Source organism: Dermacentor andersoni, chromosome 11 (assembly GCF_023375885.2).
Source record: "Dermacentor andersoni chromosome 11, qqDerAnde1_hic_scaffold, whole genome shotgun sequence".
In the NCBI taxonomy this organism is placed as follows: Eukaryota; Metazoa; Arthropoda; class Arachnida; order Ixodida; family Ixodidae; genus Dermacentor; species Dermacentor andersoni.
Window position 1 is genome coordinate 103,445,725 of NC_092824.1, and position 576,716 is coordinate 104,022,440.

Sequence of the window (576,716 nt, forward strand, 5' to 3'; positions counted from 1 at the left end):
TACATCGCCTGGTACTGTGGCGAAGGCCACGTTGAAGTACGAGGAATTGGCCGAAATAAGAAAACGCGATAGGAGCGAATTTATGTTATCAACACGTCGACATCAAATCCGATGGAATGCCGCACTGGACTGGCAGCTGTATGGATTTCGTTTGATGGTTGATAAGCCTAGTTCATGAACAGCAAAAAAAGAAAAAAAAGCGTTCTACAGCAAAAGGAGTAGAAGACACTTCGCACAGCTGCTACGGGAAATGTTGATTGTGCGTAATTACTTCAAAACAGTTGGAAGAATTGGTCTTACCTCGTCTGCTGGGAAACGTAGCTCGACCTGGCTTTCCGTCCCCGCCTTGTTCAAATCACGAGCCAAGGAAATGTGCCACAAAAATGAGCAGCCAGAATTCTTTCAGTCACTCTGTAGTCCCTAAGAAAAAGGGGCGTGAGTTGAGGCCAGACGGCAGAACCTAAATACATTCAAGAAATCAGGTGAGCACTCTTGCACGCAACCAAACACACCTACAAAGAGCAAAATGGCAGCCAAGTTCAAAGCAAGGCGCGATATCAGTGCAGGCTGCATTGCCCGCAATTGCGGTGAAGTCCCAGGGCAAATAAATTGCCGAAATCAAACAACGCCAAAGTAATGAAAAAAGGACGCCGCTTTGGACGATGGTAGCCTACCATATCGCCCAACTTGCCGTTTGGTAAAGAAATTGCGATATAAATAAAGAGACAAGAAAAGAATCTCTTCCCAACTGTGATTCTTTAGTGTGCGTGTTACCTTGAGATTTCCCGCAGAACTAACAACCTAGGCCTTTGATTGTATATTTCAGTACCTACTTGTACTACAGATATATAGTTCAATATGTATACCAGCGTTCCTATTTTAGATACCCAATACTTAATGGATCCAAGAAACCGGCCCTTGCGCAAGCTTTGCGCGCGTCTTGCCGTTTTTAAGTCAGGGTAGTTTACAGGCCGGGAAGCCAACGATGACGTTCGAGTTGGATGACGGCGACGTAAGGTCTGGCGTGAAAGCTTTTAATGTCGCACATACGACGCCCGACTTTTGCTGCCGGAGTGAATTAAGTTACGTACTATCGTTAACGGCTTCTAGGCGGTCATTAATATTGCTCTACCACGGAAAGCTGTCTACCACAGCTAGCTGGAACCGAGACAACACGGACAGCTCTGCCTGCCGTCTATGTTCTCCGTAAGACGCTGCACCCGGAATATATGTGGGTGGCTCACCTCTACAGAGACAACCGGCATCTTCGGCTGAGCGAAAAGGACATGCGCTGTGATGTGCTAGTAAAATACAACTTTAACATAACTGTCACTTTGTTTTTCGTCTCGGTGGAACCTGTGTTCAGTTTTGCGCTGTAAGTACAGCGCAGACCAACTCACTGCTGTGCACAGCGCACGGGCAGGTAGTCCTGAGTCCTGTTCGTGGACGACACTTGGTGACGCTTGCTGGTTTTCATATTGTGAACTAGTTTCAAGCGTGGCCACGCGGATGGGTAATATTTGTCCCGTTGCTCTTCCCTAGCGGCAATGCTTGATCGGAGCGTTCGTTTTGCACCTATCGATCTGCTCGCGCTATGAATGAATGGGTAGAATGAATGAACGGCCCACAAATTACACCAACCTTACTAGGCGCCAGATTGGTCGGATAACTGCAGTAAAGTTAGGCTCCTATTCAAGTAAATTTCCCGAAGCGTCATGGTTCTTCGGTGCTTAAGAAGTATGCCCGAAGACAAAGGCTCACCTCCTCCGAGGTGCGGATTTCACAGAAGTCGCCATGGGGGCTATTGCTGGCTTGTTGGTCATGAGAAGGGTTCTGTACAACGCTGTCTCCTCGTGTTCCCGTTTTCGCTGTCCCTCTTGTGCGTCGGGAGTGGCTACTATACAGTTCACGAACTTTCTCGAAGGCAACGAGGTTAAGCCTGGTTGCGCGATTCTTTCTGTCAGCGTCATCGGAAGAGCGCCCTCGAAACTAAGCATTCCCGCGCTTCGAGTTGACGAAAAGAATCTTAAAAAGGAAGGCACGCTCGTGGCCATCGCTTGCGTGTCAGTCGCAGTCAAATTTAAGCTGCCTGACGCAATTCGAGTGGGTAACTCATCTTATCAATCGTGCCAATGTGTCGCGCAACCGCGCAATCATGTATGTCGTAGTTCGTGAGACTTGACTGTGTAATTATTATCTCGTGAAAGTGAGCCTTCACCCCGTAATTTCCAACGTATCATTTATACTAGACGAGTTTCGCAACTCAAAAATTAAATTTAAGCAAATGAACCCAACTCGTAGCCTATAGCAGCGTCTTTAATACGCTGGAGCAAGGTTTCAGCCGTGGATAGCGTAAAACAGAAATTACTAAATAAACCATTACTATACTAATTAAGCTTTTACTGAAACAGCATTTTAATCTGCCTTTTTATTATTTTTTGCACAAAGGTACTGTCCATGGCCAAAAATAAAAGTGAACAAGTTGTTTTTATTTTCATGAATGTGTAGCTGTGTTTGGGTACGACAGGATTAAACGGCAAGCCATTGCTTGTATATAATACGTTTTTAGGAAGTAAGCCCGGCCAAGGGGAGAGAGGTGCCTTTCACTAAAAAGTGAACAAGATGTTACGCAAACGACATTGTCCGTGTGAGGCGCGCAACATTTTTTTTTTACATCCATTGGGCAAGGGATCAAATACACGTACAACGTGCTTCCACGACGACTGTCTGAAACCTAAATAGCATTAACTAGCAAATTTAACAATATAACTTAATTTATAATTGCTGTTTAAATGGCTAAGCGGAAGTTGCAATTTTACGATACAAATGAGATAGTGCTTTACGTGCAACCATTTATTAGAACCATTGTGTCTCGCAAATGTCTCGCGAAATGTTGACATTAAATTGTGAGGCGAAGTGCATTGCTACCCCAGCAATGTTTTCGTATTGTGTGTTTGGGATGGCTGCGTGAACAAATTCACTGCAGCAGGAAAACACGTTACTGCACATTCCTAAGCCATATTGAAGCTGATGCTAGCCGCAGAATTTCTGGCAGGGGACAATGGTTTCACTTCTAGCTGACCTCGAGTCTGCAAGCACACAACGCATTTTGAAATAAATATTTATTACCGAAATTGTTTCTCTAGTTGCGTTCCCTGAGCTAAATGAACAATTTAGCCTACACGTGGAATATACTTGTATCGCTTTTTATTACACTGTAGTTATTCCATCTACTTGCGTAAATTTGAATTTCCATCACTTCTATGAATTTGGGCAGTAATAATTATCATTTGGTCAGGAACCACATTTTTCCCCCTTTTTGTTATTAGGAGTCTGAGGCAGACGCTGAATAACGCGGAAATAAAGCATCGAAAAATTCTTGGTCTACAAATACAGTGAGCAGTCTTTTTTTTTCTTTTGCTGACGTACTGTCACTCTTCCATCTCGTTTCACTCCACGCTAGTTTGAGGATCCCTCAAACTTTAACAGAGTACAGATACGCAGTACATTCTACAAATTTGCAAATGCTTGAAAACACAGAACACCCCGAAACTTAGAAGCGTCAAATGCACGGTGCCCATATTCTTGTGCCGAGAACTAGCAAAGCCTCGCAACTACATGTTTAAATAGCAAGACACCACAAACAGGAGAACAAGAAAAGAAAGAATAACAGAACGCTATACTCGCCGTGTCGATGTCTGGTCCCGCCCATAGCCGGTACTGCTCAGGCCCTTACACGAATGCCGGCTGGATTCCGCAGCTCTTCTAATGCTTTTTTCGTCTTGCGCTGGTTTCGCCGATTTGTCTTCTCGTAAAATACCGTTAAAACACAAAAAGGCTGATTCTTGGGTTAGTTCGCACGGTTTACTCATGATGGCAAGGCCTTTAGCGCAATTCAAAGAGAGACAGGGACGTGACAGAGGTTCGGTGCGCTGTCCTGTGTCTCTGTCACGTCCCTGTCTTTTTTTAAATTGCGCTGAAGGCTTTGCCATTATGAGAAAACACAAAAAAAAACGTGCTTACATCCCTCAAGGCAAGGTAGTGAACCGACGCCCTCCGCTGTCCAAACGCCATTTGCAAACTGAGGGGCCGGATGTTCTCAAGCAGACCCAACTTCCGGCAAGCTTACGAAGAAAAAAATTTTTTTTGAAAAATAAATTCTGCAGATTTTACACGCGGAGCCGCGATCTGACTGTGATGCAGGCCGTAGCAGATATCACGAGAATAAGTTTTACCCCCTGGAGTTTCTAGAAATTGCGCGCGATCCACGGCGTACAATAGCGTCCCGGCACTGCATCGCAGCAGGGTTCGAACCCGCGACCTCGTGCACAGCAGCGTAACGCCTTAACCACTGTGCTACCGCGTCTGGTGAGCCTCGCGCTTTATTTGGTCGGGATAGTATTACTGGAGACGTTTCTGCAGGAATCATCAGCTTCAGCGTATGAGTTGCTGTCATTGTGGCGAAGAAGCAAACAAATTGCGCACTACCGCTAGCAAACGTGCCCCGAGGCCGTATTAATAAATAACGCGATATCCCGTACAATGTGAGCTTTGTTAGTAAATTACCATTCCACAATAAAAAAATGGGGTGTTACGTGCCAAAACCACTTTCGGATTATGAGGCATGCCGTAGTGGAGGACTCCGGAAATTTCGAAAACCTGGGGTTCTTTAACGGGCACCTAAATCTAAGCACACGGGTGTTTTCGCATTTCGCCCCCAGCGAAATGCGGCCGCCGTGGCCGGGACTTGATCCCGCGACCTCGTGCGCAGCAGCCTAACACCATAGCCACTGAGCAACCACGGTGGGTACCATTCCACAATATAAAAAAAGAAATAATATATGCTAATTTCTTGATAAGTAGCTTGCAGAGCCAAGAAAGACGCGAAGACAAAAGAGGGGTGTGTTGCACGCGCCAGATCGCCGTGACGTCATCCTTCTTTAATGGCATGTGCGCGGGCTTGTTTGATTTTTTATTGACAGCTACGGACTATTTCGCGTTCTGAAAGAACGAACTCAGAAACTTTTAACACATTTTAATGAGCCAGAGCGACCGAAATAGCGAAATGATATTTTGAAATTCGTGACATCACACTGACGTACAACCTGGGGGCTTAGGCGCGAAATTTGAAAAAATAAAAATAACTTCGAAGTTCATTTTCTCTTCTAGTAACCAACCTACTGACGCGAAATTGATGAAAATATAGCTTTTATGAATGCTTTATTCGTCTAAACATATTTTCATGTTTCTCTTTACTGTCGCTTTAAAGATAGATCGTTGCGGTACCTCAGCTAGACAGTATCATTACATCTCTAGGACGCATGTCTCTAGGTTCAAATGGGCTTTGAATAAGGATAACATCTTAATCAGATGCACCCTGTGAAATTCGAATAAAAAATAATATTTTGAGCTATGCTAGGACTTGAACCACGGTCCTGCGAAATTCCAGCCAGTCCAGTATCGAACCCGCGACCTTGCGGTCCGCGAGCGAACGGCGTAGCCATTGCACTACCAAGGCCGATCGACGAAAGCGCGCTCATTTAGGCTGTTTGGGGAGAGTTAGCGGTTGGCTTAGGCACTGCTACGACGCAAGGAGCAATTAGGAGGGAGGCTCTGGACTTTTTATATATTTTATTGGCGCGATATAAGGAGACGTTGGCAGAAAAGTACGGCGCAGGCGACTTCTTCGCTCTTGAACACAACACACAGTTGCAACATACAACACATAAAAATTAGCATGCAGTTACAACAAGGGTAAATTATCACATACGAATCCAAATAGCACCACGACATTACGAAAACGCACTTAAAGCAATAATGCGAGCAACGGTATCACGTAAGAAGCCCTCAAACAAATGTCAGTTAACTTATACCACCCGAGGTCGACCCAAAACACGGATACGGGTGCTTTCGCTATGGCCCCAAACTGAATGCGGCCCACGCAGTTAGGAATCGAACCTGCGACCTCGTGCTTAGCAGCAGCCGCTTGATCGAAGAAAATGTTTGCTCGTAAATGCTATCCTTAGCTGGATGAATTATTTGTTGGCATGTAACCTGCTGCGCTGGCCACTTCACGAAGTGCCGTCTTCAACGAGTTTAGCTCAAGATCGTAACCGAGCGTTTTAACACGCACTCACTTCTTTTTCCTGCTTTCACGTGTAGCCTGCATGGCTTGGCTGCTATACGTAACGTTCAAGAGCCGCTTTGAGGATAATGTCGAAAGGAATTATGTGGAAATTTAGAAAGCTAAAGGAAACACTGCACCTTGATCTACTTCTACATTGAGCATATACTATATGCCCGCGAACGGTGGTCAGGTCTTTCTTCTTTTTTAGAAAGATGTGGTACGCATGCACATTAGTCTGCATAACCTATCGCATGCGGCGGTACGCGTGTGTGAAAGCGATCCTTAAAAAAAAAAAAAGATACTGCCAGACGCCACTGTGTTTTTGGTTCCATTTACTCTATTACTGCGCACAGCAATTGTACGAAGGCAAACGCCTGCCGCTCTCCAGTGGTGGCATAGAGCAGTGACAGCGCGAGCTGGTTCGAAGCTTCTTTATCGCAGTGCCAACTCGCACCGATAACGCCGCGCGGAGGATGGCCACGGCACCCGACATGACTCGGCAGTCGGAGAGGCACGTGATCAGTCCTGCATCGGCGCTTGGAAAGAAATGAAAGTACGCGCACGCGAAATATGGGTTCACTTGGTGGAACGAGAGTCGTTTTTCTATTTTTTTTTCTTTTAATGCTCGTTTCTATCCTCACAGTCATCATGCCGAAGCCCTTTCTTTCGCACTGCGCATCATTCTGCGCATCCTTGTAAATCCACTCTGCCGAGAATGACACCGTAGAGAAAGAAATTCGATAAGAGCAGACACTCCGATAGAGCCCATCGGCCGAATCGACTGTAGCGCACCAAGCGGCCAGCATTATTACCTGAACTACACTTTCGGTTTCGGTTTTGAGCGCGCGCGTTTTGAACGCTGGCAGGTGCGTGTCACGCCGGCTGCGCTGAACGGCGCGGCATTCTTTTTTTTTTTTTTCGCTTCTACTGCTCAACCACACGCGGTCTGGGCATTATGGTTTTATTATTTAGTAAAAATGATTGCGAACGATCTTTACAAGCCTCCATCGAATCTGCGCAACGTGCAATTTCATAAAATAGACTCATGATGCCTTGTGAAATGAGGAAATTTAATGTTTATTTTGCTCTATGTGAATGTTCGTTCCGGGCTTTTTGTGCATTCATCCAAGGTTGTGGCACCACGTGAGCAGCAGTAGTTCCCGCACGAAGCTCCACCGGACGGCATCAGCTGAAAAGAGTAGATTACAAGCATATATTTAGACCTTATAGGAAAACGACGTGCAGAGGCGAAACGTGCCAAAGTGGCGAATGGGCGGTATTACAAACAAAAGAAATTCGCTTCTACATACATGACGTAGAAGATGCCCGACTGATGCTAAACATTCCCATAAAATATGAAGAACACATTTGACTTCCAAGCATTGCCCCGTACCCGGGCAAAATTTCTCATCTTGCCGTAGCCAATAAAGCAGCGAGGCCTTGTCGAAGTGAAGAAGGAACGCAAGAATACGCCGAGAGCCCAACAAAACAAGCGACATCGAAATCCAAATAAAAAAAAAAAAAAAAAGAAAAAGAGGTGGCTCGCCGTACAGGTGAACAGAACATGCGCAGGCGACCTCGCTCGCTTCGGTGGCGTGTCTGGCACATGACGCATGCATCTGGCTCGTTTGGCGTGCCGTTGGCTTGTTAGGTGGCGCAAGAAAAATAAGTCGCAAACCATAAGTTCATTTGTACGCAATAATTTTAGTTCTCGCAGGAAAAAATAAAAAAATGAAAAAAAAATGTCTGTTTACTTCATTTCACATATTTTTTTTCCAATGCTCGCGGCAGCTACCGGACGGCCTAGCTTGACGTATTTCTTGTTGTCAGTTTTCGCGAGTGTTCCCTCTTGTCGAATTTAGTTCTCTATGATGACACGTACTGAGCTTATCTGGAGGCTAGCAGCGGCTGATTAAGTGGGTGGGCGTGTAGCAGTGATTATAGTACACGGCTTCGAGTCAGGTTAGCGATGGTTTGATTTGTCACGCCAACGCGCATTCTTCAACTTTTTTTGTGTAATGAATATAATTCGAAATGTGTTTGAACGGGCTAGCAGACTAAGCGCCTCGGATATCTAATAAAGTGGTTGCTCTCAGTAACACTTGTAGGTTCTTGCTGCGAACGACAGTTCCGAGCTACGAAATGAGCCGATCACGTTTACCTGTTTTCTATAGTCATGATCTGAGCTTAGTGCGGCACATGCGTGACCTGAAGTTAAAAAAGAAATACAAATACGTTCGATATCATCGAACATACACCCATATCTGCGATAAACACACCGCGCGCTGGAATCGAACGAGTAACCTCGCCTTCACCTTATCAGGAAGTTCGATCAAGGTCGGTCGAAACCACTCGGCTACAGCTGAAAGCAGTAGGCACGTGGGTCACCAGCAGGTATCATGAGTTTTATCTGGCGATCGCGTTAGGGAAACAACGATCTTGAAACAACAATGCGACGAGTGCAATACGCATTCTAACTTTTTCTCGCGTTGTTACGAACCAAGCAAGCCCTGTTTTCAAAGTTAAATTTTACCTACCCATTCTTTGCTGGAGTTGGTGTCAGCCACATGCGTTAATAACGTTATAACACACTGCGAATCAGTTCATGTTTCATTACACACCACAAATTGTCACCAGGAAACAAGCGTTTAATAACTCTCCCGCCAGTAAAATGCTTACATGGGAAACGTCTGCTAGTGTTTATTGAAACTAACGCACGGAATAGCATACCACATAAAGCTAGGATCTCGCAGAACTTGTTAAAGTAACTGGAAAGGTATTATTTTTAACTAATGTTTCTTGCTTCCTGAAGTCATTGGTTTTTCTGTTCTGATTTTGTCAATACCTGTGTGATTCATTTTCGCCTTGTAGACTTGTGGTTATTGTCAAATGTTTCATTCTGCTACTTTATTATATTTACCAGCTCAAGAGCCTCACCGCGACGTGTGTGCGCCAAGCCGTGCTCCCTCAAGGGCTGCAGAAGACAGTGCCAACTTCTCCCTTCTTCATAAGGAACCACGTCTCTCTCTCTCTCTCTGTAACGTACCTTTATTGTCCTTCTTTTCTTTTTCTCTATTGTGCGACATGTTCTTGTATCTCCTCGTAATTAACCGCTACTTCTGTATTCGCTGTATTACTGTACTGACAGTTTTCCAAATGTATTTTTGCACCCGTGCTATCCTTTGGCTACGGGGCCACACATATGTTGTGTACCTTCTGGAATAAATTGATGGGCAATAAAGAACTCGGAACTACCGTCGTTTATTGACTGGCTCCTGCAGCGAGGTGAAAGCGAATTCAATGAAGTTCGCAAGCCCCCTGCAGCGTTCCTATCGGCAAAGGAGTTTCTTGAAAGGTGAGGTTCCTTGTATTCGCTTATTGAATACTGCAGGCATGAATCCTTGCTCGAAATGTGTCTGTATATCGCCTCAACGACGGAAGTTCACCTGGAGTTCGCACTAACCCAACAAGCGAACTGTAGCAATCCCACACGTTGTCGCGGCGAAATATTCCATGTGGTGATCGCGGGCAACTTGTCTCCGCGTTCGATACGTGGGTCTGGGTGCTGTTGTTGGAGTTGGCGTCTGATGGTGAGCAACACGTCTCCCCTGTTCTCAAGAACGTAGGTGGATGGCAGCTGGCGAGCGCTCGCCTCAAGCTCGTCGCCGTTCCCGTTGCTGGGCTTGCTTAACACGCCCACGGGTAAGTATTTTGTTTTAAAGTTGAAAAGGAAACATCACACAGGTGACAGTTAATGGATTTTAGCTTCGCGCCCACAACTTCATGCTCTCCCTCCCTTTTCTTTCATTTTTATATTTGAATAAACGGTAGAAGTACGTACATTTTGTACCACGGATAGGCTTCACTGCAAGACAAGACACTGTAAGTAGTTGGCTTCACTACAGCACAGACCGTGGGAAAAAAATTTTTGGCTTGATTTCGCGAAAGATAAGCCTCGCACTTATAAATAACGCCACCGTTTCCAGTTTCGCGCCAGCAAACACCCCCCATTCCCCTTACGTGGACCGATCCCGAAGGTAGTGCAATGCCGAGCCGGCCCGCGGCGGAGGAGAAGCAGGCGCTAAGCACTCCCTATACGTGGGCCGATCCCGAAGGTTGTGCAATGCCGGGCCGACTCGCGGCGGAGGAGAAGCAGGCGCTAAGCACTCCCTATACGTGGGCCGATCCCGAAGGTTGTGCAATGCCGGGCCGACTCGCGGCGGAGGAGAAGCAGGCGCTAAGCACTCCCTATACGTGGACCGATCCCGAAGGTAGTGCAATGCCGGGCCGACCTGCGGCGGAGAAGCAGGCGCTAAGCACTCCCCATACGTGGACCGATCCCGAAGGTAGTGCAATGCCGAGCCGACCCGCGGCGGAGGTGAAGCAGGCGGGAAGCATACACCCGACCAACAACTAAGGGCGGGGAAAAACGAGAGCCAAGGCAATCTTCGACAACATCGAACGTAACGAAACGCAAGTCCTCTTCGTTGACGTGGCCAGATATTGGAATCGAGGCGCCTACGCGGTCTCCGTGGTGGACGCCCATGGCTCGCTCGTCAACGCAGCCACGCTAGTTACCAACTTCACTCATGAAGCAGAAGAAATGGCCGTCGCGGTGGCCCTTCGAAGCCGCAAAGGAGCCTCCGTCCTTTAGTGGCACTCAAGAACAGCATCAAAACCTTCTCGGCGGCCCTCGTCTCTTGGAAAGCTGCTACGGTTGTTAACAAAATTTTCTACCAAGAAACGGGAGATTACAACCTGATGAACCCGCGCATCACATGGTTCCCGGCCCACATGGGCAACCTTTCAGGACGTCCTGACTGCAATCCGAACTAGCAGGCACACCAACTGGCGCTAGAACTCGCATTCCGCGTCTGCGGTCCGCCCCCTCGCTTCGACCAAGCGTGGAGTGACCTAGACAACAAAGGCCCGCTCGTGTCATACCACAATATCACTTCAAATCATAAGTTAGGACGAAGAATTTTTCCTCCTCCCCACCCAAAGCTCAAGAAAGCACAGGCCGTCACTTACAGACAGTTGCAGAATCGAACATACAGCAAACCAACGACACTAAACAGGATCTATCCAGACCTTTCTACTGAACGCCCACACTGCGGCCACGAGTACAACACCTTCGAACGCATGCTCTGGCTGTGCCCTGCCAACGCGGGCACGGACTTTCCTGTCCAGTCCTCCTGGGACTCAGCGCTCAGAAGCACAGAGCTCATCGCTCAGCTCAAGGCTGTTCAGAGGGCCCGGGCCGTCGCCGAAGGGCTCTGTCTACCGGCCCCGACCTGGGTGGAACCGCCGGATTGATTTAGTTCTTTCTCCTCAGGACCTAAATAAAGTCCGCACTATCTCACTCGCTGGTCATCCTTCTTCACAGAGTGGAAGGGCACTGAGTTTTTTATTAGACAATGCAAGTACAAACATATTATACTAAGCATTGGCTTCACTGCAAGGCAAGACACTGCAAGTAGTCGGCTTCACTACAGCACAGACCGTGGGAAAATTTTTTTGGCCTGATTTCGCGAAAGATAAGCCTCGCACGGTATAAGTAACGCCATCATCTCAAGTTTCGCGCCACCAAACTTTCTCCCCGTCTTTTTCCTTTCCTCAGGTCTCACCCTCCCGTTCGCCTCCTTTCTATTAGACTACGCTTTACGTCACATGACGTCACGTCTTATCTTATTTTATTTTTTTATGCGTAGGCATGATTCATTGTGCCGCCATACATTGGGATTCGCCGGTCACAGTGGCGTAAAAGAGAGCGTAAGGGGGTGCTACGTCACGTGATGCTTGTAGTCCAATAGGAAGGAGCAAAATAGGAGCACGTGCGGCGGGGACACGAGAAAGAAGGCACATTGGCGCCAAATTTAAAAGGCTTGAATTGCGTACTGGGACCGAAAACGACGCAAAAAATTATTCCCACGGTCTGTGCTGTGGTGAAGCCCACTTCTTGGAGTATGTTGTATTGCAGTGCAGCCGATATACCAAAGCGTACTTTCGTTCAAATGACACGAGCATTTTCCCGCATCCTTTACGATACATTTTGCGGTGAGGCTGACTTATGTTCGCACTTGTCGCTGGCATCGATTGCGACGTGAATATATGTTTTTAAACCTGAGGCCTTGATATTTTAAGCGATAACCCGAAACACCACTTGGCGTATTCATTTGTCCGCTTGTAGACGCAATTAGCGACAACAGTTATTCTACGCTGCTACAGTGCGTTCAAGGGAAGGACAATCGTGAGCGTTACTTTGGTTAACATTCGACCGGTCCTGTGAAATGGCGAAGCGTTGCATGGCTTTGGAGCTTCTTTATGCAATCCTTAATTAAATATGAGTGGAACTACATAAAAAAGTAACAATAAAATAATCGAAGCGCCGGAATCGAACCAGTGACCTCGCCTTCATCTTATCTGAGAGAAAGATCTACGTTGGTCGAAACCACTCGTCCACGATCTGAATAGGTACATATGCTCACAAACAGGCTTATATCGACAATATTGCGCTTCATTTAGCGACCAGGTTACCAAAACACCAATTTTTGGGCAAGTTTTTAGACATTTCGTGAGTAACTGTTGCAGCGAGCTGAAAGCGACCCATTTGAATCGCGTGAAGACCTTACATTACAATCCGCGCAGTAGTTCGCGTGAAAGTAGCTTTTCTTTGCTCAGAATACTTCTAAATACCGACGCCCTCTTGTCCTAGACTTCCATGTTTCAAACTTCGCAAGCCAATTTGGAAGAAATATTTATTCGTAAAGAACAGTCTGGCTCATGCGGGATGCGGGGATAGACACAGGAGTATCAATTACCTCTGACGCTCCCCCTTTACGAAACAAAAAGTAAAAGAGGAAGAGGGAATATGACGCCAGACAACTAATTATCGCAAGTCAACCTTCGATGACGACACACCAGCGACACCAACTATTCATTCCCCTGTAGTGAATTTTGTAGAAACTTTATTGTTCGTGGTAGCTTTTATAGCGACGCCCGTGTCACGCTCTCTGGAATGCCCGAAGGGGCTAGAAGCTACCGCTTGCCTATCACGTGGCACTTTCTTCTTTTTCCAAAGCCAATCCTTAACATTTTTCACGACCGGCCTTCGAAACTGTTTGGTGACGCCCTTTGACAAAGTGACATACGCAGACTGCAGTGGCACAAAGACTGCTGCCTAACTTGTATATATGCGCCAACCAATTAGGCTCGCTCATTTAAGTGACGTCATGGCACAGGGGTGATTTCGTTGTCCTTCATCCAACAGTTACAATCCTCTGGAACATGCGGCCTGGCCTCCTTGGAGCATCTTGTGCATGATATCCCGAGCATCAGGGGAAAGCCATAAAATGTAATTAATGTTTGCCGTAAAAATAAGCCTTTGTCTTCTTTTTCCTTACCTTTCCCCGCGGTTCGGCAGTTTCTGGAAGATCGTGCAGGCTGGCCTAATTTGACTTACCGTTCTACGGAGGTTGCAGTCCCCGTCGCGCTTGCTCTGATGTCCGTCGCTATTTCTGGACGATCCTACTTACCTTGTTTCAGTCCCGCCTTGAAACGATGGCTTTCGTTTCTGTGAGACTTCATTGTTAGTAGGGACGTGTGTTCAGAAGCCTTAGCGACGATTTTCATGCGCTGCATTCTGAATTACACTTCTCTAGAGTGGTTAATCAGCCTATTTAACCTTCTTCGTTCAAAGAAAGAAAGGAAGAATGAAAGGCAGAAGGAGCGAAAGAAGGAAAGAAAATATAGGCCGACGTTGAATGATACCACGCGTGGTCAGGCCACACGCTTGGTCAATGCGATACGGGTCAAACATAAGTAGAATCCTGCAAAAAAAAAAATGGCTACCCCAAAGGTTGTAGCTGCGAGACGCTGACGCAAACTGCAGCCGACCACTTGGCCACGCCAGGCAAGTGTTACTCACACTGCACTACAGTAAAGTGACTCGCTCTTGTTGTTCTCTTTTCCCCTTTGTACGTGCGGGTGCTCGCACTTCGTAAGGTGAGCATTCCTGCATTATCATTATTTTTCAGACTACCCTAAAGTTCAGTCTTAATCTGAGTAAAGGTTCATAAGCAAAGAAAGGCGCAAGAATAAATACTGGTGCCGATGCCTTCTGGGAGATACCGGAGAAGCTCATGGTTACCTCATGGCTTTGAGCACCGGCTTGGGACTGTTTGTTTACCGATCAAATGTCCGATTAGACTGCGTCCTAACTTTACCAGAGACTTGTACTGACGACTTTTGAAAAGTTCTGAGCAGAATTACCTGATACTTAAATGTATAAATAAAAAGGCCCGAGGATGGGGAAATAGTGAAATTCGTGACGTTTCCGAGACTAGAAAAAAAAAAAAAGAAGTTCGTCATCAGCTCCTCCGCTGTAATAACGATCCTTCGACCGCCAAATAAATAAAATCAGCGTGATGGAAGAAGATTCTACCAGCACAATTTGACTGAGTTTTCCCTCTTTATTGGTTCTTTTAATATCAAGGCTGTATCATCCCTTATCAGAGGGGCGGCCTGGCGCCTTGTATGCAGTCTACCTTCTGTCTTCTCCTTGAGCGCTATCCGCACAGTTCCCGGCGTTCCTCAGCCGCCGCGTCTTGGTAGAGGGCCTCGGGCTGGAGCCCCCGACGCGGGTCTGGGCGTCGGCAGGCACTGCTTCTTCGCGGTCCTCGTGAAGCGATCGCCGACAACCGTCTGGATGAGCTGTAAACATACGTTTCCGAATTAAGAAAACAAGAAACGAGGGAGCTTCTTTAGAGTGTCTCGATAATAAACTGAGGGACTTAATTCATTCATTCATTCATCCATTCATTCATTCATTCATTCATTCATTCATTCATTCATCCATCCATTCATTCATTCATTCATTCATTCGCTGCACAAGAACTTCGCACTTCAGTGCTCCTCTTGAATGTTTTTTTTTTTTAAATAAATTGAGGCATTTCGTTGCATTCATTCAGTCATTCGCAACAGAAAAACACCCCACGTCAGTGCTTCTCTTGAGTGCCTGGGTAACAAACTGAGGTATTTTGTTGCATTATTTAAAAAAAAATATTATTTCGGCGTACTTCTAAAGTCCGTTCTCCCATTTGCACAATACATGGAGGAAGGGAGGTGGGGAGAGGGTTCACGAATAATTATCGCGCAAACTGGTGTGCAAGTGTTACGATTTCCTCACGCTTTACAATAATGAATAGTATTGAATGCGAGTAGCGGAAGCAGCTAGTACAAGTAAGAATGCAGGAATGGCAACTAGATGAGGCACGACACCATTAAAATCTCGAGCGCGGCCATGCCATGTGTAACGCCGCTTTATTTTTGTTATTTTTTATGCACTGGGCGATCTCTACTGTCCACCATCTTTCCCTCCTCTTCGCCCACTTTCTATATCCTACCATGCTTTTTTTAGCAGTAAGCCGGTATTAAGACGAGCTAGGTTATGGCAAACTATCAGGTATAATGAACGCTGTACATTTAGTCAGTTTCCGATAGTCCCAAAGCGAAAGAAATTAGCTTAAAAGAAAACGCTAATTCGGTTGAATCGAACTTCCGCGGTCTTAGCGACGCCTTGTACTGGGCCCAGCGAGAGGCCCTTATCGGTAATAGGGGATGCGACTCTGATAGCTACTGAAGAAGCAAGAGATGATTCTGTAAACAAAAAAAAAACAGCTACGCAAGTGTCGGTGATGATGTGGAAAGCTGAAGGGCCGACACTAAAAACAGTGATTGAGGATGTCCTCAATGTGCCCCTGCAGTCTAACAATTGTGGTGAGGACACCGCCCAGCGGTGCTGACACATGGTCCATCTGATAACGGCCCGAATCCTTCGGTACGCTTTTTTCTTTTTCAGCAAATAAGAGCAATGAAGAAATATTTACCAGGTAGAGCGCACTGGTTTGCAAAATGGCGAAAAGCAACGATTACTCATCAGCTTATAGTGCATAAACCAATGCTTTGTACCATAAAAATCCGAAAGATGTCTAAGGCGAAAGCCTCATATACCCCATGAAACGAAAGACCTGGCGTCCGATGTTGTCATCGGATGGCAAGAAAATGAAGTGACCAAGTGATGACGTTACGTTCCCCGCGCTGGACCTGCTGCAGCTCGCACTGCGAAATCCCACGGTGAAAGCCAAGGCGTCGGCCGGACGCCATGGCCCACACCCAATATTGGATTAAGATGGATTAAGATGAAGTAAAGTTGATTAACGTGATTAATGTGAATTAAGGTTGGTACAAATTAGAGCAAGGTGGATTAAAGCAGAGTTTTAATTTAACGTGATAATTTAGACAAGTCCTCTTGCTTTCGCATTCAGCGTTTCGATGTACGCATGCTTCCAGTACTGCTTGATTATGCAATGCATCCATGACTTGTGGTATCGCTTATGAATTAAATGCATTTTCTTTATCTATGAAAGCCATATAAAAATGATGGTTGTATTCCGATTACTCCTCAATTACCTGATGGACGACATGAATGTAAATCGACGTCTTTGCTGGAGAGACAGCGCGTTGGCTGCCCGCTAATTCCTGACGTAAGCAGTGACGTCGCCCAGAGGAGGGTGGCTGCGCGCTCTTCCGCCTCAGCGTTGCTGTTTCGCACGCTCCTAGAGACGCAGTTCGCCGCTCAGTGTGTGTTTGTGTGTGTGTGTGTTCGTGTGTGTTTGCGTGTGTGTTTGTGTGTGTGCTTGTGTGTTAGTGTGTGTGTGTGTGCTCGTGTGTGTGTTTGTGCGTGTGTATTGGTGTGTGTTTGTGTGTGTGTTTGTATGTGTTTGTGTGCTTGCGTGTGTGTTTGTGTGTGTGTGCTTGTGTGTGTGTGTTTGTGAGTGTGTGTTTATGTGTGTGTTCAGGTGTGTTTGCGTGTGTGTTTGTGTGTGTGTGTTTGTGTGTGTGTGTGCTTGTGCGTGTGTTTGTGTGTGTTTGCGTGTGTGTATCTGTGTGTTTGTGTTTGTGTGTGTGTTTGTGTGTGCGTGTGTGTGTGTGTGTTTGTGTGTGTGTGTTTGCGTGTGTGTTTGTGAGTGTGTGTTTATGTGTGTGTTCATGTGTGTTTGCGTGTGTGTGTTTGTGTGTGTGTGTGTTTGTGTGTGTGCTTGTGCGTGTGTTGGTGTGTGTTTGCGTGTGTGTTTGTGTGTGTGTTTGTGTGTGTGTGCGTGTGTGTTTGTGTGTGTGTTTGTGTGTGTGTGTTTGTTTGTGTGTGTTCGTGTGTGTTTGTGTGTGTGTTTGTGTGTGTGTATGCGTGTGTGTGTGTTTGTGTGTGTGTCTGTGTGTGTGTTTGTGTGTGTTAGTGTGTGTGCTTGTGAGTGTTTGTGTTTGTGTGTGTGTGTGTTTGAGTGTGGGTGTTTGTGTGTGGGTGCTTGTGTGTGTGTTTGTGTGTGTTTGTGTGTGTGTTCGTGTGTGTTTTTTGTGTGTACTTGTTCGTGTGTGTTTGTGTGTGTGTGCGTGTCCTTGTGTGTGTTTGTATGTGTTTGCTTGTGTTTGTGGTTGTGTGTGTTTGTGCGTGGGTGAGGTTGTGTGTGTGTTTGTGTGTGTTTGTTTGTTTGTGTGTGTTTGTGTGTGTTTGTTTGTTTGTGTGTGTTTGTGCGTGTGTTCGTGTGTGCTAGTGTGTGTGTTTGTGCGTGTGTGTTTGCGTGTGTGTATCTGTGTGTTTGTGTGTGTGCTTGCGTGTGTGTTTGTGTGTGTTTGTGTGTGTGTTTGTGTGTGCGTGTGTTTGTGTGTGTGTGTTTGCGTGTGTGTTTGTGAGTGTGTGTTTATGTGTGTGTTCATGTGTGTTTGCGTGTGTGTGTTCGTGTGTGTTTGTGTGTGTGTGCTTGTGCGTGTGTTTGTGTGTGTTTGCGTGTGTGTATCTGTGTGTTTGTGTGTGTGTTTGTGTGTGTGTGTGTGTTCGTGTGTGTTTGTGTGTGTGTTTGTGTGTGTTTGTGTGTGTGTGTTCGTGTGTGTTTGTGTGTGTGTTTCGTGTTTGTGTGTGTGTCGTGTGTTCGTGTTTGTGTGTGTTTGTGTGTATGTTTCCATGTGTGTTAGTGTGTGTGTTTGTGAGTGTTTGTGTGTGTGTTTGTGTGTGTGTGTGTGTTTGAGTGTGTGTGTTTGTGTGTGGGTGCTTGTGTGTGTGTTTGTTCGTGTGTGTTTGTGTGTGTGTGCGTGTCCTTGTGTGTGTTTGTATGTGTTTGTTTGTGTGTGTGTGTGTGTGTGTGCGTGTCCTTCTGTGTGTTTGTATGTGTGTTTGTGTGTGTTTGTGCGTGGGTGAGGTTGTGTGTGTGTTTGTGTGTGTGTGTGTGTGTTTGTGTGTGTTTGTTTGTTTGGGGGTGTGTGTTTGAGTGTTTGTTTGTTTGTGTGTGTGTTTGTGTGCGTTTGTGCGTGTGTTTGTGTGTGTGTTTGTGTGTTTGTGTGTGTGTTCTTGTGTGTGATTGTGTGTGTGTGATTGTGTGTGTTTGTGTGTGTGTGTGTGATTGTGTGTGTTTGTGTGTGTGTTTGTTTGTGTGTTTGTATGTGTGTGTGCTTGCGTGTGTGTGTTTGTGTGTGTGTGTTTGTGTGTGTGTGTGTGGGTGCTTGTGTGTGTGTGTTTGTGTGAGTGTGTTTGTGTGTGTGTGCTTGTGTGTGTTTATGTGTGTTTGTGTGTGTGTTCGTGTGTGTTTGTTTGTGTTTGTGTGTGCTTGTCTTTGTGTGTTTGTATGTGTTTGTGTTTGTGTGTGTGTTTGTATGTGTGTGTTTGTGTGTGTTCGTGTGTGTGTGTGTGTTTGTTTGTGTGTGTGTTTGTGTGTGTTTGTGTTTGTGCGTGTGTTTGTGCGTGCTCGTGTGTGTGTTCGTGTGTTTGTGTGTGTGCTCGTGTGTGTGTTTGTGTGTGTGTTTGTGCGTGTTGGTGTGTGTTGGTGTGTGTGTGTGTTTGTACGTGTTTGCGTGCTTGCGTGTGTGTTTGTGTGTGTGTGTTTGTGTGTGTGTGTTTGCGTGTGTGTTTGTGAGTGTGTGTTTATGTGTGTGTTCATGTGTGTTTGCGTGTGCGTGTTCGTGTGTGTTTGTGTGTGTGTGTTTGTGTGTGTGCTTGTGCGTGTGATTGTGTGTGTTTGCGTGTGTGTATCTGTGTGTTTGTGTGTGTGTGCTTGTGTGTGTGTTTGTGTGTGTTTCGTGTTTGTGTGTGTGTCGTGTGTTCGTGTGTGTTTGTGTGTATGTTTCCATGTGCTCGTGTGTGTGTTTGTGTGTGTATGCGTGTGTGCGTGTTTGTGTGTGTGTCTGTGTATGTGTGTTTGTGTGTGTTAGTGTGTGTGTTTGTGAGTGTTTGTGTGTGTGTTTGTGTGTGGGTGCTTGTGTGTTTGTGTGTGTGTGTTTGTTCGTGTGTTTGTGTTTGTGTGTGTTTGTGTGTGTTTGTTTGTGTGTGTGTGTGTCGTGTGTTTGTGTGTGTGCTCGTGTGTGTGTGTTTGTGCGTGTGTGTTGGTGTGTGTTTGTGTGTGTGTGTGTGTTTGTATGTGTTTGTGTGCTTGCGTGGGTGTTTGTGTGTGTTTGTGTGTGTGTTTGTGTGTGTGTGTTTGCGTGTGTGTTTGTGAGTGTGTGTTTATGTGTGTGTTCATGTGTGTTTGTGTGTGTGTGTGTGTGTGTGTGTGCGTGCGCTTGTGCGTGTGTTTGTGTGTGTTTGCGTGTGTGTATCTGTGTGTTTGTGTGTGTGGGCGTGTGTTCGTGTGTGTTTGTGTGTGTGTTTCGTGTTTGTGGGTGTGTGTCGTGTGTTCGTGTTTGTGTGTGTTCGTGTGTATGTTCCCATGTGTTTGTGTGTGTGTTTGTGTGTGTGTATGCGTGTGTGTGTGTTTGTGTGTGTCTGTGTGTGTGTGTGTCTCTGTGTGTGTGTTTGTGTTAGTGTGTGTGTTTGTGTGTGGGTGCTTGTGTGTGTGTGTGTGTTTGTGTGTGTGTTCGTGTGTGTTTGTGTGTGTTTGTTCGTGTATGTTTGTGTGTGTGTGCGTGTCCTTGTGTGTGTTTGTCTGTGTGGGTGTGTTTGTGTTTGTGTGTGTATGTGTGTGTGTTTGTGTGTGTGTTTGTGTGTGTGTGCGTGGGTGAGGTTGTGTGTGTGTTTGTGTGTGTGTGTGTGTGTGTTTGTGTGTGTTTGTGTGTGTGTGTCTGTGTGTGTTTGCTTGTTTGTGTGCGTGTGTCTGTGTGTGTTTGTGCGTGTGTTTGTGTGTGTGTTTGTGTGTGTGTTTGTGTGTGTGTGATTGTGTGTGTTTGTGTGTGTGTTCTTGTGTGTGTGTGTTTGTGTGTGTGTGTGTTTGTGTGCGTTTGTGCGTGTGTTTGTGTGTGTGTTTGTGTGTTTGTGTGTGTGTTCTTGTGTGTGATTGTGTGTGTGTGTCTGTGTGTGTTTGTGTGTGTTTGTGTGTGTGTGTGTTTGTGGGTGGGTGCTTGTGTGTGGGTGCTTGTGTGTTTGTGTGAGTGTGTGTGTGCTTGTGTGCGTTTATGTGTGTTTGTGTGTGTGTTCGTGTGTGTTTGTGTGTGTGTTTGTGTGTGCGTGTCTTTGTGTGTGTATGTGTTTGTTTGTGTTTGTGTGTGTGTGTTTGTGTGTGTTCGTGTGTGTGTGTGTGTTCGTGTGTGTGTGTGTTTGTGTGTGTTTGTTTGTGTGTTTGTTTGTGTGTGTGTGTGTTTGTTTGTGTGTGTGTGTTTGTGTGTGTGCGTGTGTTTGTGTGTGTGTTGGTGTGTTTGTGTGTGTGTGTTTGTGTGTGTGTGTTTGTGTGTGTTTGCGTGTGTGTGTTTGTGTGTGAGCTTGTGTGTGGTTGTGCTTGTGTGTGTGTGCTTGTGTGTGTTTGTGTGTTTGTGTTCATGTTCTTGTGTGTGTGTGTGTTTGTGTGTCTTTGTATGTGTATGTGTGTGTGTGTGTGTTTGTGCGTGTGTGTGCGTGCGTGTGTGTGTGCGTGTGTGTGTGTGTGCACGTGAGCCCGCTGAAATTAATTAAAGGTTCGAACGTTAATTAGGAGATTTATGCCAATTAGCGACTCATTACCACAAGTCACTCGTCACCGCCTAATCGCCACGGCTGACGGCATGTCTTCGCCGGAACCGCGCTTCTATTTAAAAGCCGCAATTTTTAAATATTACATACATCATTTGTATAAACATACTAGTATATAGCGGCTCGCGATGACGATGGCCGATGGAGGGCCATAGGTTCGGGAATCACATGGACCACAGGAGACTTTTGGGGGACGCCAACGTTCCTGCAGTAAACCTAAAGGTATGACGATTATGATGATCGTGCGAAAGCAAACGGTGGGACCGCATTTAGTTATAGGTAAGTTTGCCGGCGAACACGAAGGGTACGTGCGGTACTAATTAAAAGTGAGGATGCTCTCGCATGCGGAAGTTTTCAGGTTTCAATGGTTCAGGCCTGTATAGGTCCCCTTTGAGAGCTGACGAGAGGAAGCCGTTTACGAGTTGTGTGACGGCACAGGCAGAAAAAAAACGTTTTCTAGCACTGGCACAGAATAACGTAGTGCCACCGTGCTCAATTCCTCGTATCTTAATTGTCCGGCTTACCTGTGTAAGAACTGTTGGCCCAGTGCCGAAGGGACGTGGTTGCCGAGGCCTCCTTGGTTCAGGAACCGCGTGGCACGTTCTCGTCGAATGAGGAGAAGGAGGGCGCGTACGGGGGCACCGCCAGATGGCGGCCCGGAAGCAGCACGGTCTGGAATATTTTGGAAACACATAAACTTTTTAGGCAGGAAATCTGCAACAATACATCATATTCCAGACGAAGATGGAAACAAACTGGAAGGGGACGCAGCATTAAATTACGTCCGAAAAATAACATTCGATTTTTTTCCAAAGCAATGATAACGTGCTATTTGAGGGAAAAAAAGGAACACGAAACAGAACCAGACGGAGAAGGAGCTAGTGCTCACAAATTTCAGTTGAAGCGAAGAATAGATTAATTTGCTCAAATTGTTCAAACTGCTCTCAGTTCTCTGAAAAGCTGGAACTGGACGCTTAAATCTATACCCGTGCAAATGCGTGTATAGTGACACTCATTTAAGAGAACAATACACAAATTTATGAAAATTGCTTTTCCTAAAATAACATAAGCAGACAGCCTATTAGAGTGTCTGCACAGCCCTGTTCTCACTTCTCTAAAAAGCTGTAACTGGACGCATATATCTATACCCCTTCCAATGCACGTAAAGTGACAGCAATTTAAGCCGAAAATATACGAATTTATGAAAATTGCTTTTCGCGGAAAGAACCTAAACATATATCCCGTTAGAATGTCGGCGCAGCCCTGTTCTAACTTCTCTAAAAAGCTGTAATTGGACGCGCAAGAAACCACCCCTGAAAATGCACGTATAGCGACACTATATTTTATACTTGTCTTCTTGCTAATTTCAAGCTAACAGGTTGATTATTAGAAAAGAATATCACAGCAACATTTTCATTTTCTGGGAGCACCAAAATTTCAGCGCATGTACGTCACTGTGACGTCACAGGTGTCAATGTTTCTTTGTATTTTGACCGCTGTGGTATAGTAAAGGTTACTTTCGTTCTGTGAGCATCTTTCGTTCTGTGAGCAGATACTCCACATTTGCCTATAAAAAATTAACTAGGCCGAGCCAGACGCCGACAGAATTCATCAAGTCAAGCCTCCCCTTGCGGCAGGAAAGGCTTTTGTGGTGTCGTATAAAGGTACCTCGCTAATACAGCTGAAAAAGTACTTATTCTCTTTGTTGTCCCTTTAAATAACTTCGGGGGTTAACCATCCTGAAAAGTGCACAATACGCTATGAAGTGCGTCACATAGTTTATGGAGGGGTGCGGAAAACTTTGGAACTTCCTTTTTTATTGAAATGAATATTAGAAGAGGTTGGCGCCTTTATGGCGACACCGGCTACTCCTTATCAATTAGCAAACGAAACAAATTTGCGTAAAAAGGGCCACTAATGACACAAAATATGGCACTCAATAGTACACCAGGTGAACAAAAACTATACAGTCTAACAGTACATGAATCGCAAAGTTTTGTGCATGAGTTTAGTACACAATGGCATATATAGACAGATATCTTGAATAGCTGAGCACATAACACATGTAATTACACTGCAAACACAAAACACAATCACACACTGCGTAAAGATCACGATCACCACATAAATGAATATTTAACCCAGAACAACACCCATATCACTCATTTAGCTTATTAGGATCATCTGAAACTTAATATTTCCCCAAAATGTTCGTTTCTTCGAAAAACTTTTTGAGAGCATGAAGTGCTCTTTTCTGAAGGCGCGCCGACAGAATACTTGGCCATGGACAAAGTATAGCTTTTTAGAGTTGAATCGTCTTCTGTCCAAAAGCAACAAATTTCCTTGCCATACCATTCGTTGCGGATCGTATTTAGTGCACTCGAGGAGATGATGCACATCTTCGTCTGGATGGCCACAAGAACGCTGCGGACCAGAGGCACGTTTTATTCTGTATAAGAAGTGTCTCGTAAATGCAGTGCCAAGCCGCAGACGGTGCACCAAGGTTTCAGATATTGTTTTCTCTTAGATTTTCCGGCATTGATAGGTTTATACATAGGTCTATAAAGTATAACTCCGAGCCCTTAGATTGCCGATCAAACCAGGTAGTTTTGCTGAGACGACAGGAAATCTGGATCAGATCTCAGGATCAGATGGACTTCACTACTCAACAGGGGAAGATTGGTTGTCTCTGCGGTATTGTGCGCCCAATTCGTAGCTGCGTCCGCTGCAGTATTACCAGGAATATTGCAGTGCCCAGGTATCAACTGAAATGCAATTACGTGGTTCATTGCGCTTGCTTTTGTATGTTACTTGGGAACTTCATGGGGTTATTCAACGTACACGAAGAGTCTTTGTTTTACTGGAACTGTATAGTGTAGTATAACATTGACCAACACTGCGATTTTGCTTGAGCGACCATTTTAACTCTGTCGCCGTGCAATCGGGCGGGCGTTGACGACGTTCCAGCGAGCACTTGGTCACAAAGACAACTTTTTTCAGTGTCTGCATCATACCAGGGCTTAGGCATTTGCATACTGTTTCTTATTATATGCGTCGGTTGGGAGAACAGCCTCAAAATAAAAGTTTCGTGATGTTCTGTCAATACCTTTGAACAGGGAAGGCAGCATTACGGCAGAAACGCAGCGCCCTAATTGTTCGCACCTACGCAAGACTGTCCGTGAGAGAAAACTGCCGAAAGCTGCCCAAACGGAAGCGTTGCATTCTGATTATGCTATTCCAGCTAACCCCCAACGCAAGACTTAAATATGATGACGACCGTAAATTGTAAGTGTATAGCGTCATCTTAAACGACTGGGGGCGCTAACAAAACAGACTCAATTAGGTCAGCTTCCTAAAAATCGGTTCACATTTTTCACTGTTTAAATGCAAACTTTTCGCTCAGGTGGGCAAATGTAGCCCTAAAATCTTGCGACTTCCGAAGAACACACGCGTGCTATTATTGCCCGCCAACGAGACAATGCCACCTCCAAGAAAACAGTACTACCAGTGTCAAATGTAACTTGAGCAGCGGAGCGCGTGGCCCAAGCATAAGTGAAGATATAGTGCGCGCCGTTCAGTCATCACCCCTGACATGCGGTTTGGCCGCACTGCGCGATTCCCCCAATAGCGAGCTATTTTGGCTTTCGCGGTTCTGGTTCTTACACTTGAAAGGAAGAAAATAAAAGCGAAAGAAAACAGCAGCGAAAATATTGCAGTTTACGACAAGTATTGTCGTACGATTCGCCGAAACCATAAGTGCTATCGGTGCCAAATGAAACGCCGACAGCGCTGCCGGCATGGTGAAGACTGCACCGTCATCATCAGAGACAGATCGGCACGTGCTGTTTACCGCTTGTGCACCGCATTCGATCGGCAAACTTGCGCAGCGCGGTACTGCTTGCAGCCGCGACGGCGGCCGGCGCGTGGACGAGCCGAGCGCGTTGGGCCGTTTGACATAACAGAAGCGAAAATGTCTATAACTCACACCCTTAGGGTGTCCGTTATATAGATAACACCCGAAGGGTGTGAGTTATAGACACATTTACACCTTTTTTCACTTTTTATGGTGTAAATTATTTTACAGTGCGTGGACGAGGCGAGCGCGTTGGGCCGTTTGACATAACAAAAGCGAAAATACGGTTAAAACTCGATTTAGCGAAACCTGACTTTACGAAGTTCCCGATATAACGAAAAAATTTCCGTTCCCCGGCAGGCACCCGTAGAGTTGAATGCTGTCATCAACCCGAATTAACGAAACTACCTTGGCCGAACTCGATTTAACGAAGTCTTTCCTTAAATACCTTAGTAAAAAAAAAACGGTGATTTCTTTCTAATTTTGACACAGACGGGTTTTTCTTCGAGCGCGCGCTCTTATGCTAACGCGTTATAACGTCTAGGCATCCTAGTAACGGCCCTAGCTTTATTTTCAGGAGGCTGCACGCCAGATCCATGCACGGAACTGTGGACTAAACACCACCTCGATAGAGGCGACGTTGGTTGCTTTTGTTATTTGATGGTTTATTCAACAGGCGGTTGTATTAGCTGCAGATACGATGCCGCGGTACCTTTTGCATGTCGCTACGTTACAATTTTAGGTTTCGGAGGACCGAGAAATTCATTTCTCGATTTTACAAACTTCCCGATTTCACTTCATCACTTCGTTAAATCGAGTTTCAACTGTATCTCACTATAGGGGGATCGCGCAGAGCGGCCAGATCGGGTGTGCGTGTCATAGAGTCGTGATGAGTGGGCGGCGCGGGCACTATACCTTCACTTACGCCTTGGGTCACGTGCTCCACTGTTCACGTTTCGTTTCCCGCCGACAGTACACGTATGTGTTTTGATGGCAAGAGATATATCATTAGTCTTATCAAGATCAAGCGAGAGCAAGCGAAAGCGTTTCTCGGCTTTTCTAAACAACATTGGATTGTGGCCTTCCGTTCCGCCAACGTATAGTTACTCTTCTGACGACCAAAATAGAGTAACCACGCTTGCAACACAATTTCCAACTTATTAACGCAAAAAAATTTGCGATACTTACCGCAACTGCTGCCACTGTCGTCCGCAGCCAGGCACCGACAACGCTCTGCCGCTTTCACATCTGCATTGCGCATGCGCGACCGTTTCCCAGGCGACCGAGCAGAGTTAACCGGCAGCATAGGTTACGCTTCGTTTTTCTTCCATCGCGGCATTCCTTTTCGCTATCCTTATCGTCTATCGTACACGCTGCAGGGTTGAATTGATCACATTCGCACCATCAGCACTTCGTAGCCCTCATCGACATTTTGAGACCTTGATGTGGGACGCTATTCAAACGTGCGACCTTGCAGTGAATTGCTGCGGCTTCATTCGCTGAACTCTTCGGTCCTCCTAAAGTGTACGGTGCTCAGCGATTTTTCGTTACATAATAAATTACATAGCCATCGATATATAAACGGATATGAGATTAAATGTTCGCGCATGCGGGCGTTCTGCATAGATCCGAGGTATTATGTGTGAAGCTTTGTGAAAAATGGGAACAACTGTCAGTTACCTTAGTAAACAAAGAAAGGAAACGATCTAAGTTGTAGTTCGCTTTTGTTTCTATAAAGAACAAGCTTCCAATAAAATAAATATTAAGATATATCCCAATAGAATTGCTCTTGACTGGTACTATAAAAAAATTTACACCCTTTGGTCTGTATTTTGTCCCCAAACAATAATCATCTGTCTTGCCCGCATTTCTTTAACGCTTCGAGCCCGGTAGTTCCTAGTGACGAACGGCTTGCGCGTTATCAGCTTGACACAGCACTCTCGACAGGAAAGTAGCGAGCGCCGAGTTTTCAAGAGAGGAAACGCAAGCAAGGCAGATGACGATTATCTTTTGGGTACAAGATAAGCCCCAAAGGGTGGAAACTATTTTTTTAGGGCGTACGTACTTCTGCGATTGCATCGCTCTCGATACGATTACGTCATATGGAGTTGCAGATCACTTTGTGATAACTTGTTCACAATTGCACAAGATCATTGTGTCCTCCATTATTTTGTGTCGCAGTTGTAATATGTGCGTCTTTGAAATTTCCGCTGCTTCTGCTTGCTGTTTACTTATTGTAATATTCAATTGAATTATGGGGTTTTACGCGCCAAAACACTTATTTTGAGGCACGACGTAGTGGGGGACATTGGATTAATTTTGGCCACCAATGGATCTTTAATGTGCCCCAACGCATGGGACACGGGCGTTTTTCACATTTCGCCCCTATCGAAATGCGACCGACGCGGTCGGATTTGATATCGCAACCTCGGGCTTACACTATAAGAAAAGTTTACACCCATTTAGTCGTATATTGCCACACAATAAACGTCATCTGTCTTGTCCGCATTTCCTTTCTTTAGCGCTGCGTGCCCGGTACTTCCCAGTAATGAACGGCATGCGCGTTATCAGCATGACATAGCATTGCCGACAGGAAATTTAGTAGCGGGCGCGGCGTTTTCAAGAAAGGAAACGCAAGCAAGGCAGATGACGATTATCGTTGCGTGGCAGATATGCACCCCAAAGGGTGTAAACTTTTCTTAGAGTGTAACGTGAAGAGGGAAGCGACGACGCGTAGCTCACACGTGATTTTCGAAAAGCTAGAGCAGCGCACCGTGCAGTCGCCCACATTGGCGTAGTGGCGCGTTCCACTGACGTGGATCGCGCACTGCAACCGTGGGTAAATCCCTGGTCCGACGTGAACTCCGTGGAAGCACACCTACCTGGTCGACTGGTGAGAGAGTGACGCAGCGGACATTGGGCGATGGGCTATACTACGTCTCGGAGTACCGTAGCGGACATTGGGCGATGGGCTGTACTACGTCTCAGAGTGCCGTAGCGGACATAGGGCGATGGGCTATACTACGTCTCAGCAACTGCATGCAAACATACCTACCTGATTGGCTATGGTCCGTTTGGGGTCCGCTTCAACAACTCCGCACAGGACAGATGTTCGCAGGAAGATGAAGAATTGATCAACAGTGGTCGGTCAAGCTATGTGTCTGGCTGGAGCGAGTGTACCGACGACGGGACTTCGTGATGGCCTATCATGCGAACAAGACCTTCCGCCTTAAGAGATGTATCTGAATTGGAAGCCTTCATCTAAACGATGCCATGATGATCGTTGCGTTCCCATCAGCGCGGTCACGACAGGCGTCATTTAGAACCAGTCAAGCATGAGCTTCAAGTTACAGTTATGACACATTTATGAATATGGGGGCAGTCGTGTTTGCCGGCTGTGACGTCTGAATGGTACAGCAATGGTGAATATAATCTTTACAGTCCAAACACTCGCCCGAAACTTTCCATGTGCAGTCAGTGATATGTTTTCCGTTTTCTTGAACTTATCATGCGGTTTGATTGGAATAGTTGATGAATTCAAATGAATTCCACAAGCAGAACAAGTTATGCGCGGCATTTTTGGACTGCGTATGGGAACGTTTCGGTGAAGTGCAATCTGAACTATTATAAAGAGAAAAGCAAGACGAGTGCTTGAAAATGATCAGAGGTACACATTCTTTGTTCGGTTCTTTTATTGCGTAGTGATTTTTTTTAAATCTCCGCTTCGTATGTACAGACATAACACACATTCAGAGCACATTCATTCGTAGGTTGTTTCTTTTTTTTGTACACAAGCATCATTTCCATCTACCTACGTCGCCGGTGGCACATTTCGCCAGGCGCTCATTTCTTACGTCGACACTCTTTTCGTGTGTAGTGCGTGTTGGCTCTATAAATCTCGCCTAAATATGGCTCTCTATTTGCCAGTTGTAGAAAAAAAAGACATCAAAATGGCGCATCACAAACACCGAGATGCTCCGACACAGAACAAGTAGGCATTTCCACTACCACAATAAGCTACGTTCTCGAAAGTTACAGCCCAAAGGATGCGGCTTTTAAACGGAGAAGGCAGTGATAAATTTTACACACGCAACTCACGCTGCCCACGTCCTGTGTCACAAACGTTTCTCGACAGGCTGTACGTAACGTAATAGAAAGTTTGTGCTCGTACGTAAACGTTTTACGCTAGAAACGCACAAGTGACAAGTCGCGTTGGTGGCGCCATCGTGTGGCACATTCTCTAACCGGCGATGACAAAGCTATTATTACAGTGACCAGCCATATTCTACTAGTAGGCGGTGTAAAGCGTCGGCGTTTGATGTAATCGCAAACTTGCGCAGTCTGTTTTCCTTCGACGAGAACACCCACGTGACATAAACGTTTCTAATGTGTTACGGTTGGGCAAAGCGTCGCTACCCATGTTGCTACTACCGTCCATGTTTCCGATATTCCATGAAGTATGCAACAATACCAGTGCGAACAAAGTGAAACCCTTAGAGTGTTTGCGTAGATCACTGCGATTTATGCAATACCGAAACACCGGAAACTTGCATGGCAACCCCACTGCTCTAAGCGGCATTTTGTGGCAGTCTGTTGAACCACAAAGCAGAGCTTTTTTTTTCGGTACTGCTCTTATGGAAAATAGAAATTCACCGGCGATTACGATAGCCCCTAATGCGAAATTTGAGCGTAGCTCTATACGTGTTTTCATTTCGCTGTGCACTTGCTGGCGCGGACAAGCTGTCTTGGTGCGGCACGTTGCAAACGGAGCGAAGTGTGGCGCGACTGCCTCGCAAATCGGGAGATCGCGAGAGGCAGCAAGTGAAGGACGCGTGGGCACGATTCACAGCAGCCGTCGACAGACCTCCGCTCATGCAACGCTTTGTTTCCATGTATAGTGTCAGTGGCGTCATTGGCGAACAGACGATGTGTGCTACTCTGGAACCATCTTGTAACGGTCGTTCCTGCAGAGCCTGTCTTGTGTGGCACTACGCATTTCTTCTCACCCTTTCGCCATACCCTCCTCCTCCGCTTTCCACCTCATGGTTACGCTGCACCCTCCTCCTCCGATTTTCTCCTCACGCTTTCTTCGCTGTCGCCGTCTTTCATACCCCGCTGCGCTCTGCGTTCGTTCTTTCATCCTTCGCTGTGCTCGTTCACTCGATTACGAGGGACGCCGACGCTCGTTGCAGGAACGGGCGAAGCCTACGCTCTAAAACGTCGCTACATATTTTCATGATTACGATGTTGCCACGGTCTTCACACCAGCGACTGAGAAAAACATAGGTCGTCATGCAGTAACACTTTTGTACGTTGTGGCTGAACTCAATGTCACCAAATGGCGTCACGTCTGCGTTTCCAGTAGTAAATAGGAGCAAATTTATGTACAAGCTAAAACTTCCTAGTGACAAACTGAGCACGGTGTTCAAGAGCACACTTTCAGTCCACGCACGACGCTGTTATGGCAACATTGCGCTGGACCGCACAGGCATTTCGAACACTTCATGAATATTCAAGCGCTCATCGAACTCTAATTAAGGTCTGCAATGTAATCCCTCATGATTAGACACCGGAGTTGGGTACAATATCGACCACACACTCCACATTAGGGTAAAAGAAATGCCAGAGCTCGATCAAACTGAAACAGTTTGTCTTGCATCAAAAACGGACATTGCAGAGACTGCGCCTGAACCGCTTCTCAAAATTTAGCGCACAGCAAAAAGAGGCAGAGTTGAATGTCATCTGAACACTAACAAAACCCATCTGTTTGCTGTGCCAGCTGACAGAAAAGTTTGTTTTCGACCACTTTGTGCGCTTAAAAAAACTTTTATAGCAGGGTAGACGTGATTGCACTAGGTCGAAAAATAACGCAGTGTGAAAGTAACGCGTACTCAAGGAGGTTTTGGACGTACTCAGCAGAAGTGGCTCAGTTGCCTACTTCAAATGTACAGCGGTGTACCTTTACAGGGCACTCGCTGTTGCAAGGCTGGCTTTTCCCTGTACCAGCGGCGTGCTTATTGGCACTCTCGAGATTTTTTGCATAGCTTTCAGCAAGAGGCATGGGCTACATGTCTCTGGAACATGTGTTCAACGACTGGATGTCTTATACTGAAAAATAAAGCAGATTAACGAAACGAGTTTATAAGTGCTGAAAGAGATCTAGTAAAAAATTTTCATCTGTTTCGCATGTTTCTTACATTGTTCAAGGGAGAAACAGTGCTAGGAACAGTTAGCATTTGGGCAAACTGCTGTTAAGTACACTCGTCAAATCTGATTTTACATGTGCTATGGAAGGCCCACTGTGAAGCAGTGATACAGCATACAGAATTCAATGTTTATTGCATTGACTCGACAATGTGTAAGTCATCAAATGTGAGGCATGTGGTAGCATCATATGAACGCGAAGACTATGAAGGTTGAAGTGGAAACCTACGATAAAGTTATGGAAGATGTGATTACCCTGATGGTCTAGCGATGAAAAAGAGTACTGCAGCAGTGTGCTTGCCGTCGGTAAAAAGTACAAAATTGAACTTTACAGCAGGAAGGAATGAAAATTTGGATTATATTCATAAACCGTAGCAGCGCCATCTCACAATAAAGTTCAGAGCTGGCAACATTGATGGACTCATGCTTTCAACTCAGAGAAGTAGCAAGGCTACTCGCATGTGCAAATTGTTCTTGTGTAACATCTGTTAAGCGGATTACACATGACTTGTGTTTTATGGACTGATGGCAGTGTAGTATGCACGTTCGCGCAGAAAACGGGGAATCACGATGAAATCGTGCCAGAGAGTATCCATTTCAGAAAGTTTCTGCAGTAACTGTTACTGCCATTGCCCGTCTTTGCCAATGATAGCATCACCGATTGTGATTCTCGAATAAACAAGCGCTGGTAGCCGACATGTCAGCAGGTTGGCCACTGAGTTCAACTTGTTACCAGAAATGACACATCGTTGCAGTGGCGTTCATGCTCGTAACTATAACTCCATCTATGCGTGTGCATGAATCGCCATACTATACTTACCGCGAAAATGCTTTTAGCCACGTTTTCCTAACTTTGTGCAGATAAACTTGGTCCGCTTGCATCTTTACGAAAGATTGACGTACGTTTCGTGACAGTGTTCTGTTTAGACTAACTGTGGCACGTTTTATATAAGTTCACTTCAATAAAACGTACTTCTGGCCAACTTGCCAAAGTGAGTTCATTCAGGGACACGGAAAAAAGAAAAAACGAGTGGTGACAATCACAACTGTTGCTGCATGGTCAACTGTTTCAAAGTGAACTTCAAGAATTCAATGTTAAAATTGCACCGAAGAAGACACGCTGACATGCGATGCACAAAATGTCTACGAAGGTGATAGCTCCCTTGAAAAAAGCAAGCATTTGTCCAAATACGTAGGCCCATTAGATGAGAATGCGTCGAGCGTAAATATACCAAAGAAGCAAATATTTAATTACAAGAACAATCGGAAACTTGTAAAGCATATCACAAAACAACCAGCACGGAACTTTCACCAAGGTTTCAAGAGTCAAGTGCATGGTACAGTGATGTCTTCAGTGATAAAGTGAGAAAAAAAAAAACTGGTCAAATGTCGTGAGTTGCCGAGACGGCCCTGAACAAACAGGATGAACGGCGCACAGCATAGGGGCGCCTTCAAGTAGTAAAAAATACTAAGCAGTACACAAGCTATAGCGAAACACAACGAAACAGTAACCTGCAATTTAGGCAATTCACTACAAATATAAGGAATGCGGCCGCCTTTCCAGCGTAAAGGGGAAGGCCTCAGCACAAGACTGGGGCCTTTGCCACGAAAGACACGGTACTAACAATGTCCTTCATTTCTAAAGATGCACATGCTGGAAATGGCTGTCCTGGTTGTGGTACACGTGCTAGCAAAAATGCAAAGGGGGCACTCTTCCTCCGATTGGGAATCTGTGCGAGCCATATTTTCAGCATCGGACAGGCAACGAGAGAAATTCCCGTCAAAACAGATGCTTTTGAGGCAATAGCATAGCACTATATGCAGATGACAGTCCTCACCGCAACCTAGTGCAACCGGCAGTGCCTTCATCGGCAATGCCTCATGTCACCATTCAACATGCGGACTTGGCGTTACAAATGTCCAAACGCCAGCGCTCAACGCCAAGGATTTGTGTAATAGCATTCACGTGATTGTCCACACGGAGGCTCGTATTGGATGCCACGAAAGGAGCGTCAAGTAGACTGAGACAGAAAAAACGCACAGGTCCAAGCAAGTACGCCGACGAAATCACTCGAAGCAGACAGCCAAAGAACGAAGAGACGATTGTCTAACACGGCCAAATGCGCCACAATCTCGCGTAATGCACCTGTGACAGGGATCCGCCACCAGGGGTTGCGGGCACGTTGTGCACCGAGGTCCTTTTGACGCGTCGGTCGAAGACCGTGAGACGGACGGAACGTTGTTGATTCGGTGTAAGGTGATTAAGCTGTCCGCCTGGCCGCTGGGTGTCGCAAAACCGTCCTGAGGCGTGCCGATGGGTTCACACAAACTCGGTTGCACGGGTTTCGGGCAGCAGGCCGGCCTCGAACCCTCCACGGACCGAACGAAATGACAGGCCCGTCGAACCGATCCAGTCCGAGCGTCGCTAGAGAAAAGTTCATGTCACACCGCCTCTCCCGACATGGCCGTCTCACGCACAACGTCCACGTCTTCTCACCAACCTAAAGGACTAGCCGTTCTACCACAAACCTCTTAGAAACGTCGAGAGCGAGCCGGTGTGTTCCCTAGCAGGCGTATCCTTGTTCGAGCACCATCGCGGCCACCTGCTCAGCTGACCTGCACGCAAACACCTCAAAGACTTTCGTCTTGCAACCAACCCGCGTATGTTCTTTGACAAGCGCGAAGGCGTGCGTGCCAGCCACGTCCTCCAACAAAGAAAGAAAAATAATTCACGGCACATTTCTTTTTCGAAGATAGGGCAGAGACAATAACATTCACGTATTAAAACATTCACACTGGAAGCCTTAAAAAAGCAAAACAAACAAAAAAAGACCAGCGGTCGCAGAGAATGGCCAGTTGGTTCGTCTCCACGCCACCGGGTCACGACCTGGCTTGGCCAGTGAATCAGTGCAGCTTGTTCATCGTTTGCCCTTGCCCTTGATGCCGAGGAATTTCCAGAAGGATTGCTGGTTGGACGAGCAGGACTCGGTCACCGTGCGACCGGCGTTGTTGTTGTCCTCGACGGGCTTGTTGCTGGGCTCCTTCAGCATGTCCAGGAAGGTCTGGTCCGAGCGCGCAATCTTGGCCCTCGTGAGCGTGATGACCTGCGGCTGCTGAGCGGGCGGCTGCCGGCTGTGGTTGTTGTTGACCGCGTTGTTGCACAGCACCTTGGGATCCTCCACGAAAGCCTGTGGGGAGACGAACGGTGGGGCAATTCAAGCAGATGCTGAAAAACTGCAAGGTGGACGAGGAATCTAGCCACAGCGACACAGATGAAAGGCTATAGTAGAGCACGTTGTCGTGCCAAACACTCAGAAATATGGGCAACTTTAGTGGTGTATGCTGTCCCACAACAGTACTCGCAGTCCACATTGCGTGCCTCTCCGTTCATCGACGTTGCGCGCCCGGTACTTACCGGTCACGAATGGCATCCACTTTATCAGGGTGACATATCGTTTTTGGCAGGAAAGCTGTGAGCACAGTGTTCAAGAAAAGATGCCGAATATTCTCTGGGGACAGGATACACAGAGACGGGATTAAACTTTATTTTTGAGTGCAGTTAGTGCATGATTTTGATCAGAAGTGTGCCACAGCAACACTTCAAGAGCTTGCAATATATATCTAGTCTGCTCTACTGAAAATAAATTAGGCGGAGGCATCCGCCTGTCCGTGTTGTTTATACAGTCTGTGCAATTATTCAGCGCCACAATAAAGGTAAAAAGCACAAGAAAGGCATCGTTACATTTATGCAATGGCACTCCTTAAGCTCTCTTATAGCAGTCATGATCATAACCATAATCAATCAGCCTATTTTAGGTCAATTGCAGGATAAATGCGTTTCCCCCTCCCCAGTGATCTTCAGTTAAACACTAACGCTCCAGTAATTATAATAGACCACTGATAATCTTTCTTACGCATTACATGGTCGGCCCATTATGGCAACTCTTATTATGATAATCTTCACCAAAGGTGCTCTATTTTCCTCTTCTGCACTTGCCAATAAGAAGTTAAATAAAGCGCTTATTTCAATCACTGCAACCTTTAGACGCCGTGAAATCACGAAATAGTATTAAGCACTAGAAAACCGCTGCAACCTCCCTCCTGAAGTCGTCGCGAAAGAGAGTGAAAATGTGCATCATTTTAAGGTCATTACGTTTATACTGTATAGAGGGAACAACATTCCACATGACACATACAGAGTGCCCGAATCAACCAGATGTTCGACGAGGACCTGAGGACATACAGTCACGAGCAAAAGTCTGCGGACCAAAGGCGATACATTCTTTTTTTTTCACAGAATGGGCATTCCAGCTGAAATCAAGAGCTCTGAAGCCAAGTAGGTTGTCACTACGCAGCTCGTTATTTTCTAGATGCAACATAACAGCCATAAAAGTAATGTGTTCTAGTATCTTACGAATTGTGGATGTCAAAGAACCTGGCCTATAGTAATTTCATTGCAACGGTTATTTCCTTCGAAGTGCACCATGCAGTCATCAGGTATTACAGAAAATTTTAAGGAGGTTACGTAAATTTTATGTCAATACTTTGCCACCCAGACAACATATCTTTAAGAAAAACGTTTGATATACTGTCAGATCCAGGAGATTTCTTTAGATCAAGCTTCCGCAAAATACAAAGGGTGCCATCTTCACTTATATTCACTTGTGCGATCGGGTTACGAATGGGATACGATGGCTGGATGAGGAGGAGGAAATAAAGAGAGAAGGCAGGGATGTTAACCAGAAATGCGTATGGATGGCTACCCTACTCAGCGGGGTGGAAGAGAGGGAATAGAAAGATGAGAAGTGTGCATGTCAGGCCTTCCTCGAAAAAAACTGATTGAAAATGTGTAGAATTAGTGAGCAATTATAGAAGGGTCAACAAGGTATTTATCTCATATACTGAGATAGAGACATAACCATACACATACATGCGTACAGTATGCTTATGGAAAAATAAACAAACATTATCAAATTCTGCCATACGGTCGAATATACCATCTTGTTATCTGTCACTGACTCACAGGGTAGCTCCGCCATCTGCGACAAGCTCAAGACAAAAAGATGGCGCGATTCAACTGTGTCCAGAAGTACCCCTGGAAAACGAAATCATGGCATTACCTGGACTTGTGTTATTCTTGGCACTGGGGTGTTATTCTGGACACTGTCGAATTCCGCCACATTGTTCGACTCGCCATCTTTTACATCTCCGATCGGTTCTCCGTAATGGCGGCTCGCCATGTGTGATATTAGCTAAAAGCACAAACACATCGCGGAATTCAAATTAACAGTGTCCAGAATGAAGACCCTTCAGTACCGAACGACATCCCCGCATTACCTGGACAAAACCTGTTCGACACTTCACCTGAGCCAAGTTGCGGCTGATCTGCTTCCGTATGGTCTTCTTCATCGACAGGTGGCGCTCCAGGTGCCGGAAGTCGCGCTCCGTCAGAGCGTTCGGCTGAGTGCCCGCGCCGCCGCCAGGGGCGCCGGGCGTCTTGTCGGGGTGTCGATTCTGATTGGACTGCTGCTGCTGGTGCTGGTTGTTGTTGGGCGCGTGGTGCCGCGGCGCGGGCAGCGGGCTGTCCGACTCCTTGCGCCTCGACCGGGGCGAGTAGTCGTAGGAGCGCATGTCGCTGAACACGTCCCGGACGTGGGGGATTCGCCGCTCCATTGCGGGTTGTCACCGACTCATCGGCTCGTCCTCACAAGCAACAGGAGGTCGCCTGCACAAAAATAAAAACGTATTTTTTTTTTTAATTAGCCTTGCCAGTTTTACGCACAAGTGAGTCTATATACAGCACGCGAGACGGCAGAGAGAAAGAAAGAAAAACACAGAAAACCAGGGAGGCTAACCAGAAAGAAGTCCGGTTTCCTAACCTGCACGTGGGAGAGGGGGAAGGTAAAGGAACATAGGAAGCGAGAAAGAGAAGTAGCAAAACATAAATCCGCGGACGAAATTCTGAGGCGACGCACGCCATGGTCAGTACCCCGCTCGCCCGTCGACCGTAGGAAGGTAACAAACGCTTTGGCTGTCTTTAGAGCATACGTCTGTTGTGAACACTAGGAGTATATTTAGCGCTGATAGTGGCCGGCTGTCCACCATCTTGAAGCCAGTACGCAGCGCCTGCCTCTTCGTATAATAAACGGGGGCGGAGGTACAGGAGATGCGCGATTGTTGTTACAGCCGCAAGAGCCACCGATAGGGTTGTTGTGCTGGGCGACTCAATTATGAACGACTGTGAATTGATAAACTCGGCACCAAGCAAGGGGGCCGCACTGCTGAGTTTTTTCGCACCTTGGTAGCCCAGGCGGTAGACAGATCATTTGCAAAAATACACTCACAGTGTTTATAAAGCGTCAATGCTCTTCTCGTAGACTGATTAATCTTATACTGAATGTTTCATCTAACACGTGCTTGCTCGCTTGGTAATGGATTAAGTATGCGGGATTCCGAAAAGAATGTAACTTACATTAGATATGTTCGGAGAACAGGCAACTTGATTGGACGTTTCACAATCGACATAGTCTCCAAGAAGACACTTCGTACAAGAACGTTCTACGAACTCTCTATAGAGACTAAATGTTGTAGGAGTTTAAAGTATTCCGCGTTGAATACACGCTGTTCCTTATAAGGCAGTTACTTTTTTTCTTTTGTCTCTTCGCGCACTCATTAACCAGTGATTTAATCAATCAATCAATCAATTCTCTGTTCGTGTGTGAAGCACGGCCCTATGCCAAAGTCGACTACTATTTAAGCAGTTATTGCTCCTCTTGCAAGGAGATGCGTGTTCTTGCCCTTTTTTCCATTCAATCTGTTCGCCACTCCCGACTTCCATTTAACGTACGGCCTTGTAGGTTAAATCATTTCAGAAGTCAGGCTAGGCTTCGAGGGATTGCCGCACCTTCTGGCGGCAACACGAACATCTATATAGCCCTTTCTTCCCACGCTTCGAAGCTGCCCCGATACAATGATTTTATAGCTTATATATATATATACAAAGATCTACCTGTCCATCCATTCAAAGTCCTCGGTATTGTTCTACTCCGCTCCCTCTCCCCTTTTGTACTCAGTGAAGAGCGCTCTAAATGGAAACGCTCATTGCAGACGCTTGCCAGACTATTTCGTCTGGCACAATGGCAGCGGCAACGTCTGGTGCTTTTTGGCTGCGGCTAGTTCACTTTCGCGTCCTCTGGTGGTAGTTTTCTCAGCACAGAAAGCTTAGTTACCGAAGTAGAAGTGATCGAGCAAGCTGTACAGTGCGTTGTCAGCAAGCAAAAGAAAGCAACAAGCAGCCCTGTACGTCCCAAAATTTGCTAAATATCTCTATTTGAGGAGAAGACAGAAAAGAAAATGGCTACAATGGCGACGGAGAGGAGGAAGGAAACGGGAACAAACGCATGCGCACTTTCGATAAACACATGCGTTACACAAGCATTACGCGATTCGCTCTGCGGACCATGACCGAGCCTGCTCGCACGGTGCGCGTTCGCGATTGCTCAACAGAGCCGGCAAGATCACGCGTGCGGGCGCAGTCGAAGTGCCGAGTGCGAACCTAATTGGATTCCAGAGAGGGAGAAGCTCCGCCGGCAAAGAGAAAACAATATTTCTCCTCTACCCGAAGACAAAGAGCAATAAGTTTCAGTGCGAACATTTCGTGTCGGGCCCTAGGGAAGCCGAGAGACGACGGCAGGGAGAGAGAGAGAGAGATGGCAAGGCGGAGCATAAATAGACGAAATAAGAATAATACAAGGCAAGCAAAAAGCAACTGGTGGCAGCAACATCTGAAGAGAAAACGCGCGAAGAGGCCACGCTTCGCGTAGCACCGTAACTCCGAGGGCGTCAGTTTGTGAAGAGGCTGCAGCATGCAGGCAGCGTTTCTCAAGCGAATCGCTCCAGCACAGTGCCACACGGAGCAGACGAGAAAACGAAACGCCTTCTGCGGATCGTACCGTGCCCGCGCATTTCAAGAGCGTGGGCGGACCCCCCCCCCCCCCCACCCCCCCACTCCGCTCCCTAAGTATAGCTTCCGCACGCGCTGCAGTGCAGAACCGGAAGCGATGGGAGACAGGGCTGGCTTCCGGGCTGCTCTTGCGACTCCTCCTTATTATGCCTGGGGTATACTTCTTTCTTGAACGGGCGAGAAAGGCGGCCGTACGTGTAGAAGCAACGAGACGCCAAAGCAGCAGACGACGTGCCGTTTCGAATGAGAGCAGACGTCAGTTGCAGCGCGCCGGACGCACGACTATACAGACGACACTCACGCCGCCCACCGGCCTCTACGGATTCGAGCGAGTCGACAAGCAGCCAACGATACAAACGCCGCCGCTGCACATATCACACGAAAAAAATAAATAAGACAGATACCAGTACAGGGATGAGCGCGTTCCGTTTGCGGACGAATTCAGCCACAGTTTCTCTGTTCAGTACAGTTTAAGCTTGACACTTCGAGCGCGCACGTATTCGCCCCCACAGAGATCTGGAGGCGGTAGCGAACCGACGGTGTCCCCAAGAGAACCAGAAGCAGGACACAGCAGCAGCAGCACCGAGCGAAGAACAAGAAAACGAAACCAAACTACTATTGCGCGAGACGCGCGGACCGCACGAACAAAGCGGTGCGGGATAAGTGCCGGACGGGAAGGGAGCCAGCGAAGAAGGCTACTCCATTGTTTGAGGCCGGCGCCGCTTCTAGCGAGAGAAAGAACAGGCGGAGCCGTTCGACTGCTGCCCGCTGCACGCCCGCCTGCTTTGCTTATGCCGACGGTGCACTAGCTCGGCTGCCGCGTTGCTTCTGAAGCGCGGCTTGCCTACCCCGAGTGTCTCGCACAGTGGTCATGAAGACGATGCCGCCGCGCCCGGCGAACTTCGTGACTTGGCTCGGCTCGATAGTAGGCTGGCTGGCCTGCTTCTGCCGCGTCTAGCGGTAGCGTCGGTGCACGAACCACACTAACGAAAGTTCCCGAACGTTACCATCTTCAAATGTTAAAACGAACGCTTTCCAAAGCACCGTGCTGAGACGAACTTCCAAGCAGCTGACCAGTTTGCATTAGCGCATCAGTTAGAGAGAGCTAGCTTTGAGGAAAGCATGACAGTCAAAGCCCAGACTATGAACTGGCATCACATTCAAAACAAAACTTGGACACTGTATAGGGAGAGCACCTTGAAGTGCGGTGGGCAACAGACCTGGCCACGTGTCACGTGACTGACTTGAACCACAGCGGGCTGAAAGGGAAAAATTCTATCAGTTACTCTTCTAGCGTATCGGCGGATACCATCGTCAACCGTGGTTCGCCAGAAGTCACACTGACTCGGCCTTACAGTCCGAACGTTGATTTTTTACACTACTTTCGAGCAATGGCGCAACGAAGTAGACTTCCTAGTGCAGCGAAATACCGCTCGCTTAGTGATAAGGAAGCGAGCAGGAAGTAAAATAACGTGTTTATCTTTTTTTTTTTTTTTTTGCAACATGAAACTGAACTTTAGGCCATCCTGAATGATACGGCTCAACTAATTTCGTTTTAGTGCCACTCACAAGCCCATGAGTCACAGGTACTCTTGAAAATTGGTGCAGTCGACAGGTTACAGTGAATCGCGTCCTGTCGTCTGCGCCAGGCGACATCCGCCACTGGCCGCACCAGACGTGAATCTACGGCGAGTCACCATGCATTGTTCACAGCACTACTATACCGAGTGCTATCGTGTGCACGACAAGTGCTCTCCAGCATTCCAGTTCTTGCGCCGATGCTATCGGTTTAAGGACAAAGGGAGTGCTAGACGGTTAATTTTTGCGAGAGTGACCACATTTGAAACATTCAACTGTTTTTCAAAATACTCTACGAGAATGCTGGAGAAGAGATTAACATATGCGGCACGCAGATAACGCCGCAAAAGCAGGTGAAAGCCCTCAATTGTTTCTTCAGTAGCTTATGGTGAGCTGGGAGCCTTAGCTCGAATACGGCAGATAATGCGATGTGGACTAAACACTAGGAGAAACGAGGAACCCGTTCTATCTGACCAATCGCACCAAGAAGGCTTCTTCGGCTTGTCTTGGAAGGTGCAGCACAGAAGAGAAAAATGATGAGTAAAACGAAAGCAAGCAACAAATCCGAGGTCAGGCGACCGAAGTTGCTGCAAACTGCTTATGTCACGCACTAATAATCAGCAGTCTACAGGGAGGTTACTAGCAGGGTAGCTCAACACTACCATGCAGAGTGCTTTCTGTGATCAAACATAACTCTGAGTGCATGTCATCGCGAAGCCAAGCATTCTCGTATTGTCTGTTCGTAAGCGCGAAAAGGACTAAGTAGGTCTGCAGGCGCTTCTCTTCGCCGTTACGCCTGTGGCAATGCCGACACGTGCCGCTTCTCTACAACGCATGTTTGCAACCGGCCCACAGTCGGACAATATTTGTCCGCGCAAACTACGACTTCGCGTTTGCCGACCGACGGTTCCTTTCGATTAAGAATGTAGTCACAGCAGCCGCCTCACGCGTGTCGTTTGCGAAAGGCACAATGCTCTCCACGAGGCGAAAGGTGTAAGGGCACTGAACGTGTGATTACAACACCCGGCACACGCTCGAAGGCGCTCTTCTCGTGGAACAGAACGCAAACCGCTTTCTAAACACTGGCTACGCAATCCCAAAGTGCCCGTGTGTTGTATTCGGAAGCGGACAGACGTTAAGACAGAAATTTTGCCTGTCCGTACAGGTATTACCTTTTTTTTATGTGGAATAGAGATGACCTAGACATGAGCATCTGTGCTAGTGGCGCCATCTGTGATGCTGAGGTCAACCACAGCACCACATAACTGTAACTTTACTGCTTAACTAGTATCGCAATGACGGGCAGTCTGATGAGTATATTTACTACCGATATTGTAATACTGATGTGCATATTAATGGCAAATATTCAGTTCTTGTGGTGTTCTATACATACAGATATCCGTGCTGTGCTGTGTTACTTACGATTTAAGTATATTTGCTGTGTTATTTTCGCCATTGTGTTTTTCTTTTAGCCGTTTAGTGTTGCTTTTACCTCTGTGATGCTGTTTCTAACGTGCTTTGCTTCTGTAGTTATCTGTTAGCTGGAAGCGTGAAAATGCCTTTTTGTCATTCTAGTGTATTTGTATCCGTGCCTACTGTCTGCAAAGTAATCGGACAATCACTTATAATTAACATGTAGCTGAGCAGCTTTATGCGTTAGCCTAGCATTCTGTTATTCTTGAACGAAAGAAATCCAAGTTTTAAAAAGTTGAATGTCTGCGTTCTCAAGACAGATAGCTCCGAAACAGGAAAGAGGAAGTAATACATTCAAATGACTCAGGCTTTGTGACCGCACACAAAGAGCTTAAACGCAATGTTTCTTATTTGTTGTTCCTGCATTTCGCTTCACAGAGCGCTGCCCAGAGCGTCTAGGAAATTCATTCATTGCCTTATATTCGTTGTAAGCAGGGCAACCCGACTAGGTCATCATCTTATTTCAACTTCTTTAAAGCGGGAAATGGCAACCGCGTTTTTTTACATACGTAAAGTGCCAAGTTTCAGAAGTGACGAACTGTAATATAGCAGAGAATTACAAACCTAAAATTCCGCGGTCTGCAATACTTGTAGGCAATTACGCATAAAAGTTAAACGACTGAGAAAAAAAGAGGCTGCCAATACAGAGCCAGTAGAGCTTGACGAATAAAGTGGGCCGTAATTAAGCGCCATGAGTGTACTTGAGATTGAACGCCTTCGTTTAGACGTGGCGAGCTCTATGTACTTCTACACGCTTGATTGAAATTGCCAACTATTACTGCCGCAGCAATCAGCGAAAGAAAGAATCACTGAATCAAGAAAGATAATAAAGTGGCCCGGAAAGACTGAACAAAATATAAGGTTAAAACAATTCAGTGACCGTCTTCAACGTATAAAAACACCCGCGCAAAGCACACCCGCGCGGTGTCCCGCCGTACTACGCGCAGTAGACATTAGTCGTGCGGTTTTGCACATGGACATCAACGTCGTGCTGGGAGATCATTCCGTGTACGTAATTCTCTCCATCGTCTAAGTCAGTCGTCGTTGCCATTGCCGCCAGCTAGCGTTTCAGATTATGGAAGTAGATGCATATCCGAGAGCTGGTGAATTCTCCACGTACTGCAGGGCTGGTGACGCTCTATTGAATTTCGCCCCGCAATCTGAATGTGGCCGGCAGTCGTATCCGCGGCCTCGTAACAGGAACGCTGCAGTCGATGTGCCAATGCAGCGGGTCACGGCAGTCTCTTGCTGGGCGACTAGGTACACATATTTGTAGATGAGTAGAAAAACCAGCAAAGAAGACGCGTACACGAGGGAAGTGGACATAACAGACGCTGATCACACGAGCGCATTTTTTCTCCATGCCTATTGTTTTTGCACAGTAATGGGGCAAGCCCTTGTATAATCGAGCGGAAGCCTACAGCAGGTTTCTGTGTTACAGTTCTAGTGTTCTTTCATTTTTGTACCAAGAGGAAGCGTGAGTGACTGTGAGTGAACGCGCTGGTGTTTCCATACATCAAACCTCGCGCGTTGCTGGCAACGGCACTGCGCGAGCGCCCACTTTTGAGGTGGTGCCGTCTACTTCTGCGCCATACGATAACTTATCACCTATGGTCCTGTCTCAACTCAAAATATACACTTGACTTTCGTTCGTGTCCTTTCAGAATGGCGTGTCCCTTCAGAAGGACACGGGAGAAGGAGAGGACGCATCTACAGTCCTGCGCAAGATGCTCCGCCGTTCCGTTCTACAGAAGGAGCGCACGCGTTATACGTCGTACTTTATGTCCTTCGGCTCTGTATTATAAGTGAGACACTCAAGCTGACCTCCCGGTCAACCCAGTCTTCCTCTTCAGAACACTCTGCAGCGGAGTCGTCGAGCGCTTCCTCGACAAGCACTATAAGTTCCAAAGATCGACCATAAGAAGTGAAGCGGCGATGATGGCGTCGTCGGCGATTCGACCATGTCTGACCGACCGACGCGGCGTCTCCGCACAGCGGCGCTGCGGTACAGGGCCCGATAACTTCCGCTTTAGAATGGCCGCGCGGAGGCGTCAACGGCTGTTCGACAGGTTCTACTACACGATGCGTTCTTAAGAGATCGACAAGCGCGCAAGCAAAAAGGAAAACAACAACGGACCAGGGCGATAATGGCGTCGTCGTCGGCCGAGGGCATGCACGGTGACCCGTGCGTCGTCGCAGTCGCGGACATCGAGAGAGAGACGTCGAACGAACGGCGTTATTGCGGCGCGCGACCTCGAGACGGCGGCAGGCGGCGCATTGTGGGACAACCCTGGGAAGAGCAGGCCTACTATGGCGGTTATTTTCTCGCGCTTTTGAAGACGCCGCTAGCTAGCTCGCTCGCTCCTCGCCGTGACGCAACTAGTTCGCGCGCGTTTCTGGGCGGCAGAGCGACCGGCTGGCTTGCCCATCGCAAGCCGTCGGGGGGAGGCGGGGAGAGCGATCGGCTTGGCCGAGTCGTGATTGTATTGGCACGTACCGCGTTCTTCCGCGTTTAGCGCGTGCAGTTTTAGACACTCTCTTATAAAGAAGAGTCTGGGGAGCCTATTGCGGATATCGCCATATTTCGTCGCGTCGTCCAATGGGCGGCGTCCACGAATGGGCGGTGTCCACGCACGGGAACACAGCGCCGCGTATTCTTGATTGATCGACTGACTTACTCGTTTACGTCTCCGCTTATTTAAAGACCCAACATGCGAAAACAACACACGGAAGATGAGATACGAAAAAAGACAAATTGCGGAAAGTGCTTCAGATAATCAACTACCAATCTAATCCGATTCTGTATCTCTACTACGTGTGCGATGAAGACAGTTCTTGAACAACAACGCCATCGCCACTAACCCTGTCGTGTTCCGCCAATATGCGGAATTCCAGCAGCACGGAAATTTCACGCCAAAAGTTCGAAATGTGGCGACGGAATCCGTCCAGCCCACATGGGCTCGAAAGTCGTTTTGCAGACGCGCCAGCTTCGCCAAGGCACGTTTTCTTTTATCATCATTATTACCATACAGTCAAGCGGAAGCGGTGATGACCTTCCCGTGGCTCCGACGGGGTGTTTCACTAACGCACTCGTTATCGAGGCCACTATCGGCGCTGGATACATTTAGCCTCATCGCGTGGACGCCATGGCCGTGAGTGACTCATCCGCGAAAAAATGTAAGCGATGCGTTGAAAGCGGAAATCCTAGATGTCTTCGATGGATGGAGAGAGAGAGAGATGAAGAGGAAAGGCAGGGAGGTTAACCAGATATTAGTCTCCGGTTTGCTAGCCTACACTGGGGTTGGGAGATAGAGGTTAGAAAGAGGACAGAGAGGAAATGCTTAGAAAAGAAAGAAAAAAAGCACACACAGAGACACACACACGAAGGGCGTTCCAGTTAGAGACGTTCACAAAGGCCGGTAGATCGCAAGAAGCGCAGTAGCGCTTGCACGGCCTTCTTAAGTGACGTTGGATCCTCGCTGCGCGCTGTTTGCGAAAGCGCGAAACTATTGACGTCACTCACGCTTGTGCCGCTCGCCTGGGAAACGGAACAAAAAAACATACTATCCACGCTAGTGTAAAAGTCATATACATTTGCCACACGTTGAAAAGAGAGATTGAGATATTAGTAAAGTAAGGACAGGCAGGTTATCCAGGGGCACGCGTTCGGTTGGCTACCCTGTAATGTTGGCTACCCTGTGCTTCCTTGCCCTGTAACGAAGCGCGAAGGACGAGAGAAAAGAGTACGTCAAAGCGTAGGCTATACAAAGAGACTCTCGCAAGCCAGCTCATCGTTGCATGGCGCGATTGCCTACTGTTACAAAAGAAGTGCGAAAGTTAGCGGACCCACAGTTAAACTGCGTAATTATGGCGCAAAATGTATACTCAGGATGGCGCACATTAAGCTTTCATTGCCTTCTTCCACTCTCCTCCCCTCCCCGCCACTTTTTGGCTGCTGGCTGCCTTACCCGACTAGGCGGTACCGGGCATACACTGCAAACTAATTTGCACCCTTACACACTTTTAAAGGTATGAATTACTGTACAGTCCAAGGCAGCTAGCTGCGGCAGGTGATGGACGTAAGCGCAGACGTGAGCTCCAACATTAACGCACACCGGCCGCGAATGTGTGTGTGTGTATGTGTTTGTGCGTGCGTGCGTGCGTGCGCGCGCGCGCGCACTTACAAGGGTGGCAGTCTGGACACGTTGGTATTCGACAAGGAAAAACAAAAGAGCGCGACCAAGGCGGGCTCTGAAAAAAGGCACATGGACATAGCAAATTTTGTTAGTGTATTCAAGTGTCTTTTTTCACGCGCGTGTCTAGTTCGCACTCGACTCTTTTCTGTTCGTGGTACTTGTCACCAGAGCATAGTTTTTTTTATTCTTATTTCACAGCAGCGCGGAGTTAAGGGCACTGCCAGTCGATGGTAAATGAGCGACAGTCGACAAAGTAAAACTATTCCATCTTGGGTTTTATTTCAAATACTCCATTAGCCCTTCGTGATTGGTCAGAATTTTTCATGCCACCCCTATTTTGCCTGTCGCCGCTTGACAAACAGGCAAAATGTGCGGAGGCTGCAAATTTTTTCACCAATCACGGAGGGCTAATCACGAATTTGGAATAAACTCAGAATGTAATAGTTCGACGTTATCGCGACCCTAATGCCCTTCTCGATGACGCCGGCTACCAGGACAATACGGCATAAGAGGGAACTCATGGGTTAGCTTGTGTTAGTAAGACACACCTCTACAATCGCAGAACGACCATTAAGAGGTTAGGCAAATCAGAAGAGATCCAAAGACGGGTGAGTACGCTCTCAAGTTCCTGCACTCTCTGACCATTTCATGGCTTCTGACAGTGCCTACTCCGTTCTAAATATAATTTTTACGAGCAAAGAAGGATTACGTTGCGTTCTACTCGAATCAAGGACTAAATTTTTAACAAGTTTTGAAAAGATTTCCTGCACAAAAACGGCCCAAAGATGGACTTTTTTTTTCTCTTTTCTCTCTCAGTCTCTTTTTCTTTTAATTCGCGACCTCTCTCGGACGTACCGACGCTGCGCTTTCCGCGCGAAATTCAAGAAACGAAACTTTGCCCTTCACTTTCTGAGAGCAACAATACACCTTCTGCCAAATGAATGTGGCGTTTTGTTGCTACAGAAATAGAGCACGGCACCGACCACCGTCATGACTGATGGTGGTCTGACTATGACTATATGCTACCTGACTATGACTATGAATAGTCACTGACTAGTGACTATGGCCTGACCAGTATTAATAGTCACTATAATCCCTAGTCAAGCCATTGAATGTAGGTAGTTTACACATGACGTCACGGACGGAGCTTCGCGCCATGGTAGCACCTGAACATGGCGGCGTCGATCACGTGTGTGCTCCATGTTTTCACACGTACATCGTTTTGCCCTTTTGACGGTGGCGCTCAGTGGTTATGGTGTTGGGCTGCTGAGCACGAGGTCGCGGGATCGAATCCCGGCCACGGCGGCCGCATTTCGACGGGGGCGAAATGCGTAAACACCCGTGTACTTAGATTTAGGCGCACGTTAAAGAACCCCAGGTGGTCGAAATTTCCGGAGTCCTCCACTACGGCGTGCCTCATAATCAGAAAGTGGTTTTGGCACGTAAAACCCCATAATTATTTTTATTGTTTTTTGACGGTGGTTGTTCCTTTAAGCAGATCGTCGCTGCTATCAATTTGACGCTCTGCGTAAGACGTGCCTGTCGTGCTGGGACGTTCCTTGTACACGCAGCTTCGCGACTACCTAGTATGCCAAGATGGCGGCCACTGTTACGTGAATGCGAACCACCCCACTTGCAGCTTCTGTAGATACTACCGTCTGAGTTACCACTAGTAATTCTTGTAGAAAACTTAACCGATTGTTCACCGCGCCAGTTCCTTTCGGGCACATTTTATATATAAATACTTGCCCCGCACAGTTGACGCAGGTCAGTTACCTGGCTCTGCGTCTTGGTTGCCTCGGCCAGCGGCGCCACTCCCAGTAGAGCAGATAATTTCAGACCGCATCCAACTTTTACTCAGCCAAGCAGATATTATGATGTCACGACCTGCTTAGTACTTGTATTTCGAAAAAAAAAAAACATATTTCAACAAATGGCAATGCGAACATTGCGGCCTAACGATGACGCACCGATACTACTATGACAATGGGGTCCCAGCAGCTGCGCACTATCAACAGGGCTGGTGTTTACAATTACGAGACCTACGGTGTTAGGTCTCGTAAGACCTACCGGTATAAGACCTGCCGAACACCGTAGATCTTAAAATTGTATCTGGCACCACATTGTTTAGCACTTTCTTTTCTTGAAGAGCTTGGGTGACGTTAGCTGATTAGATTATGGGTTTTAACGTGCCAAAACCACTTTCTGATTATGAGGCACGCCGTAGTGGAGGACTCCGGAAATTTCGACCACCTGGGGTTCTTTAACGTGAAATCGACGTACAAAGGTGTTTTCGCATTTCGCCCCCATCGAAATGCGGCCGCGACCTCGCGACCTCGTGCTCTGCAGCCCAACACCATAGCCACTGAGCAACCACGGCAGGTGGCGTTAGCTGGGACACCGTGTATTATTACATAAACCAACGGAGAACAGAGGCAGTTACGCATAAAGACATTTTCGTATAAACATATGCAATGTCGGAAACATGCAAATTTTTGGCTACTGTTATCAGTGCGTGCGTGCGTGCGTGCGTGCGTGCGTGCGTGCGTGTGTGTGTGTGTGTGTGTGTGTGTGTGTGTGTGTGTGTGTGTAATATATCTAGTCGCTTGCACTTTCAAACAGAGCCTTCGTTGTTGCATCGGCATTCCTCGCGGATGCTGATCATACCATTCATCAAGAATTGTCATTAAGACGGAGCAATTGTGGCGACCACAGAACCTTTACGTACACAGAACTCCCTACATACCCAATTTATCCTACTCTTCTTCGACACAAGGTTAAAGATCATCATGTACTACTGCGATCACACACGGACAACAGAAGTAGAAAAGGACAGGACGCGCGCAGATATTACAAGATGAACTTCCAGCGACTGGCCGAACTTGCCGCTCTACTGCAAGGTTAAAGACCTTCGCGAGTAGAAAGAAAATTAATACGGACTGACACCGTCGTGCGAGCGAGGCAACGACGCCGGTCGACCTGCTTCCTTCCAATCCAAAGCGTTCAATCCAATCGGCTTCAATCCCAAGCGGTTGCATCCCCGTCGCGTGAGATCAGTTTATTAGAGAAGGACGAGGGCCGTATTCGTGGACGAATGCGGTACACACACCCCTGGAGGCGCTCCGCGACGTTTCGCGTCGCCGCGTCGTATAAGACGCGGGAGCCGCACCATTAAGCACACGGAGAGGAGCGCCGCCAAAGAGCCGAAGACAAGGCGAGAAAGAAAGAACGAAAGAGAGAAAGAAGGAATGGAGGAAGCAAGGAGGAGGCAGCGGTGCGGCAACTTTGCTGCAATGAAGGCCTTACGCACGCCGAGGACCGCGGATGGGCCGACGGCTATACGCCTGCGAGGCTCCGACGACGACGAATCGATGTTCGCAGCTGTCTTCTTTTTTGTTTCTCAGTTTGCATATCTTTTGTTTTGTTTCCCAGGCTCGCCCAACTGCGCGTATGCGTGACAGTGGATCATCGACATTTCTTGCGCCACGTTAGTTACACGGGGCCGCCTTTACTCGGCGCGTCCGACGCCCAAAGGCGTGACGTCGCGGCGGCTCGTATATACGGATGAGTCACTGGATAGCTTTAGAAATAGTGAAGCCGAGCGGCTTTCGGGGTAACCCCCCCCCCCCCTCCCCGAAGAGTAGGATAAATGACACTGCGCATGCGCAGAAACAGAACTCGGCTTGGTTTCTTTTCTTCTTTCTATTTTTTTTTAAATAAATGACGTTTTACGTGCCGAAACCAAGATATAATTATGAGATAAGCCACAGTGGATTAATTTTGACAACCCGGGGTACTTCAACGCGCACATGAATTTAAATACGTGAGTGTTCTTTTTTTTTTTGCATTTCGCTATCATCGAAACGCGGCCGCCGTGGCCGGGTCGAACCCGGTACCTCGAGCTCAGCAGAGTAACGCTGTAGACTTAAGGTACCACGTTGGATTCGCGTTCTATCGTGTTGGGGGCGGTTATAACGTTCGCAGACATTATGCCTAGATTTGTAGAACTAGCAATCATCGGTTCTGCGCAAGGGTGGGACAATTTTAATCAAGTAATCATCATCATCTTCTTCAGCAGCAGCAGCAGCCTTTTTTTATGTCCACTGCCCAGCATGAAGACCTCTCCCTGCGATCTCCAATTACCCCTGTCTTCTTGCGCTAACTGGTACCAACTTGCACCTGCAAAATTCCTAATTTCATCATCCCATCTAGTTTTCTGCCGTCCTCGAATGCGCTCCCCTTTCCTTGGCACCCATTCTGTAACTGCAACGATCCATCGGTTATCTACCCTACTGATTACATGGCCTGCCCAGCCCCATTTCTTTCTCCTAATGTCAACTAGAATATGCGCTATCCCCGTTTGCTCTGATCCCCACCGTTCTATCGCTCTTTGCGCGGTCCTTAACTTGTTCTTGAGCTTCTTTGTTAACTTCCAAATTTCTGCCCTATAAGTTAGCCCCGGTAGAATAACATGATTCTACATTTTTCAACGATAGTGGTAAGCCCCAGTTAGTTTTGGGAATGCCTGCCTTTTGCACTCCAAACCATCTTTATTCTTCTGTAAATTTCCTCCTCATGTTAAGAGTCCCCTGTGAGTAATTGACCTAGATGAACGTATTCCTGTAGAAGAGTACGTTTATCTAGGCCAATTACTCGGAAGCAGTATGACCGGTGAATTCGTATACTAGAATTCTCACAGTTATGCAACGTGTTCAGCCTTCATGGGCTTCCAAGCTGACGTCTGCTGCTTCCAGGACTCACTGGCTTCAGCCGCGGGCGCTAATACTTCAAAACATGCAGTAATAGTTAGGTGGTTTCGTGCTGCTTACTTTAACGCATTTTACGATACCCTTCCAATTATCCTACACCATGCCCAGCCTTTCTTACAAGAACATAGCTGTCCTGTGCTCTTGGATGGCCGAAACTAACGCACATCGTCGAACGTAACCTGTGTCAACCTAACGCGACCAAATTGACAGGACTACACGATCATCTTCGAGCCGCTCAAGACGTCATGGAGGTGGCCGCCTGCGGCGACTGGGTGACGTCGCCACTTCATACGAGTCGTAATAAAAGTGGGAGGCAAGGGCGGCGTCTCCTTGTAGCGAAACATTCGCAAGGCTGTTTGGCTGTGCGAATGCTGCCTCCGACGACGCGGGCGTTTGCGCGACTCTCTGCATTCCAACGACGCGCAGAAGTCGTAACGAGCTTGAGATGACAGTCGTAACAGCGCTTAACTATCACCGCTATACAACGTGCCGTTATTGCAGGAGCGTTTATCCTCTTTTCGGCGAAACGTACTTCTGCCCATTTAGAAGCTCCTCGGTGGAGATTCGAAGGAAAACGTGAAGGAAAGCCCACAGGTTCCGTGAGGGAGAGAGAGAGCGAGAGAGAGATAATAGGAGGAAAGAAGAAAGCCTTAACAGCACAGCGAAAGACAGTACAAAACAGTACAAAACATACATAACAGTACAACAGTGCATAACAGTACAAAACAGCACAGAGCGGACTAGACCAGACAAGATTAGACAAGACTAGACTAGACCAGACAAGACAAGACAAGACAAGACTAGACAAGACTAGACAAGACTAGACAAGACTAGAACAGACGGATAGAGGCATACCACTAGACAAGACTAGACTAGACAGACCAGCTGGACAGAGGCACACAAAGAGAAACCGCAGTAGGATTGAGCTAAAGAAGACAAACTAAACAACTTTCACGAGCAGTATATTCGCAGGCCGTAAACCCCGAGGTTCGTCGTGATGCTCAAGGTGATGTCAACACGGCCGAACGCCGTCATAAGGAAACATGCGGCCGCTTAACGGGCTTGTTCGCCGCTCCTCGAAGCGAATCGCCGCGCACGTTATGTTTGCTTTCGATCTGCGCTGATAGGATGCGGGCATATATTATAATACGGAGGAGCGACGATTCGGACTCTGCGAGGCCACCTTGACCCGCTTAATGCGCGGCTGTGCACACGTGACGCGTCATTAGTCACCACTTACCTCTCGTTAGCCTTCGCCGTTATGCTCCGCAAAGAAGTGTTTTTCTCGCAAGAAGATGCCGCGAGGGAAAAAACGCGAAATTTCCGTCCTGCGTCGAGCGTAGCGCCGTAGCACGTGTCGCGATGACATTTCGAAACAATCGAGATTCATCACGTGCTGCAGAGCATTGCACAGGATTGACGCATTGACGTTCCGCGTGAGGCCTTCCGCACATTGGGCTTCTTCGATTTTTGGAGTTCTGGCAGCCCGCTGCCAGCCAGACGGTAGCCAGCTAGTGCCGGTCCTGATGGGAAGTCAACGTGAGGTGGGATCCTAAGAAAACCCGAAGCCGCCCGAAGTTTGCAAAATCGAACACTTGGACAGCTGACCGCGGGATAAACGTAAACATGCTATACCAGCATGTCAGCGGCCGGTCTGGCCGGCGCGCTCTCGGCGTAGTCGGTCTATTTATGTGTTCCCAGCTTGAAAATATACAGCTGTATTCATGAATACGATCACTTTTGCGAGATTTCGCGCGACTGGGCATCTCACTTTGCAGAGCGTAACAAAAGGCCTGCGACGCGTCCGATGCCAAGACGCAAAATCGCACCTAAATAATCGCGAAAGCGATCGCTCGAGGATGCCTCGAGCGATCGCTTTCGTCCCTTTGTTTAAAATTTTGCTGACATTGCTTGGCGCACATTCTTCGAGAAATGTGTGCCAAGATTAACTCAGACATTTACACCTGTACTGGAGCTGTGATTCTGATTTGAGATAATATTTTAGTCATATTGCATGCTGATCAAAGCGCTCTTAGCTGTAGTCATTTATACACGTTTCATAATATTTTTTGTACGTTCCTACATTTACTAAAAGCAGCTTTAAGTGTTGGCTGTGATAATGTCTTCAGAGTTGCATAATAAATGGAAATGCAACGTTTTTCCATAACGTGGCTACTTTTTTGGCTACATTTCTGTATGTGGCCAGAGTTGGCTACTTTGCTGGCTACTTTCCCAGATTTTTTGGCTACTTTTCACATTTTGGACCTGGCAACCCTGGTCATTATATGCGCTTCGGATGATAAAAATTTTGTCTCCACCGTCAGTATTATCTGCGCGCAATAATTGTTATTCTCGAGCGCGGATAACGAAACAGATATATTCTTTCACTTATTGGTGCGACGGCTTCGCTAGCTTATCTCACAAAGTGGCTGATCGATGAACGATTTCATTAACTCACCGACCGCCCAATCGCTCGATCAGTGTAGTGGTTGTTGCACCCTTTTCGTCCATCTGGCGTCAACGTTTTGCACGGCTGCTTTCTTGCGTACGACGAATTCTTGACTACCTGATCGCCTTTCCGTTGGTCCTGTTGCTGTAGAACGAAGCCGCAGATTTTATTCTGTTCCGTTGAAAGCAGCGGATGATCAAATTTCATTCCGAGCCCACCAATATATATCTGAAGTGAAGTGTCGGGTTTTACGTGCCAAAACCGCGATAACATTATGAGGCACGCCGTATAGTGGGGGAGTCTGAATTAATCTCAATCATCTATAGAGGGTTCTTCAATGTGCACCAATGCACAGTACACGGGCGTTTTTTTTTAGCATTTAAACCTCATCGAAATGCGCCACCAATGTGGAGCGACGATCTTCGTAACCCACTGTTATCGTGGTCTAGCTGAACACACCAAATCTGTCCTGTTCGTCTCTCCGAACCCCCTTGCCAGACGTTTATTGGGAGGCGGAACCTGTCTGGCACTCGGGTAGGAACACGAGCACAGTCTCAGTCAAAAAGCGTTGCACAGCCACTGCATGCGTGACTCAACCTGGCGTATAATGCGCGTACTGGGTCGGGCGAGGAAGTGACTCGAATCGAATCCTATTTGTGAGTGAGGTGGGGCATCTCTCGGTCTTTCGCAGAGGAAGCCACCGATTCGCACATAAAAGTAGCTTGGACTCAGCAGAGAAGATGGAGCCACACGTATGCAACGACCATATAAAAAGATAAGATACACGGATAGCTATGTTCTACTCCACAGGCAGGCGCAGCGGTTGCGTTAGTTATTCTTGCGCGGCGTGGTTGGGTAGGCAGACTCAGTTCACCGCACTGCAACGTGGCCAGGGCGCGCTACACTTAATGACACTTCGACGGACCCCCATCGCTTTTTGTGTACCCCTTCTCCGCGTCCCATCCGCACCTCGCTTCGCTTTCTGATCTCGGCGTATCGTGCCTAAGCGCGACCAAATCCCAAGCCCCTCATCAATGACCAATTCCTTCTCAACATAAAAAAAAAAAAAAACGCGTCCGACCAGTTGTCCTTACGCCCGCCCGCGCGCGCGCTGGCTCCAGCAGCAGCATCCCGACCGAACCAGCCCGCTTTACGCACGGCCGCGTTATCTCTGGCCCGAATCTCCGAGGCGCGATTAAGCGGCGCCTCCCGATTTATCGCGTCTTTTTTGTCTGACTTCGCGATCGTCTACGTATATATCGGCGAGTCTGGGCAGTAAAGGCGCCGGCCAACCGTCCTGCCCGCCTGCCTGCCTGCCTGCTTGGCTGCAACGCTGTACTAAAGTGTCGTTTCACAAGTTCAGTTGCAGTGCGACGGGGGGCAGCTTGGAAGCCGAGGAACGCGAGGTCCCGCAGTGCCCGGGGCATTCGCTCAAACATCGGGGCGAGCAAACCGCTTTGGCACCGCTCGACAAACTGCAGAAGGGCGGCCGTCTCAAAATCCAGTTTATTTTTCTTTTTTTTTTCGCGCCATTGTCACCAATACGTGGTTATACAAGCTACGCGGTCGTCGGTATCTGTAGAGTGAGAGAATTAGCGAGAGAAAGTCGAGTCGAATGCGGTCAATGGCCTCCTTGGATGTTGTGTCATTATCGATGTCTCGCGCGTATGGGCAGTAATCAATGGACGGAACAGTAGTTCATAGTAAGAAGTAGGCAAGCAATGGAGTGATTATTAGTAACCGGTGTATGTAGCTGTCAACATTTTTCTGTGTAGTTTGGCGATCGTGCACGCTTCATATATGTATTTCAATAATAGTCAGTACTAGTGAGCAGTCAATGGACTGCAGTGCCCATAGTCAGGGCACAATAGTAGTCAACAGAATCAACACTGGTGAGTGGAGTCAATAGGAATGGTAATCAACGGATGTTATAGTCAGCAACGTCTTCGGGTGTAGGTTGTGATCGCCAATGCTTTAAAGATGTAGTTCAACAGCAATCATTAGTAGCAAGCAGTCAATGGACAATAGTGCTAATTGTGCCGGCAGCCAGTATTCACTAGTAGTCAGTAAAATCAACAATTTCTAGCATCCACGATCGTAAAACTACACAGGAATGTTGACTGCTGCATCCACTGGCTACTGATCACTCCATTGGTTGCTTACTTCTTACTATGAACTACTATTCCGTCCATTGATAACTGTCCAACTATATGCGTGAGACATTGATTGGCAGTGGGCTCAACAGGAGTAGCAGCCAATGATTCTAGCAGTCAACCACCCTTCGTGGACGTCTTTCGCGATCGGAAAGACCACCTGAACGTAATTCAATAGTAGTCAATGAATCCAATAGCAGATAATGGTCTGATTTTAATAGACGGTAGTTACCAACAGTGTAAAGGAACGGTATTCAACAGTCCGTATTCAGTGGAGTAAGCGTTAGCAGTAGTAGCGAATAGATGTAGCAATGAAGGTTTGTGAACGAAGCAGAACACCTGGAAGACGCGCTCCGCCACGACACACGATGTCAGAAAGCATCGCCGCTCCCGCCCTCGGGCCGCGGGCAAACCTAATAATCGGGCCACGACGCGAAAATACAGCGATAAATCAAAAAACACCAAACGCGCTTCCTTCTTCTTTCCCTCGTGTATTGCCAGGTAGTGTATACCATTAGCTCTTCGGTCCTTGCCCGACGAGCTGCTTGGGCGACGTCGTGTGCGCAGCAAGGCAGCGAACGGTTGTTTTCGTATTCGGCCAGCCCCACGTGCCCACTCCGTCGACGGCGAGTGCGTGAGCTACGCGTTCGTCCTCGCTAATTGTGTGCAGCAGTGGGGAAGCTAGAGCTGCAGTAGGGTTCTTTTGTTTTTTTTTGCTATAGCTACTGAACCCACGAGACTGCTCCGACTAATGACAATGTATCCTTGGTAAGCACGTGCGTTTGCATCGACGTCGGTCCACGGACGCCTTATAGTGTACTCTACCTTCCTGCACATTTCTGTCGTTCTGCCTGTCCCAGAGTACGTGGCTGTCATTGGGCGTCTTATAGCTTACACGATTCCTGCAGATGTCTGCCTTTTGGCTGATCTAATCTTGTAGACGCATCGCGGGCGACATAATGTTAGAAGTGCAGTATAACAAAATCTAAGGATCCCCCCCCCCCCATATTTGGTCCCATTACTATATCTGGGCTGACAACACAACGCCTGCAAGGTATGTGCCCGTATGGGCTGTAGACAATCGATGTACTAGATTGTTTAAACTGTACACATTAGAATGCGCAAAAGCATTACAGACCTTATGGATAACTGCACTAGAGAAACGCCTGCAGGCTACCTAGAATTGAAAAATAAGTTCTTTTGTAAACGCTTATAACCTTCCCGATCTCTTGTTCCCTCGTCTCTATCAATTAACATTTTTTTATTATCCTTGCATACAGAAATACAGAAAAAAAGGCTGTCAGTGCAAACTTCACAACATTTTAAGCACTCCGGAACGGTGCATACACGCGACATTCGCAGCGAAACCATGTTGCACAAAGGGTTTCCAGCAGAACGTACTTACACGGACAGAAAGGGTCGAGGACCAGCTCGTGTCGTCGTCTTTTTCTGTCCCTGTCAGTACGTTCTGCTGGAAACCATTTGTGCCATGCGCAACCAACGAGAGCTCAGGCGAACACTATTCCGAAATCGCATATCGCGCCGCTGTCTAAGAGCAGAACAACATAATGCCAGCAGACGACACATTGCCCATAACCTACACGTTCACAAATCTCGCCCCAGGTTAATTTCCTATCGTGTTCTTGCGGTCCACGAATTCCCTAACGGGGTCTACACAACCTTTTAATCGAGAATAGCCGATGAAAAGTGTAATGTAAAGCCACTGGTTCGCCAGGTGTGCACACAGTCAGAGACGTCTGCAGACTGATTGAACTGTCTAAACAACTTTCGAAGGGGCGGTCGGTATCGCGATTGGCCTGTCGATGCATTTCCAGCACGCGAGCGACTAATCTGCTGTCACAGTCCGTACATAGCGTACGCCTTCGGCAATAGTAACATACAGTGCACCACCTGACTAACAGGAGAGACGGACACAAGTTCTGGCTCATTCGAATTTCTTAGGACCATTTTTTGGGAAGTTCGATATGCGCTAATAGAGTGCTTTCCTTGTGGTTGTGCGACATTATACTTTAGTGCACCATGTCATAGTGGAGACGATCAGAGTGAGTTATGAATTCATAATAAAACGATTAAATGTTGACGTAAGTAAAAGCTTAAACAGTGCTAGAAATATCATATATGACAGATAAAGACTTGATCAAAACATCTAAAGGACAACCTGCATCAGACCTGCATGCTTGAAAACAAACAGGTATAATACAAGCAATAACAGAAAAAGACAATTGCTATCTTCACGGTTCGCCTCCTTCGAGCAAAACCCTTTGAAAAGCAATTTCTTGTTTCTGAATTCGGCCGCGTCTATTGATTTCACCTGAAGCAAAAATTAACTACCATAGAGTTCGTCAAATGTTTTTTTTTTTTTTTTCGCATAGCATGTGACGCAGCGCTACACCTTCGTGACGTCACGTTATGCAGCTGAAAGCGAGACGAACGAAAAAGGCACGTTCAACTGCCATTAGTTAATTACCCTCCTACGATATTGTCACCTGGTAGTGACGTATAAAGAACACAGTAGCAATACTGTGAAAGACTAAACTAACTTTTATCGGGCGAACCTGTGCCCACAAGAACAGGTTGCGTTAAAGAACGACGACAGCGGCGAACACGGTCGGCGATCGTCGAAAATCTGATCGGCGGGTCAAGCGCGTCGGCTTTTATACATCAGTCGTCGAATGTTCCAGAGTAATCGCTGGGACCCGCGTGTCTTCCACAAAGTTCTACGCGATTCGCGTCGCGCATACATGCGATCAGATGACACAAGGTTCGGTGACAGACAGCGGATGGAACCATCGATAACATTCCAGAAACGTCCGATGCATGCAGGCGCATCCTGCGCTGAGCGATAACATTTGTTAGGCGGTGAAACGTGGTCACCCGATAAACAAGTACACGTGTCAATATCAAGAAACTCACTCTTGCCGTGAGAAAAAAGCACGGTGAGCCAGAAAAGACGCAGAAATGCGATCGGCAGACGGTGGCGCAGCTTTGCAATGTGCACGCGCGATCTCACTGCGACATCATGGCTTCTCTTTCTTTTTTAATGTCTACTCGGGCTTTGATAATTTTTTATCAGCAACGATGAACTCCATTTTATTCCAAAGGAGCCGCAGACTGAACTTACCTTGTTGCGATTACATTTACTGCGAAACAACGGCCTGAACACGAAAGAATAACTTGAAAGCGACCGTCCCGACGTTATAGGATTTCTGAGGAAGATTAAAAGGAATGCCAACCAATTTTTATGTAACCCGGTTTTACATTATCTTTTTTTTTTAAGCACAACGGAAAGCTTACCGGTCAAAGTGTCCAATCATTCAGTGATAACACGGAAAACGCAGAGGAAAAAAAATTTTTTATCAGAATTTTTCGATCTCCAGCGAGAACGGAGTGGCATACGCTGGAAGCATGCCGAAAACAGCGACAGGTGAGCGCGATAGCGATTATGCACCAGCGTTGGTGGTATAGCGGGCGACATCATCAGACTAAGCTAATTCCGCGCTTTCCTTCAGCTCATTCCTTTAATTGTATCGAAGTTTCCTGCAGACAGAGCAGGGTAAACATACAAGACTGCATGTAACACGTACTGGTATAGCTCGGGGTCGAACTTTCGAGGCGCTGCACCGATCTGAAACCGCGGCGAAGTGGCAAGCAGAGGCAAGCGGCATGCGCCTCGGCGTGGACCTCACGCCGTGGGCCACGCCTTTGCCACGAAACAAGGAAGGAGCCCCCGTCGTCACGACAAGGAGGAGGGGGGAGCGAGAATACGAGAGAAACGCCGGGCATCAATGGACCGGTTTTCCTCTTGCCTCCCCTCATCAACGCACCTCACGACCGTGGGCCGCGGCCACTGTGAACAGGCCATCGGGTACCGCGCCGAATCGCTGGGGGAGCGCAGCAAATATGGGGGGGAGTTTGCAGCAGAGAGCACTCTGCAGAGGCTGCTGGTGCTGTCATGGCAGCAGCATGGGGGTTTGCAGCAGAGAGCACTCTGCAGAGGCTGCTGCTGCTGTCATGGCAGCACCATGGGGGTTTGCAGCAGAAAGCACTCTGCAGGGGCTGCTGCTGCTGCTGTCATGGCAGCAGCATGGGGGTTTGCAGCAGACAGCACTCTGCAGAGGCTGCTGCTGCTGCTGTCATGGCAGCAGCATGGGGGTTTGCAGCAGACAGCACTCTGCAGAGGCTGCTGCTGCTGCTGTCATGGCAGCAACATGGGGGTTTGCAGCAGACAGCACTCTGCAGAGGCTGCTGCTGCTGCTGTCATGGCAGCAGCATGGGGGTTTGCAGCAGAAAGCACTCTGCAGAGGCTGCTGCTGCTGCTGTCATGGCAGCAGCATGGGGGTTTGCAGCAGACAGCACTCTGCAGAGGCTGCTGCGGCTGTCATGGCTGCCTCGCGAAGGGATTACCGAGTACCGTATCTAGTTTTCCTGGAAAAAAAAAGAAGCGCTACAGGAAACTATGGCGCTAATGTCGCGAGCTGCAGACATTGCGGGCGGTTCAGCCAAGCATGGGAATCATGGGTGTTGTACACATGGATTTGTCTTAATTTTGTTCCTCTGGTTTGAAATGGCTTTGCTAATTCGCAAATCATTCGTTTTTAACAAATCATTGCGTTATAAAAACAATTATTCATTTATCCTCAAGCGTATAAAAGATAAGGCGAAAAGAAAACAAGAGACGAAAAAAAAAAAAAACAACTGTGCAGGAACCGTCGCCGATGATTGTAAACATGAGCGAATAGCCTGAGCGAACGAACGAACGAAAAAAAAACGAGCGAAAGAGCGAACGAGAAAGAAAGGGAACGTTTTCCTTGCCGATTTCGACCCCCGACCGACTGCCAACCAAATATGAAAGCTAGCGAAAGAACAAGAAAAGCTAAGTAGAACGCCTTTTACAACAAAGTGTTTGGGGCCTCCAAAGATAATTCGTTATACACCTCGCTTCGTTGTAAAGGTGACGCACCGCACACCTAAATAGAACCGGGACAGAACTATTCCTTCGTTACACAGGAAATTTCGTTGTAGAAACGCTCGACTGTGTTAGCTTTAACAACGTGACGGCACAAACGCAATAGTGCTCAAAACGATTGGTAGTATTTCGTACAGTCCCGCGATGGCTTGCGAAAACACTTACCAGCGCTTTGTAAACCAACTCAGGCTGTCGCCAGGTGCGACCAGTGACCAACTAACGCCACTAGTGTGCGTTTTTATAACCTACGTGTGCTAACAAGGCGAGACGAACAATTCGCTTTGAATCAGACACACGTGTAGTACGTTAGTCGATCGCGCGATGGCACACCACCCGAATTAAAAGGCGCGGGCACTTTCGTCGGGTAAACGAGCACGGCCCTTGTGACCTGGACACGTGTTGACGACGCATCGACTTCCGGCATTCGAAACGAATTTTCTGCCCACCAGCTGCTGGAGCAGAAACCGCACCAACAATCTCAAACGAGCAGCTAGCTGTTCGGCATACTTTCGCCTTCACGGACGAATACAGAATCGACGAGCTCAGACCGTAAAATACAGATTCCCGCCGTACGGTTGGCCTGCACTCGAAGAAGAAGAAAAAATGCATGCTTGCTTCATTTCACACTTCGCGCTCACTACTGTCCTGTCAGGAACGGTATACGTCACGTTGATAGGCGCCTTGTTGCCACTTGTGACCCGATTGTTCCGGGAACGCAGCGTCAATCAAAGATGATGCACCACATAGATGACCAGGGAACACGATAAGCCCAAAAGGGTGTAAAAAAAGAAAAAAAAAGCTTTGACAGCGTATATATTAAGGGATATGCTACCTCGTTTTACAGCGGTGGCTACTAAGGATATTGAGAGTCCTTACAGCCACATATCGGCGTAGTTGTCGGCGTTGTCGCAGTGGCTCTATAGTAACGATCATGATCGCGTTGCCACGCCTAGGATAAATAAAAATAAAAGATAGAAGAAAAATACGACATTTATTGGACAGATATAGAGCCCGACACGTTCACTACCGCTAAAGTGCGAGCATTGCCTCAAGAGGGCGTTGCTCCGCCGAGCTCGAAGTCGCTCCAGGTTCGATCCGGGCTACACTTCGATGAGGCCGAAATGCAAAAACGCTCGTGTACTTAGATTGGTACTCGAATTTAAGTGCGCGGTGAAGAATCCAAAGTGTTCAAAATTATTCCGTAGCCCCCCCTCCCCCCCCCCTCAAAAGAGATAAGAATATATACAGAGTCATAACGATGCTTGCCATAATTCGTTTTTATCGTGCTGCATGTGTGGCAGTGGGCGCTTCGCAAGCCATGGTAGGCTACAAAACATTCCTAGTGCAGCCGCTTTTTGCGCTCTAACGCACCTTCCCTGCATCATCACTAAGATGTAGTCAACGTACGGTTTCCTATCCACGCTTCCGGGATTAACCCGAGGCCCGGGTCACACAGCGAATTTATGCTTGAGGTGCAGCAAGGACATGGCGACGTCTCGCCAAAAAAAAGATATGTGCCTCATGGTGGCATCGGTTCCCCCGGAGAAGATCGCAGTGAAGGAGCCATCATTTCACGACAGCCATGTTCGGACCATTGCTGCCACCACCACTTCTTGCTTCTAAGCCTTCGGCGATAGCTTATACCCCCCCAGCAATCCCTCGTTGTAATGTTTGGTCAAATATGGTCGAGGAATGTCGGCTTCCTTGTTGGAGCGTCGTGAGAAGCGTTATGTGGAAGCAACAGGCTCGTGGGTTGAGATGCTTTGAGAAAACTAAGACTGCTACGTTGTCAGTCGATCTGCATGCGTAGACCGCCCCGTCACACTTGCAGTGGAAAACTCCTCTTTCCGCTTTTCCAACGTTTTTCGAGCTCTTCACTGGACAACCACCGGTTCTCGTCTCTATAGTGCAGTCCCCGTCGCTTGTAGTCCATGGTCAGCCAGGGAATCCAAAAAGGGAATTCAAACAGGTCATCGAGCCTAGTGCGGGCCCAGGTCTATACTATTTTTGCTACTGTAAAATGCCGATGTTCCGAAAGAAAGGAACATTCGCATAAAACTGTCAAAGCTGAAATTTAGAGTGGATTTAGCTTTCTTTTTTTTTTCTATCGAGTCATCACCAACCATATGCCGATATTTTCGTTTTGATTTGTTCATTGCAACATTACATTTTCCTGCGATATAATGCAACAAACGTTTGGCAGTGACGGAAACCAAAATATACCTGCATGCAAACATTTCGCCAAAGCTTCTAAATGGGGTTATAATAAAAATTTAAATTGCCGTGTTTTGCACAAGCGCCAGTGAGTATGCGAAAACAAAGATAAAAAAAACAATGCGGTATATTGGGAAGGGAAACAAAAAACACGCTTCGTGCGTTCCGATTTTGCTGCATCGGCAAGTAAAACGCTAAGGTTGCCGAGAAAATTTTTCGCAATGGTTATTATGCCAGGAGGCCGGAAGAGTTCGACTTCTGTACTCCAGTACAGCATCTACGTGACGTCCCACCACGCTCCTCGTCTGAATGCTGTCGTCGCCGCTGCCTACGCCACCGAAAGAAAAAACAAAAACCTAAAGGTGACGGAAAGAAGAATGTGAAGACTCGGGGGGCCTGCCCCGCGCAGGAAGTTTCGAAAACCCGGACGTAACGGGACCGGCCAGCGCAGACGAACTCGGCCGCGCCGTCGGTCACGTCTCAGACGAAACCGTCCCGTCCGGCCCTTTTGTGTCGACGTCCATCTCGGCGCGCGCGCGAAGCCACAGACGGCGACCTTGTCGTCGCCGCCGACGCTTCCAGAACGCCGCCGCTCGCTGATCGAGAAAACGTGAGGCTCTCCACGAGCAGCACCCAGCCCTGGCCGGTCGGCGACTGACGGCGTCCCTCTCGGAAGAGTCTCGTAACCTCTCGCGCGCGGTTAGTGCCGTGCGCAGCCACAGAGCCGCGCCAGCGGGACGCACGCGGAAGAATAAGCAATAATTTTTGAATGAAGACGTTCGTGGGCGGCGTTGCTCAGTGAACTCTGGGTTCTATAAAAGAGAGCGATTCCCGTCCTGCGCCGCAGGCTGGGAATATGTCTCTGAAGACGTTCGTGGGCGGCGTTGCTCAGTGAACTCTGGGTTCTATAAAAGAGAGCGATTCCCGTCCTGCGCCGCAGGCTGGGAATATGTCGCTTCGATCTTCCTTGACTCCAAGGCCATGATGATGATGATGATGGTGATCTTGTGGCGCGCCACCACGCATGTGTATACGATCGGCATGGGATGGCGTGCGGCACTTCTTATAACGGTCGCCGGTCGTTCGTTCTTCCGGCGTTGTAGACGAAAGCAAGGAACGGTAGAACCGAGAAAGACGATGCGAAGCTGCTGTGAATGTCATGTTTACGGTTATTCTTTTTTCCGCTGCATCGTTTCCTTCTATGCCCCAGCTCTCAAACCACACGACCGCGATTTTCTATGGCCATGTCTATACTTGTAGCATCGTTTCCCATTCATATGTTTTCTTTCTTTTTTTTTTCTCTCGCTTCAATGCTGTACGGAAAGGTCGTCTCTATTCGCTTAGAGTTCGGTGGTGTGCACGTATTGATCGGATCGGTGTGTAAGTCACTAAAACGCGAGGTCAGAAGAAAACCAAGGAGCGCATACGGTGCGCACCCTGTATTTTTTTAATCGCTTCGAACCCGCGACGTTAAACGATGAACAGCACAAAATACCTATCCTTTGGGTGCTACTGTTAGCGCTCTGTCGTGGATCCCTCAAGCGTATCCTCATACCATGATTGAAACTAAGGTTGAAGACAGACCCTGGTATTCACTAACGGGCCTTGGCTCAAAGCTCTTCCACGGCCGCTGGATCTTCCTTAACTCCAAGGCCATGACGATGATCATGACATGAGGACATCCTTTGAAACGGGGCGGTAGCACGTGACGTCAAGCTCGGTCTTTAAAGATTTCTGGTGTGCTATTTAAACCTTTCAAGAGGCTGACTACCGATTTTTAAGGGCCTAGTTTATTACGGCCCAGCGCAAAGCTCAGCCTCGGTAGTGTTTACATCTGTAGCGGTTACTTCCAAAAGCGCGTGGATATTTAGTAAGCAGAATTTTTCGATCTGAGCTGCCTCTAAAAAAGTAAGAGTCCCTCTGAGAAGTTAGAGCTATGTCTATAGCCCGTCTCGCAAATTGTGAAAGCCGCCCATCGTTCTGCTTTCACAGGAGTGAGTGTAACTGTGGCTACCGACCTACATATTGACCTCTTCAACCAATTTTGAAAATAAAAAGCTGGTGCACTAAGCTCGCGTTGTTATAAAGACATTCCTTATATTTGTACTGCGTTTTCCCCCCAATTACATTCATACGTCATGAGTGGCTGGCCCCTGTCGTCGCTGTTCTGTCGATAGACGACCCAAGCTAACTCATCCAAAATTAAAGCGAAGGCAGCGCCATTTTTCTGCTCACTGCAAACGAAGGTTTATCTGCACATTGTAAGTCAGGAAAAGCTTATAATAATAAGAAGTATACTGCATTTCAATGCTAATGGTAAGACTAGGAACCGCGTACACTAGTAAAAGGTCACGTGGTGGAGCTTTCATGCATCTTCATGTTTTTGCCGCGGTTCGAATTTCCGGAGTCCCCTACTACGGCGTGCCTCGCAATCACATCGTAGTTTTGGCACGTAAAATCCCATAATCTAATCTTTAACCTCTGCATCTACAGGGTGTTTCAGCGAACACTTTCAAATTTTTTTATATGTTGCCGGTGGCAGATATCACAATTCTAGTTCATGAGCCCGTCTACTCAAAGCGGCGGACACTACTTGCACAAAATATTGAAATGCAAAATCGACTAATTAACTTTAGAGCGAATTATCTTATGACCCATATTGCAATTTACAAATTCTAGCAGTGGACTTGGCAAGGCGGATTCACTTGGAGTGCATTCTCACGACGCCACCAGTTTCGATATATAAGTTCCCGAACTTTGCGGAGAAATGCATTGGCGTTCCAGTTACTTGTGTGCTTCAGTGCATGAAACAACGTTTTGTTAAAAAATTAACTGGAACGCCATTGCATTTCTCCGCAAAGTTCGGGAATTTATATGTCGAAACTGATGTTATCTTGAAAATTCGTTCCAAATGGATCCGCCTTGCGAACTCCACGGCTAGAATTTGTAAATTGCAATATGGGCCATAATGTCATTAGTTTAAAAACTTAGTGTATTCTTTTTATTAATTAGTTGATTTTGGATTTCACCTTTTTGTTCGCCGCTTCGAGTAGACCAGCTCGTGAAGTATAATTGCGATATCTGCTACAGGCAACTTTAAGATTTTTTTTTAAGTGTTCGCTGAAACAACCTGTATACCTTGGGCAGTTTACCTATACGTGTAAATGGTCCGGTCATATCAACCTCTTCCTTTTTCTTCCGCCACTACTCTAAACGTCCCTTGCTGCCCTCGACTGCTGACCGCTTAATGCTGCCGTCCGCTCTGAATCGTAGTCGACGTCTCGTACGGGTCCCGCCGGGTGAATGCCTTCGCATACTGTTAGGATGTGTGCCGAGCTGTCTCCGGATTTTCGCTGCAGCAGACATCGTCCTGCTGCGAATATTTACTCCGGTATGTTTTTTTCCCTAGGCAACCAACGCAGGCCTCAAATAGCAACGCGCTGCCGTTTGTGTTATCCTACAGGTCTTCCTTTGTGAATTTTTTTTCTTGCCACACTTGCAAATATGCACAATCTTCCAAGGCGCGCGCTTCACTGTGCTTCACTGTGCTCCACTCGTTCCGAGTAAGGAGCCTAAATGTACGCTTCCATTTGGGCTCCCTAAAATGCAAGTTTCCATATGGCTCCATAAGAGGGAGCCATATGCACGAGCCATATGCAACTTCCTCACTGGGCCTCCCTAAGCAGCATATAGCTCCCTAAGAAGGAGCCATATGCTGCTTAGGGAGGCCTAGTGAGGAAATAAGGCTCCCTTAGGGAGCCACATTTCTGTATATGACTCCCTCTTAGGGAGCCATATACAGAAGCTCTAATTCTTAATGAAGCACAGCGCAAGCCCCCGACTTAAGAAGACACTGCGCTTCGATAACGCTCTTCGGGGATCCCTACGACGACTGCTTGTGCTTAAGAAACACACCTTCATAGTTTATTGCATTAGAGTTGGCGATGAGTGGGCCAGGCTAGAATACTGTTTTCGTCCAGGAACCGTCGGCGCGCGTCGAGAAAGTGTTGTCACATATTTGTTTATTTTTTATTTATTTATTTTTTTCGAGGAGTGGCGCTACCCAGCAAGCCCGCTGTACAAGCTATACGTCGGGGACAAAGTGGTTTACTTTTGCACTAGCATATAGCCGTTTTTCACTAGCAATGAAAAACTTTGTGACAAGCAATGAAAAACTTTGTGAGCGCAAGCGACATGCAAGTTCAGTTGAAGTACCGAGGTTTAATATCATACCGCGCTTGTCGTATAGATTAAGTTAGATTAGCTCTAGACGAAGTGTAATGCCGTACTCGATCGTGCCCACCACAACGCAGAAATATAGCGCGCAAGGACTCCTTTCATTTATGCGGAAAACATGATGTGTGTTAGTGTGTAGTTGCTATTATATTGTCGTCCTTGTGGTATTGCGTCATTGTCGCGACTTGCCAGGCTCGCGTTTCGTCGTTGGTAGAAACACAACCTTCTTTTTTTTTCTCTAAACGAGCTATTTCGAGTTCGCCCAAACCCTAGCGGTAAACATGTCCCTGCGCAATCAAACAATAAATCACGAATAAACACTGGCCATACGATGTCCGCTCATGGGTATCTCAGTAATCACTGCACCAAATTTGGCGAGGTTTGTTGCATTTAAAAGAAAAATTTCAAATCTAGTGACTGATGTTTCGCATTTTTTATTTAGGCCGTCAATTTTTTTATTAAAAACTGGAAATTTTTTTCTAAGATTGGAAAACGAAACTATCATGTTTACAACTCTGTGACTCAGCAATGAAAAACGATGCCACAATTCAGTGAATTGCATCTTCGGGTACATCTAAAGCGTACAAAATTGATATGTTACACATGAATCTCACAAAATTTAATAATATGGAAATACAGCATTTGCGTCACCCTTGTCCACAACGCAACAAATTCACGTAAGATATAAAATGACATATTTGTCCGGCTTCAATGTTCTAATGGATGCCGTTTACAGAACCGCGGTATCTGTTCTTGATGCAGATGAGCTAATAATTTGTAAACTTCGTGCTTCTATATTTTTCAAGCTTTCGTAATTTTGAAAATTCTTGCAACAAAATTCGTGCCCTAAATCGAAATACCGCATCGAACAGTTACTAGAAATGAACTTTCTCTCTCAAATGCGACAAATTTCATTAAATTCGGCCCAGGGGTTATCTCAGAAGAACGTTTTTTTGCGTTTTACATGTATTTGAATAGGCCGCGTCGGAGTTGGGCCCGAGCTAAATAAAGCTTCCTCTTAATTCCTCGTACTCGGTTTCGCCATTCCTGGACCATTGGGTATACGTGTGCCACTGGGTACCTGCTTATGCTAAGTCAAACCCGCAAGTAAGAGTACGCGCAACTGTGACACGTGGGGTATAAAATGCTGAGATGTAGTTATGAACGTGGCGTACATCTCCCTGGCGTACACCAATCCTCCACCATTCTTCGTCCCTTGACAAATCATCCCACATCTTCTTCGTCCTCGTAACTATCCCTGCCGTGCGACGCCTCACACTGCGCATTTGCATGATTTGGCATTCGCATTTCGGCACATTATACCGCATAACTATACCGCTTAGCTGTACCGCATAACTATACCCACATTATACCGCATAACTATACCGCTTAGCAATACCGCTTAAGAAAACGGTTTCAGCGGCATTACTTGTTCGACCACTGTTGTCCCTCGTAGCGCTTGTAGTAGTTTGGAACGAATGCTGGCCGCAATAACGGTACATGGAGTCCACGTATTCTGCTCACACGGAGGATGGTTCCTGCAATTGTTCGACGACACCAACCCTGAGGCAGTAGAGACAGGCACACTTTTAGTACTTTCGTACACCTGGAGGCCACGATTCCACTTTTCCAATCACATTTAAATGCGATTAAACCCTTTAAACAACAATACCGCAATGCATATCCAACACAACGGACGCTGGTTGTCGCATGTTCGTCCTCGACACGCATGATAATGTCAACCGCGCGACTGTCTCCACTGTTCCAAGAAACGAGCCAACGAAACGGTCATTTCGGGCCAGTGACTCCACTGTTATGCAAGTTCACCTCCTCGACACACAAGTGACAGGTCTAAGCCATCGCTTTTCACGTATACTTCTCACGGACCGACGGTCTTGCTCCAGTTACTTCAACAACCCGTAAACCTAAAAAATCATTCTCCTTTACCGTCGCTTATGCACCACGCTTTTTCAACATTCGTCGCATTTCAAAAAAAAAAAAAAGGACGACGTTGACGTTTGCTGCGCATAAAACGTTTTATTTGCATCTCGACCGGCCCACCAGACCCCGTTCGCGCGTCATATACTCCCTACATCTCTTTGTTCCAGCGCAAACTATACGGTGGCTCGCCTCGGTGAACCGCAGTGAAAAAAAAGAGAAAAAGATTCCCGACTCGAGTGAGCGGCCCAGAACTGTCACGGAGGAGCCATTCAGGTTCGGTCGTGTAGCGTCCGCTCCTCCCAGCCAAGGTTCCTGCGTCGTTCTCTTGTGTTCTTTTTTTTTTTTTTTTTTGCTTTTCGACTCGTTTTTGCTTTTCGACTTTTGCAACGTTCGCTCGCTCACTTATTCCAGTTTTTTTCGAGCAATGCTGCGCAACAAGCGAAAACTATATGCGCGAAATGCACGAGCGAGGAGGGTCGCGAGGAAAAAGGAAAATGGTCGGTGAAAGAAGCACTCCGTGCGATGTGTGCCATGCGAGTGTGCGTGTTCGAACTCGAGAGATGCTACAGAAATAATAATAATAATGATCAGCTGGGGTGGCGAAACTTCATCGATTATTGCACGGCGCCGCAGGAGTCACGACTTGGGGGCCCGAGAGCGACTGCGGAAGCTGCTTAATCGAGGAGAGACGCCGTGGAGCCGTGAGGCGTGAACGAAACGAAGGTCCAATGCGAAATGTATAAGACGAAAAAAAAAAGAAGTAGGCCTCATCTCATTAATTATTAATAAATTTATTATTGGAGCAGGAACAGAGTTCTGGGGTGCACCCCAGCCAGTAAGTTTATGAAGTGAATAGCTTAGGTTATGTTAGGTTAGGAGCTAGCGTTTGCGCTGAAAAAAAAGATTGTGCAAATACATTCTGTAGATTACGTTCGGACTAGCTTCAGGGCCGGACAACCAGGTTCGGGAGGAAAGTGGGTGGATGTATTCAAAGAAGTGTTATCGCGCTTAACAGGCAATTTTAAAGTGAAAGCCAGTTTTCGTTGCGCGGAATTTACTAAAAGCTTGACACGTTGACGACTACGGGGATCATTGTATCGATTGCTCTAACGTTTTGTAACGGCGCAGCTGTTATAAAACCTGCGATCGTATCCCAGTTCCAGTGATATAACTACCTCCAGGGATCAAACGTACGATGTATCCTAACCAGCTTGCCCGCCTCGCTATCGTGAATACCATGTAGCGTAAGCAGGTTACTACCGTAGCCTATAAGGTAACTCACTACTGGTACCTACTAAACCGGTCCCTATGTAGGTTACTATACCTATGCTGCCATGGCCGACTACCGAGATCAATTGGTCTACTATGTGCGTTGTGCTGCTACAGAACCGAGGCGAGATAGCCATATTCAAGAATGTGGGTAGGGGTGCGCAAAAAGCACATTTCATAAGACTTCATTAGATGAAAACCAGCGTTTTTATGGCGCCAAATATACGCAAAAACGAAGTCCTATGGTTACCTTGACGGTTAGTACCATGCCTTACTGCGTAGGTTACTTTAAGGCAGCTTTCAAGCCACATAAGTCGGTTGAAAAATCAGGGTGAAGGTGTGCAGTGAGACGCTATCGCATTTATACGCAAGATCGCAAAATATAGACAGTGCAAATAAAAGCTAATGTTGTCTAAGGTAAACGAACACTCGCAACATTAAAGAGAAAATTAACGCCGTTTGGCAGAGTTACCGGGCAAAGTTCCCACGCAAGATTGCTTTAGCCCTGCACCCACGTTTCGTTCTCTTCCGCCAACACCATCTCGAGACATTACACTCAATTTCATTACTATACCTTACATGAACGTAAACACTACATAACAAAAGTATGACGTAGTAGTTCTGCGGAAACCCGCAAGGTGGAGAGAAGTAATGAATAAAGGGAAAATCAGACATCCACCCGTTCGTAGCAAATGCTACAAAGGAAACCCATACGGGTTCCTCGAAAGAAAAGCCTCATAGTTGAAGAAAAATTCGTCCTGGTCCGGGACTCGAACCCGGGACCACCGCCTTTCCGGGGCAGCCGCTCTACCATCTGAGCTAACCAGGCGGCTAGCAGATGGCAGGGCGAAGTCGAATTTGTCAACAACACACGAGGCAAAGGCAAGGTTTGACGTAGTAGTTCTGCGGAAACCCGCAAGGTGGAGAGAAGTAATGAATAAAGGGAAAATCAGACATCCACCCGTTCGTAGCAAATGCTACAAAGGAAACCCAAACGGGTTCCACGAAAGAAAAGCCTCATAGTTGAAGAAAAATTCGTCCTGGTCCGGGACTCGAACCCGGGACCACCGCCTTTCCGGGGCAGCCGCTCTACCATCTGAGCTAACCAGGCGGCTAGCAGATGGCAGGGCGTAGTCGAATTTGTCAACAACACACGAGGCAAAGGCAAGGTTTGACGTAGTAGTTCTGCGGAAACCCGCAAGGTGGAGAGAAGTAATGAATAAAGGGAAAATCAGACATCCACCCGTTCGTAGCAAATGCTACGAACGGGTGGATGTCTGATTTTCCTTTTATTCATAACAAAAGTATACACAAACGCTTTGTTTTGGCCAATATACTGAAAAAAGCGAGAGTAACAAGAACAACAGAAGGAACGTCGAGATTTAGCGAAGAACAAACGCGTACCCCGACGAAAGTGTTCCGAGTGCTTTCGGGAGGGCAGGTCACTGGACCGAGGTTAACGCACCGTTTAAAAGCTGTACATTCTCTCTTTCTACCGCAAACACACAAACACACAGATCTGGAGATGGCAAAGAAACCGTGCTCCTTGTAGATTGTTACCGCAGCCTATCAGAGTTGGAATGGCTCGCGATTCATCCCTATAGGCCAACAAAATCAGACTGAAAAAAAGCAGTAATCTCACAGAATCCTGCACGCTTGCTGTACGCACCCTACGAGGAAAGAAAGAAAGAAAGAAAGAAAGAAAGAAAGAAAGAAAGAAAGAAAGAAAGAAAGAAAGAAAGAAAGGAAAACGCAGTGCAGACGTGCACGCCTCACTGCGCCCCGAAGGCGTTGCCCGTCGATTCCGATAACGCAGGGTTCGAGCCCGCTCAGCCATGACTGCATCGCCGCGCGCAAGTCGTCCGAGGAGAAGCTCGGGGCGCGCGGGGGAAAAAAAGAAAAAGAAAATGGCGCATGCCGAGCGAGCCGCGGAGAACGACAGACCACCCAGGCGACGAGGCGAAGCGCGAGTAAGCGCCGATGTCGCTATATATATTGATGCTTACCTTTAATGGTTACGAACCAACCAGTCGGTCCCCGGCACGAAGAACTAGATAATTCCCTTTCTTTTTTTCTAGACGTGTAACCCGGAGCAGGCACTATTTGTGGTACACGTGGGCAATTTATGTAGCGAGAAGCTGCTTCCATGGAAACGGCAGAGAGGGAAAAGTAGCGCACTGCATCAAGACGAAGGTGACTATTTCAGTTACATTGCTGGTACCGATTTTGCCACTTTCAGAAATATGTATGGGAACAAATTTGCTCGAAACATAACCGCCTGACTTGGGCGGCCACAAGGGTGGCTCATCATGAGCGGCGCCACCGCCTTGTGCTTTTTCGCGAACAGAACCGATTTTTCGTAAAACTCGACGAGGCATTCGTAAAACCGTAGAACGAGCCTAAATTCGTGGACATTACGAAAAATTCGGAATAGCTGGCAGGTATATGTGGTGCTAGGCGTCACATGGGCCATACGTCCCCCCTTCCGCGTAACATATAGCAGACGTGTTGAGGTTATGTCGGCCCGAAAGCCAATCAGGCGTCTTCTCTAATAGCCGGCGACGCTGTATATAATCTGAAATATACTGGAGCAAATCCGCAATTATTTCCGACGTACCAGCCATTCGATGGTCCTGCGAAACATCTCAACATGTTTTTTACGATAACAGTATTCTACTGTTCCAGAAAATTTCACCCGTCCTCGTCGTTTTCTAAGTATACACGGTCTCTTCGTGCAAATGCACTGCCTGCTACGCGGTAATTCCAACGCAATGCGTTGGGAAGCCACGTGACTGCCTTCTTCAAATTGCAAATACGGATCGATCAACGACAGTTCTCCGTACGCCGCTCACAACCAAACTAGTAGCTTCTGCAGATGTCGTCCTTCTTCACAACGGCATCTTTCTCGAGTAGGAGGCAAAGAGGGACGCATACGCATTTATTTACCCCGAAATGTAGATGTTAACTTTTCCGGCGGGAGCTAGAGGCTACTACAAAGCGTTTAGGATGCTGTACAACGATTACTACCCGAATGTAAAAACAAAAACAAAAAACAAAATCTAAAGGCAATGTAGGTCTGAACACAATACACGGTATGCGCTACACTTTCAGTGTACGACCATGTAGCAAACGCACATTACGAGCAATTTGGCCGTTACATACACCGCGTACACGGAGGGGAGAAAAAAAACAGATGCATCACGCATTGCGAACGGACTACAACGTAAGCAATTCCTCACACAGGCCATTTGACAATGCACGTCCGACAAACAAGGACAGAATGGGGACACATCCGGAATACAAAGGCAGAGACGGCGGGCATGTAGCGACAGCCTTGTTTACTTTAAGAGATGAGACAAATCGTGCGCGGATCTCGGGACCAATTGCATCGTGACACGCGCCCTACTCAGTGTGCACGTCTACAAGGGTGCATCCGCAAGGAACTCGACAAAAAATAAATAAACAAACAACAGAGAAAGCAAATCGCCCGACGCAGTGGGTTTCACACGAACTAAACGATTCGGCGCGTCCCTTGTCTAAACGCCAAGGATCCAGGCCTCACTCGGTGCTCTTATAAACGCGGAAGCGAGAAGTATAGCCGCGCAGTTGAATCGGACGGCCATGTTTGTAACCGCAGCTTTTTGGTTGCTTGCTTGCTTGCTTGTTTGTTTGTTTGTTTACTGTGGCAGTTTATGGGTGAAAAAGAAAGATATTTGTGTTAGAGAACGTAAGCAGGACTCGTTGCAATGAAAAACACCTCGAAGTAGAAAAAAACAATAATAAAGAAAAGGAAACGAAGAAGCAGAGAAAAGGAAACGACCGTAACAAACATTCCTCAAAACTATTCACCATTTAGGCTGTAATTACGTCACGGGAAATACTCATCATAAATTTTTTGGTTCCCTAGCTTTTCTTTTGTTTAAATTTAATTGGATATTCCTACATTCCCGGTACTTGCGCGTCAGGAACGCTGCAGTACGCCGTCACGCATTCCAGAGTGTGCACTCATTAATATATATATATATATATATATATATATATATATATATATATATATATATATATATATATATATATATATTGACACGTGTACTTATCTTTATCGGGCAACTACGTTTCGCCGCTTAACTGTAATCACACAGCGAGGGACGCGCCTGCATGTACCCGACGTTTCTGGAAAGTTATCGACGCTTCTATCCGCGTGTCTGTTGTCGCCGAACCTTGTGTTATCAGATTTCATCGCGTGACACGAATGGTGTCGAACTTTGTGGAAGACACGCGGGTCCCATCAGTTAATCTGGAACATTCGACGACTGATCTATAAAAGCCGACGCGCTTGACCCGCTAATCAGATTTCCGACGATCGCCGACTGTGTTCGCCGCTTTCGTTGTGCTAGAAGTGTAGCCTGTTTTGTGGGCACAAGTTCGCCCAATAAAAGTTAGTTTTCTCGTTCACAGTATTGCTACTGTGTTCTTCTACGTCACCACCACGTGACAATATATATATATATATATATATATATATATATATATATATATATATATATATATATATATATATATATATACACCCTTTAAGGGCGTACCTTATGTGGAAACAATAATATTCATCTATGTTGCTCGCAGTTCTACCTCTAACGCTGCGAGCGTGGTACTTCCTCCTCAGAAATCTTACGGGACGCTGAGACACGCACTTAGGAGTGTACACTCTTTAAGAAATACTCCTCTTAAGGCGTAATTTCATCACAACAGTAATATTGGTCAATCTTGTTGGCGGCTCATCTCTTCAGTGCTGTGCGCACGGCATTTTCTTGTCGGTAATGCAAACGGTAGTTTGCGGCACTCGTATAAGGGTGTGTGTACACTCATTAAACAAAGTACACCTTTTAGGGCGTACTTTGTCAATACAAAGAACGATCGTCATCAATCTTGTGTGCGCGTGTTTCCTTGATACTGGCAATACAATTTCTACACGCGCACGTGACTGGTTTTACCGGTCACGTGATCACCTGAAACCAGGTCATCAGTCAAAACTTGTCTTCACATTGTGCATACGTATCAAAAACACATTGCCGAAAAAAAAAAGATACTGCCGAAAATAATAAAAAATGCCACTGCGATAGAAAAAATAAAGAAGCACTTGACAATGACTGAAACCTCGCGTTTTCACGACGACTCGAAATTGGTGCGCGTCTTCAGCAAGCTATAAAGCTGATTTACATACAGGACACACCTGCGTAACCAGGCAAATGCACGGTATACCTGTTTTCGCACGGCGGGAGCCAGTCTGATGACAGTGTGCATTGCGGATAGAAAAAAAAAAGGGGGGTGGGGGGGGCTTCATGCGAAGAAGCGTTTTAGCGCGAGAAAATCAGGAGAAAAAAATAATAAAATACCGCGCATCAGCGTCATCATTCGAAGTCCCTGTGCAATCTCCAGACGTATCTGGCAATTAGCCGACTGGTTTTTACACGACGCCGCGCTACTGAAAATACCGGCAGTGAGAACTTGTCAGAATGCTGTTGGGTCGAACCCGGTTATAAGGAACAGACTCGTTCGTATGGGCTAAAAACCGTTCGATATATCAGGGAATTCGATATACTCAAACTCGCCCATAATGGACTCGAACGAACTTTTTGTGATGCGTTCGTTATGTGCGAGTTCGTTATTCTAGAGAAGAAAAGAAGCAAGGATGAAATCAATAAAAAGAAAAAGAAAAAAACTACCCGTATAGCAGCCAGCAAGTTTCATCATCAGCCAACTGTTCATCAGCGTCACTAAGGATGACGATTCGACAGGAGCTCGCTTCGACATGCTCCAGATAGGCTTTTGGAATATGCTTCCGCGAATTCTCGTAAACATGCTCGGAAAAGCAAAAAAAAAAAAAAAAACCTTTCTGCAAGCGGCTTCATGGCGCAGCCAGGCGATGCCCCGACTTCGGTATATTCGTTTTCTGTTCATTACGAGTGAGTTATATCAGTATAGGTCAGGAAGGTTCACGTGTTCGATATAGAGAATAGTTCGCTTTATCCGGCTTCAACTGCAGTCCTGCATTAAAAGCACCGGTCAAAAAGTAAACAAATGGATACCAGGATATCGCTACCAGTAGTACTATACCCTATGGAAACACCAGACTATACTGGTAACCGCGTGAAGTACACGATCACTACCCTAATATGTTCATCTGACGTAAACATCTAATTTTATAAGTGCAGGTTTACATTATTCTTCTTTCCTTTTTTTTGGGGGGGGGGGGGAAGCAGTTGTGCCTGGACGCTCGCAAACTCGTTAATGCAGGTGTGTACCTTTCTTCGTCTTCCCGCGCTTATTTTATGCGTGCGTGTCTATTAAATGTATGCGGAACTATGTTCCTGTATGCTGAACCTAGTTCTTTCTAGTATTTTTTGAATGTGTGCTATTTAATGTGTGTCAAATGTCTTGTGTGACCCCAAATTTTCTTCAAGCTGCAATGTGTGCAGCTTTTCGTCCGAGGCCCCTTCTTCTTGATGCAGAACAAGTAAACAACTGAGAATTACATTTAAAAAATAAATAAAGAAAGAGAAAGTTATAGGGCAGACGTGACGTAAGCGTAAATGTAAGTACGTTGTTATGTGCACTCAACATGGCTATCACTCAAGGACAGATGATGACTCTGAACCTTCATGGGGACTGACAAGTGCTTACCTGTTTTAAAATGCGCGTGCCGCTGCTCCGATCAGTGCATCACTCCTTTCCGCTTCATCCTAAGAGAAACGATAAAAAGGAACAAGGAAAACGTTAAAAAAAGAAAAACGGTCACTGCTTTGCGAAGTCAGGTGGCGCCCCCTATGAAAGAGCGAAATCGAGCCACCACAATCACTTCACAGTGTCTGTGGAATTCATACGAACAAACAAACAAACAAATACAGAAAAGAAGAGAAACAAGAAAGGTAACACATGCGTGTGCGTGTACGTAGAAAAACAAGCAAAGCTATAGCTGAGGGCCACTTATATGTTGTCGGCGGATCACCGAATCAGGGCAACTGCACTGACCTCGCTGGAAACGTTGGTGCGGAGTTACCAAGATGTTAATTTCGTGCTACAATTTATGCACTGCAGGAATTTGCTGTTATTCTTTTAAATGTAATGAAGGTCGAAACAACGTGTTCCGAAGAGCCACTAGAATTCACTCCTTCCCTCGAAATGCAAGAAACTGCATTAAATTCAGCCGGCTGCCCAATGAGAACGTTTCTGCGTTTGACAGTTCTTTGAATACAGAAATCGTATTTGCCACCGCCTAATCTCCTCTTCCTAAACAGCAGATTCATATCTCTCCTAGACCGATGAGCAGACCAAGACTTTATAGCTGACAGAAGCGAAAAACCTTAGGAAAGGGTATCGCTGCTACACATCAGAAGAAATGGTCTTGAGCGAGGACTCCGTGAATAACGACGAAGGACCGATCATTTATTCGCTGCTATCTATAGAAGGACAACTTGATCGAAGCATCTCTCGCTGTGGTCTTCGAACCCGCCCACTTAATGGCGCAACCCTTTTATTACCCGTCAAGTGCCCAGCTGGCTAACTATACTTCGAAACAAAGTTTCCTCGTTTACGGGTAAACAGCCTTATCTAATGGGAAAAAAAAAACCTTACTCGCGGGACGCTGTCGACAGCGTCACTGTTTGTAGCCGAAGACGCGAAAACGGAATACGCAAATGCGGCAGAAAGTTAATACACTCCCCAAGTCTCTGTGTTGCAACCGTATGCAAATGCTATGTATATGCAGCGACAGAATTTGGCTACTGCCCAGCTTGGTAAAAACGTCGTCGTCGTCGCGGTGGCATAATGGCCAGTTGGCCTCTTAGTCACTCGTCGAAGGCGCTGAGATGAGTAGGAGCACAAGCGGGAACGGCACTTTTTCATTGAGACGCGCGTCGCCGGGCCGGATTAGACCCCAAAAGCCATCTGTCGCCAAGCTTCGCTGTCCTAGATTACACTCGCCGTGACCAAGACGCCGCCTAGAGGGCGCTCCTACAAGCGTCGCACACTTACCGAACCTGTCCGGCTAACAGGTTTCTTTTTGTTTTTCTTGTCTTTTTCTTCTTTTCCGTTGAAATAATGAGCATTTGTCCGTTCCTCCCGTAAGTAACGTTGATTACTTCCTCCATGCTTTTCTTGCTAACTGGTTAGGCTTAACGAAAAGAAGCCGTTGGCCGAATAGCTTTGGTCGTCCGGGAAACGGACGATCCGGTGTGGCCCGGCAATGTTTATTGCTATCAGAGGAGTAATTATTACGTATATAAATACACTAACACTAAGCTACAGTAGTGTTCCCATGGCCACAGCGAGTTTGTTAGGAAAGACCTTACTGCAAGAACTTATGCTGTTTACGCATACGATAATGAATTACGAAACAGGACACATAATCGAGCGCGAACAGACGATCGAAGGAAAAAAGGCAGAAAACTTGCTCAGCCTTCTGCAATTTATCGCCTGCCTGCGCCTGATTGCTGTGAGCACAGTCCACGCCCTATATCGGCTAAGCGGGACCGATGATAGCAGTGCACAAAGTAAACTTAATTTGTTAGAACAACGTAGTGCCACATAGTGCAGCTGCCTACTCCCTAATTTAGACTTGACTGAACAATCGTTGGCCGCATACGGTTGGTCGTGCAAAACACGGACGTTGCAGTGTGGGTCAGTAAAGATAATCGTATTGCAATACGGGCTCGTGTTTACTATTCGCTGTTACACACCTATACGTTAACATTAGGCAAATGTAAATCCTTCAATGGCTACGAGGACATTGTTTAGAGTAACTATGAAGATATATATATATAGTTGAAGCAGACGAAATGAAGGTATACCTGTCAGTGTACAGAAGTCGACGCGGAACAGACGAAGCAAATCTATTTCTGCCGTCCGCAATCCGTCGTCTCTCCGTTCCCGATTTCGCTCTGTGTGCGACTTAAACAACGCACGTCTACCAATTATCCTAGAGAGTTAGTGAAACAAATTAAGTGCACTTTTTTCTAAAAACAACTGCTTCTCGACATTTTTGGGCCGAAAAGGAAGCGAGGCGACCGCGTTGGAAGATCGCATTGGAAGACAACACGAAGAACGTGGTCGCCTCCTCTGACGCGTACCGAATTCTATATATCCACACCAGGGGTCACTCGCTGTGCCCCCTCTGCTAGAAACACGCCGAATCAGCAAGCGCACGCCTAGAATCCACGATTCCCTACCTGCAGCTTCAACGAAGCCCCGAAAACCCGTGCACGAAAGGTTCATAGACACAACATACGTTTTATCGACCACTCGGTGGGTGGCTTTATCGCCTTTTCTTTTTTTTTTTTTTTTTTTGTAGCAAAATAAGTATAACGATGGAGCGAAGGGGATACCCACAGAATGGAACACCTGTTTCCTCGAAGCAGGAAAGTAGTGTCGAGCTAAAAACAAGGAGGCCCGTAGAACCATTTCCATTTCTCGTTTTCCTCTTGTTCTTGATCAGAACGATGGTAGAGAAGGTATCGAGCTTTTTTTGTTTCTTCCTCTACGTAGCCGGGCTTCACCTACACTAGCGGTGGGCGATCGCCACTTGCAGTCTATAGCTTATGGGTAGCTAGCTGTGTCCGGATATAGGTACACCCTGTACAGCTGCGCCATCTCGTCGCTGGGAACAGGCCCGGACAAAAGGCGATTCCTCAAATCGCCGCCGACACTTTGTTTCGTGTAACGAGCGAAACATGGCAAGAAAAAAAAAAGGGGGGGGGGGGGGTACCAGTGCGGGCCATTTCGTTCCGTCGTGGCGCGATTTTTGCGGACGTCGGTCGTTTAAGGCGCCGCGGCTCTGAAGATGCATCGCGCGCGTGGTTCGGAGCTCTGCGTGCGGGAAGATTAAGCTAACGACGTCATAGAGCTGCAGGTGGAGAAAGGAAGCGTTCCCTTATCGAGCCGCGAGGACTGAGAGAATAAACTGCTGTTCCCAATGTCGAGCAGTCGGTGGGAAAGACACGAACGCGTCGTTGATGAATCGCGACCGCAAGCGAGAAAGCCTGCGTCAACGAATGACCGGATGTAAACGCCACCTTAGCGGGGACACTGGGGAACACGCGGCGCAGTGTGTGTGGGAAACGCAGAGCAGAAGTCGACAATTAGTGTTAGCGAGGGCTGATGTGAAGACCGGCAATTAAGTTGATCAGAGGTACTGATAAGGAGATAGTTGTGATAAGACAATTGATCAGAAAACCGTTGTAGACCGGTGTTGCGTCAGTGCTGTCTTTGGTGATGGTGGTGTGGTTCTTGCTACAGACGTCGTCAGCCAAGCATTCTGGGCCAACTGTATCCGCTGCTCAATGACGGTTTCGACATGCAATAGAGAGAAACTGTCTCACTGTCATTATCGGCAAGAAACCAAGGAAAAAAAAACATTTGAAACACTACCTTATTTCGCCTTCTCTTGCTGTCCATTGATTGCTGCTACAATTCCTGCACTGTGATACCATAGCAATGACGTCCCAACTCGTCTAAGCTTCATATACTTGGATAGGAGAACAGTTGTTCGGCATGATGTTCTCTGACGTGTGAGCTATGGCAGAGGTCTATGGCAGGGGAACGGTTCACCAAGCGTCCATCAAATTACCGTCTTGGAGGAAGGCGACTATCAGGCTCAAGGATCCCTCCCCGACTATTATGGTCCGTTTAGTAAATACTACGTGATGAAAGCTTGTGAATGAAATGTCGCTTGGTTGCAGGAAGAGTGCTGTTTTTATTCGTACATGCTATCGCGCAAAGCCTCGTCTTTCTCAATGCTCCGCCAATGTCAAGCCACACGAATGTGCCCCGTGTTTGCACGTGTTAAAAACAAAGGTATCCGCACATAATTATTCGACCATGTACGCGTTAGGCTTGGTGCCAGCGACTCCGTCAGAACTCCACCGGTGATATCCATTCGAATGGATATCACCGACGTCCAAGGCCTCTCTGCATAATGGAAAGCAGACGACTCCAGTTATCAGGAGCCACGTCGCGAGACTAGGACGCATGCTCCTATCATTTCCGCAGTCGGCTGTTCTCTTCTGGAGCCGACGATATAAATCATCACCACAGACAGACGGTATATTAGCGCACGGACATGTTTGCGAAGTCGCAGACGCTTGCGACGCACTTCCGTCCATTGTGTCCCATCTTTCAAGGATGACCGCCATATGCTACAGTGCGGAATCTGATAAGTTGGAGCGCGAGCTCCTGGACAGCATCGAAGATGTGACCTTCCCTTTGTGTTTGGAAATTGCACAGACAGACGGTGGCACCGGCACACATTAAAGAAGGGTGAAAATTTTGATTGGTCCCTATGACGATCTCGACGACCTCACGGGCGGCGCGTTGGATTAGGGCCCGGCGTACTTCGGGAGGCCGGACACTAAGGAGAAGTACTATATACGCGTCAGTTTAGACTGGTATTCTTCCAAAACACTATCCTCGTTAACTTCGCAGCAAAAGGTCGATTACTCGAATTTATAAAATGGAGACCAAACAAAGTTCTTTGTTGTTGTATTGTTTTAATTCCGAGCCGAAACTTTAGCGCCGGTACATGACAATGTGATGTCATCGATTTGAATGTACTTTCTCGTATTTGGGCCGTTGTGTCTCCGTAAAGCTCTCGAAACTTGCTGAGTTTAGTATTTGGCTCCCTTACAATACGATATATTCCATCTTTACCGATGAAAAGTTAACCTGGGCCCGAGCAGACGGCGTACAAATCCATGACGTCACGGTCAGCAGGTGCGGGTGCTACAAGGTGGCCCACCCGCACCTTTTTCTGGCTTACAAGTTACCGAGCCTCCTTTCGGCACACCGTAACAGCAAACTTTCTGTTGTCGTGAAGGCGTAACATATTTAGACAGCTCAACTTATCTTTTTTTTTCTTCAGTGTCCATTTAAAAGTTTTTCGAATGACACCGGCCGTTCTGGGCAGCTGTAGAGCCACTGGACTGCAATACGAAATTATGCGAAAAAAAAAGAAGGTCACGGCAATACCTATGCCAGGACGCATACCAGGCCGTTTTATTATTTCTTTTTTTGCTTTTTTTCTCTGCAACGGACCGAACAATCAACCGAGCCAAAGACAGTGGCTAGCCTAAAAGCATATGTAAATATCGCGTCTTCAGCTAAGCCTTAGGCCACGCAAACGATATACGTGCTGCTGGCCCCTTTTGGCACAACAGTGTCGCTACTGGGGCTTCGCCTACTTACAGCCTGAAATGCGAACGCTACGACAAGGAAAGACCGCGGATGCGCGCGACAAGACATAATGCTGCTGCAATGCGTCGAGACAGAGGAGTTTGCGTGAGCTGGAGAATAGCGTGTACGCACGTCGCACGAGAAGACGAGTGCGCTTCATTAAGTCGCGATCTGCGCATGCTCACGAACAGGCGAAGCCCTTAATTGGCTGTGCGCGCGCAGAGTGGTTGCGTGCGCACCCCGCTGCAACTTTCGACCAAAAGGCGAGCGGCTGTCACTGACTTGGGAAGCCCTTGCTCAGTGGAAACACCGCAAGCGCAGAGCGACCACAGACGCTAGTGCATTCGAATTCCAGGTATAGAGCACTGCTAATAAGGCCGAGAAGTGTAGTGACACCACCAGTTAGCTAAGGTTGGTTAAGTATACACCAAGTTCGAAGCCCCCCACCCTACTCCTTATTTTGATAGGTCTGGGACTGGACATGTGGACAGCGTCAAAGCGCCTAAGCGTCTAAGTCAGTGGACGAGACCTGAATTATTGCTAGCTGAGCCAACAGAGATGGTACAGATCTCTGACGCGCGATTTGCCGTCTTATTATATTACAGGCAGCCGGCCAAATCGCGAAGCTCCCGTTAGAAACGTTATCGACTCCGATTCTCTCACACACACACACACACACACACACACACACACACACACACACACACACACACACACACACACACACACACACACACACACACACACACACACACACACACACACACACACACACACACACACACACGCACGCACACACACACACACACACACACACCAGTAGCACCGTCTCCCAATCCTTTCAGTCGTCGTGTGGGTACTCTTCGCGCTACATGCAGTGTACAAGAATGCCATACTAGCTAGCCCTTCATAGTCTGCCATTTTGATTGTCATAATCCGGTACTACTTTAATTAGCTTGCGTGTCGCGCATTCTTCTGTGTTTCGCGCATGTGGCGTGCGTGTCATTCCGTTACTCATCACTCTCACGTTGGGCACAGCATGCTTCAAACCTCTCCAAGATTCACGCTAAGGAGCCTTTCACTCTCTCTGAAGAAAATTGAGTTCAACAGAACGGGGAGAAAAAAACAACCACGTTTACAAAAGTAATTGTGAGAAGTGTGCGGTACGTGATCGATGCCGTAGTGACTTAACTCTCACCACCCGGGCTGCCTTAACGCGGACAGAGAACGCGCACAAGATAACGAACCGAAATAAGCCCCGCTATGTATACGTGACTTGCGCGTGACTTTGAGAGACGGCCCCTGCGGGACAATTAAAGGGTTCCGGACAGCTAACGGAAAGAATACAGACAACGCGGGCCATGCCCGCAGAGAAAGTGCTGGAGCTTTACCAGGAAGTCAACGCAGCAATTAAGACAAGTACACGTATATATACACACTACGCACTTTTCACGGCAAGCAGTGCACGCAATGAATTGCGAGGCATGGCACGTCTGCAAAGGACGCCGGGAAAAAAAAAACAATGCGTTGTTGGTGCTGATAACAATCGGTTCCACGCTCAGCTCCCGTGCGACGGTGCTTTCTTTCACGCGGTTTCCCGACTGTGCGAGACTTCCGAGGCGTCCCGCTGTACACACGTGTCACGGCCGAGCGCGGATCGAGAATAGTTACGGTGATTACGACACGGCTTCCGACATATAGACTTAACCGTGCTCCGAGCGAGAAGGCGAATGGGGAGGGGACAGGGACTGCCTTTTTTTTTTTTTTTTTTTGGCATTCTGCATTCAGTAGCTCGTTGCGTGGTCGATCCTCAGTTCTCCCCTCCCCCTTTCTTCTTCTTCTTCTTTTGAAATTCAGATAAATGGTGAAGTTGTCGTCATTGCACTGGCGACGGCTACGCTTGTTCACTTGGTCGTTGAATGGGATTTAGAAAAATAAAGATATACAAATCCTCGCCAAGTGATCATACTCCAACCAAAGAATACGTATCGATAGTTGGACAGTATAAAGGCGGACGTCCCGTCTCGACTCCTCGTATGTGTGAAGTACAACAAGTTTGTTTGGGACGTACGAACGAAGCCCAGCTGCACACACGAGAACGCGACGCTCCTAAGTACACATGTGGGGCGACCATTCCTCACATACATGTGACAGCCATCAAAAGAAACCTTGAAGTGCTTTCACTGCCTTGTGGTGCACTTTTGATGGCCATGAGCCTAACGCGTTCTTTTCTTCTAACAGGGATATACTGAAAGTAACTATAGGTTAGTATTACAGGTTACTCGGGGGTTATCACTCCCCGAATAATCATCATCGTAACCAGAAATTTTATGTTCATTGCAGGACGAAGGACTCTCTCTCGAGTTACCCCTGTCTCGCGCCAGATGATTCCATCTTATGCCCGCAAACTTCTTTATTTCATCAAATTACCTGTTTGTCAGCGGTCTTCGACTTCGCTTCCCTTTTTTGGCACCCATTCTGCAACTGTAATAGGCCGCCCGTTATCTGCCCCACGCACAACACGGTATGTCCAACTCCCTTTCTTCATCTTTAATCTCAACTATATATCTACACCGCTGTCTTCGTTTCTCTTCCCTGATCAAAATCTGTTCGCAAATCTGTCACTGCGATCACCGGTGCCCTATATTTAAATAAAGTATTTCGTACGAGCCTATGCACAAACAAGCGATACACAGTCATCCACACTTTTCTCCAGAGCGCTGAATGAGGCCTTGGCACTCTTTGGCCACACTTGGCCCTTACGCCAATAAACATCCAATAACCCACGAAATCAATCAATCAGCGCTGAATGAGTGCGTTGGGATGCAGAGAAATCGATATCTATGCGTCGCTGGCTCATTCGATAGGCGATGCCCGTGACCACTATAGCCGAAGCCACAAGGACACCCGGGAACGTAGTATTCAGCCCGGTGTATCTTGAACCTATCAGCGGTTGTGTTATTCCTCCGCCTTAACTCTGCAACCCAGCGCCCCCTTCGCTGTATCCAGAAGTGTGGACGACCGCTGGAGTATGGGTCTCAAGCCAAAGAGGTTGCCAAGACAGGGCTAAGACAGGGCCACTCGACGCGCGACAACGCGTTCGGTAGTCGGCGCAAACACTGCAGGGTAAGGAGCAGGCCGCAGCTTTTTCGACTCGGAGAGCAAAACAAATGCGCAGCGGAGAACGCAGAGAAGAAATGCAAAAGTGTGGCGTTCCCTTTCAAACAATGGGGTGTCCAGGCCAGCGGGGCGGCGGGCCTGGCCGAAAAAGCGCCGCGGCGTAATACTGTACGAGCAGCACCGCGTATAACGCCCGTCCTCCCAAGCGTGGCCGGCCGCGGTATTATTTATATATCTGTGCGCGTTTCTGTACGGTTCCCGCCGAGCTGCCGTGGCATTGTCTGGATGGCCGCAGCACCTCGTTACACCTTAGTTCGGTGCAGTCTTGAGAGAGAGAGAGCGGGCGGCTGTCGTCTGCCAACCAGGCTTAGTTCCTGATGCAGTCTTTGGGAGCCTTGTCTAGTTAACGTCCTTCCTGCCTTCCTATATTCTTATCTCTCTCTCTTGTCTCTCTCTCCCTCTCTCTCTCTCTCTCTCTCTCTCTCTCATATAACGGATTGTATGACAAAAGAATAGTGAACTGAAACTCAACTGAAAAGACTTTAGAGGGAGCTCTCTGACGCCGAGATCGCTCGGTTACCATGGGAACGATCGGAATATTATGCAGATTCGTGTTATCTTCGTGCTATAGAGGCACCAAACGTTCTGTCAGTGTAATTTCTCACGCTCCATTTTTCTAAAATTTCAAGCAATGATATCCTTCTACGCGAACGAAGGTAACAAATTTCTGCACCCGTTCACAATCCCAGCGAATTGTTTGACGTATAACTCATTATTGTATTGAAAACTATCAATTTTCAAACTCACAAAGCCCTTTGAAGCCAGAAGGGCGAAGTTTAGGCGAATCCAAGAACTGGCCATCATTTTCATACTGGCTGAGCCGCCACGTACTTGCAGTTGCAGTATACACTAGCGTAAGCGTAGCGTAAGAGTTTCCTTGGTAATCTTCGTAAGAAAGCATATTTACCATGCGTTACGCGTAGGAAATGCTACGCTTTCTGCTTGTCACGTTTGATCCGTCCGTGCAACATTTGGTTGTCTGCAGTCTACGCTATACAGCGCTCGTAGCTGCGAAGAAACGCGCTCTATACAATGTACCCAAGCTTTCACAGCCGTACAGAGACTACCACTCGCACTTCACCTTGTAGCTGACGTCCCCGCTTAATTCGTCTCTCGTTATTATTATTACTTTATTTTTATTTATTTTTTTTTAGTTCTCGTGGCTTACGAAAAAGGCAGTTCTGCAACACTGCCGTGCATATGGTCGACAAGCAGCTTTTCTTTTTTTCTAGTTACGAAATTTTAGTGTAGATTCCCCCACGCTCGGTACCTAGACCTAGATACATAGATACACGCCTGGCACTATCGCCATCTTCTAAACCAGGCCCACCCGCTGGTAAAATTGCCCTCCGTTTCAAAAGTGGCTTCCCGCACTACGCAAGCTAAGCGAGCAACCGCCGAGCACGCGCCCCCCGCTTGTCGAGGAAGTCTTAGGCCTTGACAATGCCGCTTATTATACGGTCCACTTTTGAGAGATAGCGCAACCTCGAAACTAACGCGCACGCCGATTCGTCGAGGGAGCCGTGCAGTATAGTTTTTGACAGCGTTTGAAATCGGCCGCGAGATGGAGTATCCCAATGCCGAACAAATTTCGTGCAGAGTAGTCATCGGAGAGGGGACGGGAATGGAGTACGTCCGCGTGTGAGACCGCACACGCCACGCCCCTGCGACGAGGCACACTGCACGCAACTATAACGCGGAACTCGGGCCGGGCCCCCATTTCCATGTCGCTCCTTACGAGCGCGTGGCGCCGTGAGGGAGTGGTGCAGGTGGCGGTGGTGGCATATAAGCGGTATACATACGCGTACGCTAATCTGGCCCACGCGCCTGAAATAATGTCCTACTCCGTCCACTACCCCCCTTCTCGCTCACTTTCTCGCTTTCCCTCTCTCGACACCAGCTACAAATCCTTCTCGGCCTCCGCGCAGTCCGGCAACAATTACAGCAGCCGCCGTCTTTTCTCTTTCCTTCTTTCTTTTAAAGCGCACAAAAGCGAAACCGGAGTGTGCAGAAAGCGGAGCACCCAGAGACAAAAGAACTGCGCCGTGCGGCCGCCGCATTTCGACGCCTCGCTCAATGAGAGCGTCGAGTTGCAAAAGGCGGGGGAGCGGTCAAAGAGCCCAGGCGGAGTCCAGCTGGAACTGCGTGCACTGTACACACTCCAGTTCAGTTTCGCCGTTCATCAAGCGTCCGTGCGTGTGTTTCGCGTGCGTAGACGCCTGCCTACCCCCCTGAAGCGGGATACGTTTCTCTGATTTTCTTGCTTCGCTTCGCGGTTGACAAACGGCCGAGAATGAAGCGGACCTACTTGGCGCGCGCGCGCGCGGAGCTTGTGGTCAGTGCCGGTGCGCGGTCGTCAACTTTTCCTGGTGCATGCTTTTGTGCGCGTCGATGCGTTGTGTCCACGGAGACCCCTTTGCGGCACAGACATGGGAGAGAAAGCGGAGAACGTGCCGGATAATACATGGCCTCGGAGATCTGGCGGTGCGCGTCGGCTCGTCGCGTTGACTTGGTCAGCGCAACGCGTTGCTGTTCGTCGTTGCCGTATTCAGTGTTCGACGCTACCGTCGCTGACGCCTCGTTCGCACAACAATATCGGCCCGTAAGAATTTGTTGCTCGCGAAATTGTTAACGTCGTGTCGAAGTAGGATAAAAGGCACGCGCACAGGAAGAAAACCTACACCTTTACAAAAAAAATTCCGTTTTTATGACGATGCTTGATAACGTTTTTGGTCAAGACCTGCGAGGGATGCCGACGCAACAATGAAAGCTCTGTTACAATGTACAGGTGGCCAGAAACACTAGCGTCTCGCGCCGTACAGGGTAACCGTGATAACATTGGGGAGAGCGACCATTGCCATAAGTGAAGCACTGACGTCATCGTGGCCGCTATGCTCGGGGACTAGCACGGCGATAAGCTGCGTCCGTGACTTCACGTGAAGGCTATGTATGGGAATCACGGGCAGCATGGAAGCGATTGGCCAGCATGGGGATTACGGGCAGTACAATGGGTTGTACCTTAACATCGTCCTTTTTGTCTTCAAACGGCTTTGTGACTTCGCAAATTTATCATGCTCAAAAACATAATGCGTTATATGCGACGATTCGCAATGGTTACGCAATGGGCGGATATTATTTGCCTTGTGATCAGGAAACCATGTGCGCTTGCAAATAAAAAAAAACGGGGTCACCGCGGCATTTCTGGTAACGACAATGCAGATGAATAGTTCCCTGAATAACGCTCTTGCAATTTTTTTTGCTCTTTTTTTTAACTGCAGTGTTGGAACAGCCACTTCAACTCTTGGCGCAGGTCCTGGCGCAGGCAAAACGCCGATTTGGCGCATCAGCAAGCACTTTAGGGGCAGAGTCCAATGCACATGTGGTTACCATATACTTAGCATGAATAGCACGAATGCATGAATACTATGAATAGGATCCGCAAAGGTTTTGCGGACACAGACGCACAAAAATGCGTCGGTGCCCCTGCGCATGCGTGAGACACAAATAAGGTCTAGCGTTTGCGTCAGCGACGCTATTTCGCACCTAGACAGCGCAGCAACCCAAACTCGACGCAACAGTTTTGCATTATTTAACATGGCGGGACCCATCGTAGTGGCTGCTCTCGCAGTGTACCGCATTCGAACTCATTCGCTAATACCATTAACTATGCACCACGTGTAATTCTGATCACAGCAGCTATGTTGCAAAGCAATCCCGGCCACGGCGGCCGCATTTCGATGGAGGCTAAATGCGAAAACACCCGTGTACTTAGATTTAGGTGCACGTTAAAGAACCCCAGGTGGTCAAAATTTCCGGAGTCCTCCACTACGGCGTGCCTCATAATCAGAAAGTGGTTTTGGCACGTAAAACCCCATAATCTAAATCTATGTTGCAAAGCAACGCTATCACCTGTAAACATCCCCAAAAATCACCGCCCCTTCCAGTCAGTGAAGATGGTCGAACAGCGAGGCTCTGTTAGTTCCACCGAGTGTTACACCATACAAGTCAAATTTCCCAAGCAAGCTTTCAGCTCATTTTCGTTTTTGCGTGCTTCGCGTGGTAATCAGGCTTTAGGAGCGCTTTATTTATTCATCTTTTTTTTTTAGTTTCTCCCAGTGATTTTTTTTTTTTTTTTTTTTTCGCGTCAGGCAGGCCCTACAACGACGAGCCCGTTCACGAGCCGACTCTTGCTGACGCTCGCGGTAGGCAGCTTCTTCCTCAGGAGGACGCACTACTCGTGGTCTTCCCATCGTTGTAGCTGGGATGGAATGTGCGGCACCACTAATCCAAAGCTCCGCATATTGGGCGCAAGGCCCACCACTGGAGATGCGGGCGCCACAATCGTTTTGACGATTGGCTGGATTGGTTTGACGACTGACGTCCTTGTGTTTCTTAATGAGGTTACACGCACGTTCGGCTGCGACGGAGAGAACGACGTCAGTGACCGCATGCCCGCAGTTGACGCTTGCGTTCGACGTCTCGAGTTTGCTCGGTGGTGTGGTTAGCAGCATCCGCTCGTCACTGCCGCTTGCGATTCTTCAAAATTAAATTGTTTCAAAATTAAATCTGCCCGTCAGGTAAGACAATGAATGACTGATACCCCCTTAAGCAACGACTCATACCACCGTAAACGCGGCCTCGCCATTACGACGACAGAAGTTACATTCTTCGCTGAAATTCCTCGCCGCATATACAGCTTCGTTGTAAAAGCTTACCTTTAATCCTAGAATGCGGCATCCTCCTTCGGCGAACTCCGCGGTACCACGCGTTGTCGATGAACACCGAAATAAAGCGCCAGCAAGACGGTACAGCTGCACTACTATCATTGTACTCCTGTCAGGGAAGAATGCACGAACGACGAACCGGATGACTCCAACGGGCCCATGGAGTGTCTCACTATATGAGAAGCTCTATGGAGGGGCCTGTGCAAGGAACTATGATGATGATGACAGCTTGCTGTTGGTTTTAATTTCAGTTTTGCTAGCTGTGAAGCATCGACAGAAGGAAGCGGGCTTCGCGCTTTGCATGCTTTGGCGCAGGCTCGGCGCAATGTTCCGTTAAAATGCTGTTTTGGCGCAGGATGACGCAAAGGCCCGCTCTCGGTGCAGTTGTTCCAGAAGTAAAACTGTGCGGTGCAGTTTGGTGCGGTTACATCTGACCAACACTCACGCGATCCAATTTTTCAACACCATTCACGCACGACTTTCTTAATAACAAACTAAAGAAACGGAACCTCCGGTTGTCTGGCCGCATGTCCGTCGCGCTAGAAACAAAATGGCGTTTCCGTAGAGACAAACAATTACGCTGCTATCCACGATGACGCGGAAACCTTCAGCACTGGCTGACACGACGAAAACATCAATTGAGGAGACCTTCGAGACGCCTTCGCAGGTCGATAAGGATGATGACATCGTCGAAGCATAAGGACCAGGGCTGTTCGTACACGATGCAGCTAATAATGCCTATATACAGGGTGTTTCAGCGAACACTTTCAAAAATTCTTAAAGGTTGCCTGCGGCAAATGGCACAATTCTAGTTCATGAGATGGCCTATACTCGAAGCGGTGGACACTACTTGAACAAAAAATTGAGATGTATAATCGACTAATTACCAAAAATTATCAGTAATTAACTTCCTATCTAATTACCATCTGACGAATATTGCAATTAACGAATTTTAGGCGAGCAGTTTGCGACGCGGATTCAATTGGAACGAATTCTCAGGATGACACCACTTTCGAGATACTAATTCGCGAGCTGTGGGGAGGAATGCATCAGCGTTCCAGTTACTTTTGTGCTTGAATGTATAAAACGATGTTTCGTTAAGAAAGTAACTGGAACGCCAATGTCTTTCTCCGCAATGTTCGGGAATGAATATCTGGACACTGGCGTCATCCTGAGAAATCCTTCCAGGTGAATCCGCCTTGCCAACTCCACGGCTAGAACTTGTAAATTGAAACATCGGTCATAACTAGTTAAAAACTTAGTTAATTTTGTTAATTACTCGATTATGTATTTTCATTTCTTGTGCAATTAATGTCCGCCTCTTCGAATAAGACCACCTCATGAACTAGAGCTGTGCTATGTGCCACAACCCTTGCAAAAATTTGAAAGTGTTCGCCGAAACACCCCGCATAGAGACACGTTGGTCCTTTTTTAAGCCCCCCCCCCCCCCTTTTTTTTTTCCCTTCCGTATAGTGGATTCTGGTACAGTTCGACCTGACTAGATCTCAGTTTGATCTGACTAGCACTCATGCCGCCTGATCTCCAGACACCGCTCTCGATCGAAAGAGTTGGCCGGAGTCCCACGTCCGCTAACACGCCCCCCCCCCCCCCCCCCCCAATACTGCAGGTAACAACAAACAAACCGGAGGAGAGAGAAACCGCACGCACACCCGCTGTCCTTTGGCCGAACGTTCGTCGCGGTCTGTCAAAGCGGGTGTGCTCGTACGGCAAACCGCGCGGCGCGTGCTCGGTTGTACGTATGGCGTACTACACCGGGGCGCCGCGGGTATCGGCTACGCGATGCCGGCGGCGGAGGCGGCCGGGAAACAAACGGAACGAGAACAATGGGCGTAATGAGTGGCGACACACGGAAGCCAACACCGCAGCCGCAGGACCGTTCCGAGAACGTTCCCCGATCCGGAACTGGCATCGCTTTCCTCCTCCCCGCCTCGCATGCACAGGTACGTATCGACATCCAACGGCATTAGCGAGGGGATCGAGGGCAGAAGAACGCGCGGTTTCTCTGGCGACTCCGTAGTATACCGGCAATAGCGGCGTTCCGCACGTTGACATAACTTTGGATTGATTGATTGATTGATTGATTGATTGATTGATTGATTGATTGATTGATTGATTGATTGATTGATTGATTGATTGATTGATTGATCGATTGATCGATCGACCGACACGCAGAATGTTAACTTAGGCAGGTTGGTGGGTAGCCCACATGCCCGTTGAAAGCCGACGCGTGTTCCATGATCCCATGTTCTGTTGCTGTAACCCTATCTGTTATCACTTAAGACCGTGACCGATTTCGATTTTGCTCTTCATATAGGTACGCGGGCTTTGTTCGTTGCAAACACGGTTGAGAGTGCTGTAATCAAGACGCGCAAGCGCGACGTGACGTCATTTTTTAAATTATTTTGCGGGCTCTCTTCAGAACTCGGTAAATAAGACTCACATAACCGACAATGACATGGAACAAAGTTGATCGTGTTTTTGTGAGCGCGCTCTACGATTTCTCAACTGCGACTTATACCCTAAAACGAGTACTTAATGGCTTTTTCTTAATTAAACTCGATTAAGTAAATAAATAATCGCACTCCAATAAACAATCTCGAGACGACTCCGAACAATAAGCTGTGGGTTGCACTTGTCTAAGGCATACCCCTCTATCTTTAAAAGCGTTGTTGCAGTCACGTGAAACACCCGTATATATTAAATACAGACATCGACTAAGCATCGACTCTGACACATCCTTTCAATGCATGCCTCATAAGACATATGCAAACTCCGCATGAGAATAGCGAACTGAGAAAACCTCCAAAGCGGTCAACGGAACCGGACTCTACTATACGGGGTGACCATTTTAAGTTTTACGAAATTTCTAAAGATCGCCTGTGGCAGATAGCTTAATTCTTATCTTTAAGCTGGATTTTTCGAACAGGCGGACATTATAGTAGCTCGAGAAATTGAAACACATATTCAAGTAATTAAAAAAATTCGACAGTTAAGTTAATTACTTTACGAAACATATTGCAGTTTACGAATTGCAGCCAAATTATGAATTTACGAATTGTGAGTTTGCAAGACGTATCCACATAAAATGAATTTCCAGGATGACACCAGTGTCGAGATGTAATATTCGCCAAAGTGTCGGACGAACGAAATACGCGGGCGTTTCAGCCGCTTTTCTGCTTCAACGCATGAAAGAGAGTTTTGTTTAAAAACTAGGTGGGCCAACAATGCATATTTACGGCGAGTTTAACGGGGCGTATCTCAAACTGGTGTCATCCTGGAGGAGGCGGAGGAATAAACTTTATTAGTAGAAATGAGCCGACGGAAATCCATTCCAATTGGATACGCCTTGCAATCTCACCGGCTACGACTCGAAGGTTGCAATATATTCCGCAAAGTAATTAATTGAGAAGATATATGAGTAAATATTTGGTAATTACTTGAATACGTACTTCGATTTCCCGTGCATGTAATGTCCACCTCTCTGTACAATCCAGCTCACCGACTAGAAATACGTATAATCTGCAACGAGTGATTTTTAAAGAAAAGTTCCTGGAAACTTAAATAATCACGTATAGTCACGCGATGATCCGTCGCGCCTATACATGCATGCGGATCACACGAACGCTGCCGTGTTGTTTCTTTCCTTCTCAGCACTGACCGGTTCCAGCCGCTTCACTTTTGGCGTCGCGACAATTGCGTCACTCTGCTCGATCCTTGCAATACTTCCTCCTTGCGTTGCCCTATCGCACTGCTTTTTCTCGCAGCGAAGTCGTTGGCCTTGTTCCAAGCGACTCTTCGAAGCCCCTTTAAGTTCCGTCGCGGGTAATCTTCCACGCAGTGCACTTAATTTCTTTTTTATTTATCCGCATATATCCTTCCAGTGACACAAGTGCCGACCTCCCCGTGCCGTTTACCTTCGCATTTGTATATTTTTAATAGCGTACAGATAATCCATAGATGCGTGGCCTTTCATACGTTTTTCGCCGCCTAATGTCTATAGCTTTTCTGAATGCAGTCAGTCTGCAAGTCCCGGTGACCAAAGGACATCGAATTTCCAACGGTTTTTCGCTGCATAGGCAATGTTTATAGGCTAAGATATCTGGCAGGAACTTGGAGGTAACAAAGAAGATGATAATAAGGCTATAACGAGAAGAACCATAACGAAGAAACTTGAGAAGCAACTAAGGACCGCACAATGGACGACGGAACGAAGCATGGTAAGCCTAACGTTGAGAGACACAAAGACGTGCGGTGAGGTGTGGATTGGGGAGAAAACGGGGGTCGATCAGACCGATATTCTAGTTGTATGTACGAGGACGGAATGGAAGTGTGTAAGCCGCCTTGATGTGCAGAATGTATAACCGGTGGTCAATTAAAGAGACAGATTGGATGCCAAGAAAAGGAATACGTAGTCGAGGACGACAGACGAATAAGTGTTGTGGTTAAATGAGGAGATAACGTAGGCAGAGGATCGAGTCAGCTAACGCAAGACAAGAGTAATTGGAGAAAGCGGAGAGAGGTCTTCGCGTTGCTATAAATATAAACCAGACCGGTTATTTAGAGGAAAAACCGTGAAGTGGTCTACTTGTGATCAACAATGTCTGAACTGATGACAATCTGTTTAAGGGCAAATTACAATCACGACCATACGGCGTCTTTTCCCTGCAGCACAGTTACAATCACTGTACAGTGTATATATATATATATATATATATATATATATATATATATATATATATATATATATATATATATATATATATATATATATATATATATATATATATATATATTCTGGGTGTACACCGATTCGTCATGTCTATTCACGAAAACACCAAATCGGCGATATTCTTTTACGTGCCACGCGCGTTGTCTGGTCACTCCTGATAGGATACGTGGCCACTTCAGACTGCCATTTGCAAAACGCTAAACGAAAACAAACAAATTTGATTGGATCTCATCTCCTGTCAAGAACGTCGCCTGTACAGCGAGCTTTTTCAACAAAGCGATCGCGCGCCCGCAACGTTGAAGTGCGGGTCACACGAAATAAAACGCGAAGTATGTCACGAACTTCTGCATGCGCAGGTTGACTCTTCTTGACCGGCGCACGCAGACACACCATGCCAAACCTCTCGAGGCATCAGTGCTCTCCCCTCGACCCCGAATTTCTCGGACTTGACGGAGTGAGGTCCGAATAAAACACGAGAAAGCGAAATCAGAAAACTGGGCCGACCAATCTCGGACGGCGCGGTTTCGGCACGAACTCGAAGAAGGTGACCGCGCAGACGGCCGCTCTGGGTTCGACAGACGACGACCCGACGACGGAGCAGACTTCGTTGTCTTCTGGAGGTTTCTTCTTTGTCTTCTGCTATAGCGAGCTCCCCTCCCACAACTATGCGTGCCACGGCGGAGGCCGTGGGTGCCTGATGGAAATATCGCGTGTCGCCCTAGGCCACACAGCATTTCTTTTGTTAGGCAGTGCCCCCTTAAGTTATGGGACGACCAGTTTCGTGTATTCTGTAGCACGAACGGCATACTCGGTTTGTATTTGTTTCCCGCACAATGCGCAAAGGTCGCGCGCTTGCCACGACCGAAGGGTCACAGGGGTTCGAGACCTCTAACTGGGCTCCCGAGAAGCAAAATAAATCGTTTTTTTTTCGTTCTTTTTTTATCGCGCCCTGCGCTTGCGATACGTATAGCCTTGCTATCCAGCGCTAAGAGTTGTGTTGCACAAATGGTATTAGGCATCTTAGCTGTCTAATCAGCCGTATACAGCGAGTATTGGAGCACAGCCCATGGCGATTCCCTCGCTACACCAGCTTTCGTCTGCAGAGCCACTGCGTGGGCAGACAAGGCCAAGCATCGTGCAAAACCTTACGAGGAGACACGTCTGCTTCATAACGCTCGCGCTAATGTCTCGTGGCGCGTTGGGAGAGAAATCTCGGAGAAATGAGACAGAATTACGTCACACCGACGACCTTCGCCCGGAGCAGACGACTTTTGTGAAAGCGGCAGCCATGACGACAAGAGTTAAGAAAAAATAACACTTAGCAGCAGCTGCAGCAGGTCGCGATGGTTGCTGCTTTCGGACTGGAAGGAAATGTGATGATGTGCTCCAGGAAAAAATAAAAAAGTCAATATAGAAAGAAGCATACAAAACAAAATATGAGGAGAGACGCCAGAAGGTATTCTACAGCAGCAGGGGGAAAGGAGGCGTTTCGAGAGCGGACGTTCTTTTCTTTTTTTTTTTTTCTTCAGAAAAGAGCACAAGCGCGCCAAATAGAGACAGACGTCATCGTGGTGAAGCAGAACAAAGAGAAGCGGAGTTACGATGGCCTCACCGGGTGCGAGGAGCTGGCACAATGAAAAAGAAATAGAAAAAAAAAAGGGAAAGAAAAAATTACAAAGAAGAAGGAAACCTGAAAATGCGAGGCAAGGAATGAGCACTGCATCCAGTCAGTAAGGAAAGGAAACCTTACGGTCGGATAGAGATCGCGCGCGCGGCGTGCAAAAAACTTCGTCACGACCAGAAATCGAGTCGCGCACGTTGGACACCGCACGGCACGGCGCTGCCTCTGGCAAAGTTTCGAGACCAGCGCCGCCGCCTCTCGACCCTATCTGCTTTCCTCTTTTGTCTTGTGTTGGCTCGCCTCTCCTCCAAGGCCAAGAAAAGAAGAAAATCAAAGAAATGCCCACAAAACGTGTTCTTCGGCCCATTGCAGGTGGAGGTGCCAAGTCGACCACGAAACGCGAAAAAGAGAAAAAGAGAGAAAAAGAACTATTTTTTTCTGTCGTCTGCAACGTTTCCTCTCTCCCTGCCTGAATTTACACAGCTCTGCTCTCTCTCACTCTCTACGAAATGGTGCGTGCGATGCCACGACCAGCAGACGACAAGATTACCGCTCGCCCGAAGAAAACGTGCGGCGCAGATGCTATAAACGACACGTGGAGGGGAAAATGGCGCTGTCTTTGCACGCCAAAAACGGCAGTGGCTTTCCTTCTTACTTGGAAGCTTTTGCACCGAGCGAAGCCAAAGCAAATCCGTTTCGACTCGCGTGGGCAGCCGCATTGCCTCGCTTGATGCAAAGCGTGCCGAACGACGATGTTGTCTGTTTCGTCGCCTGAGCAACGCAGCCGGGGCGCCGCGTACTCCCATTGGTCGTTTCGGCTTACTGCCTGAGCCCAGCCGTTGTGTCGTAGCCGGTTTTATCTCTGGCTTCAGTATCTGTATATCAATGCTAAAATAGTCTAAAGTTACGTAGACGGAGCCCTACAGTGGCTTTTATACAATGCATATCTGCCTTGACGCTTTGTCACTCGTGCATTGTGGAATCCGGTCGCAACAAACTTTGCAATGGAATCGCGTTATAACGAACTATGCTATAATTGGTACAGCGAATTATGGTCCCCATCGAACCATGCAGTTAAGACCGAGGCACGGTACCATCGCAAGATGCATTGCATATATCGAACTCTAGATTGGCTTTATCGACCTCCGTGCATGTGCCGCCACTTGAAAGACACGCCTACGATAGCAGTTCTGCGACGATTTCAGCAATACGAAAGCCCCTTTTCGCATCTTTAATTGGTGGTTTCAACTATTCTCTTCAAGCTCTCTTTACATGGTTGTGATTATCAACTTGGAAATCTGGCAGGTCCATTCTGCTTTTTCCTTTATCCCTTTTGCTTTGCCACTAAATTTACACAGTATTTGTTCCCGTGTTATTTGGTAATTACGTCGGCCCGTGGCGCCACTTATCTCTCGACTCGAAAAAGAGCAGGTCATGTTTGAAGCTGCAAAAATGAAATCTGCGTCCGCCACATTAAGAAGTGTTCTTGAAAAAGGAAATATTGTAATCCGCCCAAAAGTAGCACGAAGCTACGAACGAAACTGCCAAAATCGTGCTTGTGTTTACAGGTTATGGCAACAATACTTGTATTATTGTTTTCCTATGGAACCGAGAATAAGGAATTCACGATCTAAGATAAGAAAAATTTATAAACCCGAGTTCGCATATGTAGAAACACTGGAATGAACACATTTTCCTCCATCCAGCTATTTGTTATAAGTGGCTTTCGCCATACATTAAAAAATGTGTCATATTCTGATACTTTCATTGAGGGCGACACCCGGATATTGAAGCACGAAGAAACAATGGAACTTCTACAACAAACGCGTCTCTGGAATGTCGTTCACAAGTTTGTAGCGAATACAATGCATTACTTTTTCAAACTACTCTTGCGTTAGACATGCGTGTTTTGAAATGCAGTTGTTCAACCGACACGTTAAACACACACACACACAAACACACGCACACACACACACACACACACACACACACGGGTGTGCTGCTCTGGACACAGTCAATTACCGCCATATTGTCTAATTCCGCCATGTTTGAATTTTTAGCCAATCCGAGAGGCTGTAACGCCCTATGTGCCAACAAGTGTTCCAATTTTCGCTAGCATTTGAGACAGTCTACGTTAGGCTAGGAGAATGTCAGCAAACTTGGAAAAAAAAACGAAAAAAACCAGAGGCATACAAAGACAAAGCGACAGGAAGGTGGCTGGACAAAGCCACTTTCCTGTCGCTTTGTCTATGTCTGCCTTTCGAGTTTTTCACGTTTTCCAAGTTCGCTGGCATTCTGCTAGCATAACCATGTACCAAGTAGCCCAACAAGCCACTCTCATGAACAGTCTACGTTGACGACTAAGAAGACAGCTTTGAGCTCAATTAATGATATGCACCCGGAAGACCTCTCTGAGACTTGGCGCCACCTCGAGTCGAAAAAAATAAAAGAAGAAAGCCAGGAAAAGTACATATTATATGTGTATTTTACATTTTGCTCATGTGTGAAACTATAAAAACTAAATGTACGTAGCTTACATTAAACTCATAAGAAAGCATGATTATACGATTTCTTGCGCGCAGGCGACCGCCGTCGAGTTTCCATGCGGACTGCCCAGCCGCCATCTTGTTTGGACAGTCTGATGCTATTCTCTGACTACCGTTCTTAGGTCTGATAAGGTATACTTGATTTACTTGATACATCATATACTTGATCAGTCTGCTTCTGAAGTGCTGTTTGACTGGGCGCCCCCGTCTCCTTCTCACGCGTACTACAACCCAGTCAATGTCAATCAGAACTTCAGCAGCAGACGAAATAGCCATTCTACAAGTGGACACTTGCAGAATACCCCCCCCCCCCCCCCCCGAGCTTGATATTGCCAAATTCGGCCTTACTTACGAATTAATTCGCCATCTTTTCACTCCGACTGACCAGAGTGCTGCTACGGCCTCTCTGATTGGCTCGAAACACCGCCATTGCAGAATTCGACAAAATGGAGGAATTTCACTGTGTCCAGAATAGTGCTTCAGAATAGTACCTCTCCTCTGGCTATACTCTGAAGCCTCATCAAAACAGCCACGCCGTCATTCCGTAGCACAGTTCGTCTGCTTCCTTCGTGGGTGTAGAGGCAGCAGACGGCGAATGGCAACGGCGAATGGCAACGGCGTAGCAGACGATGAACGATGTGAGAAAACTCCGGCGCTTTGTTCTCCCTTTTCCCCCGTGCTTTGTTCTCGCGCTAGTATCGCCGGAGATCCGAGCACGCCTTTATTATTTCTGCTTTCTCTCCTTCGGCGATGTCGTTGGTGTTGAAACGACCTCGTTGTTTAAAGCGGAGCGAGCTTCTGTCGCACGGGCATTATATAGCGCTGACGTGCGTGGGAAGAGGATATAACTGATGGCCGCAGCGATGTATTTATGGATGCCGTTTTTGCTTTTCATTAAGCCGCGCTGCCCTTAGAAATAAACAAGACGGGAAGGAAAGAACGCGAAGCGCACTCTGGAGGAGGAAATAGTTTGCGCCTACCGCATTCGCTGGCTGCTTGAGAATGGTCGGAGGAGAACGCAAGCGCTGGAAAAAAAAAAGGAAGTTAGCTAAAGAATTTAGTGTGTGTACGAAGCGCCCGAAATACCTCGTCGCTGGTGGTGCGGTTAGAAAACGTGTTGACGTGTTGGGGGGAGGGGGTGTCTATCGAAGGCAGACGAAAACCGAAACTAAAACGCCCTTCTTCCACGATTCCTCTTTGACCAAACACATGCCTATTTCTGAAGTTCTCGGTAAGCCCTTTGTGTTTGTGTGAGTCAGGCGATTCGCCTGCGGTTGAAAATTTTACCGCTGCGTGGTTGTTCGTCTTTGAGCTATTTTAGCGGGAGGATGAGAAGGACGCGCAGTCTGCGCTGCTCCATCGCTTTCCTTGAAAGAGACGCTACGAAAGAACGTAAAGTTAGATTGGGTCTGGATCTCGGATATGGGGTCTCTCCACACCAACTGCTCGTGAAACTCGACACTCTTTCAATGGTAACTTTAACTTGCTTATCTGTTATAAGGGCGGCTTGTCAAATTTCAGGGAACAAAGATGTGGAGCAATTAACCACTTCGTTTAAAAGTGCACAAAAAAATTCCAAACTAATCCGCGGTCGATTTCTTTTTGTTAGTTGTCAAAATGGTGTAAGATGGCCTGTTATGAATCATACATGGTTTTTCTTTACACTTATGATAAAGGTTAAGTGTAGGCATTCATAGATACATGGCCGCATCCCTGGGAGTTGCTGTGCTGCCGTGACAAATTGGGAGCCGTAAGTATTGGCACCTTGGCAGCAGCGAGCCTGTGGATGCCAAGGAACTTCCGGTAGTGCGTCTCATCAGTCCTTTGTGCCGAAAAAAAAAATTTTTTTTTTCCTTTTTTCGTGACGTTAGCTTAAGACGCCCCTTTATGCGTTTTCGAATAAAAGAACAGTTATCATGCCTCAAGCACATATCTAGAACTTTCCGCCGTGCATTATTCGGCGCCATGAGTTGCATGATTGTGATTGCGTCTGCAGATAAAAACTGCCGAAACTCTGCAGGGTTCTGTGTAGACGCACATCGGCTGGTCGCGGTTTTCTTCCTTGTACAATTTATTTCTATGGTGAAAACAGGAATCTTGCCAGGGTACCTGTTTGTGCAGAAACAACCAACATTTGATCGATTTGCTGAAAGCTTCTGGAAATCTGTTCACCTACGCAGATTACGCAGAGACCCTGAACTTACATAGAGGAACTAGAATTAGATATCCGCCACCACACAAAGACCTCACAAAGGAGGAAGCGACCAGCTGGCGCAGACTACAAACAAACTCCTTCGCCAACTTACACGTGCTCAATAAGATGTTTCCGACACAATACAGGGCCACCTGCCCTTGGTGCGGTGCCAAACCTACACTCTACACATCACCTGGGAGTGCGAACGCAACAAAGCATTCCACAAACACGAACACCCGAGTGCGGAGCAATGGGAGAGTCGGCTCACCAGCAGCGAGCTCACGGCCCAAAGGGCCCTAGTGCAGCACGCGAGCGATGCAGCACGACTCAGTGGAGCCTTGGAATAGGGGCCCACCCTTGCTGAAGAGGAGTCTCAAGTCGCCAGCGCCAAGAAGATGAAGACGACGGAGACCTCGTAACCGCGAAACTCTTGAAAGACTCAAAAGTTTTCACTCACTCACTCACTCACTCACCTTATTGAGGAAATAATGCGCTTGTAGGTACATGGGTTTGTTGCTTGAATGCGTACGCTCTAAGAACATCTTCAAGAAAGTTATCAGGGGAAAAAATGTGCCCCGATGACAAGTTTTTCTTGTTCAACGGAATGATCTGCTAATGATTTTACAAACTCACCCGTGTGTTTTGTTTCGAAAGAGACGCTCTGTAATTTGTCTCAGCGAAAAAAGGCCACTGTCACTTGCTACACCGTTCGTCGAATACGGACGTTGCGAAGCAGCGGAACATATTCAATGCTGTGATTTATAAGATGCAAAGAGGTGACAGCCATAGACAAAGTCGCCCATGAACATGCGCGAATCGCTTACACAGCCGTAGCTTCCATGAAACGCTACGCATTTGTAGACCTTTTCTGCAACCTTTATCACACGTGTGTCTAGTATTTTACATTAAATAAGGCATATAACGTCGGTCCGCAGTTGCACTGTGCACATAGTCGTCGGTAATTTGTCTGTCATTTTCGCGTGATGCTGATTTTACAATGGAAATGTGTGCAACGCTTCGCAATGGAGCGTGATTTTTTTTTAATACGTGAAAAAAAAAAAAACGTAAAATACTTTTTTTGTTGTTTATACAGACATTTGTTAGAGTGTAATTGTGTCGAGACCAGAGCCGTTAACCGGAAGATCCTCAGCGGCAAGCCGGCTCTACGAGAGCACGTGCGACTCATGAAGATGTGCTCATTACATGAGCACGTCGCATGTGAATACATTAGTGAATAGAGCTTTAAATAGTTGGTGTTCGGCGACGGACGCGCCCAGCTGATCGGTTGCGCGAAAGCAGGTGCCTTTTGCATCGGCCCCTTTGCATTGGCGGTGAAACGTCCGACCGCCAACCGCCGACCACCAATAAAACGGGTGAAGGAGCCGAAGAAAGCTATTCGCCCATAAAAAAAGAAGAATGCAATGGAAACAAATTTTCAGAGATATCGCAGGCAGCAGAGCCGGGCGCTTCCATTCCCCATAAAGCTTCCAAGACGCCGCGGCAAACCGATGGAAGAGCTTCAGTTTTGAGCTACAGAACACATTTGTTAACATTTGTTCGCATTTGCAGCATTGGTGCAACAGCCACTTCACCTTTTGGCGCAGGTCCTGGTACAGGCAAAGAGCCAATTTGGCGCAGCAGCAAGCACTTTTGGAGCAGAGTCCAACGTACGTGTGCTTACCATATATCATGCAAATTTTTACTGACATAGTCGATATGTTGCGCAGACGGGTTCGCGCGAGGCTTACCCTGCAAGCGCGGTCAGGGATGGACGGGACGCTCCTCTACACCGCAGAGCACAACGGGCGCTATGGCCGGATTCGTCGATACGGCGCAAAGACAGATCGTCAACAAACGCGTGTTTGTTAGCTCAGGATGCAACGCAGTGCGGCAGTCATGGCTCGTGGGCAAAGGCTCACCGCAAGACCGATCGAGTAGGCATGTCTGCAATGAACATGACATCATAAAGCATACTCGTCATGCCGTGCACAATAGAGAGTTTTCGAATAGGGTCCGCAAGGAAAACCCGCACCAGCGCCACTGCGCATGCGCGAGACGCAAGTAACGTTTAGCGTTTGGATCGGCGACGCTACTTCACCGAAACAGAGCAGCGACCCAAACTCGGCGCAATTATTTTGCATCATCGAACATGGCGGAGCCCATCGTCGTAGTGGCTCTCGCCGTGTAGCGCATTCGACCTCGTTCGCTATAATACCGTTCTTACCTACGCACCGCGTGCGATTTTGATCACAGTGGCTATTTTGCAAAGTCCCGCTATAACCCATAACTTACTTTCAATCCTAGGATATGACATGCTCCTTCGGCAAATTCCGCGGTACCGCGCGTTTTAGATTAACACCGAAATAAAGCGCCAGCAAGACGGTACAGCGGCGCTACATTGTGCGTCCAACAGAGAAAAATGCGCAAATGACGAACCGGGCGACCTCGACGGGCCCATAGAGTTTCTCATTATATGAAAATCTCTATAGACAGGCCTATTGCAAGGAACCATGATGATGATGATAGCGTGAAGTTGGTTTTGATTTAAGTTTTGCTAGCTGCGAAACATCGGCGGAAGGAGGGGTAAAGAGCAAGGCGCAGTAGACAAGCCCGGAACAACACAAACGACAGGACCGGCGTGTTCTTCTGTCCTGGTATACTGCGCCTTGCTCTTTACTCATTCAAGTGTGACCCAACTAGCCCAAGCAAGAGTTTTACTCGAACAGAAGGAGGGCTTCGCTCTTATGCATACTTTGGCGCAGGCGCGACGCAATTTCCCGCTAAAATTCCGTTTTGGCGCAGGATGGCCCGAAGGGTTGCTCTCCGCGAAATTTGGCGCAATTGGAGCACCTGTTCCACCACTTACAGTGACATTAAATAAAAATCAATTCAAACACCGACCTTGAGGAAAAGGATTACGGAATAATTGATTACGTTTTCGTCATTAGAACGAGCGAGTGAACGCGATGTGACGAACAGACGCATCTTAACTGCCGACACCTCTGCTGCAGCGAAAGTGACTTTGAGGAAACATCGCTTCTCGACGCCCAAAATGAGGCGTCGAACGCTGTCAAGATTGCAGTTAAAACCAGCTTGCAAGACAGAGAAAGTCGGACATTTCTGAAACAAAACGGCTAAAATGTCCAAAGGCTGCTAACACGCTCGGCTGTTTTTCTGCTCATGCGCATGTATAGTTTGTTGGCACTAAATTAAGCGCTTTGCACAACTCAAAGCCGAAGCGACGAAATGAACGGAACAAGCAAAAACCAAACCATCACACAGTCTTAAAATATCGAGAATTGAAAAAGACGCTATCGAAATAAAGAAAAACAGTTTTCACAATCTCAAACATGAAGAGACGGTTACTCTGTGCATGAACATGCTGCTCCTAACGCCTAATAGTGGTATACATATTTATTTTAAATAGTCATTGTCGCACGGAGAACGAAGCATTGAAGCCATAGCAAGGTCTAGCGTTGCGCCGAGCTTCATAGGACGATGTTCTCTCGGTGGGCGCGACATGGTGCGACGCAGCAAGCCAAACTGCAAAATAATTTGCACCTTAAACCCACGTAACTGTTTAGATGTCTATGAGACACTCTTATACCATTTTTATGTGTTTTCTCACCCACGTTCTGGGGTACTTATGTCTCTCTACTAGAACTAACTCTAGGAATATTAGCCAGTGCCACCACTCATGGCCACGGCAGTGGACGTAGAACATCCTATCTACCGCAGGTGTCCCGTTTACGTGAACAATTTGGGCGAAGCCAACTGGTCATTAAACCCTCACATGCTTCCCGAAGGCATCAAAGCTGCGCAATCAAGCTACTTAATGTGAAGACGTGGTTTCGCATTCCACCTCCAGCCAGTTATTTCTACACCCACTATCATTTATTCAAAATTTTTTTACTTCAATTAAGGATTACAAATATTTTCGTGCCAATGTTCCTGCCTTCGTGCCATTGTTCGTTGGCTCCTTATGATTTGACCAAAATGAATAGGGCCGTTCGGTTGCCTTTCTTCTCGTTCACTATATATACTCGTACAACATATACTCGTTCTAAGCTCTGCTATCCCCTCTCTACATCTACCACGTGACCGGCTTCCCACACTTCACATCTGTACACCTCTTTCCACCTTTGACACTACTAATGCTAACGCATTAAAATTCTGGCTAGATGAGAAGCGCCGCGACGGCGCTGGATCAGCGTCGCACCTCGGCGGTGCGAGACGAGACCCTGGCTCCATAGACTCCACAGTTAGCTGCGGCAGAGTCTCGCTCCAGTGATTTTGGTGGGAAACGTAACGGGTAATTCCGACCGAGAGGTCGCTAAGGCAAACTTTTCCTTTGGCCGTTCAACAGGCAAGGGGGCACATAGTTCGAGAGAAAGAAAACTACCGGCAATAGCTTCGAAGAGTGAACGAGACGAACGTGACGGCACTGCTGTTATGGTTAGCGGTAGACCACTCGGATCGTGCCACATGCTATAGCGTTATAACGCGCGTGCGTCGCCCACTGCGAAGTCTTAACAACGCGAAAGGCTATAAGGCACGTACGGAGGGAGTCACGTTTCTCCGTGACGCGATGGCCCAGTCGAACCTTACCAGGCATCGCGGCTGTACGAAACACGCCTTAACAAAACATATCCTGTACAAGAACCGTACGGTATAGAGAACACCCTCACTAACGCGGCGACCTCTGGCGGAGGCGCGGCGTGAGAGCTGCTCGGCCTGAAAAAACTGGTTGCGTGTTTGTCAACACAGCTAGGAACTGCGGCTACGTATAGTGCAGAAAAGGACCTGCACACCGCTCCACTATAACATGGCACTGCAGCAAAATTTGGGGGAGGAGTCAAGCAATCGGGAGCCCCGTAGCAGAATGAGCGTTTCTCTCTCCCTATGAATATGTCGTCTGCTCGGTCTCGAGCGTTCTCTCGAGCACTAGAGGTCGCGTTAACGCAGCTTGAACTCCATTGTCGTAATACTGCGAACTTAGGTGCAGTTAGCGTCTAGCAGAACTCCAAGCAAGAAAAATAGAAGAGCACAGATAACGATTATCGTTGCGGGACAAGATAAGCTCCAAAGGGTGCAAGCGTTTCTTTGAATTGAATTCTGGGGTTTTGCGTGCCAAAACCACAATTTGATTATGAGGCACGCCATAGTGGGGGACTCCGGATTAGTTTTGACCACCAGTGGATCTTTAACATAACCTCAATGCACGGGACACGCGCGTTTTTGCATTTCGGCCCCATCGAAATGGGGCCGCCGCGGCCGGGTTTTGATCCCGCGATCTCGTGCCTAGCAACGCAACACCATAGCCGCTAAGCCACCGCGGCGGGTGTGAAGTTTTATTACAGAGTGTGATACTTGTGCACAAAATGTTCATATTTCCTCAGCACAAAAACGAGCTAAAGTAGAGTTTGTCTTGACGGTGCTGATTACTCAACTCAAAGGGTCAAGCACACACGTCACAGAAAGGAGACAGAGGCGACAGTCTGACAGGCTGACGACAGCACCTTTGCACCGTCGTGTTATCATGCTGTGGAGCTTCTCCGTAGAGGCGCAATGAAATATTCCCTGCGGGGTAACTGACTGACGGGCTGCCGAACAAGGTCACAGTTTTGTCCGGAAGGCGAAGCATCGATTGCGATAGGAAAATAGTAGACAGCAATACAAAGTATAGCAGTTTAATCGTCGGAATAAACTTGTAAACACTCACTTATTAACTAAATTAGCAAGCATTGTGTCGGCACGCGCAGGCAAACATGAACACTTCCCATTCGATGACCGCGGACACTCGCTGTCAGAACGCTGGCGTGGGGAAGCTCGGCAGCAGCAGCGAGCGAAATGACATTCGCTCAGTTTGCTTCCCTGCAAACTGAGCGGCGAGAACACAGCACGCACAAAGGTACAAGCCGTCGGCGCACCTAGACTCTGCACCCAACGCAGATCGCTTTCAAGACGGCCCGCGACAGTACGCAGTTGCTGCCAGAGTACAACGCCGCCTCTCCCCCTCCCCCCTTCCTCTCCTCACCCCAGTTCCTCCCTTGCGCGCGCGACGCAGCGCCCCGATCGTCGACTTCCCTCGCACGCTTTCGTTCGCACATACAGCATACGGCGCGCGGCGACGGTGTAATCACCTTTGGACTTTATACGGAACATCACACCGACGGCAACAAATGTGCCTGGAATGTCCCCATAAGTTCTATCGCAATAAAATGGAGAGACGATCAGACGAGTGTACGTTTGCGGACATGAACGGCCGGGAGACCAGCCTTTGATATTGTAGCTGTCTTTCAGGTTTTCTTCTTGCGCTATAGGAATGAAACACCATTCCAGCAGACAGTACGCTAAGGTATTTGTTGACGCACAGGAGATTAAGGCATAGATGCCGCTTCGCGTATAGCCTTACCTCTTTCTGTCGCTTCTTTCCTTCTTGCTCGCTTCACGCTCGGCGGCGCTATAATCACCGTAATACGACGTAACGCTCGACTTTCACGGAGCCGCGAGAATTGGCTCAGCCGCCGAGATATCCCCAGGTGCTTGATTTCCCCGTCATCGCGTTTCATTCTTTCTTTTTTTTTTCATTACTTTTGCTTCTTTCTTTCGCTCCCTACCACCTCACGGCCACTTACCTTTCTATTTTTATTTCTTCTTTATGCTGTGTATTTTTTTTTCTGTACTCTATGGTTTTACTTATGTGTGTCCTTTTTGTTTGTAAATTTACATGTATTTTTCCTTGTCGGTCTTTTCTGTCTGCGTCGCTTCAACGCTCGGCTCTGTTTGCTCTCTACCGTGCACCTGACAGACTTGCGAAGCGAAGCGCCATCTCAGCCGCCTGTATGCTTTGCCCGCCTCGGCTAAGCGTGACTCCAAGCGTTACGCGTGAGTTCTCTCTCGCTCAGGCATTTTTGTCCCTCTTGGAAGGTTTCAGAACTGTCTAAGTTTTCTGCCTTTTCACTACTAATGCGAAGCCCTCTTTGATTCATAGGAGGCACTTCGTAGGTTCCTGCTTAACCTTGTTTCGGGCCTCTCAAGAGCATTCCGAGTCCGATGGTGCGATTAAAACACTTTCTTCGAATCGGGTCGCAACAAAACAAACATTTGGTAACGTGTTCTTTTTCCCCGTCTGAACACAATGAATCACTCGTCATGCCACAGTAGTCGCCATCGCCGTCGTACCATCATCTTCACTGTCAAGCCGTCGTCATCGAACCATTTTCAGCCCGGGTTCTTCACGCCAGCAGCCCCATGCTCTACCCATCAGGCCTCAGACAATTTTTTTTTTCCTTATTATACAAAATTATCTCCATCAGCGCATGGAGAATGTTATTCACGTTACTCATTTGCGCACAGCAAACACACTATACAGAAGCATGGATGGCGCGAGAGAACAACTTTATTCATCCTACCCTTGCGCGAACTAGCGCTTTGAGACGCAGCAAGATTATGACGTTACGCGTGGCACAGCAACGTCTTAAGAATATTTTTAGCGGCTTAACAGTTTATTACAGTAGCGACGAAGATGCGCTTCTGGGAAGGCAGCCCTTGGATGGCGCCACGAACTCAATATCGCGACCTTATAATTCCCCCCTGCCCGTTTCCTTCTCTGCCACTTGGATACCACCCGTACTCCCAAGTGCGCTACGAGATGGACAGTCGAATCGGACGCCAGAGTATACGCACGCGAATGGCACGACACTGTCATACCCACGACCGCATCATATCCTCTCCTCTAAAGTATTCTTCTTACGCGTCAGGCTGAGGTCGTGTTTGTTCCGCTGGCAGAAACAGGACAACGAGAAATCTCCAGTGCCAACAAACACCGCAACCGCACAGAGCAGCGGCGATCTCAATACTGCCTTTCTATATTTATTCCGCGCCTTGGCGTACGCTGCATGGACTTCCCGAGGCTATGATCACGCTCGACCGACTTGTTCAGTGGCACCGGTTGCCGCCACAAACCACGCGAGCGCCCTCTGCGTCCGCATATGTAGACGATGCACGCATCACTGGCAGACGACGGCGACCCGTTGGCTCAACGTCGTCGTCATTTAGTATTGCGTACTTCTTTTTTTCTCGTCCGTCTGCTTTTGTTTAACACTGAAGCGACCCGTTGCTGCTGTCTCCTGTTACTGCAAGGCGTGGCAGAAGACGACTTATTGGCTGACCGGCGCCGCCATTTTGCCTAATTTTGCTTGCAGAAGAATGCGTTGCAGACGACGGTGCCTTCACTTACAGTCGACGTTGCCATTTTGTTTCTTGTTCTTGGTGTATTTTACGTTTGTCCTGAAACGACCTGTCTATGGGCGTGTATAAGACTTAGTGATGTCTTCTGTTAACCGCAGACGGATATAGCCACTTCCCTTAGTTTCGTTTTTGCATTATGTCGCATCCTGCAGAGGTCGAGCGATCTTTCTTTCCCTTAACTTTTCTTTTTCTACGTCTTCCTCTTTTATACTCTGTTCAGGTGTTCTTTCTAATTGCTTGCATTGTCGCATCCAGGAAGATGGCATCGCCGTACACCCCCCTCTCTTTCCTGTGCCTTTGTCACACACAGAAAGGTGAAAAAAAGACATGAAAAAACTGCGCAGTCATGAAAACGAGATAAAGCATCAACCAGTTAGGAGACCGAGTGTTTTAATGCGTTGTCTGTTCTCTAGAACCTTATGGCTGCAACCAAGCTTAGTGACATGAGTTTCCTACAAAAAAGAAATTAATAAAAGGAACTCTAGCGCTTGATCCGGCATGGGAATCATGATTACCACATGTACTTGCCTAAACTTCCTCCTTATGGTTTCAAACGGTAATACTTCACGTTATTGATAATTTTCAACGAAACATTGCGTTACAAGTGCAACTATTCGCAATCACCACGCACGTACGCAGTTGTCTTATTGTCTTCTATGTTTAGAAAAACGTGACTGCTAAGAAATTTAGGTCAATAAAGGCAAATGATGCGTAGTAAGCAAAGCCACAAGAACTTTTGAAGCTACAAGCACAGATTTTACACAAATGCACGCTTACTACCCACAATTCCCGCGGAACCCTAACAATCACAATGCCACAGCTCGCTCTACAGTAAATTTAGCGAGAATCCCCATGGGCGGCACCGCCGTCTGTCTGGACGCGGCTCTCCAGGTGGCTTGGCTTCTGGCTCGCACTCGCGAGCGGGCGGGCGGGCAAGCCGGTGAGCGGCGAGCCCGTCGTCCCCGTTTGCATATTTACGCCCGCTGCAACGACGGTTGCGCGTGTCTTGTCGTGCCATCGAACGGCAAAACAGGGCCAACCCCCTCCCGACGACCGAGAGCGGTGGTCGGCCGGGAACGTGATAAACGCTTCTCTCTCGAACGCCGCGTGGCTCCCTTCCATACGACAGCGGTCCATTTTGCGTGCCAGCCCAGTCAAGACGAGGCGACGCGTAACGGACACTCACCGAAGCGAGAGGCGCTGTGTGCGATAGCGCGCGCTTGCTGCCGCGTCTGTTATGTACACCCGGGACAGTTCGGCCGCGGGGTCTCGGCGACTACACGGCGTTCTGACGTACGCGACTGAACGGCGAGGCTGTGGGTGCAGTTTCCGGACGCTCCGGCAGTGTGTTTCAATCAAGGAGGTTTCACTCGTCACATCGTGATCTCCCATAACAAGTTGTCAAGACGTTCAATTTTGATTCTAAAACGAGTGACACGGATAGACAAATCAAGAATCATCTCCATGGCAAAACTGGCCGTTTTGAAGCCGCTGAAAGCGAAAAGAAAACGCTTCCTCTATTCCGCCAAATCCTAACATTAATCGATTCCCTCAGTAATATGGCGGCGGCCGGCTTCAATTTCAGGGCACCATCTACACTCCAGAATTATTGTTTTAAACATCTTTGATTTCGATGGAGGCGAAGCGGAGGAAATCTAGCGTATTCAGGTATCGATGTACATTCAACTACCGCGTGGTAATTAAACCGGCACCCTCCGCTAAAGTGTCTCTTACAGTCCGTGCGTTGCTGAGGGAGCTAATGTCAGTCAGTCAGCCAGTCAATCGATGAATCAATCAATCAGTCAATCAATCAATCAACCGCGGGTGTCAAAACATCACGCGAGGCTTCCAATTAGGTGTCACTTTGCATTTTATACTGTGAAACGGGCTGCAATGTGTGTTGCGAGCGCTTCAAATGGGCATCCTCACAGAATTAGGTTTGCGGGGCCTAGAGGCTCTCGGCAGACATCTTAAAGACGACCTCCACTTCTTGCAGAAATATCGGTTTCACCTTTACGGGACTTGTTATTAAGAGCGGCTGGTTAAATTTCTTAAGCGGTAAGGCCATCGGACGTATCACTATCCCCAAAGGTCCCCAAATAATTCCTACCCGGCACTCAAGTGATGTCGTCATGTGCAGCGGGTAGAAATAGAATCATGTCGGATAATCACTTAATTGTCCCATAACACACATAGTCCCTGCGCTATCAAGCCCAATAGATGACTAATTTTACAGAATTAAGGCGAGGAAGAATTGTAAACTTAGTGCTTCAGTTTCTGTTAATTCTGTTTGTTCCTTTTTTTTTTTTTTTTCATTGACGGCCTTAGCTAAAATGTGCTCCCTATCATCGGTAGATCTTGCTCTCTTAAGTGCATCAAACCTCATAAAATTTTCAATGTCAAGTTTGGATTGGAGTCTTCAATCTCAAGTCACGTTCATGGGCGGAGAAAAAAAAAATACTTAATCACGCAATCCCTGGTCCGCATACTTATGCGAAGGGAGGAGCACCTCAATAGAGAAGTCGTAGTTGACCCCGACCTAAAACCTCCTCTCTCGCCTTTGACTGCCAAGGACTGTGCGCTACGCGAGTCACGTTAATACTGCGCCTTCATACACTCGAAGCCGAGAGGACGTCACTTACACAATGCCAGGAACTACAGATCTTAAGCGCATATTGCACCTCGCATCGTACTGTTTTTCAACCAGAAATTTATCAGTTCGAAAGTTATGCGTTCAATACAGAGCTCTCTGCAGCAGCTTCGCACGCTCCCAGCTCAACTGCGGTGGTTACAGTGGGTCAGGATGCACATTCAAAGCGCGTGAGCGATAAGCTCAGCACAAATACCCAAGTTCGTAGTGTCTCTTTGACGTCTTTGTCACCTTCCGCGTTTCAGGCCCATGTACTTGCAAAACACGTTCGGTATCATAAAAGAATGAGTAGTGCTAAGTAGTTGACAAACCTTTCCAGAGAAATACGTTCAAAGAAAAAAAATAGCGTACACGTTTTAGCGGCATTGTTTAAATACCATGTTCAGAGCCCAGGCGAATTTTACACCATCTACGTTTGTTCATCGCACTCAGGAAATTATTTCGAGTTGTTATATATCCTCGAAAGTTACATTTTGAATTAGGAACGCTCCATTGCAGAGACGAGCACATATATGTACCCATAAAATAAACGAGAAGGAGGTTAACCGAGGGGCCTGATTTTGCGAAGGTTGTGGGATCGTTCCCCACCTGCGGCAAGTTGCTTTTTTTTTCACTTTCATTTCCATTAATTTGTCGTTTTGTTCTTTCATTTACTAAGCACAAGTAATTTCCCCCATGTTGTCCTTGGTGTCAGTGTTTGTTCGCTTGTTATGATATACCCATAATATAATCACTCATGTTGTGTCCAACTATCGATTTGGAGCTATGATCGAAACCAAATACCTTCTAGTGTTTCCAGTATGTCGGGTAATCTCGCTGATATCGAAAAAAAGAAGAAACGCACGCACGCACGCACGCGCGCACACGCACACAAGCACGCACACACACACACACACACACACACACACACACACACACACACACACACACACACACACACACACACACACACACACACACACACACACACACACACACACACACACACACACACACGCACGCACACACACAAGCAAACAAAATTGGTTGCAAGCAACATGGCGCTGCAAGTAAAACGGGTTAACAAATGACGGCAATCTGATGCGCACGCGAACAGTCTACACGAATGGAGAGATGTTCGCGTTCCGTTTGACACGCTTCGTGTCTTCAAGAGACACGCGCGCGATAGTAGCCGGTCAAGCAAAAAAAGCCATAAACTGGGACAACAAAAGCCACTGTTCTATATAAGAAAGCTAGGAGAGATGACAGGTCCCAACAGCCACCGGACAACCCAGAGCTGCCGGCTCTATAAATGGAACAGGACGCGCGGCGCCGAGAGCACGGCCAGAAGCAGCACCGAATGACCGAGACAAAGACGTAGTCGAAGCCACGTACAAAGCCGCCTCTGTGTTTGCTGCTTTTCTTGCGTCGTCTGGACGCGCCCTCGCTCCGTGCTTTTATGTCATGAAGCAGACGGAACAGACGAAGCGCGAAACGGAGTTTGCTGAAGACACGAAGGCCGATGAGCGATGACGCGGTCTCCCTTGAGCGATCGCGCTCGCCTCTTCGGCGTGGGAGTTCCAGAGGGGGAAAATTAAAGTGATTCGAAGCAGACGAGAGAAGAGCAGACGGACAAACCGGTGTGAGCGCCGTGAGAAAAACAGAAGACCGAGAGGGGAGCCGAGCAGAAGTGGATGATGACGGCTGTACGCGAGCGATTGAAATGCAGACGACGGCGTTATAATGGGGGTAGGGGTTGAAGCGATGGAGGCGCGTCTGCAAATACGGGGTCAAACAGATGAGCGATGCGCGCCGCAGGTAGCGGATGAGCGCTAAACAATGGAGGACGAATATATGCATTCGGCAACGCATGGACCGCCATGTATACGCGGTGTTTTCTGAGCAACGTGATCACTTTTTACGCTCATGAGTGGCGTGGGAAACGTTCCTTCTCGTGAGCAGTTCAATTAATGTGAATTATATGACGGTGCGCAAGTTATATACTGGCGTGTCTTTGAGACTCTCTAGAAACAGTTAGGCGTAACGTGAGGAACGTCGGGCGCATGCATTGTTGCGCTGCATGTGCTGCCGACTGTATGCATACGACCCGAACACAGTCGTACAGAGCGCTCAGTGTGCTTCAAAGTGTGTAGAGCGCCATTCAAAGAGTCATCCCCACTCTGTCCTTGCAATAACCTACTTGGCTGAACTACAAGAATGCTAGACTCCTGGCGTTTATATATGAACTCTGCAGGTTGTCGACGGACATTGCTTACAGGGCGTCTACGGCATATGAACTGTCTATAGCCTATATGTTTATATAAGATCATAGATAAGATAGATAAGGTCATAGTCTATATATATAGGTTCATTGACATACACTGTGGAAGAGAACATCGAACGTTTATTGTGCCATTGTTGATCATCGATTTCAGTCGAAAAGACAAACATTATATAACGCATTGCGACGACTAGACCATCGGCCGTTGTCTGTGCGGGTGCTACTTGAAGACTGTCCCCACCGCTCGTCGGCCCACAAAGCTATGAAGGCACTTCGGTCTTTCTTGAAGGCGACTGGCCTATTTGAACGTCTTTGACTCGCTCAGGCCCTCCGCGTTCGTGCGCGAGCTCACCGCGGCTTTCCTCCCCTCCCTCTCTCTATCTTATCTTTCTATTCCCCTCTTTTTCGTCTCCCAGAGCAGAATAGCCAAACAGACGCATTTCTGGTTCACACCCTTGCCTTCTCTCTTTATTTCCTCCTTCTCCTCCTCCCCCCACACCTCAGGCAAAATATAATGCATATAGACCAAAGAAACAAATGCATATGGCAACCGTACCCGCCGTGGTTGCTCAGTGGCTATGGCGTTAGGCTGCTGAGCACGAGGTCGCGGGATCGAATCCCGGCCACGGCGGCCACATTTCGATGGGGGCGAAACGCGAAAACACCCGCGTACTTAGATTTAGGTGCCCGTTAAAGAACCTCGAAATTTCCGGAGTCCTTCACTACGGCGTACCTCATAATCCGAAAGTTGTTTTGGCACGTAAAACCCCATAGTATAATAATATGGCAACCGATCGCACCTGTGTAAGATGTTTATAGACTACATCAACCTATTCTCGTGTATACATTCACAGTTCTTCGTAGCGGAGTGCGCGAAGCGCTGCTGCCCCCATTGCAGCGTATGATCTGGCGTACGCGTTGGTAAATATCACCGCGACACTCAGAAGCACGTACACCCTCCGCGTCCCAAGTGATTGTGATCGAGTCCATAGTTACAGGAAACTGACCAGCTATAATTCCAACGTATTCACGCAGTAAAGGACAAGCGCTTTCCACGCCAAGGGGCCAAGTGTACACGGTAATTTGCGTCGAAATTTGGTCCTCGTGCAACTGACAACAAACGCTGGGCGCGACCTGGAAAAAAAGAAGCGAGAGATCTTATCGCGACAGCCAAACGGGATGTCCATTCTCTCGAAGATGGCGTAGGGCGATCGTGCACGATAGGAGACATGTATATGGAAAAATAACAACACGTTGATGGCACAGTTATCCAGAACGGACGCCAAAGCGAGAGCCACGTCAGCGGAGGACTCCAGCGAGATAACCGAGAAGCCACGGCATACATTCAGTTATGCCACCGGGGAAGATAACCGGTAGCTTCATTGAAGAGAGTGGAGTGTTCTTTCGCCATACAGCTATACGATAACAACGACCATGTGTTTTGAGATTGCGAGGCGTGCGCAGCAGTAACGCGTGCCAAACCGATCTCGGAAGATCTACAGACGATACGCCGGAACCGGCGAAAAAGAAAAGGGGGGAGGGAGAGAAAGGAGAGATAGAAAAAAGAAAAGACTGATGAAAAGTGTCGTCTGCAAACCAGTGTGTCAGATCCAAAGTAGGATGCGCTGATACAAATATGCACCGAATGCTAAAGCAAGGGGCGTAGGCGGATAAAAGCATTGCGCAGCAACGGCTTGCGTCACTTTGCTCTTAGCAGATGGTTTCGAAACAAGCCGTGCGAGTACTTTTGGCCAGAGAAAGCAATCCGTAAGCTATATTTGCACACCATGCAAGTAGCGTATTAACGCGGCACCAACGGCGTACGCAAGCTCTCGGAGACGACAGTTTCGCCATAAGCTGTTGAAGCTATCAAGCCGCGTCCGGGTACCAGGACCGCGAGAACTAAAAGCGAGTCGGGGAAAAAAAAAGAAAAAGTCGTCTGCAACTTCAGCGCTTGTCGTCGATCGTCCTGTTCCCGAGCGCGTGGATTGCGTTCGCTGCGGTCGTCTGGTTTCTGCGACACGTACAAACTCCGGCGGAAAACCGCGCACAGACCAGCGTGAGCTATGGAGCCTCCGTAATGCAATACAGAGATAGGATATTTATGTGCAACTTACACGCCGCTGCGTCGTCTGCTGTTACCGATAACAGTTGGCAGACGACGATGGAAAATGTGGCAAACAGTATACCCACTCGCACGGAACGTGGCCTTACATGCTCTATAGTGCGCTTTATATTGACAAACCAGACGATCGCGACGCACGAAGTTCGTTTATTCAGCGTGTCCGAAAAACTAAGGGAGTATGGACCATAAAGTTTCCTACAAAAATTGCTAGTGGGAAGTCTGGTGCTGCGATCGCAAAGCTACCACAGTAACGAAGAATTGTGCAGATGTATTCGTCTAATATTTGCACTTGCGGCTTTCCACCTTCTTGGGGCATTGTCTTTTACGCTTCGTCTTTCCTAGTTTCTACGCATTTAAGAGTTTTCTAAACTCGACAAGGTAATATGTCTTTAAGCACAGGGAAAATAGTTGCATTTGATTTGTTCCTATTCTGTTGGAAATGATCGATTTTCAAAGTCGCAAGGCCTTTTGAAACCATGTAGAAGGATGAAGTTTATGCAAATCTATCTTTGCCCGTCATAATATTTTAATATTTTTAGCTCCCGTAAACACTAGCGCTGGAGTTATCTCTAGTATTGAATTTTTTACGCTATAGATGAGGTCACGAAGCTGCGGCGGCGCTGCAGTCTCATTCCACGTAACTGGGATGGGGACGGACGTCCATGTACCAATGGACGCGTGGCAAACTCTAAAAAATCATTCTTTGCAAGAATTATTGTTCGAATCACCGAGTAACAAAAGTATCAACATCGTCGTCTGCTTTCGCTCACGTGATGCCTGTTTGTCTATATGTGGTTTGTACTGACGTCATCGTGGCCGCCATCTTGGGGTACTAGAACGTCGAGAAGCTGCGTGAGCAAGAAACGTGAGAGCATGATAGGCGCGTCTATGCGTCGAACGACAAAACGATAACGGTGATAACTAGGTGCAAGACGGTCGCCGTCAAAAAGGAAAGCAATGTACGCACGATATTGCGGTGCACTAATGTCATCGTGGCCGCCATGTTCGGTTACTAGCACGATGAGAAGCTGCGTCCGTGACGTCGGGGTGAAAACTATAGCATAAACGCTACCCAGACTTAGCACTACTTTCTTCGGCGCACCATAGTCGATACGCCATCGCGTCTGGCTGTTATCACACGGCTTTCACACGCGGATTTAGCGGCGCCGCTAGTTGGATCCGTGACCGACTTCGATTCGTCTTCTGCGCCGCCATCGTCTGCCACGCAGCACTCGCGGCTGGAAAGTCACGTGCCAAAAAGCTTGCCCACGCGGGATGTGGTTCCAGATTTGAACAGAAGACAAGAAGAAAGGGGGGCGAACTGTTTGCCATCGCGGACAGCACGAGAGGTCATAAAACAGGATATATTTTTCGCGCGCGCCAACTTAGCAGCAGCAGCAGAAGACCGGGAGCGTGCGCGTGCATCGCGGGGGAGGGACGGCGCGGGAAAACAGAAATAAAAATGGCGTCGACCTTTTCCTTTGCTCTGTCCCGGATTTCGCAAAACGTGCGGCCGCTGCGGCGGTCATGATCAAGCGTGCAATCACGCTGACACCGAAACAACGGCAATAAAGAAAGAAGAAAGAAAGGAGAGAGAGAAAGAGAGAGAGAGAAGGGACTCCTTATAGCCGACGCGAGTGCGCATACTAACGAGCTTGGTTTGTGCCGAGGACTTCAGCGGCGCCCAAGGACAAGCGTCGCCAGCGGCCAATAGAGGACGCCGGAAATCGGTGACGTCACACGCGAAGGGCACGAAGGCGCGCGCGACGTCTTTAGGGCAGCGCGTTCTGTCCCGGGGCGACTGAAAGGACAGAAATGGAAACACGGAGGAAATGCTGATACTGAAAGGTAGGAAGGTCGATTATGTACGACACGCTACACGGACAACGTCGCCCTCGTCTGGAGCATTTCGTAAATGCACTGCTTCGCAGCGAAAGCGATGTTTCGGCGAAGCTCAGGTGCGATAGGGCACGCACCGATATATGGTCTTCGTAGCTCATATTCAAAACTCGTCTTAACGCCAGCACAGAGAGATAGACACACAAGGGGCGCAGTCGGCGAGAAAATTTCACAGGACATGGTACTTGCGTGAAAACTAAATTGACGCAAAACCTGGGCACACAAAGCATCGAATTCAAAGTTTTAATATGTACATAGCAGCTTTCTTGGGAACCACATAGCCAGCGAACTACACAAATCGTGGTAGCCAGTTGCTGCAAAGTTTGGTGGCCGAATGTACATGGGAGCACACACACAGCGTTTACTTTTAGCAGATCACTGATTTTCCGTTTCGCAGCCGTATATCTTAAGAATAGTACGTCAGATGGTACGTTAATTTCTAAACTTCGTTGACATGCGTCATCAATAGTTGTAATGTGGCCAGCCTCAATAGAGCTACTAATCTGCATGGTCTCAAGTTTCCAACATGGTTGTACATTTATTCTTTCTGTTTTAACCCCACAAGCGTCCAGTGTGTCATATATGGTACGCTGAGTTGAAGAACTTAAAATGGTGATTCAAGTGCTGCAAACAAAGCAAAAACACTTAGGGCCACTGCTGACACACGAACAGTCACTGGAGCGATACTTCAACGCTGTAATGCCCACCCACGCAATTTCTCAGTAAACCAACCATAACTAATTACTATATAAATTAATCTAACTCGAATAGCATTACGCATCTTTAGATGTGTACCCTGACAAAAATGGATTTCGACAGTCTACGAATCGTCTATGAACCATTCGGCGGGATTTGTGCATAAATAGTCGATAGAAATTGCAAAACGATAATTATACAAAAAGCCCATAGAGATTCTAGCTATTTATGTCAAAGGCATAGTGTCACAAGCCCTGAGACTGTCTATATAGAGCATAGCCTAATCTACATAATTTCTCCATAGACATTCTATAGACAGTAGTTGACAAAAAGTGTAAAGTAATTAGTCATTTGACTGTCTATAGAGTAGTCTGCAGTGGTGGAACGGCCATTTCATCTTTCAGTGCAGGTCCTGGCGCAGGCAATAAGCCGATTTAGCGCAGCAGCAAGCACTTTTGGCGCAAGGTCCAACGCACGTGTGCTTACCATATACCATGCAAATAATGACTGACCGAAAAAGTACCTGTAATCCTAGAAGGTGACATCCTCCTTCGGCAAACTCCGCGGTGGCACACGGGTTCGATGAACACCGAAATAACGCGCCAGCAAGACGGTACGGTGAGGGGCACTACATTGCACGTCCGTCAGAGAAAAACGCGCGAATGATGAATCGGATGAGTCCGATAAGCCCATATAGTTTCTCACTATAGAGCGAGAAACTCTATTGACGGGCCCCTTCTTGTTCTTGTGATGATGATGACAGCGTACTGCTGGTTTTGATTTCAGTTTTTATAGCTGCGAAGCATCGACAGAAGCAGGGTTTCGCTTTTATGCATGGTTTGGCGCAGGCTCGGCACAATTTTCCGCTAGAAAGCCGTTTTGGCGCAGTTTGGCGCGATTGGCCCAGCTGTTGCACCAGTGAGTCTGTAGAATGTGCCTATAGACAGTGTATTGACCTCATAGACAAACGTCTATACTCTTCATAAGCAGAAATAAAGGTGACGATGTAGTTCCGATTTTTCTGTGCGTGTAGTAGTGGTTCGGCTTTCTTTATTCCTTTCCTTATCTCTACTTTGTGACCACTTTACCTCCCCCTCCCCTCTCTCCCCAGCGTAGGGTAGCCAACCGGATCTTTTTCTCTGGTTAACCTCCCTGCCTTTCCCCTTTCCTCTCTCTCTCTCTTTTCCTTTATTGAGGTATTAAGCTTACAACGCAGCGCGAACATGTCATGATGCATTTGAATGCCATAAAGAAGTGCAGCGAAACTGGAGATTGATCTGTTGTCGGACGTTAGCTTCTGCGTGCGCTCCCACGCACATTCTGGGTCCATGTCGTTGAACGCGCGCCACGACAATTTTTCAAGAAGCAGCTACGTGAGCGAGAACTTACACATATATATGCACAGGGACAAGGTATCACGGGCGCGAGATCTCTGCGGGGTGCACCGCAACCTCGAACATGCGGCAGCAGCGTTCATCAGACTTTGGTTTCTGTGCTGAGCTAAATTGGTGCAGCATTCATTGAACAAATTTATGCAACCACTCTGTGAAAAGGCTATAGAGTTTCGCACACGATGTCTATGCATGCTGTCCCAAAGAGACAGAGAGAAAGGTTTAATGATACGAAATACAGAGAGGTCGGCCTGACGTACATTTCTCTAGCCAACTACTCTATGTAGGGGGAAGGAGAAGAGGGAAAGAGAAAAGAAAAAGGCGCATTATGGGTGACGATGATAAGAGGAGGAAGATGTGAAACATATAGTAAACGAATTTCTGCAGGTCGTCTACAATGATTGAACTGCCCACGGATCTGTGAAATTATGGATTCACATTGTTAATCACGCGATGTGCATGGGAACGGTTACCACAGTCAAAAGGAAACTCTTCGGGGAGGTAAAATGAGTGTCTTAGAAAAGAAGCGTCGGAAAAAGTCACTCGAGTCAAGATAGACGCGTGCTATGGAGAACAATTCCTGTTTCAAAGGATGTTGATATTGCTGCGCAGGAAAAAAAAATGTGATCACGGAACATCGTTGCTGTTCTGTTTCACAGGATGTTGCTATTGCTGCGCTGGAAAGAAAATGATCGCACAACATCGTTGTTGTTGTTGTTCTTATCGCAGTGCGAACAATACAAAGATTTTGCCCTAGCGAAGATTTTTTTTCGCTAACGCAGGCAACGATGCCACGCGGAACTGTTCCACTCTGCGGGCAATGCCTGCTGTGGTGGATACGAGTCACGGCCGCGGCGATGGCTCCATTCCGTTCAGTTACACGAGGCGCCAAAAAACTTTCGTGTGCCGAGGTTTCCGTCTGTGTTAAAGAACACTAGAAAGTCAAACTCACGCCCTGGTGCATTCTAAACTTTGTCAATTGTAGCCCTGGAGACCCGCAGTTCATATTAATAAACAAACTTTAAAAAACGACGTCAATTCAGGGTTCTGCGCGAACGGTGTTGAAAATCTGGCCCGTGTTTCGACAATTACGACGGTATACGGAATAAGTGAAACAGCTAGAACGATAAAGTAAAGCCCCTCACCCATATTCCGCTATATCGTCGGGTACGCCAATGCCACAAGCGTTTCTTTTTGCGTTACAAAGGCATGTTTTCCTTCGCAGCATTTGGCATCGTATCTCAATTCATTAAAAGCCTATCAAACCATCACGATGACTGCATGTGTCATGTTTTGATGAATGTGCGCCATGTCCAGTTTTCGCAAAGATTACGCGAGATATTACCGAGGCACAGGCCTCCATGATACTTGAAGGTCCCAAGCGTGTCAGTATACATCATCTTCTTTTTGCTGTCTCACAAAAAAAAAATTACTAAGCTCAACAGAAAGATAAACAGAAATCTTTACGTGGCTTTTCAATGATTTCGTTCTATGAACACGTAAAACACGTCAGGCTGTTTCCAGTTTCGCTTTCGTTATGTGTGTTCATGTGTGTTCATATGTGTCTTATTTATTGGCAAGGTTTTTTGTTATTATTTTAGCGCGTCCTCTCTAAACATGAATGACCGAAGTGCCCAAGAAAATTTCTATACTTATCTTCTTCACAAATACCTGATCTCTATTGCAATACGTTGGGCTTACTTTGCCACACCGCCTAATGTGTTCCGCACGTTCAGAACATTTCGACCGAAAAGTTGCTGGATAGACCACATCGCTTTCCTCTGCGAATTTCTTTCCCGTTACAGCACTGACGAAGTTCGTCATGACAAAACTACTCTTCAGTCCTGCAGTCATCACGTGCCGAGATGGCTCAACGGCAGTCGCGTTCTGCTGATGAGAACGATGTCGCCGGTTCGAATCACTGTCGTGGCGGCCTCATTGTCACGCGGGCCAGAATGCAGGAGAGGACTCCGTATTTACCATTTAGGCTCACGGTAAAGAACTTCCAGGCGGTTAAAAGTTAATCCTAAGCCCCCTTGGCCCAGCAATTGCTCTGGGACATTCTACCAAATCAGTCGACATAAACAAATCAATCAGTCAGCCATTTGCTGATGTGCGGACATGTCACGCCTAAACATGTATTCACAAGTTATTCAAAAAATCGATCATAGTTTATAATTCAAAGGTTTGTCAGCAATGACTATCAAGACTATATACAAGTACTGTCGGCTCTAATAGCAGACACAAGGAGCAAATTCCGCTAAAAAAAAGGGAACTTCGATTCGAATACAAATGAAATCTGGATAGATTTTCAAGCGCCCCCATGCATAACCAAATGAACTATTAAATTACTGGGCAATACAAAAACGTAAGCGCACACCCAGTGATTATTGCACCTACTAACAATTGTTAAGCGTTAGCTAGTCAAGTTAAGTAGCAAATTAGTTCAAATAAGAAGATCGCGAGAGACAGGGGGGCAAACAAAGAAAGACGCACACGTGTGAATTGTCAACATGTATTTGTGAACTGCCAATACGTCCATATGTACTTTAACATGTACTACCTACATGCCCAAGTCTCTACCCTTCATAGCAAATTAGGTCGGTATCCTAGAACTGTAAGATAGGTGAGCTGAATACAATTCAAAACAAAAGGTATTTTCAGTCGTCTCTGGCGCAAAAGCCCACCTACTATCCTTACGCCGACAACCGTATGCTAATACGCAGCATTTGGCACGATCGCAATCACCGCTCATATCTCGCCATTATACCCCGAATGACTAAACTACTTTCATAAGTCGGCGTAATTACCGTCATTCCAGAATGGCGCTTATTAAAGAGCGGTCGGTTTTCCACGGGACGCGTACGACGAATCAATCCAATATTCCCAATAACGTCAGATTGGAGGTTTGTTCTCGCACTGAATAACGGTTTCACGCATAGATTCCTTATCACACCGAGCTTCCTGTACGGGTTTACTTGGCCCGTTGACCCTCAGCAGCCGACCTAGAATCGTTTAGATACGATATCTGTCAAGCCGGCACCTCAATATTGATTTGCGCAATTAGAACGCAACACAGTTTTCTGGAGACCTTCCTGCGGAAGATATCAGTGGAAAGATATTGTCTGCCACGGCAACCATTAAAGGCCTTTTCCATTGCGCCGTGCTCAAACGTCTGATCTTTCGTCTGATGTCTGGAGGTCGCAAAAAAGCTCCGTTATTTCTTGAACCCCTCTGTCGAGTTTTTACGCGGGGAAAACATTGAAAACGAGAAGCCTTACGCCATAGTCTTTCCAAAAAATTAAATGGACCTTTGTGCGTTCTTATATTTCCGTAAGTAGATGAAAAAATGAAACGTGTACAGAATTCGGATTGTCTATGTGGCATAGGAATAAACAACAGGTCCGTAACACGCAACTTCTTGCTCTCGTCCTTCATTCCCAATTACAGAGCAAATTTTTCCTTCCATTTCAAGTCAGTCCTTGTTTACGGCCAATTTCCTTCCGGTAGGGTTGCGCTGGTTTAAAAAGTGCGCAGGTTTCCACCAACCTCGAGTCAAGGTTCCTCCGGATGCCTGCCAGGTATCCAAACGATGGCCTCGCCGAGCTCAGCTGACAAAACTAACACTTCGCCGTCAAATCCTTGCACTTCGATGGCCGAGCACAACTCCTGTCATCACGGCACAAAAAAAATGCACAGTTCACATTCGACGACGAGATGCCCGCTCTTCCGAGACGAATTCACTCCTCACGGTGCAACTGGTCGCTCGAGAAACTGTAGTTCCGGGATTATAAACGTTTGCAGACGTCCTCTGGAACTTCGTCTGGAACTAAAACGGGAGTAGTTAAGAGCCTGTTTCCTTTTTTCAGCGATGGGCTAAAGATGATGAACTTCTCACAACGTCCGTGTTTAAGCCGTCGCCGTCCCACAGTATAAGCGTAGCACACACACGCAAGCAAAGGCACCGAGCGCGGAGCGTCGTCTGCTCGCGGCCGAGAGGCTGTCGTCTGCTCCGAGCGATCGGGGAGGGGAGAAACGAGAAAACACGAGAGGAGGAGGCTCACGCGGGGTTGCCAGACGAGGAGTGGGAACCGTCTAACATTGGTGTCACCTTATCGCACGCGTCAGGGAGTGGAAAACAAAAATGAAGCGCAAAAGCGAGTGGCGCACTTGGAACGGGTCGAAGCAGAAACCCGTTTTCTTTTATGAGTTTTCGCTCGCGCCGTTCGGCCACCGCGTACATCCTCGCCTGACTCGCCGCTCGACACGCTCCTATTAAGAGGAAGCGGTACTAAGATGGGGCGCAATTCCAATACTTTTTGTCTAAATTCAGAGGGAACGAAGCCATGCTAATTTTGCTCAACCGCTGCAGATATTTAAGGACAGTATCTTCGAATTATTCACAATTTATTCACAAGTTCAGTTCTTTACCTCTGAACAAACTTTTTATAGAGTCCGACAAGTTCCTAAGATAAGCATCTGTAACGAAGAAGAAGCACCGCTTAGCCCGGCGCATCTCCAGCGTATGAAATGTAAGGAAGTGCCTGTCAGTCAGGCGTATCACCAGCGCTTTACGCACGGGGCCGTTTCTGACTGCTCGCAGAGTTTTGAATACTGCACCGAGTTCGACCTCTCATCCTTACGTACCCTGACAATAAACGCCTTGACACATCAAAATTTGCGCATTCGGGATCGTTTCGAAAGGGAACTATGGACACTTTTATTGCACAGCTCATTGATCGCTATTTCCTTCGCAACCTCAAGTCAATAACCTTTGCAAACGCTGACGCTTTTACAATAAGTCGTCTAGCACTCGTAACCAGTAAATCACCTAATATCAACATATAACTCATCTAATAATTGTAACCGAGAACTCATCTACTAGTAACCGTTAACAAGCTCATCTAATAATCGCAAGCGATAACTTTATTAACCCTGAGCTCCATCTAACAATCGTAACAACTAACTCGTCTACTAATCGTAGCCCCTAAGTCGTTTAATAGTCGTAACAGGGGTTTTCGAGTAGCAGAATGGGCGCTAACGGAAGCAAAACTCAATCGAAGGCTGCAAAGAACTCGTTGGAATGGTCAGATTAGATTTAGGGCTAGAGGTACAATTCGACTGTTCTACGACAAGGAGTAATCCAAGACATCTGCAGTGGATGTCCTGCTGTGTACGTCATCAAAATTAACTTCAAATGACGATGCAGAATCAGATTTAAGGCCCGTAATTAAAGTTTTCTGTACGGCATTCGGTAATATTACAGGCGTATCGTACTGGTATTCTTGCGCAAATATATAGCGGTAATAAAACTAAATGATTAGAAGATAACCATGAATGGTACGTGAAACACACGAAAGCGTGCATGTGGCATATAAGACAGCATATATAAGTATTTATGTGACGAGGCCAATCGGATCAGGGGAGAGTAAAGAAGGAACGGAGAGAGAACAGAAGTGCATGAGATCTCCTCAAATCCGTCTGCTTATTTTGACGGAGCTGTCAGCACAAGCTATTGCCTTTTCATAAAGAAGAATCAACGGACAGAAGAGGAGGAGACCGACTGCAGGCACGGATTAGGTTGGTGTCAGTGAGATAGGAGTGAAAGACTCTATGGAGGCACAATTTAAAAAAAAAAAGGAGGTTTCGAGGCAGAAAAGGTTTCAATGGTGTGCCGATTGAATCATGAACAGAAGACGCAGAACGGGGACAGAAGTGTAGTTCGTTCCTAAATCCGTCTGCTTATTTTGACGGAGGCGTTAAAAGGAGCTGTTGTCTCTGCAACAAAAAACACCAACAACGAACAAAAAAGAGGGTGGGGGATGAAAAGGAGGCAGGCAGATTGAAGGCAAAGATTAGGGTGGTGTCAGGGGAGATAGGAGTGTAGGTCTTTATGAAAGCACAATAAGAAAGGAGGTAAGTAGCAGACGACGCCTTTCTTGAAACTGGAACCCGGCGCGCAGTACCAGAAGGAAGAGAAGAGCGTATACGGCGGCTATACGGCCGACTCAGTGAGGGGGGGGGCTCTTCGTTTTAGGAGCGAGTCTTGTCCCGAAAGTTGAACTTGATACAGTTTCTGCTGCGATCACGTTGTGCGCGCGAGTGCGGGAGGGATCAAAGGCCGGGTAACCTGTCACGTCCGCCGCCGTTGGTTGTAAGGGAGGGGGGAGAGAATAAATACGAAACGACAGCCGGCTCAAGTGCGTGTGTGTTTTTGCTGGACTTTTTTTTTCTTTGAGGCCGGTGTGGGGTTAGTGGTATTGGTGGTCACGGGTGGGCTTGTGAGCTGCCGTCATCTATAGAATTGGGTCGATGGCCCCAAACGATTGCCGTGCTTGCGAGTGCGTGTGTGCGTGCGTGGCTGAGCGTGGCTGTGCTTTACGCGCTGAGGTTTGGTGGCGAAGTAACGAAAGAGTCAGCTTTTTCGTATCTCCCAACTTTGGTCCCGGCAAAGATCGAGCTGGGCTGCCCCCCCCCCCCCCCCCCCCTTCAATTTCTCGATCGGGAACAGTCAAGTACTTTTTTTCTTCTCCCTCACCCTTACACACGTACTTAGGAAGGAGGGAAGACTTAGTAGTAGCAGAAGGCAGGGGTCCTTCTCCGCTTGCGGTCGCGATTCTCCGAGATTTTTTTTTTTTCTGGTCACTTCGCGGGACCTACACATACGCACCCGGACACCAGCGTTGTTTTGATGCGTGATCCTACTACCCAAGCGACGCTTCGGACCTGCCTGCGTAGGGGGGTTGGGGTGTCTGCTTTCTTTCCAGGGAGCCGGCATGGTTGCTTCTGCGATGTCGGGATGGGTGGTGTGCCGTGTGTTTCGAAAGCCGGGTCCGCGCTTCTAGGATGAAGGAAGTAACGTTTCCGAGGGACGCGTTCTCTCTGTAAAGTACGTAGACCGAACGCATCCTCGTTTCCAGATGACTTCGCGGAAAACCGCTGGCTTTTCCTGCCGTCGCCAACAAACAACGTCAGCTAGATTTCATTATTATACCGGTTAAGAGTGAAACGCGATGCAATGACTGTGGAGCAAGTGTAACAGCGTTTCTATATTCGTTCGAAAACCTCAAAATGGAAACTAAAGCAAGGAAATTTGGGGCAATACACAGTGATGAAGGCTGCCACGTGACTATGCGGGGAAAATGGTAATCGTGTAAGATATGAAGTAACGTCACGAGTTCAGTATAAGAAGCGCGAAGGTGGCAGATAAGAACAACTTGTGTGGCTTCCGATCTGGTCCGAGATAGACAGGCCGGCGCAATTGGAAGAAACGTTGGGATTTTAATCACGAATTCGGCACCCACGCAGTAAAGACAGCACAAAGAGCGATGGACACTGTTGATCTATATTGGAATTTTACGCTACGTACTTACACGCTAGAATAATTTTCGTGCGGCTCGATTTGCGTCGTAACGCGCAAAACAATGACAGCAGCCATTGGGTTAGAGAACACCGAAACAATTCTTGCACCGTCTGGAGCTTATCCTGTCTCCAACGCGGTAATCGTTGTCTATCTTGAATGCACTGGCTCCCTTTAACGCACTGGCCGGCTACGGTAGATTAGTGGCCATGGTCAGAATCCTTCAAAAACGTACCGAGTGACTGCTATGGCACTGCCTTGCTGAGCTCGAGGTCGCCGGTTAGATCCCAGCTGCGGAGGCCACATTTCGATGGGGGCGAAATATATATATATATATATATATATATATATATATATATATATATATATATATATATATTTTTTTTTTTTTTTCACAAATGCTGCTGTACTTAGATTTAGTTGCCCGTTAGAGAAATCTCGGTGGTCAAGTTTGATCCGGAGTCACCCACTACAGGGTGCCTCATAACCAGATGGTGGTTTTCGCATGTAAAACATCAGGATGCAATTTTTCTTTCTTAAGCGCTGCGCTAATACTTTCCTGTTAGGAATGCTGCGTCACGCTGATAAAGCGCATGCCTTACATACATGTCCACGCTCTGGACATGTATTCGCAGTAATACATGTCCACAGCGTGTTCAAAAGCCCAGACTTCATCTGAAGCAACAACCAACCTGTGTAAGTGGTTCCATAATGCAATTGCCTAAGGGGAAAAAGGTGTACTTGCATATATGGACAAGGTTTCTCAAGAAGTTGTTAAATTTTTTTTTTAAGGTTACGTTTTTGATTCCGTCGTGACCCGGAATAAACTGTAGGGATATAGGGGGAGGGGTACGTTGGCGACTCCTTTGTGCTTGAGCGACGCTTTGTTCCATTTTTGTCTGCACATTGTGCTGACGACGACGACCGCTTGCTGCAACGTAAAACCGAGTTCCCAATAGAGCGCTGCTTTTAGGAACCAGCAGCCAAACTGGACCTGTGGCAACCCATGATCGCCACCAGCGACGTTCGCACATCAATTACTGTTCGAGAAAGGAAAAAACACGTGCACTGCTGATGACTGTTTTCCACTGCTTTCCAAGTCACCGTACGAGTACAGGCTAGTCCGAAATTATCGCGATAGCTCAATATAGCTATGGTGTTCCGCTGCTGAGAACGGAGTCGAGCGTTCGCTTCCCTAACGCACCGTGTACTCAGATTCAGAACAAAGAACACCCACGTTGTTAGACTATATCCAAAGCCCCAATCACTCAATCAATCAATCGATCGATCGATCGATCGATCGGACGATACAAAGTTTCCCAGCTGGACAAGGTGCACAAAGCTACTGGTGCGGGAATTCGTTGGAAACACCTGCCGCCACAAAGCATTTTGTTGTATATAGCTGAAGACCACCACCCCGAAAACATTTCAAGCATTACTCCCGGTGTACAATTCCCTAATCAAAGCGTTGCAGTTTTCTGATGCCGGCCTATAGGGCTACTTAGACAACGGCCCGCTTATTCTGCGCTGGCAGACTATGGTTAGTTTAGAAAGAACAGTGCTAGTGTAACGCAGTGAAGATTCATCAAAGACTGTCATCCTTTGAGCTGCGACACGTACGTGGCCCCCGTTTCGTGTATGTTTTGCATCAGTGTGTCGTGCACTGCAGTGCATGTCATATCATTTTTCGTCACACACACCTAGAGTGTATAATGGTAGGCATGCCACCAAGAAAACCTTTCCAGGATTCCCCAAATGCCCCCCACCCCCATTTCTCTCTCTCTCCGACCACGGCTACAGCACGCCCTGGCTTTCATGATTTCTTCAGAACGTTCCAAGAATAATGCAAACTTTACTTAGTTTCAAGGCACAGCGCCGTCAGCGAAAGGAGCTCGTACACTCGTACCTGCAAGAAGGCTTTTCATAAAGCAGCTATAAAAAAGGAAAGACATAGCTGCCTAAATAAACAAAACAAAAAAAAGTTTACGGAGCACTTGGGAACGCAAGTTCTCATTTCATTTCTGGTAATTTCTAACTCCGAGTGCAAACATGATATAGTCATCGTTTTGGGATAGCGCACCCAGAAGGTCCGGGTACGCAGTATGGTGACGGATTCGCTCGGCTAGAGCACTGTACATTCCATATTTAATTGCGTACGTAACTTTTCAAGTGCGACACTCCAATAACGAACGAAGATCTCGCTTTGCCCTACGAATCCATATTAAGAATTAGCCTAAGCTCAAGAGACGAGGCTTAACATGGCAAATGCAAGGTTGTGTCACAGTTCACATAACACAGAATCACCAACAAAACAATCACAGACGCCACCACACAGACACGGGACCATAAAAAAAAAAAAACGGCCTTTGCGAAAGCAAGAAGTCACAGAAGCAAGCGGTGCTCGCGCTAATCCCTGAACTTGCACTGCGTGCAACTAACTATCCGTCACATTATTATTGTTCCACCCGCAGGCTGAGCAACAAAACGCATCCCTTAAATCTTCTTTAAAAAAAAAGCAACAAAACGCATCCCTTAAATATTTTTTTTTTAAATCATGTTTAAAACAAGTCCTCGAGGCCGCTTAATTCCATTTTGTATCGATCGCTTCTGAATCAAGTTGTGTCGATCACTGTTCGCATCCCGCGCAACGTAAGCCACGCGCTCTTTTGTTCCCCGACATGCGCTCAACTCGCGCTGAATACAACAAACACACAAATGTCAGGCGGCGAACTTGGCCGGTCGCGTTCGATCGCCTCAAGCTTTCTTGAGAACAGGAATCGGCCTCGACCTCGTATTTACGCGGGGCGAGGCGCGCTGCTGACCTCGAAGCACGCATGCGCGCACGTCACCGAAGTCAACGGATCGGTTAACGCTGTCAGTGCGCATGCGCGAAGCCTGCTGATGCAGATTTGCCACTCGCCGCTTAGCAAGGCAGCGCTTTGCTTCATCCGATCCCAGAGCAGATCTACTACTTCAAACCGATAGGTGGTATCCGCTCTAACGAGGTCAGTCGAAGAATAGGAAGAAACAGAAAAGCACATACAGGCGAACGTTTTTCGGACGAATCCGAAGCCTGAGGTAAAGCTGACTCTTTCTTTCCTTCTTTCTTTCATTTCTCTTCCTATACATAGTTTTGTTCCTCACTTCTATTTCTCTCTTCCCTCATTTTCTCTCTTTATTCCTTTCTTTCTTTCTTTATTTTAGTTATTTCTGTTTCCTATTCGCATCACCGTTTACCGGTTGATCGAAACGACCGAACGAATCGCCTTAAGCACGATAAACGGAATCGCGAAGATCGTTACGGAACTTCTTACGTCACCATTTCTTTCTACCCCAAAATTGACTTCCGACGAAACGACGGCCTCCCACAAAGTCAATCAGCCGCGAGAAAAGGGCAAAATACAAAGAACGGCAAACGAAAAATCCCATCGGCCATAAACGAAAAACGCGTATCCTCTTCAGCCGCCCAGTGTTTAAGTAGAGCACTCATGCGTAAACTGCTTCGCTAACTTTTTATGTCCGGACGACAAATGGAATACAAAAACCGATAGCCGGCGGGGAAGGGGGGGCGCCAAATAAAAAATAGCAGATGACAAGAATTAGCGAATAATAGGTTCGTGCGGAGGAAGCAGACGAAAAGCGGATACCAGGTGAGGAAAAGACGCAAAAAAAAATGTGCAGACGACTTTTGTGGATTCGTCTGCGTGCGCGACGCAGACGTGCGTGTGCGAAACCGCACGTCTGTCGAGACAACAAAAAACTAGGCCTAATAGGATGATTGGGGTTGCGTTTCAGAAAGATGGAGATCCGATGAAGCACAAAAAAGAAAGAAAGATGGGAAAGAGGTAGAGATGCACGGCGAGGGTGAAAGCATTAAATGCGCATTCACAAGGAACTTACAGCAACCAGAGGGGAAGGATCGTTATAAAAGCAAAACGCAAGGAGAAAAAAAAAAGAAAAAAATGTGAGATAGCGATCAACTGGAGCAGACGCGTGCGGCAGGCTCACGCTGATCGGCAAGCATACTAACGGCAACTTCGGCAATAAAAGACAAGCCTCCTCGCGTTGGCGCCAAGAGGAAACGATTTGACAGACGACACCGAACTGCCTACCAATCAGGTCGCGCACGCGCGCCTACGTCACGACAACGACGTCGTCGTCTGCTGGTGTTCGTGTGATATACCACGCGTGCTCGTGTGCTGCGACGCGCATCAGCCCAGCGCTTCAAGTCCATGGCAAAAAAAAGCAGAAGAAGGACAAGACGACGAGGTATAGGAACAGGAAAAAAGAAACTATACCAAAGACACAAGAAAACGACCGCCTAATTTTTCCCGAACAAGAGCGGGGCAATCTAGGAGGGAGCTTTACCGTGCCGGATTCGGCGCGGCCCGCTGAACTCGACGGCGTGTAATAATAAATTGGTGTGCGGCGGCGGATCACGCGAGGCTTCGGAGAGAAAGACCGTCGTCTGCAAAGGGTCGTCTGCAAAAGTTGGCCGGTTGCAGACGACCGGTGGCAGGCGAAAAATGGCCCCCTGGCGGCACGGCTCCCAATCAGGTTCGACATGGTGCAACGAGCGGGGTGCTATTAGGGTGGCGCGCCAAAGGTGTCAAGTCGGGCACATCGGGTCATAAGTCTCGGTGTACCCAAGGATCTACGCCGTCGGGCGATAAATAATAATTCGGTTTTGTCAGTGACAAATTATATCGCGAGCCGTATGCCCCTCCATATAAAGCGCGATGTGGATTACTCTGGTCATGGGCCGACACGTCGGCAATGGAGAGAGTGGGATCATAGCTGGTTGGATGCAGTTCAGCATTGTGTTTAAAAGAAACAGCACAAAAGACGAGATAAACGAGTGGCAAACGCACAAACCCACAGCGTTGTGTAAATTTGCCACTTCCGTCTTCTGTGCTTCTTCTGCACTGTTTCTTTTTAAGAAAGAAGGGGAAAACAAAAACAAGACACCTGCTAAATATTTAAAGAACATTCCATGCACGTACGGTCCAAATCCGTTGTGGCTGAGAGAACAGGGAACACGTGGAGGGCTTACGAGTTTCACCCGAAACGGTGGCTCAGTGGCTACGGCGTCGCGCTGCCGGGCACAAGGTCGCGGGTTTGGACCCGACCGCGGCGGCCGCATCCTCGTGGGAACGGAATCAGTGGTGGGGCAGCCACTTCACCTTTTGGCGCAGGTCCTGACCTATGTGAAGAGCCGATTTGGCACAGCAGCAAGCACTTTTGGCGCAGAGTCCAACGAACGTGTGCTTACCATGTACCATGCATGAATAGCATGAATGCATAAATGCCTGAATAGGGTTCGCAAAGGTTTTACGGACGCAAAAAACGCGTCCGCGCCAATGCGAATGCGCGAGATGCAAATGAGGCTTAGCGTTTGCGTCGGCGACGCCGTTTCACCGACGCCATTTCACCGACGCCGTTTCACCGATGATGATAGCGTGAAGTTGGTTTTGATTTCAGTTTTGTTAGCTGCGAATCATCGACAGAAGGAGGCGGACTTCGCTCCTTGCATGTTTTAGCGCAGGCTCGACGCAATTATCCGCTAAAATGCTGTTCTGGCGCAGAATGGTGCAAAGGCCCGCTCTCGGCGCAGTTCGGCGCAATTTGGCGCAGCTGTTCTACAACTGCGGAAGGAAGAAACAACGCTCGTATATACAGCCCATTAGGTGCACGTTACAGAACCCTGCGGTCAAAATGAATCCGGAGCCCCGCTCTGCTACAGCTGCTACAGCTCCATAAACCATGCACTGCGCCGTTTGGGGATGTGAAACCCAAATTTTTTGGCAGGTGTACACATTGTACGCGACCATCGCCATATTCTGGCCCAGTTTGGTCCATTAAGTCCTGGACCTTCTCGTTTTGATTGTCGGAATTGATAATCGCCAGACACACAGAAAAAGCATGCGATTGCATTCCATATAAGCCTCGTCCGCAAATACACGATCAAATAGAAAGCTGTTGTGTGAGACTTTATTAAATATCTTGCAAATGATGACCTGGGTCTAGGCCGCGCCGGGGCAATAGAGACCCTGTCTCTCGGTAGCTTCCTCGCCCAAAGTTGGTCCTGAAGATCTGAGCTAGTCAGTGCGGCTCTCCACCGCGCTTCTAGGTCATCCGGGAGGACTGCAATTCTCCTCTGAACTACTTCACAATCCCAGAGTAAATGCTCTAGGAGGCTTGATAATTTACATTTGGCATCAGGGAATAATTCCGGAAACATGCGGTCAAGATGTACCTGGTTCGTGTAAGTTCTGGTTTGAAGGCGCCTCCAGTCAAACGCCTGAGACCTGTCCAATTTTGGGCTAGGAGTTGGATATATACACTTCGACTTTCTATAGAATTACGTACTGTCACTGAATGAGAAGAGTCTATTTCTATCCTTGCGTTCCATCGCTTCCTCGATCAGAGCTCCCCCTTCCCAATCAGCTAGGCGCGGTTAATGAGTCCTCGCGCAACACGATGGGCAGACTCCTTAAGGTTGGGGGTGGCGGTGAATTCGCACTCGGCATGGGCTGGGAACCAGATGATTTCCTTGTCGTGAAATCCCTCAGATGATACGAGTTTGGCATTACTGTTTATCATTCTTGCAGCCTCAACTGACATCCCTCCTCTGGCGTAATTTCGTATAGCCGATTAAGAGTCACTAATTACGTATCTATATTCGGGAGAAGCGATGGCCAGAGGGATGGCAACCTCCTTCGCAACCTCAGATACCCTGGTTTTGATTGAGCACGTGTGCACACTTTTTGCTTTGTATTAATTGCTACTGCTGTACACGCTTGGTTATTTGAGTACTCCGCGGCGCCCACGTATAGCGCTTCCTCGTCATTGCCATAGTGTTTGAGTAGAACTTCAGCCTTGCTTTTCTCCGGCCCTGGTTGAATTGCGGGTGCATATTTTTGGGCAAATTTGGTATTTGAATCCTGCTCCTAATCTCTCTCGCCAACGCAACCTCGGGTCCTGGCTGGTTGTGGTAATTAATTCGTAATTTATCGAGTATACTTCTGCCAGTCAGGGTGCTAGTCTTTCCAACTGAGCTATCTGCTGAGCTTCAATCAATTCTTCTAAAGTGTTATGCATGCCCATCTGCATTAATCTATCAGTAATAGTGCTTTCGGGCAGGCCTATGACCTGCTTAAACGCTTTCCTTATGAGTATTGATTTTGTCCTTTTCTGTCTTGTACCAGTTAAGGTACGCAGCTACGTAAATGATGCGGTTTATAGCTAAATAGTGAATGAACCTCAGAATGCTAGCCTCCTTCATTCGCTGATACTTGTTCGTGATTCTCCTGATCAACCTAATGGCGCTAGTGACCTTGGTAACGAGCTTCCTAAGAGTTTCGCCATTAGTTCCCTTCGACTCAATGTTGAGTCCCAGGACCCTAAATTGTTTAACTATGGGGATGGCTCCGCCACTGTTCGTACGAATTTGTATCTCATCGTACTCTCTGTCTCTCCTTGATGTGTCCCTTGGGTGGCCTGCCCTTGAGGGTGTGTCTGTAAAAGAGCTCCGATTTCTCTGGGGAGCATTCAGGCCCCGTTCCTGTGAAGAACTCCTCCACTTTATCTTCCGCTTCATGTAATTTCTGTTATATCTCCCCATCGCTGCCTTGCGAGATCCATATGGTAATATCATCCGCGCATAAGAAGTGATTGATTCCTTCGATGTGCTCGAGCTTTTGCGACAATCCTATCATAATGAGCTTAAAGAGCATGGGCGATATCACGGAGCCCTGAGGCGTACCCGAATTGCTCACGTCCCTCACCTCAGACTTGAGTTCCCCCATGGTGAGGGTAGCCTTCTTATTCGTTAGGAAGTCACGAATGTAATTGTACGCCCTTCCCCCTAGGTTTAGGTTGCTGACCCGACTGAGTATGGCCGAATGTGCTGCTTTGTCAAATGCTTTCTTGAGATCCAACACTAATATAGCTCTGGTGGACCTCGCTTTACTGTCTAGTGCATGCTGCTTGATTTGCAGCATAACGTCCTGTGTACAGAGTCCAGCCAGAAAGCCCCACATAGTATTTGGGTGTATTTCGTTTTCGTCCAGGTGATTGTTTATTCTGACATGGAATGCATGCTCCATAATCTTTCCTGCGCAAGAGGTGAGAAATATCGGCCGTAGATTTGCGATATTAAAAGCTGTTGGCCCAATAACTTATCGGAAGAAGGCGTTATTTTGAATGATAACTGGCACGTTTCGCATACCATTCTGTCAGTGTCATTTTTTAACATAAAGTGGAGTAATCTACTAAAATGTACATGTTCTGCGAACGTTCTCTTAGAATATTAAAAATAATGGATTCGATACTAACTTGCATTTGCTGGCTCACCTCCGTAGCAGCGGCAGATAAAATAATTTGCGATAATCGGAAATACTAATATTAATCAACAAATCCTCGCTAATTACTTCTTCAGATAATGACTCCAAGGAGCATGTTGGAATTCCGCAGGACTGAACTCAGCCACTATTCAAAGGAAAACGCTTTTGATGGAAATTTTGTGAGTGGAACCAATCTCGATTAACTAGTTAATCAAAACTTCAAGAAATATGCATTGCTGTTTCAGTCAGTATGTATCCACAACGTGGAAAAATTTACGCAGAAACTCTTCTGGTAGTTGTCTCAGTATGCGTAAGCATTGTGCCACTTGCTCATCTTCATGCAGCCCGGTGTCACTATCAAGTTATGGAACTTGATCCGACCAGTACAAACCCATATCAACCCTCATCGGTCGTTATCAACCTTATCTAATATTCGATAATCACGTTCAATAGCGAACATAAGGCAGGGTTGCTTAAAATTAATGCCTCAATTTTTTAAGCTCGAGTGCATGGCACTGAGTAGAGCGCGTTCTACGCACCGGTCTTAGTCCGAAGAAAGAACTGCTGGCGGTGTGAATGCCTGCATCTCGCAATGATCTACTGCGCTCTTGCCAAGAGTCCACGCACGTCCTGACTTGCACAATTTGCAGCTGCAATCTGTTTGTCAGCAGCTGCGGGCCCCGAGGAAAAGGGATTTAAAAAAAAGTTATGACAACGCCGTTAACGACAAGAATAATCGCCTTCTGCTTTCTTCGCAGACGACGACTTTCAGCACTTGGGAAACGCGTGTCCTTAAGCTATCCTCGAACGGGACCTGAAAAACAGCTGCAGGTTCACGACCAAACGAAAGTTTGTTTTCGAAGACCCAAGGGTTACGATTTCTCAACCCCTTCGTCTGCCCGAACTCTTGGTAAACATTGCTTTGATAAGCCTTGCACTGGTGCAGAGCTCGAAGCGAATACCCTCTCCCGTTAGGAAAGAGAGAAGGCATCAATGCACATCGACTGGACATTTCGTGTCCTCGTGCAGGGTTAAGCCGAGCTATAACGGCGAACTCTTGAGTATACAGGCTACAGCGAACGTCGACTGCCACTGGCCAACCTCAAAACATGTCCGAAGCACTGTCAAGGGTGCACACTTCAGTGTAGCGCCAAATTAACGGACTCACCCACATTTGTCATGCACAACGCGTAGCCATAGGAGGTCGTAAAGTCCACTACCACATGCACAAATCGACTGCTTCGGTGAAGGCTGCCTCCTGTTTCGTCATACATCAGCCACTTAGCTCGTCTTTTTTTGCTGTTTTTATCACTTTATTGCTTCGTCGAAACGAGCAGGCGAAAAGTTTTCCTCGTCTGTTTTACAACTGTTGTCGCGGTTCTCGGGAGCAGGATGTGCCTTGCGTGTCGAAAGTTGCCATCGTCTGCTGCAATAAAATTTTCCCTTGCCACTCGAGGTCCGCCTTTATCGTACATATTTTAAAACCTTTTTAACCATCACTGCCTCCCAATGTAGGCTTACAGGCAACTTTCCGGTTGTGCGATGAGCTTTGTACAGAAGAAATCGAAGAAATCGTAATGAAATAAATAGCACCTCGCCTCAAAAACTTTCTTATTACATTTTTTTCCTACGACTGAAGATTCAAAAATTATCACGCAATCTTTATGGCTATCTTGTTTCAAGTCCACATGTAAAGCGTGTAGACAATTTTTTTTTTAAGCGTTCGTACTGTAAAACCCATGTCACACTTGTCATCTGCATAAGCTCGGGAAAATGTTGTGGAGGGAAGATTGGAGATATAATATAATTGAGATAACAGGCGATCAGGCTTATCGGTGAAAAAAAAATGCTGTATAAGGGCGTTCTTAAATAAGTCGGAACGGTGCGTTCCGAACAGATATGATCGGCACAGAGAAATTGCGGGCGCCCTCTGAGATGTCAACAGCGGGCAGACGAAAACAATCTGGCACCAAGCACTGGTACCTTGGTGGGCCGTCTGCGAAAGAACGCGTTCATGAAATGTGGCAGCGACAGACGACACTAATTGTGCAGAGCGCTTGCAAATGGCGCCAGAAGCGTGCCGGCGCATTAATTGCCGCACGAGTTGGTTCACGGCGGACAGACCTCTCACATACGAACGAAACTCGGAAAACTGAGCACTTGAGCGGGGCGCTATAGCAAACGTATCAATATAAGAAAACTCACGTACATATTTTATCCGCGATCTTTCTTTCTTTCGTTATTTCTTCTCGCCGAGTCACTTTTGTTTTGTCTGCCGTGGTGACCTACAATAGTCGGACTAAATCTCGCTGCCATATCGACTTTGCAGACGAGAAAAGAATTTATGTTCCCGTGCGAGTCGCAAAGGGCACCGCATGACGCCATACATACAGCCCGGTTCTCGAAACGCCATAAACTGCATGCGCGTGACCTCGTGCCGAACGTCTTATTTTAAAACGCTTACAACCACCAAGCGAGCCAGAAGTCAACCAGAAGTCAAATCAGAAAGCGGCTCGTCGCAAGAAAACCGAGCCTGAGAAATGAGTGCCTATGTGTACAGTATACATATATCACGGCCAGAAGTCGTCGCGGGCGAACTTCTAGGCCGCGTATTCTGTCCCCCGAACGTTTGGCTGTGTGCCGCTCTTTTCCTTGTGAAGTTTTCATTGAATACACGCTCAATATTTCGCGTGCTACATGTAAAGCTCTCGATCTTTTCAACTGGATCACGCTCTGTATATTTGTTTTCCTGGAACCCTCGATGGCTGCGAGAGGGCGCCAGCGTCGTCTGCTGCGTCGTCTGGTACGTCTTCTGCAACTAACGGCCAGATAAGACATCAAAACTGTCCTTCTCGGCGACCTTTATACAGGCATACAACACGCAAGGCAACGCCTCCTGCCTCCGTAATACGCGCCAGCGCCGCCAGAGTTCGCGGTCTTTGACCGTTTCGTTTGCGTTCCGAATGTCAGCTGTACCGCAATCAACAAGAAAGCGAAACAGGCGAAGTCGAAAAAAATACATATAGCGACACGGCCCTGCTTACACCCTCTAGGGAACTTAAGGCCTTCTGGTTGTACCCTCTCCCCTTGAGCTACGTCACGCAAAAGAGTCCCACATAGAAGTTCCGTGCAGCGTGCTACGAAGCTACGAGCGGCGCGCTGAATGGGCGACGGCGATAACAATTCGATTAGTTCCGAGAACCCTGCCGCTCCTTAAATAGCTTCGGGGTTAGAAAAGTCCTGGCATGCTGCGACATGCTTCCGAGCGCACTTTTTTTTTTTTTTTCTGGACGTGAACCGTGCATGTAGTCTCTGCGCTTGTGCTGCGATTGCGGTTGTGCGTCCGGCAAGCCTTCATTGATGCGGAATGTGGATTACGTTCATGTCCGGATATGCCTACTAAGTGCTGCGTACCCAAGTGCTGGAGCAATTACAAATCGGGGCCGAAAAATCATGTGTTCATGTTTCCGTAAGATCAGTGACAGAATATTGGACGCCAATGCTAAGGCAAAGAAAAGAAAAGCTTAAATTCTGCGCAATAAGGCAGCTGTCTCTCTATAAATAGTTGCACGAATGTTTTGCATCTCTGTTGCTAAACTCATTTGACGTGTTGTATGTAGGTGGACTGCGGTACTGTATGTAATAATGCCTCGAAAGCGAAATTATTCGTTTAGAGCCTAATCTAGACTGGAATAAATACATGTGTCCCGAATGTGAAGAAGGGCACCCCAGTGAAGTTTTCATGAGATATTTGTTATGGTGCAGTGCTAACATTTTGTTGAAGAACTTTTGTGGTCGCATGAATGGCAAACTCTTTGACGCCGACGATAGTTCAAGGCAAAGAAGCTACTCTGAAGAAGAGGGCAGCACTGTGACTTTTCAATATAAGCCATGCTCCCTGTCATTATTTACCCGAAATTCGTTCTCTATCTTAAAGCTGAACCATTTCATTTTTTAAGGACGGGATTTTTAATAATGCAGCGCGTCAATAGTTTTGCATAAATAAAATAATCTTGGAACACCCTCTGTTCTATGCCGGCCATCTGCTCAAGTATGTCTAAAAAATAATAATAATAACTGCGCTCTGGTTAACGTTGCCCATAAGGGCGCGAACCCTTCATTCAAACCGTATCCCCGAGCACGCCGCCGACCTTTTCTACGTGACGTCAATGGCCGAGCGCTCAGGCCTTCTCTTGTCTAGGTGGCGTTGGCCCCGCTGACCCATGAATCCCTTGCAATTGCTCGTTTTTCGTGCAAGGAATATTTGTTGGGTGTTGGCGCCTCGTCACAGGCTCACGTTGAGCGCAGCTTCCCTGCTATCTTTCAGAATCTATTGTTTCGCATAGGCAAGGTAACCTACCTCTCGGGCTACTATCAGTTGTCTTTGCTTATAAAGTCTGACCCCTCCAACGTTGCTTGTTCTCCTCTGCAATATCATAGGGCGCGCTATGCCTGCGCCAAAAAAAAAAAAAAAACTTGTAAACAAAGAAAGGAGAGTATTGATCACGCAGGTTTGGCTACGGACAGCCAGAATGCCAAAAAGCTGATTAAGGGCACGCCGCTGGGGTTACATCCTGCCTCTTTCTTTTCTGATTTTATTGAGAGCGCTAGAATTCGGCAACTAATACAGCCTTTATGTACAGGGTGTTCCAGCTAACTTTAGCAATAGTTTAAAAATATGCCCATGCGCTCTAAGACAAATGCATATTGCTCACTTTTGTATGTAGTACGCTATCTTTTGTATTCTGCTTAATTAGATAATTAGTCAAGATTAATTGACCAAGTTCTGAAGCAACGAAGTTAGGCAAAAAAAATTCCGATTAGAAAGTTGCAGAGTGGCTTGCAAAACGTCCGAATAAACAGTTTCAGTCTTTCTACCTATTAAGTATTATTAGTGTTTTTCAGCTTACTGCGGATGTCCGCGAAATACAAAAAAGAACACCACGTGACATGCCCGCTTGCGCGCCGTGATTGCAGCGCTCCCAAACTGTCCGCGCACAGAAAAACAGCATCTAGCAGGGCGTGCTGCCGCTTAAAAGGCGACAGGGCAGTGACGAAGGCGTTGGCTGTGCGACTTACGCCAGCGAAGTGCTTCCCTCAAGGCGGTTCATGATAGCAAGAAGCAGACGGGAGTTCACACCGGCTAAATGCTATGTTCGTTTTTACGCGGAACCCTTGGAAGCAGTGCAATCAATACGCGCAAGCGGAAATGTCACGTGGCGTTTTTTTCTTTATTTTATTATTTTTTTTTTTTTGCATTTCGCGGGCATCCGTAGTAAGCTGAAAAACACTAATACTTAATAGAACGAGAGAAACTGTTTATTCGGACGTTTTCGAAACCGCTCTGCAACTTTCTAATTGGAATGTCTTTTTTTTCCTAGCTTCGTTGCTTCAGAAGTTGGTTAATCAATCTTGACTAATTATCTAATTAACCAAATTAACAATAGCGTGACACACTACATACAAAAGTGATCAACATGCATTCCGTCGCGTCGCCTTAGAGTGCATCGGCATATTTCTTTAAACTCTGGCTAAGGTTAGCTAAATCTTTAGCTAAACTTTAGCTAAAAAAGTTAGCTAATGTTTTAGCAAACTTTCATGATGATGATGATGATGATGAAAGTTAGCTAAAACACCCTGCATACAGTTGCGCTCTAACACAATTGAGAAGTTTGACCCAGTCCTAGTGGCATACACGGAATGGCCCGTGAATATACACGCCATCATCCCGTCTATATGCGACATATATAGTTCAAGTTCCCGAGCGATACGGCCGGAATATGGGGCGTAAGCGGAGACAGAAACTGCTCTACATGAGGCAGTTGGTTACCCTCCCCCACGTTAACTTCACTACCACTAAACCTAACACTATCAATCGAACTAGATTAAGCTAGACCAGACGAGACCGGACCAGACGAGACCAAACCGTACCAAACCAGACTGGACCAGACAGAGGTAGATGTTTGTTATATGAATCTACATATATATCATTCGTGAAACAAGCTTTGACATCTCGCGACGTCGGAATTTTCAAATTTCGACTTCACCTGAATGCGAGCAGGAGTCGCACCCGCGACATCGTGCTCGGCAACCGAAAGCCATAGCAGACGAGCCATAGAAGCGGTCACCACCACCGCCTGCACCAATGGGTACTAGCCGCTCGCAATCGTTTTCGACTCGAAAATGATTCAAAACGAAAATGAAGCCAAATGTATATACTAATGAATGCTATATAAGTGTTGTATATGCGGTACGCAACAGCGCGGTGAAAAGCAGTCGATAATATCAGAATGCCGGCATCGCAAATAGCCCTCTTGGAGAACACTTGACATCAGAATCCGGCAATCTCAACGAGCCTGCTCTGAACGTACGATTTCTACATATTCTAAACCAATGCGGGCAAACGTCTTCATTAGTACACGAGGAAAACAACCCTCGAGTTCTAGCAAGCGTACATAGATCGAGAACGAAAAGAAAAAAAAAGGAAGAAAAGGCTAAATCTTGCTCTCTTCGACGGGCGAGGTGGTTTAGAGCAACAGATAGGCAATGGCGATAAAGCCTCAAAGCCGTCGTGGATGCAAAATTCGCTCGAAGCACGCGAAGCATTTGGCGGATTATAACTCGCGCGGAACGACGTCTCCGCCCCCCCCCCCTCCTCCCGTCTTACACCTATCTCGCACCACTCTCCTCGAACCCCTGCACGAACACTCCATGCTGCGATAGCTCGACACGCTGGCCACCTAAACGGGGTCGGATTAAGAAAAACGACCCGTGGGAACTACGGAACGCGATCATGGCGACGCGTCTGACCCCGTGCCTGAGTTCGGTGACTCCACGCTACGCGTACATAGTATCGATCGGGGCTAACGCGTAAGAGCGTGTCATCCTCCCTAACACTCGCGTTACGCGTAGGTTGACCTTTCTTTCTTTCTTTTTTCTTTTTTTTTTTTGATAAATGCGTATGCAAAGGGCAGGTTACATTCACCTGTTTGCCCAACCAGCACTTATCTATTTTTTTTTTCTTTAAAGGGATATTGGCTGTAGACGGCAGTCGGATGATCCTTGTCTTGCGTAACCGAAGCTAGGCTCGAAACTGCTTTTTTATAGCTTGAGCGCTGGACTAGTTCCGATGATTTGGTAAGGGTACACCGCACACGGCTTCTCACGAGGTATTTCACTCCTCTGTGCGTCGTTTCGGAGGAACCACCTTCAAAAAAAATGCAATGACAAAATAAAAGGCGGCAGCGCTCATTAAGATAATAGAACTCGCGAGTGCCCCATTTCATTAAGGACTAAAAAATATAAAAGTGCCCCGCGCATCGTTTCAACCGCATATCAGCAAGTCGAACATGCGGTGCTCCAAGCTGACGAAATACGAAACAAGGCGGTGCGCATGCGCCAACCGCACATCCCCCATCACTCCCTCTATCTTGCATGCCAGATAAGGTAGGCGGCAAAACAACCGAAACGCGATCTCTCTTTATGTAGCTAGCAGTTTACGTTCGCTATGTAGTAGTACCTCGGTAGCACTGCTCAGGCACGGATGACGCACAACCTTTCATCTCGTTCGTGCACTTGCGCATTTTCTTTAGCGTCTGCTCCGAGCACGCAGCTTTCGGGGTTACATTCGCATTATACTGATACGATGATTTGCCTTTACGCGCAGCACACAAGCAAGCAACGGCAAACTCGGAACAGCAAACTTAAAAGGGACACGAAACATAACGATGGGCACTGCAGTGACCTTGCTCTTGCCGGTTTGGTCTATATAGCTAAAAAACTTGTCTTAATAAACTTGTCCGAAGCAAGTATTCCTCTGGGGAATATGTCGCTTCTTGCACTGGCAAAAGAGGACGATGCTGGTACGGGTACCATCGAAATTTAGCTTTCGAATGCTTTCTTTCCTTTTTCTTTTCTGTGTAATCTTGTCCTGCCCCATCTTCGAACTTTCCGAGTTTTCTTTCCGAGGACAGAATTCACAGAATTCACTTTTTCGTAAAGCTTGACCCAACCTTCGCAAAATCGTAGAAGGCAAGAGAGAGAGAGAGAGAGATGTCAAATAAAGGAAACGCAGGGAGGTCAACCAGACGAGCGTCCGGTTTGCTACCCTATACTGGGGGAAGGGAAAGGGGAACAGAAAGAGGAAAGCGGGATAAAGGGAACACTGTGTGTGGACGCGGCAAAGGCAATAAGGACACACGAGAAGGCAGCTTCAGAATACACACACGTAGTGCTGCGTCAGTGTAATCGTCAAGCGCATTTTGAAGTACGGTTGTAGCACGTGTATATAAGATAAGCACGTAAGACAGCACACGAAAGACACACAGACACGGCGCTTAATGTCGTGGCAGTTTGTCCTACTGGAAACTGTTTCTTCCGCCCGCTGCATAGGCTACGTGTTGCGGCGCTCTTCTTGACGTAGGGATGCCTCAGCGATGGTAATGCCCACACCGTTCCTGAACCGGATCAAGCCATGCATGGGCACTTTCTCGTGTATAACCACTGTCGGATCCAGAAAGGGGGGGGGGGGGGGGGGAGTCGCGGTTCCGACCCTTCTCCTCACCCGAGGCATGCCCATACTTGGCAGCGTCAACATTATTGAGCGTGCGTTTTGCTCGCAAGTAGTTTCTATATACGAGTTCGAAAATATGTATCGCTACTTGCTTTAACGAACCATTTCAAGAAGTTTTGCGGAAACTAGCCCTTTGCCCGGAAACCACAGAGCTAGGCTATTTCCGCTAAGCTCTCCTGAATGAAATCTCACGCGGCGGGAGGCTATTTTTGAGGAAGCGAATGCCCAAGAAACGTTTCTTGTGTTCTTTTTTTCTTTAGCTGTCAACTTCGGAAAAAAATCACAAAAGAGCTATCCGCACGGCGAAAGAAATCCTTTGAAAACGGTACAGAGAGACGGCCGAGAAGGGGCGTCAGCAGAATACATCAGAAAAGAGAACAGATCTGATAACGCCGCCGCCACCACCAAGAAATACATAACGAAAGCCGGAGAACAAACCATCACAGTTCACCGCGCTTTCGAGCCGGCGACTTCCGGATTTAGAAAGAAACCCTATAGGCAGCTCCTTCACACAGCACCCTGGTTTGTTCTTTGTTTTCCTTCTTTTCTTTTTTTTTTCTTTGTTACTTCTGTGTGTACTTCTACCCCTGTTTTTACTTTTCACTTCCTGGCGTTCCAAAACTCCAAAGTGGTCTTTCAGAGTTTCTTCCCGACGTTGCAGACGCCAGCGCGGGCGGTATAGCAATTACCGTAAACGGGGTGAGTCGCTCACCGATAAACGTTTCCGAACGGTCGTGCTTTTGTAAAGTGTGAAGCACGTCTGTATCGAGTGCGAAACGAAAATTTTGTTTTCCTTCGCTTGTTGCCCGTTTGAAAAATGTATCAGACCAGAAATGCGGAGGCCACGGCTTTCCGAAGCGCTTCGCGGTCACTGATCAAGTAGTGCCGCTGCTTCGTACATGTGCAGTCCGTGAGCCATCTGTATACAGGCGGGCAAACAAGGAGTACGGCAGTCGATAATCGGCAAGTGGTCCACCGATCGCCTTAACTACTGATTCGACATCGCTAAATGCGTTAGCTAGCACGTACACATTTGCCAGGTCATCCTTTTATGCGATATGCACGGCTATGCATGCAGAACATTTCGTTCGTTCGTGCGTGCGTGTGTGCGTGCGTGCGTGAATGCGCAACTTTATTGGCGGAGCATGATGCAGTAGTAGCAGTAGTATTGCACCAGTAAAGGTAATACCATTAGTACTACTGTGTCTTACGAACATACGTACATTGTTGAGTACTACATACAGAAAGAGGTCCCAGAGCGCAATACCGAAACTGGGTATACGTAGGCATAAACAGTGCTATGTAAGTACGACTCTATCCGCACAACGGTACGCAAAGAAGGACGTGCAACGATACAACTCACTATGCGAGGTGCTCAACCGAGACCGCAAGCACAAGCGAGTGCACTGCTTTATACGCACTCTTCCGCTGCGTCTCCCACGCCCTAACGTCGCCTGTATAGAGTAGGACGCCATGAGCAGCTGCCAAGGACTCCGCTCGAGGGCGCATGAGACCGATCACGGAAACAGTATAATACGCGCTGCGTATACAAGCTCCCACTCTCCTCTTCCGATGAACGTCTGTATTTCTATAGATCATATCATGAGAAACCGACAAACAACGACACCAAGGATAACATAGGACAACGTGGAGTCCTTGTCTGTAGGGTTCTCACGATATGATTAATAAAATCGGTTAACGCCCTTTCTTCTCGTTCTGTATTTCTATAGAGGAACATAGCCCTTCCTGTATTGGCGGAGCCAAATAACAGGAAAGAGAAGCGCGTGCTCGCGTGACGTAGCTCACAGCGCATTCGAAGAGGCGCCCACCCAGGTACTTCGCAGTTACTTTGCGCATGCGCAGCAGCGCTCTATATAGCGGCGTTCTGCGCAGGATGATGCCCGGGGTCGGTCTCTGATCTTCTACATGTATGGAAGCGCAGCAGCAGCAAAGATGGGCTTCGTAATCGGCAAATGTTGCATCTTTCCGCGGGAAAACCGGAGCGAGCGTTTGAGAACGCGTTGCGGCCATTATACACAAGAGGCACGTGTACGGCCCCATCCAAAAAAGTTGAAGTTTATCGATGCGAAAGCGTCAAACGGCCCGTTGAGCGAAAAGGCCAGCGTCTGTAGAAGCGAAACTGCACTTATGTTCTCATTGGCTACGATGCAACGTCACGTGCGCACCTAGACGGAGCAGAGTGGGCGAGAGAGAACACCTGCTGCCGCTATGGCGCGCCAGGTGTTGCGGGAGGGGAGAGGGCATCGCCGCGACGCCACGTCACTCTCGCAAGCCTGCGTTAACCGCGCGTTCCTTGACCGCGCAAGCTCTCGCCTGCATTCTAACTCGAAAGGAAAGTAAACGTCGGCGATAGTGAGTTTCGAGCCTATGACCCCACGATCATAAGCCCAGTGTCCTGTCCACTGGTCTAAATCACCGCGCCTCCCATGTTCTATGACATCATGCGACTTGGACCGAAATTTCCATTGCCAACTCCGGCGTGACGTCAAAATCACCGTGGCTTATTTGGGACCGTCCCCATTAAATTCTATGGCAGTCGGGCAAGGTAACATAACGTCACGGATAGATGTACAACGGGCTTGTGCTGTCCGGGAGGCGTAGTACCAAGAGTCTCAACGCGCTCGCTTGCCCGCGAGGAGTTCGTAACTCGATGGACCACTCGGCGGTATTGCACGGGACATTATTGCTTTCGTATTCACAACTTACAAGAAGTGCGTAGGTGTCCTCGGATCTTTTCTTTTTCTCTTTGTTAAAGCTTGAGCTTTATTGAAGGGTTACCGCGAAATATACCGAGGAGCATCCTGACAAAACTAGCGGACGCAAGCAGGTCTTTAAGGAAAGCTGCGAAAAGCATGCATGAACGAAGGAAAGTGAACTAAGAGATACGTACAGAAGCTAGAGATGTCAAAAAAAGAAAGAGCGGGAGAGAGAGATAATAGAGAGAAAGAAGTTGGCAGTTTCGGGGCGGAGCGCTGACAGCAATAGCAATTAAGGTTGAGAGTTGCGCTTCATGTAGCTTCTCGGACGGTGTTGCAACTACAGGCCGTGCGCAAAATTTTACGGTACATTTAAAAGCTTTAACGAGCCGTGTAGGGTTTGTTAATGGCACCGCACAGGCGCCACTGAGCTACCCGTAAGGCGCTCAGCCGTGGTCGGTAAATGGCTGCAGAAAACAGAGCCTCTTTCCTCTTCAATATCGCTCGCTCTCTCTCCCCCCGTAAAAAGCGGAGCAATGCGAAATTACGTAACCCTCAGAATGTGAGCACTAATACGGTTTTGCATATTAATAGTCAAAGAAGATTTAATATACAAGCCATGGGCTCTGAATGATTTTTTATCTTTTGTTTGCAAGCTCCAGTCTAAAAAAAATTCTGAGGAGTCATGCAGCCAAGAACATAAACTTTTACCCGAGAAACTTAGGAGGTTTAATACTATAGCATCTGTATTTCATATACGGCTTAGGTAAACATATCTACTTCTAAGGTATGCCTAGCCATCCACACATGATCAATTGATTGCAGCCCACATATTGTCTGGTAAAAACATTTGATTTTGAATAAATGCAACATCTAATCGGCAATAAACCGGTTGATAGTTTGCACTTTAACGTCCTATCTGGTGCATGTGGCTATTTGTGTTGGTTACCGGTGATTAGGTTTACTCAGCGCAGTTCGAAATGAATGATCGCCAACAAACTCAGTTCCTCACTTTATTAATCATATATAGCATACATGTATACCTCAATGCATATATACGGAACGTCAAGGCGACGGCGAAACTTCATCTGAATGTCCACATAATTGCTATTTCAAAAAGAAAGAAATGGCCCAGTTAACGATAGTGTCACAGTAGACTGTTGTGCCTTCTATCGCCGCGCTCAGCGCACGCTATTTCGAACAGACAACGGGTACGTGCCACGTCCACGCTTTCACTCTGCAACGAAGACGAAGAATATTGCGTTATAAATGCAACCATTCGCAATGGTTACGCATGCGCGCATAGACTTGTTGCCTTGTCGTGTTCTTAAAAACCTACGAGTGGCTGGAAATTCAGAAAGATAAAGCCCAATAAATAACGTCACGGGAACGTCTGAAGCCACAAGCACGAAGATTAGACAAATCCGTGCGCTTGACGTCATTCTCGCAGCTGATGAGCGCCCGCAGAACGGCGTGCTGGCTCCCCAGGGAGCCAAGGAAAAGATTGACAGTAGAGTAGCCTGGGAGCCCTCGCTCCAGAGCGAGGCTGAAGACGACCAGTGTCGAGCAATCCGCCTGGCCGTTGAGGCCGCGAAGACTGACCGTCCTCAACGCGCGGGGACTGCTTCGTCCTCCCTTCCTCCCCTTCCAGCCCCCCCCCCCCCCCAACCCTACCTGCGTATAGGGTAAGAGGCGGGCACCCCCAGCTCGGTGGAATGATAAAGTTTTCAATCAATCGCAGAACGGGGGTAGAACAAGAAATGCCGCCGCTGCACCGACGGAGACAAGTATATCCCCTGTCGATACGGTGGCTCGAGCGACGTTCCTTGTTTCTATAGACCGCCGTTACAATCGCTTCCAGGCTCCGTTTTGCCGTGAACTTGTCTGTTGTTTATAGGGCTCCCTATGGTGCCACTTTCGTAGGAAACTCTATGGGCCCGACCAACCGGCTTGCCAACTAAAACAAGGCGAGCACGAGGAAGCTCACTCCCGCCGTTGCTGATGGCGGCGGTGACCGGTCAATGTGGTTGCGCTGGCGCGCTTGAATTATACGCGTCCGTAATCTGGGAAGGAAAATGGCTCCCAGCCGAGCTTGCGGGGTTTCTCGCCAGGGTGCACAGGAACGTGTGTACGTCTATAAGTTGTGCACGTATACACAGTGGCGTCCCCTTCCGAAGCGATTACTCATTTTTCTAGCTGCTTTTAACTCCTTCATGTGACAGCGGCGTTTCTCGCGGCAATTTTTCAAGCGCCCGCTGGCCTATCCTTTTGTTTGTTTGCTTGTTTTTGTGAGGAGACATGAGGATGCCTGCGGAGGTACTTGAAGCGGAGCGCTGCCGGTGGCTTGTTGCGGATGAGAATGCCGGAGATTGCGCGCAGATTAGTCCAGGGAACGGGTCGCGCCTGTATGGTCGACGACGGCGCCTTTTTTTGGATGCGGGAAAGTCGTGTACCATTGTCGCCCTTGTGCGTGCGCGCGCGTGCGTTCGTACGGACACAATGGAACGGACCAGCGCCAGTCCTGTGCACTTCGTTTTTACGCGCGTTCGTCTTCCTTGGCGCTGTAAGAATGTTCCACAGTGCGCGAGTGTGTGTTCGCGAATGTGTGTGCGATTGTGTACGTGCATGCGAATGTGTGTACGTGCGTGACTCTAGGTGTGCGAGGGCATACGACAAAGAACACATTACAAAGGTAAAAAAAAAAAACACACACACAGCGCGCAATTGTCGCCAGCTTATTGTTGCCGCGGTGTTTGTTCTCTTTTTTTTTCTTTTTTTTCGTTTAGCTTGTGTGACCGCCGAGGGTGGAATTGTAGGGATTACGGGGGACACCTTGCGGTTCTTTTTTACCAAGACTCGAGGCAGACGTTAGGGATAAGAGATGTGGTCGCGGTGTGTAACTACGCCGGTAGCGAACGAGTCTTGAGGAGCTAAGCGCAGGTCGTGTGCCAGCTGTGGCTTTTGCGCTATTAACGGCAAAAGAACGTGCCACAAACGCAAAGAAAGGAGACTGGTCCAACTCAGACCCAGGAAGGATTGGGACTTAAACGCTCCCAAGGTAGATATTGATGTGTCAAAGTTAAGATAAAAGGAAGCTGGAAGATTGGTCAAGAAGGGTGATAGAAATTAACTGTTAGCGGGGCGAATGCATTTCTTCATCAGAATGCGACACTTGTCACCGCCCTCGAAACACAGGGGAAGTATCTATTTGTAAAACTATCTGCCATGCTACCTGGTTGCTAAAAGGGTCGGTACATCTTTATTTAAATACTTTAAACCTTTCTTGGCATAGGCTCACCTTAATCTATCTATCTATCTATCTATCTATCTATCTATCTATCTATCTATCTATCTATCTATCTATCTATCTATCTATCTATCTATCTATCTATCTATCTATCTTGAATGTCCGTCCATCTACCCATCAGGATGTATATATCTCTAAATGTCTATACCTGTCTTTTGTTCACAAGTGCCTCACCAGTTCAGAAAACGTGCTTAGGGCAGAAGTCACACCTATTTTGTATTCTACAAGTATAATATACAAATATAGCTTAGCAATTTTGTTTGGTACATACAGAAACTGCGGGTTCTAAGAACTGAGAGCAATCACGTGTTGAACAATGCGGCGAAGCGCTACGCGCGCAACCGCTGGCGTCATCGTCTGCCGTCAGCGTAGCAGAACATCTTGTGCGCGGGCTGAAGTGCATAGCAATAGGTCGAGTTCCTTTCTCTGAGGCATGCAATTTTCGGTGTCATATATATACGCGGTAGCAATAGCCCGAGGGCACGAAATTTTCGGTGTCAGGCATATACGCGGCCAGAAAAGGTCGACCTTCAAAACAGACAAGTTCAACGCCCACAAACACACCACCGGAACGTAGAGCTTAACCTCTGATAACTCGTGCCTGTTCATTCTCCTTCTTTCACTCTTCCTTTCTAAGTACAGGATAGCGAACATGGCCCACATTCTCATAAAATTTCTTACGCTGGAATTGTTCGTAAGAGGAAATTTCAGCCAACCCTCATGCTGGACACATTGCTAACGAAACCATATGGCCAATGGCAGGGAACACTTACGAACGAAAAACTTTGCTAGTTGGCTAACATCCGTGCTTGCAGCGCGAGCTGGGCGATATACGAAAAGGCGCGGCGACACAAACACAGAGGCAAAAACTGTTCGTCTGTCGTGGCGAGCCTCGTCTCGTATGCGTCCTGAAGGTGAACAAACTCTAGTAAGTCTCCCTGCCCTCTTCTTTTTTCTCTCTCTCTCTCTTTCGATATCCGGCTGGAGCAGTCAGAGACGCTGTAGTGAGGGTCATTGACAAGCTGAGAAATTTCGGGGCACAAGCGTTATCGCGATCCACCTCTATCCAAACCCGGCCCAAGCGGCAATCGAACTCGCCCCCTCGCGCACCCTGCACCGGAACGCCACCGGTAGCTGCGTGAAAACGAAAGTTACCGTTTTTTACGAAGGCAACGGTATAAACAAGCCCAGGAGTCGGAAACGCCCGAGAATCTACTGATGACGTCACGTGTAGGCTACGGTGGAGGGAAGGGCGGCAGTAGAGGAAAGACCGCTTTCCAAATGTGGGAAGCGCCGAGCACCCTTCCACTTGGGTGTCACAAAACATGCCCTTTGGCGTAACACAACCTGGCGTCGTGCCCACAAACGGCAAAAGACAGGTGGACAGTGCGAGGTGGAGTCTGGAGACATAAGTTTAACGGGTAGGTGGAGCATACCCATGTTCATTAAAGAAAGCAGATGGCAAGCGTAACGAATTAGGGAAAGAGCACTCGCCGCAGCGCTGCCACCTGGCGCACGGAGTCAGAGATAACGGCGTGCTCTCCGCAGTCACGGGTCGGTAGCAGCTCCGACACTCCCCCCGGCCTTTCTTCTTCTTTTTTTTAAATTATTGTTTTCTTTCCTACCTTTAAACAATAAAAGATAGTCGTTAACCAGGTTTGTGGGTACGTCCATTTTTGTATTTATTGCCTGTTTGCGTCTTTTGTATTAATCGGCATTTAAACAAATTTCCCGCACTCGGTCCACACGCGTCGGACCAGCGCAGGTGGCTTTCGCTTTCGCAAGTCAGAATGACGTATACGTACATGTTATTACGTCATCCCGAGCAATCAAATGAGTCAGCCTGCGCGCGCGCGCCCGCGGTCAACCGTCGGCGCGTACAACCCCACGACGCTTTAAACTCCCGAGACCTCTTGCATACGCTTTACTGCAATTTGCCTTCGATTGTCTTCCCAAATATACAGTTTCAGAATAGCGTTCGCAAACAGACGTGCACGGCTTACGTGCGTAAAGAAAAGGCATTGTTCTTAATGTCCGTACACGCTCCTTACGATAATGGGCAGTTATTTGGCTAGTTATATGTCGAACTTGACGTACGTACGTGCGCTGTAAGAAATAACGTTGTCAAAACTACGGACGGACTGCACTCTCACGACGATGACCGTGGCTCCCTCTTCAGAGCGAATTTATTCCGATGGGGCTCTTGCATTGCCCAGGGGGCGCTGCGAAAAAGGTGCTAAAAAGCGCCCTCTGTCCTAAAATGGGTCGTACCAAGCTCGGTCGTCTGCTTCGGAAAACACGTTTACAATAAGGACCCGCCACTTTCGGTTGTATTGTATCACGGCCTGCAGCGAATATCGGGCGCCGAAGATTTTTTCAGGGGTGGCACGCCGCGTGAAGGCAAGAAATTGTGCAGTGCCGAATACGTGTACGCCGTTCAAGAATTAAGCGGCGAAGTTTTAGCGCGGTGTCAATCGCAAGTAAAGCGAGTCGCGTACGAAGTGGAACGTCATGTACGGTTTGCACGCTGCTAGATTCAGGCGCACAAACAGGCACCGATCAGCCCGGCCATTTGTGGTCATTTGCACGCACCTGGTCACTTCACCACTTCGCATCGATCGAATTGTTAATTGTCGCTGTGGCCGGGTCTCGAATCGTGAATTACCAGCCATGCCTGCTGCTATGTCGGTCTGCTGTCGGGACTGTAGGTGCAAAAGACCGAAATTTAGAACGCAGATGATCAAGCAAGCTTCAAGATAGGCGAAGCAGACAGCATGGCGCGAAGTTTTGCTTACTCAATACGACGAACTGCAGCTATGCAGCGCGCCCGTCGTTCCACTTCGTGAGGTCTTGAAGGAAAACGGTAGAATCTGATGTTGGGATTCAGGCCTTCTTGTTCATGGCAGCCCACGACGCAGAAGTAATGACGGTGACGCTTTTTCGAGGCTGGGCTAGGTCTCTCCGGATCGACGTCACCGATTCCTTCTGCTCCCAGCATTACGTCCCACGGCACACGGAGAGTCCGTTTTCGTTAAACTATAGGCTGCGGCAAGCTCGCAGCGTGGTCTGCATGGTCTGTGAGAAGTGACGAGCCTTTTCGCCCTCGTAACAGGGCAGAAAAAAGTGCGAATCGACGCAAAACTCGGCCTAGAAACGTGCTTCGCCATAGCCAGGGCTCAATACGACCCAAGCTGGTACGACCCAGATGTCGTTTCTCGCGCCGCCACCAGGCGCCGCTACTATACCTCAAACTCCAGCGCAAGACGCCCATAGCTACGCCCTCACTGTCGCTGATCGTCAATAAAGGCTTAAATAAGATTTCCCTTCTTCTGGGCGCACCCGAGAGGCTAGTTATGGGCGCTGAGGGAGTCCCTTTCGCGAAATCGTTCGGCGATGCTGGCGCCGGTACAGGCCTGACGTGACGCCTCTGTGGTGGCCGTCACAACGCGTGCGCGCAAGAAATGACAGGAGCCTGGATTGTATCGACTTGGACAGGTTGGACACGAAGCGCTAGGTGGCGCCCTGGGTTCCGACGTTTACCGCTGCCGCTGTCTGTGAAGCAGTAAACGAAGCAAATTTCTTCACTATACAAAGTGCTAAGCGTAGATTTTTTTTCTCCATGTGCTGTCATGGTGTCCCACGCTGATTTATTTTGTGATAAGGGCGCATACACTCATAATTTCAAATACAAACGTATTCAGATTTCTTGCAATACGTCCAGTTAAGAAACAGTGTGACCGATTACTTGGGAAAATAGCCAAATCCCTCATGAATGAAAAAAACATTTTATTTTTACCTAAGAGCTCTTCTGTTTCCTTTCTTTCTGTGTGTTTGTTTGCGCTCATTATGCAACATATGAATGAACTAGCTAAGCAGCATATTCTGATAACTTAAGAGTTTGCATGTGTATGTATATTCCGGTTTTACTGTTATTTAGGAGCGAAAAGCAATATACTACCTCCTTTCGCCCGTTACTGTACAGTCGCCACACATTGTCATTCTTTCCGATCCTCACATTGCTTCTACAAAATAAGGAAATGACTGGATTTTGTCGCAATTTACAATTCACTTAATAATTTTGCGCTGCCAACGCCACTCACTATATCGTCACATATTTTCCTATTTCTCCAACCATACTAATTAGAATATTTTTAGACCTTCCAGGCGCCTAACTTGAGCGCTGGCGCGTTTTCCGTTGCACATTAACGGTGTGTCCTATACTGCGAAATATTAGCTTGGAGATGCACTCCGTTTTAAGACATCAAATGCAGTATATCTAGCCTCCACGCTGTGGAGGCTACATATACCTTTCGCAGTGGCTGCATTTGCACATAGAAATAGTTCGATATCTTGTGAGCGCAACTATGTGAAACTTTTTATATAGGCTCAGCACTGAATTAAAAAAAAAATTTTAACCCTTAGAAACAAAAACTGTGGTATACGGCTGCTAATGCGCTGTTTTAGATAGTTTGATTTTCATTATGTTTAGCTTCTCTCTCTCTCTCTCTCTCTCTCTCTATATATATATATATATATATATATATATATATATATATATATATATATATATTAGTGGTGGAACAGTTATTTCACCTTTCGGTGCACTTCCCGGCGCAGGCAAAACACCGATTTGGCGCAGCAGCACACACTGTTGGCGCAGGGTCCAACACACGTGTGCACACCATGTACCATGCAAACATTAATTGATATAGTCGATATGTTGTCTTCCCACACCGCGACACACAAAGGGCGCTACGGTCGGGTTCGTCGACACGGCACAGAGAAGGCACCACAGACAGATCGTCAACAAACGCGAGTATTAACCCAGATGCAACACAGTGCGACAGTCAAGGCTTGTGGGCAAAGGCTCAGCGCAAGACCCATCGAGTACGCGCGCCTGCACTGAACATGAAATCATGCAATATACTCATGTCATGCCATGCACATTAGGGAATTTTCGAGTAGGGGCCGCGAGGGTTTAGAAAACTGCGTCAGTGTCACTGCGCATGCGCAAGACGCACACACGGTTTTGAATTTGCGTCGGCGACACTATTTCACCGAAATAACACAGCGACACAAACTTTATGTAAAAGTATTGCATCAACGAACATGGCGGCATCCATCGAAGTGGCCGCTCTCGCCGTGTACCATTCGCTAATACCTTTCTTAACAATGCACCACGTGCGCTCTGATTACAGCGGCTCTCTTGCATGCAATGTCCCGCTATCATCCATAATCGTCGAAAAACTTAACCTTTCATCCTAGAATGTGACATCCTCCTTCGGCAAATTCCGCGTTACTAAGCGGGTTCGATGAACATAGAAATAAAGCCCCCTGCAGCGAAACGCTCCAGCGGCACTACATTCATTGTACGTCTGTCAGAGAAAGATGCGCGAATGGCGAACCGGACGACATCTGCGAGACTCTTTGGACAGGCCACTGCTTCCTTCTATGATGATGACGATAGCGTGCTGTTGCTTTTGATTTCAGTTTCGCTAGCTGCGAAGCATCGACGCAAGGAGGGTTTCGCTTCTATACATGCTTTGGCGCAGGCTCGGCGCAATTTTCCGCTAAAATGCCGTTTCGGCGCAGGATGGCGCAATTGGCACAAGCTGTTCCACCATTGTACTATAGTTCGTGACCGAACTACTTCAGTAGCTTCCACAGCGTTGAACCTGACGTCTGAAACGGAGCATAAAGATTTTAATTACACGAAAGACAGAGACGTCGACCCGAGCTAGTGCGCTTTGTCGAAACAGGGATCGAAAGGCTATTTCCCGCGCGCATCAGCGAATGTTTCCTTAGCCGACACCTCACGATACAGTGAAAGACGTCACGCAACCCATGGGCAAAACTGGAACTTTTCTCTGTAGCGCCGTTTAGTTGCAACGCCTTCTACTATATATATATATATATAGGCTGTCCCAGCTAACGTTAGTCAAACTGTTCAAGGAGAAAATTAAGAAACACGGTGCGAAATATGATTATAAGCCTAAGGTGTTCGGTTGGTTCGGTCGCCACCGGTCTGACGACCGAACACCGTATGTGTTATAACCGTATCTTGCACCATGATTTTTTATTTCATTTTTTTTTATTTTATTTGAATAGCTTGGCCAACGTTAACTGGTATACATGGTAGGATAATACACTATCAGCTGCTCTGCTTCCCTCCCCCATATACTCCCATTGCAAGATAGAATAAAGAAAGGTGCGTATACGGCGGTAGAATAAAGAAAAGTCCGGGCCCTGCTCTAGTGCTGCACTCTGTCGCGTCGTGTATCAGAGACGACATGTATACCACGGGAGAGCCACAACGTGACAGATATGTCGTCGACACGGCCGACTAGGCTTCACTCCCGTAACGCTGCGAGTTGTTAAAAAAAGGGGGGGAGGGGAAGAAAAATGAACAACAAAAATCTAAAGAAAAAGACAGGAAATAGGTGACCTAAGAACTGACAAAGCAACAACCTCTATACTTTGTGTTGCTTTCCTTACCTTCCTGCACACGCTTGCTTGCCCGAAGTCGTGACTCGACTCACGGTGAAACCTCGGCGCGCCCCGCCTGTCGCCACGAAGTATGTAAGCACGACGAGACTGAGTCGACTGCTGCGGACAGGCTCGCGAGCCAGGAGACGCAGCGAAGCAAAGCGAAAAGGACTTTAAACCGCGCGTACAGGCGAGGGGGTTTGACAAGAACAGCAGGGCTGCTGCACCAAGGGTGGTGGGCGTCGTCTATATACATGCCCGACCGTCTGTTTCACAGAGGCGTATACAGTCCAACCCGGATATAACGAACAGTAGGGCTGCGCGCTAAAGACAGTTCGCTATATCCGGTAATTCGAAATACCCGAACTCGCGCGTATAATGAACTTCAACGAACCTTTGAGAGAGGCTCGTTATGCGCGGATCTCTTGTATACATTGGCAAGAATGAGCGAGGACGGAATCCACTTACTGGAAACGAAACTACGCGAAGTAGGCAGCAACTCTAGCCTGTTCCTCAGTGTCACTAGGAATGGTGGTGTCAGTGAGCTAGATTGTGGAGACCTGCCCCAGTCCGTTCCCTTCAATGTCGGCACTGTATACCGGCGCGGTATACATCCAACGCAAAAGTGCCCTCTGAAGCGTCGGACGAGGTGGCTCCTTACCTGGAAGCCGACACAGCAAGTTCGATATATAGTTATCAAGGAGTTTATTTTACATGAGCAACCGACAGTAAGGTTCTCGCGTTCCATATGGAGAGTAATTTACTTTATTCGGGTTCGATTGTGCACTATACAGCACACGTAGATGAGCGGATTGTGAAACGCCTCTCGCCGGGCGCCACGCAGTCACCAGCACGCGCAGCAGACTCAGAGGGAGGAGAGGAGGAGGGGGGGGGGGGGGGCAGATAAAGAGGACTCGCGACTGCGGGTTGCATGGCACGGTTGCCTTTTGTTACTTTCGTGGTTTATTTCTGTCACGTTGAGCTCGCACGCGCAAGCGGCCATGCTGACGGCGAGGAATTTTGTTTTCCCCAGAGGGGCTTTGCCGTGACGTCGTGACGCTATAGCGGCGTATATGCGCATCTGCGTGCGATTCTGTAGAGGCCAGTGAAACGACTCCCAGACACGAGACATGGGAGGGACGGGGAACGCACACACGTTGTCATTTGCACGGCACATGGGTTTGTGGCTCCGTGTGCGTTTGTGCCACGTGTGCGTCCGTCTCCTTTGTTGGCCGTGTCTGTGTTCTCGTACGAGCGTAGAGGTGTGTGCATGCATGCATGTGTACGCCTTTGTTTCTCTCTCTCTGTGCGTGGAGGGGGGGAGGGGTATGGAGATGTGTGCATGTGTGTGTTTGAGTACACTGCGTGCGTACGCTGTGGGGGGAAGGGGGCAGTGAGATCATAGGGAATGGCTTCCCGTCTCACACATCGTCCTGCACTTGACTCTCTCGTCGCGTCTCTCCTGTAAGTATACGTCTGGAAAGCGGCGCAGTCGGTTAACTGCTCCCCGCATACGCGTAAGCAGACGACACTTTAGCGGATACGACACGTAATTTGAGATACCGATTAGGAAGCGGCGGAAGAATTCGCTACAGTTCCTCGATGCTGCGCAAGTACGATTTCCAGCTTCTGTTGCTGACACCGGCAACAGAACGATCGCGACAGACACTGAGTCACCGCGCCGGATACGTGATCCACCCCACTCATGGGCACACGTGCCACTGTTGAAAGGAACAGCGCAAGAAACGGAAGTTGCACAGAACACAGATACGCACCGAGCGTTGCCCAGTCTTTTGCGCTATTACTTTCAGCGTCGTTCGAAAGAGCGATACGACGATCCTCACGAGCCAGTCTCGTTCCTCATATTCGACTTGGTGCTTCTATGGACCCCGCAACGCAAGCGCGCATATAGCTTGCATCCCGTGCAACGACTGGCGATCCAGCAGACCTCACGTGACTCACGTTGCTCGCCTGAAATGTGCCTACTTTTCCAATCCTTCCTGCACTCGCCCAACGGACTTCGTATGCGACTGGGGGCAGGTAATGGGCATACTAGAAGTGGATTGAGGAAGAACAGCAGGTGAACGAGAAGCCCTGGCTGCCGGACTGTGCGATCACCCCATCGTCCATGTCATGTATATAAAGCCTCTTATCGTAGTACTTTTGCCTTACGAACTAGTTGAAATTCAGACCTTAGTTACGCTTGCCAACTTACAAACGGCCTAACATCGGCGAAGTCGAAGGAAGACTGGACGAAATTGTAGTTGGAAAATTGAGCTTGTGTCGTGTCCACGTCTCCTTCATCTTCGTTTTCAGTGCGCTGTTGCTATTTGCCATGAATCGACAAAGTATGTAGACAACAGTACAGAAGTGAGGTTTGAAGTTGTACCATGTTCCTTGGCCAATGCTGTCTTTTGTTCCTTCCTTTATGGCGAGAGCATGCAGCCTTCCGGGAAGTTTTACGCAGCCGCTATTTTTGATTCCGATCTTATATAAACGCTCACAGAAAAACTTAAGTGTGAGTAAGTATTGATCCTTGAACAAACGGCACAGGCAATAACACTATTGGGCGAAAAAAATGCGGCGCCGCTTGTTTTTGAAGAACAATGTCTCCATTCCGGTAAAATTGTTCTGGGAAGCGCGAAATTGCACGAGAAGTGTGTCTTCGCACCGTTTCCTTCTGAACGACACATTCGGCAAAACAACGGCTGCAGGCGACAGGGTGATCTTGCAGATGAACCTAGGTCGGTTTCTGTGGCGAACCGCTTGTTGCATTTTAGTGTTTTAACCTCACCATTGTTTACATTCTTCTATTTTATGGGGGCAATAATAATGTAACGGTCTCTTCTGCCAGGCGGAGAACGTTTTGTCTGCGTCAAACACAATCGTTCTTCTCCTATCTTATTTTCCCTCCATCATCCAGACGATACTCCGTTTCCTCTGGAGACGTTTTTTAAAACAGACGAGCGTGCACGCACGCGTGTCATATTACGCCGAGAAAGAAAATCGTTTTTCTTCCCGATCATATCAACTTCCGAAGAGCCCTTCGAAGAGGCGTCCGTTTACGTCTGTTACATAAGCTCTTTCGTCTTCTGTCAGGGGGGCAGGCCGCAATATGCGTATGCGCCCTGTCGTCTGCGCGCTGTCGTCTGCGCAATATATGCGCCCTGTCGTCTGCGCAATATGCTTTAACGTCGCCATGCGAGGCTCCCGAGCAGACGAAAGCGAGACGTCACCGTCGAGTGCGGCCGACCTCGGGAGTTCGTGTGATTGTTGTTTTGTTTCCCCTTTTTGTTTTTCTTCGTGGGAGGGGGGCAATTGGAGGGGTTAGGTCGCGTGACATTCCAACTGCAGCCCGCGGCGGCGGTCGCTTGTCACACGCTCACGGCGTGACGCGCGACCCGCAGTTGACGTTTCCGGGCGGCAGGTGAGTCTCGGGGGTCTTTTCAAAAGCACGTCCAGGAAACGCCACGCAGCCGGTGAAGAGCGCGCTGCACAACAAAGACATCCGAGTACAGCCTAGTCGCTTCCCTTATGTGTGTTTGTGCGCGGGCCTTTCTCGTCTCTTCTAACTCGGCGTCTCGGTGTAAGGCTATACGCTTATAGCACTGCCCCAGGGCGCACACGCGAAGGTAAACCGTTTAATTACGCTAGAAGGAAATGGCATTCAGTGCGTCGCGCCGGACGCTATAACGGTCCACAAAGGCTGGACGCGAGTCTAATAATAATAATATAATATATGGGGTTTTACGTGCCAAAACCACTTTCTGATTATGAGGCACGCCGTAGTGGAGGACTCCGGAAATTTCGACCACCTGGGGTTCTTTAACGTGCACCTAAATCTAAGTACACGGGTGTTTTCGCATTTCGCCCCCATCGAAATGCGGCCGCCGTGGCCGGGATTCGATCCCGCGACCTCGTGCTCAGCAGCCCAACACCATAGCCACTGAGCAACCGCGGCGGGTTGGACGCGAGTCTCGCCTTCTGCGTCGAGGCGAGAGTCGTCTGTTCCCGCTTTCATGTCGTCTGTTGCCGAGCGTGCAGAAGAGCGTCGTCTGCAGTTTTGTGCGCGCATCTCTGCTTGATCCGTCAGCGAAAGTACCACAATGGGTATGATACAACGAAAATATACCCCAATGAAAGTACAAGAGCGGAAGTATACCTCTGTAAGAATACCACCACGAAAGTATCGCAACAAAATAATCACCGTGAAAGTGCCATCGCAAAAATACCGCAATGAATCCACAATACCGGAAGTGCCGCCACTCAGGTGCCACAATGTTAGTACCGCAGTGAAAGCACCACAGTAAGAGCACCACTTCGAAAGTGTCACAATGAAAGCACCACGCTTAAAATTCCGCAAAGGAAGTACAGCACTGAATTTACGCCACAGTGAAGGTACCGCAATGGAAGTACCCCCCTGAAAGTGTCACAATGACAATACCACAGTGAAAGTACGATAGATAGGACTTCAATTTTTGCATCACACGACGTCAATGAAATTTTCACGCCACTGACCACTCGACAAAGCGAATCCGTCTGTTTTGAAATCCCCTTCCGAAACCATTTAACAGTAGTGAACAGAGTCGCTGTCTGGATCTTTCTTCTTTCAATTACGCTGTTACTTCTTTTTAGAACTTCGCCAGTAGTTATCATTGTTTGTTTCAGCAATTGATATAGCCAAGACGCAGAAAATGGAAACCCCTATGTCAGATTTTACGTAGACATTAATATACAATAATTTCTTGCAATATGTAAATTTCTAGAGTGGTACCAAAATGAAATTATGTCTATACAAACCCTACAGAGTACTCCATAAAAACTCCAAAGGGTCAACTGAATACCATAGACCAATTTAAACTGGTAAAATATGGCATTCGTTCAAAACTCCATCTTCATTCTTATGGCGGATAAAACGCTGGTTATACCCCGAGAATGTGAATGCCAAGTGTGCCTGTTTTGAATTTATTTAAATTATACGTCAGCGTGACGTCATATTCTCCAAAGCGCTTTCTTGGCTAAAGAACATTCTAATTTTCTCAAAACTTCCATGCAGAATCTCCCATTAGTTTTAGGCACCTGTTTACCGATAAACGCTTAAGATAAACGCGTTCAACTTTGTAAATCGGTAAAAAAAAATAACGAGAGCACAATTCTGTAAACTGCATCAATTAGGACATCTAAATGGGTCAAAAATATGAGGCGTTATGTACACCGCGTTCAAATAATAGCACTAGTATGTGAGCAGAACATGTCTGAAACGTTTCTTCGTACGCATTGTAACAATTTCATGAAAGTTGTAAATTCATATAACGAAATCTGTCCGCTTGAAATGCTCTAACGGATGCAGTTTACAGAACTGCGATATCTGTTTTTTGGCGCAGAGTTACAGATTTGTAAACTTCGTGCTACTATTTTGAAGCTCACCGATTTGAGGCAAATTTTGCAAAAAAGTATGAGGTCGTAAGAAAGAATACTGCTTCCTTTACAGAGTTGCTGGAATTTAACTTCGTCTCTCAAATTCAGTACATTTCAACAAAATCGGTCCAGCAGTTGTCCCGTCAGAGCATTTCTGCGTTTTACATGCGTTTCAATAGGGAAATCGGAGAGTTGGCTTTGTAAAAAACAGTCGTACTGCATGACGTCACGAGGACATATGCAAGCGTATAATGCAGGAACTTCAGAACGGCGTCGTTATGCTTCTTTTTTTTTTTTCGTTTTACAGTGAAGATGTTACAGCGACAAGAAGCTCTCAAACGTGTCGTAACAATGTTTTCCCGGTGTTATCGGAGAAACAAATGTTGCGCGACCCTAAAAACAAACAGCGAATCAGCTTAGACTCACCTATAGAACGTCGACCTATAGAACATCATAAACCCGACCTACAGAGCATGCCATACACGACGGGGGAAATTTTCGTCCGCATACCCCCTTCGGAGATCAACCTCGGTTGACCGCTCCCTTTTTCCATCCGTCAATGTTCGCGAAGCAGACGCGTGAAGGTCGAGAGAAAAACCCACCGATACATCGTTCCCACCTTCCGCTAAACGAATGTCGGCACTACCGGTGGAAAAGAGTAGAAACCCCGAAAGTACGAATGTACGCGGTTAATCCCTCGCGTTCAAGTAGACGCCGGGTAATTCCCGTCGGAGTCTCCAGGGCAAGGAAGGGGTTCCAAAGATCGTCCAGGCAAAGACGAAGTGAAGGAGCTCGCTACAGACGGTGTAAGGATTGATGAAGGCAAGGAGGGACGACGCGTCCAAATGGGATCCGATCAACGTGTATATAGCTGACGACAGCCCGCGACTGCTATGCGAGAATGTCGTCCTTGGCAGACCTTGACACATGTACACGCACCATCTCAGACCGAAGCTCACATACTAATAAAATTATGAGCAAAAAAAAAGGAGAGGTTGGAGAAGCACCACCCTAGAAAAAAATATTGCAATAGTAGCTCGGTCTGTGCAAAGCCTAGAGCGTAGTTTCGTACGCAGCCAGACGACAACCCTTGATATGCTTGTATACAGACAGACGGCGCGATAGCAGACGGAAAAGCAATAGTCTGTAACCGAAAAAGTGCAGACAAAAAAATCGAAGATTGATGAGGCATAGGAGACACCTGGAACATAAGCAGACGTTCCTATAACTATATAAGGATGCAATCTTATGCACACCCGACAGTCGAGCGTCCTTGATAGACCTTGACACCTGCGTAGCTTAGAACGCTGATTATATTAGCTCATGGAAGCATATAGACACTGCACAAATAGAAAAATAAGTGGTAAAAAATGGCAAGAGGTTAGAAAACGTCAGGTAGCGACGCCTCCTTAAGTTTACCGCGCCTCCACGACGTGACGTCATGGATCTCGACAGCGTCTATGCTCGAGTCTAGCTAATTCTTTGTCGGTAAAGGAGGACCCCATTACATTCTTAAAGAACAAAACACTACAATTAGCAAGTTTCCCGAACTTCTCCTGCGCCAAAGATGTAAAATTGAGCGCCAAAATACTTTGACACACGTGATGTCACACTGACGTACAAGCGTTCAAGTTTTGGACGCTAAGTAGGTGACACATTAAACAAACAGAGCAGACACACAGGATTGAGGGAAGAAGAGAACACAATGGCGCTGTGATGTAGTCGTGATGAAATAGGTGATGTCTAAAACACGGCGGCCATGACGTGTTTCCGGCTTCGCAGTAACTTCCGGCGCAAGCCGCCCGCCAAATTAAGACCTTCGAGATTTGCTTCTGTTACTCAGAGGCGACCACCACCGGGGCGTGAATCTGCACACTAACTATTCACAAAACGGTAAGTATCGCCTCCCTTTATTCCAAAATAATAATTTTTTTGCCCAAAATGACGGGTAATAAAGTTTCTAAATACTTTTTTTAGCACTGTCAGCTGATTCGGTCCCCCTTCAGTGCCATTTTAATAACGAAAACTCCATACTTCAAGTGAATTTACTAGACCTAAATTGTCTAGCTATGTACTATTCCTGGTTGCAGGCATAATCAATGCACATTAGGGAAAAAAGGATATATATATATATATATATAGTCGAGGACGGCAGTAAGCTAGGTTGGGTGATGAAATTTGTAATGTTGCAGGCACAAGTTGGAATGAGCTAGCGCAAGACATAAGGCACGGTTAATTGGAGATCACAGGAAGAAGCCGTCATCCCGTAGAGGGCTTAAAAATAGGCTGATGATGATGCTATAGTCAAAACATATGATTATGATTTGCCTAATAATAATCGAGAGGCTCGATTTTGTTAATCGATGACCATATAACGCCAGCAGACAATGAAGCCAAGGGAAGCATCGGAATTACGTTACGGCGCATATTTCAATCTACGAATTGCAGCTATTGAGTTTGCAAGGCGCGTCGACTTAGAATGAATTCCGGGGATGGCACTGGTTTTTCAGATATGCGCCGTCAAAGTTGCGCTAAATATGCACTATTGTTCCACTTACTTGTTTAATAAAACGCTATTTTATGCATTGAAGCACAAAAGCAACGGTAATGCCAATGAATTTCATCGGACACTTTGAAAATCACTATATCGAAACTGGTAGAGTCCTGAGAATTCCTTCCAAATGGATATGTCTATAGCCAACTCACCGGCTACAATTCGTAGATTGAAATATGTGCCGTAAGAAAGTTAATTAGCATAATTATGTCTACTATTCAATTAAGCATTTGAATTCTCGTAGAAATGGCCGCCTCATCCAGTAATTTAGATCAAGGGTTAAAATTGCGCTAACTGGCACAGGCAAGTTTTAAGAAATTTGGTGCAGAGGTGCTTTGCTGTTTAACTTGAGTGCTGTTTAGAGCAAGGGAACAAAATTTCTTGGTTAGAGCAAAGAAACAAGGTTTTGGAGCAGTAACTCACCTCTCTGGTGCAAGAGGAAGCTCTGCAAGGAGTTATTGAAGAAAGACAAGGTGCAGTACAAGTTATTACTCTCTGAAAGGCTGCATAGGTTGTCTATTACATACTAAAATGCAAGTCTTTTTTCCCCTTCAACTCACTGTCTCATTCGTTCTTTTTTTAATTTAATATTTTATTTATTTAATACATACTGCGGACACGAAGTCCATGCAGGGTGGATAATACAATATTAGGTCACAAGAAGTAAAACAATGTCAATACAACATCAATACAATATCAAACAATGTCAATACAATATATCAATGTCAATATAAGATTTACGCAGACTTAACCCTAATTCAAAGTGAACGCAACATTTCAATATAGAGTTCATTCCTTGCATGCTTTCCTTGGCTTCGCTATCGGCTCGTCTGCTAAGCGTTTAACCTGCTAAAGCGTTTCGGCCTAGGTTAAATACGTCAACCGCCCAATTATGATGCAAGAGGCCTGTCCTCGCGCATTGATAATAATGCTCCAGGCGCCAAACGCGCATGCTAGTCAGTGTGCGGTCTGCTAAGCTATTCCATTAACAGCGACATATATGACTGCCTCGCCACAAGGTTCTGACGCACTTATGGCTCAGTTAGTTATGGTTAGTTAGGTTCAGTTCCCACACTGTGGTTCGGCCAGTATACTGCCGGTGGTTGGTTCGCGCTTCATTGTAAAGAGCGCGGGTGGCCCGTCACGTCACGGTTTGAACAGTGCAGTGTCGTGGGTGGAGCTGCAGCCAACTGCCGACAGGCGTCTCATTCGAACACGTCCATATTGAAGGTGTATCTGACAGTGACAGGTGTATAGACAGTGACACAGGCAGGCACTGCTTCAGTGTCACTGTCTCGGACGGTATAGACTTATTTGAATAGTCATGCACGAGCGCCATCTTTGACAGGATGCCACGCCCCAAGTTGACACGGGCAAGAGGTGTACAAGCGTGTACATTTGTCCCAAAAGAGTTGGAAGTTAGCGCCGTGTATTGCTTATCTTATATCTATCCTTGTCTTTTTAGCGCTGTTTAGGATCCCAGTACACTGTAAAGTATAATTTGCACCTTTTAAAGTTGGAATAGGGCGTACATCGGTCTATAACTGAAACCCTTATACCCTTCTGGGGTGTAATGGTGTGAATAAGGGGGCGTAATTTATCTTTTGCGGTGTAATTGATAAAGGGGTGTAATTCACAGCCTCACTCAGTTTTAAACGTGTAAGTCATGTTGTTTTGTATCAGATAATTTTCTCCAGCCTTCGTATACGAAGGCTGCAGATATGTATATGAAACGGAGTGTACTGTATCAGCTAGGACCTGCCGTTGTGCCTGTATCTATTCCCGGACCTTTCGCTGTGTTTGCGTGCCCCGTTGGAAACGTACCAGCGCAGGTCACGCCACATCAGGTCGCACTTAAAGGTTTGAAGGCCGCGAACTGGTTTAACAGTATATGCCTGATTACGTGTCCTACGCTTTTATGTTCGTTTGTTTTTTCTTCTTTTGGTGTTTTCTTTGGTTACGATAGGTTAGGGGACGTATCGCGACTTCACCTCGTTCTGCTTTCGCAGCACGTGTGCGGGAGAAAGACTTCAGACCACCTGAATAGCTGTTACAAACCAGGGCAAACCGTACATGCACCTTTATAAGTATGCCTTTAGGTAGCCTTCAGAGCTTCTTTTTCTTTTGCGAATTTCCACGAACACTACTAAGAAATGGATCTATTATTGATTGTTTGCTTTGTAAAATTTATTTCTTATACTTACACAATTTAGTTTAGACCCCCTACTAGCCATTTAGCTATATGTCTAACCAGTTTTGCTTATTTCTATGTATTGTAATCAAGAACGTGTAAGAAAGAAAGAAAGAAAGAAGGAAAGAAAGAAAGATTCTAATTAATCTTACGCTCAGGCGACTGTTACGCATTAGAGGTCAGTAAAGCGAGTCCTTGTTTCCCTTCCGAAGAAAATCTCTACTGCAGCGTAACAAGACACCGTCGTGTTTAATTATTTCTGGAGAATGTTAGTAAGTTTAAGAAGACTCGCAGGCTACACCCGATTTCTCAGCACACAAGTGAGTTGGTCCGTGCGAACGCAAACAGCTATGATTGCACTGAGTACAATAACCTGCGATATGTGCATGCGCATGTGCGTATCTATTTGGTCGTGCATGTATCGTACATATATACAGGAACACACACAAGAACGCACGAATACCAACGAGAGTTCCAGTAAAAAGGTGGGGTTCGAGTTCTGCCACACAAGGAACAGAGTACAACACGTCATGTTCCAATCAACCCCGCCGCACCTCGAGCAATGTTCCTCATCGGTTGTTCCAATTTGAATTACCCCTTTCCGCTTTCAGTTCTCCGCGCACGACATTACGCTCTGATAGGTGGGAGTGATGCTAAGCTCAACGATAGGCTGGATACGTTTGCACGGCTGACCGCCTGACGTGCTTATACACCAGGATGTTAGATAAGAGACGAGATGCGTACAATAACAACAATGCAGCAAAACACACACGCACAGAGATGAGACGTACAAACGCGCACGTGTTTTCAACACACTAAAGCTATTCACAGTTTCGTTAAGCCCCGTAGTTTTCAACAGGCCAAGGATGGCCAAGCTCCACTTCGGTGTCACAAGTGCCACGTAGCCTTCCATTAGTGGTCTGTCGGACGAGTAAGGACTGTGGTCAAGCAGCACATGCCGGCAGATCGATGCTCACGATCACTGCACATGGAATACATGCTAGGCTCCGAGGCGACCTCAAGGCAACAGTCAGCCACCGCAGTTCCCAAGGAACGCACTTCACTGCCACTATCGGTCTATTTGGCCGCCGTCGCGTGCGCTTTTATTCATTATTATTGAAATGAGCAATAACACAAAGCTGCAGTCACCCTATAGTTGTCATGACGGCTACTCCTATTTGCATAGCAGAAACAATACATACGTACATACATACATACATACATACATACATACATATATATATATATATATATGTGTGTGTGTGTGTGTGTGTGTGTGTGTGTGTGTGTGTGTGTGTGTGTGTGTGTGTGTGTGTGTGTGTGTGTGTGTGGAGAGAGAGAAAAGGAAAATAAACGACGTCATAGGGCCAAAAACCCACGGCGCACAGTCCTATACACACACGCGAATATATAGATGTAACTGTTTGTAGCGAATGGCGTTAACCGATTGAAAGCCAGCTTAATTTAACGAATACGCACAAGATCGCCCCGCGCTCTGCAGCGCGGGCGATCGACACTGGGCGATACTCTCTGTTTGTGCGCAGAGTTCGAGAAACTCGCGATGCGGGCCACTTCGTTTAGTCATGCCGGTATTTTAGACGTCGAAAGGAAGACGTACTTTACTTTTTCTTTAATCGGCGGGTTTCCTGTGCTGGCTTTTGTCTTGTTCTTTTCTGTCTGTCTCGTGTGCTCGGCATTGATTTTTCGCTCATAACCGACAAGAACACTGAACGTCTTCGGCGCTATACTCTGCTTACCACCGGAGAGGCAGAAGGCGTGGGCAGCGTAGCCCTATATATTAGATGGGGTCGTTACTTTTACGAACGGGGTTACCCCGGTGAGAGTTCGCGGGCCACACGGTGTAGCGGTCGCTCTGCCGCATCCGTAATGCGACCTTTAAGCGGTCGCAAAAAAAGGAAAGACAGAACGAAAGAAAGAAAGAAAGAAAGAAAGAAGAAAAGGAAACGCTACACGTCGCAGCAACTTCTCGAATTATTTGCGAAAATGAGAGAGAGAGAGAGAGAGAGAGAGAGAGAGAGAGAGAGCCCTCTGCTGGGTTTGCCGCCGTGTGGCAGGAGATAAACAGCTTCGCGTTTTTCTGTTTCGAAGAACAGTCGCGCTCGCTTGCTTCGGTAAACATATTTACTTTCCATTTATTGTTTATCTCCTCCCCCCCCCCCCCCTCCCGCACTAGCGCGTTAGCGAAGGTCGCCACGAGGCAAGCGTCTCGCAACATTTCGACGCCTACGCGAAATTTCGCGAACTCGGTGGAAGCTTGGCAAGACACGACGGAATACGAGAGTACACAGCGAGCGAACGAAACGAACGATGGGCTTTTTTGTTCTCTGTACGCACGGACACCGAGACACGGACAACATCGATACACGGCCTCTCTAAATCGGAACAACGCTGTGAAAGTTGATCCGGCGTTCCCTTATGAATTGCCGTATATATACTGAAGCAGAAAGGCCAGCGCTTCATCCAGGTGAAGCAAAAACGCGTCGCGTTTCAAGTGGCACTTCGATAGGCCTCCATAAGTTCCACTCACTCAATGGCACTCGTTTAAAGAGTATTGGCGTGTAGTTGCAGAAAACCTGCCACAGGATTCTAGCACGTGAAAGATTCGCGCAACTAAAAGCTGCAGTGGCGCATACACCCAGCGGGCCCCGGCCGCGGCAGATAAATTTCAGACTGCACACCATCCCCGGGGCTTCGGCCCCCGCGATAACGTCGAGATATAGAAGAGGCTCTCGCCCGCCAGAGAGTGGGGGCTGGACTCGCAGAAAGATTGCATCGCAAGAAAAAAAAAAAAATTTTTTTCCGTTCTGATCACTCCGGCGCAAGGTGAAAACAAACACAAAGATAAAAGTGTACATACAGTGCCACAACGCGAACCAGAAAGGTTATAAGCCTCTCCTACACGAACATTGCGGTCTCTCGTCGCCCCGTTGCCCACGCGGCGTCGACGGAGTGGCATCGGCTCCGTCGTGAGCCCATACAAGCAGCTCATATATATATATATATATATATATATATATATATATATATATATATATATATATATATCGACCTCGAACGAACGAAACACCGCGGGGCGCTCGGGGTGATAATGACCGCTGCACGCTAGGCGGGAGTACACGCGCGACGCCGGAGGGGTCAGAGAGAACAAGCCAACGCACCCGTCTTGCGCTGCTGCTGCTGCTGCTGCTGCTGCTGCCTGCCTTGTTCGCCCAGGCCGAACCGCGATCGCCCGATGCAGGTACTATCGCACACACACACACACGCAGCGTATACATATACATATAGATTGCGAACGGTATACCGATGCCACCGGAGTAGCGTGCACCGCGAAGGCTCATTCTTAGACGTGTCGTGGTTAACCCCTCCACTGTTGCAGGGTTTCTTTTTCTTCTTTTTTTTTTTGAATTTCCCAGGTTGGGGGGGGGGGGGGGGATATGCCTATATAGTTTGTTGCAAGCGTGTGAGAGCTCGTGATCTGGCGTTGTTATATATGCTGTTGTGTGTCTTGTTGCGTAGATGTGAACTCAACTTAGGTGAGTGGTTCTTCTTTTCGTTCTCTTATTTCGCACACTTTCGCTCGTTTACGGAACTGTGTGTGCCTCCTGGTGTCATTTTTTGCTTTCTTCTGCGGGTAGAATTTTGCAGAACGTTCCTGCTATTCGACTCTCACCAGCGCATAGCACTTCTTTTCCTGCTTTTAAAGTTATGCTTGCCCGGCGAAAGAGAGTAGCCGCGGCGTCAATAATTGTGGCAACCTTTCCTTCAATTTCGTATGACCAAAAGAAGAAATCTTCCTAACTAGGCAATGCTTCATTTTCTAATCATAACGTATCCTTTTCGTTCTTTAATTGCGTCAGCAAGATAGCATACACTTATACGGTGAAAACAAACCGTCGATCTATGCAAAAATGTGAGGCGTGCAGACAGGACACAAGAGAAGTAGTCGATAGTCGGCGTTCGTGTTGTCCACTTCTCTTGTGTCCTGTCTGCACGCCTCACCTTTTTGCATAATGAATCCTTACCAACTAGCTCAGCTTTATGTCGTTTTAACCGTCGATCTACTGGGTTCATTACCAAACTCACAACAGGTTGATTGATTGATTGATTGATTGATTGATTGATTGATTGATTGATTGATTGATTGATTGATTGATTGATTGATTGATTGATTGATTGATTGATTGATTGATTGATTGATTGATGTGGTTTAGGCTGAACTCGTCAGAGGGACACTCGCGCCAACAGAGTGGCCGTAATATAAAGAGCGTCTCTCTCTCCCTCATTCAGTCGCTGTTCTTTTTTTTTTTTTTCGTTCCCACCGAAATGCACGCGCCGCCGCCGGGGATCGAACCAGTAACCTCCTGTTCGGCAGCATAACGCCATATTCACAGTTCCACCGCGGCGGGTACTTAGACATCATTACATACAACGAATTAACAACACCATTAGGGCGAAGCTTCCTATGCGAACCACCCGGCTTTAGCCGACAGTGAACGCTGGTGGTGCAGGTCGATGCTGCTGCCACCTCGAGAAACAGCTCCCACAGAAGACAGCACTCGAATAGCAAATATCGGCTTCTATACTAGGTATATATTTTTTTTAGATTTCAGATTTTAGGCTGTGGGCGAGTTATTTATTCTGATGACATTGGAAATGTTGGCAACTGTTGTGCCGCCGGCTTCTTCACAAACGGTAGATTGTCCAATGAGAAAAGGGGCAGCCAAAACATTGCATATTATGTGTGGACAAAAAAAAATCGGTCAATGGAAATGAACGAACATCTCCGCGGCAAAGCATTCCATAGTTCTATAGCTAAATGGAGGCGTGGGGGGATGCGTTTGTCGGTTCTGGGTTGAAACGGTAAAAAAACATTTATGCTGTGAGAGCTACGGGTACGTGAAATGTTCAGCGAACTCAACGTGTAATTACTGGCCAAACTTCGTTAGTGAACTACCTACCTAATTACTTATCGACATGTACTGCAATCTACGAATAGCAGCCCCTTAAATTGCAAGGCATATTCACGCGTAACGCACTCTGAGCATTGCATAGCGGGAAACAACACACTGTGCATAAATAAATATACCACTCCAAACTCATAGTTTCATTTAACAGAGCTAAGCATTCTATGTGCCATTCTTCTCTAGGGCTTGGTGCGCCTACCCAGTCAGCTTCTCGCCGACTAATAAGAGTGCAATAAAGAAGAAAATGTGGAGAAACCATCGGCAATGAATGGACCATGTATTACCCGAATGCATCAGACTGCTTCTTCAACGGTATTCACTTTTCTAAAGGAATGACGTCCTTAACGGCACATAACTTGTTGTAGCGAGCTCGCCGCTTCTGCCGGTCTTTATTATGCCGACCCGCCGTGGTTGCTCAGTGGTTGTGGTGTTGGGCTGCTGAGCACGAGGTCGAAGGATCGAATCCCGGCCACGGCGGCCGCATTTCGATGGGGGCGAAATGCGAAAACACCCGTGTACATAGATTTAGGCGCACGTTAGAGAACCCCAGGCGGTCAAAATTTACGGAGTCCCTCACTACGGCGTGCCTCATAATCAGAAAGTGGTTTTGGCACGTAAAACCAGTGTTCGGACAACAAGTGTCTGCGGTCATCGAGCGTGATGTGTTCGTGCTTGCCTGTGTGCGCGTGACAATGTGCTTCTTAATTTAGTTCGTAAGCGAACGTTTACAGAAGTTGATGCAGCTGATAAAATCTTACTTCGTATAGCTGTCTATAGCTGTAACGGCTGATAGGCCAACAGTATGAGTAGATAACACAATTATTGGCTATTCGATAGCACTCAATGCTTCGCCTTTCGGGCGAAACTGCAACATTTCTTTTTGTAAATAAGCAGCGATGAGAAACACGAAAGTTAAGAATTATAAGATTTTTTTTTTCTGTAGAAAGTACACGCATAGGACATTTATCTACAGCATTGTTTGAGACCTCTGCAAGAGAAACAAGTACATTTCAAAAATTCTGAACATGTGATAATTTTTAGAAGTTCTCTATAAGGCAGTAAGCAACAAGTCATTTCGTAATTTGGTGCGTCGCAAGACTTCGATGCGTTAAGAGCAAGTTTTACATCGTTACCAATTCCCGCTTCTGTGTCCAAATACATGTAAAGACGCATAAATGCTCTCATAAACTGCAACCGCTGGACCGACTCGAATGAAGTTGGTTGCGAAGGAGAGAAAAACATCAATGTAAGTGGAAAACATGAATTTCCCCAATTTCAGGAAGCAGATATTTAGATTTGCGGCATGACAGCAATTACAAAAATTACCGAAACTCAGAAATTGAAAAAAAAAATGTAGCACGAAGTTCACAAACATCCGTAACTCTGCACCCAAAAAGAGATAGCTCGTTCAGTTCTCATTATTGCATATGCGCATAAATGATGTATTGGTTCGTTGGTTGGCTGATTGGTCGATTGCTCTTTAATGGCACATAGGCATTTGGTAGATATATAATCAGAAGAAAGAAGACGACCTCCTCGCAAAGCTTTAATGCACCCAATTACGCGAACGCAACGGCGTGCGACCCTTCGGCGTTCTGTTTGCACCGAACGCTTGCACAGACACGTTTCGCGTGCCTTTCGCTAGCCGCTGCTGACTTTTCTTTCTTTTTTTCTTTTTGTTAGCGAGGCCACGGCTATACTTTGCACCCGCGGTGGCCTCTGTCCGGCGTTCGGTTTCCATCGGTGCCCGCGGCGCGAGTGTGTGTATGTATTTATAACATCGGTCTGGCACGACAGCACCCCCCGTATATAGCGGGTGCTGCTTGCCAGGTGGCACGGGAGACTATAATGGCGACTGACCCGCGCGCCGAATTCTGACCGGCCGCAGAATAAATAACCGATCGCGTGAGGAGAAACGCGCTTCCCTCTCGGCTGCTCGCACGTCTGCAGTATATACTGCGCACGACGCGACGTTGGCGGGATCGTCTGCTACATACGAGCAGACGACGGTGATCGTGAAAACCGAGTTTGCGCAGCGCAAACACAGGGGGCGTAAGCAATACAAACGACGTATAGACGGCGGGTGCTTGTGTTCCCCTTACGTCGTTGTCCAGTTGCGCCGCACGAACTCAATTTTCGAGAACAGTATGTACGAAATGGACAGCACGCGAAGGAAAACTTTTGGACGACGATCAGCTATGGTAGCTGTCAGGTCGATGTTCCGTCTGTCCAGCGGCAGTAGCTTTGCGTGCTACGTCCGCCCCAACATGTACCCGCGCATAGTTAGAACAGTACATGTCTGAAAAGTCCAAGCGAAACGCTAAACCTTGCTATAAAGGTTATTAATTACGGTTATTACGGATTTTAAGGTTGCTGTTAAGCTATTAATGGGAGTTTCGCAACATATTTCGTGCGGCGGTGAAGATCGGTGTGCGAGGGCGTGGTCTATATTAGGTGGAAGTGCGACTCAACGACTGACGGAGTCCAGAATTCGCTTTGGAACACAATAATGAATTATAACAAAAGTTCGCTTGCCGCTATGTCAGCCTGTTAAATAACAACCTATACGCAAGGTTTCGTTAAGCAGTAAAACGTGATTTTCGTTTCTCAAGTCGAATTAGCAACTCCATGTTGGAGGTCAGCTGCTAACTTCCACGGCAGCGGCGGTGACTGCTGATGGCGTCGTCCAGCCTGACAACGACCCCCGAAGCGGTGGTGTGATCAGGGCACATTGTGTACTGTAGCCAGAATGTCGGTGATGAATCATCAAAAAAAAAAAAAAAACAGACACTTAGTACTTCCACACAGTGGGAGAAGTCACGTAGGCAGCTTCGCTGTCTTTGGTGTACCGTTTATTCAGATCGGTGTACATCTGCGGTAGCACGATCTGATTATGAGTTATAATATGCACCACCTAGGGTTCTTTAACGTGCACCTAAATCTAAGTGGGGCCAAGGAACAAAAAATTGTACAGAAACCATCGACGATGATTGTCAGGGTAAGCGAACAGCCGAACGCTTCTAGAAAAATATTCGCTTTATTACAGGAATGATCCCCTTGACAGGGCTGTTGTGGTGAGGATAACGTAGCGTACGTTCGTTGTTTCATTGGGCAATCCCGTAAAGAACGGATGCGCTGACAGTTCAGCTGTAACGGCAGGGTAGGGGGACAGAAGTGCTTCTCAACGAGCTATAATGGCTGGCATTCTGCGACGAACGTATACGCCATCTCACAAGTAGTTTGCAGCACTACCGAATGTGCGAAGTGCAGATGGGTGATATCCTTGCGCAGCGCAAAATAGTTTCGGGCGTAACTGTCTGATAATTGGCGGGATTAGAGAGTTTTACTTTTGCTCGGTACATGACGCGTTACAGTCATACGTGGCATGTTAGCACCTTTGCGCATGCGCGTTGTATACCGCGAATTACTGTAGCGACGAGCAGACGACGCAGCGCGGATGGACACATCTGGAGGGGTATTCGGCCTTCCTATTGGTTATGGAGCCCTGTAACATCCACAGCGCTGCAAGATGGAGTATGTGCGTCTTCCTTCTCTTTGTATATGTCGAGTGTGTTCCACTGCATGCACGACAGATCATAATTTTCTTTTAACTCGATCGTTTGCTGAACAGCACGCGCCCTCTGCGTCGCCACCTATCGGCGGTGAAGGGCCGAGCTCCAACAACCAACCCCGAAAACGGGCGACAAAGACAGAGAAAGCTAACTGCGGACATTATGCTTTGCTTCAGTTAAAAACTCTTCTTTCCTATGGCACGTGTGTGTGTGTGTGTGTGTGTGTGTGTGTGTGTGTGTGTGTGTGTGTGTGTGTGTGTGTGTGTGTGTGTGTGTGTGTGTGTGTGTGTGTGTGTGTGTGTGTGTGTGTGTGTGTGTGTGTGTGTGTGTGTGTGTGTGTGTTTGAAGAAACGCAGCACTCCTCACGGCACAACGAATGTATATTTAACGACTCCATAAATACTACAGAAAAATGACTCGCTATAGGAAAATGCACGAAGAATCATCTTACCACGCTGATTCGCTTTCGATGCTGTTTCCAACGCCTTGGGATAAAGTCATATAAATTCGACGCATCCATCGACAGTCTCACGACTCGCGACCGAATGGGTTAAGCGTGACGCGCTGCGCACGTGATTTTCAACGCATCGCGGGAGAGTGAGGGATGTCTCTGCGTGAGCACGTACGTGAGCGCAAGTCGGGAAATAGTGCTCGTTGAAGCTGTCTTCGCCGCAACGCAATTCTTCGCGGGGCGAAGCCCACTTTACACAATTTCTTCGTATCAATGAAGAGTCACAATTATAAGTGCACGATGTCGAGCAACCGAGATTATTTTACTCGCGCAGCACACAGTATCACTATAAAGCAAAAGGGGGAAAAATCTGGCTGTAAGAAACGAGTTCGTTCAACCACATTCACTCGTCTTGTGAACTCTGTCCCCTTCGACGCAAGCGTAAACACAATTTTGATTATCTTCTGGTTACCTCGAAAGGCACACGTAGACGCACCTGCCCGCAGTCGCTCTACTACTTTCCTTTATTCTAACCTGCACACCTCTTTTCTTGTCTGTTATAAATAACCGAGTAACCAGTTACTCTCGGCCTATGTGCGAGCGGAGGCTACATGGAGCGTTTCCGACCGCCACGGCCAGCGAACCAGGAGAAACGAGGAAAATATCGTGCGGCGCGAGAGAACGCGTGAAAAGAGGCACGCGACGTCACCTTCCTGCCTTCGCGCCTCCGGCAAATCGTTCTCTTTCTTTCTTTCTTTCTTTTATCTCGGAAGTTGGGTGAGACGACGTAGATAGGAGCGAAGCCGAAAGCGTGCTATCCACAGCCGTCCACCTAGAGAGTGTACAGCGTGAGAAAAGGCCCTCGCGCTTGGACAACAATGTGTGCGGAACGGGCGAGACGGGCGAACGCTCCGGAGAGCAGTCGAGAAAGCCGAAACGTCCGCTACCTCTCTCCGCGGTTGAACAGTTCCGGTGATAACGGAGGAGAACACAATGGACGAGAACGGAGAATAAGACGAAGGAGACGTGAAATGAGGAGGAAAGGAAGAATACGGGTTGATAAAAGAAAACATTAATGAAACTAAGTGTGACAGTATGTGCAGCGAAACAGTTACAGCGTTATACTGAGTCAAAAGACCAAAAAATCGAGTTAATGTTTATATATATATATATATATATATATATATATGGAGTCGTGTTCCAGTAAGATATCCGCTGTTAGCCAGAAGAGTGTTACACATATACCTGCTCCTATTATTCGGTACACTGTTCCGCACAACTGGAATGATTTTTAAGTATTACACACTTCAGGGTAATAAAACAAAGCTCCCGGTGCCAGTGTCTGAAATTATGTTCCAAATATCCGTGGCTACTATACGGGGATATGATTTCACATATCGATTGTTATGCGCATTTGAAACGTACTAGATTCAAACATGTGGAACGTAATCTTCTGATTTCCTGCAAGACGCCGTTCCGTATCGGTAAGTGGGAAATATTTGCAGGAAACCTTCCCAGTTATAGCTGGACCCTAAGTAGAACGAGAGAAAATAGTGCGTACTCCGGAATCGACTAACCAACGTGAACCATCTTGCACAGCGTTGAGCCCTTTTCGCGCGGACCGAGTACGTACAAAGCAGGAAATGCACGCTCTACCGCCGCATTTTTACGCACAATGCGCGCATCTTTCTCTCGGCCACAGGGGCGAGCAGACGAACCCACCTTGCGCGCTGGTCGACGCACAATCCAGACCAAACCAGACGCCGGCGTCATAAGAAGAGAAAGCGGGTTGACCGAGGGAAGCGGGCAGTCTGCGGACGGCGGAACGGTGTGGAAACAATGCACTCCGTCTCTCATTTTTCTTATCTGTCGTCTTCCCTCGCCCTGTCTCCGTTAGTACAACGGGATCAGGCATCAGACGAAGCAGACGGACGCCGAAGGATGCGGCGGACGGCGGTGAGGAGTGAGCAAGCGCGTCGCTGACGCTCGCAGCGACCCCTGCGGAAACGACAAAAGAGTGGAGGTCGCGGTTCTTTGCGTAAAAAGACAACCAGTGTACGAAATAGAGTGTTGATTATGATTTATTGGCATGCCCTTTGAAACAGGGCGGTGACAAAGTCACCTAGCCTGCTTGAGGAGTCTCGTCCGCTTCGGAGAAAAGGGCACGAACGCCCCCTAGCGGCGGGAGTGGGAGGTGTCATGACATAACGGCATAAGATGAAACTGCAAAAGTTGAAGAACCACGCGACCGTGCGAGATGTGCAGGTGAAGTTTGGGAAACACAGATGTATCGTGGGCTGGCTAAAAAAACTATAAAAGAAAACAGGAGTATTGCATCTTCTCGGTTCAAACCCTCGCCTTTGAAGAAGTAGCGCGCAAATATGCCGTGTAGCTTCAAGCTTCAACCTGTGAGGGCATTTGTGTTTTTGGCAGATGTATATACTTCACGAAGTTTCAACATGCATAGGGGATTCAGCGGTAAAACAAAAACAGGAAGTGTGGCAGGTAGAGTGAACAACCACTGGACATCAACTCTAGCCGCTTCTGGAACTCTTAAGTATTAACTTAGGAACAGCCGAGAGTTCAAAGGACAATAAGAGCGTACGAATATAAAGATACGGGACATCAACTCAACTGTTTTACAGCTGATGCTCCACAGTCCCAGAACGACCAGAGTCGATGTCCAGCGCTTGTGCCTAGACATTGGTTGTTGCTTGAACTCTTTTCCAGAGTTGATGCTCCACAGTTCCAGGAACGGCCCAGAGTTGATGTCCGGTGCTTGTGTCTAAACCTTAGTTGTTGCTTGAACTCTCTTCCAGATTTGATGTTCCAAAGTTCCATAAACGACTGAAGTTGATGTTCAGCGCTTGTCTAGACCTTGGTTGTTGATTGAACTCTGTTCGAGAGTTGATGCTCCCCAGTTCCAGAAACAGTCAGAGTTGATGTCCAACGCTTGTGTCTAAACCTTAGTTGTTTCTTGAACTCTGTTCCAGAGTTTATGTTCCAAAGTCCATGGAACGGCCAGAGTTGATGTCCAGCGCTTGTGTCTAAACCTTAGTTGTTGCTTGAACTCGGTTCCAGAGTTGATGTTCCAAAGTTCCATAAACGACTGGAGTTGATGTTCAGTGCTTGTCTAGACCTTGGTTGTTGATTGAACTCTGTTCGAGAGTTGATGCTCCCCAGTCCCAAGAACGGCCAGAGTTGATGTCCAAAGCTTGTGTCTAAACCTTAGTTGTTGCTTGAACTCTCTTCCAGATTTGATGTTCCAAAGTTCCGTAAACGACTGGAGTTTATGTTCAGCGCTTGCCTAGACCTTGGTTGTTGATTGAACTCTGTTCGAGAGTTGATGCTCCACAGTCCCAGAAACAGTCAGAGTTGATGTCCAACGCTTGTGTCTAAACCTTAGTTGTTGCTTGAACTCTCTTCCAGAGTTGATGTTCCAAAGTTCCGTAAACGACTGGAGTTTATGTTCAGCGCTTGTCTAGACCTTGGTTGTTGATTGAACTCTGTTCAAGAGTTGATGCTCCCCAGTCCCAGAAACAGTCAGAGTTGATGTCCAACGCTTGTGTCTAAACCTTGGTTGTTGCTTGAACTGTTCCAGAGTTGATGCTCCACAGTCCCAAAAGCGAACAGAGTTGATATCCAGCGCTTGTGTCTACATCTTGCTTGTTGCTTGAACTCTGTTCCAGAGTTGATTTTCCAAAGTTCCAGAAACTACCAGAGACGACGCCCACCGCTTTTGTCTACTCTGCTTGACCGTTGAACTCTGGACCACTCCAGAGTTGAAGTACCAGAATTCCGGAAGCGACAGGAATTGATGAACAGCGTTTTTGTGTTTGTGACCTTTCTGTCCCTTGTGTGTTCCTCTGCGCTGAATCCACTATGCATTCAGAAATAGTGGCACCAGGCACCAAATAACCTACTTAATTTGTCTGTGAATTCATAAGGTTTATGCTCAAAAATGCTGTGCAGTAAGTAATGAGGGTCACCGTAGTGGAGGTGCGGCGGTTTAAACCACTCGGTTTTTTGACGTACACTCAAACCAGCACGTTTTCACCGCCATCGGAATGACGCCGTCGTTGCGGTCGGTACCCGAACCCGCGACCTCGTTGTCGGTCAGCAGAACGCCACATATGCCACTCAGCCACCGCGACGATATGCACACTTGTGGACGCCTTGGAGGAGAGACGCCTAATTAAACTAAAATTCAATCCAGTTAAGTTGATTTAATGACGCAATGATGTTCGGTAAGACTTCAACGGAGTTCTTTAACGTGTACTGAGGTCTCACCACACGCGTGTGCTTCACTTTTTTTCGGTTTGTAATGCGCAGAGTCATGCCGGACGTTTTCAGCCTATAAGAGAGAGAGAGAGAGAGCACAGTCATTCTACTCAAATCAATCAGGGCCGACCAGATGACAAAATCGGCAATGTGGCGAAATTTGAGAGCGCGCAGAATCAAAGAGTTCCTTACAAGTCACTATAGATGGAACTCTGGTGCTAATGTGTCTGCGGGAGCTGCAAGCGGGCCGGTTCAGCCAGCACGGGAATGAGGGTTAGTACATGGCTTTGCCTAAACTTGGTCCATCCGGCTTCAAACGGCTTTGTTATTACTTTGCAATGCTGGTCATTTTGGCCAAAAAATTTTGCATTATCACTGCAACAATCCGCAATGATTACGGCGGTGCTCGAAGATATTTTTTTTTTGTATTTCCGTGACTAAAAGAACTAAAATTGTCTGGACAATTAGCAAACGAAAGCGTAAACAAATGACGTCAAAAGAACACATGAGGCCACCACAGTCAGAATGACTAGCCAAACCCATTTACTACCTATACATCGTTCCCATTGTAACCGGACGATCATAGCGCCAGGGTTCGCTCTATAGTAAATGTTTGCAGTAAAAAAAAAATGCCCAGAACAGCACTCCTGCTCTCATCGGCATGCGACCGTGGCGTAGCCTCAAATCGAGCCGGCGATCTGGCAATCCGGAAGCGGAATGCTATATGAACCGAACCACCCTCGTTTCGAATGAATTCAACTGGCAGGGAAAGAAAAAACGTCTGTATCATCTTGAATTTACAATGAATCGAATCGCTTCGGCCTTTCTTAGACAACCATATCATCCTCTTATTAAATCAGCTTCGTTCTATTTTTACCCAACGTGGCTGCTTTCGGTGACTTCCACGCGCCTCACCTTTGCTTACCCCGCCAGCTCATTCATTCCTGCCTCGACTATAGACTTTCGAAACAACGCCCAGTGATTCCTTGGCACCTCTTTTTTAAAGGGACAGTACGTTTCCTTAACGTAGCGAGCGAAACGGGTAGACTCCACCTTCATTTATTTTGATTTCACGACTCAGTTTGAAACACCGAGTTGAAGATCACTTCCCTCCAGACGATTTGCAACAGGTGAGTATCTCACTCCTTATTAGACTATGTCACCCTTACATGGATTTCAGCGCCAGAAAAGCGCGAAGGTGGACTGAGAATGCGCGAGCGAGTATTTCAACCACGACCTACTGTATACAGTAGGTCGTGATTTCAACACTTAAGCGATAACATAATCAGAAAGAAAGCTATATTGCAGCTATATTACGCTGTCTACATAACTACCAAAGAAAACGCAATCTTGAGACGATGCTACGGTGGCAAATGTAGGCAGAGACAATTTTTTTTACTCGTTTGAATGCACTGTTCCACCTAAAAGAAGTCTTCCGAAAACAATGGGGAAGTATGCACTTGCTGAAAACATACGCGACGTTGGGGCGGGCGCAAAGCCAGCACTTATCCAAGCTTTGATTTGCCTGCAGCAGTCGAAGGCGGGCACACACAAGCGCACACAAAGAGAGACGCGCACACACAATGGGAGAATCGCGCGCAGGCACAGAGATACAAACACACCAACAGTGCCAAACACATGTAAAAAAAAATAACCCGCGCTAGCAATGCCCCCTTATGTCACACACACACACACAGAAATGCACTCTATTAGCCACAAACATACAAACAATACCCAAGACACGCGCGAACACGTGGTTATGCCACCCACGCACTTGCACGCACATACTTTCGCCAGCCGCGGTGGGCCAGTGGCTACGACGTTCTGCAGCTAAGCGAGCGGTCACGGGTTCGACGCCGCAGCAACGGCGAGCGCGTTCCAATGGAAGACGCTCGTGTACTTTAGGTGCAATTTAACTCCGGGTAGTCTAGATAAATCCCCAGCCTTCCGCTACAACACCTTGTAGACCAAGCGAGCATTGCTTTGGAACGTTAAACGCAATCAATCAATCAATCAATCAATCAATCAATCAATCAATCAATCAATCAATCAATCAATCGATCGATCGATCAACAAACAAATTAACACGAAAACCATGTCATCCGTTAGCAGCATCTCTAGGAGCAGCAGTTTAACCTTAAGCTAACCGCAGGAAGGTTTTCCTCAGCGACCACAAATTACCCCTGGCCTGCACAACGTAACCGCAACAACCATCATCCCTCCAATCAGGGCCTCGGAGACTGAGAGGTGCATCCCGCAAGCGCCCACAGATCTCGAAGGCTATGCTCCGGCTCATTTCCGCACATCCGTCGACTACAGTTTTCCTTCCCTTCGCACCCGTGCTGTAATATACCGGCCGGTTAACTGTTCTGCGCGTAACGCGACCCACCCTACTCCGTTCGCCCACTTGTGTGCTGTTTCCTAAACGAGTTCGAATTCAAGGAGAGTAAACACGGTATAATGGAGAGGAGCCGAAGGTTTTCGGACAGGGGGCGCGACTAACCGGAGGTCGCTAGTGTTCTGGAGCATATACGGGAACCCAAAAGGAACGCGGCGATGGCCCCTTCGCTCTATGCACCAGGCACAAGCGAGGTTGAGAGACGACGACGTCGAAGGGTCAGCGCAACAATCGCCGATTGCGGGTCAAAGGTCAGGCGAGCGTGACGGTCGAATGGACGGCCGGCGAAGGCACGCTCGCTTAGCTTTTCTTACACGGTAGCGTGGAAGGAAAGGTCGATGATGCCGGCTCGCTTGCCGTGGTCAACCAACCACTCGCAGCAAAATGCGAACATTTTTCTCGTAACGAAGTGCACTGACATACTTTCGAAGTTGTAGAACTTCTACCGTTCGCTTTTCGCACATTAAGAGGGTGGCACTTAGCAAATATGAAAGTCGGGGAAAATATTTATTATATATCTTAATTTGATACTAACGCTCTTATCAAAAAGTTTCTAAATATATTCTGCGGTGTGGCGCCCGGAAAGTAATCAGCGAGTGACGACTTATGAGGGAAGCCGTACTGGAAGGGTCTGGATTAATTCTGACCACCTCTTCAGCGTCGCACCCTGTGTACCTAATGCCCGCAGCGTTTTTTCACGTTCCCCACCTACTGGAATGCGGGCGGTTTCGGCAGTCGGCATCGAACCCGCAGCCTCGTATTCGGCAGTGCAGCGCCATAGCCACCACTGAGCTGTACACCGGCCGGTTTGCCTTCGAAATGCCGGCGTGTCATTGACATTACCGGGACGTCATGACGCTGAGCGTAATTTGTTAACGTGATCGTGCGGCGATAAGGCTAAGTATTACGGCGCTGCTCACGAATGAATGAATGAATGAATGAATGAATGAATGAATGAATGAATGAATGAATGAATGAATGAAATTGCTGACGCGTTTCTTCGTGCTGCGCTCGCGTGTGGCGCAGCAACACCAATCACAGGAACGGATCGAGTCATAACGTCACGACGTCGCGATCGTGACGTCATGACGCACACACACATCCAGGCACCAAAACCAAAATTGTTTCGCAGAAACAAGTCTCGTAGTAAATTATTCCAGCGCACAGTGGTGATTACGATTTTTTGTTTCTAAGCTTTAGAAGGCATTGAGTTTCATTTAACGTGGAAAACGGCAAATCGAAAGATATCACACCTCAGCTGCTACTTCAAAAGGACTATACTTTAAAGAACAGAGGATTTGGCAATTGTTCGTGATAACAGGTATTGTGTGTAGCAGCGCACGCTGTGGTGCCCTCTTTACACTATAATATAAACTTTCTTTGCACGTTATATATTTGGGCGGGCGAACGTTCTCTCAAGCTTTGCTAAAGAAATCTATAATCAATAAAATCGCAACACCAAATGCGCATTCGTAGCCCGGGATGCCCATGTGGCACTACAGTCCAATGTATACATGCGTAGCTCAATGCGTGAGCCCCGGGCAGCATTTAGGAATAGAAAACTACGCACGTATTAATGAGGCTTCGCATAGGCATGCATACACACCTGCAGCTGCAGCCGCTAATCGGGAAAGCGCTATCCCGAGTGAACGGCGCTTTCGCGAACCGCAAAAAAACCGGGCCGACTAGTTTATAGAGGACTTTGCGGCGGCTTCGGGTGAGCGGGACCAACCCGACCACACAAGGACGCCGTTTCGTGGTGCATGTTAAACAGCTATATACTAAACAAGTATACTACGTAACGGGCAACCGCCGGCGAGCAAACCTCAGTTATCGGTCATCGCTTAGCCCACCGCGATTGGACAGTAGCGTGTCCCGCCGCGTTGACGCATGCAGTTCCAGCCCCGTATATAATTCGAAAACCATAAATCGCGTTCGCTTATATCAGTCAAACGCCAACGAAAGAATGCCCCGATGCACTCGCTGCTTTCGTGACACAAAACCCTCCCATCAGACATTGACGAGAGACGGTCGGAGCGTATATAAAGTGTTACAACTAACGTTAGCCAAGCTGTTCAAAGAAAGAAAATAAGAATATATTTGAAACACTGAAGTACTAAAGCGCCAAACAGACGACACAAGAAGAGACACGGACGAGCGCTCGTCCGTGTCTCTTCTTGTGTCGTCTGCTTGGCGCTTTAGTACTTCAGCAACATGCACCAACTAGCCCAACAAAAAGTTCTGCTGGAATATCTGAAACACACCGCGCAAGATACGGTTTTATGACCTACGATGTTCGGTGGTCAGACCTCTGACGACCGAACACCGTACGGTAGACCGAACACGTCGAACACGCCGGTGTAGACCGAACACGCACGGTATAGCTGCATTACCAACTGATGTTTTCACGAGTACCGCTTATAGATATTCCTTGACACGTCGAACCGGCTGAACTAGAGTTCCCATCTCATATGTCTCTGTGCAGTAGTACTGGCACAGAATACGCTCTAAGGGTCGTAACGCTTGTAAACATGAATATTCTAGCATTTTTATTATGTATAGCCGGCGCTCTTTACCCAGGTGACGAAAACTGACCCTAAATAACGGTAATTTGCCCTAAACAATGCTAATATGACGCCTAAACTTGTCTGAGGATGTGGGTCCTGTTAGCTGTGTGTAAAATGTAAATGCTACGCATAAATATTTCAATAAAGCTAATTGAACTGGAGTTACGTGAGACCTAAAGTTCACATCAAGAGTTGTACTACTTAAGCTTAGAACAGCAAACCTGGCCTCGCCTAACAGCGACGCCAGGCGTCACGCTACAGCACGTATAACATTACGTTTAGCACTGAAGTGTATATTGCCTTTCCAATTTTTAATACTGTCAATGGTACATTTTGAAATGACAAAAAAAAATGATCAAGACATCCTCGCCTGCTCGGCTCTTGCCGTTCAAGTATATTCGAGTGTTGTTATTACTGTATGTATCGTCGACGTCACAATATGTATGCACGGTGACATTAAGGCTGTCCCAAAGTATCAACTCTCGTGGGAATTTCACGTTAGAAGTTGCAATGAAGAACGCACTATTAACTACAAATGTTTAAAACGGTCGAAATAAACATGGAAACATGCTGGAAGTGAATAGGCAAGCAACCAATAGTTCAAGATTAAACACTCAGGATTGAAACACACAATATTAGCGTTATTTACGGTTAAAAAGCGCAGCTTACATACAATAATGTGAAGATATGCAAATTTATAAATGTTGCCGTTCCTTGAGTGTATTATACTCGCGATACCATCGTGTTAGAAACAGTGGTAAACTGAGCGTACTGTTGACCGGTTCGTCCCTGCAGATCAAAGAACTGCATTTATCACACAACGGTAATATCTGTCTGTTTAAATCACTTGCAAAGGCATCGGAATAAAATGTGGCACCAATCAACAAAGGTTCTTGTGCGTGTAGGGAGATGACGATAGCGATGCCCGAAAAAGGAGACGAAATCTGTTGGCTGTAGCACCGACACATGTTCTTTTATCCGCTGCACGTTAACAGACTGGTTGAAACAATACCTTTGCTATAATTTGCACAAACGCATTTTTCAACCTGTTACTGCGGTATCTTTAGAATGAACATTGCTCATAACTCAGGTTACATAATGAAGGGGCTGTTTCACCCTAAAGTGGATTGTTTTTTAAGCTGACTTGACAGCGGTCACTTTTCTTGCCGTATGCTGCTGACACTAACAAAAATGCGGTGAGCGAGGGAGTGAGGGGGGATGGCAGGTCACGCAATTTTTAGCCTTTCGCTTCCACCTTTTCTTGAAATGTTTCTCAAGGAAGGCTATACATTAATTGACTTGAGAAAAATGAACGCTACGACAAAACTCACCATCAACGCTGACGCAGATTCAGCGACAAGCCGAGCACTCCAGTACACACAATATCGTCTGCACTGCAGAAGTTCCGATATTCGTCGACGCGTTCAACGGTGAAGCAGACGACGCAGATGACGCAGGACGTTATCCTCTAGCGGCGAGTGGATGTATCGGAAAGGCTTCAAGCAGCGCAAGGGGCCACGTTCTACGGTCTCCTCTTGGCCAGAAAGCCACCGGCACGGAGAGGCTTTACGCTTACGGGCGAGGCAAGCGGACGTAGCTCAACTCAACGGCAGCGGCCGCGGCGACGGCAACGCGCGGTAGTTTGGGAGATGAGAAGAGAGAGGCAGATAGAGGGAGGGGAGAACGATACACACGGCGTCACACTAAGTCTAATTCTGTGCAGCACAGTGAAACGCAGCGAGTCGGGTACAGGCGGTCAACAAGTGCGTATATACAGTCGGCAACATTTTTAAAGGTGCACGTTACAGAAGATAGCCGATACCACCTGCCACCGTGACTGCGAGTGAAATAATCAGAAGAATAAGAATGGGCTGGGGTGCGTTTGGCAGGCATTCGCAGATCATGAACAGCAGGTTGCCATTATCCCTCAAGAGAAAAGTGTATAACAGCTGTGTCTTACCAGTGCTCACGTACGGGGCAGAAACCTGGAGGCTTACGAAAAGGGTTCTACTTAAATTGAGGACGACGCAACGAGCTATGGAAAGAAAAATGATAGGTGTAACGTTAAGGGATAAGAAAAGAGCAGATTGGGTGAGGGAACAAACGCGCGTTAATGACATCTTAGTTGAAATCAAGAAAAAGAAATGGGCATGGGCAGGACATGTAATGAGGAGGGAAGATAACCGATGGTCATTAAGGGTTACGGACTGGATTCCGAGGGAAGGAAAGCGTAGCAGGGGGCGACAGAAAGTTAGGTGGGCAGATGAGATTAGGAAGTTTGGAGGGTCAACATGGCCACAATTAGTACATGACCGGGGTAGTTGGAGAAGTATGGGAGAGGCCTTTGCCCTGCAGTGGGCGTAATCAGGCTGATGATGATGATGATGATGATGACCGTGACTGCGCAAGCTTGTGGTTGACCGCGCACGTGCAGTTGTGATAAAACTGTAAAAAAGCCGTAGAATCGCAACGTCATGCTAAAATAGTATATAGTTTGATTTCTGCGCTATTTACCATGAATAACGGCAACAGCCACACGAGTTCGGACTTCCTTTTTTCATTATTCTTTGTTAGGTCTGAAAATGTAGCATCAATGTTATTGAAATTTGAAGGGACAATGCACACTCAACTTTGAACAGTAGAATGCGTTATGTCATACCTGCCGTAAAATGACACTTGGAGTCGCAGTGAAATCGTTGGCCTGTGTAGAGTTGTACTCGCGCAGATGCAAACTTTACGGCCTTACACTACTTTAGGCTTCATATTAGCGTTTAGGCCAACATACCTTTAATTAATTGAGCCATGTTACCGCTATTTAGAGAAGAAAAATGCCGAAAGCACACAAAATTGTGAAAATGCACGCCTTTATGGAAATGTGTTCGAAGTGCAGACGACGGCAAAGCGCTGATCGTGAACGCTACCTCGGCTGTATTTTTTTTTTTTTTTTTCTCACTGTACTTACTATCGTGTCCTCAGATTCATCCCTCGCATGCTAAAGTTTGTTGTCTGCTCACCCTTCTCGACAGCAGGCGACTATGTGCTTGCAGATGTGGTGCATGCCTCGGAGATCAGTTCTGCGGGCGAGCAGACGCTCGGCCTTTTTCTTTTTTTTTCTCCAGCGTCTACAACCGGCTGCGGCTTCCATAATGCTGCACGATACAAAACCAGCACCTGGAAAGAATGAGGGGGGCGAAAGAGAGGGAGTTAGTACGTGTGTGTGTGTGTGCGCGAAGAACAGCAACAGACGAAATTAAAGAAAAGAAAGCAGACAACTTAGAGAGGAGAACGAGAGAACGCCAAGAAGAGAAATAAAAACGTCAAGAAAAATAGGTAGCGATGGAGGAGCGGGCGAACCACAGAAAGAGAAGCCCTTCTTCACGTAACGCGGAGAGCGGTGGCTCGCGCAGACTGGATGCGAAGCCGGCAGCTAGCCTAGCCCAGCCGAGCCGAGAGAGAGAGCGACCCCCAACAACAAGTTCCCGCCTTGGACGAACCAACCTGTTCCGCGATGCGACCGTTGCTTCGGTCGTGCTGTAAGCAGGCTCTGCGCCCATTAAAAGGCCGCCCAAGAGAACCTCGGCCGAGAGTACTAGCGGGGACTCCCCGGAGTACAGTATACAACATTCTTATAAACAAAACGAAGTGTTGTCATTACTAACCCAGTTATCCCACTATTTATTTCCTTTGTATTACTGAAACTGGTAATGGTAGAGTTATTTACATTACTGCTTAAGCAAGGTACTCGCTTTTACTAATTAGTTTCAGCTACCAATTCCAAACGGAGTTAGCATCACCGGATACAAAGTTTCCAGACTATAACTCGTATATCGGACCAGCCCTGGCGTATTCATGGGGGGGAATGGGTGGTTACAATTTCTCAACTGGGTATTGGGACAGCCGGTCATGTTGTGGTCTACCTGGCCATCTGTGCGCACTTTAATTATTAAACAACCACAAATCGTCCGTGTTTGCTGCATGCGTGCGTCGTACACATTCCGTCACGTTCTCAATCATAACCTCCGCGGCCGGCACCGAACACGCGGCGTACACTGTAAGATTACACCCTTAAAAGTGAAAAAGGGTGTAAATGTGCCTATAGCTCAAACCTTTAGGGTGTGATTTATATAACTGACGCCCTAAGCGTGCGAGTTAGACAGAGTTATATCCTTTTTAGCTTTTAAGGGTGTAAATTATTTTACGGTGTACATACAACCGTCCCTTCCGATTTTCGGGAAGCTATATGCAGCTCGACACTTCGGCGAGAACTGTACAGACGCACTTACGTAGTGACTCTCGATACGCGTGCTTGAGCACCCTCTTCACGGTACAGCGGTGCGTAGCATGTCACCACGGTTAAGAATTACGCCTAATTAGAATACCTGTTCTGTTTACTACACTGAGATTAAACAAGAAAAGGGTATGCAGCGGTCTCTTAAATTCAGCGGTTTTACGTGCCAAAACCACGATCTGATATGACGCACACCGTAGTGGGGGACTCCGGATTATTTCGACCACCTGAGGTTCTTAAACGTGCACCTAATGCATGGCACACAGGCGGCTTTTCTTTTTTTTTTTTCGTTTGGCCCCTATCAAAATATTACCCGCGAAATATCCCGTGATATCCTGTGAAGTCTCCTGTGAATAGCCTGTGGAATAAAGTACCTGCGAAATATCCGTGAACTCTATGTTTGTCACATTCGAGACGTCGAGGAATGTGATATAGGTTATTGTTTTGCCGCTCATTTACCTAATTTAACTGCACTTAATTGTTCCGCATTTGGCTGCGAACTGTTAAATTCCTGAAACAATAATTGTCGTTCATTTATTTATCTTCTTTTTTTTTTACTTTTCCAATGCACCCACAGTGCCCTCAAAAGGCATTACGAGGCGGGGAGGGGGATACGGATAAAGAAAAATTCACAAACAAACACAACTCAGGTTACATAGGACACTACAACATGTTTGTGTTTATGCTACGGCGCAGCGCCAACTAAATGCCACCCGGAAGAGGCTTCCCAACCACAACATTTGAAATTAACTTCACAACGTCGCTTGGTAGTCGATTGCAGTCTCAAGTAGTATTGCTGAGGTGGAGGGGACTTACTAAACAGGTCAGTTTTACATGTTTCTTTTACTTTAGATAGATAGATTAGATAGATTAGATAGATAGATAGATTAGATAGATTAGATAGATTAGATAGATAGATAGATTACATAGATAGATAGATAGATAGATAGATAGATAGATAGATAGATAGATAGATAGATAGATAGATAGATAGATAGATAGATAGATAGATAGATAGATAGATAGATAGATAGATAGATAGATAGATAGATAGATAGATAGATAGATAGATAGATAGATGGTTGGATGGATGGATGGATGGATGGATGGATGGATGGATGGATGGATGGATGGATGGATGGATGGATGGATGGATGGATGGATGATGAGCGTCCCCTTTGGAACGGGGCGGTGGGTTGCGCCACCAAGCTCTTGCTATTATACTGCCTAATGTCCTGCTATTATGAAAATCCGAGGCCAGAATCGGATGGTGGACGCCGGGTTGGTAGGCACCGCCAGTCACTCGGCGTAGGAGACTAGATAGATACAAAGTGCACAAAGTACGTAAATTCTTCACGTTAAAAAAAAAGAACGAAAATAGCGAAGACGCGCCAACCAGAGTCCGTACTTCGAGAGAGCCGTCGCTGCAGGGGTGCGAAGTGAGGAGCACATATATGTCGCCGCCACACGAATCTAAACGTTTGACCAACAATAACAACGACGACAACAACAAATCTTACGTACGTCACGGCCTCTTTTTGGGTATTCTCGTTTGCTGCCATAAAGGCTGTTCACATATGTTATCATATGTAGCAAAGTAGTACCTGCATGTCTCAGTCCCAGGAGGGGGTGCCCTGATTGCGCTAGTGGTTAACTAGCTGAGAAGAGAACCAAGCCAGCAAATGCACGTCACGGCCGTCTCTGCGTCGAGATGATGCAGCTTACATATACATAAGATTAGCTAGATTTATTTGCAACTTTCATGTACGTTTCCAGCTGTCAAGTACGCGCTGCAAATCGATAGCTTTCACGTGAGCTATAACGCAGCTTCTCATCACGTTATATATATAGCACCCAACCATGGCGGCCATGATGATGTCAGTGCACCACATCTCACGTTTCCTGTTTCACTGTGTCTAAAAGCACGTCTGGCGTGCGTACGCTAATTCCAGAAGCTAAAGGTAGATCGGACAGACTTTGTCGCGCCTGCGGCGCTGAGACAGTCGTGCCGAATTATACCTTTCTGTCGACTTACGGCGCTCTACTCTCAATATAACATCACTGATTTCCCGGGGGAGCAGTACGGGCCCTAGAGACCGGGCCACCTCTCCTGGAGCAGTACCTTCGCTCGTGCCAGGCTTTTCGTATGCTGCTCTCCGTGATTTTTCAAAAGCATTTTTTAATAGTCCCGTTTAAGTTAAATAAACATTCTCCTGCAAAAACATATGCAAAACTCGGTAGGCGGGAGCCGCGGAGTTAGCGAAACGGAAGTAAAGCACGTACGTCCAGCGTACCATTAGACAACTTGTTCTTGTTTACGCGGCCTATCGAAGAGTGCTAGCGCCCCAAGATGGTGGCCACGAGGACGTCAATGCGAACTATCTATGGCAACGCAGCCTTGGCCGACGCGCACACAAAATGAGTATCCCGGATAAACGTCCGCTAACATGCATTCTAATGGCTTGTTGCAGACTACGCTATACAAAACTACTTCTGGAAGCAATCACAAGTCTGCTCGATTCACGTACGGGTACGTCGTTCACAGCAGCGCGACCTTCGATTCCCCAGTGCTAAAGCGCGCTGCTCCATGTCGGCCCTAGAATGTGGCATAGTGCAGCAGATGCACGTGATGTCATGCAACCGACGCTCGCAATGCTGATCTCTGCCGACACAACGGGCGTTTCCATGCAGTGGACGTAAAAGAAACGCTCCCCAAGTTTAACGGAGCAGAAATGGCCTCCGGAGCATTCATCAAAATGCGTTGTTTGCACAATCTTCCGTCGTATTTGCTTGATTATCCGCGCAGTCAGACAGAGCAAACGTCGTCGTTCTACTTTCGAACACATCCGCGATGTTCAAATGCGCCTCTTCTACGTTCTTAGTGAACGACGCGGCTCTGTGCGCTAATTGCAAAACTATTGCGTACCATTTTCTTGACCTGTCCCTGAAGCTTTTGCGGGCCTTTCCCTGCATGGAGGAAGACAAATACCACTGTGCGTCGAACAGCCGTTTCAGTCGCACTTCCAAGTTTCCCGCCTTTTTTGCCCAGTGCCGAAACGAAAGCCGTCGAAAGCCTTACCTTTTCACTACATACTGGTAATCTTTTTTTTTTTTCTTATTTGCGCTCGCAAATACTTTGAGTTTCACTAAGTTTTGAAACTGATGCGGAATCGATTTCTTTCTGGGCGCGTTTACTCGCTGCGTTTCCTGCCACTGGACATCGAGAGAGACTTTTGTTTCACTCGCGGCCTTGGAGTGTACGAGAATCGTTGTACACTCTACCATAGCCTCCTATTTAATTTCTGTGCCCGCCGGATGACCACAAAACGACCGTCGTCTATGAAAACGCCACTTACGGTTAAAATCAGCCTTTATAGGGTAGCGACCACCTAGTGTGGCGACCGAGTCGGGAGAACCAGGGCAACCAGGGGAGAGTGGCTGGAGCGGCGTATGCTTTGCAGCGCGGCACGCGACGACGAAAAATACTGTGGCGGCACTGCGATCGAAGTGGGTTGGGCCGCACCAAGGTCGCGCAGTTGGAAACTGCTGGCGATACTTTTCAGAAGGGTCATTCGTACTACTTCGGGCACTGATATAAGCGTTCAGGCCACTCAAACGATGTTCGTAATTGGATTCATGTTTCCATTCCATTCATGTTTCCGTCTTCCTGCGGTCGGACCTCGGGCGCCGAAAACAGCCATTATATATGCTAAGCTTTGGCCCGTAAGCCATGTGAAGTTTTTTGTCCAGTCAATGCTTAACAAAAAAGAAAAAAGCGGTAGCCTAATTAGTGGCTACATAGTGGATACGGCGTTGTACTGCTAAACTCGAACTTACAGGTTCAAACCTCACGGAATTCGACGGAGACGAAATGAAAAAAAAATAAAATAAAATAAACAGCCGTGTACTTATGTTTAGGCGCACGTTAAAAAACCCCTGGTCGTGAGAACAGAACAGGGTGCTTCATAATCATATCGCCAGACGTAAAACGCCGGAATTTAATTTTTTAAAAAAAGGAGAGAGTAGTTGCGCCCTTCGGTTTTCCCCTAGGGGTGTAAACAAAAGAAATTATTCTTGAGTCAGATTTCTGAGAAAATTACGTTACGCTCATCTTATATTTCATACCTAAATCTAATGCCGTTCCCAACTGTACGTCCGCTCAACCAAATCAACTAAGCAGCTTCTGTATTGTAAACGGCTGCTTTCAGTTATCCGATGCACTATCATAAGGACAATAACCAAGCAATTAACGCAACTGCATGCCTCACATACACGTAGAGATATTTGTAGATCTGCTATAGTCGTTGAATTGTGGTACCGCATTGGGCACCCAGTTTAAATGGGTTGCCGACATGGTGAGGCTGTAAAAAAACTTTCCTTGCCTGAATCAAGTTGGCAGATGTACAGGCTGCCCCAAAATGGTCCGAATGAACCTGGCTTTCACCATAATATTGTTTTCTTTGGTCATTGTCCCGGATCTATATTCCACCAATAAGAACAGCGCGTAAAATGACACAACAACAACAAAATTTTCTTACGCAGCTTCATGATGCAGATAGGCGGCTTCTGTGGCAAAAAAAAAAAAAAAAAAAAACGTGTTACTTTTAGAAAACAGTGTTAAAAATTAAATTATGGGGTTTTACGTGCCAAAACAACTTTCTGATTATGAGGCACCCCGTAGTGGAGGACTCCGGAAATTTCGACCACCTGGGGTTCTTTAACGTGCACCTAAATCTAAGCACACGGGTGTTTTCGCCCCCATCGAAATGCAGCCGCCGTGGCCGGGATTCGATCCCGCGACCTCGTGCTCTAGGAAACAGTGTTAAAAATAGCAGTTGACCTGGCCAAAACCACAATTGGCACCGGTCTACAAGAGTCGCGGGCGCATCAAAGCAACTAAAACCATAAAAAATTTAACCGCAGAGACCTTCTGCGCGAAAAACTGGGCGCCCATCAGCGTCTGCGCAACGAACGCGCGCCCTCTAGCAGACGACACACTTCACAACGATAGCAAATTTGAAGACATGTTGTATAACCCATGCCTCAAATGTGCTTACGTAGCAAAAAACTGTCAATATAAATTTGCAGTTGAAATAAAGCACCATTATAAGAGAGTACGCGCGAAGTCGGTATCAACGCCCGCAGCGAAATTACGTTGAATATGCCTCGAGTGCGTCTCAGCCCCCACTCCAATTCGCTCGCAGCGCCCTCGCAAAATTTTTCCACGCGCGGCGCTTCACCGGGAAAGCGTCGTTCGATCCACTATGGGTCACGCCCACGGAAATAGCCACGCACTCGCCAAACGCATCCAAGCCTATCCAGGTAACGGGTTGGGTCGTTGTGTCAACAAACAGTCCGTGCTTCCCAGTGTCGTTGTGTCATTGCCATAGTCTAAACTAAACACACCGCTGCTGTCAGAGCGATGCCGGCGACGAAGAACATCTGATGCGCTACGCTCGCCGCCAAGGACATGGCTTACATTTGGGTGCAGGCGTCGCAGATATGTTCCGCTTGCGGAACAAAGTGCGCGCATTGGAATGACAGCGCGCACAAGCGTCGACGCAATGTCATCTCCGCTTGGGAAGCGTCATCGCAAAACGAGTGCCTAGTCCCGTCACCCGAAGAAGTCGCAAGTCCGCCTCGTTGACGTATTGTTATTCCCAAGTGTTCCAGACTCGATAGGATCTCCGCTTCCGCGGCCAGGCTCTCCGATGGCCGGACAGAGGACGGTGTTCTTCGTGAGGTGCCTGTTCGTCATATCCGTGCTAGCAGCCGTGTGCTTGCTGAAATATGAATACACCAACATCTGGACAAATACGCCTGATGGCTTTCCGAAAGCCAGGAAATCTCAGAGCACGGTTCAACTCCGGCCGCAGCCGAGTGCGGCGAACGTCACCAGCCAAGCACCTACGTGAGTTAGGCTGCTAGTATCATGTCCAAGACACAGCGTGTTCCGTGCTTATAGTTAATGCTGGCGGCGGGTTTCATTGTCCGCTACCCGGCCGTGTGGCAATATCGAGATCGGCGAATCGCAATGTGCGCGCATGTCACGTGATGCCTCGCGTGCCTTAAATGGGCCGAGGCCAATCGTTAAGCTCGAACGAATACGCATCGAATTGAAACAGCGCAACAGAACGTGTAACGAGAAACGCGGGGCACACGACGCTGACTCCGAGCTACTTTATTGCGGCACCTTATCTCTCAAGGGACGTCGTCCCAAACACACGCACGAACGAGCGAACAGCCGTGTAGACTTTTTGTTCGTCGTGTACGTGTCACTTGCGTGCGTGTGCAGCAGAATATAGGCACTCGCAACACTCTTAGATTCTGGTAATCGATGCAAGCTCCGTTATTGTGCTCTTATTCTGATTGTTTATGTTATACACGTTGCAATTCACAGTCACCGCGCAGCAGACGACGCGTCGGCCTCCAACGAAAAGACGACAAAGTTCCCACGCTTCTGGCAAGCGCGTGGCAGAAGTCGCGTGGCGCGATTATGGCTTGCGTGTAGTTTCCTACAAAAATTACTACAGAACTCTGGCGCTGCGAATCATTCAGCTACCATAGGAATGATAGTACATGGATTTGTTTAGCCTTTGTTCATGTGGCTTGAGGCATTCTTGTAGCCCTATTTATTATGCTTTGTTTCGCCAAGAAATTACGTTCTCCTTAAGTCACGAGGGCAGCAAGCATCTGCAGGCATGCATAACTGATCACCCTCAAAGCTTACAAAGCAGTTTGAAGCCAGGACAAATTTTTTGCAAAATGTACTGCCCATCATTACAAGGCTGGCCGAAGTGTCACACTTGCAGCTTCCTTAGGAACTAGCGCGAGAGTTCTCTCTGGTAAGTTTTGTAGGAAACTATGATGGTTCGAACCAGTGACAACTTGAAGATAGGGCACCGTTAGAGCCGAGCTGTGCTCTCCAGACGCTGTGCAAATCATCAAGACAAATCCTTGGCCAGTTGTCATCCTAAATGCAAGCTTTTATATGCGGCTGGGCTTCATTTCTCAGCTAATGCGACGCACTCATAAACATCACTAATGCACCTCTCATAGCTCTTCTGGTGCTACCACATTTACAATGCGATCACTATTACCAAATGTTCATTGTCTTCGTTGCAATTTCGGCCTTCTACATTGTCGTAGAAGTCTTCGGGCAGCTCTATCAAGTCGACACTGTATCAGTCATACGGAATGACTGACACTGGTCTGTCATTTTGTATGATTGTGACACAAAAATCGAGCCTCATCAGTTAATAATCTTCTTGCTTAGTGGACAGTGTCTGTCAGACATGCTCTATGCTTCAAATTTCCAAATCATTCTCCTGCTTTTCCATGTAGGTATCTAGTGGTCCTGATAAGAATGTTTAAAAAAAAATACATCCCAGTGCTAAATACTGTGGCAGCTCCTCTGCACTGATTGCAATGACTGTGTGCCACATACTTCACTCAGTTTACATGTCAGTAGAAGAACATAAGCAGCCTTGCCATCACTTAAAGCAATACGAAACATTTAACTCTTCTGTATCAGATATGGCGGACTTACAATAGCTCTGTGAGAAGCCTTTGATTTGGTTCATGTGTTTGCAAAACATAAATCAAATTACGGGCTTAAACATCACAAAGCAACTCGCAAGCTATGCGAGACTCCTTACTGGAGGATCCACATTAACTTTTACCAACTTTTACCTTTTGCCACTGTCGCAGGTGTTACACATGCTTGCATAAGTCATACATCAGTTTACTTATTATTTACAATCCGTAATCTCAAGAAGGCATTTTAGCAGGGTGTGATAATGCAATGAGTAGTAGTACAAATTGACGGAAGAGAAAAAAAGAAAAGCTCGTAAAATGTTTACAGCAAAACTAGGCTCGAGGGAGGAAGTAAAATATACAATCGCTACAGGCATAGTTATACACTGTAACCCAAGCAAATCCAAGAAATGTTTTAAATTCGAAAAACAAAACTGAGTCACACTACAGAGCAAGGAATACTGCCTTGTGTAATGGTTTCCCTGAAAGCCAGTGCCATAGCCGGGAAGCTTTTCAGAGGGGGCACCAGCATGACCGGGGATGGAGAGAGTGAAGGAAGAGGGGGAGGGGCACAGGTCCGGTGTGTCACCTCCTGGCTATACCACCACCCTGAACGACTCTTGTTGTACAATTATGCCAGTGCTCATGCAGTGTGCTTCTAAATGCAATTTCCAGTAGTCCTAAAATTCAGTTAGGGACTATTCAGCATATGTCCCGTTACCTTTGCTATGGTGCTGTCTGTTTCCATGCTGACAAATTCCTGACCAAGAAGTGACTAGCCCAAACAGTATACATTGCTTGTTTTGCTATTGCTGCTTTGCACAGAGAGCGTGTCAAGCTGGTCGTGGTCACATGCAAGAGCCTGCTCAACATGACTCTCACCAACATCAAGTCAGCAGTGGCTTTCACAACGGTGCCGTTGGAGCTTCTGCTTTTCGCCGACGATGAGAACAGAGAGCCGCTGCGACAGGCAGTCAGTTCCTTTGCCTTTTGTTACACGTCAAGTGCATCACTCTCAGAAAAGGGCAATCTTTCATAAAATGAAGTTGAAATCATAACTTTCAGAGGAAATTGCTGTAATGGGATAAAGCTGCTGAATTTACATCGACAGAGTCTTGTCTGTGGCAGAAATAAACCACTAATTTGTTTGAATTCTTAGATGCTGTAAGGACCGACTGACGTTAGTGCATGATTACAGGAAAAACAGTGTTATCCGAGGGGATGATGCAAGAAAGAGCTCACACAGATGGCATGTTGTTAAAACTGAAATTAAATTGTGCAGTTGTACGTGCTAAAACAATGATCTTATTATTTGCACACCATAGTGAGGGGATCACAATTAAACAACAGGGCTCATGCACCTTCTTGAAACTCTTGAAAACCATTGAATTCGGAAAAGCACATTCAAGCACCCTTAAGACTCCTTGAAAATAAATGCGTTCTTTGATTTTGCATAGAATTGCATAAAATCAAATGGAATAGAGAGTGGCATAATATAGAGAGGAAGGAATCGCTACATTATATCGCCCTAAACTTGCCGTCGCAAATCCTTTCAGCTAGTCTTATGCAAAAAGCCTTCAACCTTTATTTGTTTCTCTTGAATGCTAATTCTGTAGTTTCTTTGCCGCATTACGTTCTCTCACCAGATTTCTTTGTGGCCTGAAAGCGTGCTGAAGCGGATTCATTACAAGGTGTCACCGGTGAAGTTCCCAGAACCGGATGCCAAAAAGTGGCAGACCCTCTTCAAGCCTTGTGCATCGCAGCGCCTATTTCTTCCTGTGAGTGAGGAGGCCCATCTATCCTTTTTGTTGCCCACTTGTTTTTGTTTGTGCCACAGTCAAATTCAGTATTATTTTTGCAAAACAATGTCGCTTACTGCATCAGAAGGGCACAGCCATATCGTTATCACCACAAGCGTGATGGAGTATGTAGGTAACTTTCACGTGGATGCCAAGGCGAATACCGAAGGCAGACAGTATCGGATGAACAGCCACTGCAGTAGTTGTAGTTGCTTCAGAGAATGATTGGTAGCTAAAAACAATATTTGCTTATGCCCAAGGGTTTTAAAAAAAAGGTTTACTTCATGATCCCTGATTTTCAACTTCACCATCATCAAGCTTGTTGAATTGACCTTGAATTTTAAGTCAAACAATCCCTTCAAACCCTGTGGAAAGCAATAAAATTCTACTGAAGCAGACACACTTAACTGCTGGCATGAGATGTCTTACCTAAAGTGGCACCTAGCGTCAGTTATCATATATGCCAGTTAGGAACCGATTTGGATGCAGGTACTAGAAGTGCGCCTCTCTTTGTTGTCTCCTGTACCGTGTGCATTGCTCGCAGAGCATGCTGCCAGACGTGGACGCGGTCATCTATGTCGACGCCGATGTCCTGTTTCTGAGCCCCATTGAGAAGCTGTGGCAGCATTTCGCATCCATGAACAGCTCACACCTGGCAGCGTTGGCCCCCGAGAGTGAGGACTATGCCACCAACTGGTACCGGCGCTTCGCCAGGCACCCCTTCTACCAACCGCTTGGTAAGGAATGGCATATGTCCCCATCCTGGTAGCTCATTGGCTATCGAATTGTGCTGCTTAGCACAATGTCATGGGCGGGCACACAAACGGCTGCATTTCAATAAAGGTTAAATGAAGAAATGCTCACGTACTTGGATTTGTGCAGGTCCATGTTAAAAAAAAAACCTTGTAGTCAAAATTCATCTCATGCCCTCCACCACAGGGTTCCTTATAACCAACTGTGTGGTTTCATGGCATCACATCCCAAAATTCTGTTTTAAAGAAGGGCATATGTAACAGATTACCACTAAGCAAGACATTTGTCAGAGGAGAAAGTACACAGTCTGTGCGGTTCTTTCTTATCTTTGCTGTGATAGTACTGCTTCTTTTTTCTTGAGGTCTCAATTTCTGTTTGTCACGACCTAGCAATGGGCCACACATCTTATTTGTCAGCTTTGTCATGACCTATTGCTGAGTCACACACATGTGCAATTTTTTTTAGCTCCACAAAGATGAAGCGATTGTCACTAGCATGTTTGCATTGGATAGTGATGGTGATGCTGGCAACGATGATGTGGTAGGGCAGGCTGCTTCAACATTGTCCTTGCATGAGGCCCTGCAGATAATTCAGTCCCTCCGGGGCTTCGTTTTCACTGCACTACGTGGAGCACACCTTCCGCTGCAACCTTCCACTGCGCAACGTGGAGCACCTGGATGCCTTAGAGAAGGATGTCTGCAAACTTCGCATAAAGCAAGCAAGGCTGACGGACGTAGGGTTATCTTGTGCAAGCCAATGAGAAGTACATGGCGAGATGCTTGTGGCAATCTTGCCACAACGTTTCTTCTGTATTTCTCAAGCTGAGAGGCTGCTGCAGCAACCTTCTAAGTTCCAGTCAATTCGAACAAATCTCGCAATTTTGGTTGGCTAGTATGCCTGGATCTGAACCAAATTATAATATGAGGCTAGAGCAGCGAATATGGTTATCAGTAAACTTGAAGTAAAAAATATGGTATTGACTACATGTGTAAATAAAGGTATTGGATAGGATAAGCTGCTCGATATGATCACGCTTGTCTATAGCCACTTACACTGTCAGTTGACGCAAGAGTCCCTTATGCATGCCCTTCAGCAACTGCTCCTGCAGCTTTTCATATCTCATAATGAATTACCCCGCTGTGTCATCAAGCCTGCTTGCTTCATCGTCCATACTAATAGATCGTACCATTTCCATGGTATGAACTTCAACTCCAAATGTCCTTTCGAAAGGAAAGGCCATGCTTACGATTCAAGCAGATGTCTTCTTGGGCACACTCATACAATATGCTATACAATCTTTCTAATGGTGTGAAGGATACAGACGTGAGAGACAGCATGTGTGAGAGCTGTTTCCCTTGTATAGGTCCCATTCAGGCTGTTTGAAAGAATTTTTACATTTGTGGGTAATTCTTTGTTTTTTTAATTCTTTTGTGAAAACAGAGGAGCGCTTATTGCGTATTTTACTTGTTTTGTATTTAAGAAAATAATTAAGATTCAGGAAAATACACTAATTTTATGCAACCGAGAGAAGAAGGGGAACTGAGGGGCTCGATTTTGTCAATCATGACCACATAAATGTGGTCATGATTAATTTTATGTAATCATTCAATCTCTACTTTCCCAATAACCACTGCAATTACTTGCTCAGCAACTAACTTTCTGTCAATCATGAGGTTGCGGGTTCAATTTCCAGCATCGTAAACTGGGCACAATGCAAAAATAGTCTACTTAACATTTAGGTGCACGTGAAAGAACCATAGATGACTGAGATAAAATGTGCAGCAGTGTGCAGAGTTGGGCGAGGTCACCGATGATTATGTAGGCACAGCACCACACATATTACAAAATGCAGAACTGAAAGGGTACACTGGAGTACCCACCACTTCATCAGTAAAGGATGACCTCATTGAAAACAAAAATAAGCAGCGACTTAGCCTGGTGACATTGGGAAGCTCTTCCAGGCACAGGAGTATCTGAAAAACGAAAACATAATACTATGAAATCAACGACATCATGATATCTTTTATGCTGCAATTTCATTGTCACATTCAAAAAAGGAATTTTGACCTTATTTGCATGACTTGTAGTCAGTCTGTCAACGGCAAACAAGTGAACATATAAAAACAAGGTGGTTGTGGTCATTGACCAAGTCAAAAGCTAATTTAAATTTCAGAAATAATTGATGCATTGTGAACAAAGGAATTGTATGTATTCTAAGACATCAATTACTTTTGACTTGGTCAGGGACCACAACCTTTTGTTCTTCTAATGCACTCTCTGACCAGGTGAGTGATTGTAGTATACTCTTGACCAATTATGGGAGTCATTCTAATCTGCGTGGGGGACCCTTCATTCCCACTAACACGTGATCAGCTCTTTCATGATTTGTTTTTCCAACTTTCCCGTCCATGCCAAACAAAGGTGTCAACTCGGGCGTAATGCTGATGAACCTCACCCGCATGCGGAAGTTTGGCTGGGAGGAACGCCTGGGGCCACTGCTGCAGAGGTACGGCCGCGATATCACCTGGGGCGACCAGGACCTCCTCAACATCTTGTTCAGCGCCCACCCTGAACGCCTGTTGCTGTTTTCGTGCCGGTGGAACTACCGGCCCGACCACTGCATGTACGGAGTGTACTGTACTGCGGGACCACCGGCTGTTGTCCACGGGTCACGCAAAGCCTTTGTCAAGGACTCGGAGCCGGCTTTCCGGGAACTTCACCAGGCCATGGGGCAGGTGAGATTGGCACGGCTTGTGCTGTGCAACCCACCTAAATAATAGGAAGATTTAGCCGGTGTGTACACGGCTTAGCATTACCATATAGACTCGCGTAAGATCTGCACCTCCAACTTGGCAGCCCAAAACTTTGGGGAAGGAATTTCCAATGGAAATGCAATCTCGTTTGGTGCTCCGCTGCTGTGCGCGCTGTGTGCCGCTACAAGGTCGCAAGAGCTGCGTGTTGACCTCCGGTGCAATGGTATGTCCGGGAATCTGGGGTGCGCAAAGTCACCAGCTGTGGCGACACCATTTTGACCAAAAGGTTCGGTCCCTTGTTAAGCGCACCACCTCGTCAGAATTGTGGGGGAAAAAAGTGTGGCTCTTACGCGAGTCTATACGGTGCAATTTTAACGGAATGCTAGGATATAGCTACAAACAGCAACATGGTGGTGAAATCTAGTGACATTGCGCTCAATTACGGTGTGTAGTCCTTTTAGTATGTTTTGCAGCTGTGTGTCTTAACTGCTGGCATAACGGCTGCTGCAGTGGCTGAAACTTCTAAATAGTGCAGTTGACTTTTGTTGATTTGACGTTCTTGGGACAAAAGAAATTGATCTAATTCCATTGCTCACCAAGACAAGTGTGGCAACCATTGTGGCCATGAAGCCGCAGTCATCGTTAGGGTCACGCAAGTGCATGCTGACCACTCAAATTATTATTTTCCGGCAAGTGACGGCTAATTTCATGATCAAAATAACAAAATACCCAGTCCATGGATATGTATCGGTGTTAGTCAGAACCTTCAATTAGAATGGAATTAACCAAAAAATTGAATTGACGAAGGTCTTCTATAAAGCATAGAATTAAGCTAAGCAAGCAACATTAATGCAATCTTGAGTCATTGTCAATAGACACTTTGGAGAACTGCACAATTTGGCACTTTTATTGCAATTAAAGTGCATGGTCAGTGGTCAGACATAATGTAAAACATGGCTTTGATTGATCTACTTGTCACAAAATAAAACACAACTTGAGGTGTTTCTCTAGTGTCCTTGGTACATAAACCATTATAGTTTAAGTGTTACTCGACTATTCAAATAACTGCTTACTTTCCCTGTCTCTCAATCTGTTGCAAAGCTTTGTTGACTAGATTGTAGGCTTATGTACCTATAGTAGAGTTGAGCCATCTTGAAATGTGCCCTCTTGGGACATTACTGCTGCCCAGAGAAAAGGGGGAAACTGGCTGCATTTACAAGAGCACGCAAACATTCCAGGAATGTCTTTGCAAAGATGTCCTTGAGCAGCTCTGGCCTGCACATGTGACAGCTAGGGTGTGCTCTTTGTATTTTTATAGCAACCATTTAATGTAATTACAAAATCTAGCTCCGATTATGACTTCATTGTATCATGGCTTGCCTGCATCTGTTCTTTAATTCAGTACAAGCTGGGTGAAAGCCTTGGGGACACTTTCATCGCCGATTTCAAGGATGCACTCAGCAGAAGTCGCAAGACTCGCTGCGGGCAGGAGTTCCTCAAGCAGGTGGTTCACTGGGAAGCAAGAGCACGCAGCATCGACAGTGCTGCCATTAAGACCAGACGGAGTACAGAGTCCTGAGAAGAATCCTTAGCTGGGATAATGTAACGATTCTATTCTATTCCACTGCTATTTCTTTTAGCACTTCATCACTTGCCACGCTTACATTATCACCGAGATCGGTTAGTCATGAATGGTGAATATTCTGATAAGAATGGAATCAAGTGAAAGGAAGTCTTGCATTATATCGGGCTCTGTGTAATTTAATCTTCTTGTCATATACAGTAGAACCCCTCTAATACGTTTTTCACGGCACCGCGAGAAACGGGAAATGTATTGTGCAAACATGCTGTTAAAATCACACCAACATGCTGTTAAATATTAAAAGAAGGACGCTATGCACAGCTCAGCCTCCAAAGGATTTGCAGTCGCAGACTGATAATGTGGACTGAACGGGGACTGCCTAAAGCTCTGAAATATTGGATTTTGCAGGGAGTGAGTGGCTTATTCCAAAAGTCGCCAAAAAAGCTGTGTCGTATTCTGGGATTGTCACTCTTGGGGGTGCCTTAGCTTTCGCAAGATTTCGCTTGACTAATGCTAGACATGATGGCTTTCTTGGAAAAGTGCCAGGATCGCTGTTGCCAGTCGGCCCATCCGGTGCTATGAAACTAGTAGTAGTATCTTCGAAAGTGATGGTCCGAGAATACAGCCCAACTATGTCAAGGCGTTGCTGCACGCACATACGCTCACCTGTGACCTGGTCAGTCCATATTTGGACCATTGTCATGCTGTCTCTACAGATAGACGCAAGTACAGTCAATGCATGCACCTAATCTTCGTCCCCTGGCAACATAACCGAAGTGGAGCGAGTTGCAATAGCCAAATGACTGTGTGGTTTCTTGCTGATGTGGCTAGTGCAAAAGCAGACACGGTGCACAAAAGGGCAACAAGGATTGTGCTTGTGCTTGTCGCCCTTTTGTGCCCCGTGTCTACTTTTGTGCTAGCCACTTCAGCAATGGAATACCAACTAGCCCAGTCTCACACCCTGCTTCAGTTTTTTGCCACACTCATTGCCTGACGCTGCCTTCACAAGCGAGAAAGATGGTGGTTTGTGCTCCCATCTATATTCCATCTTTCATCTCAAAGGTGTTGTTAATATCACGTAGATTGCGAGCCTGTAATTCTGTGTTGCCATAGTATTTATGTGTTAAGTATGTTTGCATTTAAAGTGACTGCTTAGCGAAAATTTGAGCTGCCATTGCCGCTGTCACGAGTTTCTATTCTGTGTACTGTCTCATAGTGGCTCCCAATTTAATATTTTGTAGAACTAAAAATGCACAAATTTTTTATCCTATTTATGCAATTCTTTGCTTCCCTTCCTCTAATAGTTCCTGCAAGTCACAAGGTTACCTCTCAGGTGCCTGTTTGAATAAATGTACAGAATTGTTCTTTGTGCAGCATTATCAATGTTCGCACATAGAATTGCATAAATTCAGCTGTTTCTTACTGAGTAGCCTTTCTCTATGCATTTGTTTAGGATTCTCAAGTTTTGTTTTGTTGCATTTATTTTTGCCCCATCAGAAATGACATGCACAGCACAGTAGTGCCATATGGCATAGAGTGATGCTGTCACAGTTTCTTTTGTGTCACTTTTACTGCATTTTTTGCACATTTTGAATAGACACTAAAGGCAACCATAAATTCAAGTTAGTTATCAATCAGCATATCATTAGGCGTCCGATATGTCACTTCTACAGAAAAACCCAGCGCGGTGACTCTAGTGACTACGACATTCTGCTACTGTGCACATGGTCATGGGTTTGATTCTGAGTCACTACAACTGCATTCCGATGAGAACGGATTGCAAAAATGCCCGTGTACTTAGATTAAGGTGCACATTAGAGAACCCCAAATGTTTAGAATTAATCCTGGGTCCCCTGCTACAATATCTCCTGTAGTGCATCAATTCGGGATCCTTAACCTTATAATTTGACAACTTTTTCTACCGGAAACAGAGCATTTGTAAGCAAGGAAATGAGACCCAGTATAAAACAAGGTTGGAGCTGCCACATTGCAAATGTGATACCAGCTCCCATGGCGTAACTAGGTTACCGCTGATACTTTTAGGAAGTCCTTCACAGATATATGTCACTATGACAACTGATACGTCATAGACACCAAAAGCTTTGTAGGAAAGTTCTTACACCCTTCTGAAGTATTAGGGGTCTGTTTGCTAGCTCACACCCTCGCTCGAATGCAGCAGCAATGCGTTCACTCCTGTAGTTGTATATATAAGCTTCTGGCTGCCCTCCAATGCGGAGGCAGTGAAAGGTGAAGAAACAAATTACTGAGTACTGGTTAAAAACAAGAATTGCACAGAGAAGTTGTCAATGCAAGTGATGTGCAAGCAAGGTAACATTTATAATCATTGATAAATATGTTTCATAGCGAAGGTAGGGGCCCTGGCTCTTCTTTAACATTTGATACGAGCCACACCAATACACAAAGCCAGCTGTGGAACTCTGCTTAAAAGCTTAAACAAAACAGCTTAAAACGAAGTGCAGCCTTGCCACTTGGATTTTGAAGCTTGAGAACTCGCTACCTATTCATGCTGCTTTGTTGGTAGTTATTATGAGAGAGTGGTGCCCCCTCTTTGCTATCCAAATACTCATGGTAGTTGTGCCCAGCAGAGTATGGCCTCAAAAATCACTAGTGCAGCTATGCAAGACAAGGCGTTTTCTGCTAGCTGTTCGAATCGTGGAGGTACTATTATGTGGCCCCTCCAGTTAAGATTTTCCCTGCAACAATGTGACCTCTTGGCATAGAACAAATACTGCAAGGGTTGTGGAAGGCTAACTTAACAATGTAAATTGATTCACTGATTGGCTTTTTGTTTCTTTAAGTCTGAAATGTCACTGGTAAACTATGTCTCATTTAAGCATATCAAATTTACTTTACGTGCATTCATTTCAAGTATGTGCTCCCTTCACGCGTTCTGTGTCATGATGGGATGCAGTCAGCACAAATTTCCATTGCTCTGTTGGACATTTTGAGCAGTTTGAAAGTGGCTTGTGTGTGAGGCACTAAGCACCACAGCAAAGATGGAAAGGAAGCGACCCTCATTGCTGAAAGGACAATCAGTGTTTATGGTGGACTGAGAAAGAACAGAAATTTATTTTACCGGCTGTCTCGTAAATCATGATGTCATCTAAGCTGCTTTCAAAACTGATAAAGAAACACCCTGCTTGTATTGTTAACCAAGCCTTGCGAACTGATACTTGCGTTCAACATTGTCTGTTCTGCAAAAACTTGTTTCAAGAACGTCAGCCTTGGTGCTGCTGAGAAGAATGTCTACACTGCTTGGCCTGTAGATGATGTAAACCTTGTGATGGGTGCCATGCTTGTACCGAAACAACACGTTTATTCATGTTTTGTTGACAACACCATTGTTTAATTGTTTATTGCCACTTGTGATGCTTGCATTCTTAGAAAAGACAGTTGAAAGACTTGAAACAGTTGTGTACGTTGGAGCCATTTGTGGTGACAGATACTAGCTGCACATTTGGTTTTCGCAAATTCATAAATGTCAAAAAAAAAAAAAGGTGTCACAGGGAAACAGTGTCACAGTGCAGGTGGGCATAATCTCAAAATTTACACAGCACTGTCGAGTGTTGTGCTAAGCTGGGTTTCGAGCTGGGCTTCAGTCCTTATTGTGATAACTTTCAGCATGTGTTTGCATTTTTATGAACCATTGGCACAAAGAGTGTTTGCTTAGCTTTACCTGTGGTTCATTTGTTTCAGATCTTAATGCTGTTTATGTTTAGCTCATTGTGCGGTAGATTGCATTTAAGCTGGACTCTGTTACGTTGAATTTATTGATAAGCCAAGCACATCAGTTAGGCACATCAGTTCCCATAGGTTTGATGCACTTTGGTTAACCTCAACTTCTAGCAGAACAATCATATTGCACTGTCCCTTTGTGTTTGGCTTGAGGGAAGTATACTTTATTACAGCGCAGGTGATCTAGCTAAGTCGTGCACACCTGCAAATTGTGTGTTGGACAGCTTTGGAAGCATAAAATGGTGCCATAGTTTTTTTGCTGTTTTTTTCCCCTCGGGTGTCTTAGCCTTCCTAGGAACCTCTGTGCTAAGCACACAATGTCTACAAGTTCTTACAGTTCTTGTCTAAGGACGGGTGCCTGGTATTGCACGCTCCGTGAACAAGAAGTCGTTGTATAGTGTGCTTCTTGCATTTCTTTTTTTTTTGTTATTATTATTGGGGGTGCATGTAACCAATCATTTCAAGTTTGGTAGCTGCCTGTAATTAATGAGATAGCAGTTTCCAATGAGCTCACGTCATCATTATGACCACTTCTGTGGTTCATGACCAGCCCATTTTATCGTAAACTTTTTGTTTTTCCTACCATATTCAGGGCGTTACTTTTTAGCATTCCTTTACATACTTTTACATGTTTTAGAGTAAATAGTAATGTAGAGCGCCAAAAAAACCGCTGGCCATTTTCGCCCCCATTTTACTAAAAAAAAGAAGCATTGACCATTACGAGGTTAAAGCACACAGTTATGTGCTTATAAAAGAGAAGTGTCCATGTTCCTAGGTTGTCACACAGTAGTTAAGTCAGGTCTGCAAATTTGTTGCTCACGTAATTAAAAATTTGCTAAGGCTTTGTTAACCTATTCAACCACACTTCTATAGACATTTATTATAAATGTCCCTCAAGTATCGTGCGATGAGTGTCTGATAGAGGGCAAGATGCAGAGTCAACAGTATTTTAAAGGCACAGGTTCGCTTGACAGTGCTCGACTTCACATATAACTGTTAAGGCCTCACAGTACATTCTTAGTATTTATTTCGTTTATTTGGTCCACTGCACTTTTAGATTGCCTAGTTATGTTCTACAGTTGGGAATGTTGTTTTTGGAAACACCTTTCCTGTAGCATACCAGTTGAACCTTGCTGTAGAGCACACTCTTTGCCTGTTTGTTCTGAACTTTTGTTATGCTTACTTTGCAAGATACTATGTACAATTGATAATAACAACCAAACAAAGCCTGTGTTCACACACTGTGTGATGCATGTCATGACATGACGTTACACATCTGCCACCAAGGCCACGAGTCGAATTAGCTAACACTCCCAGGGCCAAGTGTACGATATGTACACAAATACCCTAGAAGGTTGGCAGAAAAGCAACAGCTGTCAATGTATGTGTCACAAAAAGTTAATGTAAGAAAAAAGAAAGAAAGACAGAAAGACATTCTTTCTGTCCATCTCTTTTTTCTTCCGCTTACCTTTCACACCAGAGACATTGACAGCTGTGCACGGACTTGCCCAAAATAGTAGTGCACTAGTGAGAGCCACCACCATAGCTCTATTGGTAGAGCACCACACACATCATATAGAGGTTGTCGGTTCAGCTCCCACACGCGTGAAAGTCGTCTTCCACTTTTGTTTTGCCTTCGTTAATATTTCTACCGCAGCCTTTTTAAAAGATATAGTTCATTTCCCCATATGCAATTTCTTGGCTGTATTGCCTGTTGGCTTCATTTGATTGTTCCTAGCAATAAGCCTCGTGGATCCCCTGATTATGTACAATTGAGTTTTTCATACACCAGAAGCCTACAATCTCAGAAATGGCAATATACTCTAGTTACTGCATAAACTTGTGCAATGGCTGTGCTTTTTCTTTCTAGAAGTTCCTTTTTATTCGAACAAATTTGTGCTCAATTATTACGCAGATAAAAACACGATGATTTTTGTAAGCAAAGGTTATTAGCAAGAATGAGCCTGCTTCTCTTCGTAACGATAAACCTTCAGGATAAAGTAGATGCCATAGTCAAGTGAAATAGCGCACTGGCTACTATTATGATTACCAAGACAACCAGATGAATTTGAGTCAGCAAGCAGGTTGTAATCTTTAAATAACTGGCTTGGCTTGTGCAGAATAGTCTGAAATGTGCAAATTAGTTCATCAAATTTGCCTACTTAAATGGCATCTAGCCCTGCTTAGTTCAAAGCACTTTTTGTTCACTCACGTTCGCTCAGATAGCTAAATATATGAGAAATGGTGAGAAAATTGAAATAGAAAACCAGCTGTTGTCATTGATTGCATTTCTACACCTTCATCTCAGGAATGATAATTCCTTTTGGAATGGTATTCACATCATGCCAAGATGCACAAAAATTGTAACACTCAAGTGAAGAATACACTGATATTTCATTGAATCAACAAACCCTAATATATCACATGTGAAACTGGTCACCCTGATGGTGACAACATATGTTTATATGCTGGTTCTCATTACTTTTAAATATATAAAATACACAAGAACAAACTTAAGTTGGATTCACGCACTAGGAACAATCAACATTTCAATCTGCGGGCAAGCCTGACAAGCTCAGTATTGGCGAATCACGCCACCACACGAGTATGGCGTAGACCACCACCCACTTGTGCGATTCACTACAACTCGCCATGTTGCGTTTGTCTGTGGAATGAATCAGCAATCTGTCCTGTTCAATTTCATTTTTAGAGGTATGGCTGCTGCATTATTGTTTGCTGTTGTGCAAGTATGTACAGTAACTGGATTACGTTTCATGGAGTTCAATTATGAAGAGCAATTTAGTGTGATACATTATGAACAGAAATGAGCATTTAAGGATCTGCACTGCTGTGTAATGTTTTGAATGCATATTTATTTAGATGGGGGACATGTGCCAATGCCAGTAGCCGCACAGAATCTGCGAGCACAGCCTATAATATTGTGCCATTGTTTTCGCATGAAGTTAGTACTGGATACTAAAAGCTTTGTTCCTCGAGGTATCATATTGGACGATCTCGTTTTTGTTTTGTTCCAGCATTGTTTCAGCATTTGTTTGTTTGTTACACCCCGTGTGCCATGATTAACAGCAACAAAATAAACAATGCAGCACAAAAATAAATGTCTCGTGTTTCTTTGTGCAAAATGTATCCTTTGCAATGGAATGGGCAATTTTTTTTTTAATTTGTAGTAGGGGTAATGGAAGTTTATGCGACAACTCTTTAACTAAAGAAAATGTCTGTAGCCAAAATTTACTGTCAGACAGCAACCTGACGCCCTGTTACAGAGGCCTTTGGAGGGACAAAGACCTAAAAGGCATGACTGTCTTATAGAAGTAGCTAACTTGACATGGCAATCTCGAGCTGAAAACAATGTCGCAGGATTACTTTAGTATGGCAGTGGCCACATTCCAAGGGGCACAAACATGAAGACCCTTTTGTACTTGGATTTACATAAATGTTAAGAATGGCAGAGAAAAAATTATTCCAGAGCCCACCACTGTGGCATCCCTTTTAGGCCCTTGCTTTGAAACGATGAGAGTGTTCTATCAACTAAAAAAAAAGTTAGACATGAACAAATCAGTCAACTGATTCATCTTCGAAAATTGTGCTTTCTACTTGCTTTGTGTATGATGCAAAAGAAGTGATGTTTTACTGCATCACTTCATTTAACATACAGTTTTAACGTGTGGTTAACACTATATGTTTATTTATACTTTTCCTCCTGCCTGCCTCTCTCACTTTCTGCCTTGTGAAAGAAGAGATTGCTTGTAGATGCTTTGGCATGCACCTAAGGACACACTTGTCTCATATTTCTGTTATCAGAAAGCTCTCAGTCCAGCATTCTAACAACACTTGCCTTCATTGTGCAAGAGCAACTCTACCATTTTGTTACGCGAGTCCTCGCCCTCGTGTTAGTCTCATGGAGGATCCCAGTGATACGCAAGAGAGCGACAAACCTGGGTCCATAGGCGCCGACTGCGGGGGGGCTGCAGGGCCTGAGCCTCCTCCAAATTTCTCGGTGGGGGGGGGGCAAAGTATCTTATCAAATTGGTGTGAAATGCATGTGAATCATATGTGTTTCAGTATTGCTTCTCATTCTAGTAGGCAATGCTAACAATGACTCATGAAAAAGAAAAAACTTCTAATTATTTAAATATTTATTAGGGATGGAAACATCGCCACTTACATGCAGAGATCATAAATTTATATATGTAATTTATTCAGTAGTTGAAATGAGGCCAAGCCAGATTCACTCAAAGTCACATTCAACAGCAGCCATGCACAGCAGTGCTTATACTTGGACTCAGAAAAAAACAATGAAAGGAAAAGGTGGCTACAGTCCTGCCAAAAAGGCAAAGCCGTATTACTCGTAGTGAAGCATAAAACAATTACACAAAGGAAAATTCTTACCACATAAACCAGAGTAAGGGCCGTATCCTGAACTTGACAGCCAATATTTTTAAAAAATGTAACCGAGAAGCAATCGTGTTCAGTGTGCTGATTCTGATCACGCTGAACAGTGAATTTTTGAGGGGAGCATACTTTCGCGCCTCACTACTAAATGGCGAGAGGAGGCGATCGTGGTTAGGGACCTTAATTGTGGTTGAAATCTCATAATTTGAAAGCACTGCAACTCTTTGAACTATGCCGCCGCCGCACAACCACACCCTCGCCCCCTCGGCGTCCCCCCAGTGGGAACCAGCTTTGCGCCCGTTTTTCTGCACAACGATTGATCTCCTTGCCATTGCCCTTGGAAATACACAGATCTTGCGTTTTGCTTGTGTTCTTGTTTTTCGTTGGTGCCATTTTTCTCCTTAGCTCTGCTGGCTCGGTGCAGCAACCGTTGCACGCTATGTTTCCTGCAGTGTTGTGCTAGTGCTACACCGTGGTGTAGCGCATGTGACTGCACCAAGAAGCCTGAAGGTGGTTATACAGTTTTTATGATACCACAAGGAAATCATGACGGCTTGCACAAGAAGCAATGGCTGCACAACAATGGCCAAAAGAACTTTGTTCCGACAAAGAACGGTGTTGTTTGCGAGGTAAGGCGCCTTTCTTACTGTTCGTATTAAAGTATCTCCGAATGCTTCATTTTTGTCATTCTTCCAGCCTGCTCATCAGCATTTTTGCTGCGACAATTCGTATGTTGCACAAAAATGGGGGTGTCCTCAGTATGCTGAACATTCTGCTGGGACTCGTCACCTTGCACGTCGTCAACTGTTATTACTCAGTCGGAAATGCAGTGCTATAGATTCTGCTTTCCCTTGTGAATATTTATGTGCAACGATACAGCCTCTCATTCGCACTATTCATGATTGTTAGGAGCTGTTGCCTGCTTTACTGAAAGTCGAAATAGCAGCTTATAGAGAAGCTTTCTTTTTAGCTTACTTCGATGTGTACGTCAATCACTTGGATACAATGGATGCAGGACCTGAAAAAATTAATGGCAAGCGTACTCGTGGCATTTTTAATGCGTAAGCATTCTTTGGCGAGTACTCCAGCCCCATCATGTGAAAAGTGTAATGCCTTGTATCTGCACAAAAATGCGTAATTTGCAAACTTGAGACATCTAATCGTTATAATAGTGTAAATGTAGATAACTGGTAGCTTTATACGAATAAGGAACAATTTAACTCCCCCCCCTCCTTCCAAAGTAAGGAGAATACCCACAGTGATACGTAGGGCTCCTAAGAAAATGACAGCTTATAGTAGGGGTGGGCCAACGTAAATTTAGAGTTGGCCAACTTAAACTTGGAGATAAGCCAAGTTGAAATCTGAGAGTGGGCCAACTGAAATTTGGGGATAGGCCAACTTGAAATGTAGAGGTGGGCCAACTTAAATTCAGGGGTGGGCCAACTTCAATTTGGCGATAACGTAAATTCGGGAGGGGGGGACTTAAATTTGTGGAAAGCCAAGTTGAAATCTAGGAGTGGGGTACTTAAATTTGGGAATAAGCCAAGTTGAATTTGGGTGTAGGCCAACTTGAAATTTGGGGGTATGCTTACGCATGCTTAGACAACTCCAGTGAAGTACTGCATTACCTTTCAGTTCTTGAACTTGTGTTGCACTGGGCTGCCACGCATGCATGAGTGGGTGACGATTATTATTTTGTGTTCTCACGAGTACAGGCAATGTACACGGGGTGCTCACATGATCACGCACGCTTCCTCGCACGGAAATTGCGCAACCGTTCATGTTCAGTTCAGAGACCATAGTGCAAAAGCTACTCTCACATTGAAAAGGAAAACACACGGACAGACGATGCACTTGCGGCTAATTAATTATAAGTGGGCGCGCTGAATATTGTGGGGATGCGCGACTCTGACGCGTCCCCTGATTTGTTGTTTTACCGCACAGCTCCCGTCTCCTGTAATCCGGCTTCGCCGCGTGGCTTGATGCCAGCGGCAATCGGTCTGGTTGAAGCGCATTGCGAGAGATGGCGCGAGTGTGGCTCTGCTAACGCCACCTAACGGCGGGGTGCTTGGGCGCAAAAAGGAGAAGGCAAATCTTTCTCTTTGGCTCGGGTCGGCAAGCGGCGCGGACGTCCTGCGCGTGCGCTGATCCATGCTTCTGCGAGACCGTCTCGCGAGGCCTACCCCGGAATGGACGAACACGATCGTTCGAACGCGCCACCGTTCGCGTGACCGTACGCGCGAACGACCAGGCGTTGGTGTCCAGCATGGGGGCGAACATATTCGCTCGCTATCCGGTCGCGGTGAGTCGGACTTCCGCGATTTTGTCGCGCGCCCATCGGCATGTTTCGTGGATTGCAACTCGGCTAGCAGGCATTAGTCGATGAAAGGTGCAATAAATGCCCTTGTGATTGTTTGTACTACTGTGTTGTCGTTCCTTTGTCCCAACAGCACGGGTGAGAACCCCACAATGCCTGCGGTGCATATGCGCGCAGAGGCACGGGGGAAAAAGCCAAGCACAGAGGGATGTGCCACAAGCAATACTAGATCAGATGCACAAACCATCATGTGGCAGAAAAAATGTCTGTGGAGTATAGAACTCGCCTCAAAGCTCCTTTTACATCATTATGCCCCATTTATGCGGCTTTAAGAAACCAACCTCCTCATAAACGTTGCCTTCAGCTTTCTCACTGCTGTTATCACCATTTTTGAAAATTTTATACACCACTGGGTCGTGCAACTGGCCCGAAATCATATGCCTCCATGGAATACTGTGGCCCGTCGGCGGGTGCCAAGGAGAAGGAGCGTACCGTGCGCAGCGCGCACAGCTGGCGCGCAAGAAGAATTGAGGAGGAAAGCGTCGTGGGGAGAAGAGTGTCGCTACGTTGAAATTATCGAGGGGTTTTAATCGTGGTTAAGGAGCCTACATGCAAGCTGTTTTAGCGTGGTGACAACCTTTCTAAGGGTACTTGCCGGCGCCAGCTAAATTAGAGGGTTAAGCTTCCCAACAATGTATGAGATGTGGGAGACAAAATGGCGAAAGACCAGCCGAAAGCATGTTTCTCGCAACCTTTGGTGACGTGTAACTAATTAGCTTTTTTTCATTAAACTTTGCCCTGAGCAGCCACAGACATATATATTACGTACAAGTGGAAGGCAACGACAGTGCTTAATGCAGTTCACATTCTTGGTGCGAGATACTACTACCACGAGCATGCCACCGTACCTTATAACTTGTTGCTTTATACGTGTCGCAAGACATGCAATAGCAAAAAATAAGTTTGATGTGTGAAAAGAAAAAAGGCAACTAGTGTATTAAAGATGTATGCAGGTTTCGGGTCACCATTCGTATAAAACTAAAGAAATTTAATGGAACACAATAGAATTTAAAAGAATCGGCCACAAAACGATTATCGTCATCTGTCTTGCTTGCGTTTCCTCTTAAATATGCTGCGCTCGTTACTTTCCTGTCCGCAGTAGTATATATATATGTCATGCGATAACGCGCATGCCGTTCGTTACTGGGAAGTACCGGCCTCGCAGCGTTAAGAAAGCAAATGCGGACAAGACAGATGACGTTTATTGTTGTGTGGTAAGATACAACCCAAAGGGTGTAATGTTGTTTTAGAGTGTACATTCTACACCTTACACCCTTTGAGTCGTACACTCTAAGAAGAGTTTACACCCTTTGGAGTGCCCCTTCTGCCACAAAACAATAATCGTCATCTGTCTTGTCCGCAGTTCCTTTCTTTAACGCAGCGAGCCCGGTACTTCCCAGTAACGAACGGCATGCGCGTTATCAGCATGCATGACATAGCATTCTCGACAGGAAAGTAACGAGCGCAGCGTTTTCAAGAAAGGAAACGCACGCAAGACAGATGGCGATTATTGTTTTGTGGCAATATACACCCCAAAGGGTGCAACTGTTTTTAGAGTGTATAGTCGGCGGCGGTGGCGCACGGCCATTTTTCGTTGGCGGTGGCGGCGGCCTGGAAACCGAAACCACACATTTAAAAACCCGTTTCTTCACATCCTTCTTTGCTAAACTGGTTGAAATTCTGGCCTTTTCACACTAAGGCCTGAGGGGACCGAATACAGAGTTGTTGAAGGTGAGAGAAACACAAAACGTTCTGCAAGTCTATTGCTTTTCAGCCAATACATATTTTTTTTTAAATGGGCATATATCCAAAAGCGTCTATGTTGAGTGTGTTTGTGTATTCCTTTCTCCAGAAATATGCAGTCTTGCTCTTGCGTCGTAGTTGTGATTGTTTTTTTTTAATTTTTTTGCTATGCCTCTGTTTACATACGAGATATTTTTCCAGTGAGCAAAGAGTCAGTGAATTCTTCTAGAATTGCTAAGCCGGCAACGACGCACGTTACACTCTCTGGATATGTTAAACTTGCTTCCACTTGTTCTGAATGAGATTGTGTTTATGCAATATGCTTTACATAAAACAAAATAGACCTCTTCTGTGACCAACTCTTGCGGGGTTCAGCCCTTAATTAAGCTGTCAACCAATCAGCAGATGTCATAACGCACATTACCGACTGGACAATAAGTGAAATCACTTGTTCTAAATATTAGTCACCATTTGCTTATGTAACTTTTCTTATGACCTCTTTTCCCCTTAAGAAAAAATTTTTTTTTTCTGCAGCTATGTTATGATGCGGTAGAAAACAAATTTGCTCAATTTGTTAACTCGTCGTCACCAGGCTGAATGAACAAAGTGTGGATTAGTAGAAATGGCAGGCATTGCTCGGATGCACAATTATTTTGTTGAATAGTTCTTTTTTAACGTGCACGTCGAAACTGTTGTATGGTTCATTGCAGCTATTGGTGTCAGTTGCATTCAATCTTTTGTATGAACGCTACAAAGAAACAGCACCATGATGTAGGCATGTAAGCATATTTTTGTTTACATGTAGGAAAGTAGAAAAACTGCTTCGAATGCAACGGCCTGAATAATGCGTAAACTTCCAACCGACATCTTAAACACATCGGAGCCAGAAATTTCTATCTTGTTACAAGTTTCATCTCTCGCGTTGATGCCGCTATCAGACATATCGCTGACTATACCCGCAACTACAGGGCCCACCACCCTCAAGCCGTGATTCCGATGTGCCGATCGAGGCCGCTGTTTCTTCTCGTTGCGCCATATTACGATATTACGGTTTTGGAGAAGTTTCGGAAACCCACGTTGCGCCGACTTGTGACGACACGCATGAGTAGACGCGTGGAGAGCAAGGGTTACTTTTGTTTGTATTGTGTTGCTTCATTGCTCCCCTGCTTGACATGATTCTATGCTTGAGACGGGCAAAAGAATTACGCACGACAACAGAAAATCTCAAACGAAGCTGGATGGACTTAAAAAAGAAATCATTATGCGTATTTAAATGGCGCGCCGACCTTGCCGACAAGAAACATCGGTGGCGGCGCGCCGACGTCTCGGCTCATACCTCTACCAGTGCCTCTACTTCTCCGATCCCGCTCGTTTGATAGTTGGTTCTTTATTCTATGGCAGAGCTTTGCCAACTCCACAGGTGTGGAAAGCGGAAGGCGATAAGAAATTTCTCCCCTCTGACGTCACGGAGAGCAAACGACGAGCGCTCGCGTCAGGCGAGAGACTTCGCGCCAGGTCTCGTCGTGGCGCTGCGAGCAGTAGCGAGCAGCGGTCGCTTCTGACAACTGTATCAGTGCATACCGTTCGTATCGGCGACGGCACGGAGCGACGGGTGTCGGTGCGTGTTCCTAGTTTCGGAATGGACAAGAGCCCGCATCTAGAGTGGCCCTATAGCTGATCGAGGTAAATTTCCCTCTATATCGGTTACATAAACCCACACTGTATGCTCGCCGCCTGAAAGTTACCGGCGACTTCGATGAGCCTTTCTAGATTGCGGACATGGGAGCTGATCCTTGCACTTCGAGCACTCTTTAGCGTCGCAGTGACCGCCAACTGCTTAGTCAATCGCGCTTCGCCGGCGTAATGAGGGCACACCTTGTGTGCGTGCTTTGCAACTACTGTACTCGTGCAGGTGAGAACGAGCCCGCGAAGCCACCGGACATCTATAGAGGGTTTAGCAAGCGGGTGCAGCATTGCAAGCATGTGAGGGCGTGTCTCACGCACTGTGTCACAGTGAAGTACTTCTACAGTGAAGCTGTATGTGGCTCAGATCCGGGGTTTCGTGGCGTCTGCGAGCACAAATTATCATCAGCAATGGCTCGAGCGTCCTCGTCTTCTTCGTTGGCGCGCTTCGGGCAACTTCGCAAACACGGTAGTGCCAGTTCTCGCGCGTTCATTTTCGTCTTCTTCCACAGCTGACTCCGTTGTGCAAAACGCTATCATCATCAGCAATGGCTCGAGCGTCGTCGTCTTCAACAGCTGCCTCCGCCGTCATGATGACCACAGATCAGGACAATACGTTCGTACCTTTGTTCAGAATTATGTGTTCCCCTCTGCGTCGTGCGCTAAACAGCTTCGCTGGTCATCCACCTTTAAAGAGTGGAAAGGCTCATGAATTCCTTTTTTTTTTTATTTCTTTCCGAATAGTTGCAAGATTTTAAAACCACCCATTCTAGCTACGAACTTCATATAAAGTGAAAAAATTTCTCACTAATTGTGACAGCAACATGTGTATTTTAATACGCAGTTGTTTGTTTAAGAAATGCAACGCTACCAGATAAATCGCTTTTCTGAGTGATCTTTTTCGAAGCGGCATTCTTTTTTTCTGTACTGCTATAGGTATCTTAACCAGGACGTGATGTACTCTGGTTCATGTTTCGTACACGGTGATTTCGGGTACAGGACTTTTAGTAGCAAGTCGGTATCACGCTTACATGCTTCGTGTTCCGGCTGAATTCAATTTTGCATTTACAACACGCCCCGTAAAGATCTTGATTTATGTGTTAATAAGTGAATCTCTTCTGCGTTGTGTTCACTCAAAAGTTCAGTATAATCATTCGTAGTTTTTGCTGGAACACACAGGATCCAATGAAGTCAAATGAAATTGCTGTATACGAAATCGCGGTGCCATATTATTATTGGTCAAGAAAGAATCAGGCCTTGCGGCGGCTTTTTCTCTTTCTTCTTTTTTGTCCCTGTCCGCCTGCACGGTGTTATAGTGAGAAACTCCATGGCTTGCACACCATATTAAACAATAGTTCTTTTTCTTCATCGGTTGCTACGCAACATAATGTGCAATAAATGAATACAAAACCCCGTATGCCCGTTCATGCAGATAGTGCTGCAGTGCATTAAGAAATATTTTGTCCTTTACAACCTCGATATGCCTCTTTGAGTCGAATCACGCCGTGTTTTCTAATTCAGCCACGTGAGCGTTTCGAGCCAATCAGACACACCGTAGCCGCCATGTGAGCCAATCAGAGTGGAGCGTCCAGAATGGGTGGCCTCCAAAAGCTGACGTCTATGACGTACTTCCGGCTCTTGGTAATCGCTTCCGCCGCATGCAACCAGCAGAAGCACAGCCTTCGAGATCTGTATTTGTTAGCAGAGGGGGGCCGTCGCTGGGGTGTGAATTTGGACACAACCTGCAAAACCCACGAGCACAAAGGAAGGAAAATGAAACAAAATATGAGTGAGCGTTAGATCACGTAGCCGGCCTTCGCTAGCCATCTCTCCGAGAAGCCACCCTCTTCGCCTTTTCTGTCTCGGAAAGTCGGCCGACCACATGACATGGCGCTCGGCCGGCCCAGTGTGTCTGGTGCCTTTCCCAACCGGCCGATGTGACGGTTTTAACGTTATTTTAACGTTACCAGAACTTCCAAAAATCGCCCGGGACACAGCAAAAGTACATTTATCGAGCTGGATGTTATCAAAGAGGTGTACATTACCTACAGGGGAAATCAATATGCATAATTTAATAATGAGCGAAATTTCACTAATGGACGTTTAAACTAGTTACTTTAGCGCACACATTGCCATAAATGAGTGAAAGCAAGTGACTCCACGAGGCCCATCTGCTTGGAACGAGTTATGAAACTAGCATCAGCTTTGAAGTAGTCGCAGCCAAACTTGCGGCATGAATACATTGTTCCACTTTAACAGACAGCCTTGTTCTGGATTTAAACGCAATCATTGGAAAACGAATGCATTCCGTCGCAAAATTTCGGAACGCATAATTCCGAAACCAGCGTCATCCTCAGAATTCATTCCAAGTGGACATGACTTGTGTGTGTGTGTGTGTGTGTGTGTGTGTGTGTGTGTGTGTGTGTGTGTGTGTGTGTGTGTGTGTGTGTGTGTGTGTGTGTGTGTGTGTGTGTGTGTGTGTGTGTGTGTGTGTGTGTGTTTTCAGCAGACAGCACAATTCTAGTTCATAAGCTGGTCTACTGCAAGGGTCGGACAGTACTTGCACGAAAAATTTAAATGCACAATCGACTAATTAACAAAAATTAACTAATTACGTTTCTAACCATTTTATGGCCCACATTGCAATTTACAAATTCCAGCCGTGGAGTTCGCAAGGCTGTTCCACTTGGAACCAATTTTCAGGATGACGCCAGTTTCGAGGTAACAATTCCCGAACTTTGAGGACAAATGCACTGGCGTTCCAGTTAATTTTGTGATTGAATGCATAAAACGACGTTTCATTAAGAAAGTAACTGTGACGCTCCCTTCTAGTTTTTTCCTTCCTCCATGCTTCCCCAGGTACATGTATCGCGTGCACTTCTACGCCGAGCACCTCACACACCATATACCGTTTTTGCAAACTGATTATTCCCCCACGCATTTCGTGTGTCGAGCCTTTCTTGTCGTGTCGTCTGCGCTGTTCATCCCCGCATCGTTGCATAACTTATTTCCGGCTTCCATTATCTTCACTTGGCGGCGTGCCCGAAGGCTTGCGCATTTGACGTCTTCTGGGCAACTTCCCGTGTCACGTCGGCACATGACACGCGCAGAAGTATGGGTAAGCTGTTATCGGGCAGACGTGAAACACAATAGGAAATAAAAAAAGTCAATCCATTCACGCAATCGCGGTTACTTGGAAGACCAGCGAGGAATGCCAAGCCTTACCCAGCGTATGCAGCATACAACTTATCAGGCCGTCTGCTATCGAGACCGCAGCAGACGATCTCGCTGGAGCACCGGCCGATGCAGTCATTGTATAAACCGCATAGCAGATGGCGTTCAAAGCGCTCACGTGGTCCTTCCTACGAACAAGTGAATTATGTGAATGGGTTTGGCACTCTCGCGCTTAACCACTTCGTACATTCTTTGCCATCTTTGTCTGCCCTTATAACCGTCCCTTAACTATTCTAGTAGAGATAGGCTGTAATGGTGAGGGAGGAAGAGAGAGAGCTTCGTTATCATGTTCCTGAATCAAAGTGCAAGAGTGTGTTCCCAATCCGCCCCCGCCAGGAAATCACACGAAATTCGAAGCGGCCAGCTCTGCAGGAGACAGCTCGGTGCAGCGTACGCCGCGACCCTTCGCTTTCGTAAGTATTAACTTGAACAGGCGAGGAGCACTGTGACTTAATTTGTTCTGCAACCACGTATACTACTACAACATGCGCACCACTACTGCACAATGTTCTACGAGCATCTGAACTTTTTTGTTTAATAACTGCACGCAGATGGTAACGTATGGACTACATAAGAACCGGCTATACCAACACATAGTTGAGAAATGCTCACACACATGCCACAAACACACAGACATACTAACTTCACAAAGCAATTGTAAACAGAAAAAACAAACTAAGCCAGAGAAGCGACCTGCATGTACCCGCGTTTGTTCCAGTGCTGTTCGACCGTTGCCGTGGCTTTCATAGCCCTTCTGCTTTAACGAAATACCGTTTAAAACAAATTCCGTTTATTCTTCAGGTGACGTCGTTATAACGGGAGCTCGCGTGTACTTGTGTCGTTATGCTTTTCTCCCGCTTGACTTCCCGTTTTTCTGTGGCAGTGACAAGACATATATATATAAAGAAAAATAGAAAACCTGTTTTTTTCGTAATTAGTTTTACTATCGCATTCTATGTTGTTATTTTAACTATGTGTCTGTTTTCTTTCCTCGTCGTCTTCCCTAAAGAGTAATCGGCCGGCGTGCTATTTTCGGTGGCAGTCGCCAGCCTGCTCCTTCCCTATGCCCCTATGCCACTTCCCTATGCTCCTTCCCTATGCCCCTGCTCCTTCCCTATGCCCCTATGTTCGTTGTATGTGTGTCTTCAAATCGAATAATAATAATAATAATAATAATAATAATAATAATAATCCAGGAAATGTTTAGAATGAGCAAAATCGACGATTTCGTAAAGTATTCATTTCCTGTGCGGTTGTGTGAGGCGAGGAGTCCGTAGTGTAAGATGCAGCGAAGTGTCGTGTCGTATAACGATGAATTGTGTGAAACGCTACTCGGACGGACGAGGGGAAAGGCAAGACAAAAGACTGTTGAAATTATAGTTTCAGGCAGAACAGCTGTTGGTTAACGAGATGGGAGAGTCCCTGGAGCCCGTTTGATTTCATTCGGTCTGCCTGATTTTTGCAGCTTATCGTGCCTTGAATGTCGTACGGAGGAGGTTCCCAAAGGATCGCTCTGTGACGTCAGCACGCAGCTTTCAGCATCCGCGCGATGAGCGAAAACGCTTCTCGATCACGGGCGCCGGCCTCGGCTGACCTGGCTTCGGAGTTGGTCAGCGTGTTCGAGTGTCCCGTGTGCCTCGATCCCGTCATGCCGCCTATCGCCCAATGCATGAACGGTCATCTGCTGTGCTTCCCGTGTCGCAACAAGATCACCAGGTGTCCTCTGTGCAGGGGGCAGATGAGTAAGTTGCCGATAAATATTTTATTTCTGTAAGCACAGGATCCATTTCTTTTCGTTTCTTTTTTTTTTTTTCAAGCGGAATTGTATTTGCCTACTCTTTGGATTCAGCCTGGAAGCAGCTGGATCCCTGTGTATCTAATGAAGATGTGCGGTGCTTAATGGCGCAAGGTCCAGCTATGGCCAAAGAGCACCGTTACATATGGTAATGATTGTCTATGCATTGGATATGAAGTCATATGAATTGCAAATGGTTGATGTAATGCGGCTGCAATGAGGCCTAAAGATGGGTCGCTATAAACAAAAATGTGTAAGCATCAAAGTAGTGACAATGGCTCATTATGTGAGCTATGAGCGTAAAAGTTTCGCTATGAAGAAGTGATATAATGCAATGTATATAAGCACTACTGCCTCCACAGGGCTCTTGAAGCTAAAGGACTGGGAGGAGGCACGTGTTGTTAAAACTCGTGTTACTGCGGCTATAGCCTCGAAGGTTGCGTTACGCGGGACCCGGCCAAATATTTTCAAGATATCAACTTCATATAAAAACTGAAAACTCTTTTCAAGTTAAGAATTCGCAGTTTCGCCCGCAAGGCGAAGCATCGATTGCGAGAGCAAATCAGTGCACAGCTATACGAAGTAAGGATACTACTTTTATCGGCCGTATAAACTTGGAAACATTCACTTACTAACCGAATTAACAAGCATGTGGTGTCAGCGCGCACGAGCGAACATGAACACATCACACTCGGTGAGCGCGGACACTCGCCGTCAAAACGCTGGTGTGAGCAACGCGGCAGCAGCAGCGAGCGAAGTGACCTTCGTGCTGTCTATATACCGCTTCAAAGCAAGAGCGGCGAGCACACAGCGCGCACAAAGGTATGATCCATCTGCAGATAATTTTCAAGATAGGCGCGCGCGGCCGCACAAAGTACACACATGTTGGCGAAGTCGACGTGCGTGTCGACTCCCTCCCTCTCGCCTGCCTCCCCATTTCCATTATATATGTGGCGCACGAGATTGAGCCGCAGTCATCAGTTCCCCTAGCGGCCGGTCACGAAATGCGCAGTTGCTGCAAGAGCAGAACGCCTCCCTCCCTCCCATGCCGCCACGACCTTTCATCGCAGTGCAAACGGCGCGTTTGCATTTCGATTTCGTCTTTCGCGCGGGCCAGATTGAGCCGCGACTGCCGACTTCCCTCGCATACTTTCACTCGCACATAGAGCACACGACGCGCGACGACGACGTTATCGCCCTCGGACGTAATGCGGAACATCACGGCGACGGCGATGGCAAAAATGCGCTTGCAGTGTCTATGTCATTGTTGTCGTTTTGCCCGAAAGGCGAAGCACCGAGTGTCGTAGCAAACTAGTATACACTCTAAGAAAAAAAGGACTAAAAGGGGTAGGAAGGTTAGTCCTTTTGAAGACTAACTGATTTGCCACAACCATTACTCCTTTTGGGGACTAACTGACATGGGATGAACCGTTACTCCCCGTGCGCTTACTCCTTCGAGGACTAACTTTTCCGATGCTCCTCAAGGGAGTAACAGTAATTCTTTCCGATGCCCCGCAAAGGTGGAATTAATGAAATTAGGCATTTATACCCTAATTAAAAATATTAGTGAGCTGAAAACAAAGAGCCCGAAAGTAGAATTCGAACTCACGCCTTCTCGCTACCAAGCCAGGTACTCTACCCACTTCACCACTGTGTTTTTTTTTTCTTTGTTGCCTTCATTACACCACGCATTTTAGCAAAGCTGCCAGCAGGTGCGTCCGTTCTGCATACGGTTTTTTACATGGCGATTAAGAGGAAGCTTTAGCTCGGGTGCTCGTATCTAAATAAACGTAAAAGGAGAATTCGTTTTTCTCGGCGACCACTGCACCAAATTTGACAAGGTTTGTTGCATTTAAAAGAAAAACTTAAAATCTAGTGACTATAGGTTTCGGATTTTTGACTTAGGGCGTCAATTTTATTAAAAATTGTCAAAAATCTTAAATTTTCAGAAAACGAAACTATCAAGTTTAGAACTCTAACTCAGCAACGAAAATTGATAATACTATTCTGTAAATTGCGTCTAATAGTACATCTAACGCGGACAAAGCCTGGTCGGCGGAAACGTGTATGGAGGGGCTTTAAGTAAACCTACCCCGGAGAGACAGAAGGGGTGGCGTCAGCGCGGTGGTTGGCTTGCCCGGGCTGTCCGCCTGACGTCACGCTCCCTCTGCTATTCTTTTCCTTTCCTTCTTGGTTCTCGCCGCCATCGTGAAGGATGCATAGGCGTGCGAGGCAAGCGCAGCACGAACGTAGAAACAGTTCGTTGCACTCATAGAGTTTGCTGTGGTGTTTTGACTTACGCATAGCGCGTTCGCTGCATTTACCTGGCCCTGTAATCGCAAGCACCCCCCCCCCCCCACCATTCCAATCACATGTGGGTGCAATATCTCGGCACATTCCAGGGCCTGGCGCCACAATCCCGTACGTTGTTGAAACTACAAAGCGAAGGCGGTGATAAGGCAGAGAGAGGCCTTGATTAAGTAAACCTTCTTTATCTAGCCTTGCATCATTCGGGATTCGATCCGAGCTAATTACACTAAAAGGAGGGAACCGAACCAAAAGAAAGCGCGGCGTGCTGCGATATCTGGTGCACTGTTGCAGCAGTCCCGCGCTTGTGCCCGCCGTGGCCGACGTGTGGCCTCGCACACACACAGCCGCACGATCGAATCAGGTTGTCGTGGCCACCTTTCCACGTCGTCTCATGTTCTGGGCTTAAGAAACGTGGTCGCTGTCGTAATTCCTCGCCGACATGCGACGCCGGAATAACGCGCCCGAGGAGGAGGAGGAAATCACTTTATTGCGTGCCCTGCGAGTTGGTGGGGAGGGCCAAAGGCCCCGCCTAGGTGACGGCCCAGAGTTCGTGGGTCCTGGCGGCATCCTCGGACCGCTGGACGGCCCGTAGTTGATCCTCGAGGGCGGCGCTTAGTAGCGCGGCTTCCCAGCGCGTGCGAAGGCTGTTGCTAGAGGCCACGTTCTCGTTATATATATATATATATATATATATATACCTCGGCATTCCCATAATATATGCTCCAGAGTGGCTCTGGATTCACATGGATTCACCTGCTGTGATTGCTTAGTGGCTACAGTGTGGGTCTGCTAAGCAGGAGGTCGAGGGATCGAATCCCAGACGTGGCGTCCGCATTTCGATAGGGGCGAAATGCGAAAACACCCGTGTGCTTAGATTTAGGTGCACGTTAAAGAACCCCAGTTGGTCCAAGTTTCTGGAGTCTGCCGCTCCGGCGTGCCTCGTAATCAGATCGTTGGTTCTGGCACGTAAAACCCCGTAACTTCATTTTCAGCAAAAGGTTCGTTCGGGCTGTCCTTGCTCTTGTCAGAAACGCCAACTGTCCTTGCGCAGGCAGCGTCCGAGCGTGGGCCATGGAGAAAGTGGCTGAAAAGCTTCCCTACCCGTGCAAGTACTGGAATCATGGCTGCACCGCTCAGCCAATCCTGCTTGACAAACAGGATCACGAGAAGACGTGCGATTACAGGTCAGTTTTGTTTATTGCTATGCTCCGTCTGTTCCGCGTTGGTCAAATATTTCGCACTCCTGGCTTCGGCGAATTTTTATTTAATGCGTTAGCAGCATTAGGAGTGCCAAAGAGGAAAAAATTACGCGTGTGAAGTATGGAGAATCCGGTCACGTGGTAGAATAGTGAGGGAATGGGAGAGCTAAGGTCGTGTGTGTGTGTGTGTGTGTGTGTGTGTGTGTGTGTGTGTGTGTGTGTGTGTGTGTCAGACACCTTGACGAGTCCGGTGCCGAGTCACGTGGAACCTTGCGAAAGTGGTGGTTGCCCGACAGTGACAACATGATGACTAGAGTAGCGACAGCTTCTACTCGACGAGATAGCCGACAGGCCAACGCTGACACGCCAACTTCCCGAGATGTAGACAAAGAAAAATGTGTGGCTACGTTCGCTTTGTGTACGTATTGGGCGTACGCGAAAAAAAAAAGGGGGGGGGGATCACCCTCCTGACGCCCTTTTTTCTTTAAGCAAATGTTAGTGTCGCTTGTGTGTGTCGGCGTCGTGTATTTTTTGCGGTAATAACGCGAACGTCAGTGGCACCATGTAGAGAAGGCACCTGAACTTGCATTCCCAGTAGTCATCTCAGTCGCAATTTCGTGCAAACAGTTTTGAGCTTCCTCTGTTTCTTTTTTTTTTTTCGTCTATGTCGTTAACAGGCCCTGTCCCTGCTTATTCACGGCGAAGGAGTGCAGGTGGACTGGCACCCCAAAAGATATGATGCCGCACATCCGTGAAGCCCACCAGAACTTGTCCATAGTCCGTGGTGAGTCTGGAAGTTGCATGCTCTGTGGTGCACAAACCAGAAGATTTCTTTTCCTTCCTGAGTTGTTCAGGTAATAACACTTTAGAATACAATAAAAGGATTTGGGGGGGGGGGGAAATATGAGGTTCAAAACATGACGTCCATGACGTGTTTCAGCCGCTTCCAGTGCATAAAGCGTGGCCTTCGAGATCTGCTTCTATTACTCCGAGGATCTGCTTCTATTACTCCGAGGGGGCTGTCGCCGAGTGTGCGATTTGACCACCACCTATATCGAATGAAATGCTATCATGCCATGTAGACGCTTCATACAAAAGGTAAAAGAGAAATTAACTGGCCATATTATTCCTTGAATAGACAGAGAACATAAATGTTACGGTAAATCGATGTACACTCATATCTGGACCTCGTAAGTGATCGACAGATGAAAGGAAAATGGTAGAGCGCCCAACATTCGGCCAAATAACTACGCTATATGAAAGGTAGCCGTCATCAGAGGCAAGTCGACGAAAGAACAGAGATTGCCACTAAAATTGCTATAGCCAACTTAGGCGCGGCGATCGTTTGGCTGCCATGGCGACGTGTACGGTACACGGCTTTGCCTTCGTACTTGTAGATTAGGACCTTCATGTGGCATTTTCGAGGCCATGTGGCATTTTCGAGGCGTCATTTTCAAGCAGTCATTGCTCTCTAGACAGCGCGAGCCAATATGTCGCTGAGCACATGCATAATCATTGGGAATATTTGCATTTATAACGCATTATTTTGTTGAAAAGCATCAATTTACAAAGTCGTAAGGACATATGAAGCCAAAAGTGTAAAGTTCAGGCAAATTCATTATGCAAAAAAGAAGTGAGGCGTGCAGACGGGACACAGGAGTAGAGAAGTGGACAACACGAACGCCGGCGTTTGTGTTGTCCACTTCTCTACTCTTGTGTCCTGTCTGCACGCCTCACCTCTTAGCATAATGAATCCTTACCAACTAGCTCAACTTTCTGTCGTTCTAAGGCAAATTCATGATTCCCTTGCTACAGCTGAACCGCCATAATTGAAGCTCCCGCTAAGAGTAGTGCCATAGTTTCCTCTGGTAATATATTGCAGGAAAATCTACGGACTAAACGTTTTACTTCGGGCGCAATTATCAAAACCACTCATGCGTTTTCGCATTATATCTTACGTCTCTAAATTTCTTATGCATGTGGGCCTAGCAGGTGTAGCCATAAATTAACTTCTGGGATTTTACGTGCCAAAACCACGATGTGTTACGGGGCACGCCGTAGTGCCGGACTCCGGATTAATTTCGACTTCCTGGGGTTCTTTAACGTGCACACGATCCACGGTTCACAGGCTTTATTTATTTATTTATTTATTTATTTATTTATGTCCACCCCATCGAACTGCGGCCGCCGTGGCCGGGATCTGATGCCGCGACCTCGCGCTTAGCAGCGCCACCAAGCGACCATAGCGGGCCAATGTGCCATGACGTCATGATGCAGAAAGTGGTCACGTGGAAGCACAGCTTCGTGACTTTTTCGCGCTCGCTCCTGCTGACTCGGTCGTTATCTATGCCGGTGCAAGTTTTTTTCAGTTTCGGTGTAAACACGTTAATTTTGGAAGTATTATCACAGCGCGTCCACTCTTACATCATAAATACGTTGCACGGTGGCCGGCTCTGTACGCGCGCTGTGTGAAACTGCAGGCTTCCTTTATTAACGCCGTTCCTAAATTCCGCTGCAGTTGTCCTTTAAAAGAAAATGCATTTCGCAGGCGAGAAGGCGGAGATCGTCGTCCACGATGGACAGATATCGCGGAGCTACGAGCAGAGGACGGTTCAGTCATGCTTCGGGCAGCACTTTGCGACCGTCCTCGCGATGCAGCACGTCGGCGGTTTCAAGCTGCTCCACGCGCTGGTGCTGATCGTGAACACGCCGGAGGAGGCCCAGAACTTCACCTACCAGCTGGAGGTGAGGGAAGGCGACCGCACCCTCACATGGACGTCCAGGCCCACTTCCGTTATGGAAGGTGTCGAGGCCGCCATGGCGCGAGGAGACGGCCTCGCCTTCGACGCGCGCAACTTCGCCGTCAAGCTGAGCGTCGAGGTCACCGTCAAGCGTCGTCACTCGTCGGCCGGAAAGCGAGAAGAGGACGCCGACGCCAGGGACAGCTACTTTCGTATGTTCGGTCCACCGGGAAAGGGGTCCGGTGAGGTCCGGGACGGAGAACGCAAGCCAACCGCCGGTAATGAAGCGGACGACGACAACGACTTGCGGGACAGCTATTTTAGGATGTTCAAGCCTCGGGCCAACCAGTATCCCTGACACGGGCGCGAAATTTTAGCCCGTGCCAACGTTACGTGCTTAATAACGAGAGTTTTCGAGCGAACAATTTCTTTGACTGTTATTTTTACGCTCACCTCCCGACTTCTGCTCGAGCAGAATCTGGGTTGTGACCCCTGACTCGTCACTCGATTTCCGCAGCAAGGCTGCTTTTATATATATATATATATATATATATATATATGTGTGTGTGTGTGTGTGTGTGTGTGTGTGTGTAATTTTCGTATCGAACTTTGTTTTGTCTGCACAGGCTGACATACGGCATATTAGGAGAAACGAGTACTGTCCCTCTTTGTAAAGAGGCTGCCTAAGTAGCCCAAAAATATGTTGCCCGTAATTAACGGTTTCCTAGTCTGTGGGCTGGTCCTTACGCATCCCGGCACTTCTATACATGCTGCTTCGTTTTCCTTTTAACTCGAGAGCGTTAAGGAGCTCGTGTCGCAGAAAAGCCGGTGTCGTCGGCGTCGGCGGCATTGGCCGTGAGCGAAAAATGGCGGAAGGCAATTCATAAATAAAAACAACTTGCAAGATGGGCTGGGTGCGAATCGAGCCAAGGTCTCTGGAGTGTGAGACGGAGACGCAACCACTCAGCCATGAGTTCTTTTTTTTATTATTACCGGCTTGGCAAAAGAAAGTACAATGTAAATATTGCATGGCCATAAAGAACAACTAGTCAATGCCGGACCAGTGTGTTGTGATAAGAACGATGTAGGCTAGTCACTTTGTTCAATGCACTTAGCCAACCAGGAGGATCACTCTGTGCACAGAAAAATTCGCGTATATATAGCACACTTTCAATGAAGTATTCATGTGCTGGGGCCTGAACAATGCGCTCATGTCTAATATCCATACGCGTTCGCCACACGCTATGCATGCACAGAAGCATTAACAGATCGACAGGCACTCCCTCTGGTTCCGCGCATGGCAGGAAGCGTATCCCGAAAGCACTTAATGGCAATTCCTTTTTAAAGCTGCGTTTTAGAATATCCCACAAAAACACTGCGTCATGGCAGTCCAGAAAGATATGCTCGATCGTCTCCGGTTTTTTGCATATAAAGCAATTCAGACCAAGGTACAAAAATATATTTGCTTTGCAACCACGGTTTCACTGGGAGAGTGCCTGTATGTAGTTGAAGAAAGAAAGATTTAACAGAAGCTCTTACCGGCATTCGTTTAACTCTCTTAAGAACCTCTCGTTCTGAACCCAAAACAAATACTGTACGATACAACGGTACAGGCAAGAATACATCAACAAGATCTTTATATAACTTCTTACTAGTAACAGCGGCCACATATTCACTAGAAAATCTTGCTTTTGGTATTTGGAAAGAGGCGACCACTTCACGCAAAAAAAAAAAAGCACTTAAAGGCATTGGCCCCGTATACATGGACGACACTACATAATCAGGCAATGAATCGCGCAGTCGAGCTTGAATCATTGTTCTCAGAAAAGCATCCTTTTGATCACGCAAAAAAAAAGAAACCTGCTTACAATCTGTTTGAGGAACAGATGTGACAACCCCAGCCCACCATTCAACACTCTATGGAACAGATTACTACGACTTGTACGGTCCCTTGTTGAAGCCCAAATAAACGTCGCGAATACTCTATGCAGCTTTTGCACAGACATCCTCGTCAGACATAACGCTTGCATCACGCAAAAAATTTTTGCGACTAAAACAAATTACACGCGGTGGCTCTTGCAAACATTGAAAACTTATGCCCTCCCCATTAGCCGGTCTGGGTTTTCAGTCGCACTGCTTCATTGCCCCAATATTCTTTGCTATCACGATGATGTTCAAGTGGCACACCTAGGTAGGTGCCTGGTGTTACCGCCCATTGCATGTTACAAAAAGTCTCAGGCTTGTATTGCCAATTCTCATGCCAAAAACCAAGACACTTGTTCCAGTTAATAGCACTTCCACTTGCAGTACAAAATTTTACAGCCTCTTGTACAACTGCTTTAACACTGTCATGGTTCGTACAAAACATCAGCATATGCTAAAACTCGAACTTCAGTTTTATGAAAAGTGTAACCCCGGATGTTTGGGCTCTTCAGCAGCCGCAAACAAAAGGGCTCGACGTAGAGAGCGAAAAGCAGGGGAGATAAAGGGCAGCCTTGTCTCACAGACGACTGCACAGGAATACCATCACTTAACTGCCTATTAATTGTCCGCTTCGCTATAAAACCATTGTGCATCATTTTAACGCCTTCTGTAGTAACGGTTCCAACGTGGATATGGTCTAGGATTGAGAACAAACTTCGTGCATGACTTTATCGAAAGCCTTGCGCAGATCTAATTGCAACATGGCCACGCGCCCATACATTCCGTCGCAGCATTCGAGGACAGTTCTAGCTGTGTGAAGTGAACATTGGTAAAGATTGTCCTGCCTTTTATGTCGCATGTCTGATGCTACCCTACAAGTGACTTAATAACACTTTGAAGGCGTCGAGCTAAAATCTTCATGAATATCTTATGGTCCACGTTTGTTAGGCTGATGGGACGGCATGAGTCACAGACTGTAACTTAATCTAATCATTCGTTTTAGGAATTAGTACTACGTGCGATGCTCGGAAGGATGGAGCAGTTGCTTTCATTTCACAGAATTCGCTAATCAGCCTTTCAAGTGCGACTGCCATTTCTGTTCTAAAGGCCTTATATAGAGATGCACCGAGACGGTCTGGCCCAGGAGACTTGTTTGAACTAAGCTCCAGAATCGCTGATTCAATTTCCTCGGCTGTAATACAGGCTTCTAGAGCGTGCACAAGGTCGCCGTCTAATCTCGGCATCAGCGATAGGAATTCTGTTCTGAAGTAGTCAGTGTTTGGTGTATTAAGGCTGAATATATCTGTGTAATGTTCGACGAATGCCTGCTTGATCATTTCTCTTCGATTGGTGATTTCGTTTCGATAGCATATTTCTGTTATCTCTTTCGACAGAGCGTGCCATCACAGAGCGCGCGTTCGGTGGGCGTCTCTCCGGACCACAGTTTTTCGTTACGCGCCCTTATCACTGCGCCGCGGTACATTTCTTCGTCTATTGCCTCGAGCTTAGTTTTAGACTCTTTAATTTCTTTTGTGAACAATCCTGGCTCGTAGCACTCCATACTTAGCATAAAATCTAGGGCACTCTGCAGCTCTTTTACTCGTTTTTATTTTCGCCGAAGCGCACATGATCTATCAATAGCAGCTATTTTAATATCGCACTTGAACTGCTCCCATACTTGCGTAAAACTTGCGGAGTTACTTCACAGCATGTTCGCTATATAATCCTCGACTTTAGTCACGTACTCTATATCTTCCAGTAATTTATCATTAAACTTCCACAAGTCCCAATTAAATTTCGCAGCTATTCTCTTCGTACCGATTGTAACCATGACTAGGCACTGCTCACTAAAAGTGACATAGATCGTCTGGTAGTCAGAACATAACAGCGAACATTCGATAGGAACATATACAAGGTCCAATCTAGCATGACTGCCTCGCTGAAAGGGAGTGTACATTGCCTGGCCTTCATGCGTCGATATCAAGTCTACATCTTCAAGGCCAGCAGACGAGAATAAACGGATAATTTGACATGTCAAAATCGAGAAGCAGATTTAGTTTCTCAGAGCTACGTCTTGCGCAGACATGGTAGATGCGCTATCGTCCAGCAACTAAAACTCACGCCTGTACTACAAAGAAACATTTGCTGTCCGTATTCATTAGCATGCTCGGAAGTGCCACAACATCGATTTTCACTTGCGATTGGTATTTTAACTTCGAAAAAAGTCCTAAATGAACCTCCGACACGGGATGCTGTATGGGCTACTTCCGATTTCGAAAGCCGTTTCTTGTTCTTCACGCGATGGATATGCAACGTTTTCTTAGTTCAGTGATGCCTTTCAGTCAACACGTCTGTCTAGTCATATCTTCGTCAGAGAAGCGCAGGCTATAGTGCTGGGAGCCTTCGGCGATAGCACATATACCTGTGTTTATGACGCGTCACATCTGTGGTCATCGCTGCTTGTGCTGGCACTGTAGACATGAAACAATTGTTCAAGAACACCGATGCGAAAGCTGAAATATAGAGTGATTTATCCTTGTTAGACTTCTTGATTCCTGAGCCTAGACGCGCCGATAGCGTGAAGACGGACTCGGCGGATACGCTAGGCCTAAGCTTCGGTGGGGACCGATCTCGGCGCGGGTAGCTGGCGAAAGCTAAAATGTGTGTATTTGAGCCTCATAACTTTTTTTGGTACAATGGGGAAAGTGGAAGCGCACGAATCACCGCAGCTTTGTTATCGGTGGGATAATATCAGTCAGCGATAGGCTTCGAACTCGGGGTCCGTTCGCGCGCGTCTGATCGAACGACTTCATTTCATGTCCACTCCACAACACTGCGACAACGGCGACAACTCACAGTCATACGTTACGTGCGAACTACTAAAAAACGCGGCGTCCTCTGCGTTTACGTGGTTTCGTTCAAGAATTTAGCTATCCGCCCAGTCAAGAGGGAAAATAAAAAAAACGAAAGTGTTCTTCAGTGTCAAATGTCCATGAATAAACAGGGCAGCTCACACGCCTTTATTCCAAGCTCAGACACGAAATAGGGTTTTATGACCCCAAGATATAGCGTTATTTAGGACAAGAGACTAGTATCAAGCGATGAAATTGCATAAAGCATTTAATATTCTGCAGCGCTCGTCCTAGCGTATACTGGAACCAGCGCGGAACAAACAAAACCAGCGCAGTTTACAGTGCGAACCAGCGAAGTGCAGCGAAAACCAGCGCCTGTACAGCACAAACCAGTGCGCCCCAGCGTCATGGCAGTGGAAACAGCGTCTCTTCCAGTGTCACCCAGCTCTCTCTTATCCAGCGTTCTCACTGGTGTCCCAGTGAGTCCCATCGAGCGCAAGCGTACCCAGTGTGACCCAATGCCAAAGAACGCCCTGGTTTCACACTGGAAGACGCTGGTTTTTGCAATAGGGTTGGCTCACGTTCTTCGTCTCGGACCCCACGGACCTCTTTCCCGGGGGACCGAACATCCGAAAGTAGCTGTCCCTGCCGTCGCCGTCCTATTCTCGCTTCCCGGCCGACGGCGGACACCGCTTGAGGGTGACTTCGACGGTCAGCTTGACGGCGAAGTTGCGCGCGTCGAAGACGAGGCCGTCTCCTCGCGCCATGGCGGCCTCGACACCTTCCAGGACGGAAGTGGGCCTGGACGTCCACTTGAGGGTGCGATCGCCTTTCCTCATCTGCAGCTGGTAGGTGAAGTTCCGGGCCTCCAGCGGCGTGTTCAAGATCAGCACCAGCGCGTGGAGCAGCTTGAAACCGCCGACGTGCTGCATCGCGAGGACGGTGGCGAAGTGCTGCCCGAAGCACGACTGAACCGTCATCCGCTCGTTGCTCCACGGTATCTGTCCATCTTGGACGACGAACTCCGCCTTCTTGCCTGCGAAGTGCATTTTTTTAAGGGACAACTGCAGCGGAATTCCGGAACGGCGTTAATAAAAGAAGCCTGCAGTTTCACATAGCGCGGGTATAGAGCCGGCCGCCGTGCGACGCATTTATGATGTAAGAGTAGACGCGCCGTGAAAAGACTTCCAAAATGAACGTTTTTATATCGAAACTGAGAAAACTTGCAGCGGCATAGATGACGACCGAGACAGCAGGAGCGAGCGCGAGAAACTCACGATGCTGTGCTCCCACGTGACCACTTTCTGCATCGTGACGTCATTGTACATTGGCCCGCCGTGGTCGCTTGGTGGCGCTGCTAGGCACGAGGCCGCGGCATCAGATCCCGGCCACGGCGGGCGCAGTTCGATGGGGTGGAAATGAATGAATGAATGAATGAATGAATGAATGAAACCTGTGAACCGTGGATCGGGTGCACGTTAAAGAACCCCAGGAAGTCGAAATTAATCCGGAGTCCGCCACTACGGCGTGCCCCATAACCATATCGTGGTTTTGGCACGTAAAATCCCCGAAGTTAATTTATGGTTACAGCTGCTAGGGCCCACATGCGTAAGAAATTTAGAGACACGTAATATATCATGCGAAAGCGCATGAGTGGTTTTGATAATTGAACCCGAAGTAAAACGTTTAGTCCGTACATTTTCCTGCAAAATATTACCAGAGGAAGCTATGGCGCTACCCTTTGCGGCAGCTTCAATTATGGCGGTTCAGCTGTAGCACGAGAATTATGAATTTGCCTGAACTATGCTGTTTTGGCTTCAAATGTCCTTACGACTTTGCATGTTGACGATTTTCAACAAAATAATGGGATATATATGTAAATACTCCCAGTGATTACACATGTGCGCAGAGAAATATAGTCACAACTTCTTCATCAGCGCTGGCTCGTGACACTTAGGTGTCACGAGCCAGCGCTGAGGAAGAAGTGACTGGAAAGCGCGCTCGGCCAGAGGCGGGCGCTGAAGAAGATGAGGAGGCTGAGGACGCCGGCTTGAGTTTTTTGTACGCCATCTTGTACAACTGCTAAGTATGGACAGCTGGGCTAGTTGCTTGTGATTAGCATTATGAAACATCGATCAGCGCACAACCGGCGTTCGTGTGGTCTCTCTCTTCTTGTCCGTGTTCAATTGTGCGCTGGAACGATGTTTCATAATGCTTGTACAACTGTCTGTCTCGCCGACGCCGGGTACATCTTCAATTGCCTTTTCGTGACAATATTAGCTCGCGCTGTTTAAGAGCAATAACTGCTTGGAAATGACGCCTCGAAAATGCCACATGAAGGTCTAAAGCTACAAGTACGAAGACAAAGCCGTGTACCGTACACGTCGCCATGGCAGCCAAACGATCGCCTCGCCTAAGTTCCCTATAGCAATTTTAGTGGGAATCGCTGCACTTTCGTCGACTTGCCTCTGACGACGGCTGCCTTTCATATAGCGTAGTTATTTGGGCGAATATTGGGCGCTCTACCATATTGCTTTCATCTGTCGCTCATTCACAAGGTCCAGATTTGAGCGTATATCGATTTAGCATGACCTTTATGCTCTTTGTCTATTCACGGAACAATGTGGCCAGCTCATTTCTCTCTTTTACCTTTTGTATGAAGCATCCACATGGCATACTAGCATTTAATTCGCTATATGTGGTAGTCAAATCGCACACTCGGCAACAGCTCCCTCGGAGTAATAGAAGCCGATCTCGAAGGCCACGCTTTTATGAACTAGAAGCGGCCGAAACACGTCATGGATGTCATGTTTTGAACATCCAGTTGTCCTCCAAATCCTCTTATTGTAGTCTAAGGTGTTATTACTTGAACACCTCACCTCCGTTTATGAGGAAAAGGAATCTTTTGGCTTGTGCATCACAGAGCATGCAACTTCCAGACCACGGTGTAAGAATAGACTCACCACGGACTATGGGCAAGCTGCGGTGGGCTTCATGGATGTGCGGCATCATATCTTTTGAAGCGCCAGTCCACTTGCAGTCCTTCGCCGTGAATAAGCAGGGACAGGGCCTGTTAACGACATAGACGAAAAAGAAAGAGAGGAAGCTGAAAACTGTTCGCGCAAAATTGCGATGGAGATGACTTGGGATGGCAAGTGCAGGCGTCTGCTTTCCATGGTGCCACTGACGTTCACGTTATTGCTGCAAAGAACACGCGACGCGTACACGCACAAGCGACACTAAAATCTGCTTAAAGGAAAAAGGACGTCAGGAGGGTGATCCCTTTTTTTTTTTCACTTACGCCCAATACATACACAAAGGGAACGTATAATTTTAGAGCGCAGCTCTTTGGCGTCCGTTCCTGGGTTTCGCGTCGTCGTCGGCGTTGTCGTCGGCCTCGTAACCAGCTCCGCCCCCCTTTCATCCCCCCAGCGCTAGCAGCGACCGACTGATACCGCTGGATGCCGCGGACGCCGCTAGAGAGTCAAGATAACGTGACTGCATAGAACACCGTCGCCGCCATGCAGAAAGAGGAGGAAAGGGTCCCCCCCCTGTTCTTGTGTGGCGGATAGGGTGCTCTTCAGTTGCCGACGCGCCGGTTATTTCACGTAGGCCCCGGCACGTCGACGAATACGTGACCACCTTCCCACGGCTAGACCTGGTTCTTAGCGCTGCGGAAGCGAGGGTATCATATTGTTTGTGTCGGCATCGGCGGCGTTGTCCCTGAAACCAACTCCGCAGCTGGGGTTGACTCACTATCGGCGTCAGCGGCATCAGTCAGTCGCTGCTATCTCTTCCCTCCTCCCTTTATCGTGTTGTCCGCTTGCTGCGCGCGCTTCTGCCCCCATCGTTTGCCGCTGGGTGTACACGCCGCCCCCCTCCCCCCTCTTCCTGCGAGTCTCCGGTTGTCAAAGCGCCGGCTCGAACTTAATTCCTTTCTTCGCTCCTCCTCCAATGCAACCCCTGTGCGGTGGCAATCAGAGAGCCAGATCGGTGGCGGCGGATCTGTATATGTGCACCGCCCGAGCCGAAATTGCCGCTGCCGTTCGCCCTGTGCGGTGGCAATCAGAGAGCCAGATCGGTGGCGGCGGATCTGTATATGTGCACCGCCCGAGCCGAAATTGCCGCTGGTGTACCAAGTCGAACATATAATCAGTCTATTTCTCCGACCACAAAGCTTCCTTCATGACTGTCAAGAACTGTTAGTGGAGTCTTTGTTAAAGGAATACGTGTGAAAAATAAAAAAAAATTCTGTGATAGCGCATACATGTGTTGCTCGATTTCTTTGCCTCAATCTATCGAAAAGGTGAAACAGCTTATTTTTGTTTGTCTACATCTCGGCGAGTTGGCGTGTCATCGTTGACCTGTCGGCTGTTCCACCGAGTAGAAGCTGTCGCTACTCTAGCCATCATGTTGCCACTGTCGGGAATGCGACCACTTTCGCAAGGTGCCACGTGATTCGGCACCGGACGCGTCAAGGTGTCTGACACACACACGCACACACACCCCCACACATACGCACACACACGCACACACACACACACGACCTTAGCTCTCCCACTCCCTCACTATTCTACCACGTGACCGGCTTCTCCACGCTTCACACGCGTAATTTTTTCCTCTTTGGCACTCCTAATGCTGCTAACGCATTAAATAAAAAGTTGCCGAAGCCAGGAGTGCGAAATATTTGACCAACGCGGAACAGACGGTGCATAGCAATAAACGAAACTGACCTGTAATCGCACGTCTTCTCGTGATCCTGTTTGTCACGCAGGATTGGCTGAGCGGTGCAGCCATGATTCGAGTACTTGCACAGGTAGGGAAGCTTTTCAGCCACTTTCTCCATGGCCCACGCTCGGACGCTGCCTGCGCAAGGACAGTGGGCTGTTCTGACGAGAGCAAGGACAGCTCGAACGAATATTTTACTAAAAATGAAGTTACGGGGCTTTACGTGCCGAAACCACACGATCTGATTATGAGGCACGCCGTAGCGGCAGACTCCGGAAATTTGGACCAACTGGGGTTCTTTAACGTGCACCTAAATCTAAGCACACGGGTGTTTTCGCATTTCGCCCCCATCGAAATGCGGCCGCCACGGCTGGGATTCGATCCCGTGACCTCCTGCTTAGCAGGCCCACACTGTAGCCACTAAGCAATTACAGCGGGTGAATCCGTGTGAATCCAGAGCCACTCTGGAGCATATATTATGGGAATGCCGAGGTATATATATATATATATATATATATATATATATATATATATATATATATATATATATATATATATATATATATATAGCAATAACGAGAACGCGGCATCTATAGCAACAGTCTTCGCACGCGCTGGGAAGCCGCACTACTAAGCCCCGCCCTCGAGGGTCAACTACGGGCCGTCCGGCGGGCCGAGGATGCCGCCAGGACCGACGAACTCCTTGACGAACTCCAGGTGACGAACTCCGTCACCTAGGCGGGGCCTTTGGCCCTCCCCACCAACTCGCAGGGCACGCAATAAAGTTATTTCCTCCTCCTCCTCGGGCGCGTTATTCCGGCGTCGCATGTCGGCGAGGAATTACGACAGCGACGACGTTTCTTGAGCTCAGAACAGGAGACGACGTGAAACGGTGGCTACGGCAACCCGATTCGATCGTGCGGCAGCGTGTTTGCGAGGCCACACGTTGGCCGCTGAAGGCACAGGCGTGGGACCGCTGCACCAGTGCACCAGATATCGCAGCATGCCGCGCGTTCTTCTGGTTCAGTTCCCTCCTTTTAGTGTAATTAGCTCCGATCGAATCCGGGTAGATGCAAGACTATAGCTAAAGAAGTTTTACTTAATCAAGACCTCTCTCTGCCTTCTCACCGCCTTCGCTCTGTAGTATCAACAACGTACGAGTGCGTGGTGCCAGGCGCCGGAAGGTGCCGAGATATTGCACCCGTATATCATTGGAGTGGAGTGGGTGGGGGGATGCTTGCGATTGCAAGGCCACGTTAATGCAGCGAACGCGCTGTGCGTAAGTCAGAACACCACAGCAAACCCTATGAGTGCAACGAACTGTTTCTACACTCGTGCTGCGCTTGCCTCGCACGCCTATGCATCCTTCACGATGGCAGTGAGAACCAAGAAGGAAAGGAAAAGAATAGCAGAGGGAGCGTGACGTCAGGCAGCTAGACAGCCTGGGCAAGCCGGCCAGCGCTGACGCCACCCCTCCCGTCTCTCCGGGGCAGGTTTACTCATGGGAAATAGGCCTTTTTTATTGGTTTCCGGACCTAGGGAGCATAAATGAGAGAAGGGACCCATACAGTTCCTTACTAAAATTACTACAGGGGCCTCAGGTACCGCTATCGTTCAGCTATTCGGGGAATCGGGGCTATAGCATATAGATTTGGTCTGATATTCGTGCTATTCGTGATATTCAGGTCGTTTTTGCGTCCTCGATTATTACGCTTTATCGCCTTTATTGGGTTACATTTCAAAGCAATTCTATACATTTCTAAATGCAGGAGGCAACAAGACCCTTGTGAAAGCGAATAGTTATTGCGAATGGTTGTATATACAACGCAATATTTTGTTGCAAGTGAACAATTTGCGAAGTCACGCCGCCGTTATAAGCCATGCGGGCGAAGTTTATGTAAATACGTGCAGTATAGCCATCGTTATGGTTACCGTGCCGTCACATGCTGGCCGAAGCGCCATGCCTGCAGCTGACGTTGGCGGTATGACTACAGCATGACGGTACCGGAATTATGACGACTCTACGACGACAGCTTGACAGCCTGTGATAGTATCACGAGTGAACAAATGTGACGGCAGGACGACGAATGTGTAACGACGACGAAACGACAGCGACGGCACGACTACAATTGACTAGTGACAACTGTATGCCGACGGCATGTGACAATGACGATTATTGGAACGAAAGACGACGGTGCGAGCACAATCGGATGACGAAGATGTAACTGCTACGACGGCATGCATCACGGCGACGGTGTGACAACGAATGTATGACACGACACAATGACTACGATGACAGGACAACGTAGGTCGGAACGAAACGAAGGCCTCGCGGTACCGGACAGTACTATATATATATATGTGTGTGTGTGTGTGTGTGGGGGGGGGGGGGGGGGGGGGGTGTTGCAGTACTGTCCGGTGCCGCGAGGCCTTCGTTGCCTTCGTTTCGTTGCGAGATACCGAACGACCTCGCAGGAGCGCCTACGTCATCAGGCGCTTGGTGTCAGACCCGAGAACATGAGGGTTGGAGCCTCCCGCCTGTGGTCGTGCGTCGCTTAGCCCGGACTGGGTAAAGGGTCATCCTGCGGGTTGAGCCGATGCCGGGTGTTCGGACCTTTAAGGCCCCACGGCGGAGGCAACACACCTCTTCAACCTCTGCTTCACATAGACGGCGCCTCCAGGCTGACCCACCTGGTGGAAATCGGCCAATCGCCTTTTCCTCTCCTCCTCTTCAATCTTTTGCTTTCTGTATCGCCTTTTCATCTTTCCGGTTTTCTTTTTAAATTCTCCTGCACTACCGCAGAGAGCGGTTACGCTACCCCCCAGCACACAAAACACTGAATAAGTCTCAATCCACCACTTGGCGACTCCTTCAGACACGAACTTTTCCGAACCCCGTGCTTTACAACCGCATGTACCCCGATGCATACTCACCACTCTGCAAAGCGTGCAAGGCCCGTGCCGACCTCAATCATATTATCTGGCGATGCCCCAAAGCCTCACCCACCAACACCTCCCGCACTAACACACGCATCATTAGTACGGCCGAGCAGTGGGAGACATTGCTGCTCAGCTTGGACCCAGAGGAGCAGCTCTGGGCCGTCCGGATGGCCGAAGACGCCGCCAGAAAGCAAGGACTGGCCGCCGTCTGAGGAAGGGGGGGATTGGGGGTTAGTCTCCCGACCCCCGCCACCCCTTAACCCCATCAAGGACACAATAAAGTTTTATCTCTCTCTCTCTTTTCATTCCTCACTTCCGAATGTCTGGGCGGCAAGGGTTAACCTGGTGTAGTTCGCAACCTTGGGTATCTTATGTTAGGTCATAGCGGCGATGCATGGCTAGCGTCCTCAGGTGTTCTTCCAACCTTATAACGTCCCCTTGTTGAGATCGGTGGTGGGTGGTTACCATCGCCGCCGAATTTTCCAAGGTTTATATGGAAAGCGATTTTCCTCCCTACCTGATAACTTCCTGAAGAGGGAGCACACCCATGAAACAATTCAGTTTTTTAAGTAATCAAAAAGGTCTTCTCCCAAGTACCACGCTGTACACAGCCAGAACGAAACTAAGACAGTTGGAATGATCTCACCATTTGCAGAAAAATATTAATCAGCCCAGGCTACAAAGTAACGAAGGTTGGAAGCGGCGATCTTCTCGCAGTTCACGACAAACTGCAGTATGACACTCTCGAAACTTGTAACCTTTGGGGACATTACCATTTCAGCGGGCCCACGAAGGTCGATAAACACAGTGTGCGGTGTTGTCTCGGAAAATGACCTTCTCGAACTCAGTGAAAGCGAACTACTTGAAGGATCGCCAGACAAGAACGTTCAGACCAGCAACCTACCTGAATCAATCGAAACCGGTTACTGTATAAGCTTAGCGTCAGACCATACATCCCAAATCCGCGTTAATGCTTCAAGTGCCAGCGTTGTGGGCATGGGTTGCAAATCGGTGCAAACCAGTGAACTACTTGTGCTCGGTGTAGTTCAACTGAACACTCTTCTGACATCTGCGATGTGGCCCAAGTGCGCGCCCGCGCGGGCCTCATCTTCAAAGCGATCTGCGATGTTTGCAGAGAGCGCGTAGCGCCGGTAACTTCGTATGCGCTACTCCTTCGACGTTCCGTTCACGTTCAAGCGAGATATTCTCGCTGCTGCTGCCGCGATTCCTCACTCTAGCGTTTTGACAGCGAGTTTCCGCGGTCATCGAGCGAGATGTGTTCATGTTTACCTGTGTGCGCGTGGCACCGTGCTTGTAAAGTTTAGTTAGTAAGCGAATGTTTACAAATTTATACAGCCGATAAATCTACTATCCTTACTTCGTATAGCTATCTACTAGTTTGCTACCGCAGTCAGTGCTTCGCCTTTTGGGGAAAACGACGATAACAATGATATAGACACTCCAAGCGCATTTTTTGCCGTCGCCGTGATGTTCCGTATTACATTCAAGGGCGATAACATCGTCGCCGCGCGTCGTGTGCTGTATGTGCGAGTGAAAGTACGCGAGGGAAGCCGACGGTCGCGGCTCAATCTGGCGCGGGCGAAAGACGAAATCGGAGTGCAAACGCGCCGTTTGCACTCCGATGAAAGGCCGTGGGGGGATGGTAGGAAGAAAGGGTGGGACGTGGGGGTGGGGGCGTTGTGCTCTGGCAGCAACTGCACATTTCGCGACCGGCCGCTAAGGGAACGGATGACCGCAGCTCAATCTCATGCGCCACATATACGGAGGAAATGGGGAGGCAGCGCGGGAGGGAGGGAGTCGACACGCATATCGACTTCGCCAGCATGTGTGTACTTTGTACGGTTGCACGCGCCAATCTTGAAAATGATCTGCACACGGCTCATACCTTTGTGCGCACTGTGTGCTCGCCGCTCTTGTGTTGAAGCGGTATATAGACGGGACGAAGGTCACTTCGCTCGCTGCTGCTGCCGCGTTGCTCACACCAGCGTTTTGACGGCGAGTGTCCGCGCTCACTGAGTGTGATGTGTTCATGTTTGCTCGTGCGCGCTGACAACACATGCTTGTTAATTCGGTTAGTAAGTGAACGTTTCCAAGTTTGTACGGCCGATAAAAGTAGCATCCTTACTTCGTATAGCTGTGTATTAATTTGCTATCGCACTCCATGCTTCGCCTTGCGGGCGAAACTGCGAATTCTCTTTAACTTGAAAACAGTTTTCAGTTTTTACATGAAGTTGACATCTTAGGAACAATTTGGCCGGGTCCCGCGTAACGCAGCCTTCGAGGCTGTAGCCGCAGCAACACGAGTTTTTAGAACACGCGACTCCTCCCAGTCCTTTAGCTTCAACAGCCCTATGGAGACAGTATAGTGCTTATATAGGTTGTATTATATCACTCCTTCATAGCGAAATTTTTATGCTCATAGGTCACATCACGAGACATTGTCATCACTTTGATGCTTATATAGATATATCAGTTTACAGCGACCCGTCTTTAGGTCTCTTTGCAGCAGCATTACATCTACCATTTGCAATTCATATGATCATTTCACACCCAATACATTGGCCATAGCTAGCCCTTGCGGCATTAAGCACCGCACATCATCATTAGAACACAGCGATCCAGCTGCAGCCAGGCTGAATCCAAAGAGTAGGCAAATACAATTCCGCTAAAAAAAAAAAAGAAACGAGATGGAACGGATCCTGTGCTTGCAGAAATAACCTATTTATCGGCAACTTACTGATCCGCTCCCTGCACAGAGGACAGTTGGTGATCTTCTTGCGACACGGGAAGCACAGCAGATGACCGTTCATGCATTGGGCGATGGGCGGCTTGATGGGATCGAGGCACATGGGACACTCGAACACGCTGACCAACTCCGATGCCAGGTCAATCGAGGCCATTACCCGTGGTCGCGAAGCGTTACCGCTCATTGCGCGGATGCTGAAGGCTGCGTGCTGACGTCACAGAGCAATCCTTTGCAAACCTCCTTCGCACGACACTCGAGGCACGATAAGCTGCAAAAACAGGCAGACCGAAAAATCAAACGGGCTCCAGGGACTCTCTCGTCTCTTTAACCAACCGCGGTTCTGCCTAAAACAGTCTTTCATCATGCTTTTCCCGTCGTCCGTCCGAGTAACGTTTCACACAGTTCATCGTTATAAGACACGACACTTCGCTGCATCTTACGCTACGGACTCCTCGCCTCACACAACCGCACAGGAAAGGAATACTTTACGAAATCGTCGATTTTGATAATTCCAAAGATTTCCTGGATTATTATTATTATTATGATTATTATTATTATTATTATTATTATTATTATTATTATTATTCGATTTGAAGACACATATACAACGGCCAGAGAGGGGCATAGGGTCCGGAATTAGGACAATTAACGCTGGCCATTACTCTTTAGCAAAGACGAAGAGGAACGATAGAAATGAGACATATAATTAAAGCAACATATAATGCGGCAGTAAGAAAAAAAACGCAGGTTCATCAGAACATACTTAACCTCAACGAGCTTGCCCATGACCGTGCGCGAGAACTAACGCGCCGCGGCGGCATGGAGGCCTCATGGGGACAGGATGAAATCCAGCAGAACGATCCGCTCCTTACTTTTCACGAGATAACATCTCACTATCGGCTCAGTAGAAGGGCCTATCCTCTTCCTCACCCGAAGTTAGACAAGCCTCAGTCAGTTTCACTTAGGATGCTCCAGACGGGCTCATTCCCCTCGCTGGGCTTTCTCAGCCGTATCTACACAGACGTCGATTCCAGCTGTCCGGACTGTAATGAGATTTATTGTTCCTTAGCGCACATGCTCTGGCGATGCCCCGCATTACCTAACGGCCCTCTATCCAGCGAAGCCGACTGGGAAGAGGCACTCCGGAGCCCATCGCTCCAGACACAACTAGAGGCAATCCAGAGGTCCCAAGAAAGGCCGGAACATCACGGTATTCCTGCCCCGACTTGGACGCGGCCAACTGCTTCCGCGGCTTCCCGATAGGGGCCCCCGTTGAAACTCCTCAGGATCCAATAAAGTTGATTGTCTATCTGTCTGTCTGTCACACTAATTACGAAAAAAAGTTTTTCTATTTTTTTTAATAGATATCTTATCATTGGCAAAGAAAAACGGGAAGCCAAGCGGGAGAAATACATGACGGCACAATTACACGAGAACTCTCGTTATAACGACATAATCTGAAAAATAAACGGAATTCGTTTTAAACGGTATTTCGTTAAAGCAGAGGAGCTCTGAAAGAGCCACAGCAACGGGCAAACAGCACCGGAACAAACGCGGGTACACGTAGGTCGCTTCTCTGGCTTAGTTTGTTTTTTTCTGTTGTTTACAATTGCTTCGTGAAGTTAGTATGTTTGCGTTTGCAGCATGTTGTGCGCATTCTCAACTATGTATTGCTATAGCGGGCTCTTACGTAGTCCATACGTTACCATCTGCGTGCAGTTATTAAAGAAACAATAAAGTACAGATGCTCGTACATTGTGCAGTAGTGGTGCACATGTTGTAGCAGTATACGTGGTTGCAAAACAAATTAAGTCACAGTGCTCCTCGCCTGTTCAAGTTAACACTTACGAAAGCGAAGGGTCGCTGCACCGAGCTGTTTCCTGCAGATCTGGCCGCTTCGCATTTCGTATGATTTCCTGCTACTTACGGTCGGGGGCGGATTGGCAACACACTCGTGCACTTTGATTCCTGGAACATGATAACGAAGCTCTCTCTCTCTTTACCTCCCCCGCTATTACTGCATCTCTCTACTAGAATAAGGGGCGGTTACAAGGGGAGACAAAGATGACAAAGAATGTACGAAGTGGTTAAGCGCGAGAGCGCCAAACACATTCACATAGTTCACTTGTTCGTAGGAAGCACCACGTGAACGCATTGAACGCTTTCTGCTATGGGGTTTATACCATAGAATAAAGAACCAACTTGGTTTATACAATGACTGCATCGCCCGGTGCTCCCTCGGGATCGTCTGCTGCAGTCTCGATAGCAGACGGCGTGATAAGTAGTATGCTGCATACGCTTACTCAGGCTCGGCATTCCTCGCTGGTCTTCCAAGTTGCCGGGATTGCGTGAATGTATTGACTCTTTCCTTTCGTTTCCTATTGGGTTTCAAGTCTGCCCGATAAGAGCCTCCGCGTATCCTGTGCCGACGTGACACGCGAAGTTGCCCAGCAGACGTCAAATGCGCAAGCGTCCGGACACGCCGCCAGGTGAAGATAATGGAGCCCGGACATGGGCTTTGCAGATGATGCGGGGGTGAACAGCGCAGACGACACGACAAGAAAGGCTCGACACACGAAATGCTTGGGTGAATATTAAGTTTGCAAAAACGGTATCTGGTGTGTGAGGTGCTCAGCGCAGAAGTGCACGCGATATATTTACCTGGGGAAGCATGGGGGGAGAGAAAAAAAAACTAGAAGGAAGCGTCAGTTACTTTCTTAACGAAACGTCGTTTTATGCATTCAATCACAAAAGTAACTGGAACGCCAATGCATTTCACCGCAATGTTCGGGAATTAATATCTCCAAACTGGCGTCATCTTGAGAATTGGTTCCAAGTGGAACAGCTTTGCGAACTCCACGGCTGGAATTTGTAAATCGCAGTGTTGGCCCTATGATGATTAGTTAGAAACGTAATTAGTGAATTTTTGTTAATTAGTCGGTTGTGCATTTCAGTTTATAGTGCAAGTACTGTTCGCCTTTTCAAGTAGACCAGCTCATGAACTAGAATGGTGCTGTCTGCTTTAAAAAAGAAGCGCGCACACACACACACGCTGCATCATCCGGTATATGTACAGATGAACAAGCTGAAATGCACAAGAAGCGCTCACACTGTACTGTGTGTTTTATTTTATCTTTAACAGAATTTAAAAACAAGATCGCTCGTGGCATGTAGCGCAATTATATTTCTTGAGCTAGATTACTCTCGGATGTGGACATTATACGCAAGAATGAAAATGAATATTTGACTAAATAAAAGGTTTTGACAATTAGCTTTTAAATCAATTAATTTATTACACTCACTGCAATTTTAAGAATTGTAGCCAGTTACTTCTAAAGTCATGTCCACTTGGAATGAATTCTGAGTATGACACTGGTTTCGAGGTATGCGTTCCCAAATTTTGCGACGAAAATTAATGCATTCCTTTTCCAATGATGTTTGCGTTCAAATGCATAACAAGGCGGTGTGTTAAAAAAAGAAAGTGGAACAATGTATTTATGCCGCAAGTTTGACTGCGATTATCTCAAAGCTGGTGCTAGTTTTTAAACTCGTTCCACGTAGATGGGCTTCGTGAAATCACCCGCTTTCATTCATTTACCGCAATGTGTGCGCTAAAGTAATTACTTTAAACATTCATTAGTGTAATTTTGCTAATTATTCAATTATGCATATTTCCCGTGTAGGTAATGCACACCCCTTCAAGAACTTCAAGCTCGATAACTGTACTTTTGCTAAGTTCCCCGGGCGATTTTTCGAAGTTCTGTTAACGTTAAAATAGGACACCTGTGCATACTTTGGGATAAAGGATCGAAGTTGCACTAGCTTATCAGCCGGTTGAGAAAAGCACCAGACACACCGGGTCAGCCTAAAGCCCCTTAAAGGGACACTAAAGGTTACTATTAAGTCAACGTGGACTGTTGAAATACCATCACAGAAACCTCGAAACGCTTGTTTCGTGCCAAGGAGAGACTTATTTTAAGAGAAAATGCGTTCTGAAGCGTCCGCGTACCTCTAGCGCAGTTCAAATCGCCCGCGCCCCGATCGAGGAGTACTGACATCATGGTCTCATAGTGACGTTGCGCCATCGGTGAGTAGAACGGCGTCCGCAGACGGCGCTACGGCTTTTCTGCGCAAAACGCAAACGCGCGGCCAGAAACAGAGCCAAGACAGAGCCGACAGCAGAGCGAAAGTGGGAGTATGGTGGCTAGCGGAAGGAGAAACCAATTACGCCCCACATTACGTCCCACGGCACACGGAGAGTCCGTTTTCGTTAAACTATAGGCTGCGGCGAGCTCGCAGCGTGGTCGGCGTGGTCTGTGAGAAGTGACGAGCCTTATCGCACTTGCAACAGGGCATAAAAAAGTGCGAATCGACGCAAAACTCGGCCTAGAAACGTGCTTCGCCACAGCCAGGGCTCAATACGACCCAAGCTGGCACGACCCAGATGTCGTTTCCCGCACCGCCACCAGGCGCCGCTACTATACCTCAAACTCCAGCGCAAGACGCCCATAAGCTGGTACTTCATTCTATGACGCAAACTTCGACGCTCGTCGCAATGGACCCCGACACCGACAGATTGGCTCGCGATGGTGGGCTCAACTTCAGCGATTTGAACACCGACGAGCGCGACCTGCTGCTGACGGCTCGCACTGCCGGCGTCGTTGCGTACTACGACGGCGGCCTCGACACCGGCTCTCCGGAGCGGGAAAGCAACGAGGGCTTGGCATTCTCGCTGCTTGTTCCAAATGAAACTTTCGCGAGCCAGCAGAACCCTCACAGCACGACGCGATAACGAAACTACTGAAACTCCAAAGCGTGCGCGGCGCAGAGTCGAGCGCGCACAGTCGAGCGAAAACGAAACCTTTCGAACACCCATATTATACTGAAGGGTAACCTCAAGATGTTATTTTTTCTTAGAATCGAATAGACGTAGACAAGTAGCATTTTTTTCGTCTTATAATCAAATGAAATTATATTTTTAATACGAGTAGCTGAGTATTAGTAACACAAATTATGAGGAGTGCTTTCGTCATCGGGCTAGTACCGGAATGTCGCTGGGGGGTCTCAAATCGTGTCATGCATTTACCTCAATTTCTCGGTTACTAAAGCTCTGTTCGCGATTATATTGACGCCTTAGACGTTCTAGAACATTGCTCTACCACTTTAACTTGAGTTTCTGGTAACCTTTAGTGTCCCTTTAAACTTCGTAGAGACTCTCCTTCTCCGCCTTCACCCCTCCTCGTTTCTCCTCTTTTTCACGCTCCCTCCTCGACCGTAGCGCCGCTTACACTGCTCGAGCGTTGCAACGGCGCCAACATGCGCTCCTCGCCACTCTGTAGAAGCTTCTCGATTAAAAATGGCGCTGATGCACGGCGCGAGGGCCCACGTGATGCTATTAGGCCAATTGCGACGCGGCGTCGGCCTCGGCCAGAGCGCGTGAGGAGGAGGCGGCATTCTTCAAAGCGTGGCACTACTTTACGAAGTTGTAGGGGTTTTAGGTCGGCCGACTCTGCCGAGCGCAGTGCCACGTGGTCGGCCGACTTCTGAGGCAGAAAAGGCGAAGAGGGTGGCTTCTCGGAGAGATGGTTAGCGAAGGCCGGCTACGTGATGTCACGCTCACTCATATTTTCGTTTCCTTTTCCTTCTTTTGTGGTCACGGGTTTTACAGGTTGTGTCCAAATCCACGCCAAATCCACGCCCTCAGCGTAACAAATACGGATCTCGAAGGCTATGGTTCTGCTGGTCGCATGCGGCGGAAGCGATTGCCAGGAGCCGGAAATACGTCGTGGAAGTCAGCTTTTGGAGGCCACCTATTCTGGACGCTGTGAAATAAGTAATCTTGCCCGCTCTGATTGGCTCACATAGCGGCTACGGTGTGTCTGATTGGCTCGAAACGCTAACGTGGCTGGATTCGAAAACACGGCGCAATTCGACGATGTCCTCATCAAAAAGCATATCGGGGCTGTAAAGGACAAAATATTTCTGTGCAGGCGGACAGGGGCAAAAAAGAAAGAAAGCCGCCGCAAGGCCTGAATCTTTCATAACCAATAATGATATGGCGCCGCGTTTTCGTATACAGCAATTTCATTTCACTTCACTAGATCCTATGTCTTTCAGCAGAAACAAAGAATGATTATTCTGAACATTTGAGTGAACACAACGCAGAGGAGATTAAGACGCGATTTTCTGGAAACACTTTATTACAAGCGGTAATCTGCCAATCTTAATTGCCTATGATTCAACCATTAACCCCTAAATCAACAGCTTTATGGGGCGTGTTGTATATGCAAAATTGAATTCAACCGGAACACGAAACATGTAAGCGCGATAGCCACTTACTACTAAATGTCCTGTACCCGAAATCACCGTGTACAAAACATGGACCAGAGTACATTATGTCCTGGTCAAGATACCTGTAGCAGTGCAGAAACATGACTGCCGCTTCGAAAAAGATCACTCAAAGACACGATTTATGTGGTATGTTGCATTTCTTAAACAAACAACTGCGTATTAAAAAATACATGTTGCTGTCACAATCAGTGAGAAATTCACTTCATATGAAGTTCGTAGCTATGAATTGGTGGTTTGAAAATCTTGCAACTATTCGGAAAGAATTTTTAAAAAAGGGAATTCATGAGCCTTTCCACTCTTTAAACGTGGATGACCAGCGAAGCTGTTTAGCGCACGACAGAGAGGTGACAAGATTTTGAAGAAAGGTACGAACGTATTGTCCTGATCTGTGGTCATCGTGACGGCGGAGGCAGCTGTGGAAGACGACAACGCTCGAGCCGTTGCTGATGGTAGCTTTTTGCACAACTGTGTCAGCTGCGGAAGAAGACGAAAATGAACGCGCGAGAACTGGCACTAGCGTGTTAGCGCGGTTGCCCGAGGCGCGCCAACGAAGAAGACGACGACGCTCGAGCCATTGCTGATGATAATCCGTGTTCGCAGACGCCACGAAACCCCGGATCTGAGCCACATACAGCTACATACATACAGCCATACATACATACATACAGCCACATACACGCCCCGATGTGCTTGCAATGCTGCATCCGCTTGCGAAACCCTGAATAGATGTGAGGTGGTTTCGTGGGCTCGTTCTCACCTGCACGAGTACAGTAGTTGCAAAGCACGCACACAAGGTGTACCCCTCATTAGGCCGGCGAAGCGCAATTGACTGCAGCAGTTGGCGGTCACTGCGACGCTAAAGAGTGCTCGAAGTGCAAGGATCAGCTCCCGTGTCCGCCATCTAGAAAGGCTCATCCAAATCGCCCTTAAGAGGAAGCTTTAGCTCGGGTGCTCCTATCTAAATACATGTAAAAGGAGAATTCGTTTTTCTCGGCAACCACTGCACCAAATTTGACGGGGTTTGCTGCATTTAAAAGAAAAGCTTAAAATCTAGTGACTGTTGGTATCGAATTTTCGATTTAGGTCGTCAACTTTTTATAAAAATTTGGCAAAAATCGAAAATTTTCAGAAAACGAAACTATCAAGTTTACAACTCCGTAACTCAGCAAGAAAAAATGATATCGCAATGCTGTGAATTGTACCTGATAGCACATCTAAAGCGGACAAAATTGATATATTACACATGAACCTCAAGCAATGGAGTAATGTGTAATTACAACTTTTCCAGAACCTTCGTAAACAACGTAACAAATTCACGTAAGATGTAAAATAACACATCAACTTTGTCCGCTTTGAATGATCCAATGGATGCGGTTTACAGGATCGCGATATCTGTTCTTGATGCAGAGCTATTAGCTTGTAAACTTCGTACTTCTATTTTTTTTCAAACGTTTGAATTTTTGAAAATCCTTTTAACAAAATTCAAGCCCTAAATCAAAATTCCGCTTCCAACAGTCACTAGAATTTAACTTTCTCTCTCAAATGCAACAAATTTCATTAAAATCGGTCCAGAGGTTATCTCCGAAAAACGTTTTTGCGTTTTTACATGTATTTGAATAGGCCGCGTCGGAGTTGGGCCCGAGCTAAAGCTTCCTCTTAAGGGGAAGTTTTAGCTCGGGTGCTCCAATCTAAATACACGTAAAAGGAGAATTCGTTTTTCTCGGCAACCGCTGCACCAAATTTGACAAGGTTTGTTGCATTTAAAAGGAAAACTTAAAATATAGTGACTGTTGATTCCGGAGTTTTGATTTACGTCGTAAATGCTTTATTAAAATTTGACAAAAATAGAAATATTTCAGAAAACGAAACTATCAGGTTTACAACTCTGTAACTCAGCAACGAAAATTGATAATACAATTCCGTGAATTGCATGTAATAGTACATCTAAAGCGGACAAAACTGACATGTTACACATGAATCTCAAAAAATTTCGTAATATGGAAATATAACTTTTGCAGAACCCTTGTAAACAACGTAACAAATTCACCTAAAATATAAATTGACGTATTGAATTTGTCCGCTTTGAATGATCTAATCGATCCCGTTTACAGAACCGAGATATATTTTTTTATGCAGAGCTATGAATCTGTAAACTTTGTGCTTCTATATTTGTGAATCTGTAAACTTTGTGCTCGGGCGCAACTCCGATGCGTCCTATTCAAATACCCGCAAAACGTTTTTCTGAGATAACCCCTGGACCCATTTTAATGAAATTTGTTGTATTTGAGAGAGAAAGTTAAATTCTAGTGATTGTTGGAAGCGGACTTTAGATTTATGGCCTGAATTTCATGAAAAGGCTTTTCGAAAATTCAAAATGTTGAAAAAAACAGAAGCACGAAGTTTACAAATTCATAGCTCTTCATCAAGAACAGATATCGCGGTTCTGTAAACGGCATCCATTAGACGATTGAAAGCGGACAAACTTGATATGTCAATTTATATCTTACGTGAATTCATTACGATGTGTACAAGGGTTCTGCAAAAGCTATTTTTCCACATTATTAGATTTTTTTTATCCGTGTGTAACATCAAATTTGTCCGCTCTGGATGTGCTATCAGATACAATTCCCAAAATTCCGATATCGTTCTTTTTTTGGTGAGTTACGGAGTTGTAAACTCGATAGTTTCGTTTTCTGAAAATGTGCGATTTTTGCCAATTTTTAATAAAAATTGGTGACCTAAATCGAAAATTCGAAACCAACAGTCAATAGAAATTAAGTTTTTCTTTTAAATGCAACAAACCCCGCCAAATTTGGTGCAGTGGCTGCCGAGAAAGACGAATTCTCCTTTTACATATATTTAGATAGGAGCACTCGAGCTAAAGCTTCCTCTTTCAGGTGGTGAGCATACACTATGGGGTTATGTTACTGAAACAGAGGGAATTTACCTCGATCAGCTATAGGGCCACTCTAAATGCGGGCTCTTGTCAATTCCGAAACTAAGAACACGCACCGACACCCGTCGCTCCGAGCCGTCGCCGATACGAACGGTATTAGCCGATACAGTTGTCAGAAGAGACCGCTGCTCGCTGCTGCTCGCAGCGCTACGACGAGGCAACTGCAAGGCTAACCCCTCCAGTAGCCTACAACCACTCAACTCAACCTGACTTGAAGTCTGGCGCCTGACGTGAGCGCACGTCGTTTGCTCCCCGTGACGTCAGAGCGGGGAAATTTCTTATCGCCTTCCGTTCTCTACGCCTGTGGAGTTTGCAAAGCTCTGCCGCGGTACTCCTATCAAACGAACCGGATCGAAGAAGTAGAGGTGTGAGCCAAGACGTAGGCGCGCCGCCGCCGACGCCGGTGTTTCTTGTCGGCGAGGTCGGTGAACCATTAAAAAAAATGATTTCCTTTTTCAGTCCATCCAGCCTCGTTTGAGATTTTCTGTTGTCTTGCGTAATTCTTTTGCCTGTCTCGAGCGTAGAATCATGTCAAGCAGGGGAGCAATGCAACAACACAATACGAACAAATGTAACCCTGCTCTCCACGCGTCTACTCATGCGTGTCGTCACAAGTCAGCGCAACGTGGGTTTCCGAAACTTCTCCAAAACCGTAATATGGTAATATGGCACAACGAAAAGAAACAGCGACCTCGATGGGCACATCGGAATCACGGCTTGAGGGACGTAGGCCCTGTAGTTGCGGGTATAGTCGGCGATGTGGCTGGATAGCGGCATCAACGCGGAAGATGCAACTTGTAACAAGATAGAAATTTCTGGCCTCGATGTGTTTAAGATGTCAGTTGGAAGGTTACGCATTATTCCGGGCGTTGCATTCGAAGCAGCTTTTCTACCTTCCTACATGTAAACAATAATATGCTTAAATGCCTACTTCATGGTGCTGTTTCTTTGTTGCGTTCATATAAAAGATTCAATGCAACTGACACCGATAGCTGCAATGAGCTATAAGACAGTTTTATAAGACAGACAATGACGTGCCCGTTAAAAAAGAACTTTTTTTTTAGGGGACACTAAAGTGTAAAAATTATTTCTTCTACACCAGTAAAATACCGTTCTAAACACCAAAAACACCACTCTTACAACTATAAGACGTTTGGTAAGCCATAAAAAGCGCAAGAACGAAATACGGGTGGCGACGCCTACTTAAGTTCCCGCACTTGGGGGCTGCGACGTCTTGGATTTTCATGGCATCTTCTAGGGCCTACTAATTGTATATAGCAGTACAGATTGACTACATTGTGTTCTAAAGGAACCAAATATTAAACATGGTAAGTTTCGGGAACCTTTATTCAGCCAACGCGGTCCAAATGCGAAAACATACTTTGGTATCCCTGACGCCACGCTGACGTACCGCCGCTGGGGTTTCGACGCGAAATTCAAATACTGATACTTGGACCTTCATTTTCTCATCTAGAGTAGACACCGCAAGGGGACCAACGGAGACGCATGTACTTCGTTTGGGCTCCGTGTTCGAGCACCTGCTGCGAAGGAAAACACCAGGATACGCCAACGCCGACACATGGACAAGAAGCGTGAGTGTATAAGGCACCTTTCAAGACCTCTTTTAAGCAAATCGGAGCTCGGGCGACCGAGCTCCGACTGTCTTAAGCCAGCGTCGCCCCGGCGCCCTAACTTACCCGAACGCCAGGCCTATAGCGCGGCGCGAACGCCTCGGCGACAGTCATGGAGTACGCCGTATAGGGGACTAACGCCTCCCCAGTCGAATTCCATACGACCGATTGGAAAACGATTGTTTCCTATCATAATAAGAACCCCAGAGCTGAGTCACTAACAGCTCAGAAGCCAAATAAGCAGACCGAGAAGCCGCAGGCGCAACCTCTCCCTCCACTGCATCCTAAGAAACCACTTCCCCGACTCCCGGAGGAGGACTATAAAATCATTTACAGACCAACGGGTGGCGTAGATTTCACGCGCTACACCGAGAAGTCCATCAGGCACGCGATCGCAACAGCGAGCGGCATCACCGCGACCGAGGCTGATAAAGACCAATCTAGAACAAATTCTGCAAAAAATGTGTTCACCATATCGACGCCGGTGCAGGCAAACGCACTATACGCTACGTCGCAGTCAAGCAAATCAAGATAGAAAGCAAAGACGTCGTCATGACGTCGTACATCGCCCCTCCGGACAGGGCCCTGCAAGGCATCATCTATCGGGCTTACGATGGCGAGACTCAACAAGAAATGATGACAGAATTCCGCAAAAGAAACCCTGAAATAGTACAAGCACGAACCATGGGAAGAACATCAAAGTCACTCCTGCTCCACTTCGACGCGGACGAACTACCAGATAGCATCGTATACTTCGGAGTCCTGTACCCAGTCTACCCCTTCATTCCAAAAGTAGAGGCGTGCACGAACTGCAGAAGAGTCGGACACAGAAGAGACGTACGTCCGGAGCCACCGCAACAACGGTGCCCGTACTGCGGCAACCAGCACCTAAAGGAAGAAATCTGCGACCCAGTTTGCATTGTCTGCGGGGGAGGGCACCGCACAGGCGATAACAGTTGCAAGAAACGATTTCAACGACCCCAAACGAAAACATCGGAGTACCAGTCAAGATCCAAATCCCGGACCTGCGACGACGCAACATCCACCCAAAGGAAGGATCGCTCGAGCTCCTTCTCGTCCTTGGACAGCGGACGCAGCAGCAGCCGCAGCGGAGGTGGCAACAGCACCAGCAGCCAGACTCAGAGTCCCGGACCGAAACAGGTGAGCTGGGCAGGAGTGGCCTCTCACGGAAAGGGGACGGAGCTGCAGTCATTACAGTCTAAACTGTATCAGGCACTCCACCACATTCAAATGCTCACGGACCGAATCAAACACTTGGAACAAGAAAATAGTAAACTAAAAGCCCCCGCAAAATCTAAGGAGCCTCTTCCACAACCACTCCCAATGCCGGAGGTCACAGAAATAGAAACTACTGTGGTCGCATCAGTCGAAACACCAGTAAGCGTAGTAAGCAAGGAAGAAACACCTCGCAAAAAACGAGCAATAAGTGACGTAAGAAATCCCTCACTGGAAGATAAGAGTCCCAAAACTGAAACAAAAAGTGGAAGAGCACAGCCAGAAACTCGATAACCTAACACAAAGAGTTGACAATCTAACACAAAGCCTCGAACAACACATACAGGATGTAAATCACAAGTTCGTAGTACTCGACACCGTTTTACAGGAAATTTTACGTCGGCTTCCCCCGTCAGCTCAAGGGACGCCAATCGATCAATCCCAGCAAAATGGCCAATCCTAAAACCACAACAATTTGGCAGTCGAACTGCAGGTCTATGCGCAACAAAAAAGCACATCTGCAGTTACACATTCAATCGCAATCCGAAAAACCTGACGTGATTGCGATCCAAGAACCCCGAATGTCTCGACTAAAACTGCCAGGGTATCGGGCAGTTCTGCCATGTCACATCGCAGAACAGCCATTAACCACTACGATGGTACATAGAAACCTTACCGTCGTTAACCACGAGATTGAAGACCAAGAGCTCGATTGTATATTAATCGGAATTCTACCTAGCAAAAGAAACTCCTCTTCTCCGTTCATACTTAACGCATACAGCCACCCCAGGGCACAGGCTGGACCAGCGAAAGCCGCTATACTCAAAGCCCTACAAATCGCAGGCAAAAACCCAATCCTAATTGTGGGCGACTTCAACGTTCAACACGTGCAATGGGGACACGCAGCAATATCCAGGAAAGGCACGGCCCTAATGGATTTTATCCAGCAAAGAGGGCTAACCCAATACACGGACCCCATGCAACCTACCAGGATAGGTAACAGCGTGAACAGAGACACGTGCCCGGACCTCACGATAGGCAAAAATCTCCCAGACTTAAGCTGGAGCAACACCAGACAAAATCTGGGAAGTGACCATTATATCATAACGTCTAAAATCGTCATTGGCAATCTCAAACCCCAACCCAGAAAAAACTGATTTACCGACTGGGACAAATTTAGGACGATCCGCGACCAAAAACAGGAGCCGATCGCAGACCTAGAACAGTGGACACAAACCCTCCTATCAGATGTGGGAAAGGCCTCTAAGGACGTAGTACATGACCTAGGCGTAAATACGATTGACAGCCGCCTCACACACATGTGGGAGGCAAGGCAAAGCCTAGAAAAAAGATGGCTTAAGCAAAAATACAACAAAAAGCTTAGAAACAGGATAGTCACACTCACGGAAGCAATTCAACACCACTCCGCAGAACTCGCAAGACAGCAGTGGAACCATATCTGCGAAAATGTAAATGGCAATCTACGCACGAGAGAGACGTGGAATCTTCTCCGGCATCTCCTTGATCCGGAATCGAACAAAGCTACGACTCAAATGGAAATCACCAAAATTTTAAACATAGACCCAGGCACGGATTAAGATATTATAAACACGCTACAACAGAAACTTCTGCACAACTCGAGAGACGAAGTCCCTACCCGATTATAAAGGACAACCTAACCCCATCCTGGACGCTGACATAACAATGGCCGAAATAAGAGCAGCCCTCGTTAAGATACGCACGACATCCGCTCCGGGAGAGGACTGCATTAACAATAAGACACTCAGAAACCTAAACGACGCTTCCACCTCAGCCCTCACTGAATTTGCGGACGGGTGTTGGAGGGAAGGAAAACTCCCAGCGTCTTGTAAACATGCCATCGTTAAATTCATCCCAAAACCGGGCAAAAAGCTCGCGCTCGAAAACCTCAGACCTATTTCGCTTACTTCTTGCACAGGAAAACTGATAGAGCACGTCATACTAGACAGACTGCAGTCCCACATGTACAAAGAGAATTTATATCCATACACTATGGTCGGCTTTAGACCACATTTATCAACACAGGATACGATGCTCAGACTAGCAAACGAGGTCCTTTCTCAGGAGCAAGAAAGGAGCACAAGGGCAATCCTAGCTCTAGATTTAACCGAAGCATTTGATAACGTCAAACACAAAGCAATCCTAGATTCTCTTTCACCGTTGAATGTAGGCGAAAGAACGTTTAACTACATCATGGACTTTCTCTCCGACAGAACGGCTAAAATTCAAATTGGCACAATCAAATCCGACGCCTTCACATTAGGAGACAAAGGAAAGCCGCAAGGATCGGTCCTCTCCCCATTCTTATTCAACATAACCCTCATCAAAATGGCACACGAACTCGCCAAAATCCCAGACCTAGAACACTCCTTGTACGCGGACGATATAACCCTTTGGACAACCGAGGGGAGTATCGGCACGATACAAGATACGCTACAACAAGCGGCAGATGTAGTAGTAGGGGAGGCACAAGCCGCGGGACTTGCGTGTTCCCCCAAAAGATCTGAACTCCTCATTCTACACCCAAAGCGTCAAAGAAAAAATAAAGCGCCTGAGATCAAAATATACGCGGAAGGGGCAGCCATCCCAGAAGTGGAAACACTAAGAATCTTGCGAATGCTGATACAGTCAAACCAAAAAAAACGACACGCTAATTAAGAAGCTGAGAAACACCGTCAACCAAATCTCCTTCCTCATCAGACGCATCGCGAATAGGCGAGGAGGAGTTAAAGACGCCGAGACAAGGAAACTAATCCAGGCCTTCGTTCTTAGCAGAGTCATCTACTCTACACCATACGTCACCCTCACAGTCAGAGAAAGGCACGACGTGGATTCTCTAATTCGACAATCCTACAAAATTGCGCTCGACCTCCCTCGTCATACCCCAAATGAAAAACTACTACAGTTAGGAATTCATAACACCTTAGCGGAAATGATAGAAGCACATCTCACCGCACAATAAGAAAGACTATCAGGCACTGAAACGGGACGTTTCATCCTAAAGAAGGCAGGAATACAATATGAAGGAATCCGTGCACACACCTTGCCAATTCGAAGGCACGTGCACGAACACTAAATAGTCCATCCTCTGCCCAAAAACATGCATCCACACTCCGATATAGACAGAAGAAAGGCTAGGGCACCAGAACTTCACGAAAGATTTTCAGTTCAGTAAGACACGGCGCATGTGGACGTGGCAGAACATGCGGACAGAGACGCCTTTTCCCTGGCAGTTGTCAATCATCGAGGTTCTCCCCTTGCATCGGCGACAATCGATAAAACAAAATTTCCGGAGGCCAAAGAAGCTGCCATAGCTTTAGCCATTACCTCCACCACTGCCAAATACATCATCAGCGACTCTAAAACCGCAATTCGAAATTTTTGCAAAGGAAGAGCCCACTCAGCAGCCGCCAAAATATTACAAAAAATCTCCAATACCCGCGAGATCACATTGATCTGGGTCCCCGCCCATTCGGGCCATCCTGGAAATGAGGCGGCGCACCAATTTGCCCGAGGATTCGTAGTTAACCGGGAGGTGCGTTACCCCGAGCTCAGGTCGGCCAAGGAGCGAATGACGACCTACAAAGAAATTACTACCCACTTCAAGAAAGAAAGACAAATCCTCCCAGAACCACATAGATCTCCAAGTAAAACACAAAAGAGTCAGTTGATAGAGAAATGTGCGGAATATAACCAACCCTTATATATAGCTTTCATTGATTATGAGAAAGCGTTTGATTCTGTCGAAACCTCAGCAGTCATGGAGGCATTAAGGAATCAGGGTGTAGACGAGCCGTATGTAAAAATACTGAAAAATATCTATAGCGGCTCCACAGCCACCGTAGTCCTCCATAAAGAAAGCAACAAAATCCCAATAAAGAAAGGCGTCAGGCAGGGAGATACGATCTCTCCAATGCTATTCACAGCGTGTTTACAGGAGGTATTCAGAGACCTGGATTGGGAAGAATTGGGGATAAAAATTAATGGAGAATACCTTAGTAACTTGCGATTCGCTGATGATATTGCCTTGCTTAGTAACTCAGGGGACCAATTGCAATGCATGCTCACTGACCTGGAGAGGCAAAGCAGAAGAGTGGGTCTAAAAATTAATCTGCAGAAAACTAAAGTAATGTTTAACAGTCTCGGAAGAGAACAGCAATTTACAATAGGCAGCGAGGCACTGGAAGTCGTAAGGGAATACATCTACTTAGGGCAGGTAGTGACGGCGGATCCGGATCATGAGACGGAAATAATCAGAAGAATAAGAATGGGCTGGGGTGCGTTTGGCAGGCATTCTCAGATCATGAACAGCAGGTTGCCATTATCCCTCAAGAGAAAAGTGTATAATAGCTGTGTCTTACCAGTACTCACCTACGGGGCAGAAACCTGGAGGCTTACGAAAAGGGTTCTACTCAAATTGAGGACGACGCAACGAGCTATGGAAAGAAGAATGATAGGTGTAACGTTAAGGGATAAGAAAAGAGCAGATTGGGTGAGGGAACAAACGCGAGTTAATGACATCTTAGTTGAAATCAAGAAAAAGAAATGGGCATGGGCAGGACATGTAATGAGGAGGGAAGATAACCGATGGTCATTAAGGGTTACGGACTGGATCCCAAGGGAAGGGAAGCGTAGCAGGGGGCGGCAGAAAGTTAGGTGGGCGGATGAGATTAAGAAGTTTGCAGGGACGGCATGGCCGCAATTAGTACATGACCGGGGTTGTTGGAGAAGTATGGGAGAGGCCTTTGCCCTGCAGTGGGCGTAACCAGGCTGATGATGATGATGAAGTCAGTTGGCGGCAGCTCCAAACAGACACTTTCTCTAATCCGTACATATACTCCATATGGTTCCCAGAGCAGTTCAGCACCGTCTGTTCTCTCTGTGGGCACCATAAGGCAGACACACCACACATCCTATACTCATGTAATCAAGACAAGCCGTCGAACAGTCTGCAGCTCTCTACCCAATCGCAGTGGGAGGCCGCGCTGCTCAGCTCGGACCCGGAGGTTCAAGTCCGAGTCACGGAGCGGGCCGAAGAGGTCGCCAAACGACATCGTCGGTCGGCCACCTGGCGTCCGGCCTAGAAGAGGAGCCCACCGCGGGGAGGGGAACGTCAACCCAACCCCCGCCTAAGACCTCTTTTTTAATAAAGTTTATCTCCTCCTTTTCTCATCTAATAATCAAACTATCTTTTTGAAATGACTGCCTGCAGGGTTCTCAAACAATGCCTCATTAGTATAAACCGATTTATAGTTTCGCTTTAGTGTCCCTTTAAATAATTGTGCATCGCAGCAATGCCTGAATTTCTACTAATTCACACTTCGTCCATTCAACCTGGTGACGACGAGTTAACAAATTGAGCAAATTTGTTTTCTACCGCATCATAACATAGCTGAAGAAAAAAAAGAGGTACATCTGCTCAGAAAAAAAAAGTATTTTGATTCTTTTTTTCTTCAGGGAAAGAAAGGCGTTATAAGAAAAGTTACATAAGCAAAGGGTGACTAATATTCAGAACAAGTAATTTCACTTATTGTCCAGTCGGTAATGTGCGTTATCACATCTTCTGATTGGTTGACAGCTTTAAGGGCAGAACCCCACAAAAGTTGGTCACAGAAGAGGTATGTTTTGTTTTACGTAAAGCATATTGTATAAACACAATCTCATTCAGAACGTGTGGAAACAAGGTTAACATGTTGACACGTGCACTTGCCTATCTTTACCGGGCGACCACGTTTCGCCGCCTAACAAATGTTATCGCACAGCGCGGGACGCGCCTGCATGTATCGGAAGTTTCAGGAATGTTATCGATGCTTCTGTTATGAATGTTATCGATGCTGTCTGTTGTCGCCGAACCTTGTGTTATCTGATTTCATCGTGTGACGCGATCGTGTAGAATTTTGTGGAAGACACGCTGTCCCAGCGATTACTCTGGAACATTCGACGACTGCTGCATAAAAGCCGACGCGCTTGACCCGCTCAGATTTTCGACGATCGCCGACTGTGTTCGCCGCTTTCGTTGAGCATTGAAGGTAGCCTGTTCGCCCAATAAAAGTTAGTTTTGCCATTCACAGTTTTCTTGCTGTCCTCAACCGTCATTACCACGTGACATCCGGTGGAGGTGCTTTGCGTTCATGTACCGGACGCCCCCACAAAGCCGTGACCCAAGCCCGAACGCGGAAGACAACACCAACGTCGCCAAGAACCAGCGAGGTAGCCGCAGGCTGCAAGGACTGCCCCCGGAGCAGACTTTTGCCCGAAACGACCACGAAGATCGTCGCCCAGTCAACCCCAATGGCAGCCCCAGCGTCCCCCATCGGGCTGCAGCAGCCCAGGGAGCCTCCCACATTCCGCGGTTCAACATTCGAGGACCCGGAAACCTGGCTTGAGGCGTACGAGAGGGTCGCTGCATTTAACAGCTGGTTCAGCGACAACAAACTTCGACATGTCTTTTTCGCATTGGAAGACGCCGACGTCGCCCGTTACGTCAAGACATGCCAAGGCTCAGCGACGCAAAACATCACCGACAAGGCCAGCAGGATTACTACAGCCGATCAAACCTCCTTGCCGACTATTTCAGCAGATCGGTATGGCTTTAATGTTGGGACCATTTCCGGCGTCAACATCCGGAAATAAGTGGATAGTCGTGGCGACGGACTATCTCACCCGCTTCGCTGAAACTAAAGCTCTACCGAAAGGCAGCGCAGCCGAAGGGGCGAAATTTTTCGTCGAGAACATCCTGCTGCGACATGGTGCCCCAGAAGTCCTCACCACCGACAGAGGAACAGCCTTTACAGCAGAGCTCACCCAAGCCATTCTGCAATACAGCCATACAAGCCACAGGAGGACAACTGCGTACCACCCGCAGACGAATGGTCTCACGGAGCGCCTGAACAAGACCCTCGCCGACATGCTAGCAATGTACGTCGACGTCGAGCACAAGACGTGGGATGCGGTCCTGCCGTACGTAACCTTTGCTTACAACACGGCGGTGCAAGAAACAACACAGATCACGCCGTTTAAGCTGGTTTACGGCAGGAACCCGACGACGACGCTCGACGCCACGCTGCCGCACATCACTGACGAAGAGAATGTTGACGTCGCTAGCTATCTCCAGCGCGCCGAAGAAGCACGACAGCTCGCCCGCCAACGGATCAAGAACCAGCGGAGGAACGATAGCCAACACTACAACCTCCGACGACGCTTCGTCGAGTACCAGCCCGCAGTGGCGTAGCTAGGTCGTCTGGCACCCGGGGCCCATAGGTATTCTGTCACCCCCCCCCCCCCGGTGTAGCCGGCGGAAAGAGGGGTGTCTTCAGACGTACCTGACACCCCCCCCCCCCCCCCCCCGTCACTGGCCCCTGCACCCGGGGCCCACGGCCCCCCGCCCCCCCCCCTGTTGCTACGCCACTGCCAGCCCGGTGACCGTGTTTGGTTGTAACACTGAGAACTACATAGAACCTTATTTTGTATATGTGAGAGAAGTATAGGCCTTTTGCACATGTGGAAATCACAAGCTTAATCCAATGTGCAATACACAGACCAAGCAGCTGCTACAACGTAAACTGCGTTGCGGGCCACACAACACATACGTCATTAAAGGTGCAAAATATAGAGGGAAGCTTCAAAATACGCTCTGTAGCACTGCAGAGTATAGCATAAATTGCACGTGTACACTAAATGTTCAAAAAAGTATTGCATCAATGTCCAATTTGCCTTCAAGTTTATTATCAAGTTTAAGTTTATGAAGTTTATTATGAGCATATGTACAAAAGAAATCTGCTGACACACCCGCAGTCAAGGTGGCCGAGGTGCGCTGGCTGCCTCAGTGTAAGAAAAAGAAATTGTGTGAATGTCGGCACCAGTGCCACTGCTTCTTGCCTCTGACCTGCACGTGCCTCCGCGGTGTCTTTGTTGGTGGAGTCTGCACAGATGAGCTGGCGTGGCGAGGCGTAGCAGTCATACGAGAGAAAGAGTATCGTTTACACGGAGAAGTGGCTGTTCACATTGCCTGTCACTTTCCCTCAAATGATTCCTTGGCGACTAGGGTGACACACCCGCAGTCAAGGTGGCTGTTCGAGGTGTGCTGGCTGCCTAAATGTGAGAAAACAATAAATTAGGTGAATGCCAATACTGGTGCTATTGCTTCTTGCCTCTTACCTGCATTTGCCTCCACGGCCTCTTGGCTTGCGGAGTCTGCATGAGGGAGCTGCAGTGGCTAGGCGTAGGCATTGTCTGAGCAAAAAGAAAATGCCATTCAAATGGGGAATTATGGAAATAAATGCAGTTCTTATGTCTGCTTCTTGCACTCTTTCAGCCTAAAAGTTTTCAAACATAGTGTCCAGAATACACCATCACTTAGCTTTTGCTTTTTACCCGTAGGTGCTGCTGTGAGATCCTTAGTATGGCTGCGTGCAGCATTGTAACACTTGGTGGAGGCATTTGAAGTGGTAGCCAAAAATATAAAGAATCATCCTTGTCTGCATGAATGCTTTCAATTTCTAAATGCAGTGGTAATTATCACTACTGGTGCAAGGCCCCACACATCTATGCGGCAAGTGCCATAGCTCGAAACTGAATTTTTCCTTTAGTGTTTCACAAGGTGTCTGATAAGTCCACATTAGATGTGATCCGTTTCTTTTTATTTATCCCAGTGTGGAGAGAGCATCATTAAATTGTTTGTTTTTTTCTTGCATGTCTTGTTTTTTGGTTCGTTTCTGAATTTATCAAGCAGCAGCCTCATGATGCTAAAGTGACTTATGTAATTACCATCATCAGCTTTTCTTTCGCAGAAAAACAACACATTTCCTCACCCATTGTTTGCCATCCCATCACTTGCATAATTTTGCAGAGTATTCTACCTATATTGACTTGCTTGATCTCCACTAAAGAGTCTTGCATCTTCAAATACCATTCTTTCCTTAAAATCATTCGACACTTCTCATAATTTCTGTACCTTGGGCTTCAGATACTATGCATTCACCATTTTTGCTTGTTGTTTCTGACTAGAAATGTCTTCTTTAATTTAAAGCTTAAATTTTATCGTTGGAACACAGAAGTGCTTGCCATTGCATATCTGCATAACAGGGAAACATGTTTCAACATTTGCAATATCCAACAGAAGATTGATGAATGCAGCTTGCAGTGTGATTTGACTGAATGAGCCATAAAAGTAACTCATCTCACTTGGTAAATTAAAACACATATTAGTGTGATGTACAACATATGTTACACCAACGAGGTGGGTTCTCTTGCTTATACAGCAAAATAATTGGTGCGCGAGAAAAAAAGTTATTTTTGCATGCCCCTTGTACACACTGATTTAAGAAAAATGAGTTGGAGCTGTTCACATGATCTACTTATTTTACCTACGAGTATACTCAACAAAAATGTGTCCCAGCTGCTTAGCGGTAGTTGAGATTATGTCTGTATTGCATATGTGCGTGTTGCCTAAAATAATTAAATTTTGAAAATGCTGAGGGATCTGATGTGCATATCTGCAGTTTATGGATACATGTAAAAGACTCAGCATCAAGTGCAAGTGAACGGCCCCACAGGCCCGGTATCGATCATGCAAATAGATTCGCTGCACACATTTGTGACCAGAAAAGATATGCCACATGAATTGGCATGCAAGGTAGTGCTGAAAATATTGCACAGTCAATAGAACGCCTTCGCTATTAATATGTGGGTTCATGCACTCGATTTCGTCCGTATTAGGCACTCGCCTCTTGATTGCTTCGTGGCACAGAAATACTCGGCATCGGGCTGTTTTTCTGCTGTGGCCTTTGTAGAAGTAGGATTGTTCAAAGTGCAACATTTACACAGATTCTAAGACTTGCTTGTGGATTCGCCAGTACAATTCCGGTGCCGTGGTCCGCCTGCCCAGCAATTTCCTACTGAAAGGAAACCTGCAAATAAAAACACCGCTCCGCAAGTAAAAAAATTCTCTACTGTGACGCTTCTCAAACGATTGCATCACAAGAGCTGTCTACTCGCATGATGTTCTGAACAAGATACATTCGTTTACTTACATGTGAAGGTATATGTCAGAGCACTTCAGGGCTTGGGTGGCACAAAAGGCATGAATGTGCCATAGCGTCCTATGTTGATGCGCGATCGCATTTCAAACCTAAACTGCACGAAACTACTACGCATCCAAAAAAAAACAGATTCGAAGCCGAAATTCGTGTCATCTTTTATTGCAGGAATGCGTACATCGTGATTTACATAAGTCACGCACTTAGCAAGCGTTTTCTGTAAACTTAGTATTAACGCATCACTTTCATAAAGCCATCAGATATGTTTTTTTTTAAATGACAAAGCATAAGGTGACCTTTACTTGTTTTCAGCTCTCTCAATAATAACTGCGCTGGCCACATTGACCAGTAGCAACAGGGCGCGCACCCTAGCGGTTCCCACTTTTTCGGGCCAGCTTTTCCTCTAGAGTTGGTGATACTAACTCTATAAGTGACACGCGAGATTGAGCCGTGAACGTCGGTACCCCTCGCGCCCGGTTGCAAGATGTGCAGTTGCTGCCGCAGCACGACGCCGTCTCCCCCCCCCCCCCCCGCCCCCCACACACCCTTTCGCGCGATGAAGACGGCGCGTTCGCTCTCCGCTTTCTTCGCGCCCGGCACAGTGAACCGCGACCTTCGGCTTCCCTCGCGCGTACAGCATACGACGCGCCGCGACGGTGTCGTCACCCTTGGACTTCATGCGGAACATCACGGCGACGGCGAAAATGTGGCCGGGGTGCCCATACAATTGCTATCGCAATAAAAAACGGTAAACTGGCAAACAGCGCGCCAGTAGACGGTACCACTCGGGAAAAAACCGGCCAGCAGGTGGCAACCGTGAGTCGCGTTCCTGCAGCTCTATAGTTGCAAATTACGCGGTCTTCTATAGTTTGAGCGCGCTCTCGCGTACCGCGAGATTCCTTTACAGCCTTAAAGGTCAGGACGTTAGCCATGCGGGACAAACAGAGCAAAGTGTGCAAACTTCTTTTACTCTGTACCCCCTCTCTCTCTCTCTCTCTCTCTCTCTCTCTCATTTAGTGCTGTATGGCGTCAGCACTTAAAGTCAAATGGCAAACACAACCCGCATCCCTACAAGTGAATCCAGGAGCCCCCAACGCGATATCGTAACGCGTTATAAAACGCGCGAACCCTTACAATAGATGTTCATCGAAAATTGGTGTAAGCGCATAAAGTGGTCCGCGATGTCAGAAAATCTTCGGAACCGCAGCCCTAGCAGCACACGTTTTCAATTCAACTCAGGTTTGCACCGAAATAGCTTTCCGCACAGGTACCGGCGAAGCTTCAAGCTCTCGAGTAATTTCCACGTGCTAACGTGCGTCAGTGAAAATTAACGTAAACCCATAGAGAAAGAGATTTCACTATGGTAAACCTTACAGGCACTTGTTCGTTGCCAGTATACTTAAGTGCAGGAGAAATAAATGAAGCGGCACTTCAGAGGACCTGGCACAACTGAACGTTGAAAGCCAGCAATATTCTTATAATACTGGCACCGAAAATGGGCACCTGTATACGTGCATCTCCAACCACTAATAAAGCACCGCTGGCTAAATCTTCTCTTTATTTTCGGCGATTTCAGGTTAAAAGCTTTGTTTTCAGATACAGTTTATGGACAGGAAGGCTATTTGATAGGCAAACTTCTCATTCTATCGTAGTTTATAAACAACTTGGGTCTCGTTACCGCGAACACAGACCTGACAACCTTAAGATACGAAAAATACCACACTGAAGTAAAAAAAAAAATGATATTTGGACGAAAATAATCAGTTATTTGATTACACAAGAAGTTGATTGTTAATTTAAACAATGCAAAGACTGTTTTGTAGGAATGCTGTAAACAGGCACTCTATATATACTGGCTCTAAATTCGTAGCTGGAATGATCCGCGCCACATGGAAAAGAAAATATTCACAGTTTTATTGATGAAATATTCGCGCATGCAGTGGCCGAAATTTCGGTTGCCGTTACGTGTTTCGGCGACGTGACTGAATAAAGATCCACAAAACCCAGGACCTGAAAAATCGGTCGGCAACTACGTTTGCATCGTTTAAATCAGCTGTGCCCTACAGGGCACGCAAATAAAGAAGACTTATTGGTGTAAATACTACAATCGTAAACAAGCTCCAAACATCACGAATTTAACGATAAATTCTTTAAAGTTGGCAGGTACGCCGACGCACTGACCGCTTATGACGTGTTTGAATTTCGTAACGTAAATACTGCAAAATAAAATTTACCCAACACGTTTATGCAGGTCGTACGCTATTAGCGAAACGCGATCGACATTGCACAATAGCGTTCTGCAGGTTTAACTTGCTGTTTCAGTTGCTTTCGCATGCTAGTAATTAGCCATTTAAAGGGTAAACTAGTCGTAAGAAATACATTAACCTGCGTATACACCTCCAGATGGCAACGTACTTCCGTCACCTATATCAAGTAAAAATAATAATAACAGAACGTTACTACTAAAAACACTGTGATAGTATTTGTGCTCGCCTGTGACAGGGCTGAAAGACGAACAGCTATAGCGCCCGTCATAAAGAACCACTGAGCATGCCGTGAAATAAGGAACAAAATAAATAAATAAATAAAGGCAAGCAAAAGACGACACGCGAAAAGCGGTTGCCTCCCGAATGGCAAGCTAACTGCAAAAGCTTCCGCTACTGCAGCTCTCGCAACAAACCATCATTCTCCAACAAAGCCGAAAAAACTGAGACCAAAGACATCGACTCAGTTATGCCTTCTTTGAACATGCGAGCTCTATACCGCGGCCGAGCGCCCAGTGCAGTCCGTTAGATCACGCTTTTTTTTTTTTTTGCCGATTACTGCTACCGATGTCACGGACGAACAAGACAACTGCGCTACAAGACATTTCTTGTGTGACAAACGCACGCAAGAACGGCGACCGTCAACAGAGCAACGGCTTCTCGTCGGTAGACTCACCATTGTATCCGCTGTCCAACGCGACCACCGGACATCGCATCGTACAGAAGAAGCGCGGGAAACTGCGACACATCGATTCCCCATCCGCCAAGGAACACAAGTAGAGCCACTCACTCCTTTCCGAAAACATTCGTCGCGAGCCATGGAGACGTAGCCCGCCCTGTCCCGCGCTCTGTTCCCGCCAAAAATCAGCTGGGCGGGAAGCGCGAAAAAGGTCAGTGCGCCCGAGCACACGTCTCGCCGTCTCGATAGCGCCCACGGACTGCCGGGTTACCCCTACCCTATCCTAACTGTATATCGTCTGTTGGGGAATCACCCGTGCCTAGGTGACGCAATTCAACCAATTAGAGTAGGTGTGTGCACACGGCACTCACAGCAGCCGAGCGGCCGGGCCAGTGGCCGTACGCAGCGCGCTCCCCGAGCACAGGGACACGGCGTAAGGACCAGGGCTTGCCGGCACCGTTGGGTCCACGGTGGCGCTAACGCTACGGCCAGGGATTCCCTATATACTTGACCGTTGGCTCTTCGTTATGGGCGTTCTCTGATGTTATTCCACGGTCGGAGTGACGATGAATATTTCGATAAGCTTGCGTTTTGTTCTTCGGGAGATGAAATATTCGTTCGTCGCTGTTCGAAGTGTTCCTTCTGCTGCCATCGGCAGCCGTTCCGCGTCTACCTGCCGCGAGCTTGATGTATGTGGAGGGAAGAAATGAGATTATTGTTTCGAGCTGATCTGTCTCGTAGCCATTTCTGCGTCTGTCTTGGGGAGGGAGGACGCCATGTTGACCATGTATCGTGTCCATATCGAGGGGCAGGCCAGCCCGAGCGTGGGCCGTTGATGTCCGCGAAGTTTTTAGTAGGCGGAAGTGCGAGGTTTTGACTTGATAGACGACATATATTTATGTAAGAGCCGGAGGTGTGTGCGCCTGTTTCGTACGTTTAATCCGCGCGATTAGCCTAGTCTTTACGAGCGTGTCAGCGGCAGCACTTGCATTGGATCTGAAAGCACTCGTTCGCTTTCAATGAAAGCGCGCTGGCACAATTTGTCGGACATCGCATTTCACTGCGGCTATTGATTTGCTTACATGTAAAGTTTGAGGAATATTTCATTCTTGAGTGCCAAAGCTTCGCGAGCAGGACGTCGCTCGTAATATCTGATGCTGTGCAGGAAAGTCGCCACTTCGTACTATGAGCAATGATTTCGTGTTTGTATGTGTGTGCGCGAGGCACACACAGGTATGCCACAATGTCTTGAAGAAGTACCACCATTTTGCAATGACCTAACGTTATTAGGGTATGTTCGCTTCACCTGTTTTTAAGTCAGCACACATGAGTTGCAACGCAAGCGCTGAGTAACTGCAAAGCGTCGATAGGCGTGGGATGCTCGCCCGCTTGAGCCATTATAGTACGCAGCTGCGGACGACCTTCTAAGTCACCCCATCATCAGATTCATTAAATTCCGTCTATATGCGCATAGCTGACACGAAAAGTATCGACAGCTGGGCAAATTGGTACGGTTGCATTCTTTACAGGCTGGACGATGCAAGACGACAGTTAGGGATTCCGTCGGAGATTGTGCGCTCGCCACGCGTATATGTAACAGCGCAGTTTTCAAGAATGGCTCGCGGTGGTCGCCGCGATTTTAATCACAATGGCGCGACGAAGGCAATCTGAGAATTAGGCTGGACACCTTCGCTGCAATGTTTAAGGCGTGCAAGTTGCTAAAGGTCTGATGATGGTGATCAATAATTTTATTGGCACAAGGGCCAGATATGGCCAAAGAGTGCCAAACAAAAGATAATAAATTGACGATAGTAGAATGTGGCAACTGTGAGGGTAGTGGATCAGAATGTGAATGGTGCATGCAACATGGCTGTAGAGATCACTAAAGATTAGTCGCTGTAAAGTGGGCAAAATGTATGGGCATTAAAATAATAAAAATAATAATATGATAAAGGTCTGCGCAGGGAAACATGATGGTAGTAACTTTGAAATAAGTGCTGCTGGAGAAAGCATCTTTAACAGATTCCTTTGTGAAACGACGTAGCACCGACAACGTGCAGATTGGACACAGCTGATGACAGTCAGTGAAGTTTCGCGGACGTCACCCCGATTCTTTCCCCAAAAATCATCTCTCCGCTAATGCTGCTGAGCAGAAGGAGGTCCCGGGCTCGACTCCCTGTCTCGGTGGCCGCAAGGTGGCGGAATGAAAAGTTACCGTGAACCACGTTTTGGGTGCACGGTGGTTTGAACGTTGCACCCAATCACTCAACCAATCGATCGGTCAATCAGTCAGTAAGTCAATGAAACAGTCAATAAAAAAATCACATAATCTATTGAACGTGTCTCCGGACCGTCAGTTCAAATTATGAACGGAACAGCGAAAAAAAAAAAAAAACTGAAGTGATAAGGATAAACTCGGAAACGCAACGCGCACTCGTAAGATCGTTACAGTTAATCAAATTATTCTTACGCAAGGTCGCCGCTCCACTGCGAAGGACTGCTTACGCCAGGCCTTTGTGCACCGGCCTGAGTGAAAGTTTACAGTCCTGCGCATCCTCCCCTGTGTGCAGTCTTTACTCTCTCTTCTTTCCTCCATCTATTCCCTATTTCCCTTACCCCCAGTTTAAGGTAGCAAACCTGATACTCGCTTTGTTGACTCTCCTGCCTTTCCACTTCTTTCTTTCTCTCCAAAACCAGACATTTTGGGCCTTGCACGAGAAAATTGTAGAACAACATGAAAAAACTCAGTGCCCTTCCACTTTGTGAAGAAGGATGACCCGCGAAGCTGTATATGCGGGCCCCTTAATGGCAAACTGCATCTCCGTCGCGGGTCGGCCCGACATAGCACTATATTCGGGGTCGGTCCGCCCACGTATGGGGAGTGCTTAACGCCTGCTTCGCCTCTGCCGCGGATCGGCCCGGTGGATCGGTCCACGTATTAGGAGTGTTTAACGCCTGCGTCACCTCCGCCGTGGATCGGCCCAACATTGCGTTATCTTGGGGATCTGCCCACGTATCGGGAGTGCTTAACTCCTGCGTCACCACTGCCGCGGGTCGGCTCGGCATTGCGCTATCTTGGGGCTCGGCCCACGTGCGTATTGGGAGTGCTTAACAGCTGCGTCACCTCTGCCGCGGGTCGGCTCGGCATTGCGCTATCTTGGGGATCGGCCCACGTGCGTATTGGGAGTGCTTAACTCCTGCGTCACCACTGCCGCGCGTCGGCTCGGCATTGCGCTATCTTGGGGATCGGCCCATGTGCGTATTGGGAGTGCTTAACTCCTGCGTCACCTCTGCCGCGGGTCGGCTCGGCATTGCGCTACCTTGGGGATCGGTCCACGTGCGTATTGGGGTGCTTAACGCCTGCGTCACTGCCGCGGGTCGGCCAGGCATTGCTTTAGCTTAGAGATCGGCCCACGTATCGGGAGTGCTTAACTCCTGCGTCACCTCTGCCGCGGGTCGGCCCGGCATTGCGCTATCTTGGGGATCGGCCCACGTGCGTATTGGGAGTGCTTAACGCCTGCGTCGCCTCTGCCGCGGGTCGGCCCGGCATTGCGCTAGCTTAGGGATCGGCCCATGTATAGGGAGTGCTTAACGCCTGCGTCACCTCTGCCGCGGGTCGACTCGGCATTGCGCTATCTTGGGGATCGGCCCACGTGCGTATTGGGAGTGCTTAACGCCTGCGTCGCCTCTGCCGCGGGTCGGCCCGGCATTGCGGTAGCTTAGGGATCGGCCCACGTATAGGGAGTGCTTAACGCCTGCATCAGCTCCGCCGCGGGTGGGCCCAGCATTGCGCTATCTAGGGGATCGGCCCACATATGGGGAGTGCTTAACGCCTGCGTCACCTTTGCGCCGGTCGGTTCGGTATTGCGCTATCTTGGGGATCGGCCCACGTACGGGGAGTGCCTAACGCCTGCATCACCTCTGCCGCGGGCCGGCATTGCACTACATTGGGGATTGACCCACGTATTGGGGGTGCTGAACGCCTGCGTCACCTCCGCCGCGGGTTGGCCCTGCATTGCACTATCTTCGGGATTTTCACATTCATACATCGCACCGACCGTCTGAAATAGAAAATGCTTCTCGTCCTGCAACACACTGCAAGATTTGCCTGTGGTAATTTCAAACAGGGAGAGCAAAGCCCCTCGCAATGGGGAGGACTAGAGCCCAGTATGCTCCCAGTCTACTGAGTACAGTCAGTCTCAGATGCCATGTCCAGCCACTGCTATTTTTATAACGCACTGCGAGACAGGGCCACTGTCGGTCATCGCACTTCAAGAAAAGCGTCTGGTTGCGAATTCAGGGAGAGATTTTACAGTGATATCTTTACTACTCCAGGTACAAACCGAGTAAATGCCCGATTCCGTAAATCTGACCTTCAAGCTGAGCCAAGGTCAAACTGGGACTTAGCCTGCCACCATTGGCAGCTGCTGCGTACGGCGGGGGTGCCCATATCTTGAAAGCAATCTGCAATGCGGACAAAGTGCGCAGTCGCGTGCACCTAATCTTCAAAGCGACCTGCGATGTGCACAAAGTGCACCAAGCGCTGGTAGCTTCATATGCACTGCACAACGCTTAGTTCGTGCAGAAGAGAGACAAAGCATAAAGGTCAATTCGCTCACTGCTGCTGCCGCTCTGAGTGGCCTCTATGTGTTGTCTTTGTCTTGTGGTGCAACTGTAGACGCAGTATTTGCTGATGGTGCCGAGTAGTGTCCGAGTCCTTTCCCAAAGCAAGAAAAACTGTGATATCACTCAACAAACTTGGTTTAACTGCGTACAACCACGGCAATTTCTTTCTTGTATAATTCCTCTAAGCTTTTTACAATGCCATGATCAAGAATGTCGACACAGCACCGCAATAGTTCGGCCATACTTATTCCAGTGACATGAAGGCCTCGGCAACGCAGAACCATAAATTAATTCACACTGTAAATGTTTATGCGCCTACGCCCTATCCCTGCATCTAAGGCATAAGGGCTGTGCACTGTCCATGATATGCACTAGCTGCTGAGTCAGGCAGACATATGCCCTTTTTGTACAACTTTGTAACAGTGTTGAGAGTGTCAAAACTCTTTCTAAAGACTACAGGTTAAACATCACTTGTCATGCTTACTCAAGTTCCCCAAACCAAAAACTTTCTAATCAATGAAGCCTAATCTTAAGGCATTTTGCCCCCTTTTATTTATATATAAAGACAAATTCTGAATAAGTCCACATTAGTCACGTTTGACATCCAGATCAGCGATGGCCGACCGCACAGCCTCCAGCACTTTCTCGTCCGCCTCCAGTACTCCGTCACCAGAGCTGGCTAGCCGCGACGTTGATGCACTGGCACCGAGCAACGTCTCGGCCACTTCACTCTTCACCACAAACTTGCCACTGCTGAGGTCGAGTTCAGCAATGCTCGAGCACACAGCTCCAGCAAACTGGTCGCCCGATTCACAAGGCCGCGAAGTTGAAGGGCCAGCTGCCAGCACAGCCTCGACCAAGTCATCTGGCTTTTGCGTGGATTCGTCATAAATGAAGTCCAGCACACTGATGTTGGGACACAGAACCTCCTCGAGTGTGTCGCCGGCTGTGGCTCTCAGAGAAGTCGATGCACCAACATCCAGTACAGTCTTGGCCAGCTCATTACGCTTCTTCATGGAGTTGGCAAGCTTGTACGGAGGGTCTATTGGTGGCTGCACAGGTTTGCAGAACTCATAGGCCTTGTCCTTCCCGAGCTGCACAAAAGAAAGGCAGCTTTCTGTGTTTCACTCCCATTTTCATTTTCAAATCATTTTCGAGTAGAAAGGAGTAATGACTGGAAAGGCAGAAAAGTTATGTTATAGAGCTAACCAGATGTTCTGTTTGATAAAACTAAAGCAAGAGGAACAACATTAGGGTGAGAACAATACAGGTGGGCAAAGTGCAGTCGCAAGGAAGCTTTAGCTGTTGAACCCAACATCAAATTTTTTGCTAAGGGGACAGAAATGAAATACTTGTACAAGTATAATGCTTTCTTTCATTTTTTTTCCAGGCTTCCCAACATGACAGACTTCGTGTTGTAGTCATAGCTTTGCTTCCAATCACGCGGTTCTCACCTCCCCTCCCCCACCTTCAGTCTAGCAAATTCGCCCTTCAGCATGGCATAAGCTCAGCCACTAAGCAACTAAGCCATGCGGAGAACCCCACCTCTTGAAGGATGATGGGATGCGCAAGTTCACGAACAGCAAGAGAGCATCCATTTGATGCCAACCAAGAAGAATGGCGACAATGATAAGACATAGTCCAGCTATGGTAATAACGCTCATCCATGGAATATAGGTCAAATGACACGGTCCATTCGGGCTGCGCAAGTCCACAGCAGAGAACACTATTGCGTCCGATGTACTATCACGTTCAATATGAGCTGCAACACGTGAGCCGTGGCCACAGCTTCGCTCTCTAAAAAAAAAGTGGAGAGGGTTATGCCATTCCAGAAATGCGCGTACTCCCATGCTTTACATCGTCTGCTTTCTTCGTGGGGTGATAATACAGTGGCCTGCAGAGCAGCGGGCCACTGTATATATTCGCAATGGAGAGATGGCTGCCTGGTGGGAGAGCGTCGCTGCAGCCACGACTCGCACGTTGCAGCTCATATTGAACGCGATAGCACATCCAAGGGGAATCACTGGGAAAACGTGGCTATGCTGGTGCGCATGCGCATCTGGACTCTAGGTGTAGCATACTGCGCTTCATTGAGGATCACTTGCACAACGTGATGCACGCATGCATGCAAGAACGGACCCCTGCGCATGCGCAAGTGGCCTTGCGCGGGTGTGCACCATGCCTAAGCCTATTGCGCTACTCCAAATGCCCCTTCTAAGCCCATGAAAGCTTACTTGAGCTGCAGACTAAAGACAAACACAAGTTAACTTAGGATTCATGTAGAGCAGCACTTCCAAACACTTGCACATTTTTTCGATAGGGAGAAATTATAAGTGGAGAAAAATTAAGGCCAGATTTTTGCATTTCCCATCTGTAAAGTTGCTGCGCCAGTTACGAACATGTGACGTCACTCTTTTTCTCGTTTCACGTCGTTTTCTCTGTATTTTCACATAGTTGCTCAGTTTATCTCAGAAATGCGGCTAAAATATGCTGGGCTAAGGGTCCACTTGCTTTCACACCAATCCAATATTTATGATGATGATAAACAACGTGGCCCCAAGCAATGCTGTCAAAATCCAAGACGTCGTGTTGAGTCTCTACAAGAACCTCAAGGTAGCGGCGCCACTTTAGTTCCAATTTTGCTTTTCTGGCGTATCAAACTTCTGTAGTGGCCTTTAAAGGGGCCATGACACATTGTGAAGCTTGAATGATGTGTTCCATTTTTAACCTGTACGTCTTCTGGAGCAAGTTGGCATAATTTCAGCATATTCGGTGAGGCAGGAAATTTCTAAATTTTTTTTTATACCGTAGCTGGACTGTGCAGCAGTTTGGCAACACTATGGGTGACAAAATGAAGAGCATTATGTGTGGTCAATGTGCATGGTATATGTTTCGTTTTTACATATTCGTCTCTACGGTCTGTCCGTGGAAAGTTCTAGCGGGTGAGGAATTTCGGCAAGTGCGGGCGGTTTGGGCAGATTGCCGGATTAGCTGTGTGTGCAAACTTGTGTGGCCGGAGTGGTGACGCCACCTGGTGGCACCAAGCTCAATTAGACAAACGTAGAGGTAATATTGCAGTAACCCAGTATGTTCTACTTCACTGCTGGGGCAAATTTTCGGCAGCGCTTTAGCTGTCTAGATTTACGCCAACAGCAAAGTAGAATATACTTGGCTCTGTGTTTGTCTGGGTGAGTTTTGCGCCACCAGGTGGCGTCACCATTTCAGTCGAACGTACATCTTCCGGAAGTGCTTGGATTTAAAGTGGACAGAAACATCAACCATTAGCGGCCGAGAAAGGCAAGAGACGTTTAGAGTATTGGTGGAAAAACAGCAGGAAAGAGACTGATACGACCAGATTACAGGCATAGGTGGCGGTACAAGATAAACAGAGACGTTTTGAGAAAGAAAAAAAAAAGATTAAGAAGATGGATACAAAAATGCTGAAATGAAAAGCAGGCTAGGTGACTATCTGTCACCACCCAAACTCAAGGGGATGTCAATAAATCATAAGGATCACCTCACGTTTACATACCCGTTCATCCAGCAAACCGCCTACACTTGTCTGAATACCGGACACACTAGAACTCGCTAGTTTCTGTGGGCGTTCTCCAGTGTGTGGTTTTTATTGCACGAGTGAAATAATTCCGGGCACAGTGCAATGGCAATTCCCTTGCTCTGCCGTTGAGTGTCACAGCTTCCAGTGCAAGGAGAGTCCTGGGGATTCTATTCTGGACATTGTAAAGTTCCGTTATATTGTTGAATTCACAATTCTGCAGCTTAGTTTTTTTCCCTTTTTTTCTTTAATCACAAGAGTGTTTTTTCTCTAGGCCTTTTGCAGAGTTCTGTTTCACAGAAACTAAGTCACTGCCAGACAAGGCTCAAAACGGAACACCACATATATTGAGTCATTGTACAGTAGTCAACTCTACTATCCTTGCAGATGCCGACTGCTGGCTATTCTCTGCAAAATTGTGCAACAAAACAAAAAATGTTATCTATATCCAAACTACAATGAACACACGCTTTCAAGCTTATCATTTCATTAACAAACCAAATTCTTAATTTATTTGGCTCTTTCTGCAACGTTAAAGCAAATAGTTTTCTCTGGTTCTTTCACTCATTGTCATACTCGAATGGGCACATTTATCAGTGAACACCAACTAGCTTATTGAGACATACGTGCTGCCGCGCGAGAGCTTTGTAGTGTCTAGAAGCTTTGGAAGGTTTAGATGCTGTAGTCAGTGGCAGATGTGCGTCCTGCTTCTCTGCCACTTAATATTTTCTTGCCTTCTGCTCTCTAAATGTACTAAGCTTTCGTGGAGTATACATTTCAGCCTCACATAACATACTTGCAAACCTATTTGTGTCTACCTTCACTGTTCCTACGGCAGTTGGAAGCTGCGGATTCTGTAGTACCTAGTTTAATTGTGAAATCAAATTGGCTTAAACTTTTTTTCTTCAATGGCCCTGCACTTCTCAACACCGCACAAGCCATGCCAAAATGGCGGCCGCTGCTATGGGAGGTGCTTAGAGGGAGCAATATCAGCTTGAAATTTTGGGCTAAAACGTGTGCGCTCTGGTTTTGTGCATAGCATTATATTGGTCCCTGAGAATAGTTAGACAACCATGTTATGGTCCCTTTAACCATTTCTCTTCAGTGTCTCATTTACACCTCAAGCAGCATTTCCTGTGCACAAAATCGCACGGCGACTTCCTCGCTACCACTACATGTGCCAGGTGCATGAAGTGAACAGCGGTGCAACCACACAAATACCGCCGCTCACCACAAAACTAACATTGCCAGAAAACAGAAACAAAGCGCACCTATCAAAGCAATCTGTTTTCTGCCCAAAAAATACCACCAATGATTACGGCCCACGTCATGGCAGAAGCAGGCATCACCCGTTCACTCACCATGCTAGGCCTCAAAACAAGGGTAGCCCAGCCGTGGCATACATACATACTAACCCGTATGGGATTGGTAAATTAAAAGGCGATTGGCTGAAGAGATTAGATGCACTTGTGTTTGGTAACATTCTCTGGCATTGGCTAGAAGCCCTCACCCACATGAAAACGTGTCTACCTGCGTGTCTTTCTTCTACTAACATCATGTCAGTGTTTCACGTGCAAAATGCACCTTGCAGGTCAGCTTTCAAAGTCAGTTCACATAATCCGTAATTCATTTTTTCATTTGTTTTTTGTGGTGGAAGGAGGAATGTCCCCTCCTCCCTAATGTTTTATTTATGAGCATGCTATACTTGCGTAAACATGGTACTCAGACTGTGCACATGTTCCCACTGCCTAGATGTAGCTCTATTGTGTAAGTGATCCTACCCCCTTCATTCACGCCTGACCTGGCTGTCCCCCCCGCCCCCTCCCCCAACATATGTACGCAAACACTCCAAACAGCAGCCAACATTCACTCACCTCAAGAGGGTACGTCCTGTCAGAGTCAAATCCATCAAGATCTCCACAGATGACAAATGGAACCATGGTTCTGTTTGGCTCCTCAATTGTAACTTTCACTGGTAATTGCAAAGACAGGAGAGATTCATACCACAGCAAAAATGGCCAGAGTCAAGCCTGTAGATTCGTTGTAAACATTTTAAATGAGTAAATATGCAAATGCACTTCCTATCCCGACAATATTATCAGCAGGAGTTCCAAGACTTGAAATGTCTCACTCACTGCCCAATATCCCTTTCTAAATTTGTGTACATTTTCATGTTCAGGGAAAAGAGTATGCTGCAAGTGCATGAGTGGAAATAAATTCTGATGTTATGGAAACAATGATGGGAACATAAAGTGGTCCGACTGTCACATCCTGCAACAATCGCGCGCCTTAAGTTTTTATATCAACTCTATCACAATAAGCTGAACCTGAATTCCAGTTTGTATTTGAAGCCTCCTGGAAGGGTTTCACCATGAACTAACCACAATTACACTATAATGCCTTATGTGCCAAGAGTTGATGTCTTTAAGCACTCTTTCATTGTCAAGAGAATTGTTGAGTGGAATAACTTGAATTCTTGTGTGTTTCCGAGCAATAACAGGGTTGACTCTTTTGAAGAAAACTTGACTGCATTCTTTGCGTGAACTTTGTGCTCTGTATTCCCACCTTGTAACAGCCCGGCAGGGCTCACAGTATTGGAAATAAAAAATAAAAAAGAACACAGCACTTCTCTGCATGAGCCCCTGCTAATTCTAGTGCAAATTATTCTATAATGCTTATACCTCTCAATGCTCTAGTATAACTTAGTTGAAAAGAAAATGAGCGAGCTGAGGAAATGTAAAGGCTAATATTACCTTTTTCTCTCCGGGTTCAAATACTTTTGCCCTTCAAGTTCAAATTTGCTGAGCTAAGCAAAACGCTCTTGTGTCTGTCAAACTAAATGAATAAAACGGTGCATTTAAATGTAAACACCAAATTTCAGTGGCTCAAGCTTGCAAAATTGATGCAAATCTCAGCAACGTATTTTGAAAATTCCCAAAATAGCGGCATTACGAAAACAAACATGTTCAGAACCTCATAACTCCCCAAAATGAAGATGTTGCAGATCAGTGAAGTGCCACTGATAAGAGATTTTTGGAGAGAAAAACATCAACACCCTACATTGCAGTTTACATACATTTGTTACTACAAAAAACGGAACATAGGTAGACCCTTGGCTTTGAGGCAAACAAAACTGGAAAAAAACATTATTCAATGCCGTTAAATACATATTACTTCATTCCATCAAAACGCTTATTCGTCATCACAGACAAAAACAGCATGTGAGCCATCAAGATTCTTGTTTGGGGATGGCTGCTAGTCATTAATGACATACGAAGCACCTAATCAGTAATGTCCAAGGCCTTTGTTATGCAGGACTAAACATGTGCAACACTAATTGGGCAGTCAGTGACACGCACTGGGCGCCTAAGGTGCGTGCAGGCAATCGCTGCAGCTGACTGCAGCGATCCTCATGTGACTGCCAGCTATTCACTCGTTTTGATGGTTCTAGTTCCCATCAGTACCCAGGTTTTTCACACTATGTTCGCTGAGTGTGGTGGTTGACAAGAACTTTCTTTTGCACTGCCACATTTGCCTTAACAAGCAGTCATCCTCGCATGTGATGTCCGCCGGCTAGAATTTGTAGATTGCAATATGTTCCATAAGACAATTAATCAAAATATTAATTAGTGAAGTTTAATTAATTTATTAATTATGCAAATAAATATATTGAGCAAGTAATCGAGTTGACCAGCTCATGGACTAGAATAGCGCTATCTGCCACAGGCAATATTGAAAAATTCCATAAAGCTTAAAAATCACCCTGTAAAATGATATCTACTAAAACCATGACAATGCACTGAAACTAAACGAGCTCGTCGATGGCATCGTTACAAAGCAAAAAGTGCTTGCCCTTGGCAGTTTTACCAGAAATGCGCAGACAAACCTAGCTCGTCTAAGGCATGGAAGGGGTTAGAATTGCTTGAAACATTTGCGCAATTCAAGCATTTAGCATTTATGAACATGTATGCAAAGACAGGAAATGAAAATGGCCTCTGAAAGAAAGCTTCCCTCTAAAAGGGAGTGGGAATCAGGATCAGACATGCAAGATCACCATAAAAAATGCACTCACAATCTTCCATGGAGCCAGTGAACATGAATGGCTTGTAACCTTCGGGTGGAGAGTAGCGGCGACAGACTACAAAAGACTCTGAAAACACACAGGCCCCTATTAATGCATCTGAAACTGCTTAATTGCTAACTAAGGTAGCATTTGGCTGCTGGCAGAAAATTAGATGGAAAGTAACTCGGCCCATGAGGCTTTGCTATAGCAAAGGAATGATTAGATGTTGAAAGCAGAAACATTGAAAGTAAGGCTCTCATAAGTGAAGAGACTTTTTGTCATTCTTACAAAAAGCTCTTAATTCAGGGCCTGCATGCCATGTTTCCGGAATCTGCAATCAATTTTCTATGCAGCCATGCAACAGACTCTTTTTCTTAATGCAAAAATGTGTTTATTTGCATTGCAGATTTGCCCAACAAATCAGTAAAAAAAAAATGCACATAACGGTGCTTGCGTGTAGAGTGTACTTTCATCACTTGAGTCATGTCTGTCTTCTACATATAAAGCGCACTGACTGCAAAATTGACTAAAGTGACACCAGCTCCGCAAAGTGCCTTGATAGAAAGATAGCTTTACAATAACTAAAGTGGTCAATAAAAGGAAATAGTGTAGACTTCTGTGAAGTTGACTTCGTTTAATCCCGGCTGAATGTCCCGGCCGGCATCCACACATTTCTATGGGCCCAAAGCTTTAGGCCGAAAAGTGCACATAGGACAAAACCGCCTTTTCAACATTCACATGCTTTGCTGCATAGCACGGATATATTGCAGCGAAGCTATTATTTAAAAAATGTGTAGCAAAGCTGACTTAGGAAAACCAGCAACCATTGTGCACCAATTCTCCCTAAGAAATGAGGTACACATTAGATTTCTGCTTTGTTTAGAGGCTTTAACGCCATTCATATGTTAGTTTGCTGCTCTGGACAAATATAAAGTGGGCAAGCTTTTGATTCGGGGGCGTGTACAAGTCAGGCAAATACTAGTGCCAAATGAATCAGTGATGTGTTTTGGCATTTATTTTTTCTGAAGCTTAATTCGAGCCGCTGGATAAATCAATCAATTTCAATGCTCCCGTAAAAGTCGAATTAACAGAAGTCAACTGTAGCATACAATAATTTACTCCTCCGCACCCCATTTTTAGATCGGCACTAAAGTGGTTAAAAAAGGCAGAACGGTCGGCATCACTTTGGACAAGCCATACCTATGCTGGAGTTGCGGCTGCTCCGGGGCTTAGCAACGGTCACATGTTCAAAGAAGAGTTTCAGCTGTGCATACAGCAGGGTCACATCCTTTCCTCGAAAAATCTGACACCAGAAGAAAAAAAAAATTATTTGTTTACTTGATTAATTTAACAGCCCATATTGAAGCAACACAGTGTTGTGAAAGGTACCAGACAATGGTACTACAATAAGTGTTTTGTTCGAAAGAAGTGCTTACACAAATTTTCAAAATTTCAGAAACGTTTAAAAAATGACATGTAGAAATGATGGTGGGGAAGCCATTTTAACTTGATACAAAAGTTGTTCTCTAGATGCAAGACCTAGCATCATGGACATTATTGTAGCACCATGACACAGAACAGGATTTGCTGACACTGTGTTTATAGAGTTTGGATTTTCCTATAACACAAGATAATGACAAGTTAAAAATGTCATGCCAGTACTTCCAAATTCTGTCTTGCAAAGCAGTGCAACAGGACATTCACAATGTAACATCCAACTAGCCCGACGGAGCACTGTCAATTTTCACCACTTGCCCTCCCCTTAATGCACCACCTAAGTTCAATGCGCAAGCCTTTTTCAATTCTGCCCTTGTTTAAATGCCATTGTGACAGCTAGAACTTGCAACAGTGACACTATGCTAGCCAGCAGAATGACAAACCACCAAGCCACCATGACACATTAAAAAATCATTTTGTTACAAGGCTAATGAGCAACATTACTCTGATACATCCAGAATCTTACCCAAAACACTTCAACATCTTTAAAGAACAATATGTGCATGAAATGGCATACATGTCAAGCAGGGTATTTTCTTCCTTAGCACTAAATTTTAAGGAACATACAGAATCTCTAGAAGTATTTCTTGCAGCTTTGTTTAGATTAATTTTCAAGCACACCAGCCCTCATGGCCCCACCTTTTACTAGCGGCATTCACATGATGTCAGAGGTTCAATCCCTGTATGAAGCGATGGTATTTTAATGAGATTTTAATACAAAACTGATTATGAATGGAGACAACGGTAGAAGTTAACCATGCAAGATAGTTAAAAGTAATCTGGAGTAGACTACCATCATGGTGCTTCTTTTTGAACAGGCATTGAATGATTCAAAAAGTTTGCCCTTTAACAGTTGCTATTTTTCGCCAAGAATGGTCTCGGAACAAATCATTTTGGAATACCGACCTCACCAGCTGCCATGGCAGAAGGTTATGGATGCACTGTTAGAATTCTAAAGGACAACAAAGCTGCACAAGCAAGTTTAGCACCGACTAGTATTAACTGTAATCCAGTGCTGCGAGACTGTGATCATGTGTCTGTACTCTCTCTACTTTCGTCTTATCCTTCAGCCTCCCTCTGCCCAAGCCACGGTGAAGGATAGCATAGCGTATTTTTTTTTCTGGTTAACCTCCCTGCCTACTTTTTCTTTTGTAATCTATCTCACTTGCCGAGAATGGTAATAGAAGATGTCAGAAAAATATTTTGCTCCAGGCTGCTGTCTACACCTTCCAAAAGGGAAAAAAAAATTGTCACGAAATGCTATCTCATCCTAAAATATCTTAATGACACCACAAATTTCATGACCCTGTCATGAACCACAACAGGAGCCATGATTGATGATAAGGTAATCTCACCTAAAGCATGCTGACAACACCATAAAGTATATGACCCTGTCATGAACTACAAGGGGAGCCATGACTGGCAACAAGGTAAGCTCATCATAAATAATTCAGGGGTTGAGGCAAATTCCTACGGATTACATACACTAGTTACATCATGGTAATGTTGTTTATATAGTATACAGAGTGGCTGTTTTAAATATAAAAGCATGCAATCAGCACAACCATCTTACCTTGGCTATGTAGGTGCCACCAGTCTTCAGGACATGCGTGGTGATATTCAGGGCCTGAAAAGTTTTGAGAATAAACTGTTAGCTACCTGCAAGCAATAGCATATGACTGTGCTATTGTTGCAGCCACTTGTGAACAAGCCACAGGGAACAAAAATCTTATTGTAACAAACTACCCTAAAAATTCAAGCAGAAACTCCTCTGGGAGTCGTCGAAGTATTGTGCCATTGGCTCATCTCCATGCAGCCCTGTGTCATTACCAATGTTATGAAACTTGATGTGACCAGTATAAATGACAGTGCTGCGGTGACATAACTGCTGCGGACGGTGGCGCCAGGTGCACTGATGACATTCCTATCATTACAAGCCGTTATCACTCTTCAGTGCCTCATCCATCCGTGTCGAACCATTATGAATTGTTATCAACCATACTCCAGCGGTGGCTGCATATGGTGTGGTCGTGCCGGCTCCATCTTAAAAGCAATCTGCGATGGGGACAAAGAGCACTGACTGCCAGCAGCTTTGTGAGCACTGTGTGCCACTTAAGAAGGCCTGTGCGAACTATGATGATAGGAAGCACAAATTCACAGATACTAACAGCGATAAGCTTACTGAACAAGAAATTTCTATTTAGTTATCCCTGGCAGTATATACTGACACTCAAAAGCTGATGCCACTGAGAGATACATGAGCCCTTACCGACAAAAGCAGCTCAGCCTGAATGTACTCATCAATATCGTGGAGGCCAGTAACTGTAAAACAACAGAAAACAAAAACATCATGACTTTACAGTCACCTACTCTGTCACATTCTGTTTATCAGCACTTTGGTAAACTATAGAAAAGTGATCGGCAATAAGAAAAGGTAGTGTTTGTAATCATGACCTCCAGTTCTGCAATTTCTTTCATGGTTAAATAAAGATGTGCCTCTAGGAGATGGGCAATCTCACATGAACAAGGACATGAAAAGTAATACAAGGCATGCTATGGTGCGCTTGGAAAAAAGAGAAATAATATTAATTATGAGTTTTCATGTCCAAAAGCAATACAATACAAGGGCTATTGGAGATGCACATAATGGAAATTATTGTTGATTTCTACCAGCTGGTGTGCTTTAACATGTCTCTAAATTTAAGTAAATCAGCATTTTTGCATTCCACCCTTATCGAAATGTGGCAGCTACGGGCGGGAATCAATCCAACAACCTTGTGCTTAGCAGCACAATGTCATAAACACTCAAGACACTGCAGCGGGTAAAGGGGAGAGGTCTAGGCAAGCTACCAAGACACTAGACTCAAACAAAGTCTAAGGTGACTCAACTGTTTGTCATAACTTAACCACCACTGAACACAGCTCTAGACTTAAAATTACCTCAGAATGAAGAGCACACAACATCTGGTAAACAGGCACCTGCATATTTCATTTAAAATGTTTGAAAAAAAATTTCAAGCTTACTGCTGCACTGTCCTTGCTCAAATTTCACAGACAGATTGCATTTTGATGTCTTCATCGTTCAGTGTAACAACTGGCACAGTTAATTGCCTAGTTTTAAGAAGAAAAATATGCAAAGTTACGTTCGTTTATGGGGATGCAAACTGCTACTACGACGGCGCTAGCATAAACTTGTGTTACTACCTGCCGGCAGCTGCAGAGAGCAGCAGTTCAGAGAACATTGCCGCATGTTGCCCGTTCCCCTGGAACATGCAGTATCACATGACGTTTCCTGATCAGGTGCTTTCTATGGCTGCAGGCAGATGGAGACAAGTCTGCTCTAGCATTGTATTTGCAGCAGCAATTTTTCTCACAGATGAAAGCAATTTCTTATTATTTCCTTAAAGCACAGGGAAGTAACTGGGCAGAGTGTTACACTGAATGACATAGACTTCAAAATGCAATATTTCTGCGACATTTGAGCAGGTACAGTGCAATTGTAAGCGCAAAATCATTTTTCAGACATTTCAAGTGAAATAGGTATGTCCCTGTATGTCAGAACAGAACGAAAACACTGTGCTAGGCTGGAAATCTCGAAGTCTTCCAAACTCAGCAAGCCAGATGGTGGGACAGAGACCTCCACGCACCTAGAAGTGGCAACAACACAAGGCTCTGGAGAGGTAGCATTATTACGTCCTTCTGAAAGCAAACCCAATAAATTTGGCCAAAGTGCATTTCCTTTGTGCACAAATACAATGCAGTGAACATTTTGTTACTTCTGACAACTCTAGAACTTATGTCAGTGGCAGAAAGTCTTGTCAGTTGCAAAGAGGTTGCAACAAATAAAGCAGGGAAGAGGCACAGGTCAAAAGTGTGTTGTCCTGTGCCTCCTTTTTGGTATGTTGTGTTGCACTATTTAAAAAAAGAAAGAGAAAGCTCTACTCAATTTTAGCCTTTAGGACAGGTGCATAGTATGCTTTAACAGGACAGATGAAAAGTATTCACAAGGCTCATGCCGGTTGAGCACCAATTCTCTTTTAAGTGCATGTAGACCATGGACCACCTGTATTTGATGCATCATATGCACCTCCGCTGTGCGTGGCACATGGCGCACTTTACTCACCATCCGGCGCGCCGTCGCAGACAACCAAATCTGCCTTTTCACCCTCAAAGTGGCTGATGATCTTCTGAGCTGTCGAGACCTAGTCCAACGCAATGGAAGGAAAAAAACAGAAGGAAAAGACTACTGAGAAGTGAAAAGATTGCTAGGCAAATGCTAAGGCTTCCGTGGCATACAGTGGGTCACAGATTTGCGGTAGCTACGCAAGGCACTGAAAAGTGCACATGCGCGCGGCAATTAGCATCGTTGGCTACATGTTGTACAGCGCTGTGGCGAGATGCGAAAACAAGTACAGAAGGGAACCATTTCTTTCTTCACTTGCATCCCATCTCGAACCTATTTTTTATAATCTTTCGTATGGTATGCCCATGAACGGGAACTGTTTTACTGACATTCAATATGGGCACATTGAATCTAGTACAGCTTTGGAAGGAGTCAGGATTAACGGTGAGCATGACAAGTAGCATGATTGCCCTACCATACTTTTCCATTCTCTGCAATGTGTAGGCAATAGAAGGAACGGCACCACACTCTTTTGTTTTTGCATCTTGCAGCAGCGCGATGCAACATTCGGACGATGAAGCTACCAGTCACGTGCTCCTCTGTTTCCTTTCATAACTATGACAATAATAGATCCAAAAATGGTGCCTCATAGTTAGAAGCGCTAACAGAAATTATGCGGTTTCAAACTTGTTGCGTACATATTAAGGCACTGCTCATAAGATATGTGCAAATAAATATGTTGCTAAGTGCCATGCATGTTATTAACAGAAGAGCTGGATGGCAGCACCACTATATGGACATGTAACAGCTTCTCTTTTTTTGTGTGTTGTTCTTTATATAAAAAATTCACGAGTTGGAAACTTATGAAATGGCTTTGCTGTTTGTAAGCATAGAGCATGTGAAATAGCTGATCTTGCTACTACATCTGAGTCAGTTTTCGGAGTTCAGGCACACAGTCCACATCTACAGACACAATGAAATTCATCAAGAACACTCATCAAGAACAAATATTATTAGCCTGTTCTTGTGCTGTCTGTCTTCAATGATGCCAAAGATGCAAGAAATGGGGTATCTGCTTATTTATCAGAGTACCTAAAGTGTCTTTACAGCATTACAGTGGAGAGGGGGAGGAGAACCAAGAAAAGGGAGAAGACAAGCAGGTGAATCAATGCGCTAAACTAACAGCAGTATCCCAAAATAACTGTACACAACCCAATATTGTACTCGGGGTCAAAGATGGAAACAGAAAAAGTAAACAATGCTGTGCACAAACTTAAATAAGGCAAAAAGGGGTGAATTAACTACCAAGAATCAAAAGGACCCTACATACATCCATCAATAATTAAAGGATGAAAAGAACACTTCATTTGAGGCTGATAATGACAACAACATCCTATGGCAAACGGTTCCAATCATGGATCATTCTTGGGAAAAATTACACTTGAAAAATCTTTTTTTTTTGCTTCTTATTTGTAACTTTTATAGTATTGCTGGCAAAGATTTCATTTTACTAAATATTTACTAGAAATTTTTAACCGGTGTCTGAAAAGAATGTGTAAGTTAGACAAATGGCCCACTTCCCACCTCCTCACCTCAGTGATGTCTCCCTGCAGCTGAATGACTCCTGGCAAGGGCGCCATGGCCTGAAGGTCCACGGCCACGATTTTCACGTCATCTGGATTCTCAGCATTGCCTCTAGGAGGAGGGAGCAGAAATTTAAACAACAGTCGCACATTATTATGTAAATTTTCCATGCTATCTTAGAAAATAAAATCTTTGAACAAGAATGAATGACTCTTTGTGTGGTTGACTTTGTGGCTCTTGTCCCTATCTGTTTTGCATTTGTGTCGGTTCCAGTATTTTGCACTAACACCCACTAGTTAACGCTTGAATCCCTTGTCATTTAGTCACCAAAGTTCTAATCCTTTATGTAATGTGCTCACCTAAATGGCACTAAACCCACACATTGTCAAGCTAATCCAATGTATTTCTTTTGAAATCTGTTAGGCTCATGAAGAAGATCTCGTTAGTGCAGAAAATTTCAATCTAATGACAAGCTTTTCCTCCACAATTCACACTGCCGCCAAATTATGGCAGTAATGACATCATCCTGTGACATTTCAGATTTTGCACCCTTTTCAAAGGTCTTTCTTGAACAAGCCTGGCAGGTTGAAATTTGTGAACACAGAATAAGCCTTCTTCAAATATGAACAGTTAATCGAACCTGATCACTTGTTTGCACACACTTCAGCATGTATCACAGAGAGCTTCTTCAGCAATGGAAGAGTGGTGTCACAACCCCTCTTTCATATTTGCAATGTTGAAACGCCAAGCTTCCTTGCCCACAGCTAAAGCTACCTGCTTATGTGCTTGTAATCTATCAATCTAAATGGACTTAATAGGTCTATCCAGTTCATCTCCACTCGTTGAACCTTTTCAGGAGGTGCTTAACTGTGCCACTCATCTCACAATGTAAGCAGAGTAACATCTGCGTGTCACCATTTTTTTTCACGAGGAGCAATTATTGTGTACAGTTGAGTTTACAACACTTTCAATACTTGGAAGAGAGAGAGTACAGGCCTTGTGCACTCTGCAAAGGAACGACAGGCACGGAACTGGTATGAACAAGTGCACGAGATGCAAAGCACAGGGCGAATGTTGAACGATAAACTTTGCAATTATGGTTAAACTTTTTCATTATTGCGGTTATTCAGGTTCACATAAGCAAAATCGAGCAAATGCCAGTGCCAACATACCCATTCCCCTTTTTCAACAGTGAAGGGAATCGCAGACTTGACTGTTCCAACTAAGACAGCATTTGCATACATGTTTATCAGGAATTGGAAGGTTCCAATATTTGGGCTACAATTTTCAATCTATGCCAGGCCCTACTTGAAAACCAACATAAAGGTGCATTGGCTACAACTTGGCTTTCTAGCCTGAAAGTAATTAACATTTTTATTAGTGCTATAATGCTTTCAAGGAAACAATTCCTTTTGCTATTATTATATATACAGTCAAATGGAGCACCACAGGCCAACTTAGCGTTCACTAGCCTCTAGCAGGTGCACGGGTCTAATAAGCTTGGAGTATCCTGGAAGCTGCAGGTATACTGGAAATGAATGTTCTACAACAGCACGAGTTGTGAAGGCAACAGCAAGGATAAAACACTTAATAGTCGCTACTTAATCTTACACATTATCAGGTTAAAAGCACATGAAGTCTTGAGCTAGTTGACCTTTATGGAACTCGGGTATAATGACTATCCTCTCTAATGAAAGTCACCTCCTCTTTCAGGTCAGATGAAAGTTAAAGAAAATAATGAAGTGCACATAAATGTTCATCACTGATAGCGTCTTACACCTCAATGCCACAGTGTTGCTATGGGATGCAAGTCTGACCAGATTTAGATTTTTAAAGTGCCCCGATATCTCAACAAATGAGAACTTCTGCATTCTGCTTACATAATGATGCGGTCGCCGCGACCCGGAATCGAAAGCCGCGACATCGGGCTAAGTAGCAGAACACTGTAGCCGCGAGGCACAGCAGTGGGTGCACTGAACATACATGCACAATGTTAATGATTTCTCGTTTGCGGGCGTAATTCTTCAGCGCTTACAAAAACAACGTAAATTTATCAAAAGAGGCACACAAAACTCACCGGAGTTTTCTCGACAGGACTTGGCTCCAGCTTCCAGGAGCGGCGCACAGGTCGACAGCTTTCGTGACACCTGTACGAAATGCTAGCTGTCAGTGCAAAGCAGGTACTCCTAACTTCAAAACACGGCTTGGACGTCGCTACGAGCAACGCCAAGCTCTCAGAGCTCTAAGATCGTCAAACACCATTCAAGTATGGCGCCTTGCTTTTCATTCTGAATGTTTGTAGGGAGGACACTGTCACCGAACGAGAGTCGAAAGGAAGTTACCTGTGAAGATGTCGAACTCTTCGTTGATCTGCAGCAATTTGAACGCGCTTCGCGCTCGCCAGCCTTCTTCCTTGGCCAACCGGTAGTAGACGTCGCGCTTGTCTTTTGACGAGCGGCCCATTTTTCGTGAGTTGAGCGGTCTTCGAATTCGTGCAAACGCAGCGAAAAGTTACAGCCGACGAATGGAAACGACCCACATCACCTAACCGCTGCACGCACAGCACGTGGTCGCCATTTTGTACAACAGCAACAGAACAGTGGACAGATGGAGCGACATGTCACGAGCTTTGAAGCCGGTGAAGCAACTGACCTACTGAATCAGTTGAACATTATAATAGCAGTAATAATAGTACAGCAGTGCACACGTAACGAATAAGTTTAATACTTATGTAAGGAACCATTTCAACGGCTAACGGCTTCAACCCCGACATTTGAAGAACCGGTGGGTTTTCACTCCCGTGATATCAGACTCCACGATTTATCCTCTATTCAAATCGCTCTCCTGCTCTTTCCATCATCTTGTGCGCGTGCGCAGTGGAGGAGAGAGGGTCCGGCGAGTAGCAGCCAGCCCCGCCGCGCGTTCTATTTACGATTTCCGTACGAATCCCGAACGGCGAGCGGGCGCTCCGGCACCCCCGAAGTTGCAAAGGACTTAAAAATGGATCCCGAAATGTTTCTCGATGTCGCCAACCAGGTGGCAAAGCTCAAAATGTACCCGTACTTCGACATTGCCCACTGTATAATCACCTGCCTGTACCTGCGCGAGGACTTAGGAGCCGGTAAGCGAAAACCCCGGGTCTGGCCCAGCTCTTGTACCCTTGGGAGAACAATTCGGTAACAAACAAGCACTAAACAAAACGACGAAGGATCTCGAGAGGATGCTTTTCTAAGCCTCGCAGTAGACGATCGCGGCGCACTGCTCTCTTTCGCTTTGGCATGTGGCGCACGTCGGAAACTAAACACATTGCGGCAGGTTTTTCATTTTTGCTTTCGATCGCGACTGATGCCGTGACTCCCGCTGTGCGATTGTCGCTGAGTGTAGCGAACGTCGCGAGCTTTAAGTAAACTCTGGCGGAGCAGCGCGATCCTTTTTTGGGGGCCCCTAAGTTCGCTCGTGGTTCACGAAAGCTCGCTCGCAGGCGTTCCTGCAGTGGTGCGTGATTGGCATATCGCTGTAGCGTGTCGCTTGAAAGCGTCTACCTGTCGCAGTGAGCGGTCTTTACGCCTGAGAACACGCGTTAGACGTTCGAAGTAAAAAGAAAAAAAGTCGCTCGCTTGCATTGTTTTTGATCGCAGACAACGTCGACAACACAATGCCACCTTTGTAATTGGTCTAATACTTTTTTCTTGACATTGATTCGGCTTTTACAGTGCGAACTTTACATGCATCCGACATGACCATATGTGTTAATTTGTATCTAATATATATGTTAACGATGTACAAGTTATCCTAAGAAATAGGTGCTGCTGTAGCAATACTTATAGCGTCTTGTAAAATGAAAGCACGCCCAACCATCAGCAACAGCAAGTTCCACACCACCCTTTTAGATCCGTCATCTGACCCACCAGTGCTGCTCTTGCCTTTGTGTCTGCATACTGAAGCACTTTCTATTTTCTTTCCTCAAGCACTCTGGTGTGAACATGCAACGCTAAAGCTGATACATTCACATTAATTCCTCAACCACATTCCTTTTTTTAAAGGAAAACAAAATCACTGAAATACGCTGTCCAAACCGGTAGTGCCTTCATGCAGCGGCGCTGCGAATGTAATGCATGTGATGCATGGCATGTGACGGCTGGGCTGGGCGAGCTGAAGCACTCGAGAGGTACTGTCATTTAATACATCCAGCACTTGGACCAATGCCAGCAGTCTTGAGTATTTGCCAATCCTTGCTGACTAAATGCCAGCCACTGTACGTCACCTTTATACATTTGTAGAAAGAATCATGGGTGTTGCTGCATATTGGGGTGCGTGCTTCCCAGCACTGAACAAGTCGCAGCTGAGGAAATGGGTGGAAAGTATAACAGCACCATCTGATTTTTCTGCTTTATGCGACAGCACCACTAAATTGCTTTTACTACTGAAGTTTGCAAAAAAATCAAGTTTTACCCCTCGGCTACATGGCACCTTGCACAGGTTCCCAGCTGTTCTCGAGGAAGCACCCAATGTCCTGCTGGATATCAAGCATGTTTTCCATTTTTGCTGGCGGGATCTTGTCAGCGTTTCTGCTGGGTGAGCCCGTCCTGGGAGCCCTCAAGAACAACCAGCAGATACTGCTTGCTACTGCAGTGTGGTACGTGCTACCAATGGTGCACAACAATTCTCTCTTAGGTTTCCCTCCCTCTTTTTTTTATTATTTTGGTACTGACAGTTGCATAATCGTCATACTGTGAGGGAAGGTAGGAGAACAGATTAAGCATTCAAGCTTTCATATGTTAGGATTTTTAGTGAAAACTTAAAAAACATTGCAGCAAAAGTAAGGATACTTTTTTAGACACAATAGCATAGAACAGTTGCCCCTCCAATGTTTCTTTTAGGCAGTATGTGTTCATTGTCTGTGACTAATTTACATCGTCTCGCAATATTTAGGGCATTAATAAGCTGTGCCTCTTCAGATTATGTGCATTGCTTAAATGTTTAGACCACAGACAAATTATTTTTATTCTAAATGACTATTGCACTTGGAGGTTAAGTGAGACTAAACATTTTCACATTACAAGTTTGCATGCACAAATTGGCTTCAGTGCAGTTAAATAAGAAACTGCAAAGATACGCCACAAACTACACAGTTCTTATGTAGTTGCATGAATTAGCTGTACTTAGTAGTTTGATACTTGCAACTAAAGTTTACAATACTTGCTGTTTAGCCGACACTGGCACTCACTAAATGTAAGAATTATATTGTGGTGTTACTGCAGTTGCACTGTTCTTTTCTCTTACTGGCACACAACAGGTACGCCATCTTTTACTCGCCCTTTGACATCGTGTACAAGATATGCAAGTTTTTCCCCTGCAAGCTTGTGATTGCGCTGATGAAGGAGGTCACGAGGTGCAAGAAAGTTCACGACGGCGTCATGCATGCCGCCAAGATCTATCCCAACAGCTACCTCATCATGATCATCATTGGCGTTGTCAAAGGTCAGGCATGTGCTTGCTTGGATAGGCGTGATGGTCGACTGCCATCATTCTTGCATGTACGGTAAAACATAAGTATCCAGATGTGAACAAGAATTGTGCTGAAGTCCCAATTCTTCACATTTGTGTCTGTGTCCTGTTCATGGAGATAGTGCAAATGAAACAAAAATTCAACAGAGGTGACAGGATAAGTTCCAGCTGAAACTTGTTGATTTGGAGTCATTGAATTTATAGGAAACAAGTGGATGATGCAGGTAAAAAAAAAAAAGGCACACCAAAGAAAAAAGAAAGCAAGAAAAAGGGAAAGATGCAGAGCATGATTCAAGTTCAATCAGTATAGTATGCAAACTTGCATTCTAACAACACTATTAGTGAACAGCTTAAACAGTGGCGAGTGTTCTTGTTTACAAAATTATACCTAACTGTTGCCACACTTTAAACAATGCATTGGTAAATGTGAATAAGAAATGCCTTTTAAACTATTACATAATGCTCACACAGGCATACATTGAGGCAGCACCCAACTGCCAAGTAACTTGTCCTGTCTCCATTTCTTTTGCCTGTTGTGTTTGCACTATCCACCTTGAATGCCTACCGACTGGCCCAGTTCGGTACTTTACCGCCTGTTCTTTCATGCTACCATCGGGACAATAGAGACGAATGCGTTTCCTTATTCACCAGTTCCCCACAGCTGCTATAACTGACAGCTGCAACACATTTTGCCATCACCGAAAAAGTGGCAGCAAATTTTAGTCATTCATACAGAAGGACTACCTGAATCCTTGAGCGAGCTCTCAGATCTCACGGATTTCACAAATCAGGATTTGTCAGCACTAAACACTACACTCCACACTAGGTCACAGCATAAGTTGACAAACACTGGTGAGAGACCATGGTGCATGGTGACACCCAGTTGAATCCAACACATGAACCCTGTAAATAAAATGTAACTCAGAACCACTGAGTGAATTAATTTAAATGAACAGTGGAAAACTCAAGCTTGTTCCGAATCAACCAGTGGAAAACAATTTCCCCACCATGAAGCAAAGCTCCTGAACTAGTGGAATTCACCTTGATACAGATTAGACTGTGACGTTACTAAACCTGAAGTGGATACTATTGCATTAGCTGAAGTTTACTGCCACCGTGGCATGAAGGATAAGGTTTGGCACAAAATATCTGTTGCCACCTGTACATAATAGGGTGCTTACAGAAGCACAGTGCGCCGCAAGTTAACAATCACCAGCCGAGTGTCGATGGACTAAGTTTTGTCCGATATGAAATCCAAAAGAAGGATTAACAACTGCCATTCTGGGGTGAAGTGAAAGAACAGTATTACCATAACCAAATGTTCCTCATCAATTCTCTACATTTGAAGTACTATAAACTTTAACAGCATATAAAGCACTCCATTCTTCTTAGCTGAAAACAGGTTTGGGGGTGTTTCGCTGCAATGTTATTATGGAGAGTCTTAATTATACTTTTCACTGCATGTGTGTGATTGCTTTAAGAACTTGCAGGACACAAAGGTGACTTTGAACTTGCTTTCTGTTTCACTGCCACAAATCACAGGTAACGGGTCATCATTTCTCAAAGTCTTCGAGCGGCTACTCCGCGGCTTCTGGACTCCAGGAGCCATGGAGATCATGCAGCCTAGCTTGTAAGTCTTTACGATCTGTCTTGCTGGCAGAATTCAGTTTCTATGGAAACAGTCATGTTGATGAGTTGTAGCGAAAAGTCATAATTTTGTGCTTACTACGTACTTCGACTGGTACAAACAAAGGCATTTTCACTTTCTTGAATAATGAATGGCCACTCGGCCTTTTAATGCACACAATTTTGAGATATCACAATTCAGTAAGCTGCACTGGAACTTCTGCAAAGACTGTTTCATATCCACGTCAGGTGTGCTCTTCAACAACCTTTGAAAGTGTTGCTGACTAAATTACACAAGCTTTGTGGGCTCTACCAAAAGCCTATCTCGATGAAGCCAGTGGAGCTCATGGGTTGCAGTAGTCATTGCATTCAGCAAATTGCACATATGAAATGTATATAACTGAAGTTGTAATCATGGTCTTAACACATTGAAATTTAGCCATATTTATCAATTTTTATGGAAGTCAGAGTAAAAACTCTGCTATCACGAGCATTCTACTTGCAATCATTTAGACAAAACAATCATAATATTACGATATGTTTCCCCGAGAGACGAGCAGCCGCGAGAACGACGAAGAAGTTGGTCGGTGCCCTCGGCACGAGCGAGTGTCAGCCTGGCTGCCTGGCTCCAGTGTAAATAGCGTGTAAATAGCATCTCTCGTCTGTGTCTTTCCACACGTAACAATATTCAGACTCGTTGGCACTTAATGGCTTCAGCCATTTGGCAGATGGGCACCTAACGAGAGCATTTATGAATTTCAAATGCACTACTTGTATAGCAAAATTTCTGTCAGGTACAAGCTAAAGCTTCTTCTAAATACAGCATGGAAGCCTCACATTTTGCTGTTCAAGGCCAGTGAACACTATAAAAAGCTCATTACTATGCCACTCCTATCAGTTTGTTTGCTCAATGCATCCTATTATCGAGCTCCAATGATTTGTTACTCTTGGCGAGTGAATTGATTTTGTTACTGTTCTGATGACAGCTCATTTTGGTTGCTCACATCACCCTCTGCAGCGCTACAAAAGCATGCCTGGTGGCCTCAGTGATCTTTGTGCTGGACAAGAAGACCGAGTACGTCTCGGCACCACACGCGCTCGTCTACCTGGGCATCGTGGTGTTCCTGCTTTACTTCAAGCTGTCGGCCATGCTCCTGGGCATCCACGACCCGTTCCTGCCCTTTGAGAACCTCTTCTGCGCAGTCTTCCTGGGTGGTGTCTGGGATGCCTTGGGACGGGCACTCACTTCCAGCCGTGGAGGTGAGGGCAAGACGGATGCTGCCAAGAATGGAAAGTCCGAAGCCACCAAGAAAAAGGACTGACGCTGCGGCCCCTCCCAACTCGCTGCATGTCGTGTTCACTGCGAGACGTCACTGCTTCCTCCCTCTTTTTTTCCAATTTCCTCCAGGGACACACCAGCGACAAAACAAGGCAAGTGCGATGGCTGAGGTCACCATATTTGCTCAGGTGGGGGCATAACTGGCTCTGAAGGAGTATTCACAGCGATTTTCAACAGGGATATAGGAGCAACATGGCCAGTTAAACTGCAGCGTTGCTCGTAGACGTCCCCCACTCACATGGGCAAGGAGATTGGGGAGGAAAGTCGGGGAAAGACAGTATAAACCACTTTGGTACTTTCTATTCTCAGTGCCACACTTCAACACTTGCTGAAAAGAGTGCCAGCATGCTTCAACAAGAGTGGCATTGTCGCCTAATTTCGTCGTCCCGGTGCTCGAACGTGGAACAAGCCTTCAAAAGTGCGGCCAAGTTGCTCACTGCAACTCTGACGACCACGTCAACAAAGTGTTGCAATATGACTGCTGTCCTCTTGAGGAGCAATTTGATTAAGGTCACCAGACACCAGCTGAAATGCTTCTACGTCCACGGCCGAGTGGAGTTTACTTGTTCCTCTTGGTCAGAAGCTCTCCTACCTACGGGGACAGGCAGCTGCGTCACACCTTCTCATAAATGTGTGACATTATAACACCAGCTGCACATCTCGTACTGACAGGAAAGGTTTCTCCTGTGTGAATACCCCGGGAAAGTCTGAAATGTTCAACAGTTGTAGGTATCATGTGCTCCTTCAGCTTTTGACATCTCTGTAGGCCACATGAGAAAGCTAACCTAACCTTACACAAACTCCTATCTGCTTCAGATACCTGCATTGCAGTTGCCAGTTGCTTCTTCAACATTTTTAACTGCCATAATCTAGTTACATGAGTGATAAGCAGTTCTATTACAAAAGTCTTGCTTTTAACACTACAGTAACATCACCATTACTGCAAAGCTGAGTTTTAGGTTCTTAATGTAAGAATTATCGTCATAGTAAAGGTGATCCCAAAGCAGCAGGAACAGGTGACATTGGGGTAATGGCACCTAAAAGCTGCTACTACAGAAGCAAACATGGGCATCCATCTCGTAAAACAATGTGGCCATGATACAGTGAACCAGAAGCATACACCAATTACATCATATACATACATTGTTTAATGTCACTGTGGGAAAAGAAATTATAAAAGGCTGTCAGAACAAAGCTTTAGTACCACTGCTGTTTCCCGGCTAGGCTTTGAGCTGCGTGTATGCTCACCATTGCAACCAAGGTAATTGTAATGTGAGAACAAGTCATAGCAACGAGTCATAGCAACAATTTGCTGTAAAATCCAGTTATCACTATATGACTGTGACACCGAGGCTCTGTTTCTGCGGCACATTAAGATGGAGCAATGAAAGTGGGAAACGAAAAACTTGCGAGCAAAAGGTAGGTTTGGTTGACACAGGACAGGGTTGATTTATCATCATCGTAAATCACTGCAGGGCGAAGGCCTCTTCCCCATTGATCTCCAATTACCCCTGTCTTGCGCAGGCTGACCCTGCATATTATGCCTGAAAATGTCCCAATTTTATCACTCCAACTAGTTCACTGCCGTCCTCGAATGTGCTTTTTTTCCCTTGGCACCCAGTCTACAAGTCTAATAGACTGTCATTTATGTGCCTTATGCATTATATGGCCAACTTCATTTTTTGCTCTTAACTAGAATATCGGCTATCCCCGTTTGCCCGCTTGCTACAAACTGTCTCCCAGTCTCTTAATGTTGTGCCTAACATTTCAAACTTCCTTGGTTACCTCAAAGCTTCTGCCCCATTTGTTAGTACTGGTAGGATGAAATGATTGTACACTCTTCTTTCCAGGGATAGTGGTAAGCAGCTGATCATGACTTGATGTTGCATGGTCGTGCAAGTGTTGATTACAGGTAATTGAAAGAGGTCTTTGCCCTACAGTAGGCATAAGTTGTAGATTACGATAATCCGAGCACCATCAGCACAGTGAAGGCCTTACAGATTGTGAGACCTGAGAAAACCTTGAAGTTCCAAGCTGTTTGTAGGCTGTACAACACTGTGTTGGTTACATTGACCGACCGGACTGGAAATCTGATTAATAAACCAGACTCTGCTCCGAGACTGCGGAGATGTTCAGCTTTTTCTTGCACCCTTGTTGATCTCTCTCTGTCCTTTTCAGGTTGTGTGTGTGTGTGCAAATGGGGTCTACCGCTGCACGAGCGAGTTTTCTCCGCTGCCAAGTGCCGGACTCTTGTTGGAGAGAAGGGAGCTGGGGGAGTCTCGTTCTCAAGGAAGAATTGCAAGAGTGTGTGCCTTGTTTTGTGTTTGTTGGGTTCATTCTGTTGCCATCCTCTTCTGTGATTGTTGAACGCCCACCCACCCAGTGATTTGGACAAAGTTCCCACACAAACTTCCATTTTATTTACAACATTTTTTAATACCAGACGCAAGTAACATCTTTGTATCTTATTTCAAAGCCAGTACCATGCACTTCGTTGTGTCTCTTGCTTCAAGAACTGAAGGCGGTGGTTTTAAATGTCGCACTATCGTGTTGCCTACAGTTATTTTAGCATTTTTTTACCAAGTGAAGCATGTTCTAGGCTAGTCTGTTATAAAGGGCTGTATAATATGTCTACTTAACTAGCGTCTGCTCAAAATAAGCTCTCCTTGAGCGTGAAAAGTTGCACTTCCTGTTTCCTACTCTGTTTCAGAATTTTGTTTTACACTTTCTAAACTGCATTTTATGCACAATGACGCATATGAAAATGTATTGTTTTTCAGTCTTGAGATTCACCTCTGGCATTCTGGTGACCATGTGGAGCAGCTACCTGGTGCTTAATATAATGTTAATATAACTTAAAGTATTCTCTAGGCTTGTTTTACCTCTAGGAAACCCCATCTTCCTGTACATTTATGAAAATGAGCCATTTTTAGAAGTAATATTTGCATTACAGCTGATTGTGCATACATGTGTGTGTGTATACATATATGATATTGCACGTCACATATAGAGCACTGTGTAGTATACACCATATAAGGTTCAAGTTAGGTTAACACATACTGCGTCAGTTTTACATGGGTATATTTCACAGCTTTTGAGATAAGCCATCAGAGCATGGTGACTGGCGAGTGTGTTTTGGAGCGACGCGACTGAATTAAAAGACTGAAGAATTAGCTGAGAATGTGCCAAAGCTATACCCCGAAAAGCTCAGACTGTACCCTTTTGGGCACAACTGGCGAACCAGCCCGTCACGTTGCAGTGGGTCAGTAGTTACAACATTCTGCTGCTGCGCAGATGGTCATGGGTTCAACTTCCAACCTTAGGCCAAATTCTAATGGGGTGGCATGACAAAATGCAGGTCATGCATTGAGACTTTGGTGCCTGTTGAGGTTACCTGGTAGCCTTATTTTCTTTTTTTTTAGGGGGGGGGGGGGGGGATCTCTCATAGTTGAGGCATAGGTGTAGGAGAAGTAAAGGTTCAGTCAGTTAGTGGTTGGCGGGCCACAGTCACGTTTGATAGGCAGCGACTAGGGATAAGATATGTGCCAGTACAAGAGTAACTGTGTTTGCTCGACACTCTTGTAGCAGTTCCAAATGAAGCAGGGTGCCACTCCCCACGGGAACAAGGGAACCCATTTATAAACCAAACACGGCCATTTCACTGGTTAAAGAATTTGCACTGCAGATATGGTGTCAGATCTGTCAAAGCTGCCCCTCAGAGCCTGGTTTTCTGCCAGCATTGTGGTGGCAACAAAAGCCTCTGGGCTTTAATAAACAGGGCTGCAGTTCTCGGCTTAGCTGCAACGCGTTCGCAAGCTCGGCTCTGTCCATTTTTAAGTCCTTTGAAAACATCAGTGATCACATAAAGTGCCAACGCCGAGATGAACTGTAAAAGAGAGCAGAGCTATGCGAAAGCTTGTAATGAGAATTGCTCACGTAACTATTCAGCCATATTATAAGAAGATGAGGTTTATTCACCACTGGGTGGTGGTTTTTTTTTTTTTAGTTATTTAGTCCATAAACTAGGACTTTGTTTACTGAATTCTTTACCGTCGGCTCAACAGTGAAAGTTCACAGAAAAAATGATTATGTCCTATGGCACATGTAATACTGTAATCCTCTGTGGCAGGATTTACAGCATTGAATGTCATACAGATTATGTGCGAGGGGTATAACAAAGTCTGAAATAGCTGTTTTTTTGTCCCCTCGCCAAGTATTGTGTCCTTGTGCTGATCTGGTCATTTAGCCTGAAGTGAATAAGACTATACACTTGTTCGAACAGTGTTAGAGATTTTGAAACTTGAATAGCTGAAGAGCTTAATGTATGTAATGTTATTTTATACTAGGAGATCAAGTCTGCAGACATGCACATTTGTTCAGCGAGATTTCCTTCGTATTGCAGTGTCTGATGAAGCACAGTTTGTCAATTATAAGGTGACATGTGCAATACTTCATACACACTGCATCTTCGGTCCAGAGATTGGCATTGTAATGTGTAAGAAAAAAAAGTTGTGGTGCACTGTTACAATTATCACTTGAAAACCGAATGTGCCTGTGTTGCCGTTTCATGTACTAGCACAGCCAATGATTTGATAGAGCATCATTGTAATGAAACTTCGCAGCAAGGTAGCGGCACTTTCCACTTTTTTTTGTCCGCAACCATTTAATTAAGCCGAGCAAAAAAATTGTGTTTTTCTCCCATAGAGTCTACCTTAGCATGGAAGACTGTGTGCATCAAATTTTAGCAGGACACAGCAGGCTTCCATACTGATGACAGTTCGCTTGCACAGTTATAAGTTGACACACTGCATATATGAAATAGGCTGAATGCAAAGTGCAGTGCTTAAGATGTTCCTCTGACAGGGAAAGTGTTGCTAGTCCTTCTTTCTTCTTGCTCCTTGTTATCCTTAAGATGTTTCAGACAAGGGACTGTTTTCTTTACGGATCACTTTTCAGGGTTATAGACATTGAGAAAGCCAATAAGAGGAATAAAATAAAAGACATTCACCTTCCTACCCATGGCCATTGTTTTCATTCTCCTTTAAAGCTTGGAGCTTTTTAATACTGGCTTAAGCTTACCCAAGCGAAAAGACTGGTCAATCTCATACTTTTCATGCAGTTAGGTGATCTGCACAAAGATACAGTATACTAGCACAACTTATTATACAGTTCTGATATGACCCGTCACTCGGGTAAGCGTAAGCTGGTACAACAAAGTTGCAGTTTTGCCCGAAAGGCGAAGCATCGATTGTGATAGAAAATTATTGGACAGTTATACGAAGTAAAGATAGTAGTTTTATCAGCCGTATAAACTTGTAAACATATGCACACTAAATTAAGATGCATGGTGTTACGTGCGCACGAGCAAGCATGAACACATCTGACTCAACGACCGCGTAAACTCGCTGTCAAAACACTGGTGACTGGAAACGCAGCAGCAAGCAAAGTGACATTCGTGCTATCACTTCAATTAAAAGTGAGCGCCAAGAACACACAGCATGCATAAAGTTGTGTGTTCTGCCAACGTACCTAGACTCTTCTGTCCTTAACGCAGGTCGCTCTTAAGATATGGCAGGGCAAGCGTGCGCAGCCGCCACGTGCAGTTGCAGGCGGAGTAGATCACCGCCTTCCCCCCCCTCTCTCTGTCAAAAAGGTAAATTTTAATAAATAAAAACCAATTATAATGTGTTAGCATTCTTAGGGTACTTTATGCACTTTCCAGTGGCTATGTGTACAAGGGTAATTCCATAAGTTTTCGGCCTGACATCTAAAACTTGCAGCAATTTCAAAACGGCCGCTTCAGACGCACAGTGCTATCTCTCGGGAGGCCAGTGTTCGAGTTTGAACTCTGCGCGCGTTTGTCAGTAGCAAGCACTTCCCTGACAAACACGGGGCACGCTAAGTTACGATAATGCTAAAAATAGAGTATTGAACCGTGATTAAGTTCCTCACCAAACAGAGGGTTTCTCATTAACAAACAATGTTTGAATGGTGTGTACGCAGAAGCTTCCACTTATTTCACCATGAAGGAGTGGGCAAACAGTTTCACCTAGGAAGAGAGCATTGAGGTTGAGCCCCGCAGTGGTCGGCCCATGGAGGTGGTGACCGAAGGAATTGTCTCTCTTGTTGAGGAGGAAATGCTCAACGACAGGAGGCTGAAGTTAAAAGAAATCACGGCACAGATGGGACTTGCTGCAACGACCATGTTACACATAATTCATTAGAAGCTTCACATGAGAAAGGTCAGTGCAAGATGGGTGCCCCGAATCCTTTCTTCTGTGCAGGAGGAGCATCATGTGACCTGTTCTCTCAAGTTTTTAGAGCTTTGCTGTGGGAATGAGAGAAAAGTGCTAGAGTTGATTGTCACCACGGATGAAACCATGGTATTTTACTACGATCCTCTTTCCAAAAGAGAATTGATGGAATGGCGCAAACCAGGAGAAGCGCCACCAAGAAAAGCCAAGGTGACTCAGTCGACCAAGAAGGTCATGGCAACAATCTTTTGGGATTCTTTCGATCAACTTTCAAGAAAGAAAAACTCCCGCGAACTAACAGTTCTACGCGCCACTTCTACACAAACTGTATGATGCAATAAAGAAGAAGAGGACAGGGATTTTCCATCGTGGCATCCGCCTGCTTCACAACAACATTCTAGTTCATGTGGCAAGCATTGCAAAGGCTGCAGCAAACGACTGTGGCTTCAACGAAATTGATCAACTCTATAACCCAGACCCAGTGTTCGGTCAAGTGCTGTTGAAACTCCTGTTGAAACTAGAAATTATCCTTGCAATCTTCTTCGTTGAAAAAGGATAATATAATAGATTTCTAAAAAAAGAACTTGTCTACAGTGGACTTAAATAAAGGTTATGATTGTGATTATGACCGTCCAAGTTATAGCATGACCCGTGCTTTCGAGTGGTGTCGCAACGGTCCATGCGCAATGAAGCAGCCGCAGGTTGAGGCTTTGTAAAAACCATTTATTAGACTATGTTTTATATTTTTTTTACAGTATAGCTTTTGTACTTCTTTTTTTCATCCTCACAATACGCTTATACAAGCACACACAAAAAGGCAGTGCAAAATCACCCACATTTGTCTCTCCCAATGCAATGATGCAAGAACACACGAGAGATATGTTCGCTGGTCGCAGAAAATGAAAACGAGCGCACACACAAAAAAAACAAGGTGCTCACAAGGGCAATTTCAAAGGATCAATTATTCCTGGAGAATTGTTATGGTCGTTGTTGCTGGCAAGTTCATCATTTCGTCGATTTCCACATAGCCCATACGTTTCGAATCACACCAAGACGTTACTTAGGTTATTCACTTTCATGGAACTATGCCGAAACTGGAATCAATTATTGAGAGAGTAAATTATACAATGCAGAATGATTTCCAGCAGCAATCAGCAAAACTGCATGAAACAGCGATCACATATTTCACCACGCATGCACTATTACACAAAAGTTCCTAAGCCACTCTGCAAGTGATGGTATCTGTCATCAGATCTTGTAGCAGCACCCTGCAAATACAAGGTACCACAGGTACAGTCTCCGAAAACTTTGAAGCCACTCCACAAGTGACAGCATCTGACACCGAGTTTTGTTTCAAGGCTCTGGAAACAGGAACTGTCGCCAATACAGTCTCTGTCCAAAGTTCTGAGGCCAGTTTGCAAGTGAAAGTATTTCACCTGGTCTTGTTTTAGGGCTCCTACAGCATGCTTGGCACTACGAACCTCATGAGAGTGATGAAGTGGCTGTGAAAGCAGGGAAAGAGAAAAGTCCTACAGAGCACCAGTATGTGACCCGATGGCAAGTCTGAAAACGCATGCAGCAGAACTGCCCGCTTCAGTTATCGACCGGTACGATCGGTTTTTCATCGATGCTGCCACTTTCCAATTCAAGCTTCTGCCCAGCCCATGTTTGCACTTTCAAGCCCTGGCTGAACGAACAAATAAAGAGCAATGTTGCACAAACAGTATTCAATTACACAAACCAAATCTGAAGCCAAAGTAAAATTAGTGAATTGAACATCTGAGCTTTCTAATTGGAACTTCAGCGAGAAGGAAACAGCTACTTTTCTACTTTATACCATCCCCATTTAGCATTTAAGTTTAATGTACTCGTTTTATGTATAATGCTGCTATTTGTGCAGTGTTTCAACATTTTCACAAAACATATCAGAATGTTCCTACTTTTTCATTTCGCTGTATGGCAACTTTTCACAGCAAATTTAGTGCCACTCACCTACCCTCCTGCCCAATTTGCTTTTCTTACACAAAGAAAGCGTTGCCTTAGCACGAACTGCAGTAGCTTCAGAACTTTCAGGTAGAACTATACCATCAGCATAAATTGAAACCCAGACACAGAAAGGAACATATATATGTATTTTCCATTGCTTCTTCAAAACATGACATAAAATCCCTAAATTGTCTGTTTGAAAGCATGAAGTAGCCCCCAGAGCTCTGCCAGATCCTAATTTGTGCCCATACAACAAACAGTGAAGAACAGGAAATCGCAGGTGCATTCCAGTCAATTTTATGGCAAAGCCATTTAGGGGGGAGTTCCCGAATGGTTTTCGTGAAGCAGCAGTGAAAGCAGACGGTGATGTGTGGCAGTGGTTTCAAATGTCAGAGAAGCCAGCAACTTGGTCCTACCAGGCCGCTGGAACGCACAGCCAGACATCGACGCCAGCAGAGTCGGCAAAGCATGCTGGAACATGCAGTGGATGTAACGGAAGTTCGTGTAATGGATGTAACTGAACATGCGATGGATCCCCCTTCAAATGCATTATAACAAGGTTTTCTTGTAGCCAAAGAACTACAGTGTATCCAGTGAGGCATTCGCAAAGCGGCAAAACAGACGCCTAGGACTTCCCGAGGGTACGAGAGCTCCCTTGTACAGCTTTGCTACCCTTGATGTACAAGTAGCCCAGAATGGCATATGCATCTTCAAATTTCTTAAGGTTCTCTTTTATTTTTCTTATTTTTTTTCTCGTTACTGTGTTTCAATTTGGGTTGATGTTAGGCTTATGTGGGCAATGAAACGTTTTGGCATGCAATGGAGAAATGATTAGGGGAAAGAGGGTTTCCATGCCACAGAGGGTGAGAGGTGTTAGCTGTAGACTGGGAGACAAGAAGATTTTCAGTGTTTTGTTTGTTTCCATTTTGAATTCAGAGAAAAGAGGAAGGCCTAACTGCAACCATCTTAACATAAAACGACCTCTAAATGGCCAGCATTATATCTAAGCCCAGCATATTTTACTTGTCAACACCGTGTATTTATGGTGCCGCCTGTATGTTTGAAAAACATGCTGTTGCCCAGCAAGTGCTGCTGCCTTGTGTGGACACAAGGAATCCCCCCCCGGTAGTCTCTTGGTATTCATTGCATGGCTTCTTTATGCTGGCATTTGAGTAACCACTTGAGTGCATGAGTGACCATTAGTTTTGGCATTTGAGTGACCATTTGAGAGCATGCAGCGTTTAGTTTTGGTTTCTTCTCACGGGCTGTTTCCGTTCGTTGTGCTCATAAAAACTGATGTCTATCTGGTTTCTAATCTCTCAAAGTGTCACCGCTAGATGCTCGCTCATCTGTTGCTCACAGGGGTAAGCTGGTATACACAAATGATGCTGCCATGCCTGCGTTTCTTTTCTGAAGACTAGGCTCGCAGAAATGGATTGCCCCTCGTTGGTGACGAAACGTTGGTGACGAAATTCTCTTGGGTTTCCTGACGGGCCGCACAACCATAACCATAGTTTTCTTGTGTTCAGTTAGTCGAGTGGCAATTCCTCTGATACAGACTATTACGCAAGTGCCAAATCAGAATTTATCTGTTTCAGTGTATCTACTTTTGATTCTTACAATTATGGAAGCCCATCTTTATACATGCACAAACAATGCATGTTTACCTATGGAAATTATTTTTTTTTCACTTTACGGTTACTCTAAAAAAATTGCAGTAAATTTTAATTCGACCCAGAGGGGTCACATTTAGTGAAAAAAATTGGCCCTTGAAGGGTTAAGGTAATTTATTCTCTTTGTTGGTGACCCTAATGGGACTTGTTAACACTACAAGGCCAACAAAAGCTAGAAGAACCATACCTTTTAGTACAAATCAGATTGCCATAATAGGGAACTGCAAGTTTTTTCTTTTTTCTTTTTCCCTTCCCTGCTAAAATTCTCTGGCTCTAGGTTTTCAACAACTCTCCTCATTTACCTTTACATTTGCTTGGGCCTGCTATGCCTTCTGGTGGTGCAGCCTTCCTCATCGCTTTTATTTCTGCGGTTAATTTTACTGAAGGAGCAAATCAAGTAGAAAGTGTGTCATGGATATAATGTACATTGTGTTGTTCAACAGTATTACAGCAAACTTTCAAACACCAGCTAAAACGAGAATAGTTAGTGTACATCGAAAATAACATATCAAGTTCGACAATACAAATATTCTAACCATTTACAGAAACTCGGGCATAACCATGCTGCTGTGCTTAAAAGCCTAGACGCTGATTATAATATATTTACTGGCTAAATAAAGTGCTTAACATGAACAGTAGTATTGCAGGTTCTCATGTTGCACTAAAATAGTTTTGTGTTTGTCTTTGTTTTAGAAGAGATCACCTCGCATAGAAGACCACAAACCATACAGTACACTATTTATAGAATGCAAGTATAATCACCGGTACCACATATAAACACACACAAAAGAAAAATCCTGTCTACTTTTTTTCTATAAGTTTCTGTAGCATACATGATCCTTAAAATAAAGCATTCCATTAAAAATACCAAAATAACGACTCATTCCAATATACTCGATTTACTGCTGACAGTAAACATACCGCAACATGGGGTGCAATCATTTGTTTCAAAAAAGCTGGTTGTCCACCTGCCTCCATGCGATTGGTCAGAATTATGCTTTTGCTGACAAAAGCATTATTTTGACAACTCAAGAGAGAGCAGGTGAACAGCTTGCTTTCTCAGTCATTATAAGATCGCAACCAAGATCTCATCGACTCCCAGATTTCAGAATGAATACTGCAGCCATCAAAACAAACTTGAAATGCAAATACAGGCATAGGAAGTGCTAGGCAGTACAGCATTACAAGTCGTAGCACTGTATCCAAATGTGTGCGCGTGTTCATGTGTGTATCCGCGCAGGTGCGTGTATTTTTATGCTTCAAAATTCTGGGATCGTGCGTATCCAAGCTGCACCCATCTTGCATTGCAGTTACACGAAGGCCATTCACGCACCTTCCTTAAGAGGAAACTGTAGCTTTCTTCCGCACATGTGAAATGTACAACTGATTATGTCTGGCAATTGCTGAACATGCTTGAGTTACATTTACTGGATTTAAAAGAAAACGCCAAATTTTAGCTACTGTTGGCAGCTTGAAGCATAAAGTTTGCACAACTCCATAGCTCCGCAATAAAAACATCCCAATGCAGCAAAATGCATCTGGTAGACTCTCTAAAGTGGGAAAATTTTATATATTAGACATGACACAAGACTACTTTGCAACTACGGCCTCTGCAAATCTTGTGTGACAATAATGATTTTACTGTAGAATGAGAAGGTGCACCACTTTATGTGGTCTGTCAGCTTCACTTTAATTACAAAACCAGTTTCTGATGCAAGGTTAAGAAGTGCAAAGAGATCTTTTTTTTAGGTTTCTCATTTCCAGCCCTTTTCACAAAACATTTAGCCTAAGCAAACAAAATACCAAAAAAAGCTCCCCATCTTATTAGATTTGGGGGTATTCTCTTAAATGCAACAAAGTTCAAACTGGTCTAGCACTTGTTTGACTCCAATTGGATAGCAAGAATCGGGGTTGGAACCAAGCTAAACCTTCCACTTAAGCCATTTTTTTTTCTTTCCACAAGTAAAGAAGTACATACACATTTGCGAGCAGCAACAGACATGACAAAATACACAAGCAAATAGGCTGCACAACAACCTAACCTGGATACAGTGCGCCTGTTTATACGAAATACTGTATTGTTATAGCAAAGCATGAAACTTCCCACTCAGAACAAGTCGCTACAATGAAGAAATAAAAAAACAGACACACAAATGTAGTGAAGTGGTTTTCAGCTCTTTCAGCAAGTGTCACCAAGCTGTTATACCTTAAATGCTTCCGAAGCACGCTCACGAGAATTTTCACATAACTGTAGTGATCATAAAAAAAAGAAGAGACATCAGCAGAGTGAACAAGCAAGACGCAAACATGCGATGCCAAAACAGAAACAGACCACTATCGAGCGCAGCCAGCCATTTCATTGGATATATGAGGAAGACGGCGTTAGCAGACACTGGCTGACAAGACAATAGTGCTACTAGTTAAGGATGTACAGAATTAACTATGAAAGCTGCCCGCGGCATAACACACAAGGGAAAAGCAAGACACATTCTTGGAGTCATCACATGTTTTAGTTTGCATTGATATATGCTTTGCCTTGGCAAAAACCATCACAGAGAGACTAGAAAAATACACTGAAACTTGCACACCCTTAGACTGCAACAAATTACACCCTATAGGGCATAATTTTGTCACAGAAAATTGCATGTTTAGGTGGAGATTTACCCTTTGTCTAATTTGTCAAATTACACCTTTGTGTGACAAATTGCACCCTAAAAGGTGCAAAGTACAATAAATCATATGACAATCACCATCCATTATAGCTTTTGTGCATTTCCCACTGTGTATAGGCTAGCTATTTACCTGTCAGAAACTCTTTGAGAAGCTTAAGAAGTGCATGGCATGCCCGATAGGAGAGGCACAGAGTTTTAAATAATAATGGAAGCACACACAAGATTGATGAAGATTACTGTTGTGTGACAAAATTACATCCTGAAGGGCGTACGATTTTACAAAGGATAAGGCAAACAGAAGTTGAATCGGGAGCTCAAACATAAAATGCTTGGTTGGGTGAAGAAGCTTTCGCAGCAAGACGAGGCAGTTAGTGCTGGGTAACTATCCAGCAAAATAATGCAACAGCCCTGAAAGCAACATTATTATTCAACACACTGGTGACATTTCTTGCAATGAAAGTAGGAAGGTCAGAAATAGAGACACAGTTCCAACACACAAGTCTAGGACAACAGTGATGATCAAGATAGAGATAAAATCCGCATATCACAAGCAGAATTCAACCATATGTTTCTGAAACACTACCGTAAGATCCCGAGATGCCTCACCCCCGAAAGATAACCCACCCCCGACTAAGCTCCCGGCATAAAAAAAAATGAGTTACCCACCTGAAAGTTACTCACCACACTGAAAGTTAGCCCACCTCACATTTTCACTCTATTTTCTCGCAATTTTTCTCTCTTGGGATTTTACGCTAGATGACCAAGGTATACTTGTAGGTCGCGTGGGGTGGTACACACGAGGTGGTGACATCAGGAAACTTGTCAAGTGACATAGTGAGAAGTTGGCTTCCTCGAAGCAAGCAAAAATTCAGACAGACAGACTAGGCATATGGTCACCACCATGCCACAAGAATACACAACAGAACATCAGCAAAAAGGTAAAATGTGCTCTGGATTCGGTTACAATTGCACAGAAGATAAGACCGTCCTGTTCAATATATTCAAAAACATCTCTTACTGCACAATATGCAAGCACTCTTGTACAATACTTTTTTTTTTGCAACATTGTCAGAATTGGTATTGCCAGTAGCTAAATACTTGTTTCTTGCATTTATGAGCATCACCTGAATTCATATATTTTGTACAAGCTCTATAAAGTGAACCACATGAATCTCTAACCACGGCATACAACCTTGCCATCCTTCTAGAAACCTCACCGGGTAAAGCATTCGTCATTAATTCACCATTCTTTAAAGCAATCATTGGGTGCACACTTTCCTAAGCACCTTTTGTCTACACTGCATAAAGCCATCTGCAAAAACCTTCACTCTAGCTCTTGACTAACTGCATCATGGCACTCTCTGGGACTTGGTCCATCACACTGCATAGTGACTGGAGTGTGCTGCCTGCTCAAGACTGTGCACCTAAATCACTTCACCAATGAGTGGTGGCCATTTCAAACAATGCACAAACAGCAGTGACAACGCTGTTCACTTCCATTATTTCAAAACCTTTAGGTTAATTACACCTCTTAGCTGAACTTTCAAAGCTCTCAAAAGGTGCTTGTACTTCATAAATGTTTAATTCAAAGGTCAGATCATTTGGGCCAACCTCTCATGTCCTGCCAAGCTTTAACTAATGAATGTTAACTATTTCTAATACAAATAACCAAAAGTAGAAAACAAGTTTTTCATTTTAAGGTACTCTGCTATTCTGGGAGACTCCTCACGAAAGAAGTAAAAAACCACAAGCTTTCTATATCCATCCTTCTGAAAGCAGAAAAGACACCCACAATGTTGAAACTAACTTCATAGTTGACTGTTAGAGAAAAAATAAACTCCATGTTAAGGCATAAACTGTGAAAGCAGGCCAGAAAGAAGCCAGGTGACATAACGTACACCACCATTTGTGTTGCACACTGAATCTGATTGGATAATGCTCTTTTGCTATCGAATCAGCAATATCACTATGGAAATTTTGGGTATGTTTAAGCGCACCTTGCGCCGAGCGATAACATTGAAACAATGGTTAGATGGTGAAAAATGGTCACTGGAAATATGGGAATTAGTCATGTATGCCACATGATGTGCATTTTCGGACATGGCCCCTGTTGAATGGTGCTTCAACCAATTCCCCTACACACAAATGCTATTTTCCCATAAGCCCAAAACAAGATAACACAATCTGTTGCAATCTTTCAACGCAGTCACTCTTCAGAGCATTCCGCCTTATCACACTGGCTGCTTTTCAAATCACTTCACTAAAAACATGTCAGAGCCCAACTCCCATCTTCACAAACATGCCAACTTGACACGCCTCCTAAGCTTATGCAAGCAAGGTAATCACTACATGTAAATAAAACTCATCAATTCACGTGACAAGGGGTTGTTTGTGAAAACCAGAAAAATGCCTCATTATGAGGGCAGCATGCCCCTCAAGTGAATTAGTCACTGCATTAAATAAATTAATACTCTTCGATTGTTTCTGTAACAAAAGGATGTTTGAGAAATGCACCTTCAAGTAGGCATAGGAAATGCCAATGCAAGATTTTAGCATAAGAATTACTGAGGTATGTTACTGAAGGAATGAGACTACTTCAGCTGAAGGGTAGATCTGCTGTACATTCAATTTAGTTAAACAGAAGCATCAAGATAAGGCATGTATGTGAAAATCTGGTGTGGCATTCTTTCATGAGCGACGTCCACCTGTAACTATGCTTTGTCTCATAGTCAACTCTTGGGAAATGTGAAACCAACACACAAATACACGGGACAATCAGTTGCAAGAATCTAACACCCTGCATTTCACATATGTAAGCACTTGTGTTGGGCATATGAATTCAAACAAACCTTTGAAGCACAACCACTAGTTCAGAACACACGCACAATAACACTGCAGCACAGTCTTGATGCAAGCGACTTCAACCACGCGTCGCTTGCACACATGGGCTTCTTTTGGCACAAGCATTTCTCACTACTCAGAACGCGTTTAATTAGGGAGTTTCAGCTTGTCCATAAACATACTGCCCTTCGAAGAATAGACGTAAATGTGAGTGGTAATATTGGTACCGCCATCAAGTGGAGCAGAGCTTAAAACCGAGGCCACACAGCCATTATTGCACTAACCACGTATGTTCTACTTAACCGCCGGTGTAAATTTTAAGCAACGACTTGCTCATTATCACGTGGCCTTATTTATTTTTCTGAGAAAGTGCACCTATATAACACAAAAGTGCGTTTTATGCATTTTTGTTTGGCAAGGCATCACAGGATGTCGTTACCAGCATTGGTGCTGCAGTTGACGTCTCGGTAACTAAGTTTTCAGTGAAGTTTAATATGTCTCCAGACAAACTAAAACTCTCAATTCTGACTTTTCTCTTTACACATATTTTCATGTACATGAACATATGCTGCAACATTCACTGCTTGCACATCAGCTGCTGCTCAACTCTTTCACATCAGAGTTGCAAGACCATCTCATTCTGCCACACGTCTTGCTAGCTTTCTTTTCAGGCTTTCGCATCACAAAAATAAAAAGGCAAGGACGACCAAGACACTCTTCTGGCAACATCAAAACTCTGTGCCTACTTTTCAACCAGCACCACTTCATTCAAGACAAGGATACCTTTTTTTAGCATACAGGTCAAGAATGCAAAGCAATGCCCATCAAGAGAAGCCATGAACATGCACAAGACAATGGGTTACGTTTAAAACATAGCTGCCATGACATTTTCCCAGCACCTGCGATTGCTTTCAGTGCCTGAAGTACACAAGAACATAGCCTTTGAGATTGGTTTCCATTAACATGCGGGAGAAGATGCGGAAAGGGCGGGGGATGTTGTGATGTGTCCACGACCAGCAACATTATTCGATTTTCCCACTCCTTTTTTCTTGCTCAGGTGGTGACGGGATACCACTCAACCGGAGGATGGGGCAGGAGACTCTGAGGTGCAAATGCCAGTAGGAGGATTAACCTGTACACAGTGTTCGCCCTTGAATCAAACAGCTGCCTGCTTGGGCAGCAAGAGAACTTAGCTTATTTCAAGATTCCCACATTTCAAAAAGCTCCCATGAATGGCTGCGCAGGGAGCAAACTAGGTTTTTAGCACTTGCTTAGGTTTATAGCAGAAGAGAAAGAGAGCAAAACAAACACGCAAAAGCACACGTCTGTAACAGAAGCGCTCAGCAGAAATGGCTGCTTCTACCATGACCAACAAGCAGGCATAACAAACAAAAGGAACAAACAGCAACACAAAAGGAAATGATAGTGAGGGAGACAGTTGAGAAGGAAGTGAGGTCCATAGTTTCTTGCTGGGTCGCTCACGACTGCTCGTAGCAGCGCTCATACGACAACGGCGGCAGCATAGCAGCGGCTGAGCGGCATGGGCGTTGCCTTGGACCACATGCTGACCTCAGGGTCATAGGTCTCAGCTGTCTCCAGCGTGAGCGGGGGCCCACTGACTGCAAAGGGCCGCTCGTAACCTGAGGGACGTCGACCGCCCATCACATGAAGGCGGCCATTGACGCCCACCACGGATGCACCCACACGTGCCATACTCATTTGGGGGAGCTCCGTCCAACGGTTCTGCAAAGTGGATAAAAAGACCAGTTATAAGTAGGGTTCCGTGTTTTATTGTGATAGCGTTTATATGGACATTCCAGGTACATTTCTGCCATCGGCGCTGCAATGAGGTTCCGTATATAAATTGCTTACGGGTTAGACAGCCGTATTTGCAAAGTTTTTCCACTACACAACATACCACAACCCTAGTTTTGGATAAAACGGACTTGGAATATAACACACATTCTTGCTGGATTATCACGGTTTATTGTAACAAGTGTCGACTGCATACTGAAAACACAAAACCCTAGTTATAAGCCACCCATAACACTGGTATATTTAAGGCATGAGCGTTTCTTATGCCTAGTTCTCGACAGCTCGCCCTCTCTGAGACACAGGTGCAAGGTGCACACAGAAAAGAGTCTACGAAAGGCAGCCCACCTCTTCAATAGAGTAGCGCTCAACTGAGTTGAGTGCAGAGGAAGTATCACTGCTGCCGCCAACAGCATAGATGTGGTCGTGCAGGACTGCCACACCAACGTAGGCGCGACGCTTCCGCAGCGGAGCCAGTGTCTGCCACTCATTGGTGACCGGGTTGTACGATTCAACAAGTGCAAGCTCGCAGTTGAGGTCATTGTATCCACCAATGACATAGATAAGCCCTGCAGAAAAGTACCAATTCTCTTACTAAGGCAGGCATAGACACATTGAAACATGAGCACTGCAAAGACTAAAAAGCCATTCCCACAATCATGTCTGTTACACTGTTCTGTTGTGACACTTGTTGGGATGGCCAACTATTTCACTCCCAGTAATTTTCACCTGTTCTGCTCGACAACTGTGCGACAGTGGGAGCAGGTAGATCACGATTACAGCAGCTACACTGAGAAATGGTACTAGTGCTTCACTACCAGTGCCACAAGAGGAACAAGATATAGTGTAAGGGACCAAGTTCCTCTGGTTTAGCTTCAGAACAGAAGTGCACATGATTTAGCATTATGCATGTAAGCTTTCAGAGCACAAAACTGGCATGAGTGAGCACATGCACATCATTCCTTTGCAGGTCAAACATGCTAAATTTTTCAACACAGACCCCACATGCAACTAGTCTGTGTTTTGTCCAGCTGGTATTTTGTACAAAATATAAGCACTTGCATCATTTTCCAAGCTCCTAAAAGTGCAGCCCACCACCATAGCCAACTTGTGCTACCCGCTGCACTTGTGAATAGGAGGTGGTCACCAGTTTGCAAGGTAGTGTGTACAATACAATGCAATTCCAAATTTACACGGTGCACATTAGTTTACTGCTACAACTGACTTTCCTTAATTTAACTCCAGTTAATTCAATATTTCAGTTATTTTTATTCTGACTGAAGGCCTCAGCCGGCGGCCGCACATTTCTATGGGTCAAGACCACTACTACTACAGCGAAACCTCATTACTATTTACAGCACATTAACAAACTTTTCAGATTAACAAACTCTTCAGAAATCCCCTGCTGACTTCTTATAGTTTCAATGTAAAAGTATTTCAGTACTATGAACTTCAGAATACCGAACCTTTCAGAATAACAATCGTTATTCAGTTCCCCTGTGATATTAACAATGCCTCAGTACTAAAAATTACTATTCCGAAGTCTGGGGATTCTTAGATTTCCGTGTATCCTTGACGGCAGCCGAAACAGTAGGCTAGCAAACGACAAGGCGCGGAGAGGGGATGTTGCGTTCGGAAAACTTGAGATGGCACTGGAGAAAAAAAGAAGAATGAAGGCGAATGGGCGGAGGCAACGATGCATGAAGTTTTACTGTGCTCTGCCCAGAAAAGCGTCGCCCAACAACGAAGGCGCGTATCTTACTTCTTTTCCCTTCTTTCTGCACATGCCTCTTTCATGCTGTTATCTGCCGTACTAGCTACGCGTGCGGTGAAATGCAACCTCTGTACTTAGGGGGATGCAACACGTTCACACTTTGCACTTTCCAGACTGTGTCATTTACATAGATCAGGTGTCTGCCTCGAGTGAGAGTTACCGTGTCCAAGGCAAGAAATACGAAAAACAAGTAGCAAGAAACACTGCGTTTTGGAGGCAAATAGAAAGGAGCACTGCGATTTCGAGGCAACATGGAGCTACCTTTTTGTCGGTAGTTTTCTTGGCATCAGTGTCTGTGTTGCGCACATCACTCTTATTCATCATCAGCCTGGCTACGCCCGGTGCAGGGCAAAGGCCTCTCCCATACTTCTCGAACTACCCCGATCATGTGCTAAATGTGGCCATGTTACCCCTGCAAGCTTCTTAATCTCATCCGCCCACCTAACTTTCTGCCGCCCCCTGCTACGCTTCCCTTCTCTTGGAATCCAGTCCGTAACCCTTAATGACCATTGGTTATCTTCCCTCCCTATTACATGTCCTGCCCATGGCCATTTCTTTTGCTTGATTTCAACTAAGATGTCATTAACTCGCGTTTGTTCCCTCACCCAACCTGCTCTTTTCTTATCCCTTAATGTTACACCCATCATTCTTCCTTCCATAGTTCGTTGCATCGTCCTCAATTTAAGTAGAACCCTTTTCGTAAGCCTCCAGGTTTCTGCCCAGAACGTGAGTACTGGTAAGACACAGCTATTATACACTTTTCTCTTGAGGGATAATGGAAACCTGCTGTTCATGATCTGCGAATGCCTGCCCAACGCACCCCAGCCCATTCTTATTCTTCTGATTATTTCAGTCTCATGATCAAGATCCGTGGTCACTACCTGTCCTAAGTAGATGTATTCCCTTACCACTTCCAGTACCTCGCTACCTGTCGTTAACTGCTGCTCTCTTCCGAGACTATTAAACATTACTTTAGTTTTCTTCAGATTAATTTTAGACCCACCTTTCTGCTTTGCCTCTCCAGGTCAGTGAGCATGCATTGCAATTGGTCCCCTGAGTTACTATCAAGGCAATATGATCAGCGAATCGCAAGTTACTAAGGTATTCTCCATTAACTCTTATCCCCAATTCAATTCAGGTCTCTGAATACCTCCTGTAAACACATTGTGAAAAGCATCGGAGAGGTCGTATCTCCCTGCCCGACGCCCTTCTTTATTGGGATTTTGTTGCTTTCTTTATGGAGGACTACGGTGGCTGTGGAGCCACTATAGATATCTTTCAGTATATTTACATACGGCTTGTCTACACCCTGATTCCACAATGCCTGCATGACTGCTGAGGTTTCGACTGAATCGAACGCTTTCTCGTAATCAATGAAAGGTATATATAAGGGTTGGTTATATCCTGCACATTTCTCTATCACCTGATAGTGTGAATATGGTCACTCATTATATGGTGCTTTGTGGCGGCAGAATCTATGAAAATTAGCAACAGCACTTGCCAAGAGCAAACACCAACGTTTTCATGGAGAGCTCATGGTGACAACTTATGAACTTATGAAGGGTTGATCGGCGGAATGGTTCATTTGGGGGCTTTTACTAAAACTACCTTTCAGAGTAACAAACAATTGACCGCGGTCTTCTAAAGTTCGTTATGTCAAGATTTCACTGTATATTGGTCCTATAATTGGCCCTCACCAGAGAATCCAAATTTTACTGGCCAGCACGCACCCAATAAAGTGACCCCAATGGCTGCATTGTTGGTCTTGGCGACTCTAGAGGATAGTGACTGCATCTAAGACATGCTACCTCGTTTTAACAAAAATGCTAATTGTCAACCTGCCCCTTTGCAGAGCTTCAAGTGAAAACAACTGTTTATAATTAATTATTACTGCACTCACCTTATGTTAACACGCATATATTTCCCACGAAAATCAGTTAAAAAATTGTCCATGTTTACAATAAAGTGTAAAATGAAAACTGCATCAATCGCCTTAGCAACAGCCAACTGTGAGAACCAGGGTCGTTTAATTAAAAATTTCTGAGGTTTTGAGTGCCAGAACCACAATCTGATTACCAGGCATGCCCTAGTGAGAGGCACGGAATAATTTTTTGACCACCTGCTCTGTTTTTCATTGTTATCACAAGATGGCAACTGAACAAATTTTCCGGTTGGCAATGATTTCGTGCCACCTTTGTCATAAGAACTTCTTCAAAAGAGAAGTTATTTTACATGTTAAGCTAACAGCAATGGTGCCGCACTATCACACACTTTCGACATGTTGGTGGCTTGCACAGCATCATGAAGTGACGAAGTGGTTAGTCTAGGCGTGGGCCACCCTCCTGTTTGTAATGGCTGCACATATGTTCAAGGAATGCAGAATATCAATCAATGCAGTCCACTGTATCAAAGAATACCCAGCGAACCATACAGATCACCTTTTCAGCCATAGCAATAGAGTTGCCCGAAAGTGATGACAGTAGGCATTAGATTTACCGTGAAGATAAACTTTACACATTTCACCATTGTGCAATTGCCTGAGTCTGAGGCATGCAACCTTTTGCAAGTTATAAAATCGGCTGTGCGTTAGATTTGCAAGCATGTTATTTTCTTACTTTGAGCCCATAAAGACTAGGTGTGTTCAGATCGGGCTAAAACTGCCAAATAAAGCAACAGTACGCTCAGACATATCTTCTGCCTTTTCCATTAATTCTTCCCACCTAATAATCTGATCAACTCTGTCGGTTCTGTTAAGGTTAGATTAACGAAAATTGGCTGTATTTATAATTATGGGTGAACATGTATGCCATTTCCTGCAGAGCCCTTTACCTCTCAAGCTCATGCTGTGGCTGCCCGCCTAGTTTGTATCAATTTCGTCAAAGATGTTGAAGCCGCAGTTCTTGCGGGACCAGCTCATTTTGACCAATTCAATTTGTTCGGGGCATGCAGCATACTTTGGACATCCACCAACTTTACTTGGGAGATTTCACTGCTCTCTTCGTCAGGTATTAGACAAAAACATGTAAGTTTTTCGTACACACCAAGGGAAAGCCCCCTTTCCAAGAACAACCTACCTTCATGGGCAAGCACCCCCATGGCATAGCGGCCAATCGTCATCCGGCTGATTATCTGCCATGTGTCCAATTCAGGGTCGTACTTCTCTACAGTGTCACCAAGCTCGGCACCCACCCAGCCTCCCACGGCATACAGGAAGCCATCCAAGGCACACATCCCTGCATAGGAGTAAGCAAGGCAAGAAAAGAAGCGAGTACTCTCAGAATATGATTCGGACTCGAGCTATAAAAATTGAGCACTCACGAATACAACACCTAAGACCGCTTGTAGGCTGTTCTGATGATTATTAAATAATGGTAACTGCTGATAGTGGCACCACCAGGCGGTTATAAGAATGAAGCAAAAAAGTGAGTCGAGTTAAATGGTCTGATCGGCTAGTTGATTTGTGCATGGCTTGCAAAAAGCACTAGTGAACATGATGGACAAGCAAGTAAACATCGAGACAACCACAAGAGCAGGTGCGAGAGAGAAAATGTGGGGGCTTTTTCTCCCTGAATATATGACTCTGTCTAGGTACCATGAAGAATAAGTTTTTTTTGCTCATTTTGTATGCGCAAAAAAACGCTCTCTTTCCCTTTGCTCGCGCTAAAAGGTGGCACTCATGAAGTCACCATCTTTCCCGTCTCACCCTCACACACTTTCACTCGCACCTATTGCAAACAATGCGTGGGGCGCGATAGGATCTTATCCGGAGCATGATGCGGCGCCACTTCGGCCATCCCGCTCGTCGCGCCATGCGTGATTTTATGATTTTAGGGATTCGTTTGCAAGCAGCCACTCGTAATTCAATAATCTGACCATCTGCGTGTGCAGAAATTTCCATTTATTGTCTCGGCACTCCTTTGGGGAAGGAGTGAAATTTTGTTATATTAGAATCGCATACAAACACACTTCTTGTCCATAGAACACGTGGTGTTCTATGGACAAGAAGTTACGTAAAGTTAAATACTTCGTTACATCGAGAATTTCATTACACTGAAGTTTGTTATATCAAGATTTAACTGTATATAATGGGAGCACAGTTTCAAACATGACACGAGCTTAATCGTCATACCTTGCTGGTGAAGCAGCGCACTGACACAGGGCAAAGTGAAGACACACAAGAAAAGACGACACAAGCTGCTTGTGCGTCTTCACTGTGTCACTGTCAGTGTGCTGCTGACTAGTCCAACTTTTCACATTAATGACATGAGGTGCTCCTCGTGTCATGTTTGGCTGTGCATTTTCCCCTCGTGTCAGATACTTATGTGATCATAGCGCAAACCCATTTCTTACAATTCTGGAGAAAACCAGGTTTGCACTTTAATCACACAAATATCACAATTAACCCATCTTCATGCGTTTTCCGGTGCTCACCCATCATGCAGCGAGGTTGAACCATAGGTGTGATGGAATCCCATCGGTTGGCCACAGGGTCGAACACTTCGGCACTGTCAAGGATCAGGCAATCGCTCTCACCACCCGCGACATAAACAAGCTGGTTGAGTGCTGCGGCCCCTGGCCCAGACCGCGGGTGGGCCATGGGAGCGAGTGAGCCCGCCCACTGGCCCCGTGCGGGGTCGAAGCGCTCGACGCTGGCCAAGCTGTAGCCCTCACCAAAGCGCATGCCCGCATGCCGATGACAGCCACCCAGGATGTAGACACTCTTGCGAGCACACATGCGTGGCTGCTGCTGTACGTCCACCACTTGGACCTAAAGAGTTACATGTTGGACAAACATTCGTTCATTCATTCAGTTACACTTTCTCGAACCACACTGAAAGAAATGGAAACACTGGTCCAACCAATAAGCCAGACTAGTAAATGGTCTGATTGCAACAAGGCGCGGGCAGCCTCTTTAGCTATGGCAAGAAACAACAGGTTATAACAAAGCTGCCAAAAAGTAACACAGATAAGGACAATCCTCTCATTTGCTTATGATTCACAATATAGCGAAAGTAATATAATGGACAAATTACAAAGCCATCAGGCGTCACGAACAGGTCACTACTACCCCGTGACAACACTGCAGACAGTGTGCATACAAATGAAGTAAAATAAAGTTAACAGGAGCACGCGAATGGCATTCTACACAGATAAATGACTTTGCTTCTGGCAGTGAAATTAGAAATGTTCCAGCCACAGTGACTCAGTTGGTCGTGGGTTCGATTCCCAACGACTGCCGCTGCATTTCGATGGGAGAAGAATTTCAACAATGCTAACGTATGATTTAGGTGCACACTGAGAAACCCTGGATGGCCTAAAATAATCCAAACCTCCTCCGCTACAGTCCCTCATAACACAGTGTAGTGATGGGACACTAAATCGCACAACATAATTACATTTTTATTTAAATTTAAGAAAGCACTGCCAACTATATACTCTTGAACATGAGCAGCTGCTAAACACATATTCTGAGCAAATCATATGTTGAGACATGCTCCTGCAGTAGTCACTGTTTTCAGGTTAATTGAATGTTCCCTATGAGACTGGTATCTGATGCTCACAGCTGTCTGCCCTTTATGAAAAAAGAATGGCTGATATGACCTGTTAGACAGGTGTCTTGTGAAGCCTGTCCTTTTTCTGTCATTGCTTTTTACCAAGTAACGCAAGTTCGTGCCAGAATTTCTTTTTCCATTAACACACCTCCTTACTATTCATGTGTTCCCCAAACCACTCATTACGTACTCATTACTGCAGGCAGCCATGACACCATGCATGAGCTTGCACCCTGACCTGACTGCTCTTTCCGTCGATGCAGAGCCTCCGGTCTGGTTTGAGGTCCTGGACCAACTTGAGCAAAGCCTCGTGCAGCTCTTTGTCGGGGCAAGTATCAGCATACTGCTCCAGTTGCTTGCGCGAGATCACCGGGAACCGGATGGCTTCCAGCACATCGAAAAACAGCACGCGCCGCTCTTCCACGTTGTGCAAGATCCACTTCATGGTGGCATCGAAGACCTGTGACCAGAGGACGCTCACTCTGATGACCTAATAGTACCACAGTGAACCAGGGATACATCCTCTAACGATCCCACTTCACTGCCCATTCTTCTTGAACTTCGTCAAGAGCATGGGCATTGCCATGCTGCCGTTATCACTGAGATTGGGCTCTCAACATGACACGTTATAAAAGATTGGAAAATGAAACTGAATGTTACACACAACGGACCCAAGTGGCATAGCTTGCTTTGCTGTAGCCCTTAAATGCAATATGCCCTTCTTCAATCTCAAGCTCATTCCAAGAAAGGTGTCAGGGGAATAAAATTCAAAGCAATAAGACAGCAAAATGCATTTCTATGCTTATTTGGCTTCAAGTGATTCAGCACAAGCACATCTCCATCGCAATGCATGACAAATTGACCGTACTCCATGCTAAAACACAGTAGAACCTAATTGATAAGATCCTGTTTCATACAATTTTCTGGTGCCAATGTTTGTGATGAAGAACACAAAAAAAGACGACCTAATGCAGTTCTTCTTTTTTTATTGGTTAATATGTTCACAGAAAACAAAATTTTTCGGCACCAACATTCAGTACACCTTCAAACTGCGATCATATGATACGTTTCCTGGACACTAGATCCTGTGTGAGCAAAAAAAGTGAGGCATCCACGATTGAGAGCAGTAGGCGCCTGCCACAGCAACTTCCCCGCTGTACTTCCCTGCCAGTGTCACATGAAAATGACGGAAAGCACTCAAGTTTTCTCTTCTGGTATCAGCAAATTCCCTTGCGAGTTGTTGCACATCACATTCACAGATATCGCCGACCACTGTATTGCTTTACACCCTAATAATGTGCATCATAGGGCAAGCTCACTTATCTGCTTCGCAGCACGTGTGGCTTAGTGCCACTAGATGCCTACTGTATGCCTATTGTATGCAATAGGCGATAACCCCAATGCGCTTGTCATGTTTCGCTCTGGCAGCATTGTATTTCAGCTTCGCACACACCAGATCCATTTCGTCTGTTTCGCTTTGTAGTCTTAGAACACTATGCAATAATAAAATGACAAAACACGTCTTGCACCCTGACAGCTCCACGCACAGGCTGCAATGATTCTCGCTGAGTGAGCATGTCAAAACTTCCCACCAAATTTCCCTACCCAAGAAGCTGCTGACCCAGGCCGAATTTGAAGAGCACAAACGCAAGCAACAACCTGCGTGTGGGGCTGCTTTAGCCCCTCCAGCTTGGCGCACGTCGGTGTTTCGTGCTGCAACATTCGCGTAGGTGTCAACTTTAGTTGAGGCTGTCAAATTCTCTAGTGACTTCAGGTCGTACATTCTCCCAGTTAGTATGTTTTTCTTGCATATTTTTCTAAAACATATCAACAAAGCTCCAGTATCCATTCCATGCAGTTGCCAATTGAAGAAAATATCTGGCAGTGTGAATTTCGGTCATGACTATGGCGCAGTCATTGCATTTAGGAAGTAGTATGCACAATTAGGTGAATAGTATTCATACACAACTGTGTTTTGTAAAAAATACTTAAGTCATATCTTAGGTGTTTCATCGCGTAAGTAGGAAGAAAGGGCATAGTCTACTGAGGCTACCACCACCAGGGTGTCTACCCAGTTGACATTTCCAAATTCCCTGAGGTTTCCAGGTTTTCCCTGAGTGGCCTTTGCAAAATTCCCTGAGTGACACAGAACCTTGTTTTAAGTCAAGACAGGCTGACACCATGTTGCCCGATGCTGTCACTCTCTATAAGCATGCTAAAAAATGAACAAAATGACTTAATCCAGTTTGAATGGTAAGGAGTAGCATTTATTTTATTCAAAAAGAAATCAGAAGGGAGGGGTTCATAAAATGCACAGCGAATAAAATATCTTTGAAAAAAATGGTAAAGCTTAGTGCAAATGGAATTGAACATCATCGAATACAAATAAAAAGGAGATGCATGCGGAAATAAGTATTTTCGAATATCCCCTTCAGTCAAGAATTATGACTGACTGTCTATACATGCGTGAAACATAGATGTTGCTTGAGACTCCACTGAAAGCAAAAGAATGACTCTGAAAGCAAAAGAATGGTGAGTCATTATAATTACAGAGTAACTAAATATTTGAACATTGTAAAGTCAGTCATGCTACGTATCTTCAGAAAAAGGATTAAATCCTCTGCTCGAATTACAAGCACAAGTTACTCATTCGCCTCAGGGAAAACACGGGGAATGCAGGAGATGGAAATTCAAGACGATGAGCAAAACGAGAACACGGTGAAAGCAGGAGCTAACGTTTCGACAAGTGGACTTGTCTTCTTCCAGGCAACGTATGCTTTCTTTGCCACAGTATATATAGGTGGGGTTCTTCTGTGTGTTAGCGTGTCGAATTCCCAGTTTTCCCGGTTGGTAGACACCCTGGCACACTCAGAGGAGAGAGACCAAGCAAGATTTCAAGCTGCAGTGGTGTCATGATGTATAGCAAATGAAATGTACACTTCAGGTTCACATATGACGAGAGCTGCCTGTACAAATTTCAAAGGAAGCCACAGGTGGCGTGGGGCAAAGCCTACTTCCAGTTTATTGCTTGGTTTCCCCCCCCCCCACTACTGAAAAAGTATCCCAAACAATTTTTCTTTTCGTTGGTTATGCTTATTCTCAATGTGTTTTGCACATTTAGATAGAAAATAAGCATTTAATTTGGGTGTTTATATATGCCATCAATAAAAGGTTAATGTGCTGCATCACTACTCAGAAGAGAGACACAGCTATTGAAATTGCTTTTTCTTAGAGATGAGAAGCTCGATAAGGACAGGCAGTCAAGACAGTTGAACAACACAAAGCTTTGCTTACTTTGACAATGATCCTTGACGGTCACCGTCACTGCATAATTTCCATGATTGTTCCTTCTGTGCTAAATGTATCAAGCTATAGACTACCAAATGGCGTAAATAATCATGCTGAGTTACATGCAATGAGTCAAGGTCAGCTTTGTGCAATGAGTACCTGAAACTCGTTGTCGATGCTGAGCCCCTCGCTCTTCAGGAAGTGGCGCAGTGTCTCTGTGGGCAGCTCGTAAAATTCCTCCTCATTGATGACCTCGGTGAAGCGCCTCTCTATGAAGCGCTTGGCCTCCAGCTTCAGGTTGGTGCACGCATGCATTTCAGCGAAGCGAAAGATGCCTGCACAGTGGAAGCATTGAGCAAATATTATTTCAACAGAACATGCTTTGTTTGCAGCAAAACACTGAAGCACTGCTGCTGTAGCAATGTTAAAGGCACGCTAACAGAGAAGGCTCCAGGAAAGCACTTCAGAGGAATTTCAAGAGGGCAGAGAGCTTAGGGCTGCTGGACTGCCTTATCTCAGCGAGTAATTGAAAAGTGATCGGCTCGGTGAGAGACGTTTCTCAAACAAATATTCAGTGTTTGACCCAACATTTGTATAAGTGTTATTAGCATTTTTATTACTCAAACACTCCTAATTGTAAACAAATAGCATACCAAATAAAAAAAAAATATTTGCTCTGAACAGTACGTCACTATCTGTTTTAGATAGGAGCAAGTGCATTTAAATCCCTCTAGCAGTTGGCCCCAGGAGACCGTTTCTGCATTTCATGTACACAGCCAAACCCAGATATATCATATCTGAAGGGGATTACAAAAAAAGTTTGATATATTTCGACAAAAAAATAAAAATATTATGCAAAAATTTTCAAGATTTTACAGCTGTTCGTTCTACACAAAAATTTATTATATGTGGGTTCGATATATGCGGGTTCGACTGTATGGCTGAATAGGGAAATTGAAACATGCCCGCAAAACTAATGCTTCCGTGGCAAGACATTTCAAGCTTGTCAATGTTTTTTTCTTCTTTTTTGCCTTGGAGAAAGGTGCTAACCCTCTAAACCTTGCAAAAAATATTGGAAAGTGTAAGAGCACACCACATAATTTACTATAACATGTGCTTCTAGATATCAGTTTCGGTTTCCATACAAAGGAGGTACTAGATGTATCATGACATTACAATATATCCCTTATTTTTTTAAGGAAATACGTCCCCATATCTAGCCTCCATGTTACACATTGTCAACAAGTCTTTCTCTGTGCCATGGCATCAAAATAACGCCAATGACACCAGGTCCCGCATTTCTAGAACAACTTTAGTATCAAACTGAAATAACATATTTCCCACCCTTCATATCTACTAAGTGTCAGAATTTCATGTGTTACAAGTGTGTGACAGAGTTTTTACAACCTTCAAATGTACAGTAGTGAACAAGAAGATGCAATATTGTGGTTTTCTGTGAAACGTTTGTTACATTGAACCTACACTGAACCTACATTTCTAAACTATCAGTTCTTTTTCTTTCCGTATACAGTAATACCCTGTTCACTGAAAGTTTTAAAAACTAGACGAACTTTTGAGATAAGCAGAGTTTTGAGGTAAGCAAAATTACAAGAATTGGAACCCACTGGCTTTGCACAGAGTACATGAAGCATTTTAAAATGCTGCCAGTAATATATTCTCGGTCACTTTCACGTGGCACCAACACCGCACACGTCGACGTCTATGGGCAACAGCGCACTTGCACTGTGCCAACATAATATGTGCCAACATAATATACTAGTACGCGTTTTGCACTGAGTCAAGACATTGATCCTAATGCTACATTTGGAGCCATTCATGCAAGCATAACCAATTGCAGACATTCAAAAAGCTGACACTGCTGCTTCTGCATGGTAATAACTTCAGAACAATTTCACTTCGAAAACAGAAATTGAACTGTGCAAGCATGCAATTGACATGACCTTAGCAGACACCCCTGAGCGATGCAGCATCTAAGCCTCATCATAAAATCACAGTGATAGAAAAAAAAAGGGGTGAAGAAGGGAGAGAGATATGGAGGATAGCGACAAGGTGCAGCACATGGCTCGGCTAGCGGGCTGCTGCCAGGTGTAAAGTGAGTGCAGATGCTACACAACTTTTGCTTTTTTTTAAAGTTTTCTGTGCCGACATTTCTGGGGTACGGCACAAAAACTTTTCTTCAAGAGGTGAAAAACACATGGGTTTATTTTCGGACATACTGGCTGACATATACATTTCCATGCGACACTCAAGTTGTGCGTGTGACGTGTAGGCTACCTGGTGCGAATAACATGGCAGCGAGTGCTCAAGAGGTCATTGTCCAATGCTAGTGGCCTGGCATAATGCAGTGCCTACTTTCTAAGCAGTTTCGTCCAAAAGACCCAAAAATGCAAAACGTATCTTTTTGTCTACTGGTGCGTGGATCAATGCTCCACCCCTTTAACAAACCAGGCTTTGCCAGAATGCAAACAATGCACATACACTTTCCAAGTGTGTCTCACTCACTCACCCACACAGTTGGAAGGGTGCAGTTCCCTTTGAAGGAAGTCGCAGCATGCCTGAACCACATCTGCTAGCCTGAACATATTGGCAGCTGCAAGCAAGTCCTGGCAGTTGTCCCGTGTTATCAGGATCTCACCTGCATGGGGCACAGACAGAGATAAAGGCCAAGTCTCCAAGCTTTTGAAATGCCAGAGGACTGTCTGCAATTTAGTGTGTGCAGTCAATCAATGAAATGGGATAGTTCACCTGAGGCAGCGATTTTTGTGCGTGACAATTAATCTGCCGCCACATACCTATACATACATGGTATGGAAAGGCAGGTGCACAGAACACAAGCACAAGTATAACAAAAGAGGCGGCTAACAATTGAAACGTCACACAGTGACAGAAAAGAAGCAAGACATAAAACACATCTGCACGTGCTCAAGGGAAAGCGGTGCCAACCTGAGCAAGCACACATACCCAGTACATTTGTGGCACCGACTGCTAAAGTGTCGGGTTGCTGTTCTTGAGCAACCCTTGTGACGTGGGTTCTATTCTGCCCAGCATTGGAGTAAGGGATATTTTTCATTACTGTAGAGCGGCACAATCCCAGTGGCAGATACCTAGTTAACCAAGTTGACACCGAAAAACATTCATTGAGGAGAGGCTTCAGGACTCCAATAATTAAAGTTTTGTGGATGAATGAATGAATGAATGAATGAATGAATGAAGAGAGGCACACACCTACTGCCACATAGCTAGTGACCCAAGTCGGCATCAAAGAGGTTCACTGAAGACCATCACAGATCTAGAGGCTCATATCCAGTGCTCCAAGTTGGTATCAGAGTTTCTTTGAGCAGTGGTACCTACCCAGTCCCGCGGCTACAGTGACTATGTCAGAGTGAAAGAGGTTTGTTGAAGAGTGGCATCTATGTACACATTGCCACATACTGATCCAAGTTGATCCGGCAGTTGGTTTCAAACCCTGTTACCACAGAACAGCAGCCTGATGCGCTTTCCTCCCTACCTACTTTTCCTGTCCTTGCTCTCTCTCTCTCTATGATACACTACCCATTCGACTACTGACTGCCCGGTGACCTAGGTAGGCGGGAAAGCGTTTAGATACATATCTACAAACATACATACATACACATACATACCTACATACATATATACGTAGCCTGTGGAAAGTGCATGAAGTACCCAAAGGATGCAAACGCATTAACGTATATTGAAGTTCTCATGAAAAAATTCATAAGACGTGCTTGTCATCTCATGAGCCAATTGCAGAATTACATCAAGTGGTGTCAGGTCTTGGACAGAATGATACATTTTTCTTGAATCCTCTCTCTCACACTGGTGGTGATCTTTAACTCTTGGCCCCAAGTTGTGATATAAGGTGGAGTCATGGTCACTGAAAATCTCTACTAATAAACTTTTTGTAGTTTCAGCTGGCTTCATATTCACCAACTAGGTATTTTTTAACTACACAATGCAAGTTCTCACTTATAATTGTGTAGCAACAATAATCTCTTGACAGCATGGCCCAATAATAAGCATTCACTGACAATGGAACTATGCACACATTGGCATTACAATGTCGACATGCATTGACTGATAAGAATTCGCTGACCCATGAATGCTGATAAGCATCCACTGACGCTACAATACTGACAAGCATCCATTTGCACTAAAGACTAGTAAATATGGACTAACATCACAATGCTCACAAACACACATTGACATCAGAAAACTGATAAGTGTTCACTGACAACCTGACCTCAATAAATATTCACATCCTGATGAGCATTCATTGACGTTGAAACATTGCCACTGCTTGACCTTGTCAACATACTCAGTACTTGACTTGGCTATTTACTTCTGGATGTACATATCTGCTTCTGCTCATATGTATTATCAGTACATACTGATACCAGTGTACCCAGAAAGCGAGTTAACTGATATTGAGGCAGAAACTCCCAACTGGCAAATTGTCACATAGTGTATGGCATTGCTTGGAATCAATTCTTATGAAGCTTATACTCTACCCTCAAAACCAAGATTGTCATATTTTAAGAGGTAAGCAATGCCGAAGAATACCACGCGCACTACGACGGTATCGCCAGTAAACTCATTTTTACCAACAATCTTATGTTTGGAAAACAACGAAATGTTGTAGTGCTTTTTCTCGCATAATTTGCCTACTGACGCACTCACCTGCGTTCCAACGCGTCCTTTTCAAAAGCTTCTCTCTGCTGACAACATTTATGGTGTTTATTTAATTGCTTATAACACAGTACTTTGTTTGAAATGATGAGTCGACAAAGTCACGAAGCCACTTGAAGCCAGAAGGATGAAGACTAAGCAAATGCATGTACTGACCATCATTTCCACGCTGACTGAACCAATTTCCTTGCAGCTCTCGTAGGCACTAGTGCCGGGTTTCCCTGTAGTAATTAGTTTGAAACTATGGTTTGGGTTTTGGGCAGATGTGTGTCCGCATCTGGTGGCTTTCTGAACACATATCGCGTCAGAGGTTCGTGCACCTGCAAGTAGGTGGCAGTAAGCATACAGAGGTGTGTTTATCCACCTATTCAAGCCTAGATGGTGCTAGGGGTTTTTTGGGACACGAAACTGGAAATATGAAGAGAATGAAGCAGAAAATTACCCCAAGCACTTAGGCAAGGAATGCTATATATCAATAATACAGCGCCACCCTGTGCATACGTGAAATCATGCACAATACTCGTTGAATGAACAGCAATAATGTGATCGTTTGACCACCGATACACTCTTCGGTGCTCTGAAGGCCATGGTAATGGGGGGATTGTAAAAAAACCCGCCATAAGAAAAGTAACACCATTTGCCCTAAAGTGGTCATGAGCAAAAAGTTTCTAACCACACAAACCCAAAGCACAGAATGTTGTCAAACTATGCATCCTCCCATTGTCATGTTTCATACACTGACCACTCTAAATGTACTCGAACTCAATCTAATCACTCATAGGATGCCACTATGGGTGTTCTGTGCAATGTGGTCACAAGAAGTGCTTGTGAGCCTCTCAAGGTGAAAACTGTCTCGCAGTAAATGAATCCGCATTTCATCTAAATTCTTTGGAGTAAACCTAAGAAAGTTCCTTAGTCGTGAGACTGCATGGCTGCTAGTAAAGATGCAGGAATACATGCTATTCAAGACGATCTGGTCATCACCACCACCTCCAGAATTTCGATTCCAGTTAAGCTCTGTAAAGTGAACTTACAAGTTCGAATTGACAATCTCATATACCTGCATACATTTGTTTCTTGCTTCCACTGCACTATTCAGTGAAAATTTTGAGTTGACCTAATGCAACTTCCTCATGACTATACAAACTTCTCTGTTTGAATCATTACAAAATCTGATCTATGATTTAAGATAAAATTGTGACGATACATGAGGAGGCACACACGTAAAGGATGTTCTCCTGCTCTCTTCTAAAAAACTGCAAGTCATATCAGGTGCTGCACCCGATGGTGCACTGTGCACTATAGAGAGTGCACCATGCACTCCAAATGCAACACGCTTTTCATTCGGCAGCCATCTGCATAAAGGTGGTCCAAAGTTTAGCGCATTGTAAGCATACGAGAAAGCCTTCAGAGCAAGCTAAGTGTATAAATTATACAGTGCGCTTCAAATAACTTCTTTTGGCAAGTTTTTGCAATAAAGACCGAAGTAATTTGGGCAGTGGTTTGACCCAAGGAGTCTTGCAGCCTGGTTACACAATTGTGAGAAATGTCTGTTAACCTGTTTCACAGACATGCGCTTACTTCGCACTTTCATTGACCACCATTAGTGTTATCGTGTTTTTGCTTATACAAGAGATGCTTGCAGAATCAGATAATTCTTGAGTCACGGTTGTTACAGCCAGTGCTAGAAGGATGAGCCCATCTTATCAGTTTGTACACGGTGAAAACATAAATTTCAGGAATGATCAGTATGACTGACACACCTGCAATCCTCGATAATGCAATACAGGGGCTGGCTCAAAGCTGCATTATTTTGCTCAACAACTGCAGACCATGTATATCAGTCTCTGTTGCAGAGTTGTTTGCTTACTTTTGCTGGGTGCAAGCTCACCACACTACAGCATTGGTTTTCAAGGTTTGTCATTGCTAGCACATTCATATATGTGCCATCAATGGCATGCAAGTGAAGTAGCTGGCAAGACCGTGCCAGGCCAACCAAACTTTTGAGATTTCTTTAAATCAGTTTGCATGCTGAAAGAATCTACTTCGAATTTTATGAACTGACTGCACAAAACATAAGACATAAATGGCATGCAGTATAATCTCTTACCAGTGTATATGAACCCAAGCAGCAGATCTGTAATGGTCGCTGACACACCCCGTATCTCGACTGTGCCGCGATCTGACTCTGCGAGGCCAGAGTGGAACATGGCCGCAAAGTATGGGCAGCTGGCCGCGAGGACCACTCGGTGCAGTGCAAAGTTCTCGCCATCCACATGCAGAGTCACATCGCACAACATGCCACTCTCACGCAGTTCACTCAGACTGCCAAGCACCCGCGAGCCATACTCTCGGCTGCGGAAGAGTCTCTGCTGGCCACCAGTTCCTGTGCTCCTGCCACTGCCTCCACTCCCGCCACTGTCACGGTGGTGGCGGCTCCCACGGCCCTTAGGCCGCCATGAGAGATTCGTTGACGATGGTGGCGGCATCACCAAAACTGAAAAGATTATTATTATCATCATCATCAGCCTCTTTTATTGTCTATTGCAGGGTGAAGGCCTCTCCTGAAGAGCCTTTTGCTCCTGCACCTTTCTTGAAATTGTATTCCAAGATGAAATAAACATTCAATCACCCATTCATCTTCACTTAGCCCTGCCAGTGCCTGCTGTCACCATCTTATGCCTGCAAATATCATGATTTCCTCATACCACATAGTTCTCTGCTGTCTCTGCTGCTGTCCATTTGAGGCTGTATGCAGCAACTCTGACAAAATATTGTTTCTTCTCGGATATCATGCTTTAAGAATTTTGTGCGCATAGGAGTACATAAGCTTATGATGTGCTATTATGTACATACAGTGACCTGCATTTTATGAAGGTTGAATAGCACTTTGCCAGACCAGGCACCATCAACATCATCGTTATGTCATGACAAAAAATTAGCAATAAGACTGGGTTTGACGACATTGCTCAGCAAAAAATAAAGCAGTTGCACACATTTCTTCCGGCTGCACTCATGCGTGGCAACTGCATCGATCCCAACACTGGAGTGAGCGAATGCATCATGATGGCTTGGCACATCCACCAGTTGAACACCAAAACCAAAGCCGGTTCATAGCAAAAGAAAAAAATGATGGGGTACTAGGTGCCAAAAAGCACAATCTCATTATGAGGCTTGCCGTGGATCGGTAACTCCGGATTAATTTTTACCCCCAGAGGCTGTTTAACAAGCACCCAATCCATGGCAAACGAGCGATATTACAATCCACCCTCATTGCAATGCGGCTGCGGTGCCAGGGAACCAAACCCGCAATCCTAAGCTCAGCGGCACCGGTTTGTAGAAACTAGTATTGTAGTAAAAGTATGCAACAAGGTCACAACTTAGGTTATCCACATCAGTCAGCATTAGCATCTTTGTGTGCCAGGTTCACCTGCGAAAAAACATTTTTAAAAATAAGAACCACATGTGTCTGTTGCCACTGTAGAAACAAGCTGCTCTAAAGATGACTGGCTTCACGGACTCGGGACAAAATGGGCAAACAACCATGCCAAGTGTCCTGCTGAACAGTGCAGACCGAAGCATGCGATAAAGGCGAGAAATATGAGCAAGAACAATGAAGTAGTAAGTGCAAAATATTCCTTTAAGGTTGTTGGTGTAATAATTATTACATGTAGGCCACTGCAAGTGCATGACATGTTAGGATGTACAGGTGGATTCCAATGTAACAATCACATTCCCCCCATACACACATATTTTAAAGCAGCGATTGAGCATCACTTGATAAAACAGCTAGCGTTAATTTCTCTTTCTCTTTTTTTAATCAAGGAAGTCATATGCCTGAAGAGTGCCCTCACGTAGAAACAAATGGAGTAGGGGATTGCTATTTTGCACATTAGGGTGCATATTTGGCATTTCTTTCTTTAAGTTTGTTCAGTGGGTTGGTTTTACAGCACGTTAACTCCTCAACATTTTAATCCTTAGCCAGAGGCAAGATGTGGATCTATGATGTACGCATGTAAGTACTCCACTAAACTCCTGGTTTGCTCAGTTGGAAGTGAAACTGCTTCAGAAAGGCAGCAATTTCGGCTGCAGTAAAACCGTAATTTGGGCGCATTGGTTCACATATACTTCAAATGCAGCGCGGTTAGGAAGAAGACAAGAAAACACGAAAATATAGGTTGTGTGCGCAAGTAAGTCAGCACTTGTCCTGCGTTTCTGAATTCTCATATTCATCCCAGTCACCCAGCATTCAAACAAGGTAACACTGGGTTCAATACCTGAAGCAGCAAAAATATTTCCCCAAATGCAGCCCTTCTTTCAGAAGAACCTGGTTGATTTTTCTTGTAGCTTCAAGCAACATTCAGGAGGTTGACGACTTCCCCTTTCAAAACTGCCTCTACGTTGCACAATTCTGCAAGCTCATTTGTTATAGTTGCACTTACATGCCCTTTCTAGGTATGTCACAAACGTATACTCCTTTGCAAACTTCCTATGCAACAGTAAAGTACTGCCCACTCCATAGCAAGACTTTCATGTGACAACTCCACAAGTGTGACACACTTGAGATTTCACCTGTTGCAACATGGGTGCGCATTTTGGCCCTGTCAAGTACCGTATGTGCTTTTGTATGACAAAAAGTCCTCTTAACAAAGCATTGAAGGGAGACGTATATGATTAACGCGTCGCTTACTGCATCGCATTAACTTATTTCCCTGTACTACTTTTAGCGTACTTTTTATTTTTTAGCCCGCTTAACCTGCGAGGCCAAGGTTCTTCAACTTCGCGTCGCGAATCTTGTCAGTACACACCGTAAAAAAAACTTGAAAACAAGTCTACGTGTGCCATTTTCCGGTAACACGACACACCGCAGGAAAACGTCAACGACCTCGGTGTTTACAGTTTATGATCAGCTTGAAGCCACAAACTACGTTCAGGCGCACTCGGCCGTTGACCGGGTACTCAGTCGTGTTACCGGTTTTGTGGCACGATTTGAGTGACACGTCGGAACTCAGAAACTAAGCGTTACGAAACTGCAACATGCACGCGAGCTCCCGTTGTTTCAGACTGCGCGAGGCCGCGCCTAGTAACAGCGCCGATCTTAAAACGGAGCTCAACAACAAGCACTACAAAAGGACGCCCGTTAACCTCGCCTACGACACCTGAGCGCTGGACGGGAAAGGCCACGGCAAATAAGGCTCGGGCAGTTGACGCGGGGTCACGCAAAACATTCACAAAATCAGTTTTAACAAAGCGAGGACAAAAACAGTCCCGAACGACCAGAAAAACAAAGTAGAGCGGATGACGCGACTCAACGACAGAACAGCAAACAATGCTGCTGCACTGCAAGCAGAGAGAGTGCACAGTTATTGGGAAAGGAAGCGCATCAGTTTGCTGTATACCTGCTTCGCCTTTAGTTATCTCCGGGGATTAATCTAGCTGGGTTTAGGCGGTTGACAACAACCACACTCCAACAATAGTCATACGGAAGGAAGCACAGCTGATACAGCTGATACACACATCACGAAAACGCAACAACAACAACAAAAAAACGTAAACAATCCGTGCGCCGCCCGCTAGGCGGGGACCTGAATGCAGGCATGAAAAACGGGTCAACCTTGTCGACAAGGCTGCCAGGTTACCTTTAAGTCCTCGAAAGTGCGTGCTCGAGACCGGTGAATTCGTGCGACGGTACGCGTCTCCGATGAGCGCGCATCACAAAACTCTCGCAAACCAACAGCAACCCTCGAACGCTCTGCTAGAATTGCTAGAATAATGGCGGCCATCACATTCGGCGGCGTTCATTGGCTAACCCGAGAGATGACTAGGTCACGTGAATTTACTGTCACGCAATTCTCAAAAACATCAACCAAACATATCTCCTAGTAACAAAACCCTTAGTATTTTAGCTTTAACGCACGTTTTCTTTTTTTCAAAGATTTCATAAAGCCATTTTTTGGCTTGACGACAGATGCGAAACTGAAACCAGAACAGCGCGGTAGGCGCATGCAAGTTTGTTTTAGCTAAAGTTAAGTTTTCGCACACGTTACTGCAACATTTTTTTTTTTTCACCGAATTATGGATTGCGAGAAAGTCTTACCCAGGTTCCCCGCAGCTAGGTTAATGGCACCCGTTTATTTCGGAGTGGGTGCCGGATAAGCGCGTAAAACCGTTCCGTATGCGGATTGCTCTTAATGGCTGGGTTTTTGGAAGTTGGCTTCTTCGCAATAAGGAATTCCATGGGGAGAAGCCAGCCTTTAGTGGTTCTTTTCGTTTCAAAACACGCACTTGTGCTTACATAGTAGCTCTGGACTGCCTTGCACTGCACATGCTTCACTAGGTGAATGAAACTAGTTAGTGACTACATGGCAACGTATGGTGCAGCACTGTTCGGGACATCTGAACGCTCCAGTGAATGCAAGCATGCCTTGCTTCACATACCTTAACTACAGACAGTTCCTTTATATCGGTGGCCAGTGTATAAGGCAGTGAGGAATGCAGCTCGACAGTGATCCCTTGTTTTGGACGTTTCAACAGCAAAGCTTAAATTTCATGGCCAAGTTCAAAACTGAAGGTTATGTTTGTTTATACCTGTAGCTCTCTCATGCAACTGCACTCTGAAATGCAAGAGATGAGTAAGGGGCCCAGCGGCAGAAGGTATAAGGAATATTTTTTTAGCCAAACAGAAATATTCCGATTTGGATGACACATCGTCATTGCCATAGAAGCAGACTTGTACATAACAAATTACATGTAATTAATTCTTGTTATCTATTAAGCTTAATGGTAATTTTGTAATTTACCAATTACATGTTTTGCTCTGTAATTCAATCACTTTTCTCAGTAACCTTTTACATGTAATTTGTTACTTTATTGGTGAGACAAGCTGTAGCAGTTGATGCAATTTTGGGGACCTGAATTTGGGGACGGGTACTGCGGTAGAACATTTGTGATTGTGCCACGCAGCAGCCAGTTCAGACAGGCAAACTTCAGAGTGCAACATGGTGCAATATCGCGTTTTTCTTTTTTTTTTTCCGTGTTAACGCCCCACCAGATGTTGGCCGGTGAATTAAACTGGTGCTCATATGTCTCGACAGGGATGACCACTTAGGACGTTTAATGTCAGGATGTCGCCTGCGGATGATTTTTAAAAGTTTTCGTTGGCCTAGCCAGGAGCGTCTTCAAGTCCTAGCAACAATAAAGCACTGCACTTCAGAGGCCCCAGATGCCGAGTAATGACAATCCTGCGCACAAGATGTGCATATGTTACACCGCTTTACTCGCTAGAGTGCACATAAAGCAAGTTTTCAGTGGCACTGCTGCCTTAATGAAAAAAAAAGAACTAAGGAAGATGACTACTGAAATTTTTTAAAAGTGATTGTTAGTTAAGATAAGCAATGTATGAAGGGCTGCAGAGGACACATTAAATGTGCCAGACTAGCTTCTTCTGAATATGGTATCTGTGTAATGTTATTAAAGCCCAGAGTCTGCATATAAGCAAATGACTTAACGGGGCACTGAAGCACTTCTTGAACACGATAAGAAAACATTGCCGATCAGCGAGTAAAGAACACGCGAGGTATAATCACACTGCATGCACGAGGGAATTTGCAATCGCATGTCAAAATGGTGAAATATTGCCTGCTTTCGCTTCTGCAATGTCGTCATGCAACATCATTGCAAGCAGCTGAACCCACAACAGCTATTGGCTGACTTCGTAATCGCGAGAACATCCTCAGTAATACAATTATTGCTTATTTGAGTTAAATAAATGAAAAATATATATGTCTGAAATTTCAAAATACAGGAAGACCAGTTCATCTTTGCACAGCCAATTTAAGCACGACAGTTGCATGATGCTGTGTCTGCTTTATGTGGACTCCCGAGATTAAAAGTGCAGCATAGATACTACAGCCGGGATGAGCCATCTCACCACCACAACGTTCAACCTTTGGGTGGGGCCAGTAGGGCATTGTTCTCCAGCACCATCTTGCTGTCTCCCGTTTAGCTTCCAGCATGCTTGTGTAAATCAAGGGACACAGGAAGCCGCTCATCGATCCGATAACCATGTCTAACTTCACTTGTGCTTGAAGGATACGAAAACGTTTTGCAGCAGAAGGTTCAGGAGGCGATGCAATTTAATAATGGTGCCCTTGTATGATTAGTTAGAAAAGGTTTTCAGGGCCTCTTTAAACATCGTAAGATACCTGGTCTCTAGACAACGCTATCATCAACATACAAGGCAATTATTATTACATTGCATGCACCTGCTGCGGTAGCTTGCAGCTATGGCGTTGCGCTGCTAAGCACGAGGTCGCGGGATCAAATCCTGGACATGGCGGCCGCATTTCGACAGGGGTGAAATGCATAAATGCCAGTGTCTCATATACTTGGGGCACGCTAAAGATGCCCTGGTGTTCAAAATTAATCCGGAGTCCCCCACTACAGCGTGCCTCATAATAAAATCAAGGTTTTGTAATGTAAAACCCCAGAATTCAAAATTACATTGCATGCAGCAGCAAACCTGCAATCTCGCATAATAGATTGCCTGCTCTGTCCTGTAGCTTTGGAAGCCCCTGCTTTGTTTCTATTCCATGAAGGTGGTTGACAGTTTTCCTTTGCATGAACCTTCTGTCACTTTGCAGCCTTTCGCAGAATGATTTGCCACATTGTGCATGCCTGTACTTCAAGTTGCGATTAATCTGGCCTTGCCCTGTAATTTGCTAGCCTCCTGGTTAGCTCAGATGGTAGAGCGACGGCCCCGGAAAAAGTCTTTGTTCCAAGTTCAAGTCCAGGACCAGAATGTATTTTTCTTCAACTATGAAGCATTCTTTTTAGAGCTAGATATTACAGTCACTAGATGTTAGATGTTACAGTCAAGTACATAGCAGTTTTTCCCTTTGATGAATTACCTGTGAGTACAAGCTCATACACATGTGCACAACCTTCCAGATTATCTATAAAAAATAAGTCTGTCTCTTTGAAAAGGTATGGGTAGGGCCACTTCAAATGTTACGAATATGGGCAAATGAACAAATGCAATAGATGAAACGATGTTGACTAAACACGAGATCTCTGCATACAACACTGACATCTTCCTGATGCTTCAAAATCAGACTTACTCCCACTTAACATCTATGCATTTGGTAGATCTTTTAATGTACTAAAAACTGCATTCTTCTTAGAATGCAGTTTAAGACTTAAGCACTGAAAGGCTAGCTCTAAATTTGACCATGCTTGTAACAGTTGGGCACTCCCTACGTATCTCTATCCAAACAGACAAAGTTTGCCAAACTTAAAGGTCCCTGAAATGGTTTTTGTTGTACCTAAGAGTGTTGCCTAGACATAGACAGTATATCGCATGGAGTGCTCTCTTCCAAACATTTTGTTTGTGAGAAAGTAAAAATAAAACATCTACAAAAAGATTTGCCCTCCTCTCAAGCCGTAGCATTGCGCCTCCAGTCTTGTTCCTTGTGGCCATGTCCTGTCTCAATGCTGTGCAGTTCATTTGAACTTTGTGTTCACACAGTGCACCTCGTTACCGTGGTAACGTAATTACAACATGTACCATAAAGTAATGAACTAAAACGTTACTGAATTTTCGTCAGTTGATTATGCGCTTCAATTTCTCGTGCATGCAATGTCTGCCCCTAAATATTTCAGCTCAAGGAATGGAATTATGTTATCTGCCAGAAGTGATTTTTAATTCTGTAAAGCTGAAGAAATTGTCACCCCATATATGACGTGGATTCGATTCTGCCCAGGGGTGCTATTTCACGGGCTCCACGTCATGATGTGACGTCGTGTTGTCTACTTCCAATTGTCTTGGAGCCAGTGTGCAAGCCACTCCAACCTCTCTGCTAGCTGCCTGGCTGTCGATTCCCAGTGAAAGCTATCAAAGCAGCATGTTTTCCTAACCTTCTGTCACATCACCAAGCTTGTCCAGTAATACGGTAGCCGCAGGCGAGTTCGGCGTTTTGATGGATGGGCAGAGGCTTAAGTTAAAACCCCTCCATGGCACTACCACTATGATGAAGGGGTTTTAGCATAAATGTGAGCGGCCTGCCTGGTAGATGCGTAGGGTGCAGCTACATTAAATGTAGCTGTACCTGGCAGCACAGGGTTTGACCAACCAAACACACAGCTAATATTGCTGCAACCAAGTGTAAAACATTTTAAACATTTAAATAGACAACATGTTCATAATTTGCCTCCTGCCAAAAATTTACGCCAGCAGCAAAGTAGAATACACTTGGTTACTGCTATATTAGCTCTATGTTTGGTTAAGCTCTGTGCCACCAGGTGGATGCACCATGCAGGCCATTCAAGTGTGCACCTTCACTCGTATGGTAAAACGCCCAGTTCGCTTGCGCTTGGGTTGCATGTACCCAACAGTGGACATGCTAAAGCTTTCTATTCTGGTAGTAATCCTCTGGCGTGAAATGACAGTCGCAAATGCGCACATGCTGGCGCCGATCAAATACTGAAAACCTGATACGCTGCAGCCACTCCGATCGCATGTTGCCCTGCAGAGGGACAAAATTCGGCATCTTGCCATGTCGCCGATTGCTAGAATTGAAGCCTACAACATAACAAAGGTGATCCATTGTGCTCACGAGAAGAAAGCTCAAGCCCACACTCATCATGCAGCTCGCGTCAACCCAGAGAATACTGTAACACAAGTGGACAGCGCTTGCTGTGTACCAGAAGTGCTTGAGTGTAGCGATAAATTGTCATTGTGTATTCTTTTTCTGTTACTTTCTTTCTATAGAAACAAATGAACAAACCTTCCAACAATAACAAACAATGTTTGTTCACTATGAAGTTGAAAATATTACTGAGAAACCTGGGTAGCGAATTGGATAGCTCACCTAACTGACGTCAACTGGGCATTAATTGTAAGGGGGCAGCTGAAAACTCTGGGAGCAGCGTCGCTGCAATCGGTAGCGATGCACATCTTTAATATCTTATAGTAAATCACGTGCTTTAAGTGGAGCACTTAAATGAGTCACTTATTGATCAGGAGGACCTAACCTAACAACTCAGTACGTTTGTCCTTTTAAGGGTTCCTTTAAGTGCAGTGCCACAACATGAGAACCCCAGTGCTGCTGTTTCCAAATATATTCTCATTAAATGCAGTGAGCCTTTTAATACAAACTGCTTCCCTTCTTTTTCAAAATTGACTCGGAAGTAAAATATTTATCCTGGATAAAAAGTCAGGTGCACACCAAACTGTATGGAGGCGGTTCCATTATATGTTTTTCCTTTGGCAGATTGCATGAATTTTGACACCAATTTTGTAAACACCACTGAGTCTCAACAAAAAGGACGTGTCAAGTATGTTTTGAATAGCTTGTGTTCACGTGGAGATTCATAATATAGCATCAATATGCCACCCTTATACACAATTTTACATCTTCACCTTTGCGCTCAGACAAAGAAAAGCATTTTCTTTTACAAGAAACAAGAGGAGATGGTCACTTTCTCAACGTGCAGAAAGATGCTTAACAAAAAAAAAAACTCTTTCACATTCATAACATACAAGCTGGTGTTTGTAACAAATCGGGTAATAAGAAATTACGTGAAAAGTGATTATTTCTTTGAGCTGTCGTCTGGTCAGAGGAGGAGATATATTCCGGCTATACGTTTACTGCTAGAACATCTCTGCTATTCTCAGCCTCTAAAATAAAGACGAGCCAACAGCACCAGCTAATCACGACTATACGCCATCCATAATCAAATCGTCCATGTTCAAGAGATCTCCCCAGCCATCGGCTTTTACATTGGCAGGAGGCTGAGCCGAGTGCTGGAATGGACACTAACAACATCAACTAATCACTAGTACACATCGCCCGTAATCAATTCGTCAAAATCTGAGATATCTCCACAGTCTTCAGTTTTTATGTTGACCGTTGGCGACGTGTTGGAATGGCCACTTGGTAGTGAAAGCGTCGCCTTGCAATCATTGCCCGTTACCCCAACCCTCCCCCCATTGTGCATAAGACGCATGTGCAATTTAAGTTTGGGGGCGTGAGAAAATGCCCTCGTGCAGATGGGGCAGTGGTATGCCTCCGCTCCACATTCATGAAGCCGCACATGTTTTTTCAGAGTCGCATTGCGGCGGAATGCGGCCGGGCACTGCTCACAAGTGTAGGGCATCTCAGTTGAGTGAGTGCGACGATGGCCAGCGAGCGTGTTCTTGAGTTTGAACCGCTTCCCGCACACATCACACTCGTGCGCTCTCTCGCCGGTGTGCGTCAAGATGTGGTCTCTAAGCGTATCACTCCGCGCAAATGTGGCTTGGCACTGCTCGCAAGTGTAGTCCATCCCACTTGTGTGGATGCGGCGATGGCCGGCGAGCGTCCTCTTGAGTTTGAACCGCTTCCCGCACACATCACACTCGTGCGTTCTCTCACTGGTGTGCGTCAGAATGTGATTTTTAAGCCTATCACTGCACGCAAACGTCACCGAGCAGTAGCTGCACTGGAACGGCTGCTCTCCCATGTGGGTACGCTCATGTTGGACGAGACTCTGCCGCCACGCGAACCGCTCCCCGCAAGTGGCGCACGTGTGCCTCTTCTCGCCGGAGTGCACTGCCTGGTGTTTTGCCACCTGGGACTTGAGGGCAAACCTCCGGTCACACACGGGGCACGGGTGTAGCTTCTCAGCCGTGTTCCCGGCCTCGGCACACTGCTTCACTGAGGTTGTGATGGTACTGTCAGGGATTCTGCAGGTTGAAGAAAAATATGTACAAACATACTTAAGGAGTTGCAGCTATTTAAGGGGATGTTACGAACAACACAACAATGTTATACCTACTGAGCATAGGCAGATATGAAATGTGCACTTTAGAAAGCAGGGTGCTTACTGTAATAGCTTAGCAGTACTCAATGAGGCAACGGGTGCTGCATGCTTTCACGCTTATATGGTCGTACAGTAGAAACCACTAATAATGATAGTACCAGTTTTAACAATATATTGGTTATAACATTGAGAAGCCACCGCACCGTCAACTTTTGTATGTTTACTATGCTGAAATAAGCCGCTTACTGCAATGGCCCAAGGTAATGGAATGCGAAATCCTTGAAAACAAAAAGAAATTGAGGCTACTGCACCCTTGCCCACCACCCCCACGGCCGCCGCATGCTCATAGGGTAGAACCTGTTTTCCAGCCTTTTCCGGATCACGAGCCTCGCACACCTCTCTTCCGTCGCCCTTCCACCCCTCTGAACACGAATGGACCTGCACCCATAGCTCTATACTGCGCCACCCTCCGATACACGAATGGACCGTGCCTACTGCCCTGACAGTGCTGCTACCAGATTTCTTGCTCGCTCGCGTTGTGCACAGTTCTGCTAACGGATTCAGTCGCCCATGCTCGTATTTGTTGGTTGCGTTGAAGTTGTTCCTGCCCATGTGGTTTCTCTGCCTCATTTGACCTGATACTGAAACGGAAGATGGCTGATCCACCCACTGATTATCGTCAATGCACAATGTTGCTGATGAGCAGAAAGCGCACTGCTATAGATCTGGAATTGAAGTGCAGTATTGCAAAGGACGACAAAGACGGTGAAAAAGTGTGTGACTTGGTGAAGAAGTACAGGCTACCGCAACCAATAGTGTTGACAATCATCTTCTTGGCAGAGAAGTTCAACAAAGAAAACTGCTTGGTAGACAACAGGTGCAAGCGCGTTCAGCAAAGTGCCTATAAGGAAGTGGAAGATGCCCTCTACGAGTGGTTTCTCGGCGCCCGAGCCATGAACTTGCCCCTCACCGGGCTAGTTCTGACCACAAAGTCGAATCAGTTTGCCCTGCTCATCGACAATGTGAAATTTCAGCCAGGTGGTAGCTGGGTACAGCGCTTCAAAGAGAGGCACGGCACTGTTTACAAAGCTGTCACCGGCGAGAGAGCTTTGCTTGACATGGAGGCAAAGCAGAAGTGGGTGGAGGAAACGCTGCCCGGCATCCTTGCCAACTACGTTGACAACAATGCATATATTGGCGACGAAACAGGACTGCTCTTCACAATGTTGCCATGCAAGACGCACGCACTCAAAGAAGACGTGCAAGGGTGGCAAAAACAGCAAGCTGCACCTCACCTTGTTTCTTTTGGTTATTGGTGTGCACCAACATGGAAGGGAGCAACAAGTGCCCCGCATTTGTCATTCAGAAATAAAAAAAATACCCGCTGCTTTCATGGTACTCCCAGGCTACCAGTATGCTACTGTCGCAACTGCAAAGCATGGATGATGCAAGAACTTTTTCGTTGGTGGCTCTTAAGAGTTCAATCAACCTATTGAGCAAGAAAGGTGGCGCTCATCCTAGATAATTGTAGGGCCTGCTCCATGCCTAAGCTCTCAAGTGTGGAAGTTTTTTTTAACGCTGAATATGGCGCCAGGCTTTTGCAACCCAGGGACACTGGTGTAATCGCCAAATTTAAGGTCATGTATCATAGCCATGTCCTGAACAAGTTAGTCTTTTTGATAGACATGGCCATGCAAACAAGTAAGGTGCAACCAGACTTGAAGATCAATGAACTGATGGGTGTGCAGTTTATTTTTAGTGTGCAGTCCAAAGTAAGCACTTCTACTGTTAGGAACTACTTTAGAAAAGCGTGCTTTGTCCGAGCCAGAAGTAACATATATAAACCCTGCAATGCTCCCAAAGATGAATTGATGCCTGATGTCTGCAATCGATGAGGATACTTCAGGACTCGAAGAAGAGCTTCTACATACGTAAGTCGCATTAGAAACATCAGAACTTCTAACCAATGAGGCGACAATTGCGTGCGTGCTTGCATCTGATAATGATGGCGACAGTCAGACAGCAACGGCAGCGATGATGTGGTAGGGTAGGCTGCCTCAACGCTGCCTGAAGGTGTTTTTGGAATGAACAGCTTTGTCCTTGATTGAGCTCTCTGTAGTTCTGTCTCAGAGACCCGTTCGAAACATTAAAGAAACCTGCATCACAATGAGTAACAGCATTCCTAGCACTGTGTGAAGCTCACCATCTTTGCATAGTGCCAGGAGCACTGTCAGCCACATGGTTGAAGTGTTTAGTGCCGGGAACTTCCTGAAAGTGATCGAGTACCTAAAAGTGATTGTTCAAGAATAACATCTCCCAAAGTAGTAAGTAGCAGGCTACCATAAAAAATGCACCACTTAGAAGACAACCTTTTGCACAGGAATAAACACCAATATGCCTTACTGAAGCATGAACAAACAACCCCTTCGATCATTCTTTAGTGGAATCAAGTGAGCTCACCCTGTGTCATTGTCCTCAATGGCTGCGTCTCCTGAAGTTTCGGTGCTGTCTGCCAACGAGGTTACAAAGACGATCCTTGGCAGCAGGATTGCCGTCTGAAAAAATTATTTCCCATCCATGTCTGAATGGCCCTACTAAGCGACATGCACATTTCTTTTCACAACAGCGTGGTTACAATATGTGAGAATGCGTTAGCCTTACCTCCCACGGCACTAAAGCTTTCAAGTTACCATTTGAGGTTTACTTTTGAGTAGAAATATTCTCTCCTTTATGCATGTCTTTTTTCTTTACTGATATTGGTACAGTACATTCCTTGCAGGAAGAACGTGTGCATCAAAGCACAAACTGATGTTCCCAACAAGAAAGCAGCAGGCACAGTGTGTTGAAGAATGGAAATGCCCACAAGAGTGATGGCTGTTGCTGTTTCGCAACGAAAGTAAACCTGAAAAGTCGCACATTTGTCAACGGTACACATTGACACAAGGACATGAAGCCTTGCTACTACACGCAACTGCTACTACTCCAACACAATGGGCAGCATCTTTTTATTTCGTGTAAAAAAAAAAATGATAATTTCTGCTGTTAAAAATGACATCATGCAAAGTGCAATATATACAACCGTAATTCTGACTCGCTGATGAGGTTTGACATACACCCCCTTTCTGAAGGGACACCAACTGAATCAGTTTAGGTTGGCAAAATATCCTTGAACTGCACTTTCATGGAAATAGATTAATTAAGAGAAAATGATGGTCAGAGTTTCGTTTCTGAATTTTGTGCGGAAGCCCTGGGCCAGTACGTCAGCGTGGCGTCGCTGATTGCAAAGTAGTTTTTTTGCACTTCGGCCTTCGTGGTTAATTAAAAGTTTTTTATGCTTCCTACTAACTTCACTCCTTGGCTCTTTTAGAACACAATGTAGTCCACTTCTACCGATAAAAGCAGACAGTGTCAAAATCCATGGTGTCACGGCAAGCAGGTTAGTGGGTACACTTTCAAAGAAGCATGTGTCTGTGTTCGACTTTGTGTAGCTGGACAAAACCCTCTCAATTCGTGAGTCTCGAACACACCATGCTATCGATACAGGATCTGTGCGCCTGATGAGACAAAAGGGCCATCTCGTCTCACCTAATGAGTGCAAGGTAATGAAGGTAATGATGAAAAGGTAACAGGCCTGCACAGCAGACACAGCACAGTCACAGTATAAGCTGGAGGAGCGCCTCCATAGTAGCTCAATTTTCGGCAGCATGCAATAGATGGTTCTTAGGTTGTGAAGAGGTGCCATAATGTGTATAGAAGAGTAAATACAGGTATCGAGACAACGCAGCACACACGTCACAACCTTGAACCGTGGTACAATATGATGCTGTTGTTGATGAAGATAATTTATTTGTATCCCCTTTGAAACAAGGCAGTGACAAATAGTCCCCTAGCCTACTTGAGTTGACCAAGTCCAGCTACATGCAACATGCAGCTGCTACGTGCAACTCCTACATGTCTGGACAGTTGGTGGAATACAATGCAACTGCAAGTCAAAATATGTAACTGTCAATGCCATGCAGTGCGCATGTAAAGTTGCGACAAGTGGGACGATATGATGCTAATAATGATCATGATGTTTTATTGGCATCCCCTGTGAAGCGGGGATACATCTCCTTAATGTTCTTTTTCTTACTCAAAGCTTCTTTATCTACCTTGTACCGGTACATATGAACTGCTACAGGGCATGCCACCTGGTGTAATAATATGCAACTGCAATGCAAAGTGTCCACGTATCTACGTTACGCGGTGCGCATCTTACATCGCGTGACAAGTGGCACGACACGATGTTGATTTATTGGCGTCCCCTTTGAAACGGGGTGGTGACAAATACTACCTAGCCAGCTTTATTTAATAACGTATATTGTATATGTTTTTAGTTCTAGCATTTATGTATGCCTCTCCTTAATATTCTTTTTCTTTGCTTCCTGAAACCTTCTCTGTCCACATTGTACTGCTACCTATGAAGTGCTACATAGCACGCCACCTGGTGCAAAAATATGCAGCTGCAATGGGAAGTGTGCATGTATCAACGCTACACATTTCACATTGCGTACAAATGTCACAATATGATGCAAATGATGATGATGATTTATTGGCATCCCTTTGAAATGGGGCGGTGACAAACAGTTACCTAGCCTGGTTGAATCAGGTATGCCACACACGTTTCTCATTCTAGGATTTTTATACATCTCCTTAATCTTCTTTTTCTTCATCAAGATTTCTATATCTACCTTGTACTGCTACTGGTGCAACTGCCATATGGCGTGCCACCTGGTGCAATATTATGCAACTGCAATGCAAAGTGTGCACGTATTGACACTACACTGTGCACGTCTCACATCGGGTGTCTCCTCGCACACTAGAATGCACGTGTAGGACATTTTTCCGCTACAGGCTAGGAAGAGCTGGCATCACTCAGTGGTACAGTAGCTGACTCTTGTGCAGAGGGCCTGGCAGGAGCTGGGTATCTTTTTTCTCATTCCCAGCAACAGCTGCTATGGACGCCGGACACTGGCGTTGGACACCATCGCCAACCAAAACAGCTATTGGAATTAGCCCACAACATCTTACGCTGTAAAAAAACAAACACGGTCTAAACCACAGCATCATTGGCAGATTCCACGAACAGCTTATTTAGCAGCATTTCGCAATGACCTGAAGCTCATGTTACATTATACCAGAGTTTTCATACATGCAAATTATGCAGCATGAGCATTACTTAAATAATGATAACCTGAAAAAGGAAATCACTACTGCCCTTTAATTTAGGTCAGATTATGAAGGATCGAAACACAACATTGAACAATTCCAAACAGCACTTCACTTACAGGAGGTGGTGCAGTCGTAGGGCTACTCGGTTCTTCTTTGATTCCAAACAGCATTTCACTTACAGGAGGTGGTGTAGTCGTAGGGCTACTCGGTTCTTCTTTGATGTCAACACTTATCATGACCTGGAAAAGTTACTTATTTTTATTTTTATATTTAAGCTGTCTTAGCAACGATGAAGTCTAGGGTTTCTGCACTGTGACAACACAGTGTGCTTGGCACTTTGCCAAGACTGCCGTCGCTTCTACATGCCGATGTGCCTTGTGCTAGTCACGTGCAACTGATGGTACCCCAAAAGTGATGATCCAAGAATACGGCCAATTCCTGCCTCTTGTGTACCAAAGTCACTTACTGCACTTATTCGATTATAAATTATAATGTGGTCCCGATTATAAGGCGAGAGTGCCCCCTTGTTGGGGGACATAAGAAAAAAGTCACCGCCCAAGCACTCTGTACAGACAGTTAACCAGCACAGCTGAAATGTGCGGCCCCAGTGTTTATTACTGGGTTAATCCCGACAATTCATTAAACAATGGCTTCATAGCCTACCGGATCTTCGGTATGCAGTTGCTGCTTGTGCTCGGCTGCACGAGCCAGTTCTTGTGCCCAGGCTGCAGCATCGGCAAAGCGTAGATGAGCTTGTTCCTGTTTCTGCTTGTGGTGTTGCTGATCGAAAGCTGCTTGCTCCTAAGGAGTATGTACAACGCATGGCCTACCCATTTGGGAGCCAGAGAGAAACTGCTGTGCGCATGCTCGGCTACGATGGAGAGCAACGACGTCACTACTGGCGCAGCTAATCCAACACCAACTAGATAGCACAAGGCTTTTCACTACAATCCATGGCGTCATGTTACCTGGCCCGACTGCCATAGAATCTAATGGGGATGCTCCAGCGAAGGCAACAGTGATTTTGACGTCACTGCTTTCACCATGCCAGCTTTGTCAATGGAAATTTCGGGCCAGGTAGTGCGACATCATGGGTCGGAGCAAACAGGCCTTGAGCTATCTAGGTGGTGTTGGCTAATTGCGCACCTCTCTCTCTCTCTTTAGCCCCTCCCCGTTTTATTTTATCGTGCATGCACATGGGGTTGTGCCGGAAGAGTTTTCAGCATACAGGCGACCGACAGATGGATGAAACGGCTAGCCATAAACGGCTTCGCTGTAAAAACATAAGGATGCAAACTATAATATGAGGCGATGCAGATTAGTCAATGGATTATTTAGACTCGTTGGGGATTGCCCAAACTAATGAATTACCAAGCTAGAATGCAAACTAGTGACCATGAAACAGCGGGAAAGGGAGCTTCAACATGTCGAAGCGAGAAGAGAGTCGGGTTCCCCAAGAGATAACGTAAAATTCGCACTGGCACAAAGCCACACTTTCAAGGCAAAATTCACATATAACCTGCACTCCACTTTTACTACTAAATTTTTCAAATTCTCAGTGAGGATCGCGTGTGCAGAAATATGGTACAGCCTCACCTGCCAAATTAGTTTGTACAAACTGTGCTGCAGTTTAAAATCGGAAATCTCTGCCAGAAATCTCGCACTGCTGCCACCATAATAATACGGCAACCGAATCTATCAGCCTTTCATGCAAGGTGGGGAGTGACTTCAAGGCTAAGAATTCTGGGAAAAAAAGCTCACCTTATCCGAATAAATACAGTATTTTCTGGTGAACCCAGTGTTTTGGGCTTATTTGAACTTCCTGAAAGTTCCTGTCAAGCCCGAATTATCATTCGGCAACTGTACATTCATTACTCACCAATAATGGTGAGACAATTTAGATTTACTTTGTTACATTTGATAACTTGTTCATTACTCACCAATAATGGTGAGACAATTTAGATTTACTTTGTTACATTTGATAACTTGTTTAACCAGTGTTTGCAATCTTGAGGTTCAACGTTATTATGTTACAGATCGACATCCTTTTGTGTTGAAACCAGGTTTTGTATGGCGAGCCAGGATGTCAATTTATGAAGAGATACGAATGCCATGAGACCTGCAGAAACTGACAAGCTGGGAAGTTGGATTAACTTGTGAGGAGTCATTATTGCCATGGGAACAGATCGAAAGGTCCACGGCCATGCACTTGGCTTTGCTGTCACCAACCCTTTCATTGTCCTCTTCGATCTTGGCAGCACCATTGCCGTAGTGCTCATCCTCATAGCACTGCAGAACGCATTCTGGCTCTAAGACGTGGCCCATGTTTGTCTGAAATGAGACATCAGCCTGTGGTCACCAGCATGAGGTGGAAAGTACTGCATCTGCGAGTTTTTTCACATGGCAAAAACCAAGGGCGTAGCACTGTGGCTGTACCCCCTGCCCTAGCAGATCACTTGCAGCGAAACTTTCATCTTCGTTTGAGACGGTTGTATCGTGTGAGGCTGCATACACTGTAACTGTCTCGCTCTAGGCAGACGCCTTGGCCAGTGTAATGCAGCGCCACCATGATCCTTCATGGCTTTTTTTCTGTTTGTGTGAAAATGTATGACACTTGCCCAATTTATATCATACGAAGCCAACAAACACTGACACCAAGGACAACATAGGGGAAATTACTTGTGCTTAATAAATGAAACGAAGAAACGATAAATTATTGGGAATGGAAGTGGATGAAAAAAAGTTGGCAGTGGCATAGCTCGGCTATGCCAGGATATACGTAACGAAAGCTAACTGGACGGCATGGGTGGATACCTATACCCGTTGCTTACACTGTATAGCGGGATCTTCTGTTTCTGTAAACTGGTGCTACATGTTGAGCAAACACTTGCCACGGCTCCCCCTTCCTCACCCCACTCGGGCACGCTAAAGCTAGAGTTGGACGCATGGTGCTAATCACCGGTGCCAAGTCTCGTTTATGCTACAGCCGCTCACAAACGTCGCAAATGAAGCCGAACGGATTGTTCGTGAAGTCGGTTTCGAAGCTCCTGGTCGCACTGGCACTCTCCGCTACTCAAATCGCATTGTCCCTTCTACGTCGGGCAACTTCTTACTCGTGCAATACACTGACGGCCTGACATGCCGCCTTTCAGGCCGCGTCGCTATTCTCTAGGCGAACGGCACGTTGTTGTTCAGTTTCTTGAGTTCGCTGAAGTCTCTTGGTCGCATTCCATCGTTCATCACGGGCTGCTGCACAACGGCGAAACACCTGTAGCTCGGTGCTACTAGTGGCGCATGCGCAGTAGTGACTAGGGAGCGAGAGAGAGAGAGAGAGATATCCACGGCGAGGCACACGTTGTGACATCATGTGCCTCCTCGGAGCACCGCCACGCGAAATCGCAAGTTCGCGGCCAGTAAAGCTTTCGCTTTAGAACAACTTGCTGCAGGTGGGGACCGAACCCACAACCTTCGCATTTCGCGTGCAATGCTCTACCAATTGAGCTACTGCGGCACCGTTTCCCCATCCACTTTCTGGGGTATTTATGTTTACTAGTAGAACTCTGGGAGTGTTAGCCAGCGCCACCACTCACAGATCTCACTCGTTGAGCCACCACTCGTTGAGCAGCTTATTTAACAGACACACCACAGTGACAGGAAGCGCAGGCCAGGTGGAACCCACTTGCCATTAGATTTCTAACAGATTTTTCTCTCAGTTATTCTGTGTGAGCATGACTTTAATCATTTCAACTTGAAACACAAGGTTGCTATTCCCTTTTCAATTAGCTTTTAATGTATTAACATATACAATTGTGCAATACCACATTCCACTTCACTTACAGGAGCCAGTGTGGTAGGTGAGCTCTGCCCTGATGTTAACACCTGCCACACTGCTCTTGACTCTACTGTGAATCTGGGGCATGTGCAGGCTTTTGCATATGTGCACTAACATGTGCCTGTGCAGATAAAGGCGGTTGGGCAGAGATGGCACTGGTAGGGCTCTCACCCCTGCTTCACAGTTAGGTTGGGAAGGAATTATTTACTTTAAAGGAACACCATCACAGCTGCAGTCATAGAAGAGCCCCATACTTTGTCCACGTTCGGTGAAGCAGGTCTCAGGTCTCTCCTCCGGCTGCTGTCGCTGCCGCTAGCGGTCGAGACGTCGGAGGTTAAACGTGCCCGTCTCGCGGCGGCATATTCACGGCGTTTAGCCAGTCGTTCGGCGCGCTGTTCGTCAGTTTCCTCGGCGATTCGTTTTCTCTTCATCTCGTTCCGATGTCTATTCCAGGCCGCCTCCTGCTTATCGTAATTGTCGCCGTCCATACTGCCGCCACAGAATAAAAACAAACTGCCACCTCAACTGTGGTTGCAGCGCACGTGAGCTCTCCTTTTCAAACCTCCGACCATAGCCCCCTTTATTTTTTCATGCCTGCCCACTGACGAGAAGAACAGAGCGCGCCGTCCGTTCCGCCTAGTTCAGGCGCGCGCCACCAGATCGCGCTGCCTTCCAATGCCTAGATGGCGCGCGCCGCCGCCACCCGATTCAAAGGGTTCAGCCTCATTCATCCATCCATCCTGTCCCAGAGCAGACGACGCGACGACGCTGCTTACGCGCGCGCTCGTGGAACACGTTTGGCGTTCGTATTTGACATGGAACTATAAAATAAAATCGCACGTAGAACTGATGTTTGAATCGCACGTTGAATGTGCATCGGAAGTAAGCAACACAACGTGTGACTTCTTCCAAGACATAACTGTACGGCCATACCAAACAGAAGGAATAGTCAGCCTTTCTCTCATGTACAGTAAATGGAGCGTTCAGAATTTTTTATGAAAGATATGGAATGTGTCTGGCTTTAAAGGCCGTCTTCTCACAAATATTTCCGAACAAATGGTTTTTAAAGTACTTTGTCAATGAAATTCTGCTGCTGAAACAACCTCACAGCTTGAGCCTCCATTCTGCCATTCCTACTGCAATAAACACTCTGTAAAACAACATTCAATATGCTTCACGCATCGTCACATCAAGCTTTCAATTCAGCACAACTCAGGCATTATGTGGTGGGAAACACCATGCGCCACCATCAGTACCTCGCTTGCCTCCCACCCATCCCCCCCTTTTATTCTCCCCTCCACCAAAAAGCTTTCTGGCTAAGCTGCTGGCCATAACGCAACACTGTGCTTACTTTACATAAACATGTTCACCCATCTGGTAACTCTCTGGAAAGCCCCGAACAGTGTCGAATAGCCAGCTGCCTGCAAAAGCTTTCGCATAACACAGACCCCTACAGTTCAATAATGTTTTTCCAAACTTCTAGTTATTGTACCTGAGAATGACTGGAATAACAGCAACTTGAAACCTAAGGTTACAAGTGCCGTTTAAAGGAACACTGAAGAGAAAAGTTATTTGAGCTGTGTTATTGAACTATCCTTCTACCATGGCATCGCAGCTTCCCGTGACATCATGGATTTCGACAGCATCTGCTTGAGCTTAGCAAACTTTTTGATCTACACAAATGGAGCAAATTGTATGCTAAAAGAGCCGAAGACTGAACATGGGAAGTATCAAGAACTTTTAGAAGTCGCAAAGCATCGAGTGCAAGAAAAAAAATTACTTCGAAATCTATGATGTCACATTGGTGTCCCGAGCCTGGGGTTCAGCCACGAAATTCAAGAAATGGAGCTTTGACCTTCACTTTCTCTTACAATAATCAACCAATTATTGTGAAGTGTGTGAAAACAGCATTCTTCAAGAATAGTTTATCAATCTAAACTGATTTAGTGTCTTTGGTGTTTCTTCAATATCAATTCTAGTGTGAAGACTACAAAAGTAAAATTGCACAATCTGACAATGCACTTCACTTACAGATGCCAGCATAGTCGAAGGGCTGCTAGGCAACACAGTGATCTCAGTCCTGGCGTTCCCATTCACTGTAGCCGTCTCCACTCCACCGTGAAGCCAGCGCATGTGCATTGTGAGGCAAGTCCGTGAGGCAAAGCATTTCTGGCACTCAGGACAGCTGTATGGCCTTGAGTTATGTTGAATATGTTTCATGAGTTACCAAAAAAATAAAAGAAAAAGAAAAGCAGGGAATACAGTTATTCATTATTGCACAAAAGTGCTAACTAACACAAAAATAATGCAGTAAAAATGGATCCGCAATAGAGAACCACACAAGATTAAAGGAGCTCTAGCTGGGGTCTTCATCGGACTATCAATCAAGTTGCAGAACTATTAAAGCGATACTTGCAATTCCAAAGCAGTGTGGGTATTTACAAATGGATGTGATAGACCAATCAATCAGTTATGTGCCTCTAATTGTTCACAGCCTGATCGCAGTTCTTATCATCACTACTAATGACCTGCTTACTGTTAGCCTAAAACAAAGAGTAACCAACTGAAGAAACTTGGTATCAGGTCAAGCCTTCCAGCCTTTTTTATTTGAAACTCTAATGACTCAAAAGCTGATTAATTCAAGAAAAAAAAATTTGAAGTGCTGTTTCCAATTCTTTTTGAAGCCAAATAGTTAAAGCAAGTAAAACAAACACTTTGGGTAATTGTAACTTCTTGCTTGTTAAAGCAGTGGAACACAGTGAAAAATGGCTGATAACAAGGCACTGATACTTACAAGTACTAGTTAGAATGCATTTATGTTCAATATCCAGGCAGCTACGTATGTTGGTGGCTGCTCATACAATATAGTGCCACGCACACTGTTAGCCGGGAGAGCAACTTGGTCGAATGCATCATAATGTTTGCACATTTGTTGCCTTCTTAAATCTGCATGTAAAAACTGGCAATGCAATGTTGAACTGCATTTTGTTATAGTTCAGATAACTCAAACAAAACTGTGTAGTTTGCGTAGGTTCATGTCTTGCGCCTCTCCTGAGTGATATCTACCTCCCACATAAAGCCTGCATTATTCAAACTTTTCTTGATACGACCCCTGTTGCAAAAGTGCGCAGATATGTCGATGCTTTTTTTATTTCTCATTGAATGCCTGGAAGAGGTGTTTGAGCAGGCTGCAGGAAAAGTGTTAGATGTATTCAGAAAAAACGTTCATCCAGTAGAGCTGACGTATGAGCTACCCAAAGATAACTGTTTCAGGTTTTTGGACGTCAGGCTGTGCATGTGCAGTAGATATTTGTGCTGGTCGTTCGAACCAAGGCGCGGGTAACCGCTTCTCTCTTTTCAGTCCGTTCATTCGAAATTAGTCAAAAGAGGAATAATCGTTAATGTGTGCCTCGTCAGTGCCCTCAGAAGGTCATGTCCGCATTCTATGCAAAAAAGTTTTCATGCTCAGGTTGACCGCTTGTTGTCTGCTGGATATACGAAGGCTTTAGAATCAGCTGTTGTGGAAAAGCTTTTTAAGCAAGTCAAGCATGGCAAAGCTGATCGAGCACCACGTCCGCCAGTGGAAAAGAAAAAACTTGCAGTACTTCCGTATATACATGATGTGTCCCACAAACTGAAGTGGGTAGGGCAACGCGCTGGTGTTGCTGTGGTTTTCTCCGCTTTGGAAAAGCTAGCAAAGCTTTGCAAGTTTGCTTCACAAGCCAGGCGTGGCCATTGTACTGTGAAACACAGGAAGGGTTTAGTGCCCTGCATCACTGGCGTGGTGTATGTGATTCCACTCTCTTGTGGAAGAAAGTATGTGGAACAGACAGAAAGATGCTTAAATGATCGTCTCAGGGAGCACCATAACAATGTGTACAACACGGTACAGGACCATCTGGATATTCATTGCCGTGACCACGGGTGTAAGGCCCACTTTGAAAAAAGAAAAAAAAAGCAAAGTGCTGGCTACGCATAGTTCACAGCTGACACGTGAAATCATTAAAGCAGATTTTATTAGGAAGTTTGATAGCTCGTGCATCAGCTCTCCTTTTGATTGCACTTTCATCTCGGGAAATGGTGTATCTTGACAGGGTTTGAATGTCAAGCATTTTGTGTGCTCTGTAGGTACGTGGCTATCATTATCAGCATTGCAAATGATATTTCAGGTTTTTTGCCGATCATTCCCATATTGTGCACAGTAGCACCCTATATATTAATTCCTTCATTGCTTCATGAATAAACAGGTGTAAGCCAGCGCTGTGTGCATGTTACTCTCTCATGCCCTTGTCTTTATTTTGCACTATGTCCTTTTTCCAAAGTCTCTATAAGTTTGAATTAACCTGCAGAGGCTGTATGTGTCAAAAAATTTCCAGCACAAGGTTGAACTGGTAAAAAATGGCATAGCACAAAGAGACATTTGCTGCTTGACAGCCTGCCCACTGAACTGAAACAAAAATGTGTTGCCTAATTAAAAATTCCAGGGTTCAGTGTTTCAAAGCAACAGACGCTTTGAGAAACATGGTAACGAGGGCTCTAAATTAGTTTCGACCACCTGAGGGTACATTAACAAGCACGTAAATCGAAGTAAACAAGCCTTATTGCATTGCACCTCAATGCAAATGCAGTGACCGGTAATCGAATCCGCCTATGTCATGCTTAGCCTTCATTTGCCGTAGTGGAAGCATATATGCGCATTCCCTTTGACCCAATGTTGGTGGACTCGGGAGACCTCACCCTGAGTCCCTATCCATGGTGGCTGCGCCTCCTGAAGTTTCAGCGCTGTCTGCCAATGTGGTTACGCAAACGATTTTTGGCAGTAGGGCTGCTGGCTCAGATGCTTCTTTTCCATCCATGTTTAGAGGGCCCTACAAAAAGCATGAAGTTCATTTATTTATTTTTTTCTTAAAATGTGACAATAGGCGAGAATGGATGGGCTTTACTTCCCTAAGACCTAAACCTGATATTTCTTTCAATGTACAGTTTTGTGTAAGAATAAGTTTTGACGTAAGAGTTCTGCGGAAACCCGCAAGGTGGAGAGAAGTAATTAATTAAGGGAAAATGAGACGTCCACACAATCGTAGCAATTGCCACAAAGGAAACCCGCACGGGTTCCTCGAAAAAAAGGCTTCGAGTTGACCCCGGGTGAATAGCTTGTTTCTTTAGAGCATTTCTTTCTTCAAATATGTATGTACGGTATGCTCCTTCTGAGAACCATATGCACGTCAAAGCACCCACGCGTATGATTAGACGTTAATGCTAGCTTCAGGTCAAGGCACTATACGCGTCGGGGCACTGCGCGAGAATAGCGAAAAGTGAAACTACCTCTCTGTTCGCACCCCAGGCACGCGGAGGGCTCGGCGAGTCCCCAACCAACGGACCAATCTTGGCTCAAGCTTTGGTGTCCCCGTTACTGCTTTGGTGGCCTGGAGGCACGGTCAAGGTAGACGAATTAACGACATATTGTTTACACTAATACACGCGCAAATTCTCACTTCCTTTCACCACATTACGCCGCTGTATTGCGGTGAAGCCACTTCATGAAACGCATATACGAAGGGCGTTTATAAAATTCATATTATAGCTACCATAAATTTGGAGGAGGCGTACACGATAGGCATAAAAAAAGAGCACACGTCTTTCAAGCTTTAGTGGAATACAAAAATGCTGTTCTATGCATTTCCGTAGAAAACAAACCGCTATGACATCAAAAGAAAAAAAAAATGACAACGTCCGTAGGGATAGTCGGCTATCCAGAAGCAGGAGCAGTGATTCGTTTTCTGCATTTGAAGGAACACAAGGCCGAGGAGGTCTATGCCAAGCTAGTGGCAGTGTACGGCGACAGTGCCTCAGGTTATGGAACTGTTGTGAAATGGTGCAGGCGATTTCAGTGCGGTCGGACAAGCCTGAACGAAGAACGGACAGGCCGACTATCGCTGATCGTGAACCACAAATCGATGCGCGAGGTGGAGGGAACGCTAGTGCTTGCTGACAGGCGGATAACTGTTGGACAAACAGTGCAGCAATCCAACTCGGCTCAAGATACTTCCATCCTAGTCTCACCGCTTAATCTGTTCTAAGATCCTTGCCAAACTCTGAGCTGCTGTCGCATGCACAGGCTGCCAACCGACTACGCTGTGTGCGACATTCATCTGTGTGCAACAAAACATCTGTGTGCAACAAAACACCTGTGTGCAACTTTTATAATAGAGCAGTCGATCGTGTCTCCCGTCGGGGCTGCAAAGGCGCGTCGGCCGTAAGTCAACGTTCAGAAATCAGCTGACAAAGCTAGATTGAGTGTGCTCTGCAGCAATTTCCTTCCCTCCTATTCCCAAAACAGAAAATAAACAATCACTTGCTGCAAACTTCACTTCGGACTACGGTGTTCCGGGTGCATTAGGGCGCCGCCATTTTCTAGGCCACAAAAGTAACTTGACTTGGCTAGTATCCAAAATTCTTTACAATAAACATGGCGAACATGACGTCAGACAGTAATCACCGAGGTGGACGAAGGAGCGTCTCAGAAAAGGGAGCACTAAACATGACTAGTTGTGGGCTTGAATGGGGCTAGAGCTATGGTGGCTGCTAGAGCCATGCAATCTGCCGCGTGGTCCGATAAATGCGGTTCCGTGCCCTCTCCCTTGTCTCATCTCAACGAAAAGGCAACGAGCGCCGCTTATGGTGCACGCACAAGGGCGCACGCTTGCAACCACGCTTGCAACCTAGATCACGTGCTGCGGCCTCCGAGATTGACAAGGCGTCTGTTACAGTCTCGGAGGCGGCAGGCCCCATCGACACTCGGGCTTTTCTTTTTTTTTTTACCTACACTGGCGAATACACGCAAAATTGCCGCATGACTGGCCGCGCGAGGCACTTTGTGTGCATTCGCGGACTTTTTTTCACACTCGGGAAAACACTTTCATGTAGCACATACTGACCAACAGAAATTCATGTTGGTCTACAATTTTCTCATTGACACTTTCCATATAATCATAATTGATAAGTTGATTAATTATTTATGACTAATTATCTAATTAGGCATAATGCAACAAATAATCTGAGTATCTCCAAATGACAGCAAACATTACTGTAGTTCTGTTCGGCTACATGGCATTTGCATATTTTTAATGTCTGGCTCAAGTGAAAAACCATGTAATATCAGGTGCTCTCCCGAGGCCTTCGTTAGCCAGTTACATGTGCCCTCCTGGACCAGTAGTTGCAAACGATCTGATCAAACATAGTAATGAGAGAACCCCACAACTTCTGCAACACCAGTCAGAACTTTGCTGGATTATCTTGCAAGCGACGGCCACTCTAGCAGTTGCTTTCGTAGCCTACTATTTCTTGTCTCGCTTGTGCTCTCGCTTTTTGAGATGCTATAATGTTGCATGACACAGGGCCATTTAGTCGAGTATAACTGAACATTCCCCTTGGCCTTCGCTGCCTTCCCTCTAACTGCTCTGGAAAGTGACTTATTGCAGTTCTGGTGCCGCAGTCTTGCTATGACTCGTATCTGGAGCGTTTCGCAATCCGATAAAAAAAACCGGATTGACCACCAAAATTTAACAGTAGGTTCACCAAGCTTTGTAGCTTCACATAGATAGGTGTTTTGCGACTGAGCTGCTATCAGTGCTGGCATACTAATTCTGTGTTTCTTTAAGGGTAGACCATCAAATGTTACTGATAGCTAACAATATGTGCCAGCATTTTTATGTGGAGCATCCGGATTTCCCATATCAAAATTTAAGCATCATACTCTGTGCAAAATTTTCTGATATTCGATTCAATATTCATCTTCTTTATTTTTTCATTCAATTCAAAACTAATGTTACGTATTTGCACACCCCTACTGAACATTATTGTGACTTTAAATGGCTGCAATCACTGCAAGTGCGTGTACTTGCCCAGTTCTAGCTCTGCACAAACCCCAATCCTCACCCTGGTCCCGGGTGAACCACGATCAAAACGCATTCTCACTGAACACACTGTGCCATCTTGCGCCACTGCCGCAAAATCCGCACGTGGCGCCTGTGTGAATTCAGGCAAGCGCGGAACATGTTCAGTGAGCCAAGTTGGCATCAAAGAGGTTCATCGAAGAGCGGCCCATACTCACCAACTCAAGTTGACATGAAAGAGGTTCACTGAAGAGTCGCAAATACCCACCATTACACACCCAGTGACCCAAGTTGTCATGAAAGAGGTTAGATAAAGACACACACACATTTCACAAAATGGGTGAAGGTTCCAGAGAATCTAATCACATGAAAACCTGCCCAAAGGCTGATTTCAAACCCATTTCCATCAGCACGGCAGCCCAATGCTGTACCCATGGTCTACCCAGCGACCCAAGTTGGTGGGAAACGGGTTAGAGACCACGACAGACAAGTAGGCAGAAAGTTGTTCCCTAAAAGTGCTTGAAGTTCATCAAGAATTAATGCTAAATGAATTAAAAAATCCTGGCTTAACCCATGTGATGATGAATGTTGATGGTAATGTTAATGCAATTAGCATTGAAGCAATCTAGCGACGCACTGTGTTGCCACCACAGCGACATTCCATGTATGAGGTGTGCATGTCCAGCCACTTGTGTTGCTTTCTGGATGTACTGCCCCATCTAGAAGAACAGGATGGTTACCAACTGACAGAATAAAGGCTCATAGCATAAGCATAAGCAAAGAGTGGTTGCTTTCACATTTTGGAAATTATAATTGTATAAATTTCTCTTCAGGTTCCATGTGTTGTTGCATTTGAAGTCGCCTGTACTCCTATTTTCGCTGTATTAGTTAAACTGCATTATTTCAATTCATTCTTGCTGTGACATCTTTGACTTGTGTATGTTTATGGTGGCTCCCCCCACTTATGTAATACCCTGTAAAGGGTCCTTAAGGGTCCAATAAATGATGATGATGATGATGAATGGTAGGTAAATGCTGCATGGAAACAAAAATACCACTGGTTCAATGTATAGTTGCAGCCTCACTGATGTTGATATGGTTGCTAGAGTACTCTTACTTAAACACGAAACGTTGTGTATGAGTACAAGTTCAAGCAAGAGATCCCCTAAGGATATGCCAAAAGAAGCTTTTGGTGGGGGGGCCCCAACCCTGAGGTTGAGGTCCCTGGATTTGCCGCATCATTCCACTGTTGAAATTCACAAGTTGACTGGTAGAGTTCTCACAATTCACAATTACGTAGTCCTTGCACTAAATATCTGTTGATGCAAGTGATGTTTCTTGGTTGCTATCGACCTTGCCAGTAGGATCACATGCTGCAGACATACCACAGTGAGTTATGTTTTACAGCAAGACAGGACCAGTATAATTGCAAATATTCCAGCCATTTGACAGTGGACAGCATCTCGCAACATCGCAAAAAAACAATTTAATTAGACTTTTTTTCTGTGGGTTTTTCAGAAACACAAGCACCATTAAAAATGTACATTGTGCTGAGACTCTTCAACAGCATAAGTGCAATCTTTATGAAAATTTTCCTGGTGATGTTTCGCAACATTGTTACTGCTATTAGTAGAAGGAGAGGTGGCTGTGAACCACTACTGAACTAGCAATGCCACATGCTAGTTTTGTAAAAAAACCTGAGGGCACTTAAGTACTTACAAGTAGTGAATGCGAGAGCATTAATGTCCAATCGAATGCCACTGAGTGGTCTTTCGAGTCACAAACTCCTCGTGGGCAAGCGAGTGCATTAAAATGCATGGCCAATGACACCTACAAAGCACAAGGCCAATGCACTTCGAACCATGGCCTCATGCTACCTTGCCCAACCGCCATGAAAGCTAGTGGGGACACTCCTAAGTAAGCCGCGGTGATTTTGACATCACCGCTTTCGTCACGTGCGGCTTGGCAATGGAAATTTCGGTCCAAGTAGCATGATGTCATAAAACAGAGTGCACAGACCTGCTATTTAGGGAACAGTGGTTTAGCCCAGTGGGTAAGACACTCAGTTTCTGAGCGTGGTGTTGTAGGTTCAAATCTCACTACTGACAATGTTTTTCCTTTTGAATTTATTCAGCATTTTTTATACATTCATTTCTTTATAGCAATTACCAAGGCAAAGTTAAAATGCAGGCGAGAGCTTGCGCAGACAAGGAACGGATGAATAACACAGGCTTCCAAGAGTGAGGGTGACTTGGCGTTGCAGTGATGCGCTCTCCCCTCACGCAACACCTCTGCTCTGTCGATGAGCAAATGTGACGTGGTGTCACAGCCAGTGGCAATTTAGGTGCCATTTCGCTGCTATAGACACCGGCTTTTTTGCTCAACAGGCCATTTGATGCTTTTGTTTCAATATAGCGAAATAGTGCAAGGTGATGATAGCAGCACAGGTGTTGGTTCTGACCCCTTCCGACAGCGTGATTTCATGCTTCCATTGCAAAACTGCCTTTCACCACACACACACACACACACACACACACACACACACACACACACACACACACACACACACACACACACACACACACACACACACACACACACACACACACACACACACACACACACACACACACACACACACACACACACACACACACACACACACACACACACACACACACACACACACACACACACACACACACACACACACACACACACACACACACACACACACACACACACACACACACACACACACACACACACACACACACACACACACACACACACACACACACACACACACACACACACACACACACACACACACACACACACACACACACACACACACACACACACACACACACACACACACACACACACACACACACACACACACACACACACACACACACACACACACACACACACACACACACACACACACACACACACACACACACACACACACACACACACACACACACACACACACACACACACACACACACACACACACACACACACACACACACACACACACACACACACACACACACACACACACACACACACACACACACACAGAAAAAAAAAGACAGTTTACTTTGAACTTGGTTTAATTAACCATGACCTCACATGTTACCACTTCAGTGCTACAAAAATACAATAGTGAAAGTGATAAGATTTTTTGGTTTCTTGCGAAATATTTATTACCAGAGTTTTAATAGCTATTAGCAGCTGTTTTAACTTTTTTAAATAATGTTGGACAGGACCTGCATTGCTGCAGCTAAAGGGACAGAGCTGGATATTAATTTGTTTATTGATGGTCATAAAGCTGTACTTTTCACTATGTTGATATCATGGTGCTTACTCACTTTGGCCCACACTTCCAAGCTGGTGTGGGAGTGCAAGAGTGTGAATTTTTTCTCTCTCTGTGTTTGGTTCGTTGTGATATAGTAAACCTGCAGTAGCTTGCGAAGCCTTTTGCTCAGCTAACCTCTCCAGCTATCAAAATTTCTCTCCCCAGTGTGCACATATTTTCACATACTGTTTGAACTAATATAAAAAGCTTCCTTGCAACATATTCTTGGAACATGCAGGTTGTGTGCACGATGACTAGGCTATGCGATGCAAATAACATAACATTTCATTGAGTGTTCAGGAAGCCATTGTTTGAGGCTAGTGATCTGGCATAACACAGCACCAAATTTCTGTGCAGTTTATATCAGACGAGCCAAAATGCGAAATATATCATTTTGTTCAATACTGTACATATTCTGGTAGACATTTGCACTGTTTAATAAAGCCAAGCAGACAGTGGCAGCTAATCACAACTGCACATTACCTGTAATCAGATCGTCCATCCCCGAGAGGTATTCAAGATCTTCAGTTTTTACACGTGCAGGAGGTGACATATGCTGGAACAGCTTCTTGGTGGTGAAAGCATTGGACTGTGGCCAACACCCATCATTCTGAACTTCACTCCATTGTGCACATGACACCTGTAGTTCACAAGGTCACAGGACAAGGCAAAGGCCTTTTCACAAATGGAGCACTTGTATGGTTTCTTGCCCGTGTGTGTACGCATGTGCACATTCAGACAGTGCTCTCTATCAACTCAGCCAAACAAAGGTAATATATGTGAGGCTTTAAGGTTGCATTCTACTGCAGGTGCTGCTCCAAGGCTTCCCTCTCCGCAAAAGTCTTGCCATACTCGTGGCAGTGGCATAGGTCCACTCCACATGCATGCAGCTGCTTGTGACTGTCCAGTGACCTCTTGTGACAGAAAGCAGATGGACACAGCTCAGACTTGTATGGCTTCTCGAGCATGTGAGTGTGGAGATGGTGATTTAACATTGCCTTATGCATGAAATGCAGACTACATGTTGCACTTGTGCAGCCTCTCGCCTGCTGATATGCATCAGCATATGACTTGTAACTCTTTGCACACGAACAGGCTCTAGTCCATGTGAGTGCTATTGTGCATGAGAGGTGAACCGCTCCTTGCCATCAGATTGCGCGAGTTGTTGGGCCGTGAGCGAGTGCTCTGGGGTAAGCGTCTGCTCACAAATGGGGCTAGCGTCTTCCTCGTCACACATGTGCGTGACACAATGCCTGCACACATTGCACTTGTGGGATTCGTTCACGCTGATGCCTTTGTTAACCTGCGTAGCTGGAGTTGAAATGGTACTGCCAGGGATTCTGCATATTGAAAAAAGAAATGTCAGACTCAGCTGCCACAGCACTGAGGAGCAATATTAGAGGGACACTACAGCCAAGAGAATGAAGTTACACACATTGTTACTTACAGATGAATAGATGCATGGATATTGTTACACGAACAAAGGATTAAGAACTGGAGACTATTTACAAAGTATATTTACATATATAACTGCAGCGCTGGCCAGTTCAGCCAACAGCTTGACAGCCAGAGAGCGTTTGTCATCTTCGTTGAGGTGCCCGTATGCATCGTCCACAAGAAACACGCAATATGCACGTATCATTATCCCTGGCGGCAGAAGTTCCTGCTCGGTGCGTCTAAATATTGGTGATAACAGGAGAGTAATATGGTTTGAGGTGTGCGACACGCACAACGTCAGTGGAATTCAAGTCAGATAAAGCACTGGTACCAACTGGGGCGATTTCGTACATAACATTCCAGTGACGTCAACAGTGCTGCCATCGGCCACACCTATGGCTCGTGTAGTAGCAGGTGTGAGAACCTTCCTCAGTCAACGACGGAGGTTACAACTCATTATGGACACCTGGGCTCCAGTATCTATTAATGCCGTCAAAGGGACACCGTCGACGTGAACATCAAGTAAGTTCTGGTTCGTTGGGAGCGCCGATGGAGGATTTCGACACGACGAAGATAATGCAGCAATATTATAAGCGTCACCTTTGAAACGGGGTGATGGCTGATGCCACCAAGCTCGTTACTTTTACTGTTATTCTCATTGATCTCTAGATGGATATTGCGACACGGTAACAAAATATTCCCTATGGTTTCCAAGCTATCTACACACTCCATGCAATTAATGTCATCATCAGCAAATTTTCACCATAACAACTTGTTCTCACACATGCTGATCATGCTCTGAACAGTAATTGCTTTTCTGTTTTGATTTCATTCATTGCTGTTATAAATATATTTCTATCGCTGGTTTCTTCATGCACTAAGCCGATGAATGCTACCTGTAGGCAGACTTGAAAAGCTTGGCTGAGATTGAAATGTAGAAAATAATGAAGGAAAGAGAAATTACAGTAGATGAGATTACTTGCCGCTGGCGGGAGCCAAACCGACAACCTCCGCATTATGTGTGCATTGCACTGCCCATTGCACCACCAAATACTGCCAAATATATACATATAAGTATAGCGCAACTGCACGGTGGTCTGCTTTGAACCACCGTTCCTTGAAGAGGGAGGTCACGTGTTGAGTGAGCTCCTGAACAACACTTTGCAACGTGGTGAACGCAGTTTAAATAATGAAAGCGGGACCTCAAAAAGGTGCGACATAATGCCTAACACATTTGTCTCGAATTTACCGCTAAATCGCCACTTTCTTTACAACACAGCGTTAGCACAACATGCTACGCAGAATCAGGAAGAAACCAGTTTTGTCCCAAGCACACAAGTAAAATTTCTAACGATGTCTTATTTTTTTAAACCACAATGTGCAGCATGACAAAGTGCCAAGGCTTTGTCAGGCTACAGTCTTTTGCTTCGGTGACTACTATTTTTTCATGGAGAAGGAAATAAACTTCAAACCCTTGCAAGAATACGTATCCATCACTGGTATCAGGTTCAGCTCACCAAGTTACCACCTTGAATTACATGTCTCTGGGAACAGCCCAGTTCACTCAGTGATACATCAACGTGCCAAGCCCAGCAAAACAGGAAAAAAACTTCGCTTAAAGCATGGAAAAATGGGAGCACAGATGCTACTGCACCATGCGCTATAGTGATGCTGCTGCCTAAGGTGCCTAGTTTTGTGCGTAAGCTTGCTATTCAATATTCAGGCAGCTATGTACTTCAACAGGTGCTACAACAAAACATCACCATCAACTCTGCCACAGTGAAACCAAATTATACCTTGTTTTACATTTGTAAAGGTCGTCTGTTTGTTAGTATGCAACTGAGTGTGTACACCTGTACTGGAAAAAAATGTAAATAAATTTTGCCAATTTTTTCATTTAACATCAAATAGTTCCTACAAAACTGTGTGTTGCATAAAAGCTTGAGTTAACATGAGGAAACTGTATGATCTAAATAATTTCAAGCACAAATTGGAATTGGTAAACAATGGGCTTGCATGAAGGAACATCAGTACTTGGAATAAAACTTTCTGCACTGAAACAAACACTGGCCTGCTTTACTGGAACGAACGTTCGCTCTGACCCTGCTTTGGTGGACTCACCCTGCATCAGTCTCCATGATGGCTGTGTCTCTCGAAGTTTGTACTGCTGGTCTGTGGAGTCATGAAGGTGGTGCTTGACAGCTGGGCTGCTAGCTGAGATAGTTCCTTTCCATCCATGTCTAGAGGTCCCTACAAAACAGCATGTAGTGGCAGAACAGCCATACAACCATTTAGCACAGGTCCTGGCGGAGGAAAAAATTTGATGTGGTGCAGCGACGAGCACTTTTAGTGCATCATTGCATATACATCTATATACCAGATATGATCTCAATTCTAAAAGAAACAGTCAACAAGTACAGTGGAGTCAGCGTTATCCACATTAAATGAAGCATTCGAACTGAAAATAAGTGAACTAGTTGAATTATTTGTAATAGAGTGGATTTTAATGTGCATTTATTGCACTATAACACCACTTTTGCGATTCGGGTTTTTGCAAAGAAACAGCACATAAGAACGGGACAAGGGAGAGGAGAAACACGACCCACAGACACAACTCTCCTGTCTGTCATCTCCCTTGTCCCGTTCTTAAGCACTGTGTTTGCAAAAATAAGTACCAACCGGCTAAAGTTAAAATACTGTTTACGATTTAGACTTGCATCAAGCCCTGTGTGTTCAGCATGCTTAAAACGTAGAAGAACAAAATGTTTGCAAAGCTACAGCATGTCAACAAGACCACACCTTAGGAGCTGCGCAACTAAACTGTTTTTACACTGAGGACGTCGACATGTGTCTTCTAATGTGCAGAATCTCTCCAGAATATATCTATAGCTGTGCTGTGGAACCTATGAAAGCTGAATAAGTTAGAACCACGGCTTAGCCACCTACTTACTTAGTCACCTACTTACATAGCCACCTACTTACAAATGAGCTCTTCTGATCATGCAGAATAAAAACACGAACAGCGCAACACAGGACGAGCGAGTAGAGAGCACAGGACACTCACTCATCCTGTGTTGCGCTGTTCCTGTTTTTATTCTAAAGATGAACCAACCAGCCCCATTGAACACACTGATCATGCAGAGTTGCAAACATCCAGACTCTGAAGCAGATTATACACATGTCAGCAGGTGAGCAGAAGAATACTGAGAAATACCAAGGCATAATACTGAGAAATACTGAGAAATACTGAGGCAAGTGCTAATGGCGGTATTTATTGCTCAGTTTCAATATAAAGAAATATGTATTCCTGCAAGTGAAAAGGCTGTTCTGCATTAACTTTATGTCAAACTATAAATTTTTGCATAGTCCAAAATTTTATTGCAGTTGGACCTTTAGCATAATGATTTGAACTAGTTTAGACTTAACTATTAAAAGCAATTTTGTTTCATGTTGCTATCTTTTCTACTATGGAGCTGCGCCGAAACCATGAAACATTGAACCGCAATAACATAAAAGAAGCAATAGCTCCAAATCACAGCATCCTTAGCATGGTATTTTTCTCAGATCATACATCAGAAATTATGCAACGGCAATGAAGCTCACACTTCCTGTGTACCAGCTTTTTCTAACTTGCAAGTTATGTTGTCTGAGAATGACTAGAATAATTCTAACCTCAAACAGGAGGTTGCAATTGCCATTTTAATTAGATTGCAGTGTGAAGAATCAAGATGTGAAATTGCGTAATTCCACATTACGCCTTACTTACGGGAAGCAGCGAAGATGGAGGGCTATGCGGTAGCACTATCTCCTCCTTGACGTCAACACTCGTCACAATCTGAAAAGGTTTTTTTTTTTTTAATCTTCTGAGCCAAGTTGCAAACATACTATTTACTTTGATCAACACAGCCGCACCCACAAACTCAGAAAAGAACCCTCAATTAAGTGCGAGCTTTAACTCGGAGGCACCTATTTAAATACACGGAAAAAGAGAAATCATTTTTGTCAGCGACCAGTCTACCGAACTTGATGTGGTTTGTTACATTCAAAAGAAAAAGCTAAAATCTAGTTTTCTTATGTCATTAACCATGCGCACAACCTACCCATATGTGCCATGTTTTGAAAGCTGAACATCATTATCATCAATATGGGTTCAAGTGTGCACTGTGCGAGGAGCATTGAACTACAACATAAAAGCAAAGTAGAAGTGATGGCATTTTAGTAAACATCAACAAAAGCTTCACTCATCAGGTTACTCATCTTAAAGCTGAAGAAATGCACTAGGAGCCATCATGTTTACTCCTGCGTTAGAGTAAGGAAAAAGTGGGGCAAGAGTTTTGAAAAGTTGAAGTAAAGGGTAGACAGCCTTGCAGATGGCATTAGAGATGCTCAAGTGTAGTTTAAGAAATCGTCTTCGTTTTAACTTTAGGAACAGGCTTCTTACTTAGAACAACATACAAATGCATACACACAAGAGCCCCACACTTTATTCGATTACTCAATTTCAGTTAACCATAGTGGTTTGAACCAGTTCAGCCCGTTAACTGTTAGCTGTTTCGTTTCTTGCTGTTATTTTTACACTAGGAAGGTGTGCCCAACCAACGCGTTTTCATTGAACCATACAGACACAAATAGCCTAAACATCAGTTACAATTAAATTTCCCAACTCAATTACAGCTAAGAGCAGTTCTTACCGGATTTTTCAAATTTACAAGTTATGCTGTGTGAGAATGACTAAAATAAATCTAACCTGAAACAAGACAGTGTAGCTGCCCTTTAATTTAGATCAGTGTGTGAAAAACAAGAACAAAAAAATTTTGTAATTCCACATTACACTTCACTTACAGGAAGCAGCGAAGGTGGAGGGCTATGTGGTAGCACAATCTCCTCCTTGATGTCAACACTTGTCACAACCTGAAAAGGTTTTTGAGCTGAGCTGCGAACAAAACTATTTGCTTTTATCCATACACATTCACCCATGAACTCAGAAAAGAAACCCCAATTAAAAGGGAGATTTAGTTACGGGGCTCCTATTTAAATACATGTGAAAGGATAAATCTTTTTCTCAGCAACCACTTCACAAAATTTGAGGTTAAAAAAACAAACATTAAAAGAAGCTGAAATATAACGAATTTCGATTTATGCCATCAATATTTGAACAATTGTTGAAAATTGTAAAGTTTCGAACAAGACTATCAAGTTTACAACTCTGTAAGCCAGCAATAAAAAACAACATCACAATTCTGTAAACTGCACCTATTAGTATAAAACAGACAAAATTGATATTACACACCCCTGTGAAATAAAGTACTAATTTGTGAATTTGTGAAATAATAATGTGACACCCTAGTAAACCCTGTAAGAAATCCACATAAGCTTATAAATTCATACGCGAAATTTGTCCACTTTAGGTGCTCTTATAGGTACTCTTACATATGCTGCTTACAGAACTGTGATGTGTTTTTTGGTGCAGAACTATGAATTTGTAAACTCAATGTAAACTACATTTTAAAAAGTTAACAATTTGCAGTAATCTTTGTAAAAAAAAATCAGGCCCTAAATAAAAATTTCACTTGCTAAAGTTGCTAGAACACAACTTCATCTCTAAAATGCAACAAATTTCATTCAGATCGCTCAAGGGGTTATCTCAGGAACACATTTCTGCATTTTGCATGTATCTGAATAGGCAGCATTGGAGTTGGCATTAAACTAAAGCTTCCTCTCAATAAGACTTAGACTGTTAGAAGCCACCTTGTTTTATGCTACTATTCCTCAATATACAGCTGTGCAGGGACCGACACATTTTCCTTGAATGACATGCACACACAAAAATAGACTGCAGAAACCCACATGGTGTTTTTGTATCTCATATTTTCTTGTATCATATTTTTTAAACTTTCAAGTTTTACTGTGTGAGCACGACTCGATTAATGATAACCTAAAACAGGAGGCTGCAATTGCCCTATGTACATTGGCTTGGAATGAGGAGAATCCCAACGAAAATTTGCACTTCACTTACAGGAGGTGGCGTGCTCGGAGGGCTACTTGGCTCCACCTTGATGTCAATGCTTGACACGACCTGAAAAGTTATTTTTTTTTAATTCCTGAGCTGAGCTGAGAATGAACAATTGACTTTCACCTGCAAACAAGCAATCAAGAAAGAGCACAGGCTGGGAGACCACGTGAATATTCACTCACCAGTATTTTTGTGGGCTACCTACTCACTCGTATTCATGGGCACTCACGCCTGTTGGCACTGACTCACGTTCCTTCTCATGTGCACCGACACTCACTAAAGCTCACACTCATGTCAGCTCCCGCTCACGGGCACTCACTCACATACATACACACATACACTCATTCGCCAACAGTCCCTCTTGCTCATACCGAAGTCCAAGCAACATCACCGTCACTGACTATCCTTCGTACTGATGTTCCCTGGCACTCACTCCTGTTTGACCGTAGACTGAGCATGAATCGGTGTACTTGTGAGTGAATGTGCCGACCTATGAAGAAGAGGCCCACGCCAATCCAACTTCAATTAAACATACTAATGCAAATCACTTCAGACCACAGCGAGAGAATGGGAGAGGTGGCCAAATGACGCTGATCTACCAATGCCGTTGTTATCGCAATGTGGTCATTATTGCCTTTTAACTTAGCTTTGTGTGTGAGGAATCGAAACATAAAATTGTGCTTCCCTTATAGAAGGCAGCATAGTTGGAGGCCTACTCAGCTGTACCTTGATATCAATGCTCATGACCTAAAAAAAAATTTTTTTTTAATTTTTCAGTGCAGTTACATACCTTGAAGAACATGCACACTTGCACACTCAAATAGTGCCTCATACTCTGTGTAATTTCAGTTAGACATACCGATGTGATTCAGTAAAGACATAAATATTGGAACCTGTCCCATTTTATGCTTTTGTGGCCCATAAAATGCTCCCACTGTGGAGATGTAATGGAACTACCACATTTTCTTTGAAGCACATAGACAAAAGCTTAAACTCCTAGCCACAGCATCCTTGGCATGCTCCTTGCTCAGCTTATTAAGGTGAAGGCTTCTTTGCCTCTTCTGCCCACTTTACAGGTGCTCACGGCAGTCTAAATAACTATACAACTTGAACCACTTGGCATGTGTCCCTAGATAAATGCTGTTCTATATATGCCACAACAGACAACTGCTAGGGTTACTGGGTATGTGCAATGAAGCAAGTGCCACTTAGTATGCGTAAGTTGTCAACCAATCCTTCAAAATGGATGTACACCCCTGTGTAGGTGCCTGCAGACAAGCAGAACAGGAGACAAAAAGTGAAGTTGGCTACAGAAAAGTGAAGAATGACTGAATGAATGAATGAATAAATGAATGAATGAACTGTTTAATAATACAAAGAAAAAGACTTCCTGAAGCTCTGCTTAGTAAAGTAAGTCTGATTTAAATGCTGGTGTATTACCCTCTGCTAGGGCCTTAGCACTTAGTTTTAAACACTGGGATGTGTCTAATGCTTACTGTGATTTAGTTCGAGTAACAAAAGTTACACAGTAGAACCCTGCTGATACATTCCTCACTGTTGCATCCTTGCGGTACCTCTTTACACGCCATTGACTCCTGTCTATTATGATCCCATTTATATGTCACCATCCCGTAATACTCCTGCATCTTACGCAGCATTTCAATGCAGCAATCATGTAAATTTAGTAGTGCAGAGGCAAATTCACTCTTGCACGTTACTATGAAGACAATGAATGTATACTTGCATTTAAGCCTCTCAGACCCCACCCGCGGCCCTGGCCCAAAATACCAGAAGTGCACGAATGTCACTCCCAATAAGTCCAGAGAAAAGACGGGGAATGCGAGAGATGGGAATTCAAGACGATGAGCAAAACGTGTACAAGGTGAATGCAGGAGCCAACGTTTCGACAAGTGGACTTGTCTTCTTCAAGGCGACATATGCTTTCCTCGCCACAGTATATATAGGTGGGGCCTCTCCAAAGGGGAGAGGGCGTGAGGCGGGAGGATGCGGAAACGAGGGAAAATGTGTTAGCGTGTCGAATTGAGAGTAAAAAACGCTGTGTACAAGGTTAAAGCCAGGCCCCCCACCCCGGTCTGTCAACACACGCGCGTTAGCCAGCGTGTCAAAGCCGTCTGACACGACGACTGACAAAAAAAAGGGGGGGGGGAGAAGGAAAGGGGAGAAAAAAAAGAAAAAAAAAGGGGGGGGATACGCCAACAAATAAAACTAAGAGTTCTTGCCTATAGCTTGAAGTTTAGCATAGCGAATAGATTCTAAAACTCCCTTTGAAAGGTTTATGCCTATTGGTTGCAATGTCTTGAACTTATGGATAAGGTATGATTCTCTGTATTTTCTTTCTCGTTCAGAACAGAAATTTGACTGTAAGATGTAGAGTTTAAGTTCATCAAAGTTATGACCTGGTTGGTTGAAATGCTCGGTGACAGCTTTGGGAAGCTTTTTAGCTGTGTCCGCGCGATGACATCGCGCGTGTAGACACCAAATTGTAGACACCAAATTTAAAGGCTAAATTGATGACAGCATAAGGCTTGCATGCTTACAAGGAAAGCATTAATGAAGCATGACTGACAGCAGACAGCTAAAAATAAATTTACTTATATCTTAAAGTCTATAAATGAAACGTGGCTCCCTTCTCCGGACTTGACATGATAGCGATCGTGAAAATGTCATTGTTGAGGGCAAAATAGTGTGACGTTAAAGGCACTGATGGCATTTGTTTGCCGAAACATGACCGGGAGACGTAAGCACGCGTCTCCCACCTAGCTCTGGCGTTTACGAAAATGGGCACATGTGTAAAATTGAGCAGATTATGTGCAAGTTTGTAGTCAGCACTTTGACGGTTCACGTGAACTCTGTGATGTCAGGTACTTGCGATTCATCTCACTCAAAAGAGTTATTCACCCCTACGGGCAGGAATTTTGAAATCAGAATTGTGCGATGGAAACCATCGCTTTATGTTAAATTACTGGGGACACAGTCATACATATGCTGGACACTATTACGGTCCCCTAGATGCTGTGTATTACCAAAGAGTAAAAAATAATCACTGGAGAATGTGGTGTCCATGCTCCTTTAAACCATTAACATACCCATGTGCACCATGTTTTGAAAGCTGAATGTCATTGTCATCAATATGGTTTCAGATGTGCACTGAGGGAGGAGCATTGAACTGCAACAGAGAAGTGAAGCGATCACGTTTGAATAAACATCAAAGAAAACTTTGCTTATCATTGATTCACAAATATGTGTGGGATCCGCAGATTTTTTACCACCAATCATCTGATAGCCTGAAGTTTGGGCCATGAGAACCCACGTTCTGCTGCCATGGTACCCAATTTTTCAAACTTCCAGGTTATGGCTGTGCGAACAAGACTTGAATTTTGCCAATCTGAAAAACTAGGTCACAATTCCCCTATTATTTAGCTTATAGCCTGAAGAATTGTAACTAATATCGTGCAATTCTGTATTGCACTTCACTTACAGGAGGCAGCGTGTTCAGAGGGCTCCTTGGTATCGTAATTTCCACCCCGCTGTCAGCACTCACCACAGTGGCCTCAACTCCACCGTGTATCAGGCGCATGTGTGATTTGAGGTTGTTCTTCAAGGCAAAGCGTTTCTGGCACACAGGACAGGTGTGTGGTCTTTCACCTGTGTGCACCATCGCATGCCTGGCCAGAGCACTGTTGTCCATGAAAGCAGCTGGGCACAGGTGGCATGTGTACGGCTTTGTTCTGTTGTGCCACTTGAGGTGCCACTGCAAGGTCTTCATCTGCTTGAAGGACTTGCCGCACTCGGAGCAGTGACACAAATTCACTCCGTTCACGTGTAACCGCAGGTGCGTCTCGAGCGACCTCTTCTTACGAAATTTGGACGGGCACTGTGGGCATGCATGCCGCATCTCACTCGTGTGAACGTGCTGGTGCCTGACGACACTGGCCCTCAAGGCAAACTTCCGGCCACAGATGGGGCAGGCGTACTTCTTCTCGCCCGTGTGCAAGACCAGGTGATATTTCAGAGACTCCCTCCTAGTAAAGCGCTGCCCGCACTCACTACACTCGTGGCTCGTGCCGACACTCCTGCGGGGCTTCTTCACTGGGGTTCCTACAATGCCAGCAGATACTCTGCGCATTAAAGAACGAGAAAAGAGGCACAAACTTACTCAGGCTGTTGTTGCTCAGCGCAGGTACAAACTTGAGAGAGACATTACAAAGAAAAGGAGGAAGCTATAGAGAGCTATAGAGAGAGCCAACTGCACAGGCTATCTCTGTTAGCCCCTCTGCCTTTCACCTCTTATTTTATCTCTCTCTCTCTCATATCAGACATGGAGAAAGCAAAGTAGAGCTAGAACAGAAATACACTAGATTAGTGAGTTACTGATCCAAAATATGGCAGCGACAAAGCCACTGTGCATCACAACCTGACTAAGCGAGGCAATGTGCTGAAAATGTACGGCAAGATGTTGGAAGTGTGTTGCACTAGTCACCAAAAGAGAACAAGATATAAAAAAGAAAACGAAACCCTATGAATGGCATTATTCTCATAATTGCACAAAAGTACTTGCTAAGACGAGAAGAACACAGCAAGAAGGAAGACTTGGGCAAGAGAGGACCAAGGAAACTCTACTGGTCACGTTGGAAGGGTCTAAAACAGGTTGTGGAGCCATAAGCACACTACTTGATTTCTAAAGCAGCATGAGTTCTTGATAGGGTGACTGGTTATGAAGCTGTAATTATTCACAGCCAAATCAGTATCTTCATCACCAACACTAACAGTCGTCGTTGTTCCAACACCATTTGGTACCATTTTAGTACCACTTTTCCCACACATGGTTAGCCATGTTTTGACGTGCCAGTACCCAGAGCAGTAAGTCAGAAACCGCTCATTAGTCACACATTTTTTCAAGGATTTCTTTAGTAATATTATTTACCACTGACTGGCATTCTTTGAATATTAGTCACAACGGTAATGAGTGTTTTACGAATATATGTGTTGTTGTTCTTCCTCTTCCACAGCCGGGAATCAAACCTGCGACCTTGTACTAATCAGCAGATTACCATAGCAACTCAGCCACCAAGTCGGGTAAAGATTTTCTTACTCCAAGCACACATGAACAACCCCTTTGATCCCGTTTGTGTAGACCTGACAGTGCTCACCCTGGGTCGCTATCCATAATGGCTGCATCCTTTGAAGTTTCAGTGCTGCTTGTTTGTAGGTTTATGACAATGATTCTTGGTGGCAGGGATGCTGAGTCAGATGGTTCTTTTCCTTCCATGTCTAGGGGGCCCTACAAAACAACATACACATCCTTTTTTTTTTCTTTTGCAAAAAGGTGTGACCAAAATATGTGACATAGCATGACCTTTACTTCCCAAGGTCTAAAGCCTCTCATATTATTTTCAACATGAAATTTTGTATCACAATAATATTCTGTCCCATGTGCATTTATTTCACCTAATGAAGTGCACATGGTACTTTCCAGCCATGAGCCACATGAAATATGAAGGCACCGACTGATATTACTAAGGGGAAAGCAGCAGGCATAGTGTATAGAAGAAAGGAAATCGATATATAATGACAGCTATAACTGTTCCATAGGAACAGAACACCACATGAGGTGGCAATATTGCATTGTGACAGAAATATAAAACACCCTGCTATAGATTCCTAGAGCTACGTAATTATATCCAATGAGCACCAGCTACATTGCTTTCAGGGATAAAACTAGAGTGTCTGCCATCATAAATGCTCATATCCTGGCAAAGTCCTAAACACAGAAGCATGCTCTTGACTCAATGAGAGGATTATACATTCATAAACAACACCTGGACTCTGAAGGATGCTGTAATAAGAGGCTCCATATATTTTTTTTTACCACTTTTGGTCTCTTTGCCATTAGACTATAAGTGTTCATGCACTTAAAGGAACACTAAAGAGAAACACTAAGTTGAGTTTGAATGAACCCCGAATATTGAAGAATGTGGACAGTTTTTGTTGGGTGCGAAAACACAACTTACTAGTATAGACATTCGCAAATAACAACCGCAGTTCTCTTCCTCAACTTCTCTCGCTTTGGCGATGCTGTTGTAGCCATGTCATCATGGTTTTCACTGCCCTCAGCGAATCACAGGGTGCCATAATACATCACCGGTGTGTGTAACTGTCCTGTACTCACTCTACCTCCCCTATTAGTAGAGGGAAAAGAAAAAAGTGCTCGCCACGATGGATGTTGTTGCGCAGAACCCTGTAATGAGGACCTCACCAGGGAAGCGGGGCTACATTTCAGCAACCCTAGTCCAACAGAATGCGAAATGATCCTCTGAGCTTTTGCGGAAAAGTGTTGCTTTGTACAACGGCGGGCTGCAGGTTGAGGCATCGCAACTGCCATCAGACAAAGAGGTTCCAATTTTGGCGAGTGACTGCCGCAGCAGCACCAGCATCGACTGGTATGTACTCGAGTTTTTACATATTAACCACATTGTTTGCGTAAAAAAAAAAAACTGCCACTTCGAGGAACTTGGAATGAACGCGACAAAGCAAGAGTTTGCTGCACGGGCTTAACTTCCTTTTCTCATACATTTTGCAATGTCTACTGCTGCTTGGCATAACTTGCGCAACACTCTGGCGATGCCGGTGAAATTTTAAAATTCTAAAAAGTCTATGACGTCGCATAGTGGCTGCAAATATGCCTGTTATGCATGCACAGTTTCATGCAGATCACATTGAGCTGGAATCAAGATCAAGTTTCTTGATCATCATTGTGTCACCTTTGTGCGAGCTGCAGATGGGAGGAAATTTATATTGAGGAATTCAATCTTGATCAGACTCGACCGAGCGCAATCGAAAGTGCCCCATGTGAATGGAACATTACTCACCACTTTCAATTAACAATGCTTTCCGCAAAAGCCACTTTCAGCAGCTTTGTGGAGGATAATGTTGGCTATACAATTTTACTTTGCTTAGAAATGTTTGAATACAGTAGTGATTGAGTGCAGCTTGAGCTGAAATATTTGAGCGTCTCTTTGGTGCTGTTTCAGGCATAATGCTCATCAACTTCAGCGAGACAGAATACCTCTGCTGTTGCAAGTTGGGCGATCCCGTGACTGGTGTGCAGCTTGAAGGATGCATCACGAAACAACCGGAGTTCAACCTCTTGTGTCTGAACATCGTGGTGCTCTACACTGCATATTTTGAGCTGTAAGGAGCTAGAAAGCGAATAGCTTTCTTTGGCTCTTTCGGCTGTTTTTGTGATAGGTCGAAGGTACGATAGAGCTTGGACTTAGGCAAGACAAAGCGAGGAACTGTGTCACGGAAAGCGTGCATGCTCTCAGGCAAATGAGTTAGGAAAAGGAACAGGCAGGGAGTAAGGAATTGTTGCGCTTCAGCTCTCGCATAACCGAGTGGCGGGGAGGGGTGGGAAGAAGGAGGGGCACACTGTTGCCTCGCTTCGTTAGCTCGTTCGTTACAGGCAGGCGAGGGAAAGGATGCATGCTCTCAGAGAAGCGAGTTGTGAGAAGGGGCCGGAAGGAGGACGAGGGGAGGCTACCGCTTACGTGTTCGTCACCGGTCCTAGCCAATCGTAGATGCTGTAGAAGATGAGAATTCCTGGTGGATTCTTAGACACAAGCAAGCACTTTGTCAAGCACTGATGGCATTGATACCCGCACACCAAGGAGAGCAGGAAGTGAACATGTCCACTCTTTACAGCTGCCACAGAGTAGCTCTAGGAAGGCGAAGGAAGGCACTGAGGAAAAGGACTCTCAGGCAACCGAGTTGCACGGATGGGCAGCAAAGAGGTTTGACATAATTTTGCTTCATTATGTCAAAATTTTGCTACTTTGTAATTCAACCTTTTATGCAAAGTACAGTCGCCCCTTCCTTCCATCCCCATCTGTCCCCAGTCAAGTGTGTGCAAACCTCCTCCCCCTCCCTACAAGAAACTGGCTACACCACTGGCTGTCGCACACACAAATGCTTACTTAACATGTCTGCTAATTCTTTAATGAGCTCCGAACAATGTTGGATAGCCAGCTGCTCTCTAAATATCTCACATGACATCGATTCCCACAGTACAACGTTTCTTAAAACTTAGTTATCTTCCCTCAGAATGAGTTACCTGAGAATGACTAAAGAGAAAAGTTATTTCAGCTGTGCATGCTCACTGACCTGGAGAGGCAAAGCAGAAGGGTGGGTCTTACTGAATTCATCATCATCATCATCACCCTGGTTACGCCCACTTCAGGGCAAAGGCCTCTCCCATACTTCTCCAACAACCCCGGTCATGTACTAATTGTGGCCATGTCGTCCCTGCAAACTTCTTAATCTCATCTGCCCACCTAACTTTCTGCTGCCCCCTGCTACGCTTCCCTTCCCTTGGAATCCAGTCCGTAACCCTTAATGACCATCGGTTATCTTCCCTCCTCATTACATGTCCTGCCCATGCCCATTTCGTTTTGTTGATTTCAACTAAGATGTCATTTAGTCGCGTTTGTTCCCTCACCCAATCTGCCCTTTTCTTATCCCTTAACGTTACACCCATCATTCTTCTTTCCATAGCTCGTTGCGCCTGTTTTTCTAGGACAATCTGCCCACCATCCTTCAACAAATCTGCTGTTACCTGATCCTCCCCAGCTGCCTTCCCCCTTTGCATAGCTCCCAAGGCTTTCCTTACTTCTTCCGGCGTTACCTGTGGGATTTCGAATTCCTCTAGAGTATTCTCTCTTCCATTATCATCGTGGGTGCCACTGGTACTGTATAAATCTCTATAGAACTCCTCAGCCACTTGAACTATCTCATCCATATTAGTAATGATATTGCCGGCTTTGTCTCTTAACGCATACATCTGATTCTTGCCAATTCCTAGTTTCTTCTTCACTGCTTTTAGGCTTCCTCCGTTCCTGAGAGCATGTTCAATTCTATCCATATTATACTTCCTTATGTCAGCTGTCTTACGCATGTTGATTAACTTCGAAAGTTCTGCCAGTTCTATTCTAGCTGTAGGGTTAGAGGCTTTCATACATTGGCGTTTCTTGATCAGATCTTTCGTCTCCTGCGATAGCTTACCGGTATCCTAACGGAGTTACCACCGACTTCTATTGCACACTCCTTAATGATGCCCACAAGATTGTCGTTCATTGCTTCAACACTAAGGTCCTCTTCCTGAGTTAAAGCCGAATACCTGTTCTGTAGCTTGATCTGGAATTCCTCTCTATTGGAATTTGGAATTCTTCTCTGGAATTCCTTACTGAATTACCCTTCTACAATACCATAAAAATTGACTCTTACTGCGAGAGGACACTTGACAAGTCAGAAAAGAAAGAAAGAAAGCTGGCAGCAGCACAGCTCCACGTGACATCATGTATTCTGACAGCATTTGCTTAAAACTAGTACAATTTTTCATAGCTAAAATGGAATTATTTGCACGATAAAACAGCCAAGGACTGAATTTGGGAAGTTTCAAGAACATTTAGGAGTATCAAAGCCCCGAGTAAAAAAAAAACAAAACAAAAGATACCTTGAAACCTATGACTTCACGTTAACGTACTGACCCTGGTTTTGAATTCAGCCAGAAATTCAAAGAATGTAGCACCTTCATTTTATTGCAACAGATATTAGTCGACTCTCGTTATTACACACCCTGATAATCCAACAAAATATGTTCGTTTTACCTGAAGTCCATGATATCCGAAATGCCTCACTTCCGAAGCTTTCGTCGTGATGTCTAACAACTTTATTGCAAAGAGTGAGTGACGAACGTCCAAAGTAAAAAAAAAAAAAAAAAGTCACACTTACACCCGAAAGGAGAAGCACCGATTGAGATAGCAAATTAAGCAAGATATGCGCGGCAGCAGCAGGGAACGAATTGACCTTCGTGCTGTCTCTCGCCTCAACGTGAACTAAATGCCCAAAGCACAGAGCATACAAAACTACCAGCACTGGGCGAACTTTGTCACCATCACAGATCGTTTTGAAGATGAGGCTCACGCAGGCGTGCAATTTGTCCATCGCAGATCATTTTCAAGACAAGGCAGCCGCGCCATAAGCAGCAGTCTGCGGAGTATCTCTCGCCGAACCCCCCCCCCCCCCTCCTCGCTCACAAAAGAAGACTGCGTGTTTTCGCTTCGCCTTCCTCCCTTGCGCATGCGATATTGAGTCCTGATCATCAGGTTACCCTCGCAAGTCAGTTGTCAGCCTGTGCCAACATGGCCAAAGTCCATTTTATAGAACTGATTATGAAAAAAATTGCCACTGATTTCGTCCCCTGTAGCCGATAGTCCATTGTAGAGCAGTCCGTTAAAAGCAAACTTCGTTGCATTAATAAAATAGGTAGAACAAACTAATGCTGAAATATGGTCCGTTAAATCCAAAAGTCTGTGCGCATGTCTGCTGTAACAAGCGTAGACTGTATATGGACAATCCTGATGCATTTCTGCTGTTGCCATGAGGTTCCGAATAAAGTCCAAGCGTCGCATGCTGAATGTGCGAGGGTGAGCAGATGATCACGGCTCAATCTCGCGCGCGACAGCGAGGAAAGCAGGAAGGAAGTGCACCGTCTTCCGTCGTGTGCAAGGCTCTGGAGGAGGGGGACATGTTTTACTCAGGGCGGCCTGGGTCGCTGTATCCTGAAAGCCATTTGCAATGGAGACAGAATCTGCCTGTGCGCTGTGTTTTCGCGGCTTAGTTTGCATTGATACGATACACAGCACGAAGGTTAGTTCGCTCGCTGGTACTGCCACGCTTCCTCACTCCAGCATTTTGACAGAGAGTTTCTGTGGTCATTAAGTGAGAAGTGTTTATACTTATTTGTGCACGCGTGACACCATGCTTGTTAATTTAGTTAATATACCTATGTTTACAAATTTATATGGCCGATAAAACTACTATCCTTACTTAATATAGACAGTTTTTTTTCCTGGGCGCCACCATATTGTATATGCAGTGCCGCCATCTATGGGCAGTCGGCATGCTGGCTTGGGCGAGCATGCTGATGTCTTGTACATCAGGCATACGCTCGGCGCTGGTTTTTGGTGTTTGTTTTCACACTTGTGCGGTCTGTTTAGTGTGACGTGACGTCTTCTAAATAGAAAACGGCTCTGTGAGACGTACTGAAGTGGTTTAAGTCTGTGTGGACGGACTTTCTGCTGGCGTTGAGGTGGACGGAAAACGCAACGTGATGAGTACGCATGTGTTTGAGCTTACAATCATTCTCAGAGAGGAATTGTGTATTTCTGAAAATTCCATTCACTAATCTGACCTGATATCAGTATTCTACTTTAGTTCTAAGCTGCTGTTTAAGAGCAACAAAACATACGCAATGATCGTAACAGCGTGGGCACTGTTCTCCTACGGTAGAAGTTGTGCTGTTATACTTTGAGAAGCGTTCAAACTGTTAGCTGTAGATTACATTGCGTGGCTACTTGGTTCAGAGGACGTTGTTTCCACCTATGATTCAAATAGTTTTGGTTAGTAATAGTGGTTAGTTGGTTTTAGTGGTTAATAGGTTTTGGTTAGTAATAGTGGTTAGTAAGGTCAGTGCGAGTCACACTTGTCAAGCGAAGCGACTGTTTATGAACTGCGCGAGCATCCGAAGCAGTAGTAGATGCTGGATTACAGATATATTTGCTCTATATAGCTCATGGACCGAGCATGCAACAGCAACATTTATAGATCTATAAACATTGTGTGGCATGACCACACGAGGTCTTATTGCTGCATTTGCACGTTTTCTCTCTCTCTCTTTTTTTTTTTCAAGAAAGAGGATGACAACCGCATTTTGTTTTCCGGTCTTGTTTGTCCCGTTTCCTATGACGCACTGAGCCTAATATTACGGAATTTTTGTCCTCATAAATAGCCGTCGCATTCTTTTTATGCGATCCCTCTCGGATATTACGGCTTTACAGTGCAAAAAAGACAATGCCAAAGCACAAAGGTTATGTATCATGCTGGTTCACCAACCACACTGATCACTGTGTTGAGCAGCGCCATCGGCCTCACACAGGAGGCTGGCGTAAACATATCATAGTGATTTTAAGTCTACTAGACTTGAAATTCATGCGAACAATGCCGGCTCATCACAAATATTTGATAGCGCCTGGTGCTTGGATGCTTTGGGACTGCCTTAGTTGGCCTACATGAGCGTGCGCCCTTATGTTTTAGTTGCTATGCCAAGTGTTCAGATATTGGGCAGATTTTCCATTTCCTGGCAATACACAGACGCCGGTTCTCTTCGTTGAATTAGAACTAATACACCCAAAATATTTCACAAAACGTACACGCACCATGGCTGATGATGCGTGTCACATGTTCGCGCCCCCAAGAGATATATTTTCTGCAAATTGTAGTTACTGATGCCCTGAGAGGCTACACACTGGTTTCCCGATGACCTTGTATGAATAAACACTGCGTAAATTTCATCAAGTGCGAGCTAAAACATCTCCAAATCATTCTACAGCATGCGACAGTAGTACTTTCAGGCAGCACCACGTCAGATCGTACAAGTCAGAGAGGAGGAAAGGCTCGCCGTGCCTTTACCTTCTCGCCCGATGAAAAGGTTGATCACTAATTAGCTGATCACTAATTTGCTATTGCAATCGATGCTTCGCCTTTTGGGTAAAACTGTGACTTTCTTTCTCTTCTGCAAAAATAACATTCTTCAAGAACACTTTATCGATCCAAACTAATTTAGTGTTTCTCTTTGGTGTTCCATCAATTTAAATTCTAGCGTGAAGATTACAGAAGTATAACTTTACAATCCCACACTGCATTTCACTTACCGATGGCAGTGTAGACGAAGGGCTGCTTGGCGACGTGATCTCAGCCCTGGTGTTCCCATTCACTGCAGCCGTCTCTACTCTGTCATGAAGCCAGCGCATGTGCATTGTGAGGCAATTCCGTGAGGCAAAGCATTTCTGGCACAAAGGGCAGCTGTATGATCTGTCACGCGTATGCTTGAGCATGTGGCTATCCAGACGCAACTTCAATGCGAAGGCGGCCGGGCACAGTTGGCACTTGTATGGCTTCTCCATTTTGTGCCACTTCAGGTGCTGCTGTAGGTTACCCTTGTGCTTGAAGGTCTTCCCGCACTCGTCGCAGGGGAACAGGTCAACTCCACTAGCATGTAACTGCTTGTGTCTGTCAAGAGATGCCTTATGGCAGAATTTGGACGGGCAGACTTGGCATGTATACGGCATCTCACCGGTGTGGACGCGTTGGTGTTTGAAGAGAGCGGGCCTTTGGGCGAACTTTAAGTTGCAGACGGTGCAGGTGTATTTCATCTCATCCGTGTGCAAGACAAGGTGATTTTTAGCAGCCTTCCTGTTCACAAAACGCCGCCCACACACACTACACTCATAGCACCGGCTGACGCTCCCGTTAGGCTTTTTCAGTGGAGCTCGTATAGCGCCATCGAAGATACTGCACATTGTGGGTAAAAAGAAGACAGAAGTATAAGTATGCCTCAGAAGTTGTTGCATCGTGCCGGTATAGACACTAGAGACTTTTAGCGTGTCCGGTATTCGGGCAAGCGTGGGCGGTTTTCCGGTTTAGCGGGGGCGTCAACGTGAGCGGCCAGATTGCTGGCGCCAGCTGGTGGCGCAAAGCTCAACCACACAAACACAGTGCTAATTACTATATTCTGCTTAGCTGCTGGCGTAACTTTTCGACAGTGGCGTAATCGTGTTCACAATTACGCCGCTGCCAAAAATTTGCACGAGTGGCGAAGCAGGATATGGTGAGTTACTGCAGTTTTAGCTATGCGTTTGTCTGGTTGAGCTCTACAACACCAGGCGGCTTCACCGCTCACGTTTACGCCCCGACCTTCCGGTAATCCGCCCAAACCGCTCCCGTTTACCGGAATAGCGTACAAGCTAAAAGTCTCTACTATGAAGAACAAGCCACAAAGCTGTAGCAGACTAACTACAGCAGCGACATAACAGAGTGGAGTCTTGCATTTGAGCTGTGGTAGTGCCATTACAACTGTGACCAGAGGTGAAGAAAGCCAAAGTCAAGCTAGACCGCAACTTACCTACTTCAGTGGTTTACTTGTCAACAATGACCACTCAAAAGTAACATCTGAGCATAACGGAGCATGGCAATGTGCAGAGGACATATAGCAAGATATTTGAAATATGTTGCATGAGTTGTACAAAAAAAGAAGCAGGGAATACAGTTAATATTGCACAAAGGTGCTAACACAAAAATAATGCAGTAATCAATCAATCAGTTATGTGCCTCTAATTATTCACAGCGTGATCCCAGTTCTTATCACTGCTGATAACTTCCTTACTGTTACACTAAAACAAAGAGTAACCAACTGGAGAAACCTGGCCTCAGGCCAAGCCTTCCTGCTTTCTTTATTTGAAACTCTAATGACTGAAAATGCTGGTTAATTGAAGCAAAAAAAAAAAAGACATCTTCATTTTTAACTGCTGTTTCCATGTTTTCTTTTTTAAAGCCAAATAGCTAAGGCAAGAAAAACGCACACTTTCGCTAATTGTACCTTCTTGCTCATTAAAGCAGTGGAACACAGTGAAAGAATGGCTGATAACAAAGCACTGATACTTACAAGTACTATTTAGAATGCACTTATGTTCAATATCCAAGCAGCTATGTATTTTGGTGGCTGCCAGTACAATATAGTGCTATGCACACTGTTCGCCGAGAAAGCAACCTGGTCGAATGTATAATACATGTTTGCACATTTGTCTTCTTATTAAATCTGCATGTAAAAACTGGCAATGCAATGTTGAACTGCATTGTATTACAGTTCAAATGATTCAAAGAAAACTGTGCAGTCTCTATAAGCTTGAATAAACCTGCAGAGGCTGAATGTTTCAGAAAATTGACCGCAGAAGGTTGAACTGGTAAACAACCGCTTAGCATATAGCTATCGGGAATCTAATTCGCAATCTCATGCTCAGCCACAGAACACTATTAGCCACCGAGAGATGTAATTTGCCTTACTGGAAGCATACATGGGCATTCCCAACGACCCCATTTTGATGGACTCAGGAGGCCTCACCTTGGGTCACTACCCATGGTGGCTGCGTCTCCTGAAGTTTCAATGCTGTCTGCCAATGTGGTTACGCAGACGACTTTTGGCAGTAAGGCTGCTGGCTCAGATAGTTCTTTTCCATCCATGTTTAGAGGGTCCTACAAAAAAAAAACATGAAGTTTATTTATTTATTTCTTGGAATAACTGTGTCCATAGGCAAAATGTGTGGGCTTTATCTACCACTACCACAGTCCTAAACCTAATATATCTTGCAATGTATAGTTTCGTGTAACAATGTGCTTATTTCCTTATCATCGCATTTCTTCCTTCAAATATGTATGTATGGCATCTTCCTGCCAAGAGCAATATGAACGTGAAAGCACCTACATGTACGGTTATATGTTAATGCTAGCTTCAGGTCAAGGCAGTAGACAAGCCGTGGCACTGTGTGATGATAGCGATAAGCGAAACTACCTCTTCGATAGCACTCCAAGCACGCGGAGAGCTCGGCGAGCCTCCAACCTACGGACCAATCTGGGTTCAAGCTTTAGTGTCGCCGTTGCCCCTTTGATGGCCTGGAGGCACAGTCAAAGTAGACGAATTAATGATATATTGTTTACATTAATACTGCGCACATTCTATCTTTCACCAGATTACACAGCTGTATTGCGGTGAAGCCACTCGGAAACTCGAAGGGCGTTTATAAAATTCCTATCATAACTATCATAAATTTGGAGCAGGCGTACACAATAGCCTTCAAAAAGAGCGCACGTTTTCCAAGTTTTAGTGGAGTACAGAAATTAGGTTCTATGTAGTACCGTGGAAAACCTCTAGGACATCAAAACAGATCTAAATGTCAGCGTCCATCGGGATAGTTGGCTTAAGCAGAAACAGTGACCCGTCTCCTGCACGCAAAGGAACACAACGCCAACGAGGTTCATGCCAAGCTGGTGGCAGTGTAGTGACAATTCCTCGGGTTATGACCCCGTCGTGAAATGGCCGGCGCAGGCGATTTCAATGCGGTCGAATAAGACTGGACGAAGAACGGACAGGCCGACCATCACTGGATGGTCCATCACAAATTGACGCGCAAGTGGGGGGAATTCCAGCGCTTGCTGACCGACGGATAACTGTTGAACAAACAGTTCAGCAACCTAACGCGATTGCGGGCTCAGCTTAAACTTCCACCCTAGTCTCGTCGTTTGATTTCTTCTAATCAAAGAAACTTGCCAACCTCTTGAGCTGCTACCGTGCGCACAGGCTGCCGGCCGACTGCGCTCTCCACGCGGCCTTTCTTGTGCGCACGGAAGGCAGCTCGTAAAACTCTGTGCAACTTTTCTAGAACTGCCGGTTATCGCAACCCGGCTGTCTACACGACGATGCGTCGGGTTGTACAAGCGGCAACAACACTTCCACGACCAGACACTCTAGTCAACGTTCAGAAATCAGCAGACAAAGCTGAACAGAGTGCGGTCTGCAGAAATTTGCTTCGTTCCTATTTCCAAAACGGAAAATAAACAACTACTTACTGCAGACTTCACTTCGGACTACAGTGTTTCGGATTAGGGTGCCACCATTTATAGGCCACAAAAGTAACTTGCTTTGGCTATGTTTTGACTAGACAAAGTCACATAAAATTATTAACTGTAAAATTAAACAAAGCTAACATGACGTCACACTATAGTGGTCGTACGCATAGAATCTCCTGCAATAAAGTTATTGTATCAAACTCTGTGATCGCAAGGACGAGGCAAGGTGTTTATGGAGCTAGGGTGTAGTAGATTAGGATAGTGGATCCAAGAAGGGCTCCGCGCTGAGGCACTTTTTAAATGGCGCCACCATCGCCTTCTGAACGGCACGGCCGCGCTTGAACATGCTTGAAAGCAGCGTTTCAGTTGCCTGCGACCATAACTGCAATCAGATGGACCGCGTCTGTTGCTTTCCTTTTTAAATCTGATGTGCGTGTTTTCACTGTGTCGTGAGGGAACGAAATTCAGAGCTCATATTGCGAAGAAATGTGGGTTTATGTACAGGAATGGTCCGGACGAGGTACAGGAATAAGTTAACTGTTACTTAATAAACAAAAACTGGAAAACCGTCATTTGCTGCCTTTCTCAAGGCGATATATTGAATGCTAAGAAAATTTATCTGATGCCCTAATAACGGCAGCAATTTGACATTTAAGGAGAATGTAGGCCACATTATACGTTACGTGCAGCACATTTTTTTTAGGTTGTGTGTATTGAAAATATTTAAGGAATATTATAGCCGTCTTTTCCTATTTTTATGCGTCATACACCTGAGACGTAGTTGGTTTCCCGTGTCCCTTGGGTGAATAAAGCAAAACAAATTGTTTATACTTGCTTGAATTGGGAAGCATGTTATCGGCTGTCTGTCTTCGAGCTCGCGCAGAAATTTCCATTGTCACATGCCTCCAATGTCAATGACGGTTCAACTGAGAGCGGGGGCGTTCTCTTTGATGACCGGCCTTCATCTGTTGCATGTGAAGCCGTTCTCTTTTGCGTGGGCTGCTCGTGGTGATACTCCGGACGATACGGCAAAAGATTGTCGGTAACGCATCAGACCGAAGTGCAGGCTTTCCACGCTGTGTAGATATATACTTGCTGACCTTCAATATTCACATAATGACTCAGTATGTACTTTGCATCAACGTGCAGCTCACAAATGGAGTCAGTGGCTTCTAAAGGGTCGATCGGTGCGGTGAAGATTTGAGCTGCCACACCCGGCGCTTCTGTTCATCTTTAGGGACTTCGAAGAGCGAGAGCTTGGTCTGACCTTTCAATCTGCTGCACACAGTTTTGCAACCCACTACACAACGGTAGTTCTTTCACCGAGGTGTGCTCATCCTTGGAACACCCTGCCAAGTCGCCGAGTTACCAGACAAGCTATATATACATCAGCGAGGGCCGTCTGCGCGCGTATACATCGTGCAGACGGCATCGTATGACGGAAGCGAGGTACCTAAATTAATGACAAAGCAATAATCTTATTGTATTCTTTTTTTCGTACATACTAGGTACACAAAATGACGAGAAAAAAAAAAAAAAAACGCAAGCACGACGGTGTATCGAGCAGACGACAGCTCGGCCGCCGCCGGGCCACGGAGGCACAGGATTGGCCGGAACTTCACAAGGCGACAGCAGCGCCGCCACAAATTTTCAACGTTTTTTGCTCTACTGCACTCTCGCCAAACGGCGCTCTGTCGCTGAGACGCCGCGTGTGGAAAAAATTTGCGAGGGCGCTGCGACCGAATAGATAGGGGTGGAGACGCGCTTCGTGGCATATTCAACGTAATTTCGCTGCGGGCCCCGAGACCGGTTGCGCGCGTACGCTCTTATAACAGTGCTTTATTTCACTGCAAATTTTGATTAACAAATTTTTCCACGTATACATATTTATTTCAGGCATGTGTTGTACAGCACGACGTCTTCAATTTTGCTGTCGTTGTCTGGTGCGTCGTCTGCTAGCGAGCGCGCGTTCGGTGCGCGGACGCTGGCGGACGTCGTTTTTCATGCAAAAAGTCTGTGCAGTAAAATTTTTTTATGGTTTTACTTGCATTGTTTCGCCCGCGACTCTTGTAGGCCGGTAGCAATTGCAGTTTTAGCCAGATGAACTGCTGTTTTTAACATTGTTTTCTAAATGTAACACGTAATTTTTGCCACAGAGGCCGCCTTGCTGCAACATGAAGCTACGTAAGAAACGTTATTGATATCGTGTCATTTGACGCGCGCTTCTTGCTGGCGGAGCATTGATCAGGCACAATGATCAAAGAAAACAGTATTATGGTAAATAAACTAGGTTCATTAACTGCGCGGCGCGAAGAGATGCAAATGACCAATGTACTTTTAAGCAAATCTAAGGGTACGTAGACGTATATCTCTACAACATATATGCAAGAGAAAAATTATAAAATATTCTAAATGCACTGATTGAAAAAGTGAGAACTCCCGTCTGGAATAAGCGTGTTTCTTTTAAAAGCTGCACCAGCCCCAGGTGAACCAAAAGACAATCAGAGAAAAGGAATCAAGTCAATTATTGGACGTTAATATGAACAGCAATGTTAGGGACAAGATATTGCTTATGTACTCAGACTCAATCGGGAAGATCGGAAAGTCTTTACCAAAGTAATCTCCGTGGCTTGTCTGGCGATCTCCTTCAACGTGCCAGCAGGCGAAGTGAAGTAGAATCATATAGTCTAACCAAATGGTATTTGCTATTCAGATCGTATTCGACTTCAGAATTCACTATTAAAATTTATTGAATAGCCGTTTGCGTTCAAATGTAAGGAGTAACAGCACTTTTGAAGCCTCGAAGGTGAGGGGCTGATGCAAGTGAGGACTTTTATTCCGAATTATTGCGCAGCTGGAGAGCTGTGGCTGTTGCACTGAGGTGCACCAGTTCCTAAGAGAATTAACGCACGGGTGCTTATCAGTTCTGGTGAACAAGTTCCTAGCTGTCATTCAATATAAATACCCCGTTTTGGGACAGCCTGTAAATTTGCAAACTTTATTCAGGCAAGGAAAACATTTTTTTCACAGTCTGACCCTGTCTGTAAGACTGGAACTCATTAAAACTGGGAGCCCAATGTAGTACCACACTTATCTTCTACAATGAACACGGCATACCTACAAATGTGTTTACGTGTATGCGAGTCATGTTGTTCCTTTAAATTCTTCAGTGTTGTTCTTGTGATAGTGCATCGGATAACTGAAAGGAGCCGTTTATATTGCAGAAGCTGCTTAGTTTAGCGGACGTACAGTTGGGAACGGCATTACATTGAAGGTACGAAATATAAGATAAGTGTAACACATTTTTCTCAGAAATCAGACTCGAGAATTATTTCTTTCTTTGACACCCCTAGAAAAAATCTGAAGGATGCAGCTACCTTTTTTTCTTTCTTTGTTCTTTTTTAATTGAACAAATTCTAGCATTTTACGTCTGGCGATATGCTTATGAGGCACCCTGTTCAGTTCTCACTACCAATGTATTTGCAGGCTGGAAGGAGTTCCGTGACACAACCTGCAGTGCAACACATATTAAAGCACTGGGACCCCTTTTGCAAGCTCTTTAATCATCTAGACATGAAGCAATATTACAAACAAGCTATGCTCACCTTTCCTTGAAACAGACTCAATTCATTTCTTGCACACATCGGGCACAGAAATTACGTGTGAATACATTTACCTGATCCTCTGCCTTTCACTACAGCACACAGCAGTAAATCCTAATGACATCTCTGACATTAGGCTATCCGTAATCAACTCAAAAGAGCTAGGTTATCCCATGAGTCTTTTAAAACAATTTATTCAAGCTCTAACGGAGGCTAGGAAAGGGATATTTATGCCATCTAGCATTGCAGCTGCCATCTATGCTCATTGTTTACCTTTCTTGCACCACTCCTTCTCCTCTAGTTTCTCTATTCAAGTGCAAAACATTAGCAAATTTCATGTTTTTTATACTTGTGAATTTATTCATTTACCACCAATACAAGAGCTTTGTGCCTGCCAAAACGGCAGCACAAGCGTTGGAACATAACACAGAAGTAGACGACAGTGAACAGGTAGTGCCACTCTACCCGTACATTCTGTTCCTAGTGGTACAACAGTTGAACTGGACCAAGCGTGCCAGGCAAGAGAAATCTGTGCAGGTCTGGAGTTCAGTAGGTTGTGATCCACACGAATGTGGTGACGGTGCTGCCACCTATGGTTTGATCTAGCAGCGAATAAGCAAATTATGGCTTCACCTGCGTGGATAAGAAACTGCAGGGCCTACAACTCCCAATTTCCAGTGATTGCCAAAGAGGGTGAAAAATCAGCCACAATGTGTTCCAGCCAAGAAGGTTATATATAAAATATAGCATACAGCGCTCAAGTGGAGCTACTGTAACTTGTTATATTAATAAGTATTTTTTCTGCTAGGGGTGCTCAACGCAGATAATATTTGATCTATAAATGTACATATCATAACTGACATAGTTAACGTGTCATCTTTTACAAAGTAGGCCACTGTAGTCTAAACCACATAAATATTGGAACACTACCTGAGCAGCTTATTTAGCAGCATTCTGAGGTGGCCTGAAGATCATGTTACTTTATACCAGAGTTTTCAAACATGCAAATTACGCAGTGTGAGCATGATTTAAATAATGACAACTAGAAACATCAGGTCACTATCAGTCTTTAATTTAGCTTACAGTACGCAGAATAGAAACACGACATTGCACAATTCCAAACGGCACTTCACTTAGAGGAGGTGGTGTAGTCATCGGGCAACTTGGTTCTCCTTTGCTGTGAACACTTGTCATGATCTGAAAAAGTTATCCATTTTTATTTTTACATTTTTTACATCTGCGTTGATTAACAATAAACCATTTACTTTGAATCACAAGCTCAGGTGCACCCAAAGAAAGAGCACCCTACTTTCTTGAACTTCGGTTATGCATACCGGTGTGAACCATTTAAGTCTTAACAGTTGGAAGCTGTCCAGTATTATGCTGTTGATCTTTTTCCACTATGCAACTGTGGCAGAACAAAGACATTTTCTTGGAAGCACACAGATAATAGAAAAATAACCTCCTCAAGTTACAGCATCATTTACAGCATCAAGTTACAGCATCATCGTTACAGCAGTTTATTTAGCAGCATTCTGCAATGGCCTGAAGCTGTTACTTTATACCAGAGTTTTCAAACATGCACGTTACAGTGCGAGCATGACTTAACGATAACCACAAAAAAATAAAGGTAACTACTGCCCTTTCATTTAGCTCGGATTATGAAGAATCGAAACTAAAAATTGCACAACTCCCAACTGCACTTCACTTACATGAGGAACAGATTCTACAGGAGGTGGTGTAGTCGAAGGACTACTCGGTTCTGCTTTGATGTCAGCACTTGTCACGATCTGAAAAAGTTATTCATTTTTATTTTTAGATTTGAGCCAACAATGAACCATTTACATTGAATCACGAGCTCAGATGTACCCAAAAGAATAGCACCATACTTTCTCTAACTTCGGCTACGCATAACGGTGTGAACCGGTCAAGAGTAAACTGTTAGAAGCGGCCCCGTTTTATGCTGCTATCTTTTCCCCAGTGCAGCAGTGCCAGAACCAACATATTTTCTTGAAAGCACACAGATAAAAAAAAAACTACTCAAGTTACAGCATCAATGGAAGAGTCACTGGGCAGTTTATTTAGCAGCATTCTGCAATGGCCTGAAGCTAATGTTACTTTATACCAGAGTTTTCAAACATGCCCGTTATTCAGTGCAAGCATGACTTAAATAATGATAACCAGAAAAAGGAGGTCACTATTGCCCTTTAATTTAGCTCAGATTATGAAGAATCGAAACACAACATTGTACAATTCCAAACTGCACTTTACTTACATGAGTAACAGATTCCACAGGAGGCGGTGTAATCGATGGGCTACTTGGTTCTGTTTTGATGGCAACATTTGTCATGATCTGGAAAAGTTATTCATTCTTATTTTTACCTCCGAGCTGAGCTAACAATGAACCATTTATTTTGAATCACGAGCTCAGATGCACCCCCCCCAAAAAAAAGCACCATACTTTCTTGAACTTCGGTTATGCATACCAATGCGAACCATTTAAGTCTTAACTGTTGGAAGCTGTCCAGTTTTATGCTGTTAATGTTTTCCAACTATGCAACTGTGGCAGAACAAACACATTTTCTTGGAAGCAAACAGATAAAAAATTAAACCTACTGAAGTTACAGCATCATTGGAACAGTCCTTGAGCAGCTTATTTAGCAGCATTCTGCAATGGCCTGAAGCTCATATTACTTTAAACCAGAGCTTTCAAACATGCACATTATTCAGTGCGAGCATGACTTAAATAACGATAACCAGGAAAAGAAAGTGATTATTGCCCTTTAATTTAGCTCAGATTATGAAGAATTGAAACACAACATTGCACAATTCCAAACTTCACTTCACTCACAGGAGGCACAGATTCTACAGGAGGTGGTGTAGTCAAAGGGCTACTCGGTTCTGCTTTGATGTCAACACTTGTCATGATCTGGAAAAGTTGTTAATGTTTATTTATACATCTGAGCTGAGTTAACAACGAACCCTTTACTTTGAATCACGAGCTCAGATGCACCCAAAAGAAGAGCACCATACTTTCTCTAACTTCTGTTATGCATACCGGTGTGAACCAGCCAATAGTAAACTGTTAGAAACCGCCCCATTTTATGCTGCCATCTTTTCCCCCAGTGAAGCTGCGCCAGAACCAACACATTTTCTTGGAGGCACACAGATAAAAACCTACTCAATTTACACAATCATTGGAACAGTCCTTGAGAAGCTTATTTAGCAGCATTCTGCAATGGCCAGAAGCTCATGTTACTTTATACCATACATTCCAACATGCAATTTATGCAGTGCAAGCATGACTTAAATAACAATAATCAAAAAAGGAGGTCACTACTACTCTTTAATTCAGCTGATTATGAAGAATCGAAACACAACATTGCACATTTCCAAACTGCACTTCACTTACAAAAGACACAGATTCTAGAAGAGGCTGCGTAGTCGTAGGGCTACATGGTTCAGCTTTGATGTCAACAGTTGTCGTGATCTGAAAAAGTGATTATTTAAAAAATTTTTATATTTATTATTTATTCTGTGTTAGCAACGAACCATTTACTTTGAACCACGAGCACACAAGCACCAAGAAAAGAGTGCCATAATTTGTCCAATTTCATGCACACCGGTGCAAGCCATTTAGCACTCAATTGTTGGAAGATGTCCTACTTTATGGTGCACTTTTTTGCACTATGGAGCTGCACCAAACCAAAGCATTTTCTTGGAAGCACACGCACAAAAAAAGAAAAGAAAAAAAAACAACCTCCAAACCACATCATCACTGGCACATTACTGGATCAGTTTATTTAGCAGCATTCTGCAACAGCTTGAAGCTCGTTTCACTTTTAAACGGTCTTTTCAAACATTCAAGTTATGCAGTGTGTGCATGACTTAAATATTGATAACCTGAAACAGGAGGCCACTATTGCCCTTATAGCTTAGCTTGTGGAGAATGAAATCATATAAAATTGCACAATGCCTCACTGCACTTCATATTTAGGAGACAGTGTGGTTGTTGAGCTTGAACGTCCTCTCTACCTTGCTGTCAACAGTCTTCGCAATAATAACACACATATGGCTTGATATTTCTAATTGCCAAAACCTCAAGAATTTAATACGCAAGTTTAGTCTCTATGCAGTCAGCCAGTACTTTAATTCTAAAATTTAAATATCAAGCACACCTTTAACTGTAAATCACTAGACTTGAATCAACCCATTTCAAGCATTTAAAGTGTTGTCACATCTTATCAGCAAGATATTGCATCGTTAGTTATTTAATATGCCATAGATATGGCACGAGACATACTGATCCTTAAGACTAGTTGCATAGCATTTCTTTACTGACATCCAAGATTATTGCTCAGCTTGGGCTACTTACATGGCACAGAGAACACTAGCTTAACACCCTGCCTCTTCATGACTTTCTTTAGATTGCGCGACAACACAGGAAGATAAGGCACCATCTCAAGTTCAAAACACGCCTGTTGTCCAACCACAGCAAAAAAAGGGGGGGGTTATACATGCCAAAACCACTTTCTGATTATGAGGCATGCCGTAGTGGGGGACTCCGAAAATTTTGACCACCTGGGGTTCTTTAACGTGCACCTAAATCTAAGTACACAGGTGTTTTCGCATTTCGCCTCCATCGAAATTCGGCCGCCACGACCTCGTGCTCAGCAGCCCAACACCATAGCGACCGAGCAACTATGGCGGGTAACAACAGCAACACTAGTATGCTCTTAGCACAGCCTATTTAATAGGCATTCTGCAATGGCATGAAGCACAGGCCATGGGGGAACATGCATGCTGTTACATGAAAATACCTTCATTACATCCTGTATGCTTTATAATACGGTTGCCGACCGATAATTCGGTCGTGTTTGATTACTCAGACAACTCCGCAGCAACCCTATGGCCCCATAAACTTGCTGTATGAGGACGACTGAAATTTTGGACATTTCACACATTGTCGTGTGATAATTCAAACACTGACTACATGGCCACAGGCTAATTTGGCTCTTGAGTCAAGCAGGAATAGAGGTAATTTTGTTTTGATACATCACCAGCATGGTTGCTGGCCATGTCCCCAGTGCCTCCTCGAAACAAACTGAAACCTAGTTTATCCAGAAGTCACCGACATTGCCCAATCTGCAGGACATGCCAAGCCACTAAGTCGTAAAAGTTGCATAGCTGATTTGCGCAATTTATCATCCAAGTTCCGTTCCCCACTTATTATCCATCATTCAAGGTCGGCAAATCTTGTAGATAATGCTGGCGGAGTGTCGCTCTGGTGACTTAAGGCATGTGAAAAGTATGAAAAGCAATAGCATAAAGGGCAAGCATATGTGCATGTAGCAAAGCATTGACAAACTTAGGCCATTTTCTCGAACAATCACTTTCGAAGATACTTTCAAGACATTTTGCCTGACAAGCACTGCATGCATCAACAGGCAACACTGTTTCTGCAGTGTGATAACATAGCATGCTTGGCACTTTGCCAAGAATGCCATCACTCGTACATGCCGATGTGTCTTGTGCTAGTTACGCGCAACTGATAATATCCCCAAATGTGATGATCCAAGAATACGGCACTTTTTCTTTCTGCTGCTCATGTAATAAAGTAAATTACTGCATTTATTTGATTATAAGTTCTAATGCGGTCACGATTATAAGGCGAGGGTGTCCCCCGGTTGGGGGACACAATAAAGAAAATCAAGGCTGCACATTACGGCATAAGGTGATGCAGATTAGTCAATGGATTATTTAGACTCGTTGGGGATTGCCCGAACTACTGAATTACTAATCAAGCTAGAGTGGAAACTAGTGACCATGAAACAGCGGGAAAGGGAGCTTCAACATGCCGAAGCGAGAAGACAGTCGGGTTCCCCAAGAGATAACGCAAAATTCGCACTGCTGCAAAGTCACACTTCCAAGGCAAAATTCGCACATATCCTACACTCCACCTTTACTATTAAATTTTTCGAATTCTCAGTGAGGATTGTGCGTGCAGAAATAGGGTACAGCCTCACCTGCCAAATTAGTTTGTACAAACTGTGCTGCAGTTTAAAATCTAGATCGCCAGAAATGTGGCACTGCTGCCACCATAATAATGTGTCAACTGAATCTATCAGCCTCTCATAGAAGGTGGGGAGTGACTTCAAGGCTAAGAATTCTGGGAAAAAAACTCACCTTATCCGAATAAATACAGTATTTTCTGGTGAACCCTGTATTTCGGGCTTATTTGAACTTCCTCACAGTTCCTGTCAAGCCCGAATTATCATTCGGCAACTGTACATTCGTTACACACCAATAACGGTGAGACAACTTAGATTTGCTTTGTTACATTTGGTAACTTGTTTTGCCAGTGTTTGCAACTTTGACTATGGTACTATGTTACAACGGTACTATGTGTTACAGACTGACATCCTTTCATGTTGAAACCACATTTTGAATGGCAAGCAAGGACGTCAATTTATGAAGAGATATGAATGCCATGAGACCTGCAGAAACCGACAAGCTGGGCAGATAGATTAATTTGTGAGGAGCCGTTGTTGCCATGGGAACGGATCAAAACGTCCGTGGCCAGGCACTTGGCTTTGCTGTTACCAACCCTTTCATTGTCCTCTTCTTCTTCTTTGATCTTGGCAGCACCGTCGCTGTAGTGCTCATCCTCGTAGCACTGCAGAACACATTCTGGCTCAAAGACTTGGCCCACGTTTGTCTGAAACGAGACATCAGCCTGTGGTCACCACCATGAGGTGAAAAGTACTGCATGTGCGAGTTTTTTCACATGGCAAAAACCAAGGGCGTAGCACTGTGGCTGTACACCCTGCCCTAGCAGATCACTTGCAGCGAAATTTTCACCTTCGTTTGAGACGGTTATATTGTGTGAGGCTACATACACTCTAACTGTCTCGCTCTAGGCAAACGCCTTGGCCAGTGTAATGCAGCACCACCATGATCCTTCACGGCTCTTTTTTTGTTCGTGCAACATTGTATGAACGTATGACACTTGCCCAATTTAAGGTCACACATGCCATCCAACAACAGCATCACATGTACACTCGTTGAGCATCTTATTTGGCAGACATACCACAATGACAGGAAGTGCAGGCCAGGCAGAACCCACATGCCATTAGATTTCTAACAGATTTTCTCTTGGGTATTCTGTGTGAGCATGACTTTAATAATGTTAACTTGAAACGCAAGGTTACAATTCCCTTTTCAATTAGCTCTTAATGTATCAAAATATAATATTGTGAAGTACCACATTCCACTTCACTTAAAGGAGGCAGTGCGGTAGGTGAGCTCTGCCCAGATATTAACACCTGCCACACTGCTCTTGACTCTGCTGTGGATTTGGTGCAGGTGCAGTGTGAGGTTATTCTCCCAGGCAAAGCGTGTCAGGCACACAGTACAGATGTGCAGTCTTTTGCCTATGTGCACTAACATGAGCCTGTCTGGGTCTTTGTTATACACGAAGGGGGCTGGGTACAGATGGCACAGCTAGGACTTCTCCCCTTGCTTTAAAGAACCACCATCACAGCTGCAGTCATAGAAGAGCCCCACACTTCGTCAAAGTTAGATTAAGCATGCCAGTGTGAACCAGTTACGACTAAACTGTTAGAGGAAATGCAGCTGTGCCAGAACCAACACATTCTTTTCAACCCGGATGAAAAAAAAAAAGCATAAACTCTAAACCACAACATCCTAGGCAACCTCTTTGCTCAAATAATATGGTAGCAATTCTGTGATGGCTTGAAGCTCATCATCTTATCTTTGTACCAGATTTTTCAAAACTTCAAGTTATGCAGTGTGAACTTCACTAATGCTAATCTGGAACAGCAAGTCACTAATGCCCCTTAGCTAGCTTAGAGAGTGCAGAATACAATAGTAAAAATGTACAATTCCACATAGCATTCCACTTACAGGAGGTAGCGTAGTCGGTGGTCTACCCGGCAATGTTTTGGCACTAACACCTGCTACACTGGCCTTGACTCCGCTGTGCATCCGGCGCATGTGCAAGGCAAGGTTATTCTTCCAGGAAAACCGTTTTTGGCACACAGTACACCCATACGGCCTTTCACCTGTGTGCACCAGTGCATGCCTGTCTAGATCTTTGCTATATACAAAGGCGGCTGGGCACAGCTGGCACGGGTATGGTTTCTCGCTCTTATGCCACCTCTCATGCTGCGACAGTTTCGTCCTGGACTCGAACACCTTGCTGCACTCGTGGCAGTGGTACAACTGCACACCACTCGCATGTAGCTGCTTGTGCCTGTCGAAGGACGCCTTCTTGCAGAATTTGGACGGGCACAGCTCGCACGAATACCGCATCTCAGCCGTGTGGATACGCTGGTGGTTAAGGAGACCGTTCCGCTGGGCGAACTTTCGGCCACAGATGGAGCAGGCGTACGGCTTCTCGCCCGTGTGCAAGACTTGGTGATCTTTCAAATACTGATTCCTTGTAAAGCGCTGCCCACACACATTACACTCGTGACACCTGCCAGGATTCCTGCGAGGTTTCTTCACTGGAGCTCCTGAAGTGCCACCAGAGATTCTGCACAGTGGAAAAAAAGCATAGTATGAACTTATTTGAGCAGTTGTTTCAGCACGGCAATACGAACTCAGACACCGTGAAGAACAACAGGATAAGGAAAGAGAGAGGGCAAAAGTGCAGGAGCTGCGTAACAGATTGAACACTTGGGTTTTGGCTATGGTAGCGTCATTGCATCTGAGACGAGACATGCAGGAATTTGCAGCTAAGCTAAACCAAAAACAAACTCCTTAAGTGATTTATTTGTCAACTTTGATATCTACAAAATTGAGACTGTTTGGGCCTGTTGGCTCAACATATTGGCAAATTGTAACACTGAAAAGCACAAACAGGCATTTCTTCTGTCTGTCTATGTTCTTCTGTGCAACAGTTTGCCGACATCTACAAAGTCACTACCGTAAAATCCCAAGAGATAGCCCACCTAAGATTAAGAGAAAATCAGGTGAAAGTATGAGGTGGGCTAACTTTCAGTGTGCAGCAGAAAAAAGTTGAAAAATGTATAGCAGCCAGAGGATGAACATGCATTTATTAGCACTGACCATCGTCTGGTCCATGTTGGCGATGAAGACGTCACTATAGTCGTGCTGAAGGTGCAGTGTTCCTACAGTCTTTCAGAAGACCGATAACGCCTCCACATGGTGGATCGGGAGCTTCTGGCTGTCGTTTGTCACGGCGTGAAGTGACACACTGAACCTATTTTTTCATTGGGGCAGATATTGGCTCGAGGCGTTGAATTTCCCCAGCTTGGTTTCCAATGCGAGCTTCCTTGCATGCTCTTATAGCAGACAGTTACTAACTGCCCTTCCCACCGCTCTGTCTTCTAGCAGAAATTCAAAAAGTCCATTGTCAATCAGAAAACATAATTTGACCTCTGTTGAACGAGCGCTTAAACATTCCTTTTCCGTGAAACTCCCTAATGTGAGTTAGCAAAAAGGGGGAAGGGTGTAGTGGTGTTGCGCTCTTACTCTCTCCAGGGGAAAGGACCCAATTGAGCCCTAGTACAAGCCGGACTACTGTGTGACAAGGGAGGACTTCTTGCGTGCACATTTTGTGCAACCCATTTTTAGTGCTTGTTGAAATGAAGATCGACAAACAGACAGAACAAAAGATCAATATCGAATTTCTTGAGACAATCAGCAAGAACTGTGCAGAAGTTCATCAAATGTTGCTACACACCCATGGAAATGATGCCCTAAGGAAAAGAACTGTTTTCAAATGAGTCCAGCATTTTCGGGAAGGCCATGAAGACCCCAAAGACAATGCAAGATCAGGATGCCTCTCCACCTCACACGAATGTGAAAACATAAGACTTTGTGCATTCCCTTGCGCTCAATGACTCCTGAACAACTGCTAGAATATTGCCAGAAGCACTTGGTTTATGACAGTCATCTGTTCCCTGCACTTTGACAGAAAATATGCAAATGATAAAGGTTTGCATTAAGATGATGTTAAAACTGCTGGATCTTGAGCCAAGGGGTTGCAACAGAAGGATGCTGCAATGGTTGAAAAACTTCAGATGAGAGCCATAAAGTCTTGCAAAGGGTCACCATCGGCAACAGAACTTGGGTTTACAAATAACACATCAAGTTGAAGCCAAGGCAAAAAAGAAAAGGCACAGAATAACGAAGCAAAAATTATAGTCATGTCGATTGGGTTTTTTTACTTCCATGGAATTGTGCACCACGAATTTGTACCTGAAGGCCGAACTGGCAATGCAGTTTCCCACGTGGAGGCCCTGAAAGATCTGAAATATCGTGTGCACTGCGTGCAACCAAATTTGTCGCAAGAGGGGCGCTGGATTCAAAACCACGATACCAATGCTCTTGTGCACTCTGCATTGATAGTGCAAGAGTTTTGGGCCACTAATTCCATGACTGTGCTGGAACACCCTTTCTACTCACTAAATTGAGCTCCTCTGCGACTTTCTTTTGTTCCCTTATTACAAATTCGTGCTCTGGGGGGTAGAATTTTCGGGATGTGAGGACAATTTAAAATGAAACAACATTGGTGCTAAAGTGCATAACAGAAGGGGACTGCCATCATCATCATCATCATCATCATCTTTTAGGTCCACTGCAGGACAAAGAGGCCTCTCCCTGCAATCTCCAATTACCCCTTTCCTGTGCCAACCGATTCTAACTAGCGCCTGCGAATTTCCAAATTTCATTGCCCCACCTGGTCTTCTGCCGTCCTCGACTGCGCTTCCCTTCTCTTGGCACCCATTCTGTAACCCTAATGGTCCACCGGTTATCTAACCTACGCATTACATGACCTGACCAGCTCCATTTTTTACCTTAATGTCAATTAGAATAGCGCCTAAACCTGTTTGTTATCTGATCCAAACCGCTCTCTTTCTGTCTCTTAAAGTTATGCCTAGCATTCTTCGTTCCATCGCTCTTTGCGCGGTCCTTAACTTGTTCTGAAGCTTCTTTGTCAGTCTCCAAATTTCTGTCCCGTATGTCAGCACTGGTAAAATGCACTGAATGTGCGCCTTCCTTTTTAATGTTACTGGTAAACTTCCAGTATATCCTGATAGTGTATGCCCAGCTTATAAGAAATATTTCTTGTTTGGAGTTTCCAGTCACACAAAAGCACACAGCCCACTTCAGACCAACTTTCTACATTAGTTTGACTAGCAGTCTGATTTTTAAATGTTTTGAACACAGCCTGTGAAAATGCATTTAATCATTACTGTACAATACTATAGATTACAGTACTGTACAACACACGCAAAGGCTCCATAATCAGTTTGAACTTGCTTACACAGCGAAGCCCAATAATAGATTATGAGAAGCTTAGTGGATGTTTTCTAACATGGCAACTATTGAGTCAATAAAAGGATGCAGAAAGAAAAGAACTAGGCACTTGCTGCAAAAAGCCAAAAATAGTGTTCCCTGCCCAGTAGGTGTATGTACACATTTTTGTATTTACAAAGCCACAGGTTTCCTGCACAGCAGGGGTATTATTGTGGATAATATGCATGACAACAAATCTGCATTTTTAATTCATGTGTTTGAACTTAGTTGAATACTGAACATCTAGGAGGAAGACACTCATTTTCTATATGTTAGATTTTCTACTTTCAATACTTTTGGTAACAATCGCAAGTTAGCATTATTTTCAATCATGCTCTTGAAATGCTTCTTTAAAAGCGTACATAAGAATTCTCAAAAGCATTAAGTGCAATCATGATTTACTTACATCTGAAACATCAATAAGCAACAATTTTGTGCATCCTGGTATATAATGCACCTGATACATATTAAGATAAAATGGTAAAACAAAAATGCACTGAAGTAGGCACATTTCTAGTATTAAGAAAAGAGTTAAAGGGGCCCTGAAGCACTTTTCTTTGAAGCCTCAAAAATAAATTGGAGTGGGTGTAGTGCCTTCCAGAAATTTGCTCAAATATGATCTTGGTTTGAGCTTGTTGGTATTGATTCATGATTAAAAAAAGTGTGCTTCCAGAAATATATTACTCAAATAATTTTCCAAGAAAATTTAGTACAAGCATAATATTTGCCTTTCTGAATCCCCCTCAACGTCCTTCGCCCTGAAAGAGTGGCGCAACGCAAGTTACAGCGCCCCGCTTACGGCAGTACAGCACCTGGCTTCAATGTTGGATTTTTGTCTTCTAGTGGAAATTTATCGGTGGCATTGGCAAACCATAGTTCCGGCCACTGCTACTTTATCTCATCACTTCACTGCGCTACAATGTACTAGACAGTGACGTGCCGCTGTTTTCTCATACCGAGTGGCATAATTAGCAGATTTATTTTCGAACTTATCTCTATTGCAATCACACAATTTCCGAGGCTCGATCTAAATGTTGTTGATATGTTCATTCGTGTGAGTGCATCGGCAGCAAGCACATTGGCTCACCAATTGATGCCGCACTCCGAAGTCACGTTAAATAATTCCTAACGTAGCAAGCATCTACCACGACCGCAGTGCACCTCGAAGGTGTACAACTCGCGAAGCAGACAACCTGTTCCAGTCGAATTTGGGTACTTGGGTTGGCTCACGTCGCCATGCGCCCGAACTCAGTCACCCACATAGACCAATGAAAGGCTGCAGTTGTGTGAAACTTTTCAACGGCAGGAAGGCTCGCCACAGTACCCCGTAATAGCTGCGATACCTACACTATGCAGCAGATGCAGCTACATACAACTGTGGGGGCATATAGTGCAATGTCTGCTATTTGCATGGCAGGGCTGGAGTGTGCACTAGCGCCCGTGTGCTCCAGTCTGACCACGCTACATGGTGCGCACCAGCTTTGCCCTGCACCAGCTTGACTGATGGATAGTACTCACAGAATGCATAGTTTGAAGAGCTATTAATCGTTCAATATGAAGCAATGTCTGGCAAGGCTCCTAGCCAGGAGTACCGAGGGGTTAGCATGCGCTGGGAAGTGTATGTGTGCTCTGGGATTATATTTCGCATGGTTAGAGACTAGTTAAATGTTCGAAACTAATTGAAATGAGATAGTAGCAAATGCTACAACACACATAGGCAGTATGGCCACAGTTTCATTCTTACGTGCATGGGTGCAAGTGTGAGCGCACGATGGCTGGTGCGCTCACACTTGGTGCATGATCCTTATCATGGTGCATGATCCTTATCGAAATTCAAAATGCGGATTTTCACTTACTTTAGCCTGTTTGGTTCACTGCATCGACTACTGTATATAGTCGTGTATAAGCTGCATTTTTTTTTTTTCACTACCTTGACAAGGCGCGGCCCTTACACAAGGGGGGAGGGTATTGCAGTCTAATTTTTCTACCGTGTGTAATACCCTTGATTTCTTTGCGCAAGAAGAGCAAGTGCCGTTGTTTTCACTGCTCACACAAGCATGCCTGCCTATGCATCTGGTGCCCATATATAGCCCTCACTACTGCCGCTGTCACCACTGCTCAGATCCGGTTCGGTAACACACTCATGGATAGAGTCATCCTAGGTGTATTTCACGGCATTGGATATGACTGTGATGTCAGAGCTTTTCAGAATGTCCGAAGATAGTGCACGCCACAAGCTCAGAATCCGATAGCATGCACACAAACTGCAACACTCTCTTCATTTTTCTAATTGCTCATATCAGTGGTTTCTTTTTTTTTTTTTCGAAATTAGGGCTGCCAAGTCGCAGGTGGGGCTTTTACATGAATGTAACCCTTAGTCGAGTATATACAGTATTATACACAATACCAGTATTAAAAAGTGCATTGATCCAAACATCCTTCGCGATTGATGCTAGCTATCGGCCAATAGCAGCAGTCAGCAAAATTCTTGCATATGATGAGATATCAAAGTAGCTGGGAGCTTCGAAACTGGTGAGAACAACACCTCTGTTCGAAAAGAGGGCTTTTGAGATAAAAGCAACTTCACACTGTGTTTGTGAACCCCATGTGCTGCAAACAATTGCAAAATTTGGCTGAGATGTTCACAGCTGAATATGTTATATCCGGAACGTGTTTTCTCGCCAAGCCTGAGGGGTGGTTCAGGGTCCCTTGTCCATCCCGAGGTGACTCATTGACCATGAGAGACACCATTGTAAGGGAGGCATGTACCTAATATAAATACAGGTCCATTTTTTGCCTCCGTCTGAAAGCAACCTCTCTGGCTGAGAATCGAACACATGACCTTGTGGTCTCCAGCATAACGCTGAAACCAATGAGCCACTGCAGAGAAATTTGCTTTACTAGGAATCGTGCATCGAGATTCCCTTCGATCGCATTTCAGTAGACTCTAGAGAGCTCACCCTGTGTTGCTATCCATGATGCCCACGTCTTTCGAAGTTTCAGTGCTGCACCGTTGTGAGGTTACAGAGGTGATCCTTGGACGCAGAACTGTTGGCTCACATGCATCTTTACCGTCCATGTTTAGAGGGCCCTACAAAACAGAAAACACCTTTTTTTTTTGCAATACACGAAAATCTGTGAGCTTATCTTATTTTTATTTAGCATTTCTATTCTCAAATGGCCTTTGCATGCCTTCTCTCCAAGCGCAACATGCACATGAACGCACCCACTTATGTTCCCGAGAGCAAAACAGCAGGCACAGTTTGTCGAGGATAGGCATTGAACACGTAAATGACAGCGTACACTTCAATGACAGAGTAATGACAGAGTACACTTCAAGAGGTAAAAATTTTTCACTTGAAACAGAACTATGGGCCATGCTGGTACAATAAACAGCTAGGGCTAATATGTCCAAAGGGTGCCACCTTAATGTCTCTTGGGCTTAATACCTCTTGGGGATAAAAATGATGTATTTGCCATACGCCCATGTCAAAGGGATATGCTGGGATTTGGCATTCTCAAACAACACCTGGGGCTATGAAAGATGCTGTAGTGAGTGACTCCATACAATGATTTTTGTATTTTGGCATTGTCAAAATCTAGTCAGAGCTTATGGGGCATTGTGGGATGTTTTGTCTTAGTGCATCCATATTACCCAAGCAAATTTAGATTACCAACTACACTTTTTACTAAAATCACTATATTTAGGCCATCCCCCGAATTCAGATAACTGAAGTGTTGTCGTGTCTTGTCAGTAAGATGCATATCATATTGACCACAAATAACGACGAGGACAGTGGTAGAGAACACAAAAACGACACGGGCGGTAAGACATTGCCTTGCTTATTCAACATAACCGCAGTTTAGCAGCATTCGATATGCCACAGATATGGTACATTAAAGATACTGATTCTCATGCTGCGGCAAGTTGTTCTTTCATCCACTTTGAATTCCATTAATTTATAATTTCTTTATTTCAATTAGTCAGTACAAGTAATTTCCCCGTGTTGTCATAGGTGTCTTTGTTTGTTGGCTTCTTATGATATGATTAATAAATATCGGCCCCTCGGTGAATCTCCTTTATTCTTGTTCATTACATAACGAGGGTCTCGAATCCGGCAAAATTGATGCCTTCAGATAGCACGTGTGGGTTTATTGACCAGTTGCCTTCCCCCAGAAAAGATTGCCTACTCCTGACGCCTGCGGCAGAAAGGATGTTCCACATCCGCTGCCAAGGTTTGTGAGTGGTGGCGCTGGCTAACACACCCAGGGTTAGTTCTAGTAGTAACACATAAATACCCTAGAAAGTGGATGGGAAGACGGTGCCGCAGTAACTCAATTGGTAGAGCATCACATGCGTAATGCGAAGACGTCAAATCATTCCCCACCTGCGGCAAGTTGTTTTTTCATCCACTTTCAATTCCATTATTTATAATTTCTTTATTTCAATTAGTCAGTATAAGTAATTTCTCCTGTGTTGTCATTGGTGCCTTTAGTTGTTGGCTTCTTATGATATGATTAATAAATATAGGGACCTTCGGTTAATCCCCTATCTTCTCGTTCATAACTATAGACTAGACTTTTATAGTGTATGCAGGCATGTTTTCAAGGGAATGTACTTTTTTTTCAGTTGTGTGATAGAAGTTGGCAGACTGGGTCTATGCTGCATTGTGGCCATACAGTAGCCAACAAAAACATTTTATTACTTTACAACTGTTTTTTAACAGTGTATTAGTGCAGCAGCCATGGCAGCACTGTGATTTAGCTCAGTGCTATATCCAGCCTCGTTCCTCTGCCTACTGTCCTTCCGCATATTGTTGCCCCACATGTATGACAGCTGAACCCATTGGATTCATTCATAAAGGAAAGAAAAAAAGTATGAAGGATACGGTCGCCAACCGTATTGCCTTTAGTGGAACAGTCCTGACGAGGAAGAGTCCCGGGTCCCAACTTGACCCAGTTGGGACGGCCAAATGTTTGGACTTCAGCATTTTCTCTACAAAATAATGAACAAAACAGATTTAATCTTTACAATGCCTGGTAGCTTGTTTGCAAGTCCTTCTCCCTTTTCTCCAGTCACATTGTCATAAACATAAGGCGGTTTCGTTTTTGTCATGGTTCTAGTTCTCTTGTAGGCCCTCTGTTTACAGTGCCTTTATCTGTATTGGTAGTTATGTTAACCAGGCAAATACTTTATTGTTCTTGTAAATCGCGACATGACAGAACCCCCCCCCCCCCCCCCCCCCAAAAAAGAAAGTTAAAGTTTGTTACTTGTACAGAATGGCAGCCCCTAGCACTGCCAGGGTTGATCTCCACAAGACCACCCCCCTATATAACCCTAACAAACGTGATCACAACTTAAACCTGCCATTGCATGATGCCAAAACTTTTCAAATTTCAAAGCATTTCAAATCTCTGAGAAGATGCAATGTAAATTAAGACAGTGCCCCATCCACTGCATATTTTAGGTGATACAAAAATAAAGTTCAATTGGAAGTCAGCTCCTGGCTCCGCCACTGCATTCCGTCCTTTGTCGGCCGTTGTCCTGTGCACATCTTCAACATCTTTCTGCACTCATGGCAGCAGTACAGGTCCGCCCCACTCAGGTGTAGCTACTTGTGCCTATCCAATGGCATCTCCACGCAAAATTTGCACAAGCAGAGCTTGAATGCACACGGTACCTTATTTGTGTGGATGCGCCTGTGGTTGAGGAAACCGGTTCGTAGGGCAAACTTCCGGCCACAGGTGGGGCAGGTGTACGGCTTCTCGCCCGTGTGCAAGACCCGGTGTTCTTTCAAATAGCGCTTTCTTGTATAGCGCTGCTTACACACAGTACACTCGTGACGCCTGATGATATTCCTGCCAGACTTTTTCACTAGCGCTCCTGAAGTGCCACTGGAGAATCTGCACATTGAAAAAAAAAAAAAAAAAAAAGAAGGTACAGTATGAACTTAATTGAGCAGTATGTGCAGCACAGTAGTGTAGACTTAACAATGTAAGGAACAATAGGACAAAGAAATATAGATGACCTAAGTCCTGAAGCTGCAGTGGTTTCAGCTATAGTCAGATCACTCAATCTGATCAAAAACCTTTTGACACATTGTTGAACACTATGTACCTGAACATTAACTTTTGGCCAGATTTTGAAATTTTCAGCAAAGGTGCATATTAAAAAATAAAGATTTGAAAAAGGGAATCATCAAAACTCTCCTCAAGTGCTCCCCACACTTCTGAAATCAAACAATTCAAAATGTGCACTTTAGTCTGCTTGGCTACATAATTTTGAAATGACAGCAGCAGGGAAGACAAAGCAACCTCTTTCAGGTTGCATAACTTTTTGGGATGACATGTATGCTGCTTTACTTACACGATAACTTAAATACTGACACATGCTTCGGAGTGCATATTGCTGTGTATGCTAGGCTAATATGAAAAGCAACTTAATTTTTTCCAGCAGTGGGTTGCTTTTATCTCAGCATTCTGACAGCATACACATAATGTGGGTATGCACCTCGCTCCCGTTTTCTCATCCCCCCGTCAGCAGCAAAACTGACTGGACAGCCTGGCTCAGTTCCGGGGACGTCGACCGACAGCTTGAACTGGTGGACTGGGCGGAGAAGGCCAAGCAGGCCCAGGGCCTCACTTGAGCCTGATCCCTCAGCCACATCCCCCTTTACCCTTCCCCCTTTCAATAATGTTTACCACCACCACCCCGACCCAAATGCACACTGTCAATTTCCGACTCTTTTGCCATAGAAGCTAGAGACATTTGACTAGCAGTCTGATCTCTTACTTCTTGAACGCAGCCTATGAAAATGCTCCTAACCATTAATGTAAAATGCTGTAGATTAGAGTACTGAACAAATGCCCTACAAAGCATGTATAGGCTCCAACTTCACTTCAATGTTCATTAATAGGGAAGCATATAAGTTTCCTGGGCAAGTAACGTCCATTTTTTCCAGTAATCCAGCTCATTGATTAGAATTTTCTGCGACTTTTTTTCTGTATGGTCTAAAAAAAGTAATAATAAACCAGACCTGGTATATCAACGTTCCCTTCAATCAAGTTTCAGTGGACTTGGAAGAGCTCACCCTGTGTCACTACTTAAGATGGCTGCATCTCTTGAAGATCCAGTGCTGCACCTTTGCGGGGTTACAGAGATTGTCTTTGGATGCAGGGCTGCTGGCTTGCATGCATCTTCGCTATCCATGCCTAGAGGGCCCTACAAAACAGCATGCATTTTATTTTTAGGTACACTCTGACAGCAACACGACAAATATAAGCACATCGTCTTTTCTCAAATGATGTCTGCATGATACTTTCCTTCCAGCAGCAATACGCACAAGGAAGCCCCCACTGATGTTCCTGAGAGGAAATCAGATGGTGTAGTTTGACGAAGAAGAGAAATGAACAAGTGAGTGACGGCTGTAACTGTTCAGTGGCGATAGTGCACCTCAAGAGGTGCAAATTTTTCAACCGACAGAGAGCTATGGAACATGATAGCTACAACTAATATATCCAAGTGGTGGCAGCTGAATGTCTCTCAGGGATAAATATAGTGCATTTGCCACATGCCTATGGGTGCAAGCGTATGAGTGCACTATAGATTCAAGCTGGTATCTGACGTCCCCTGACAACACCTAGGATTTGCAGAACGCTGTAGTGTATGGTTACCCCCCATATAGCAATCTCTGTATTTCAGCATTGTCAAAACCTGGCCAGTGATACTAGAATGTTTTGTCTCGATGTGTTCACACTGTAATGCTCACTTGATGGGTCCAAAATTGAAGCTGTCAACACAATTTGAGCAGAGAGCAAGGAGGCGGACTCTAGGTGAGGGAAGAGGAGGACATGCAGGATCACATGATGGGTAAAGTCAGCTTTGAAGGTTAGTGAGAAAAGAGCAGGCACAGCACAGGCAACGCAGTGAATATATGGCACCCACTGAAATGATGCATAAAAACACTTGCAAGGAACAGTAAAAGGAAAGTTTACAGTAAGTTATCGATGGGAGGAGCAGTTCGATGCACAGGTCAGCAGCCATTTATACAGAATAACAAGGAGGTATCAATGCCAGTGCATTACATTTGTTCGGTATAGCCTGAGTAACAAGTGTGCTCTAACACTGTATGCATTTAGTAACATGCACCTTTTATACAGAAATAAAACAGCAGTGCGAAAACCACAACCGGTTTGGCATTCATATATAACAGACAACAGGACTGTCACTCACTGTGGTGATTTAGCAGCTATGGTGTTGCACTGCTAAGCACGAGGTTGCGGGATGAAATCTGGCCATGTCAGCCACATTTCAATGGGGGGAAAATGCAAAAACGCCCATGTCCAGTACATTGGGGGCACGTTAAAGATCCCCAGGTAGTCAGAATTATTCCAGAGTCCCCCACTATGGCATGCCTCATCATCAGATTGTGGTTTTGGCACGTAACACCGAAGAATTTTTTAAAACTGAGTTGTTGGTGAATCAATTCCTTATTGCTTAAAGAAGTCCCTTAAACAATTACATACTTTGTTGTCATGTAGGCTTGTATGTATTGCTACACTGTTCGTAGCCTACAGCATTAAGATTTCAAATGTATACAGAATTCTGTAGAGCTTTTAATAAATCTTAATCATGGAAAATTTGACCTCAGTGTATCACCACTTTGTTTTTATTGTGTCTATTTTTTACAGAGTAATCTTAACAATATTTACGGGCCCTGGTATTTACTGTGAATGCAAGTTACAATAATCACAACGATGTAGTGTTTGTTTTTCATTACAGTAATGGAAAACACCGACTGAAAGCCAAGGAAAAAAAAAAAGTATTACGTCATAGTTATCTTTTTGCCACATGTCAGTAAGCAAGAGAGCATCAAAGACAGAAGAAAATTGCACTCAATCAAGAAAAAGAAAGGGGGGACGGGGACGGAAGAAGTTAAATGGCAGCTCGCAATATGCGCCTCAATTTTAACATTTTTATCTGCTGCCAGCTTTCATTTCGAAAGACTTCTGTGTCATCACATAAAAATGCAGCCTAGTCAGAACATAGAACTTCATTATCTTGTTTTTGAGCAGCATGTTGTGCTCAGCATATTTAACCAGGTTCAGCTTGGTCAGTTGCAGAAATGATGCCAGCTCCCAGGGACGATCACTGTTTACCTGCTTCAAGCTAAAGCAGTGCACGAAAGCGTTAAGTGCCATCACAAGTGCACCAAGTTGTTCTGATGGCTATCAGAGATCGCCCCTGTCAACTTCCTTAGTGAGGAACGCTGCTGCTGGAGGTGACCGATCCTTTTGCTGCCACATAGCCAACCATATACAGGGGTGGGAATGCCCGATGTCACTTTGTAGTAATTTTCGGAGCAGGTAAAACATCATTCTGGAGCAGACAAATTCTGATTTTGGAGCAGTCTGTAGCCCACATATCTTATTATTTGAGCAGTCTGGAGCATTAGGATTAAGTGGGGTAACAGTCATAAAACTTTGCATTTTGCAGCAATAACTATTTGTTGGCCCCCATACGACACGCAAAAATATCTACTCCAGTCAAATGTCAAGCGGCACCTGACACATGTGTGCTTGCGTTCCCGTTATATCTGTTGGTAGCAGCAGCCTATGGGAACCTTTAAAATAATAACTGCACTTCTCAATATCGCCAGAGAAGGGAAGCACTCTTTTTTTTCCTTCCTTTATGCTTGAAGGAGTTTTCGTACGATTGGTGTCATGGAAGTGCCAACAGGATAGTGGCACTTTTTGCGTGTGCTTTTTATGGACAAAATTCACATAAGTTCAGTGAATTATAATATCATTTTAGTGCCTTGGATTAATATATTCCACCTTCAGATGGTCAGCAAATGTCTGCGGGCAAAAGCACTTCAGAAAACAACGACTATGAGGACCGTACAGAGCTGCTGTGCAAACCCTGGTCTCCACCCAGGAGAGTGCTTCAAGCAGTGCCATACAGTGCTCAAGTACTGTTGAGAGTGTCAAAAATAAGTAAATATTTTTGAAAAAATCAATCCACATGCATTCGTTTACATGAGCCATTTTTCTGCATGGCATCTAAATGAGCGAAATGGCTCCCGACTGGAACGACCACAAGCTGGGTAATTGCGCGTGACTGCATAAGGTTAAAGAAGTGTCAAAAAGTAGCCGTAAGACATTTTTCATACTATTGATGTACTAAGTGCTGGTGAATTCATTGCAGAGATATTTCAACCAGAAGATGTGAAAAAGCAAGTTAGGGTTAATGAACACCACAGTGGTTTACTCAAAGACATTTCTAGGTAATACAACAGCCCTTCAACTACCTCAAACCAAGATTCTCTATGTGACTGACTTAGCTTTGCTATTCGCTAGAAGTACCGCGACATCTGAAGTTCGCATTGAGTGATTGGTTGTAAGCCCCCTGAATAAGCTAAATGTAGCAACATTCCTCCTCTCCTGGCCTCTCTCTCTCTCCAAGTTTCTTTGCTGCACACACTCTCAGTTTGCTCTTTTTAATCTCGTCAATCAACAGAAACTGTTATGGTGCCAACGTGAGTAAAAAACAAGGCATGAACGGCAGCATGTGGACGCTCATGCATTTGTCTCTGTGGACACGGCGCCAGCACAACCAAGCGAATCTGCTCCACCAACAGAGAGGTGCAGACACGCATGGAACGTCCTTGCCTACCCTTACCCTACTGACTAGGGCAGCAAGATAACAGAATGTCAATAACTTTACTTTTATTCGGGGGACCTAATTGGATGTGGCTGTTGATGCCCCTTGGCGGCCAGAATGTGGAAGCTATATTTACGCGACCTCCGAGACCAACCCCACAACACCTTGTGTTGCGTCAGCAATCCTTCACTGATGCTTGCTGGAGGCAAAGCTGCCAAAGCTGTTCTGCTTCAGCTTGGCAATTTCATTCATTTTTTCACTTTTGGCACGATTTAGTGCAGCAATTTGTGCGAGTATCAAAATGGTGCTATTGGTGCATGATTCCCACCCCTGTATTAGTATATAGTATATACCTGGCTTGCACAAACATTGAAATGTGGTCGATGAGCTCACAGCTGCTAAACCATCATGTGCTTCAGAGAGATTTCCAATGTCCAGAAACTCTTCCGAGTCACATTTTTTATATTGTCAAGCTCCCACCAAGTTCCTCAACGACCCTTAAGGCACATTTGCATGCGTTGGTGGGTTCACAAGGTTTAGGAAGGCGTGGTTATTTACTCAAATTAACACTGGCTTGGGGTAGAGTGATCACTGCAGCCGGACATCTGCCACACAATCCCCAAAAAAGTATTTCTAGAGGGTGTTGGCACAATTGGCTTGTCATGAAATAATGATATCCCAGCATAGTCACCACATCATTGAATAAATTCAAAGTACTTGACAATGTGACACAGAGGCCCTCAGCTGTGCTATGGCAAAAATAGCTTTCTGAAGCAGCTCCTGACCATTTCCTGGCATGAGATAAACTGAAATGCATCTTCATATCATGGCCTCTTTCAAGCTTCGTACCCTTCCAATGAAGCTGAAAGTGGCAGTTGCGTCCTCATGCCCTGCTCTCTATCTCCTTATACAAGAACAAGCCTCTAAGGACTTCATCAATGAAGAGCCTGAAACCAACATTCACTCTCATGCTTTCAAAGCCACTTGCTAGCATGATTAAGAGGTTCACATGCAAAATTGCTTTGAGTATGGTGTCATGCCTGTCATCACACTTTCAAATAGAGTCGCTATGGGCGACAGCAACATGCCCTCCTGGTAGCTTGAAGCCTGTCCGCACAAAAGCATTTCTCACCCACGTTTCACAAGGTGGGGAAAGTCAGACACAAAATAAGCTAAACATCCTGCATTGTTGGGTGCTCTCTTCTGCACCAGTCCCATCACAAGTGACAAAATCTACATGGAGCCCAGCATTCTCAAACATCACAGCCTCAAGAATTATCTTGCCGAGTATTTCTGCTTACATATTGCCGTGTGTGAACCAAACATGCCAGCAATTAGGTGTCAGTTGTCAATCAGAGATTGAAAATAACCCCACAGCCATGGTCACAAGTGAGGAAGCCTTTGCCTTCAGGCATGAACTTCCCAAGATCAATGAAGCCCTCAATCTTGCCATTTGATGCAAGACAGATTTCCAGAGAGCTTGATTTCATCAATGAGAAGTCCACCGTGGCATTGTAAGCGGTCCATAACCTTCGTTTTCTCTTTTTACAATAGCAAAGTGGTTACTATTCAAATCAAACCCACTTCTGTACCTCTTCAGGCAGCAACGAAGGCATGTATAAGAGGACAGAACCATGATTTTGTTTTTTCCGAGTATTGCTGCTTACATATAACTGCAAACTCCAGCACCGAATTGGCCTCATATTGCATTCCCTTCATGCTTTTGCATTTGGATGCTGCCAGACATGCCCTGATCAGCTGCTGCTGCTTCATACACACAGCTGTAATTGCTTACTCGGAGGTGTCAGAATCCAACTCTGCAGTCTGGTTTTTCATTTATTTATTTATTTATTTCAATACCCTAAGGGCCCAAAGGGCTTTCTGTAGGGGGAGATTATTATACGATCGTAAGGTATAACACCGTTACAAGGAAGGAAATTAATAAAATATCATGACTACAATAGGAATAGAGCATTTACATAACAGAGCAAGACAGTACTAAAAATGTCATCTCACAATCAAAATAAAGAGGTATACTATATGAAATATCAATTTCATACATACAAACGAGACTAAAGTTGCTGAATGTCGACTCAATCCAGATATATCAGCAATTCTGTCTTAAAAAATTATACATCAGTAAGGGTAGCTATTTTTTTCGGCAAATCATTACACTCTTTACTAACAACACAAACGCTGAGTTGTGGAATTTCAATGTTCTTGCAAAAATGGGTTCTACTTTCAGAGGGTCTCAGTGTGAAGAGATGTGATGTGCCATAAGAATATTCCTAGTTGCAAAAACTGTATTGCTGTAATACATCGAGCAAAAGAATGACAAACGAGATAACATAGGTTGTTTGTCAAAATTATTGTGACTAAGTCTTCGTTTCAACACTCGTACACTTTGATAAGATGAATATGTAGATCAACTGAATCTGGGTGCCCTGCTCTGGACGTATTTTTGGATGCCATATTATCAAAGCATATTCTAATGCCGACCTAATTAGTGTTGTGCAGGCATGAAGCTTCATCTTGTAATTGGCAGCTGACAAACGTCGCTTTACAAAACCTAGTTTTCTAAAAGCCTCATTTGCAATACACTCTATACGAATATCCCATATTTGATCAGGGAAGTGCACACACAGATACTCTAAATGACTTATGCTGTTGTTTATTAAATAGGTATTGACAGGACTATTACTGAGCATAGAAAATGTCATCAGCTTTGTTTTATCAATGTTGATCTCCATTTGCCCCGACATGCACCACTGTAAAACGATTACATCAGCCTGCAGGAGGCACTACATAGAGCGAGTGTTATTTGTCGGTATATCACACAGTCGTCTGCAAGAAGTTGTAAACTAGAAGTAATGTCAGCCATGTAGTTAATGCAAATTAAGAATACTGCCCTAATACCGATCCCTGTGGCACGCTTGTTGCTACCACAGTGCAGCTAGGTATGTATGTGCTCTCTAATGTTGACATGTTGACAGCGGCTACACAAGAATTCTTCATTCCAAAACATAGTATTATCAAGCTGCAGCTTATGAACCTTCTTGTTTAAACATTTGTGGAGCACCCAATAAAAAGCTTTCAAGAATTTTACAAATATAGCATCAACTAGTTCAAAGCATGCAAGTAGTCATGAGGGTCGGTTACAAGCTCAACAAATAACTGTGTTGTTGACCAAGCAGCAGATTGTTTTCATTTAGGCGGGACATTACGTGTGCATAAATGATATGTTCCAGCAATTTACAGCAAATTGAAGTAAGTGAGATTGGTCTATAATTGTTGGGAGACATGCTTTTACCTGACATGAATACTGGAATAATGTACTAAATAATGAAATTTTTCGAAGTTCTCACAATGCAATGCACATATCGTGAAGGCGGTGACATTGTACTCCTTGACAATCCGTTGTCACACCCAGTAAATGTTTGACAATTGGATGTTAAAGCACTGGGGTTTTATATGCCAAAACCACTACATGATTATGAGGCACATTGTAGTGAAGGACTCCAAATTAATTTGGCCACCTGGGGTTCTATAATGTGCGCCCACTGCACTGCACACGGGCGCTCTTGCATTTTTCTCCCATCGAAATGTGGCCACAATGGCCGAGATTTGACTCCGCACCCTTGGGCTTAGCAGTAGAATGTCGAAGCCATTATGCACAGCAGGTAACTGGCAGTTACTCACATCAGGTTGCACGGAGGAGTCCGAATCGGAAGCTCCTGGCGACATGCTTCTTTCTTCTAAGGTATCGTCAACCTCTTCAGTGGATGGGGCATCACTTTCCTCCCACTTCAGAGACTTCACAGGCGAGCCACGAATTGACGTTCTAGACTTCCTTTTCCAATGTGCCTTCTTGGATAAATACTGAAGGAGGTCGGGGAAAACTGTCGGAACTGCATCGCTCGTTAGCACAGGCCGGTCACGAGGAATCAACACAGTTTCACCGTTGATCATATGTGTAAAGTATCGCACAATGAATTGTTCATCAAAATGCAGCTCGCAGAGTCTTGACCTTGCGTTGAGAACTTGACCGGCACATGGAACTGCACACTGCCAGGCTTTAAAGCGTTCTGGCTCCTTCGGCACGGAAAACAAAGACACGCGTCGGCCGCAATTCTTCGATGACACATATCCAGACGTACAGCCGGGGACGAAGCAGTGAGTCTGTGCGGCTCTCTTCGCCATTTCTAACGTCGAAAGCTCGGTATGCAATGCTGCATGCCGATTAATTGGTCTCGCTAGAATGGATACAAGGCCACACGAAGAAAACGGGAAAACACGGCATAGCGCGCAGAAATCGTATCTGTGGAGGGGTACACAACCGCGCACTTTCCAGATGGGAATCGAACTGCGACCAGCAGCGCCACCACGGGTGCCGAGGCCCTGTCATGAAACGGAACTCTCTCTCGTAGCAATGGGCGTTCGCGCGAATAGCGCCGGTTCCCCTTTACAATCAGTCTGTATCTCTAAACCTTCTAGCCACCATTCCTTGTCCGGTTAGTTATGATGTTTCGTCCCGCATACTTGTATCAACTAGTACAACAGCAAACTCCTCCGAAACTTGTTGCCCATTTCCAACGTTGGGACGGTCCATAGATGTCAAAACACGTTACTGTCTTTACATAATGGAGGAAGAATAGTTTTGACGATATTTTCTAAGGCCCGTAAAACTACGGTTACACGTTGCCAGATCCCCAACGCGTCACATGAAATGCGAACTTCACTTCGCACCGAACCGCCAACACGGTGACGCCATAACTTGGCTGAATTGGCCGCAACTTGGCTTGTTTTGGCTAGCACAAGTTGTTTAAAATCCACGCAAGAAACTCGAAGTCTATGACTTATTTTCAGCTCTGCAATCACTTCCGCTGCAATAAGCCAGCAATTGCACAACCTTTTTTAATGGCGAATTCGCCAAATTGCACTGATGCGCACCAGGGCGCCACAATGCGTCGTTTCATCCCATGTTTCATCCAATGATCGTCGCCCCAAGGCGCCCTGTGCTATTAGCTGAATTCGCTCATTTATGGCGAATTCGGCAAATCGCACCGACGCCATGGTGTACTGGAATGGCGCAGTGTGTCGTCCGTACAGCAAAACAATGGCAGAAGCGGGGAACGCTTCTGCTGGCTTCTGCGATGACGCCACCAGCAAGACGCTGCGATCCACCGGCGTGCCTAGCGCGCGAAATTTAAACATGCTGAGCAAAACCTTCTGCATTTACAAACTAAAACGCTTTCAAAATAATAGAAATTATTTGCCCAGTGAGCACGCGTGATAGCACGTGCTCATTGGGCTCACTCATAGACGCCTTGGAAGACGCCACTTCGTACTTGGTTATTGACAGTGTTTCAAAAAGCTTCGATATCTATAAATGTAATTCTAATATTTTTAGATCTTTTAGATCAGCACAAAAAGGAAAGATTTTGTATGAAAATTTTTGTATTTTACATACAAAGAGTTTTCAGCACCAAACTTTCTGAACCATTACTGGAACTCTGTTCTTGTATGCCTCCGTTGTTAATGTTCTCCCTACTTTTCTGCCACCAAACCTCCAGTCGCTTCTTACTAATCTCTATTGCCGACACGCTTACTTTTCCTCTGAACGCAAGGGCTTCAAGGAGGCTTGAGGAGCCTAAATCGACAGCTGGGTAGATATCTTCACATTCTAATAAAATATGTTCTATCGTTTCCATAGCTTTACTGCAGCAAGCACATGCTTCTTGCTTGGTGTACCTCGCTTCAAAAATTAAGGAGCTTTCCTTGGTGACAACTATAGTGAACTAGAGTGACAAACACGTTGGCATAGGGTTACTCTAGAAGAAAAGCTAGGCAAAAAAGTGGCAACCGCATACATGCCTCCATGTTTATATGACTCATTTTTGTAAGGCTAAAATATCCAAAATATTACGCAAGAACTAGTATTTGTGCAGTAACTCCAGTGACAATATGGTGACATTACTAAACCGGTAACATTAATATGCGATGTCCAAATCCAAGCTCGTAGGGGGATGCCACTTGGATTCGATATGCTGATCTTAAGGAGTATGATTTACTAGTTGAATGCGGCGGAAGTGATTGCAGACGCCGAAAACACATCATAGACATCGGACTTTGGAAATCACCTATGTGAATACCCAACTTCTATGACCTATTGTTTCAATTTGCAATTACTTCAGGTGCATATGCACACCAAAAGCGCAGCCTGCGAGATCAGCTTCTGGTAATTGCGTTGAAATTTGTGGAATATAAATCCACGCCAAGGAGGTTACATAAAACTTCCCGAGTTGCAGTCCCTGCACAACAGTCCCTGCAGCTTCAGCATGGAGGAAAGAAAAAAGCTCGGAGGGAGCATCGCGCAATGCAATTGAAGCCAAACTTGTCGGCCCAACACGTGATCGCACGTCAAAGTGCACGGTTGGTTTAAGTGTTCCCATGCTGCAGGCAGAGCCACAGCAGGGCAGCTGAACAAGCATGAACCGAAGAAGAACTACTGGCATAGCTACTGGGAACCAATTAAACGTCTCAGCAAATCTCGATTCTTGCTTCGTGATCTCTACGCAAGAGGTCACATGTTGGGCCGCCACTGAACAAATGTATGGGCTTCATGGAGCGTTCGCTTGCCAAGGCTGGCTGTGTGACGTGATGCTATGTCCTAACTTTGTCTTTCCTACATGCCCTGCAGCCACCTACGAGAGCGAGTGAAGCTGCAGCAGTCATACTGCTAGAGGCAAAGAACTTACCGCACGTGGCAGGTCCCCAGCATAGGCAGTCACACAATAAGTGCACTGCGATTCGGTTGCATTTGTAGTTTCACGATAAAACTCTTCAAAATGTATATCAGTTCACAATTATGTGTCATCAAAAAAAAAAAAAAAATTCTGCATCTCGCTCTTGCCGCAGGCTTTGAGAAATGTAACTGGTGGAACATGCCATTCACCAATCGCACTTCTTCGCTGTGTTGAATTACAAACGCTCTCTTACGCGATGTAACTGCATATCATTCAACACTGGTTAACCGCCGATCAGCGAGAAAGATTTTCAGCCACCTTTTGTAAAGACCTGATGCACTTTTCATCAGCAACTTCAGACTTTGCGGTGCGACCACCGTCTTCATTTATTGGTGTGTTGTATCTTTTGTGAGTGCTATTCCATGGCTGTGTACATGTGGAGAAACTGCACTTCATATTTTTTTATCTGCTCCTGGTAGTTCCAAAAGGGCCCTCACGCCATAGGAGACATTTCATTTGCAGCACTCTATGAAGGGAGCTTTAATTTTGGTACAAACTGCCAAGCTGTATTTCTCAAGAACGGTACTGCAAATCTTGCATTTAGCATCCTGAAACAGTTGCTCTCCGTATACTGAATTCAGAGGTTACATCCTCAAACTTCACTGTGGACGTTCTCTTATAAACTATATGCAGCTGAAGAAATTGATGCCACTCATGCATCGTGTCGAGAACATCTGTTTATGTAACATATGCATTGCACTGGCCCAGTTGGATGTATTCAGACAACATACATAAACATATCAGTCACCAATGCTACACAAACGTATAAACAGCAGAAAACACTTTTCAGTAACACGTACTTGAACTTTTCAAAATGTATATTGGTAATGTGAACAGAGCTTCTAGTGAACCTTAGTTTGGAACTTACGTTCTGTGTCAATTGATTTTTAAATGATGCAAATCTTGAAAGCAGTGTTACCGCTCTTCACAATATACTCAATTACATTCCTCAGTGATGTGGTGTATCCAAAACATTATATAGCACCCTGCAACCTTGTAATTGCAGTCGAGAACAACCACTCTTGTGTTCAAGCCATAATACAACATGTTTTGCTGGGCAAGTTGTTATGTATTTGTGAATAAACAGGAAGCCTTTGAGACATGCAGACACATTCATGAGGTAAGAACTGGACTAGATTTCAATTTCAATTCACTTTATTTATTGATAGTTCTGGCTGGATGAGTGCTGCACTTGCAACTGTTCCTTTTTCTCATAAATGAAGCGCTCATTTTTTTGTGCACCCCTCTCACTGTTTCCCCTATTACAAACACAGGCACTGCACGATACGTGCAAACCACAACAGAGAAAGTTGTCACAACCCAAGCCAGCTGCGCTACATAGTGCCATACGCAGTGACGTGCCAGTGACTACTTGATGCATAAATTTCTTAACTCTGCGTACAAACATCTTCCTAACCGATACCAATTGAAGCAAACGTATACGCATAACATCCAGTCATGAGCAAACAAGCGCTTCTGTTACAGCCGGAATGTTATACCAGGTGCGTTTAATTTACATGATTGGTGCAGCCATATGACCAACTAAGATGTTGTAATGCCCTCAGAGAGCATGCCACAATCAGTTAAACACTGTCCCGACTGCATACAGTCAACAAACACTGCGAACGCCCTCCACGCTGTGTTATGTCAGCTATGTCGGCTCGGGATCTTTGCCTCTAGCAAGACAGCGGCAACCGGTTTCATTTGTGGAGAGCTACCTCCACTCCAGTAAGTATATAACCTCCTTGATCCACACCCCAAAAGGTCGCCCTCTCTTAATGGAACTTAATGGCGATGCTTTTGCAGGTTGAATATGGCAGAAGATATTTTGGGAGCCAGACACACATTATAGACATCTGGTTTTGGATACCACCTATTCACTTACATTTACAATAATCGTCGATGGTATTCACACATTTTGCTTTTATAGCGAATATCTTTCTTAGCATCTTTCGCATGTTTTATAACCGCCTCGTGTGCTGCTGCTTTGGAATGTACCAGTGGCGCCATCTATGATGGGTGGCAGCAAGAAGCCCTGGTTTAAGGCAGCAGTCGACCATCTCGGATTGCATGCCGCGCATTTTTTTCCACATGTTGCGGGCTGTTTGTGTGTTTGCACACAATCTCTCTTTGCAGGTGATGGCGTTGATAAAACATGTGTCAAGACAAAAGCAATTAATTTCAGCTGCAACAGAGAGCATCAGTCGCCTTGTTTTACTGATAACTTTATAGAAACAATACATAATAGAGTTTCATACCTGCTTTTCAAATGCACTCACATAATAGGTCTATACTTCATAGCAGTGTATAATACACCATTTTTGTCCGCTTTAGATGTATTACGAGGTACAGTTAACATAAGTGTGCTATCATTTTTCATTGCTGAATTAGAGTTAAAAATGTGATGGTGTCATTTACTGAAATTTTTCGATTTTGAATAATTGTTGTTAAAGGATTGCCACCCTAAATAAACATTTGGCTTCCAACAGGCACTACACTGTAACATTCTTTTTTAAATGCAACAAGACTAATCAAATTTGGTTCAATGGTTGCCTAGAAAAACGATTCCTCCATTCGCTTGTACAGATACAAGCCGCCAAGTTAAAGCTTCCTTTTATGCTATTAGACACATGTCAACTGTGATAATCCTGTTTAATAAAGCAAAGCATGCAGCAGCACCTGATTACAACTGCACATCATCCGTAATTGAATCATCTGCCATCATGATGTCTGTGTCAGTTCTGTCAACAAGTGGTGTGCTGAAATCGCTGCTTACATTGCCTGTAATCAAACTGTCCATCATCGTTAAGTCCCCATCAGTTCTTTCAACAAGTGGTGAGCTGGAATTGCTGCTTACGTTGCCCGTAATCAAATCATCCATCATTGCGAAGTCACCGTCAGTTCTGTGAACATGTGGTGTGCCGGAATTGCTGCTTACATCGCTTGTAATCAAATTGTCCATCATCGTGAAGCCTCTGTCAGCTCTTTCAATACATGGTGTGCTGGAATTGCTGTTTGGAGGTGAAAGTGCCGCTCTGTAGTTAATGCCTGTCACATCAAGCTTTGCCTCATTGTGCATACGACACATGTGCTTTGCACATGCGTCGGACCGGGCGAACGGCTTTTCACACACAGGGCACTTGTATGGTTTTTCGCCTGTGTGTATAAGCATGTGATTCTCCACATGGGACTTCAATGTGAACTTAGCCGGACACAGGTGGCACGCATAGGGCTTCTCAGTTGTGTGCCACCGTAAATGCAGCTTCAGGTTCCTCTCTCGAATAAATGTCTTGCCACACTCGTGGCAGTGGTAGAGGTCTACTCCACTTGCGTGCAGCTCCTTGTGGTTGTCCAGTGACTTCTTGTGGTGAAACATGGATGGGCACTCCTCACATCTGTACTTCTTCTCATCCACGTGAGTGCGGTGGTGTTTAACTAGTGCCCTGCTTTCTTTGAACTGCTTGCTACAAATGTCACACTTGTACGGTCTTTCGCCAGTGTGCGTTCGTATGTGAATCCTGAGTGACTTCTTGCTCGCTAATATAGCTGAGCAGTGGCAGCACTGGAAAGACTTCTTGTGTTGGTGGGAGTGCTCGTGCATAGAAAGGTGACTCTGCATGAACAGCTGCCCACACGTAGAACAGGGGAACAGTTTCTCGACAGAGTGCGTGAGCTGTTGGGTGGTGAATGAGTGTTCCTGGGCAAATGTCTGCTTGCAAACAGGGCACGCATGGACCTTGTCACCCACAAGCTCGAAACGATGGCCGCATACATTGCACTCAAGGGATTCGTTGATGCCGGTGCTCCAGCTGCCTTGCGTCACTGAAGCCACGATGGTACCACCAGGGATTCTGCAGATTGAGGAAAGAAATGTAGAAGCCTACTTGAGTAGTTCAATTGCTGAACTATGAAGTTAAAGGGACTGTAGTGCAAGAAAGAGAAAGTTTTGAACAACATTGAGGTCCTGTGACAAGCTATGTTGTGATTGGGAAACATGCTCATGCAATGTGGACCAGTGATCAGGGGTCCACTAGTTTTTTGCAAAATTTGGTGCGTCGCTATTGGTCCATGTATAAGGAAGGTGCGGTAAAAAGGTGTGGTGATGGGTCAGGTATAAGTAGATGACATTGTTCTTTCTTTCTTTATTCAAAGATTGCACCGTAGTGCCCTAAGGCATTACAGCAGAGGGGGAAGAGCATCAAATCAAATACACCTTCATTTATGCAGTGCACTTGTTTTTCAGCCAGTCTGTTCCACTGGTTTACTGTTACAGCTCTGGACTGACCAATGCTAAGGCATGTATGACTGCTTCAACAGCTATGACACAACATGGTGGTAATAATGCTGACTTTTTTTAATTAGTTGATCATGCATTTCAATTTCTTTTTGCAAGTACTGTCTGCCTCTTCGAACACACCAGCTCGTGGACTAGAATTTCGCTATCTGCCACAGACAATTAAAAAAATTTTTTGAAAGTGTTTGCTGAAACACCCTGCATATTGCCTAGCAAAGAGGTAAAATGAGGTTTGTACATGTGAAGTATGAAGTAAATTGATTGAAAATGCTTTAGAAGTGTTTTGGAAAAGGAGAAGCTAGAAAATATGCCACACACAAAAAAAAGAAGAAAATAAGGTCACTTTTGATCAGAATTTAAAGGGGCCCTGCAATTCCACTTTTGGTACACCATATTTACTCTATATCTATTCTCAGCATGTCATAAAACAGAGATCAAAACGAATTATGAAAATTGACCTGTGCAAACCCAAGCTATGAGTCAGAGAAACTTAAACATACAAGTAAAATGAGAGCCCACTAGAATCTTTGCGGCTTAAAGGCGAACATTTCACTCTCCCACGAAGTCATACAGTGCCACTCAATAGCAGCAGGGCATTAGTGGTAGTTGGCGCACCACGGTTGCCAAGCCTGCTCAGCCCGTTGATGGCGCTCCATGGCATTTCTATGGTGTCCGCGATCCCGCGGCATGGGGTCTAACCATGGAGGCCGTGGCGTCACGTTTATGGTTACAACAGCTCCTGCGAGGTGGCCATTGATGCACCAAAGTGCTCGGAATGTGATGCGTCGTTCGAATGGTTTCAACACCTTGCGCATAGCAATGCAACACCTAAAATCATTGGAGAACATAACGCCGTAGCTTCCTTTACAGTACTCCCAACCCTGTGCGAACGTAACTAGCACATTACATTTTTAACCAATCATCATAGTGGCACTCTAACACGCTACATCCTGTCTATGAAGTACACAAAATCATCGCATTGAGGCGATGTCAATGGATCCACTTCACAAGGTTTTCCTGGCGCGTTGCAGGGACCCTTTAAGGGGTTAATGAATCCAGTCAGAGATGAAACGGAGACGGTTGTGAGTGCACTTTTCCGATACTTTACATATCTTTTTCAGCAAAAATCACGATGATGACGGATATCGTGCTTCTTAAATGCCTCCTTCCATTTTAATTGCAGTCAACCAACAAACTACTCACAACATGAAATTATACATTTTGCTTGCTTACAACTTTGTTACTGGCTCCTCATGATTTCAGCTTGAGCATTTGCACAACGAAGCAGAATTACTGTGCAAAGCAGTATACAGAACAAACATGAAATTCAGCTCTATTTACAGCTTTATTACATACCTTTACAAGAGCAACACTCTGTGACAATCCTGCATTAATGCTAATTTTCATAATGCATGTTGTGATGATGAATGTCTTCGGTCAGTAGCTGTTCTGGAGCATATGAAAAAACCGTTGCTAATAAAAGAAATGCACTATAAACAATAAACAAATGCATAATGAAGCAAATGTGTCAGACATATACATTTTTAAGCATTTTTTATAGCATTTTTTATGGCCTTAGTTTTGCTCCTACACAACCAAGTATATACATCTGTATGTGAAATAGCGAGTAAAACTATGTTGGATGTATTTATTTGACTTCAGAAAATTCTAACATAGCTGTGTGTTCCAGAAAAGCTTGAGTTAATGTGAGTGACCTGTGTGTCCTAAATAATTTTATACTCAAGCTGCAAGTGGTAAGCAAAAGGCTCGCAAGAAGGTATACGCACCACTTAGAAGACAACCTTTTCGCACCAGAACAAACAGTGATCTGCATTACTGGAAGCATATGGATGGACATTTGCTCGGATCACATTTCAGTGGACTTAAAGGAGCTCACCCTGTGTTGCCATCTGTGATGATTACGTCTCTCGAAATCTTAGCGCTGCTTATCTCTGGGGTTACGGAGATAGCGCACTGCTGCAGGGTGGCTGGCTCAGATGATGCTTCTTCATTTTCTTCATTCATGTCAGTGTTATCCTACAAAACAACACACAGAACTTTAAAACTAGAATGCACCTGCAATATAATGCTTGTTTCTACGAAGGCTTTAAGTAATATTTAAATACAACTATTTTGAAATAAAAGGACAGTTCCTTCGGAGACTTGCCGTGAGCAGTAGCGACCATGGGGTGAGGGGAAACAAGAGATAATCAGTCTATAATAAAGAATAAAATTATTAATTTTAAACTTTTCGTTTCATCAGGCTCATCGTAATTTGCAAACTGAAGCAAGCTCTCCAGATAAGTCATTTTAAATTTTGAATCTGGAGAAATGCAATTACCCATGGAACTGCAGCATGATGAAATCCGGCTATCACAGTGCATGAAACCATTACTGGGAGGCTGCTGCACGTACACAGCAGTATCCCTCGAAGCGACATTCTGCTTACATGGCTCAGCAGTGGGCAGTCTTGCTGGCAAGTTGCAGCTCTTTGCTCCTCGTTATTGCATCTGTGTGCTGAGGGCGTTCTCAAGAAGGCATAGTGGCCTGTGCCCAGGAAAAAACCCACCAGCTGTACACCTGCACGCTTTTCGCCTACTGACCTGAAGCTACAGTATCATGGCAGTACACTGCAGACGTCAGCTGCAGCAGAGCTCGATGACCTAAATCGTCACTCGCGGCTCCGTCATGGGCTACAGAGGCACCTACCAGGAAGCCTACAGTCCACCAGAACACAGCGAGCAACACTCTGTGTTGCATTGACCACTACTACCTGTCAGCAACGGGCCATGTGACGATCAATACATGTTTTTCAATTGTTTTTTTATGTTAGATATTTTGAACAGTATATTGTTTGTTTAGCTGACTTTTACATGTAGTTGTAGACTGTTATTCCTGCTAATGCTAAGTATTTTCATATGTCTGTTGTTGCTGTTGTTCATAGCTGCTGGCCTTTCCCCTTGCCTTTCAATAGTACATAGGAAAACATGACAGTCATCTAGGGAGATCTGTTCACATTTATGTGTGTGTGCACATCGCACCATCTTTGTTTAGTAGGTAAGCAAATATTTACTGCAACTTATGTGGCCTATAAAGCTATGAACTTTACTTCACCTAATATTCTATGACCTTGCTACCTCTATAAATTCTACACCTTCAGGCTGAACATGGGACTTCTTCAAGTCAGCCCAAGTTCAGACAGGCAAAGTGCTGTCACATTCTGTCGGAGACTGATTGCCCTATTTGTCCAACATAATTACACCTGTAGATTAGCAGTATTCAATCTGCAACAGATGTGGCACATAAAATATTTTGATTCTCATGCATAGCACTATGTTGGCTGACCTACAACGCATTTGCCGAGCGGGTACAACTCACACGTTGTAGAAAACAAAAGGTTGTCACGATGCTTTTTGGTGACTTTAGGTTGTGTGACAAAATATTAGCATATGGCACATTCTCAAATAAAGACATCTGCTGCTGTCCAAGAACAGCATCAATGGTATGCACTTTGTGTAGCTTATTTAGCAGCCATTTTGTGATGCCCTGAAGCACAGGCCATGGAAGACCCACACATTGTGATGTTACCCTTGCAAACAATTTTTCAGATTTTCAAGTTATGCAGCATGAGCCCAACTTAAGTAATGCAAACCTGAGACAGGAGCTCACAAATGTCCTTTTAGCTCAAAGTTTAAGGAATCAAAATGTCAAATTGCACAATTCCACATTGTGTTTTACTTGCAGGAGGAAGTGTAGTCATAGCGCTACTCAGTGCAGCTTTGATGTCAACATTTGTCACAATCTGAAAGTTATTTCTTCTTACCTCTGACTAGAGTTGGAAACTAACTATTTACTTTGAACCATGACAAGAGAAGGCACATTCAGAGAAGTGCACCATACTTTGTCCAATGACAGTTAAACACACCAGTGCAAACCAGTTACGATATTTAGACGCCATTCCAGTATAGGCTGCTATCTCTTCCTGCTATGCAGCTGTGTTGGAACCAACATGCTTTCTTGAAAGCACACACACAGACACAAAATAAAAAAAAGAAAGAGGAAACTTTAAACCAAGGCGTCTGCGGCAAGCTCTTTTCTCAGATCAATTAGCACCGATTATGCGAACGCCTCAAGCTCATGTTAACTTTGCACCAGATTTTAAAAGCTTCCAAGCTATGCAGTGCAAGCATAACTTGAATAATGCTAACCTGAAACCAGAGGTTGATACTGCACTTTAACTTACCTTTGAGTTTAATGAATGAAAATATGAAATTGCACAATTTCACATTGCGCTTCACTTACAGGAGGCAGTGAGCTCGTAGGGCTACTCGGTTCTGCTTTGATGTCAACGCATGTCACGATCTGTAAAAGTTGTTTTTTTTAACTTCTGGGCTGAGTTGGCAGCGAACTATTTACTTCGAACCACAAGCACAGACACACTCAGAAAAGAGCACCATACTTTGTCCAATTTCGGTTAAAAGGAAACCTTAAGGGATACCAAAGAGGAAACAAAAAACGATTTTACCTGTGTTAGTTAATCACCCTTCAGCAGTACAGAAAAAGTCATTCTTACTGCAAGAAGAAGCCAGGTGGAGCCACCGCCTTGAGGTTCCCGCACCAACTCTCCACAACGTCATACTTTGATGGCGTCTGCTAGGGCCCAGTTAATTGTTTATCAGTAAAAAAAGCGCTACATTATATCCTAAAGGAGATAAGGAGATTGAACATGACAAATTATGTAAACTTTACTGAGCCAATAAGGCCCAAAATACAAAATACACTTTGCAATGTGTGATGTCAGATTGATGTACTGCCCCTGGGATTCTGGTGTGAAATTAAAAAAAAATTTTACTTTGACCTTCATGTTCTCTTTTAACAAGCAACCTAGTATCGCTAAATTAACAAAAATAGTTTTTTTTTAGCATTTTATTAGGTTAAACTGATTTAGTGTTACTTTTTGGTGCCCCTTTAGCTCGAGAGCTCCTATGCAATATCACAAGAAAGAAGAAATAGTTTTTTTCTGCAATTATTGCGCTGAATTTGATGAGGTTTGCTACATTTAAAAGAAAAAAATTAAGATGTAGTGACTGCACGGGGTGTATTTTTTTATTTAAGGCATTGATTATGCAATGAAAATTGTTGAAAATATTTTTTTTTGAAATAGCTATCATGTTTACAACTCCATAACTCAGCAATCAAAAAGGATATCACAATTCTGTAAATTGCATCTAACAGTAAATCTTAAGCAGGTAAAATTGATGCACTCAAATTTTAGTGGTGAGAGCCATGCATAATAACACATGGCTTTCAAGTACACCACTAATATTTGAGTAGGACTTTTGCAAAACATTTGTAAACATTGTAACAAATTCACCTAAGATATAAATTTATATATAAAATTTGTCCGCTTTGGTTGTTCTAATGGATGCCGTTTACAGAACTGCAATATCTGTTTTTGGTGCAGAGTTATAAATTTCCAAACTTAACGATTTTCAGCAATATTCTTTAAGAAAGAAATTAGGGTCCTAATTCAATATTCCACCCCCAAAAGTTATTAGGATTCTTTCTCTTTCAAATGCAACAAATTTAATTAAGATCGGTCATCTCAGAAAAGTATTTCTGCATTTTACATTTATTTAAATAAGCAGCATTGGAGGTAGCACAAGCTAAAGCTTCCTGCTAGGTGCAGCGTTGCAATCCAGTTAGAATTTTTAGAAGCTGTCCCATTTTATGCTGTCACCTCTTCCCACTACGCCGCTGTGCTGGAACCAACACATTTTCTTGAAAGTACACAGAGAAAAGAAAAAAGAAAGAAATATGTACTCCAAACCAATGCATCATTGGTGTGCTCTTTGCTCATGTTACCCTTGTACCAAGCTTTTCAAATTTTTAAGTTATGCAGTGTGAGCATGACTTAAATAATGCTAATTTGAAACAGGAGGGTGCTACTACCCTCCAATTTACCACTGAATTTAGAGAATCATAATACAAAATTGCACTTAACTTACAGGAGGCAACATGGTCATAGGGCTTCTTGGTTCTGACTTGATGTCAATACTTGTCACAATCTGACAAAAGACAAAAGATACACAATTTTAAAAATCTCTTTTTACTTCTGAGCTGAGTAGTCAACCAACTATTTATTCTGAACCATGAGCACAGGCGCACTCAGAAAAGAGCTCTGAACTTTGTTCAATTTCACTTAAGCATGCGGGTGTGAACCAGTTAAGACTTCACTGTTACAAACCATCCCATTTTAAGCTGTTAGTTGTTACCACAAGGAAGTTATGCTAGAACCAACATATTTTCTTGAAAGCATACAGAAAGAAATTACTCAGCTTATCTAGCACCGACAGACCACTCCCTGTTTGCAAATAGCGTGACGTCAATCCGAGGGTTCCTGCCATCTGCCGCACCTCCTTTGAAGTGGGTGCTGGTTGGCAAAAAAAAAAAGCCTTCAGCCAGCCTCATCGCTGTACAAGAGCACTGTTTGGATATAAACTGTCACAATCACAATTCCTGCATATTGGCATTTTCTCAAGCGACAGCATCTACAAATTGTGCTTTGAAAGTAACCATCCTCAATATGCTAGCACAACAACGTAGCGTTGTTGACAAGTGCATGGTGCCTTTAGATAGCTATGGTGATTTTGTAAGAATGGCTCTTTGGTAGATGAAACAGCCACAAAAATGTTATTACTTCTTCAAAGCGAATATTGTATATTGTAAAAACTGGGCTTTCTTCTCAAGGCAAATTAGAAACCTAGGTATACTTGAACCCACAGTAAGAGCCAATTTAAGTTGACTGAAAGAAATGCCATCTTGACATGTAAATCCTATAACACATTTAAACAATTTTAAACAAAAATTGACTAAAACTGGGTATAGCGCACCCTCCATGCATTTATCTTTTAGGTAAAAAAATTATTATGATAGCTAAAATGCAACAGAAGTTATTTTCTCTCCAAAATTACAAGTGTGCCAAAATTGCTGTGTTGAAAAATCAAAGAAAAACATTTCAAAGCATCTCTATTGGGAGAAAACTTGTAAAAAAATCTTATGGAAATGAAGGGTCTTGGAAACGTGTGAATGAGAAAAGTGAAAATACAAAATTTCGGCCAATTTCCGGCCTATAAAGTGCAGCGTCATTTCCCCCATAATTTAGCTTAGAGTGTGATGAATCGAAATTTAAAATTGCGCTTCACTTGCAGAAGGCAGCGTGGTCATAAGGCAACTATGTTAAACCTTGATGTCAACACTTGTCACAATCTGAAAAAGTTAAATTTTTTTTTTCTAACTTTTGAGCTGATGGCAACTATTTACTTCAGAATCATAATCAGAATTTATTGTTAGAAGTTGGGTCAAATTACAAATATTTAGTATGCAGGAGGAGGTTCCATAGTCAAAGACTGTATCGGGACCTCCTGTACAAGAATAGTTATGATAATTGACATCTCAATGCAACAGTAGCATATAATAAGGTATTATAAAAGCAACAAGAAATGAACGTTAACAGAGCAAAATACAGAATTCATTACAAATAATAATAAGGTTTAGCTTATCTCACGGTAACATAAAGAATTGTATGTGAAGAAAATACCAGTAGTTTATTTACAAGAACAAAAACACAAAGAAAGCAAGAAAGAACGGACAAAAAAACCGGTTATAGTAAATTTTCTTATTAGTTTGAATTTGCATCTGCACTTGAACCCCAAGTGGAGATGCACTGAAAAAAGAGATCCATACTTTGTCTAATTTTAGTTAAGTATATATGTGTGAGCCAGTTAAGATTTTACTGTTAGGAGCCACAACATTTTATGCTGTTATCTTCTAACACTATGCAGCTGCCCCAGAATTAACATGTTTTCCTGGAAGCACACAGCCAAAAAAAAATAATGTTATCTCCAAGCCAAAGTATCATTGGCACGCTCTTTGCTCAGCTTAATTTGCACCAGCTCTGTGATTGGTCTGAAGCTCATGTTACCTTTCTATCAGATTTTTCAGACTTCCAAGTTGTTCAGTGGGAGCATAGCTTGAATAATGCTAACCTGAAAGGGGAGGTTGCTACTGCCCTTTATTTTTGTTTTGAGTATGAAACATCAAAATGTAATATTGTGCTTCACTTACAGGAGGCATGGTCTTAAGGCTACTTGGTTCTGCCTTGATGTCAGTACTCATTGCCTGCAAAAATTTATTAAAATGTTCTTGAGCAGTGTTGAGAACAAACCACATACTCCGAATCACCACCTGCATGCGCGCTGAGAAAAAAAGCCCCACACTTTGCCCCATTCTGGTTAAATGTACTGGTGTGAACCAGTTAATACTTCAAAGTTAAAAGCTGTGTTGTTTTATGCTGTTATCATCACCTACTATGGAGCTGTGCCAAAACCAATGTGTATTGTTTGAAGCACAGACAAAAAGACTCCAGCACAACACATCTCAGTATGACTGTCGACGTAGATGCTATTAGCATTGAAGCATGCAGCAACATACTGCATTGCCACGGCCAAAATGGCCCATACATGAGGCATGCTCCAGCAGCTGGGCTCCTCTCTTGCTTTTCCACCACCGTAAAGTCAGCTCAAGGCACATGTCTGAATATATATGACGCAGCTTTCATTCCGCCATGTTACGAACAATATTTAATGGGATTAGCATTCTCTGGGAATTTGCATTATTTTGCTACACTTCTACTTCTCGGTGCATCAGTGTGCTCCCCCAAGTGCCACTTGCACCAACTGGACCAAAGCACACTATTTTCGCCTTGCTTAAGCAGCAGCCGCATGATCATAGCCTCTATTTGTTGTTCATCTGGCAATTACTCCCAGCCGCAGATGAAATTAACACAAAGCAATTTCTAACCTTTGTTTTACAATTTTCCTGTGCTGTCAAGGCGTCAGATTTATCAAAATAATTACATTTAGCGTGCTTTCATCTTCCAACACTGGACATCGAGAATGAGCAAACGTTAGTATAGTACAATGGCACGACGTCAATAATCTGACAACAATGGAGTGACGACAACAGCGTGACTACAAAGGTATGAGGACAACTGGATGACGACAGTGTAGTAGGAGGACAGTTAATTTCTTCTATCTCCTCCAATAACAAACTGATTTGAAGAATTATTTCGGTAAAACACTCCTCAGACGGCATCTTAAAACTAGCAGTGTATAACTAAAATTAACTAAATTATGGGGTTTTACGTGCCAAAACCACTTTCTGATTATGAGGCATGCTGTAGTGTGGGGGGACTTTGGAAATATGGACCACCTGGGGTTCTTTAATGTGCACCTAAATGTAAGTACATGGGTGTTTTCGCATTTTGCCCCTATCGAAATGCGGCCGCGGTGGCTGGGATTCGATCCTGCGACCTCGTGCTTAGCAGCCCAACACCACAGCCACTCAGCAACTACGGCGGGTCAGTGTATAACCAACATTTACAATGGGGCCTGGTGAGAGGCCCCATTTCATAAAGTGAAGCTTTCTTTGCCCCCCTTGACCCATTTGCCGGTGCTTTCTGCTCTCTTGCCATACATACTACTCGGGTCACTGGGTATTTGCAAATGAACATGTGCTGCTCGATATATGCTTTAGTTGGGTATACGTCGCAGGGTAGGTGCCCGATTAGTCAATCAGAACAGGAGGCAAAAAGTCAGTTGGCAACAGACACAGCCAAGTGTGGAGAAAGAAATGAACAAAATTGATGACTATTTTTTACTCTGTCGCTGGTTCATAACATGTACCAAGAAAACGACTTCTTGAAGGGCCACTTAGTAAACCTGGCTTGAATTTAAGTACTGGTGTATCACTGGCCTTGGGGCTTTGGCATTGGGTTTTAGTGAAAGGGACACATTTGATGCTATGTGTGATTTCATTCAAGTAACAAAACATATAACACTAATTTTTTACCTTTCCTACTATTTCTAAATGCACTTTTTCTAAATTTTTTCTATTCTAAATTGCTCAATGAATATTTTTTTATAGAATCCTCCATTCATCTGGGCTTACTTCTCAGTTGCCTACTACTCTATTATTTGCACTTATACCTTTTCAAGTTATTTTGCTGAAGGAATTAACCGAGCCCAACCACCCTATTCTTGGCTCAATCCCCTTACATACCATGTTTTGAAAGTTCATCAATACCATCAAAGTGGGACAAAAGCGATCACTGAAGGGGTGTTGAAGTACAAAAAAGAGAAATAGAAGTGAAGTAACAACATTTCAGTAAACATCAAATAAAGCTTCGGTTATAGCCAATACACACATATGCATGGGATCTGTCAATGAAGATTTCCAGGTTGTTAAATTTGTACTAGATATTTCAAACTGCCATGGTATAGCTGTGTAAACATGACATGTATAACGCCAAACTTAAATGTGAGGTCACACTTCCCCTCTAAATAAGCTTATAATGTGAACAATTATAAGGTAAACGCATGCATTCCACATTGCACTTCACTTACAGGAGGCGTCGTGGTCGGAGGACTACTTGGCATCGCAATCTCCCTCCTGCTGTCGGCATTTGCCACGGCGGTCTCAACTTCACCGTGTATCTGGAGTATGTGCACTGTGAGGTCACTCTTCGAGGCAAAGTGTTTCTGGCACACGGGACAGATATGCGGCCTTTCACTTGTGTGCACCAGGGCATGCCTGGCCAGAGCACAGTTCCCTACAAAGGCGGCCGGGCACAGGTGGCACTTGTATGGCGTCTCAACATTTTGCCGATTAACAACCTTGTGCCAGTTCAGGTGCTGCTGCAGGGCCTTCGTCTGCCTGAAGGCCTTGCCGCACTCGGGGCAGTGGCACAGGTTCACTCCAGTTGCGTGCAGCTGCTTGTGCCTCTCCAGCGATGTCCTCCTGCAGAATTTGGACGGGCACAATGGGCACGCATACTGCATCTCACTCGTGTGGACACGCAGGTGCCTGGTGACACCGATCTTCAGCGCAAACTTCAGGCCACAAATGGGACAGGTGTACTTCTTCTCGCCGGTGTGCAAGACCAGGTGATGCTTCAGAGATTGCCTGCTCGTAAAGTCCCGCCCGCATGTGCTACACTCGTGACTCCTGCCAGGTTCCTTCACTGGGGATCCGACATGAGATATTCTGCACATTCAACAAGAAAGAGAACCACAAGCTTGCTTGAGTGACTGTTGCACCACCACATTACCGACTTACACGCTATAAAATGAACAACAGGACGAAGCTATAGAAAGAGCCTAAATGCAGCAGTTGTGTAGAAGACTGGACACTTGCCTTTCAGTTGTGGTAGTGTCACTGCAACTGAGCCAACAGATGGAGAAAGGCAAGGTAGAGCTAGATCAAAAGTATAGGGCCTGAAAGGAGGTCCTATGGCTAAAGGGTGTGTCGTGAGCTAAAGAGATGGGTAGGTGACCCGTCAGGCCAGCAAACAGAACCAACTGATTTATTCGCAAGGGCATGCGGTGCGAGGAGCTCCAGCATAGTGCAGAAGTGCACCCAAGTGTAGATGAAAGACGAAAGAGATGATGGTGCCACTAGAAGAAGACTATATTAGTGATTTAGTGATCCAGAATGACAGCTCCAAAGCGACTGTTGCACCACAGCATGACTGAATGTGGCAATGTGCAGAGAATGTATGGCAAGATGTTGGAAGTATGTTGTATGAGTTGCCAAATAAGGACAGAAAAAGCTATGAATGGCATTACTGTCATTATTGCACAAGCGCACTAGCTAATATACATTAACGATCTAGCACAAAGAAAGACTCAAGCAAGAGAGAACCAAGCAGGACAGGGGCAGCTCTACTGGGGCCTTTGAAAAAGTCTAAAACAAATTGCAGAGCCAGGTTCGTATTACTTGGTTTCCAAAGCAGCCTGAGAATTTTTCAGCAGCACTGAGAGATATAGCTGCCAACCTGTGCACTTTAGAATTCGTAAAGATACCACAGACACAACGACTGCAAGGGGGAGAAGGTTTTGTAAAGTTGGCCTTGAGCACACGCATCTTGTGGGATACAAATGCACTTCATTAATGCTGATCTACCTTTACACGGAGCCTACAAGCACCAGCAAACTTGGAACAGCACAGAATTGACACGCAGCACATTGTTTTCAGATCACACTCTCCTTCAGTGACTTCGAAGTTATTTTAGTATGCTTCAGGAATCTGCCTGAATAAACTTGTTCAAAGCGAATATTCTCTGGTATATGGTGCCTTACACTGCCACAAGAAGGCAGCGTGGGTGCAACCAAATTTCTTTATTGCATGCATTATTTTGTAATCGTGCGCTGCACCCCATCTAATAATACATTTAAAACTTTTTAGCAAGCAGAATTTATTTTTCGTAAAGCTTCACACAACATTTGTAAAATTATAGAATAAATCCGAGTTCTAGTGCCAGTTTTCATCAACAACACTAATCACCCTCTCTCTCCTCCACTGTCATTTGCCCCTTTTCCTGCATTTGGTTACCCATGTTTTTATGTGTCAGATGCCGTGGCCACTAGCACTCCAGATTAGATGGTAAGTTGAAAAGCCCTGTTCACCTATCCATTCTCTTGAATGAGTTCCTCGGTGATAATAATTACAGCTAGGTGGCCAACTCAAAGTAATAGTTGCAAATGCAATAAACGTCTTCTACGTCTGTGTGTGTAATCCTCCATTGTTTCATCACACGCAAAGCAAACCATGGTTGTTCAGCAGGCATACAGCAGCCACAATGTGCGAAATGCTGAGCCATATATGCCCTTCAGGTGCCATGTCCACATTTGTGGACACAATTCGTTTTTGCTGGTTCTGTCAAGTGCTGGCCAAGAATAAGCAGTAGACATTGAGCTTCAGGTGAATTGATCTGCCTGCATGCTCAAAGAGCCTTCATTTCACCTTCAACTTCCTCCATACTGATACAGACGACCACTACCATGTTTCGTGGGACGTTCAATGTGCCGCATGACCGCAGCAATATAGAAAGAAACAAATATTTTCCTTGCTCATAATGCGTGCAGTCAATTCTGAGATCATACTTGTGCTTCAAGCATGTGATTGAATTTTTATGCAAAGCTGGAGGCATTATTGGCTGCGTAAAATAATCAGTTACTTTCTAGTTATGACGACTCATCAAAAAATTCACAAACCATCATCCTACCACCTTGTCTTTATAACAGTGAGTAGTCAATAAAGGTCAAGTGGCTTCAAATGAGGTTGCGTAATTTTGATACATTTATAGACAGTACTTTACAATTTACACTTGAAGGCAATATAGCACTAGGGGCACGTCTTTATGTCTACTACCTAAACCTAAGAACATGAACATTATTGCAATCTGCCTCCTTCTGAATGTGACTGTAAATTTGTGAATCAACCTGTGATCTTGCCTTCAGCAGCAGAATGCCATAGCGAGCACCACGGTGGGTAATTTCCCTTACTGGAAGCAATAGGAATATATCGAGATTCCCTTCAATTATGTTTGTGTAAACTCAACGGTGCTCACCCTGGAGCTGTGTTGTTTGAAGTTTCAGTTCTGCGTTTCCGTGGGGTTACCACGATGATCCTTGGCTGCAGGGCTGCGTGCTCAGATGGTTCTTTTTTTTCGACGCCTAAATGGCCCTATAAAACAGCATGCACACTTTTTTGGGGGGGGGAAAAACAGTGTGACCACAATGTATGCCACAGAACGATAGAAAAGAAGGGCTTGCATTATTATGTTTGCACTCAGCCATTCAAAAATTTTATTTTCTTGCCACAGAAGAAAGTTTTGCAAACAGATTGATTGCTTCTTCTCTCGTCATTGCCTTTAGAGTGTTTGGTCAAGAAATAGATATGTAAGGCTTCCCTAATCAGTCAGCCTGCTACACATCCAAATGTACGCAGACAAGTTGCTGTAATACCTTTCGTGTACTCTAATTCTCACAGGTTAAAGAAAGTTGTTAAGCATTACGGCACTGACGTTTTTTCTCAGGGTAGGAAACTTCATGGTATATGCGCTGCAATCAATAAAAGATCAAGGATTGGCAAAGACAGAGTGCCAACAGTTGTTCTGTAAAACATTTAAGCAAGTACACTTAATGTTCCTCTGGAACAGTTTACAGGATTACTGCGATGTGTGCTGTAGCATGTACACTGGGCAGACCAGCTGGTGTGTCAATGTTCAGTTATGTGAACATGCTAATTCCTTAAAAGGAGCTGTGTCTTCACACTTTGCCAGCCATTGCCGTGATTGCAGGTGCGTGCTTTCTTTTGCAGATACCTCGGTCATTATGAAGCACCGTGACATGTGTGTTAGTCAGACTTTATCAAACGACGAGCTTGCTCTTCTTAATTGTTCATGATTGTGTGACGAGTATCATACATGTGACCCACATCCTTTCACTTTCAATGATTATATAGCCTTTTGCTTCCAAATGAAAATTTCGGTTGTTAGACCAGAGTTTGTCCCATCCTCTCTCTGTTGTCTTTGTCAGTTTGGGCTGCTCAAAAGTGTAGTGTTGCATAACAATATTTTTCTTTCCTGCAAGTATTTATTTGTCCAAATGAAGTCTGCGTGGTAATTTCCAGCCAAAAGACACGTGCAAGTGAAAAAGCAAAGCACCTACTGATATTGCTAAGCGGAAAGCAGCAGGCACAGTGCGTCTAAGAAAAGAAATGAACAGAGAATGACGACTATTTTTCTTCTGCGACAACAGCAGATCTCACAGGATGGAAATTCTTCTGATTGACACAGAACTACGAAATATGCTACTAAGACACCTAGGAATCCAGGGAAAACACGGGGAATGCGGGAGATGGAAATTCAAGACAATGAGCAAGACGAGAACAAGGCGAAAGCAGGAGTCTTGAATTTCCATCTCCCGCATTCCCAGTGTTTTCCCTAGGCTCCTGCTTTCACCTTGTTCTCGTTAAGACACCTAGGGTTATTTATATCAATGGGTGCCAGCTTCATATTTTTCAAAGAATAAAAATGAAGTGTTCACCAACATACATATAGATATTCTGGCAAGGTGCTAAACGTGCAAGCATACTCAATGCAATGCTGGGTTTGGACAATCCAAAACTGGGCGGACGCTGTACTGGGAGAGTCTGTATTATTTTTCACCATCTCTGGTATCTATAAAAAGCACACTAAGTGTTCATGCATCTAAGCATAAGCATTTTTTTTATTTCAGCATCATCAGAATCTGGCCAGTGTCATCGGGGCTTAACAAGTCAATTGCGTCATGACTGGCAGTCATCTGATTTGTCCCAAAACAAGACACAAAAGGACACTCTCACTCACTCTCCAAGTTACAGTAAAAGGTCCCTCTGACACCTTTTATGAAAGGTATGCAATGTGTCTTGCTTTAAAGGCCATCTTTTCACAAATATTTTCCAGTGAATAGTTTTTCAATGTGGTTTGTATTAGCAGAGATATTAGCAATCAAATTCTGCTGCTAAAACAATCTCATAGCTGTCGCCTCCATTCTGTTGTTCCTACTGCACTTAAAGCTCTGTTCAACTTTGTTTGATTAATTTATAATCTTGTCTCTGGCAATTTAAGTTTTAAATTTTAAATTAAGTTCGACGCCTGAAAAGCACACTTATTCTGCTTTCCTTTCATGCATTCGATAACATCTTGAGTACAGCAGTCCCTTCAGAAAATAAATAAGTAAATAAATAAATAAATAAATTAATTAATTAATAAATAAACCTTGTGTAACCTACAAAAACCAGTCACTTTATCACACTAACACTTTCCCACTTTTTCAACCCAGTTTCACGGTCACACTAACAGAGAATAACAAATTTTGTTTGGGCAGAAATTCAATCAATCGGAATTCATTATGCCGCACTGCATTTCTTGTTTAACAGAATAGGCAGCAGTCATACGAATGTTTCAGCTAGAGTAATTTTCATTGTCCTGTCACAGGGCAATGAAAATTTGACTCCTTTGACTCGCACTGATACTCACCAAAACTAGTGACTATTGTCGAAAAAAGTCATGACAGTTTCTTGCGCAGCTTATTTAGCCACCCGTCTGGATCGGCCTGAAGCAAAGGATGAAGGAAACTCACATGCTGTAGCCGTTGTACCACATTTTGAAAACTTCCAGTTATACTATGCAAACATAACTACAATGATTCCCCCTTTTTGAAATGCAAGGTCACAATTCCCCTTTAATTTGTACTGCAGTGAGAAGAGTAAAAAAATTACCAATACCACACTGGGCTTCACTTACAGGAGGCAGCGTCGTCGGAGAGCCACCTGGCGTCGTCATGTCCACCCCGCTGTCTGCACTTGCCACTGTGGTGGTCTCAACTCCATTGTGCAACCGGCGCATGTGCAATCCGAGGCTTTGACGCCAGGCATAGCCTTTGTCGCACACAGGACACTTGTGTGGCTTTTCACCCATGTGTATTAGCACGTGACTGTCCAGATTAGGTTTCTTTGTGAATCTGGCCGGGCACAGGTGGCACGGGTACGGCTTCTCCACCTTGTGCCACCTCAAGTGCCTCTGCAGCGTCTTCGTCCGCGTGAAGGATTTGCCACACTCGAGGCAGTGGCACATGTCCGCTCCCCTCACGTGTAGTTGCTGGTGTCTGTCCAAAGACTCCTTTCTGCAGAATTTGGACGGGCACAGCTTGCACGCATACGGCATCGCACCCGTGTGGATGCGCCGGTGCTTAAGGAGAGGGAACTTCTGAAAAAACTTCAGCCCACAGACGTCACAGGCGTACGGCTTGTCACCCTTGTGCACGACCAGATGATTTGTTACAGACTTCTTGGTCGAAAAGCGCTGCCTGCACACACCACACTCGTAGCAGCAGTCGGCACTCGTTCCGGGATTTTTCAGTGTAGCTTCTGTAGTGCCTTCGCAGATTCTGGACATCCAAAAAGGAGAAAACTAAGAACTTACTAGAGTGCTAATTGCATCGTGCTGGTAGAGACTTAGAGAGACACTACGAACAACAATAGGAACAACTCATAAAGAGGACATAACTGCAGCAACTATCTAACAAACAGGACACTTGCCTTTCAGCTATGGTAGTGTCATTGGAACTGAGAAAGGACATGAAGAAAACTAAAGTCAAGCTAGACCAAAAATTAGCTATACTTAGGTGGTTCAGTCATCCACAATGACAGCTTTAAAGCCACTTACAGTCAAGGTGTTGAACCAAAACCCAAACAGAAAACTATACCCCAACCAGAATTCTACCTGGAACTGAACTCAATCTACTATTCTTGGAATGAGCCTGAATTGAAACCAGAAGAGAGAGAGAGAGAGAATTATGACTCGTTCGGTACAAAACAGTTCAAGCATGTAGGATGCAAATGCATGCTCAATAGGTAAGCGGTTCTTAAAAATAATGACTCCTTCAGCCGGTGCACTCCACAAGCAGAATGTTATGACTAAAACAGTTGCACTATACACAGATACGAGAATGGCGACACATGATAGGTGTATGCTGGTGTCCCTTTGGCCACCTAGACGGAGATACTTTCACTTCATAACTCGGTGATGCCAGTCGTGTTCTGCGGTTGAAACATCTGTTTAAGAGCCGCTGCATAATCACCGTTTCTGTTGAAGCTCCCAGTTCACCTGTTCAGCAAGTTCACTATTATTACCTAGGTAAACCGAAAAATGCACAGGCCAGGAGACACAAAGACCAGGACAGACAGTGCCCTCGTGAAGGAAAAATTAGAAAAACAACTAGTTCATCAGCAAGGTCTTTTTGTAACAATAGCATTAAGATCATTCATGATAACATCAATATCCTATTCTAAGTGCTCAGTATAACAGCTGTAAACAGCACTAGAAAAGCACTTTTGTTACATGCCATGGTTCAATGCACATTTGGTGCCTCCAAGCAGAGTACAGTGCACTTTAATTTTTACAAATCACTCCTAGTATGCAATATGCACGGTTTAGACTTTACTGTCCATGCTTATTCAGTGCAAGATTCTGCACCACATGCAGTTGCATAAGAAAGGTCATCGCGATGTTTTGAACAAACTGTTCTTTTACATAGTCAAGAAGCAGCAATGACTCACTTGCATTATTAAAATAATAATAATAATAATAATAATAATAATAATAATAATAATAATAAAAGAAACTAGCAAAATGTCACTTTCTGGCATCTATTTTTGCTGCACACTAGAAGTTCCGAACTGTGATTTATGTCATACAAGTGAATCCGTGATGCATTATATGCCACAGTTCGCTCACCACCAGTCCACTAGCAACTGCTTAAAGCAAAAGAAAAATTAACTAACTATGCTGCTGTCAAGACACGAAATTTAAGCCCCCAGCCCATGCAGGCACAGGCATTCTCACCCATTAACTCTGTCTTTGATATGATATTTCTGCATACCTGCGCAATGCATTCGTAAACTGCATCTTGTAGAGAAAAACATCTTTACTCGTGCTTATCTAAGTGCTATGGCTGCACTCCGACAGCTCATTTTCGACAAAAGCCATAGCTAAAAACACAGCGATGGTGGCAACGTAAAAATTTTATCTAAGCAGTGCAGATTGTGCTTCAAACAATTGTTCGAATGAGGAAAAAAGAAAAGAAAGGACCCAGCACAACCACTGCTCGCGTTGTCGGCATCTCAACGCTCGGATCTACGCTGAATTCTCAAGGCTTACGAACTATAGAGAAGGATTAATGTTGAACACAGGTTTGTTAATGTTCACCTTAACCAATGTACGAGCGCTTTTGCATTTTGCCTTTGCATAAATGCGATCACTGTGGCCGGGACCAGACCCATAACCACAAGCTCAGCAGCGCAACGCTACAGCCACTGAGATACTGCGGCACGTGACTGAGAGTCGACCATATGACCTCACGCCCTGTAGCAGAATGCCACAGCCGTTGAGGTGACCAGGTATTTTGCTTAATTAGAAGTGCATATTAAAATTTCCTTTGGTCCTTCCTTCTCCTTACACATGACACTAGCCGAGACAGGTGGTTGGCCAAAATAATTAAAAGCATTACATCAACAAGAACCCTCGATCCTGTTTCAGTGGACACAGAAGAGCTAACCCTTTTTCGCTATCCATGATGGCTATGCTTCCCGAAGTTTCAGTGCCGCTTGCAGCAGTGGTTACGGAGACAATCCTTGGCAGCAGGGCTGCTGGCTCCAATGGTTCTTTTCCGTCCATGTCTAAGGACCCTACAAAACAGCATGCACATCTTTATTTTTGCAATGCAGTGCAACCACAACATGTTACAATGTGCAAGCTTTACTTTCCATGGTCCTAAATATTTTATATACCTTCTAATATATAGTTTGGGGTAACAATAATCTTTCTTTGTATGCATTTCTTTGCTCAAATGATGTTTGTATGGCACTTTCCAGTTAGGACCAATATGCACAATAAAGCACCCACTGATGGTCCAGAGAAAAAAGCAGTGGGCCCAGTGTGTCAAAGAAACGTGCGTGAGAGCGACTGCTATTGCTGTTCGCTGAAGTAGCACTCCTCAAGAGGTATCAATTTTTCTATCAACACAGAACTATGAAACACCTTGCTACAGATAACCCAAACTAATTATTTTCGAAAATTCCAGCAGAGAAAGAGCAGGATCTATAAATATGCACACATATAAAGCACCCACTAGCAACTGTATTTCTATTGCACAAACCGCAAACACCCAAGGCAAGTGTGTACACGCAGCAAGAAAAACAGGCAATGAACAAATCGCATGTACAAACCAAGAAAACGATGAGGCTAAGAACCTGCCACATGAGATAGTGTAAAGAAACAAGTGACATTAGTACACAGATAGCTGACACACCCATATGCGTGCCAGGTAGCAAACCAGTCACGTGTTCAACTTGTTCATGTATGTGTGCACATATCTGCTTAAAAAAAAAAAAAAAGAACAGCCCAACAAAGGGTGTCGCACTCAAATTAATGATGAGGTCTTCTTGCATCCATGACATGCCTTGTTAATGCATTCATTTGTTCAGTGCTTACGAGTGCTAAACAAGTTCAAGTGCTAACAAGGTGATCGTCACCTCCAACCAGTAATGCCAAGCTCCTGTGTAGAGCTTTTTCTAGAATAACCCCTAAAAATGCCTAGTTTGCCAGACAAATGCCTAGATTTATATATTTCTAATTATTGTTCACCACAAGGCAGTCTGCTGCACTATGGCACGCTTAATAACAGAGGTAACAAAGCATGAAAAACAAGGGGCCCGAAACACACAGTATGGGCTAATCATTTAGAACTTATCTCATGCTGCAAAAGACATTAAATATCAGCTCAAACTTGTCCAACTTTCTTTTCAATGGTTCAGTCCTTACATTCTTCAAGGGGCAGCCACATATTATTACCGTTAGTTTTTCTGAGAAGGCACATATCATTATTTGGAATCATGCTTTCATATCAAAACCCATGAAAAGGACTAACCTACACTCTATTTAAAATACCTAGTGCTGCAATTGGGAAACAGTGGACATGCGTAAATTCAACCCCGATGGCACCAACGAAATTTGTCCAATTAAACAAGAAACAATAACATCAAAACGCACTGCCTGATTAACTTGGAAGTATTTCCCCAATTCTAACACCTCTGCAAATTAAATGCGCACCGCTTATTTGATGAGTTCGAAGTACACTGCTAATGTAGAAAGAACATTAGAGCTCGTATATCAAGTAGGAATTGAACATGCACCCAACATTTTAGCAAGATGTATCATGGCTGCAATTTTGGCATTAAGAAAAAGATGAAGTTGGAAAAATTTACCCTCACAAGGACGAACTTGATCTACTTAACGTCCATTGTCATTCCTTTGAAGCAGTACTTCATCAATGTCTTATGGAGAACCACATTTTAACCTCCGTAAGATCCATGGCACATTTGATATTCTGCATTTATTTCCGTATTCATTTGTTTACTTATTTGCCAAAATACCTGAGGGAGTTGGGCAACATGTACAGATAACATGTAACAGGAACCACAGCAATAATGCATGAGCGTAAAACATTCCAACATAATACATTCAATGCATAAGTCAAAAATACATTCCAAAACATACATTCAAGTCCAGCACTAAGTATGTAACGAAATATAAGCATATTGTAGTATGTACTCATCAAGTGCAATTTTATAACATAGAGCTGGTTTACAGGTGTGATGGAGGTGAGCTAAGCGTTCACAGCAATGTTGAAGCATGATTTCCTGTGTCCAACTTTACCGGAAAGGTTTCTCACAAGCGCTTCATGTCGAAGGACATGTACACTCTCCGATCTGGATCAAACCTGCACAAATACTTTCGCCCTTCAAGCATCACGAAAGCACAGCTAGTCCTGCATTATTACATCGACGGCGTGGAGCAAGTCAAGAAAGAAAGAAAGAAAAAGATGTGCTTATGCAAAAAAAAAAGGCGTCTGTGTCAAACTTTCTTTTTCTTTTTTTTGCCTGCATTATCTCAACACATTGTAAGTGCCTCTAAGGCAAAATGTGTTCTGATACAGTAATTTTCTACTTAAACAATCCTTAGCATCGGCTTTTTTTTTTTTTCCAGGTAATGAAATAACTGCACGTGGCTTAAATGAAGGCAAGTATGAACACCCTGATGGTAATATAATCCTTCCAAATAAAAGTCGTCGAGTTAGCAAGAGGTTATGTTTACTGTCAGGAGGCTGCATCGAGTGTGGGTATTTATTGATCTCCATGTGCGTTCTGCTGCATTTATATTCCGCACCTTCAATGCCGGAAGGCTGGAACTGAGTTATTCTCGCTCCGTTTACTGTGTTTGTTTCTATGATTATGTACGTGTCAACACAAAATGAACAGGTCATTCAAGCTATTTTTTCTCTGTTATCCGGCACGTTAATTATGTATAAAGCTGTGCTGTTCTTCCAGTGCACAGCAGTGTGAAAAAAACTAAGCGGTTTAACGTCCAGGCAGATTTAGCAACGGCAACTCTATTATTTGCAGATTGAGTAAGTCAGAGCAAATGTGAAATGACAGCAATGAGTTCGAATACACGTCTACTTATATGCTTTCTGTAATTTTTTTATTGCTCGTTTCTGAAGGGTCAAAACAGTATGTCTCTTCTTGTTTTCGCGAAAAGGTAGGCCCCTGGAATTGACAGGGCCTGCTTACACGTGAAGACTTTTATTTTGTATTTTTACAACTATTTGAAAGAATCAGTTACAGCCATCCCCCTTCCACCCTCCCGTTGCTAACACAACCAAACATAATCCTTTTGGACCGTTTCGACTTCTGTGATACTACTGTACAGACCACTGCGTGTTTTCATTGAGCATCCGTGGCACTTGTTGCCTCGATAAAGACAAGTCGCGTTGTTGAAAGGCTGGCTCGATGGAAATTCCTTCTTCAACCCCTGTTGATCTTTTTCATGTGAACGAGCTGAATAAAGAAGCGGCCACGGGCGACGCGCGCGGTGCGCAGCTAGAGAAGCGATAAAGAGATAAGCGGTGGGGACGGCCGTGACCACCCGTGTGAGTTCGCCTTGCTCCGGTAAAGGAAAGACTGGCGTCGGCGCAGAAACGACGAGAGGTTGTCTGTGGACACACGGACACTCTCACCCGCGCGCTAGAGCGTGCGAGAGGTTTTTACAAAACTGTGCGCCAAATTAGAGAACAAGCACTTACTAATGGCAAATTTCGGTCAAGGGTGCCGCCATTTCCCAATCGGCTAGCTTGGCCGCAAAGCACACTCGCTTTGGCTAGTACAGAGACACTTCAGGCATAGAGAAAGAAATTTCTTTCTCTATGATTCAGGGCGATATAAAGGATGACGTTCTCTGAATTTAAAATGCAAGTCTTAAAGGCTATACTTTTGCAACTTCAAATAGTCGAAAATAGGTCACAGATGTCAATTTTTGGACATCACCTCATCTAACGTTTAGTAACGATTGATACAACTTGTGACGTAAGAAGTGCGAATCTCGAAGGCCTTGGCAGATTTTGCACATATTAAGATTTGTACTAGCCAAAGCAAGCCAATATTGTGGCTGCTTAAAAAAATGGCGTCACCCTAGCGGTTCGGTCCGAAGGGGATTTAGCATTTCTTGTGAGATCTGGCAAAGTAGGTCTAACCGTAGTTTTACGCCCGATGGAAACTATCGTCGCTACTCTTTCTATAAAGCATCCTTTCTCAATCATATAAAGACTCTAACATGCGTCTTCCGTCATCTGCGACCATTTGGTTTGGGTATGTAAGAACGCATGGAAGGGAGACGGACAGCGCTTAGAACGGATTATTTCTTTTGCGCGCTGCAATGTCTATAAATGGAGCGATGCAAAACACCAGCACAAAACACGACCAACCTCCCTCTACCTCACAGGCCCTCTCAAGAAAAAAGAAAATAATAAATGAAGTTGGGGTCAGAGGAGTGGAAGGTCAGAGACGAACCGCGACGATCGCACCGCGCCAAAGTAAACTTGCCAAGCGTTTAGAGAACCAGAATGCTCTTAAACAACGTCACACCGCACCAAGTGAAACAGGTGCGGGATATGCGAATGTGTGCGAGCGAATGCCAAATAGCGTGCCTCAATGCGCGCTACCACCGCGACAAAAAAACCGGCATCAAGAAATAGAGAGAGGGGGGTGAGGAGGCGAGGGAGGTCGTAAATTCTACTAAATCTACTCGGGTAAACTTTATTCATAATGGAAACAAGCAACATTGTTTGTTGGCATGTATTTATTAAAAGCCCTTATTTGGTATACATTCGAAGTTTTTAATACTGTAGCAATTGATTTATTTGTAAGGTATAGCAGTAGCTTACAAACGGTGCAGCAATGCACAGAACCCCACATGAAATACACAGTGCTTTAAGGAACTGAGAATGTATTTGCTAGTGACAGTTCATTTGTCTACTACGTATGAATGCGAAACACAGTGCTTAATTACAATGCAGATTATAATGTACCAGATTAGGGGGAATCCAGAAAACCAGAAAATGGGATGGCTGGTGTGGGTTGCATCCGGCTTTGTGGGAGGAAAAAGCAGTTGTGCCAGGGAAAGACTGGCCAGGTAGCAATCCTAGCAATGCCATGTCTGTAAACTAGGCGCTTGCCTTGTCAGTAGGTGCAAGAATGCGCATTGGAAAGTGCTTGCAGATTCCATAATGTCTTGTACCCACCTACTCACGTCTACACCGACTGTACCCGTTCCTTCGACTTCGACCCCATCTGGACTCTCTCAACTCGAGACAGCAGTACTTTGCCGACTGTGGCTTGGTGTCGCTTACACAAGATCTTTCGCCTTCCGAGTCGGTATGGATGAGAGCGCGGCTTGCAGTCACTGCGGTGGCGAGGAGACTATAGAACATGTACTTTGCTGCTGTCCTCGATACAGCACGCACTGGCTGTCACTAGTGACTGCATTGACACGCCTTGACGACAGGCCACTTTCAGAACAGTCAGTCATGAAATGCCGACATGAACTGTTGTCGCACTAAAAGTCAGTAAAGGCTTTGTTGACCTTTTTACGTGGCAGTGGCCTATTAGAAAGACTATAATGATCCCATTTTGTCCCTTTTCATTTTTTTTGCACGCTTTTATTTTTGTCATCGCTCTTCTTTCAGTCTTTACTTCCCCTTTCCCTTCCTCTAGTGCAGGCTAGCAAACCGGAGGTTTTAACTCTGGTTGACCTCCCTGCCTTTCTCTCATTTGCATCTCTCTCTCTCTCTCTACTTTGCGACAGTTGGCAAAGAGTTTAGTTGGGTGGCTTTATAGACAGGGCAGCAATATTTGACTGGTAGGTTATTTGGTTTGCGGTCACAGAAACTACCTTGCCACCTACTTTTTGTTTTCTCTTCGCTTTCGGTAATGCCCTTTTGTCTCGGCATAAAAGGCACAACATTACAATCAATGTATACAACTGTTAGCAGTCATTGTTGCGCAATTTATATTTGCACAGTGGTTATGCATGGACATGGACACGTACCTCCCCTTTTTTGGATAAATGGCCACTGACCTCTGCATGAAAGTGATCCTCCCGTTGATGACCTCCTGTAAACTTGTCCCTTCCACTTCCTTGCAAGTGATTTTATGCGTCAATTCAGTGGGTGTCGTATATGCACTGTGTTGCATATGCTATGCCCCCTCTTTTTGCTTCAATCTCATCATGTGACCCCATCACTCCTCCTTCCTCGCCCAGAATCCCAAATTGTGTCGGCAGCTTCAGTTTTTGAACTTGCTGAGTAGACATTATACTGCGAACGCATTGAGAGAAAACATCCTAGGAGCACTGGCCAAAATTTGACGATGCAGAAATGAAGAGATGCCTGCATGTAGCCGCCCACTACAGTGTCCTGCAGAGCCCCAGGTGTTCTTTTCCGGACGTCGAATTCCAGCATTGAGTTAATAGTGCACTCATAGGTAGGTTTAGCATATACCTATAATATGGGCAGGTGCCAAATGCAAAGTGTGTGTACCTGAGTGACACTAAACTGCCACCGTTTGGATATATCAGCCGTAGCTATCTATAAAATCATGTTCCATAGTTATGCATCAGTTGAAATCTTTGCACCTCTTGACATGTACTATTGTCAAGGAACAGTGATAGCCATCATTCGCATGTTGATTACCCTTCTTCGACAAACTATGCATGCTGCTTTTCTCTTAGGAACATTGATTGGTGCTTTCATGTACATATTGCCTATGGTGAGGAATCCAAACAAGACCGAAGTTCACATGAAGATCAACAGTTGAAGTGATGAGCAGTAGTCGAACAAGTAATGTTGCTGGAGCCAACATTTAAATTCACAAGGAGAAGTCCCCTTGTCTAAAGAATGGCTCGAGGAACATTCCTTGTCCTACCACTGTTAATCACTCCTGGTAAAGAAGTATCATCCAGATGTTATTTTAGGAAAGAGATGCACAAAGAAAGATGAGCTCACAGACCATCATGTATTGCAAGAAAAAATAAAAATGTGCATGCTGTTTTGTAGGGCCCTCTAGACATGGATGGGAAAGAAACACCTGAGCCAGCATCTCTGCTCCCAAGTATCATCTCCGTAATCCCACAAACGAGAGGTGCAACCATCATGGAATCCAGGGTGAGCTTTGCTGAATCTACTGAAATGTGATTAAAGGGATGTTCATACATTGTTCCAGTAAACCAAATTACCCACCACAGTAGCTCAGTGTGTTGGGCATTCTGCTGCAGACCACACAATCAAGCGTTGGATTCCTGGCTGGGGAGGTCGCATTCCGATGGATGCGGAATGCAAAAACGGTTGTGTAACTTACATCTACATGCGTGGCCCCTGACTATAGCATCTCTCATAGACGATGTGTTGCTTTGAGACACTAACTGCTTACTACCAGAAATATGCTCGTTTCAAGTGCATTTGTGCTTTTTTATCATTTTAATACATACTAGTGAATTATATATCCTCATCTTGCATCGTCCTTGGGGCGTCTTAGCCTTCCCAAGAATGCTGGAGCCACTTGAAAACGGTTCTTTCACACAGTTCTTTTTTAATTACACAAGAAATTTCCCTTATGACAAAGGCTAAAAATGGGTTGCACTAAAAGTGCACGCATGAGAGACTGCCTTGTCATAGAGCTGTCCGGCCTGTACTAGAGCTCATAGGGTCCTTTCAAGAGGAGAGAGTAATGCTGCTACATTCTCTCCTACTTTCTTGCTGACTCATTACATGAACTGTCCTCATGACACACTTGCGATGTCCTACAGAGCGTGCCCACCTGATTTGGTGTTTGCATTTTGACATAACTTGTGAATGGTTTAGTGCACAAATGTAAAAATTGTATGAGGTTATGGTTATGACTTTGATCTTCATAGTGCATATACATAAATATTGCATCAGATTATAGATTGCATAAGATGAAAGTAAACACACTTGTACGCATAACAATTAGTTGTATGGCAAATATAATTAACTACTTCACTAAAGCTTCATTCACATAAATTAAACATGTGCTTTGGATTTGCTAGCTTTTCCTTTTATTAATCCTTTTATTTTTGCCAACTCGTGCAATATACCTCAAGCATGTGTTGTCCAGCCTCTGCACATAGCCATGCTCACTTGCAATGAGTGCATAGTGGCTTTGTTGCTGTCATTGCTGCAAAAGGGTGTGACACTGGGCTAGATGGTACACAAGGCCGAGCGAGCATGCATACAACATATGAATCAAGAGTGGGAGCATGATGACCGACCACTGCAAGACCCGTGGTTGCATACAGGAATTTAAAACTACACAGTGCCAAAGTCCTTTCTTATGCCTATTTGATGTTCGAAGTGCTTGAAGTTCTTCTAAAACACAGTAATTCAGTTTGCATACAGTCTACTTAGCCTAAACAGAAAACAAATCGCATATGTTGGCAGTGCTTAAAATGCTTTTGCGATTAGATTGTGCCAAGAGCAGCATTTTTTTTTTCTTCCTGAACTTTTCTAATCTTCTACTTTTAGGCATATTTTCATGCTCTACATTCCTTTTTTTAACCATAAGTTACCTTTGTCCTAACCCTTTTTTGTTTTTGTTGGTTTTCTGCTTTTCGTATACAAGTGCCACCAGCTGTGCCCATGTGATAGTTGCGGTTTGCATTGGTAACTGGCTGGCCATAGGTCTTGCCTTTTTTGTTGGTGCCTGATAAAATTGGCCGTCTAGTTGTTCTTGTAATGTTGGCTATATGCATCATCATTGCTTCCCGCCTTTATATTTCTGTTCGTACAATAAATCGCCAGTTGATAGTGAGTGCTCACATTATGTGTACCTCAGCTCCCGTCTTTTTCGTGCTGCCCCACCACAAGGTGTCATTGCTAACAGGTAAATCACTGAAGCAGTTAATTCTTAGTCTAGCTTGACTGCAAGTTCCTAATAGTATCCCGACATTACACATGCACCCGGTGCACGGCAAAGTCAAGACCAGTGTGGCAGGGGTTAGCCGGAGGGCAGACCTAACATTGCTGGGTGGTCCACCGACTACGCTGAGTGAACCGCAATATGGAATTTCACAATTTTAATTTTTAGATCTTCACATTAAAAGCTCATTAAAATGGTAATTGCAACCTTGTGTTTACAGTTGGCATTATTACAGTCATGCACTCGTAGAATAACAAAGAAAAATATAGTGGGAAGTTAATAGTAATTGGGTTCCCCATGGCCTATGCTTCATACCATTGATGAATGCCTGTTAAATAGCCGGCATAAAAAGTGTGCCACTGGTGTTGTTGTTGCTAAACGGCAGGCATGTCTTCTAAGCTGAGGTAGTGCCATGTGTTTATATGTTGCTGCATAAACTAAGGAAAGTTGTGAAGCATGGTGCCAAGCTTGTGCTCTCTTCGCTATGCAAGTAGCCCCAGCTGAGCAATAATGTTGGGGGTCAGTAAAGGAATACCTAAGCATGAAAATATTTCATGCGCTACATCCATGAGGTATTGTTATGAGGTATTACATGAGGTATTGTCTCACTGAAAAGATGGGACAACACTTTAGATTTTTTTTTTAAGGGGATGGCCTATACATAGTGGTTTGCAGTAAAAAGTGCAGTTGATATTTAAATTTTAGAATTACAGTGCTGGCTTACTATGTGAATGCTAAACTTGAGAGAAATTGTTGAGGTTTTGGCAATCAGGAATAACAAGCCAGACATGTGTTAGCACCCTGTCCATTCTACTTTTAAGCAAATAAGAGTCTTTCATAGGTTGCATTTGTTAAAAAAGCTTATTGGGGATGGGGCTTTGGCTTGCACTTTATGTATTTTGATGTGTGAAAGATTTTTTTCCATGTGTTTTTGTGAACTACATGCTTGGTCATGCCCCTAGTAAAATGTATACATGCTGTTGGTATACAGTAAAACATTGTTCATATGTTCTGAAAAAAAAAAAAAGTGGCTAGAAAAAAAATTATTATCCATGAAAATCTGCAATCATCCTAAGCCTCTAAATATGTTGATGTTTTGCCTGAAAGGTGGAACATTGATACATATGACATATGTATCATGACAATATAACAATGTAAGGCTCGTATCTTTATGGCGAGTATAAATTGCGGTAAAGATCCACGTATTGACTAAAACGTGGTGTAATGCACCTAAAGACACGCATGAATAGAGTTTTCTCTATGTCTGGAAACATTTGCCATCACATGCATCACATCACAACTGTACTATGTCTCAAAAACTCAACTATAGGAACACCTCCAGAGAATTTGTGCGGGCAACATTCATGTTCCTTCAAGACACTGTACTGCAATTGATACGTGAACAAATTAATGCATAGTAAAGTGACTATAGTGTGTTAGTTCTGGCATGGAAATGTGTGCTGATGAGGACTGGTGTTTTTTATATGAGTATGGTGCTCTGTTCTTACTGTGCCTGTTACTCGTGGGTCAAAGTAAATGGTTCACTGCTAAATCAGCTCAGAAGCAAAAATAAAAATAAACACCTTTTTCAGATTGTGACTAGCGCCGACGTCAAGGCAGAACCAAGTAGTCCTACGATCACGCTGCATCCTGTAAGTGAAGTGTAATATGTGGAATTGTGCAATTATGTGTATTGATTCTTTGTGCTCCGAGCTAAATTAAAGGGCAATAGCGAGCTTCTGTTTCAACTTAGTATTGTGCAGGTCATGCTCAAACTGCATAACTCGGATGTTCGAAAAACCTGGTGCCAAAGAAACATGAACTTCTGGCCATAGCAGAATTGCTGCTAAATAAGCTGAGCAAGGAGTGTGCCAAGGTGGCCGTGTTTGGATATAAGCCTTTTATTATTATTATTATTATTATTATTATTATTATTATTATTATTATTATTATTATTATTATTATTATTCATGGGCTTCCAAAGAAAATATGCTGGTTCCACTACACAGTGGGAAAGATAAAAGCAAAAGAAGGGACAGCTTCTAACAGTTGTCTCAAGTGGTTCACGGTGGTATGCTTAACTAAAATTTGAGAAATTATAGTGCTCTTTTATGAATGCACCTGTGCTCATGTTTCAAAGTAACTTGTTCGTTCCCCACTCGGGACAGCAATACATTTGATAAAACACTTTTTCAGATCATGACAAGTGTTGACATAAAAGTGGAACCAAGTAGCCCTCCACCTATACTGCCTCTTGTAAGTGAAGCGCAGAAGTGTGCAATTTTCTGTTTTGGTTCTTCACACTGTGAGCTAAATTAGGCAGTAGCAACCTCCTGTTTCAAGTTGGCATTATTCAAGTCATGCTTACACTGCATAACCTTGAAATTAAAAAAAAATCTGGCACAAAGGTTATATGAGCTATTGCAGAATTTCTGCTAAATAAGCTGAGCAAGGAGTGTGCCAAGGTTGCTGTGGTTTGGAGTTAAAATGCTTTCTTTTGTCTTCCAAGATAATGTGCTTGTTCCAGCACAGCAGCACAGTAAGAAAAATTTATTACTGCATAACAAGGGATGGCTTCTAATGGTTGTTCTGATGGGGGATTCAGGCCTAAATTGACATTTTTTGCCAGAAATAAGCATTTTCTTATTTTGTTTGTTTTCGATTTCTAGGCATATACAGAAGCTCCTCGCCAATTTTGGTTATCTGCATGATAGAGGAAAAGAAAATTAGCTTTTTTACCCAGCATTTGCATGTGTTTTGGCATGTTTTGAGATCTTTGAATCGATTTTTCTTAGTTTTCAATTTTGGGCCAATTTGCACATTTGGGAAAACTACAATTTCAAACTTTAAAACTGATGGTAGCGCTAGAAAGGACGGACACACGATGAAAAGACGACACGACGACGACACGACGACGACTTTTCATCGTGTGTCCGTCCTTTTTAGCGCTACCATCAGTTTTAAAGAATGCATCACCAACTAACCCAGCACTAAGTTTTATTGAAGTATATTACCATTTCAAAACTGCAAAGGCAAGAACTGTTTGTAACAATAATTTGGGAGGAACAAGACTACGGACTTTTTGAATTTCTAGATTGCTTCTATCGAGAAAAAAAGGTAAAGATGTCTGGATCATAGTAACTACAAAAAAACAAAAGAAAGAAAAAAAAGATTAAAAAATTTTAGTTTTGGGGGATCGAGGTGCCTTCTCGCACCTCATCCCCCAGCTCACGCGTTGTGCATACTTCAATCTCCGGGAACTGCCACTCTAGTGGCAATCTGGCAGACAGGGCTAGCGAGCTCGAGCTAATTTCCCTTGCAAGCTGTGCTTCTGCCTCCTGGTGTCGAGTCATTTCATGAGTATGCGTCACTGAGACCTGCCCTGATTGGACTCTCGAGTGGCGGCTCCCGGGCGTCCTCTCCACCTGCACTTTCTTCTGCTAAGCACTTCACCGCTGAGGCAGAGGCTCACAGACTTGCAACAAGTTGGTTACATGGGGCTTCTGCTCCCGTGACTTCTTGTTCTTGCATTTGGTGGACCGCTATCCCGTAACCCATAGCGCAATGGGCGCGCATACTAGATCGGTCTTGCGGTAAACAAGCCTTTGCCCGTAAGCATCTTAACTGTCGCACTGTGGTGAATTGCCACAAGTTTTCAAGGATGTGGTTTCTGTAGAAGAAGGCATAAAATTGCAAGCAGCTGCCCCTATCTTGTAATAATAGGGCATCCAGAAGACACCTAGAAAATTTTTTATCTAGCTCTAAATTATAATTTTTCAAATGATAGTTTTTCTAAAGTGACACACTCATTTGCTCAACTTTTTTCTATTTGTAATAGGGTAATCAAGTTTACTACATACCCCAACGACAAGAAGACAAAGCCTTCTGCCAAATGTTGTTGAAATTGGCATGTCGGCTCTAACGTTGGCATTTCAGCCCCGCATCTCCCCTTAACCGGCTCACGCTGGTATGCTTAACCAACATGTCGCAAAATATGGGGCTCTTTTACGTATGCATTGGTGCTTGTGGTTTAAAGTAAATTGTTGCTTCCCAACTCAGCGCAGCAGTAGAGATAAAAAAAAATAAACTTTTTCAGATCATGACAAGTGTTGACATCAAGGTGGAACCAAGTAGCCCTCCGCCTATACTGCCTCCTGTAAGTGAAGCACAGAAGTGTCCAATTTTCTGCTTTGATTCTTCACACTCTGAGCCAAATTAGGCAGTAGCAACCTCCTGTTTCAAGTTGGCATTATTGAAGTTATGCTTACACTGCATAACCTTGAAGTTCAAGAAATCTGGTGCAGAGGTAACATGAGCTTCAGGCCATAGCAGAATTGCTGCTAAATAAGCTGAGCAAGAAGCATGCCAAGGCTTTTCTTTTTTTTTTCATCTGTGTGCTTCCAAAAAATGTGTTGGTTCTGGCACAACTGGATAGCAGGAAAATATGTAAAACGAGGCAGCTTCTAGCAGTTAAGTTGCAAGTGGTTCGCACTAACATGCTTAACCAAAATTGGACTACATATGGGGCTCTTTTGTAATCTGTGTGCTGTTTAAAGTGAATAGCAAAAGTCAAAACTTTTCAAGTAAATACACACCCCAAATGAAAAAATAAATATATTTTTTTCAAGCTACACTTCAGAAACTGCAATGCATTGGCGTTAGCATTTCCCCAGTATATGTTGATAGTTTGCTGACTTCAGCATTAAACTTCTATTGATGACTTACTGTGAACTGTCTGCTTCTTCCTTCCATGCAAACTATTCCACACACTGTTCCAATGAGGGCACTGTATGTGTTGCATCACCAATGCATTTGTTCTAGTGCCACTGCTCCATTCCTTCCCCTCTCCAAAACTGGCTCCACCCAATAATGTGGCCTCTGATGTCACTCATCATCCTCCCTCACTGAGAGCCCACCTACTCACCCTCCGCTCCATCACCAGCTTTTAATTTTTGACCCATTCGGTGATCGACATAATGCCAATTGAAAAATAAAACAAACTAGAGCAGCTCACCACATTTTGAACAGGATCACACCAGTGTTCTTAATCAAAGTTGCTTTTAACCATCAAAATGTCCTTACAACTACCAGCTGTACAGAGTATAAGTGTATGTTAAAGGAGCCAGAGGTGATTAGTAATATACAAGAGGCAAACAGTTTTTGCCTCTTGTACAATTGCGACAAAACAGTAATAGCTGTCATTATCATGTTAATTTTTGGTATTTGACACTGTGCCCACAGTTTCCCTCTCAGAAACATCAGCATGTTTTTTTTCAGGTGCAAATTGCTTGGTAGAAACGTATGTTGCATTTATCATTTGAAGAAATGTGCTTAGGAAACAAGCTTATTGTTAAGCAAAATTACACGCTGAAATTATTATGAAAGGCTTAACACCATGGGAGGTCAAGCTCATGTGTTTTCATGTATTGTGGCTACCGTGTTTTGCAAAGAAACAAATCTTTCTGCTGTTTTGTAGGTTACTGTAGATATGCAAGGAAGAGAACCATCTGAGCCACTAGCCCTGCTTCCAACCACCATCCCCCCAACCACATTGACAAGCAGTACGGAGACTTCAGGAGATGCAACCACCATGGACAGTGCCCAAAGGTGAGCTTTCTCAAGTCTACTGAAACAGGATATAAAGGAATGTCTGTATATGCTTACAGTAGGGGAAATTACATCCCTCATTGGCTATTGCAAGGGGTCGTTAAGTTTCATGCCAGGCTGTGGCAGCCATCTCCTGTGCCTTGCACAAACGCTCATGCACTTCGATTTAGGTGCACATTAAAGACCCCCGGGCGGTTGTAATTACATATATTCTTGGGCAAGGGCCACATCCCTTTATAGCACGTGTGCACTTTGTGTCCCATGACCAATGCAGCTGCATCTGTGTGCGATACCAGCGCAGTACACAGATGCGTATTGGTCTCCTCTTGAGGTTTAATCACAGTTGATCATTTTTCAACACAAACTCGTGACTTAGCTATTGCTGTCCCCATGAAAGTCGTTTCTTGGCATCCTGCAATTTGTGCTGGCACATCTTCCCGCCCTGTCATTCGGAGACAGCTGGGCACTTGCACATACGCACACCATGCGTGCGAGGATTTTCGCATGCATGTTACCCCTACTGCGCTATCCAAAAAGCATGTTGATGTTCGACCGCAATGTTTCCTTCGTGTTTCACATGACGTCAAGACTGTTTCATTGCGCAACCTTATGCGTGATGCAACATTTGAGCCAGCAACCAAAGACAGCTTCCCCTTTGTACAGCGCAGTATCGCCACAGTGCAGAGGCATATAGGTCTCCTTTTTTGGTTGTTTCCAAAAACGTCCACAAAGTGCCATCAAAATTTACAACCCGGCACTTTGTAGCTTGTACTGTAGTTCTGTGCGTTATGCATTTGTACAATTTATGTACATCATGTCACACATGGACTTCATGCTTCGTACATACTGTGCATGTTCATACTGCGAGTTTTTCTAAATGCCATGCCACCTGAAAGATGTGTGGGCACTGTCATTTTACAAGAGGATTCCAGAAACTTTATCATCACACAACTTTACATCCGAGGACAGCTTCATCTTGTAATGTGGGCTTGTGGTGAACCTGATTTCAGCTGTTCCAGCTTCACAGTTGTGTGCCAGAAATGACTAATGGGGTAGCAAATGAAACTGAAATAAAGGCTTCCCAAATTAGCGCCAAAAAGCAAATCAGTTTTTTGGAACAGATGAAAATTTATTCCTTTTTAACAGTGCATAGGCTGGACTCCCAAAATTCCGGCTCAAATATATGAAAGAAAAAAAAGTGATGCCGTTGCACAAGAATATACGGTAATTCAGAAGTCCCCATTACTGCGTCTTTCATATCCTCTGTGTTGCTTTGAGACATTAAATGCCGTAATTTCAGTAAGGCACATTAGTGCTTGCTTCAGTCTAAGAGGTGTTCAATCAAACAGCACATTTAAATTTATTCTAACCCATTGTTTACCACTTCCAGTTTGTGCTTTAAATATCTCAGAACGTACAGTTCTTGCACGTTAACTCAAACTTCTAGGCAGCACTAATTTTTTTTTATTACCTGAATTGTATAGAGACAGTCCAACATTAGATAAGACATTAACAGTTACTACATACATTCCACCTTGTTTCTTCCGCAGTAAACAAGGTACATATAGTGCCACGTTGAAGTGGAACCTGTCAAAGTGTTTTCCTGACTTGTTTGAATTACAGTGCTTTAATATGCACTGAAAAGATAGGTAACAAAGATTCAAAAAAATTTTTTTTTATTTGCTTGAATTAACACACACTGAATCATCATAGCTTCAGTTGTTTCCAATGTTTCTTTAAAAACATTAGAATGAAGAAAAATTCCATAATGAATAAAAGCAGAAAGGCTCAGCAGGGAAGAGAAAGGTTTATTAGTGTTGACAACTAAGGCATGTATTAGAGGCATATTAATGATTGTCTTATCACAGTTGTTAGTAAAGACAGATGCTGCTTTGGAAATCAGGTAATGCACTTATGGCTCTGAAAGTTGATTACGAGCCCTGTGAAGATCCTTCTGGACTCTATCATGTGCAAGTCTTCTTTTTTTGCTGGATTCGTTTTTCGGCTTTCCTTTTTCTTTCTTTCCATTTTTGACAACTAGTGCAACAACATCTCGCCGTACAAGCGCTGCACATAGCCATGTTCTGTCACGCTGTGGTGCTTTGAAGAAGACAAGTCAACTTGTCGAAACGTTGGCTTCTGCTTTCACCTTGTTCTCATTTTGCTCACCATGGTGCACACAGTGGCATTAGAGCTGTCATTGTGGACGAGTAAATCACCCAAGTAGCTCATATTTAATCTAGCTTCAATTGGCTCTTTTTTTTACATGTAGTGTCTTATTTCTGTGGTGCTACCGCAGCTCAATTGCAAGTGTTTGTGTTTACTGAGGTACTACTCTCCACAGGATCGCCCGGCTGTTCTTTATGTGTCAGAGTACCTACCGGCATGATGCAACAACTTCTTAAGTAAATACCTAATACTCTTTGATTTATTTTTTCCGATGTGCAGAATCTCCGATGGCACTTCAGAAACTTCAGCGAAAAAGCCTGGTAGGACTGTCAGCAGGTCTGTCAGCACGTGTGATCAGAGTAACGAACGTGGGCATTGCTTTTCAAGCACAGCGTCCCCAAAAGATCACCTTCCCAAACCCTCAGGCAAGAAACCGCACGCCTGCCCCATCTGCGGCCGCAAGTTTGCCTTGAGGTACCAACTCAAGAACCACAATCGTAACATCCACACTGCTGAGATGCGATTTGCCTGCGAGCTGTGCCCGTCCAAATTCCGCAGGAAGATATCGCTGGACAGGCACAAGCAATTACACGAAAGGGGAGTAGACCTGTGCCACTGCTTCGAGTGCGGCAAGACCTTTGAGCGGATGACAGCACTGCAGCAGCACCTGAAATGGCACAAGAGGGACAAGCCATACCCGTGCCACCTGTGCCTGGCGAGATTCACAAATAAGCACAATCTGGAGGATCACGTGCGAACACACACGGGTGAAAAGCCGCACAAGTGCTCCATGTGCGAGAAAAGCTTTGCCTGGAGGGCTGGCCTCAAAGTGCACATACGCCGGATACATGGTGTAGTCGAGACTGCTGAGGCGACTCCCGAGAGCAGCGCGGAAGTTACGTTGCCGAGTACTAGTCCTTCAACTACACAGTCTCCAGTAAGTAAAGAGGATGTGGAATTGCACAGTGTCACCTTTTGATTTTTCCCCCTTCAAGTTAAATTAATGGTGAATTGCAGCTTTGTCTTTCAATTTATCCTTATTCAAATCATGCTCATACTGGATAACTGGAAGTGTGAAAGAAAATCTGGTACAGAGGCTACAGAATGCAGGTTTCCCACTACTTCTGCTTCATGCTAAATCAGCTGCACAAAGAGCAGTGCAATGATGCTGTTGTAGGAAGGCAGTGCCACATATTTGTATGTTGTCGCATAGTCTAAAGTCGTAGGAAAAAGCATGCTCCCAACCTTCTGTTTTCTGCGGCGTGCAAGATGTGCCAGCTTTCCTGTCTCATTGGAGGTCAAGAAAGGAAATGCTTTGCAATTAAGTATTATGAGAATCAATATATTTCATCTTCTACATTTATCGCAGAAGAATATACTCCCAAGCTGCAGACATTGTTATGTTGGATAGACGTGGCAATCTCTCTGGTAGAATGTGACATTTTTGGTGTCCGAAATCAGGGGCTGGCTCGAAAAAGTCAGCTTCAACAGAAAGGTGAAGCTTTGATAGCAATAGCAAAGTCTTAAATAATTATAGTTAGTGGAAGCAGGGTTCATAGTTTTATAGAGCATATAAATTGCAGTAAAAATTCGCTTACTAACTAAACAAGAATGGTGTCACATGCACATAAACAAATGTAAACACATCTCACTTGATGATCACGAGCACCTGTTATCACAACACTGGCATGATGAGCGCTCACAGTGGAGAGCATGCATTCCTGTTCCAACGTGAATGTTTATGCTGTCACTCGCTTCAATGTTTCACCTGTCACTCATGTCTTGACCTTCAACTTGACCATACTTGACCTTCAACAGTATGCACTCAGCTAGACAGCGGGCATAAAGCCTGCATGCTTGCTCAAGCCCTTGTACCTGCAGCCAATGACTTCCAACATACTGTGCATGGGATGCGTGTGGTGTGTAACACAAAAAGATCACAATGGGACAAGAAACAGAGACAGGGTAGGCTCTGTGCCACACAGGCCGTTTACATGAACTTGACAGGATAGGGTTGAGTAGGGTGTGCTCTCTCCGCTTTCCTCGAGAAAAAAATCGCGACAAGAGGTGTGTGACAGAGGTGGGGGAGATAATGGAGGGGACATGAATTTTGTGAAAAGTACCCTGGAAAGATAAAAACCTAATAAAGAAGAACTGTTGATACGCCGAGTACAAATTAAGTCTGAATGAAATTTATTAAAGGCTTTGTATAAAATTCAGTACACTTATGAAATCTTTATGCTGTAGCCTACAAACAATGCCGTAATACCTCGAAACCTACATGACAACAAGATACCTAATGCTTTAAGGAACTAGAGGAAGAACTTGGGAATAGATTCACTAGCAACAATTCATTTGTCTGCTATATATGAATGCAAAACACAGTGCTTGCACTGCAGCTTATGATGTACCAGTTTAAGGGGATCTGAAAAACGGGCAAGTGGAGTGCTCGTATGGTATCAAACTGGTTAGCCGACAGCATTGTGAAGGAAAAACTGGTCGTGCCAGTAGAAAACCGTATATGATGTGGCAGTTCTAGCAATGTCGCATCTCTAGACAAGGTACTTGCTTCATCAGAGGGCACCAAAATGCACTTTGGCACACGCTTGCAAATCCCACAGTATTCAGTCCCCATCTATCCTTTGCAACGATTGACAAAGTGTTTAGTTGTGTGATGATGATCGACAGCAAGAATTGACCGACAGGTTAGTCGGTTTATGGTCACAGAAACAGAAAGATGGATCCAGAATTTTTCTTGATGGCCTACAATATCCCGATTGACAATTTTGCTCTGATTATAATATTTGAGAAGTTAATTAATTAATGACCAGTTCTGTAATTATGCAAAATTAAAAAATAGTCCGACTTTGCTCCATGTGACAGTGAACAAAATTACCTTGGTTCTGTCCAGCCAGGTGGCACTCTCATAATTCTAACTTTTGGCACAAGTTATGTGGGACACCCTGTGCACACAAACACACATTCATACGCACACACTTTTTCTCACTTTGACACTTCTAACACTAGCGAATTAAAACAAATACGTGCATGCTGTTTGCAGGGCCCTCTAAATATGGATGGAAAAGAAACATGTGAGCCAGCAGCCCTGCTGCCAAGGGTCATCTCCGTAACTCCACAAACAAGCAGCACTGAAAGTTCAGGAGATGTGGCCACCTTGGATAGCAACTCGGGGTGAGTTCTCCCAATTGCACTAAAACATGATCAGAGGGACATATAATTCCTGTAAAGCAGATTACGCTCCACTGTATCAAAGTGCTTGTGGCATTCTGCTGCGAAACGCAAGATCAAGCTTTCAATTTCTGGCGGTGGAGGTTGCATCCTGATGGAGGCAGAATACAACAATGGTTGTGTAACTTGGACTGAGGTGCATGGCCACCCACAATTTTCATTGGGGTGTTAACTCTTTTTGCTACTCCATAAATGTGCTCATCTTCAGTGCATTTGTGTTTTACTAATTCATTTTAATATGCATTAGTTGCAGTATACACCATGATAACACAAAATTGTTGCTTAATCATTATTGTTTCAAATGAAGGTAAGGCAGAAATAATTTTCCTAAGAGTTCTGGAGAATTATGTGAAACTCCAAGAAAGTGCCTGAAAAAGCAAGATTCAAAAAGAATAACTTGTGATTGTTACCGAAGTGTGGCGAGAAAAAAAATCTAAAATATGCAAGACATGCCTTACTCTTATAGTTTTTCAACTTGTTTAAGTCCAAACACATAAAACAACAATGGAGATTCGTTGGCATGAATATTAGCCACATTGATGCCCGTGCTGTGCAGGAAAGCTGTAGCTTCGCAAATGCAAAAATGGGTATATGCCTCCTGGGCAGGAAGCATTGACTTTTTTGTAGAAAGTGCCTGGTTCCTTTCTTTCTCCATTCTGTAGGCTCCTGACACAATATTTGTCAGGCTAGAGAACGTCCAGTAATCTACTCATAATCTATTATCTGGACCAATTAGTTCCACTCTGTAAGCAGGTTGGCTCCATGCACCTTGAACTGACACTGGAGCCTATGCATTCTTTGTACAGCATTTGTGCAGTAATGATTAAGGGAGTTTTTGCAGGCTGTGTTCAAAGGTAACAGAACAGCGTGCTAGTCAAACTTCTGCGAAAGGTCGCTCTGAAATGGACTGCGTGCTTTTGTGTGAGTGAAAACTCTGAAAAACGAGAAAGATTTCTGATAAGAAGAAAGCATACACCGTCGTAACGCGAAGATAAAAGCAACCCACTGCTGGAAAAAATAAAGTTTCGCTTAATATTATTCAAGCATAATAATCAAAACAATGTACTCCTGCTGCACCTTCTGCACCCTGCTACATTTTCGCACAAATGTAGCAGGATGCCAAATTTGTGCCATGATTGCGCCAAGATAGCAGATGCTCGAAATCCATGAGTTAGTCTGCTACAATTGTAGTGTAATTTTGGGTTGTCATCAGAGAAGGCAGGTTAGTGCTATGAAGTTCGAAATATCTTTAAATGCCAGTAACTACATACTGAACAGAAAAGAGTATTGGATGAGGCTGATGCATTGTGATGAGCAAGTAACTGCAGCGGTCACCACTTGACGGTTGCTACACATCTAATTACCATTCGCACTGCAATCAAAAAGTACTGTTGCCCATTGCGACCATGTGGCTTGGCTACGAAGACATGTTCCTCAAGACGTCTCGTAAACACAGACAATATTCTAGACAAGCATATGCATGCACTTATGCATATATTGATTTTCATTGCAAAACATGACACTGCTGTTCTACGTAGACGTAAATGTTTGCAAGTGAAAATCTGTGCCTTGTAACTGCACCAAAAGGCTCCAAAGGGAGGTTTTAACTGCGCCAGAAGCTTCTTTGAAATGACTTCGACCAATCACATCACAGGCATCATTAAAGCAGTGTAGATGCCAGAGCAAAAGATTACATGACCTGGCTGAATCTCCTGTGTCTTCATTGCTACTGTCACTTAAAAATTGTTTAGCTAAGTCGACCAAGGTGCCCATTTTGCGTTCTTTGGTTTGGAAGTGAGAGGAGCATTTGAGGCCAGTCAATTTGATACTGTTAAACTTTTATTCTTCATTACGCCAATTCTGCCTAATATTGCCAAATCTGATCAAAAGTCACTACTCAGCCTCCGTTCCATACATGGCATAGCATTTCTAATGGAAGAGTACTGAAATGGTTGTACTTCATTTGGCATTTGCATTTGGGCACATCTTGTGAATGGTTTAATGCACCAAAAAAATTATGAGATAGAGTTTCTTACTTTGACCTTCATAGTGCATATACGTATTTCCTCAGATTACACATTAAATAAGATAGAAGTAAACACAAATGTATGCATTGCAGTTAGTTGGTTGTATAGCATTTGGGCTACTGCTTCACTAAAGCTACGCTTCACGTAGATTACGACATGTACGTTGGATCTGCAATATTTTTTTTGTTTTTTTCAATTCTCTTTTTGGCAGCTCGTGCAATATACCTCAAACATCCTGCCATACAGACTCTGCACATGGCCATGCTTACTCACTGTGAATGCATTAGTGGCTTTGTAACTCTCATTGCTGACAAGTAAATCACTTCATTTTCGGTTTAGCATGAGTGCAAGTTTCTTCCCGTCTCATCTCAGTCGCAATGGCGCTACCATACCCGAGACCAGAGTGTCCAATCTGTTATGCAGCTTCTGCACTTATGTCCTCTCTCTGTCTTTCTCTTGTTGTTCTTCACAGTATCTAAATCTCTAATCAATACTGCCGTGCTGCCAACCACTGCTCAAATAAGTACATAATATGCTTTATTTTTTCCAATGTGCAGAATACCTGGTGTCACTTCAGGAGCTCCAGTGAAGAAGCCTGGCAGCAGTGTCAGCGAGTGTTACGAGTGTACCGTGTGTGGGCGGCGTTTTAAGTGGAAGCATTGCCTGCTAAATCACCGTGTGTTGCACACGGGTGAGAAGCCATATGCCTGCTCCATCTGTGGTCGGAAGTTTGCCCAGCGCACCGGCTTCCTTAACCACAAGGCCAGCCACATAGATGAGATGCGGTTTGCCTGCGAGCTGTGCCCGTCCAAATTCCGCAGGAAGATATCGCTGGACAGGCACAAGCGATTGCACGAAAGGGGAGTTGACCTGTGCCACTGCCCCGAGTGCGGCAAGACCTTTCAGCGGATGACAGCGCTGCAATGGCACCTGAAGTGGCACGAGAGGGACAAGCCGTACCCATGCCACCTGTGCCCTGCCAGGTTTATAAACAAGGCGGACCGGGACAATCACGTGCTAGTGCACACAGGTGAAAAGCCGCACAAGTGTCCCGTGTGTGAGAAAGGCTTTGCCTGGTGGAGTAACCTGAAAATGCACATACGATCTAGTCACGGCAGTGTCAGGACAGCCAGGGCAAGTGTTAGCAGCAGTGCAGAGATGATATTGCCAGACAGCCCTCCGGGCCATCCCTAGTGTACTGCAACTAAATGTGCTACAGCTTCTCCATGAAGGATGCAACGGTGAAAAAAAAATAATGCCATGGCTCGAAGCCGCTTATGGTGGCTGACCTTGGATGAAGACATCACTGCCGCGGTGTGTGTTCAGTGTCATGTATGTCAAGAACACCAGTGCGCTTGGCGGCCAACAGCTATGACGCTGTGACCATTCCCTGAAGAACCTATGGTCACTACTTCATTTGTACAACTGATACCTGGTGATCATTTCTGATGCATTTTCGGAGTGAATAGAAGGCGTCCCCATATCTAGCCTATCTGCAGAAGCCGTGATTCTATGGCTGCAAGCCTTATTTGCAATGCATCGGTTGTGAGACATTGTTGTGTCAGACAATGGTCTAGCGTTCGCAAGTGAAAGTCTCAGACGCTTCTTCTATCGTAATGGCATAAGACAATTTTGGCACCTTCGTTCCTCCCAGCCTGCAATGGAGCTGCAGAACACGTGGTTCAAATGATCAGCAAGTCTAAGGTGAAGAAGGCTGTAGGTGGAAGCTTTGACTGCCAACTGGCCTGCATCCTACCGAATTACTGGACAACACCTGACTTAACTATCAACTGCACATGTGCCTAGCTTATCATGGTCGCCAGTTGAAGACTGCCCTGCTGTGATAACTCAAGCAAAACCTAGCTCATGACAAGGACGTCCACCGACACCACCTATGCAAAAAGGGGCCCTGTCCTATGTATGCAAGAAACATTAGATAGGGACCAATTATGGGTTCCGGAAAGAGTGACAGCGGCTTGAAGGGATCATATTGCCGATACCATTCTGCCAGATGGCTGACACTGGTGGGGGCATAATTGCACCCAGATTTCGCCACATCCACGTCATCTCCAGTGCCAGCAGCTGCAACGCAAATATGCCCACATAACGAACTAGTGTCCAACCGAGTGACTACAGCTGCACTGCCATATGTAGATAGAGACACTTAAGGCAAAGTAGACCGTCGTGAAGATTTGCCAAGTGAAGCCGAAGCTGCACCACTTTCTCCTATTGAGCATTACGTGCTACGAATAAGTTCTAGGGCACAAAAGCCACTGGTGCAGTATTCACTATGAATGCCTGCAGAGCTCTCCGTTGTGCTGTGCTTTGTGGGGGAGGAGTGAAAAAGTCAAAGCTTCGCCCGAAAGGTGAAGCATCAGTTGTGATAGCAAGTTATCATACAGCCATACGAAGTAAGGATAGTAGTTTTATTGGCCATATAAACTTGTAAACATTCACTTACTAACTGGATTAACAAGCATGGTGTCACGCGCGCAGCCAAACATGAACACATCTTACTCTATGACCGCGAACACTCGCTGTCAAAATGCTGGTGTGAGGAAGGGTGGCAGCAGCAGCAAGCGAATTGCGCTTTGTGCTGCCTCTCGCTTCAACGCGAACTAAGCGGTGAGAACGCAGTGCACACGAAGCTATCAGCCCTCGGTGTGTCTAGACTGTACCCATCACAGATCGCTTTCAAGAAAAGGCCTGTGACGCCTCACTCAGCCGCACAATACGCAGCTGCAGTAGTGCAGAATGCGCAGCCACGGCAGCGCAGAATATTGCGCTGATCACCTGTAATTGATTGGAAATAAAGTCATTGACTTGGCGAGCTGGCGTGCGCATCGTTCTTTCTCTCCGCTCTGCCTGGCACTCTGATTGCAATAAAAAGTCATAGCTTTAGCTGAAAAACTGAGCTCTAACAATCTGTGTTCGGTTAAAGGTATAAATAAAAACTGTAAAACAAAGCATGCACACACATACGCCCGAGAATTAGATAATAAATAAATAAATAAATAAATAAAGGCACTTGTATATATCGCAGACACCAAAAAATTATGTAACTATAAATAAACAATGGCAAAGCTGATCGGTGTGGGGTTATGAACAGCCCTGTCTGAACCAGGTGTAAGACTAAAAATGTAATAATTAAAAACTAATTATTAAGGACTACTGGATATATTTGTATGATTAGTATAGCAAATAGATTCAAGAGCTCTATTCAAAATATTTATACACGTTGGTTACGACTCTATATTTTCTATCTCTAAGAGACCGAAAGTTTGATTAGAATATCAAGTTTAATTAAAATTGTGACCAGACAGGTTAAAGTGGTGTGCTACTGCTTTGGGGTGTTTCTTGGCTTTGTCCGCAAGATGCTTGTTAAATCTAGCTTTCATTGGCTGTCCTGTTTCGTCGATATATTGTTTGTGTCACAGTGAACATTCCAACACATAGGTAATGTTTTAACTAGCACAGGTGAACTGGATTTGGCTTCATGCATATAATCACTTGCAGTGCTTTTAACATTTATGCCATTTAGAAGGTGTTTGCAGTTTTTACAGCTGGAACAAGCACAGGCTGCTATTCTGGTGACACAGATGGTTCTAATTTTGCGTGTACTAACATATTGTTACAGTTTCAACTGCAGTGGTGTGCGATTCTTTTTACATCTGAGAACACTTTTCTAAGGCGATCATTGCTTGTCAAGATCGGATAGTATTTTTGTACAATATTGTTTATGTATGCGAATGCATTGAACTATTTTGATGTGAATGGTAGCGGCTGGTTTGACGGTATTGTAGATCCTTTTCTAGCTAATGTTCATTTCCTCCCTAATTTGCATGCTTGTCTGTAAGGTCATTATGCAAGTAATTTCTTTCAGTTAGTGTTGCCCTTAAATTACTTAAATGGTGAACGTAATCACTATTGTTGCTACAGCTCCGTCTCGTGCATTATGCCTGCCCAACAAATATTCCTCACTTACAATGTCGCGGGTGATGACTAGTAAAATCTAAATATTTCTGGCTATCCAAAGGATTTCGGTAAAGCGTCATTTTTAGCTTTCCCTTTTTGATGCAAACTGGTGTGTCAAGGAAGTTAATTTGACTAGTAAAGTGGTGCATTTTAAGTTTAATACTAGAGTGAAACTGGTTAAAATGTCTAATGAAGGTGTTTATAGCCCCTATGCCATATTCCCAATAATGAAGATGCCATCTATGTATAAGAAATAAGTGCAGTTTTAATGGGGATGCTTTTATTAGCTCCGATTCTAGCTGCCCTATATTCATATTGGCATATGTTGGCACAAATGTGGTTCCCATGCTGGTGCCAAAAATCTTTCAATACTAGGTTGAATCAAATTCTAAATAGTCAAGAGCAAGGACCAGATTCAGTAGATTCTGAAGGTAGGGGTCAGAAGCGTGTGCCTGCTTACCAATCTGAGTAATGTTGAGACCGCTTCAATTCCTTCAATTAGACGTATATTCATGTACAGACAGGGCAGAGAGACATCCAAAATTACAAGAATGACCTAATCGGAGTGTTTATGTCGCATTAATGGAATATATAATTCAAAGGAAGTAGAGGATATCCACAATAAAAAATGGAAGGATGGCGGGTACTTGCGACAGGTGATGATTTAGGAATTTTGATAATTCCTTTGTAGGCGTGTCGTTGTTTGACACAATAGGTCTGCTTGAAATTTCTGCAGTTAGAATGTCTACACCTATAGTGGTGCACCCCTTACAGATGTATTGTGCAATGTGTAAAATTCTCTATCATAATGGTGCTAATTATTCATATCTTTATTATTTACCTACGCCAAAACTAAATTTAGCTAGCTGTGGGCACCGCCGGAAGCGCCTTCCAGACACCATTGCCTCGGGCGAGCCTTGCTTAGTTCAAGCGATCTCGTTGTATTTCCCAAGTGTTCTATACAGCGGCTTTGCCTCAACATGTCTATATCTGTGGCGGTGCACCCTTTACAGGGGTAATCTGCAATGTAAGGGTAAGTGCACGGCTAAAATCGCGATTTTCGCCAGAAAAACACATTTTCTAATTTTGTTTATTTTGGATTCCTAGAAGTATAAAAAGGCTCATCACCAAGTTCGGTTGCAATCTGTGCTGTAGAAAAGTAGAAAAGAAGAAAATAAATTATCTTCTTGTGACAGTGACACGGGCTCCCTGTCGAGAGCGCTCATATATTCAACACGTGGCCCAGAGTGGGTAAGCAACCGAAGACAAAGTGAATGCCTGCATTAGAAAGATTGTTTATTGCACATTTTAATCTTGAGAGACCTTCCATCGAGGGCACAGCAGATTGCAAGGTAAGAACTAAAAAATCTAAGCATAATTGTGGCTGCGGAGTCCTTTTCTGCGAACGTAGACAGGAATGATGGACTGCTCGAAAGCCAACAAAAAGTGAAGATGAAGCACTTGCCACAGAGCAGGTTCGAATCGAATAGGAGGGTCAAACATAAGGAGCAGGGCACACTGATTAATTATTTTTAGTTCTAAAATAAAATAGTGGGTTCTGAAATCTTCGAGCTCATTTTTCTCGGTTTGCTCTTCTTGGTCGAACTAGGAAAACTATCATTTCCAGACTGCTTCACTAAAACCTGCTTTCAAGGTAGTTCCTGGGTGGAAATTTTGTCAGAAACAAGATGAGCTACTTCTTATAATTCTACATTTTTATTAACACAAAAAAAAATTACGTATCTGACATATAATGACTAGAAAAAAAAATTTAGCTTGGACTCGAAGTCATGACATTGTTACATAAATGTAATGAAAAACACGCAACTGGCCTTATCCTGCACTAGGATTGGCCTTATCCCTTAGGAGATATTTAACAAACACAATCAGTGTGTCTTCATTATTTCTGAAATGATAGCTTTCCTAAGGTGATGGCCTAACTGATCCATATGACAGCCATAACTGCTTTTTCTGTTTAATCTGTAATAATCAAATTTATAATAGGTACTTAAAGCAAAAACATACTTAAACCTATAAATTTTTATACCCGTACAACGGTTCAAAAGTTAATTTTCAGCTCCGCATCCCGCCTTAAATTCTCGATTATATTGGCGCTGATTATGACTACATCTTTGATTTTGCTTACTCTGCAACTAATTTTTGCTAATTTTGGACAGGCACCGCTAAAGGTGCCTACCAGACACCGTTGCCTCGTGCAAGCGCTGCTTAGTGCAAGCGAACCCGCTTCATTTCCCAAAAGTGTGCCGCACGGCGACATTGCCTCAACATGTCTGTATCTACGGCAGTGCACCCTATACAGGAGGGTCTCGTGCAATGTAGTTCATTCCTGACCACGTAAAGTGCAAAGCCCCATATCTGTCTACAACCCCACAAGCACCATCTGCCATATTACCTACGGCACAGAAAAATGAAACCAGTCGCAGAGCAGCACATCAGCTGCCAGCTGCTTCTTTTTCGGCTTCATTCTGCAATGCCTTCCCACTGCCGTGTGGCACAGCTCATGCAATGAGAGAGCCGCGAGAAGGCCGGGACCAAGGTCACACTGCTTTTAATCAAATCTCCAGATTACTAAAGCTAAGAAAAAATACGCCAAACTTACTTTGTCAACCCAATTGGCACTGCGTTGTGGTTCGATGCACATAAAATCTCTGTTCAGCCTAGGTTCTCATGTTGATGTCTGCAGCAGGTGACAACTTCATGCAGTACTTGGATCTCTTTTCTTTTTATGCCGGCAAGTTGTTACACAGTGCACTATTCCCAGCACAGACAGCTGTATTTCACTGCGTCAAAAAAGCTGGATGTGTAAGAGCTTTGACTCTTTCAATTAATTATTTTTCAGGGGTCCTCCAAAAGCCAGAAATGTTCACATATCGCTCAGCATAATTATCAGCTTATGCTTCTATACATTAGATGGCAGGAAACAGTAATGTACCGCAGCAATATCCATGATTATTGACCCAAGAGAAGTACATAGAGTGATATAAGCATGCCTTCACATATAGCACTCAAACGAATCAAAATAAATAATTACATGTTTTCTCAAGAATTAAACCATTTGATATTTTATTACACTTATTACACTGTGCAACTAGCACATGATGGTGACATCTCTAATTATTTTAACAAACTTGGCAACAGAAAAACACATTGTGGGGCTAGTTGGTGCATAGCTTTCAAAAAATGAAGCGCCAACGGTAACGGCACACAAAGAAGGAACAAAAGACAGGACAAGGCACTACTTGCGACTGTTTATTGAAGTCAAAGGTGGCTGATTATATAGCCGTGGGGAGAGGGGGGCGAAAAAAGAGGGACACTGATTATGTGAATGCGCATGTGCAAGAACACTGAAGATATATTCGAAGTGAATTGCGATTAATCAAAACCTAAAACTTATCTAAAAACATGCTTTCATTATTATAAATGTTCATGCACCACAGAATCTTTACTTGTAAACATGATTGTTTACATCATGTTTACATCATCTTTACAAGTAAAGATTCTGTGGCGCGTGAATTGTTGGAGGCCAACCAGATTAAGAAAAGAAGGGACGCCTGTGTGAGCACCCCGTCTCTGAACATTTATAACAATGAAAGCATGTTTTTAGATAAGTTTTAGATTTTGATTAATCGTGATTCCCTTCGAATATATCTTAGTGTTCTCGCACGTGCGCATTCACATAATCAGTGTCCCTCTTTTTTCGCCCCCCTCTCCCCACGGCTATATAATCAGCCACCTTTGACTTCAATAAACAGTTGCAAGTAGCGCCTTGTCCTGTCTTTTGTTCCTTCTTTGTGTGCCGTTACCGTTGGCGCTTCATTTTTTGGATTGGCAACAGAAGCAAGCCACATTTTTTAAACTAGTTGGTACAACTCAATATGATGACAATAACAACAAGTGAGACGTGGTACGCATCTTATATATCTGAGTAGCTTTTTTCCATAGTTTTGCACCCACCATACAATCCCATAGTCCAACTCAAATATTGGTAGTATGTTCCAGATCAGCAGAGAATTCATCACTTTTGTCCATTTTAGAAGTCTGAATAGATAGAGTTTATAGAATTATGATATTGTTAACAGAATTGCAATATCTGAAATTTATATATATTTTTAAGGAAACTGATGACCTAAATGAGATATCAAATTCTAACATATCGTAAATTATTCGATCGAATGCAGTGGGCCTCATTAAATCCAGTGTGAAATTTTCGCACAGAATGCTGAACAATTTCTCCATTCTCGTGTATTTAGACAGAAGCTCCTGAAACAAAGCTCCTTGTGTACACATATTACCATCACCATTGCTGTTCCAAGATGCATTCTCAAACATACTTACACTAGTGCCTCCCTAAAGAGTACTAGCGCTACTAGCTAAGCTTCTTCAATAAAGCCAAGCATACAGCAGCAGCTTATCACAACTGCACATCGCCCATACTCAAATCGTCCATCCTTGAAAGGTATCCATTAGAGCTTTAGTCAGGCAGGGTACTGGAATTGCTCAGCATTCAGTGTGAAAATTTTGTGGTTTGTTGCTTTGTGGAGAAAGAGTCGCATTGTAGTCATCGACGATCACCTCAAGCTTGCCCATGAGTGTGTGATTTGGCTGATGACCGGATTTCGTGAAAGGAGTTTTAAATATGAACACTTCTACCAGTTCTCACCAATGTGAGTACGGCGATGGTGGTACGACGTCCCAACATGTATGAAACGCTTGCTGCACACTTTACAACCGTACGGCCTCTTGCCGACATGCGTGTGGATGCGACTTGTAAGTGTTTTTCTGCTTGCTAACATTGCCAAGCAGTGGCAGCACTAAAGTGACTTCTCGGATTGGTGGGAAAGTTCGTGCGCGGCGAGGTTCTTCCGCTTTACCAGCTCCCCGCATGTAGAACAGGGCAATTGTTTCTTGCAAGAGTGCGTGACCTGTTGGGTCGCGAGTGAGTGCTTTTGGGCAAACGTCCGCTTGCGGACAGGGCACTTGTGCAGCTTCTCACCCTGGGGCACGAAACAATGCCCACGCACACTGCACTTGGAGGACTTGTTGAGGCCGGTGCCCTTGCTGCCCTGTGTCACTGCAGCCAAGATGGCACTCCCTGGGCTCCTGCAAGTAGAAGAAAAAAGGCTTACAGGCCTACTTGAGCCATTACAGTGCTGCGCAGCTATAATCTAAAGGGACACAATGGTCGACAGAATGAGTTTGCAAACACTGTGCACTCAACTGGTCATGCCGCCTGCAGACATACTTGAAGAGCATACTCAAGAAAGCAGGGCGATAACTACAATAACTTAGCAGTAGTGAATCAGAGAACAGCTGCTGCACGCTTTCAAGTATGAGTCATCTGCTAAGGGCCAGCAACAGAAAGAAAACTGCTGTTGGGATGGATAAGTTATGAATTTACATGGGCAAGCTTGACTACTGTGTTGAACCGGTTTGCAAATTGGTACGGTGCTGTGAACTGGTTTGCAAACCGTTCAAATTTTTAATTCTCCAAATGGGTACTTTACCAGGGCAAAATAAGAGCACACTGAACCGATCCCTTCAGCGACACGCATTTTGCGCTAGTGTAGCTGGGGCATTACGGTGCGATGCAGAAATGGCGACCTTGCTATTTGAGAGAGGGTGAAATTCGCGCCACTGGGTTTGTTTGTTGTTGTTGTTATTCTCTATCTTTATTTTTTTCCGGCCGTGTCGTTGAGGGGTTTCTCCTAAGCCTTTCCTCTATGGCAGGGTTAGAGAAATGCTGGTCGGAGACACTGCCGCGTGATTTGGCACACTTCTGAGAGCATCGCCGGAGCGAGGTATGTTCGAATTAATCGTCACAAATGCTTGCGCATTCAAATTACCGGGCGTTTTCACCCAGTGCAATACATATAACTTTGAAGGGACCACGGCGTCAGTTCGAATAAACTGGAATTTTGAATTAAGCGCGTTCGAATTAATGAGATTCGACTGTACTTTATTAATGTTTGGCATAACAATACATTGCCACGTAAACAGTCACCCTGAAAGCAAATGTGTGAGACCTTCTACATTTCTTATCGTACATTTTTTCCTACATGACTGAGTGCATACATCTGTACGAGAAACAAACCATTAAATCAATTTGGGCATTTTTTTTTTATTGAACTTCATAACTAACAATACTTTTCAAGTTCCATAAAAGCTTGAATCGCCATGAGTTAAATTACGTCCTAAATAATTTAAAGAACAAGCTGAAAGTGGTAAACAATGTGCTTGCATGAAAGGAAATAGAATGCTTGGAAGACAACCTTTTGCACCGGAACAAACATTGATCTGCCTTACTGGAAGCATGTATAAACATTTACTCTGATCGTGTTTCAGTGGACTCAAGAGATGCTCACTTTGGGTTGCTATCCACGGTGGCTTCGTCCCTTGAAGTAACCGTGCTGCTTGGCAGCAAGGCTGCTCGCTCAACTATTTCTTTTTCACTGACGTCATGGCATTCCTACAAATTAAAGTGCATAACCTTTTACAATAGTGCAAACAGCCTATGTGACAAGGCTCAAACCATACTTCCCACATGTTTAATGCGTTGCTTTTGGGCAACAAGAACCTTCTTTTGTTTGCACATTTATCTTCTCTAAAGATGTATAAAGCTCGGCAGTTTCAACATGGAATAAGCATGCACATCAAAGGATAAATCCATGCTTTTGACAGAAAAGCAGCGGGCAGTTTGTTGAACAATGGAAATGGCTACAAAAGTGACAGTTACTACAGTACAGTGGTAAAAGCAGTGTTCAGTGATTGAAATTCGATACTCAGACCGCATGGCAGCCAGTGCTTTTTGCATCACTGGTTAGCACTGTGTGATTGCTGAGGGGCCAAGTGCAATCAAAATGCATCACAGACGCTCTCTTTCCAGTGACACAAAAATGCATTAACTCGTTGTACCTAGTGCCGGCAGAAAGTGCCGGCAGCCACATGTTCTGGGTATCGCATTTCAGTTGTTGAGCACTGCACGTATTTGAAATGCCCTACAATAGACACTTAGTGCTATTTCAGCGCAGCGGGTGGCACCTTCATATTTTTGGGGAATAAAAATAAAATGACAGTGTGCCCCATTATACACACACTGACCACTGGGGTTTGATTCCCCCGAAATGTTTCATTTTATGTTTGCAGTGTTTGCCTTTTCAAACCACATACTGGTGTTGCTGCAAAATTTAAAAAGTAGTGCACGCAATGCTAGCGTCTAATCCAAACAAAGTGGCGGAGACTGTATTGCCATAGTCACCAATGAGAACCATACAGAAATGACAAGAATGCCTATTATACTTGACACCTTTATTATTTAGCACCATGCATGGCAGAGTATATGCTGCACGGCTACTAAATTGCGTGGGTGCCACTTGTAGTCGCCATCCATGATTTTACGTGGCGGTAGTAACCAGTAACCATGGGTTCATCTGTAGTGTTTGTGTCAAGCAATGGCTTTGAATAGATTCAATGCACAGGTGCAAAGTCACAAACAATGCAGAAGTCGTCGAGGATGACAGTGATGTTACTGCAGCCTGAGTGCTGTCATCCAGGCTGTATCACAAGTGACTATTTAGTTGCCGGTCAGCCCACTTGCAAAAAATAAGTCTACTCGGATAAAGACATGCATATCAAGCCACTGCAAGCACTTATCTGTCATATAAAGATGGTAACTACAGCTTCCGCACTGATTTTCTACAAAACAGAAATAAGGGTAGTGGGTTTTTTAGTAAATAAAGGCATGCTGATGCACAAATGTTTGTTTATAGTTTTTGTTAGTCCTTCCGAATATTTGCCTGCCTAGACATCCAGAATTTCTCACTCAAGGAAGTCTTAATGAGACCAGCCACTTCTATGAAATATTGATAGCAACTACGCCTTTCGAAGTAGATTGCTGTGTTAGAGCCATCCCCTGATTTCAGACACTTAAGTATTGTTGTAGCCTATTAGATAGACACTGATTGTCCATTTGTTCAACATGCACAAGTCCACTGCTTAGGAGAATTCATTATGCTACAGATATGCGGCATGAAATGCAATGATTCTCCTGCACCACTGCACAGCATTTCCTTGACTGATCTCCAATGGATTTGCAGAGCTGAGAGTACTTGCAGGGCGCGCGTGCACACACACACACACACACACACACACACACACACAAAGGAGGCCAACACCACACTTTTTCACGATTTCAAGCTGCGCGATAACAACAGACTATGGCACTGTCGCGAATAAAACTGGGTTTTATTCTCCTGCTGCCCAACAACAGCATCGTTGGCATGCTGTTTGCACAGCTTACAAGCAACCATTCTGCGATGGTCTAGAGCACAGGCCACGGCAACCACGCGTTCTGTAACCTTTGCACAAGAGGTTTCAAACTTTCAGTTATCTTGTGTGAACATGACTTGAATAATGCTCTCCTGACAAGAAAGTTTGCAATTCCCCTCATAAATAGCTTTTATGTGAAGAATAAAAAATTAAAACAGTGCAACTCCCCATTGTGCTTCACTCACAGGAGTCGGCTTGATCAGAGAGCTGCTTGGCAAGTTATCTTCACCCTACAGCTAGCACCCACCTCAGTGAGCTTGACGCCGCCATGACTGCAACGCATGTGCATTGTGAGGCTACGCCGCCAGGTATATCTTTTTTTGCACATGGGACAGCGGTGCGGCTTTTCAGCCACGTGCGTTTGCACATGATTGTTCCGTTCACAGCGGTGTATGTAGGTGGCTGGGCACAAGTGGCACTTGTATGGCGTCTTCGTCTCGTGCCATGTCAGGTGCTGCCGCAGGATACCTTTCCGCTTGAAGATCTTGCCACACTTGTGGCAGTGGTACAGGCCCACTCCCCTTGTGTGTAGCCGCTTGTGCCTGTCCAGAGATGACTTTTTCTTGAATATGGACGGGCACAGCCGGCACACAAACTGTGTGTCAGCCCTATGGTGAGTGCGCTGATGCCTTTTGAGTAGGTGCCTGTGGGCAAACACTTGGCCACAGATGGGGCAAGCGGTGCGTGTTCTATTGCTTGTGTGTTCGGGCAGGCTGTTTTCTGCGGATGCTGTCTTCGTAAAGTTCTTCCTGCATTCACTACTCTCATGACACCTTCCAACGCTCCTGCCAGGCTTTTTCACTGGAGCTCCCAAGGTGCTACTGGAGATTCTGCACATTGGTCAGAACAAAATAAAACAAAGAGCAGCATGAAGTTACTTGAGTGGTTACTGCATCAAGCTGGCAGAGATTTAGACACTACATACAACAGGGCGATTCTATGGAGAATACCTAAGTGCAGCTGCTAGGTGATAGACTAAACACTCGCCTCTGAGCTGTGCTAACAGAACTGCAATTAAGACAAGACATGGAGAAGGCCAATGCAAGCTAGACCAAAAATTAACTACTTTGGTGGTTCACTCACACATAATGACAGCTACAAGTCAATTGTGCACCTTGGCATGACTGAACATTGCAATGTGCAGAGGCTGCATGAAAGATGTTCGAAGTCAATAGCTCAGGTTGCCAGAAATGGAAAGAAAGGTAACAATGGTGATCTTATTGTACAAAGCTACTAGCTAACACAAGAAGAATAAAACAAAAATTGTGCAGATCCCATAAGGTCCTTATCCATTATTCTTAAAAGATAAGAGAGTGCTTTTCCATTAATATTCAACCTCACATATATTATGGTTCTCACAGTAAAACCTTGCTATAACAAAGTTGAAGGGGAAGCCAAAATTACTTTGTTGTATCCATGACTGCATGAACTGCACCACGAATCCCTATGGGGATTTCAAGAGGAATTTCACTAATTCCATTATATCTATTATTTCATTTTATCCTGTTTCAATACAGGGAGGTTTCACTGGATATGGCTGACTGGAAGCAAATATGAACATTCCCTTCATTCCTGTTTCAGTAAATACATGGAAGAGCTCACTCTGGGTCGCTGTCTGTGGTGGAAGTGTCTGCAGAAGTGTCACTGAGGCTCGGCAGTGCAGCTACAGAGGTGACCCTTGGCTGCAGGGAAGCTGGCTCAGATAGTTTTTCCCCATCCACGTCTGCATGGCCCTACAAAAGAGCAGGGATATCTTATTTTGCAGCACGTTTCGACACATGTGAACACTTGGAGCATGAAGCGCCTTCTGATATTCCTGAGAGGAACGCAGTGGACACAGTGCATTGAAGAAAGAAAATGAACATGGGAATCACAGCTATCAGTTCTATGCAGCATATTCCAAAACAAGCAAGAATTTATAATGGGTCCCTGCTTCGTATCTTGGGGATAAAAATATTGTTTGTCGCTATACATGGCCATATCATAGCAGAATGCTGAACATACAGGCAGGTTATTGACTTTATGCAGGCATAAGACATCCGAAAAATATGCATGGGCTCTGAAGGATGCTGTAAAAAGACATAAAATTGTTCTCCACTTATAGGTAGCTGTGTGATAGGAGGGCTAGTTGGTTCCGCCATGATGTCGACACTCGTCATGACCTGAAAGAGTTCTCACTTTAAAACTTTCGAGCTGAATTTAGAATGAACTGTTTACCTTGAACCCCACATACATACTGACGAAAGTGTTCCACACTTTGCTCGTTTTGGTTAAGCATACTAGCATGAACCAGTGAAGCCTTACAGGGTCCCTGACAGGGCTCCTGTACCTAAGCGTATCGCCTAGACATGAAACGTATCTCTCGAGGACAGCTTTCACAAAAGAATTTTGTGTCAGTGTGGTATAACAAAACAGCTACAAGTGGTTACATATTATTCCGTTCTAAAGCCACGTTTACCCTCAATGTTTACATTATGCGGCCATGGCCATGTTCTATCTCCTTAAGCACAATGTCACGCAGTGATGTGTTATCTACTTTCAGTTGATTTGATCTGATTGTCTGCCTGCGTATCTCTCCAATGCAGTTTTTCTCTTTACTGTGGCAGTACAGAGACTGCGGAGGGTTGTAGCAACAGGCGTGTTACAGTGTAGATGGTGGCCTCTAAATGAAGTTTATGTGTAGCGTTCGCATTTTCCACAACGTGCAGTAGCTGCAATTTACTCTAAGGTGCGTTGATGTGAGTAGTGGGCAAAGAGGACATCGAGGCACTCTACACTCTGCACACACCTGCACAGCAAGGTGAGCACAGTACAGCACTGGTACCATTTATGTTCTGGCTGGCAAAGACATCGCTGCACCTATTTTTATGTGAGAACCACTTTATGTCATATCGACTGCTGTCGACCCATTGCCACTCTTTGTTGAATTCTTTCTCACCCCTCGCCTTCCTCTGTAGAGCCTTACAAAACTTTTACAAAGCCAAGCTTATTGGGAGAAACTTGTTATTTCCCTCAAATGCACATGCAAGTGCACATGTAGAGAAAACAGCTATAGCTGAAGATCTGCACTCTCGGGCAGAAGTGCACTGTCGGTTTGAAGAAATGTCTACATTTATTACATTTGTGTATTTATTTTGTAATCACTACGCATGCATATGCTATAAAATATGAGCTTAATGGAGTGGCATGTTTCAAGCATTTCTAATAACGTTATGACATCATGTCGGCAGCCAAATGAATCATCCCGTGGTGACGTCACTCGCCAATTCTATGTAGAATGGGCAAGGTGGCTGAAGATGCAAGGAGCACTGATGCTGCGATCACTAGCGACGGAGATATTTAAAGCTCAATAAATGACGCATTTTACGTAGAGCACTCAAATCCATCTCTTGATGGACAGAACCACCCTACCAACTCGCTGCATTTGTATACAACCAGCAAAATAATTTCAGGATGCCTTTAACTATCAGAAACCAGCTACATTTCAAGCTGTTGTCTTTTCCCACTACGGAGCTGTGCTGGAACCTTCATGTTTTCATAGCAGCACACAGACAAAGAAAAATGGTCAAAGCACAGAACCACAGCACCCATGCCACACTCCTTGCTCAGCTTGTTTAGCAGCAGTAGGGTTATTCAGAATGCACAGTCATCTGGAAACACACGCCACATCCACCATCTTGCGCAGGTGCGAGGCCGGCTGTAACCTGTGAGGTTTGGCGATTGTTGCCGTGCAGCTATTCAAGACTCGAAAACTCAACAATCGCCTTCAACGTCTAGTGATTACTGAAGCACAGCAAACTTGACTATTCTGCCACAAATTAACGAAGCCAAGTCAGCGAATTTCTGCAGGCTTGGATATTTGCCCAGACATCACAAGAGGCAAACAGCTTTGAAAACTAAACCTATGCTGAGCTTTTTTTTTTTTTTTTTTTTTTTGCAGTGAAGTGTGCTTCAATTTGAGCCCAAGTCCCCTGAAATATTGCCCACTGACTCTTAAATTTTCGTGTCAAGCCTACAAAACAACCTTGCATTACAATGCAGTGCCCCAGATATGTGGCGTCTGTGAGAAAACATGTTGCATGTGAAAAATCAGAGGTTCAATATTATTCGAAAATTATGAAAACTCATTCTGTTCACGTTAGATTGTCACTTCAAGTGTACGAACTGAAAAGGTGTGAATTAGGTAGACCGCTGAATGTCCAGTCAACATAGACGACAAAAGCGGTTGGCAAGTTGAATGACGAGAACCATGTTCCATGCGCTGAAGCATGCATCAAGTTTTTGCACAATAAATAGGCTGTTGTACATGTATTCTCTCTCCCTCTCTCTCCCCCCCCTCTCTCTCTCTGTCAAATTCTGTGCACTGTGTATTCCTCACTCTGCTTTCATCACACTAGTATGGTATCTCAACACCACAGCCATAAATGAACAAATTATCAAATGCCAAGGGAAAGTACAGAAAAACAAACACATCCGATTCAACAGCATGCTGCGTGGTGAAGCTTGGGGATAAAGTGCTTCACTCTTGTCCATTTACCATCAGTGCACTGCTGTCAAGATGTGCTGTTGTAGCAATGTGCACAGACATACCCGCTCTTCCATTTTTTTTTTTCACCTCTTGGGAAAACCTGCTTCGATGAACTTTTCAGAGAATACATGGCAATAAAAAATACTCCATGTGCATGGTTATATTAATATGTTAAAATGCATTTTCTTTTTCCAGTACGAATTAAGATATATTTTTGTGAACATCTTAGAGCGAAATGCATACCACAATCCATGAAGTGCTTTTTATTTTCCATTTGCAGCATTTTTTAGCCACTGAAGAACTTGAAGCACTTAAAAGTTACACAATGTGTCTTTATAAAAAGCAGTGATTTCACATTAAAAAGAAACAAAAAGCAAGAATAGTTGCAATCATAGGCTAAACAAATATACTCCAAGTTATTTCCCCTATGGTAGCATTGCCCTTGAGAACAAATGTAAACAAAGCTGACACAGAGAGAAACAGTCATAGTTTCGGCCAAAAGGCAGAGCATCGATTGCAATAGCAATTTAGTTGACAGCTATACGAAGTAAGGATAGTAGTTTTATCGACTGTATAAAACAATCGCCTGCTAACTAAATTAACAAGCATGGTGTCACACGCACACAAGCAAGCATGAACACATCTCACATGCTGACTGTGGAAACTTGCTGTCAAAACACTGGAGCAAGGAAGCGCGGCGGCAGCAGCAAGCGAACTGACCCACTTCGTGCTGCCTCTCTTCAACACGAACTAAGAGGTGAAACAGAGCGCACACAAAGCTGTCAGCACTCGACACACTCCGTCACAGATCGCTTTCAAGGTAGGGCCCGCGCGGCCACACACGGGCATGTCTTATGCAGCTGCTGCCAGAGTAGACCCCCCATATAATTGCTACCGCAATAAAGCAATATAAAAATTTTCGGGGGTGAAGAAGGGTCCCCAGAAGGGTATGTACTAGTTGTACTAAACACATCACAGAAAGAGATGTCAGTCATGTGCAACTGTTATGTGCTAATGGCAGCACTCAGTTTGCAGTGCTGTCCGAGTCAGCCCAATTAACATGCGGATCTCATTTTACTCGCTCATTTTGTAGTGCCCACTGCTGAAAGAAATAACAGCAGTCAGTTCTTGCTAGTGTTGCCATGAATCCTTTGGTTCGCTTACAGCAGCAAACAGCAGTGGGAAGGCATCACAGAACCAAACTGAAAGCAGCCATGCATGCAGCTATGCTATGCATTGAACAGTTTCAATTTGTCATGCCTTAAAAAAGATGGCAGATAGTACTTTCGTGCAAGTTGATAGATGGCACTTGACATTTTGAATATTTTGCATTCTCTGATGATCTGAAGCACAGGCGATAAGAACCCGTGAGCTGTTACCTTTGTACCAAACTTTCAGTTGTCCTGTGCGATCATGAGTTATAACAATGCTCACTTGAAATGCAGTCACAATTCCCCTTTTAGTTGGCCTTTAATGTGAAGAACAAAAGGTTAAATTGCACAACCAAACATTGTACTTGACTTACAGGAGGAAGTGTGGTTGTAGGGCTGACTGGCTCTGCCTTGACGTTCACAGTTGTCACGACCTGAAAGTTCATTAATATTTTTTTTTTAACTTCCAAGCTGAGTTGGGAGCAAACCATTTACTCAGAGCGACACACACACAGAGAGATAGAAAAAAAGAGACACATACTTTGACCAATTTCTGTTAAGCATACCGTATTAATTAATTAAGATGTTAAGCAGTTTCAAGTTCTCCTTTTATGTTATTATTGCTTTTCTCCAAAGGACTGTGCCAGAACCAAACCATTTTCTTAGACCTACACAGTCAACAAAAATGTCCAAGCTCCAATTGACAGCATTCTTGGCATGCTCATACTAAACTTCTTCAGCAAGAATTCTGCAATGGCCAGAAGCACAGGTCACAGGAACCCACGTACTGCAAGCTTTGTAAAAAATTTATCAATCTTCCAAGTTATGCTGTGTGAAATATCTTTAATAATACAAACCCGGAACACTAGGTCACAAATACCCTTTAAGTTGGAGTGTGACAAGTGAAAAAGATAAATTTGTGCTACTTCACATTGTGCCTCACTTACAGGCGGTAGCATGGCTGAAGGGCTGCTCGGCAATGTTACCTCCACCCTGGTCATAACATTTGTCACAGTGGTCTTGATTTCTCCATGTATCCGCTGCACGTGTGCATTGAGATTATTCTTCCAGGCAAAGCATTTTTGGCACAGATGACAGCTGTATGGTTTCCCATTCGTGTGTAGTAGCACATGATTGTCTCTGAGATATTCGTAAACGAAGGTGGCTGGGCACAGGTGGCATGAGTACGGCTTCTCCATCGTGTGCCACTTCAGGTGCCGCTGGAGGCTTGTCTTGAGCAACAAGGTCTTGAAGCACTCAGGGCAATGAAAGAGCTCCACTCCCCTCGCATGCAACTGCTCATGCCTGTCCAGCGCTAGCTTCGAGTTAAATTTAGATGGGCACTGCTCGCACACAAACCTCACCTTACCCGTGTGGACATGCTGGTATTTAATGACATTAGCTTTCTGGGTGAACTTCTGGCTGGAGTTGGTACAGGCGTATGGTTCCTCGCACGCATGTTTAGCAAGGTGAATTTTTGCACTTTTCCAGCTTGCAAAACGCTGCCCACACACACTACACTCGTGACACATGCCGACACTTTTGCCAGGCTTCTTTGCTGAAGCTCCTACGGTGCCATCGCTGACTCTGCACATGTGAAAAAAAGGAGCAGCGAAAACTTGCTTGAGTAGCTATTGCACCATGACAGTATGGTCAGAAACAATATAAATCATGCAAGTCTTATACATGGTGGAAGACTGTTCAAGAAAAGCTGTGGTGAGCCAGCAAGATGAAACAACACATCTCAACAAGTGACAGTGTTCTGCAACAAACACACCTTGTAACCGTCTACCAAGGAAGCAGAGAAACACAACACAGCACCACCGCTGACTACAGCATCACAAACTTGACCAACTTACAGTCATGCTATGGTATCCAAACCTTCAAACCCCATAAAGCTCTCACACGAGTGCATGCATACCTTGACAAGCTAGTTGGAGCTGGCGGAAGAGAAGCATGCATGCAATTGAGGCCAGATACTGCTCCCACCAAGAAAGAGTCAAAGAAAGCTATTCACTTTCACACAGGAAGGATGTGATTGAAGTTGTATATTTCTTGCTGTGAGGACATTTAAGTGGTGATTGTTATTTCAGTGCGTAATTTCATAAAAAACAGAGCTGGTCTCCAACACAGCTGTAGGGATAGTACAGTTGGCTGTGCGCATAGGCTGAATCGTTTTATGTGCTGTGTTGTGCTGAGCTGCTCTACAAGACACAGTCGGTAAAGGCTTGAAGGCTTTGCAAAGAACACTTTGCTTTAAAGGGACACTAAAGGCAAATATTAAGTCAACATAGACTGTTAAAATACCGTTACAGAAACCTTGCAGCAATGCAATGCAATAATCTTTTTATTATGAGTGGTTGAGTACTAGTGACAGAATCATAACGAGGAGCCGCTACATCATCGGGCCAGTACTTGAATGTCCCGGTGTAGTCTCAAACAGTGTCCTGCGTTTACCTAAATTTCTCTATTATTAAAGCTCTGTTCTCCATATTAGTGACACCTTAAACATTTTCAAGCATTCACCTATCACTTTAGCTTGACTTAATATTCACCCTTAGTGTTCCTTTAAAAACAGGACAAAGCTATAGGGAGGACTTAACTACAGCACTTAACAGACTGGACACTCGCTTTGAGCTGTGGAAGCAGCATTGCAGTGGTAACGAGAAGTGGAGAAAGTCTAAGTCAAGCTAGACAAAAGAATTAACTACTCTAGTGATGTATCCTCCTCCTCCTCCTCCTCCTCCTCCTCCTCCTCATCATCATCATCATCCTGTTTTATGTGCACTGCAGGATGAAGGCCTCTCCCTGCAATCTCCAATTACCCCTGTCCTGTGCCAACCGATCCAACTAGCGCCCGCGAATTTCCTATTTTCATCGCTCCACCTAGTCTTCTGCCGTCCTCGACCACATTTCCCTTCTCTTGGTACCCATTCTGTAAACCTAATGGTGCAATGGTTATCTAACCGGTGCATTGCATTACCTGCCCAGCTCCATTTTTTTTTTCTTGACGTCAATTAGAATATTGTTTATACCCATTTGCGCTCTGATCCAAACATCTCTCTTTCTGTCTCTTAACGTTATGCCTAGCAATCTTCATTCCACTGCTACTCCCACACTATGAGCGAACAAGTCACTATGCACTGCAGCATGACAGAGCATGGCAATGTACACAAGCTTTATGATAAGATGCTTGAGATATGCTGCACGAGCTGCCAAAGAGGAAACATTTTTTTTTTAAATATGCAGATCCAACATACATTTTGGAATCTATGTGAAGCGAAGCTTTTGTGAAGTGGTTAATGAATGCTCTAAACTTGCCCATTTCATTCTTGCATCTTTGCTGTAAATGAAAGTGATGCGTACACACATGCTCTTGTGCTATGCAATGTGGCAACACTTATATAGATTTGTATTTCTTAATTTCTTTTTATTACTTTAAAGGGCCCCTCACCAGGTCTGGCCATTTTAAGCTGACAAGCGCAGAGCATACGTTGCAGCATAATGATGGTGTCTGCAAAGTATTACATTGCTACGCCCTGCGTAAAGATCTGAAATTTCTAACCGAACGCCGTTCTTCCTTCTCCATGCGGCCGCAGCGCTCCAAGCCGGAGGATGACATACTCGTGTGCCTGCACCTGGTGTCCGCAGTGTGTTGTCGCTCATGGTGGCATGTGACTTCGAGAATTATTCAAGACAACATCTGTTATCTGTGCAATCTGTTGCTTGAACTGACAAACTGAAGTTTAGAGAAATAATAAAACACACAAACAGAATGTCTGCGTGTTTTTTTGTTTTACTTCACACTGAAGGAAGAGAGATGTACTTCTGCTTGTTCCCACGGTCGTGCGGTCACGTGCGCAACTATGCTGCAACTACCGAAATTATGCCATTTTCTACCAAGTTCAAGCGCGTGATCATGTTCTGCGATCTGCTTGTTCTGCCTCAGTATTCGTGTAACGCTGAATTATACCGCTAGTCATGTTTCCATGTGCACAGCGAGGAAAATCATGCACTGCGCGAACGAGACAACAGCTCGTGCACGATGCCATCAGCGGAAATGTGTAGCACTGAAAAAAAATAATAATAAAGCGAGGAGAAAAAAAAATGAAGGCGGGGCCTGTGACATATGTGTCACACGATCCTCAAGGTCTGGCATGGGAGAACGCAGGGAAGGAATTTCGCTTGCAAAGGCTAGACGGGGCGAGTGGAGAGAGCGTCTTGCTTGGCAGTGGAGCCCGCCTGCTGAAATCATGGGTTCACGGCACTGAAATATTTTTGCCTCGGCTATTAATGAGCCGATTTGAAACATTTTTTGCAGCAGAAGGCTCCCTAGAGGACACGTAACAATTTCCAGCGTATAACCGAAATTTTCTATGGGGCCTGGTGAGGGGCCCTCTTCCTAGAAAAAAGAAAAGGGCGGGGGGGGGGGGGGGGAGCATGCTCAACTACGGGAGATAACCTTTCGCAACAAGCACAGACCGGAGCATGCTGCAACGGTGAAAAGCAGTTTTTTTTCTCCTTTTTTTTTGCATGGTAATGACTGTGTTGTTTACGGGCATCTCCTCTGAAATGGGGCAGGGACAGATAGTTCCCTAGATCCAAGCACGACTGAGTGGTGTCACCTAGTGTGAGAATCTGAACTAGACGCAAGATGGCAGTCGTGATACCATCACCTGAACGGGGCCCTGAAATGATTTTGATGATTTTGACGATTTCGTGTACACGTACCAAGTCTTTGGGATAGGAACTAGATTAAGTGACACATTAAAGGGACACTAAAGAGAAAATTGGTATCTTCTGTATCAGTAAATTACCTTTATAAATATAGAAAGCACCACTCTTCCCACATTGAGATGCTTGATAAGCCGGAACTGCAATTATAAAAGATGGGCGGCGACATCTCCTTGAAGTTTCCGCACCAGATCGCTGTGATGTCATCGATTTTGACAGCGTCTTCAAGCGTCTGGTCAATTTTTAGTGGTAAAGATACATTGCATTGTGTTCTAAATGAGCCAAAGATTGAACACGGCAAGTTTCTGGAACTTTTGCTGAGCCAATGCGGCTGAAATATGAAGAAATACTTTGAAATCCACCACGTCCCAGTGATGTACCGGCATTGGGGATTCAGCGCATAATTCAAAAACTGCAACTTTGACCTTAATTTTGTGGTATTGTTTCGAAATTAACAATAACAAAGTTTTCAAAGAACGCCGTATCCATCTAAACTGATTCAGTATTTTGCTATAGTGCCCCTTTAAGTGACACAGCCCTCTTGATATGAGACGCTTCACTTAAATTGTGGCATGACATGTTTTGCTGTAGCTGTACCCTACACATCTACAAAATTTGTCAAAACTGTTTCAGAGACCTTTTAATATGCACCTAAATATAAATGCATAAATGATTTCTTTTTTTTCCTTTCTCCATCATCCAAATAATTAATATGGCCATAGCAGCAGGGAATCGAACCAGCGACCTCGTGCTCAGCAGTAGAATGCAATAACATTGTGATGCACGTAGTTTGCTTCACCGGAGGCATATACAGACACTCCTTTCAATCATGTCTTCACAAGTGCTCACTCCGAGTCACTATCCGTGGTGTCCGATTCTGTAGAAGTTTCAGAGCTGCTTGTTGATGAGGTTGCAGAGGTCATCGTTGCAGGTAGAGCTGCCAGCTCAAATTGTTCTTCCCCATCCATGTCTAGAGGACTCTACAAAACAGTGTGCACACTAATAAATATATATACATATATATATACCACAAAACAATGTGACCACAACACATGACAATGTGCAAGCCTCCCACTGCCATGGCGATTCCAATTGCCAATCAAACGCCTCTACAGCAAAACGAGCTGTATAACGAAGAATGGCTTAGGTCCTGGCCAAATTCCTATCTTTCATATGTATTGTGAAGACCTCCACAACGTATATGTGCATACGATGAAGAAATTGGGGCGTCCTTGACTGCTGATTTGTTACTTCACAAGGCAAGGAATGGCAAGTAGTGGCACAGCCACTGTCCTTCATAGATGTCGCCAAAGTGCGCTCTGTGCTTGCACGAATGGCAGCACTAGTGACATGCCTGAACAGCATGGCAATCTATTGGTGTTTTCCACTAGTTGATCTGGAGCAGCCACTGAAATCCTGGAGCGAGAGCTCGGATTTCACCAATCTGAATCTGTCAGCAAAGAGCAAGAATGCTCCACGGTGGATCGTACCAGATATTTTTGCAACATCACACAAGCCAAATTGTGCACTATGTGTTTCCATGAAAACCAAGGTAGACATCCCACAACAGGAGGAAGTGACAGATGCATCTCGTCCTATTTCTGCACGAGTCCCCGGTGAAGCAAGTGAGAGCGATCTGGCACAAAATGAGGTAATCTGAAACAACCAGCAAAAAGTGCGGACCCACTCCAGATCGACCAGTGAAAAACACCATAGGTAGCACTGATGCACTGTACTAGAAATTGTTCAACTGCTTGTTGTAGCGCAACAGCAATTGCGGCGGCTGGCAATTATGTCGCAGTTGCTGATGACGCGATGTAATGTTAATCCACGACCAGTTTCTTCAAAGTGAGCTAGGGTGGAAAAGATGTGAAAGTCAATGAAAGCAACAGTAATGAAGATCCTGTAAACAAACCAAGGAGTTTGATGGCAATTGAGGCAATAGCAGCACTTGACCATCGGCAGCTTTACTTTGTCACTAAACAAGTAACTTAGCACAATAAAAACCACAGACTTCACTTCACTTCACTTTATTACCTTAAAAACCCCATTAGAGGGGTATTACATAAGGGGTGGTTAATAAAATAAACATTAGAAACAGGCGTTCATTTTGAGATATGGGTGACAACAGCTTCAGTAAAGGCAGATGGGCTTGTGATGGCTGCGATGATGTGTGGAAGGCCGTTCCAGTCCCTTGATGCTCGAATAAAAAATTATGCTTGAAAAGTGGTGGTCCGGGCACGTGCGCGTGCAACTTGAAGCGGATGACCGGTGCGATGAGATATGTATGACACAAGAAAGGTGGACAAAGATGCCTTTCCACCTTTCTTGTAACGGTGGTTTTTGTTGCGTTAAGTTACTTGTTTAGTTATGGAAAACCAACTAACCCAATAATCAATTCTTCTAGAATACTTAGTGTAGCTTTTGCATTTTGCCGTCAAGCATGCTGTGAACCTCAGTGCAATAAGGTTGACTGCAGCTGTACATTCTGTCAGACAAAGTGTACACAAAAAGACTTTGTGATTTATTCTACTAAGTCTCTTAAAATCATGTCAAATAAAGATTTTCTTTTGTTAAACATGCTTAGCTTACTCTAGAGCGAGTAGTACCGTACACAGCCTTTACAATGAAGCGTCCTGTATATGAAAAGAATTCGGAGGTCCCAGGCACTTCGTTATAAAGGAATTCGACTGTATTGCATAAAAAGACAGCTTTACTACATCCTTGTAGATCGCACTCTATGTGTGCAAGTTGTTTCAATTTGGGTGATGACATTTTGTTCACACCATGTTTATTTGCATCTTTGATGTTTACATTGTGCAATTTCGTAGGTAGTTTACCCCTGCCCACACTGTGTTTCTGGATTTGTATCGTTATCTCCTACCATCAAGTGTGCTGGTTAGTGCTCTGGATAATTAAACTGCTAAAAATAAAGCGTTTATATACATTTTCAGATCTAGTTTTGCATGACAATAATCATTATTGCTTTAGCGCATTATTTTTTTTAACAATATTTGCATGGTATATCCCTGCCATGGGCTATATGAACATGAAAGCACTCGTTCATGTTCCTATGAGAAAGTCGCCGAGCACAGTGTTCTGAAGCAACGAAATACCCAGAAGAGAGATATCATTTTGGTGCCAACGGCACACCTGAAGAGGTGCAGGCTTTTCAACAGACGCAAAACAATAAAACATGCTGCTACGTACACAGAGAACTAATATAGTTCTATGTGTATTCTAGTGTGTCTTTTAGTGTAAATGTTTTCCCAAGTTATCTCTTTTACGCTTAAGCGAGACGACTTCGAGTGCCAGTTTGTATTATGTGATTTCTATAGGGAAATGTTTCAGTGCATTTACGTTACCAGACTGTATGTCCTTTTCATTCTTGCTTTGTTTTTGATTTTTTTCCTTTCTTCAGTGCCGGCTTATTCATATTTAGTATATATTTGTTCAGTATGAAACGGAGCAGCCGGCGCACACGTGTCCCTTCGCAATGCGTCTTGTAGGTTTCAATTATTCTTCATCTGCTCTATTTTACTATATGACATCTTTAAACACATTACATTTAGATGTTGGCGCCTTCTAAAAGCGCCAGCCCAGGTACACGCATGACGGCGCGGCATGTACAGAAAGCCACGCGCTCTCCTGTTCGTGTCCAACACACGTCATACCTTTCGCACCAATGATTATGTCCGCAGTTCCAACTGCACATAACACTTCGCATACGCGTACTTGTTCAGACTTTCAACTCAGACGCAAACTTCAACTCGGAACGAACCGCCCTGTGCGAACCACACGTACTTGGCTTTTCACTCAACCGTGAAAATGGCTTGTTTCGGCTTATCCAAGACCAAAGAAGATGGCGAACATGACGTCATTTTTTTTTCGCTTTCGGTTTCACTGAGAAGTTTTCTACCTTACACTCTAAAAGTTTGCACCCTTTGGAGTGCCCCTTCTGCCACACAACAATAATCGTCATCTGCCTTGATGCGTTTCCTTTCGTTATCGCCGCGAGCCCGGAACTTTCCGGTAACGAACGGCACGCGCGTTATCAGAAGGGGCACTCCAAAGGGTGTAAACTGTTCTATGCTGATAACGCGCGTGCCGTTCGTTACCGGAAAGTTCCGGGCTCGCAGCGATAACGAAAGGAAACGCATCAAGGCAGATGACGATTATTGTTGTGTGGCAGAAGGGGCACGCCAAAGGGTGTAATCTCTTCTTAGAGTGAACGATAATCGTAATCTGCCTTGATGCGTTTACTTTCTTTAACGCTGCGAGCCCGGTACTTTCCAGTAACGAACGGCATGCGCGTTATCAGCATGATAGCATTCCCGACAGCAAAGTAGCGGGCGCGGCGTTTTCAAGAAAGGAAACGCATCAAAGCAGATGACGATTATCGTTGTGTGGCAGAAAGGGCACTCCAAAGGGTGTAAACTGTTCTTAGAGTGCACTCTAAAAACAGTTGCACCCTTTGGGGTGTATATTTGTCCCACAGCGATAATCGCCATGTCTTACCCGCGTTTCCTTTCTTTAACGCTGCGAGCCCGGTACTTCCCAGTCACGAATGGCATGCGCGTTATCAGTGTGACCTGGACTCTGGACTCTGGTGTGACGCAGCATTCTCGACAGGAAAGTAGCGAGCGCTGAGTTTTCAAGAAAGGAAACGCAAGCAAGGCAGATGACGATTATTGTTGTGGGACAAATATACACCCCAAATGGTACAAACTGTTTTTAGAGTTTATATGCAAAGTTACACCCTTTGGGGCGTATCTCTGCCACACAACGATAATCGTCATCTGCATTGCGTTTCCTTTCTTGAAAACGCCGTGCCCCTACTTTCCTGTCGGCAATGCTATGTCATGCTGATAACGCGCATGCCGTTCGTTGCTGGGAAGTACCGGGCTCGTCGCGTTAGCGAAAGGAAATGCGTACAAGACAGATGACGATTATCGTTGTGTGGCAAAAGGGTGTAATTTTGCTTAAGAGTGTTTTGCTTAACGATAGAGTTTCAAACGATAATTACTGTACGAAACTTTTGGTGGCAGGGTCGCGAAACACCCGCAGCTCCCGTTATCGGCGTGTGAACATTGTCGGCGCAACGTGCAAATCGCCGTTCCGTTTCTGTATACAGTTTTCAATATCGAAACATCTACGACGCGTTGTATAATTTCCAGATTTACCTGCATTTATAACAATTCAAAAAGCACACTTGGGACTATTCTATCGGTAGAAACCGGCTACGTTTCACTTTTATATAATTAAGCGTAAAAGGTTTGGATGTCATTGCACGGCCAAAGGCGGCACTCACTGGCATGACGGCACGGCACATCTCTCTGCTTATATATAGTGACAGCACGCTTAATTTTTACGATAACAACAGTTCACATTTGTTGTGTGCCCTGCGTACCCACGAAACACAGAACCTCTTAAAAACTTCTTGAAACGGCTACAAACGGCTATAGACGTTTTGGTCTATGATAAGACTGAAAATAGAATTTCTTCTAAACATTACCTGAGCACTTGGAATATGCTAGTATATATTCTATCTGCGGCAAAACCCACTACTGGTGTCACTAGAGTCTGTTTTGGTAAACGCATTCAGAATGTCTAACTCAAGAACTTTTCTAGATCTTTTTGTCTAAAAGTGCATAAAATGCCAAACGGCGTGTTAAAAGTGCGGTTACCGTTGGCCGTCGGCGTTAGCGAATAAAAGACGCCACAGACAAATCGAACTCGTTGGAAGCAACATAAGTTAATTGGCTTTGATATTAAATAATTTCACACCAGAACTTCAACAATCAAGGGCGTGTTATTGTTTCCCATACGGGGCGCGCACACGACGCCTGGAAGCCATTCTATGCTCGCGCAGCAGGTATACTGACAGCAGCAGGAGCGAAACGCCGGCGTTGCACAGCGGTGTCACAGAGCCACCGCGCTGCGATTACTTCGGCGACACAATCCAAATTTGTCCGACATCTCATTCTGTGCTGGAAACACTGGGAGGCAGGAAGTTTGAAAAAACGGCCACTGCCGCCCGCAATGTTTCGGTCGTGGGCTGGTCGTGGGTTCGTTATGCCAGTTGTGCGTCATTCTAAGCCGTTCTGTACATTTATACTGGATATTAATTGGAGTCATTTAGCTGTGCTGATGCTGTTTGCCGTGTGTTTTGCGTCAGTGCTTCGTGACATCGGCTGTATTGCGTGTTTTCGCCGACGGCTTACTACCACAATGGCGGGATCTGCGTTCGCCGCCTTCGTGTCTCGGTGCGTCTTTGTACGTCGCACGTTCGGATAACACTTTTTCCGGTAAGTGAAATACATTGCACTTCGTTTTTCGTCAACAATGTGAATATTCTTAGGTGTTACCCGCGACAGTTCTTGATATATGGGCTCTTCTGCCCTGCGAGTTTTCGTCATTACTTTTATACGAGGGTTCTGCTTGTGTTCAGCCGTTCAGCAATACCGCGCTCCACGACTTCCGCAACACCAGTCAGAACTTTGCCCTGCTTGTTAGTCTTTGTGGTTGACGTAGCACGAACCAACCGAAAGGAGTGCATTCGAAGACGACGCGCTGGCTGTAATGCTGAACCAGGCTGAACTCGCCCTATTTTGTGTCCTTTTGTTCTTGCGTGTGCGCGCGTGTGTGTCAGTAACTATGCAGTTTGTAGCGTTCCCACTTTATAGCAAAACAAAAAATATAACTGCAATGTTTACCTCATCTATACAATTCCAAATTAAATCGTCTGCTGATGTACAAATTTCACTTGTGTTTTGTTCTAAATAAGCAGCAAAACCTTTAACCTAGTAGGCGCTTCATCTGGGAGTGAAAACACGACAGCTTGGCACTTATTATTGAATGACTGTGACTGAGTCACCTTAGTTGTAATTGCAAATGCTATCTAATTGCACTTGATGCTATCTTATTTTGTTCCTTTCACTCTATAGACAGCTGGACATCCTTCTTGTACCTTGGCGCTAGCTGGATGACGGGACATCATGATCAGTGTAAGCCAATGTACTGTACCCTCTCTGGTCCTCCCAGTGCTTTTTATATGGGTTAAGGCCAGGGAGTGCTTCGTGGTAAAATAGCCAGTTGGTGTCTCACAAACGGGCATTTTTTTTGCGCTGGTCCATTATAAGCTGCCACTATTATAACCAATTTCTCAGTGCCAGTGTACATACACAGTTCTACTAATAATTAGTTTCCCTAAGCCTTACAAAATGTACCTGTAGGTAGTCATTGCTATGTAAGAACTCAAAAATTAACTCTGCTGTGTCATACAGGTGTACCATACATGAGTAAAAATTTGCTACAACAGTGTACATTACACCTTGCTTCCCTAATGCACAAATGTATTCAAGCCAGTATTTGAATAGTTTGGTATTCTAAATGTTTTCTGTGTGATTTAGTTTCTTTACAGGAATTTACTGTACAGCATCAGCAAGCAGTGTAATTTAAGATTTATGTGTGCTGTAAAAGGTGTGCTTTGCCGCTAGAATTGATAAAACATGGGCCGAGGCTTCCATACAAGGACAAACTTCCATTTCGCTCTACCACCATCAGCACTTGGCTGGCGCTTGCAAAATGAATCACATCAGGTAGCTTGTGCCAGACTGTTTTTTAACCTTATTGTGAGGAGATCACAAAGTGATGTGTGGAGGCGCCTGCGTCTGAGATGTAGATTGCGCTGCAACATATGTGCGTGTAGAACAGGCATGATGCTCAGGGTTCCAGCAGTTTGCAGAGGTGCTTTTAAAATTTTGTCATAACTGCAATTTTACCTGTGCTGTTTTTTATCACCTATTTCAATAATATCATTGGAGGTGTTATCAGAATTTAGCAATCTATTTGCCCTAGCCCATTAGCCTGCCACACTTGCCTTTTCACTAGGTGGGAAATTATTCAGCATGGACCATTACTTGAATACACCTTTTTGTGTGCAGTGGCTTCTCAACTGCGAGTCAACATAGATTCTCAGAATTACCTGAGGCTATAGATGCACTGATGAATTTGCTACCTATATGAATCACTTTGCACTTTCTTGCGCAAACAGCATGTTAACACTTCCAAGACAGTGGGCAATGTTATCGTTTGATCACATCATGAGATACTTTCAATTTTGTGTGACGCATCATCCAAGGTGTTGCATCATTTGTGCGAGGTATTGCCCTAAACCAATTGGGGTCACATGAAAATATATCAACAAAAGTAATTGATCCAGCTAGGAGTGTTGCTTTGGAACACTATTTTATCACCAATCCTCCTTTGCATGCTACCTGCTTACTCTGTACTGTGTCATGTTTAAGTTTGAAAAGAAGGCAACAGCTAGGCAGTGCAAAATGCCAAACTTGCTTTTAGTTTAACAATATAAAATGCTATTTCACCTTTTAATTAAGTTAGTACATCATTTACCTGCAGAGTGAATTACTGTTTTAAACTGATTATATTTTGCAGGAAGCTTCTCAGACTTGTTTCACAGGTTGATAAGTGGCTTTTTAGCCACAAAACACCATATAATAATTTAAAGGCTGACTCTGCTATGCAACTTAATGACTATATGGCAGGAACAAGGTCTCCGAGTTGTGGCGCTGGCTAGCACTCCCAGGGTTCTACTAGAACACATAAATACCCAAGAAAGTGGATGGGAAAACGACGCCGCTGTAGCTCAATTGGTAGAGCATAGCATGCGAAATGCGAAGGTTGTGGGTTCGGTTACCACCTGCTGCAAGGTGTTCTTTCATCCACTTTAATTTCCATTAATTTATCGTTTCTTTATTTCATTTATTAAGCACAAGTAATTTCCCCTATGTTGTCCTTAGTGTCAGTGTTTGTTGGCTTCTTATGATAGGAAATATACTAGTCATTTTAACCTTAACCTTTAACCTTTTTACCTTAAGGTACCCATAATTTAAGAGAAAGGAGTGCTTAAATTTATTTTTAATGTGAGCAAACTTCTTACTTAGCACATATTACTAATTGAAGTTCCGATTTCAATATTCCCATTTCCTCCCTCGCCTTCTTTTTCCTCTTCTGTGCAGGTATTCCTTGCCTATGTCTACAAGAACCGTCACGCGTGGCCTGTGACAGCAAGCTTTTGTGGGCAGCAAGTGCTCTCCTACGAAGGCTGGCCTACTCTGGCAGCGGCGGCAATCATCTTCAAGATTTATCCATAATCACCTTTGCTGCTTTTTGTCACTCTTGTTGATTACACTTTCTGCGTCTTTTCTGATTTATTAGGTAATAAAGTATGAGTATGTGACATGGTGTGAAGTTGATGTCTTGCTGCATTTTCGCTTGCACTCATCTTTTATGCATGAAAAGCTCATCGTACAGTTTATGAAAAAAAATAACAGCATATTATTATTTATCTTTCAGTTCTGGTAACATGCAACGTACAAGGCATTCACTAATGGATGATATGCCGAAGAACTGGCCATTATTTCTGCGTGATGCTGTGCAAGCATGTGGCGTTACTTACAAGAGGCACCCACAAAGTAAGTTACAATTTACTTTTAAGTGAAGCATGGACATCAGATAAAATATATTTATATTGCTAGTTAGAGTGGTTCGCAGAGTGTTTTCCCAGATGTGTACTATCCTTTATTTCTTAACTCATTGCAGCACAGTGTTCTGTTTCGTATACTGGTGTAATGCTATTGTGCCCCCTGTAGCTGAAACCAGGATGTAATTTTTGCCTGAACTGCAGCATCACTGACAATTTTTCTTTGCTAGAGGCTATTTCAATTTGGTGGAACCCAGCAGGGCGAAGTTTTGTCAATAATGACGTGTTTCATGCAGAGATGTTCTTGTTTAGGTCAATGGGTGAACATTGGAATGATATCATCATACAATGCAGATCTTGTTTCATTTGCAAAATAATTCTGACAGGCGGCATTCAATTGATTGGTCTAATTAAAAAGCACTAATTGACCAATGAGGTCTTACTACACTATTCCCATGGTTCACATCTGGAAAAACTACCTGTGCATCACTCTATCCGACAATATAAACTTTTTTTTTCTGATGTCCATGCCTCGTTTAAAATAAATTGTAACTGTGGGAAAACGTCGTGTTACTGTAACAGCTGCCGCAAAAATTTGAGGGAATGTCTAATAAATGTCTTCAGTTGTTCTTGTCAAGCTGTCCATTAGCCAACTTTTAGCGTAACGTTAGCAGGGCTTACTGAAGTACTTCTAGACGTCCATGGCTACAAAATGTCTTGATCAAGACAGCTACTAGGCTTTTAAATTAGCCGTTCAAGACATCTTTTAGACATCAAATAGCTGCTTGCGTGTTTCGTGGGTATTGATCCAGTTGCCCCCCTCCCACCTCACAAGATAATAACTAATTAGCGTATCTATATGTATAGCTAGGTCTGATGCAAATTTTCTATGCATTCCTCGTCGTATACACACTCTTAAAACGGTTGCACCCTTTGGGGTGTATATTTGTCCCACAACGATAATCGTCATTTGCCCTGCTTGCGTTTCCTTTCTTGAAAACTCGGCGCTCGCTATACTTTCCTGTCGAGAATGCTGCGTAACACTGATAACACGCATGCCGTTCGTGACTGGGAAGTACCGGGCTCGCAGCGTTAAAGAAAGGAAACGCGGGCAAGGCAGATGACGATTATTGTTGTGGGACAAATATACACTCCAAAGGGTGTAAACTATTAGAGTGTAAGAGTATACTTCTGTCTGAAAGTGTACACTCCAACAGTTGCGCCCTTTGGGGTATATATTTTCCACACAACGATAATCGTCATCTGTCTTGCCCGCACTTCCTTTCTTTCACGATGCAAGCCTGCAGTACTTCCCAGTCACGAACGGCATGCGCGTTATCAGTGTGACGCAGCATTCTCGACAGGAAAGTAGCGAGCGCAGCGTTTTCAAGAAAGGAAATGCGGGCAAGACAGATTACGATTATCGGTAATTGTGGGGCAAATATACACCCCAAAGGGTGTAAACTTTTCTTGGATTGTGCACTCTAAAAACAGGTTGCATGCACCCTTTGGGGTGTATATTTGTCCAACAAGGATAATCGTCATTTGCCTTGCTTGCGTTTCCTTTCTTGGAAACTCGGCGCTCGCTACTTTCCTGTCGAGAATGCTGCGTCACACTGATAACGCGCATGCCGTTCTTGACTGGGAAGTACCGGGCTCGCAGCGTTAAAGAAGGGAAACGCGGGCAAGACAGATGACGATTATCGTTGTGGGACAAATATACACCCCAAAGGGTGCAACTGTTTTTGGAGTGTACTACTATTTATTTTGAAACTCTATGCAAATAGATGCAATGGCGCGTTTGGGCACCCGGTGCCATAGAGTGAGAAACTCTATGCCTGGTGCGCACCGATGCGATTTGCCTATAAAAAAAAAAAAAAAAACTCTCCAATTTGCCAAATTGCCAGAAACTCTGTGCCATTTTCGATGCAAAGCTATCGCCAGGGTGCGCCACAGTCGCCGGTTGTTTGTTTTGAATTTTTACGATCGAATTATTATTATTGTGTTATTGCACGGGGCGATGCGTTTTACTGATGGCGCGCTTATGTTGTAGTAGCGATCACGATGTACCGAAGCGTTGTACGCTTCTAAAGAGGCCGCGGATGGGAATCTTCTCTCCAGCCCCGTCCGACAAACACGATCCGCCGCTTTCGACCGCGTTTCGAGGCGGCCGTGCTACGTGCCTCGTACGACTCGCATATCCCAGCTTCGTCGACGCCGCCGCCACTGGTTTCTGAACTCGGCCGACAACTGCAACCCCTGCCGTTCGCGGCTGTTGTCTCCTTACCGCGCGGGCTTTTGTTGCTTCGTGCATCGCCCGCCGATTGTTGGACATTGGACAGCTGTCAAGCGCGATAAAGTGTGTGTGTGTGTTGCCGGTGAGAATTTCCATTTCGTCTGGAATGCGGCGCCCGCAGTGACGACTTCGGTGTATCTAATACGCGATGGAGCCCGGCTCTCTTGTGAAGGCTCTGTACGACTTCAGTTCTGGTCTCGAAGGAGAACTTCCCATAAAGAACGGAGACTTGATTCAGGTGAGAGTAATTTAACGCGTCTTAACCGCCGTGTGCGATTGCTTGCCTTTCTCTTGGCCTTTTTTGTTGAGCTCTTTTTGGGCATCGAAACCTCTGCACAACTAAAATGGTAACCACGGCCTCGGAGGCAGTTTCGGCTTGCGTGCCGTGGTTGTCTCATTTGTTTCATTATGCTTATTTTTTGCTCATGGCAACAACAACGCTTATTAGTCGAGGTCGCTGGCTTTTCATACATCGCGAACAGCTAACAGAAATTGGCGCTGAAGGTTTGAAATCCTGGAAGTTTCGCGTACCATTTCAAGGTGCACGTTTGTGCCCCCCTTTGAATTCGGGTTGTCTGAATTAAGGCCTTGTTTCGGCACATTCTTGTGCTTAACTGCTAACGCAACGCAAGGGCTTAAATTGCGTGGGATGGCGTTGGTTTGTGGTTTCGCACGCGCGCGCGTATTTTCACGGTTTCGCATGCTTTTTTTTTTTTTTTGTACTTGTGTGGGTGTTGTGCTCGCGTGCGTACTACGTGGTTTCATGTTTCGCTCGTTGTTTCGTTGACCGTTCGCTTTCTTGAAATCTTCCGTGCACCTTGCTGGCAAAGCGTTCCATGAAACAGCATTTTTTTCCGGGTTCGTGCGCCGTTTTTCCTTTACACATAAAAACGCGCTTTTAGGAGCCGTGAACCGTAACGAACGCATTTTGTCGGTGCAAGCAGCAACGCCTCCTCTGATAGCTGCGTTTGTCGGACATGGCACCTTCTTGGCTGTATAACGGGCCTGTTTTTAACATCACACTAGTCACCGACAAAAAAAGTCATCTTGCATCTTGCATTAGCTCATTGTGGTGTCGTCTCCCGTCTGTCCTTGTTCGCTGGCGCTAAATATGCCTTCCAAGTCAGTTTACCAACACACCCAACAAATCGCAATGCTGATCTTGCATTTGCACGGCGATTTACGACGTGCTCATTTGCAGGAATGACTACTCTTGCAGGAACGTTTGAGCTGCCACGGGAATTCAGCTCAAAGGCCAAGGTCGCAGAGCGAACGCTCTTTTTGTAATATGCTTTCTGTGCTTAATTATTTACCTGTATGCCTCAGTGACCAGCAGATCATGCTTTTCACGGCAGTGCAACAGTCTATATAACAAGTGCACTATATGTACCGTTATGGAGTGAACAGTATGAAATACAGCATGCAAAGGGTGCTGCAAGCTCTGTGCGTTCGAGTCTTGCATTAATTTGTACTTAGCGCGATCTGCAAAAAACGGGACATTTTGTTTGTTCTACAGGAATGAACAAGGTCTGTTGTGAGACTGTATAATCTCATTGAAGCAGCAAATGATGTGCATACCTCGTACTTGAAAACAGGAAACAAACGCATGCGCACAATTTTTCAATACTAAAACTGTTGTAAGGGAAGACGCAATAACACACAGTTTTGTTTGCTCATTTCTTAACTTTTATCTCTCACAATCATCTTCTTTCTGTTTGTTTGCACACATATATGCTACTAAGTTATATTATTTTATATGTTGAGAAGCACCTGGAACAAACAGCTCGTGGAGAGTCTTACAGAGAACTGACAATTATAAAAGATTTCTGCACGTAAGAAGTGCTTGACAAAATTATGGTGGTGAAGAAATTCGCAGTAAAAGCTAACAGCATTACCAAATTCATTAGCTGTTACCCTCACAGAAAAAAAAAGTGCTCATAAAAAAACTGGCATTATAATTGACTGATGTTAAAGGCTTGAACACATTTTGCTTGTTACGTTCATGGAGCAAAGTTCTAAGGAAAAAGAAAACTGTTTTACATTTCATCTGCTTCCAAAAGTCTTTCCCAGGTAAAAACCTTCACCAGTAGTAACTCGATTAGCATCCAGCTACCATATGAAACTCGTTAAGATTATCTGTTTGAAACCCATTAACATTATCTACAAGCATTGGAAAACTGACTGTAATCCTTTGCAATTTTTTAGTAGTAACATGCAAGCTTCAATTGCACGTGTCAGCACCTTATAACAGTGAGAAGTGGCGAGATCGGCGATAGTATGCTGAAGTGCACAGAAATATCTCCAATTTGAATACCATATTCGACACTATTCGCTTCAGGGGTGCACGGGTCCTGCCTTAGTTATGCGCAAGGCCCTGTTGTGCATCACCACAAATAGCCAGGCCACGCACCTTCATTTAGTATTTGTAATCATCACTACTGCTTTTTTTATTCATAACAATTGCTTGCACATGCTCGTAAGTTTCCTTCCTGTTTTTTATCTTTATTTTCTGGCACATGCACGAGTTGCAGTAATATGAAGAAAAAATGGAAAGTGCATCACAGATGAAACATCTTCAGTCTACATCTACTCTCACATGGGCTTTTCGTAAACAGGACTGTGCGTATAACCCTGGCTGGGTGTGTGTCCTCCCAATGCAAACAGCGTAGATGATACTCGCACCCAAGAGTACTTTGTGCACTTGCGCATACTGTCGCTGATTTCACTGCTTCTTGCTGTTGTATGAGGCGCAGACTTATATAATGGCCATGCCATAGACACTTGCACAATATTAAAAGTTCAAAGTTGTACAAGCTGGAAATTGAGCAACACTACTATATTAGTTAACCTGATTTGTTAATATAGGTTGGGTTGTTCTACAGTTGAACCTAGTTATAATGAACAGGGTTGTGCTCTAAATGTATTTCAGTATGTCAGGACCATATAAAGCCAGCAGACAATGAAGCCAAGGAAAGCATCAGGGGAATGTGGTTGAAATTGAAATCTAGCCCTAGGAGTAGATCTAGTAAACATATATGCCAAAGTTAGTGGATGGTTTGATAGCCGTCACCATAGCACAATTGGTAGTACAACGCACACATAATGCGGAGGCTGTGGGTGCGGCTCCCACCAGCGACACATTATCTTTTCGTCCACTTTCATTTCCTTTTCTTCAATATTTTCTGCGTTTCAATTTCAGCTACAGCTAATTTTCCCTATGCTTTCCTTGGCTTCATTGTCTGTTGGCTTTATATGGTCATGATTAACAAAATCGAGCCCCTCAGTTCCCCTTCTTCTCTCCTCTATATTAAGGTGATTCGAGACCCCCAAACTCGCCAGAAACAAACCTAAACTTTTGTGATACCTTCACCATGTACAAATGTGTGGTCTCTAGTGAAGAAACCAAGGAATAAATTGATTGAAAACAAAACTATGCATACATAGTTGTCAATAATTTTTGCCTTTGCCTTAAAATGTTCCTCAGTGTCACCGAAAATAGCAATGTCAATGTGCAAGATTATGTCGACCTGCCCCAGTCCACTTCCCTCCACGTTGGCACCGTATACACACAGCACATCCACTACAAAAGTGCACCCCAAAGCATCGGACAAGGTGGCTTCCTTATCTGGCAGCCGTCACTCAGAGTTCGGCATATTCAATGTCCAGTTCATTACGAAGGAATTATTTCACATGAGTATCAGTCAGTAGGTTTTGTGTGTTAGGTACAGAAAAATAATTCACTTCATCCTGGTTTGTTACATTCGGGTTTGACTAAACTAAGGCAGAATGCCTTTATTTTCACATAAGCACTTCTTTGTTTTGGAGCACCACTGCACAAAATGGGAAAAAGTCTCAGGTTCAATCAAAGCTGATTCCACCATGTTTCTTTTCTTCTGTGATTTAGGGGACAGGAAGGCAGCGGTGCAAATTAGATGGCAGACAGGTGTAACTGATATTATAGTTCAAATTAAGAGGAAGAAATTGTAGTTGAGAAAGTCACATAGTGCTAGAGCAGGCAACAAGTGGTCTAATAAAGTAATGAAAAGGGTGGTGGGAAAGTTTCAGAAATGCTCTAGAGGACAGCTGGGGATTAGGTGGTACGATGACAATAAGGAATTAGACAGAGGTAATTAGAGACTGTTGTAAGAGGCCTTTGCTCTGCTGTGGACACAAGTTAGGCTGATGGGGGTTGATTTTTTGTTGTGGGATGTGACAATATAGAGGTTTAGCTTGTCCACAAGCTTCTTTCCATTAATTGACTATTGTGTTTATTTATTTATTTATTTGTTTATTTTAATACTTTCAGGGCCCGTAGGGCATTACAGAAGGGAGTGGGAACAATAAATTGAGAATAAAAAACACAAAGCAAATGTTAGGTAACATATTCAAGTGCATTTTTAAAGTCACTGGGATCTGTAATAGATACAGTGGAGGTGAGCGAGTGGTTCCAATCATTACAAGTTTGAGGGATGAAAGAATGAAAGTATTGGTTAGTGTGACGAGGAACAAGCACTTTATAACAATGGTCAGTACGAGGTGATATGAATGAAGGGTGGGAAAGTAATTCCTGCTTAAGATAAGGGTCATGGTAGTAAATCTTATGAAATAAGGTGTTACCGGAATTGTGGATGGCAGTAGCAAGAATAGTGGCAAAATTTCGTGACCCTTTGTCCAGCTACAATGCGTTTGAAAAACTGTTATGTTGTATAAGTAGCGATTATGTCACCACGAATGCTTTCCACCAGCAATTGAGTAGAATATGGCATCACTACAGTATTAACTCTGTATGCTCTCTCGTTAAACTCTGCATCACAAGAAAGCGCTACCAGCATTGTTACTGCCATACACATCTGCGGTAACCAGGTATTTTATAAATGCTAATACGTTTACAGACAAGCCAAAACTAATGTGGTTGTCACTACTAGTAGGGAGCTACTATTATAACCTACAACAGTGATTGCAGGAGTGTAACTATGAACAATGAAGCTGTAGAACACATGAGCGTGAATGTCGGAACATTGTGCCTGACAGCTGTCATCGCAGCTGCATGATATAATAATGAGTCTGACCTTCTAGGCAGCCACCTTTCTTCAGCACCACTTGCCGGTCTTTGTGCAGGTCGTAGCAGCTGTTGACAAGCACTGGACTCTGGGTAACCTCCGCGGCCAGCAAGGAAAATTTCCATCCGCATTTGCGGTCGAAGTCAAGGTGCCACAGTTGTCGCCTGGCCAGGAACTGTTTGCTGCCATTGCAGATTTTTCGTCTGATGTGCCAGGAGACCTGACCTTTCGATGTGGTGAGTGTACAGAAGAATGAAAAAAATATTGAACAAGACGACACTCACAGGCAGCCTTGAAATTTGTAGCTCAAGACAACGAGACATGGGAAAATTTCTTTGCAAATATTTTTATTTCTTGCATAGAGCAGTGGTCTAGTTATGGTACCTGTGGCTGACGGCACTTGTGCCATTTTCAGTGTACTCGCGTGGTGCTGCACATTTGTTTGGACGCCACGCGTGTGGTGGCACACGTTTGGCTGGGGCAAACACGACACAAGTGCATGACACGGTGGCGATTGACGGTAGGGTGTGGTTCAATCCTGTCGAGAAGCGCGTGACAGCAGAAGACGAAGAGTGGGCCGTTCCATTCAGGCACCATATTGTAGCATGTGGTGACGATGGAAGCCATGTCTCTTTGTGTCTCGCATGAAACTACTTTTGCTGCTAGAATCCAGTAGCTCATCGGTCACCAAGATCACGCAGCTGATCATCGCTGCTAACCGGGAGCCCTGACAAGAGCAGCCGTCGAAGGTGAACAATTTCATCACTGATGTAGTGGTGTCATACGACCATGAGTTATGAAGCTGAAGCATCGGTTTCTGCGTTTGCTGCTGTAACTTTCATTTCCGTTGTTTCTTTTCAATATTGAAAACACTTTAGGCTTAGTCGGAGTACATGCAAGGTGCTGACAGCGCAGTTCCCCAAGAATAATTTGTCACTTCATATTCAAAGCATTTGTTGTCAACAAAATGCTTGACCATGTTCACGTTGCTGCGAATCACGGCGAGTGCAAGTGATAAGTGGCCTATGCGATACAGTGTCGTCTGCTAAACTTCAAATTAGGCATGTATCTTGCAGAGGGCGCTAAAGTCTTAAAGTCCCGTTTGGTGACTCACACGTTCGTCTGGCGTGTAGCGGAATGTGAAACTCGGGTGGTGTTTGGCGTAATTTCTGCTGCACTACCACGGTGCCAGGGTGGCTTAGCCAAAGGTACCATTAGGAGTCTGCTCAATGCTCTTCAGGATTTGTGATGGTGCCTCTAACATCTCTGATGCCACTATTCTTAGGAAAGGTTTTTCTTTTTCTAATGGTCAAAAGTCAGGCTCAGATAGAACCCTTTGCGTTTAGTATACATTTGTGATGAGGCACGTTGTAGTGGAGGTCTCTGGATTGATTTTGACCATTTGGGGTTCTTTAACGTTCACCTAAATCTAAGTGTGCAAGTGCTTTTGCATTTCACCTCCACCGAAATGTGGCCACCACGGCCGGGAACAAACCCGCATCCTCTAGCTCAGCAGCGCAACATAGTGATTGAGCTACTGTGAGGGGTAAAGAATAATGATAAAGACAGTAATTAAAGCAAGAATGTGGGCAATCATGGCTGATATTGATCATACCAGAATCATTACATCGAAGTGCCTATGGGCTCAAAGCTTCTCGGTGATAACCATCTTGTAAATTTGCTTTCACTGACCCTTGCCCTGTTCAAATTCAATTATGGAAAAAAAAAAGAAAAGTTTGCCATACTCTCTTCATTTTTTTTTTTGCTCAAGCTACAAATGCTGAACCTTATCCATAAATAGTTCATTATTTTCATATCCGTCAAGTATGATCCTTTAATTTGTGAGACACATGTTTAAGAGCTTCTACAACTTAAAATTTATGTTTGTCAGTAATTATTTAAAACTTTAGAACTAAATTATGGTGAGACCTGCCAGGTTCTTGTGCTTTTATGGGTTTATACAGATTGCTTTCCTTCTTTCATGTGTTATGTAGCGTATCACTTCATTGTTGTTATCCCTGTTACAATGATTTCTTTATCATGAAAAATCAGTGTTTCCTGTTGGGCTGCCGATAACACTGTAATTCATTTATTTAATATAATCTATCACTGCATGCAACAATGCAAGGATATCTGAATGCTCTTACAATGCATTGGATACAATGGATACAATGATAAGCCTTTACAAGCAGAGGTCTATGTCTGGTGCGTTTAATATATTCCTTTTCTTTTTATCCTGAGATGATGACCGAATGGGATGGTTTGCTAAATGTATAAAATGTTCATGTCATGCTGCCTGTCTGCAAAATTGATGTCAGCATTTTTTCTTTGTTTATCTTGCTTGGACCTTTAGAGCGTCTGCAACACGGTAGTAAAAAATGAATAGGGATTGCATTACATTTGAAATTTAGCAGGAACAGGCTGACCACATTTGAGAACTAGGTTCTCCCGTGCAGAAACAGTCCAAATATGTGAAAGTGGCATGAAAACCATGTCACACTGACTTCGTTGGTGCCCTGTTTTTTGGGGAAATCAAAGGGCTAGCTAGCTCTCTGGTGGTACTAATCACACCGTTTCCGAAAAAAAAAAAAAATGAAGTAAAGAATTTGGGGCAATTCTTCTAGTAATGTAATCTGTTTCTTTCTAGTGTTTCCTAAAGATGTACTGGTATGACATTTTCAACTTACTGTTTTGCTTTAAGTAAACCCTTTAAACCCTAGAAAAAAGAAATACAACATTAGCAACAATCAGTGTCAAAGCTGCTACATTTAGTAGCTTGACAAGGTACTTACTCCCACAACACGTGACTAACCATTAACAGGCAGTTGGGTATATATAACTATAATAAAGAATTAAGGTACAATGGTGAAGATGAAGAGGTGTAATAGAAAGAAAAGAAATTCAGTGGCAATTTAGTGATTAATTGCCACTGCCAGTGATTCAACAACACACATGCACGCACGCGCACACACGCACGCACTTACACACACACACACACACACACACACACACACACACACACACACACACACACACACACACACACACACGCCTTTTCTTCCACGTCGCTCCTAATGCATTAAAAGTGAACAGTGGGACTGTAACAGACAAATAACGTGCACAGTTTTCTCAGCCTTTAAACAAAACGAAGAAAGGCAGATGCATGTGCAATAGACATTACATTATGCGTATGTGGCATGGGGTTGCTTGTAAGCAAGAAAAACACAACAAAGGGAAGTGCAAGCACAATACACCTTACATTGCACATATGGGGCATGGCTGTGCTTGTAAACAAAACAAGAAATACAAAGGCAAATGCAAGCACAATACACATTGCATTACACATGTGTGCCATTGGGTGTGCTTGTAAACAAAAAACAGAGCATGCAAATGCAAGCACATAGACATTACATTACACATATGTGGTGTAATGGTCCACTTTAAAAAAAAAGAACGGGCAAATGCAAGCATAATACACATTACATTACACATGTGTGGCATGGGGGCGCTCGTAACGAAAATAAAATAAAGGGAAATGCAAGCACAATACACATTATATTACACATATCACCAAATTAACCTGATTAATGTTCCGTCCAAAATCCCGTTTTGGAACCCGTCCAATGTCACGCAACAAGATTCATACTTTTCGAGTACTCCCGTGGTTCAAGCATCTCCGCCCTGAAAACCCAGCCTAACTTTTCCACTCTTGTTTCCCGCCACAGAATTGCACGACTTTGCCTGTATCACAAGTTTTTACATTCTTTGCCTATTGAAAATAAGCACATCAGAAGAGCCCACCGCATTTCTCGCACCACCCATCCCAATGCAGTGTATCCTGAGCATGCCCGCACCACTACTGTCCAGCAATCGTTTTTGCTGCGCACTGCTCGAGACTGGAATGACCTGCTAGCAGGAACCGCTATTATCATCAATTCGCAGTGTTTTAAGCGAACCATTGAAGCATGCCCATGATGTTTCATGATAATCTTATGCACCGTATGTACGCCCACCCTCATGTAATGCCCCTCAGGAAACCAATAAATAAATAAATGAATGAATGAATGAGTATATATGTAAGTAAATAAATAAGTAAATAAATGAGTAAATAAACAAACAAACAATTAAATAAATAAATTAATTAATGTGTAGCGTGGGTGCACTTGTAAACAATAATGAAGCAAAGCAATGAAAGGCAAATGCAAGCACAATACACATTGTTACACATTGTGGCCGTAGGGGCATTCATAAAAAAAGAAATAAACAAACAAACGGGAATGCAAGCACAATACACAGTACATTACACATAGTATGTGGCTGGGGGTGTTTGTAAACAAAACAAAGAGACAGGCAAATGCAAGCATAATACACATTACACTGCACATATGTGGCATGGGGGTGCTTGGGAACAAAAACAAACAAACAAAGGGAAATGCAAGCACAATACACATTATATTACGCATATGTAGCATGGGTGCATTTGTAAACATAAAAGAAGCAACGCAATCAAGGGCAAATACAAGCACAATAGACTACATTACGCATATGTGGCATCGGGGCGTTTGTAAAAAAAAAAAGCAGGCAAATGCAAGCACAATACACATTACACATATGTGGAATGGGGGCGCTTGTAAACAATAAAGCATTTTCAACAAGAAAAAGAGTAAAAGCCACCCTTCGCATTGAATATATTCGTCACAGAGATGTCTAGCTGCACTTGCATCTACATCGTTGTTATATCGATACTGTTATTGAGAAATTAATTTAGCAAGGTAGGAAGCCAATAAGGTAGCATCTGCTTCGCAGCCTGCATGTCTAGGCTGTGAATTAAAAAACATATTTTGGAATGCCTGTGGTATTCAAACTTTTACTCTCAACTATACGTAAAAACATGCTTAAACTGCTTAGAACACAAGGCATGGCGCTACATGTTGTCATGCATGTTTCGCAATGCACAGAGCGGTCGACTACCGAAAGAAAAAAGAAAAGCTACAGTTGACAACACATCGCATCGTTGATGGAGCAGTTCACTGACCTCGGTGCCTTGCAAGCATAGTTGTTTTTGTAGTACTGATTGAAAGCTGTCATGACGTCATTCAGTTGTGGAATTCGTAAGCACCAAACTTTAGCTATTTTTTAGAAGCACAGGGTAACATAATAATGTTTCATATAGCCAGTTAACACCCTAGCCTAGTGACGCTTACCAAGCCAAGCCTGTAAAGAGCTGATGCACCCTTCGTCTCGTATGTATTCTGCTTTCATTCTGCTTTAAAAAGACACTAATGAGGAATTTCAAGTTAAGCTGCATTAGTTTCATGCACTTCTGCTATAACAAAATGGCAGTTTTACAGTAAAAGTAGGCTTTGTAAGCCAGAAAAGACTCAGTAATTAAAAGGGGTGGTGACGAAGCCCTGAAGTTCACACTCAAGCTCGCCATGATGTCATGGGTTATGACAGTGTCTACTTTGGACTAATTAATTTTTTCTGAATGAAGTATTGCACTGCTTGCTAAAAGAGCCAAAGTGTCTCGACAGCAAGTTTCAAGAACTATTGCTATGGCATAATGAGCCAGGTGTGAGAAGATAAATTGAAATCTGAGATGTCATGGTGATGTACAGGCACTGAGGTTTTGATGCAAAATTCAAAGAAGGAATGCTTAGCCCTTATTTTTTTCAAACGATAAACATTCTTCAACCAGGAGAATTAAAATAATGTTTTGAAACAGTTCTTTACTAGTCAACCTATTGACATTTGCTTCTTTGTGTCCCTTCTATAAGCCTTGCCTGACAATTGAATTGACTCAGTGTGGTCAGTGGGGAAGTTCTTTGGGCATCTGTTGTCATCTCTTGTGCAAGTAGGCGATGATGCAGCCTGCTTTTTGGCACTGCTTGAAGCCTGGCAGAGTTTCCCCAAGGCTACAAAAATCACTTCCCTCGAGTGATTCCGTTGCATTGTCAAACTCACCATCTTCTTAACTTGAAACAGCTACACCCCCTTTGATTGACTCAAACGCAGATGTGGCTTAGTTTGACAGTGTCCCAAATAGTACGAGGACACATGGACATCGTGTGCGTATTGCGGTTGCTGCAAGACAGTTGAGCACCTGATGTTGGAGTGTCCCGCTTTTATTACACCACGCATGTCGCTAGTGAGGGACTCTCATTTCTACGTCCTTCAGTGTAAATTCCTTGATGAATATCTGTAACCTAGGTGTTGTGTGTCTCAAGGTGCCCTCCTTACTTTTCAAGTAGAAACTAACTTGGCTTCCTGTTTGTAGCTTATTTCTATTTGTTTCGAGTGACAAGACCTTGGAGATTATTTCTTCTATTTCCAACATTCATTTAGTAGTGTGACCTGCAATGATTGACTGTGCTCTGGTCTTTCTTTCTCTTTCATTGTCTTGCTTTGTTCCTTGTTATCTATCACCTTGTTCTTTCTTTTTCCTTCCCGTCTTCCATTTCTATGGTTTTGTCCGCTCCTTTCTCAAGAGTAAGAAAGTGTGGTGCCCTTTCCTGCGGCACTTGCCAGCTTGCTCCTTGCTTTCTCTTTCCTCTCTTTCAAGTGTATACTATATTGTTACAATGCTGAAAGCAAGCTGGAAGAAGGGCAGCACAAGTTTGGGCTGAAGACGACGATGTTAGGGACTTGCCTGCTCTGCCTGTCTTTTGTATATACCTTGTAAATAGATTTCCCTGTTTCTCTAATTCTTGTGCCACAATGTTTTCAAACCAAATATCAGTACGAGCGCTGGTTGTTCTGAAAGTTGATAATGTTTCGGTCACAGGCGACCTTATCATTGGACTGGCCGCGGTGGATGCGAACTGGTGGAGGGGCCAGCTGGACGGACGTGAGGGCATCTTTCCGCTCTCGCATGTCTGGATGCTGGACAAGGCGAATCTCCGCTACACTCAGGGGTCACAGAACGTTGACCTCTGGGCTCGCGTGCTGCAGAACTTAACCGCCCAACTTGACGATGAGATGAGCCTGCGCAGTGGTGATGTCGTGCACATCCAGCGCATCATTGACAAGGACTGGTTCTGGTCAGTGCCACTTTGTTAAAGGTCAACGGTAGTGAAATGTCATTTCCTTTTTTTCAACATTGTTTTTTTATAAATGAGTGGTATATACCACTAAAGCAATCTGGGCAAGCCATAGAGTTGATAATCTTACTGTTTTCTTCTTAGCAGCCTTTAAACAGCACCTAAAGCATGCACACAGTGGTTGTCGCTGTGACAAATTCCAGCGCACCGCCTCCGAGATTTTTCAGCATGCCCCGGGCACCAATGGGTGCCGTCTTGTTTCGGGAGTCATGCCAAGTAACTGTGCATCCTAGCTCATGCATCAATTTCAGCATGCAGTAATGATGGCACGTTTTTCAGTTTTGGTATCACAAACAACGATTTTCGCAAGCTTTTCACGACGCTTCCACTCGTATTTCAAAGGTAAAATTTTGCACAGACTCTTCTGTCTTAAACTAGGTTTTTTACACAGTACATGATTTAATTAAAATTGGCCTTTATGCGGGCAACACATAGTACATACAGCACGGCGTCCTATGTGAGGTGCAACACGTGTAAAAATGTGACTGTTGTGATTGTTAAAACCTAGTCAAGCCCATTGGCACCTGTCAGAAGCTAATTTGGTGCAACATTTGGTGTGACAGGTTGTTTATCGGATTGTATGCCGAATCACGTCATGTGTGTTTTGCTTTACTCAATGTTAGTTGTGTGTTACGAAGCTGTTGCTCTTTCTTGTGTGCATTCTTCTCAGCCTTTAGTCGCCCTCAAGTTCTTTTGGAAAGAAAAATATGCGGAGTTTGCCTATTGTTTTACTTTTCCAAATGTGTATGCACATTCTTTTGTGAAAAGTGCATTGCATGTGTGATAAACATTTGTTCTGGGATTTTTAACACAGCTTTGGGAGGCTTTTCATCAGAATAATCTAGGTGCAAGGTACCGACATGGATGGAAAATGCATGAGTCCCCAAATGACCTTTGGTTCCATTGTGATTGTAATTGAGCCTAAAACTCATTTACTTGTTTGGACTTCGAACTAGAGTGTCACGCACATCAATGCTTAGAACATGTGGTCCCTGTGGGTGGCTTTTGTTTGGGGTTCCAGTGTATGGAAAAATGTACCCGATGGGCACCGTCATATTGGCTTACATTTGGCGCGAGCTATCTGTAGAAATGTTCATTAGGAACATATACTTGAAAGATAGAAAACGGCCGTATGGTAACAGTCAGATGCTGGCATTTCTTTGTTAGCCGTAAGCCCCAATTAGCCCCAAGGTTAACCTTATGGTGAACTACGCATTGCACACTCAACAAACAAATAAGTGTTTGACTCTTGCCAAGCTGCCATTTTTCTAGTTATCATAATCATGACTTTCTTTTTCTTTTTTTTTTTTCATTTTTGTATGGTGCTGTCATGGTCATGGCTCTGTTTCTTAATAGTATACACTTTCTTCATTCTTCCACGTCTAAACAGGGGTGAATGCAACGGCCGGTCTGGCAAGTTTCCCCGAAACTTCGTCACACTCCTCTCCGACGAGGAGGAGACCGCCGCACTAGCGAAAGCATCCCAGCTGCCCACGTCCGACGGCCCGAATGGATATTTGCCTCAAAGTACCCCGGGTCCACCAAAGCCACAACGCTCTTTTGACTCTGGTCAAGCCAACATAGTTGGGGACTTAAGCTCAGTAGCCGTGAATGGAGCGCTGGCGTCATCTGACGTCAGTGGCTACCACAGCCTCAACTCCGGTCTGGCGCCATATGCACGCTCCAAGTTTTCATTTGAGGCCCAGTACCCCAACGAGCTGTCATTCCAAGAGGGAGAGCTTGTCACACTCATCCGTCACGTCGATGACGAGTGGACGGAGGGTGAGCTCAACGGCAGGGTTGGGCTTTTTCCAACAGAGTATGTGGACATCATCGTCGACTGTGCCGACCCTGCAGTGAATACAGCAGCAGCCCCGAGCAATTTGGCAGCAAGTGAAGCCAGTGCTTCGGGGGCCTGCTTTGGACGAGCCTTGTTTGATTTTCCAGCAACTGTCGAAGGTGACTTAGCACTGACGGCAGGCGAGGTCGTTGTCCTGCTTGGCAAGGTCAACAACGACTGGTATCAGGTGAGCAGAACTTGTGTTTCTGTTTCGACTTGTTCTGATGAGTGTGATAGGCTTTGCATAGTTTAGGAATGCCTTTGTAGACACCAGAGGCTTTTGAGATTCCTACATCAGAAAGGCTATTCACTAGTATTTAATTTGTTCTGTCGAAATATGCCTGTGCGGCTGAACTTAATGGTACAGTCGGCTTTTGTGAGATTAGGAGAAAAAAGAAATAAAGAAGAAATTTAGCAAATGCAGCAGAGGTTGCGCGCACTGAATGTTGTAGAATCTCATGCGTGGTTAGGGACAAAGGGAAGACAGTGCACAGCAGTGAAAAGAAACCAACGGACATTTATTGTGCCTTATTTACATTGGTGCCAGCTAGCCGAATTACAATTAATGGAATATGCTGATGGGCGCTGACTAATCAAGGAAATCTGACTCACCATGAAAGGATATCGATCAAATAGATGCGGACAGCAATGCCTAAATTATTGTGGGGGTAGTTTCATGAATGGAGGCGCATACTACAAGCTGACGAGACAACACTGAGACAGTCCCGCGGGGTGCCCCGTCGAGCCGCGCCGATTTCCCACAGCCAAAGAGGAACAGGCTACTTCCTTGTGCGCCTGGTTATCCCCGCCATCAGATAGTGTTAACAGTGGAGCACACGCCATCTCTTGTACAATTGCATAACCACCGACTCTGAGAAGCTGGGTTCTGGGAGACATGAGAGCCATGCAGGAAAATAATACGTCAGGGGATGTGGGAGAGCTGAGTTTCTTCTTTATGGTGTAATGAATAGAGACCCTAACTTTAGGCAAAATGGCTGTTTTTTCCCTACGTCCTTACTATGCCTATTTAACATATAAGCATGAACGGTGCACTTTTAGTTGCCCAGAAATGCCTATTTCGATATTGGTGCCTATATTAGATTTTCAGAGCCTAAAAATGCCTTTTTCCTTGTTTTATCGTAGCGTTATTTTGTTTATATTGCTATATTTCACAGGAAAACGTGGCTGAATGCAGCTAATTTTCACGACAAACACTTTGCCGACGTAAACGCTACTATTTGCAGCAGACAAGAGCTTTGCGGTCAGATGCGCTGAAACTACGCTACACAACGATACACCTGAAGGTGACTTAACATACTTGTGCGTTCACTTCACGTTTTTACCCAGCATCATTGGGAAATTTAATCCCCGGGCGCAATTCTGACCCAGCATGTGTGGCTCACTTTAAACGTTCAGGAAAGGTTCACTACCATGCCCAGTGGATCTGTTGTTGATATAGCTCGAAACTTCAGTCTGTCCTGGACAAAAATTTTGGGTTTTTGGTAGTAAAACATTGTCAGGAGTTCTGACTGGCAAACATTTCTGTAGTGCCAGATGGCACTGGATCGTTTAATGTTTTGAAGTACAGATATGTGCTGCTAATTTCGGTAGATGCTGGGCATTCCTTTCCTGGATACAAACTAATATAATAATTAAAAAAGAAGTGTGACATGAAACCCAGAAGTCTTGAGATGGTGTTTGTTTGTCACGGCTATCACAACTCTTCTCATGGTGTCTGGTGAAACTAAATTTAAGAAAAATTTTGTAACCCACAACTTGTCTGCTTCTATTTTACTGAGAAAATAAAATGAATTTCATCAAATAGGGGTTTAGTGGGCTGTGTTCCTTAGAAAATCATATTTTGTCCTATATTCACAGTGGAAGATTTTTTTAAATTGAACCTATACATGGGCCTAAAGGACGGTATTTGGTACGTATATATCCCTTAATTAACAGATTAAATGCCATTTAAAGGTGCCTAAAACAGCATCATTTAGTGCATCTGGTCTCGAGTAGGGACCATATCCTGCAGTAGTCCTTGTAGTTGTGCTTGATGGCAGGGTGTTTTTTGTTTTCACTGTTTTTATCATTATTAACAGATGGGATTTGTGTTATCTGTGCATGCATGCCTTTGTGTATGCATCTGAGGTCTTCTACCTCCTCCTTTAGCAGTAGGGGACTTTCAGTCAACTATGTGAAATATATGTTTGTTTCCACTGATACCTTGTTGGAGTGCCTTGGTTTCTGCACCATGTCTTATGATCATTTTTTGTGCTTTGGGCCAGAGTTCTTTACCTGTAAAAGTTGCTCAAGGGGTGTATCCTCTGTCGTCAAATTGTGAAAGTTTTCTGACTGGCACATTATCTGTCGATGCTGAGATGAATGGTATCATCAATCGCACTTTAAACAGTGCTGCAAATGGAAAAGGTGGCTGACCGCTCATTGTTTCTTTTTTTTGTAAGATCTGTGTAACACTGTTTATTATTTGTTTCATTAGTTCGTTAGCAACATCCTTGTACTCCTCGAGTCTGTGCCACACGGGCATGAAAAATGACATTAACTGCTGAATGCCCTAATGTTTAATGTCACTTACGTGACGCTGCACAGTCATGCTTAATTCTATTAAAACTAATGCCATTTAATGTGTAGTGCATTCTTGCAACTATTCTTGCACATACTCTCACACCCAATGTTAGCACTTAGGGTGGCACTTGAACAATACATTTCTGACGTAAACTGGAATAAGCATTAGTAAAATATGCCTATTAGTGCTGGTGGTGTTTGCCCACTGAATAATTTATGTTGATATTGGCATTTTCAAACAATGCCGTGCTGCATTCGCTACAATTATCATCATAAGACATTTAATGCTGTAGGCTTATGCCTCATGAGCGAACGAGGAAGACAGCTGACCCCAATCGATGCCCGAACGTCCGAGACCTCGCTGGCGACATCAAGAGGAAGGAATGAGGCAGCATGGTAGTAGTGTGTCGTTTTTGAGTAGATGCGGTAGAGGCAGGATTGCGCCTCGATCTGGTGAAACTAAACTTGCGCTTTCTGGGGCCAGAAGGGCGGGAGGCAAAGCTGCAGCAACGAGATATTCTGCGGATGTGAGTCCTGTTTCATGAAGGGTTCGGGCGGATCTGATATTGTGTTTGTCCTAGGTCACCACTTGTAGGCTTATGCCTCAGGTGCAAAGGAGAAAGACAGCTGACCCGAATCGATGCTGGAAAAGAACCGCGAATCGTAGCTTCGCATGCCATGAACAGGCGTTATCTTTATTTTGTTCACATGGAGGCACGTACTATCTGGGTTCTAGGTGCCGCCCAAGGGAGGGCGCTACAATGTCATTGAATGCTTGCATGTAGCAGCAATTTCACGCTTAATCGTACTAAGAAAGTTAAGGCCCTAGAAAATTAATCTTATAACATTGCACTTGTGGCTAGGTATAAGGCGTACTATTGCAGAAGCAGAATTGTATCCTTTTTTCTTTGCCCACAACTGGTGTGACATGACAAATCTTTGTGCTTTCAGGCTATAGTCTGAATGCTGCATGTTGAAGCAGGTGTCCTCTGGAAAATTTTGCAGCTGGTGTGATTAATAGGATAAAAAGCATTTCTGTCCCTTCTATGTCAACCATGCAAAGGATTAGATTTACTGCTGTGCCACATCGGCTTCATGTTACTGCCTCTGCAGATGCCTAGCATCTTTAAAAGTGCAGAGGCCGCCACTGTGTGTGTGACGAGAGCTGAACCAGTGACGTGCGTTGTGGCATGTGCTGTACTTAACCCCTGTGGAGTATAAACCACAACATCTGGGCTTCTCCCAGTGGCAGGACTGCTCTAGGAGCCCTACCATGTCAACCAGCAGAGACTTGCTCAACTGTGGCTCAATGTCACCTTAACATTGGCTCAACACTGGCTTATTAGTGGCCTAGCACCATCGCAACAGTCACCTGGGCACATTTTACGGAGAGTGCACTTGAGCAACATGGGGAAATTGAAACAGGCAGAGCTGAAAGGGCAATGCTCACAATCTTGCATCACCAATCTTCTTACAGGCAAGGTCACGGGACGGACGCGTAGGGATCTGCCCAACATCGTTTGTCGAGGAGATGGTAAGGTCGTCGTCATCAGACGCTGCTGAAGTTGGCCTGCGGAAGATGGGAAGGTTCAACTCCGCACCGATATGTCGTGCTGGGGAGCCGCGGAGAAAGACGCTGCCGCCATGGAATAGCCTCGCGGAAGAGGCATCACCGCCACCCCAAGCCTCTGAAGGGCACGGACCTCAGAGTCTTCCCGTCTCCACATCCAGTGAAGGGGACTCGAGTCAGGGAGCGCCTGCCGCTGTCTCTGATGCTGCTGTGCCTCCGTTGAGACGCGCAAACACCCTCACCAGTTCGGACAGCGCAGCTTTCAAGAGGTGACTCCCGTCTCTCTAAACCTAATGGCAGACTAAAGATAGATAAGTTCTGTCACATTGGTAGGTTACAGTGTCATTAGCAAAGCCTCATTCTTGTAACAAAGTCATGACAACAGACAGGTTGATCAACAGTTGGAGGTGGTAGACCTGTTTCTTGAGTGTTGACTACGTTCATCAACCTCACATTTTAAAAAGCATGCGGTGCAAGGCTAAGGCTTCAATTCACAGCTAATGTGGCCCCATTCAAATGGAGGTTCAATACGCTCGTGTACTTAGATATCTGTGCACATTAAAGGCCAACTGCAACAATATGTTAGACTGCATGAAAAGCCCAGCTTTAGATGAAAAATTTTGTGTTTGAAATGCAAGTGGATGTGTCACAAAACGCTAGCAAAAATCGACAGTTTTGATATAGAAACTGAAAGAAACACTGCCATTATATCTCGCCAGAAATGAAGCAGAACCCAGAACAATCAGAACCAGCGCAGTTCCTGGCCATGACTTTGGATATCAGCAAAGCCTGCAGTGTTTCGAAAATTGCTGGGGCCATGGTTTGGGATATCCGTCACATCTGTTAGCCACCAGGTGCCCGTGTCATCTACTTTGGTGGTATTAAAGGCTGTTAATAAGAAAATAAGACAACTACCTGACCTGCAGCTTTGCCTAGATTGTTTTAGTGTATATATACTAATCATTTGTAACCAATTTAGCCAAAGTGAAATTTCGTGGCACTCAGCCTTTAGAGAATCCCAGGTGGTCAAAGTTAATCCTGAATCATCAAAAGAAGGGTTTAATTGACTCATTTCCTCGGTGAATTTCAAGTTGAAAATTGCTGCTTGTGCTGCGTATGCACCTTGGTATTTGTTTTCAGTGCGCTGTTATTATTAGCTATGAAGCAATATCGATTTGGCTAGTTTTCTATCCCCTTCCTGCTGAAGAGGTTGCACGGGCATGACTAGTCAAAGCGCAAGGCATGACTACTCAAAGTGTACTAATGTTTGTTATTCGAGCACGTTGACTGGCACCACTTTGAAGTGATGCCACTGACTCTGCCGCTATGAACAATGACAGGTAGAATGTGTTTTTATTCATTTAATTGTTCTGTTCATGTGTATATTTGAACATGACCAAGTGTATACACCTGTGTGTACTATCTTATAAGACAGAACTGTTTTAGTTTTTTAAACATTACTGAACATAGAATAATACACACACCAACTCGGAAGAAAAATCTGCGGTCTGTCACGAGTTTTAGTTATTCTAAGTCCACTGTATTCTGTTTATGGGATAGCAAAGTTTTGTTAAGTGGTGTACGCTGCGGGAAGCATTTTAACAATTTGCAATGCTTTCAAAAAGAAAGAAAAAAAAAAGTTTTGTTTTAAGTGGGAGAAAAGGGATTGTTCTTAAAAGAAGTTTTTTTTTGTTTTTGCAGGGAAGTTGCCAGTTTTCATGAAGCCAAACCAGGTGAGCGTATAAACTTCTCAGTATTCTTTTCTCTTGCTAAGAAAGGAATTATTCTCGCGAAGGTTTATTGGGTGAAAATTGTTGCTTGTTTATATGCACTATCATGCTGAGTGCAATGCTGCAGTTTGATATGTGGCCACGACTCTGCATGCATGACTGGCTGCAGTAAGTGCTATGAGACAGAAAAAAGTTTCCGAGAATTTTAGCAGCGGCGCTAGTATTTTTCAATTGTTTGTGCTCATCTCATCCATACCCTCTTTCTTTCTTTCTGTGTTTACTTTTTTTTCAACTTGCAGTGACTCGGAAAGCACCCGTGCCAACGCGGCCGCCACCAGCCGTACCCTCAACATCGTCCACTAGCGTGACTTCACTGCCAAACAGGTCGGCACCTCCAATACCACTTGCCTCACCAGACCCGTGGGCAGCATCAGGTGAGCTGTGTGCCATAGTTGTGACTGGCTATTCACAGTCTGATATTAAACCTGTTGTACATAGTTCAGTTGTGTTCCGTAGGGGCATTGGAATGCCAAACGGTAGCTCTCTAATTGAAAATGAAATAAAATTGAGAAAATTAAAGGCTGTATATTGAATTGTATGTCTAATTCACTCACCTTTCCTTCTCTACATGCATTGCGGTTGCCACCATTCTTTTTCTTTTCATCTGCTTTGCTCAAGAACAAGTTAAGGACTGTGTAAAGAGTGATGAAACAAAGAAAGGTTAGGTGTAACATTAAAAGACAGGAAGAGAGCTGTGTGGATCAGAGAGCAGACGAGTATAGACGATATTCTAATAGGCATTAAGAGAAAGAAATAGAGCTGGGCAGGTCATGTAATGTGTAGGTTAGATAACTGGTGGACCATTAGGTTATAAAATGGGTGCCAAGAGAAGGGAAGTGCTGTCGAAGATGGCAGAAGAATAGGTGGGGTGATGAAATCAAGAAATTCGCCGGCACTAGTTGGAATCGGTTGGTGCAGGACAGAGGTAATTCGAGATGGCAGGGACATAAAATAGGCTGCTGCTGATGCTGATGATGTATCAGACAGTTCCATCGAGCCAAGGGGAGCTTGTATTTGTAGTGGCCTTTTGCTGCAGGTAGGTGTGCACAGCTTGGCATTAAACATGGGTCCTTGACTGAATTTACCAAATATTTCAGAAATCAGTTTGCTGGTAATAAGTTCGCTGATTGGAACAGTTGTATTTCTGTGCTCAAGTGTTTGTGCATCTGCTATGATAATGTCTGTCACTGGCATATGGCCTCAACAGCCATGTTTTGGTGGGATCGAGGGCTGAAGGCTTGTTTGTGCTCTTTAGTTTCAATGCAAATGTCAGTGCAATCATCAAATATCTGTGTAAAGAGAGCTGTTCTTTCCATGAGGTTGCGGGTTTCATTCTTGGATGCAGTGGCCACGTTTCAGTATGTGTGGAATGCTAGAATGCTCGTGTACTCAAACCTCACAATAATTGTGCACGCTGGCTTGGGCAATCAGTATTCATTTAAAGTGATATCCCCAAATGTCATTAACCAAGAATACCACTCCTGTGTTGTGGGCACGCTGCCCTGGGTTTGTAAAACTGTACATTATATAGTTATTATTGTGATAGCAATTATAACTATTTAAATAATATAAATAGACCAATCTAAAAGAAAGTGCAATAATTTTTGTGCACCCGCATATGTTGTGTCCGCGTTAGTTGGACCCGTGTACTGTTAGAACACCATTCAACAGTACAACACTAAACCTTGCTATTTCAGTCAGGGCTTCACCGGTTGGCGAAACTGCCAATTTTTTGTTGGTTCACGTCAGTTGAGCGTGTGCTTGCTTCGACCTTTCCGACACACAGATACATTGTCTGGACCAGAAGCTACGACACAGGATCAGGTCAATGAAGTAACGCCACTGACGGCTTCTACAAGCCAAAGTGGAACAGCAAATGACTCGGCAGCCAAGGATGAGGAAAAGCGGTGAGTGCCCTGATATTGTTGAATTATCTGCTCGCTAGCCATATGATAGCAGGTTCCACTTGACCTGATCTGGGAAACCACACCCTATGCTGAGAGGCTGTACTCCATTTTTTGTGTGTTTTTGAATTTTCACATTAAAACGTGGTATACATAATGATTTCTTGCAAATTTGAGAAATTCAGGCCTTATGCAGTGATTATACCATGGTGTGAGGCCTGAATTCAAGGCACTCCAGTGACAGGAAAAAAATCTCCGAATGAACTGAATGTCTAATTATTTAGAGTATCAAGAAAGCAGTAAATAAGTTATTACTACACCAATCTGCTCTTATTTACGAAATAAATCCGCAACCCTTACTTCGATTTCACACAAAATCATTGTAGACGCGCTGGTTAAGGTGTAATGTGCGACGATAAGCACTAGAATAAAAACTAATAGGCACAAATAGCCATGAAGCGTTTATTCCTGTCGCTTCTGCATCTTTTGCTGATGACTATGGTGATATGGACTCCGCCGCTTCGTTTCGGTTGGACTAGCGCTGCTTTTTCTCTTTTGCATTGACATCTGCAGCGCTCTGCAGTCTGGGGGTTGTCCGAATTAACTGGTGTGCAACCAAATAGGTTTGAATTAACAAGGGTTTGATGCCATTAATTAATGCATGTGCCTGCTTGGACCAGAGGACAAGCCCAAATAATTTGATTTTCCAGAATAATGAGGGTTGACTTAACAAGTTTTTACTGTACTTTGAACCCCTAAAATCTGTAATGATCTCCCTAGAACTTGGGCTCCCCTGAGTTTTCATGCTTAAGCGAGGGGCAGGTGCAAGAATCCTGTCTTGTTACGAAGTTCATAAAGCATGTTGCGCTCTTCACTTCTCAACCTCGGTGCAGGCGCAAGCTGAGGGACCACCGGCAGTGCGTGCTGACAGAGCTTCTCCAGACGGAGCGCGACTACATCAAGGCACTGCAGGTGTGCTGCGATGTCTACCTCAACGACGTCTCTCGAAGCAGGGTGCGTTCTTTGTGCTTCCATGTTTTTGGTCCTAAGCTTTTGCCTCAATAAGGTAAAGATCCGGTACAAGCTGCACTACAGACAGGGGTAATTGGAGATCGCTGGGGCAGGTCTTCGTCCTGCAGTGGACATAAATATAGGCTGCTGCTGATGATGATGACAAGCTGCACTAGAGCAACAGAATGGACTCATGGCAAGGGAATTGCAGTCCAGGACGGGAGAGGAAGAAAGAGGAAGAGGGAGTGATGCACATTCTTCAGATGAGTGCTGAAGAGCTTTGCCTGGATTGCGTAGAGGATGGAATAGGATGTGCAACGAGATAAGGAAATCTGCAAGCATTGGATTGAGTTGGATGACTCAAGACGCGAGAAATTGTAGATCATCATGAGAAGCCTTCATCCTGCACTGTGTATAAAATAGGCTTATGATCACGGTGATCATGACTTCTTGATGTGTGTGAGGGAAAAAATGAGCTGCAGAAGACCGCGCATTCGATATCTCATGAGCCTTTCGTCAGGTTCTTATGAAACCAGTGCATTACTCATAAGACAAGCTTCTAAGGTCTGCTTGCACTCATCTCCAAGACTGTGCTTCTGTGCTTCTTGAGACCTTGCTCTCCTGTCAGTGAGGAGTATGAACCTCAATATATATTTTCTGTTGTCATGAACATTAGAGCCATGCGACTTTCTCAGAGCACGAAGGAGCATATACATCTTAGACATGCACCAAGCCTTTTAAAAACCCACCGTGGTTGCTTAGTGGCTATGGTGTTGGGCTGCTGAGCATGAGCTCACGGGATCGAATCCCAGCCACCGCGGCCGCATTTCGAGGGGGGGCAAAATGCGAAAACACCCATGTACTTAGATTTAGGCGTTAAAGAACCCCAGGTGGTCTAAATTTCCGGAGTTCTCCACTACGGTGTGCCTCATAATGGGAAAGTGGTTTTGGCATGTAAAACCCCATAATTTCATCCTAATTAAGTCTGTTAAAAACTATGCAAGGCCCCATACTGTTTGGCCTCAGACCCTGCCACAATCCTTTGTGTGACTTGATCTGCAAGTTTTTTTATAGGCTTGGATACTCACAGGTAGTTTAAACGTTTCTTTACTCTGAAGACCACTGTTAAAGGGCCCCTAAACTAGGCACCTCTGATATTTTTTAAACATTTCAAGTAAAGAGACTCATCGAGTTCAAAATGCCGTCATGATCAACAATGCCAAATGTGGCAGCGCTATGCGCCGCGGGCGCGCCCTGAAATAAAAAGCAATCCCATGCTCCTCTCTTGGCCTTTTTGGTATCCCCAGTGCTCGTCGTGACGTCACTTGTGGATACGAGGTTACATTGGTTTATGTATTATTTGTGCACTTTGTGCTCCCAATGAACAACACACCATGTTTTGGTTGCAAACACAAGTGGTATGCTATGGCCGCTGGTTGCAGAAACATGTCACTCCTCTTGTTATGTGGTAAATAGTTTCAGGTTTGTGATGCTTTCTATGTAATAAGTGCACCATGTTTGGCAACATGAAAGTATGAGAGTTTACTGTTACATCGAATCACATGAGGCACACTATTCTTTGGTCACAAATCTTATGCAATGGAAGAAGTGTGGCAGCATGCATTTATTGGCTGGATTACGCCAAGTTGACCTGGTGCTGTTTCTTTTCTGCTGCTGCTGCCTTTCTCAGATGCAAAGCTTGGACATCGATGCTGTGACACTGTTTGGAAACATCGACGAGGTGATTTCTGTCTCATCACAGCTGCTCAGCGCCCTGGAGAAGGAACTGGTGAAACCGGAATGCTCGCAGCTCATTGGTGAGCAACACTTTGGAAAAGGCTTAGACAGATCATTTGCCTGCCACATCCATGGACAAATACAGACAAATGGTGCTAAATAGACAAGCATAGGAGGAAGTGGACACAGACAAGCACTTGTCTTAATCCGCTTCCTCGTGTACTTGTTTGCTAGGTACAGTATTTTTTTCCAGTTAGATTGTACTACATTCCCTTGTAAGCTTCTGCAAGTCGCATAACCGTCATTACTCTGTGTGTTTGATTCATCAGGAAGTGTCAAAATGTTGGTATTATTGTATGATGTGACTTGGCACAGAAAACGCTGGACGAAAGATGACACATTCATTTCAACCAGTGTTGTTCGTCCTGTATTTTCTGTGCCAAGTCACTTTGTGCAGCCAGGCAGTTGGGACTTGACTGCTTCGATTGTGAAGGTGCTAATGTCTTTCAATAAAGCACTGCTTATATGACTGCAGGAATGCAGGCAGAGTAAGGATTTGGCTGGTGTGAAAAATGAATTTCGACAAGACAAGCGACCTGAAATGAAAGTTGGTGCCTTATTTTGGACTTGTTTATTGCACTTTTCTGGGTTCGTGTTTGATTCACATTTCTATTAGTTAGGAAGTAAGTTTTATTCAGACAGCTTGTCCATAACAGCTTGTCTATACAGGCACTTGTTTCGTGAACGTTGCTGACGAGCTGAAAGAGGTCTACGGACACTACTGCCGCAACCACGATGATGTCAGTGGCCTTTGGACGAAGGTATGATAGCAGGGGGCAGTTGAAAGGCTCCTTTGGTTACGTTTTTTTGGTGAAATAGAGATCTTGATAAAAGAAGGTGGTGGTATGCATGAATAAAACAATAAACACTGTCGGGAATTTTTTGTTTGAATTCTTTACCTACATTTTTGCTTGCTGGTTTCTCGCAGTATATGGATAATGCACGAGCCGCGCAGTTCCTCCAGGCAGGCGTGGAGCGCATGCAGCACGAGACCAACTGCTTCGACCTGCCGTCCGTACTCATCCGTCCTGTGCAGCGCATACTCAAGTACCCGCTCCTCATCAACGAGCTGGACAAGGCATGTCACTTTTAGCCTGCCTACTGGAGCTGACATTTCATTATCATTCATTTGCTCACTTGATCACTCTTTCTTTCAATCGCCTAACTAGCCACTTGCTTGTCGCTCAGTCAATCTATCAGTTGCAAGACAAGCAGCTGTTGCAGGTCTCTGAGATGTTAATAGAAACAAGTATGAGTGCAGGGCCAGGATTACTTGAATAACGTTTACATGCTGTTTAGCTGCATTGGTAAGAGGTTGCGTTCCTGGCAGGTGCGGTGGCAAGTAGTGTCCATGTTGTCTTCTCCTCGTCAAAGACAAACTGCACTACTGCTTCTCTTTGGTTTCTTGACTTCTTTGCAGTAGCAGCTCGTGCTTTTGGTGAAGAGGAATCTATGGTACATCAATATCACCTTGAAACTGATTATTCAGCAAAAATAGTCATCTACGAGTTCTTATGTGTCTAAGCATGTTGACCCAGTCGTGTAGTTCAACTGCGAGCGACCTTACTGATAACAGGGGCAATCGTCACGGGACAATGTGGCAGGCATTGCTGGCCTCTTAACTTTCTTGTTTCATAGTGATTGATGGATTCATGTGTTTTAACATCCCTAAACAACAGTGGGGCTATGAGAAACGTTGTAGTAGATGTGTCTGGATTAATTTTGACCACTTGGGTTTCTTTTCATTTTGCTCCCATCGAAATGCAGCTGCAGCTGTTGGGAACCAAACCCGCTTCTGCGAGCTCAGCAGCGGAGCATCATAGCCGCTGAGCTACTGCCATGGTTTAACCTTTTAACCCCCAATCCTGAGCTGTATTCGTCATGGAAAGTTGCGCCAATATTGCCAATGACAAGGCACACTCGTTAAGCTCGGTGTTGTGCTGCTTCCACTGTCAGACGAGATATGGTCGTCATTTTCTTTTCTTTAATTATGTGTTGTTTATAACCAGAAACCAAAAAAAATAATATATTTTCAGCATGAAAATAACCTAAAAAAGATATGACTAGATAAGAATTTTGAGAATTTGGTATGTCTTTCTGGGATATAATTTGGGGGTTAAAGGGTTAACATTGTAGTGCTCTTTACTTTCTTTTTATGTGGTACTTCCTAGTAGGGGAGCAGAAGATTGGATACAGTTGTAGCTTACTGCACCATGCTCTTTTAGTGGCAGCTGGGATGCCATCTTGTGATTTCTTTGTTTGAAAATGGCAGTTTTCAGTCTGCCCGAGTCCAAGGACTTCGAGCCACCACCTGAGGCCACCACAACTAAAACTGCTGGACCATTCTTTTCAATAGAGACTTATTTTCTTCTTTCTTTCAGTGATCAGCTTTACTTAGTTTTCTTTCTGGTGCTTTTGTTTCTTTTTTTCTTTGCAATGGAAACAGTCAACAGAGGCTGGCCACCCTGACAAGCCAATGCTGGCACAGGCCATGGCAAAGATGTCCGATGTTGCAACCTCCATCAACGAGTTCAAACGGAGGAAGGATCTCGGTAGGCCACCTTCCCACACCTCATTTGTGCGCCTTCAAGCTTGTTGATAACACTATCGACACGCAAAAAAAAAAAAAAAGAAAAAGGTCAGGAGGCGGGAAGGAGGAAACGCTGTAGAGAGAAGGGGTGGCAGAAAGATCTAAGAATGGCGCTACTTTTGGAGAAATTGAGGGGATTTATGTTTGTTTAGCCACAGTACTAAGGTTCTTTACGTAAGCAAATTTATCACCTGTCAACATTCCTTGCCTCCAAAAGGCAAGCCGCAAGGTAGTGCTTTTTGCAGAGACATCAAAGCAGAAAGGCACTGTCGGCCATGGAACCAAGCAGAGACCAAGTGGATAAGTTGATTGAGGAGGTGGCATAGAAACTTGGATTCTTTCTCCTATTTCTCCTGTTACGCGATAAAGCAGTTGATTGCTGCTTTTTAAGACTGCAACATGTGTCTGGTCAGTCATGATTTATGCTTTAAAATTGGATGTTTGGCCATAGTTTTGATTCTATACACGGAAAACAATCTTCCACCAAACAAACTGTGACAGATTTCAAAGAGAGTAATATACCTATTCCCGATCATCGTCGTCATCATCATCATCAGCCTATGGAGGACAAAAGCCCCTCCAAGCGATCTCTGATTACCCCTGCCTTTCACTAGCTGGTTCCAAGTTGTACCTTTAAATTTCCTAATTTCATCACCCCACTGAACTTTCTGCCATCCTTGACTGCACTTGCCTTTTCTAGGCATACATTCTGTCACTCTAACAGCACACCGGTTATTTGCACTACACATTACGTGGCCTGCCCAGCTCCATTTTTTCCTCTTGATGTTAATTATAATGTCGGCTACCCCTGTTTGACACCGCTGTCTTCTCGATAGTCTCCCTTAAAGCCAGCCTGTACTTGCAAGGTTATGCCAGCACAGCAGAAGCTGTTCATTTTGCCAATGTGTAGTAGTGTGGTTGCACATTGTTAAATTATGTTATGTTGCTTTAAATATGTATGCCATGTATTCTTTCTTGTCCTGCCCATCTTTGCTGGAAGAGTCACTTTTGGTTAACTGATATGTCTAAGAGTGAGTTACTGTACTGTATCTACTTCCTACTGAACTTTGCTTACCAATCTTTTACAGCCCTCTTACGTCTTATACGTAAGTCAACCATGTTGCATTTAGTTCATTGACACCTGCCTGCTTTAACGACGTTTGATAATGGAGATTGCTGTAGGGATTCCCATTCATATTACACATCTTCCATGATGCACAGCTTTAGCAAAATGACGCTGGCAGCGTTTCAGAAAGAAGCAAGGGCATGTCAGTGGCACATGTCTGTATCATATGTCTGTATCATATGTCTGTATCATATTTCTGTATCATATGTCTGTATTGATATGTCTATATCATATAAAATGCATTGTAACATAAAAAATGGAATGGGCTTTGTATCCACAAAAATGAAGACACGCTTTTTGTTTTGCTTAACTCTTTTGATAACTATTCGAGACCAGCAGTTCAAGACCCTGAAATCGCATCACAAACAAACACTTCTGCTGAATCAATTAATATCAGTTGGCATATTTATTGTTGTTGTTTGCACAGTTTCAACTGTTCGGAAGAATAAAACTAGAGGCTCTTTGCATGAAATGGCGACTGAGATTTATTATAGCAGTCCTAGGTCTCTTGCGCATGGTGCTACTGATATACAAGCTCTTAGTCATCAATTGCCACTTCAGGGGCATGTTGATGTACTTGTGCTGGCAAGGTGCAGATATTACTTGCCTTGACGAAGCCTCCAGAATTTGCTGCAGTGCGGTATTGTGGTGCCATCTAGCATACACTTTGCTAATGACAGCTGTTGCCTGTGAAATTTTATTAAACAGCTTTGTTTCTTTGTCCACCTTTTTCTTGTTCTTGTTTTTATTAGGCTTATGACACACATCAGGCTTCATACAATGAAATACAAACCAGTGCAAATACATGACACACATTAGGCTTCAGGCAAGAAGGCATGTACCAGTACATACACCAAATATAACATAAGTGAAAAAAAAGCTTATGTGTTATTAAAAATTTATCATAAGTACATTAGAGTTGTGCCTTCATTGCCTGTTTTGTTTCTGGTGGGCCTCTAGATCTTATAATTATTGTTTTTTGAGTATTGGCGAAACACAAGTACAAGACAAGAATAAAGCCAGATTCAAATGGCAGTGAGGTGAAACAATGTCATGCTATGAAGGCATACATTAAATGAATTCTAGCAAATAATGTGGTAGATTTGTAGCTCCTATCAAGAAAAGTCATTCCATATAAATTTACAACTCATTGGTGCAAGTGGATCTCCATGAACTTGCCTGGATATACTGATCATGGTGTTAAAAAAGCACTGAAATATCACTGAAAACAGATTCATAATCACTTCTTCTGTTTTTAATGTCTCGGCTATTGCTTAATATGAATGACTAAGCATTGTGACTCTCTTCACTGTCTGCTGTTCCAGAAGATGTAAATCTAGTGATGTTGTATATTTGACTAGTCAAATAGTACATTTGTGCCTCTTTGTACCCTAACTATTTTTGAAATTAAGCTATTTCTATTGTCATCTTTTTCATCCCCCTTCTCACCTGCGTTCAGTGTCCAAGTACAAGAAAGACCCATCAGAGTCCACCTTGTCCCGGAAACTGGCAAAGCTGAACCTGCACTCAGTCCTCAAGAAATCGTCTAGATTTGGTGTCCTCCTGTCTTCCACCTTCGGCCTCACGTCTGTGGTGAGCAGAGAATGTGTTGAGTTGTCATAGTTTGCCCTTATTTTGCAGGCTGGGTAACTTTTTTGTCCCCTGTGAAATGCAGTCCTGCAGGTTTGTAGAGCACCGTAGGATGAGAAATTGTGCATTTAATATGCCGGTCGTTTCAGATACAATCTAACCTCACTTTAACAAAATGGGATATAACAAAATAAGGGGTATAATAAAGTTCACGAAATTTCCCTTGAAATCACCATAGAGATATGTTGTTCAAAACTTCACATTAAGGAAGTAAAATTGTCCTGCCAATGGATATAACAAACTAGATTTGTCTCCAAAACCAAAAAATCCACCTGCAGCACCACCCAGACAAGTGTGGCCTCCACGATTGCATCGGTGCAATCTCGGAGGCCACGCATGCCTAGCTGCACCAAACCTGCACCAGCCTGTACAACCTTCCACAGTTGAGAAGTGTGGTGGCGATGGTGAGCTGCTGCTTGCATGAGATAGCACTGCTACGCAAGGCGGTGCGAAAAACCACTGCACCCACTTGTCTCCCTCATTGTGGTGTTCCGCGCAAGCCGGTGCAACTAGGCATGGCCTCCGAGATTGCATCGGTGCCAGTGATATCTCGGAGGCAAGCCGGCGCGCCAAGGTTCACTGGCCTCGGTCACTCATCGAAGCCATGCGAGAACAGCAGATTAGCTGCATAGTCTGCAAGCTGTGTTGTGTGCCATGTGCTGCTCTACCACAATAGACTACAAGCTGTTCCTTCAATGATGTTGCCGTTTTGCTGGTTTCATGACAACATGATCTAGCCAAGTGGAAATTGGAAGCGGAAGACCGTACCATTAGAACAGAAGACAGCTATTGTAAAGGCAGTCGTACCAGGTGCTAGGAACTTGCATATTGCATGTGCCGAGGGTATTTTGCTGTTTTATTAACTTTTCATTGCACTTGTCGCAGGAAAAAGATGAAGCCTTTGAGCGTGCTGAGCGAGAGTTTCGTGTCCTGGAGAAGGCACTGAAGATTTTCCTCAAGAACCTCGCTGTGTTCTGCGACCAGATGAAGGTGGGTCAATGGCTCTGGCAGTCTGCTATATTGTTCATGCTTTTAGCAACAGCCCTAGACAACACTGTTAGGGCATGGTCGCTGTCTAAAAGACCTCCGTGCTGTGGTGCATGTCACACAGTGTATGCCGCATTGCTTGGTGTCCCTGTTGTATGTTGAATTCTTGGGCTTTGTTGGCAAATGCTAGCCCTGTCGTACTTGATAAGCACATTTGCAATTATAAGCATGTGCCATCTTCCGTTGCTGTCTTTTCTATTGCAGCATTATTTTTCTATCTGAGCTTGCATTTTGAGGCAGCACGATCATGTGCTTGTAAACAGCTTTAAAATATCAATAGTGGTGGCTGTGGTGGCTCAGCAGCTGTTGTATTTTGATGGCGACCACGAAGTCATGGGTCCAATCCCTGGTCATCGCAACTGTATTTTAAATGGAGGCAGAACTCCATACTACCCTCCCTCCAGAAAAGTATAATCATTGTGCACTTCCATTTAGATACACTCAAAGCATTTATACAACTTGAATACACATGCTAACATGTGGTTGTGCGAATTTTAGATGCAATAACATCCCTGTAACCAGTGCACACACGTGTCCGAATGCAGAGAACAACAATGATGTTGATTTAGAAGGAAGGAGGAGAACCAGAAAGGGAAGAATAGAGGATGGTCCTCAAGAAGGACTTTTAGTTCACCATGATAAATCACTAGTTGAGTGGCTGGTTATAAATGGCATTGCATTCTGTCAGCCTCTCTGCTGTCGTGCAGAAGAATAGCCTGCACTTCCTTCCTCCTCTTTTGTTTAGCAGTTGTCTTCGTAGCCTAACGTTTTCACTTTGGTTCCGTTTGGGTGCAGCAAACGGTGCATGTGTCACTGCAACTCTCCGAGGACTTGGTCCAGTACTACCACGACCGCAAGTCGCTGCCTGAGGTGGAGCGTTACCGAGCGGTCCAGCACACTATCTGTTCCCAGCACTGGCACGAGTTTGTGAGTCCCTTTCAGTTATGTTTCACATTCATTCATAAGCACCATAAATGGCCAAGTTAAAGGAGTGCAGGTATTAATATCTACTGAACTGAGTTTGTGGCGACGGTGTCTAGCTGCCGAGCATGCACTCGTTCAAACTCGTGGTGGCCACATTCTAATAGGTTGTGAAAAGCAGCAATACAAGCACTTGTGTCATCTTGGATTGTCGGTTAATGAAACACAGATGGCCTCTCAACCACAGTTTCTCTCAACCCTACTCCACTCCCCGACATGGTGTCTCTTATAACTGCTACAGTAGACTTCAGTTGATTTGACTTCGGGTAATTAAATTTTTCAGTTAATTCGATCCCGGCCGAAGGTTCTGGCCGACTCTATTGCATATCTATGGGCCCAAACTTACTTGTTTCGATCCTAGAATTGGTCTTCACCGAATAATTCGAACTTGACCTCTATAGTAGCCTCCATATCAACCCCCTTAGAGGCAGTGTATGTCTCGGTGGAGCTTAGGAGACAATGAATGTGTTTAACACTCGTCATCTCTCAATGAAAACGCCTATTTTCAGCACGCCCTACGAAGCTTTTCAAGCAATAACCATACCTAGCAGCATTTGATTATGGTATTCACCTGATTATAAAATGCGCCTTTCTTTTATAAAGGAAATTGGGCCGAAAATTGCCTGTGCAGTGCAATCAGACACAATATCAAAATCGCCTTAGCAAAGTTTCTATGCTTTGCCGCCTAACACAGTTGTATCGCGGCGCAGCAAATATAAAAAAATATTGTGGCGAAGCTAACTTCACAAAATCGGCTGCCATTGGGCAAAAATTTTTCTTGCTAGAAAACCAGACGTGAATTAGATTTCTACTTTCTTTAGAAGCTTTAATATAGTTTTTGTATTAGTTTAGTACTTTGAACAGATGGAGAGTGGATGTGTGTTTGATTCGGGCTAGAGTTGGGCAAATAATGCCAAATAGATCAGTGGTGTGTTTCCGTGTTTTTCTGCATCTTGATTAATTCAACCCGCTGGATAATTCGGTAAATCTTGTTAGTCCCGTCAGGGTAGAATTCACAAACGTTGACTGTGTTTTTTTTTTTGCAACACAAAACCAGAGCACTAATTCGATCTGCAGCAACCAGAAGAATGCCAATGACCCTGCTTTGCCACCTTGGCGAGAGAAAATCCCGAACCTTAATGCTGCGGAGATTGGTCACAATAACATGTCGTCATTACAGACCAATCAGTCAGTCAGTAAGTCCAGTGTTGGTCGACCTAGATTCAAATAAGAGATTTCCAAATTTTTGCTAGCAAAATTTTGGGTACTTCGAGGAGCACTGACATGTGCCGCTTTGTCCTGCTCCTTGTGATGGAACAGGCGACGGCGGTGGATCGGGATGTGGAGAGCGTGCTCAAGCAGCTGCTGCAGATGTTTGTGGGTCCCAACAAGCTGATCACTAAGCGGCAGCACAAGCTGCTTGACTATGTGGCCAGCAAGAGCCGCCTAGAGAAGAACAGAGACTTCACCAAGCAGAAGGCGGTGAGCTATTTTGCCTTCTTCCGGTCTCTTTCTTTGTTTCTACAGAAAATAGTTACTTTAATGCACATGTGAAGGAACCAAAACACTGTTTATTATACACAAATGAGAGAGAGAACAGAAAATAGAAAGAGCTAGAAAAGAAATCCTCATTTGCACAGATGTTTAGCAAACCACACCTCTTGAAAAGGATGGTAGAGAGCCATCTCTTAATTTTATAGGAAAAATCCACTTAAACACAAGCACAAAAAGAAACAACTAAGGCACTGTTTGTTGCTTTAAAATTGATGCACAAAGAAAGAAAATGCTGATTTGCACAAACATTTAGCAGACTGCACTTAGACTGGAAATAATGGTAGCGAATTAAGATAAATCATTAATGAAGGGAAAATGAGACATCCACCCGTTCGTAGCAATTGCTACAAAAAAAACCCATACGGGTTCCTTGAAAGAAAAGCCTTGCAGTTGAAGAAAAATTCGTCCTGGTCCGGGACTCGAACCCGGGACCACCGCCTTTCCGGGGCAGCTGCTCTACCATAGATGGCAGGGCGAAGTCGAATTTGTCAACAACTCGAAGCAAAGGCAAGAGTTTGACAAAATAGTTCTGCGGAAACCCGCAAAGTGGAGAGAGGTAATTAATGAAGGGAAAATGAGACACCCACCTGTTCGTAGCAATTGCTACGACTGCATCTGCTAGCCGCCTGGTTAGCTCAAATGGTAGAGCGGCTGCCCCGGAAAGACGGTGGTGGGTGCGTCACGAAAAGCTTGCAAGATGGGCAACTTTAGACAGATTAGAAAATGATGCACAATCCAGAATGTTGAGAAACAATGCAGCTCATTGACTGGACGTTCGAGATCAGGCAGTACCTGCTGTGAATTGAAAATTTCTGAGGCCGTGGTCTGGGATTTGCATCACACCTGCTAACTACCAGATGCACATGTCATCTGCTTAGGTGCTATTTAAAGGCTGGTAATAAGAAAAATGAGACAGTTAGCTGCCATACAAATTTGCCAAGATAGCTGCAATAGTATAAGCTTCCAATTTCTAACCAGTTTGGCCAAAGTGAGATTTTGTTCCTGTGGGCCTTTAACCTTTGCACAGTGATAAGGTGTGTTTAGGCAAGACTTGTTGAATGAGAATACCGAGCAGTGTTAGAATACTCAGCTAGGAGATTAAAATGTGAGAAAACAAACTGGGCTTACTGGCTGTCTTGGCGGCTTGCTGCAGCTCTCGGAGGAACAGCAGCTGGCCAAGAACACGTACTGCGCGCTCAACGCACAGCTTCTGGACGAGCTTCCCAAGTTGTGTGGCATCGCACGGGAAGTGCTGCAGTCATGCGTGCAGGAGTTCCTGCGCGCCCGCAAGACCTTCATCGGTCGCACCACACGCGAGATGCTCACTCTTATGGAGGTGAGTATTGTTCCCTGGGAGGGGTGTAAGGTGGTGGCTGTGGTGGTGGGGTGTGTGGAGCCAAAGAACCAATTTCCGGTTGGAGGTTGCAGCTGGAGGGGCACCAGGAATAATGAAGCACTACTCGACAGCAACTGAATATTTAGGCCATGATTCAACACACAATGTAGTGCAACATAACACACCACAAATAAGTGTCACAATCTTCTTGTCTGCCAGTCTAGTAGTTCCACTTGAGAGCGCCGTAATGTTAATCTCTGTCTATGTCCCTTTCGTGCTTTTGTTTACATTCACGATTAGTTCTGCGGAGGTAACCCTGTTCTTATTTTATTATTTGTCCCCTAGAGTCAGTGCATTTCAGATGAAAAGTAGGGGCAGTAGAATTGCAGATGCTTAACCATGACCTTTTATCCATGTATCTACTTTGTATGTACAGTTAAACCTCGATATAATGAACTTCAATATAACGAAATTTTTGATATAACGAAGTGTTTAACTTCTCATAGCCTCTTATCCATAGAACACCATGTATATAGAACCTCAATGTAACGAAGTGTGTTTGTGTGTAATTTCACTATAACGAAATTTCACTGCTGCCGCAAAGGAGTGCAGAGACAATAAATGGAAACTTCTGCGGCCGCATTTCGATGGAGGCAAAATGCGAAAACACCCGTGTGCTTAGATTTAGGTGCACGTTAAAGAACCCCAGGTGGTTGAAATTTCTGGAGTACTCCACTACGGCGTGCCTCATAATCAGAAAGTGGTTTTGGCACGTAAAACCTCATTAAAAAAAAAAAAAAAAAAAACTTGGCAAAGAAATGGATGTCCCAATTCTCGAACATCGCCTAATGCCTCCAGCTAAGCTGTTACCGCCCTGGGAGGGGTAGGTGATAGACTGTGACGTATCCTTTTAGAGGCCACAAAGTACGAACCTGACCTCGAAATCGCGATGCATTTCCGTGAACTTCAATTGAAGTACTCCTGCTCAGAATTCTACACAGATGCGTCAAAATCACATGCTGGTCTACCTTATGTTGCTGTTGGTCCCTCTTTTTGAAAATCTTACATATTAAACCCGCTAACAAGTATCTTCACTGCAGAAGTCTATTCAGTACTGTCTGCAGTAAAACATATAAATAAATTAAAACTCAACAGAGCAATAGTATTTACAGACTCGTTAAGTTTTGTAAAAGCGTTAATTTCTTTACAAAAGCATACAAATCCTGTTTTCATTAAACTTTACTCGTTCTTGTGTAATATTTATCTATCACATAGACACATAGTAATATGCTGGGTACCTGGCCATAGAAGCATCGAGGGTAATGTACTAGCTGACAAAATGGCCACATCACTCACATCACTAACCGCTTTTCCTACGGCTGCTGTTCCTGTCACAGATCTGAAGCCTTTCTTACGAAAGAAACTGCGACAACACTGGTAACGCATGTGGAACGCTGAAACAAATAATAAACTGCACGTTATAAAGCCGCAGTTAGGCTTCTGGCCCTCCCCAACAAAATCAAGGTGAACAGATGTCCTATTCTGTCGCCTCAGAATAGGGCACACATTTGGTACCCACAATTTTCTGCTTACTGGAAATGAGCCGCCAACCTGTGGTCGATGTGGTGACAGGCTGACCGTCGTCCACGTCCTCTTGGAGTGTTGGAAAGCCAAATCTGAAAGAAACATTTTCCTCTTGCATATCATTATTGCGTCCCTCTTCACCCAGCTATGTTTCTTGGTAAAGAACCGTTTTTTAACACCAAAGTACTCCTCAAATTTTTAAATGATGTTGTCTTACATGTTATAAGCCCATTAAATTCGTAGTGCATCCTCTTTCCAGAAGATGCCGCTGTGATAATTGTTTTGTATAGCACATGCCTCTAGGCCCTTGTGGCTCAAGGGCCCTAACGAGGCAGTGGTGCTCTAGTCAATTTTAAAATCTTATACATTCTTATATGGTATCGTTATTTCGCAACGCACCTTAATTCTCATAGTACACGTCTTTTGTCATTGCCATAATCTTGTTACACACAGACTTTATGCACATTAGAGCGACCATTTTTTAAGGCCCCTTTACAGCCACGTCACATCAACTTCATAGAAGTCGCAACTCCACTGCAAACTCATGAACACTGACTTGGCACTCTTTGGCCATACCTGGCCTTTGCGCCAATAAACACATACATTCATTCATATGCTTCACCGCAATGCAGTCTGTATGCTTTGCCGTTTAACATGGCTGTACTGCTGAGAAGGTGGTTTGAAACGACAACGGCATTTTTGGGGGGCTCGAATATATTGAATAGTAAAAGTGTCTTTCGAATCAAATGCTAACATGTTTAAATTGACTATACGAATTTTCGAATATTCGCGCACTTCTGTAGGAAGTAACTTTTGCAAAACCCTTGTAAACATTTTAACAATTTCACCTATACTTTAAATTTATATATCAAATTTAGCTGCTTGAGAAGCTTTAACAGATGCAGTTTAGAGAACTCTGGCACCTGCTTTTGGTGCAGAGTTACGGATTTGTAAATTTTGTGTTTCCATTCTTTGAAGACAGCAATTTTTGTGAATTTCCAAATTTTTTTTGGAAATAAATCAAAATTCTGCTTCCTAGAGTCACTAGAGTTTAAGCTTCTCTCTCAAATGCAACACATTTCATTTAGATTAATCCAGTGACTGTCAAATAATAGCATTTGTGTGTGTTACACGTATTTGAATAAGGCAATCAGAGTCAGCCTTGAGGTAAAGCTTTCTCCCAATGTAGTCTTTCTGTTGTTTGTTGAGGCAGAAGAGGGGGAAAAAAAGTGACAAATTTTCGCCATGCTGTTGAGAAAGTAGAGTCGGCATTACCTACAAAATGAGCAGCTATGCCTCTCGGGAACCTGACGTGGGAAATCGACTCACAGTGCTTTCTCACCCTTCACCCTTTCCCAGCTTCCCATGATGCTTAGCGCCAAGGGCAACAGCAACGTGCTGGAGAACTTCCGCATCAAGCACAGCCTGGTGCTCAAGACTCTTGCAGAGGAGCCAAGCGCGAGCGAGACCAACCTGTTCACCGGCCTCCTGGCCAAAGCCGAGGGTGGGGGCACCCTTTCCCGCAGTGCCGGGGCCAAGATGGCTGCCCGCCTAGGGCTTGGCTCTTCGGCAAGCACAACCATCCCTGGCAAGCTGGTGAGTTTGCACAGTAGACTTCCATTAATGCAACTCCGGTTAATTCGACTTGACCAAAGGTCCCAGCCTGCGTCCGTGCAAATCTATGGACCCAAACATTTCTTATTTTGATCCTAAAATTGGCCTTCGTCGGATAATTCGAACTTGACTAGTCAGTACGCATGCGTTCGACCCCTATGGTGATCCCAGTAGCGTCTGCTTTAGTGGCAGCGTCGTTTTCGGCCGGTTTGTATATATTCGGCGTGCCCTAGGAAAATTTTCAAGCAGTTACCTTTGCTCACAATGAATTATTACAGTATTTACCAGATCCTAACGCGCACTCTTTTTTTTTTTCCTGAAGAAATTGAACCGTTAACTGCAGTCATGGGATTGTGTACTTTGCCGCAAAATACAGCGGTACAGGGACGAAGCTGACCTTAAAAACCATGCGTCAAAGCTGATTAAAAAATAAAAATGACCGCCATTGTGCAACATATACAGACACTTGCTAATTTTTCTTGCCAAAAAGTCGGATGTGTTTTAGATTTCTACTTTGTTTAGGAGCTTTAATGTCGTTTCTACATTAGTGTTCTATTTTGGGCACATGGAAACTGGTCGCGCATTTTATTTGGCAACGTGTTAGACTCGGACAATGCTCCATAATGAATTGGCTTTGTGTTTTGTCGTTCTTTTTTTCTACGTCTTGTTTAATTCGACCCTCCGGATAATTCGATTAATTTCGTTGGTCCTATGAGGGTTGAATTGACGGAAGTTGACTATAAAATGCCTGTGGATCATTTGTGTGCTGCACAACTAATGTTATCGTTCAGCCTTTTAAGGAGACACCAAAATTTTAGAAGAGGATGTTTATTTTTTATTGAAATGTGCAAAATACACCTACAACAAGGATATCCAACATGAAAAGAAAGAAAATACATTTCACAGAAATCTTTTCAGTAATAGGTTTGTTGCCAGTGGGCAACACTAGGCAGTTCACTGGAAGCGAGCTTCACCCCAAGCCACCTATAGCTTCATGTGGAATTTGTTGACAGTTTTTGTCAGATGTGAAGCAGAGGTGTAACAAAGCATTTCCTCTACTTTACTTGTGGGATACAACTGCCACCAGGGTTCTTGACTCGGTCTTTCTTCTTCGCTTCGCTCTCAAAAGAAAGTGAGTCGTGTGACAAACTTCTTCTTCATCCTCCGTTCCTGCTTTAACCGTACAAATGACACTTACAACCTGTCATTTAGGGTTGGCTGAAGACATTCAGCAGAAACTCCATACCAAAAGTCAAAACTTGGCAAGAAAAAATATTCTTTTTGGGTTCATTATCGTAAGCATCACTCGTTCATAAATGGTTAACCTGTGTGCTTGCTCTCTTCCGTAGGAGCCTCAGACAGAAATGCAGCGGGTGTTTGTGCGCTCCAGCTATCCTGTGGAATTTGTCTACACTGTCGCGGAGGACTATGCATCCTCCGACATTCTGGACATCAACCTCCACACTGGCGACGTTGTTGGCGTGGTCAAGCAGCAGGACCCCATGGGCAACCCCGAACGGTGGTTCGTCGATAATGGAGGTGAACACATAGATCATTTGATTGATTGATTGATTGATTGATTGATTGAACACATTGATGCATAAATAAGTAATTCCATACAAGGTTCCTTGCTATGGACAAGCTGGGTTCGTCCATGCGTTCCTGGGAAATACAGCCACGAATGAACTCGCCTAAAAGTGATGGTACTTCTCGTATTCTAGCCATGCCGGACGAGCTAGTTTCATGTCACTAATTTGTTGTGGTTCTGGTAGATAACGGCACACAATTTGTGAGACAGCACAGCGCAAGCAGGAGCAAGTTTATTCTGGTGAAGGAAGTAAAACGTGTTGGCGACTAGGGTCCTTTAAACTAATTTGGCCATTCTTGGTCTCAATTGGAGATGATGGCGAGGCACCCAGAAGGGGTTGAAATTACGATTATTATTGTTATCACCATCATAGCATACTGAATCTACTCCAGGACGAAAATATCTCCCAGACCATATTTTTCTTCAAGAGATGCTAGAGGTGAATCGGGCATTAGTGTCTACAGCATTTGCAAGAATGGCGGTTCAGCCAGTATGGCTTCATGCTTGTGGCCTCAACAGCCTTTGTGGCTTTCATTTTCAACAAAACATGGTTATAGATATGCAGTGATTGTGTATGCACAGAATCTTATTGCTTTCACGTGTTTACAAAACATTGTGTGCTTGGAAATTAGATTGAGTATAATAAATGAACACCACAAGAATGTCTGAAGTCATCAGCACAAAGATTAGGCAAATGCATGGCACTGGCCATCATTGCCACGGCAGCTCAGTAACTGCGGCACCACCAGAGATTCCTTTGGTAGTTCTTATAGGAAACTATGTATCCCAGAGATCTCAATTTAACCCTGTCCGATGTCATTTGAACCTAGCGTATGTTTGTATATTTTTAACCTCATCGCTACTTCTAGTGCCCTGTCATTCTGTCATACCGTACTGTGTCAGTACCCTGTCATAGCCTTCCCTTGGAATCTGTTCTGGTAATTGTAGAGGCCATGGTTATTCTGACCTATGCGTTACATACCTGCCAACTCTTTCTTTCTCCTGATTTCTACTCAAATATCAGCTACCTGCATTTGCCAATTCGTGCTGCTTACACTGAGCATTGTCGACATATGTTATGCTGGGGTATGCCTGTCCTCTGTTATATAGAGTTATTGCTTTTTACGTGTTTCATTTTATTGTTGCTCTTAAAGGGACACTAAAGGCAAATACTAAGTCAATGTATACTGTTTAAATACCATTCCAGAAACCTCGCAACGCTTGTTACGTACCAAGAAAACACCCAATTTACAAGAAAATGGCATCTGAAGGGTCCAAATACCTTTATTGCAATTAAAATCTTCCGCCACCCAATTGGGGAATGGCGACATTGCATACACCATCACCGGCCTTTGCTGCTGTCGGCGATTGGAACTACGCCTGACAGATGGCGGTACGGTTTTGCGCACAAAACGCGAGGCCATAGAGAAACCGAACCAATGCAGAGCGGTGGATTCGCTGCTGCAGCTGCTTTTAGTCAAGTGGCGTGGACAGTTCGGGCATCCCATGACATCACATGGAAGTAAAATTATCTGCTACTTTCAGTTTGTGCAAGCATTGCAAGCCAGCAAAACTAGCGCAGCGTTACGTAGTAACAGTACAACTGAAAAGTGAAAGTGGGGGTGGCCTAGAGTCAAGCGAAAATGAAACCTTTCGATCACCCACATCGTTGTCAAGGCTAGTGTCAGTAAGTTCTTTTTTCTAAAAACGAAATAGATCTGGACAAATAGCATTTTCTTTTGTCTTATGCAATATAATGATGTTTTTATAACGAGTGGTTGAGTATTAGTGACAATATAAATGAGGAGTGCCTTCGTCATCGGGCAAGTACTTGAATGTCCCGGCGGAGTCTCCAACCGTGTCCTGCATTTACCTCAATTTCTCTATTACAGTGAAACCTCGTTTAACCGTAGTTGGCCGGAGCTCGGAAAAAGTATGTACTAAACGGTAGTACTGTTTAACCGAATAGCATGAGATCGCCCACTTACCTGTCGAAAACAGAACTCAGAGAGAGTGCGAAGAAAAGGGAAAAAACATGCAGTATTTATTCACTTCGCGCGACAAAAGTGTTATTTTAGCTTGATGCCACGGCGGCCTAGCACGACGACGACAGTGGCCTCAAACTTACTGAAACTGCGTGCCAGCTCCCTCTTCTCGGAAAACACTCGCATGGCAGATTCCTCGTTGGCGTTACGTATTCTCCGTGCACGTGCGCAGTAGTACTGCAGAAGTCCCGGGGGCACCTTTTTTATTGCTGGGTGCCGGAGTTTAGAATACTTTTAATTTGGAATAGAGTTACGTTATCGCGCCCTGTTCTCGTCGCGACGATTACATTCATGAGGCTGACGTAACGCGCAGCTTATGCCACTGTCGGGCCTGAATCGCCTGTGCTGTCACTTTCCGTGTCGTCCTCATCACTGTCGCTGGTCGACACTTCGGCAACAACACAGGCAACGATGGCGAAAAGTCTAACCTCGTAGCCGGCATGTCTTCGCGGTCGCAGCAGCGCTACCGAACAACTTCTTCGCATTCCAAATGCCACACAGTGTAGTCAACAGCAGATCCCTGTTGTGTGCCAGCACCGACTTTCTGTTGAATTCTGTTGTCCTATGCCTGTGTACCTGCAAGCTGCCTCCTGCAAGTATAAAATGTAAAAATTTTTGTATAGACACTGAGCTGCCAGTGAACCAGTTGGTAAGTTGTCATTGATTGATTGGCTTTGCAGCAACCAAAGGTTTTGTGGCGGCCAAGTTCCTGCGACCGCTGCACCGGCCGCAGGGGCGCCCCGATGCGCACCTGCGTGTGTCCCCGCAGCCGCCAGCGGCAGTTGGGTACGACCCACCACCGCCATACAGTGCCACCGACCCCCTGAGGCCACGAACCCCAACACAGGTGTCGCGAGCAAGTCCAAGCCCACAGCCTGCAGAAGAAAGGTGAGCATCAGATGCAGGGGAAACCCCAACGTACACCGCAACCAACTTAAAATGTTTGCCGGGCATTCACAATATACAGATGTCATGCTGAGCTTCACTCATCTGCTGCAAAGCATGCCGGTAGTATCTAGTAGTCATTAGCGGGCTGAAGGGTGACTGTGGTAAAAAGCATGTACTGTTCTACCATGACAACCAGCCTAGCCTTCGAGATCAATAGGCAGGGAGATTTTTAAAAATTCACCGACAATTACGATACTCCCTAAACAAAATTTGAGCACAGCTATATACGGGTTTTCATTCTGCGATGCATTCGCTGGTGTGGACAATCTGTCTCGTGTGGCACGATGCAAACGGAGCGAAGTGTGGCGCCATTCCTTTGCTAATTGTGAGATTGTGAAAGCCAGTGCGTGGGTGACACGTGGCCGGGATTCACAGCAGCCACCGCTGACAGAACTCCGCTAATGCAGCAGTTTGTTTTCATATATGGTATCGGTAGCGTCACTGGCGAACAGACGATGTGCGCTACTATGGAGCCATGTTGTAGCGGTCGTTGCTGCAAAGCCTCTCGTGTGTGGCACTACGCATTTCTTCTCACCCTTTCACCATACCCTTTTCCTCTTCCTCTGGTTTCCGCCTCATGGTTCCGCTGCACCCTCCTCGTCTGCTTTCCTCCTTGTCCTCTCTTTGCTATCCCTGTTTTCGTCCCCCCCTGTGCTCCACGTTCGCTCTTTCATCCTTCGCTGTGCCCGTTCGCTCGCTTACGTGGGACGCCAATGCCGGTGCTTGCCGCAGGAATGGCCACCTAAGAGCTGTGCTCTAAAAAAACATTCTCTAATAAGATCGGAGTTGAGGACAAGCAACCCTCAACTTCCCCCTTTGATCTCCTGGAAGGACTCAAAATAATGCTGTCCTCAACATAGCTCTCAATATTGCCTTGAACCCAAGTGGGGCGGAAAATCAGTGAGCACTACTCTCATCACAGTGTTGGCAGGGCTGCTGTGTGTGAGTGCGTGAAATCCATCTACTCATTACAAAGGGAAGTCAGCACATCTTCAGTTGCCTTGGCTAGCAAACAGACTGTCTATCTTTATGTTGAACCCGCCGCGGTTGCTTAGTGGCTATGGTGTCGTGCTGCTAAGCACAAGGTTGCGGGTTCTAATCTTGACCACGGTAACCGCATTTCGACTGGGGAGAAATGCGAAAACACCCATACACTTGGACTTAGGTGCACGTTAAAGGACACCAAGTGGTCCAAATTTCCAGAGTCCACCACTACGGTGTGCCTCATAGTCAGATCATGGTTCAATCGGATCGTGGCTCCTAAAACCTCATAATTTAAATTTTTCTCTTTATGTTGAATGAAAGAGTGCTCTCCTTTGCTCATGTAGTTTTTGTTTAGGCTGGTGTGTTGTATTTCTCTCGCATTGGCCTGACTCCTCTGCTTCTTGAATGTTTATACCGGGGTTTCATAAAAACAGCTGTGTAATACTTTGTACTAGTTAGTGCTGTCTCATCTGCTATTTTTTGTCCTCTCTATTTTTCTTTTACAATGAAGCTGTTAAGGGTTAGTTCCTCCAGGATTGTGTCCATGTGTACACACAAACTCCCTATACGTGGGCCGATCCCGAAAATAGTGTAATGCCGGGCCGATCCGCGGGGGAGGGGAAGCAGGCGTTAAACGCTCCCCATACATGCGGCGATCCCGAAGATTGTGCATTGTCGGGTCGACCCACGGCGGAAGTGCAGTTCGCCATTAAGGGGCTCACACAGCTTCGCTGCTCATCCTTCCTCACAGAGTGGAAGCGCACTGAGTTTTTTGCAATTTTTTCATCATGCAGCCATACCAACAAGATCAAATTTAGATTACATTGCAGTGTAACCAGTAGCAAGGCAGAATTTGTGAACTTTAGGAGGATGAAGTGGGCAAGTTGGAAGTGATCCATCATAAGCAATGCTTATATGGGCAATCAAGATTTTAAAAAAGCACAGGATGCTTTCTTCAAGCATGCAGATCCACACCATAAGTATTATCCCCTAAAATAATAGCTTGAAAGTTAGTCACTTTGCACCTTAATTAAGTTAGTGAGTTTCATACAAGTTCTCATGGCCTACAACAAAAATAGTATGCTGCCCATTAGGATGACCTCTTTACCTCTACTTCACTGTTTCTTTAAGGACCACCCAAGGTATTCGATGAAACATCCATTACATTTTGCCACTGTGGCTTGTTTCCAATCTGTGCCTTCATCATAAATTGCAGGAAACCATACACATATGCTGAAATATCACGGCCGCTGACACCAAGTGGAGGTGGTGCAGGCCAAGCCACCGTGACAAGTCACCTGCCAAGCCAAGCCATCAACTCAAGTGGCTATAACCTGAGTTACTCTAATTCCTTGTCTCCATCGTCAGCTGCCAATGTTCCAAATGGGTCTGTCTCCAGTGGACTGCCATCGTCTTCCGTGGTACCTTCAGTTGTCTCCCCTTCATCTGCTGGCTCGTCACCTGGCAATCAACGTCGAAGCTCACTAGGGCAGATGGCAGCGAGTCATGGCAGGCCCACCAACGCCACCACGAGAACAGTTGCTGGAAGTGCAGAGAAGGGCGGCGATGTGACGAGCTACAACTACTCGTTTGCAACCAACCAGGCGGAGCGTCACACCTACGAGGAGATTCCGGAAGAGAACGGCCCCTCCATTGGGTCACCGATTCGAGAGCCGGAGACCACAGGCTCTCGGTATGCCAACCTTGAGTTCGACCCGCTCTCTGAGGGTGGAACCAAGGCACCAGGTGCGGCGCCTCCACTGCAGAAACAGGGGGAAGCAGCTGAAACGAAAACAGCAGATGTGGGCTCTCGCTACGGAAACCTTGATGCTTTGGGAGCATCTGCAGTGGGCAGCCCTCCTATTGTCAATGAGGTAAGACCCGTGTTTTTTTTTTTCTTTCTTTTTTATGCAGAGCTGTCCTATGTCTCGGATTTTGTGTAACTACCTGTTGAAATCTCTAATGGAACTTGCATCACTACTGCTGGCACACAGTTTAACACTTTCATGATTGTGCCTGTTCCGATCGATAGCATGCTATCGACGGCTACAAATTCACATTTTTCTGCTCTCCAATCGCTTCTGGACAGCTAGCGCCATCTAATGGCTTAAAAAGAAACTATTTTATCAGTTCGTTTTCTTTTTTTTTTTCACTTTTCTACCGTGTGGGTATCTTTAAAGTGCCATTGTAGTTGGGGTGAAGAGCGCTTTTTCGAAGATGTAGTTGACATCACACCCTGCTGCGCCACGGAAATGGTGAATTTCGACAGACTTCGATGCGTCTGGGCTCGAATTTCCAGATGATGGTAGCAGCACAGACTGGGAAGACGACTTCGATTTGTCAGACTTTAGTACAGACAGTGAAAGTGCGTCAAACCGCCTCAGAAAATCAACGGGCACCTGCCTGTGATTTTCGCTTTCTTCTCGGACCGTTTCATCGCTGCTGCGCATTGATTTAAGTATATGCGGCATGTTCTAAAGGTTACAGTTCTTATCTGCAGGGTCTCAGCATCACTTGGGTGGGACCAAATGACGGAATTAACGGCCAGTGGCTGCGCAGGAAGTGGAGCTTTGTGCATGAAGATGGCTGGGAGTGGACTTTGGTATCACGCTTAGGAGAGCTGCGTGGAGGTTCACTAGGGCTAATGTTTTTCTATGTGCCTAAGAAATTTTGTACATACAGACCTTATATTTGCAGGATGATTGCATAGGGCTCCTATGTTCAAATGTATATTTCGAATGTTTTTTTATGTTCATTTTGTGCAAAGCACCATTGATGTTTTCAGAGATTATTTTCATTTTTGTTACAATGTTCTTCTCTTAATAATCTTTTTCGTACTATTTTTTATTAATACCGTTGGAAAGGTAATTCCTTCCTCTACAATTTTATACCATACACTATTACATCAAGCATTTTCTGTGGCAAGAAAAAGGATATTTCATAGACCACCCAAAAACTACAGATTTTCCCGTGGTCACGGAAGTGTTGAAATGAAGTGGTGTACTGCAAGCTGCTTCTCAGATGTGCTGATTTTAGTGCCATTGTTGTGGAGCAGGTAATATGAATATAGTCAACATTTGCCATTTCTTTATGTTTTGCCCTCTCGCCATGCCTGCTGACCTTTTTATCTTTGCCGTTTCTTTGCTTTTAGTTGTGGTCTTGCGTGGGGCTTTGTTCTTTAATGCAGGGTTGTTTTACAGCAAGGCTTTACACCAGCATTTTGTTGAGACAGAGCAGAATGATTATCACTGCTATTGTGTGTTTTAATTGCAGTGATCTTTTATCTTGGCACACTCAGTTTGCCTTGGGTATCTTGAGAATGCTTGTCAAAAGCACTGCTCTTGCACTTATCTACATTAGACTGTGTACTCATATATTCCTACGCTTTCTTTTTGATGAGTTTGCTTGATCAGTTGCCAAGCGTGATAATCTTAGAATACATTAACAGAATAACTTCAACGTGCATGCACGAAGAAATAGTTGACTTCGTCCATTTGATCATGGGCGAAGTCAACGGCACCCATTGGCACTCATTGGCACCCATTGGCATCCATTTATCATGGGTGCTGATTTTGTTGCGGTGCCCTCACTGGAAACAATCTTCTGAACAGGCATGTGACAAAACTGATGGCATTAAGTGCTTTCTGTTTATGCTAGCAATCCAAAGCCAACGCGTGTCTGCAGTCACAGCGGCGTAGTCCACAGGGTCGTCGCGACTGAAGATGCACTTCATATTCACTTCCGAAAGTTATTTTTGCAGCTGAATAGAGCACAGTGGTAGCCCATTGACCTTGAGTCATCTCACATCGCAGCAATCACGGATGGAACACAATAAACCTATTGCAACTCAGCACACCCACGAGCGATTTGGCAGAAAATAGGCAATCAAATAATGAGCACACTGAGGAATTTTACTGCATGTGAACCATGACAAGCTAGTGCTTCAAAGTGATTGGATTGGCAAATAAAGAGTAAAGCCTACACGACACTGAACCTGCTTTAATTTAGAACCGGAAAGTTCGGGCTGCTAGGAATACATTTAAGCCCAGCTTCTAGTACAAGCACCTTATACGCTGCTGAAACAGTTTGGACTGGGCTTAGTGAGCTCCTAAAGCACTTAAATGTCTTGCGAAGCTGTGGCCAAAGCTTCATCTCATCTACCTAGTCACTGTCAACAATATCCTCTGAAACAGAGCTTTGCTGAACCACCCCACATCATGATATTATCCAATATAAACATGGAAGCTATGGACGCAACACCACATTATCAAACATGGCTGCACCCAAGGGATTATTGGGGAAAAATGTCTATAGAAGGAACGCCTACGGAACACTTCCATAGTTTGTGAAGCGTGACACATCTACTGCACCATAACAAAAGTTTAAATCATCCCATGCGCATTGCAGTAGCTGTTACAAAAGTTTGTGCAAAATTGCAGTCTGTATTAAAAAAGACATACAGTTTCTACGGCTCAAAGAAATTTCTGACGTTATAACAGGGGAACACTTAAGAATCCCAGAGAGCGTGATGCCCAAAGAAATACGGAAATACAAGAATGCTCCATTCACCTGTTCAGATATTGAGTGCTTGTTTTCATCCTATACAACCTTATTGTGAGTGAGAATAGGTACAAGCTTGGACTTCCAAACCTAGGGATGATGATTATATGTTACTGTGATAGATATTAAGAAGACTCCTAAACATACAATGTTCATACTCCTTTTCTTAATGGAACATTTCTTCACTTCAATTCATTAAGCACATATTTTAGCTTCTGTCATTCATAGTTCAGTGGCTTTCTTGGTATATTTCTTGGCTAACAAATTTACACTACCTGCTCATTGTGTCAAAATAGACGTATTAAACATCTTGGTTGCAGTAGGCAGTTTGACAGAAAAGCTGCCTCTCATGTGCACAACAAAGCCATGATAGTTGAGGGCTTCAAAATATGGTTGCTACCTCACGAGTAAATGCTACTTCAGATTACTTATCATGAAACTAGGCAGCGAAAACAAGATGAGGTTTGTAAACAACCTTCAGTGCCTGTTTTGGCCCTACTGGTGCGAGGCTTTGGATGTGGAACCTAAAACCCATATCTTCAATGCCTAAATGTCTGGCCTCTAGTGAACAGGCATGCTGCATGACATGGTTACTGCAAGGATATATAATCGCAGGGGGTACCTATGCATGACAAAATTTGGAATCTAAAACCTTGACGTTTTCTTTTCACGCAGTACTTCTATGCGCTGTACCCGTTTTCGGCAGCTGGTGCTCACCAGCTCAGTGTGGCCCAGGGACAGGTGTTGCTGGTGATCCACCAGTGTGACCTGCATGCAAACCCTGAGTGGTGGTTTGTCCAGGATCGTCATGGCAACCAGGGATATGTGCCTGGAAACTACCTGCACCATTACACACTGTGACGTCATTGCTAGAGACGACAGTAGCTGGCCACCACTCCCAGTTACACCTCACCGATGTCGATATGAACTCTCCCCATGAGGACGAACTGTGGCTTCTCAGTTCCCGTGTGTATCAGTTTTGAAAGTGTAGCCTCACGGACATCACTGACAACTTGTGCTGCAGCTTATTCCCCTGACGCAGCTCTTTTCAGTAGTCATCTGCTACTGTAACATGTGACCTGAGTTGTACTGTTGACATCCTCAGTTGTTGATCCGTCTGCAAAACATTACTGGTGTCGTCTTGTCATTGTCCTACACTCCTTAGCACCAGAGCTGGAACAAGGAGACAGAGGCTCAAGAAAGGGCTGGAACTCCTGGTTTACCACTTTCCACACCACAATCCTCATCTAGTGCTTTTTTCTTCACTGACCGGTGTGTTTCCTTCATGTGATCCAAGCCTTGCATTGGGGTGTTCCAGTCAAAGGTGTTGCAAGTCCACTGCAGCTACTGGTATGCTTTGTCAGCCTACACTTACTTGTGGATGGACATGCACCCTGTGTTCAATCCTAGCGATGACAACTGTCTGCACATTTTCACTGGTGGAGCTTGCTGTAGGCCTGTGACACTTGTTTCACGTGAACAAAGCTGCTTAAGCCATCCAGACTCACACTTTGTGTGCAGCTACGTTGTGTGTTGCAGCTTCCAAGACTTCGGTCGCGACTCAATGGGTGCCTCATCTTCTGACGTCGCCCACTGACTCTTTTTGCCGTCAGCTCGTGATTTGCTTCCACTGCCAAAGTCTGCCAGCTTACACACATACAATATTCTTTTTTAGCTCCAGGAAGCTGGGGCACATCATGATGATCGAATTTTCTATGGTAACTTCTTCACTGCAATTTATCATTACTGTAACAGAAAAGCTTCTGTGCATTAAAGAAATAATGCTTTTTTTAAATGTTCATCACGCCTCAAAAATTAAGCAGTTACAAAAAAGCTTTCACAAGTGAAGTGGACAAACCGCAACTATATGCTGTGCTTAGCAGTTACTGGCAGCTTGTGTTGTACTAAGTGTTCCTGTGACACTGTTTCTGTGGAGGCAAATTGATTTCACCATTGTATGCTACCCGCTCAATTTGTGCTTTGTCATCTGCCAATTCATTTGTGAGGAATATTGCTTCGAATGACTATAAGTCACTTATTTGCTTTCAAAGCTTCATCTAGTTGTTAGAAAACTGCATTTCTTATCACTAACTTTGACTCAAAGTATTATTTCAGGGCTGATATCGAACGCCTAAACTGAGACGAGCACTTAGTTTTAAATCAAGTGATAACCGTACCAGATTATTGCTCACTTCAGACATTGATATAGGGCTTGCGCTGGCAGTTTGTGATGAAGGAAGGACTTTCAGAAAAGCTAGAGATACTGCTTCTTTAGTTATTGACCAAAGCGCATTTTGTAATGGGATTTAGGGGCTGCACCTTTTATCTGCAGGATAACTCTTTGGATTTTGTCACTGATTATTAACACTGATCATTGTCATGTTTGAAGCAGGTACAAGGCACACTAAGGTGTCAAAACATTAAACGAAAACAGTTACAGAAAACCTAAGGCAAACAGTGAAATATTTTTCCTGTATCAGTTTGAGACGTTTCCACGCGCCACGTGACGTCACTGGTTGAGATTACACAAAGAGCTGATGGTGAAATGTACCAACAGTATGATCGGTAGAAGCAGGGTGCTAATTTAGGCTGCTGTCTGTGCATACTCGTAAAAAAAAAAAAGAAACCATGTTTACATGACATGAAGCAGACGACAGGACATGAAGCAAAGAACTAGACATGACAGCAGATGACAGGAAATGAAACTGTGCTCATGCTTGTTGTCTGCTTTGCGTACAACTGTAAGCATTGTTTTTATTTTTTAATCTTTTTCTCCAATGTATAGTGTGCTATAGTCAAAGGCTGTTGCAGTCTTGCGTTGCTCAGGGTCAATGATCAACCATATAAATGTTGTAGACTACCAACAAAAAGTGGCATAGAAGAAACAGCATAAAAATTTTTTGCCGTTCTGAATGTGGCATCAGCAGTGGAGCTTTCGGCTTTGTCATCAGAAATATCCACTTAGTTGAGGCCTGCAAGGGCTATTTGCAACTCCAGTTTCACACACATGACTGCTTAGTTAAGAGCTAAGCCTGGTGTTAACCTTTCAGTAGTGCCCAATATTTGGTGCTTCAGGATGTACAGTGCTCAACAGTTGAAACGGTATGGTTGGAGAGCATGGCTTGAAGCAACAAAACGACGGACACCAACCAAAAGAAGTGCTAAAAAAGGAATAAGTCTAAAAGATGTTTCGGCTTCCCTATGAAAGGCTTGTTCACAATGGGACGAAGGAGAGTTCACTGAAACTTATGTATACAAAAGGTCCTGGAAGTGTGGCTTCTGGCACTTTTTGCACCACTGTTTGGGCACTGGGATTACCGAGCTGATGTATTTTTGTATCACACAGAAGCGAGAGCCCTTGTGATGCATTGTGACTGCATCGAGCCCCTCAGTGAACACTGAGGGCTCACAGGTGGCTCGAAAACTGGAGGCTGCCGCACGGTCCAAGTACTATCGTGTTTCAATCCCTGAGCACTGTACAGGATGGCACAATACACAAAGAAAAGCCTAATTGGTAATAAAGGACTAAGAAATACCACAGAAGTGATAGTTCAAACATTTCTTGGCAATACTTACCAAATAGTCGTCGTTTTGAACAATCCGTTCTGTGGTACTTCATTGGTTTCTGGGCTAAAGTAAAGGAGAAACAATGCTCTGAAATGTAAACCAGGTGTTCTCTTTCATATAGGGCTCGCCTGTGAACTGAGGCTGTGATGCATATGAGTCGTACAGCTACACCATTTCAAGGTCAAAAAGTTGGCTCAAAGCATCACTAATGACATCTATTAGGCAACTGCACTAGTCTTAGCAGTGGTACAAATGGTACTTGATTGTTTTCTTGTCTTAGCGGTGATGTTTGGTTGTGATTTTGTTGGCAGCTGGTTTTGAGGCAGTTCTTTTTACGGTGCTGTGAGACTTGTAAGAGTGTTGCAAATGCGTATTTGTGGTGACATTGTCTTCTTCCTTTTCTTTCTTTTTTCATCTGGTGAGTTCTGAAGCTCATGGATTCTAAAAACCAGGAAAGCATCATTGTCAGTGTTATGCTTGCAGCTCACAAACTTTGAGAACTCTGGTTTAAAGTACTACATTCATTCCAGTGTCAGTTTGCACTTCACAATGCTTGGGTTATTTGAAGGATGTCTCGCGATGTACTGGTTTAGGAAGGGCCGAGGAGTTTGTGACCACTAGGCTGTGCGGTACTTCTGCACCATGTCTTGGTAATTTGTTTATCAGAACTGCTTTTAATGGCACCTTAAATCATTTTGGCCACAGTAGCTTGAATAAAAAATTGCGGCACCATTTCAATATGGGTGCAACGTATTGTGTTGTGTGTAGTAAACTATACAATGAAGTACTTAACCCTAGTTTGACCTTTAGTAAAGCAACAATTTCAAATTAGTGTTAGTGTAACATTTGCCAGATTTTTTTAGGATAACATTTCAGGTATGGCCCTGTAATGCTTTTTTGTTGGCAATCTTTGTGTTGCAGTTCCTACTGCACTTAGATTTAAGTCTAGAATCAAAGATAAAGGCAAGCACATGGATTCTTCATCCTTGTATATAGGACTACTGGCCTCCATGATAAGCCCAAAAATAAATTTGTTCATTCAGCGTGGTTATGTCAACTCATGTACAGTATAAGGTCAATTTCATATTCATGCAGTTGTACATTAAACTTGTAGATAGAATTGCCCCTTTCTCGTTCTGTAGCTTCTTCTGGCCAGCTCGGCTTGTTTCTTCCTCTCCTTGTTGCGCTGTAATAATTTTAGAATACAATACCAACTCACCCAATCCTGAGCACTAGTGCCCCTTTAAGTCTGTCTTTTGCTTTGCAAGCGTTGGTAGATGGACGTGACTGTAATTTATCTTGTTGGAATTGCTTTCACTTGTTTGATGATCAAATTTGTAGGAGCCCAGGCACTTCCGCCACTAAACACCACACATTCATTCAAATTTGTAGGAGCACTGATGGACGGATGAATAGCTTTGTCTTTGGCAAGTATACTTCGCACACAGCTTGTACCAAAAGTGCAGAAACTATTGTTCATAGGCAACAAGCTCTATATTGTCACATTGCCACACAACAGTGCAGTCCCTGGGTACCTCCCAATATAAGTTCTAAGATCAACTGCAGATAGCAGAATGGATTCAAAGTAACTGGTACCTTCAACTGGCAGCACATAACACGCGACCACCTGTGTTTTCTGTTTTTCTCACTCGTAATGTCACATCGTTGCAACATAACTACCTTTACAATGAAGTGCTTTATGATAAGATAACTTGTGCAACTGCGAGTCATGGTGACAGCTTTTAGTGATCGGAAAGGTAGCTCATAATAATCAGGCACATCGTGATGTAAACCACGATCTACATAATTGTATTGGGACAAATGTATGAGTGGAAACTGTGTTGTTGTTTGTATAAAGCATGCGAGGTTCAAATACTGAGACATGGGTGCACATTGTCTTTAGTGGAGCTGTATCTTTCCTTATATTTATGGATTTTTTTTTGAGGCTGCAAAGTTATTATACGGTGCTATTTGCCCACCTGAATCTTTTGCAAGGCGTTTGTGTTACACGGTTCTGCTTTATGTGTCATTGTGAAGAATCTGTTAAGCTAGTAGATGCTTCCACCATTCGTGTGTGTTCCACTACTTGGTTGAGTTTGCTAAATGTTGGTTATGATGGCAGCATGCAATGAAGACTGCAGTGCATGAAGAAAGAATCTGTGTAGATCAAGGTGCAGCTTTCTTTGTGCTGCCATCACAGTGAAACAGTCATGTGCACGCGAGACTTTCAGAAGGTATTTTGGAAGCACATAGCCATTGGCAGAGCCCATTCACTTCTTTTTTTTATTTTCCATTTTGCTCAGTTTTACTGTCTTTGTGAAAGTGTTCCAAAGCGGAATGCTGGAGCGAGTAAGGTGTACTGAAACCAAAATAAGACTGACATCAGGGCGACAAAGAGCTCTAGCTTGTGGTGACAATTTGCTAGCTTCCTCACAGTTCTGATAGTACAAGTTTTCCAGGGCGTGTGTTTGTGTTGCAGCTTCTATCATGCTAATCGAACATTGAGACAAATTTCGTCATTTACCACGAAGCCTTACTTGAGCCAAATGGAGGGCCAATTGCAGCTGCCAAAAGCGAATGGTAATATTTTATACATAGTCTCAGATTCTTTTTACTGAAGAGCGAAAATCACTTGTGATGTGAACTGACACCAGATGGCACTTAATAGTACACTTTCCCTGGCTTCAGTTTTTGTTAATACAATACTCATCTCTATTTTTTGGGAGTGCCGAATTTTCTATTTGCATTTAATGCCTTGTCACTCATGGTGCATTGAGTGTGCTGCGTTTATTAGGCATGAATTTGTACATGTGCTTTCAGCTTGCAATTTCCTTTTTCTTGACAAGATGACTATTCTGTCTGACTTGCTAATGGTTACGTACGTGTTACATACACCTTTATTCGGTGATACTTTCAACCCTTTTGAAATGTATAAACTTGGGTAATGACATAGAATTTCATAGTAAGCTTAGTATGAAACTGTATAGGTAATGATACACAAATCTAGATGTTAACTTCACTGCTTCCAAGGTCTGATGGTGACTTGTATACGGTGCATTAATATTGGATAAGATTACATTACAAAAGCTTCAATATATGCTCCGACATAAAAAGTTTGGTGTTGAAGTAGCATTTATGTTCTATACCTGTACATTGATGCATTTTTGGACAGGGCTGCAATAGCATTCTAGTGTTGCACATGCGTTCAAAATGTTCCACTTACATGTAGGTTGCAGATAAATATATATATAGATTTTACTTCCTCGTGTTAATGCTGTGATACTGGCACACTACCAGTTCTGTACTTCCCTGCGTCAGAATGGGGCATTATGTGGCTCCGAGGTAGCTATACTGTGGTTTATACGTGGATAAATATGTATCTTGTATATGAATGTACCAGCCTAATTGCCCGGTTGGTTCATGGTTAAAGCGAAGAGAGTTCGTTTTGTGACTTGTAAGCGCTTCAAAACAGATAACGTGAGTTGTCGAGCTAGCGACGCGCGACAAACTCTCCGGCGTGTGTTACGTAATCCAAGTGAAAGTCACAATTCAGTGAGTCTCAAAGTGAGGTTTTTAGTACTTATAGCGTTATAGTGGTTAGCCGTTAAGAATTCTATTTTTTTGAATTTGTTCGACGCTCCGTTCATTGTCATTCATGCAGAGTGCTTGACTGAGTTTTCCTTGCGTCACTTTCACCAACTCTTGTCATTCCTTTGGTTTTTGACTTTGTTGCGTTTGTTGACTGACATTGTTTTGCCTTGTTCAGCCTTTTCATTCTACGCCATTAAATGAAAATGCAGGTAGTTGTTTTCGTACTGAATGTAACGTTGATCTGAAACACTGATATTTAATAAACAGAGTTTGGAAAAATAGCGAAACTGGGGTTCGTCTGCTACGCGGTTATAGCTAAAGCGCGCCACATACGAAAAGACAGCGTCGATGGTGTGCTCTACATAAAGGTGAGCGTAAAGCACTAGCATTTATTTGAGCACTATTGCCAAGTTTGAATGCTGTAAGCAACTATTTGCAGTATTTTCACTCGGTTTTTGACCATCGTCTCCTAGCGTACGTCTGCGGAGGTGTGCGTCAGCTTTTGTATCACTCCGCCGTGGAGACTTCCCGCAACGCTCTGCCACAAATTATGCTCATTATATAACTTGCTACTAAAAATAAACTTCATTAAATTTATTTGTTGCTTGGAAGAAGGCGCAATCGTCTTACATATCATTGTGCACAGATAGGGAAAACTAGATTAGGGCCTACTTCTTGGGACGCGCAATATTTTGAAGCCGTGCTGCGTTTCCAACATGGTGGTTTTTCCGTGCGAGTGGTGTGCTTGTGAGATGAGTCCCATGTCCGGAAGAGAATATTTTACTTTGTTCTTGGTACAAACGCCCGAGTAAGTTTCACGAGGACCATCGCATAGCGGCGTCTTCCGAAAGGTCAGTGTTTCTTTCAACCGCGTACGACGTGTGTCGCGCTTTTTCGCGAGTTCGGTGGAGTTTCTAGGCCTAGCGCTTTGCTATCCGCACAGACGGCGTTCCTTGTAGGAACGGGCCGCTTTTGGCGTTCGGAACCTTCTCTTTTCCCGTCTCCGCGGCGCTAGTTCCAAACCGATGTTGACTTCTTCAACGGCGGAACAAGTGTCTCGATTGCGCCGAAGCCGTTTTTGAAAGCTCGGTAGCGCGCTGTGGAGTACAGAAAAAGCGTCAACTTCGCGATCGCGGTGGGTCTGCCCAACGTTGGGTCTGCCAGCATCAAAACGTAACCGATGTTCATTTGCCTGGTCGTCATCTTTGGGCAACTAATTACTACTGTTGGCAAGTTCGACGTGTACTTTCGTCACCGCGAAAAATGTTTCGTGAATACGGTTGTTTTCAGTAAACCGCGCGGTAGTCTTAAAACGCGAATGCTCCAACAGCTGAGACGCTCCGCTGTCGCGAAAGATGCGCCGGGATCGGTCAAGGCGACAGACGATTCGGTCGGTTCGGCGTCTCATCGGTCGCATTGCTACGGAACATCTTACTCCTGATTTGACCTTCTAGCGATGGCAATGTGTCAGAATGAGACCGTCTCTTACATAACGACGTCTATTCCTTTTTTCGACGCTGGGCTGGGTCCCCCGGACGGGCCGAGTCCTGCCCCAGTGAAAACGAGAGAAGGCCGCAGAAGGAGGGAGGGGGGGGGGAGGCTTTCGGGCATGCATGGCTTGGATCGGCCATTTTGTCCGTGTTTGTTGTGTGTGTATTGTTTTATTTTTCGTTCGTTCCTAGGCCGTTTACGTTGCGTGGCGTACGGTACTTCTGTGTTGCGTATCTGTCCCGCCCGCGAGCTTCTGCTAATCCACGTGTGCGTTTGTTTTGTTGCGTCGTGTGCGGAATTGGTTTATTGCTACCCCCCTCCAGAAAAAAAAAAAAAAAAAAAAGTCAGGCACGGCATCAGTGCCAAGGAGGGGGGTCCTTCGGGCTCTTCATTTCTTTCGGTTCGCTTCATTTGCTCCGCGAGCTGTTTTTTTTTTTTTTTTTTTTTTTTTTTTTCGAAGGCGATAGCCATGGGGGGCGCGTGAACAAGTGGTTTTGCGTTGTATGTATTCTGCCCTCGTGCCCGTATTGTGAGGTGTTGGGGGAACGGTGACACGGTCGTTCTTGTGCGATCTTTTTTTTTTTTTTGTGTGTGTGTGTGGTGTGTGTGTGTGTGAAAAAGCCTCCTCGTAAAACTCTCCTTTCGTAAATGAAGTACCCCTGCGCTGCCGCAGATGTGGTTTTTGTAGGTTCTTTGTGCATGTGTGTGCGTGCGCGTGCGTGCGTTTGCAAGGTTCGTTTGTTGTAGGTGGAAGCGGCGGTTCGAAGTTTGTGTGCACGCGTGGGGAGGCCCTAACAGACTTGCGGTTTTTCGGGTTTTTTTTTTTTTTTTTTTTTCATTCTGTTGTCAGGACACGTCGGTCGTAATGTCGCATCTTCTCCACCGCTTCCGCATGGCAAGCGTTCGAATCTGTTTTGAGAGTGCTGTGACGCTTTGAATACTTCGTCAGCAGGGACGGGACCACTTCTATTGGCGGGCGGAGAGGTGTGCGCCGAAGATAATTTTGTTTACTAAATGATGTTCGTTTTGTTTACTAAATGAGGGGCGCGCAAATTTTTCTTGGAAGAATTGCAAAGGCTAAATCAAAACGCCTAAAATTTCGTGTTCTCTCCCCCCCCCCCCCGCCCGTTTGATGGACAAGAAAGGGGGGGGGGGATGAAGGAGAAACGTTCTTTTCGGCCTGCGAAGGTCGGTTGTCGACCCTTTTCAAATTTCTTCTTCTCTTGCTTTCCCTCCGCTTTTGTGAATCTTCGCTTGTCGCATCTTCAGAGCTGGCCGAGATTTATCTCGGAAGACTTGTCTAATCCGCGCAAGGAGCCCTTTCCCGATCGTGCATGAGTATGCGCTCTACCAGTGGCGAAAGAGTCGGCTGTGGAATCTATCCATCAGTACGGTTGCTGCACGGATGTACGGATAAGGGGCCATCCTACCATCCTGTCGTGGATGATGTTAAGGCTTTGTTACTACTAGACTCCGTGAGGAGAAGGCAGGTGCAGCACCAGTAGTCAGGTCGCGCCGTGTGTGTGACGAGTCCGTGGCTGCCGCTATCGGAACAGCTACTCGTTCTATACGCAGTTTTGATTTGCGACTCGCTTCCCGCATCTGCTGCAACCCGCGTGGCCATGTTACCGGTGGCTGCAAGTTGTTTTTTGCTCCACAATCTCTTTTTTGCCTGTGGGGGTCTGCTGTTCCTTTGGAGCCGTGTTTCCATACAAGTGTATTGCACCACCTGCCGGGGTTGCTTACTGGCCGTGGTGTTGGGCCGCTAAGCACGAGTTCGCGGGATTAAATCCCGTGTAGTTTGATTTAGGTGCACGCTAGAGAACCCCAGGTGGTCCAAATTATTCTGGAGTCACTCACTATGGCCTACCTCATAATTAGATCGTGGTTTTGGCACGTGAAACCCCATAAATAAATGTTTGATTGTATTGCACCGATTATGGAGGTGAATTATCTTGATGAAGGGTATACGTCGTAGATTATTATGGCAGTACATCCTCGTGGCTAGATAGACCATGTTTAGGAAAGTGGGCGGGGTTGTGCAAGGAAATGCCAATTGCATTTAATAAATGTGGGGACGACATCTATCTCCCATCGGCTTCTACCTCTAAGCAGTTTGAGGGACCGCTGCCTGCATTAACGCCAGAAAGCCCAAACACCATGGCATTCCAATACATAAATGAAAATTGGAATAAATTTATCAGCATTATTTCTGGTCATTGAGACATTTGTACTATAACACAGCAAAATGTGTTTTGAGTTAAAAATTCTAACTAGTATAGTAAGTATGCGAAGGTTGTGGGTTCAATTCCCACATGTGGCAAGTTGTTTTTTCATTCACTTTAATTTCCATTAATCTATCGTTTCTTTATTTCATTTATTAAGCACAAGTAATTTTCCCTATGTTGTCCTTGGTGTCAGTGTTTGTTGGCTTCTTATGATATGACTAATAAAAATCGGGCCCCTCGGTTAACCCCCTTTCTTCTCGTTAGCTAGTATAGTAATTACTTAGTTTGCACAGACATCATTGCAGACATCATTGCCGCAAGGGAATAACAGGTTGAGAAGCGGCGTAAGCAAGAAACATGACCGCACGACAGGCACGTCTTGCATCGAATGTCAGAAATAACAGTGATCAATTGGGGAAAAGCAGTTGTCATCGAAAAACTGAACAGTGTGTGCGTGATAATACGGTGCACTGATGCCATCGTAGCCGCCATGTTTGGGTACTGGTGTAATGAGAGCTGCCTCCATGTCGTCACATCAAAACTATCTTTTGGATTATCCACAACTCAACCTTGCTAACAGCTTGTCAACATCGCTATGATTGGTTTTGCATTAAATCTCCCCACGCACAAGTCTGCAATCTGAGGTGTCATACTTGCCATATCGAAAAGGAAGGGTTGAGTTTTCTGGCATTAGTAAAAGAGGGCATTTAACTAAAATATAGTAAATGTTAAAAGTGGCTTCTACCGTTTAACAGCTGCAGTGCTGGACCACTGCCTGCTTTGAGAGAAAGCTTTTTGCCTCAAGCTCCTATCTGTATACATGGGAATTAAGAAATTATTTCGCTCGAAATTTGCTGAGCTGGTTTTGATGTTTGTTTCATTTACAAGACAAAATCTAAAACCTAGCTTCTTTCAGAAGCAGACTTTTCATTTATGTCCTCAATTTTCTTGTAAAAATTGTCAGAAATTGAAAAATTAAACTATACCCGCCGGGGTTGCTCAGTGGCTATGGTGTTGGGCTGCTGAACACGAGGTCGCGGGATCGAATTCTGGCCACGGCAGTTGCATTTCGATGGGGGCGAAATGCCAAAACACCGTGTGCTTAGATTTATGTGCATGTTAAAGAACCTCAGGTGGTCGAAATTTCCAGAGTCCTTCACTACGGCGGGCCTCATAATCAGAAAATGGTTTTGTCATGCTGACATACTTTTTCTTTCTTTATTTCTTTCTCTCTTTCTTTCTTTTCTTAATTTTTACATGTTCAGACTCTCAAAACCCTAGAAAAAAAGAGTACTGACTAGCATGACTTTGTCCTAGACAACTTAGTAGAGCACTTCTGCAATCCGGTTTTGGTATCCAGGATGTTGGCATGTCAAGATACATCGGTTTTCTTTGTTCCTGCTGCTGTTGTGGCTGCCGTGGACGAGCACACCTAGAAGAAACATGCGCAGCACTGTTGTTCTTTCATGAGCAACACCCCCATACCTAACCTTATTGCTACACGACATGAGCAAATCTTGCTGGGTCATGAGGTCGCAGTAATGTAATACCAACCTTGACATAAGAATATCTGTCTCCCAGCTATTGTGCTTGCCAAGTGTCAGTAGTTTTACGTTAAAGAAGCAGTGTGGTAGCATTTTTACAACTCTGTCATTCAGAGACTAAAAGAAGTTAAAATTCCGTATGCTGCGTATAATGGTACATATTAAGGATGACAAATTTGATATACACCATTGCTGGAATTAAACCAAGAGTTCCTGAATAGCATTTTTTTTTAAACTTGTGGTAGCAGTGTAACATAGCAAGCAAAAGAGCAGCAAAGAAGAAGTGTTCAGGGACTATTTATGCTGTTCTATAGCTGAGGTGTTCCATGGTGATGATTTAGGGAGTGCTGTGATTCCTGTCCAGGAGGAGGAGGAGGAGGATGCTGTGCACCATGGAGAAGCCCAGCCCAGGTGGGGGTGCCACGGGGGGCACGTGCACCTCAAGCGTGCCCAAGATCATGGTGTTCCGGCCCACCCTGGAGGAGATGCAGGACTTCTCCAAGTACCTCGAGCACATGGAGTCCATGGGGGCACACAAGGCCGGATTGGCCAAGGTGGGTGGTCTCTCTCTCTCTCTCTCTCACTACAAGGGGGCTGCTGCTGCCACACTCGTGCCTTATGCCCCTGTCACACAGGCACCTGCAAACTCCTTTTAACTCCATCGTCTTCATCTCGAGGGAGACGCACTCAGTGTCACACTGTCGCCTTCTGCTAAGGCAGTTTAAAGAAGTTTTCGATCAACGGAGATCGGCAACCTCCCTCGGCGGCTGAAGAGAATACTCTTACCCATGCTTGTTATAAAACTGATAATTTAATTATCACGGATAAAACACGGATACCTAGCCTCGGAACATTTAACATGCATCATGAGCTTGTTTCAGAGAATATTTATTTTTGTGTTGTTAGCAAGTCACGTGGCACAGGCTGTTAGCGGTGTTCACAGCATTTGAAGGTGCTTGTTCAAGAAATTTCTCGTGCCACCCCACTTTTTAATGGCTGGAGCTTGTGTGAATATGCGAAGTATCACAACTAACAAGGGGTACGATAACAAAAATAATCAGCCTTCACAACTTTATCTTTACTTTGCTGGTGAAAAAGAATAATTGACCAGACATTGGTTGCTGGCATTCCAAGTTATGACAGAGCTATAGGCTGCCATAAATCTTGGACGTGCTGCAACACGTGTAGGCTTAATTGTAATCGCCTTGTGCCACAGCAACAAAGAGTTGACCCCTCACCGATGACAGGCAATAGGTGGATCTGGGGACATTCTTTAGTGAGGTTGTTGGGAACGTGAATGTGTGTGCTGCAGACATTGTGAACGCTGTTTCTGACCCAAGTATGTGTTGCCCATGTAGATCATCCCACCTAAGGAGTGGATCCCGCGCAAGGGTGGCTACGACGACATCGAGATGGATATTCCGTCGCCTATCTCGCAAGTAGTGTCAGGGGGCCAGGGCTTGTACCAACAGTACAACATCCAGAAAAAGTCCATGACCGTCAAAGAGTTCCGGCGCGTGGCCCAAAGTGATCGGTGAGTGTTGATGAAAGGGTCATTCTAAAAAGGGGTAGAGAGGGGAAGGTGTGTCTGATAATGTGGTCTAGTGGCGGTGCGTAATTCATGGATGTCTTCTTCCTACAGCCCTCTGCCTATACAGTGAAACCTCGTTAAATTGTAGCTGGTCGGAGTGCGAAAAAAGTAGTACTGCTTAACCGAAATAGCATGAGGTCACCCACTTAGCTGTCAAGAACGGCAACTTCTGCCACTGTCGTCCTGAATCGCCCGTGCTGTCGCTTGCTGTGTCATCCTCTATCACTGCCGTTAGGCGACACTTCGGCAGCAACAGAAGCAACGATGGAGAAAAGTCTAACCTCGTAGCCAACATCTTTTTGTGGTCACAGCAGCGCTGCCGAGCAACTTCTTCGCATTACAAATGCCACACATTGCAGTCAACGGCAGATGCCTTTCGCGTGCCAGCCCCGATTTCTTCATTCTGCACTCGATAACACGAACAATGGCCAATTTTACTTCTGTGCCGAGCACCAGGTGTTCTTATCCGAGCTTCAGCATGACAAGTGTCCTAGCTTGCATGGTGTTGCAACCATAGCCATAATGCTCTCTTTCACGGCGCCGATGTAGTAGCCAGAGGTACTTTCACTTTTATGTGTCATTAAATGCAGCCTTTTCTTTATCACTTTCGTTTGTTCGAATTTCAGTTAAATTGAACTCGTTAAGTGTCACTGTGATATTCGAATTGACGTGCTTTTACTGTACTGACATTTACATTCCAAGGTGGACATCCTGTCAAAGCGGTGCGACTGTTGGGTCAGGCGTGGAGTGCATTTTAGTTCCTTTGCATTTTTTTTTTAGAGCGGCAACTGTGCGGCGTTTAATAATCTCGTTCGTGTAGTCTCCGATGCTATAGTGTTGTCAGCTATGCGCTCGGGTTCACTTTTCATTTCAATTAGTGTGAGTGTTAAGGGGAGCTGAATGTCTCATGTTCCGCCTGCTTCCTTCACAGTTTTAACACACCTGCTCACTTTGACTATGAGGACTTGGAACGGAAGTACTGGAAGAATATAGCCTTCAATGCTCCAATCTATGGTGCGGACGTCTCGGGATCCCTGTACGACCCTGGTGTCAAGGTGAGCTTGTGGCAACGGATTGTGCTCTCTTCTCTCTCTCTCTCTCGTGTTTGCTTGTCTGCGGCCAAGTGGAAGACAGCACCTGTTTATCCCTGCTCTTGTAATTATCTTGACTCTAGTTGAAACCATGTCCTGCCATCTGCCCTTGCATGTATTGACCAACAGGTTAGAACTCTACATTTGAACCTCGATATATCGAACAGCGCGGTGATTGAGAAATAGTTAGATATAGGCAGAATTCTATATATAAAATCACGTAAAAAATGCGTAAAAAAGCTTGTACAAATCAATCAGTGAACCAATTGTGGCGCAGTAAATACTCACTTGAAGCTTCACACGAAGTATTTATTTCTTTGGCTGAAAGTACTGCAGCAGTGTAGCCTGCTTCTTATTTGCAGCTGCGTGCTTATTATGGCGTCCTCAGTATAGTCCTTCTGCGTCGCAGTAGCAGCGTAGAAGGGCCAAAGGAGCTACAGCCTCAGTTAAAGTTGGGAGCGGGTCAACATCAGCGTTTGTGCGTAAACCTCGGCAGCATCTTCATTTGGCCGCTACTTCCGCTGCAATCTCCACGTCCGTCAATCGAAGAATTTTCAGACACTGTCAGTAACAAAGTATTAAATGGTGTCTGCCATGGCATCTATAAGCGAGCCCAGTGAATGCGCGCTGTCGCTTGTTTTTGTTCAAGCAAACCACCATTCCTCCCGAGACGCAGCAGACGCAGAACGCGGCACCGAGGAGGAGTCAGTGGGGCAAATGCAATGCGTTGACATTGTTGAATTAGCCAAGCCGCTGCGTGCATATGCCGCTACATTCAAATGGCGCCCTCGATGCAATCAATGTGTGCAGTAGTCAGGAATGCCCATCGCACCACCGCTGTTTTCGATGGTATTGTGGGAAAGCTTGCCGTCCGTCACCGGAGTGCAAGTGGTCTGGTGTGGTGGAGTTCAATAGTATATTCATTTTACGTCCGACCTCATTCGAAACAAAAAATTGAAAATGCATGCAATTTCCCAGGCAATTAGAAAGTGTTCTGTATATGCAATAATTCGTTATATCCGTGTTCAATATATTGAGGTTTGACTGTATTTGAGTTGCACTATGGTACGCCCAGATATAATAAACTACTATTACAACTGCTTCTTGCCAAATTGTTTCATTTGTTATAAGTGGGTTAAAATGTGCAAACATATTATGCACTTCTTGGCAGCCAGTAGACGTGTAACCATCTAAAAGCTTTCAGCAAAATCATATTCAGTCGAAAAATCGAATTAACTGAAATGTAATTACCGAAATTTTGTATTGTCTACTGCGCCTCGCAGCTTTCTTGACTGTTGTGTCGACATGCCTGCACGCAGGAGTTCAACATCAACCACCTGAACACCATCCTGGACCTGGTGGGCCAGGACTACGGCATCAAGATTGAGGGTGTCAACACTGCCTACCTCTACTTCGGCATGTGGAAGACCACATTTGCCTGGCACACGGAGGACATGGACCTTTACTCCATCAACTACCTCCACTTTGGGGCCCCCAAGTCGTGGTACTGCGTGCCTCCCGAGCACGGCCGGCGCCTCGAACGCCTTGCGGCTGGCTTTTTCCACAACACGGCCCAGGAGTGTGCCGCCTTCCTGCGCCACAAGATGACCGTCATATCGCCCCAGGTCTTGCGCCAGTACTCCATACCTTACAACAAGGTGAGCAGCGAGCAGGTTTTTGGGGCGCGGGTCTGAGAAACGGAAAAATCGCAGAAACATCCCTTCTTTGAAAACATTATTTTTTGGATTCTACAGTGTCTGATGCATTATCCCAGAAACTTTCACGTATCTCGGACCAATATGGCAGTCATAATGGCATTTGATATCACGTCTGCGAGCTGTATATTTACTGATGAATGGGCAAGAAAGGGCCTTTTTCAGTGACGTGCAGTTACATTTCTAAGTTTCTAATCGCAGCCATCGTGCTCTTGTTCGAAAGAGCGACTCTTGTTTAGTTTTTGTGCCACTACTACTCTGTGTGCAGAATGGCTATGAAGAAAAAGCCCGCGAAAGAGTTATCCCGATGCACAATTCCATTTGTCGACTGAGACACTTGACCGTAAGCACACAATGCTATTGGCAGATTTTTGCTGTCGTCTGCCCGGGCATGCGAAACTCGGCATGAAACGATGTCAGGTTCAGTTTGCTACAAGCCATAAATTCAGCGAACAAATGAACAAACGAGTCGTGTTAAACCTTCGAAAGTACACAGGAGCTTTGCAAAATGTTGGCAATAGTTGCTACCCGTGCTGAGCACCGCCGAAGCCTCCCCCTGCGACAGGGGAATAAGCTTAGCAGATGAAAGCAGTTCTGGCAGCGGCTGGTGTTAATGCGGCATTCCAGCAAAACTGCTGCAGCCCGATGACTTGGAGAAAGCGAAGAAGCCTAAAGAAACACTGCACAACTTTGCTCCAAGGCCGGCTACCAAGCGAAAATCTGATTTTCTCGCTCACGCTGATGCAGCCGCAGCTGGCTCGGATGCAATGGAGACGGGCTTTGTTATCGTAAGCTTCAATTCTACAGTCGAATCTCAGTAATTCGAACTTGAAGGGGCCGAAAGGTCTGTTTGAATTAAAAGAAAGACTTGTTTTCGAAGTATTCGTGCACCATAGCGTGATGCACGAACGGTGTGAGTCGTGAAATATAGCAGCGTGCAAGCACACAGCAAGCGGGGACCACAAAACTGCCCCCGCCCATAGTTTCATGAAATAAGTACTAGACTGAACTCTGGCGCTAGTGCCTAAGGGAGCTGCAATGGGAGCGGTTGGACCAGCATGGAAATTATGGGGAATACATGTATTTGCCTAAACATCGTCATTCTGGCTTCAAACGGCTTTGTAAACTCGCCATTTTCAACAGTGTACTGCATAATAAATATTGTTACAATTGTCCGGCGGCAGGATTCGAACACAGGACCTCTAGCACAGAAGCCTAATATTGAAACCACTAAGCCGCGAAAGAATGCATCAACAAACAATGGGAAACGCCGTTATGAATTTATCGCGAGCATGCCAGTGCCTTGAGAAGCTTGGCGCATTTCGGTTTGGCCACGTCGACAAGCTCAATCGTTGCAATTAGTAGCGAATGTGTGTATTTGCAGTGTCTTCTGCACTTCAGAGAGTATAGATTGCTCGGAAATTTACAATGAAGGCATGTGAAGCGTAATATACAAAGCCACAAGAACGTCTGAATCCACAAGCACAAAGATCAGACAAATCCATGTAATTCCCATCATTCCCATGGTGGGTCAACGACTGCCACGCCAGAGTTCGCTCTAGTATATTGTTGGAAACTATGCCGCCGCCGGCCAAAGCTTACTTTGCACGGAAGAAAACGAAACTTCAAGGAGTGGGCTAAGCTGGTTCCGGGCCGGAGGGGCTGGCAGTGCCAGTGCGGAGGGGGGCATGTGCGGACCATCGAAGATGAGGGAGTTCAGAGGGAGCGTATTAATTATCTCGGCAACTTTTATCATTTCATTCAAAAATAAAGTTATCTCAATAACCCGCGTCCCCTGTTAAAGGCAAAAATTGTCATCCGAGGGTAGGTCAGCTTACTCACGAGCACTCACTCACTTAGGGTGGTGTGTGATTGACAAAATTTGTGATTGGGTGTGAGTGTGAATGGAATGAATGCCGGTGAGCTTGAATGGGCGTAGCATGAGGAGTGAGTGCTGGATAATGTGAGCATCAACAAAATTCAGTGGCGTTTGAGCTTGAATGTGGGTGATTGTTGGCGAGTACAAACACAAGTGCTGGTTGAGTTTAAGTGGACTAGTGTATGAGCAGTGGTGGGTGCAGGCAAGTGAACGAAAGCAAGTATGAATGCGAGTGAGTGTTGGCAAGTATATGTGAGCATTAGTTGGAGTGTGAGTGAGCATCCACCTATTGTGCCAACCTATGCTTTCAAGCTAAAAAGAAAAAGAACAAAAAATTGGATTCTCGGTCAAACCAGTGCCTTTCCAGGATGCTTGCTCTGCCATATGAGCTAACAAGGTCATACCTGGCCCTTGCACCCTTAAACATCAATCAATCAGTTAAGAAGGAAGTTGGTAGATTGCAGGATTTTGAGGGTTAATTATTTAACTCGATGTACAGGGACAGTGAATGTGGGAAATTAGTTGTGCAGAAATGAGCTTGAAGCCACAAAGAAAAACAATATAGGTTTTTCCGGAAAGAAAGCCTCCCAGTTGGAGAAACAGTCCTCCTGATCCGGGGACGAAGTCAGAACCAACGTCTTTTCAAGATGATTGCTAGCAGAGCGAAGGCAAATTTATTGGTACCATGAAGCACGGGTGCAGGCACTGAATGTAACAAATCAGTTCTTTGGAAACCTGCAGAACAAGTTTGCCAAATTTTGAACATGCTCGCGTTGTGTGATTATGAAAGACAAAGTTGAAAAGTCGGAAGTGAGTGCCATTCTCAATTCTTTCAGTGTCCAAGCCCTGTCAGCACATGGCTAGTTGGGCAGCAGCTTCTGTCTTAGAGGGGGGATGTTTGGCACTTCAGCCGCTTAAATAAGTGACGAGGTAGGATAGGTAGCTGAGGGAGTTGGCATGATATCACTTTGTGAGCTCAAATAATCATTGCAATGCACTATGTATATTTTTATGTGCTCACCAGTTCATTACTTGCATGCCTACCATTAGGAGTTTCAATCATGAAGTTTCCATCCCTGTACAGTGACTTAGAAAAATAGCTTTTATTTCCTTCATTGGAATCTTGTCTCGCTAGTTGAACGTGTGGTTTGATTGTTCTTGTTTGGAACAGAGTCAGTGGGATTGTTTGGAAGCAGTTGTCTTGTTTGATTCACAGATAACCCAGGAGGCCGGCGAATTCATGATCACTTTTCCGTATGGGTACCATGCTGGCTTCAACCACGGTTTCAACTGTGCCGAGTCTACTAACTTCGCTCTGCCTCGCTGGGTCGAGTACGGCAAGAGAGCTTCACAGGTGAGCTAGCAACAGTTATCCGTATTTCAGTTTCATTACCTCACATGGGATCACTGTGTGCAGCAAGGGCGAAAGGAGGGAAGGGGGGAGGGGGCTATGCCGACCCTACTGAAAAGTGAAGTAGCTGTCAACATCAATACAAGCAGAATGTGCGACTTTGCATGGAGAGTGAAAAGTGAACGTACACATAAGCTGTATTCTCTACTGATCACTAGAGTGACAAAAACTCTGTTGGTGTTCGCAAAAACTAAGCGACTGAAAGCTAACATTTTGGGGGTTGTGTTTGACACCTTTCGTCAAACTTTCTTCTGGCCTAAAAATCGGTACATACTGTAACATGATGTCAAGGCAATATCCCTGATAGCGATTGATACAAGAGATGAATCCAGTGTGCTGCTCATGCCTCTGAAGTGTTCCATGTGCTGTCACAAGTGATCGTCAGGGCTAAATGACCGTTAAAGCCACTGAACTTAGCATTGCCGTTTTGTGCTCCATTTCAATCCAGACGTTTTGTATAGCTTCTTGCCATGGCATGTAGCCTTGACTTTGGCACGCCTCTCCCTTCCTCCTACAGTGCCTGTGTCGGAATGACTGCGTGAAGATCAGCATGGACGTGTTTGTGAAGAAGTTCCAGCCCGAGCGGTACGAGTTGTGGCTGGCCGGCCAAGATGTGGGCTGCCACCCTGAAGACTCCTCCAGTCGTGTGGCTGCCCGGCCACCCACCCACCTTGAAATGGCCATGCTGCGTTCTATGTGAGTGCACACCTTTCTTCGTATGTGCTGCACAGATGATTTCTTGCTAACATTGCTTGATGGGCAGAGCAGTGTTCCTCTGTACAGTATACAATGGAACCCTGGTTGTACGACTGGCTCATGACCGCAAAAAAGCATCATAAAATGCAGGCGTGGTAAAATCCAAACAACAGAAATTATGGCTTATAAATACTGTTTCACGTGACGGATTTATGAGAAACTTCAATGTAAACTACACTTGAATCTCGTTAATTCGAACTTACGCCATGGTCCCGTCAAAGTTACTGTATTTACTTGATTGTAACGCGCACCTGTTTGCTGTGACCTAAAGAAAGAAAAGTCCTTTACAGTACTGTGCACCTCATTCTTCCATACAGAAATACAGCTCTCTCTCATTTGGGGAAAAAAAAAATTTACACCTAATGCACTAAAGTTGCAATAAGTTAAAAAAAACTCAGCCTCGTGCAAAAGGCGAAGCATCGATTACGATAGCAAATAGTAGACAGCTATACAAATAGTAAGGATAGTAGTTTTATCGGCCGCATAAACTTTTAAACATTCGCTTGCTAACTAAATTAACAAGCATGGTGTCACGCGCACACAACCATGAACAGGTCTCACTCAATGACTGCAGAAACTCTTTAAACGCTGTAGTGAGGAAGTGCGGTAGCAGGAGCGAGAAAATTTACCTTTATGTGGCCTCTCGCTTTGACGCAAACTAAGCGACGAGAACACAGCATGGTGCGCCTAGATGCGTAGACTCTTGTCTCCATCGCAGATCACTTTCAAGATAGGGGCTGCGCGGCCACACCATACATAGCAGCCGAGAGTGTAGAATGCCTTTCCAGTTTACGCCAGTCCTGCACGAAAGTTTCAGGAACTCTGAATGCCTGTGATGTGGCCTGATTTCCGTCCCTTCTCCGCACACGTGATCGCTTCCTTTTAATTGCGGCATCGTGATGAACTCTGCATGTCCTTGCAGTCGGCGCTTCCATGCTGATAAAGGAAACACAGAAAACGGGAAGGCAAATGGTGCATTAACCTAAGCGAATGAAAGCATTGCCTATGCACACATACTACAGCACATGGAGAAAGCTACGGCAGCTAGGCTCGAAGCGCGTACGAGGAGACCATTTTGAAATGCTGATGGTGATATGGTAACGCAGATTTAGGGTCGTACTTGATTCTAACGTCTGGCTTAGCCAGACCGCTTGTTTCGCAATATTGTCTGCTTGCGTCATCTCATGCTGGCGCTTCTTTTGGTTGGCTTGGTTGGTCTTGTTTGCGCTTGTTTTTTTACAATGATGCGTCTAAACCGAGACGTCTCGATGGAAACGTTGTTGGAGAGAGGGCGCCATATCCTATTCTCTACAAGACAGACCCTGAAAACAAGGACGCGAAGGAGACACTCAGTACCTCATTCTCCTTGTCTTGTGAACACGTCGACGCCGCAACAGAAGGGAGCACACCAATTTATGATTATGATCAGCGGCAATGACACCGTCATCTTGATAAGACATGACTCACGTTATGAACGCAGAACGAAGAAGGTAAACACAGCGCCGATCTGTCAGCAGACGAAGGGAAAAACATGCAAGTGTACAGAGGGAAGTAGCTACTTCGCTACTTTGGTGTCAGTAGGTGGCAGAGGTCATTAGCGCCATCCAGCAAGCTGGCGGTAAAGCAAATCCGCTTCCCTCCCATCCTTCCTTGCAACTACACTCCCCCCACCCTCCCTTTCAACTCCCTCATCTTCGGCGATCCCTGCGCGCGCCCACCTTCGCACCAGTGCCAGCCTAGCCCGCTCCTTGAAGTTTCGTTTTGTGCCGTTATTGGGAAGCGAGTGTTGACCAGCGTGGACAGTTTCATGGTCCTCACTCGCAGTGTGCTTGCGCACCGCAATATTTCATGACTCGCACCCCTTTGAATTCGAATTATCGAGATCCGACTGTACAGACTAATACTCAGCAGGGCTTGGAAACCCAAATCACCAAAAAAAGTACCATAGGCATTTGCTGTGGGATGACAAGCAGGTGGCTGCCACTGTCAGTGCGGGACACCAAAACAATAATGGTGGCTGGCGAGCCGAACGCGAATATTTTTCTTCTCGTGAGTACATTATGTGCATTGAAACAGTTTTTTTCGTATCAGTAATGAATAATATCGTTAATATCGGCAAGTTTGCGACAATGACGTAGCCATGTCCACTTTGAGGGGACAGACGCAGAGATGGATGCGCTTAGCTACCAGCGACATAGAAACACATGGCAGGCATGCTGCAGAAACTGTGGCATTTGTCTTCACTGCTATCCTAATATGGCACGTTTCTGCTAAGGGTGGGCGAATCTTAGCTGCGTTACAACGTCGACCTATGAATAGGGTACACTTCTAACGTATCACTGTAAACGTGGTCATTATCGTCGCCGCTTGCAATTTGTTGTGTGCCCACGAGTGCAGATGAGAAGAATCGAAAGGCACCCTTTATGTTGTTGTTGTTGACCAAAACCATTATGAAGCCTACAAATAATAACGCCGAGGCAAGTTTCGTTGTAGTTTTTCTGTTTTTTTCATGGAAGTGCGGAAAGTGATGAAAGGAATGAAATGGGGCATCTGCTTAAGAATGTTGGGTGCGTGCAGACCACTTGGTATGTCTTCAAGAGTCACTCGCATAGCATTCAACAGATGGTAAGCGCAATCATCATTAGCTAGACTAAGCACATGACATATCATTACACGGGAAAGAAAAAAAAAATCTAATTTTGATGACAAAATCTAGGGATGCGATCATTATGCGAGTGCGATCATTATGCGAGTAAATACGGTATATACCCTCGTAATCAACGCACTTTCTTCCCCAATACAGTCAAATCCACTTGTAACAATATCCAAGGACCACAAAAATTCCATTGTTACAGCCGGGTTGCATGGAAAAATCAAAATGGGAGGATGGCAGAGCTGACGTGAGAAAACTATAATGGCGGGGAGGCCAGTGCCACTTCTCAGCCCCTTCCTCCATCTGGATGCTGATTATGTTTACTCGTTTAACTGCTTCCTGGGCGCTTCAACCGCGTGTAACAAGCCGCGGCCGTTGGCGTTAAAGAATGGCACTGCTATAACAACTGCCAAGAGGGGTATTGGGCGGCAAGCAATATGTGACCGCCGCCAAGACATCGCTTTGATGGCCCCAAAAGGGGCCCTTTAAAAAAAGCAAGAGGGTTGCTGCGGCAGCCTGTCAGCTTGAGAAATCCAGGAGAAAGGCTGAGGCAAGATCACCGCTAGCATCTCCCGATGTACTCTCACTGGCTTGCACGAGAAAACCCTATCTCCATCAGCCTTGCATGCTTTATCCAAAGCTTACCGACAACCTTCTCCAAGACATCCAGGTGCTCCACGGAAAGTTCCTCGTGAAAACGAAGTCCCAGAGGGAGGGATTGTATCATCTGCCGGGCCTCCTGTGAGGACAACGTTGAGGCAGCCTGCCCTACCACGTCATCACTGCCGTCGTCACTATCGCTGTCCGATGCAAGCATGTTCGGGACGATCGCCTCGCCAGTTAGAAGCACATAGTTTCCAAGTTTCCAAATCTGTAGCTGTGCACTTTATTTTCACTGGCAACATGGTGCATTGCTGATGATAAGCAGGTGGATCAGCCATCTTCCGTTTCGGCAATGTGTCAAACGAAGCTGAGAAACCGCGTGGCCAGGAACGATTTCGACGCAACAAACAAAGACGAACGTGAGTGAATAAAGCTGTTTGCAGAACTGCGCTGAATAAGGATCCAGTGAGCAATCTGGGAGCAGTGCAGTTGGCGCAGTCCTTCGTGTTCGGAGGGGTGGAAGGTCTACGGGATAGAGGCATGCTGAGAAGACTGGAAAATGGGCGGATGTTGGAGCAATGGGCCATCGTGCAGCAGCTCAAATTTCTTTTTTTTTTTTTTTCAAGGATTTTACATTTCATTACCTTTTGGCACGGACACCCAACAGCCAGACTTCATTGTTACAACCGATAATGCAGCATCACGGCGTTGTAGTAAGCGGGTTATTTCACCATAGAAAACATACAAAAGCTCACTGTGCATAAGCTTTTCATGTTATAACCGATATATTGTTAAAACCGGTATCATTATAAGTGGGTTCAACTGCATACTGGAGCAAAGTTTGGGGTTGCGTTCATCATGCGGGGTAAATTTCATGCAGACATTTTTGAAACAGCAAAAAATTGAAAGGTAAGACAGTAATGATTTGGAACATGCATAAGATTACTTTACTCGGCATCAGAACCACCAGACCTGCCGTTCAGGTCACTGGCCGCTTCATCCACATTGTGGTTCCACCGTAGAATGAAGAACCAATGCGGCAGCCGCGGCGAAGTCGGCGTGGCTTAGGCGAATCACGTGTGGCGAAACTGAACGCACGCTCGAACAGCGATTTCCGATTGCGACCCAGCTCGCCCTCACAGCTGCTTCCGGCCGTCTGCCGTTATTGCAAGCATCACGTTGAAGTGTGCACCTGTTTTGACAAGCGCACTGTGTGCGTCTCTTTCCTCGACTGTCCTGCTGGTCGGCATGTTAAAGTTTATCGGTGCCTGATCTGCATTTTCTTTTTTTGAGCAGATAAACTCTATGTTCCACAGCAGGCATATAACTCGCACATATCGAAGCCCTAAGCAGACAGAAAAGCAAGCCACAGATATGCGAATTCGACACTACGCCCAACTATGATCACTGTGCCAACCAAGTGCTGGTTGGAACAACTAAGCGACTAATGTGCATGCACAGTCGCTTGGTTGTTGACATGCTGGCCTGTGTTGGCTGGCGTATATAAATGTGATTTTCCTCAAGATAAATCTCAGTTGTGAGTCAGCGCCAGTGTCGTGTTCTTCTTTTCCTTCGTCCTCGTCTGTTTTGTGCTGTTAATTTCTGAAACATGTACATGGTGTATAAACAATGTAATGAGCAATAAAGTGCACTGCCATCACATTCAGTGAAACCAGCCATTGTTATGCTTTCCCTTAGTTGCTTTTCTTGGCATGGGGCTGTCCGTTGCCTATTGAGGTGTGTGCTGTTATAGCTATAATGGTGGTCGGTTGTTGAAAACCAAATTTACCTTTTCTGCTTCACTTCTGCGTTGCTTGAGTTGTCATTGATTTACGTTGCAGCTACATTATGACAAAGGTGGAGCATGAAGATGCTCATTTGCTGAGCTTTTGCCAAACATTAACCCTATGTGTAACGCTGATGAACACAGTCATCACTGGAACTTTTACCGGTATAGCCAATGATAACTATACTTGTCATTAGGAAAGATATGCTATTGTGAATCAATGATGAGTATATACATCAGTTGACTTGGAGTTGCTGCTTTCGACACTAAATTCAGTGTCAGTGTTAATGACATATATAGGTTTTCCTCTTTGTTAATGGCTGCTCGCATATGAAATATGGCTGCCTATCCGCCACATTTCTTGGAAGCTTTGTACAATTTTCATCAGTTGATGCCATAGGAGGTCTAAAGAATCCCACTGTGAAAGAATTAGGTCCAGTGTCCATGGACATCCTCTCGTAGATCGAATGAGCGTAGCTTCAGTTAAGAGTGTAGCTCACTGTGCTGACAATGCTGTCCAGGATCAAGTCGAAGTCCAAGCGCCACCCCGTGCTGGCCAAGGGTTGCCTCGTACCTGAAGAGGATGCTGGCGACACTGATGGCACGGAGATCTACGACCCCGAGGATGATGAGGACACCAAGAAACAGCGGCGGCCCTCCAAGGGGTCACTGTCCAAGCGCAAGCCCAAGGGGGCGGCACAGGGTGGCGACAAGGCCAAGCGGGTTCGCAGGTCTCGCACCAACAGCACCAATGACAGGGATGCCTCACCCACCAAAGTGTCTGCGAGCAAAAACCCCACCCAATACAGTGGCCTGATGCAGGTGAGGAGAAAAGGGGCTGGCTAGTCTCTGTTTTTCTAACAATGTTGAAGGTGTCAAAATAGGAGTTGGTTGCAGAGTGGAATGCTTGGTGTGTCATACATACTTCAGTACCTCAGTGAAAGAACGTCGAGGCACAAGAGGGACATGCACTCACTATAGTCAGTGCAGTGAGAACCTGTGCCATTGTGTCACCAATTCCATGCAGCGCAGTGGTCAACCAGACAGAACCAGAGGGGAGGATTTGCCGTTGACTGCCTCTAATCGCCCTTTGCAGGACATGCCGACTCAGTGCATGCTTCACAAAAGGATTAGTAGCAGGTAGCGGGCTAACACCTCCTGTCTGCACAATGCGGATGTTCCCTTCCGATAGCTGAAGTGTGGAGTAGCCGTCTCTTTTGCTACATATCCAGGAGGGGCATGCCCTCTCTGTGCAGGAGTTGAGTGTCGTGGTGGAGCCCCTGGCGCACGTGGGGCCTCCGAAACTGGAGCCCCACAAGGCGACCCCGGCTGTGGCTCCTCTCTCGGAGGAAACAACGCAGCTGCCCACTGAAAGCGATAAGGATGTGTACCACCACACTACTGAGCTGCCCGCATTGGTGAGTTTTGTTTGGGGCAGGAAGTGGGGTGGGGTGGAGATTCCGTTGGCAGCAGTACTGCTGCAGTGAACCATGACACTTTGTTCAGTTGCGTAATGCAACAATCGATTGGTCCAACTCTCTGAGGTGGCATGTGTGGAGGTAACGGACATGACGGATAATCCGGGAATGAATTTTTTGTACAGATGGTCCACTGTGAAAGGCAGGGTTTGTAATAACAGTGGCTGAACAACAGTCAATGTGAAAGAGGAACACCTGATTTGCATTCAGAGCCATGCATTGGTCTCTCCTTTATTTGTGCGTGTGCTGCTGTCAGGAGAGTGCATCATGACAGATTGTTCGAGAGGGTAGCCAATTGGCAAGTATTTGGAAAAGATGTTTGTTGGTTACCTATTAGGTGACCTCTTTCTTGTTGGACTGCCCTGTACCCTTGACGAGGATGACGCGCTGTAGTCAGTGCACTGTAGTGGGGCCTGGCTGTGTTTAGTCAGAGGTGTTGCGCTCTTAGATGCGCTATGCAATGCCCATTTGCGCATGATGCTGTGGTAACACATGGGTGCACCGCTTTTACCACTGTAGTTTTCCATGGCACCGTTATGCTCCGTTCCACGTGTGGCTTGCCTTGCAGTTGAAAGCTATGCATTTTTCTTTCTTTCAGAAAGGGCAGCCTAATCAACAGGGGGATTTAAACAGACAAGCAGTTTTACACGAGGATGTTTTGTAGGGAAAGGCAACCGCTATGAAAATCGTGGAAACTAAGCGCATTCAAAATTCATCTGTTGAATGTGTAATTATTAGTACTGTACTTGCATGGGCATATGCAAGCTTTTAAGCAGCTACCAGCATGAAAAGGCACCTCATGCCACATTGGTACATCTCAAGATATGTATTTTATCCTTTCCACTATAATGTTTCAAAATGCAACTAGCTCAGCCTCTAAACAAGTGAGCCACAGAAGGGTGCACCAGTCTGTAAAGAAAGAA

The 576,716-nt window shown here is 45.2% G+C and overlaps 13 protein-coding genes, 3 long non-coding RNA genes and 2 other non-coding genes across 36 annotated transcripts in view; 7 read left to right on the top strand and 11 right to left on the bottom strand.

The window, feature by feature from the left end:
- Positions 1-28,637: 28,637 nt before the first annotated feature.
- On the bottom strand, positions 28,638-189,720 carry LOC126539207 (uncharacterized). 3 transcript variants are annotated; one of them, XM_050185956.3, is made up of 4 exons: positions 189,128-189,720; positions 77,080-77,138; positions 36,532-36,892; positions 28,638-34,355 (listed from the first exon to the last, which is right to left on the bottom strand). In XM_050185956.3, exons 3-4 carry the CDS (start codon positions 36,838-36,840, stop codon positions 34,086-34,088), a joined length of 579 nt encoding a protein of 192 aa, XP_050041913.1. In that variant the 5' UTR covers positions 36,841-36,892; positions 77,080-77,138; positions 189,128-189,720; the 3' UTR covers positions 28,638-34,085. The 3 variants fall into 3 exon arrangements, with proteins under 3 accessions (XP_050041913.1, XP_054931223.1, XP_050041912.1); XM_055075248.2 differs by lacking the exon at positions 189,128-189,720 and adding an exon at positions 187,445-187,503; XM_050185955.3 differs by lacking the exon at positions 189,128-189,720 and adding an exon at positions 124,459-124,899.
- Positions 71,150-71,224, bottom strand: TRNAS-GGA (transfer RNA serine (anticodon GGA)). Its single transcript has one exon. It is a non-coding gene; the product is annotated as a tRNA-Ser (tRNA).
- TRNAS-GGA (transfer RNA serine (anticodon GGA)) lies at positions 71,432-71,506 on the bottom strand. The gene has a single exon. It is a non-coding gene; the product is annotated as a tRNA-Ser (tRNA).
- Positions 189,721-195,460: 5,740 nt separating the features above from the next.
- Positions 195,461-211,699, top strand: LOC126539203 (glucoside xylosyltransferase 2-like). Its single transcript, XM_050185948.3, has 6 exons — positions 195,461-196,312; positions 198,763-198,910; positions 199,584-199,715; positions 200,281-200,473; positions 202,911-203,224; positions 204,645-211,699. The coding sequence occupies exons 1-6, from the start codon at positions 196,113-196,115 to the stop codon at positions 204,819-204,821; spliced, it is 1,164 nt and encodes a 387-aa protein (XP_050041905.1). The 5' UTR covers positions 195,461-196,112; the 3' UTR covers positions 204,822-211,699.
- On the bottom strand, positions 202,339-203,024 carry LOC129386886 (uncharacterized). The gene is made up of 2 exons (XR_008614190.1): positions 202,945-203,024; positions 202,339-202,462 (listed from the first exon to the last, which is right to left on the bottom strand). It is a non-coding gene; the product is annotated as an uncharacterized lncRNA (long non-coding RNA).
- Positions 211,700-218,658: 6,959 nt separating the features above from the next.
- Positions 218,659-230,500, top strand: LOC126539205 (E3 ubiquitin-protein ligase Siah1-like). 5 transcript variants are annotated; one of them, XM_055075250.2, is made up of 7 exons: positions 218,659-218,796; positions 219,309-219,412; positions 222,367-222,443; positions 223,496-223,772; positions 227,187-227,319; positions 228,012-228,118; positions 229,883-230,500. In XM_055075250.2, exons 4-7 carry the CDS (start codon positions 223,580-223,582, stop codon positions 230,431-230,433), a joined length of 984 nt encoding a protein of 327 aa, XP_054931225.1. In that variant the 5' UTR covers positions 218,659-218,796; positions 219,309-219,412; positions 222,367-222,443; positions 223,496-223,579; the 3' UTR covers positions 230,434-230,500. The 5 variants fall into 5 exon arrangements, with proteins under 5 accessions (XP_054931225.1, XP_054931224.1, XP_050041907.1 ...); XM_055075249.2 differs by lacking the exon at positions 222,367-222,443; XM_050185950.3 differs by lacking the exons at positions 219,309-219,412; positions 222,367-222,443.
- A 140-nt stretch (positions 230,501-230,640) lies between these two features.
- On the bottom strand, positions 230,641-271,528 carry LOC126539206 (E3 ubiquitin-protein ligase Siah2-like). Its single transcript, XM_055075252.2, has 5 exons — positions 270,476-271,528; positions 245,277-245,553; positions 239,584-239,716; positions 237,814-237,920; positions 230,641-235,886 (listed from the first exon to the last, which is right to left on the bottom strand). Exons 2-5 carry the CDS (start codon positions 245,467-245,469, stop codon positions 235,510-235,512), a joined length of 810 nt encoding a protein of 269 aa, XP_054931227.1. The 5' UTR covers positions 245,470-245,553; positions 270,476-271,528; the 3' UTR covers positions 230,641-235,509.
- Positions 265,202-268,043, bottom strand: LOC140214292 (uncharacterized). The gene is made up of 2 exons (XR_011891280.1): positions 265,656-268,043; positions 265,202-265,589 (listed from the first exon to the last, which is right to left on the bottom strand). It is a non-coding gene; the product is annotated as an uncharacterized lncRNA (long non-coding RNA).
- A 4,105-nt stretch (positions 271,529-275,633) lies between the features above and the next one.
- On the bottom strand, positions 275,634-292,684 carry LOC126539211 (tRNA (cytidine(32)/guanosine(34)-2'-O)-methyltransferase-like). The gene is made up of 10 exons (XM_050185959.2): positions 292,267-292,684; positions 292,002-292,071; positions 289,933-290,035; positions 288,341-288,419; positions 286,487-286,539; positions 285,791-285,844; positions 283,921-284,023; positions 282,730-282,807; positions 280,532-280,629; positions 275,634-276,198 (listed from the first exon to the last, which is right to left on the bottom strand). The coding sequence occupies exons 1-10, from the start codon at positions 292,385-292,387 to the stop codon at positions 275,692-275,694; spliced, it is 1,266 nt and encodes a 421-aa protein (XP_050041916.1). The 5' UTR covers positions 292,388-292,684; the 3' UTR covers positions 275,634-275,691.
- Positions 292,685-292,784: 100 nt separating this feature from the next.
- On the top strand, positions 292,785-303,412 carry LOC126539212 (trimeric intracellular cation channel type 1B.1). Its single transcript, XM_050185960.3, has 6 exons — positions 292,785-293,045; positions 294,404-294,560; positions 295,221-295,405; positions 296,975-297,062; positions 298,077-298,489; positions 300,576-303,412. Exons 1-5 carry the CDS (start codon positions 292,925-292,927, stop codon positions 298,378-298,380), a joined length of 855 nt encoding a protein of 284 aa, XP_050041917.1. The 5' UTR covers positions 292,785-292,924; the 3' UTR covers positions 298,381-298,489; positions 300,576-303,412.
- Positions 303,413-305,353: 1,941 nt separating this feature from the next.
- On the bottom strand, positions 305,354-342,613 carry LOC126539213 (actin-binding protein IPP-like). Its single transcript, XM_050185961.3, has 9 exons — positions 336,617-342,613; positions 333,088-333,474; positions 328,777-328,905; positions 326,409-326,584; positions 323,200-323,421; positions 321,841-322,177; positions 320,484-320,642; positions 315,984-316,204; positions 305,354-315,566 (listed from the first exon to the last, which is right to left on the bottom strand). The coding sequence occupies exons 2-9, from the start codon at positions 333,464-333,466 to the stop codon at positions 315,324-315,326; spliced, it is 1,866 nt and encodes a 621-aa protein (XP_050041918.1). The 5' UTR covers positions 333,467-333,474; positions 336,617-342,613; the 3' UTR covers positions 305,354-315,323.
- A 90-nt stretch (positions 342,614-342,703) lies between these two features.
- Positions 342,704-447,463, bottom strand: LOC126538992 (uncharacterized). Its single transcript, XM_072285232.1, has 19 exons — positions 447,376-447,463; positions 443,791-443,920; positions 440,979-441,621; positions 438,258-438,373; positions 435,253-435,892; positions 432,914-432,967; positions 430,795-430,854; positions 429,089-429,148; positions 426,684-426,823; positions 423,179-424,343; positions 417,386-418,084; positions 410,115-410,245; positions 408,705-408,927; positions 405,984-406,114; positions 399,601-400,231; positions 351,219-351,320; positions 349,106-349,228; positions 346,239-346,333; positions 342,704-343,701 (listed from the first exon to the last, which is right to left on the bottom strand). Exons 2-19 carry the CDS (start codon positions 443,907-443,909, stop codon positions 342,813-342,815), a joined length of 6,021 nt encoding a protein of 2,006 aa, XP_072141333.1. The 5' UTR covers positions 443,910-443,920; positions 447,376-447,463; the 3' UTR covers positions 342,704-342,812.
- LOC129386887 (uncharacterized) lies at positions 364,465-388,227 on the bottom strand. Of its 2 annotated transcripts, XM_055075253.2 has the most exons (10): positions 388,073-388,227; positions 386,571-386,701; positions 384,325-384,964; positions 376,708-376,838; positions 375,036-375,675; positions 371,540-371,599; positions 370,366-370,434; positions 369,290-369,358; positions 367,645-367,773; positions 364,465-365,426 (listed from the first exon to the last, which is right to left on the bottom strand). In XM_055075253.2, exons 2-9 carry the CDS (start codon positions 386,687-386,689, stop codon positions 367,651-367,653), a joined length of 1,851 nt encoding a protein of 616 aa, XP_054931228.1. In that variant the 5' UTR covers positions 386,690-386,701; positions 388,073-388,227; the 3' UTR covers positions 364,465-365,426; positions 367,645-367,650. The 2 variants fall into 2 exon arrangements, with proteins under 2 accessions (XP_054931228.1, XP_054931229.1); XM_055075254.1 differs by lacking the exon at positions 388,073-388,227 and having other exon boundaries at positions 386,513-386,576.
- Positions 447,464-447,759: 296 nt separating the features above from the next.
- Positions 447,760-468,442, top strand: LOC126539217 (uncharacterized). The gene is made up of 9 exons (XM_055075258.1): positions 447,760-447,811; positions 450,682-450,789; positions 454,153-454,212; positions 454,757-454,816; positions 456,657-456,716; positions 458,037-458,167; positions 460,616-461,273; positions 463,398-463,528; positions 466,170-468,442. The coding sequence occupies exons 2-9, from the start codon at positions 450,694-450,696 to the stop codon at positions 466,804-466,806; spliced, it is 1,833 nt and encodes a 610-aa protein (XP_054931233.1). The 5' UTR covers positions 447,760-447,811; positions 450,682-450,693; the 3' UTR covers positions 466,807-468,442.
- Positions 468,443-472,139: 3,697 nt separating this feature from the next.
- On the bottom strand, positions 472,140-492,182 carry LOC126538993 (uncharacterized). 3 transcript variants are annotated; one of them, XM_055075255.2, is made up of 8 exons: positions 492,021-492,182; positions 489,196-489,326; positions 484,560-485,199; positions 483,987-484,046; positions 479,536-479,666; positions 478,181-478,763; positions 475,971-476,074; positions 472,140-474,708 (listed from the first exon to the last, which is right to left on the bottom strand). In XM_055075255.2, exons 2-8 carry the CDS (start codon positions 489,312-489,314, stop codon positions 474,420-474,422), a joined length of 1,926 nt encoding a protein of 641 aa, XP_054931230.1. In that variant the 5' UTR covers positions 489,315-489,326; positions 492,021-492,182; the 3' UTR covers positions 472,140-474,419. The 3 variants fall into 3 exon arrangements, with proteins under 3 accessions (XP_054931230.1, XP_054931231.1, XP_054931232.1); XM_055075256.2 differs by lacking the exon at positions 489,196-489,326; XM_055075257.2 differs by lacking the exon at positions 475,971-476,074 and having other exon boundaries at positions 474,515-474,708.
- Positions 492,183-493,883: 1,701 nt separating this feature from the next.
- Positions 493,884-497,608, top strand: LOC129386911 (uncharacterized). Its single transcript, XR_008614218.2, has 3 exons — positions 493,884-494,654; positions 495,294-495,353; positions 497,388-497,608. It is a non-coding gene; the product is annotated as an uncharacterized lncRNA (long non-coding RNA).
- Positions 497,609-499,447: 1,839 nt separating this feature from the next.
- Positions 499,448-555,848, top strand: LOC126539222 (dynamin-binding protein-like). The gene is made up of 23 exons (XM_050185989.3): positions 499,448-500,385; positions 505,266-505,443; positions 511,992-512,247; positions 513,698-514,334; positions 518,208-518,569; positions 520,002-520,033; positions 520,330-520,464; positions 521,877-521,997; positions 522,888-523,008; positions 524,696-524,822; positions 525,472-525,563; positions 525,731-525,880; positions 527,249-527,354; positions 529,978-530,111; positions 531,054-531,158; positions 532,011-532,142; positions 533,517-533,678; positions 534,904-535,086; positions 538,030-538,266; positions 539,634-539,823; positions 542,598-542,805; positions 545,066-545,723; positions 549,085-555,848. The coding sequence occupies exons 1-23, from the start codon at positions 500,296-500,298 to the stop codon at positions 549,268-549,270; spliced, it is 4,602 nt and encodes a 1,533-aa protein (XP_050041946.1). The 5' UTR covers positions 499,448-500,295; the 3' UTR covers positions 549,271-555,848.
- Positions 555,849-556,267: 419 nt separating this feature from the next.
- The window catches only part of LOC126539215 (lysine-specific demethylase 4A-like), a 58,815-nt gene continuing 38,366 nt past the window's right edge, over positions 556,268-576,716 (top strand). For 7 of the 10 annotated variants that reach the window (XR_007601262.2, XM_055075259.1, XM_055075261.1 and 4 more), the window contains exons 1-9: positions 556,268-556,418; positions 561,198-561,384; positions 562,189-562,364; positions 563,353-563,476; positions 564,832-565,170; positions 568,323-568,460; positions 569,035-569,213; positions 574,837-575,137; positions 575,572-575,733. Coding sequence is in view for 9 of the 10 variants with exons in the window: in XM_055075259.1 (XP_054931234.1) it covers positions 561,211-561,384; positions 562,189-562,364; positions 563,353-563,476; positions 564,832-565,170; positions 568,323-568,460; positions 569,035-569,213; positions 574,837-575,137; positions 575,572-575,733 (1,593 nt within the window). In the remaining variant the exon portion in view is untranslated. Of the gene's footprint in view, positions 556,419-561,194; positions 561,385-562,188; positions 562,365-563,352; positions 563,477-564,831; positions 565,171-568,322; positions 568,461-569,034; positions 569,214-574,836; positions 575,138-575,571; positions 575,734-576,716 lie in introns of all 10 variants that reach the window. The other 3 variants (XM_050185968.3, XM_055075263.2, XM_055075260.1) reach the window with 2 other exon arrangements.

Coding starts and splice junctions, on each gene's coding strand:
- LOC126539207 (XM_050185956.3), bottom strand. CDS start 36,840: ATGGAGCGGCGAATCCCCCACGTCCGGGACGTGTTCAGCGACATGCGC. Junction 34,356..36,531: donor TCAGCCGCAACTTGGCTCAG/GTGAAGTGTCGA, acceptor GTCTCCCCACAG/GCTTTCGTGGAGGATCCCAA.
- LOC126539203 (XM_050185948.3), top strand. CDS start 196,113: ATGGCCGGACAGAGGACGGTGTTCTTCGTGAGGTGCCTGTTCGTCATA. Junction 196,313..198,762: donor GTCACCAGCCAAGCACCTAC/GTGAGTTAGGCT, acceptor TGCTTTGCACAG/AGAGCGTGTCAAGCTGGTCG. Junction 200,474..202,910: donor CCCCTTCTACCAACCGCTTG/GTAAGGAATGGC, acceptor TGCCAAACAAAG/GTGTCAACTCGGGCGTAATG.
- LOC126539205 (XM_055075250.2), top strand. CDS start 223,580: ATGAGCGAAAACGCTTCTCGATCACGGGCGCCGGCCTCGGCTGACCTG. Junction 227,320..228,011: donor GAGAAGACGTGCGATTACAG/GTCAGTTTTGTT, acceptor TGTCGTTAACAG/GCCCTGTCCCTGCTTATTCA. Junction 228,119..229,882: donor GAACTTGTCCATAGTCCGTG/GTGAGTCTGGAA, acceptor TGCATTTCGCAG/GCGAGAAGGCGGAGATCGTC.
- LOC126539206 (XM_055075252.2), bottom strand. CDS start 245,469: ATGAGCGGTAACGCTTCGCGACCACGGGTAATGGCCTCGATTGACCTG. Junction 237,921..239,583: donor GAGAAGACGTGCGATTACAG/GTCAGTTTCGTT, acceptor TGTCGTTAACAG/GCCCTGTCCCTGCTTATTCA. Junction 235,887..237,813: donor CAGCTTGCCCATAGTCCGTG/GTGAGTCTATTC, acceptor TGCACTTCGCAG/GCAAGAAGGCGGAGTTCGTC.
- LOC126539211 (XM_050185959.2), bottom strand. CDS start 292,387: ATGGGCCGCTCGTCAAAAGACAAGCGCGACGTCTACTACCGGTTGGCC. Junction 286,540..288,340: donor CTGCGACGGCGCGCCGGATG/GTGAGTAAAGTG, acceptor GTTGTTTTACAG/TTACTGGCCTCCACGATATT. Junction 276,199..280,531: donor ACAGGACGTACCCTCTTGAG/GTGAGTGAATGT, acceptor TCTTTTGTGCAG/CTCGGGAAGGACAAGGCCTA.
- LOC126539212 (XM_050185960.3), top strand. CDS start 292,925: ATGGATCCCGAAATGTTTCTCGATGTCGCCAACCAGGTGGCAAAGCTC. Junction 294,561..295,220: donor CTGCTTGCTACTGCAGTGTG/GTACGTGCTACC, acceptor GGCACACAACAG/GTACGCCATCTTTTACTCGC. Junction 297,063..298,076: donor GAGATCATGCAGCCTAGCTT/GTAAGTCTTTAC, acceptor CACCCTCTGCAG/CGCTACAAAAGCATGCCTGG.
- LOC126539213 (XM_050185961.3), bottom strand. CDS start 333,466: ATGCCGCCACCATCGTCAACGAATCTCTCATGGCGGCCTAAGGGCCGT. Junction 323,422..326,408: donor GCATCGACAACGAGTTTCAG/GTACTCATTGCA, acceptor CTCTGGTCACAG/GTCTTCGATGCCACCATGAA. Junction 320,643..321,840: donor TCAACCTCGCTGCATGATGG/GTGAGCACCGGA, acceptor ACTCCTATGCAG/GGATGTGTGCCTTGGATGGC.
- LOC129386887 (XM_055075253.2), bottom strand. CDS start 386,689: ATGGATGGAAAAGAACTATCTGAGCCAGCAGCCTTACTGCCAAAAGTC. Junction 376,839..384,324: donor CTTCGTCTACACTGCCATCG/GTAAGTGAAATG, acceptor GTTGTTTTGTAG/GGCCCCCTAGACATGGAAGG. Junction 371,600..375,035: donor CTCTGAACACGCTGCCTCCT/GTAAGTGAAGTG, acceptor ATAACTTTTCAG/GTCGTGTCAAGCATTGACAT.
- LOC126538992 (XM_072285232.1), bottom strand. CDS start 443,909: ATGGACGGAAAAGAACCATTGGAGCCAGCAGCCCTGCTGCCAAGGATT. Junction 424,344..426,683: donor ATCACAGATGGCAACACAGG/GTGAGCTCCTTT, acceptor CTCAATCTGCAG/AATCCCTGGTGGTACCATCG. Junction 408,928..410,114: donor ATCTTAAGTAGTGACACAGG/GTGAGCTCTTCC, acceptor TTCAATGTGCAG/ATTCTCCAGTGGCACTTCAG.
- LOC126539217 (XM_055075258.1), top strand. CDS start 450,694: ATGGATGGGAAAGAAACACCTGAGCCAGCATCTCTGCTCCCAAGTATC. Junction 454,817..456,656: donor CTCCACCTATACTGCCTCTT/GTAAGTGAAGCG, acceptor AAACTTTTTCAG/ATCATGACAAGTGTTGACAT. Junction 456,717..458,036: donor CTCCGCCTATACTGCCTCCT/GTAAGTGAAGCA, acceptor GCTGTTTTGTAG/GTTACTGTAGATATGCAAGG.
- LOC126538993 (XM_055075255.2), bottom strand. CDS start 489,314: ATGGATGGGGAAGAACAATTTGAGCTGGCAGCTCTACCTGCAACGATG. Junction 479,667..483,986: donor CTACAACCACACTTCCTCCT/GTAAGTCAAGTA, acceptor GCTCTTTTGTAG/GGCCATGCAGACGTGGATGG. Junction 474,709..475,970: donor ACCGTGGATAGCAACCCAAA/GTGAGCATCTCT, acceptor TTCTACTTGCAG/GAGCCCAGGGAGTGCCATCT.
- LOC126539222 (XM_050185989.3), top strand. CDS start 500,296: ATGGAGCCCGGCTCTCTTGTGAAGGCTCTGTACGACTTCAGTTCTGGT. Junction 524,823..525,471: donor GGAATGCTCGCAGCTCATTG/GTGAGCAACACT, acceptor TTGTCTATACAG/GCACTTGTTTCGTGAACGTT. Junction 525,881..527,248: donor TCATCAACGAGCTGGACAAG/GCATGTCACTTT, acceptor CAATGGAAACAG/TCAACAGAGGCTGGCCACCC.